At 40.8% G+C, this 576,716-nt stretch overlaps 1 protein-coding gene across 1 annotated transcript; it reads left to right on the top strand.

Moving 5' to 3' along the window:
• Positions 1-99,449: 99,449 nt before the first annotated feature.
• Positions 99,450-380,920, top strand: LOC136863603 (uncharacterized). The gene is made up of 4 exons (XM_068226009.1): positions 99,450-99,579; positions 104,738-105,348; positions 150,981-152,229; positions 379,895-380,920. Exons 1-4 carry the CDS (start codon positions 99,450-99,452, stop codon positions 380,581-380,583), a joined length of 2,679 nt encoding a protein of 892 aa, XP_068082110.1. The 3' UTR covers positions 380,584-380,920.
• The last annotated feature ends 195,796 nt before the right edge of the window (positions 380,921-576,716 follow it).

Raw genomic sequence — 576,716 nt, forward strand, 5'->3', positions numbered from 1 at the left:
TCCGCTGTTAGAGCTAGCGGACACTGCAATGTTTGGTCCTGGCGGCGATGGTTTAGCCTGAATCCACACTCATGGCTCACTCTTAACAAGGTGGCCCCAGTGCCTGCACGACTTTGGAAATAGAATGGGACATACATCTGGCATCGACAACCTGGCCATGATCAAATTTGCCGAAATCCCATGTCCTAACCATCTTGTGTTTGACTGTTACCCCCACGGCCAGTACGAGGTCTGATAACATTGCAATCACGCGCCATGCTGTACTGTTAAATTCGCTGGTCTGGCCGCATCGTCATTTCACCACAACAGCACTTGTCACTAATTCAGTTGCTCATCAGTGTACAAAAATAATCCAGCGGACATCGCCAAAGTGTGGAGAGAATACTGCATCAAGCTGTTCACGGGTGACCCACAACCAATGCCAGGTTACCAGATCCCAACGGACATTGAACCAACGGTCCTTAGAGAAGGAGTGGAACGTGCAATAAAAATGCCCTGGAACTGGCAAGCACCAGATCAAGATGGAGTCACTGCTGAAATCCTAAAGAACATGGGTGACCTAGGTGTCGACATCTTCCACAAGTTATGTCAGAAGATATGGGCATCTGGAAATTGGCCGGACCATTGGTGCAACTCCATCTTCGTACCACTGTTCAAGAAAAGTTCTCCACTTGACTGTGCAAACTATCGAACGATAGCCCTCATCTCCCATGCCATTGAAATCATGCTCAAGGTGCTGAACGAGATGTTGAAGATCTTTTTTACTCCCACAAATATCAGAGGAACAAACCGCGTTTGTTCCAGGCAAAGGAACTCGTAAGCAGATCCTAAACATCCGGCAGCTCATAGGTAAGACAAGGGAGTACAATATCAAGATGTTCCTACGTTTCGTGGACTACAAGAAAGCCTTCGACAAGGTGAAATGGCCAAGGCTCTAGCCTCTACTCACAGAGATGGGGACGCCGAGATTTTTAGTGTACCTGATTCAATAATTGTACTCTTCGAACATTGCGACAGTGAGAGTTAATAATAACTTCCCAGACATCTTTTCTACTACTGATGAAGGTTGCATTCTCTCCCCCTCCTGTTCAGTGTATACAGTGAGTGCATTATATGGGAGATTCTCGAGGATTGGAGTGACGGCATCACAGTTGGTGGCAGGAAAATTAACAATCTCAGGTATGCGGACACTGTGATAATTGCAACAGATAATCAAGAACTGGAAACCATCATGCGGAGGTTAGACGAGCGAAGCAGAAAATATGCTCTTGAAATCAACACTGAAAATACCAACGTGATGATTGTAGATCGTTTTAATAACAGACATTCCATAACAAGAATTGCTGATTATGGGGTTGTCAGTCGCTTCGAGTATCTGGGATCTATTGTCACAAATACCGAAGACTGTGAACCTGAGATCCGTAAGCGCATTACGATTGCGAGAAATTCAACAACAAAACTTACTTGCATCTGGAAGGGCACCTCCATCACTTCCAAGACAAAGCTCACCCTCATTCGGAACTCTGATCTTCCCTATCGCGACCTATGATGCAGAAACTTGGACGATGAAGATGGCGTATCGCCGCAGGATTGATGCTCTAGAAATGTGGTGCTATAGGAGATTACTGCGAATACCATGGACAGCACACCGTACTAATGAATCGATCCTGCAACAGGTCGGCATCAGAACAAGGCTGTCGATCATTGTCAACCAAAAACAACTCAGATATTTTGGTCATATTGCCAGAAGACAGGAGGCCATGGAAATACTTATCATAGAGGGAAAAGTCGACGGCCGAAGACCTAGAGGACGTGCATCGTTACGGTGGATGGACCAGATCAAGAACTTGACCAGGATGAGCTTACAGTAAGCAAGTTACCATGTCCAAAACAGAGACTCCTGGAGGCAGATCACCAAAAGGCTTGCCACGTGATGCCACTACACCCATGCGAAGGGGCTGGACTCAAAGGGAGAGTACAAACAACCAGCCATCAACACAATAAAGCACTCGCCAGGAGGCCGACAACGCTTTCCTGTCGCTTTCACTATGCCCTTCACTGCCAAACATCTCCTTCAATTCCCCCCACATCTCCATATACCAGCCCGCATCTCATGGCCAGAGAGAGGGCGAAACCCTGTTAGGGTAACATATGAAAACTTTAGATGATGATTTAATGTAAGGAGAATAGTGTATGTTGTAGGAGAGCAAATGTAAGCATGTAACTGGGGAGAATGGTGCAGTAGTCCTGCCATTCGGCTCCCAACCCTAGTGTTAAGGATTCGAGTCCCGTAGTCTTCCTGTAGGATTATCATTAGGACTAGGAAGAGTACCCGGCCTTAAAACACCAGAAAACACCTGAAATCATCCTGGATATTCTACCTTCCTTACGTAAATGTGGGAATATGGGAGAGAGAGACGCAGCAAATTAGCTTAATTACAGCGCGTACTACGAACCAGAACTATGAACTACACGTTATATTTTATATACCTTCCTTCCTTCCTTCCTTCCTTCCTTCCTTCCTTCCTTCCTTCCTTCCTTCCTTCCTCAAGGGCCTATTTTACATTCAGCCACTCGGAAGCGAACCGACGCACGAAGACTTCAGTGTCTTCGGAATGTCTTTCGAGTCACTTCCAATGTTAAAGAATGCATAGGGTTAAATGACGCGTGTCCTACCAGTCTCTAGCGTCGTACCAGCAACGTCCCTAAGCACTCAAGTCTCATGTCTTTCGTAAAAGCAATGCGCTTAATGAATACTGCTTTAGTATTTTATTTGTGGGGGGAGTGGAGAAACACCAACAGCTCTATATTTTCAGTTTGCCGGAACGTACGAGAAAGGGTGGAATGAAGTCAGGTAGAAGATGAAGATGACGTAGTAGTGGTGGTGGTGGTGGTAGTAGTAGTAGTAGTAGTAGTAGTAGTAGTAGTAGTAGTAGTAGTAAATACACCATCACTTGACGAATCTTACTTGACACCATAACTCGTACAACACTCCCTCCTTCCCTCCCTCCCTCCCACCCTCCACCCTTCCTTCCTTTCCTCTAGAATTTGTTTTACGTCGCACCGACACAGATAGGTGTTATGGCGACGATAGGATAGGAAAGGGCTAGGAGTGGGAAGGAAGCGGCCGTGGCCTTAATTAAGGTACAGTCCCAGCATTTGCCTGGTGTGAAAATGGGAAACCACCGAAAACCATCTTCAGGCCTGCCGAATGTGGGGCTCAAAACCACTATCTCCCGGATGCAAGCTCAGAGTAGCGCGCCCCTAACCGCACGACTAACTCGCCCGGTCCTTCCTTCCTTCCTTCCTTCCTTCCTTCAGAACAAGATACAGACTGAAAACGAAAAAGATTGATATCGCATAGTAGTTGCCGAGTGTAAAATTAGGAGTATCTTAAAAGTATCCTACCCGCAAACTTCTTAAATTGGTGATACTGAAGTCTCTTTCACGCCGGTTCACAGTGGCTAAATGTGATACAGGCCTTATACACGTTTCGTCGCACGTCCTTTTAGAGTTTGTATAACTCATCTCTCTGTTAATGTCTTTGAATGTCACTTCATGTACTGATATGATAATTCGTGTGACCATACTTCTGTGTACAACAATGCAGAGACCTAACTTCATGGTTAGATGAATTCAGAGACGTTCCATGATAGAAATCGGAAGCTATTATAGAGATAGAAAGTTCTAATCCTGACGCTAAAATAGGCTATCTTGAGTGTGAATTTCCCGTTTTCTAACTCTTATTCCCGAGAGAGCATCAGAATAGTGAATTATTTCAAGTTGTTGGGGACCTAGGGCCAAATAATCATAATTACCGACACTGTCGCACACATCACAATAACACAGGTTATTGGATAGTTTCTGGAAACGTAAGTATGTTAAACGGAGGTAAATACAGTATATGCATCGCATACTCAATGCGAATCAACTACAAGAGCTTACCTGAACCATACTCGCTTTCAGTGCATTGGTACTTTTGTGATAGAGGAAGTTTAGACTACAGGAGACTAGGCTATCAGAATCTGGGCGAGAAATGACACCCACCACCCATCTATATAAGGATATGAGGATTTTTTAGAAAGATTAGTTAGGGAAGTATTAAGAAATGTAGAAGATTAATGAAAATGTTCGTTATCAACATTTTAACGGAATATTCAAACCAAGAGAGGAGAGCAGTGAACGAAGGTGACTAACAGTATTGTGTTTTGTGTTCATTTATATATATAAAATCCGATATAATAATAATAATAATAATAATAATAATAATAATAATAATAATAATTGTACCGGAGGACCATCTTCCCCATGCATTTGAACTGAGCTCCTTTTAGAAGGCCACCTGTGATGTAAACCCGTAAATGTGTATTGGAAGAATTTTGAACTTTAATCTTCAGATGTCTCTACTGTCGACTTATGTGCCCCCTCTGGCGGGAGAGCGGACAGTTAATTTTCAACGGAATTCAATATTTTAAGTTGGTTAAACTGAAATGTTTGTAGATTTTTTTTGGTGTGCTAAGGTTCCTAGAACTTCTATCTTTTCCTTCCTTCTTAAATTATTAACCAATCAGAAATGTTGGTACATAATTTTGTAACCAATCAAAATTGAGGGTGTGTACAGGCCATCAGCCTACAGAGTTCTGGAACTTTCCCCTCTGCTATAAAAGCTGGAAGCTTTTGGGTTTTCTTCATCGCTCCAGTCTAGAGTGCATACGTTTCTAGAGGCAGGGGAAAGCCTTGCCCGCCGTCGGAAGGCCTAGCAGCTCAAGGTGATGGCAGACATCTTTTAAATATCTGATAGTTTCAGAAAGCTGACTTGAGAGGTAGGTTTCAAAATTCATTTTTAATGTAAAGATTAATATTATCTTTTAAATGTAACTTTACAAGTAAATCTAAGGACTTTATTCAAATCCCTGCTGGGAAACATGTAACTTAGGGAATAAAGAGTGTTCACCCTCTATTAATTCCCATTCAACTTGGAATGGGGGTGGCTATGATTTTCTAAAACTTTAAATCTTCTCCTTATTTTGGGACTTAATATTTTCTCTGTAGTACAGGCTTAGCCTCTGTAACTTCGGGCCATGTTCCCAGATAGAATCTTAAGTATTTCAAAGTGTATTTCAAAAGGAGTGAAAGTGTTTCGCATCCTAGCATTCTGTTTATGGCTGAGTTCTTAAGCCTTTTCTTTTAACCACTAAGGCCATTTTGAACGGGGATATATTCCCCCTGTTAATTTCTAATTACTCATAGTCTGTTGTGGATCTGACTGTCGAGCTGAGATGACAGTGAACATTGTTGTCAAAGGAATCAAATGCAAAATTAGGATTATAAACTTGTGTTCTGGGGAGGCTGGAACGTTGTAAACTTCGGAGCTCAGTCTCCTAAAGTGTAATTGTGGGGAGAAAAGTGCTCTTTGAAATAGTATAACCTTTGAGCTACAAAACTCATCTCTTCGAAATCTTTATGTCAACAGTTTTCTCAATAGTATATGATTGTTTTAGAATTTCAAATCATTATTGTTATAAGAGCTTACGAGCTCACTATTCTATTCAACTGTTACTTGTTTATTAAGTTTAAAGTCAGAAAAAGGAAAGAAATAAAATATCAAATTTTAGTGTTTTAAATTATGCTCTAATCTTTTCTCTGTCCATCCATTCAAGTCCGCACCTCCTTACACCTCTGCGTTCCACAGAAAAACCGTAACAAATGGTAGCAGAGCGTGGTTGAAAGGGTCTGGGCAAAGCCCCTTTTGGCGATATTTTTATAGTATTTGGATTCGAACTCTAAAAATATATCATTCGAGAAAACCAAGTATATGAAGAATTTTCAGTACAAGTTCAAGATAAATTGAAACGGCATATGGGACATTTTCACAGGTACCTTTTTAAAATACGTTGGATTAATAATTCTTCCTTCGGAATGCGACAGTTTGGCAAATACAGAAAAGGACGAACAACTTCAGAGAGTATTCAGACTAACATGGAATCACTACAATAAGAGAGTAATGTCACGTAATGCTAAATTGAAACATTACAAAACAACTATTCTGCTGGAAGTCCTATATGCATCAAAAACCTTAACTTTAGAAAGTAATTTATACTTGCAACAGTAAGCTGCTGAAATTCCCTTCCAGCTGTAATTAGAGGCATACCTAGTAGATATGTATTTGGAAAGACATGGTATAAATGGCACTTAGAATTAAGAAATTAGTGCATAATTTAAGTTCTGGTAGAACTGAAAAATTAGTACAGAATTTAACTTGTTGTATTGTTACAGTAACTATGAAGAATGCGTCTTTCTCATAGAATTATCTTTTTAACTACAGTTTAAGGCAGTTTAATTTATCTAATTACATATCGAATTATGAATTAAGTATAGTTGTATTATGCAGCGTGTACAATATGGTTTGGCATAATAGCAGGCTACTTTAAATAAGGCCGCAGCCGCTACCTTCCCACTCCTAGCCCTCTCCCATCCTTCCGTCGCTGAAAATCTCTGGTATGTTGGAACGACGTTAAACCACCAGTAAATAATAATAATAATAATAATAATAATAATAATAATAATAATAATAATAATAATAAAAAGGGAATCGATCTGACGGGTAAACTATTGTCTAATATTCCTTTTGTGATACAAAAATGGAATACCGATCGATTTCTTTCTGACATTGCTGCAGAAATATTCAGATAAGTTGGAAAACGGTAACGATATTGTTAATATTTTTTACAAGTTGCTTTACGTCACACTGACGCAGATAGGTTTATGGTGACGATGGGATAGGAAAGGGTTAAGAATGGGAAGGAAGCGGCCATGGCCTTGATTAAGGTACAGCCCCAGTATTTGCCTAGTACGAAAATGGGAGACCACGGGAAACCACCTTCAGAGCTGCCGACAGTGGGGCTCTAACCCACTATCTCCGGAATGCAAGCTCTGAGATGTGCACCCCTATCTTCACGGCCAACTCGCTCATTCATTGCTAAATTAGCATCATTGTTTGTTTAGGTTGATGTTCTCGCTGCCCAAATCAATATTTTTTTTTGTATTTTTGCCGTGTGTAGGAAACTTTGTGAAACGTTAAGATTCCCTGCAGTTTGCCTCTTTCGCACTGGAAAAACTCTGATTTCCTTCTTCTTCGCCTTCTTCGCCTTCTTCGCCTTCTTCCTCCTCTTCCTTTTCTTCTTTAAGGTGATTCGAACGTATTAGATCATCTGTCCATGATGATCCTTTATGTATAAATGTAACATGGGTACGGTTTTATAAACTAAATTGCTCCTTTTGCCTATTTTCTCAAGTGACTGAAGAATCAACGAAGGTTAATTGAAATGTCTCGAACTAGGTTCGTGAATGTTGAGTCATAACATCTCCTAATATGACATAAATGCATGTAAGTTATGTATTTACTTCTAATTATTGTTATACAAATATTTGCCTGTGCCTTTTTTTTTTGCTTCAGTACGCCTATCCTCGTGTCATCATAACATCTCTGAACATTCCAGTAGTCCTTTATTTTACGGATTAAAGGGATTTATAAGTTTCATTTAAAATTAATGGCATGTTTTCAACTTATTGTTGATAACTTCGTGGAATATGACCACATCAGTCCACAAGATGGTAAAAATAATGCTTGTGTTTTTTCCAAGTCATCTGTACACAGGAAAGTAGCTATTGTAGAAAAGAAGAGTCTCAGAAAGTGCCGATTTCTTATGGAATGGACTTGAAATATAATAGTACGAATTAAACAAGCCCTTTTCTGCTTGCGAAAGTTCCTCCTCCCTTACTTTAGGGAAATGCAGAGAAAATAACTTGTCCCAAGTCGTGGGGCAGCTACCCGTTTACACCTCAAACACGTACGAAATGTTACCAGGCAGTTTCTGTGTGGACTGATGACCACAGATGCTTGATCTACATATTATGTATCATGAGCGAAAACAGCAACCACCTTGCAGACTTGCTGGCCAGGAATTAATGAAGAGTACCAGCCATAGTTTGATTCTCGTGTGTGCACTTGGAGAGTGCTCACCGTTGTAAGCCAGCAAGCCATTACTTATTGGCGAGAAGACTCATAAATAAAGGAGCCTTGTAAGTTACGAGGCGCGATGAAGCGTTGCTTGTACACATGGCGCTGTGACGACGTGCGCTTGGGAGATTGCGATCTATATGGCCTGATGGAGCTTTGGAAAGAACTTGGTAACACATTTCAATAGTCTTTCGCTACGTGTGGGAGTAAAATATATTGCGAGACTGAGCAGTTTCACACGGAGTAAGTAATAGTCTGGCAGCACCAGTGCTAGACAAGTACCTGAGGAGCACTGACGTTCTAGAGCCTACGACTCAGTATTAGTTTTGTCCAAGCATTGGGTTCGTGGGCACTGGACGCTGCTAGCTAATTCTTGTCTGGAAAGTATGAGGAAGAAAGTGATCTACTTCGATAACTAAATCATTGATAGTAACCAATAATTGACATAATTATGCCAGATTACAACTTCTGTTATGTTACATAGAAACACGTTTATCTCGAAGGACGTTTCTTTACGTTTCATTCATTGTTAGACCATGCGAAATATAACGTGCCAGGCTGAGCAGCTACGACGGCAGAAACGCTGGCCTTCTGAGCGCATGTTGGCGGGTTCGATCCCTGCTCAGTTCGGTTATATCTAAAGATGCTTAAACACACCTGTTCCGTGTCAGTAGATTTACTGGTTCCTAAAAGAACTCCAGTGAGAAAGAATTCTGGCACACCCATGTCTCTGAAAACCATAAAGTTAGTGGGACATAAATGCAATAACTTTATTATTATTACTATTAATTATTATTATTTCTATACTTCATCTCAGGGTAAGTGAGAGAGAGAGGAAGCCCTGATAACCATGTAGATGCTTGTTGGTCGGGCTGGAACATTCATCATACTTGATCAAATCTTCATAAATTCAACACAGACAAGGTGAATCAACAAATGAATGAAGCATTTATTTGTGTCTTCTCAAAATTTGCGCTATTTCTACTACCTGCTCTAGCGGTTTAATGCAAGGTACATTGAAGAAACTGTGGTCAGTCTTTGCGATCTTTTCACCGTCCTTCAATGTCTCCGGGCTCAATTTCATTCAGATGGGCTTTTGTCGTATAAGCCGCATCTACGTCCCCTAGTAAACATAACAGTATGTTGTTTCCTATATTACACTTTCTGCAGCGAAGGCAACTCCTTATGATCGTAACAACAAAGCTTGAAGCCACAGTTCGTAATAACTTCGTCCACCAACTTAACAATAAGTTAACGCGCTACTGCTCGAAACTGAACTATTCTCCCGCTGTGTAGCGCTACTTGCCATGACAGCAGGCAAGGTGTACATATACAGGCCACAACGGGAATGTTACTTATGGAGCCTCCGTCGTGAGACTCGATGTGGGCTTCCCCTAGAGCATTTCCATGTTGTATGTAGGCGATTTTCGGATTTTAAAATGGATCTAAGTACACAAAAGCTGCTAAATTTTGTTTTAATTGCCTCGGATGATATGATTTTCATCTCATACTCCCAGATGATTGGTTTAGTGTAACCTGCGAATTGTCAAATAATGGTAGGAGATATATTTTATCATCAATAAGAATTCAGGTTTCACATAATGTGAACAGCTGCTATGGAATTACAAATAGAACATAGGTCTCATTTACGGTACGTAATAATAAACAAAGTAATCTTCAAAGAAGCTTAGACATATAGGTTAAGGCCAACACAACAGTACTGACAATAAATATAAAAATATAAAGGATGTAGGGATGGTATTTCACTTTAGCATCTTTCTTCCTATTGTTCTCTTTAGTTCGAATTGAGATTCCTCGAAATGAAGATGTAAGAAAAGATTATAATCAACACATGGTCAGTAAAGGAATTTGATAGACATGTTTTTACAGAAGCAAATATAGTACACTTAATTGATGATGATATTATTATTATTATTATTATTATTATTATTAATAATAATAATAATAATAATAATAATAATAATAATAATGGCGTGTGGCCTCCGAATAGGCCTGATGCAGGTCTTTCGAGTTGATGCCGTATATCAAATTCTAATGATGAGAACGGCACACTCACCCAGCCTCCGAACCATCGGAATTAACCTATGAAGATTAAAATCCCCGACCCGGCCCGAAATCCAACCTGGGACCTCGTAGACCATAGGTCAGCACGCTAATCATTTAGCCGGACAAAAGCTCGTGTCCACGTTCCGAGGTGGTGCAACTCTTTTTCGGCTCACACCCCCAATGAAGGTGACCTGCATGAACTACTTTTTATCTTATCCCAGCCTTCCTGCCAACCTCAAATCTCTGACAATACCGGGAATCGAGCGGAGGTGGACACTTCGGTAATTATTACCTCATTTTTATTAAGCAAACTTGCACAGCTGTGAATATTCTGTTGGCTTCCACCTATCACATCGGTAATTCTTGCAAGCATTTTGCCCTCCTATTGTTATCTCTCGGAAATCTAAGTAATCTAGTCCGTGTAGATGAGTGACTTTTACAACTTAGAGTGACACAATAATCAGTTATAACTTCAATCTCATTGCTTTGGATAACACGCAGACGACAGAAAGTAGAGCTTTATAGTTTCAGAATGGTCGCTGCCGCAAAGAATTCTGGGAGTGTGACCAGACCTGTGCATACAGACGTTGATATCAGATCCCACTGATATTGATATGCCGACTCCCAGACGCTACCTAGTGGAAAAGCTTGGAAGTACTTGAAGGAAATAATAATATTATGACGGGTCATTCGCCGAAATATGTTCAAACGTTTTCTCACAATGTCAATTCCTGAAAACGGTTTATCATTTTAAAATATACCTTCTATATAAGAATGACGTTTCAAAACCAAGGGCTCATTCAAATATTCAAATATTTGTGCTAATATTTGCGATATTCGCTTAAGTGCGGTCAGTATCCAGTATCCGGGATATAGTGGGTTCGAATCCAACTGTTGGCAGCCCTGAAGATGGTTTTCCGTTGATTCCCATTTTCACACCATGCAAACGCTGGGGCTGTGCCTTAATTAAGGCCACAGCCGCTTCCTTCCCACTCCTAGCCCTTTCCTATCCCATCGTCGCCGTAAGACTTATCTATCTCGGTGCGACGTAAAGCAAATAGTAGGAATTTTACGTTCATTCTTAATTTACATGCAGAGTGCGAAGTGGCGTCTTCTTTTTTTTGCCACACGCCATGTATCTGAGAATATTATCTGTTTGTTTCGAAGTATCACGTTCACTAAAAGTTGAGAATGCACATTTCTTTAAGCATGTTGTTAAGAAACATTCTGAGAGACAAAATATTCGTGAACCTTCAAGTTGAAGAAATTCATATGAAGGGAATAGGAGGGTATAAATAATGACGATTGTTCTGGGTTGCCGCGAATAAAACAGATGATCTTGTATCATTTTTAGTTTCTTTTTTCCTTTTGTCATTGCAAAGAGTTAGTAGGACTTATTCCGGCTAAACAGCATACAGGGTCCGATTTAACAACAGTGTGTTAAAAGTATAAGGAGAAATACATTAATGTGGAATGAAAACTTTGTATGTCATATCTGACAATAACAGAGTGAATCGTGTTATGTTTCTTGAGCTTACTGAAGATTCAGGAAATAATACTGTGTTGGCCTATTATAAAAGTAGAATTTAATTACATTTTATATGTTTGTTGTATTGATTTGAGTTCTTAAATATTAAGTTTAAGCTTACGGTTCAATGTTTATTGTGATGCAGGTCGACAGTCATTCATCACTGTTTTTAAATATAACTAGCTGGGTCTTGAAGTTATCATGATGATAATAACCCCCAGCTGTGCCTGTGTACGACGGCAACCAACTCCCTGTGCGACGTTGCTGCATAGTGTGGGCCAGGCCATGACTAGAGACAGCTCTGCATAAACGCACTGTGGAAAATATAATCTGTTACTATTATTATTTTTATTATTATTATTATTATTATTATTATTATACTGCTACTACTACTACTAACCAGTTGTACTAACATTTAGCCCGGCTGAGTGGCTCCGACGGTTGAGGCGCTGGCCTTCTGACACCAACTTGGCAGTTTTGATCCTGTCTCCGTCCAGTGGTATTTGAAGGTGCTCAGATACGTCAGCCTCGTGTCGGTAGATTTACTGGCATGTAAAATAACTCCTGAAGGACAAAATTTCAGCACCTCGGCGTCCCCGAAAACCCTCAAAAAGTAGTTAGTGGGATGTAAAAAATGTTTACTTTTGTGTTTCAACTTCATGTATAACAGTGACTGTAATTTACGTTTGTTATGAATATTAATATTATGTTGATGATATGTAGTAATTGAATAATTTAGTGTGCTTATTTCTACCCGTATGCACCCATGATAAGGCAGACCCTCCAACGGGGTGGATAGCATGTGCTGTGTATAGGAAACTGTATTATTGTTGCATAGGATAGTATTTGTATGTGTTATGTGTGAGTTGCAGGAATGTAAGGGTTAGGAAAAAGACCCAGTTTCCGAGCCTAGGGAATTAACCATTTAAGGTTAAAATTTTCAACCCGGCTGGGTATTGAACCCGGTACCCTCTTAAGGGAAGAGCACTACGCTGACCATTCAGCAAAATGGCCGGAAGTAGATGATGATGATGATGATGATGATGATGATGATTGTCGTCCTTTAAATACAGCATACACTTAAGTATATCTGGTATTAGCGTTTTTCTCGTTATCTTATGATTGCTTAGGAGCATAATGGACTCGGCCATGGAGGGTAAGAAAAGTGAAGGAAGAGCAAGGTGACTATGGATAGAGAGTCACTTTTTAATTATTTAATGATAAGAGGTAAAGTGCTAAACGTGGCCACAGAGCTAGTTGCAAATTGAGGATTGTGAAAGCACTTAGTTAATTCATCGACGCTTGCAGACTGAACGCTGAAAGTCATAAGAATTATGTATATATGTATGTATGCATGTATATATTGAACCCTGCCCGTACTGACCCCAGGACTAATATTACGAAGCATATTGTGCTCGCATTTCATTCCCCAGGCCGCAAACCGGTAGCCCACAGTGGGGAGAATCTTAGTTTTCAAAGCGAGCGGAGCTAGAGCTACACCTCAATACGAGACAGGGAGATGCGGTCCGATAAGAGGACAGAAAGCTTTTGATATTTTCAAACCCACGAACGTTTTATCAGAAGTCCTGGCAGCTGTAAACCATATCGTCGTTGCCGGGACAAAACCTCCCATGTGAAAATATTTTTGGAGGTATACTGACCCGCAGCACATACATTATGAAGAGCGAGAATGCCTTGACCATATGCACACAATATCACACCTTAGCTGACAGAACCTTACCGGCCAAAGTTGTAAGCTAAAATATTTCACATAGGAGGTTTTGTCCCGGTAGCAACGATATACTACATGCTATGAAACTGTGCTCAAATACGTGATATCTGGCGTATTAGTGAGAAATAGACACGGCAAGTGGACACGTAATTAATGAAGTGATGGTAGTTATGTATTTTATCTTTATCATATACAAGAGAGCCGTTATGAACAGTTGGACTGAACTAGGCCTGCCAGGACGAAGCAACTACAACGTTTGGTTCTGATTCCTCGGGGGTCTCTTTACAGGATTCTGCCCATAAAAACTGGTCCGCCCAAGCCAAAAAGTCTAGTCTTGTTCCAGAGTGCCTAGAGCGCGTATCGCTTACGGAAATTCGAAGTCGTTGTTCCAAACATTAAGTGAAAACTTTATCACGAGAAGTTTCAGCATAAACTAAAGTCAGTTTTAATCAAATACGGGAAAATTAAAAACCACGGAACTGTTGGATCACTCAGACGGTTTTAATTGACAGTTGCAGACGGCACTTCGGACACTACGATGAACTGCTATATAGCAGTCAGTGCGAGGTAATATTTGCCGCAATTGTGAGCACTTCATTCCAGAGAGGCTCGTAAGCACGTAAAAATCAGTTTACTCGTGTATATCATATTAGGAACCCGGAGGTTCCATGTTCGAGTCTAGTACCAATCCAGTACTGTCACCAGTAATATATTGCGCGGTAATATCGGAGTTATTGTCGTCAAGGTGACAATCACTGACGAATCTTTCGTTCTTCATATAGCAGAGACATCGTCCCGGCGCTGACAGAAGATGGAATACCTCATTAGCATGTCTTTGAACCTGTATGGAAATTGTGGTTTCAACAGTGACCTACAGCTCCAACATGCATTGCTAAGTTCAGTTGAGACCCGGAGAGGTCGGGTTACAACAGACATGGAGGTCAGATAAGTCTAGTCACATTATGGTCTAGAGGGATTAGTGTCTACACCAAGCCTGTACATATTTTTAAAAAAATGTTAATTGTAAGTGCTGTTCTTGCAGCCATTGCTTAATTTATTTGGGGTGAGACCACTGGTTAATTTGTATGTTTAATTTTGTTTCTTTGGAGCGCCTTAAGGGTTATTATCTATTGAAAGTGCGTGTAAATATTAGCTTTCACGCCAGTTTAGTTGTCTTTTCCCTTGAATATTTAGTGATGACGTTAGTTTATGTAGTCATCTCTACCAGTGGGACTTCAAATACGCCTACACTAGAATCAAACTTGGAATCCTGGGAGGTAGCACACATCCAGTTAATAAATACCATAGAGTGTGCATACTTGCATCGTTTACAGGCATTCGTGTGTGAAGAAGGCACCATCGACTGTACATCGAATTCATGACTTCTTACGTGATTTGTGCAGAGATTTAGCCCGTTGTGTTTTTCATACCAATTTTCGTGCGGCTATAGTTCATTTATAGAGGGCATGGGCCTGTGTTCGTTTGGTGACACATTCCATGATTTAGTGGGGGAGACATGGAGACCTTGAGGTTCATAACCCGTGGAATTAATTACACAGTTCAAAAAAATTAGGGGAACATGATTTGTAACGTCTGGTATGTCAACGTTAATTTTGTAGATGGGGTTCCGATGGTCGCACAGCATACGTTCAGACATTAGCTATTCAAGGTATGTCAAATCGAAGTTATACTCCATCTCTAGGCGTAAAAATGCATTAAACTGTCAGGTGACCTCTCAAAACAAAGTGAGTAGCGGTGCGTCCGTGTGTCGTGAGGTACACAGACCACTGCGGTCATTTGAGCACGTTGTACGTAAACCAGCACATCCCATGAGACATCTTAACGAGGATAAAGTCGCAAGGGCCGTCACTTTGATCCAGGAAGGATGGACATTTCGTCATGTTGCTGTGGATCTCAATGTCTCTCCATCAGTTATTCACCGCTTGTAGAATCCTACAGTGAGACAGGCCAGTTCACAAGGAGGGTTGGACAAGGTCGTGAACGCATGACAACCCCACAGGGTGACCGATATCTCACCACCTGTGCTTTGCGGCGTCGTTCAGCAACTGCCAGAGAACTGCAACAAAACCTCAGGAGGGTCACTGGAGTCACGGTGTCTGACCAGACAGTAAGGAACAGGTTAAGAGAAGTGTCTTTACGACTCAGACATCCTGTTCGAGTGCCCCGTTTAACGTAGCAACATCTCGCAGCTCGCCTTCTGTTTGCCCGTACCCACCTCAAGTGGCAAGTTTGACAATGGAGACCTGTGTTGTTCACAGACGAGTCCAGATTTTCCCTGACACAGCGTGATGGACGTCAACATGCATGGAGACGCCGTAGTGAGCAGTACATGCCAAAAGTTGTCCAGGAAGGCGACCGATTCGGAGAAGGTTCTGTGATGGGGTGGGGTGGCATCAGTATTGATGGCCGTACGGATCATGTCGTCGTCCGTGGTAAACTTACCGCTGCGGGGTACATCGAGCAGATACTGTTACAGCATGTGTTGATTGCTGCATACGGTGTTGGCCCTGAATTCTTACTCATACACGACAATGCCAGGGCTCATGCAGCGTGCATCACCAGAGCTGTCTAGCGAGAACTGGACATTTAAGAGATTGAATGGCCAGCTGTGTGTCCCGATCTTAATCCCATCGAGCATGTGTGGGATAGGCTTGACAGAAGTGTTCGTGGGCGTCCTGTTCCACCACAGACTCTCCAAGACATCGAATAGGCTTTCATTGAAGAATGGGATCTGGTACCACAACGTGACCTCAGTCGACTTATACGGAGCATGCCACGTAGGTGCCAAGCTGTGATAAATGCTCGTGGAGGACATACAACACCATTCCGTAGCTCTCAAACTGTGATAAAAATCACTTTGTTTTCGCCCGTATTTGGACATTTCTGTTTTTGTTCTGAAAATGAACGCGAATCCATCGATGTTCTTTTGTATACTTCAACGGTAAAATAGAGGTTTAGTTGTTAATATACCTGGGTGTGAGGTATTGTTTTGTGGAGCATGGCATACGTTCAAAATCACGTTCCCCTAATTTTTTCGAACTGTGTATGTGATGAGATATTTAAATAAGAGGGAATACCGGCCTGTAAAGAAATTTAATGAGAGAGATAATGGAGCAAGAGGATGATATAAATATTAGTAGCCGCGTGGAAATTGAACTTGAAGGGAAAATGTCCGAGTAATTTGTCTACTGCTGAGCTTAGAATCACTGTCTGAGTTATAAGGAGATAAAGAATGAAAGGAGTGCTGCCGTCGAAATGCCAGATAGTGAGGGAAGTAGTTCCTCCCTATCACAGATGATTTAAAAGTCCGGACCACCGGGCGAGTTGGCCGTGCGCGTAGAGGCGCGTGGCTGTGAGCTCGCATCCGGAGATAGGGGGTTCGAATCCCACTGTCGGCAGCCCTGAAGATGTTTTTCCGTGGTTTCCCATTTTCACACCAGGCAAATGCTGGGGCTGTACCTTAATTAAGGCCACGGCCGCTTCCTTCCAACTCCTAGGCCTTTCCTATCCCATCGTCGCCATAAGACCTATCTGTGTCAGTGCGACGTAAAGCCCCTAGCAAAAAAAAAGTCCGGACGGACCGAAGCCGGCCATTGTTCCCAGATAAGTATTTGAGTGGTACGGTGTATTAGTGTGTCACGGTCATGTGTAAGCAGTTACCCATTGTCATACGACTGCAGAAGGATATAATTAGGCCATCTGAATGTATAGCGACAGCTTAAATTATTAGCGTTTACAGGTTGAAATCATGAGAAATAATCTCCCAGGGCGTGAGTTCGAGTCCCGTCCGCTTCTTTGGAGGAGGCACTATTTTATCTTGTTTTACCATTTACTTTGAATTCCTACGTGATGTTATTTGTGTTGATCTTTTGTTACTCCATTTTATGTTATTATTGCGTTTGTGTTATTTGTGTTGGTGCATGAGCTCAGTCTCACATGTACAGTCGCTGATTCATTCCTGTCTTTCTTTGCCACGCCCGCGCTCGTGGCTTACAGTCAGTTCATTTGGGGGGATTTAGTGTTATTTCAGGGTCTCACTTCAGTTCTACATGTGTATTACGTGTGTTAGTTGTACCGCTTATGTTTAGGAGATAGCAGTAAATCTGTGCAGTGCTTTACCTTTCTCTACATAATTATTACACAGGAGAAGTTCGGTAGACCAATCCGAGCTGAGAGGGTTCATCTGATACCCCACTCAAAATAACGCACCCAATTATCCAGTGAACAATATCTCATTATTCTTGAGGAGCATGTGACACAGGTATCTTATTCATTATTTCATTGTTTCTTCGCTAGTTGCTTTACTTCGCACCGACACAGATAGGTCTTACGGCGACGATGGGAGAGGAAAGGCCTAGGAATTGGAAAGAAGCGATCGTGGCCTTAATTAAGATACAGCCCCGGCATTTGCCTGGTGTTAAAATGGGAAACCACGGAAAACCATTTTCAGGGCTGCCGACAGTGGGGCTCAAACCCACTATCTCCCGATTACTGGAGACTGGCCGCACTTAAGCAACTGCAGCTGCAGTTATTTCTCGTGCATTTTTATCTTTCCCTTAGACAATACGTTATGCTTTTACCCTTAAGATTATTCACATACATATATACATACATACATACATACATACATACATACAAAAACATCATTATACACCATTATGTCTTTCAGCGTCCAGTCTGCAAGCCTCTGTGCATTTACTAGAAATCACCACACTTAGAAACTGAGTCTAACCATCGTCGTCTTGATCTCCTTATACTTCTCTTACCCTCCATAAAATAGTCCATTATTCTATCTATCTATCTATCTATCTATCTATCTATCTATCTATCTATCTATCTATCTATCCTACATTCGCCTCATATGATCCCACCGCCGAATCCGGTTTCTGCGTACAGCATCATCCATCGTGTTCATTCCTAACTTAGCCTTTATCTCCTCATTCTGTGTAACCTCCTGCCATTGCTCCCACGTGTTTGTACCAGCAATCATTCTCCCTAATTTCATGTCTGTTACTTCCAACATAACCGGGCGAGTTGGCCGTGCTGTTAGGAGCGCGCAGCTGCGAGCTTGCATTCGGGAGATAGTGGGTTCGAACCCCACTGTCGGCAGCCCTGAAGATGGTTTTCCGTGGTTACCCGTTTTCACACCAGGCAAATGCTGGGGCTGTACCTTAAGGCCATGGCCGCTTCCTTCCCACTCCTAGCCTTTTCCTATACCATCGTCGCCATAAATCCTGTATGTGTTGGTGCGATGTAAAGCAACTAGCAAAAAAAAAAAAAACTTCTAACATATGAATATCCTGAGTCCACTCAGCTTTCGCTCCCGTAAAGCAAAGTTGGTCTGAAAACAGACCGATGTAAAGATAGTTTCGCCGGCAGCTGACTTCCTTCTTTCAGAATACTGTTGATCGCTACTGCGAGCTCACTGCATTAGCTTTACTGCACCTCCATTCAATCTCATTTACAAAATTACCATCCTGGGAGAACACACATCCTAAATACTTGGAATTATCGACCTGTTCCGGTTTTATATCACCAAACTGCCATTCAGTTCTGCTGAATGCCTTACCTACTGATATCAATTTAGTCTTCGAAATGCTAATTTTCATACCATACTCATTGCACCTATTTTCAAGTTCCAAGATATTAGACTGCAGGCTTTCGGCACAATCTTCCATTAAGACCAAGTCGTAAGCATAGGCCAGACTGGTTACTACAGTACATTTCCATCTAACTGGATGGTTCCCTGCCACTTGATACCTTTCAGCACACGACCCATACAAAGTACGAACAACAAAGGTGAATGATTTCAGCCTTGCCTAACCCCTGTAAGTACCCGGAAGCAAGAACTCATTCTACCATCAATTCTCAATGGAGCCCAATTGTCAACGTAAATGCCTTTGATTGATTTTAATAATCTACCCTTAATCGCATAGTCCCCCAGTATGGTGAACATCATTTCCCTCGGTACCCTGTCATTAGCTTTCTCTAATTCTACGAAACATAAACACAGTTGTCTATTCCTCTCGAAGCAGTTTTCAATTGCCGGGCGTATACTGAAAATCAGACCATGACAGCCCGCCTGTGGTCTGAAAACACACTGGTTTTCATCCAACTTCCTCTCAATCACTGATCGCACCCTCCCTTCCAAGATGCCAGTGAGTACTTCGCCCGGTGTACTAATTAATGAGATACCTCGATAGTTGTTGCAATCCTTCCTGTTCCCTTGCTTATAGATAGGTGCAATTACTGCTTTTGTCCAATCTGAAGGTACCTTACCAACACTCCATGCTAATCTTACTACTCCATTAAGCCATTTCATCCCTGCCTTCCCACTATACTTCATATTTCAGGTCTAATTTCATCTATTCCTGCTGCTTTACGACAGTAGAGTTTATTTACCACCCTTTCCACTTCCTCAAGCGTAATTTCACCAACATAACTTTCCTCCTCCCCATGAGCTCGGTTGTTCGCGAGATCACCATGATTTCCTTTTATGTTGAGAAGATTTTCAAAATATTCCATCCCCTGTCCAGTGATTCCCTGGGGTCTTTTATGAGTTCACCTGAATTACCCAAAACGCTGTTCATTTCCATTTTCCCTCCCTTCCTAAGATTCTTTATTACAGTCCAGAAAGGTTTCCCTGATGTTTGACTGAGCCTTTCCAGGTTATTACCAAAATCTTCCCAAGACGTCTTTTTAGATTCAGCAACTATTTGTTTCGCTCTGTTTCTTTAATCTACGTCCAATTCCCTGTCTGCATCAGCCCTTGCTTGGAGCCATTTCTGATAACCTTTCTTTTACGTTTATAAACTGCTCTCTCTTCAACGTTCCACCAAGATGTTCGCTTTTTCCCATCTTTACATACAGTTGTTCTTAGGCATTCCCTTGCTGTTTCCTCTACAACATCCCTGTATGCCATCCATTCTCTTTCCATATCCTGAAACTGCTTACTGTCCACTCTTCGTAAATTCTCACTAATCATACCCATGTACTACTGTCTAATTTCCTCGTCCTGGAGATTTTCTACCCTTATTCGTTTGCAGACAGATTTCACTTTCTTTATCTTAGGCCTACAGATACATAGTTCCCTGCACATCAGATAGTGGTCTGTATCACCGAAAAATCACCGATAAACCCGTACATCCCTAATAGATTTCCTGAATTCGAACTCGGTTAAGATATAGTCTATTATGGATCTGCTACGTCTACCCTCTCCTGTGTAGCGGTAAATAGCCTTATGCTTCAAGGATGTCTTTGTAACTGCTAAACCCATACTAGCACAGAAGTCCAGCAAACGCTTCCCATTCCCATTAGCTTCCATATCTTCCCCACATTTACTCTTTCGTATCCTTCAGTTCTATTCCCAACTCTAGCATTGAAATCGCCCATTTACACTATCCTATTCTTGCTCTTCACGGCGACTACGATGTCAGTCAATGCTTCATAAAGCCTGTCAACTTCATTTTCATTTGAACCCTCACATGGCGAATACACTGAGACAATTCTCGTCCTAATTCCTCCAAATGCCAAATCTACCCACATCATTCGTTCATTTACGTGCCTAACAGAAACTATGATGCGTGCAATAGTATTCCTGGTGAACAATCCTACCCCATACTCTGTCCTTCCTTTTTTAACACCCCTCAAGTACACTTTGTAGTGTCCTATCCCTTCCTCGTGATCTCCCCTTACCCGAATATCACTTATTCGTAGCACATCCATATGCATCCTCTTTGCTGACTCAGCCAGTTTTACTTTGTTTCTCCCATAAGCTCCATTAATATTGATAGCTCCCCATCGAATTCCATTTCGTTCGCCGAGTTGTTTCCAACGAGTCCCTCGCCTGTAAAATGGGGGTGGGACTCCGTTACTCCCATAGGTCTGAGGTTTGCTTAAAATGTTCTGAGCTCGGTAAATTCGTGAAGAAGGATGCTACCCTATTTACACATAGTCTAGGTGAGGATCTCTCCTCTAATGGGTTAGGGACCATCGGTGGATTGTATAGTCTTAGCCGCCTGAGCGCAAGGAGGGCCATGACACATAATATGTCAGAGATGCCCACTCCCATTCCGTAGCAACTGGTATCCCGTATCTCAGGACCACTTACTAGGCCACTCAGCCGTTTACCTTGGCTCACGAACTAGGACGTGACTACAGTAACCACACCATGATGTATGTATGTATTATGTGTGTATGTATGTATGTATGTATGTATGTATGTATGTATGTATGTATGTATGTATGTATGTATGTATGTATGTATGTATGTAGGGATTGAAATAACTTACCAAGGGAGATGTTCAATAAATTTCCAATTTCTTTGAAATCATTTAAGAAAAGGCTAGGAAAACAAGGTTTCACAGGAAATTTGGCAATGGAAAAATTTATTATGAATATTATTTACAATTTTTCTGTTGTATATCATTTTCAGATTTAGTGAAGAGAAAGGGAAATAACAGTGGCGGTCGTGTGAAAATTTAAATCAGGAGCCGATAACTAGCTGTCTGGAGATCATCCCGGCAATGTTTTAAAGGCTTTGTATATCCGTCTGTGTCTTTTCAATAACAACCTGATGCTTTGTTTTTAATATTGTAATGAGAATGAGGGCAGTGATGAAGGTCCGAAGTAAAGAGTACCAAATGCGATACTGAAAATGAAACCCTACAACCTGTTTTCCAGCCAATGACAGGGTCAGGGATGAGATGAATGAAGCCCCCAAGTTGCGGCGAGGATAGGAATCGTGCCGGCTGCCGAGGCCTGTCGCACTTCTGTGGGACAATGATTAATGCCTGACAGATGACATGAAATGATAGTGGAGAGCGTTGCTGGAATGAAAGATGACAGGGAAAACCGGAGCACCCAGAGGAAAACCTGTTCCGCCTCCGCTGTGTCCAGCACAAATCTCACGTGGAGTGACCGGGATTTGAACCACGGTGTCCAGCGGTGAGGGACCGGCGTGCTGCCGCCTGAGCCACGGAGGATCCCCAAATTTGACACTACCCCGTTATAATATCACTACAGTATATTTGGTGCTTAATCTCCTAAATCTCCGAAAATTGGACAAATACACATTTCTGAAGAACGTTTCTTACAGAGGATTTATTGTCGAGAAGTGTCATGTGGTTTGTTGTAAACTGATTTATTTGCGTTCTTTGTATTTAGAATGTTTAATGAATGATTTACAAAAATATAATCATGCACATGTTAAGTGTTTGCGCCGCCCACGACGTATACAACAGGTACTGTATGAATAAAAATATTTGGAAGCGAGTTAAGATTTACATTCAGACATAGTCACGTGGTCACCAATATAAACCGTGTCTGCTATGATTTTTCTGTACTCCCTGAACATGCTGTTATTGCACCATCGGCCCTGAACTTTTCACGCTTCTGCTGTATGCATTCAAGTGGCATTTGAGCTTGTCATAAATCTACGGTACTTTATACGTAGTGGGAAGAAGTGACCAGCGTAATATATTCGCATTGTTTTTTAATATTTTCTGCGTGTTATCAGGACTATAGGATGGGTCAGGTAACAGTTTGAATTCACATTTTCTTCTATTCTTGATTTTTGAATCTCCTCTTCTGATTATTAGTTTTTGACTTGCTCCTGTACATGGTTTCGAGGCGTACTCCACAGATTGTATACGGTGTTCAAATTTAGCCATGAGAATTCTCAGATATTTCTTAATAATACTGCAGTTCGTCAGTTTGGTTTTGGTACTTCTTGTGAGATTGGCCCCACATTAATTTAAAGCAATTGTTTACTTTTTCTTGCAATTTTACTTCTCCCCTTTTAGAACCAACCTACAGGGCGAGTTGGCCGTGCGGTTAGGGGTGCGCAGCTGTGAGCTTGCATGCGGGAGATAGTGGCTTCGAACCCCATTTTCGGCAGCTCGGAAAATTGTTTTCCGTGGTTTTCTGTTTTCACACCAGGCAAAATTCTGGGACTGTACCTTAATTAAGGCTACGGTCGCTTTCCTTTCCACTCCTAGGCCTCCCCATCGTCGCTATAAGACCTTTCTGTGTTGGTGTGACATAAAGCAAATAGTAAAAAAAAAAAAAAAAAAAAAAAGAAAAAAAGAAAAGAACCATCCTTTAACTTTTGCTTAGTGAGTGTCGCATTCTTTGTTTCGTACACATTCTGTCGTTTATATACATGAGAGGACTCGCATGAGGTATGCCGATGATGGAAGGCTGAATATGATTTGAGTGCTAATAGTACTACCAGTTATGTATTTCAAGTTTTAATTCATTGTATGCATTTCCTGTTTGCTGACGTGGACCTGCTTGATTACGCTATCCCATGCTCATAGATGGAGAATTTAACATTATCTCTAAACTATTCTTAGCCCACACCTTACTGCAAAAGTGTCTGTCGGAACATCAAACGGTCTTAGTTTACCAAAGTGTATTTAGTATCAAATCTGCTCTAGATGAAAATTGCATATCGAGCGAGTCGACCGTGCGGTTAGCGTCACATAGCTGTGAGGTTGCTGGGAGATGGTGGGTTCGAATGCCACTGTTAGTGACCCTGAAGATGGTTTACCGTGGTACATCCCCATAAAAACACACTTACTATCCCAGTTTCAAATTCACAGAACATCCCGAAAAATCCCATCAACAGACATTTCGTAGGAATGCTTCACTCAAGCATCAAACCACATCAACCGACTCTGTTCAGTCGAAATGCCAGTTTTGCGGCCATTTTTTCCGTGGTGAGAGGGGGTTTACCATCTACATTAGTCGCTCTCATCCAGAAAAAATCATCGCGAGAGACTAATACAGACTCACATAGCAAATGTCACTGAAACAAATATGAGTACTTTCGGTATGGTTGATAGTGATGAACCTGCTGCTAGCGAATGCATAATCAGAATATAAAGAAGAAGTGCGTCGTTGGAAACTCAAGTTCGAGCAAATCGATGACAACGTAGACTATAATAGGCTGGTCGAAGACTTTGCGAAATTCTTGTCTACATCTATTAACCTTCTACCGGGCCCTAAACATCCAGGTACAAAATATTATAAAGCTAGGAAAAACATCGTTTAGTACCTAAGGCAAACACCATTGCCGCACGTCAAATCCATAACGAGCCGACAAAAGGGTCCGTGAGGATAGGAAAAGTAAGTACAACTATAAACTAACACAGTATCAGTTTTATAATCAAAGACATAAGACCGTAAGACGTGTACTGGAAACCAAATCCGAGACGTGTAGAATCGATTTCGCTAATATACGTAGCTTCATTTCAAATAAAATTTCAGTTGATAATGAACATGAAAGTGAATTTTATCCACCAAAATCACTGATAGTGATCGTGTACAAATCGACGATATTTTCGTCGCCACAGTATCAAAAGATGAAATATCCATAGCCGCCAAACATGTCGCAGCAGATACCGCACCGGGCCAAGATCGTGTCCTGACGAGAACTGAGGTACATGCAATCATCTCGACAATCGCCACTAGGATGCTAAAAATCGGTGATTGTCCGAAGTGCCTTCAGAACGCTTGAACGACCCTGCTTTACAAGAACGGTGACCCCAACCTCATATCGAATTGACAACGAATAACCATTTGCTCAATCATAAGAAGAATTATCGTGAAAGTGTTCGACAGCCGCCTTCGCTATTGCACAAATTTCAATGAACACCAACAGGGCTTCTGTTCAACACCAGGGACCATCATAAATACTTCAATTCTTGGCAGATTATTACGATCGTAAAACAGAAGAAAGAAGATCCCACAGTAATATTATTGGACATACGTAAAGCTTTTGATAATATTAGTCATAGTCATCTTTTTAAAACCCTTCAATCTGAAGGAAAACCTAAAAAAATGGCAAACATAATTTTCAATCTGCATAGAGGAAACAGTATTCAAAAAGAAACACAGAATGGGAAATAAAACTCATATCCATAAAAATAGGTGTGATGCAAGGCTCTCCTTTATCACCAGCACTCTCTAATTTAGCAGTCGACAATGTCTTTGACGAATTAAATTAAGACAGTCTCTCACGTCAATATGGAAAACCTCTAACTCCAGAGCTGCCGCAATTAACCGCCATGGGATTTACAGATGACACTGTCATCATCGGGCGTAACAGTGAAGCAGCAATCGAACTCTCGAGACTAACCTGTAGGAGGTTTAGAGAGATCGGTCTACCGGATGAGTTGGCCGTGCGGTTAGGAGCGCGCAGCTGTGAGCTCGCATCCGGGAGATTGTGGGTTCGAACCCCACTATCGGCAATCCGGTAGATCGTTTCCCGTAGTTTCCTACTTTCACACCAGGTAATTTAAAGCATGGTCGTTTCTTTCCCACTCCTAGCCCTCTACTATCCCATCGTCGCCATACAACCTATCTGTATCGGTGCAACGTAAAGAAAATTTAAAAAAAATACTGCTGTTATGTATTTAATGACCGTTCTAATTGTCGAATATAGTTTACACCGAGATACCACTTTACGGAACAATTGCATCCGCCCTCACACTGACTGTTGGATAGGATTTAAGGTATTTAAGACCTTACGCTAATGAATCATCGAGAACACTAACTTCTCACTTATTTCTTTACGCCTTCTCTACGCCTCATACGACTTCAGAGGGTTAGTAATGTAAATAATTTCCTCATTTAGACAGAAGACAGCGCATATCTTCTTCGTCGTTGATCAAATGTATTCCTTATCTTCTCATCGCAAAGTATGGCACGAAGTATTTCCCTTTCTTGTCCTCAACAGGTTTCTGAACATATCAGTTTCAGGTCCCTGGTCAGAAACTGCACATAACTCGCCATTACAATGTAAAATAATACGAACAGAATTTCCTCTGTACGACGAAAGTCGTTAAGTTCCAACATTTGTCAAGGCTAACCGTAAGACAAGCAAGTATTTCAAGCTGCCATGCAGACGTGTTTCCAATGCACGAGCTCGTTTTACGACAACCTGGCCGAATGAGTAAACGGTATAATTTAGACTTATGAACCCCTTGTCGTGTATTCCTTAAAGCATTCGTTCCGTGTCCTTAATGGGTACATCGGGCCACTTGGAGGGCAACGTCCTCTCTCATGCCAAGGAGATTTGTATCGGTGAGAAGGCCGTGCCGTGGCCCAGTATAGGACCTATACCGGCATTCGCCTTAGTACAAGAGAATAGGAAACCACAGTAAATCATTCCCAGGACAGCCGACGGTGAGGAACAGACCCTCCGCCGCCCGAATCTGAATGGAAATCCATCGTATATAACACCTGTTCCATTCAATACGGTACTTTCAATACCATGTCTGACCACAATGTATTGTGTCTGGTTCTAATGTTAATGGTTGTCACAAGATGGAGACATGAGTTCTTTGTATACTTTATTTATTTCCATTATTGATGTTATCTTAACAAAGTTGTCACTTAATAACTTTCTAAAACATAGTAATCAATTAAATGTTCGACATTATGTTAGTTTAGGCACTTTAAAGAAAAAGAGATTTCGTTTTGTAAGATACTTTATGCAATACATTTATACTTATTAACAATATATTTACACGCTATAACAAAAAGAAAATGACGCACCGGGAAGGCGTTGTCCGATTGTAAGGAAATTACATATGCAAAGACTTTCGGACTGAACATTCAAATGATTACAGTTTCGTGTTCAATGAATGAATAGCGGGAGCTCCCACGCATCCGAACTGCGCATTCATCAGGTGTATATAAGGCGCGATTCTGAAGCGTATGCTCAGTGTAGCTGTAGCATTCAACTGCGATATCTTAACGTCGGCTGCAAGAATGCCACGTTGAAGGATTCGTGCTCATTGCGAGCAGATGTCAGAGTTTGAAGGAGGTCGTACGATCGGATTGAAAGAAGCTGGTTGGTCGAATCGAGCTGTCGCTGGTCATTTGGGTCGAAGTGATGCGACGATCATACGATGCTGGCAAGCATGGGTCAACACCGGCAGGCATCAGCGTCAGGACGGCAGTGGTCGACCGAGGGCCACAACAGCACGGGCAGACAGAGCGATTGTCAGAACAGCTGTCACATCACCGGAGTCGTCGTTGTCAACGATCCAGCGTGTAACCCGCACGCATGTGTCCATCATGACCATCAACAGACGCCTGAGCGAGAGGAATTTGCGCTCGCGCCACCCGTTACGCCGCTTACCACTCAGGCCTGTTCACCGTCAAGCCAGATTAGTGGTGCCGCGCTCGAGCAACGTGGAGCTGCGCTGACTGGGGACGTATAGTCTTTAATGACGAGTCCCGTTTCCAATAGTGCCCTGAAGACAACCGCAAACGTGTTTGGAGAAGTCCAGGCCAGCGTGGGGATCCGGCCTTGAATATCGCACGCCATACAGCCCCACAACAGGGGGTGATGGTCTGGGGTGCCATCTCCTTTGATAGCCTGACCCCTCTGGTAGTCATTCCTGGCACGCTGACAGCACAGCGGTTTGTTGATGACACTCTACGGCCGGTTGTGTTGCCGTTCCCTCAGCGACACCTAGACCTTACTTTTCAACAGGATAATGCCCGGCCGCACACGGCACGTGTTGCTATGATCTGTCTTCAAGCTTGCCCTATCCTTCCTTGGCTAGCTCGGTCGCCTGGTCTCTCTCCTATATTGCACGTCATGGGAAGGCGATTACGAACATCCCGGAATGTCGCCGATTTAGCCCAACAGTTGGAGACCATTTGGCACGAAATTCCGCAGGAAACCATCCGGGAACTTTATCAGTGTCCTCACTTTGTAACGCTCTTACTCTGCATTAAATCTTCCGATTGTTCCACACATTTGATTGTTTGTGTTTCTATGTCTGTTCCTAACATTCAACGATTTTTATCGCCATCGGACAATTCCTTCCTGGTGCGTCGTTTTTTTCTTTTTTGTTATACAATGTATTTATGTCTATTTGATATGTCTAATATCAAGCACACAATTGTAAGTACAATATTTGTTATATTATAAACAAGTTATCTATATATATAAAGTAGCAAGATACCCGTGCTTCGCTACGGTATTATACTGAAATTTATAATTGAATGCTAATTGTTTTAGATATATAATCCGCCGAAATTCGCGATCTGACTCGTTTTCTGCGAGAATCCGCCAAAATTCGCGATCTGACTCGTTTTCTAATAGATTACGGTATGTTTCCTCACATTTTTCAATCTTTCTTTCCAGCAATCGATTTCGTACTTCCCGGGCTAGGTCCAGATATTCCACCCCGTCAGTTGGGTCCCTAAATCTTTGCCATCTTTTCCTATAAGCGTTTTTAATATGGATCAAATCCTTCAGGAGATCCGGCGTGGTGTCGTCTTAGGTGCCTTGGCGGTACTGAACCAGCGGCCGGACTGCATTCTTAGTCATTACCCGTCCAGGACCATTTTCCAGGGGGGTCCGCACATTTGACAACGGTCCAGAACATTATTATTATTATTATTATTATTATTATTATTATTATTATTATTATTATTATTATTATTAAAAGATGTTCTGAACCCCACAGCAAGCTGCAAGATCGCTACTTGGCGGTAAATTACATCTGCTGCCAGTGTCATTGTTACAATGTGACCAGCACCATCGTCGCGCGTAGGCAAGTGTGCGGGATTTCTGGCGATACCAATGACATACTTCCGTGCATTGTTGACCTTATTATAGAGGTGAACAATTTGACGGTCCATCTCATTTCTATCGTTTATTTCAAATGTGTTTAAATTTTTATTTACATGCCAGGAGGATCTACTGTAATCTAAGAACGTTCTCCGAAGGAAAAGATGGCTGTTGAAAACCAGCCCAGGAAAGATTAAAAATGATCGGTTTATGATCAGAATAAGTACATCGAAACTATATAGCCTGTTTCCAGTCATTCGACAGGGTCAGGAATGGAATGAATAAATCTCCATCTAGCAGCGACAATAGGAATTGTGCCGGCTGCCGAAGCACACCTCTGGGGCAATGATCGTTGAATGACAAATGAAATGAAATATTGGACAGTGTTGCTGGAATGAATGATGAGAGAGAAAATCGAAGTATCCGGAGAAAAACCTGTCCCGCCTCCGTTTTGTCCAGCACGAATATCACATGGAGTGACCGGGATTTGAACCACGGAACCCAGCTGCGAGAGGCCAGCGCTGCCGCCTGAGCAACGGAGGCTCCTTAAGTACATTATGAACAGTAAAATCAATTGATCTCACCTCCTTTCACACCCCACCGCCGTTAAGTTTATTTACACCCCCCCCCAAAAAAAATAGAAGACGTGTTTCTTTATGTTTAAAAGATATTCCAAACACCAATGTTCACATCTGTTACATTCAGTTTTGAGATATAAGTATCCCCATAAAAATAATTCACTTTATTTTCACTTCCTTTCACACTCCCCTCCCCCCCACCCCGTAAGTGAATTTTCCGGCAAAATATACTTGTTTCCTTAATAGTAAAGGATCTTCTAAATAGTAACTATCACGACTCTAACTTCTTCAGTTTTTGATTTATGTGTCTTCATGAAAGGAATTCAACTCCTTTTCACTCCCGCCCCCCAAACGCGTTTTTCTTTGTTTAAGGAGATTCAAATACCAATTTTCACGTCCGTAACAAATTTAGTTTCTATTAGATGTATGTATTCTCATACAATGAATTCAATTAATTTTTCAATTCTTTCACCCCCCCCCCCCTTCATTGGATCTTCCGAGAATACGTGTTTCTTTACTTTTAAAGCAGATTCCAAAGCAGATTTCACGTCTGTAATATCTTCATTTTTGAGATATCAGTAGCCTAATTAAAAGAATTCAACACCATTTTCAGTCACTTTTACCCCCCCCCTTCCACCCAAGTGGTATTTCCGAAAGCTGAAAATACACGTTTCTTTATTTTTAATAGAGATAAAAATACCATTTTTCACTTCTGTAACATGTTAAGTTTTTGAGATATACTGTAGATTTTCGCTTTTTAAAATTTCACCCCTTTTTATTTCCCCTTACGTGGAGTTTCCGAAAACAAATCACCTATCTTTCTTTACATTTACAGGAGATTCCAAATACCCACTTTTTACGTCTATAACATTTTACGTTTCTCAGATATTCTGTAGATATAGTCTTTCAAAAAATTCACCCCAGTTTGTCACTCCTGTTTAACCCCCATTAATTGGATTTTCCAAAAACAAAAAAATACGTGTTTCCTTATTTTAAAAGGAGCTCCCATATACAAATTTTCAGTTCCGTAATATTTTCAGTTTCTGAGATATATGTATCCTCATTAAAGGCATTCATCCCATTATTCACCCATTTACACCCCTCCTATTGGGATTTAAAGAAAGCAAAAAATACGTGTTCTTGTATTTTTAAAGAAGATTCTAAATACCATTTTTTTACATCTGTAAACTTTTAAAGTTTTAAGATGTAGACACACTCATTTTAAAAATTAACCCCCCTTTTCACCCTCCATTATTTGGATTTTCCAAAATCAAAAAAATACCTGTTTCTTTATTTTTAAAGTAAATCCCAAATACCAATTTTCAGGTCTGTAATATCTTCAGGTTCTGAAATATAAGTAGCCTCATTAAAGGCATTCAACCGCTTTTTCACCCTTTTCCACCCTTCCAATTGGGATTTTCCGAAAACAAAAAAATACGTGTTTCTTTATTTTTAAAGGAGATTCTAAATGCCAATTTTTACATCTTTAAACTTTAAAAGTTTTGAGATATAGATAGACTCATTTAAAAAATTCACCCCCTTTTCACACCCCCCATTAATTGGATTTTCCAAAAACAAAAAATTTGTATTTCTTTATTTTTAAAGGAGATCCTAAACACCAATTTTCAGGTCTGTAATATCTTCAGTTTCTGAGATATAAGTATCCTCATGAAAGTCATTCAACCACGTTTTCACCCCTTTTCACCCCTCCTATTGGGATTTTCCGAAAACAAAAAAATACGTGTTTCTTTGTTTTTAATGAAGATTCTAAGTACCAATTTTTACATCTGTAAACTTTAAGAGTTTTGAGATATAGATGCACCCATTTTAAAAATTCACCCCCTTTTCACCCTCCCATTAATTGGATTTCCCCCAAACAAAAAAATACGTGTTTCTTTATTTTTAAAAGAGATCAAAAGTACCAATTTTCATGTCTGTAATATCTTCAGTTTCTGAGATATAAGTACCGGTATCCCGATTAAAGGCACTCAACCCCTTTTTCACCCTTTTGTGCCCCTCCTATTGGGATTGTCTCAAAACAAAAAAATACGTGTTTCCTTATTTTTAAAGAAGATTATAAATACCAATTTTCACATCTGTAAACTTTTAAAGTTTTCAGATATAGACACACTCATTTTAAAATTTCACCCCACTTTTCACCCCCTTAGCGACGGAATATCCAAAAATCCTCTCTTAGCGAGCACCTACATCTTAATATGAATATATCTCCAAAATTTCATTTCTTTATGTCCAGTAGTTTTGTCTCGGCGATGATGAATCAGTCAGTCAGTCAGTCAGTCAGTCAGGACAAGCTACTTTATATATATAGATTGATATTACATTATGCAAATTGTGAAAATAACCAATAACAGAAAGTACCGAACATTGTACCACTGATAATAATTGGTAATCTTCTTTATTAATGCATACTCTAGCTTAGAAGGTCAGTATCAGGTTTAAATTTACCGCTATAAATTTGTACACGGTACTGTACTTGGTTTAACCGAGTAATGATGTCATAATACTTGTTCCGAACTGAACCGCTCCGTCCCCACCGCTACTGCGCGAGAATCGGCCGCGCATGTGGCGAGGGGCAATCCGCGGGAGCTGCCTAGTTTCCCACTCCTCGCGCTGCCCTGTCTTTGTCGACACAACGTGCTAAGCTGACGGTGATGGTAGTGTGTGTTGCGGTGGAAGATTGACAGGCTACTTGCTGTCTCCTAGGTCAAGTTCTTAATTCCTCACACTGTTTCAATAGGTGTTTTTAGTTCTATTGTTTGGTTTGGTAATGAAATGTCGTATGGCTTTTGTTGTATGTCCGGCGCTCCCTTCTCGCTCCCCCAGCCAGCTGCACGCGCGCCTGTGTATCATTCTGCTAGCTTCGACGCGCAGCCCTCAGTGCGCGTGCCTGACCATCGAGTGTACTATAAATAGGAGCTCCCTGCCTACTCACTTGCCCACTCGCCCCGGTGTCCAGCTCCAGAATACACCCTACGTCGAGCACGGAGGCTACTCCTCTTGAAAATGTGCTTCGACCAGGTGGACTGAATTTCTGGCAGTACGAGGTTTCACCTCTGGTCACCGCTCCCTTACCTGTTTCCGCTGCCTATGTTCCGTAATTCTTTTACAAGCCATTTTCATTCCCTAATTTATGCAAGCTCCCTTAGTTTCGCTAGGTGGAATTTCTTCAATCAATTGAACTTGCTTTTTAGGAATTCAGGCACTTCAACAAACAAGGACTCTCATGAACATTTATGTTAGTGTGACAGATAGTTCTCGACTATCAACGTGTCAATTCACAAAGACTATCTTTTCAAGATAGAAGTGTATATAAAGACTGCAAACCTGTACATATTGTATAAAGACAGACTTTTCTCAAGATTCAATATTCCTTTTTGCTTCAAAATAAATTTCAGTTATTTGTGTAAATATCATAAAGTGAAGCAATAAAAGTTGTGTTTTGTAAACTTCAACCTTGGTTACAACAGCTTTTAGTGCCGGGATATCCCAGGAAGTGTTCGGCTCGCCAGTTGCAGGTCTTTCTATTTGACTCCCGTAGGCGGCCTGCGCATCGTGATGAGGATGAAATGATGATGAAGACAACACATACACCCAGCCCCCGTGCCATTGGAATTAACCAATTAAGGTTAAAATCTCCGACCCGGCCGGGAATCGAACCCGGGACCCTCTGAACCGAAGGCCAGTACGCTGACCGTTCAGCCAACGAGTCGGGCTGGTTTGGTAATGATGTAAGCTTATATATTGTGTTGTGAAATAAACTCATATACTCTAAATTGTACATTGTTCAGCTTTAGACTTGTTAGTTGTTTGACTATATTCTGAAATGTAGTGGACATGACTTAAAAGACCTCTTAAAAACCTGGGAGGCCTCTGGGAGTGCCGGACATTATTGTTGTATACTGTATATACGTAGTATACAATAATTTCCTTGTATACCGTTAAAACGTATTGTCCGATTGTTTTGGTTTCCAGTAGAAGTTAGTTTTAGTTAGTTATACGAGAGCTTATACGGTGCCTTTCATAATCGGAAAATCACACACATTTGTGGAAAGCATATGTGCGTTATCCGCTTCCTTCCCAATCCTCTACTCGATTACAACCGCACACATTATTGCGGTCACCACAGTTACAATGAGACAAATGTTCACACTTACTGAGTATAGGGGTTGTTGACCTTGATGTCCCAATCCCTTGTCATGAAACGACGACAACCTATCCTGTGTGCATGTGTCTTTGCTTGTTTCTTCATCATACACTTTTTTGAAAACAGGGAAGGTGACACCTTGTTCCGAGCATACCAGTACGCGGTATCTTTTTACCTATGGCAAAATGAATTGTGAATAATTCCTAGCCTAGTCTAACAGGTATTCTGTGTTCTACCTTCGCTACTATCCCAGTGGACTGATGATGATGATGTTGATGATGATGATGATGATGATGATGATGATGATGATGATGATGATGTTTATAGGGGCCTAACATTTAGGCCATCGGCCCCACCCTATAGATTCTTCCAAGTATTCTTGATGGCTTCATATTTTCCTTACGTCTGTGTTATTCGAGCTGTTGACGTGTTTGTATGTTGATTTCGGGCTCGGGTAATTTCTATCCAGTGCGCGTGCTAACGGAAGTTTATAGCGAAGTACAATTTTCCCATTTACTATTCGCAAAGTGAGAATTACTTGGTGATGAAAAATATAATGAAATTATTAGTGGATGTGACGAGTAATACAGACGTCGTTTATGAAAGTGACTATAGAAACGATAGCGAGAAGGACAGTTGTGCGTCATACAAAAAGGTTCTTCTTTAAATGAATATCATCATGTTGATGAGGACTAAACCGCGTTAGCTATGAGACTTCATAGTAATAAACGTGCTAACTTCTCACTGTGAGGTGTAGATTTGATCATTCTATTTTTATGTTATATCGGTGTAATCTCATTCTAAGTAGTTGTTCACTTTTATGATTGTCATCAGTAGTAACTTGATTAGACCTATACCAAGTAGTGTAAGTAGTGTAGTCGTATAACAGAATATTTTGTTTAATAACATAAATTATTAATTATAAAGTTGTTTCGTTCCCACATGGTTGAAAAGCAGTAGGTCTTGGCACTAAGATTTATGTTTCGCATTAACGTTTAATATAACTTTCCGCCAACGATTAGATTCTGTAAGGTAAATACATATGACACTTTTCGTACCCCACTTAAACCGATAAACTGGTTGAGTAAAATTTGTCTACCCAGTGAGTTGGCCGTGTGGTTAGAGTCGCACAGCTGGGAGCGTGTATCGGGAGAAAATTCGTTCGAACCCCACTATCGGCAACCCTGAAGATGGTTTTCCGTGGTTTGCTATGTTCACACCAGGCCAATGTTGGGGCTGTAAATTAACTAAGGTCACGATAGCTTCCTTCCCACTCCTAGAGCTTTCCTGTCCCATCGTCGCCATAAGACATATCTGTGTCGGTGCGATATAAAGCAATTTATAAAGGTAATTGTAAAATAAAATTTCCCCAGTGCGCATTCATACGTCACAAAACCGAGTGCGCATTCCTTGTTTTGAACCTTAAGATAGTTATAATGTGTAACAGGATCGTAGTCAACGTCAACCAAATCCTTACTTACGAGATGTGTAGCAATGGCTGAACACAACGTGTTAACAAGCGAGATGAAAAGACAACAATTGGCTTTACGTCGCACCGACACAGATGGGTCTTATGGCGACGATGGGATAGGAAAGGTCTAGGAGTGGGAAGGAAGCGGCCGTGGCCTTATTTAAGGCGCAGTCCCAGCATTTTCCTGGTGTGAAAATGGGAAACCACGGAAAACCATCTTCAGGAGATAAAAAGATAACGAGCCAGGAACAGAGAAAGCGCGCTAAGAAGACCTCCTACCCTACCTACAAGACCACGCCCTACCGGTCTCTCAGAAGGACGTTTACTAAGTATTTGGACTATTAGTACTATCACAACGATAACAAATTATGATAAGATTTTTTCAGTGAAAGCAGCGGAGGAAACTGTAGAAATTTCAATTTTTTCTAGCACAAGTGCTTTTCAGTTTCTGACATGAGTAAATGTACGCATATCGTAAGCTTATTACTAAATTAAATTAATCTAAAACTCGTGCCCTATACAGCCCATTAAGGAGCTCAGGTCTGCCAAGTCGACTGCTGCGTAACCAGATTGCTCCCAGATATTGATATGCTAGTTGCTTTACGTCGCACCGACACAGATAGGTCTTATGGCGACGATGGGAGAGGAAAGGGCTAGGAGTGGGTAGGAAGCGGCCGTGGCCTTAATTAAAGTATAGCCCCAGCATTCGCCTGGTGTGAAAATGGGAAACCACGGAATACAATCTTCAGGTCTGCCGACAGTGGGGTTCGAACCTACTATCTCCCGAATACTGGATACTGGCCGCACTTAAGCGACTGCAGCTATCGAGCTCGGTGGTATTGATATGCAGCGAGGTCAGTTTAGCGACTTACTCAGACGTGTTATTCAAATTACTTAGCGGAATTTGCTGCCTCCCACAATATAAATTTCCTCTGTTGACCTTGCGATGCTGAAAGAACATTATATAAACCCTCAGATCAGTATTAGGGGCTGTCTGGCCGAGGCGGTAAAGACGTGCTCGGTTCGCCCGGAAGGACGTGGGTTCGAATTCCCGTCAGGAAGTCGTAAAATTTAAGAAACGAGATTTCCACTTCCGGAGGTGCATATGGCCCTGAGGTTCACTCAACCTACACCAAAAATGAGTACCAGGTTAATTCCTGGAGGCAAAGGCGGCCGGGCGTAGAGCTAACCACTCTACCCCCATCAAGTGCCGTGGTTAACAATGGTGGAAGCCTTTACCTTGCACTCCTCCAAGGGCCTTCATGGCCTGTACGGAGGTGTCTTTGTCAGATCAGTATTAAAATCCTTGGATGATCTGGGAATCGAACTCTGAGCCTTGGGCAGGAGACTGAGAAAATACCCCTAACCCATGTGGCTGGCTCTAAATTATACCGTTTACTTATTCGGCCAGGTTGTCGTAAAACGAGCTCGTGCATTGGAAACACGTCTGCATGGCAGCTTGAAATACTTGCTTGTCTTACGGTTAGCCTTGACAAATGTTGGAACTTAACGACTTTCGTCGTACAGAGGAAATTCTGTTCGTATTATTTTACATTGTAATGGCGAGTTATGTGCAGTTTCTGACCAGGGACCTGAAACTGATATGTTCAGAAACCTGTTGAGGACAAGAAAGGGAAATACTTCGTGCCATACTTTGCGATGAGAAGATAAGGAATACATTTGATCAACGACGAAGAAGATATGCGCTGTCTTCTGTCTAAATGAGGAAATTATTTACATTACTAACCCTCTGAAGTCGTATGAGGCGTAGAGAAGGCGTAAGGAAATAAGTGAGAAGTTCTCGATGATTCATTAGCGTAAGGTCTTAAATACCTTAAATCCTATCCAATAGTCAGTGTGAGGGCGGATGCAATTGTTCCGTAAAGTGGTGTCTCGGTGTAAACTATATTCGACAATTAGAACGGTCATTAAATACATAACAGCAGTAGTTTTTTTTTAAATTTTCTTTACGTTTGCACCGATACAGATAGGTTGTATGGCGACGATGGGATAGTAGAGGGCTAGGAGTGGGAAAGAAACGACCATGCTTTAAATTACCTGGTGTGAAAGTAGGAAACTTCGGGAAACCATCTACCAGATTGCCGACAGTGGGGTTCTAACCCACTATATCCCGAATGCAAGCTGATAGCTACGTGACCAAACCGCGCAGCCACTTTCTCGGTGGTGGGGGGTGGTGATGGTGGTAGTAGTAGTAGTAGTAGTAGTAATAGTAGTAGTAGTAGTAAATACGCCCATCTAGAACTATGTAAAGTACTTACGTGCGTTTGTTTGCCTTCTTCGTCTTCTTCATCAACATATTATTATTAATGTTATTATTATTTTTCCGGAGCTATCAGTGGAGCAGAGAAGGAAAGAATCGTAAAGGATAAGTATTTTGAAAAAGCAGGATCCAAAAATTAAATTTTGAAAAATGTATTGTTGGAAATCTTTTCAATTCTTTTCTTTGGTCCAATGGAAACTTTTTCAGCAAATAACACGAACAACAAAAATTGAACTACTTTAGGAACAACGAAGACAGCCTGTGGAGTTTAAGTTTTTCACCTGGGGAGAGAAACTTCCATTTACATTATATGACTTCAAGTCTTGATATGACCAACAGGTCAAACTGCACTTAAGTTTGGGAAAGAAATAGAATCTTGAAAGAGACTTGATCCATGGACCATATTACCAGGAAACTAGAGCTTTACAAATTAATTAAAGAAGGGGAGCATCAAACTCTCAATTTGATAACTTTTAAACTTGAAGAGGGAGTACAAACCCTCAGTTCTAAGTTCATACACTTCGGGTGGTTATCAAACCCTGGACTACAATTTCACACTTCAGGTACCTTATTTACATTTAAGAGTTCCTTAGGAACACCGACACCTGAACGCTCATCAAGCTTTTACACTCGCTACTCTTATTCAAATAGGAAAGCTACACTAAATAACAGATGGAAAGATCTAGAACACTACAGGAATCGAAGCTCATAATACACAACCAAGAAAAGGAAACAAAAGAACCGGTTAATGGAAAGGCCGAGAACAAAATTGAAGGGGGCCTGAACCGACTCAAGCACTCTCAGCACATAACTTGTCAATAAAACCTAATAGGGCAGAAGGCCCGAGACACAGAAGATTAAATTTTAAAAACTTAGTCACCAGAAAACAAAGTGATAGGGAAACGAATGTACACACTCGTACGTCCTTATATTTTGCCTATTCCCCGTGAGTTCTTTTACGTAAGTCCGCAGACTGCCAAGAAAACCTACGTTCTAAGTCCTAAGAGAAAGGAGAAATTCTCTACACTAAAATTTGTGGAAACCCAGATGAACCTAACGGCTACGTACTAAGGGGAACGCTAGAACCTTCCTTTAACCACACGTAGATGAAGTTTACATAGTTGGGTGATAGTTCTGCTTTACCTTTTGCTGCCATCTCGACTCCGTAAACAGCCCCAGCCGTTGCATCAGGCCCCTGAGGGAGATCTCAATTTACGAAGCACTTTCAAAGTTCCGAAGCGAATAATGACACTTAAGGTTCAAACTCAAAGCTATATACAGTATATATATAGGCGGCTGGGTGACTGTTCTAGAAAATGACGTAATTAGACAGTCTCATTGGTGGAACATGAGATCATAAGGTAGCGATCTGATTGGTTGATTATTGCAGGTTATGAAACCCAGAAAGACGAGCATATCCCGACCAAGTTAATTGCAGTACAAACCACTAGGTGGCAGTCGGAAACAACAGTGGTGACATCTTGTGAAGATACATAAAACTTCGTTGACGTGGTAGAGTTCAAGCTGTCTTCGTCAGATTACACTGCAGTTAGTTGATAAAGCGGGAGTTCAGAGTCAGGGAGAGGCCGTACTATTGTCACAGTTATTATTTCAAATTATTTTTAACACATCCTATGTACCGTGATTTTTAAACTTTCGGCACTGAAAGAATTAAACATAAATATACATACCTTCATACCACCGAGTGTTACTATTGTAGTATCGTTACTGATAAGAATCCGGCGAACAACCCATACGATTTTTATCTTCTTTACAATTTTGCATTACGTCGCACCGCCACGGAGACGTCTTACGGCGACGACGGAATAGGGAAGGCCTTGATTAAGGTACAGCCCCATCAGCATTTGCCTGGTGATAAAATAGGGAACCACGGCAAACCATCTTTAGGGCTTCCGACAGTGGGGTGCGAATCCACTATTTCCCGGATGCAAACTCACAGCTGCGCGCCCCTTACCGCACGGCCAACTCGCCCGGTTACGAATTACACTCATGCTCATAAAAACCAGAACACCTTGAAAGACTAGGAATAGAAATTTCATGTTCACAGGACATGTGCATTAGTATGTTTCAAAGAAATAATGAGCATTTGAATCATGTCGACCTTCAGCTTCAAGGTCCACATCGATATGTCGGCGCACTACCACCGACTGGTAAAATGTGCCTGTGGCTCTCGTTGTCGCTATACACAGAAGATAATGGATCAGTGTGACTTGAGCAAATGTGCGGGATGCCTCGCAGACGTACTGTATGCGAGAACCGTACCGTCAAATGAGAGTGTTTGAAAGAGGGTGCATTATTGGCATGAGAGAACGTGATGCATCCATCCGGGAAATTGCTGCTCGTGTGGGACGAAGTGTGTCGGTAGTGCAATGGGTCTGTACAGAATGGTTCACAGAAGGACGTAGAACACGACGAGATGGGTCTGGTCGCACCACTCATACCACCCCTCGAGAAGATCGACACCTCATCCGAATGACATTGGAGGACAGATCTGCATCCACCCCGGCTCTGGCGCAAAAGTAGGGCAGTGTAACACATCGTACCCTATCAGGAGTGAGAGTCCGTCGCCGTTTACTACGGTCTGGGTTAGCGGCACGTCGTCCAATTCTCCGCCTACCTTTGACTAATGTGCATAAACATGCTAGACTGCATTGGTGTATAGAACGACATCACTGGGGACAGGAATGGCAGCAGATAGTGTTTTCGGACGAATCCAGGTTTTATTTGTTTGAAAATATTTGCCGCATTTTGGTTCGCCGCAGGCAGATAGATAGGCATTACATTGACTGCATTCGCACAAGACATACAGCGCCAACTCAAGGCCTTATGGTAGGGGTGCTATTGGGTACAACCACAAATCACATTTGGTGCGTTTGACCTACGTGAATGACATCCTGCGACCCGTGGCCATACCCTTTCTGCACGACACCCCAGCCGCCATTTCAGCAGGAAAATGCACGACCACATGTTGCTACACGAACACACGCCTTCTTGTTGTCACAGGATGTCAGATTAGTGCCCTGGCCCGCCCGATCACCGAACTTGTCACCAACCGAAAATTTGTGGAATATACGAAACGACAGGTGCGGCACTGTTACCCAATACCAACCACCAAGGATGAACTGTGGGTCCAGGTGAATGCAACATGGATGACTATACCGCAGGACGCCATTCGCGCCTTGCACGCGTCGATGCCGTCATGCATGGAACAAGTTATCAGTGCCCATGGAGGACCCAGTGCCTACTAGGCAACAGGACACATGCTGAACCTAGGTGACTAAAATGCTAATCGTTTCTACAGAAAATACTAATGAATATGAACTTCCAATCTCTAGTCTTTCAAGGTGTTCTCTTTTTTTTATGAACGTGAGTGTATTATCTATATATATAAAATAGCTTGTCCTGACTGACTGACTGACTGACTGACTGACTGATTCATCATCGCCGAGCCAAAACTACTAGACATAATGAAATGAAATTTTGGGGATACATTCATATTAAGATGTAGGTGCTCGCTAAGAGAGGATTTTTGGATATTCCGTCGCTAAGGGGGTGAAAAGGGGGCTGAAATTTTAAAATGAGTGAATCTATATCTCAAAACTTTAAAAGTTTACAAATGTAAAAATTGGTATTTAGAATCTTCATTAAAAATAAGGAAATACGTATTTTTTTGTTTTCAGAAAATCCCAATAGGAGGGGTGAAAAAGGGCGAAAAAGGGGTTGAATGCCTTTAATCAGGATACCGGTACTTATATCTCAGAAACTGAAGGTATTACAGACCTGAAAATTGGTACTTTTGATCTCTTTTAAAAATAAAGAAACACGTATGTTTTGTTTTTGGAAAATCCAATTAATGGGAGTGTGAAAAGGGGGGTGATTTTTTAAAATCAGTGTATCTATATCTCAAAACTTTGAAAGTTTACAGATGTAAAAATTGGTATTTAAAATCTTCATTAAAATAAAGAAACATGTATTTTTTTGTTTTCGGAAAATCCCAATAGGAAAGGTGGAAAGGGGCGAAAAATGAGTTGAATGCATTTAATGAGGATACTTATATCTCAGAAACTGAATATATTACAGACCTGAAAATTGGTGTTTTGTATCTCATTTAATAATAAAGAACCACGTATTTTTTTGTTTTTGGATTATCCAATTAATGGGGGGTGAGAAGGGGGTGAATTTCTAAAATTAGTGTATCTATATATATCACAAAACTTTTAAAGTTTATAGATGTAAAAATTAGTATTTAGAATCTCCTTGAAAAATAAAGAAACACGTATATTTTTGTTTTCGGAAAATCCCAATAGGAAGGGTGGAAAAGGGTGAAAATATGTTAAATACCTTTAATGAGGTTAATTATATTTCAGAACCTGAAGATATTACAGACCTGAAAATTGGGATCTACTTAAAAATAATAAAGAAACAGGTATTTTTTGTTTTTGGAAAATCCAAGTAATGGGGGGGGGGGTGAAAAGGGGTGTGAATTTTTAAAATGAGTGTATCTACATAGGAAAATTTTAAAAGTTTACAGATGTGAAAATTGGTATTTAGAATCTCCTTTAAAAATAAAGAAACACGTACTTTTTTGTTTTCTGAAAATCACAATAGGAAGGCTGTAAAAGGGTGAATAATGGGTTGAATGCCTTTAATGAGGCTACTTATATTTCAGAACCTGAAGATACTACAGACCTGACAATTGGTATTTGGGATCTACTTTAAAAGTAAAGCAACACAAATTTTTTCGTTTTTGGGAAATCCAAGTATTGGGGGGTGAAAAGGGGGTGATTTTTTAAAATGAGTGTGTCTACATTTAAAACTTTAAAATTTACAGATGTAACAATTGGTAGTTAGAATCTCCTCTAAAAATAAAGAAACGCGTATTTTTTATTTCCTGTAAATCCCAATAGGAGGGGTGTAAAAGGGTGAAAAATGGGTTGAATGCCTTTAATGAGGATGCATATATCTCAGAAACGGAAGATATTACAGAACTGAAAATTTGTATAAGGGATCTCCTTTAAAAACAAAGAAACACGTATTTTTTTAGTTTTTGGAAAATCCAATTAATGGTGGTTAAATAGGAGTGACAAATTGGGGTGAATTTTTTTAAAGACTATATCTACAGAATATCTTGGAAACGTAAAATGTTACAGACGTAAAGAGTGGGTGTTTGGAATCTCCTGTGAATGTAAAGAAACATAGGTGATTTGTTTTTGGAAACTCCAGTTAAGGGGAACTCAAAAGGGGTGAAATTTTTAAATGAGAACTTTTACGGTAAATCTAAAAAAACTTAACATGATGCAGAAGTGAAAAATGGTATTTTTTATCTCTATTAAACATAATGAAACGTGTATTTTTAGTTTTCGGAAATACCACTTGGGTGGAGGGGGGGGGTAAAAGTGACTGAAAATGGTGTTGAATCCTTTTAATTAGGCTACTGATATCTCAAAAGTGAAGATGTTATAGACGTGAAATTTGATATTTGCAATCTGCTTTAAAAGTAAAGAAACACGTGTTCTCGGAAAATCCAATGAAGTGGGGGGGGGGGGGGTGTGTGAAAGAATTGAAAAATTAATTGACTTAATTGTATGAGAATACATACATCTAATAAAAACTAAAGTTGTTACAGACGTGAAAATTCGTATTTGGATCTCCTTTAAAAACAAAGAAAAACGCGTTTTGGGGGGAAACCATTTTTGGGGGCGGGAGTGTAAAGGAGTTGAATTCCTTTCATGTGGACACATAAATCAAAAACTGAAGAAGTTAGAGTCGCGATAATTGGTATTTAGAAGATCCTTTACTATTAAACAAACAAGTATTTTTTGCGGGAAAATTCACTTAGGGGGAGGGGGGAGCAGTGTGAAATGAAGTGAAAAAATGAATTATTTTTATGGGGATACATATATCTCAAAACTGGAGGTAATAGACGTGAACATTGGTGTTTGGAATCTCCTTTAAACTTAAAGAAACACGCCTTCTTTTTTTTTTGGTGGGGGGAATGGCTGTAAATAAACTTAACGGCGGTGGGGTGTAAAAGGAGGTGAGACCAATTGATTTTACTGTCCTTAATGTACTTATAAGGATCCTCCGATGCTCAGGCGGCAGCGCGCCGGCCTCTCACAGCTGGGTTCCGTGGTTCAAATCCCGGTCACTCCATGTGGCATTCGTGCTGGACAAAACGGATGCGGGACAGGATTTTCTCCGGATACTCCCGTTTTCCCTGTCATCATTCATTCCAGCAACACATAATAATAATAATAAGAAGAAGAAGAAGAAGAAGAAGGAAAATAGGAAGAAGAATAAGAATAAGAATAATGTTCCGAACCGTCGTCAAATGTGCGGACCGCGCTAGAAACGGGTCCTGGATGAGTAATGACTAAGAATGCAGTCTAGCCGCGGGTTCAGCGCCGCCAAGGCACCCAATATGACACCACGCCGTATCTTCTGAAGGATTTTATCCATATTAAAAATGATTATAGGAAGAGATGGCAAAGATTTACGGACCCAACTGACCGGGAGGAATACCTGAGCCTAGCCCGGGAAGTACGAAATCGATTGCTGGAAAGGAAGATTGAAAAATGGGAGGAAACGTGCCGTAATCTAATAGAAAACGAGTCAGATCGGGAATTTTGGTGGATTCTCGCAAAAAACGAGTCAGATCGCGAATTTCGGCAGATTATATATCTAGAACAATAAGCATTCAATTATAAATTTCAGTAAAATACCGTAGCGAAGCACGGGTTTCTTGCTAGTACGGAATATATAATGTTACGTTTTATACGTATTCCTCAATAATAATAATAATAATAATAATAATAATAATAATAATAATAATAATAATAATAATAATAATAATAATAATAAAAGCGACCTTATTCTGGTGAAGTTAGGGCTCCTGGCCCTTCCTTACACTTGAGAACTTCATGTAGCGGTATATAAATGAGTACTGATTTACGATATAATTTTTACAAATTTACAATTTAAGAATTTCAACAATTTACATTTTAATATATACTAACAGTATAAAAACTGAAATGACCTCATTTAAACATATGAAATCCTTATAACCTAAAGTATAAACTAACTGAAGTATCACTAACTAAACTAACTAAAGTATAACTAACCGCTACACGTTACAGTTAACAACCGTATTCACTCTAATTCATGCATCCCATTCACACTCAAGAAATACTGGAAGTGCTTATAAGATGACGCTGGCAGAGGATTTTATACTTTGTCTTACATTTAACTTCCCTAATGTCATTGGGGAGTTAATAATAATAATAATAATAATAATAATAATAATAATAATAATAATAATAATAATAATAACGAATTACACGAAATTATATCGACCACTACTGCTTTTTAATGGTAAATGAATGACCTCGTTAGAGCACGTTTACTCGTTTGGGAGTGGCTGTCCTCAGCAACTGGATACTACAACAGTAACACTCGGTGGTATGTATGTATGTATATAATATATTTTCTGTTTGTCCGGCTCCATGGCTAAATGGTTAGCGTGCTGGCCTTTGGTTGCAGAGGTCCCGGGTTCGATTCCTTGCAGGGTGGGGAATTTTAACCATAATTAGTTAATTTCGCTGGCACGACGGCTGGGTGTATGTGTAGTCTTCATCATCATGACGCGCAGGTCGCCTATGGGTGTCAATTCAAACAGACCTGCACCTGGCAAGCCAAACTTGTCCTCGGACACTCCCGGCACAAAATTCCATATGCCATTTCATTAGTGCTTTTAATTGTATTCCCCCTTTTTTCTTACTCCTTGCCGGGCTGAGTGGCTCAGACGATTGAGGCGCTGGCCTTCTGACCTCAACCGGACAGGTTCGATCCTGGCGCAGTCCGGGGACTCAAATACGTCAGTCTCTTGTCGGTAGATTTACTGGCACGTAAAGGAACTCTTGCGGGACTAAATTCCGGCACCTCAGTGTCTGCGGAAACCGTAAAAGTAGGTTTTTCTTACTAGTTGCTTTACGTCGCACCGACACAGATAGGTCTTATGGCGACAATGGGAGAGGGAAGGGCTAGGAGTGGGAAGGAAGTGGCCGTGGCCTTAATTAAGGTACAACCCCAGCATTTGCCTGGTGTGAAAATGGGAAACCACGGAAAACCATTTTCAGGGCTGCCGACAGTGGGGTTCGAACCTACTATCTCCCGAATACTGGATACTGGCCGCACTTAAGCGACTGCAGCTATCAAGATCGGTGTAAAGGTAGTTAGTGGGACACAAAGCAAATGCCATTATTATGATTACTTCTTATTCTTAAAATAGCATAAACCGTGCTGGTCAGGTGATAAAGGCATCGGGGACCGCATTCGGACCGGAGTTGGCCACTTGGTGTCCTTCCGCTCAGAGCGTGTTCGATGCCCGACCAGGTCGGGGATTTTTATCGCATGTGGTTTTCTTCATCTGGATCAGGGACTAGGTGTCTGTATTTGGCCCGCTTCTCTCCTCATAAACGCACAACACACAAGACTTCCAACCACCACAGAAACACGCAATAGTGAAAACATCACATAGAGTTGAGGTCAGGAAGGGCACCCGGCCATATAACAGTGCCAAGTCAACTTTTGTGTCACATTTCTCAGCCCGCGACCCTACAAGTGTGTAAGAAAACCAGTGTAAAAGATAGATTGGCTGTAGAAAGAGAGATAAATTGTATTATTTACATTTAGCGCATCTGAGCAAGGTCTATAATTGCGAGGTGAAGAAACCAAATACAAATAGAGTAAGGTTGAAGTTCTAAGAGATGCCTGCAGATTAAAGTGGTCCAGTGCTAAGAGTGTGTTATCGTCACGATTTGAAATTCCACTCGTAAACCTTATCGAGTCTACAACTGTACGTTACTTGCCTCTCTTAGTTCAAGGGACAGATTGCTTCGAAAACCACATTGTAAGCACGCGTGCACGAATTCAGAATCAGAGTTTGAAGTTGGCGACTTAGCGTGAAGATAACATTCGGGGTGCACATGTCGACCAGGGAACCACGGTACCGCATTTAATATGTTATGAAACCTCTGGCAGGCTTGAGGGGAGAGAAATGGGCAAAGTGGCTAAACGAAGGAACAATGTGCTGCGACATCTGCGAGCCAGCATGTGGTGGGTTGGCAGCCGCCTGAATTCACTCCTAGCTCAACCCGCCTCCCCCTCCATTTCCGGGCTCAGTACAAGTTCACGAGTAGTAGTCAGTCAAGTCTTGGGCGCCTAACTTGGGGAAAGCAACAGACAGCCAGATTTATATCTAAATTCGTAGTGCATACGAGAAATACCAGCTGAGCTCGTCTGCATCCGTCCTCCGAGCCCGCAGAAACGCCCTAGTCCATGTCCTATCAGCTTTGAAGTTCCCCAAAATTTACAAAACAAAATACAGGTAAACATACATCTTAATTTTTAAGACCCCGAATATAGGGACTCCGACGATATAAATAACTGAATTATACAAACAAATGAGTTAGAAGTTACAAATGACAAAGCCCTTCTTCCGCTTGTCGAAAAAATGTTGATCTATTATAGACACAATCATATTTACACACACGTTCCGAGACCTGCATACAACTTTGGGAGTCGGCTTTCTTAATGGAGGGAGAACATCATCTGATAATACTAACGTTCCTGTTTTCATTTTCATAACTATCTAGCTTTGAAGTATTCACTACCATTACGGAGAAACATATTCATGATTACTTGTAGACTGTTCTTTCAGTTACTGATGTAATTAATGTTACGGCTTGTCTCATCTTGCCAGCAGTATAATGAAGAGTGAATGACTCCCTATTAAAACCTTTGTCCATAGCAGGTGAGTTTAAACCCTTGAAATAATGTTCAGTGCGCCTCTGTGGTGCAGTGGTTAGTGTGATTAGCTGCCACCCCCGGAGGCCCGGGTTCGATTTCCGGCTCTGCCACGAAAATTTGAAAAGTGGTACGAGGACTGGAACGGGTTACACTCAGCCTCGGGAAGTCATCTGAGTAGAGGTGGGTCGATTCCCACCTCAGCCATACTCGAAGTGGTTTTCCGTATTTTCCCACTTCTCCTCCAGGCAAATGACGTAATGGTACCTAACTTAGACCACGGCCGCTTCCTTCCCTCTTCCTTGTCTATCATTTCCAATCTTCCCATCGCCCCACAAGGCCCCTGTACAGCATAGCAGGTGAGGCCGCCTGGGCGAGGTACTGGTCATTTTCCCCAGTTGTACCCCCGACTCAGAGACTGAAGCTCCAGGACACTGCCCTTGAGGCGGTAGAGGTGGGATCCCTTGCTGAGTACGAGGGGAAAAACCGACCCTGAAGGGTAAACAGAAGAAGAAGAAGAAGAAGAAGAAGAAGAAGAAGAAATAATTCTCAGCCACAGTAGCAAGTTGCCAACACGGAGCAGTGACATTTCACATCCAGCAATGCAAGTTCGTCCCAAAGAGGACGATAGTGCAAGAGAAGAGAAGGCGTGATTTACAGCTGCGCCTGGGGAGGAAGTGCCAACGATTCCAATAATTGGGACGTCTCAGTGGCACATTTCCTCCAGTACACGCGAATAGGCCAGCCGATCTTTAAGGCGTTCAGATCATACAGAACCATATGGGCGGCTCTTAGTCACCAATCGGAGAAAGCTGTAGTGAATGAAATGGCGTATGGTTTTTAGTGCCGGGAGTGTCCGAGGACAATTTCGGCTCGCCAGGTTCAGGTCCTTTGTTTTGACTCCCGTAGGCGACCTGCGCGTCGTAATGAGGATGAAATGATGATGAACACGACACATACACCCAGCCCCCGTGCCAGCGAAATTAACCAATGATGGTTAAAATTCCCGACCCTGCCTGGAATCGAGCCCAGGACCCCTAGGACCAAACGCCAGGACGCTAACCATTTAGCCATGGAGCCGGACAAAGCTGTAGTTAAGTGTGCTCTCATGCATTCAACCTACTGTGCTGTCTTTCACAGACCCAAGCAAGTTTGCCAGATCATCAATAATTACTGAATGGGTATCGATCTTTGACTCGATAACAACACACACTATGAAGGATGGGATCTCTAGTCGCTGTATATATCTTTCATTCTGGTGGTTCTGCAGCTCTGCAGATTGTATCATGAAACCGCGTCTGCTCAAACTACTTCAGAAACTTTCAATTCAGACAACATGTTTATTTCAGATGACGATCTCCCTTATTCTGATATACATGTAAAAAATATGGGAATACCTGCGACAAAAAACCAACCTCGAGTTGATTGAAAAAGTGTAATCCAAGTATCTAAAGAAGACACTTTGTCTATCAAAGACCACAGCCTCAAGACTACTTTTGTACCACAGACACCTTGACTACAAAGGAATGGAAGACCCCCAAGATACGAACTAAGGCATACCATGACCCGGCTTGCAGTGCACGGCTTTAAGCATAAACTTTGCGCAAGAAAGGTTTCCACGAACTAGATACAAGCTGCTTATGCGAACAATGTTGGGAAAAATCGTGACAGATACCAAGCCACAGTGTGCAAAACTAGACTATGTGCATAAACTTATTATAAACTATCTGTTAAAATTTGAAAACTAACCTTCATTGCCACTGGCTGCAATAAATACAATATTTTTCTGTCTCTGTCTATTGTAAAAGCCAAAGATGAGACTTTGACTGACTGATGAAAGTAACAAATTTGGTTTACCTCATACCAGAAGACGTAGTACACTGTAAACACAATTTTCCTCCAGGGGTGTATATGGCTGCGTTCCTTGTTCTGCTTTCTCTTCCACTCTATTGCTAGTCGTGAATCGTTCTTGCGAATGATTTTGTCTGTCTCTTTGAAGATCAGTTACAACAATAAGACTGAATTGAGAAACTGAATTCATTGTTTGGTTTCTGTAAAATATTTCTGGTAGCATTTTAAAATGAAATAATTCACAATTATTGCCTGGTTTGATCTGATATTTTTCCTGATTGCTGTTCTCCTAAGAATAAATGTCCAAATACAAAATGAACTCTTAAAATAATTAATTCTTAAAGTATATCATTAAATTGTTGGAAAACTGTTGATTGATGCGTACATTATTTATCTGTACAAGATGTTCCTAACTGGGCGAGTTGGCCGTGCAGTTAGGGGCGCGCAGCTATGAACTTTCATCCGGGAGATAGTGTGTTCGAGCCCCACTGTCGGCAGCCCTTAAGGCGGTTTTCAGTGTTTTCCCATTTTTACACCAGGCAAATACTGGGGCTGTACCTTAATTAAGGCCACGACCGATTCCTTCCCACTCCTATGCCTTTCATATCCCATCGTCGCCATAAGACCCAGTGGCATCTGGTGGTATTTGAAGCTGGGTGTTGCACCAACATTTTCAGTGTCACATTGTTATAGCTTACAAAAATAACAAGTAATTCTATTATCGTAAAGTAATGAACTAAATTCCTACTAAAACTGAAATATATCTGGCAATTTCAACCCAGGAAATAAGAGGCTAATTATACACTGCGTCGGTGCAACGTAAATGAAATTTGTAAATTTACCTTTGCGAGAGGAAAGAAAGTAGGAATGAAGTAAACTCCGCAGAGTGGCGCAATCTAACGGGGACGTTTGGAACTGTTTCTCGGTATGGGACTTGCTATTAAAAAAAAAAAGTCTCGTGCAACTCCCTGGCGAGCATGCTACCTGATGCTATGCATGCTTAGGCTCGTCCCTGCTGTGGTACATTGCGCCGCGCTGTCCGCTAGGGAGTTGGTGTAGGAAAGCAAGCCCCCTGAGTTTGATTCGAAGCCAGCGTTGTTTGTTGGTCCGTTACGAACCATTAGTACAGCGAACGACCGAAGATGGTTAATTTTAACATGTTTTCAAATACATGTTAGGTTTATTAAACTAAAACATTAGAAGAAAAAACTACAAATGAAGTGCAAATTTATTGGGAGTTGTGCAACACTGCAACAATACCACACACCGCCCCTGATAAGACCTATCTGTGTCGGCGCGTTGTAGAGCAAGTTGTAAAAAAAAGATGTTTCGAAATTAGACCGACAAATTTTGGAATCGGACAGATAACCTTTCAGAAACTGGGCTGTGACAACGACTCTGTATAAGGCCTGTGTGCCTTGGTTTAAGGTATAATTTCTGTTTCACTGTAAGACGGGTTTATGTCAATAATGCTATCACCTAGTTTGTCACCCTTGAGCGCAGTATTATTCTTCGACCAAGTTCTGCTTACGATCTGAGCTTGCTATTATGCATTCACGCCATTTAATTACTTCCCTATCTAAGGCCACTATCATCTATCAGCAAGTTTGTTTACTTACATCCAGTCTATTGTCCGCTTCCGTAGCGTAACGGTTAGCATAATTAGCTGCCGTCCTCGGAGGCCCGGGTTCGATTCCCGGTACTGCTAGGAATTTACGAATGGCAGGAGGGCTGGTATGGGGTTGAAATGGTACATGCAGCTCACCTCCATCGGGGGTGTCCCTGAAAAGAGCTCCACCACCTCGGGATGAGGACATTAGTTTAATTTAAATCCAGTCTATTATTTTCTTGTGCTCAGTATCATTCTTCCACCCATTCTGTATGTTTGGGCCAATAAATACCTATAACATTAGTGATTTGTTTATCCAGTTCTAACATATCTAATTACTTAATTAAGATTGATCCATGTAGTGACGTAAGTCCTTTTTGCACCGAAACGAAGCGTCGCAACCCATGGGTTCCTTAACAAAATGTGTTTGTGATGTGATCCCGAAGTTTATCGGTATACGTTAGACACATCCTGTATAAGGTCTGTATGCCTTGGTTTAAGAAATAATTTCCATTGCAGATCAGGAAATATGGGATGTTGAGCACTGTTTCCGGGCCATTTGACAAATTCAGATTTTGAAAACCTTGATGTCAGCATATAAGCATGTGTGTGCAACATATCGGTAGTTCGTTGGTTTTTCTGCTGTTGTACTTTATGAACCACGGGCGGCGCTGATTTGACTGTAAAGTGGCACTGTCAGTCAAGCTATTGAATAAAGAAGTGGGTGAGCGTTTCGTCATAGGTCTGTTGCCGTTCATAACCTCCACCGAACCCTGGTGACTAGGAATACCCAGTCCGTCGGTGGTTCGTAAACCGTCGTGGTTTGATGGAACGTCATAATTATAAAAGGTGCACATATAAAGAAATAAAGCTAGATGAGATTGAATGTATTATGAATTAGTTTTGCTCGGGTAACGGGAAGAAATGAAAGAAGTTGAGGGAACTTGTTTTTACATAGTATTATGTCCAAAGAGGTAGGGTTGAGTGAAGATTTGGACTGTGTGTTAGGAAAACCGTGACACGGAACATAGTTTCTGTGACAATGAATGAACAAAGGGTACGGGTAGATATGGTGATTGTGAGACGTAGGGCTCAGATTGCCTCGGTGTTTGTGAAGGAACATAGTATTACGTGCCAGCCCTGTCGTAGTCTCTTTCAGTATTTCCTGGTAGGGGCTAGTGTGTCAGACGACTGCGTATCTCGCAGCCGGCCTGTTTTTCGGAGTCTCCGATACCTCCAAGCATGTCGGTGCCGACTCCCCAGTATCCAAAGGCCCGCTTACGTCACTCAAGGCGACGGTGGATTGGTCACCACTTGGGGTAGTAGCTTTTGCAGAATATTCCTTCATGCCTCAAGCTTCGATTTTCCCGCCGGTATTCGGGTGGCTGCTTGCAATAATTTACCACTGGGCGATGAGTGCACTACGTCCCTACGCTATATTATTATTATTATTATTATTATTATTATTATTATTATTATTATTATTATTATTATTATTATTATTATTATTATTATTATTATTATTATGTGCTTTATATCTCACGAGCTCCTTGTACATTTATCGGAGTCTTCAGGTGCCGGAATTTTATCCAGCAGGTGTACTTTTAAGTACCGGTAAACTTACTCGTCAACTTCGGCTCAAAATCCACCGCTCGATCATCTGAGCCATTCAGCCCGGCTCAGTGAGAAAGCAAACCCTTCTGCCGATTACTCAGATCTCAGACTTCAGGAAATGGAGATGGAAGAAGGAATCAGTTGACGAAGTACAGAGAATAATAATAATAGTGGATGAAATAAGGCCAGAAGTGCTGTTTACTGGGAAGGCAGCTGTAAATGGCTTCATAGAGTAACAGGATTACTTCGGGATTTTGGTAAAGTACCTACTTATTGGAATGGATGTATTAACTACACCAATCTGCTATCAAGGGAAGGAGCCACAGCTCTCGTGGTATTTTCCATCAGTATTCTGTGGTAAGTGTAGGATAGACAGTTGTGCTTAAATTTAGTAGATTTTCAGAAAGCGTATGCTCGACTAGCATGAGTATTTCCATATCAAACATATATTATTACTGGAAATAAAAAAATGTGTTATAATTGTACCTAGTGATAACTGACAGTAGAATAAGTTCTTTGTTAAAATCCTTTCCAGCTGTAAAGAAGACTGTGAACTAACACAGTCACTCATGTGTATCATGGAAGTAATAACTGATTTAAATATTTCATAAAAATCACAGTTCACACGACTGACGAGGTATCGTCAAGGAAGAGAACTAAGATGATTGAATGTTACGAAGAAAATATGGAACTGGATCAGATGGAGCTTTAGCTTTTCATGTATTAAGCATGCATTTTGTTCCGGAATGAGAGTATAATGAGAGAAATCGAACCATGGTGTGACAAAACAAACTCAGCGAGATCACAGCAACGACTGACGGTTGTTGTTAGAAGGAAGCGAGTTCACTGACCAACTTAGCTTTACATCAGTGTACGGAAGTGAAAGCTGAATAAACTCCAACCCCCATGGCACTACAGTCATGAAGAACCTTGGCCTACCAGTCAGAAGGCCTCTCGGCCGTTATTTTCGGCTTTCTAGTCCTCGGCTATAGCCTTCAGACATGTCCTCAATTGTTCTCACGTAGGTTGAGTGGACGTCGAACAGCCCTCAGTTCGGGTAAAGATCGCTGACCTGGAGCTGGCTGTGTAAACTCTGGACGTCTTATTCGTAAGGAAAAGAGGGACGTTGATATAGCAAGAGTGATTGCTGGTATACACTTATCGGTAGAGAAAAGTTTTTTGCTATTTGTTTTACGTCGCACCGACAGAGATAAGTCTTATGGCGACGATGGGATAGGAAAGGCCTAGGAGTGGGAAGGAAGCGGCCGTGCCCTTGAATAAGGTACAGCCCCAGCATTTACCTGGTGTGAAAATGGGAAACCACGGAAAACCGTCTTCAGGGTTGCCGACAGTGGGGTTCGAACCCACTATCTCCCGGATGCAAACTCACAGGGTATTCAGAATGCAGAGATACTGGTAAAATTTAAGACGAACATGAATCTGACTATTTGTACGTGTGTGCTGACATGTGAGGGGAATGGAGGGGGACAGGCTACTCAGAGAGCAGATAGCAATCGGCTTTGAAAAGAAAGGGAAGGAGACGAAGTCCAAGTAGCTGATGGTTATGGTTAGATTATACAGTATATAAAATCAGATGTGGCTACAGAAATGGCTGAGTATGAGGGCTTACTGAGGCGCTTAGTTCATTCACGGAAACGTCCAGACTGACTAGTTCATTAAAATGTTTATTTTCTTGCTTGCGGTGTAACACACGACTAACTCAGACACGTTTTCAGGACGATGGGATAGGAAAGAGTTAGGACTGGGAAAGAAACGGCCATGGCCTCAAGCATATGCCTGGAGTGAAGAGGGGAAACGGCTGAAAACCATCTTCAGAGCTTCCGATGGTAGGGTTCAAACCCACCATCTCGTGAATGTCACTTGCAGCTACATGGCCCGTACCACTCAGCTAGCTTACTCGGGTTTTGAGTAAAATGTGGATACACTATGTAAGAAATATGCTACTTGTAGAACTAAGAGGAACGTTTCACTATATGTCAATGGCAGTAAGTACGATGAACTGACGAATCAACACGAATTTGCGTTTGTAGACTATATTAAAACTAACCTTTAATTTATACATGTTAGTATGACTTAAGATAGCCGTCCGACTCGTTGGCTGAATGGTTTACGTACTGGCCTTCGGTTCAGAGAGTCCCGGGTTCGATTCCCGGCCAGGTCGGGGATTTTAATCGCTTCTGATTCTTCTCGCTCGGGGAATGGGTGTTTGTGTCCGTCCCAACACACTCTCTTCATATTCAGACAACATACCAGACTGCCAACCACCACAGAAACACTCAATAGGGATTACATCCCTCCATATAGGGTTGGCGTCAGGAAGGGCATCCGGCCGTGAAACAGGGCCAAATCCACATGTGCGACGTACTTCGCACCCGCGACCCCAAGGTGTGGGAAAAAGCGGTAGGAGGAGAAGGAGAAGAAGAAGTGGTATGCATTAAGATAGCCAATAAGGAAAACAAATGGGATACAAGGAAAAACTGAATTGAATCATATTCTGAATAATACTGTCAATCAGCGTTATAAAGTTTATGCCATAATATTTATCACAATGTGCAAAAGATAAAATCAGATGCTACGAATGAGCCTTGCACCTCACGACTTCAGCTTTCAGCGGTAGTTGCCTGGCCCCGTGGAAGCAAGGCAGCGCACAGAACAGAACGGTAATGCGGGTAGTATGTACACTGACACACGTATACATAATGTGGAAGAACTTAGTTCCGTAAATTGGAGTGTTACTGGGTACTGCGCAGTTGGTGCGGACGACCTTTTAACGGTTCGTTCGTTCGTTCGTTACATCACCCGCTAGATGGCCTACGAATTTACCACTACGTTTCAGAGATTTTTTTTGCTTCCTTTACTATTTCTTAACCATTTCCTCAATACTGAGGATTGTGATCTCCATAGAAATTGTAGTGCATACTTTTCCATCCTTTCCGGTTCTGAGAAAGACGCAAAGCATCGCGGGAAATGACAAAGCTGTTTTATTTATTTATTTATTTATTTATTTATTTATTTATTTATTTATTTATTTATTTATTTATTTATTTATTTAGTTATTTGACATTAGCAGTGGCGAAGTTAGGACCCGTGGTCCTCTTTTACTGTGCAATTCAACACGTAAATTACAAGATAAAAAGAAATGTACTATTACAGTATATTAAAAAATCAAACCTAAGCTAAATAAAATATTTGGAGAGCACACAATGAAGAAAGAAAGCAAAGCTCAAGAAATAAAATAGAAAGAAATTGGGAGCATAAAAGTAAAAAAGGAAAAAATCATAATGAAAAAGTAACATACGAACTGAAAAATATAAGCAATACCAAAACAGAACACAGTTCACAATGGGGTTTGCCAGCCCGTAGATGCGCGTCGACGCTCTCTATTGCCAGGAATATTTCCTATGTTGAAGGCCCTCTTCTCCTCGTTGTACTATACCTTCAAAGATTTGGAGAATAAACACATTATCGACAGCATAATTTTGATATTAATATCCCCTAAAATATAATTGTTCGTGTGGAATAGTGTTCAAGGTATATAGAGAATTCTTCTCAATCAATCAATCAATCAATCAATCAATCAATCAATCAATCAATCAATCAATCAATCAATCAATCAATCAATCAATCAATCAATCAATCAATCAATCAATCAATCAATCAATCAATCAATCCTGATCTGCATTTAGGGCAGTCGCCCAGGTGGCAGATTAGCTATCTGTTGTTTTTCTAGCCTTTTCCTAAATGATTTCAAAGAAATTGGAAATTTATTGAACATCTCCCTTGGTAAATTAACTCCCCTTCCTATAAATGAATATTTGCCCCAGTTTGTCCTCTTGAATTCCAACTTTATCTTCATATTGTGATTTTTCCTACTTTTATAAACGCCACTCAAACTTATTCGTCTACTAATGTCATTCCACGCCATCTCTCCGCTGACAGCTCGGAACATACCACTTAGTCGAGCAGCTCTTCTTCTTTCTCTCAGTTCTTCCCAGCCCAAACTTTGCAACAATTTTTTAACACTACTCTTTTGTCGGAAATCACATTTCTGGACCTGGATCACACTACCATGGTGACAACATTGAATCTTCTTCTTCTACCGCTTTTCCTACAGCTGTGGGGTCTCGGGTGCGAACTCTATAACACATGTAAATTTGGCCCTGTTTTACAGCCGGATGCCCTTCCTGACGACAACCGTGTATGGAGGGATGCAATCGCTATTGCGTGTTTCTTTTATGATTGGTAGTGTGGTTTGTCGTCTGAATATGAAGAGGAGAGTGTTGGCACAAACACACACACCCAGTCCCAGAGCCAGAAGAATCGAACCCGTGACCCTCTGAATCGAAGTCCTCAACGCAGACCATTCAGCCAAGGAGGAAATGAAATTATTTCCTTAACGCTGCGGGGTGTGATTCTGAAGACGTTAAAGATAGCATGCCTGAAAGGAAACGGAATTTTATCGATATTTCCTAAATATTTTTAAAGCGTTAGTTACTTTCGAAATTACGGAGGTAAACAGATAAATCTGAAGTCTGTTATGTGCACTTACCGATGGCTAAATCATATATCAGATATTTGTACGTGGGAAAAACAGGTACAGAAAGAAGGGACAAAACGTGACAGTATTTAGCCTGTCCTCGGTGAGACGTTGCGAAAGTTCAAGAATTCAATGACTGCAGGCAAAATCGTCCTTGATCGTGATTTAAGAGGACTGGCACACCAAGCAGCTCAACGGGTATATTTTCCTTCTTTCAGGACTTCCGATTCATGGTTGATAGTCCAGACTTTAAACGGTCTTTTAATATTTTGTCAAAAAATTTACGAAATTCGTCACGAAACGATACACAAATGATTTCAACAGTACTGTTGCAGTTTTGAACACTGTTTTGAGTGATGCAAAAATGGTTTTTCTAGTATTTTCAACACGGAACAATCAGGGTTCAATTTTGAATTCCACGATTGTAGGATTTTACACGAACGTGGGGACAAGACTGTATTAGCCGAGGTGCAGTCACTCAACGCATTAACGTACACATATTAACGCAGTTACACTTTGCAACCTATTATATCAGCAGATGGACGTCTCTTACCAGCGGTTCTTACAGTTTGTCAAGTGTAGCTAAACAGTGTATATTTCCCCAATGTAGCCGACACCAGTGCTTATCCTTGACTCATGGACGGGCCAAACAGAGAACAACATTATAATGGTACGAGTTGGAGGAAAATAAGAATGTATAAAGTTGATCTGGGACTCATCCAGCCTATTGATGATTGCGGATACCGTATATGAAAACAATTCATCATAATCTTCTACGATTTTGTTTTGTTCCACATTCTGAACCTCAGTATCCATGAGAGTTCTCATCCGAGCCGTTATACTCAAAAAATGTGGAAATATGCGTGGTACAAGGCAGGGTAAGTTTATGACAAGTCAGACCACTTTGAAAATCCAAATTAATTTTGCTTTCATTTCATGGACTTCGACATTTCATGTGCTTCTTGTAGCGAACTATCTCTAATGAAATGCTCGTGGTGCAAGGCTTGCTTATGCCTTAACCACTTTTTGTACTGTGTTCATTTGTGTGATATATACACTGAATAGAAAGTGTTGTACACAAGCAATAGAACATTTATTGCAAGTTAAATAGTTTTCTGCAGCATTAACTGTTGCTTTCCTTACAAGATAGTGTGTCGGTGTTTACATACTACCGTATACAGCATGTACCTATTCTATTCGTACGGGCTGTTTGTCGTAGTACCTCACTGCACTGCCAGAAAATAATAAACTGAAAAGGATTTTATGCACCTAACATATATTCAACAAAGCCTTCAGAAAACATATATCTACTATATCTGCTTACAATTATGTGTACAAAACATACAGATTCTAATAAAGGAAAGCGCGCCCGTAATCTTGAATCTTTCCTATTCGTACAAGCAAATTGAACACTCGAAATAAACAAAAATTCAAGGGTTCCTGGAACATGTTAGTATCCAGTGCAATGTCCTCTAGCCTTTATAACTGCCGGACTTCGTCACCGCATAGAATACACTAATTTCTTGCACGTGTCCGGGCTGATTTTCTGCCATTCCTGAAAAATCACACTTTTAAGTTCATCTTTCGTACGTACACGTTGCCTACGGATATTCCTCTTCAACGTAGCCCAATGATGTTCAATGGGATTTAAAACCGGAGACTGGGGAGATGTTCTAAGCTGATTAGGAATGTTCCAGATCGTCCATGCTTTATTAATGTCAACAGTGTGCTTTGGGTCATTATCGTGTTGGAACGTATAAACAGGTGGCATACCCATTTTTTCGGAACTCTGCTTCACGTTTGCCCTCAGGACTACATTATAGCCTTACTTGTTCATTATTCCGTCAATGAAATGTATGTTACGCACACCTCTGGCTAACATACAGCCCCAAAGCATTACAGTTCCACCACCGTATTTTACGGCTGGGAGTGTATATGCCACATCATTGTCCGTACCAATTGTTCTCCATATTCTGTGGATACCAACTGACCCGAAAAAGTTTATTTTTGTCTCATTAGACCAGGCAACATCATTCTCGAATTCGTTCTCCTTATTTATACGCTCCTTAGCGGATGCCAGTCTAAGCCGTCTGTTTTTTCTACTTACTGATGACCTTTTAGGAGCTGCCTGGCCGAGGCGGTAAAGGCGTGCTCGGTTCGCCCGGAAGAACGTGGTTCGAATCCCCGTCAGGAAGTCGTAAAATTTAAGAAACAAGATTTCTACTTCCGGAGGTGCATATGGCTCTGAGGTTCACTCAGCCTACACCAAAAATGAGTACCAGGTTAATTCCTGGGGGCAAAGCGTCCGGGCGTAGAGCTAACCACTCAACCCCATCAAGTGCCGAGGTTAACAACGGTGGAAGCCTTTAGCTTCCACTCCTCCAAGGGCCTTCATGGCCTCTACGGAGGTGACTTTGCTATGCTTTTACGTATGACCTTTTCCGAGGAATTCTTCCATAATACCCATGCCGATACAGAATCCGACGGATGATGGAGTTGCTGATCTTCTTTCCAGTTCATTCCTCCGTGAGATGCCTCAATACTGGTGCACTTAATTTGGAATCTGATTATCAGCCGAACAACACACCGTTATTCCCTTTCAGTTAAACACTTTTTCCTGGGTTTCACTTGGCGTGTTCTTAATAGTGCGTTTGTATTTAAATTTATCAACCACATATTGCACCGTAGAATGTGTTCTAATGACCAGCTGCTCAGTCCTTCGTAATAAAAATCCTTTAAGTGTCTGTTTAAATATAGTGCTCTTATGCTCCGTGCATAACTCTGCATTCCTACCCATGTCCACCACAGGTACATTAGGAAGGAGACTAATGCACTAGTGATGGGACATTCGATTCATTTTACTGAATCGATTCATTTGATTCCGTTCACGTTACTGAATCGATACAATGATCCGATTCACGGCACATTAGAGTCACCGCTCCTACTGCATCTGTGTAGTATGTAATGGTAAGACAGCAGCAACAGCATTCATTGTTCACTGCTGCAATCTGGTCTTCATATTATGAACTCCTTTCTTAGAAAAAAATGCTAGTCACTCTAATACATCGAAGGTTTCCGGCGACGCAGGATGGGAAAGGTCCTGGATTAGGAAGGGAGCAGCAATGGCCTTAATTATGGTACAGTCCCAGGATTTCCTGGTGTAAAAGTGGGAAAACTACGGAAAACCATCTTAACGGCTGCTGACGGTGGGATTCGAACCCACCATCCTCCAAACGTAAGCGCATAGCTACGCGATACTAAACGTACGTCCAACTCGCTGAGTCGTTTTTGAAAGTATGTACTGTATTTTTTCTATCAGCAGAGGATTTTTTAAATCGTCATATTTTGTATAGGCTACCCGAGATGTACAGCAGCCCACTGGTTTTCTGCTTCAACATACTGTTGGTTAAGTTATTGCATCAGTCGGCTCACTTACTGTCCACATATTATTGAAGTCTTGTGCAACGATGTGACATACGAACTGAGACAATACTGAGCCGTTCTTCCCAATATAAAACAGGTACTTTTGAGTCATCATGAGCATGACTCATAGTCATAGGGCAGGCTAGAATCGAGTTTAATTAATTGTCAAATGTCAACTAAGTTATAATACTAAGGTTCATTAAACTAATAAATAGTATAACCTAATAGCCTACCTACTTACTAGCTACTTTAGAATTATGTTTTGACTACCTTTTTAACTCTGAAAATAAATCCATCTATTATTTAAACCTCACTGTAAGAAGAGACAGTGAATGCAAGTGGGTATTATTTTCAAATGAGCTGAGCTCGGGAGTCCATTTAGCGTACAATTATTTCAGTGTACCATGGCCCTGTATATATTGCTTCAGAAGAACCCCGGCTCTCCGCCAGTGTCCACTGTCCAATGTGCCGATAAGGAGCCGTGTGTATCTTGTGTCTCACTGAGCCGTGCTCGTTCACGATTCTTTCGGTGTGCCATGGCTCACTGTATGTCTCGCTGCAGCGGAAGCTCGGCTCTCCGCCACCCGCCAGTCTCCAGTGAGCCGAAGGAGCCGTGTGTATCTTTTGTCTCACTGAGCCGCGCTCGTTCACGATTCTTTCGATGTGCCATGATTCACTGTCTCGCTGCAGCGGAAGCTCGGCTCCCCGTCAACGTCCAGTGAGTGCGCCACTCAGCACTGTCCGCTGGGAGTAAGCTGAATCGTGTGCCGTGAGTTCGCCGTTCCTGTGAATCGATTCACTCGGACACTTGAAAATCGATACACTGTTACGAATCATGCATTCAGTAGCCCACCCTATAATGCACTTGACCAGTCGTATGCCGTCACTGAGACTTTTCCGTGCATCACAAACAAACGGTGCTCATCATCTTGTCCATGTGTACGAATACAACTGGTACACCCGTTTGTCGATGCCGGCACATTCATATCAAATCTTCCTGCCTGTATGTAAATAAGTATGATTTTGACTAACGAATTATCATTGAAAAATCATGTTTATACCCGTAATGTACGTTTTATTTCAGTTTTTCTATCGTTAATGTGAATATACGAGACTTGATAAGAAACTGAAGCCTGTACGAATAACAGAGCCACATACTGTATGTGTAAGCAGGACCGCGCGGTCCCATTCACGGTATGGAGAGGCAGCGATTGCCGAGGCTGGAGAAGTAATGTGTGTGCGAGCCGGAAAGAGAGGGAATGTGGCAGAAGAACTGGCCGCTGCTTCCCGCCGCTCACTTCTGTCTATGCGGTGCTCAAATGAGCAAACTTCGACGCCCCAAAACAAGTGCTAAATATACGACTGGGAATCTAATGTTGATATGGCTTAATAGAACATTCCTACGGAAGTCGTACCAAATCTCGATCTGATCAGAGACTTACAGATGAAAGGGTTTCAATGTAAGAGTCTCCTTTTCAAATCCTTCTCGCCATCTATGCTCCAGCTTCTCGTCGCCGTGCTAAGGCAGGATAAATGATTGAGGTAATACAACACTAACTCCTCCTTCAAGCTGAAACGCCTTTCTTGAAAGAATAAACTTACATTTTTACTTCTGTGTGATGCCTTCCACGATTCTAAATTTAAGAATGCAGGCTGGACTTGGACTTGTTTAAAATTCCATAATGATTTTTTTTTTGCTTTTTGTTTTTACTGCCTGCTTGTTTCCTACTTTCCCTTACCAGATAGTTTGCTATGGGAACAGATAGGGGCTACTGTGTATATGAGACATAATTTCGTTGTTATCTAAGTCATCTAAATTTTATTGATCCATATCCTTCTAATTCTTAGTCAGTTACACTGGTCAACAAAATTTAAGGTTTTGAATATTAAAAGAAATACAATGGGTGATTTTTGTGCTGATTTCAAACCTTTTAACAGAACTTTTCCATCACTCATAGTTTCTGAGTAATTGCATGAATAATATTTCTGCTAATTATACATTTTATTTTTTGTGTAACGCCTTAGCTAGAATACCTTTTATGTACCTAAAATGAATGTGAAGTAGATTTTCGACTGTACTTTGCCTGACACTCTTGAGAGCCCAACACTAGTCTGCCACCATATTTGGAGTCCATTTTCCCTGGTAGCGTCTTTCCATTTCAGCGATGTCGTGATGGAAACGCTCGCCATGTTCGGCGCTGACGTGGCACGGTGGTCCTCTTAGCCTACCTGACCGCGCAAAATACATTTTCATATAGAAATGATCCATAAACCTTAAAATAACTGTTCAAAAGTATGTTTAAAGATTTTCCATATTGTTATTTAAAACAATTGAGGTTAAACTTGTCTTAATAATAACAATAATATTAATAATGACAATAATGATCAACTGGATTTGAGCTTTCCTTAATGAACGTAGGTTGTTTTGTGACTACAGGTTTTTGAAAAATACTCCAGATTAAAAGAAATCAGCAACAATTTGTATTCTGTGTTGGACTCCTAGCTTTATACAGTCCATAAATATTTCAATTGAGCTATTGCAGAATTCTGTTATAATGCTCATTTTCATTTGAGGATGCACTACATTACATAGTAGTATTTGAAGTGTAGGTACAGTAATAACAATTGAAATCTTTAAGTAAACGTGATAAAATACTGTGCATGAATACACAAAATATATTTAATCTCCCTTGTCCTCACAATCCCTATATCTCTGGTCAAAACAGTAATACATTAATTTGTCATTGAAATACGATTTCATGAGTCAGGCGAAACATATGCCTTTCCTTCCATCTGCTTCTTATCACAGCTTAACAAACAGTGAAGAAATATTTTTTTTTTGTTAGTTGCTTTACGTCGCACCAACACAGACAGGTCTTATGGCGACGATGGGACAGGGAAGGTCTAGAGTGGGAAGGAAGCGGCCGTGGCCTTAATTAAGGTACAGCCCCAGCATTTGCCTGGTGTGAAAATGGGAAACCATGGAAAACCATCTTCAGGGCTGCCGACAGTGGGGTTCGAACCTACTATCTCCCGAATACTGGATACTGACCGCACTTAAGCGACTGCAGCTATCGAGCTCGGTGTGAAGAAATACAGTACATGTGGTTGAACGTAGCACTTAAGAGGGGAGGGTATTAATTAACATATTTATGATCTTTCAAGGGTGTACAAAATTAGACTGAAGAATAATAATTTCGTGTGGCTATTTCTAGCCGAGTGCAGCCCTTGTAAGGCAGACCCTCCGATGAGGGTGGGCGGCATCTGCCATGTGTAGGTAACTGCGTGTTATTGTGGTGGAGGATAATGTTATGTGTGGTGTGTGAGTTGCAGGGATGATGGGGACAGCACAAACACCCAGCCCCGAGCCATTGGAATTAACCAATGAAGGTTAAAATCCCCGACCCGGCCGGGAATCGAACCCGGGACCCTCTGAAACGAAGGACAGTACGCTGACCATTCAGCCAACGAGTCGGACAGACTGAAGAAAAATAAGAATGATAACAAAGTAATGATGTATACAAATAATGCAGTACATAATAAATATTTATAGAGTATTTCACTTTTACATTATTCTTCAAACCATATTAGTCCATTTCTCGATACTGCTTCTGATGCCGGTTCTTGTAGTAAGCTTAGAACCTCAGAAGGAATTTGGTCATTCTTCTTTTGCAGCTTTCTTCTCAGGCTACTTATTGGGGATCAGATGACACCCGTTGTTTGCTTCCTTGAACATTTTCGAGTATTCCACAGACGGAATAATTTGCTCAATTTATTAAGGACCTTTTGGGCCTCTTCTGAAAGTTGACCTATGACTAGGGATGATTTTATTATACGAGCGCCATGAAGTAAAACCTTATGAACACTCTGGGGCATGTAGTACCAACTGCATTCTTTTACAAATAACTTCACTGTATCCAAATTGTAGCTTTCGAAGATGTCACAATTTACTCCATATTCTGAAGAAAGTGTTCTCAAGGTTACTCCAAATCGCTTAATTAACTCTTCATTTACTACAGTAATATTGGAAACTAAAGTTGTATTACCGAAAAATCTCCTAGCAGAATTCCCATCGTTAGTAGTGGCGAATCCTGGTTTGGGAATATCTGGTAGGAGGACCATTTATTTGCGGAACTTTTTTTGAATATTCTTTTTCCGAGCTTCTACTGTTTCTTTATGAGGCTTCTTTACCTGCCGTACTTTTACCTCTAGTCTATAGGACAGTACAGAATCCAAATCGTTCATCTGTTTTGGTGAAGCACCAAATATGTAGCAATTTTGCTGTGATGAATTATTTCGATAGCTGCATAAATTTCCATCAACCATAGTCAAATGACCGGGCAAGTTAGCCGTGCGGTTAGGGGCGCGTGGCTGTGACCTTGTATCCGGGAGATAGTGGGTTCGAATCCCTCTATCGGCAGCCCTGAAGATGGTTTTCCGTGGTTTCCCACTCCTAGACCTTTCCTATCCCATCGTAGCCATAAGACCTATCTGTGTCGGTGCGATCTAAAGCCACTAGCATAGTCAAATGGAGCTCCGGTACAAATTTTACGTTCTCCGATTCTATTTCAACACTAGTCTGTGCCAGCTCTCTAATTTCCCGTTCAATTTTCTCCACTTCTTCACGAACAAATTCACAGGTTTATTTTCTAAACGTGATTTTTATGGGACGACACAACTACACCGAAGAAGAGGTGCGATTTTTCCATAATATTAATTCCCTTTCCGTCCCGTCATCTTCAGCACCTATACATTTCATTTCCAAAGGCACTAAATACATACTGTAGTAAATAAAAAAGAGTCATACCTTTCATTATTTTCCATAAATATCTGTTCATAAAGGCCCTGTCCTGATGCACCACCACACTCCCACTTAAACAGAACCGTAATATCTGAAGTTAACCGAACTTGTTGTAGCACTTTATGTTGTACTAAAGCAAGTCTTTTAATAGTACGGTCAATCAAATCTTGCATCGGAATTTCTACACTGTCTTCAGAGAGTGTTATATTTTGTGGATAACATTCCTTCTTCGCATCGAGAAGTCTGTTATAAGTCGGGTATATATCGGCATTATAAGCTTTACTGATGTTGTGGATGGAGATGTAGTGCTGTTTTGTCAACCTATTGTCCAAATAAAGAGCCAACGCTTCGTTTACGTTTATTTTTATAGGTACATTTGCTGATGGTGAAGAGATAAATGACTTCACATTTTTTGTTTTCCTCTGAGAAAATTCTGCAATTTTGCCAATAATTTCAGCAGTGTCTCTTCTACCTTCTGAGCGTAGACTCATTTGACTGTCTAACGCAAGTTCCTCCCTGCTGAGTTTTTTTTTTACTACAGGTTGCAGTTTCCTTCTTTTCGAAAATTCACTATAATCTACGAAGGATTTAGAAGGACGATCCACATTACTTGTGGAAGCTTCATCCTGTCCGCCCTCTCCATACAGTGCAATGTTCCATTCCAGCCAGTTTTTATTTTGCGACTGAAACTTGCTTAACATCCTGTGATTTGCAACCCACTTTTTTCTTTAATTTCGCGGAAAAATTAATAAGTTTTTCTAACAGTATATTTAACGGACTGTCTAAGGGTTTTGCGGGTTAGTGTTTTCTATCGAATAGTTTAGTAAGACATCACTTTCTTTCGCTTTCCCTCTTGCATGGCGCCAAACATCGAAAAGATCTTTCTGCGAAATTCCTTCAGACAGTTCTAAAATGAGAAAAAAAGCCAAAGTTGCAAAACGTTGCAAGCTGTTTTTACACAGACAACATAATAGGGTATGGTTATAGTCTAATGAAAACAGTTTCAACAATGGTTGATAATTGCGAATTTCCGGGTCTAAAAACCCATAGAAGAAGGATAACGTATATTTTAAAAATCACTATTTTCAAATGTTTATCACATGAACACAGCAATTTGTATACGATTTTTCAAAATAAATAAAGAGCATACCTCGGTCTGTCATATCCAGTAGCAAACGATGAAGATAGCTAAACAAACACGTCTTTAAAATCCCACGATTCAAACACAAATAATCAGCTACCCTTCTAGCTGAGGATGCAATAACAGACACCCTATTTCAGCGGTCTTTCACTCCCCAGGGGGCGAACAAATAAGATATATGGGCACAGTTCTGAGGTCATCGGACATTACTGTTACTAAAAAGTCATAAATCATGAAAATACATAACATTTATTTTTCACATTTTGAGCGCCCATATCGTGCAAAAGGACCACTGTGCGTCGCCGAGGTCCTCAGGGAAGGTGTCAATATGGGAGTCCAACATGTGTATTTTCAAAGACATATTACATCTCATGACCTTGTAGTTCTCAATCAGCTCAATGACGAGTTCTCTGTAATGTTCAGACCTGTAGTTTCCTAGAAAGATTATGACAATGTTTTTGAAAGAGAACCGTCAGCTCATTCTTGCATATTTAACAGGTTTTCAAACTGTAAATCGTTCATAAGTTCTCTAATTTGAGAGCCATCAATTATTCCCTCTTTTATTTTAGCTTCACTGATCTTTGGAAACTTAGTTTCCAGGAACAGAAATAGACTTCCGTCACGATCCATTGCTTCCACTAAGTACTTAATCGAACTTAGTTTGAGGTGTAATGGAGGCAATAAGATTTTCTCAGCACTTACAAGTGGTTGATGAACAACATTTGCCCCTCCTGGATTGAATGACTTTCTTTGGCCAGGTTTTTAAAACATAATCATTGCTTTTATCTCTACTATCCGGCATGCACAAGAAGCAGGATAATTTTTTATAGCCACGTTAAATCCAAGTAAGGTAGTTATCATATTAAGATCTGCACATGTCTGTCATGAATATTCATCATAGCAAGAAATGCATGTTCACGTAACTTTCCTTCATACCAACTGCGTGAGCTATAGGAATGGATGGAAACTTGTTTCCATTATGTAGCAAGACTCCTTTCAAGCTTATTTTCGAGGGACTAATGAACAAGCGCCAATTTTCAGGTTTATGTTCAACACCCAGGGACTCCATCAAGGAATCAACATTATTACAGAAAACTAGGTCTTCCTGTTTAGAAAATAAATGTTCAAATTCATTTTGGCATTGATGGAAAGAACTTGGTTTGGTGCCATCCTGCAGGAGGTACCATCCATTCAATCTTGAAGCAAATAACTCTGGTTTACTTTTAAATAACCTAAGATCACGAACCAAATCATTTTGATCCTCCTGTGTTAGAAGGTGCGGTTCGTTTATGGTAACTTCTTCCACAAAATCTGGGTCATTCTGTTCTTGTAATTCATCATTGTCATCAGCCCTTCCAAAATCTTCAGTCACATTTCTCTCGTCTGGTGGACTTTGTATGGGAAGGCCTGGCCTATGAGGCACTGGTCGAATTGATGATTCTAAACATGGATATATAACGGTATGTTTGGACTTTGAACTTATTCCAGATATATTCGTCAGGCAGAAGTAGCAGTCTGTTATATGATCCTTATGTTGCCGCTATATCACAGGAACTGCAAAAGGCATATGACGGGACCCGTTTGACTAGCCGCTAATAGTGCTACACATTTAGCACAACGGACTTCCGGAGCTCAACACTTATTTTCGTCCATGTTATTGTCAAAATAACACTAATAATTAATTTCGTGTGGCTATTTCTAGCCGAGTGCAGCCCTTGTAAGGCAGACCCTCCGATGAGGGTGCGCGGCATCTGCCATGTGTAGGTAACTGCGTGTTATTATGGTGGAGGATAGTGTTATGAGTGGTGTGTGAGTTGGAGGGATGTTGGGGATAGCACAAACACCCAGCCCCCGGGCCATTGGAATTAACCAATGAAGGTTAAAATCCCCGACACGGTCGCGAATCGAACCCGGGACCTTCTGAACCGAGGCCAGTACGCTGACCATTCAGCCAACGAGTTGGACAAAATAATACTCATAAGCCCTTTTAATTCGAGGAGTGAAATTTCGCCTCTGCGCTTATACAGTAAATTCTCTACAAAAGCAAAGTCATGTCCGTACAGGCCATGAAGCGGAGCGGTGGAAGGTAAAGGCTTCCACTATCCGTAACCTGGGCATTTGATGGGGTAGAGTGGTTGGCTCTATGCCCGGCCGCCTTTGCCCCCAGGAATTAACCTGGTACTCATTTTTGGTGCAGGCTGAGTGAACCTCAGGGCCATGTGCACCTTCGGAATTGGAAATCTCATTTCTTAAATTTTACGACTTCCTGACGGGGATTCGAACCCACGTCCTTCCGGGCGAACCGACCAAGCGTTTACCGCCTCGGCCAGGCAGCGCCTTAAATTCACTACAAATGTAACAAGAATTTGTTTTTATCGTTTAAACATTTGCGAGACATTATCCTCCTTATAATACACAACACTTGGTAATTCACAACTGAGAACACACAGGATAAGCTTCTTTCGTTAAACAAAACTTCTACTCCTCTGGCCACTACGCAGGACAGCAATCGCTTAAAACAAATGCCATTTGTTGACTTAATAAAATATATTTTCTTTTTATCAGGACATTTACCGCCCAATGCTAATAAACATGGAAAGAGTTTTTTAATATTACAAAAAATAGTGGGTGATGGAACTTTTCGGGCTTAATTTTTGGATTTGGCACATGCAAATACACGAAAATCAACAGAAATTATTTAACATCTTAATTGTTGAACAGTGTTATCTTTCAATATCACCAAGGTAATTTCTCTATTATTGGACGTTTAGTATTTCCTTTTTGGTACAATTCGTTGTACCTTGTATTTAGTGAGAGGTTTGTAATTAATTGGATTAATTGCCGTATTTGCAATTACATAGGCTATGAATTTGTATATTCTGTAGTCTGTCGCATTATCTCTTGGGATTATTAATCTTGTAGTCCTTGGAAGCACATTTTCCTTCCTTTTTTGATAGTGTTCTTGCCTGGGCTTGAACCCCTTCCATCTTTTTGAAGGGGGTTCAGGGCTTTATCCCTTTCTTTGGTTTCCTCTCTGGTAAGTATTTGTATATGGATTTCCTATTCTTCTCAATTGGTTTATAGGAGCCAATTGATCTTGGTGATGTTTTGCTGCCGGCCCCGCGGCGTGGGGGTAGCGTGCCTGCCTCTTACCCGGAGGCCCCGGGTACGATTCCCGGCCAGGTAAGGGATTTTACTTGGATATAAACGGCTGGTTCGAGGTCCATTCAGCCTACGTGATTACAATTGAGGACCTATCTGACGGTGAGATGGCGGCCCCGGTCTAGAGAGCCAAGAATAACGGCCGAGAGGATTCGTCGTGCTGACCACACATCTCATAACCTGCAGGTCTTCGGGCTGCGCAGCGGTCGCGTGGTAGACCATGGCCCTCCGGGGCTGTTGCGCCATGGGGTTTGGTTCTGGTCTTCCCTAAAGCTTTGTTCTATTGCTTACTGTTAATGTAAATGGATCGAATAATCATTGTATTGAATGCTAACCCTGCGGGATTTTAAACCTTTTCAAAAAGTGAGTATTCCATGTACTATAAAAAGTAAGGAAACGGAAAACAGGAAAAAGCAAAATTTTACTCTTTATTCATGGTATGGTACCATAAAATATTGAAAGTTTTTATAAACATTTTTTTATGTTTTCCGTACTTATTTAGTTTATTTAATTTAGTAAAGTTATATGGAAGTTATACGGGTGTTAGAATATGAACCACAATGAGGTCAATTACATAGAACCAGTGGCGTGGTGTTAGAGAGCATGGTACAGACCAGTAGGGTTGTTCTGATGTAAGATAATGCTGACGTATTCCTTGACCTCTGAACCACTAACTGCTGGCCGAATAGTCCCGGGTTTGATTACTAGACTTTCTTTAGATTTCTCCTTGGCATAGGTGTATGAAACGGGGCTCACTCGGTTAGGTGAAGACAGATGACCTCGGCCTTGGAAACCGATAATCACCACGTAGGGATCCATCCCTGTTTGAAGGTTGAAAGCATAGTAGGTTGGTCGCTCATCATGAATCCAAGAGGACTGTGATATCAAAGGGTTTAGTTTCTGTTTTGTATCCCTTAGTAATATTGCGACATCAGCCCAGTACGAAAGCTCCTATAGTTAACACTGGCTGACTTAGGAGCTGGATCGTTCCTCGCCCCCACGTCCTAATCTCAGCGATGACGGTAGCATTCCTGCATGTAGTTTCTCCTGATACTAACTCCGGGCAAAATGCTGCTAAAGTACCTCCTTGCTATGTCCTAAGCACCTTTTTCCATTGCAGTCACAGCATATCAGTAATAGACAGCACAATTGCAAGTACTCTACGACAATATTTGCATATCAGGTGTATGTTGTTTCGCCTCCCAAAATAAATACCAATACCAAGATCAACAATAAATTAGATACTAAGCTGGAATCATCAAACGTTAAGTTCCTCCGCCAGGCTGAGTGGCTCAGAGAGATGGCCTTCTGAGTCCTAGTTGGCCCAGTCTGCAGGTGTTTGAAAGTGCTCAAATTTGCCACCCTCGTGGCAGCTGATTTACCAGCACGTAAAATATACCTGTGAGACGAAATTCCAGCACCTCGGCGTCTCCAAAAACCATAAAACTTGTTAGTGGGACGTAATACCAGTAACATTAAGCAGTGTTACTGCCAAAGAATATCTTCAATATGATCTCCAAATTACAGTGTCATTTATGTTAAAGAGCCAGGTTGGTAAATGCCCGGTAAAGAAAGGCAAGTAATACGGTAATACTGACTATGGACATTTCGCAATTCCGCACAGGAACGGTCTACACAGACCCAGTGTCATTAATGATTTGTATGGGACCGAGCTCGATAGCTGCAGTCGCTTAAGTGTGGCCAGTATCCAGTATTCGGGAGATAGTGGGTTCGAACCCCACTGTCGGCAGCCCTGAAGGTGGTTTTCCGTGGTTTCCCATTTTCACATCAGGCAAATGCTGGGGCTGTACCTTCATTAAGGCCACGGCCGCTTCCCTCCCACTCCTAACCCCTCCCTGTCCCATCGTCGCCATATGACCTACCTGTGTCGGTGCGACGTAAAGCAACTAGCTAGCTAGCAGCGATGTGTATGGGACACGAATTTAGTCTATTCTGTCGAACCAAAGTAAGGTAAAATAACTACAATGAAGCTGGTGCTCATCTCATGGGTACAAAACGAACCAAAAACTTCCGCAAACACATCAAACCGGGTATGCATATGCACCATGTTCTTTCCGATTACTCGAAAATAACAGACATTAACTCATTTTTCATGGTAGATTTAGTACTTGTAATTGCGATGTTTTAATCTGTTCTTATGATAGGCTACTCTTTAGTTAACTTCAGCCTGGAGTCACAGACCTCAGCCGGTAGAACTTCCCTCTGTTGCCACTTCTAACCATCAGTGTTTTTATGCTAGAATTGTTTGCGTGTCCTTCCTGGCGCAGGTAAAATTAACTTATTTTTCACTCCGTTCCCGCAAGGGTTTTTCGCCAGTACTACGCCAATTAAGTATAATTTCTTCACACAAAAAAACACACACACTCACACATCGTCAGTGAACACGAAACACGCGCCCTGGGCCCACAGTACTTCTAGCTACTTCCTTTTGTCTTCAATTAGTGCATGAAAAACACACCTTCATTAAATGACACTGGACAAGCAAGTTCTCACTTTTATAGCTCCAATTCCACGAATAAATGTAGAAATATTTTTCAACTGTGATAATCAAGATCTTAAGTCTTTCTTCCCCAGGCTATCGCTCTTCCTGGATAACACAGGTTTGATCGTCGACCGAGCTATTTAAATACTATTATGTGTACAGGAATAGGGCTCACTCAGCGTAATGAGGACAACAAACATTCTAGAAATCCTGTCCCACTTCATCTTCAAAGAGAGGTCAAGATGTACACTCTGTATGCCTCGTCCCATGCCACAATATTTCGTAATGACGTATTACTTGTCTTTCTTTGTACAATTCATTCGTCCAGTATGTGGCGTTTGGTTGCTTCTCCTCTATACATTCATAGATTTCCGCAGAGTTAAGGATTTAGTATTGCAAGGCCCAACGGCGGTGACATCATCAAATAGGCATCACATAATATTAATGATATCTGGTTGGAAGCGCAGTGGGAATAATAGCAATCAAGTGCTTGAGCCACGTAGAGAGTAGTGGATGGTACGCACGACAAGAAAAACGGGGGGAGAATTTTGGAAAGAGAAGGTTTCAATCCGCCTCCCTCCAAATGAAAGGAAAATACAATACTCAGCCACTATACATATATATATATACATATAAATATGAGGTATATTGTATATTACGTTCTGTCGCATTCACCCCTGGGAAATGTAAGGTCCCTAAACGGTGTTCAGAACGTTTCGCTGACTATTTTTGTCATATCCATGAACTCGCCAGACAGGTGGATACAAACACGTCCATCGTCCGTCCTTCAATTGGTATTCCGTCATTTCTTATTGCAGCGTTGTAAACATTGTAGGACGGTTCTTCAGTTGTTAACTTCAGCCTGGATGATGATAATGCTGTAGTAAAGTAGAAGTCAATAAATAAATAAATAAATAAATAAATAAATAAATAAATAAATAAATAAATAAATAAATAAATAAATAAATAAAGTATTTAGTTAATTAATTAATGACGCATGTATAAATGGCAGAGTAATGAAATTGAGTCTAGATTACTTCTATGAACCAGTCAATAAAATTCAGTGTACTTGTATTAAAATATACCCATACATTTTCGATTAATTTTGGAGGAGGGTTACAAAAGTTAATGTCTTTGCATGCAGATATTGTTAATCCAATAACTAAACTATATCCAACTAAAAAACTCAGCTTTTACAGATTAGAAAGGACCTCGGGCCTGCCAAGATAACTGTTGCCCAGCCAGATACCCCATATATACTGGACAGTCGCACTGTCTACTTATAATTTGACTTTATTCGCCAGATTTCCTGATTCTCACATGAGGCAGCTCCTTTGTGACAACTCTCAGACCAGGATTAAAAACTTTCGACGAGGCAGGAACCCGGCGCCTCCAGGTTAAGAGCTCGAGACGCTAACCCTTGCACTACACAGCTACTTTGTAAGTAAAATGTGTTACGGGACATAATCATAAGAAGAAGAAGAATGTTACGTGCCAGCCCTGCCGTAGACCCTTTCGGTGTTTCCTGGAAGCCAGGCCGGATACCTCCCAGCCGCCCCGGACATACCGCGGCTTCACCCTCTGTTGTTCTCTTCGTCTGGTTTCCCCGTGTGCCTTCTAGAACATGAAGTGAGAATGTTCCATTTCTAGCGGAGCCCCGAAGATTCTAGTATTCCATCATCAGGATATAAAAGGGAGGCTAGCTGCGAACAGTCCGTCAGTAATTGGAGTCGAACGGCAGTAGTGCTGGACTGGCTCTCGTCAGTGTTCCACCGCAGTCAGAGTATCGCCGTGTACTGAGTGCAATACTGTGTGTGTACTACTGTGTACTGTAGACCGACTTGGAATCTGTGTGTGGAACAGTTGGTATGAATTAGAGTTGGAACGGAGTTAATTGTCGTTGTTGTCAGGAATATTGTAGTGCTGGTTAACACTGTTAGGTTGTTGTTGTTGTTATGTGACCGCTGTTTTTAGGTGTCAGTGATGAGTAGTTCACTGTGGAGCGGCCACGTGAATTAACTGTGTAAGTGGCGGACTTTCTCTGGAGTCGAGCCAAGGAACAATCGTCGTGTGCTATGGTGGTCAGTTGCCCTGTGTTCAACCCTGTCTGCGTGCGACTGTTGAGCGAAACGGCTGAGCGTGTGAGGTGAAGTGAAAGTAAGGACAGCTGTCAATCAAGATTTACGGTACGTCGCCCATCCAGGTAAATACTTCCCAGCTGGAGTCTTGCAGAGAGAGACTTGTAAATAGAAAACAATTAGTGCAGTGTGGTCATTTATAGCTGAACTGGATTTTGTGTGTGTGTGTCTATACGAATTGGGTCATCAGAGAATAAAATGAGATCCATGAAACTAACAGTGTTTTATTTGTAACAGGCTGTAGTACCCGACGGCCGGCCCCGTGGTGTAGGGGTAGCTTGCCTGCCTCTCGCCCGGAGGCCCAGGGTTCGATTCCCAGTCAGGTCAGGGATATTTCTCTGGACCTGAGGGCTGGTTCGAGGTCCACTCAGCCTACGTGATCAGAATTGAGGAGCTATCTGACACAGTGAGATGGCGGCCCCGGTCTCGAAAGCCAAGAATAACGGCTGAGAGGATGCGTCGTGCTGACCACACGACCCCTCGTAATCTGCAGGCCTTCGGGCTTAGCAGCGGTCGCTTGTTATGCGAAGGCCCTTTCAAGGGCGTTAAGTGCCGTGGGTTTTGGGGGGTAGTACCCGTCGTTGACGGGACAATCATACAGCATGTGCAAAGTTACCTAACTCCCCAGCTACTTTCCGCCAATATTCAGGCAGGCTGTTTTACTCGGGACGCAGCAGTAATCCCATCTGTCGGAGATGAGGGGCAGCAGAAGAGACAAATCACATCACAACAATGGTCAATGCAATGTTACTGTTTGATCATTTTTATGATTTTTCGATATTGTATGCCTTCACATTTAGTTTCCTTCCGACTCTGTGATATTAGGGCATCTAATGTAAGGGGAGTCCTTCCTTCTTCATGACTCCCTCTTGTCCTATTCTTCAAGCGATCGTTCCTTTACGATTTCTTCTCATTTTTTACAACCATCTTCACAATTTTCCTTGTCCATATGGACCCGAAGACCACGCGCGTTTACACCTTAAGACAGTCATGACAAAAACCTTCGCCAGTTAACACTATTGAACAATATTTCCAAGTTACCAGTGCTCGGCGTTGATATGAACTAAGCTGATTATGATGATGATGATGGTGCTTGTTGTTTAGAGGGGCCTAACATCTAAAGTCATCGGCCCCAGATCGACTAAGCAACAGAAGTCTAAATTAATGAACTCTATTATCATAGTCGGTACGGTAAAATTTTATATGACATAAATGATCGGAACTTGTACTCTGTATAGCCTAACTTTTGTTATGTAATACATTTCGACAGGACAAGTAATATAGGTATTTCAAAATTAAATTTTAGGCACCTTCTAAACTACCATTTTATCCAGCGTGAATAACATTATTTATAGCCCAGACTGTAGTATCATATTCCCAGAATGTACATACCGATTTTTATTAGATTATGTTCACCCATTTCTCGTGGATCGGCGTTGATATGGACTTAGCAACAAAAATCGAATTTCATGAAATTCTGTTATCATAGCAGCTGGTACGGTAAAAATGGAGAAGACATAAATGGTCGGAAATTTAATTCTATATAACTTCAGTTAGGTAGTATTTCTCGATAAGTCCACTCGTAACACAAACATTTGAGAATTAAATTATAGGCCTTCCCCTAAAGTACCATTTCACTCAGCGTGAATAAGATTGTTTATTGCGTAAATTGTACTGCCACATTCCCCGACTTTACATATAGATTTTTATTCAGTTATCTTCAGCCATTTTCTCTTGATGCGCGTACGGGCAGACAGACAGACAGACAGACAGACAGACAGACAGACAGACATGACGAAAAATTAAGAAGTGCATTTTCTTGTTACAGTGGACACGACAGACACAGATATACCATTCCTTTTAAATTCTGAGCCATGCATAGACGAAACTCTTATTATATATAACTTATAGATGATGATGATAATAGTCATCATCATTCGTGCTTCACTGAGTGAGTTGGCCATGTTGTTAGGGGCGCGCAGCTGTGAGCTCGCATCCGGGAGATGTGTGTTGGAGTCATCAGTCCATAGACTGGTTTGATGCAGCTCTCCATGCCACCCTATCCTGTGCTAACCTTTTCATTTCTACGTAACTATTGCATCCTACATCTGCTCTAATCTGCTTGTCATATTCATATCTTGGTCTACCCCTACCGTTCTTACCCCCTACACTTCCTTCAAAAACCAACTGAACAAGTCCTGGGTGTCTTAAGATGTGTCCTATCATTCTATCTCTTCTTCTCGTCAAATTTAGCCAAATCGATCTCCTCTCACCAATTCGATTCAGTATCTCTTCATTCGTGATTCGATCTATCCATCTCACCTTCAGCATTCTTCTGTAACACCACATTTCAAAAACTTCTATTCTCTTTCTTTCGGAGCCAGTTATCGTCCATGTTTCACTTCCATACAATGCCACGCTCCACACGAAAGTCTTCAAAAACATCTTTCTAATTCCGATATCAATGTTTGAAGTGAGCAAATTTCTTTTCTTAAGAAAGCTCTTCCTTGCTTGTGCTAGTCTGCATTTTATGTCCTCCTTACTTCTGCCATCGTTAGTTATTTTACTACCCAAGTAACAATATTCATCTACTTCCTTTAAGACTTCATTTCCTAATCTAATATATCCTGCATCACCTGCCTTCGTTCGACTGCACTCCATTACTTTTGTTTTGGACTTATTTATTTTCATCTTGTACTCCTTACCCAAGACTTCATCCATACCATTCAGCAACTTCTCGAGATCTTCTGCAGTCTCAGATAAAATAACAATATCATCGGCAAATCTCAAGGTTTTGATTTCCTCTCCTTGGACTGTGATTCCCTTTCCAAATTTCTCTTTGATTTCCTTTACTGCCTGTTCTATGTAAATATTGAAAAGGAGAGGGGACAAACTGCAGCCTTGCCTCACTCCTTTCTGGATTGCTGCTTCTTTTTCAAAGCCCTCGATTCTTATCACTGCAGACTGATTTTCATACAGATTGTAGATAATTCTTCGTTCTCGGTATCTGATCCCAATCACCTTTAGAATCTTAAATAGCTTGGTCCAATCAACATTATCGAATGCCTTTTCTAGATCTACAAATGCCATGTACGTGGGCTTGTCCTTCTTGATTCGATCCTCTAAGATCAGACGTAAAGTCAGGATAGCTTCACGTGTTCCTACATTTCTTTTGAAGCCAAATTGATCTTCTCCCAACTCAGCTTCAACTTGTTTTTCCATTCTTCTGTAAATAATACGTGTTAAAATTTTGCAGGCATGAGATACTAAACTAATGGTGCGGTAGTTTTCACACCTGTCAGCACCGGCTTTCTTGGGAATAGGTATAACAACATTCTGCTGAAAATCGGATGGGACTTCTCCTGTCTCATACATCTTGCAGACTAAATGAAATAACCTTGCCATGCTGGTTTCTCCTAAGGCAGTCAGTAATTCAGAGGGAATGTCATCAATTCCAGGTGCCTTGTTCCTATTGAGGTCACTCACAGCTCTGTCAAACTCTGACCTCAAAATTTGGGTCTCCCTTTTCATCAGCATCAACAGCCTCTTCATGTTCCAGAACCAAATTATCTACATCTTTACCTTGATACAACTGTTGGATATGCTCCTGCCATCTTTCTGCTTTGTCTTCTTTCCCTAGGAGTGGTTTTCCATCTGAGCTCTTAATATTCATACACCTAGATTTCCTTTCTCCAAAGGTTTCCTTGATTTTCCTGTATGCAGCATCTACCTTTCCCAGGACCATACAGCCTTCGACATCCTTGCATTTCTCCTTCAGCCATTCTTCCTTAGCTGCCTTGCACTTTCTATCCACTTCATTCTTTAATCGCCTGTATTCTTTTCTGCCCTCTTCATTTCTAGCATTCTTGTATTTTCGTCGTTCATCAATCAGGTCTAGTATCTCCTGAGTTATCCACTGATTCTTAGTTGATCTTTTCTTCCTTCCTAACATTTCCTCAGCAGCCCTACTGACTTCATTTTTCATGACTCTCCACTCTTCCTCTATAGTGTTTCCTTCAGCCTTTTCATTTAGTCCTTGTGCAACATGTTCCTTGAAACAATCCCTCACATTCTTTTCTTTCAACTTGTCTAGATCCCATCTTTTTGCATTCTTTCCTTTCTTCAATTTCTTCAACTTCAGATGGCATTTCATGACCAACAAGTTGTGGTCAGAGTCCACGTCTGCTCCTGGGAAAGTTTTGCAATCCAACACCTGGTTTCTGAATCTCTGCCTAATCATAATGAAGTCTATTTGATACCTTCCAGTGTCTCCAGGTCTCGTCCACGTATACAGCCGCCGTTTGTGGTGTTTGAACCAAGTATTGGCAAGGACTAAATTATGATCAGTGCAGAATTCAACCAGACGACTTCCTCTTTCGTTCCTTCGTCCCAATCCAAATTCTCCTACTGTACTACCTTCTCTCCCTTGGCCTACCACTGCATTCCAGTCTCCCATCACAATTAGATTCTCGTCACCTTTTACATATTGTATTAAATCTTCTATCTCCTCATATATTCTTTCGATTTCTTCATCATCCGCTGAACTAGTAGGCATATAGACCTGCACTATTGTGGTGGGCATTGGTTTGGTGTCTATCTTGACGACAATAATTCTTTCACTATGCTGGTCGAAGTAGCTTACCCGCTGCCCTATTTTCTTATTCATTATTAAACCAACTCCTGCATTTCCTCTGTTTGATTTTGTGTTGATAATTCGGTAGTCGCCTGACCAAAAATCTTGTTCTTCCTGCCAACGTACTTCACTTATGCCAACTACATCTAACTTTAGCCTATCCATCTCCCTTTTCAGATTCTCTAACCTACCACAACGATTCAAACTTCTAACATTCCACGCTCCGACTCGCAGAATGTCAGTATCCATCTTCCTGATGATTGCCTCCTCTCGTGTAGTCCCCACCCGGAGATCCGAATGGGGGACTAGTTTACCTCCGGAATATTTTACCCAGGAGGAAGCCATCATCAGTACATCATTCATACAGAGAGAGCTGCATGTCCTCGGGAGTTAGTTACGGCTGTAGTTTCCCGTTGCTTTCAGCCGTGTAGCAGTATCAACACAGCTAAGCCATGTTGAGTATTATTAAAAGGCCGTATCAGTCAATCATCCAGACTGCCGCCCTTGCAACTACCGAAAGGCTGCTACCGCCCTTTCGATGAACCATTCGTTAGTCTGGTCTCTCAACAGATACCCATCCGATATGGTTGCACCTGCGGCTCGGCTATCTGCATCATTGGGACATGCAAGCCTCCCCACCGCGGCAAGGTCACATGGTTCGCAGAGGAGGAGATAGTTCGCGGGAGATAGTGTGTTCGAATCCCACTGTCGGCAGCCCTGAAGAGGGCTTTCCGTGGTTTCATATTTTCACACCAGGCAAATGCCGGGTCTGTACCTTAATTAAGGCCACGGGCGCTTCCTTCCCATTCCTAGACCTTTCCTGTCCCATCGACCCCATAAGACCTATCTGTGTCGGTGCGACGTAAAGCAAATAGCAAAAAAAGCCCTTTGTTGGTGAGACGTAAAAAAAATATTCTACAACATGTAGGCCATCTGGGATCTACTCGTCTGGGCAAGCACAATGCACTTAAAGGGCTATTTGGGCCACAACGTTTTGATGCATAGGATAGGCGATTAAGGAAATTAACACACGATTTGGGAAAGTAGCCATAGTTAAACCAAGAGCCTAGCCATGTTTAATACGAAGTGTGTGCTGTATTTGGGTTGATGAGTGCTTGTTGGGACTGTGGAACAGCGCAAAGTAAGTTGATACCCTACCGCAACTAGGTAAGCTACCGTAACTACCTACCTATCCCTCTGATTTGAAAATAATTCACTTAAATGCTCAGTCATTAGTTGATAAGGTACATGTCGATGAGTTTTATGACTGCTTTGTTGATTCAAATATTAACGTTATTGCTGTAAGTGAGACATTTTTCAAGGGGTCCATTCCGGACTCAGAGATTAACATTCCTGGCTTTAATCTATATAGAAACGATAGATTGGGCGAGAGAGGAGGAGGGGTGGCTGTGTACGTGAGGAGCAATATAAAATGTAAAATAGTTCACACCTCCCCTGCAGAATATTGTCGTAAGCCAGAGTATATTTTCCTAGAACTTGAATTACCTATAGGTAAAGTATTATTTTCATGCATCTACCGTCCTCCCAAAATTGGTTTCATGGATTCGTTTGTAGAGGCGATGTATAATTACGTTTTTTATTATAAATATGTTATACTTGCAGGTGATATGAATGGGCATTTTGGATCAGGGTCCTCGGAAACTGTAGTAATCGATGATGCACTTGACTCATGCAATTTAACTAGAATACCATTTGATGACACATACCATACTGCATATTGTCATTCTAATCTCGATACCATAGCTTCAAATTGTAATGATACCCTTCTTAAATTTGGGCAGACCCCAGCGAGTGGATTTTCTGGACATGATATGCTATATGCTGTCTTCTCTATATCGACACCCAAATATGAAAAAAATGGATCATATTTAGGGATCTCCGCAGTTTTAATCCTGAAGATTTTCGAAAAGACGTAATTTCCGCTCCCTGGTATGAAGTATTTTCTCAGCGTAATATCGATGATAAAGTCATCAAATTTAATAGTTTAATTTCCGCGTTGTACGATAAGCATGCCCCATTAAAACTAATTCGAGCCAAACACCCACCTAACCCGTGGATAACGTCTACAATAAAGAAATTAATCTCTGCGCGGGACAAGGCAAAAAGAAAGCACATCAAAACTAGGAAACCTGAAGACTTTGAAACCTTTCGCATCTTGCGTAATAAAACCAAACTCGCGATCCGTGATGCTAAAGTCAAACACATGCATTCTTTGTTCAGTAAGAGATCAACTCCGTCTGCTCTGTGGGGAACTATAAAATCACTAGGTATTGCTAAGAAAAATTCGCAACATACTTCCTCATTCATATCTGCAGAATTGCAAAATGATTATTTCTTAAAGATCTCACCAGTGAACAATTCTCACAGAATATCCGAAATTATTCATAGTTACATGAACACAAATGAACCTCAACATGATCTCTTTCACTTTTCGTACATTTACCCAGAGGATGTAGTCAAGGTATTTAAGAGCATGAATACCAAGGCTGTTGGACCAGATGGTATCTCACATCCCCTCCTAATGAACTGTTTGGATATAATCACTCCGGTTATAGCTCACCTGTATAATTTCTGTTTACAATCAGGAGTATTTCCAGCTGTATGGAAAATGGCCAATATAAGACCTGTTCCTAAAGTTCCTTCTCCTCAAAAATTTGATGACTTCAGTCCATTCAGTATTTTGTCAATATTAGGTAAAGGATTAGAAAGGATTGTTTACCAACAACTCACTTCGTATTTAAATACTCATTCTATTCTTAACACATTTCAGTCTGGTTTTCGAACAGGCCATAGCACTACGACGGCACTTCTCAAAGTCACCGATGATATCAAGTTTGCAATGGACAGAAAGGAACTAACGCTTCTGGTATTATTCGATTTAAGCAAGGCATTTGATAGAGTTCATCATGACCTCCTTCTGACTAAATTACGTACAATGGGCATATCTCTATCAGCTCTCTCTTGGTTTGAATCGTTCTTGAAAGGGAGATCTCAGCGTGTAGTATTTGACAAACAAAATTTTTCTAAGTGGTCTAGTGTGCATTCCGGCGTCCCTCAGGGTTCCGTGTTGGATCCCGTTTTGTTTTCGCTGTATATAAACGATCTGCCTGGAGTTTTACACCACACGAGACATCATATGTATGCCGATGATTTACAGATCTATTACCATTTTCCTGTGAATCGTGTTGTCGAAAGTATTAGTAAAATAAATCTAGATATAGAAAGACTACATCAATATACACTAAGTCATAATTTACTAAAAATAAAACAAAACTTCAGCTATTTTTCTAGGATATCGAAGAAACTTATCAAATCTTTTCAACAGGGACATTCCTCCAGTAATTGTAAACGGTTCTGTAGTCAAGTATCAGGAATGTGTTAAGAATTTAGGTATTCTAATGGATAACACTCTGTCCTGGACCTTTCATGCCAAGCACTTGGTCAAGAAAGTGTCTGGCATATTGCATCAGTTTCGACGAAACTTGCCGTATCTTCCTTTCTCGGTGAGAAAGATGTTGGTCCAAAATATGGTATTTCCTATTTTAGATTACGGCGCTGTAATTTACAGCGATATCTCTGAGAAATATAATAGCAAACTCCAACGTATTCAGAATGCCTGTGTTCGATTCGTCTTCAATATTCGTAAAGACTGTCAAGTAACATCTTACTACAAAGCCGCAGAGTGGTTGAAACTCAGGGATAGACGATCATACTCAGCTGCTTGTTTACTTCTGAGAATTTTAAAATCTAACGCTCCCTCATATTTGACCAAGTCCTTTGTTCAGATGAGTCAAGTGCACGACCGGGACAATAGGTTTACAGCTAACACCCTTCAGGTTCCACAGCATCGTACGGTAAAGTGCAGTAAGTCGTTCATTGTCACTGCCTCTCAATTATACAACGATCTTAAACTATATGAAATTCAGCAAAGTAGTGTTGGAACTCAGAAAAAATCTCTTAAATACCGCTACCTTTCCACTTAAGCCATGTAAATGAATTTCTACCTAATTAATTAAATAGTACGAAATATCATAATCCCCTAGATACACTTTAGATGCTCAGTTTTACTCTTAATTCATCCTCGGCTTTAAAATTCTTAGGTTTCTCTTTCGTCTTCTGTTCCTTGTTAGTATAGTGTATGTTTATGAAATGTTAAAAGTATTATTGTAACCTCCTAGATGTTTAGTTTTTAATCTTATTCTTATATCCTCAGTAGGAAAATGTATCTTACGCTTTTTATGTATTCTTTTATTAGATTTTGTATGTTAGATGATACATTTAAGTTAAAGTGGCAGTTAGTTACAGCCAAAGGGACCTCTGGTCCTACTGTACTTGTAATTAACTTTAAATAAATATATTTCTATTTCTATTTCTATAAATGACCAGCAACAACATTCCTTCGCTTGTCGCAAGCTAATCAGCAACGCAACGCAACGCCAGAACTGAATAATACTCTGAGTCTGAAGAAAGTTAAGCCTTAGTTCGTAGAGTGAAACCAATAAACTTAAATTTTATGTTGATGCTGATCCTAACCTGTCGAGATTGAAAGGAAGCAAGTTTGTTGTTTTAATTGCGATCTTACCCACGAGACCTGCAATTGTACATGGAATGCGAACCACAACGTCGAGACCTTTCATTTCAGTAATTCCGCAGTATTACCCTGAATTTGAACCACGGCCGCCTTGGTGAGAAGCGAATTATAGTGCCACTCGACTATCACGCACCCCTCCCGTTTGCTTCTTCGGAAAAACGCAGCACAGGTTTTCACGAGTCACTTAATACCATTTAAGAATATGGAAATAGAATAGCGATATTTTCAACGGATTAGACATTACTTCTGACCGAGGCACAGAAAACCATTGTCAGGACAGCTGACGATTGGGTTAGACTATCGCCTTCCATGTTGGAACCCACTCATCTCCTGAATTCAGAGCTTGGTTCCATAACAGTAGCACGTTAACATACGCGGTCACTCCGCTCAGCATTTCTGTTTTATTATGTGCTCGAAATATCGACCATCAACGGCAATACACATTTGGAATGTTTCCTCGAAGGATATTACCATAGACTGAGGAATTGTCCTAGATATTGCAACAAATACTGCCCTGATAAGGCGTTTGATGCCCTCGAATGTTGTCCATACGTTCGTAGGACGTGCGTCCTTCAGCGCGACTTGCAAATGCATGAAGACCTCCGCATTTTCAATAGACCCTACTCTACTTTGATACCAGTCCAGTATATTAATATTTCATATTCGTGGCATTTCTTAACACAATTTAAAGAAGCTTTGGTTAAATTTTATTGTTTCTTCTTTTCTCACTTCACACGTACTGTATTCTCAGAACTTAGATAATAAAACTTTAGTTACGTTCTTTTGCAACCAACATTATTATTTTATTTCTTTTAGAAACGTAAACCTCCCTTCCCCGACTAAAGTTCTTTTGTCATGAAAACGTTGCTTAAACAAGGAATGCGTCACATTGTATTTACAAGGCATTCGTACACGCATTCACAGAAAAGGTCTCCCGACATAGACAATCAACACTGCCCCACTCCGGTGCTGAAAAGGAGGGGAGTGACGGGGTAGTATTGAAGGCCACTGCAGTACCAAAAAGTAGGGGAAGGGAGTGAACGGGTAGTGCTGAAGGCACAGTATATGTGTTGATATACATCCACCAGCGTGCCCATTTCAATCACAGCAGTCTTGTAGTGGCTCCTTAGCAATCTATATATATGCAGGTATATAAAATAACATGTCCTGACTGACTGACTGACTGATTCATCATCGCCGAGCCAAAACTATTGGACATGTAGGTGATCACTAAGGGAGAATTTTTGGACAATCCTTCGCTAAAGGGTACAAAAAGGGGGGCGAATTTTTAAAACGAGTGTATCTACATCTCAAAACTTAAAAGTTTACAGACGTAAAAATTGGTATTTGGAATCTCCTTTAAAAATAAAGAAACACGTATTTTTTGTTTTCAGTAAAAACCCTTAACCGGGGGGGGGGGGGGAATTGAAATATTAGCTGAATTTTTTGTATGAGAATACATACATATATATACCAAAATATTCTAAAGATATTAAAAACATGAAAACTGTTATTTGGAATCTCCTTCAAAAATAAACACGCATTTGGAGGGGGAAATCAACTTGGTAAGGGGGGGGGGGTGAAAACGGAGATGAATTCCTTTTACGAGGATACATATATCTCAAAAACTGAAGATGTCAGAGTCGTGATAACTCATATTTGGAAGCTCTTTTAAAGAAACGAGTACTGTTTGTATTTTTATTATTCACTTAAGTAGGGAGTGTGAAAGGAAGTGAAAAAAATTGAATTCCTTTTCTGGAGAAACTTATAGCTCAAAACTGAAGGTTACAGACGTGGAAATTGGTATTTGGAATCTCCTTTAAAAATAAAGAAACACGCATTTTTTGGGTGGGGGAAACCAACTTAACGGGCGGGGGTGGAGTGAAAAAGAAGTAGAATTCCTTTCGTGAGGATACTTATATCTCAAAAACTTAAGATGTTACAGACAACAAAATTTGTATTTGGAAAATTGTTTCAAAGTAAATAAACACGTAATTTTTGTCTTTGGAAAGTCCACTTAAGGGGGTTAATTAATTGAAAAATTAGTTGAATTCTTTGTACGAGGATACTTATATCTCAAAAACTAAAGATGTTACAGACGTGAAATTGCAGTCTCCTTTAAAAATAAAGAAACACTCATTTTTGGGGGAAATCAACTTGGGGGCGGGGGCGGTGAGAATGGAGTTTAATTCCTTTTTATTAGAATACATATATCTCAAAACTAATGGTGTTACAGTCGCGATAATTGGCCTTTGGAATCTACTTTATAAATAAAGAAACAAGTATTTTTGTTTTTCGGAAAATTCACTTAAGGGGGAGGTTGAAACGAAGTGAAAAATTTTTATGGAGAAACTTATATCTCAAAAACTTAATATTACACACGTGATAATTTGTATTGGGAATCTCCTTTAAAAATAAAGAAACACGCTTTTTTTGGAAGGGGGAATCAACTTAACGGGCTGGGGTGAAAAAGGAGCTATATTCTTTTTATGAGGATACTTATATCTCAAGAACTGAAGATGTTAGAGACATGAACATTTGTGTTTGGAATCTTCTTTCAAAGTAAAGAAACACGTCTCCTTTACTCTTCGGAGAGTCCAATTACGGGGGTGAATGAATTAAAAATTAGTTGAATTCTTTGTATGAGGATACTTATATCTTAAAAACTAAAGATGTTACAGACGTGAAAAATTAGTATTTGAAATCTCCTTTAAAAATGAAGGAACACGCATTTGTTTTTCGTTTTTTCGGAAAATCGACGTAAGGGGTGTGGGGTTGAAAATAAGTAAATAAGGAGTTGAAATATGTTTAAGAGGATACTTTATCTTAAAAACTGAAGCTGTTACAGACGTGAAAGTTGGTATTTTGAATTTCCTTTCAAAATAAAGAAACGCGTATTTTAAGTTTTCGAAAAGTCCACTTAAGGCGGTAGAGGGGTGGAAAGAAGTGAAGAAGAAGTTGAATTATTCTTATGAGAACACATTTGTCTAAGAAACTGAACTTGTTACAGACGTACAGGCATGAAGACTGGTATTTGGAATCTACTTTAAAAATAATGAAACACGTATCTTTTTGTTTTCGGAAAATCCAGTTAAGGGGCTGAATAGAATTGGAAAAGCGCGTGAATTTTTAAAATGATTACCGGTATATCTACATTATATGTCAAAAACTTAACATGTTAGAGACAAGAAACTTGGTAATTGGAAAGTCCTTTAAAAATACAGGAACCTGTACCTGTTTGTTTTCGGAGAAGGCACTTAACAGGGGGTGAAAACAAGTGAAAAATATTTGAATTATTTTTATGAGGACACATATCTTAAAAACTGATGATGTTACAGACATGAAAATTGGTATTTGGAATCTCCTTCAAAAATAAAGAAACATGTATTTTTGTTTTCGGAAAATACACTTAGAGGGGGTGAGGTTGGGGGAAGGACTGATCAAGGGGTTGAATTCTTTTTATGGAGATACTTATGTATATCTCAAAAACTGAAGATATTACAGATGTGGGAATAGGTATTTGGAATCTGCTTTAAAAATAAAGAAACATGTATTTATTTTTTCGACTTGAGAGAAGACTGTTTCTCACATGTACAGTTCTATGTCGCATGGTCGTCTTGGCACCAAAAGGTAATACCAAAGCATGGTTTACAAAGAATTTCTGGGGTAAGTGAAACTCAATTTTTGGGTGAGTCTTTATACTTTAGGAATTTTTATATAATGTCTTAGTACAATGCCGAGGAACAATTACTTTGATGAAATTACGAAATCCACGCGAGTGAAGCTGTGGGTAATTGCTAGTCTCTAATAAGATAGAGGCGATCTAAGAAAATAAGGAACGAAGTAGTATTCAGTTGCTTCCCTTACTGAGCCGGAATGTGTTGTTTTATATCAGTCTCAACCGCATTTTGTTTAAGTGTGGCCTTTATGAAGCTTTTCGAAGCCGCTTTTTATCTGAACTATCTGATCTCCAAGTGGCGTTCCCGACCAGCGCTGCATTGGTGTTGCATAGTGAAAACATTTCAGTTCTCAATGCTGTGATGGACTTTTTGAAAACAGCGGAAATAAGAATTTGACTTTATGCTCTTCGCATTGTTGCTAGTGTTTTGTGTTGTGTTTTGTTCGTTCTTCCCCTCTTCTTCCGGAAGAGAGACTCAGTGTAGTGTTGTCTACTTGAAGACTGTGGCAATTTGATTTTTATTCTTATATGTCCTTTGCACTGACATTTTTTTTGGATGTTTGCTGTGAGTGTTCCTTGTCATGGAGAATGACCAAATGTTGTACCGACAATGGTCAATTAAATAAATTTATATATATATATATATATATATATATATATATATATCAGTCTGTCTAGCCAACTAGAATGTATAAACCAACTGACCTTGCAAATCATTTTCACAGCATGCATCACAGGGGCTAGCTGCGTGAGGAATGGTGTTACTAACATCTCTCACACGTCAATCATTCATAGTGTCAACGCCAAAATCAAACTGAGAAACGTTGATACAAGGAACAAACTTGTTTTAGCTCATACTACAAGACAGAACGCACTGTATACACCTGAAACGGGTGAGGACGGATTATTATTATTATTGTTATTATTATTCTTTCTTTCTTTCTTTCTTTCTTTCTTTCTTTCTTTCTTAATCTGTTTACCCTCCAGGATTGGTTCTTCCCTAGTACTCAGCGAGGGATTCCACTTCTACCGCCTCAAAGGCAATGTCCTGGAGTGGGAGACATTAGGTCGGGGGATACAACCGGGAAGGAGGACCAGTACGCCGCCCAAATGGCCTCACCTGCGATGCTCAACAGTGGCCTTATGGTGGGATAGGAAGATTGGAAGGGATAGACACGGAAGAGGGAAGGAAGCGGCCGTAGCCTTAAGTTAGGTACCATCCCGGCATTTGTCTGGAGGAGAAGTGGGAAACCACGGAAATCCACTTCCAGGATGGCTGAGGAGGGAATCGAAGTCCCCTCTACTCAGTTGACCTCCCGAGGCTGAGAGGACTCCGTTCCAGCCCTCGTACCACTTTTCAAATTTCGTGGCAGAGCCGGGAATCGAACTCGGGCCTCCGGGGGTGGCAGCTAATCACACTAACCACTACACGACAGAGGTGGACCACATAATCGTCAAACACACAAATTTACACCGTTTCTGTTCGTACACTTGCGAGTTAGTCCCACCTCTCAGCACAAAGTAGTCTTGTTATACCTCAGCCCTACCTGTAGATTACTATCCGCTAAACTTATAGTGACACATCGTTATACGGGGGTGAGGAGTATGGAGGGAGCTGAAAATGAAATCTGAATTGAATCGATAGTATGATCGATCGATATGAATTTTCTAAACCGTCTTTTCCGTGTAGGAGTTCTAGGTTGTTCCTGTGATGTACTTTGATGTTCCTCACTCGTGTTCAAGCTTAACCTATATTTTGACTTTGCTGTGTAAATAAGAATGGTATTTAAAGTGTAGCAATTTTTTACCGCCAGATGTCTCACGGCGATGAATAATCTATTCACATTTTTTATGTCAGATGTTGCCAATACGAATCTCGAAGATAACCGAGGTCTACCCATTCAACACTAGGGAGCCGATATATCACTAAAAGTTTCGCGGATAGTACTTGTTCACACTCCATTGAGGCATTGCGAGATGGTGAAGAGGCGACCTATCTAGCTTGCTCTTAAAGGGAAATAAGTGCCATTGCTGGTGAAACGCATTCAACAATCCAATATATCGTTAGTAAATTCAAATATGATGGTACGTGAAAGAATTTGAGACGAAAACCAAGAGAGATAAAATTAACTGAAAGGGATGAAAGGTACTTTTTGCATCAAATTACACGTGATCCGAAGTTAAGTGCACCAAAACAGCGCACTCTTGTACAACACAATATGGGAAAGGTAATTTCTAACCGCACTATACGTCGTGTTTAGTAGAGAAATGGTTACCGCGGCGGAGTTGAACGCACGAAGCCTTCCGTTAGTGCAAAAACATATTGAAGAGTTTCACGTTCGCAAAGGAGTAAGGGATGGAGTCGGTCATTTGGTTAGATGAGAAAAATAATTCTGGTTCGAATGGAAGCTGCAGAGTTTCGAGAGAGCATAATACAGCCTACCGTAAAGATATTACTATCCTATCAGTGAAACATGGAGGTGGTTCTATTATATTATGGGCTTGTATGTACTCTCAAGGAGTGGGAAATCTGCACTTCATTGAGGGTGGAATGGACAAAACTGTGTATAAGGACATAATGGCGAAAAATTTGAAAGATAGTGCCGAAATTTTCTTTTGCTAGGGGCTTTACGTCGCACCGACACAGATAGGTCTTATGGCGACGATGGGATATGAAAGGCTTGGGAGTTCGAAGGAAGCGGCCGTGGCCTTAATTAAGGTACAGCCCCAGAATTTCCCTGGTGTGAAAATGGGAAACCACGGAAAACCATTTTCAGGGCTGTCAATAGTGGGATTCGAACCTACTATCTCCCGGATGCAAGCTCACAGCCGCGCGCCTCTACGCGGATAGTGCCGAAAAAATGGCCTTTCACGGTAATTACATGTTTCAACATGATAATGACCCTAAACATACTTCGGAACTTGCAAACACCTGGCTGATTTTGAACGTTCCACATCAACTCAAAACTCTTCCTCAGTCAGCGGATTTCAGTCCAATTGTACATTAATGGCCGGTTTTGAAAAAGAGGGTCGGAAACTGCAACATCCATACCCGGGCTCCAAAGAGTGATTACAGAATAATGGAAGAACATCAGTCAACAGCAGTCCGACTCGTTAGCTGATTGGTCAGCGTACTGGTTTTCGGTTCAGAGGGTCCCGGGTTTATTCCCGGCCGGGTCGGGGATTTTAACCTTCATTGGTTAAGTCCAATGGCTCGGGGACTGGGGGCTTGTGCTGTGCCCAACATCCCTGCAACTCACACGCCACACGTAACACTATCCTCCACCACAGTAACACGCAGTTACCTACACATGGCTGATGTCGCCCACCCTCATCGGAGGGTCTGCCTTACAAGGGATGCACCCGGCTAGAAATAGCCACACACAATTAAATATTAGTCAACGGCAATGCAAGAAAATAGTCTCTTCTATGCGAAGACGATACGTGGAAGATATTTAGGTGCCGAGCTCGATAGCTGCAGTCGCTTAAGTGCGGTCAATATCCATTCGGGAGATAGTAGGTTCGAACCCCACTGGCGGCAGCCTTGAAGATGGTTTTCCGTGGTTTCCCATTTTCACACCAGGCAAATGCTGGGGCTGTACCTTAATTAAGGCCACGGTCGCTTCCTTCCCAGTCCTAGCCTTTCCTGTCCCATCATCGCCATAAGACATATCTGTGTCGGTGCGACGTAAAGCCAATAGCAAAAAAGAAAAAGAAAAAAGATATTTTGGCAAAAGGATATGCCACAGGATACTAATTTTGTGGAAGTTTTGAATTTTTGTGTTCGGAATAATTCCTAGAATGGAGAGAATGAATAGAAAAATTGTAAAGAAAGCTCAGCGTTTGCGCTTTCCTGAGATTGTTAATGTATTGTTTGAATGTGATATGTAATATTTGAGTTCATATATTAAAATAGACGGCATACTTTATCATGTTCCTACCAAGGAAGTGCAAAGAAATATATATTTGTTTCACAAAAGTGACAACTTTTATTCACATTCCACCTGTACGAACAAAACAGTTGACTGTATTTCAAGGAAAATAAATCTGCGAGATAACAAAAATAACAAAATAATAAAATAAAATAAGTGGATTGTTGAGTACTTAAGATATTTTTGTGGTGGGAGAAACACTCTTACTGAAGACAGATACAGGTTGAAAATTTCAGATGGTAACACTTGAGTAGCCCCAAGTTATATCTAAATTTCTTACGAGAAATTTAAGGTTCTGTATTTCCATATTATGCTCCTATAATAACTGTATATCATTTCTAGAATATCAGAGCATCTCCCCCCTCGCCTTATTTATACACATACCGTTAGCGCGCCAGGCATTGACATTTACTTCCATTACATGTTGTAGTGGAGGCGTGACTAAATCGTAGCTCCTGCCTACTTACTTACCCACAGCCACTCCGTTATGTTTAATACAGAACACGTCAGAGATAATTAGCACTGGCGTCGAGGAGCATTCGATAAATCAAAGACCTCAGCGAGGTGTACTCGTCCACTACAAGCATTAGCTCTCCAAATGTTTACTAGGGACAGGCTGCTGGGGATGTTGAAACAGTCGCGTGTAGGAGTTCACGTTACATGGTTGTCATTTCAGTTTAATTTTCTGGGGCTTCGTCAGCTTCTTAATAGGTATCAGATAAATAACCTGAAGCAGGATGCATCAAATCTCTACACATTTCGTAGCCCACATAATGTACAAAATATACTTACAATAATGTGTTAAAATTTTTTGATAACTTGAATATAAACATAAATAAACATAAAATTTAGAGTGTGTCACTAGTCGTTATGAATAAAAGAATGCTCTTTCTTTCTTATATGACCCAGGTTCAAAGTTTGGAGTTACTGTACCTGTTTGAACGATTATCACGCGGTGCATGCAGTTTCACGTGACGTTTACCGAGCGCGATAGCTGCGGTCGCTTAAGTGCGGCCAGTATCCAGTAATCGGGGGAAAGTGGGTTCGAGCCCCACTATCGGCAGCCCTGAAGATGGTTTTCCGTTATTTCCCATTTTCACACCAGGCAAATGCTAGAGCTGTACCTTAATTAAGACCACGGCCACTTCCTTACCACTCCTAGCCCTTTCGGATCCCATCGTCGCCATAAGACCTGTCTGTGTCGGTACGACGTAGAGTAACTTGTTAAAAAAATATTCAGGTGACGTTTGATAGCGTAAATTGATTATGATCTCACTCCAGGTCACCCCAGACGTGAATTTCTTTTGTTTCATATATAATAATAATGTTATCGGATTTACGTCCCACTAACTACTTTTACGATTTTCAGAGACGCCGAGGCGCCGGAATTTAGTCCCACAGGTACTCATTCACGTGCCAGTAAATCTACTGACGGGAGGCTGACGTATTTGAACACCTTCTTCTGAGCGCAGTTTAAAATTATTGTAGTAGTATAGTCATTTTTTGCAGTTTAGCGTGCTTATTTTATTACTGCGAAATATTTGTGTAGTGGGGGAAATATATCTGGAAATTTTGCTCTTACTAGAATTCTAATGTTGTAATTAGGATAGACTTGACTACAGTTGTACCTTAATTATTTTATTAGACAGTATCTTGCTTGCCTTTTCTGTTTTCAGATAATAATAATAATAATAATAATAATAATAATAATAATAATAATAATAATAATACTTTGTCTATTATTATACTATTTATTGTTGTTGTATTCTATTATTAGACTCTTATTCCTAGTATTTTATGAGCAGGATACGTTTAACCAATGTAATTGTAGCGTAGTTATTCTATCAGTTTGTTTCCTGATTGCATTATCGTCGTGAAATATTTGTGTAGTATACAATATTACCTTCGTCTGACATGTAGGCTATATCTACTTCTATTTATAGAATGCGCATTTTATTCTTTTGATATTTCCATATTATTTCACATTCCTTTGAAGTGATAAAAGAATGGCCGAGGGAGGCAGATGTTAGGACAGTTGGTGTGAGTGGGAACTAAAGGATGAGGGAAGAGAGAGCGAGTTTGAGGAAGATAATTAGTCTTGTAACGGAGGACAGGAGTGAAGATAGATCTCTCAATCAATGTACAGGATGCGGTAGGTAGGCAAGAGGGGAGAAGGAGAGATGATGTGGAAGACGGGTGGGCTAATGTCTTGAGGTCAAGGTAAGCCAGAACTAAGGGAGTAGGTCCAGGATAGGTATCAGTGAGGAATCGATATGAGTCACTGCAGGTAGATCAGCAGAGGGAAGATGGAGATCAAGGAAGTGTTACAGAGGAGGGCGGGGCAAGAGGAAAGGGACAGGTAGGAAAGGGAAACGTAGAGTAGCGGTTAGGAAGGGGGGGGAACAAGGTAGTGGGAGGGAGAAAAGGGAGGAGGAAGTGAGTTCTGTAGAGGTCAGGGAAGTTAAGGCAAACCAGGAGTGGAGGAGTTTAGGGTTAAGGCTCTGGTCATGGGTGACTCAATTATCAGGCATGTGGGGAAACTATGTCGATGAAAGGGAACCAGGGATTAGGTTAAGGCAGATGTTCTGGAAAATAGAAGGGAGGGACGAGGGGAAGGAGAATGTGGTAATTTTCTACGTTGGTACCAATGACGTAAGGCAAGCAGGAATAGGTACTAACATAGTAGGGGATATTTGGGATCTGGTTACGACAACACGGAATAATTTTAACGAGGCAGAGATTGTTACCGGTGGGATACTGTGTAGGAGGGATTCTGAATGGAGTGTGAGTGGGAATTTAAGTAATAATATAATAATTTCGTGTGGCTATTTCCAGCCGAGTGCAGCCCTTGTAAGGCAGACCCTCCGATGAGGGTGGGCGGCATCTGCGTGTTATTGTGGTGGAGGATAGTGTTATGTGTGGTGCGTGAGTTGCAGGGGTGTTGGGGACAGCACAAACACCCAGCCCCCGAGCCATTGGAATTAACCAATGAATTTTAAAATCCCCGACCCGGCCGGGAATCGAACCCGGGACCCTCTGAACCGAAGGCCGGTACGCTGACCATTCAGCCAACGAGTCGGACAGGATTTAAGTGAGACTGTGAAATGGGTATGTGGGAAATGGGTGGGTAGGAGATAAGGATCTCCGCTCAGACGGCCTTTACGTGAACCGCAATGGCACATATAAGTTAAGGGGTTTGTTTAGAAGAGTTAAATGGAGGTATTTTCAGAAAAACGGGGTGATCCAGGGAGCGACGATGACAGTATTGGAAGGTTGAAGTTAAGTAAGGACGACATAAAATTGTTAGTGTTAAACTGTAGAAGTATTGTACAGGAAGGAATAGAATTAAGTAATTTGATATATATATTTACCAGACACTGTAACAGGAATTGAATCATGGCTAAGAAGTGATATTAATGAATGCGGAAATTTTCTCTCCGAGCTGAAGTGCTTAGCGTAGAGACAGGAGGAGGAGTATTTATACTGGTGAAAGAAGACTTTGTAAGCTACGGAAGAGTTAAGGATGACGAACATGAAATTCTAGGTGTAAGACTCATGTCCAAAGACAATAGACAATTTTATGTTTTTGGTGTGTACAGATATGGCAAGGCTGGCGCTGACGCTGATGCAGAATTACTTGATAAGATAATCAGCAATGTGGGGAACGACACAGAAAGGTACCTTATAGTATCGAGTGATCTGAACTTGCCATGTTAACTGGGAAGAGAATGCGAACGACAGAAAGCAAGTCCAACAAGTGATGAATTATTATGGGAAGGACAGCTGTATCAGAAAGTGATGGGACCAACTAGAGGGAACATTTTTATAGACATGGCGCTGATAAAACTACAGAGAAACTGAAGTGATAGATGTTATAAGTGACCATGAAGCTGTCTTCGTCGTAGTTAGAAAAAAAGTGCTAGAAAGGAATGTCGCAAAAATAGGACTATCAGGCAATACCATTTGGCTGGTAAGATGGGAAGGGGGAAAATTTTTAAAAATCAATTATGATCAACGGAAAATGGTAAATAAAAATATAAATGCCTCTGGGATGGATTTTAAAGCAACTGTTGAGGGGTATGATATTTATGTACCTTCAAACGCGGTAAGGAATAGTAAGGACCCATTGTATTATAGCAGGGAAATAAAGAGATTTTTTTTTGCTAGGGGCTTTACGTCGCACCGACACAGATAGGTCTTATGGCGACGATGGGATAGGAAAGGCCTAGGAGTTGGAAGGAAGCGGCCGTGGCCTTAATTAAGGTACAGCCCCAGCATTTGCCTGGTGTGAAAATGGGAAACCACGGAAAACCATCTTCAGGGCTGCCGATAGTGGGATTCGAACCTACTATCTCCCGGATGCAAGCTCACAGATTAAGGAGGAAGTGCAGGTTAGAAAGAGAGTTTGGAATGGTTGTGGGAGTAAGGAGAAATTGAAGGAGCTCACTAAGAAATTGAATTCAGTGAAAAATCAGCTAAGGATAACATGATGGCAAACATAACTGGCAGCCATATGTATTTTAGGAAACAGTGAAAGGGTATTTACAGATAGAGGAGGCGCTTAATACTGGTGAAATACTGAAATTCAGTTTGCTCGCAGGCAGCGTGGAGTGATGTAGGTACAGCTGTGGAGCTCTATAAGTGACCAGGCCCATTTGTTCGTGCGCGAGGACATTGAATTTTGTTTTAGTTCTCTGATTAACATTCAATAAGTATTGTGCTTTAGATTCCGACTCGTTGGCTGCATGGTCAGCGTACTGGCTGACCCGGGTTCGATTCTCGGCCGGGTCGGGGATTTTAATCGGTTTTGATTAATTCTTCTTGCACGGGGATTGGGTGTATGTGTCCGTCTCAACACTCTTCTCATCATATTCAGACAATATACCAGACTACCAACCACCACAGACACACACAATAGCGATTACATCCATCCATCTAGGGTTGGCGTCAGGAAGGGCATCCGGCCGTAAAACAGGGCCGAATCTACATGTGCGATGAAGTTCGCACCCGCGACCCCACAGGTGTGGGAAAAGCGGTATGAGAAGAAGAAGCAGAAGAATAAGAAGAAGAATTGTGCTTTAGAATAAATCTATTGCTTTAATATAGCTGACCCACCGGACACGGGCCAAGCCATCAGTGCAGCGTTACAAACATGTTATTCAGTGACATACCAACAAGATAGCGCTTTGTCAACAGGCAATATATCTAACCATCAACCACAGCATCATCTTCAACACCAAAAAAATTCAACAACAGCAACAACAGCAGCTAATCACTCTGTCTAATCCAGCAGTTCAAGGACATGGTTACAACTCGGGACTTCTGGACTCTGAAATTATTCCAAGTAACAATCTAAGCCTACAACATATAACGAATCCAGTTGTTTACGGTAATTCTTGCCTCTCTAATGAATGCCGTCACAACCCAAACGGCTAAGAACTAGTGGCAGTGATCGTCCTACAGTAGAAGAGGACCATATGATTATAGATTTTACAAGGAGTTCGGGTTCCTTAGACACTACATTTAGTGCCAACACAATCAATAATGAACCATCTCGGCCAATAGAAATGACAACTAATTCTCGACCAGATAATATCTTGAATAGCAGTAACAACAATAGGTACAGTCGAAATGACAATGGACCATTTTACGTAATAATCGAAGGGAAAACTAGATCTGTAGGAAACCTTCATCAGATGACAATTGGGAAAATGTTATTTCAAGAACAGGTTGTTAGTAAACACAATATCACAAACATAAGCTCAATAGGTCAAAATCGCTTACGGATTGAAACTACTTCTGGTGCTGTAGCTAACCAGTTGGTTGACTCAAAGTTCTTCCGTAATCACCAGCTAGATATTTACATTCCCGACAGGATTAACCACCGTAAAGGGATAATTAACAGGTAGGCACTTCACTCAGTGAACAGGAACTTCTCCAGGAAATTATTTCTGACCTTCCGGTAGTCAACATACAGCGATTCAAGAAGTAAATTGCTTCTCAACACAACGGAGAGGCAAGACCTATTCCAGTCTGTGAATTGACCTTTCGACCTCAGTATCTACTAGAGTACGTTCACATGCTCGGAACAAGGTGCCCCGTACAGTCGTATGTTCTAACTGTCATAAAGTACCGCCGATGCCGTAGATATAACCATTCTATAGTTCAATGCAGATGCGCACAGCGCTGCAGTCCCTGCGCGGGACCTCATGACATAACGCAGTGTTCAGAATCCATCGTTCCGTGCTGTATTCATTGTAGGCTACGGACTCGCATTTTTCCACGGATAGATCTTGCCCTGAATACAAAAGGTGGGCCTATATACGACAAGTTATGGAACATAACAATATTTCTCAGGATGCTACTCTTTAACTTTACGAAAAGCGAGAGTAATCGAACGCTGTTTCTTACTCAACTTTCCACTGGCGAAGTCACGAGGAATTTTCTCCTCTGCTTAGTGCAAGTTCATCGCCATTTCCGAAAAGCGTAAATTCTCTCACTGATCAAGTGAGACCATCTGTTTCTTCACCTCACGATGCCAGTACAAACAATATTCCAAGAAGTGCTCCAACCAACAACATTCTCATTTCACCTGAACCATCTTTTCATTCTTCCCCAATCGTTCCACGTGCCAATTCTACTCCAGCGGACCTATTCCACCACACTCCTAAACCAGCAAGTACACCCACTCCACAGTCACCGTACCGTTCCATTTCACAGCGTACTTATATCCCACAACATCTTCCAGTCGCACCTGTCGCACATAACCCATATCCCCTTCAACGCCATCGCATACCAACACCCCTGGTTCGTAATAACCAACAGCTGATAGAACAAATTTTCAACCTCGTCATGGTAATAGTTAATGAGACCAAAGCCCCATCAACAAGAAATACATATCCAGAAGCAATAAGAGAAATGATAACCAGTGTATTTACTTGCAGTACTGATGAGTGATGATTAAAATTTTACAGTGGAACGCTCGATTAGTGAATGCCAATAGGGAAACTTTTGAGCGGGAATTAATCACCCAGATTATCTCTATTGCAGCAATATCAGAGGTATGGCTACGAGATAACTCAAATATATACCACAAAGATTTTCATGTCTTACGTGAGGATAGAGACGTCGATGCAGGAGACGGCGTCGCTTTACTTATCAGTTCGGACTTAGCTTTCACAGAGATCATTGACCACTCCGACATATAAGTTTTCAGGCAATTGCAGCTAGAATTCGTATTACAGTTCACGAAATCACTATTGTCTCGATATACTGTCCACCCAGGACTATTATTTCACTCAGGGAATGGTACTCACTCACCAACCAACTGCAGAGTCAGATCATCTGCAATCGCGTACTATAAAATTATCTGCGTCTTGGAGTAACGCGTATCCGCATTCCAGATAAATTTCTCTCTCAGTTAATTATCTCAGAACGTAGTCGACTGCTAAATAGGACAACAACAACAACAACAACGATGATGATAATAATAATAATAATAATAATAATAATAATAATAATAATAATAATAATAATAATAATAATAATAATCGTTGGGATGCTGTTCTGTCACGTTACGTAGATCCTTCTGAATATCATTATTTCTTTGCTTACCAGCTGTGTGAGTCCTACAGAACTGCATACTGTATGTGCCAGGAACTATCGAATAAATAGAAAGATAGTAAACAAATGCAGATATACGTGTGCAACAAACAGAGGTTGCAGAGTTTATTGTTAATGCTTTCTACACTATTTCTAATATTCTGTAAATTAATGGGGTTCATTGAATTATTGTATGGCTTTTAAAGCAAACCAAACATTGATGATCAGCTCTGGAGAAATATTATTTCATGTCAAGGAATTATTTAATAAATTATTTTGGACAGTATGTTGGACACTTTTGAAGCTGGTAAGTCTGCATCTACAGGGTTAGTCATTTTGTTGTTGCAGAACGTGCCTTAGAACGAATGTAAGAAATATACTCCCTGCCAATTTCAAACTGGAGCAGACGACTGCACTCCAAGGGGAGTGAATCAAAATGAAACCCGAGCAGGAAAGTGACAAAAGAAGAGCATTGTGCCCTTAAGCGGCAGTCGACGTTCTTTCAAGCCATGCATTGGAGAGATCACAATTAAAACATATATCTGCCTCTAGGTTTTATTTCAAAATATTCATGAAACGTAACAAAAGAGAAGGAAAAATATCTATATTATGGAAAGTAACTCACTGATATTATGGCGAGTAGGAAAATGAATTACTCCCTTCTATAGATAGGTTATTGTTATTGCCAAATGTATGGGGCATGGCTCATTGTGTGCATTCAAGTGTTGCGTATCGAACGAGTTAGCACTGCGGTTAGGGGCGCGTAGCTGTAAGTTTGTATCCGGGTTCGAACCCCACCATGTTAGGTTTCGTCCCGGCATTCGCCTCTAGTTACTGTAAGGTGGAAAGCAAAGGAAAGCCAAAACCAGAACTTTAGACAAATTATCTTCTCACTTTTGTTCGTAATGGATCAGAACAGAGCAAGGAATCACACCCAAGCCAAAGCCAGCTCTAAGCACGAGACTCGACGGGCAGCGTGTGGCTCACTGGAAGTCAAGTTGGACTGCACGCCTTGGTTACTGATTGTGGTTTATAGTAAGACAATGGCGTATTTTAGAGTAGTATCCTAAGAAGGGGTTGCCTAGCCGAAATAATAAAGGCGTGATCGGTTCACTCGAAAGGACGTGGGTTCGATCCCCCCCCCCCCCCCCGTCAGGAAGTCGAAAAGATTTAGAAACGAGATTTCCACTCCTGGAAGTGCACATGACCCGAGATTCACTCAGCCTAAACCAAATTAAGCAAAAGGGGCCAAGGCGGCTGGGCATGGGGTTACCCACTCTCACTTAGTGGGCGAATTTCTGAATGGTGGAGGTCTTTGTCTTCCACTGCTTCAACAGCCTGCATTCCTTGTAAGGAGATAGTTTTGCTTTTTTAAAAATACTGTAGTATTCTAAGATCATATTCGATTTTGAAGTCTTATCATAAGATGACATGTCGATCATATTTGCTCACCCAGACCCATTGTCGATGGGGGCAGAGAATATATCCATGGAATCCCCTGCCTGTCGTAGAAGGTGACTAGAAAATGACCGCAGAGGAGGCGATTGGTGACCACAGAGCCAGTAGCAGAGTTTGGCATTATTTCCAGTTGTGTGTGCCAGTCTCCACACTATCATCTTCCCGAACCATTGGTCAGATCATCTCTTCTGACACCTACAGTATTAGGTTTGCGACGTCTATGGAATCTTCTATTTTCTTACTCCCAATGGCCCTTCACACTTCGGAAAGTCAGAATTTTCCATTTTTCCCTCTGGTTAGTGTCAAGAGGAGATGTTGCCTAGTTGTTCTTCCCCTTAAAATCATAATTACCATGACCACTATTAGTCTACATTTATATAATCCATTGCGTCTGCCTTTTATCTTCAATCGTTTGTGAGCAGTAAGGGAAAGGTGGGCTGAGTACTAAACTGATGACATTTGATGCCCACAACGCAGTGCAATAGAACGCAGCTACCTCGTTGAACACAATTTTGTTCCCGTTTACACCGATAGCTGCAGTCGCATAAGTGCGGCCAGTATCCAGTATTCGGGAGATAGTAGGTTCGAACCCCACTGTCGGCAGCCCTGACTATATATTTCCGTGGTTTCCCACTTTAACACCAGACCATGGCCGCTTCCTTTCCAGTCCTAACACTTCCCTACCCCATCCTCGCTTATAAGACCTATCTGTGTCGGTGGGACGCAAAGCAACTAGCAATAAAGTAATAAAAATATTCCCATCCATAGCATATACAGTGTGTCCTACTCCCAGCGAGGCCGGGAGGCAACATGCATGTTCCGAATGGTATATTCATAACCTCCCGCGCATTCTGTTACCAATATTATTACATTTATTGATTTTTCATGCAACTAGTAGCCTTTATCATGAATACTACTAACCTTTTTTACGGGTGGTGTTGAAAGTGGTGTCCTTCAGCATTCAAACATTCCTGGCACCTTCTAATGAAATTTCTATTCACACGCATAAGTTCCTGTCGCATAATTGTCCTAATTACTGTTGTTATATTGGATTATTTCTGTAAAACTTATTTTTTCGTTCCCGACAAATAAGTCGCACACAGTAAGATCGGTGGAAGTGGTGGAGCGGGGGGCGGGGGTGCCATAACTCTTTCGATATTATCTATAATCAAAAACCGCCTCTATGTCTTGCAAAGAATCATGTATAGTATGAGCTGTAGCAGAATCCTGTTGGGGATAGCAATATCTTACCTCATTACTGTCAATAGTTGAAAAATATGGCGCGAGAATATTTGTGCGGTATTTCTCGGAATTTATGGTATCGTTGAAAAATATGGGGCCTATTACAAAAGGCTTGCATTTGCGAGAGAGAAACGAAAACGAACAAGTCTAAACATGCATAACCATGTCCACGTGTTCTCTGCATGTGAAAGCAGCGTGAACTTGGTGTGACCTGGCCGGGAACTCTGATAGTCATACTAATAAACCCATTGAGCCAGAACCCTCATTATCCTTCTACGAGGGTAAGAAAGTGCTGATTCGGCGTGGAAAATGCTGATTCAGCGCCCAATGTTTCAGAACATACTTTACTCATACTACTTTAGTAATGTTTAGATAGGCATTTTTGTTGATTAGGACTTTGGAAGGTTTTACGGGACTTGAATAATGAGAGCATCGTTACATTTTTGGGGGTAATATTAATAAAATTAATAATAATGGTGTGTGCCCTCCACAAAGACCTGGTGCAGGTCTTTCAAGTTGATGCCTTGTAGGCGGTCTGCGCGTCTATGACGATGGAGCCCCACCTATGAATAATTCTGATGAGACTGCACACACACACACACACACACACACACACACACACACACACACACACACATCCAGCCCCCGAGCTAGATCGGAGTTAATTACCGAAGGTTAATCACATTATGAAGTAAACGTACACACACCAATACAACCACCAAATAACACAGCCTATTCGAATTGACTCATAAGATAGATTAATAATGTAGGATTGATAACAACTGAGTAGGCTGAGTAGAAGCCCGTTCATCAGGCCCAAGCGGGACTGGGTCCGATCAGAATATCCAAAATCTGGATGATCCAAAAAATTCGTAACATGATAAATAATAGTTAACATACATTTTACTTCCTATTGTATATAGTAATACAACTCTATTAACTATACATATCAAAAACCGAATCCAAATTTAACATCTACGCTTACAGAAAATCGTGTGACTGTTGCTAGCCTGGCGGGAGCCCTTGTAACGAATGGTGGCATCTGCCTTTTATGGGAAACTGCGTATTTGTGTGGTGGAGGATAGTATTCTGTATGAAACGTCCACACAGACAAAAAACTATTGAATCAAAAGGACTCTCCCCAAAAGGAAACATTATTTTGTTTCAAAGTAAATTCGGGTTGACTCATCTACAGCAATTTTTCGTACAGAACCATAACAAGGTTACATTCTTTAAACGATCAAGAGGATGTCATCGGCAAAACTATTTTTTTAACATAGTTCTAAAATGGTTCGTTTGTATAATTAAGAATCATTTCAGAATATTTCTGAGTATTTCAGAACAACCGTCTTAAAATTAATTCTGCCTGGCTGAGTGGCTCAGACGGTTGAGGCGCTGGCCTCCTGTCCCTAACGTGGCAGGTTCGATCCTGGCTCAGTCCGGTGGTATTTGAAGTTGCTCAAATACGTCAGCCTCGTGTCAGTAGATTTACTGGCACGTACGATAACTCCTGCGGGACTAAATTCCGGCACCTCAGCGTCTCCGAAAATCGTAAAAAAGTAGTTAGTGGGACATAAAGCAAATAACATTATCATTATTATTAAAATTAACTCTTTTGACAATGAAAATTTCCTAAATTTAAAATATCATTAATCTTGAATTTCAATGTTTTTTTTTATGTAGAAATAGTATGTACATTATTATTCCAGATAAACCGGATATCCGGTTTAACAGTATCCTGATAAACAAAGCGGCAGTCTCAGTTAAAGTATTGTTCCATATTTTCTGCGTTTCATAACGTGCTAGATTACTACCTTCAAAATTCGAAAACTCTTTGTAGTATTCAAGAGTCAGGCTCCTTTGCTGAATGATCAGCAAAAATTCCTTCGATTCAGAGGGTCCGGGTCGGAATTTAAGTCGCGTTTTGTTAAATTCCTCACATTCGGTAACTCGGTTAATCAAACCAGTTTACCGTTCTTAGGCTAGCCGATGCACGAACTACACTGAGTGGCCAAAAGTCATCGGAAGACACTGAATGTGATGTTAATAACGAGTTTCTCCTCCGCGAGCCCTCAAAACGGCAGCAATACGGCGAGGCATCGACTGTACAAAGTGTTGGAATCGTTCTGGAGGGATCTGGAGCCACAATTGATCTTGTGTAGTTGGTGCGGAGTTCGTGGAGTGTACACCAGTATCGACAGCACCCCATAAATGCTCGATTGAATTAAGATCGGCGGATCTGGAGGGCCAATCCATGGCAGTAACTTCACTGGAGTGTTCCCCCAACCACCTGCGTGCCACCACAGAGCGGTGATATGGCGCATTGTCCTGTTGAAACATGACATCTCCATCAGGGTACACCAGGGCCAGAAAGGGATGCAGATGGTCTGAAAGAATGTCCACAAAACGTGCACCTACCAGCGCTCTCTGCAGCCGGAAAATGGGGCCTAATTGCGATCATGGGAACGCCGCCCAGACCAGAACTGAGCCACCTCCTGCCTGGACAAAACCTTGTTGACACGCACGATCCATAACTTTATGGGGCATACGCCAAACTCTCACGTGCCCATCAGCTCGATACAACTGGAACCGGGCTTCATCGGACAATACTACACGCCGCCACTGTTCCATGGTCCATTGCCGATGTTCGCTGGCCAGTGCACGTCGTTGAGCTCTGTGGCGAGCTGTCAGCAAAAGGACAGGAGGTGGTCGTCGGCTAGTGAAGCCTATGCAGTGCAGTTGCCTCCTTACAGTCCTGGTAGAAATGGGTTCCTCACTACCAACATTCAACTGGGCGGTGATCTGACTCACAGTAGCCCGTCGAGTGCCCAGTATGGTTCTGCGGAGGCGATGTGATGTCCGTTTGTTAATCACCTGTGGTCTTCCCGTGCGGCGGTTTTCGCGAGTGGTAACATTCTCTCTCCGATGTTGAAGATCCACCCTCGACACTGTTGACCTCAGAAACCCGAATTCACGTGTAATCTCCGCAATGCTATGACCCATGCGCTGTGCGCCCATGATCAACCCTCGTTCAAAGTCGGTTAACTCGTCAGTTCGTGCGTAACCTCGGCCAAGGTAACACGGCAAGCGGCGTGTCGGTACTGTGTGGTTATCGCGTAGTACAGGTGTGTGTTACTAATACATATTTTGTGTAGTCCTTGGAGAATTGTACATACAATCATGGCAAATATCAGGAAGAACACTATAAAATGTGTTTTCGAAGACAGGATTAATAGGCCTTCACCTTTAGAAATCCATCGTTGGATTAGTCATGAACTAAAACTTAACAGAGACCAAGTGATTGCCATACAGTTAAATAACGGGGAAAATGCTGTGTACATAAAACTAGTATCGGTGACTCTTTATGAAAACCTTTTAGCACGTCACGAAGGAGTGAAAACTTCTATTAGCTAATGGCGGTACCACTAGAGTAACGATTTCGGCAGCGGACACTTTATAACTAAACGCGTACGTGTGTTCAACCTCCCTCCAGAAATAAGCAACGATCGCCTTGCACGAGTTCTCTCTACATATGGAGTAGTCAAAGACATCCAGGAAGAACGGTGGAATGAAGCCTACGAATTTGCTGATGTAAGTAATGGCATACGAATTGTAAAAATAGAACTTAAGTACCCTATCCCGTCTCAGCTTATGCTGAATGATTGTAGAATTCTACTATCGTACGAAGGACAATCAAAATCATGTTTCTATTGTAAAGAAACGACACACCTCCAAATAGATTGTCCCAATAGGAAAGCCCGTCCCGCGCTGAGCAGAAAACAGACGTACAGCTCCGCATTGGCCGACTCTGATGGGAGCAGTACACTAAGCAACACAACAGATGCAGAAGTCAGCGTTCTCTCGCCAGAATACCCAACCGTATTAGAGAGTATTACTCACACTCCGCATAAACAACAACACGACTTTCAAAACACCTCCCTTCTAGCTGACAGCATAGCAGACACATCTTTACCTTGTAGTACGGAAGAAGCAATCGGGACACTTTGTAGTGACAACCTTGAGAAGGGGGAACATGTTCAGACACTACAGGAGACTGTAGATCAGGCGGCAGCTGACGAGAGCCCAGTTGGAATGAAACAAATAGTAAATACCCCACTAGAAAGACAACTGTGGGCTGAGGATATGGAACTGCAGGAAGACACCCATACACAAACAGGAGACACTCAGTTAACAAAAAAAGAATACGCATCCAGATTTTACAAACCATCCAATTACCGACAAAAAACAAACAAAGTCTGCTTCCTTCCTTGCTGACCCTGTAATTGATCCTAACACATCAATAGGACCGAGTGTTGATGAAAGTGCAGTGACCTTGCTAGCAGGTGACAAGACTACCCCGAATACGACAGGCAGTACCAAGGATTGTTACAACTTACAGATGAAAGTTGTCAACAAATACGTTGCACGTGACGAATCCAAACCGTACAACACCCAAAGGCGTAGTACCTCACGCAGTCGGCTTAAATAATAGAAAGTATAAACCAGTGTACGTGTGACAGTGTATTGACCACAGCAGCTTAATCACATCCTTCTACCGGAATGAATTCTACTACAATTACATTGACTCTTCCCTTGTTTCTGCAGATGACTCTCCTACGTTGTGTCACCACCTTGAATGTAGACGGCGTCAAAAGTCTAACCACGCAAACTCTCCTTCAGGATTTTCTCAGGGTTCATGACATAGATATCCTATTTCTTCAAGAAGTTAATGATCCAAACTTAGACTGGCTGTCGGGGTACGAATATAAAGTAAACGTTGGTCCATCACTTCGAGGTACGGCTATAATATATAGAGCAGGACTGACTGTTTCTGAAGCGGAGTTTCATCCCAATGGTAGAATTGTAGCTGTGCAATGTGAGGACACCCTTTTTATTAATGTTTATGCTCCGTCCGGTTCTCAAGGGCGTCTAGATAGTGAACGCTTATTTGAAGATGACATCAGATATTTTGTGCAGGGCCCTATTAACAACATAATTTTGGCCGGTGATTTTAACTGTGTATTAAATCCGCGTGATCAAACTGGACATTTCAATAACTGTCGCAGCCTACAAAATCTTGTTGAGGGATTACACTTACATGACGTTTGGGAACTGAAACATGGAACTGACGTCCAATTTACATTCTACAGGGCCGGATCAGCTTCTAGAATAGATAGGGCATATACACGAGATATGATAACTAGGCTACACAGTTCTGAGGTTATACCGGTGTCATTCAGTGACCATCATGCTCTCCTCTTTCGTTACTCAATAGCAGTACGACCACCTCTACATGGGCATGGATACTGGAAACTTAATGCGACCCTCTTGTACGCCCAAGATGTCCAAAATGATTTTCGAACACTATGGATGCAATTGCGTAGTAAACGATCTAAATACCATTACCATGTGACCTGGTGGACGGATACTGTTAAACCAGAAATTAAACGTTTTTTTTCAAAAGATTTCCAAGCAAAGAGCAAAGGAAAAGAGAAATACGTTGAATTTATATTGTGAAGTTTTATACCAGCTTCAACGAAAGCAAGCCAGTGGAGAGAATGTCCTTAATGAAATGAAAGAACTCAAACACACTATCATTAATATTCAAGAGAATCATCTGAAAGGGGCGTTCATCCGTGCAAACGTACCCTCAGTAGTTGAAGAAGAGCGTGCTTCACTATTTCACATTTTGACTGAAAGACGTAAAGGGAAGAGGAAGGCAATTACTAAACTCCGGGATGAGCATGGACTGTATAGAACAGCTACCTCACGAATCATTATAAATGGACATCTAACTGTGAAAATACCTATACGGAAATCAGTTCGTCAAGGATGTCCCCTCTCTATGCTTCTGTTCATTGTAGCGCTAGAACACCTTAATGCAGCAGCATACCAGGCCTCTGAATTTCATCCAAAAAGTATAGCATATTAATGTGTTTGCTTTATCTAAAATCTGGTACTTCGCGCAAGTTCTACCTGCAACAAAACAAATAACACAGCGTATAGAACTTTGTCTAGGCCACTATCTTTGGAGAGGTTCCCTGTTTCGGGTGAGACGTGATCAGCTGTACTTGCCGATTACACATGGAGGACTCAACCTAATCTGTGTAGACCTGAAATGTAAGGCTCTTCTGGGAAGAACAATACTCAAATCACTATCAGGGTTGCACACTCGAATAGAACTGACATTTCTTCAACCTCCGGAGGCTGATGTCAGAGGTGGTCGACATAGGCATATACATCCTGCTTTCCGAACCATCGTTGGAATCCTTGACAGTCTCCCGCAAGATCGGAAAGAAAGAAACGAATTTCACTCGACAAAGAATTTCTACACTTACCTGTTGAAAGGTTTACAGCGACCAGTACCGATTGAACAAAAATTCCCTCAAAGAAAATGGAAAATGGTGTGGTCAAATGCTAACAATCAACAAGTACCCACTCAGTGGAGGTCATCAGTCTACTCGGTAATTAATGACATCGTTCCAACGGCAACAAAACGCTTTCGTCACAACTTGTCTGAAGATAATAAGTGTGGACATTGCGGCGAGCTCGATACGACAGTGCACCGAGTTACATCCTGTCGAGAAGCGCGACCTGTCTGGACATGGACTGTCAATACAGTGCGAAAATACACGGAGGTTTGTCTTCATTATCGACTGAGCAGTTAATGATTGGCGAATTTCAACTGCAGGAAAAATCAGAAGCGAATGCTGTAACTTGGTTGCTAGCGGCGGCAGTGCATTGGAATTTGACATCATACGATAAGAGTGGATGGACGTTGGTGGACTTTATCAGATCAATCAAGACTGTTTGTTGGGAAATGGTAAAAAACCGCAATATAGAGAAATTTGCGAAACATCTATTTCATTTTTAAATGTTATTTATTGTATGTTACACGGTGATGTACTGAGAACTGACAACAGTGAGATTACTTTGTTTTTTTGTTTTTCTTTTGTTTTTTTCTTCAAAAGACTGTTATTCTAATTTTGAATTCTTTCTTTAAATTATAACGTGCAGTTTAGTGTTTTTATTAGTCTCAACACTCGTATACAATTCTACAGGTGTGCGTTTGGCTTTCAACTCACTACCTTTCTTTAAACTGTCATGTTGTTTTCCTTTTTCTTTATTTCTTTTTGATTGATTAATTTGCAATGTAATTTGTACTTTGTAATTTGAAAAGGTGAATAGAAAATTATCTTTAAAAAACTCGTTACGTGTTGTCATCTTCACGACACTGGTGTCTGTGACATACAGCTCAGCTACACCGCAGCTATCCGCAACGCCCAGGGTTCATACACGGCACATTTTCTATTAGGACACCCCTTCCCGTGACTTTTGGTCACTATATGTTTAACGTTCTTCTAACTATTTACAGTATATTAAGAGACGCTAGAACGAAGAAAAGAGCTTTTTTAGCGTAACAATAAATCGTCCGACAAGAGTCTCTCTCATTTAAGCACTCTTAAATAGCAAACGAGGCATACAGCAGGGTTTAAAATAATAATAATAATAATAATAATAATAATAATAATAATAATAATAATAATAATAATAATAATGATAATAATTTTACGTTTCATTAGCTACTTGTACTGTTTTTGGAGACGCAAAGACGCCGGAGTTTTGTCCCGCAGGAGTTCTTGAACGTTCTGGTAAATCTATCGACACGAGGCTGACATATTCGAGCACCTTCAGATACCACCGGACTGAGCGGAGCTCGAACGCGCCAAGTTGAGCCTGAGCTACTCAGCCCGCTACAGAATTTACATTCGTAATGTATGTGTGTGTGTGTGTGTGTGTGTGTGTGTGTGTGTGTGTGTGTGTGTGTGTGTGTTATGAAATGTAGGAAGTATAACCTACAATATCAATTAACTTATTTATGGAATCTAAGAGAGTAAGTTTCATGGTACATGTCGCGTGGCTGTAAGAGACTATGGGTTCGAAACCCACCGTCTGTAGCCTTCATGGTTCTCGGAGGTTTCCTATTCTCACACTGGACAAATGCCGAGGGTGAACATTAACTGATGTTAAAGCCACCACGTTCTCAGTCCTAGGCCTTTCCTATCCCACCGTCGCCAATAAACATTTAAGTGCTAGCGCGACGTTAAACTGCTAAAATAAAATAAAAGTAATTTAGGGAGAGATAAACGTCGAGTTTTATTGCGGTTCGTGACCTGGGCTCTTGCATTCTATTGTGTGTTAGTTCTTGAAAATAGGCACATAGTTTGGATAATAATGAAGCCCTGCTGGGTGGTCAAAGCGCGCAGGCCGAGTTACAGGATGTTGCGTGCGTGATCGTTAAAGCTTGTCCCTAGTTCAAATGCGGCAAGTTTATAACTAAGTAGTACTACCATCACATAACTCGTACGATCTGAACCGCAACATTGTTGCAGTTATATAGCCCTTGTTATACAGACGCATTGCTGAGCTAAAAAAAAGCTCCCTTCGTCTATATGTTTCTTTTCCTATATTGCATGCACTTCGCTTTATCCGCTACGCTCATAAAGACGAAGAGCACTATTCAGGACCCAAGAAATATAATATTTTGTAGTAATACATCTCTATGTTTTATTTTCTTGCAGTTTGAATATAAACCCATTGAAAATCCTCAGCACAAAGCTGAACTACTCCAGTTAGATAATTTATTCCTGTGTTAATTATTACAAAACCTTCCATGGGAAAAAGGCCCATATTTACGTCCGGGCTACATGGGCTACATGGTCCTAACCGGCTTGCCGGCGGACTTGAACGAAGTAAAATACCTCTCGCGGACCAAACACAAATCTCCCTGTGGGTGGGAGACGCAGACGAAGATTACACCCTTGGTATCCCCTGCCTGTCGTAAGAGGCGACTAACAGGGGCGACCAAGGGATGCTCGAATTAGAACCATGAGACTACTTGTAATTAGTACTACCACGCGGGGAACACAATGGGTCGCCTTTACTTGCGCGTAGTACCACTGTGTTAGGTACACAATAGTTTTGTGTTTAATAGCGACAGTGTGTGAATCAGGGTGGGTTTTACAGAAGCTGTGTTTAGTACCACTAAATAAGCGACACCATTGGTCTGCCTTGTCTATGATTAGTACCCACTATGTGAGGAACACCACGGGATAGTACGAGTCCCTGTGCTTAGTGCACCTACTTGAGGAACACCCTAGGTTTGCGTTGCCTTTAAATGGCGCCGCAATGTGAGAAACACCACATGTTACATGTGCGCATTATATTACGTGCGCGTAGTACCATAATGTGTGGAATACCGCGAGTCTACGCTACTTTTGATTAGTACCGCAACATGACAAATACTGTCGTTCTACTTTCCTAGCGGTAAGTACCATTCTGAGGGGCCGATGATCTGAATTTTGGACCCCTTTAGACTACAAGCATCATCGATTCAGTATTCTGCTTTAGAAGCAGTCCCTTGGTCAGTAATACTATTGTTTAACGGTAGTTTCTGAGAATGTGGGGCATTGCGGATCGGATCCACTGATTGTTTTAAGTTCATATCCATCCATTCATTCTTTGTCATCACGTTTTGAATTCTGGTCAGTGGATGATTTTGGACTTTTAAATTGTCATTACATTTCGTCTCATTTCGTGCCATTAGGGGCCTATGACCTATATGTTAGGCCCCTTTAAACAACAAGCACCATCATCATAATTTCATCAGCTTTATTTAATATTCATATACATTCATTTTTGTAAACTAAGATCAAGATGATGATAATAATAATAATGTCGTATGGCCTCTGGAGAGGCTGGAGGAGTTCTTTCAAGTTGACGCCCATGCGCGTCTGAGTGGTTGGGGCCCTACCTAGGATAATGCCTAATGTTGAAAGTGGCGCGTTACGAAAGAGGGTTAAAATCCCCGACCTGGCTGGGAATTGAACCCGCGACCCCTTGGACCAAAGGCCAGCATGTTAACCAGTTAGCCACGGAGCACGACATAGATAAACCAAGGTAGTGTGCAGTGAATATCAACATGGACGCTAGAAAACGTGTTACAGGTTATAGGAAATTAAGTGAACAGAAGAGAAGGAATAGAAAGGATGTGTTGCGCAAAAATCAAAACCTCGCAATTGATTTGAAGTATTAACGATTCCGTAGCTCTTACAGTATTTTTTTTCGCAGAATTTAGTAGTTTTAAATATTTCTGTCGTTTATTTTGTTTCCCAAAAGCCTTCCAATGATTGTTGTGAATTAGTTTTTATTTTGTTTTCACTGAATGCATATCTGAAGGCATGTATAAATAATTGAGACACAGAATTTTTTGGAGCGCTGAGGTGCAAAATACCCATATACGGGGCTGATGGGCGAAGAATCGATTTGTTAATCGATATGGGGAGTGTGATCTTATAACGAACTCCAGCCTCCAGTAGGCCGACGTGAATGAGTGAAACGTTCGCCATAACTATGCCAGCACATAACTGATTCCTCTGAAATTTAGGGCAAGACTTGCTTTGCCAAAGAAAAAAGCAGAAAGGCAACTGTAGTGCGGCCGGTCGTGAGAGTCCTCAAACCTGGAATGACCACGCAGAGGTGTAGCGTGTTTTACTGTCGACTAATTAAGTTGCTATATACGGTTATACAGATGTAACAATAAGGTGCGACCAAATTTTGGCACACATTTCTCACACGTAGAAGAAGAAAATATTTTATATAGACATGGGTCCGGAAACACTGTTTAATTTCTATGTTAGAACTCATTTTCTACAACTCTACATAGTACATTTATCATGGGAAACGCACAGAAGCAGAACGTACTAACATTCCACTTGAAACTATCTCTTGCATGAAATGTTCAAAATGTCCTCCCTTAACATTGCTGCATTCATCACCCCGCCATCAGCGCATCCGGGATTCAACGTACTCCCGATTCCCGAATGAATCGGTAGTTATTGACTCCCTGGAATATATCGTGACTTACTAGCGCTCCCCAGCTTCATTGTTGTATAGGCCAGTAGAAAATTATCGATAAAGGATCTTGTAATTTCCACTTCCAGATCATTCGACCCGCCTCTCCATTGTTAGTCTGCTTCCAATAGTCAGCTTCCTTATCGCGTGCCTCATCAGTTGTTTTGCTCGCTGCTGGTCTCAACAACATTGTCGTATATCATTACCTTCCTTCATGCATTCTGAGGCAGTTACACCTGACCGGGTGCGCTTCTTGTGCCTAAGGATGTAAGATCAAATCCCGGTACGGTCGATTGACATGTGAGGCTGTTATAATGCGGTTACCTTCACGTTCAAGAACGCCTTCTCAAAACAAAATTTCGACAGTAGATGATGGGACGTTAAGCGTATAGTGAGTAAGATTAAATCCTTTAATGATGATCCAGAATGAAATGGCAATGCATAGGATATGCAGAGAGAAGTGCTTGGAGAACTTTGAAATGCAAGGGGAAGAGAACAGGGGATAGAACCAATGTTGAAATACAACAGACTCAATCTCTTGTTATAAAGCGCATGATACGCATTGAAGACTTCGAAAAGTGCGTAGACTGAACTATTTCCATAATGACTTTTAATGCTCTCTCAGCACTTGTCTTTGAGAAACTTTCATTCCTACGTTTGTGGCTGAATGGAAGATGGTTACAGTAATGCAGATGTATGATGACTGTGAAAGCGTTATATTTGTAATATCCTGTTCTGATCTTGCTGTCAGTTATAACTAATACTCTCTGGAGATTGAACATGCGTTCTATAGTGATCACGAGTGAAGTGGTCATTCGCACGGCTGGGTTCATATCTCGCTCGGGCGCCACATTGGCGATGAAGTAGGCTCATTTGTATCCTCTACCACACAGCATAGGTTCTATCCCCCTTGTTCTGTCTGTGTCAGGGCAAAACTTTGAGCAGAATAATTGTGCTGTTGGCTGCATCTCTTTGCTTTCGTGGATACTGTTGACGAGGGTATACAAAGTTTCATTTATGCGCACATTATGACGCAGTAAAATGTGTTCGTAGATCACTATTACAGATAGAAAGCTGGAGGTATCCATGCCTTTGCCGAAGTAAAGGAATATAAATTTATATCTTGAATAAGTTTATACATCACCAGTGAAGTAAATTCGACTTGAAAAATTAGGCCTACACTTTTTTTCTTAGGTAGTCTAAACATGGGCATCTTCCCTAAATTGTAATATTTAGAAAGTAAAATGTTTCAAAATTATCAATAAATTTAACGCCTCATTAATCTAAAATCTCGCGTTCACCAAGTAGTATTGCTGAGGACGTGGCATTCCGATGTCCTCAGGCTCCCTGCTTGGGCTTATGTGCCTACGGACTTTTTCCTTTTGGTCTAAAATATACGGATAAATATAATTCTGTTCTTATAAACGGCAGCTGAGTGAGTGAGTTGGCCGTGCGGTTAGGGGCGCGCAGCTATGAGCTTGTATTCGAGAGACAGTGGGTTCGAACCCCACTGTCGGCAGACCTATAAATGGTGTTTCCTGTTTTCTTATTTTCACACCAAGCAAATGCTGGGTCTGTACTTAATTAAGGTCACGGCCGCTTCCTTCCCACTCCTACCCCTTTCCTGTCCCGTCGTCGCCGCCCTGAAGATGGTTTTCCGTTTTTCCCATTTTCAAACCAAGCAAATGCTAGGGCTGTTCCTTAATTAAGACCACGACCGCTTCCATCCAATTCCTAGCCTTTTCCTAACCCATCGTCGCCATAAGACCTGTCTGTGTCGGTGCGACGTAAAGCCAATTGTAGAAACGAAATGTAGAACTGGCTGAGAGAGCAAAGAGTATGCGTCTGGATGTGGTAGGAGTTAATGGTATTCGGGTAAGGGGAGAAATCTTGGAAGATATAGGAGATTGTAATTTTTTAACAGCTGTTAAACATGGAAGGGCAGAGTGTGGGGTAGGACCGTTCATTAGGGATACTATTGCACGCAACATAGTTCCTGTAAGGCACGTAAGTGAGCGACTGATATTAGTTGATTTAGCTGTTGGAGGAATAAGGATGAGAATTATTCCGGTGTATTCACCATGTGAGGGTGAAGATGAGGATGAGGTTGAAGTTGATAAGTTTTATGCACTGAGTGACATCGTAGTCAGGGTCAACAGCAAGGATAGGATAGTGCTAATGGGCGATTTCAATGTGACAGTTGTAAATAGAACTCAAGGATACGAGAAGGTGATGGGTAAATTTTTTCCGGGCTGAGTGGCTCAGACGTTTGTGACGCTGGACTTCTGAGTCGAACTTGGCAGGTTCGATTCTGGGTCAGTCCACTGCTCAAATAATACGTAAAAGAACTCCTGCGCACTAAATTCTGGCACCTCGGCGTTTCTTCAAACCGTAAAAGTAGTTAGAGGGAAGTAAAGCAAATAAGAGTACCAGTGTAAATTTTGGGAAGATGTGAAATCTAACAGGAATGGGATATGTTTACTGGACCTCTCTAATAGTATAGGATTAGCAGTTACGAATAAGTTCTTCAAGCACAAGGCAACAAGGCTATTCACCGTTACACATGGGAAGGTAGAGTCACCTGATCCACAATAGGCTATTCATAACCGACTTTGAATTTAGGAAATCTGTTAGGCATGTGCGGGTATTCCGGGTATTTTTTGGTGATATAGACAACTATCTGATCTTTAGTGAACTAAGTATCTCCAGGCCTAGGATAGAGGAAGCGAAATCTGTCTGCAGACGAATAAATAGGCCTAAGTGTAGAAAATCTCCAGGACGAAAAAATTACGCAGAGATGCATGGATATGCCTAGTGAAAGGTAAACAAACAGTAGGTAGTAAGCAGGTTCAGGATATATAGAGAGAATGCGTGGCATACAGGGGTACTGTAGAAGCGATGACGGAATCCAGAACATAATTGTTTCGGCCCACGCATTTGTAATAGTTTTTTTCACAAAATGCCAGTCGTACTAGGGGACTGTGGGATTAAGTGTAGCCTATTAAGAGCAAGCAAATGCATTTATGCTGACAATTGAGCAGCAGTGCTAAATATGGTGGAATGAGTTCTTAGTTCAAGGTACTTACAGGTGTAAGACATTGCTGCAAACTTTCCCCTTTGTTATTCATAACTACATGGATCATCTACTGAATGGTGTAACGTGGCAGGGAAGTAATCAAAAGCAAAGCAAAGCAAAGCAAAGCAAAGCAAAGTAATCTCCGTGCAGGCCATGAAGGCCCTAGTTATATGACTTCTTGACGGGGATTCGAAACCACGTCCTTCCGGGCGAACAGAGCACGCCTTTACCGCCTCGGGGAGGCAGCCCCCTAGGGAAGTATTCAGTCAGGTGAAAATATAGTAAGAAGTTTGCCTTTTGCCGACGAATTGGTCTTAATAATAGCAGATTGTACTGAAAGCCTTCAGTCCAGTATCTCGGAACTTGAAAACAGTGCAATTGTGTGGTATGTAAATTCGCCTTTCCAAGACTCAAATGATGTCAGTAGGTAAGAATCATAAGAGAACTGAATATCAGGTTTGAAGTACATAGCTGGAAATAGTAGATCATTTCTATATTTAGAATAAGGATTCACACACTATGATAGTATAGTGTGATTGAATCAAGGTGCAGTAAAGCTAATGCAATGATATCGCAACTCCGATCAACAGTATTCTGTAGGAAGGAAGTCACCTCCCGGACGAAACTGTCTTTATTGTGGTTTGTTTTCAGTCCAGCTTGACTTTACCTGAGTGAAAGTTTGGTGGACTCCAGGAGTCTTATTCTTTAGAAGTAACAGACAAGAAAGGAGCGAGAAAAATTGCTGGTGCAAACAGGTTGAACAATGGCAGATGGGTACTCGGAATGAGGAGATTAGGGCTAGGTTAGGAACGAACTCGATGAATGAAGCTGTACTCATTAACCGGCTGCGGTGGTGGGGTTAAATGTGACGAATGGAGGAGGATAGATTACCTAGGAGAGTAATGGATTCCGCCATGGAGGTTAAGAGAATTAGAGGAGACCAAGACGACGAAGGTTGGACTCAGTTGTAATGATTTAAATATAAGGGGAATGCCCTGAACAAATCCACGGAGCTAGTTACAAATAGAAGATCGTGGCGGCCTTCAGTAAATTCACAGAGGCTTGCAGACTGAACATTACCGCTGAGAGACTGTAGTTTATTTATTATAATAAGCGGCTAGCTTACCTTAAGATGACAGAGCGAGTTTTATGATGTCGAACAGATGAGTTTGCGAGACAGACTACTACGCGGTCAATATTCGTTCTCACATTTTGCAACACATGCATCGAATAGTTGTAAACACGTTTTCTTTCCCAACCAATATTTCATGTTATCGCTCACAGAAATCGGGGAGTCCTGGTCTCTAGACCTAAAAAGGTGGACCCATTAGTGTGGGTAGTCCTCGTCTGTCGAACTACAGGTGGACAACAATGTGGACTAGAGCACTGCAATGGATGTTTTTCACTCGCTCGTATAAGTTCGAAGGTCCTGGACTCGAGCGTGTTTCCCCCGAGCGGAGAGGGCTTGGAACTGTGCTGACGAGCGAGCAGGAAACAACAATCAGTTGAATTTGTATTAGCGTTCGTTCGTAATCTGTTTACCCTCCAGGGTAGGTTTTTCCCTCGGACTCAGCGAGGGATCTCACCTCTACCGCCTCAAGGACAATGTCCCGGAACTTCAGACTCTGGGTCGGGGGATACAACTGGGGAGGATGACCAGTACCTCGCCCAGGCGGCCTCACCTGCTATGCTGAACAGGGGCCTTGTGGGGGGGATGGGAAGTTTGGAAGGGATATACAAGGAAGAGGGAAGGAAGCGGCCGTGGCTTTAAGTTAGGTACCATCCCGGCATTTGCCTGGAGAAGTGGGAAACCACAGAAAACCACTTCCAGGATGGCCGAGGAGGGAATCGAACCTCCCTCTACTCAGTTGACCTCCCGAGGCTGAGTGGACCCCGTTCCAGCCCTCGTACCACTTTTCAAATTTTGTGTCAGAGCCGGAAATCGAACCCGGGCCTCTGGGGGTGGCAGCTAATCACACTAACCACTACACCACAGAGGCGGACATTTGTATTAGCAAGGGATAAAACAATGCCATAACATTTACGTTTGTTCTGAGTTGTCTTTTTATTACTTACACCTTTCACTCGGTGCCATCTTCGTATTACAAACACGGAATCAGTGAAAAGTAAACAGGTAATTTTTATCTTGTAAACAACATTAAATATAAATATGATTTTAAACAATACATTCTGATAAAATATAAATGCTATATAAATTAGAACTCCGAACAACAAAATAAAATAGTAAATTGTGTTCCTTCTGTTTATTTAATTCAATTTCTTATATTTTGTTTGTCGTTGCAATTGTTTAAATATATATAATATGTACCTTTATTATTTTACACTAGAGCAAACGTAAATTAAATTACATCTTGGGGTAAAAAACAACTGATATAGAATAAATGCATTTTTAAAATAATGTCAAGAAGTGGGAAGGAAGCGACCATGGCCTTACTTAAAGTACAGCCCCCAGCATTTGCCTGGTGTGAAAATGGAAAATTACGGAAAACCAACTTCAGGAATGCTGACATTGATGTTCGAAACCACATCTCCCGAATGCAAGCTCTCAGCTACGTGACCCAAACCGCTCTGCCACTCGTTCGGTAAATGCAAAATTAAACTGCCTTTGGTTCGAAAAGAAAAGTAATGTAAGAATAACAAATGAGGGCAAGGAAATAAAATAAGGATTTATATTCGTTGGTGTTATAGATTCTATTACTATATTTAGTGCTTTAGATTCATCTACATTTCAATTGTTGAACATAGTCATTTCTAAAATTCTAAAATTCTAAAATTCTAAAAGGAACACAAGATTAAACTAAAATAAGATTATTTACTCATTAGGAACAGTAATATAAACATTGGTCTGTTGATCTGTTGATGCTGACAGAATCGTGCGTTCCCGCTAAATATTGTTCCCATTTTCCAGCTAATTGCATTGTAGCTGTATGGCGGCATTGCTCTTAACATAAATGGCATTATTCTATGTTCTTTATAACTCAGTAATTAGATGAATGTCTGCGGGTATTCAGTATTGTGTTGTGTTACTGTACTGCAAACTGGTAATGGATATCACCCCGCGGAAACGTTAAAAAAATTATGACATTAGCTGAGTGTATCTTTACGACACAAAGACAAACAAATTGCCAAATTGCCATCCGACCATTTCTTCTGGGTGCTTCAATCTTTTTGTCAGGTAGTGTATTTGGTATGAGATGGTGATTTAACGTTTGGCAGGATTTCTTCAGCACCGTTACATCAATCTCATCTTTAAGACAGGGGGGTAAGCCGAATCTCTTCCTAAAATCTTCAAAAAGCCTTGGTATGGCACTTCGAGTTTCCAGTAAAAGGCTGTAAACCGCGAATGACTCCAAGTGACATGTATCTATGTATCTTTAAAGAAGTTTAGTCTAGGTTCATTAATACTTTTCTTTTCTTTGTGTACTTCTACAACTTTTTCATTTCCCAACTCAAATCTTATTGAGGGATCCATATTACACCTCGCTTTGTATTAGTAGAGTTCACCATCATTTCAGTCCTCCGAGTTGATACATTCACAGCAAAACAGAGAACTTAATCTACTGTCCAGCCCTTTTTTCCTCAAGGCTTCAGGTATCTCCGACCTTGCAGTATGGTGACGCGAGTTCCGATTGAGCATTCCACGGCCACACTCTCCCAAGACGTGAGCCAGGGTTTCAGTGTCGGGGTAGCCATGTCTGCGCCGGGTACTGTCTGACGACCGACCGGGAATGGCTCGAACTGCAGCAAGATTCGCGTTCATCTTTAAACACGCTACCCACTTCGAAGTAGATAAACCTTCCTTGTTAGCATCGCGTGTACACTGCTACCACCTTACCTCTTCCAGACATAAACGCCCAAGTTTCAAACTCGCGATTAGGCAGTCATTCCCGGAACGTGATCACAGATGGCTTTGTCATTTCTGGTTGTGAAGGAAAGTTTAGGCAATCACATGAAATTTTTAACTCACCTTCCAACATCCTAACTTAATTTCTGTGTGCATTATCAGCTTTCATTAACGCTATACAGACGTTACACTGTTGGAGGATGGCTCCCATGCAGCTCGAATTAAATTGAACCCTCTAATTTTTCTCCCTGAGCACAACATAACAATACAAGGTGAGTCCTGCACGGGTTGCCGTCCTTCGCGAATGCTGCGTGTCGGTAAACGAGAGTGTAGTCACTGTCACACTATTCCGGTTCGGCCGTAAAGAACCCATCAACATGGATGGACGGACGGAAAAGCAATAAAACTTACCGCACTACAGTAAATGATGATAATGCACTCCCTCGGCCTGTAGCGTGTGTGATGTATTCCGGTTCACTCTCTGCAATTCAGCTTCATGAATCTTAAAAATTTCGTTGCGAATTGGATTTAAAAATCCACAACACAGGAAAATACGCTGTTGAACACTTAATTCACAAGCCATTAATTACACTTAATCGATCGTTACTGCTGTATAAGAAGCAAGCATGCTGCACGCTAGCGTATCACAGACTAGCTGAGACCGTGACATCACTGGGCAAGCTATATGGGACAAGCGGCTATTGCATCTTCCACTCGCCGAGACACGGCTCAGGGAACAACCGTCAACACGGCTGAGGCTCATTTTATAATAATAATAATAATAATAATAATAATAATAATAATAATAATAATAATAATAATAATAATAATAATAATAATAATAATAATGTTTGATTCCACTAATTACTTTCACAGTTTTCGGAGACGTCGAGGAGCGATAATTTTCTCCCAGAGAAGTTTTTTTACGTACCGATGTGTAGCTGATGTATTTGAGCCCTTTCATATACGGTACCACCAGACTGATCCGGGACTGAACCCGCCAACTTGGGCTCAGAAGGCCAGCGCTCTACCGTCTGAGCTGTAAATGTAGTTAGTGAAGTAAAGTTTGCTGCAAGGAGCTGGAGAATTTGAAAAAATCGTGCTCTGCGCAGTGACGTTCCTCGCTCATCTGTGCAGGAAGTGCAAAGTATATTTCTAACAATAATTTAAAAATTTAATTGAATCTTGTACTATGATCATAGCAAATATAACATTAAGGACAAGAAGGAGAGCAGCGTGAGGGAAAACAGTGACAATTTGAGAAAAGTTCGCTGATGTCGTTCGCTTCCAGGATTGATATTCAAGCCCGGGATCTTCAAACAGTGCTGTTCATTGTTGCCAACTCGTACGTGAACACGTCGTATGAAAATGCATTTTAGTACTTCACCTACTGAGAAGCTTAAGGCTGCTCATTCTGACGACAGTTATTTTCTCTGTGTTTATGGCTATCTTGACTAAGTAACAGAGTAGCGTCGCGATACTTATCGCAGCCCCTACGACATTAACAAATTACTCGTGTGCAAGTCACAGGGTAATTTGAATATAGAATCTTCTACCTGCTCACGCTCCTGATTGATGTTTGTATGTTCCTGGGGAGATTTTAGTTCCTACTCGCCCAGTGAGGGAGCAGTGAGGAAGACATAAAGTGTTGACGGCAGGAGATTTACGATCGCATGTACCTTGTAGCTGACCCTCACATAAATAACCTTTTGCAGAACGTAAATAAGCCCTACTCTCCTTCTCATCCTCGATTTTACATATGCTATAATCCTAGTACAAGATTTGATTCTCTCTTTAAATTACTGTTGTAAAGAGTCCGGCTCCATGGCTAAATGGTTAGCGTGCTGGCCTTTGGTCACATGTGTCCCGGGTTCGATTCCCGGCAGGGTCGGGAATTTTAACCATCATTGGTTAATTTCGCTGGCACGGGGACTGGTTGTATGTGTTGTCTTCATAATCATTTCATCCTCATCACGACGCGCAGGTCGCCTACGGGAGTCAAATCAGAAGACCTGCACCTGGCGAGCCGAACATGTCCTCGGACACTCCCGGCACTAAAAGCCATACGCCATTTCATTTACTGTTGTAAACAAACCGTGCCATGCACTTAGTGCAAATGGGAGAGATTAACTCAGTTTTGCAGAACAGATTGTTTAATTCAGCTTTCTTGTAGCAAACTTTAAACCTTTTAGCACCTAAAACTATTACACGGAATAAGTGAAATACAAGTAATTCGTACTTGTTTCACACATTCTCGCTAGCCTCGTGGTGTAGGAGGAGTATGTTTGCCTCTTACGCGGAGGCCCCCGGTTTCCATTCTCGGTCGTTCCCTAAGTTCTAGAGAGGACTGGAATGGGGTTTACTCCAACTGAGGAGCTGTTTGCTATGAGAGGCAGTGGACCTGGCCACGAAAGGTAATAATGTTATTAGCTTTACGTCCCACTATCTACTTGTATGGTTTTCGGAGACCCCGAGGTGCAGGAATTTAGTCCCGCAGGAGTTTTCTTACGTGCCATTAAATCTACAGACACGAGGCTGACGTATTTGAGCACCTTCAAATACCACCGGACTGAGCCAGGATCGAACCTGCCAGTTGAACTCAGAAGGTCGGCGCCTTAACTGACTATATGACACTCCAGTGTCTCCAGACCATTAGTCTCGTGTAGTACGTGGCACATGTTTGTTCTTACGGTCTGTAAATATAAACTGCTTCCTCCTTAATACGAAATTATGACACCTAGAGTCAGTGGCTGTAAATTTCACTTTTCTCTATAGACCTTGCAAGTACCTCATAACGTTCTGCTTTTCCGGCCGGAATAATATACATGAAAATAAAGCCAAGTTTTTCTGTAGTTTGTCGCGTTTCATGCAGCATCAACACGAATTCCATGCTGTGAGGGGTGGAGGTTGATAGCCGAGTCTCATCGCCAATGGGTACATAGAAAGGTACCAGTAGTTCGAATCATGGCCAAGGCATGTGGATTTTTGGGAACGATGAATTATGACCCGCGCTCTTGGGGTAGCACGCTTGCCTCGCACCCGGATGCCACGGGTTCGATTCCAGTCCAGGTCAGGAATTTTGACCTAGCTGGTTCGAGGTCCACTCAGCCTACCTTATTGCAACTGAGAGCTATCTGACGGCGAGGAAGCGGGCCCAGTCTAGAAAGCCAAGTATAACGACCGAGAGGATTTATCGCGCTAACCACGCGTCACCCCGTTATATACTGGCGTTCGGAGTGAGCAGCGGCCGCTTGGTAGGCCAAGGACCTTCAAGGCTGTATTGCCATCGCGTTTGGTTTATGATTCGTATTCCACGTAAACCTGGAGTTTATATGGCTATGTACACGGTATCAACATTCGCGTAAAACTAAATGTCTGTTACTGTAATCATTGCTTTTTTAACACGTGAGGGGCCCGCCTGAGTGACCCAGATGGTACAGCGTTGGCTTTCTGAGCCCATGATTTCGGGTTCATTTCAGTGATATTTGAAGATGATCGAATATGCTAGCTATGCGTCGGAAGATTTCCTGGCACTTAAGAAGAACTCTTGCAATACTAAATTTCTGGAACCTCAGTGTCTTCGAATATCTTAAAAGAAGTTGGTGAGACGTAAAACCAATATAAGGAAAACAACAATATTATGATCATTATTAATGTGTGAGGTTTTTTTTGTTATATCTTTGGTTTCTACTTTTGTCTGGGTACGTAGTGATATAATTTCCATTCATCACATTTTTTTTCCTGATGAGTATGCTCAAAATATCCGGCTCCATGGCTAAGTTAGTGTGCTGGCCTTTGGTCACAGGGGACCCGGGTTCGATTCTCGACAGGGTCGGGAATTTTAACCATCATTGATTAATTTCTCTGGCACGGGGACTGGGTGTATGCGTCGTCTTCATCATCATTTCATCTTCATCATGACGAGCAGGTCGCCTACGGGAGTCAAATCGAAAGACCTGCACCTGGCGAGCCGAACAAGTCCTCGGACACTCCCGGCACTAAAAGCCATACGCCATTTCAGTTCATTCTCAAAATGCCACTATCTCCTGCCTGAAGATCTTCAGTCAGGAAACCGATGACATTGTTCAGTAACAGAACATGAACCACAGACGCACTTCATATCAACGTACTCTACTTACGTTATTTCCAGGCAAGTGCTAGATCAGGTGATAAAGCCTCAGTTAGCCCTAAGTAGAGGAACGTCCTAGCTGTCGAAGCGATGGTAAATGAACGTCTTGGACATGGTACTGGAATGAAATTGATGGCGGAAATCCGGAGATCCTGGAGAAGTGATGTTCAACCTCTGCTTTACACAGCACAAAATTCACATGGAGTCACAGAGATCTAAGCTGGTATACAGCAATAAAATGCTGAAGTTACCATCAAACCAGTTTCGGAGGGGCCTTATGATGTGTAGACTTATCTTTTAAAAATCCGTACTGTATCCACATATGGATCTGTGTGGTCATCCAAAAAGTTTCACTAATGCCTCGATTATCTAAAAATGTCCGACTCGTTGGCTGAATGGTCAGCGTACTGGCCTTCGGTTCAGAGGGTCCCGGGTTCAATTCCCGGCCGGGTCGGGGATTTTAACCTTCATTGGTTAATTCCAATGGCTCGGAGGCTGGGTGTTTGTGCTGTCCTCAACATCCCTGCAACTCACACACCACACATAACACTATCCTACACCAAAATAACACGCAGTTACTTACACGTGGCAGATGCCGCCCACCCTCACCGGAAGGTCTGCCTTAAAAGGGCTGCACTCGGCTAGAAATAGCCACACGAAATTAATCTAAAAATGACCTTTACTAGGGTATTACTTTAGAGTTGTGACTCATGGTTGAAGGGTTCATCATAAATAAGGTAGAATCGAGGAGAAAGATGTTTTTTTCCGCATCGTATAAATGTAACTCTAGTGGACATAACCTGCACCGACGCGAGTAGTATAATGGGAGAGTTCGGGCGCCTCCTCCTCCTCCCGCCGCCTCCTCCGCCGCCTCCTCCTCCGCCGCCGCCTCCTCCGCCGCCGCCGCCCGCGGGTAATTTGAATTTTGGCGGGAAATTTGAATTTTGGCGCGAGATTTGAATTTGTAAAGAAAGCCACGTGCTTTTTGACAGCTGTCATCGACAACAACGCAACGCTAACCTCACTGCTGCCATCTTGACGGGCCTAAACCTCACTAGTGCCAACTTAACCTAACTAGCGTGAGGTAAACAAAGCCACGTGTTTTTTGACAGCCACGTGCTTTTTGACAGACAATAACGCATCGCTAATCTCAGTACTGCCATCTTGACGGGCCTAAACCTTAATAGTACCAACTTAACCTAACTAGCATGAGGTAAACAAAGCCACGTACTTTTTGACAGCCACATGCTTTTCAACAGATTTGTAAACAAAGCCACGTGCTTTTTGACAGACAACAACGCATCGCTAACCTCAGTACTGCCATCTTGACGGGCCTAAACCTTAGTGGTACCAACTTAACCTAACTAGCGCGAGGTAAACAAAGCCACGTGCTTTTTGACAGCCACGTGTTTTTTGACAGCCACGTGCTTTTTTGACAGCTGTCATCCGCCATCTTTGAGCACGGTGCTGCCCTCTTTCGTCACCTATCATCGGCAGTGCTGCCATCTTGACGGGTCTAAACCTTAGTGCTACCAACTTAACCTCACTAGCGTGAGATAAACAAAGCCACGTGCAGCTGTCATCCGCCATCTTTGAGCATCGTGCTGCCCTCTTTAGCTACTTACCTTTGAAATGTGGTACGTTATCCGCCATCTTGCATCCGAAACCTCAGTGCTGCGCTCTATGTAGTGGCGGCAAATTCCATGTGCTCTTGTTTGGAAACAAAGCCACGTGCAGCTGTCATCCACCATCTTTAATCACCGTGCTGCCCTCTTTAGCTACTTACCTTTGACAGTTGTCATCCGCCATCTTGCATCGCCAACCTCAGTGCCGCACTCTATGTAGTGGCGGCAAATTCCACGTGCTCTTGTTTGGAAACAAATTCACGTGCTATTTTTCTGACAGCTGTCATCCGCCATCTTTGAGCACCGTGCTGCCCTCTTTAGCTACTTACCTTTGAAATGTGGTACGTCACAGCTGTCATCCGCCATCTTTAATCCAGAGAGAACAGTGCTGCAATCTGTGTGGTGGCGGCAAATTCCACGTGCTTTACAAATCAACATGCTTTTTTGACAGCTGTCAACCGCCATCTTTAATCACCGTGCTGCCATCTATGTGGTGGCGGTAAATTCCACATGCTTTACAAACCTATATGCTTTTCTGACAGCTGTCATCCGCCATCTTTAATCCAGAGAGAACAGTGCTGCCCTCTATGTGGAGGCGGCAAATTCCACGTGCTCTTGTTTGGAAACAAAGCCATGTGCAGCTGTCATCCGCCATCTTTGAGCACCGTGCTGCGAGCAATTTCGTCAGTTGTCATCCGCCATCTTTAATCTACAGAACACCGTGCTGCCCTCTTTATGGCTACTACCTTAAGCACGTAGTAGCGGGCAATTTGAAAAGTTCTGTTAGCTATCATCCGCCATCTTTAATCACCGTGCTGCCATCTTTAGCTAGATACCTTTGAAATGTGGCGGCGGATAATTTGAAAAATGCTTTTTGACAGCAGCTATCTTTGAGCACCGTGCTACCCTCTATGTGGTGGCGGCAAATTCTACATGCTTTACAAACCCACGCGCTTTTTTTTTGACAGCCATCTTTAAGCAACAGAGTACAGTGCTGCCCTCTTTGTTGTGGCGGCAAATTCCACGTGCTCTTGTTTGGAAACAAAGCCACATGCTCTTTTGACAGCTGTCACCCGCCATCTTTAACCAACAGAGCACTATGCTGCGGGCAATTTCGTTAGCTGTCATCCGACATCTTTAATCAACAGAGCACCGTGCTGCCCTCATGCGGGGTAATTTCGTTAGCTGCCATCCGCCATCTTTAAACACCGTGCTGCCCTCTTTATGACTACTACCTTAAGCACGTAGTAGCGGGCAATTTCGTTAGCTGTCATCCGCTATCTTTGAGCACCGTGCTGCTCTCTGTAGTAGCGGGTAATTTGAAAAGTTCTGTTAGCTGTCATCCGCCATCTTTGAGCACCGTGCTGCCATCTATGTGGTGGCGGCAAATTCCACATGCTTTACAAACTCACGCGCAGCTGTCATCCACCATCTTACATCGCAAACCTCAGTGCTACACTCTATGTGGTAGCGGATAATTTTAAAAAGAAAAATTCTACAGCAGCCATCTCTCGACGCTAATTGCACAAGATGGTAGCTATACATGACTCCTTAAAGGTGCTCATGCAAGATGATCGCTATACATAGACGCCCTTGGGATGCTTGCGCAAGATGGCGGTTATACAAGGCTCCTTATGAGGGATGCTTGCGCGAGATGGTGGTTGCTCTTATGAGGCGGCTCAAGGATCCATGGCTACAGACGCCCTAAGGATGCTTGCGCAAGATGGCGGATTCAAGATGGCGGCTATACATAGCTCCTTATGAGACAGCCAGTACAACATGTGATCAGAACATTGATTAATGTGTTCAGAACACTGTACTCGATACAACATGTGATTAAAACATTGTGTGGTGTGTTCAGAACACTAATCGAACGCTGTATTAGGGGATACCTTTGTTTAGATTGAAACATAACAAGACTAGAATTGAACACTGCACATTGATTGATGTGTTCAGAACACAAAATAAGTAGAATCGAACACTGTACTCGATGTCGTTAACTTCAACATGTGATTAAAACATTGGCTGGTGTGTTCAGAACACTACATAAGTAGAATCGAACGCTGTATTAGGGGATACCTTTGTTTAGATTGAAACATAACAAGACTAGAATTGAACACTGCACTCGATGTCGGAAGATCAGATTGAAACATAACAAGACTAGAATTGAACACTGTACATTGATTGATGTGTTCAGAACACAAAATAAGTAGAATCGAACACTGTACTCGATGTCGTTAACTTCAACATGTGATTAAAACATTGTCTGGTGTGTTCAGAACACTACATAAGTAGAATCGAACGCTGTATTAGGGGATACCTTTGTTCTAAGAAGATCAGATTGAAACATAACAAGACTAGAATTGAACACTGCACTCGATGTCGTTACATGTGATCAGAACAATGATTGATGTGTTCAGATCACTAAACAAGTAGAACCGAACACTGTACAACATGTTAGGGGGATACCTTTGTTTAGATTGAAACATAACAAGACTAGAATTGAACACTGCACTCGATGTCGTTACATGTGATCAGAACAATGATTGATGTGTTCAGATCACGAAACAAGTAGAACCGAACACTGTACAACATGTTAGGGGATACCTTTGTTTAGATTGAAACTAACAAGACTAGAATCGAACACTGCACTCGATGTCGTTACATGTGACCCGATACAACATGTTAGGGGATACCTTTATCCTAAGAACCGAACACTGTACAACATGTTAGGGGATACCTTTGTTTAGATTGAAACTAACAAGACTAGAATCGAACACTGCACTCGATGTCGTTACATGTGATCCGATACAACATGTTAGGGGATACCTTTGTTTAGATTGAAACATAGCAAGCCTAGAATCGAACATTGTTTGATGTGTTCAGTACAACTTCAATGATTAACATACACACTGTGCACATATCGCATAGCTAAAAACACACTGTGCACATATCGCATACCTAACACTTCAAATGATTTGCTTAGTACGAAAATAAAAATAAAAAATCTATACCGCGTAGCTAACTCGTTCATCACACTGCTAAGACGCTTAGTAATTGTGAATACACTCATACGAAAATCAAGAAAGCACACTGCGTAGCCAACTCGCTCGGCACGAAAAAAATCTATACCGCGTAGCTAACTCGTTCATCACACTGCTAAGACGCTTAGTAATTGTGAATACACTCATACGAAAATCAAGAAAGCACACTGCGTAGCCAACTCGCTCGGCTCACTCGCTTAGTATTTGCAACACACACGGATAAGAATGTTCCGAGATACTTACATGTTTTTTTAAGGGAGGGTGAAAGATCATAAATTATATGTACACACATGTTGTCTCCTCCAAGTTGTAAGATGAAATAGACGCAGTACTGCGAGTTTCCGCTCTAGCTGGCGAACGGAAGTAGCATGATATCTCAGCAAAAAATAAAAATACGCGTGAGCTTGCAAGTCAGACACAATGATGGATACCGCGATTCAAATCCTGGTAACTTATGCCGTCGGGAAGGGTATCCGGTGAGCATCTAGCTGTAAATCCCCGATTCTCGACAGATTCTTAATCCCAGTTCTTTGACGTCAGGAAGGGCAACTAGTTGAAAACAATTATCGAACACGCATCGCGAAGGCAAGAGTGTGCAGCGATATGCTTGTTTAGACTTGCAGATTACGAAAAGAAACATAACAAGACTTGAGTCTTAAAACAAATTCTTGCGATTTAAAATCTTAGTCAGGAAGGGCATCCAGCAGTAAAACAATAGTTCGTGATACTACGATTTAAAATCTAGCAGTAAAACCCCCGATTCTCGACAGATTCTTAATCCGAGTTCTTTGACGTCATGAAGGGCAACTAGTTGAAAACAATTATCGAACACGCATCGCGAAGGCAAGAGTGTGCAGCGATATGCTTGTTTAGACTTGCAGATTACGAAAAGAAACATAACAAGACTTGAGTCTTAAAACAAATTCTTGCGATTTAAAATCTTAGTCAGGAAGGGCATCCAGCAGTAAAACAATAGTTCGTGATTTAAAATCTAGCAGTAAAACCCCCGATTCTCGACAGATTCTTAATCCGAGTTCTTTGACGTCAGGAAGGGCATCTAGTTGAAAACAATTATCGAACACGCATCGCGAAGGCAAGAGTGTGCAGCGATATGCTTGTTTAGACTTGCAGATTACGAAAAGAAACATAACAAGACTTGAGTCTTAAAACAAATTCTTGCGATTTAAAATCTTAGTCAGGAAGGGCATCCAGCAGTAAAACAGTAGTTCGTGATTTAAAATCTAGCAGTAAAACCCCCGATTCTCGACAGATTCTTAATCCGAGTTCTTTGACGTCAGGAAGGGCAACCGGTTGAAAACAATTATCGAACACGCATCGCGAAGGCAAGAGTGTGCAGCGATATGCTTGTTTAGACTTGCAGATTACGAAAAGAAACATAACAAGACTTGAGTCTTAAAACAAATTCTTGCGATTTAAAATCTTAGTCAGGAAGGGCATCCAGCAGTAAAACAATAGTTCGTGATTTAAAATCTAGCTGTATATCCCCCGATTCTCGACAGATTCTTAATCCGAGTTCTTTGACGTCAGGAAGGGCAACTAGTTGAAAACAATTATCGAACACGCATCGCGAAGGCAAGAGTGTGCAGCGATATGCTTGTTTAGACTTGCAGATTACGAAAAGAAACATAACAAGACTTGAGTCTTAAAACAAATTCTTGCGATTTAAAATCTTAGTCAGGAAGGGCATCCAGCAGTAAAACAATAGTTCGTGATTTAAAATCTAGCAGTAAAACCCCCGATTCTCGACAGATTCTTAATCCGAGTTCTTTGACGTCAGGAAGGGCAACCGGTTGAAAACAATTATCGAACACGCATCGCGAAGGCAAGAGTGTGCAGCGATATGCTTGTTTAGACTTGCAGATTACGAAAAGAAACATAACAAGACTTGAGTCTTGAAACAAATTCTTGCGATTTAAAATCTTAGTCAGGAAGGGCATCCAGCAATAAAACAATAGTTCGTGATTTAAAATCTAGCTGTATATCCCCCGATTCTCGACAGATTCTTAATCCGAGTTCTTTGACGTCAGGAAGGGCAACTAGTTGAAAACAATTATCGAACACGCATCGCGAAGGCAAGAGTGTGCAGCGATATGCTTGTTTAGACTTGCAGATTACGAAAAGAAACATAACAAGACTTGAGTCTTAAAACAAATTCTTGCGATTTAAAATCTTAGTCAGGAAGGGCATCCAGCAGTAAAACAATAGTTCGTGATTTAAAATCTAAGAAGTGCATCTAGCTGTATATCCCCCGATTCTCGACAGATTCTTAATCCGAGTTCTTTGACGTCAGGAAGGGCATCTAGTTGAAAACAATTATCGAACACGCATCGCGAAGGCAAGAGTGTGCAAAGGACAACTCAACAAATTCTTGCGATTTAAACACATTTTTATTCCCAAGAGAATCGAACCCGAGACTACCGGGTGAGAGGCATGCATACTGTAGGCTATAGGTTTGTTCTACTGTCCATGAAGTCGTATCAGCGCAGAGCGAGCAGCGGAATGCGTGTGTTAGCTGAAATTGTACACGTATCTTCCGGCTCGGCCTTGAACGAGGACACTGATAAGCGGCTTGTAACTCGCGAACGTCTTCTTAGCTGAGTACCATTCAAGCTCTTAAAACACAGTACTAATTAAGGTTGTAAAATATTCTGAAATAGTCCTCCTCTGTAGTGTAGTAGTTAGCTGCTACCCTCGGAGGTCCGAGTTCGATTCCCGGCTCTGCTACGGAATGTGTAGCATTTAGCCTATGTAAGTTCCTAACGTAAACTATCATGATTGTACGGAGAGGTTAAAACACACACAGTGCCTACTCCTATCGAAAGAACCTGCACGGTACCGGCATGTAGGCTTCTCCTGGTGAAGGAGCTTGCACATAGTTTAACGCCTCCTATCAACAGCCCTTACTTAATGCTGGCTTTTTTGCACACCCCGCCTCACACCATAGTTTTATACGACCGGCTGCCCTTCCTGACTAGGATTTTAAATCGCAAGAATTTGTTGAGTTGCCCTTCCTGACGCAAAACTGGCAGTATCTAACCTCTTACACGGAATGTGTAGCATTTAGCCTATGTAAGTTCCTAACGTAAACTATCATGATTGTACGGAGAGGTTAAAACACACACAGTGCCTACTCCTATCGAAGGAACCTGCACGGTACCGGCATGTAGGCTTCTCCTGGTGAAGGGGCTTGCACATGGTTTAACGCCTCCTATCAACAGCCCTTACTTAATGATGGCTTTTTTGCACACCCCGCCTCACACCATAGTTTTATACGACCGGCTGCCCTTCCTGACTAGGATTTTAAATCGCAGTATACGCGATAAATTTGTTGTAGCGGGTTTTATAACTAGATATCCCGGTACCGATACATAGCCTACTCCACTGAAGAAGCCTGCACAAGGCTTATTGCCTCCACCCGACAAATGAATCAGCATCAACACACTTGTACTCAAAAAATAATTTTCGAAGGAGTCTGCACAAGGTTTAACGTCCCCATCAACAGCCCTTACTTATTGCTAGCTTTTTTGCACACCCCGCCTCACACCATAGTTTTACGACCGGCTGCCCTTCCTGACTAGGATTTTAAATCGATATCCCGACATAGTCTACTCCTACCGAAGAAGGCAGCTTAACGCCTCCATCCAACAAATGAATCACACTAAAACACTCTTCAATCATTCTCGCTACTTCGGATGATAGCGGGTTCGAACTGGAAGCTGTAAATGCTAGGCGTGGGACCTGTGCGATCATCATTACATGATCTAGCCGGATGCCCTTCCCGACGGCATAAGTTACCAGGATTTGAATCGCGGTATCCATCATTGTGTCTGACTTGCAAGCTCACGCGTATTTTTATTTTTTGCTGAGATATCATGCTACTTCCGTTCGCCAGCTAGAGCGGAAACTCGCAGTACTGCGTCTATTTCATCTTACAACTTGGAGGAGACAACATGTGTGTACATATAATTTATGATCTTTCACCCTCCCTTAAAAAAACATGTAAGTATCTCGGAACATTCTTATCCGTGTGTGTTGCAAATACTAAGCGAGTGAGCCGAGCGAGTTGGCTACGCAGTGTGCTTTCTTGATTTTCGTATGAGTGTATTCACAATTACTAAGCGTCTTAGCAGTGTGATGAACGAGTTAGCTACGCGGTATAGATTTTTTTCGTGCCGAGCGAGTTGGCTACGCAGTGTGCTTTCTTGATTTTCGTATGAGTGTATTCACAATTACTAAGCGTCTTAGCAGTGTGATGAACGAGTTAGCTACGCGGTATAGATTTTTTATTTTTATTTTCGTACTAAGCAAATCATTTGAAGTGTTAGGTATGCGATATGTGCACAGTGTGTTTTTAGCTATGCGATATGTGCACAGTGTGTATGTTAATCATTGAAGTTGTACTGAACACATCAAACAATGTTCGATTCTAGGCTTGCTATGTTTCAATCTAAACAAAGGTATCCCCTAACATGTTGTATCGGATCACATGTAACGACATCGAGTGCAGTGTTCGATTCTAGTCTTGTTAGTTTCAATCTAAACAAAGGTATCCCCTAACATGTTGTACAGTGTTCGGTTCTTAGGATAAAGGTATCCCCTAACATGTTGTATCGGGTCACATGTAACGACATCGAGTGCAGTGTTCGATTCTAGTCTTGTTAGTTTCAATCTAAACAAAGGTATCCCCTAACATGTTGTACAGTGTTCGGTTCTACTTGTTTCGTGATCTGAACACATCAATCATTGTTCTGATCACATGTAACGACATCGAGTGCAGTGTTCAATTCTAGTCTTGTTATGTTTCAATCTAAACAAAGGTATCCCCCTAACATGTTGTACAGTGTTCGGTTCTACTTGTTTAGTGATCTGAACACATCAATCATTGTTCTGATCACATGTAACGACATCGAGTGCATTGTTCAATTCTAGTCTTGTTATGTTTCAATCTGATCTTCTTAGAACAAAGGTATCCCCTAATACAGCGTTCGATTCTACTTATGTAGTGTTCTGAACACACCAGACAATGTTTTAGTCACATGTTGAAGTTAACGACATCGAGTACAGTGTTCGATTCTACTTATTTTGTGTTCTGAACACATCAATCAATGTACAGTGTTCAATTCTAGTCTTGTTATGTTTCAATCTGATCTTCCGACATCGAGTGCAGTGTTCAATTCTAGTCTTGTTATGTTTCAATCTAAACAAAGGTATCCCCTAATACAGCGTTCGATTCTACTTATGTAGTGTTCTGAACACACCAGCCAATGTTTTAATCACATGTTGAAGTTAACGACATCGAGTACAGTGTTCGATTCTACTTATTTTGTGTTCTGAACACATCAATCAATGTGCAGTGTTCAATTCTAGTCTTGTTATGTTTCAATCTAAACAAAGGTATCCCCTAATACAGCGTTCGATTAGTGTTCTGAACACACCACACAATGTTTTAATCACATGTTGTATCGAGTACAGTGTTCTGAACACATCAATCAATGTTCTGATCACATGTTGTACTGGCTGTCTCATAAGGAGCTATGTATAGCCGCCATCTTGCATCCGCCATCTTGCGCAAGCATCCTTAGGGCGTCTCTAGCCATGGATCCTTGAGCCGCCTCATAAGAGCAACCACCATCTCGCGCAAGCATCCCTCATAAGGAGCCTTGTATAACCGCCATCTTGCGCAAGCATCCCAAGGGCGTCTATGTATAGTGATCATCTTGCATGAGCACCTTTAAGGAGTCATGTATAGCTACCATCTTGTGCAATTAGCGTCGAGAGATGGCTGCTGTAGAATTTTTCTTTTTAAAATTATCCGCTACCACATAGAGTGTAGCACTGAGGTTTGCGATGTAAGATGGTGGATGACAGCTGCGCGTGAGTTTGTAAAGCATGTGGAATTTGCCGCCACCACATAGATGGCAGCACGGTGCTCAAAGATGGCGGATGACAGCTAACAGAACTTTTCAAATTACCCGCTACTACAGAGAGCAGCACGGTGCTCAAAGATAGCGGATGACAGCTAACGAAATTGCCCGCTACTACGTGCTTAAGGTAGTAGTCATAAAGAGGGCAGCACGGTGTTTAAAGATGGCGGATGGCAGCTAACGAAATTACCCCGCATGAGGGCAGCACGGTGCTCTGTTGATTAAAGATGTCGGATGACAGCTAACGAAATTGCCCGCAGCATAGTGCTCTGTTGGTTAAAGATGGCGGGTGACAGCTGTCAAAAGAGCATGTGGCTTTGTTTCCAAACAAGAGCACGTGGAATTTGCCGCCACAACAAAGAGAGCAGCACTGTACTCTGTTGCTTAAAGATAGCTGTCAAAAAAAAAAGCGCGTGGGTTTGTAAAGCATGTAGAATTTGCCGCCACCACATAGAGGGTAGCACGGTGCTCAAAGATAGCTGCTGTCAAAAAGCATTTTTCAAATTATCCGCCGCCACATTTCAAAGGTATCTAGCTAAAGATGGCAGCACGGTGATTAAAGATGGCGGATGATAGCTAACAGAACTTTTCAAATTGCCCGCTACTACGTGCTTAAGGTAGTAGCCATAAAGAGGGCAGCACGGTGTTCTGTAGATTAAAGATGGCGGATGACAACTGACGAAATTGCTCGCAGCACGGTGCTCAAAGATGGCGGATGACAGCTGCACATGGCTTTGTTTCCAAACAAGAACACGTGGAATTTGCCGCCACCACATAGAGGGCAGCACTGTTCTCTCTGGATTAAAGATGGCGGATGACAGCTGTCAGAAAAGCATATAGGTTTGTAAAGCATGTGGAATTTACCGCCACCACATAGATGGCAGCACGGTGATTAAAGATGGCGGTTGACAGCTGTCAAAAAAGCATGTTGATTTGTAAAGCACGTGGAATTTGCCGCCACCACACAGATTGCAGCACTGTTCTCTCTGGATTAAAGATGGCGGATGACAGCTGTGACGTACCACATTTCAAAGGTAAGTAGCTAAAGAGGGCAGCACGGTGCTCAAAGATGGCGGATGACAGCTGTCAGAAAAATAGCACGTGAATTTGTTTCCAAACAAGAGCACGTGGAATTTGCCGCCACTACATAGAGTGCGGCACTGAGGTTGGCGATGCAAGATGGCGGATGACAACTGTCAAAGGTAAGTAGCTAAAGAGGGCAGCACGGTGATTAAAGATGGTGGATGACAGCTGCACGTGGCTTTGTTTCCAAACAAGAGCACATGGAATTTGCCGCCACTACATAGAGCGCAGCACTGAGGTTTCGGATGCAAGATGGCGGATAACGTACCACATTTCAAAGGTAAGTAGCTAAAGAGGGCAGCACGATGCTCAAAGATGGCGGATGACAGCTGCACGTGGCTTTGTTTATCTCACGCTAGTGAGGTTAAGTTGGTAGCACTAAGGTTTAGACCCGTCAAGATGGCAGCACTGCCGATGATAGGTGACGAAAGAGGGCAGCACCGTGCTCAAAGATGGCGGATGACAGCTGTCAAAAAAGCACGTGGCTGTCAAAAAACACGTGGCTGTCAAAAAGCACGTGGCTTTGTTTACCTCGCGCTAGTTAGGTTAAGTTGGTACCACTAAGGTTTAGGTCCGTCAAGATGGCAGTACTGAGGTTAGCGATGCGTTGTTGTCTGTCAAAAAGCACGTGGCTTTGTTTACAAATCTGTTGAAAAGCATGTGGCTGTCAAAAAGCACGTGGCTTTGTTTACCTCATGCTAGTTAGGTTAAGGCCCGTCAAGATGGCAGTACTGAGGTTAGCGATGCGTTATTGTCTGTCAAAAAGCACGTGGCTGTCAAAAAACACGTGGCTTTGTTTACCTCACGCTAGTTAGGTTAAGTTGGCACTAGTGAGGTTTAGGCCCGTCAAGATGGCAGCAGTGAGGTTAGCGTTGCGTTGTTGTCGATGACAGCTGTCAAAAAGCACGTGGCTTTGTTTACAAATTCAAATCTCGCGCCAAAATTCAAATTTCCCGCCAAAATTCAAATTTCCCGCGGGCGGCGGCGGAGGAGGCGGCGGCGGAGGAGGTGGCGGCGGAGGAGGCGGCGGGAGGAGGAGGAGGCGCCCGAACTCTCCCATTATACTACTGACGCGATCTTCTTGTGAAAGTTACCAAGTTACACATAAAAGTAGAAAGGGCGCAATGGGATGATGAAGCTCAACACACGATAATAACAACTGTCGAAAGGAAGTTTTCGTTCATATGGGCTTCTGTTCTAAAAAATAGAAAACAAATAAAATCGGCTGTTTTTAATTACCAAATGACAATGCTCATTGCCAAAATACTTTCATATACAGTATATCGCTCTTTTCTAACTTCATTTTTTAGACTCTTCTTGTTAGTGCCAGTAATTTGGTTCATTTAGTTAATATTTTTATGCACATCATTCTCAAAATTATTGGATATTTCGCAGTCAAGAACGTTTTAAAATGTCATTTTTAGACAAAATAGTAGAGGAAAGGCCTCACTCCAAGCTAATGATGCGCGTTGCTCGCCCCGAATGAGTACGTATGTCCAGTCGGGGCGGCTGAGGGATATGTTTTTTTTTTGCTGTACATCAGCTGGTAGCCAATAAGCTAATTCATTACGGAGCCTTTACAGTTTATAAGAAACTAGCTGATGTACCCGTACTTCGCTACGGGATTCTCAGAAAGACTGACTTTGTGGTTTTCCTAACTGAATTTAACATAGGTCATTACAAAAACGTCAGTAGGAATGTAGCGATTGAAAGCAATGTTATCATATAAAATACTCGATCAAATGAAAAACCGCACACTTTCTCACTTTCAACGAACAGTACTACGGTGCCGATCTAAGAGTCCAAAGTTCCAGAGCTGGAATAACCAGGTCGCAGACTGCCGTGAACACTCCTCTGTCATTATTCCGTTAAATATGCACACTACTCATTCCAATCAGTGCCTCAGAGTAGAGACTGAATAGCTCGAATGCTATGATGAACCAGTGTGTTACGTACCAGATATATCAGAAAATGTATGAACCAGAGGAATGGCATGCTAAAGAAGAAAGTTATCTTACTCCCCAGCTACTTCCCGCCATTATACAGGCAGGCTGTTACAGTCGGTACGTCCAGGCGAGTTGCCGTGTGGTTAGGGGCGCGCAGCTGTGAGCTTGCATCCGGGAGATAGTGGATTCGAACCCCACTGCCGGCAACCCTGAAGATGGTATTCCGTGGTTTCCCATTTTCACACCAGTCACACCAGGCTGTACCTTAAAGCCAAGGCCGCTTCCTTCACACCACTATTCATTTCCTATCCCATCGTCGCCATAAGACCTACCTGTGTCGGTGCGACGTCAAGCAAATAAAAAAAACCTTGGTACGCTGCAGTAATCCTATCTATCGGGGATGAGAGGAAACAGAAGACAAAAAGCACATCACAACAAACAATGGTCAATGTAATGTTATTGTTGATACCGTTTATGAGCTTTCTATATTGAAGGCCTTCACATTAGTTTTCTTTCGACTCTGTGATATTAGGGTCCATATGCATAAATATCTCTGATTATATGAGGTACGCTAACAATGTATAAGACATAAGTGATCGGAAATTTAATAACTTCTTACATAATTACTACTAACTTACGACATAACTAAAGTTATGTTAGTTATGTAGTATTTATCGATACGACCACTAATAACATAGGTAGGTAAGGGTTATTCTGCCCGAAGGCAGGCCCGAACCTCCGCAGAGGTGTTCCTGAGCCGGAGTTTACGTTTGGTAGGGTGGCCAGTTCTTTTCCGCTCCTCCATTCCCCTACCCCTCACCAACAGCGCGTGGCAACCCATCCAACTCCTGACCACGCCCAATGCTGCTTAAATTCGGAGATCTCACGGGATCCGGTTTTTCAACACGGCTACGGCCGTTGGCACTAATATCATAAATAACTTATTTATTGAGAATTACATTTCAGGCCTTCCCCTAAACTACCATTTCACTCAACGTGAATAAAATAATTTGTAGCCTAGATTGCAGTGGTTCATCACCCGACATTACATACCGATTTTCATTAAATTCTCTTCAGCCCTTTTCTATTGATGCGTGTACAGACAGACAGACAGACAGACAGACAGACAGAAATTACGGAAAAGTAAAAATTGCATTTGCTTGTTACTGTGGACATGACAGATACAGAAATATCATTCATTTCAAGTTCTGAGCAATGCACAGGCAAGACACTTATTTTATACTAGCGAATGTACCCGTGCTTCGCTACGGTATTCTACATTGTATTCGAATATCGAAGTAAATAGTGTACATGCAGTAAATAAGATTGTTTTAAAATTGCATGTCTTTTAGCGTTATCCGAGAAAGAGCATGGGGACGTCCCCGTACGTTGTTTCCAATGTAAAGTGTTTGTTACGGATTTGTGATATAACGGCAGGCTCACTTGCCTACTGCCATTCACAATCGAGTTGGGAAGTTTACATTATAATTGCAGGCCCCATTGTCTACTATGCGGACAGAATCGATTTGGGGAGTTTTCGTTAAAATGGCAGCCCCCCTTTCCTACTTCCAGACAGATTACAGTTTTTATTATAATGGCAGGCAATTATCCTACTATCACTCGAAATTGAGTTGTGCAGTTATCATTATAATGCCAGGCCCATTTTCCTACTTCCAGCCAGCTTACTGCCAGTCACACCAAGTTGATGAGTTTCCATCAAAATAGCAGGCCACTATGCCTAATGCCAGTCACATTTTAGATGAGGACATTTCTTTATAATGGCGGGCACCCTTGCCTACTGCCAAACACAATCGGGTAGAGGAGTTTTAAACAAAGCTGCATGCTCACTTGCCTTCTGCAAGTCAAATCGAGAAGTGAACTATTCATTACAATTGTAGACCTTCCTTACTAATGACAGTTACACAGGAGTTGGAGCAGGAACCCTTTCATACTGCCAGTCAAAGTCGGTGTGGGGAGTACTGATTACAATAGCAGACCCACCCTTTCTCGATCGCTAAAAATCGACATCAGTGAATATATATATATAGATCGACATACGAAAGTATATGCGTGTTTACAATATTGAAGACCATCATTTACAGATTAACTGCTACTAAACGTACGTCATATCGACAAAGGATTATACCATAAGACACGCCGGATTTAGTGACCTAAATGGCTGGTCCTATGATATGTAATCTATTCTTGGGTCAGATTGAGTTAGAAACGTGGAACAGGGTACGTTCTTGTAAGATTATCTCACATTACCTTAATTTTCGGATAATTATGTGACAGCTACATACATAGCATTTGGCTGATATATGGCTACTGGGTGGGCCAATTTTCGTGAAGAGTTTGATGATTCTGTATTTCATATAAGTAATCGAAGGTATGAATTATGCATGTGAAAATTCCAAATTGACTTAACATCCATTAATAGAGAAAAATCAAACGTAAAAGGGATACAGATACGGCAAAAAGTCATAAGACCAAGGTTGTAGATCATTCCAAATTGAACGGAGATTGTGCAATCTGTTATGTGATAGGAATTTCCGAAGGTCTGCACCATCATTAAAATTGCCTGCATATTTCGATATTCTTCGGGGATACAAAGTGAAAAATTTAATGATCTTGGATGTTTTCCGTTCGTTACAGGCTAAAACGTATAATTTTGTCAAAAATCAATTATCTTCTTTTTCTTCTGGAAGATTATGCCGCAATCTGGATTTTGGGCGAGGCGGGTAAAAATTAGGACTTTCAGGAAACTAAACCAAAAATTATGCAGATGGTCATTATTACCCCTTAAACGGAAAGCTGTACGAAAATTTCGCCAAAATAGTCAGTGTAGAGGCACACAGTCGTTACGATTTGATTTATGTAGATAAGGAATCTGCTCCATGTAAAACATCTTTTTGGCTATGTCCGCTGGACTTAACCTGCAAAACTGACCATTCATGATATCTCCCTTATTAATCCTCCTGACGAAAAAATGCACATGAAAAAAAGGTTTAGAGGGGGAATTCCATCACGTTTGGTCGATTTCCAGTCAGGTTGGTCTTGTTCTGTATATATTGTGGAAGAGTAAAATCACCATTTCGGTTCCCTATAAACCGCCAGTCCATTCCGGAACATGAAATGTTATTTACGTTTAAAACCTACCTTTGGACAGGTGGATGCTAAATATGAATTTTGGTTCGAATGTCTTCAGTAGTTTTCAAGTTGTAAGGAATACGCTTTACACGCACCCGCTCGTGAGTTAAGTCCGATGGGACTTGTACAGATAAACGGTCCGTTAATGATATCTCCCTTATTAATCCTCGTATCGAAATGATGCACATGAGAAAAAGGTTTAGAAATTAATTTCTACCAAGTTAGGTAGACTTCCATAAAGTTTGGTTGTGTATATTTTGTGGAAGTGCAAAATCACTGTTTCGGTTTCATATAAACCCCCAGTCAGTTCAGGGATTTAGAAACAATATTTGCCCTAAAACCTATCAAGGACAGGTGTATTCTAAATATGAGTATTGGTGGAAATACATCCAGTAGTTTGTAGCACTCGCGTACATACGGCGTAATTAAGGAAGAAAATAATACAGTTAAGAAAGTTGAAAGTAATAGAAAATGGATTATAATTGAGGACAGCCGGATAACGACAAATATGTAAATGCCAAGTTAATGTATTGGAAAATCAAATGCCCCTCAATAAATTATGCTAGTGTGAGTTATGGATATAATAAAGCGGTAACAGAGGAGAAATTTAGGTCCATTGATTCCTAGGTAAACAAATAATAAGAAGATGACTAATGGTGTTATTACTTAATCTATTCGAAGGCGGTTATAACATCCAACGATATTCCGCCAATATCCCGCAGATAGGCCAATTGACGCCTCTCTTGCCTTCTACCTAAGGAACAACCACGAATTTAAAAGCATGATGTGGAAAATGGCAATACGTTACTTCCCTGCTCACATGCAGTCAGAGACGTTGCCATGGTAACCTGTAGGTTCGTTGTCGGTCTGTCGGTCACTCAATGCAGAGCATGGTACAAGCAGAAAATTGTAAATTTCTCCGTCATGTAAAGAGTAAGGTAAATTATGAACATAACGAAAGTTGTTTATAATGAAGAGACGTTTCACGTACGGTAAACGAAGTTTACAGAAAATCAATAGTATAAGAGAAAATGGAGGAAAACCATTCTGGTTTTCCTCCTATAAACCCCCGTCTATTCAAAGATTTTAAAATGATATGCATATTGAAACCTTCCCCGGGATGAGTATACTCTAAATATGAAGTTTAGTTGAGATCTATCGAGACGTTTCGACGTGATGGTGGAAAAACAATCCTGGTTTTCCTATAAACCCCCGTCTATTCAAAGATTTTAAAATGATATGCATATCGAAACCTTCCCCGGGATGAGTATACTCTAAATATGAAATTTGGTTGAGATCTATCCAGCCGTTTCGACGTGATGGTGGAAAAACCATTCTGGTTTTCCTATAAACCCCCCGTGTATTCAAAGTTTCTAAAATGATATGCATATCGAAGCCTTCCCCGGGAGGAGTATACTCTAAATATGACGTTTGGTTGAGATCTATCCAGCCGTTTCGACGTGATGGTGGAAAAAACATTCTAGTTTTCCTATAAACCCCCGTCTGTTCAAAGATTTTAAAACGATATGCATATCGAAACCTTCCCCTGGATGAGTATATTCTAAATATGAAATTTGGTTGAGATCTATCCAGCCGTTTCGACGTGATGGTGGAAAAACCATTCTGGTTTTCCTATAAACCCCCCGTGTATTCAAAGATTTTAAAATGATGTGCATATCGAAACCTTCCCCGGGATGAGTATACTCTAAATATGAAGTTTGGTTGAGATCTATCCAGCCGTTTCGACGTGATGGTGGAACAGACAAACAGACAGACAAACAGACACGAACAATTTTATTTATATAGATATAGATTACATTTCAGGCCTTCCCATAAACTACCATTTCACTCAGTGCGAATAACATTATTGATATCCTAGATTATAGCGACCTATTCCCCGACTTTGCATACCAATTTTTGTGAAGATAGACCAATAATAAAATAAATATTTGACAATTAAATTTTAGGCCTTCCGCTAAACTACCATTTTTCTCAGCGTGTATAGCCTATATTGTAGCGACTTATTTCTCATCTTTGTCTAGCGATTTTCATTAAGACACGACCACTAATAACATAAATATTTGAGAATTAAATTTCAGGCCTTCCCCTAAACTACCATTTCACTCAGCATGATTAAAATAATTTATAGCCTAGATTGTAGCGGTTCATCACCCGACTTTACATTCCGATTTTCATTAAATTCTCTTGAGCCGTTTTCTCGTGATGCGTGTACATACATACATACATACATACATACATACATACATACATACATACATACATACAGACAGACAGACAGACAGACAGACAGACAGACAGACAGACAGAGACAGACAGAAATTACGGAAAAGTAAAAAATGCATTTTCTTGTTACTGTGGACATGACCGGTACAAAAATACCATTCTTTTCAAATTCTGAGCAATGTACTGACAAAACTCTTATTTTATATATATAGATGAAAATCTTTGAGACTCTTTAATCTTAAAATGCTCATGCGGCAGCGATTCACACAAATGAAACAACCGTTTCAGTACCACTGCATGACCTTGATTTCATGTTTTATAGCTAACACACTCTTAAGGGATGGGATAGAAATGTGGTCCGTGACAGGTGGTGCCACGACAGGTATGTCATTCGACGGCTAGCAAATGCACGCAAGTGTCTGATTGTCAGTTAGCGTTTGCGAAGTGACAGTCCTCCACACAAGCTGGGCCGTCCATAGTAACAAGGCTTGAATTAACAGGGCTTGAATGGTGCCTGAGAGAGGGTGTCCGAATGTTGGGATATTCTATTTCCGAAGTTGTGCAGACGTTCAGTATTCCAGGATCCACGATGTCACGTGTGAACTGATAATACAGCAAGGAAGGTAGTATTGTCCTTTGCGGACAGCGCACAGTCGATCACGGATGAATGGGAAATCGGTGGGACTGTATTAATTTAATAGTGAACAGCGGCAGCTTGCAAGAATAGTCCGTGACAATCTATAATCGACAATCGGTCAGCCACACTGACACAAGTGACATTATACTTCAATGCCAGAGTTACCAGACACACATGCAGCAGACAATGAGGCGTTCGTTAACTTCCATGGCATGTAGGAGCAGAAGAACCGGCAAAATGCTTCGGTTACTTCACCGTCACTGAATACAGTACCTCCTGATGTATCCACGTGAACAATAGAGGACTGGAAGCATGGCACTGTCAGATGAATTCGGTTTCAGTTGTTTCGAGTTGTTGGTAAACGTCCAGCATTGCACAGAACAGGTAGAACCATGGATTCCAGTCGTCAGCAAGGCACCGTGCAAGCTGATGGTGGATCCGTAAATGTTTAGGGTGTGTTCTCGTAGAATGAATTGATTCCACCAATCTGCCTAGAACGGTCAGTGAAAGTTCAGCTTCTTGGTGACTTTTTGGATCCCTTCATAACATTCACGTACCCCCACAATGATGAGCTATTGAATGCGTATAGAGCAGCTATTGCCCAGTAATGGTTTACTGAGCATTCTAGAGAGTTCCTAATACTTGTGAGGCCCGTATTGTCGCCCGGTATGAAATCGATCAATCATTTGTGGGACTTACGGGACTGGTCTCTTCGTACCAACGATTTTCCACCTAAAAATACCAAGGGGCCATGGGTAGCTCTTGAAGCGGCATGTATTTATATTTTAATAGAGGTCTTCCACGTACTTGTTGAACCGCTGACTCATTGAGAACCCCATTGAGTTATTGCACTTCAGCGAATCAGAGGGGTTTCATCTTGATATTAGGTGCCTATCTCATGACGTCTGAGTGTGCATCAGTGGATGACTCGGATAATCCTTTACTTCTTTCTTTACTCTATCATTGGTGGAAAATAGATATCGGGGATGCATTAACTGCTACCATTTGTGAGAGGATCAGAGTGGATGAGATTCGATAAACAAAAATCCTATGGACCATGTTGAAGCACCTGTTTTGTATGAATTGAAATTAATGTGGGAGAAAGAATCCTTGTCCCGACAGGAACAGATGATGTTATATTTACAAACATTTGTTTTAATCTGCTTGTTTCGTAGCGCAGAACCTCTACGTTTTTGCACTAGGCTTCTAATCTAAGCTTGAGGACTGTCACTTCGCAAACACTAACCGACAATCAGACACTTGCGTGCATTTGCTAGCCGTCGAATGACATACCTGTCGTGGCACCACCTGTCACGGACCACATTTCTATCCCATCCCTTAAGAGTGTGTTAGCTATAAAACATGAAATCAAGGTCATGCAGTGGTATTGAAACGGTTGTTTCATTTGTGTGAATCGCTGTCGCATGAGCATTTTAAGATTAGAGTCTCAATGATTTTCATTTCTTATAAACTGTAAAGGCTGAATTAGCTTATTGGCTATTTAAATACTCTGCATTGGAATGAAGAAAATCACCTTCGAGTTAACTGTGAGAGTAATAGGGACGTTAAACTACAAGACTAATTTCAATATTGCTATTACCAGTTCAAATCTAGAAATATATCTAAACAATCTAAAATACCGAGCTCGATAGCTGCAGTCGCTGTGTTCATGAGTGTACGATTATTGTACCGCGTTGGCCGTAAGATATAGTGATTTACATTAATAGCTCTTGAGTCATATTTTCTATATGAAAATACTTAAGAATTAGTAAACATTTCATATCAAAATTTGAGATTTTACTTCAATGTAAAATGGGATCCGTAGACATTACATTAATTTCGAAGTACTTTGGCAATACATTAGCTCGCTTGGTTCTTTGGTGGTAGGTAATCAAAGAAGGCTGGACTGAAATTATAGGTTTCGACTACATTTCTTTAAAACTGAAGCAAGATCGACGGTTTCGTTGGAAATAATGTCAAATTGAAATGAATAATGAAATCCATATTATGTATGGTTTTTAAACCTTTCTTCCTGCTGATTTTTCCTTCATTTTCAGTGTTTCAGATCCTTTTAATTTCATTTATGACTCGGTTTACGCGATGTTCTCTTCTCTGTGGCGGTACAGTAATGCCCGAAGAAGTCGATCGGTGCTTAAAACACTCCATAACTTACTTTCTTTTTAAAGATATAACAATATACTTCCCGAAAAGTTCTTAATTAATGCCTGCGATCTTTCCATAGGTATTTGTTTTTAAGCATGCATACGTTATCAATATGAAGTCGAAGTATCATCTAACGGGATGTAGTGACGTTCTCTACAGTTCGGAAACATAATTAGCTGAGCAAACAGAATGATCTTAGCTCGCCCAGAGGAATATTGTTTCAATTCCCCATAGGCCTATGCTAGACAAGAAAATTAGAAAACAATTTGCAGCTTCCGAAAAGGCATTATTGTTCAGAGATTCAATCAGCCTGCAACAGGAATAATTACCAGGAAATTCAATTCCGGTAGGCAAACGTGACCAGGTCACCCTATACAACCTCCCACCAAGTTCAGTAGACACCCTTACATTCCAGTACTCCATGGGCCTTCATGGTCTCTACGAAGATGGTTTTGCTTTACTTGGTTTTTTTTCTTCGGTTCGGTCAGCATTTGGGAAGCTTGGCCCAGCGACTAAAAATTGCCTGAAAACGCATTAATATTAATTTCCGTATTACTATTACTACTATTACCCTGTAACATCCAGACGGTACCTAGTCGATTCAGTAAGTACCGACGGAATTTTCTTTTTCGTGGGGTTTTCTTTGGGGTTAGAGTCTAGTTGAGACCTGCCATATATCCTATGACGGAGGGTACGGAATTGAGAAACCTTTCCGTTTCTCGGTTACAGGGAATCAATTCTTTGAATTATTTCGCCTTGACAGTCATAATGGCTCAGATAGATGCCACATTTCCCTAACTACCTTCAGGGTTCAAATTGCAGGGACTGCCTACATGTACCAAGTATGCTTTCTCTGACTTTCCGTAATAACCCATATATTCATCTATTTGGCATCTTCTGGGATGTATGTGGTAAACCAGTTATCACTCACCCAGCACTTGATTGGAATCATGTTGAGTAAACTAATTTTAGTTTATCTGTAAATCATATCTGCCAACGAAGCAGTGAATATAGTATTTCTGGTTTAGGTTTACGTTGTATGCCTCGAGTGAATATTCGTGATTGAACGATAATCTTAATGCATTATACATACTTTTAAATTCCACCTGTAGTATTGAAATGTGAATTATGTGATATTACGTTATAGAAGCACAGTGTTTTATCTTTTCGTGTCGTATTTATGAACTCCCGAAGGTCGTAGACTCCACGACTCGAGCCATCACGATGATTCTGGCCGCTTACCTTCTCATGAGGTTTCTACTAACAGCTTGCTTCAGGTTGCTTAATCTTCTACGTCCTACTCTGTAATGAACTCTTCGTGGAATTGTTCACTGAAAATGCCTACCACAGTTTCAGAAACCGGTGACATATCTGGCAAATATTAACATGCGTACCATTGTTTCCATAAGTGTTGGTTGAACATTCTAATAGTTCGATTTCTGTCGCGAGGAATCTGTTTAACGCTTCCCTGCAAGTGGCCATGGAGATATTTAATCTCTGAAATTTGTGGCACACGTTGTCTTGTGGCAGCACGCTTGTTGCAAAACACCATCTACGGAAGGCAAAGTTGCGTAAAGCAAGGAAGTTATGATAATGTAAACAGCAGCCAACTAATTTGGGAGAAACTGTGTATTTCAACCAGGGGCGTTGCCAAAGGGGGGGGGTCACAGGGGGGTTATACTCCCCACTCCCCACGATGAAAATTTTACAAAAATAAATTAAAGGGAAACTGACAGTAAACAATAAACTAAATACACATTCATAGAGATAATTGTAGAACCAACAGATCTGTTGAATCTATTTTCTAAGAAGACTCGAAAGTTGGATTTTAGATCCTAAACTGAACATGTTCGCTGTAAACTTGTTGACTTGATCGTATTTCTCTTGTTCTGCATTTTAATGTAAATTTTTGTACTTTACTGCAATCTGAATATGAACATAATTCGCTTGTATCAGTGTCCTTATAATGACATGCACGCACAAGCACCTTCATTGTGTCCTATCATTATTTTGTAACGCTACAATCCCCCTCCCATCGGCCGAGGTGTTTCACGAGGTGTTTGTTGTACTGTACAAGAACAGAGAGGGAGGAATAGCAGGTTGGAGCTCAGGAGACTCTAGGAGTACCATACAAAAACAGCTAGGAGATAATATGATGTTGGAGGTTTCCGTCAATCTACTTACAGTTTAGCGTTCAAATAGCCTCATTAGCAACCAGACTGAAGTTAACTGAACTCGCCCAATGAAAACTCTCTTCGCCGCTATAACCTACAACTTGCTTTAATTGTGTGCTAAGTTGTTCTTCACCTCTCACTGGTGAGGACCTCTTAACCTCCAACTTATTTCTCTCTCGTTGTTCGTGTGTGGTACTCTTGGAGTCTCCTGACCGCCATCATATTATCTCCTTGCGGTTTGTGTACGATACTCCTGGAGTCTCCTGACCACCATCATATTATCTCCTTGCGGTTTGTGTACGATACTACTGGAGTCTCCTGACCTCCAACCTGCTGTTTCTTCCTCGCTGTTCTTGGACAGTACAACAGAGGCCTCCTGACATCGAACCTGTCATTTTCACATCAACATTCATGTTCTGTACAACTGCAACCTCTAGACCACCAAATCACTCCCTTCCCCTCGCTGATTGTATGGTGTACAAGTTATTCTCCAGACCTCCAAACTGTTCATTTACGCTTGCTGTTCGTGTGGTGTACTACTGGAACCTACTGACCTCCAACCTGTTATTTTCACACCACCATTCACATGCTGTGGAACTACAGTCTCATGACCTCCAAACCATTCCTTTCCCGTCGCTATTTGTGTACCCACTGGGCATGTTGGCCGTGCGGTTAGGGGCGCGCAGGTATGAGCTTGCATCCGGGAGATAGTGGGTTCGAACCCCACTGTTGGCAGCCCTGAAAATGGTTTTCCGTGGTTTCCCATTTTCACACCAGACAAATGCTGGGGCTGTACCTTAATTAAGGCCACGGGCGCTTCTTTTCCAGTCCTAGACCTTTCCAATCCCATCGTCGTCATAAGACCTATCCGTGTCGGCGCGACGTAAAGCAAGTAGCAAACAAAAAATGTGTACCTTCATTTTGCAAACGGCTCATCTTCCAATCTGCCAAATGTCTTCGACTCACTGATTATTCTAATCTCCGTGCTTCGTAGTTCTTGGATTCGCTGCATGCTTCATTGTCCATATTTCAGTTTTGTTCAATATGATGATCTGCTTTTTCGAAAGTCGGCACAGAGGCCCTTGGTGGCTGACGGAACAGTTAATGCTTGTCTGCGTCTTTCAGCTCATTGCAGTGATTAGTCAACCATTTAGTGAACACCTTTGCATGTTCCCTACAGTGCTTAAGAACTTAAACCCCCGACTTTAATGGAGCAATCCATTTGTCGTTGGTCCTCCATTTTTAAGATATTGGGTTCGATTCTGGCTGAGGTCGGTGACATTTGAGGGTATTAATTGTGACAACTTCGTGTCGTTGGCTTGCAGCACCATAAACATCTCCTGTGGGGAGAAAATCCTGTAGCTCATTATCTGTTAAAACCGTTAGCAATACAGCCAATATCATCATTTTAAATTATACCAATCAGGGTGAAGATGTGAGAGGACTGTCTTACCCAGTGGCGTATCCTGGAATCTCCACTGAGGCATGCAACTAGTAACCATGCAGTTAACACAATGTATTAAGTAAATTTCAAATCTACTCACCCTAATTACATGTAGGTGAACTCGAGCCAAACAGTTTTACTGTAAGTTTCTGGATTGAACGTGCGTACACAATTCTTGTTTTCTGTTTTTAAATTTACGAGGGTCCGCCTCTGTGGTGTAGTGGTTAGTGTGATTAGCTGCCACCCACGGAGGCCCGGGTTCGATTCCCGGCTCTGCCACGAAATTTGAAAAGTGGTACGAGGGCTGGAACGGGGTCCACTCAGCCTCGGGACGTCAACTGAGTAGAGGTGGGTTCGATTCCCACCTCAGCCATCCTGGAAGTTGTTTTCCGTGGTTTCCCACTTCTCCTCCAGGCAAATGCCGGGATGGTACCTAACTTCAGGCCACGGCCGCTTCCTTCCCTCTTCCTTGTCTATCCCTTCCTATCTTCCCATCCCCCGCAAGGCCCCTTTTCAGCATAACACGTGAGGCGAGGTACTGGTCGTCCTCCCCAGTTGTATCCCCCGACCCAGAGTCTGAAGCTCCAGTACACTGCCCTTGAGGAGGTAGAGGAGGGATCCCTCGCTGAGTCCGAGGGAAAAGCCAACCCTGGAGGGTAAGCAGATTAAGAAGAAGAAGAGGAAGAAGAAGAAGAAGAAATTTACGAGGGAAGGTAGAGGTCTCCCGGCTTTAACTATTTGAATCTTTTCATCAAACGAACGGCCAGTAAATGGCTTTTCAAACTGATTTACAATTATATCCGTTTTAGACCCATCCATCGTTAATACCACATGTGCGCAAAATATAATAAAACACCGAAAACACAATGAATTAACTCACTAGTTAGCCACAACTCAAGCACTGGAGGTAAGTCACCCCAGTGGCATTGATCAGTTTCGTCACGTTGGGTTCTCGCTTGGGTGGGGGGGGGGGGTAATCTGTGGGTCCCGTTCGCTGTAAAGATGCCGACTTTCTCCAAGTTGCTAACAGATGGTAGAGGGTAGCACGGGTATGGGGTGTCAAATTCTGACCAAGTTTCAATTGCAGCGACATCGTTCGGAGGGTTCCAGAACTACGTCTGCCACCGAATGCAATTTTAAGATTAAATGCCTTACATCCTTAACTCCTCCATCCGCTGTCTCTTTCTTCCTAGAGTGGTGTAGACGGCGAGACTACACCAGCACCACACGTAGTCAAGCAACGGAACCAGTACAGTTGCGCGGACCTTTTGAACTTCTGAGAGATGAAATCGTTAATATTCGACTTGAAACAACATAAAATCCTTCATCAGACAGTTCTTTGTGTTATCATAACGCATGCAATGAATGCCTTGCATTCAAGGAGAATACGCCCCTGGTCTTACCTTTAAGTACATTTCTATTACTGATTAACAGAGGTAGATGAGCAACTCTGAATATAGTGGTCTTCCTCATTAACCCGTCCTTTGTGAACGGGAATAACTCATACTGTCTGCTAAAGATATGCTGGATATTTCTATTTATAAATCGCATACCGTACTATGTTGGACGAACACAATAGTACTTGTTATATTACTATACTTTTGTATAGTAGCTAGGGGCCTTGTGGTCATTATCATAACTTCTCTTTCGATTCTGGCTGACAACAAGTAGCCGTCTCATCCCCTAGCTCTGTGTTCTGGCCCCGGATTTCGAGCGCATACAGTACAGGATACCAGCCCCTGATCGGGCGTAGCTCAGGTCCTAGTCATCTGCCGTATGAGATCTGTCCGATCATAGTAGAATCTGTATTAGCGTGTTATGCGGTTACTGTAAGTATGGGAGATTCAATACATCCTTTCAGAAAGTTTCTTTGGGTAAAAATCTCGGTAAAGTTAAACATTTTATCGTTAACCACGATGTCCCAAGCCCCTAAATTAAGTAACTAACATTAACGTTGATGACGATCCCAAAGATGAAAACTATAACGTCGGCCAAGATGTAGTTAGTGCTCCCTTCTGGAACAGATTCATTCCTCACATTGAGCCATACTACACCTCATATATTTGCAGAATAGTGTAACAGTGTATTGAACTGTACCATACACGTACGGTGTGGATGTGAGTCCATAGTTACTGTATCCTAAGGAGTACTTAATTGAGATAACCGCGTCAAAAATACTGGGCATTTCTTCACGCTGTAATATAGATAAGAATTTGAAGGTATTAGTAGATGGTAGATTTTGTTTTTAGGGTATATCTTTCCTTTATGTAGTGCAATTATTTTGTTTTCTTCCACAGGCGGAGCTGTCCGTGCAAGGTGACGACTTCACTCGCCAGATATGGCACATGTACGCCACTTTTGAGGAGTTTCTGGATACCCACACAAGCTTTGGGAAGGCCGGCAAGGCAGGTGGTGGTGAGGACGGGAGGAGTGGCAGTGGCGACGGAGGCCCTGCTCAGCGGAATGAGGTGGGAGGAGGCGGAGGGCCTCGCACTGGTGGCACCAGGCGTCGCAGGAGCAGACCCACAGCAGCGCGGCGAGTGATCGGTGGCAGCGCCCTCGAACTGACGGTGTTGCCCCGCGACATGGCCGCCTCAACGCCCACGGCGGGCGCGGCCGTTGAGTTCGACTTTGATACGGGCACAAAGATGGGCAATTCCAAAGACGACATGAGCCTAGTCTACCGAAGACCGCAGCACCATCGATGTCGCTATAGAAGGAGTAGACGGAGACTGGATATTGCAAATCCCCTCCTAGAGACGATCAGTGCCATTCAAGATGCGTGTGAGTCTGATGACCATGATTATGGTGACGCAGGATCTCAGTATTACGGAGTGAGGGAGCATCGATTACCCGGCTCAAGGTTTTGTTCAGATGCTGACAAAGATTCGATCGGTTACGCAGGCTCGAATTCGATCGATTCTGGTTACAAAAGCTCGTGCCCTACTCCTGAACCCTCGGACGGGATGTTGTACGGCAACGAAGCTAGCAGCAAGAGAGGTTCCATCGCTAGTCAAGGGAGCCAGCAGAGTCAGAAACCCCGCATCCCTATGGGGACCAAGGTAATGAATAGGCATTCGCACCCTCAGTATGCCGGACGTGACCTAGACCACCTTATGTACTTGCGCCAGTCCATCCTGAGCGCCATGCAGCGATACGAACAACAAGCAGCCGCCTCATCTCCTAGCCCCGTGTTCCGGCCCCGGAGTTCGAGCGCATCCAGTCCAGGTTACCGGTCTGCGAGCCCTGGGTCAGGCCCTGGCTCAGGTTCTAGCCCTCTGCCCCAGCGTCGGCCACATATGGCCAGCTGCCCTAGTTCCCGCACGCACAGCCCTTGCTACAGCAGTGCTAGTAATGGTAGTGGCAAGAGTTCCCCTGGTCATAATCGCTCTGGCTCGTGTACGTCGCGCATGGGACTTGCTACGGCCGAGGAGGACATAGACTCTCTTCTGTACGGCCGTGCCGATGAGATGCCCTGCAGTTATGTCACCATGATCGAGGACAAGTACCGCAGGAGCAGCGTGGCTCGAGTCAAGAAACTCAGAGGTAAGTGCTTACGTACTACTCTATATTTGTTGAGTGCTGCTTTAGCCATTGTTAGCGATATATGTAAAATAATTTCACAAATACTAACGCGAACACTCAAAAAGACATACATTAACATATTTTAGCTTTTGGGTTATTCACATTCACAATATTCAACTGTTATTTTATTTCATTTTTGTACAATACGTGTGAATATCATATTTACGTATTACCTAAAACAAATGAAATGAACCTTTTAAGATTACCAGCATTAGTGAAGTCAAAACATGTCTGTTACGCTATAATAATATGACATTGTTTTAGAAGAGAAAATAACATATTTCGAATAATTTCTCATTTCTGAATTTGACATGCCGGTTTGTCGATCTTTGGAAATAGTGCCTGGGACCTAGGCGACAAACCTGAACAAATGAAATGTTGTGGGACTATACCCAAAGACCCATAGATTTCTGTCATTATTTCGCGTGGATAAGCTTTGAAAGACATAAAGTACAAATAATGTATTTTGTTGAATAGTATACAATATTCTTGAATTGTTATTATACTGTATCATGGCGAGACCGCCAGTTCCCTTTCTTTAGTTTGGAAGGAACAGGTGGCATCAAGACAACGTGCACTGCAGTGTTGTTCATAGAATTGTGAAACGAACAAGTGATCCTTTCTGATTTGTCAAATGGCACAAAACTCTTGATAATTACAGTACATGAGTCCATGAGAAAAACTAGTTACTAATGTTTGCTTTTCGCCCATCAACCTGAATCCCTTGGTTTATAAATCGCTTCGTGACGGTGAAGATCACGGTGACTGATATTTAGGACAAAGAATAGTGAATAATATTATTACTTTAATTAGTATAGATCTAATATTTGAACTAGGATGAATTTTTGTTTCTTGTTTATATCATAAAATGTATTTATTTCATCATTGACATAAATAGTTGTATAGAGGATCAAACTTCGAGATATACGTTGATTGCTAGCCAGTGAGGGTTCTCTGTTTGCCTCAGCAAGATGTGCATAATAAAGAACCTACCACAGAACATGCAGTAAGGATAGGTAATTGGTACTTTCAGATACTTTGTGTGATCGATATTTTGTTCTGTTTTTGATAACTGGAAAGTAGGACGCTCAACCGTGCTGAAGAGTCTTATCACTGTTGTTAACCACACCTTGCAACAGGCGGTCCCCATGTTGATAAGAAATGTGTCTTGTTCCTTAATCTCTCCATCTCTACAACATGGAAGTTAAGACGACCTTTATACATTTCTGCCCAGTTAGTCCATGGCCCTAATCTCTTTCTCTGGAAGAAGAACCCAAAACTTTGTCCGTTATTCTCAAGATTAAAGCAGGTCGATCAACGTTTACTTCTAGTTTCAGTCGAAGGAATTAGATATTAAGTTTTTGAGTGATAATATTACTTTCTGGAATTATAACATACCGCAATTCACTTAGGACGAACGGAAGATTAATAATCTGGAGCGATTTACTGTAACTATTTCTCCACAATAACGACCTAGCACAACGATAATGGAGGACGGATATGTTCAAATTATGATTTTTCTCGGAGGATACGCACAGTTAAATCTGCCAGTTAAGTTTCATTGTGTGGTTCACTTAGTGTAACCACTTCTACATATTTTTCTTTCAGTAAATGCTTTCGTTAAGCCCATCGTCACTGAGTATTTTGAGTAGCGACATCTTTGTTAATGAGTTTCCTACTCCTCAAACCGACTTATTTACTTACGTGCGTCATGATTTCAATGGGTTAACAGCTACCACTTATTACAGTATTCGAAATGGTCTCAAATGATGTAGACTTCAAGTAGGTGTTAAATATAGCGAAAGAAGAATGGAAAGCATAATGAAAGCTTGGTTAATATCGTGGCGGCTCGCCATTTCGTATGACTAGGCCTTTACGAGGAGCGATACAATCTTGCTTCCTGTCGAGAGTAACGTCATTTGTTAGGGCCCGCTCCGCACGCTTCATCTACAACCAATCAGAGACGAGTGAAGCGCTCATTGGTCAGCCCTTTGTCCCCCTACTGACGTTACCTACGTGATCCCAGCGCAGGCCTTCCTGATGGTGCAAGAGGAACCCAGACCTTTCGATCTCGAGAAATTGTCAGTGGTTCGCCTCGTCCGAAGAATGTGGAAGGGCTATCTTCCCTATAAAACGCATGCCGTACTAACTCCACAGATTCAGTGTGAGCTCACTCAGTCAGCGCTTAAGAACGAGCAGTGCAGTGATCGTGACGGTTCAGTTCTATGAGGACATCGCCGAGGAGTGAGTGCTTCAAAGCACTGCAGTGCTGCGTGTGAACTGGCGGAACAGTGCAGCTGACCAACGTGAGGCCGTGGACAAAGGACTGTCGTGTGTGAGTGCGAATTCTTTACCACGAACAGAGTTGTGAGACTTGCTTTATGCGCGTGCAAAAGTGTGCAGCCGCTAAAGTTGTTCAGTGAATTTATTCGTGTGAACTACCCTAGGGTACAAGTGATATTGTACAGTACGTGTATATATGAACTATGGAGTGTAACTGTTTTAGCCCGTAAGTGTTAGACTGATATACTGGAGTGATAGAACAGGGAGAACACACACACACAGAGAGAGAGAGAGAGAGAGAGAGAGAGAGAGAGAGAGAGAGAGAGCGAGCTAATTAGTGTAATTGTGTGCTTGTGTGTAAATTGTTATTAGAGTTAGATAATAAACTTTAGAGTAATGCTACCAGTCGTGTATTTATTTATCCACCACCCAGCTATTACGTTAAAATATGTTATTCATTTGATGAAAGAGCTCAAACTTTTCCCTGTCATTTTTGATACCATAAGCAGGCAACCAACAAATACTCATGGTAATTGTTTGAAATTAAACACATCGCCACGTAAGATCTACTGCTACTCTTCTTACAGCTGTCGCTTCATAATTGAGACTTGATGCATCTATGGGCACCAGCCGTTTCATAAAGTTGCTAATGCAGGACCCTAATGATCTTCCGTATGGCTGATGCTGTAGTACAAATAAGTTACTCTACAGTAGTTTTCAAGTGAGGAAGTGTTGCCCTCACAGCCAACAACATGTGAACATCAGTGCAAGGTTGCTGGCTCACTTCACTCCCTCTTTTCGTGATAACCGAACTCTCAAATTCACTATAGCAATGAAATATCTCTTAATATTAGCACTGTAAAAATAGGTTCACTAGAAAGCTATCATTGTTAGTGCGACGTTCAGAAAAAAAAACAATAGTTGAAGACAAATTCCGAATTACACCAATGGAATTACCAGGGGCATTCGTCGGTTTCAGTTTTCACTGTCGCCATAGCCTTCAACACTCTGGAATTCTTCTTTGTGCTGTTCCTTAGAGCACTTCAGGTTTGTAATAAGAATGTGCAAGTTTTTGCTGCGGCCACTCTATTTCATGAAGTTCTCCTCTTGTTGCTTTCCATAGTGTTGTACATAGGTTTCCCCAGAGTTTCGGTGTCACATTGTTAATTACTTCGTTAATGAGATTTCTACGACGTGGAAAGTGAGCGTCCCGTGGAGGTATGGTTGCCTGCAACACGTATAAGGGAGAGAATAAGACATTCAATGTGTCCTTTCTGAGGTTTTTCTATTTCGTTGTCCTTAATGGCTACATGACGGCTTGTTACCTCTCTCGGCCTGGGATATAACACACCAGTTCAATGACCATATGAGTCGTAATGTATGCACTGTATTTTATCCGACTGTCCTGTGCACATTTGTGCCTCCAGACGTACAGGTTCTGTCACTCAAGGTGGTAGCGGTGCGTACAAAATCGTCAGTTCTGACGCTCGCATCTGGTGTTAACAGTTCGTGTCGCGGTAGGTAAAATATTCTTATGTTTACTTTTTATTCCTACACTGACATATGGCGAATTATCCCTTCCTTTGTTTTATAATGCCATTGTTGACAGCGATTGGTCTATCCGCGGCTGTGAAAAGCACACAGCCGTTGTACACGAACTAGTTTAGGCGCATGGGCATGAAATCGATTAGGGCAGAAGCATACGCATGGTTGTCACTTACTACCTCGTCCCAATCCGCACTGACACCATCCCAGAGAGCATCGTTCGAATTTGGCGCGGGATCAGGTCAGGTTTTCACCGTTACTCTCTTCGCCTCGGCCCACGCGTTCTCAATGGGATCATGTCTGCCCAACAAGGAGGCCATTCCATAAGCTGAAACTGACCTTGCTTTGCGAACCATTTCTGAACTATTCGGTGAGGGTGATTCCAGGGTGATATTCTGAGGTTTGTGGGCTTTACAACGGACGTTTCCATTCCCCAACACGAATCCTCACAGCAATGTTGCCAATGTTATTAACCAATTAAAAATTTCACCAGTCTCTTTTTTCAGCTCAGACAATTCACACGTGTTTTGTTTGCTATTTTGAAAGTCTTGTAATACTTACAGTACGTTTGTAATTAATATATGTGAAGTTTATTTCCTTTTTCAGTTAGCTTCATGAAATTATGTGCAGCTTCCGGAAGCAAACCTGGAAATTAACGCACCAGAAAATCCTGAAATAATCTACCAGCGTAATCAAATGATCCTCAGCCGAAAACTAGCAGCACTGATAGTCGACCAACTAGCAGTGGTTCCGTGCCCGCGAGTGATACTCAACCGAGTGGTAGTTGTTCAGCTAATAATAGAAACTTTAAATAAGCAAAGTCAACGGCTCGTACCTAACGCATACGATTACGTTACGAAGAACAACTTAGGCAAGCGTCATATATTGAAGGCAGCTAAAATTTTGAAACTTGACAGGAAAATTATTAGAAAAGTCGTGCAAAGATGTCCTACAACCCCGAAAAAGTGTGGTAATAATAGGGTTATTTTAAAAAAATTGATGATCCTGCCGTGACTTGGTGGGATGCGAGGTGTATAATTCTTTACTAAAGGTTAGTCACCAACATTTTGAAAGTGTGTGTGTGGCTTTCATTATTAAAAGCTACTCTACGCAGCTGTCAAAAAACTTTGGTATTGTTTATGCATTCTGAGGAAAACAGGCGGTGATGGAATCTACTAAGATAGTAGCTAGGGCGATATAAATTCATAGACAGTCCCCATAAATTACGTTCCGGGGTGTTCAGAGTTACCTATCTAGATGAAACTCGGTACGACACTTACAACATTGTGAAGAAAGAGTGGGATGATGGAACTTATTGCATATTGAACGCACCAACATCGCAAAGCAAGCGTATTATGATGTTATGGTGTTGGGTGCTGTGAGAGCTGGATGGAAAATTGTCTTTATTTGTCGGCTAAAACTTTGGACACTGGAAAGCTGATAGCCATAACGAAGTTATTGAAGTTTTCGAAAAGTGGTCACGCTAACATGGTGGCGCATCAGCCACCGACCAGTGCGTCCAACTTTCTGGTCATTGTTCAATAACCAACCTTGGTTGTCGGTTTTAATTGAAATTCTTTGTTCGATATAATTGGAAAAGTATTCCAGAGTGAGAATAATCGCTACAGCTTCTCGCTCATGTGGAGTACCGTTGCTCAGTGGGAGGCAAGAGGTGGGTAAAATTTCTCCTTAAACAACTTGGTGAAGACCCCTTCCAGTAGCATTATTGGAGGCTTTGGTATGTATTTCAAAAGGGAGAGAAACATTCGGTATTTTAATACTAAAGATTTTAATTGAGTGCAAGCATTGTGTTAAGGCTCGAACCAGTGAAATTTCACCGCCTATGGTTTCAAATGATGAAGGTGTTTGGAAATGTGGGAATGGAGAGGCAGGCATTTACTGTAAAACCCTGTGAGTTAGAATTCTAGGGAGATGTAATTTGGTTTCTAGCCGAAGTTCGTTCGAGATTAACGGAAATACCGTCAGAGGGAAAAATGTGGACTAAAAGTTTGACAGAGGTCCGAGCTAAAAAATTTTGCCGGACTGACAGTAAGATTAGCGTTACGTAATCTAGAAACGCTACTGAAGGATCACTATTAATTAATGCAGCGCCCGATCTAGCGTTTATGTCGCCCAGGCCCAAAAAGACAAATTGCCGCCCCTTAAGTTTGTATATATATTAAATAGAGGTGCATATTTTTTATCTTCAATAAAAATCAAATCGTTTTATTTACATTTTAATTATAGCATATATTTAGAAAGAAACATGTAACATAATATCGACAATCCAAAAGTAAAAACACGGTAGCCAAACATTGTTAGCAAAAATTGTTTACCTTTTTAAAGGCTATTAAAATGTGCTTTATAGCACAATCAATGCAATTATTTTGAAAATGAAACAAGGTGACAAAGTGCGCTAAAATCACAAACAAACATTTTTTCTCACTTTCAGTTCTGCAAACCGTTTTATTATATATTTTAAATTTATTTGATCGGCAATTTCATGTTGCTTGTCAAAATGGCCAAATCATTAAGACGACTTTGTGTATTAGTCGAACGTAAACATTTGTTAATTAATTTTAAATTATAGAAACTCCTTTCGCCACTTGCTACAGTTATTGGTATCGTTAGCAATATCCTTAAAGCAATAGTAGGGTTTGGGGCAAAATTTAACTTTGTAACTAAGCTCAGTACATTGCTTAGCTTTTCCATTTGAGAGATGTATAAAAGCGCAGGTGCTGCTGAAATTTCCTCCGGTCATCTAGTGCATTTAGTGCTGGATCGTTTGTAAAATAAATAAATCTTTTTTATATTTTTCTTTTGGACCTTTGATCGGTTCATCTCGTTCTTCGTGTGAGAAGTACATTCTTCTTACGTGATGTCGTGTTATTGTTGATTAAAAATTAGCCTCCGCGTTAGTTTCGGTAGCAAGTTCTTTTGCATCAATAATAGTTTCATCGAAGGACGAATCCGATTGAAGATTCTTCAAAAATAGTTTGCAGTTTTGTAAAAGATCAAATGTAGAGACGAGATCAAACTTTTTTGTTTGCATCAACTTGCTTATTGGATTAATGCAATTAAGTATTTTATGCCAAATAACTAATGAACGCAAAAAACTCAAATTGTGTAATAAAATTTAATGAACCCAAGACCTCGTCACTTATTAAATTATCAATTTCTTGGTTTTCGTAAAAACTTAGTAAAATGTCATATACATCTCCCAAATGGAATCTCAGAGCCTTTAAGGCCTCTATGCTCCTCTCCCACATACTGTTACTCAATGGTTTCAAAGTGAAACCTTGAACATGTTTTAAAATTATTGCCAGTCGAAAAGTAGATGCCGAAAATATGCATTTGTTTTGGACAATGTTGAAGAAATTAGTGGCTTTCAAGGATGATTTCACCATATCATTAACAACAAGATCGCGATAGTTGCTACTACACAGAATGCTCGCCAATTATATTGCTTAATTCTAGATTGCACTCCTTCTTTATCCTCCCCTCATATTGGACCCGTTAACGTACCCCTGTCTTCTGATATACTCTAGATTTAAACCCAAGTCATTAAGTCCCCCCCAATTAAATGAAATGGCGTATGGCTTTTAGTGCCGGGAGTGTCCGAGGACAAGTTCGGCTCGCCAGATGCATGTCTTTCGATTTGACTCCCGTAGGCGACCTGCGCGTCGTGATGAGGATGAAATGATGATGAAGACGACACAAACACCGAGCCCCCGTACCAGCGAAATTAACCAATTATGGTTAAAATTCCTAATCCTGCCGGGAATCAAACCGGGGACCCCTGTGACCAAAGACCATCACGTTAACCATTTAGACATGGAGCCGGACTGTTCTTAAGTTGTAATATCAGCCATTTGTTTTCCTGTTAATGGGTTTATCAGTTGTTTAAATGATGGGGAAGGAAAATAAGTATGTGCAATGGAAATTATTTCAGCCGGACAAGAGTAGCTATGACATCAGTAACAGTTATAATCGTGTCCAAGTAGTCATAAGTTGATTCACGTGGTAGCTGATGATGACAGATTAGTTCATTGCGGAGATTATTACGAATCTCATAGGCTAAGAAATGATGATGCAGGGTGTTTCGAAAATGTTCCCATTATTGAAAACTGTTAATTTTCTCCAACGAGAATTGACTCATGTGTGTAGAAATATTTGGTATAGTAAATTAATTGTGTAAATGGAACAAGTTGAGTTAGTAGAAATTTTCTGACAGAATAGACATACAGTTAGACTCTTGGGATCAGTGGCCGTTAATTGAGGTAGTTGAAGGAGTGCCTGTATGATAAAGTGAAAATTAGGATGTATTAGCATGAATTGTAGACGGACCATTATGATATTGAGTAAATGTACGAAATTGAGAGATTTGTAGGTAAATATAAGGATCTGGCCGCATTTTATGACCTGTAACATTAGGTTCAGGTTGAGAGTGGGAATTATTATTTAAAATAGGGCAAGAAAGTAAATGTTTATAAATGGGAGGCTATCGGTACATTGTACGTGCAAGTTAATAGAATTTTGACCCAGTAGATAAGTTAAAGATTGAGTTTAAGTTTGTGGTTGTATAGGATTAGTATCAGGAATGAGAAGGTATAAGAAATCGTCAGAGATATGTTCCAAAGTTGGTGTATAATGTACAAATATAATATTCAAAATTTAATTTCGTGTGGCTATTTCTAGCCGAGTGCAGCCCTTGTAAGGCAGACCCTCCAATAAGGGTAGGCGGCATCTGCCGTGTGTAGGTAACTGCGTGTTATTGTGGTGGAGGATAGTGTTATGAATATAATATTAATACTGAAGTAGAAATATCAGAATATATATGTCATGTACCTAGTGCAAACATATTGTGTCATAGAAGCTAGAAGTATTGTCTTCTACCAGTTTTAACCGTATTTTGAATTTGAGAAGCAGATACTACGCAATTCGGGACGAACACGTTCAGCAAAGGGTGATAATTACTAATGAACTAAAAAGGGGGTTAAATCTTAAAATGAGCAGTTCTACAGTATATCTCAAAACTTAACATGTTACAGAAGTGAAAAATGGTATTTTTATCTCTATTATAAATAAACATGTATTTTTTGTTTTCGGTCAAAGCACTTGGCTGGGGGCGGGATAAAAGTGACTGGAAATGGGGTTGAATTCTTTTAATTAGGATACTGATATATCAAAACTGAAGATGTTACAGACGTGAAATTTGGTATTTGAAATATCCTTTAAAAGTAAAGAAATACGTTTTTTTTTTGGTTTCGGACATTCACTTAAAGGGGGGGGGGGGGGAGTAATTGAAAAATTAGTTGAATTATTTGTATGAAGATACTATTATCTCAAATACGAAAGATTTTGCAGACGTGAAAATTGGTATTTGGAATCTGGTTTAAAAGTAAAGAAACAGGCATTCTCGGAAAATCCAGTGAAGGCCGGGGGGGGGGGGGTAGTGTAAAAGAATTTAAAGATGAGGATACTTACATCTAATAAAACTACAGTTATTACAGACGTGAAAATTGGTATTTGGATGTCCTTTAAAAATAAAGAAAAACGCGTTTTTGAGGGGAAATCATCTTGAGGGGCGGGGGTGAAAAGGAGTTGAATTCTTTTGATGAGGCCACATATCTCAAAAACTGAAGATGTTAGGGTCTTGATGATTGGTATTTAGAAGATCAAGGAAGTGATCAACGTGAATTCCTTTAATGGGGACACTTATATGTCAAAACTGAAGGCAACAGACGTGAACATTGGTATTTGGAATCTTCTTTAAACATAAAGAAACACGCCTTCTTTTTTTGGGGGGGGGGGCGTAAATCAATTTAGCGGCGGTGGAGTGAAATAGGAGTTGAGACCAACAATTTTCTGTTCATAATGTAATTCTTTTGATCATAAACCGATCATTTTTAATCTTTCCTGGGTTCGTTTTCAAGAGCCAACTTTTCCTTTGGAGGACTTAAAGTTAGATTACGGTAGATTCTCCTGGCATATAAATAAAAATTTAAACACATTTATAACAAACGATGGGAATGGTATTGCCGTGCAATTGTTCACCTCTATAATTAGGTCAATAATGCATGGAAGTATATCATTCATATCGCCAGAAGTCCTACGCGCCTACGCGCGACAATGGTGCTGGTCACTTTGTCAGCAATGACAATGGTAGCAGATGTAATTTACCGCCAAGTAGTGGTCTTGCATCTTGCTGTGGGGTCCAGAACATCAAAAATAATAATAATAATAATAATAATAATAATAATAATAATAATAATAATAATAATAATAATAATAATAATAATAATAATGTTCTGGACCGCCGACAAAATGTGCGGACAGCACTGAAAACGGATCCTGGACGGGTAATGACTACGAATGCAGTCCGGCCGCGGGTTCAGTACCGCCAAGGCACCCAACAAAACACCACTCCGGATCTCCTCAAGGATTTGATCCATATTAAAAATGCTTATAGGAAAAGATGGCAAAGATTCAGGGACCAACTGACCGGGTGGAATACCTGGACCTAGCGCCTGAAGCACGAAATCGATTGCTGGAAACAAAGATTGAAAAATGGGATGAATATTGCCGTAATCTCTCTGAAAACGAGTCAGATTACGAATATTGGCGGATTCTCTAAGAAAACGAGTCAGATTGCGAATTTCGGCGGATTATCTATAAAACGTTAAACATTCAGTTATAATTTTCAGTATAATACCGTAGCGAAGCACGGGTATCTTGCTAGTTAATCTTATACGAAAAGGGAAAAACATCGTGGGCTCCCTCGACCTTACTTGAACAGTAACTTTCAGGAGCGGAGAAGGAAGTAATATATAAGAAGGGGAGGTAATATTATAAAGGATTAACCCAGAACTTAGTGAGTAACAGAAAAGCAGTAACAGAATAATTACATTTGTGAATGAAATTTATCGCTTGCTTCGAAACATGCCACTAGGTTGAATACGCAACTTACTTGTCTATCGCCATAATGTTCTAGGTGTAATGATTCGCACGAGCCACAAAGATGGAAGTTCCAAAACAAAGTTCAATGTGGACTGTCACCGTAACACATAGGCTAGTCACTCGAATACATACCCGACTCTATAATAAAATGAGAATGTTAAGAAACCTGGTGGCCGGTAAGGGCAACGGTAAGATAAATTCAGGAAGACAAAGTGACAAAATGAATTTAAACGTCTCTCTCAACCTCTCGCCTCATCGAAGAAGAAAACAGACGTGCCGAAGGAAAGAAACGAGCTCTTTTAAAGTATAGGATGCAGTCGAGTACCCATCAGAATTCGAACTGACTGAATTATTCTAGTACTACTGAAATGTTTTCATTCCTCCCCTGAAGAGGGAGGCGGTCCTTCTGGACGGTGGCGCTGCGTCTAAGGCCAGAAGATTTATATTGAAGAAAGAGATTTGTGGTGAAGAGGAGAGTGTTGGTGGCCGTGGCCTATACGAGGAACTGTCCCAGCATTCGCCTCTGTGCAAGAGAATGGAAAACCACGGAAAATCATTCTCAGGACAGCCGACGGTTGGAATCAACCCCTCTCAGTCCCACAAATGCAGAGGCATAGAGCTACGGTATAGCTTCACATAGAATATGTTAACAACAAATACTGATATTTAGAAGTTACATATTGATGTTATAACTCATAATAGTGGAAATTAAAACTGAATGAATAAGAAAATATTTTACGCTCCTCTGCTCGGTTGGTCGGAATGCAGAGCTGTCGGATCACGGACCAGCCGTGGTCACTTTTAGACCAAAGCCTACTCTACAACTACGGACCGACTGAATTCGGTAGAAGCTCCCGTTTATATTGAAACGGAAAAACGTGCGTGAATGTTCGAGATGGGAGAACAGTTGTTGCCATCCGCACGTCATTCTGTGACGTACATAGGCTATAATGGAGACCATTCTAGGAAATCCAAGATGCATGGGCGGTGACCAACGAGTTAAGAAGTTAAACGTTCCAACAGGCGTAATATAGGCTACCATTTATTGAAGTCCTAACTTGTTAGCTGGCCCGTTTGAGGTATGGACGCAATTCCGTACTCTACGATGCCATTGGCAGTGCTCTTTCTCTTACCCATCAGACACTTCTGTCGGGAGTATTCAGTTGTCACTGTAGGGTTTTTCTCCACAAAAACTACTACTTCCATTCATCCATTTAATTATTCATAACTAACTCTTACCTAAGGATGAAGACATTAGTCCGACTTTTGCTTCGGAAACAATAATATTAACACAATTGCAAATAATATTTTCTAGGAAATAGTTCTAAGTGACAAATAGAACTATCTTATAATGTGTTAAATTAATTTCATGCATTATACAGGGTGGTCAGAAACAGCGTGAGCAGGGTATGTAAGCATTAGACGATTGTTCATACTGATACATCATTTGAAAGGAATAATTGGAATCTCGCGCTGTTGTCATTTTATCAGCTGCTGAAATAAACCAATCAGATCGCTCCGTGGCCGTATTCAAATGGGCTTTGCGAGGCGATGTTGCTAATACTGTACGTGGCGTAAAACGCGCTTGAGAGCATCAGTCGAGGAAATAAGCCGCACCAGGGCAAGGATTTGAATACGCACTTCGCTGCTGACAAAATCGCCCCATAACAAGTACGCTACGGCAACATCGGCTGTTTGTGTTGTTTGATGCTGATTTCCCGGCATGGATCTTTTTTTTTTTTTGCTAGTTTTTTACGTCGCACCGACACAGATAGGTCTTACGGCGACGATGGGACAGGAAAGTGCTAGGAGTGGGAAGGAAGCGGCCGTGGCCTTAATTAAGGTACAGCCCCAGCATTTGCCTGGTGTGAAAATGGGAAACCGCGGAAAACCATTTTCAGGGCTACCGACAGTTGAGTTCGAACCTACTATCTCTCGAATACTGGATACTGGCCGCACTTAAGCGACTGCAGCTATCGAGCTCGGTGGCATGGATCTTAAGCCGGTATTAAGCCTAGTCCAGTTCTAGCAACACTGACTCGTGAAACCTATTTACATTCGCCCGTAAAGCGATTTGATTAGCTAACTTCGGCGGCGGATAAAATCATAATGGCATGATACATTGAATTATTGTTTTGAAATTAGGTATCAGTATTACAAACCCTCTAGGGCTTCTATACCCTGTTCACGTTTTTTCCGACCATCCTGTATACATTTCCTGAGGATATTTCCTAAAATTGTGTTTACTTTTTCAATATCATATTCAAATTGCATTTTAATTTGCTTTCGAAGTAAATGTCTTTCGCCAAGATGAATATTACATTGAGTAGAAATTGAATATTGTATTTTGTACACTAAATTATCTTAGACTGTTACAGTTCAATCGAATACAAATTTCAGCAAAAACTTAAATGTATGCCAAAGCACTAAAAGAGGGTTTAAGAAAGGGAAGAATGAGTGAAGAAGTCGTGGAACAATACTAAACACAGTACAACTAGGAACATGGGGGAGGGGGTGAAATGAAACAGAGCGAGCGCAACATACCGTACTCCCTCTACGAATGCACTGAGAATAATAATAATTTTATAATAGAAGTATATTTTGTGCCGTATCCATGAGATGGTATTAATAAAAATACATGGAAAGCGCTAACAGTTGAATAAAAGAAAACTGCAGTTAATCATCAAAGTAAAACCATGTAAATAATTAAATATCTACAATAAATAACCTGCAGAAAAGAAAACTGTTATATTATGTAGTCTGTTACTTATTTTTATTTGAAAAATTAGTGGCTTTATTTTACGACAGAACAGTTTAATTGTTGCAGTTGCCTATTGTAGATCCGTTGCCTTACGCGTCCTACGTTTGCTATTTTTCCCTTTTCCCATCTAAGTAACTGTGCAAAAAGAATATACCGTCGAAGTTTTCCGGATAAATATCTGAACGTCTTGCTGAAATGACACATCCCACTGTGCTAAATACTCTCTCACCTGAAGCACCTGTTGCTGTTTCTTCTACTCTTAGTTTAATTTTACGATTTAATAATACGTATTTTCAGACAGGACACAACGTTTGATGCCCCTATCATTCTCACAGTTCGACTTGCTTCATTTTTTATGTGTAGAAACTACGACCCTCACTCTCCGGTCCTTTAGTCGCTCGCTATTTATTTAACAGCACACTAACACATCGAAGGTTTTCGGCGAGGGAAGGGTGGGATATTGGGAAGGTAGCGGCCGTGACCTTCATTAAGGTACACCAGCAATTGCCTGGTGTGAAAATGGGAAACTACGGAAAACCATCTTCAGGGCTGCCGACAGTGGGGTTCGAACCCACTATCTCCCGATTGCAAGCTAACAGCTGCGCGACTCTAACCGCACGGCCACTTGCTCGGTCAGTCCTTTAGTACAGCACTTCATTTTACACTGCCCGTATCGGTATTACGCTATGTAATTACTGCATTCCCCTGGCCCTCTCGCTTTACAGTTGCCATTCTCAGGTCATCTGTTGTGGTGATTTCTCATTCGACAGTTTTCCACTTCCACATTTAAAACCGATATACTAAATTGTTCCACTTCTTTTTTCCTGTAGCTACTATTTTCCTCATCCCTACTCTAGTAGTTAGTTCATTTCCTTTCGAATAGTCATTGAAATATTCTTTCCATTCTCTCGTTACTTTTCTCCACCACACGTCTTCTGATATAACCTGTACTTCGGTTAACATTTTTCTAGGCTTTGTTGTCAACTGCTTCGTAAAGCATTCATTTCCTTTATTGATTATGTTTAGTTTCTCTGAAAATTACTTCCAAGTTTATTACCGATATATATAAAATTGGATGTTGGTATATTTGAAATTAATAGACTCAAAAACTACTGGACCTATTTCACTGAAATTTTCACAGTTTGTTCTTATTACATCTGAGAGGGATTATGAAGTGGTTTGAACGAAATCTAATTGGTAGTTCGGCACTAAGGGATGAAAAATAATATAGGGAAAGATAGGCAAACCGCAAAACAAGTCCTATCAGCAGGTTGCCTACCCAACAGTATGTGAAGATCATGATCTGTTTATTAAAACTTATTTCTGCTTTTATCTTCTATATAATTATATAAAAATGAAAAGTCCAAGTTCTGTCCCTATGGCACAGGGGGTGATAGGGTTATAAAATGTCGCAAATTACAGAGATTACGGGTGAATGTGTGTATGTTCCAGCGTAGCTCTCAACCAAATTTGATACTGGTACTCATATAACTTACTATCTGGAAAAATTACTGTAGGGGCAAGAAAACCCTAGCACCTTTAAAGGAAGGGGCTGAAACTTAAAAATCGGAAAATGACGATATTAGTGACGAATTCATAGTCTTTGGGGTGGCTGAGATGAACTGTGATACTCTGAATGCCGTTTAAGTCAAAGTTCGTTCCCAATCGGTATGGTAAACATATTATGACTTACTGTTTGGGAAAGAAAACTGTACGGTAAGACACACATACGGGCGGGATCGTACAGTATATAAAATGAACGTCATGACTGATTGACTGACTGACCGATTTATCATCGCCGAGCCAAAACTACTGGACATAAAGAAATTAAATTTTGGACTGTTTTCGGAAATTCCTTTTAAAGGGTGGTGCGTGAAAAGAGGTTAAAAAGAGGTTGAATACCTTTTACGAGGATACTTATATCTTAAATCTGAAGATGTTACAGACATTTACATTGGTATTTGGAATCTTCTTTAGAAATAAACACATTTTTTTTATATTTGGAAAATCCCGTTTATTAGGGGTGAACGGCATTGACAAAGGGGGTGAGTTTTTGAAAAGGCAATATATATCTACAGTATTTCTCAGAAAGGTAACATTTTACTTACGTGAAAATTGCTATTTAGAATGTCCTGTGAGAGTAAAGAAACACAAGTAATTTGTTTTCGGAAAATCCGCTTAAGGGAAACTCAAAAAGGGGATGAATTTTTAAAATGAGCGTATGGATAGCACATCTCAACACTTAACATGGTACAGACGTGAAAATTGGTATTTTTAATCTCTTTTCAAAATACTTCTTCTTGCTATTTGCTTTACGTCGCACCGACACAGATAGGTCTTATGGCAACGATGGGATAGGAAAGGCCTAAGAGTTGGAAGGAAGCGGCCGTGGCCTTAATTAAGGTACAGCCCCAGCATTTGCCTGGTGTGAAAATGGGAAACCACGGAAAACCATTCTTTTAAAAAACAGATTTTTTTCGAAAAAACACCTAATGGAGGGGGTCAAAAGGACTGAAAAGGGAGTGGAATTCTCTCAAAAATTGAAGATGTTACAGACGTGAAAATTGGTATATGGAGTCTCCTTTAAAACTAAAGAAATACGTATGTTCTTGTAACTTATAAATACTCATATCGAATGTTATACAAATGAGTTTTCAAATTACAAACAAAATATTATAAACTATTTTTCTTTTTCTAGTATACCGATTGCAGACACGAATCCACGAATGAACAAAACGACTATAAATAATAATAATAATAGTGATCATCATCATCATCAAAGGAATGATGGACCACCACGTTGGCGAACAAAATTCATATCCTTCATGGGAAGTAAATCTCACAACCTTCCTGGCTTCAAGAAGTGCACCAGGACTTGAGAAGGCCGAACATGTCACTGGAAGATATCTGGGACAGAGTGAGTTTCCGGACAAACGTTGCAGGGGTAAAGGTTCCTCCCTCAGGAAAAGTCAAACATTCCTGCGGAAGTGAGGCTTAGGAGTTAAGCTAAAGGATCTCTGGCAAGAAAGGAAAAGGCAAGGAAATCATATCTTGAAGAAGGAATGAACGTCTGTTTTTGTAACCCATTCATTGCTCGATCGAATAATAATAATATTAATAACAATAATAATAATAATAATAATAATAATAATAATAATAATAATAATAATAATAATAATAATAATAATTGTTCCGGGGTATCTGTGGTACGCAGAGGTGATAGAAGAAGGTGCGGGCTTGAATGGGTCTAACTACAATATGAAAATTAATTTAAAACTTAAACTGAAGGTTATATTTTCAGAATTTCAAACTTAACCATTTTTCATAATAATGAAGCATCAGGTACAATGTCAATCATAAAACAAGTCAAGGAAAAATACAAGATTAGTGAACGTGACAGATTTTGGGCTTCAAGCCCCTCGTTTTACAATTCTTGAGCTCCCAGCTCAAATTTACAATTAAAAAAGAACAACCTTAGTAAAGGGCAGAAATTCCCTAATTCATGGAGCACTTGCTCCCAAAATACAATTTCTAGCCTTCTAGAGGCACTCTTTACAATTACAAAACTTTTAAAAAGAGCTAACAGACTCTCAGTTTTCCAAGCCTATTCGAGGCAACATTACAGCAATCTCGGGTCTCTCACACCGCCATTTACAAATGGAACTTATTTCTACAGGGGTATTAAATACCCAACCTACTGGGCCTTCGTGGAATAAGAATCACAGGTTAAATTAATGGCCTGACCACAAAATGAATGGAGGCGTATACTTACACTCCTAGATAAGAACACTAAAACAACCTAAGGGGCTCTAGGCCGATGAAACAGGGGCTATTCCCAAACTACTGAGGTGACTCGTATAGAAATTACTTTAACACATTACAGTAGGAAAAACAGTTAGAGAACAACGTAGTCACCCCAAACCAAGATGAAGAGGAGCTCGAGAGGGTAATTCACTCTCTATCCCCGATTTAAAGTCAAAGCTTTATGACATTTTTACATTAGCCGAAGAAGATTTACATATTAGAAAAGTGTGTTACATAACAAAAGAGTCGGACCTTTCCCTCGTGTTAAACTACGGAGGTAGCAAGAAAGAAATAAGTTATGTGGCCATTACCTTGTAGATGTTCTGTTGACCGATGAAAAGGCCGCCCGCCTCCTGCTTTGACACACATACTCAGTAATATGACGATCAACTGGCCAAAAAACGTGAAAAGCCTCAGTTTATAAACCCTCAGGGAAGGTTAGAGATCATTCAAGACTAAACTAGCCACACCCTCTCAATTTTATTGGTAGATTTCAAAGTCATACTCAGAATCGAAAAAGAAGCCTGTGATAGGTTGAAAATTAACTACAGAAATTATTGATTGGCTAGATTCAAAACTGGCGGAAAGAAAAAGGAAATATTGCCAACCCAAAAATAAATGAACAATCGAAAGGAAATGTTGCCAACCCAAAAATAAATGAACATCAATCAGTTACAAAAACCTAGAAATACAAAACTTCTTTAAATTATAACTTTTTACACTTTGCACCAGGCTGCGTGGTCATAGTTTTTTTTGTTGTGTCATCCGTGGAAAAATGTCCAAACTTCTTGATATATAGCAAACAAAACTAGGAGAAATTCAGTCAGTTTAGGAAACTTTACAATAACAAAATTACATCATATTTCTGTGGTTTGGAATTTTAGATAATTCATCATCCAAGAGTGTCCAGAATTCCTCTACTTTATTTGGGTTATTTTTGTTGTCTTCATTTATTGGTGCATGACAGTTAATAAAAGTATATTTTTATTTTTGCAGCTTATTGTTAAGAGATATCCGTTCTGAACGGGATTTGAATTCAATTATATTGTCTAATAATATTTTATGGACATACAAGGCTGTTCCCAAGAGTGGCATTCCTTTCATAATTTTAATCGCAGGTTTACCTTTAAATATTCGATAATCTTTTGTTTCTGTCACATTCTCACCCAAAAATCTCGTCTCTTGTACTACTAAGATTTGAATTTCGTTTCTATCTAGAAGTAGTTCTAATTCCTTCTGTTTACCAACCTTCAACAAGGAATTTACATTCAAAGTGCCTGCAAAAATCTTGTGTTTAAACTTAAGTCTGGACGGATTCCAAGGATGCTCCGACTCATCCTTATTGCAGAGGTTGAGACTCCCCAGAACCTCAGGTCCCGTTGCATTGCATAACGCAATGGTGGATTTCTCTTCCGAGCTGCCACCTGGAGTAGTGCTTTCTTTCAGCGGCTTTTGCATTCTGCAATTGAAGACATGCTCGCAAAAACGGTCTAACCCTCACTTTGCTTGAAAGGAGAAAATTTAAGTTTTGCAAACGGAACAAATAAAAATATACTGCATTAATTTTAGCTGGTGTATTGCACATCAAATCAAAGTATACATTCAAGAAAATCCTTTCATAGCAATTTTAAGTTGTTTTATTGCAGACTAGCGATGCAGTAGCTAAATGAACTTAAGGGAAGTTGTATACTCAATGTACATGTGTTAGTTTTGTAACATACCTACCTGACTTTGTGATAAATGGAAGGGAAATACAAATAATTCTGGCAATAAATTATATAATATAGATAAGGAAAGTGTTGTTACAAACAAATAATACATAATATATCAACAAATGCAATAATTAGGTTGGCCTACAGGTACTTAATCCTGTACCTTAACCTAATCATAATCAGGAATATCAAAAAGTGGATCGTCTTCTTCTTCCTGAACGGGACTACATGCATTGGAAGCAAGATTTCTGTAGTATGCATGATACGGAGGGGGTATGTAATCCAACAAGTCTAAAATATCCTTGATTTTGGCTGGAAGTACAGGCCTAGGTCTGTCGTACTTGCATGGTAAGTGTTCAATACCGAATGATGGTCTACCAGGTACTTTTTTTTCTGAGATCTAGCCAGGGTCACCAACATTGATACAATGATCATTCTGGAGTAGGTACATATTCATATATAATCAGGGACATTGTATTCTCAGTAATGATTTTTTTTAATGATAAGTTACATTAAAATTCTTATGAAATGTTCATAATGTTAGCCGCTCTCGGCAAATTCGTTGTTTCAATCATTGGTTCACCACCACACTACACCACAATGTTAGTGCTAAGCCTGCAATGCTGCGTATACTTATTTAATTTCTGCTCTATAGGGGTTAGCCCATTTTTGCATTCTGACAAAGGCCCTCAGGTTAACCACTCAAATTTTTACCTACTGTATTCCTTTAAATGATCCCTCCTGATATTAGCGTATGTAGGAATAGTTACTATTCATGTTGCTCAATAGATAGCAGGACCTAACTCACTTTTTTAAATTTTGAGGGTTAGACCGTTTTTGCGAGCATGTCTTCAATTGAAATTGTATGTTTCAAGGGTGGGAATAACATTCCAAAGTAAGATCAGATTGTTAGTAAATGAGATTCTTCTTCCGCCGTTGAGACCGTTGACCGTTTTTCTCTTGATCTCAGTTGATCCGCGGGTGCTTATTTGGCATTGCCTTATTCACACCTGTCCATATCTACAGGAATTTCCGCTATCAGCCATTGGGACGCGCCGTGTCGGGTTTGAGGGCCCCCACCCCAGTATTATTATTATTATTATTATTATTATTATTATTATTGCTTGAGCTAGGAGACTTTCCGTACCCCATCAGGGTACGAAATGAAAGCTTAAATAAATAAATAAATAAATAAATAAATAAATAAATAAATAAATAAATGGAACCCATAATGCGCCACCAAGCATTTCGCTGTGTAGGCCATCGACACGTCCGTCCTGAATAATAGTTCTTGACAGACACCCGGTTGCCTGAATTTTGTCCTGCAAGAATTCTTTAACGTAAAACAAATAACATTATTATTATATTCAATCTTATTGTTGTTTGAGCTCTCCCGAGATAACAACCTATGTACAATTCTACACTGAAAGAATTCATTACAGTTGTTGTGACATGGGGGTGGGGAATATATTGGATTGAGCAGGGATCGAACTGGCCAACTAGGGCTCAGAATCCTAACGTTCTACCGTCTCAACCACTCGGCTTCTGTTATTATTATTATTATTATTATTATTATTATTATTATTATTATTATTATTATTATTTATTCACATTTCACTCGCCGTGGCGGTTCACCGATCAGGAGATAGAGATTTACTGCTGTGATAGGAAGGTTCTTTTCATGCGGCAGGTGTTCAGAGTGGCAGCCTTCTGCATATGTGGAAGTGTATAGGCGATGTCCAGATCCTGGAGGTGTTTGTTGAAGCTTATTATGTGCAAGTCGTGGGGTGGAAATGACTGAAGACCTCACTGTTGTTAGGTCCATTTTCCACAGTTTTCGTACCTCTGCTGCGACGTCAGTGTACTTTTCAATCTTCTGGACATTGGCCTGGTGGACATTGTGATATAAAGGGACCGACACATCCAGAAGATCAGTCTCCCTGAGCTGTTTGTCAATAAGGAAAGTATTCGGCCTGTTTGATCTTATGATCCTCTCCCTCTGCAGATTGATTTCAGTACAGCTTGAACCTATCATTTTCGAGCACGTTAGATGATCCCTAATCATAAAATGGGATTTTATGATCTGTAAGTCCCGACTTGATTCCCAGCTCTTCGTGCACAATTTTCGCTACTTCGTCATGCCGATGAGTATACATTTTACCTGCCATGAGGTTACATGCTGCGCTCATATTATGCTCCACCGTCTCAACTGTTTCTCCGCATCTCCTGCATGTCATTCGCTTCTTCCTTCAAGATATATTTTCGGTAGTTACGGGCGTTTGACTCTACCCTGGATTGCTATCAAGAACCCTTCCGTTTCTCCGTGGAGGTAGCCCTGTTGTGGATTTTAGTTTGCCAACAGATGGTTGACTTAGATGGTGATGATATGATCCATGAGATGGTATTTTTCGTTTCCATGATTACTATAGTTGTTCTGTGTAGGCAAATTTTGGAGGAGTCGACATGCTTTTAAAATTGAGTAGAGTAAACTTATCATCGGCGCAACAGACAGATGTGAATATATTTTCATCTCGCTTTGAATGGAAGTATCTTAGTAAGTTTTCTGTGTGCCTGTGACATATCTTCCCGAGGTTGAGTACTCCCCTCTCCCCATTTAGTCGTGGCAAGTTAATTCGCTCAACTGTAAAATTAGGATGAGACATTCCATTTGTTGTCAGATATCTCCTCAGTTGCCCTTCAAAGTCCACTAAATTTGTTTCAGACCATTGAATGACACCAAATGAATAGATGAGAACGGGGATTACTAAAGAGGTAATTACCTTACTTTGTTCCCTGCATTTAGGAAAGATTTTGAAACAGCTATGGAACTTTCAATGAAAACAGTCTTTAATCTTTCTTTGACGATTGAGTGACTGACTCCGTTACGTTGACAGCGAACCAAGCACTTCTAAAATTCCGCTGGTTCGAGATCTTTCGTTACTTCCTTTTCAGAGATCTGTAATCCGTCAGTAGTCTCAAGTTTTCATTATTTCAGACTGACTGCTTTACATTTCATCCGTTCCAAACTACATGTGTATATCATCAGATAATCCCTTCGTTAAGGCCAGAAGCTGCGTCAGTTGTTCATTGCTAGTGGCATATAGCTTAAGGTCTTCCATGTAGAAAATATGACTTAATTTTTGGCTTGTTTCAGATGTCTTTATGTTGTTGCCATAGTCTGTGCTGTTGAGTGCTGGGCTCAGTGGGTTAAAAGCTAGGCAAAACTACAAGGGACCGAGGGAATCTCCGTGGAATATTCTCCTCCTGATTTCTTCCGTATGGAAGTGCTGTCCTAATCAGAATCGTGTTGCCTACTTCGGCATTGCTGACTGCATGTAGTTAACTCCTGGATGTACTTTGTACATTCTGAGGACTTCCACGACGTAATCATGTGGCATTGAGTCGAAGGCCTTCTTATAGTCAATATAGACCATGTGGAGATTTTTATTCAAAGCGTGTCTCGGGCAAATAACAAACTGTAAATTATAATTTGGTATTTGCACACTTTAGAGTTCTTGTAGCAGCATTTTTGTTTTCTGCCACGATTCCATCATTTAGGCAGTGATTGTAGATATTGGTGGCCAGTATAGATGTAAATATATTGAACAGTGATGGCAAACAGGTGGTTGGTCTGTACTTGGAGGGATTATTTGTATCTTCGTCCTTAGGCAAAAAGAAGGCGATACCTTTCGTTGCGAAGTATGATGCACTGGGTTCTCAAGGATATTTTCTAGATGACTGTATCGCACATTAACTATGCACTCCATCTGGAACTGGTGATTTCCAGTTCGCTAGTTTTTGGAGGCACTCTTTCAAGTGCTCGGATGTTATTCTCACCCTTGGCATGTCATTAATGGTCTGAGAACTCAGTGTCTCATTATCCAACCTAGAAGCATCCCTTTGATTGCTTTCAGGATTTTCTCATGTGTCTGACAAGAATGTTTAAACTTTGTGTTGACTTGGAACTTGAACTTCTATTCCTTTACTTTTTGTCACTAGATACCTACAGAGTGCTTTCTGATTGGTCTGGGAGACCCTGTTTTCCTTCCGCCTCCTTATAATTTCTCTATATCTTCGCAGTCTACTAGAAAGCACTTTACCGAGCTCGATAGCTGCAATCGCTTAAGTCCGGCCAGTATCCAGTATTCGGGAGATAGTGGGTCCGAAACCCACTGTCGGCAGCACTTCAGAAGGCGTATTAAGATCCACTTGACGTTTTTCACAGTCGTTTTACTTACTTTAAAATAGTCAAAAACTCGATCCACCACTTTTCTAACAGGGAAAAGTGGTCAACTGTTATCACGTTCTTTCTCAAAATATTTGCGTAGATTGTATATAAATTCACGGCTTTGCCTCTTACAAAAAAATCTGATCCTTTCTTAATCGTTTCCGATGATCCACTGGCCAATGTTACAATAACAAACAAAAATAAAAATTCTTACACTCTTCGTGAACAAGTGAACTTTATGCAGGCTAGAGAGCAAATGAGGCCACGTGTTTCTCTTGAAACAAGTGGCATCACCGCACCAGCAGTAGACGGGACCTGTGGTGACATGAACCATGATTCGTGCTTGCTGTTAAAACTTAAATCTCGCGCACCAGAGACGCCAGGCATTGCAAACGGTGACAATTACTCTGCCACTAGTAGAACTCTTAGTATTTTTTGCAGTGAAATAACTGAATTAAAACAATAATATGAAATCGACGAAGGGTGTTGATTTCAGTGATTTAGTATTAAAATCATGTGGCATAATGTAATTCATAATAGCGTTCGTTGTCAAGGTTATATCTACAGTTTCAAATCGCCGCAGATTGGTAGTATTGTTCTCTTCTCTTTCTCTCTCTCTCTCTCTCTCTCTCTTTCTTCCCTTTACATCCCAATTTGTCAGGGCCGAACAGCGGGCGGCTCGACTATAGCTGTAAACCATGAGAGTCAGTAGAAGGGTTTTCCCAATTCAGTGGTGTGTGTGAAAATATCTGAGGATTACTGCAAGCTGTGAAAATTGTGAAAACATTTGACTCATTTCTCGTTCATTTGGTTAAGTGGACGGTATACTGAAACAATAGTTAATCGTGAACCTCTTAAATTAACCTCAATGGTACATGTTTCCAATCTAGGCCCTGTAATGTTGAGTTACTAGATCATAATTGATATTCCCCTTGAGGAGAATTCCGACCCCATCATATCCATCATCATGGTCGCTTCTTATAAAATTGTAGCCTGGAAGCTGAAACGGGGTGATAATTTTCAGCCAGGTTTCACTAACTACTAAATATGAAAATAATTTAATGAGGTTTAAACTTTGCCGTGGAAGATATTTGAAACTGTTGCCGTCTGCAGTCATACAATAATAACATCTACTGATGGAGCTGAGGATGTATCTTAATTAAGGTCATGGCCCCTTCCTTCCCAATCCTAGCCCTTTCCTATCCCATTGTCGCCATTAAGACATATCTGTGTCGGTGCGAAGTAAAACATATTGTAAAAAAATAAAATCTAGCGATCGAATGTATCTAGGCCGATATACTCGCAACTGTTCTGTTACCATTATTCTGCTAACTCCGGTATTAATGCATCCCTTAAATTCCCCTATAGGGCACAGGTTCCTTCCCATGCCTTTTCCTTGGGAGGGTGCGGGTAAGGACGCCGTTCAGACGGTTATAGCCACGCAGTCCAAGATCTGGAAACACCCCACTACAAGGTCTGTTATTCAAATTCTTCTCTCATTAGCTCCCAAGGCTATGTGAAGTGCTTTATTATGCATTGAAAAGATGCATGTTATATTTCAATGTTCGACAACTGTTCAAAAATATTTAGAACATATTATGACCCAATGTCTTCAGCTCCGAGCGAGCTGGTTGCATGGTACCGGCCGCATAGCTGTTAGCTTGAATTGGGAATGTGGTGAGTTTGAACCCCACCATCGGCAGCCCTGAAGATGCTTCTCCGTGATTTTCCATTTTCACACCAGACAAATGCTGGAGTTGTACCTTAATAAGGCCACGTCCGCTTACTTCCCAGCCATTTCTTATACTATCGTCGCCGAAAACTAACCTACTCGTTACTATAGCTAGAATTTAATGTACAAAATTTAAGAAAGAACGTAAAATACTGAAATATATAAAAAATTGACGAAGCAATTTGAGGCATTTACTCGTCATTCGATTCAGTGGGCTAAAATATTGAAGAAATGGTTACGTTTTATTTTTCAAACGAACCCGGTTATTTTAAAATGCTTCTGTATCGCAACACGTCGTCGCTTCTTCCCACAGATTCTGTCCTTGGCCCTGGGGATGGTGTAAACGAACTTTCTGTGAGGGTTTAGTGATAGGTGGTAACGAAATAAGTCTACAAGGAGGATATTTCCTACATCGCAAGCTTGGGCGTTTGCTTATAATAGGAACTTGGGAGATAAAGTAGCAAACCTCGAGAGCCAGAACTTGGCGACGTACATTCTCTTCAAACATTTTTCAACCATAATACGGTAATTCTTGTCTGTAAACCATTATTTATGCTACTATATACCGAGAAATTTTCTACACATGTGTACAATTTTTCACTGTGTCCACAAAAACCTGCAATATGTCGGAATAAGTAAAGTTAACTCACTATTGTCGTAATCAGTGGTGTATAGAACGCAAAAAATATAGTTTTTGCCTGCTTTATGATGAGGGGATAAAATATGCGAAAATATATAAATAAAGGGGAATGATAATCATTGCCGTAGGCGAGTCGTGCGGAAATAATTGTACTTTTCCTCACTTGGTCCTTGCGTTTCCATGTAGCGGATCTTATTTCTTAGATATGTATAAGATATACAATCACACGTACCCTCATTAACTCATGCCAGGGATTGGCTTTTCACCGCCAAAATCATTGTTCAAATCTTGTCCAGTTCATGAAGACCAGGTGAAAGGACAGAGCTCACATCATGTGACCTGAACGAGAGATGATGCTGAACCAGCGGGTGTAGCCTCCACGCCCCAGACCAAACACGCGAGCACGGATTAGGCTCTGCATTCAATTACTCAAGAGTAGTACGAAACTAATCCATTAAATTCTTGTCCAAATTAGGCAGACAAGCCGAGGCTGATTGGGGTGTGACTTGGAATGGTGCCGACATAGCATAGGTCAGTTTCACGGCCGCTCAACTCGCCGTGACGTCGGGACCAGTCGTAGGTGAACTCTCGCCGTGAGGGTCAACCATTATGAACTGAAAGGCTCGTTCTTATTCAACACATTGTACGGTCCTGCCCTATTCTTGAAATAGCAGACTACTGTAATGTCATACCTTAGACAACACATGCATCAGTACTACAGTCATATTGGCTATGATCCTACATTGTCTTCTACCTGGCGAGTTGGCCGTGCGGTTAGGGACGCGCAGCTGTGAGCTTGCGTCCGGGACATAGTGGGTTCGAACCCCACTGTCGGGAGCCCTGAAGATGATTTTCCGTGGTTTCCCATTTTCACACCAGGCAAATGCCGGGGCTGTACCTTAGTGAAGGCCACAGCCGCTTCCTTCTCATTCCTAGGCCTTTCCTATCCCATCGTCGCCACAAGACGGTGCCGGTGCGACGTAAAGCGAAATAACATTGTCTCCTTCCCTCTGGCCTTGTCCCAGTCTACTGGAGTAGGCAGTCGATGTGGATTTGGCCTATTTTTATGGCTGGATGCCCTTCCTGATGCTAACCTTATGTGGAAGGATCTATTCACTATTGCGTGTTTCTGTGGTGGGTGGCAGTGTCTTGTGTTGATGAGAAGAACTGAATTAAGACAACACAAGCTCACAATCCCCGAGTCACAGGAATTAACCGTACACAGTTAAACTCGAAAAGGAGTCCTATGAACCGACTGCCAGAAATCTGACCGTACAGCTAAGGAGCATTAAAATTTATTGTACTTCTGTTTGTTCATCTCGACTTAAGGCATATCCAGAATTTCGAATCTCTTTCGTGTGCTTCCACTCAGCAATTTAATGCACAGTGATGTAAAATAAAATATTCTTCTCGGTGAGAAGGATATATGACTTATCCACTCTGTTCTCTGCACTGTGCTATGCCCTTGAATAATAGGGAACATGCATGATCCGGGGTTTTAATTAAAAATATGCTAATCTGATTCAAAATTTCATGCAGAATTCAAAAATGTGATCAGAATGTACAAATAATAACTCCAAACATGATAAAAATCTACGAAAATGTCACGTCACGCAAGTACGCGATCTCATTGGTCTGACGTCATCGTACAGGTTGACTGAATTAGCAGACGAAATAACACATAGTGTGCTGTGAGAAGCATGATACACTTCGCGTATTTCTACTTTACGTTAGTGTCTAGTATGGTTAAATTCGAGGTCTATACATCGGATAATAATCTGAGTGGTATATTTTAGACTTAAAATGAATCCTGCGCAGACAGTGAGGCAGAAAACTTATAAATGGTGTAGAGTTCCGATGTGCAACAGCACATCGCATACCATACCAAACAAATTGTTCTTACATGTTCCAAAGACGCTAAAACTAGGGAGAAATGGATTTTGGCGAGCCGGAGAAATGCTGGTGATATATCGGAAAAGTCTACAGTTTACTTTTTTGAAGCTTTTAACGTAAGATGAATTTGTTTGAATTTTCAAATCACTTTTCCATGTCAGCTGTTCTAGTGGTAAAACTTTAAATTTTAATGTATGATGCTTTATTTAAATGCTTCAATTACATCTTGGAATATGAAAGTAATAAACAGTGCATTAAATAATGCTGATTATTAAAGTATTCTCCAAACCTAACCTATGTTTTGGGTGATCCATGTCAAGATAATAAATCAAAGGGGTTATGAACCATTTTGACAGCTCTAATTCTACCAATATATCTTGGCATGAGACAGTTATGTATGTCTTTATTGAAGAGCTTAATTGGTCAAGAAATTAGGCTATATCTAAATACTCTATAATGTAACAAAGAATAGGCGTGTACATCATGAAAGGAAACAACGTGAATTTAACAAATGTATAACTCTACACAAAACCAATGCTTGTCTGTTGGGGTCTTATAAGTTAACAATGCTCAATGATAATAATAGGGAACATGCATGATCTGGGGTTTTAATTAAAAACATGCTAATCTGATTCAAAATTGCATGCAGAATTCAAAAATGTGATCAGAATGTAGAAATAATAACTCCAAACATGATAAAAATCTACGAAAATGTCACGTCACGCAAGTACGCGATCTCATTGGCCTGACGTCATCGTCCAGGTTGACTGAATTAGCAGACGAAATAACACATAGTGTGCAGTGAGAAGCAGGATACACTACGCGTATTTCTACTGTACGTTAGTGTCTAGTATGGTTAAATTCGAGGTCTATACATTGGATAATAATCTGAGTGGTATATTTTAGACTTAAAATGAATCCTGCGCAGACAGTGAGGCAGAAAACTTATAAATGGTGTAGAGTTCCGATGTGCAATAGCACATCGCATGCCATAAACAAATTGTTTATAAACGTTCCAAAGACGCTAAAACTAGGGAGAAATGGATTTTGGCTAGCTGGAGAAATGCTGGTGATATATCGGAAAAGTCTACAGTTTATTTTTTTGAAGATTTTAACGTAAGATGAATTTGTTTGAATTTTCAAATCACTTTTCCATGTCAGCTGTTCTAGTGGTAAAACTTTAAATTTTAATGTATGATGCTTTATTTAAATGCTTCAATTACATCTTGGAATATGAAAGTAACAAACAGTGCATTAATTAATGCTGATTATTAAAGTATTCTCCAAACCTAACCTATGTTTTGGGTGATCCATATCAAGATAATAAATCAAAGGGGTTATGAACCACTTGACAGCTCTAATTCTACCAATATATCTTGGCATGGGACAGTTGTGTATGTCTTTATTGAAGAGCTTAATTGGTAAAGAAATTTAGGCTATATCTACTGTAAATACTCTATAATGTAACAAAGAATAGGCGTGTACCATCATGAAAGGAAACAACGTGAATTTAACAAATGTATAACTCTACACAAAACCAATGCTTGTCTGTTGGGGTCTTATAAGTTAACAATGCTCAATTATAATAATTATCATAATATTAATGAAATAAATAACATAATTGCACACAGGTGAAAATAGTGATGTAGGTGTTTAAAATATTATCCAACTTAGCCTAAGTTTTAGGTTATACAAGCCAAGTCAATAAACCGAAGGGTAAAAATACCGCGCGAGTTGGCCGTGCGGTTAGGAGCGCGCAGCTGTGAGCTCGCACCCGGGAGATAGTGGGTTTTGAACCCCACTGCCGGCAGCCCTGAAGATTCTTTTCCGTGGTTTCCCATTTTCACACCAGGCAAATGCTGAGGCTGTACCTAAGGCCACGGCCGCTTTGTTCCCATTCCTAGGCCTTTCCTGTCCCATCGTCGCCATAAGACCTATATGTGACGGTGTGACGTAAAGCAAAAAAAAAAGTAAAAGTCACAGCACCCAAATACATTCCTGTATTGAGCGACTAAAATGTCACCAAGACACTTTTCTTTCCTGATATGCTCAGCTTGTTAAAAGCCAAATGTAATTAATGTTATTGGCTTCACGCCCCGCTAACTACTTCTACGATTTTCGGAGACGCCGATGTGCAGGAATTTAGTCCTGCAGGAGTTATTTTACGTGCCAGTAAATCTACCGAGACGAGGCTGACGTATTTGAGTACCTTCAACTACCACCGGACTGAACCAGGATCGAACCTGCCAAGTTGGGGTCAGAAGGCCAGCACCTCAACAGTCTGAACCACTCAGCCCGATTTGTGAAAACTAGATGAAGTCATATTTATCTTTATCATGTTTAACTTTTTCCCTCCACAAAGATATTTAATTCTATTTCATGGGTCCTGGAAGAGGGTAGGCCAGTTGTCCCAACCATAAATATATATTTTTTGGGAATGATTGATTATAGCCCTATAGTACTATGATCTTTCTTTCTTTCTTAATCAGTTTATCCTTCAGGGTTGGTTTTCTCTCGGACTCAGCGAGGGATTTCACCTCTACCACTTCAAGGGCAGTGTCCTGGAACGTGAGACTTTGAGTATGGTGATGAAACTGGTGAGGAGGGCCATTACCTCGCCCAGGCGGCCTCACCTGTTATGCTCAACAGGGACCTTGTTCGAGGATGGGAGGATCGGAAGGGATTAGACAAGGAAGAGGGAAGGAAACGGCCGTGGCCTTAGGTGCCTGGAGGAGAAGTAGGAAAATACGAAAAACCACTTCGAGGATGGTTGAGGAGGGATTCGAAACCCTTCTACTCAGTTGATCTCCCGAGGCTGAGTAGACCCAGTTCCAGCCCTCGTACTATTTGTTTTCAACCTTCATGGCAGAGCCGGTTATCGAAACCGGGCCTCCGGGAGTGGCACACATTAACCACTACACCACAGAAGCGGACTAGTACTATAATGCAACCTATATGTTTATGTTAGTGCTGAAATTCGATTTCTTACTTTACTAATGCTGAAAGCCCGAAAATGTAATGTTATTCTTTAATAGGAGAATCAGTCTAGAAGGAAATGTTGAAAGTGATGTGATATCTATCCAGGTTCGTTGTTATCCTAATACTATGGGTTACAGTACATTGCACGTATATAAAAGACGCCACTTACAAACTTGCTTTTTATCCGCGAATTTCTGCAGCCACAAAAGTCACTATTTTTCAAGAATGACGATATTTACACATGATAGATTGTCTGATTGTGCTGTTTTGAACCTTTCTTCTGTCATTTTGAAGTTATTCGCGATCATGAATAATAAACAATCGGCTTTTAGCAACGGCTGATGCACAACGGCTGGTAGAGCTCCATGCGGTACTGGATCGTGACGTCACAGCGCGCCGCTTACGTCAGAGGCCGTTTCACTCGCCTTGCGGAAAGGCACTATTAAATATTTTTTTAATGGTAGAAAACAAGGCAACATACCACAATGTAATACGTTTACGTACTATTTCATTGGTGTACTTTTCAAAAAAAATATTTTTGAAGATGATGCATGTTCCCAATTGAATGAAGGTAGTAGCTTTCCTGAAGGATATTTACTACGTAAACTTGTTCTGAGTTTAACTTTGGAACGAATCAGTCTTAAGTGTTTTCACCAGGCCGACACTGGAATGTATGGCTTTCTTTTTAACAGACCAGGTAATGTTTTATTGTTCCTCTATTGTTATTATCGAGAAGTATTTGCTTATGAGCCCCGTGTGTAGACACTGTTTGATTAGGGCCTGCGGTGGTATATACCGTGAGTGTAATCGTCTGGAACTTGGTGCCCCTCTACTAGGCTATGGTGGTATTATCAGTTCCTCCCCACCTCCCCGAAAATAGGCACTATCTCTTCATACGCCAGGAGTGAAATCGTGAACATTTCATCCAACTGGCTGTATTAAACCACAACGCCACTGCCATTCTAGTTTCAGTCTCTGTTCTTTGTATATTTCCATATTTAAATGGATTTGGAAGTTAGCGTTGGAGGTTGTGCAGCATCTGCAGAAATGTGTAATCCTCAATCACTCAGGACAGGATCCGGCGAAACTAATTGGGAATTCAATGTTTTACTTCTCCTGTTGCCTATACCTTAGAAACAAATATTTTCAAGTCTGGGTCCAAAACTGTGATTTTCCTAGAATAACTTTCTGAATTTGAGACGTCTGCTTTAACTTCACATGAATTGATATACTGAAAGGGATTCACATATAACAAATAATAAATGACTGCATGTAGAAGGGCAATGAACCAGTTCAGAGTTTCCTCCTTGAAGGAGCACATCAGGGAGTAATCTGCGATCGGGAATGACCTGTCATAAACTTCTGACAACAGTATAACGGAGCGGGTCACGTGATACGTTCAGCACCACATCCTCGTTATACGCCCCAACTGTTCAAGAAGGTCACTCAACTACGCCCTTTGCTATTGATACGGTATTTTAGATTACCACATTTTATGCACACAATATGCTTCTCTTTCGATCTAACAATACTTAGAGGTTGGACATGTTTTTAGTTTGGTATGATGTTTATATTTATAAACTAAAACTAGTCACTGAAGGTTTAAACATGTATGGATAATCTGAAGCAAGAGAGGTAAGAATATATATACAAGTGATATGATCTTTCAATCGTTGCATCAGTACTACAGTCATATTGGCTATGATCCTACATTGTCTTCTACCTGGCGAGTTGGCCGTGCGGTTCCAGTGGTATTTGAAGGTGCTCAAACACGTCAGCCTCGTGTCGGTAGATTTACTGGCACGTAAAAGAACTTCTGTAGGACAAAATTCTGGCACCTTGGCGTCTCCGAAAATAGAAAAAGTAGTTAGTTGGACGTAAACAGTGGGTATAATGTTGGATACAATAATGTCATAGATTCGAGTTCTTTGATAATGTGGTGTAAGAACATTCTTATCCCTTGCAATTTGTTTCACGTTCGTACATATGAAATGAATAGAGGATGATTGCCTAGTTGTATTTCCTCGTAAAACAATTATCAGCACCTCCCCCACCACATACGAAATAAGGTTAAATTGGTGAAGGTAATTAGACGCTTAAAAGTACAGATAGTCCTACTGGACCTTTTTTATCTATCGATATTTCGCCACTTAAACCTGAAGAAATGAATAAGTACAGTATTGAAAAAGTCCGATTCCCTAGCTGAATCATCAGCGTAGTGGCCTTCGGTTCAGACGGCTCCACTTTCAACTCCCGGCCAGGTCGGTGATTTTAAACTTAGTTATTTCCTCTAGCTCGAGGTCTAGGTGTTTGTGGTCTCTTAATACATATCTTACAGGGCGAGTTGGCCGTGCGGATAGGGCGCCCATCTGTGAGCTAGCATCCGTGAGATAGTGGGTTCGAATTCCACTGTCGGTAGCCCTGAAGATGGTTTTCCGTGGTTTCCCATTTTCACACCAGCCAAGTGCTGGGTCTGTACCTTAATTAAGGGCACGGCTGCTTCCTTCCCACTCCTAGTCCTTTCCTATCCCATCGTCGCTACAAGACCTCTGTGCCAGTGCGACGTAAAGCAAAATTCTAAAAATAAAATTAAATACACATATCTTCATTTACGTAGAACACCACACTACAAACCACCACAACACAGCAGATGCCGGGGTGAGCGGCTCATACGGTTGAGGCGCCGGCTTTCTGACCCCAACTTGGCAGGATTCATCCTGGCTCAGTCCAGTGGTATTTGAAGGTGCTCAAACACGTCAGCCTCGTGTCGGTAGATTTATTGGCACGTAAAAGAACTCCTGTAGGACAAAATTCCGGCACCTTGGCGTCTCCGAAAATAGAAAAAGTAGTTAGTTGGACGTAAAGCCAATAAGATTATTATTATTATTATTATTATTATTATTATTATTATTATTATTATTATTATTATTATTATTATTATTATTATTACATACATTATCATTATAGACTGTTATGCCTTTCAGCGTTCAGTCTGCAAGCCTCTGTGAATTTACTGAACGTCGCCACAATTCTCGATTTGCAACTAGTGTTGTGGCCTCATTTAGTTCTATACCTCTTATCTTTAAATCGTTAGAAACTGAGTCTAACCATCATCGTCTTGGTCTACTTCTACTTCTCTTACCCTACGTAACAGAGTCCATTATTCTCCTAGGTAACCAATCCTTCTCCATTCGCCTTACATGATCCCCCCACCGAACCCGGTTTATACGTAGAGCTTCATCCATGGAGTTCATTCCTAAATTAGCCTTTATCTCCTCATTCCGAGTACCCTCCTGCCATTGTTCCCACCTGTTTGTACCAGCAATCATTCTTGCTACTTTCATGTCTGTTACTTCTAATTTATGAATAAGATATCTTGAGTCCACCCAGCTTTCGCTCCCGTAAAGCAAAGTTGGTCTGAAAAAGACCTATGTAACGATAGTTTCGTCTGGGAGCTCACTTCCTTCTTAGAGAATACTGCTGATCGCAACTGCGAGCTCACTGCATTAGCTTTAAGACACCTTGATTCAATCCCACTTACTATATTACCATCTTGGGAGAACACACAACCTAAATACTTGGGTAAAAATATAGAAAGGGGAACTCCAATTTTACCTTATAATGATCGAGGAAGAAGGATGTGTTCAATACGCTTGCCAGGGACCAGCCCGCCCGCCCCTAGAAGTACATTTACTTTTATAATAATAGAAATTCTGTTTTAGACGCCATATTCCATTGTTTATAACGGTGATTGGTTCGCTTAAGTAAGAGGATGACGTCACTGACACCTAGGATGAGGCCGAGAATTTGTTACCAATCATTGCAGAAAAAGTAAATTATGAAGCGGCCCGGGAAGTTTGAAATGGCCTCTGCGCGAGAAATAAAGATAATTTATTAGCTTTAAGGTTTTTTTGCACCTCGATGCCAATCTCTGTCATGAGAACAGTGGCCACACTCCCTTCGAGAGGCTCTTATCTATCGCCGCGGCGCATACTGTCCGCACGGCAAGAAAAAATGTATAGCCGTATCAAACCAACAGTTGGCAACATTGTCGTTCCTCTCGGCGCTCCCTCTCCGCGCTACTTGTGCGACAGTGTACTGGCGTGCGCCACCTAGCGGTCGCTCGTGTTACTAGACCGTGAGTGCTCTTTACTGTAGCTTCGCCAATACTTGAAATTCTCGACCTGTTCTAGCTTTGTATCACGAATCTGACATTCAATTCTGTTGAATTTCTTACCTACTGACATCAATTTATTCTTCGATTGGCTAATTTTCATACCATACTCATTGCACCTATTTTCAAGTTCCAAGATATTAGACTGCAGGCTTTCGGCACAATCTGCCATTAAGACCAAGTCGTCAGCATAGGCCAGACTGCTTACTACATTTCCACCTACTGTAACTGAATCCCTCCCTGCCATTTTATACCTTTCAGCAGATGATCCATGTAAACTACAAACAGCAAAGCTGAAAGATTACAGCCTTGTCTAACCCCTGTAAGTGCCCTGAACCAAGAACTCATTCTACCATCAATTCTCACTGAAGCCCATTTGTCAACATAAATGCCTTTGATTGATTTTAATAATCTACCTTTATTCCATAGTCCCCCAGTATAGCGAACATCTTTTCCCTCGGTACCCTGTCACATGCTTCCTCTAGATATACGAAACATAAACACAACTGTCTATTCCTCTCGTAGCATTTTTCAATTACCTGGCGCATACTGAAAATCTGATCCTGACAGCCTCTCTGTGGTCTGAAACCACACTGGTTTTCATCCAACTTCCTCTCAACGACTGATCGCACTCTCCCTTCCAAGATGCCAGTGGATACTTTGCCTGGTATAATATTCAATGAGATACCTCGATAGTTGTTGCAATCCTTCCTGTTCCCTTGCTTATAGATAGGTGCTATTACTGCTTTTGACCAATCTGAAGGTACCTTACCAACACTCCATGCTAATCGTACTACTCTATGAAGCCATTTCATCCCTGCATTCCCACTCTACTTCATCATTTCAGGTCTAATTTCATCTATTCCTACTGCTTTATGACAGTGGAGTTTATTTACCATCCTTTCCACTTCCTCAAGTGTAATTTCACCAACATCATGTTCCTCCTCCCCATGAGCTTGGCTGTTCGCAACACCACCAGGATGATTTCCTTTTACATTGAGAAGATGTTCAAAATATTCCCTCCACCTCTCCAGTGATTCCCTGGGATCTATTATGAGTTCACCTGAATTACTCAAAACACTGTTCATTTCCTTTTTCCCTCCCTTCCTAAGATTCTTTATTACTGTCCAGAAAGGTTTCCCCGCTGATTGACTAGCTTTTCCAGGTTATTGCCGAAATCTTGCCACGACTTCCTTTTGGATTCCACAACTATTTGTTTCGCTCTGTTTCTTTCATCTACGTACAAATCCCTGTCTGCCTCGGCCCTTGTTTGGAGCTATTTCTGATAAGCCTTCTTTTTACGTTTACAAGCTGCTCTCACTTCATCATTCCACCAAGATGTTCGCCTTTTACCATTTTTACACACAGTTGTTCCTAGGCATTCCCTTGCTGTTTCTACTACAGCATCCCTGTATGCCACCCATTCACTTTCTATATCCTGAACCTGCTTACTGTCTACTGTTCGAAACTTCTCACTAATTATATCCATGTACTTCTGTCTAATTTCCACGTCCTGGAGATTTTCTACCCTTATTCGTTTGCAGACAGATTTCACTTTCTCTACCCTAGGCCTAGAGATACTTAGTTCACTACAGATCAGATAGTGGTCTGTGTCATTGAAAAATCCCCGGAAAACTCGTACACGCCTAACAGATTTCCGGAATTCAAAGTCGGTTAAGATATAGTCTATTATGGATCTGGTACCCCTAGCCTCCCATGTGTAGCGGTGAATAGCCTAATGCTTGAAGAATGTATTCGTAACTGCTAAACCCATACTAGCACAGAAGTCCAGCAAACGCTTCCCATTCCCATTAGCTTCCATATCTTCCCCACATTTACCAATCACCCTTTCGTGTCCTTCAGTTCTATTCCCAACTCTCGCATTGAAATCGCCCGTTAGCACTATACTATCCTTGCTGTTGACCCTGACCACAATGTCACTCAATGCTTCATAAAACTTGTCAAATTCATCCTCATCTGCACCCTCACATGTTGAATACACGGAGACAATTCTAGTCCTAATTCCTCCAACTGACATATCTACCCACATCATTCGCTCATTTACGTGCCTAACAGAAACTATGTTGCGTGCAATGGTATTCCTGATAAAGAGGCCTACCCCAGACTCTGCTCTTCCCTTTCTAACACCCGTCAAGTACACTTTATAATCTCCTATCTCTTCCTCGTTATCTCCCCTTACCCGAATATTACTTACTCCTAGCACATCCAGATGCATCCTCTTTGCTGACTCAGCCAGTTCTACTTTCTTTCTTCCATAAGGCCCATTAATATTGATAGCTCCCTATCGAATTCCATTTCGTTCGACAAGTTGTTTCCAAGGAGTCCCTCCCCTCCAAATGGGAGTGGGACTCCGTTACTCCCATAGGTCCGAGGCTTGCTTAAAATGTTCTGAGCTCGGTAATTTCATGAAACAGGATGCTACACTACTTGCACATAGTCCAAATGAGGATCTCTCCTCTAACGGGTTATGGACCACCGGTGAATTGTATAGTCTTAGCCGCCTGAGCACAAGGACGGCCATGACTCAAAATATGTCCGAGATGCCCACTCCCATTCCATAGCAACTGGTATCCCGACTCTCAGGACCACTTACTAGGCCACTAAGCCGTTGCCCATGGTTCATGAACTAGGACGTGACTACAGTAACCCACACCATTATTATTATTATTATTATTATTATTATTATTATTATTATTATTATTATTGTTTAAAAACACGAAATGGTGAATAGATCTCTCTATGTAGGGTTGACGTCAGGAAAGGCATCCTGTCGCAGATATGGGCTAAATCCATATAAAGCGACGCCCCGAGGTAATTGGGAAAGGCCAGGAAGAAGAAGTAGTACTGACATAAAATTAAATGGTCATGAAAATGGCTGCCTGACTCCTTGGCTAAACAGTCAACGTGCAGACCTTCCTCCAGAGGGCTCTGGGTTTGAATCCCCGTCGGGCTGGAGAATTTAGCCAGAAATGGTTATTCCCTATTATCGGAGAGCAGGTATATATTTGTGTTTGTCTTCACACGCACTCGCACATCAAGAAACGTTTTACATCATCCGTCTGTCCCTTTACTGTGTTGCTATCTTGGCCTGCCCTATGCGGAGTGGAAAGACGACCCTTAAGATATTTGTAAACATACACTGCATGTACCCAAACCCACAGGCAGAACGCCACTCTCAAATGGGAGACAGTACAGTATTTCCGTTGAAGTTATAGCGCTAGTAAGGAAGCATTGGAGGTGTGTTCCAAGAAGAGTAGTGAACGTCTAGGATCATACGACGTGTAAACATGTACGCAATCACATTATATCAAGAAAAGCGGCCAGTTGCTCGGCGTATGAGCCGTAATCAAAGTGAAGAAGTTCGAACATGGAAGCGGCAAAGGAACACAGCAGCTGCTGATAATTTGCCGTGCACAGGTCGTTCAAGGGCACTGCAATCGATGACCGTTACCTTCGATTTCCAGGTAGGAGGAATCTTGAACGCAATGTCTCCATGCTGAATAATAATCTTCGGGCAGCCACTGGCCCCGCGTTTCAACTCAAACTGTGAGAAACAAGTTGCACGAGGCACAACTACACTCTCATCAACCATGGCGAGGCCCAGCTCTCAAAGCGGTACGGATGGGCACAACATTATGTTGAATGGTCTTTTCAGAATTGATATAAAGTCTTTTCCACCGGTAAGTGTCGCATAAGCCGTGTTTCTGAGGATCGTCGCCAAAGTGACTGGTCAGGTTTCACTTCTCAGGCACACAGTCCGGTACGTGCAGCAAAATGGTGGTTCCCTGCTGTTTTGTGATGACATTATGTGGGGCCAACGTACGCCCCTCCTGCTCATGCAGGGCAATATTTTGGCTGTACGGTGACATACAGGGACGACATCCTTCGACCCACAGTGACACCGTATCGTGAGCCTTCTGGAGGAGAATTTGTCTTAATGGAAAATCATGCGCGCATCCATCGTGCAGTTCTCGTTGATGAGTTCTATCCTTGTCAAGATATCACTCGAATAGTGTGGCCACATTATGCGCCGGGTATAGCCCACCTAACATGTCCGGGGTACATTAAAGAAAGCTTTGTATGGACGTCACAACTCATCAAAAACTCTGCGATATCTACGCCGCATCGCCATATTGAGGATTGGGACGATTTATACTAACATTACCTTGATGAACTAGTGGACAATATGCCAAGATTATATCAGACATGCGTCAATGCAAGGGGACGTGTTACCTGGTATTAAATGTACTGGGTTTGCGGGATTCAGTAACTCAGATTGAGAAAGCAAAGCTGACTCTAATTTGTTATTTTGTAGGGCAATAAATAATGCTGATATGCTACCTCTTTTTTTGCTAGGGGCTTTACGTCGCGCCGACACAGTTAGGTCTTATGGCGACGATGGGATAGGAAAGGCCTAGGAGTTGGAAGGAAGCGGCCGTGGCCTTAATTAAGGTACAGCCCCAGCATTTGCCTGGTGTGAAAATGGGAAACCACGGAAAACCATTTTCAGGGCTGCCGATAGTGGGATTCGAACCTACTATCTCCCGGATGCAAGCTCACAGCCGCGCGTCTCTACGCGCACGGCCAACTCGCCCGGTATGCTACCTCTGTATCTGTCTCTCTTCTCTCTCTTTCTGCTTTAATAGTCAGGAAGTCGTTGGTCCGAGGTGATGCAAAACCTATATTTAATGGGTATTCATGCAGCATATCACGCTGGCTAGATGACGTTTCTTCCGGTTCATCTGTAGGTCAAACTGTTAAGGGCCCCTCAACAACATCTATGCAACATTCTTTGCTTACAAAGTTCAAGAAGGCATCTTCATTATCAGGAAAGATGCATTCGTCTTCTCATCATAAGGCCCATGAGGACATCCAGTGGTACACGTGAGTAGGCCATGGATCAGAAGAAGATATGAGTATTGTCGTTCTGATAGGGTAAGATCGATGCTAGGTGAAGGTCTTAGATTCGCAGTCCAATGTCAGGAAGAAATGCATATAACTCAAAGTAATCAGATTGTTCACTTTTGTGGAGAAGTGACGAAAGAATAGGTGGTAATTGATATTCCAATTCCAATAATTTTTGTAGTAGGTAAGTAGTGCGAACAAAGTGGTGTGGACATCCAAAGAATATATGATTAAGATCCTCACCTGTATCAGCTGAACATGAACAGAAGAGAGATCGTAGTACTTGGATTTTGTTTGTTTTGTTGAGGGAAACAACCCTGATGAAACTTCATTCTTGCGATTGCTCTGATGAATTGATGCGAATAGGGACGCTTATGGTGCCAAAGAACGTTCGGAATATCTGGATGGATATTGGCATAGTGTTTTACACGTTATTGGAAGGTATCATGCCACGCGTTGTTCCACGCCGTCAATTGCCGTCGACGAAACAAGGAGGTGTAATCCGATGCTGGAACTGTAAAGTATGTCTGTTGGACTTCAGTGGCAGCATATCGTGCAGCTTTGTCTGCTAGCTCATTGCCTGGGATTCCTACATGGGTGTTTTACCCACACAAATGAAACTTTATTTTCCTGTGTCTCAAGTCGATGTATGTATGTATGTACAGTCCGTCAGCGATGTCGCTGGGGGGATCCTCAACAGCTCTGCCATCAGCTGTCATAGATGGCCTAGGCATCACTGAAGAGGCGTACTAGGGAAATGAGGAGTGAGGTAGTTTCCCGTTGCTTTCCTCACCGAGCGAGAGTTGCTATTACATATCAGTCTGCCAAGCCCACTGAAGTGCATACACCAACCGACCCTATGAGCAACATTTTCACACCATTCATAGCAGGGACTGGCTGCACAAGGATTGGCATTACTAGCATCGCTCATACCTCAGTCACTTTCATATTGTCAAAGCCAAGGATAAGACAGAGACAGATCTATGAAAGTAAGAAAATTGCTCTAGCCTGTACCAGAAGACATAGTCCACTGTAAACACTAGGTCCTGCCAGCAAAGGCATCAAGTCGATGTACCACTGCAATAATCTCGTGTATGAGAATCAAAGATGTTGTCCGTGAGTTAATGGTTTGTAGACTCTGCAGTGCTGATCTGGAATCAGACAACACCACAAGCAACCGCTCAGGAAGATTTGCAGCGTATTTGAGGGCCCCGAAAATGGCTGTAAACTCAGCCGTAAATAGGCTATAGATGCTGTCGGAGGTAGCTTGAATTTGCCACAGCTGCCTTATTGAACGTCGATATAGGCACTACCCGCAGTATTACAGTCCTTTGATCCATCTGTGTAGATATATCGGGCGTGTGGCCATTCTGCTGGATAACGTTTCAAGCTGACCTCGTTACAGTTCACAGCGATCTCAAATGATGTTTCTAGTCGTATATCCAGGTTCTTAATCGTGGTTTCAAAACAACAGTTATAAGTGGGATGGGTATGTGTAGTGCTTATAATACATCTGCAACCACTGAGATTGGTAAATTCATCCACTAGGATTGGTTGACGTTTCTTTCTCCAGTAGCGTGAATTCAGCATGGATATCTTGTGAAGTATTAGAGACTTCCTGCATCGAAAACGCTTGAAAATACACTGACTGACAGAGCAAATGCAACACCAAGAAGGAGTGGTCAGAACTTTATGCCAATTGCAGGGTAGACTGACGTCACTGAGGTATGCTCATGATGTGATATGCGCCGCTGTGCTGCGCACGTAGCGAACGATAAATGGGACACGGCGTTGGCGAATGGCCCACTTCGTACCGTGATTTCTCAGCCGACAGTCATTGTAGAACGTGTTGTCGTGTGCCACAGGACACGTGTAGAGCTAAGAATGCCAGGCCGCCGTCAACGGAGGCATTTCCAGCAGGCAGACGACTTTACGAGGGGTATGGTGATCGGGCTGAGAAGGGCAGGTTTGTCGCTTCGTCAAATCGCAGCCGATACCCATAGGGATGTGTCCACGGTGCAGCGCCTGTGGCGAAGATGGTTGGCGCAGAAACATGTGGCACGTGCGAGGGGTCCAGGCGCAGCCCGAGTGACGTCAGCACGCGAGGATCGGCGCATCCGCCGCCAAGCGGTGGCAGCCCCGCACGCCACGTCAACCGCCATTCTTCAGCATGTGCAAGACAATATCGACCAGAACAATTTCCCGTCGATTGGTTGAAGGAGGCCTGCACTCCCGGCGTCCGCTCAGAAGACTACCATTGACTCCACAGCATAGACGTGCACGCCTGGCATGGTGCCGGGCTAGAGCGACTTGGATGAGGGAATGGCAGAACGTCGTGTTCTCCGATGAGTCACGCTTCTGTTCTGTCAGTGATATTCACCGCAGACGAGTGTGGCGTCGGCGTGGAGAAAGGTCAAATCCGGCAGTAACTGTGGAGCGCCCTACCGCTAGACAACGCGGCATCATGGTTTGGGGCGCTATTGCGTATGATTCCACGTCACCTCTAGTGCGTATTCAAGGCACGTTAAATGCCCACCGCTACGTGCAGCATGTGCTGCGGCCGGTGGCACTCCCGTACCTTCAGGGGCTGCCCAATGCTCTGTTTCAGCAGGATAATGCCCGCCCACACACTGCTCGCATCTCCCAACAGGCTCTACGAGGTGTACAGATGCTTCCGTGGCCAGCGTACTCTCCGGATCTCTCACCAATCGAACACGTGTGGGATCTCATTGGAAGCCGTTTGCAAACTCTGCCCCAGCCTCGTACGGACGACCAACTGTGGCAAATGGTTGACAGAGAATGGAGAACCATCCCTCAGGACACCATCCGCACTCTTATTGACTCTGTACCTCGACGTGTTTCTGCGTGCATCGCCGCTCGCGGTGGTCCTACATCCTACTGAGTCGATGCCGTGCGCATTGTGTAACCTGCATATCGGTTTGAAATAAACATCAATTATTCGTCCGTGCCGTCTCTGTTTTTTCCCCAACTTTCATCCCTTTCGAACCACTCCTTCTTGGTGTTGCATTTGCTCTGTCAGTCAGTGTATATTTCCCCGCTAGATACCGCCTTCGTGGATGGAGAGGAAGTTCAAGTGTTTCAACTAGCAGAGCATTTGTAGTTGTAGACTGCATTGCTCCTATGCAGAGTCTAAGGGCCTTATACTGACATTTGTCTAGTTTAGTTAACAATATTTTGGAGGCCGTAGCAAAACATCCACTTCCATAATCCAGGAGAGGTGGAATCAAGGATCTGTACAGTTGCAGTGCAATTTTCGGGTCACAGCCCCACCAAGAGCCGCTAATGGCTCGTATGATATTGAATGAAATATCACATTTACGGAGCACGTGATGAATATGTGGAGACCTTGTCAATTTATGATCGATGAGAATTCCTAGATAAGGCACCACCACCTTGTAGGGAAATAAGTAGGTACCCAGATGAAGTGTGTCCAGTGGGGTCTCGAATGTCAAGTGTAGGTAGAGACTGCTGATTTCCCTACAGATATCGTTAAACCATGGTTATGAAGCTAAGGAGTGAATGTCCTCACGGCAGCCGTCATCTGTTCTTGACACTTTTCCAAGGATTCAGCTTCTGTATAAATACAAATATCATCAGCATACTGAAGAACTTGTATCTCAGGAGAAAAAGACAGATGTGAGGTCTGCTGTGTAAACGTTAAAAAGCAACGGAGCCGAGGTAGATCCTTCTCGAATACCTTGGGATGTCATTCGAGGACCTATTGTCATGCCATTCTGAAATATGATGAGATGTCTATCTTGTAGAAGGCAACTGAAGTTCCCAATAAATTCCTCGGGGAGATGTAGGAAGCGTAATTTGTCTCCTAAGACTGGAATAAGCACGCTATCATACGCAGAAGACAGATCAGTGTACAATGCTACAACGTAATTGTTATTGCTCAGACCAAGTTGGATGTCTCTAATTAGATGTACTAGTGTATCTATAGGTGTCAACTGTTGGCGGAGATGCAGAGGATCAAACCAGCCTTCGGGCTGAATACCCAACATATACATACAGTGTATCTATTGTACCTTTCCCACGTCGAAAACCCATTTGTTGAGGTGGTAGAAGCTGGTGACGTTCTACCCAACATTCTAATTGATGCTTAATTATCCGTTCCATAGTTTTGTACAAGCAGGATATCAAGGACAGTGAGCGATATGATGAAGATAGCCGTGGATTTTTCCCATTATTTAAGAATGGTACCAGACGAATAAGTTTAAATGACGGAGGGTGCACTCTTTGAAACCACATCATGTTCATCAGCTTAAGTAGTTTATTATGTCCAGCACTGGACATGTTTAATAACATTGGGTAATGGATGTTATCTGGGCCTGGGTAAGTATTAATGCTCGTCTTTAAGGCTTGAATATGTTCTTGAAGTTCAAATGGACGAAGTAGTGGATGTAAGTTCTGTTCATGGCTATTGCGTGGTAAATAACCTATATGAGCTAAATGAGGTGCAGTTTGTCTCAGGATATCCTCTTTTATTGGTATAGTACATATATATGTAAACTGAGGGCAGTTCTGTGAGTTTCGGAAACGACGAATATTCCGCCACATCGTAGCAGAAAGATAGATGAGTTGAGAGAAGTACAATATTGGAAAGTGGTCAGATCCTAGAGTGTCCTGTAGAACCTGCCAGGAGATGTCGAGTGCTATTGAAGGAGATGAAAAGGTAACATCTACTGCCGAAAGAGCTTGATTAGGTCGGGAAATTCGTGTAAGGGACCCATCATTCAGTAGCACTAAGTTTTCTTCTTCAGCTACACCCATGAGTTGTATTCCATGTGAGTCAGCAGAAGAACTTCCGTAATTCAAGTGGTGTGAGTTGAAGTCTCCGAAGATAAGTACAGGCTGTGAAAGTTGGGAAAAAAGTCGACGCAGTTCGTGTACAGTTACCATTTGGTTAGGTGATCGGTATACGGAAACAATAGTTAACGGTGAAACTCTGTAATTAACCTTAATGGCACATGTTTCCAATCTAGACCCTCGAAGATTAAGAGTTACTTGATCATAAATGATGTTCTTCTGGAGGTTCCAACCCCTCCATAACCGTCACCACGATCACTTCTTATAAAATTGTAGCCTGGAAGCTGAAAGGGGGTAATATCCTTCAGCCAGGTCTCACTAATTACACACATTGAAACGGAGTAATGTTGCAGTAGAGTATGTAGGCTAAGTTTATGCGCTCGTATTGAGTGGCAGTTCCACTGTATTATTTTATTCAGTTGAGATGCGGTATCCATGGTTATTCTGATTCAAAAGTTATGAAATAACGTCACGTATATGACAGGGATCAATTTCCGAGGAGGCCGTGCTTTTAAGCGTCAAGATAAACTGGAAAATGTTTTCAAGCAGTGAAGTTGTAGGCAAAGCCTTTGTTGTTGTTTGAGGCTGTTGTCTTGGTTGAAATTGTTGTGAAGGGTAAATAGGTCCAGTGGAGTTGGCAGGAGAACGCTGTCCGTTGTTGCATGTTTTCCACTGGTTGTGAACTGGAACTCTAGACTTTGGGGTGGAAGGACGTTCAGATGTAAAACGAGAGGACACCTTAGAGGTACTAGGGAAGGAAGAGTTGGAAAGGTTATTGGTGGAAAGTGGCGCAAGTGCAGGAAATGGAAGGGGTGGAAATTCCTTGTGGTAAGATGTACGTGCTGGAAGAGTGTCATTTTGCTTCACAGTTTTAGCATATGTGCTTGTAGATTCCATTTAGAGTGCTTGCTCAATGGTGATATTTAAGTGGGCCATATTATATTTAATCCTACGCTGTCGTTCGTATTCTGGACATACGGCTCTACACCACACCGAGTGTTAAATATATACACATAAGGAGGTAAAAACAACACGCAACAGTTGCCGAGGCACTCATACAGTTTGTCCATCTCGCACTAGTTTACGGTGAAAGCGATGTACTTCTAATATTTTATTATCTGACTGAATTTCTGAAAGTAATTCTTCCTACGAGAAGGATAGGATGTATCTACTGCACGAATTAGACCTCTCTTCACAGTTAGGTGCCTTGGTATTTAAAGACTGAGTTTGGGGGATTGTAACTGAGCAAGCCTGTTTACATACAGTGGCTCAACAAATTATTGGTCTGTCCATAGCCGTGGTATGAACGGAACTGTATGGTACAAATAATGGTGCATATAATGGAATTATACACATGCAGATATGTAAGACAGTCAAATACATCAGTAGGTTGAATATAGGGCCAAGGAGATTCACGCTGGTTGCAAAAGGACCAGTAATACAACGGCGTGCGTCATTACACGCTAAACAAGTATTCGTCTCGTACACAATATCATCGTGACATCGTGCTGTCTGCTGCATCTGACTCATTGTGTCTGTGCTGACACGACAGAAGGTAATATTCAGCACTGTTTCCGTCTTCAGCTAGCAATGGGAAGGAAAATGAAAGAAACAACCGTGGAAGAAAGGAGGATTGTAGTGCGACTATTTCAGGAAGGTAAATCTATCAAGGCCATAAGTGAAATTATTGGAAGAGCTGTTACAACTGTTAAAAATATTGTGTACAGGTACAAACGAACAAAGACAATAGAAAATAGGCAAAGAAGCGGCCGTCCCTCGAAGGTAACAGTACAAGACAAACGGCACATTGTGCGTAAAGTGGCCCAAAATCCTCAGGAAAGTGCGCCGAAGATTGCAGCTGCGTTACAACAAGATGTAGGAGTGCAAGTGTCATCTGAAACCATCCGAAATGTGCTACGCGAAAGAGGATATGCGGGCAGAAGAGCCCTTAGAAAGCCGTACATCAGTAAGGCTAACAGAAAGAAGAGACCCTCTTCAGGTCAGCAGACGAGTGACTGTGTGGAGGAAGACGAATTCTGAACTTGAAGAGAAGAACGTGACAGCTACTGTGAAACATGGAGGTGGTTCCCTGATGGTGTGGGGTTGCATGAGTGCGAATGGTGTAGGTGAATTAGCCTTTATTGAAGGGACTATGGATCACAAAGCATACCTTAACATCCTCAAGACACATCTTCCATCAAGTGTACAAAAAATCGGACCCTCAGAAAAGTATACGTTTACGCAAGATAACGACCCCAAACGCACAGCCGTGAATACGAAGCTATGGCTGTTATATAATACACCGCGTTGGATGGAAACTTCACCACAATCTCCCGTTATCAACCCCATAGAGAATTTGTGGCACTATTTTGATAAAAACGTGAGAAAGCATGCAATATCAAACAAAGCTGACCTGAAAGAAGCCTTACTCACCGAATGGAATAACATACCACAGAAAACTACGGAATCCTTGGTACGTTCGATGCCAAATAGGTTAGCTGAGATTATAAAGAGGAAAGGAGGACCTGCCAAGTACTGACACGTTCAAGAAGGAACAAGAAATTACGTTATGTTAATTCAGACCAATACTTTTTTGGTGGCAAGTAAAAATGATCGTTTTAAGTTATGGCTTTTTAGTTATATGGACAGGGAAGAATTATGTTTTTCTTACAATGTACATGTTACACAAGATGATAAATAATCAGGGATTCTAGTATATGTCAATTTTTATCATCATTCCCTTAGATCCCTCGTCCTCATATGTAGCATATCTCGACAGACCAATACTTTTTTGAGCCACTGTAGATAGCGGAAGAAAGTTCTATTTGATCCCTATTACTTCCCCTTGTAGTAATGTTCATTATAGAAGTACGCATGTCTGGTATTAAAGCCCTAATACACTTTCCCACGGACATTGGATGTATCCGGCCGATATGTTTGTCACACCTGCCTCGTCGGGTTTACAGTATATTCTGCGTACACTATGAACGGACCTTCACCAACTAACTTGTAGAAGTATGACAGGCTGAGGGCTGCTTCGTACCTCTTGATTTGGAGCGAGCTGGCTAGCTGTATGCTGGGACGTATTCAACTGCGCAGGCTGCACAGATTGGGCTGGCAGAATTGGGCAGCTAGCTCGATGTTCATGAGAATTTTCTCTGGCACTTACTGACACTGATAGCTTTTTCACACTTAGGCTCTTTTCATTCCAGTAATCAGGACACTCGTCCGGGAGACCACGTTTACGTAGTGTAGACATATGAGAAGGTATTTGTTCTACATCACTTATCGGTCCGTCTGAATAGCACAAATTTAATGCGGTTCCTACAGCTGAGCTAACTAAATTATGTTTTATTATTATTATTATCATCAATCATATACAGTCGTATCAGCACACTCTTTTTTAAAACATAACCGGTTTTCGGACACTAAGGTCCATCATCAGTGTTAGAATGAAGAGGGTCTAAGTGTGAAAAAGCTATCAACGTCAGCAAGTGCCAGTGAAAATTCTCATGAAAATCGAACTAGCTGCCCAATTCTGCCAGCCCCATCTGTGCAGCCTGTGGAATTAAATTTAAATTCTAACACTGATGATGGACCTTAGTGTCCGAAAGCCGGTTATGTTTAAAAAAGGAGTGTGCTGATACGACTGTATACGATTAATAATAATAATATAATAACTACATCAGCACTGTTAATAAGAAATGGCTTTGATATTTTATAATGATTATAACTAAATTATGGTTAGATAGAGTACCTAGGCCACCGTCTGATGATTCCTCCATCCTCACCAAGTCCCGGGGACCCTCGTTCCCACTCACAAGTAACACTAATCCCTTATGTGAACTGGTCTATATAATACCTTTATTCAGTACAGTCACACTGAAAGAACAGTTCTGTAAGCACAGTTCTACGGGCACGAGGTGATAGCGAGCTCTAGAAAGCGTAGCCACACACCGAGCACAGCGAACACAGCACAACCATCTCCGACCGAAGCTCGGGCGGAACTGCTAGAGGATGTTGATTAGCCATCCATAATATTCACTGATGCCTTTGCTGGCGGGATAAAGTGTTTACAGTGCACTATGTCTCCTGGTATGGGCTAGAATAAATTTGTTACTTTCACTGACCTGTCTCAGTCTCATTCATGGCTTTGACAATATGAGAGTGACCGAGGTATGAGCGATGCCAGTAATGCCATTCCTTATGCAGCCAGTCCCTGCCACGAATGGTGTGAAAACGTTGCTCATAGGGTCGGTTGGTGCATGCATTTCAGTGGGCTTGGCAGACTGATAAGCAATAGCAACTTCTGGCTCCGTGAGGAAAGCAACGGGAAACTACCTCACTCCTCGCTTCCCTAGTATGCCTCTTCAGTGACACCTAGGCTATCTATGACAGCTGTTGGTGGAGCTGTTGAGGATCAAACCAGCCTTCGGGCTGAATACCCAACATACAATATTCACTGCACTCAAATGGGACTCCCTTATTAAATATGTGAACGGAGGTATTTCAATATTCTGGGTTGCACTAAATGAAACATACTGGAGCGAGTTCATTACTTGAAGGCACTGCATTCGAAGCAAACTTTCTTCTTATCCAAGTTGCCTGGTGTTTCCTCAAATGGAGGCTTATTAACCACATGAGTTCGCACATTTTGCATTGTTGATGTTTAGCCGACAGCCATACTCATGTAAGTTCTACATGAAGAACAATCGCAATAGAAAAAGACAAGTCCGTTGGTGGAGATTCATTAGAGCGAGTAATGGGGAAGGTGCGGTCATACAAATCCGCTTCCATTCACACAAACTATATCTGCTTACAGGGGAGATCGAAAATAATTCAATGCATATTTGTCATATCACTTTAAACTATTCGACTTGTAGCGTAGAACGAACGTATCAGTCACAACGTAAGACAGCTGTCAGCCGGGGAGCTGAGTCACAATCAATGAGACTGCACACGTCCGAGCTCCACGAAGCTTGAGACGTAACTGAAAAACAAAACACAAAAAACCCAGTATTTTCAGTGTTGCCGATGTTGAGTAAGCACAGTGCGAGGGTCAGTTACAGCTCGCTCCTGACCTTGCCAAGGTCTGGCATATGACGTCAAACGCAAGGTCTTTGTCACTCAACTGAGGAAATGAGGCACATTGTGTACCCTACTGCGAGGACTATCCTAAGACGTTATAATGCTCTCTGAGAAGACAACTGAGCAACTGTAATGGGAACGTATTTAAATGCTTTAGGGTGGCCAACCATCTTAAATTCTAGACAGAACTAAGCATCGAACCAGAAGTCCTCGGGCTGTAGTCTACAATACTGTAAGTAGGCTACTAGTCCAGAAACATAGTCACTTTAAAACAAATGCTATCGTCGCCATAAGATCTATCTTTGTCGGTGCGACGTAAAGCAAATTGTAAAATAAATAAATAAATAAATAAATAAAAAAATATTATAGACGAAGCCATCGCACTTCCGCGCAGGCCATGAAAGCCCTTGGAGGAGTGCAAGGTAACCTCAACACAAACAAGGGAACACTTTGAGTTGGACCAGGCCGATTGCAAATGAAATTTGGTAAGAAGATTATATTTTTTAAGATATCAGAACTTCGCTGCATGAACCCTGCCATGTTATATAGGCTGTCTACAGCATGATAATATGAGTGATTCTGAACAGGAATTTGACATGACTCGTATCGGTTCTAGTCCTCTTCGGCTTCTCCCAACTGGTGGGGTCGCGGGTGCGAACTGTGTCACACTTGTAGATCTAGACCGGGCTTTACAGTCGAATGTCCTTCCTGACGCCATCATTATGTGGAGGGGTAGGCTGTATTCATTATTGCGTGTTTCTGTGGTGTTGGTAGTGGATGTGTTCTGTGAATAAACACCAACATCCAGTCCCCGCGCCGTAGAAATTAATCACATACCGTAGAGTTAGTCTCTGACCCGGCCCGGAATCGAACCTGGGGCCTTCTGAACCGAAGGATAGTACGCTGACCATTCAGCCAAGGAGCCGAACGCGTTTTTTATTATAAACGATTATATTAATACCATGCACGTTTGTATTAAATGATCAGGATTTGTACTCATAATATTTTAGCTTCCGTTATAAATGAGCAGAAGTATTACATCCATAATATTTTGATATAATCATATACTGTACGCGAGTCTGAAATTCTTTTCGTGTTGTCAAAATCTCATTTTCGGTATAGAGTGCTTTATGTAAATTTAAAATAGAACTATCGATTTATTTTAGTGTACATTCTGATGAAACGTCATCGTCATCAGCTAAATGCTTTAAGCCCTCCAGCTATTTTTCAGCTATGATTTATAAGATGGAAAAATGGTTATTACCGTCAAATTTAGGAAATGACTAGCTGATGTACCCGTGCTTCGCTACGGGATTCTCAGAAATACTGACTTGGTGGTTTTCCTAACTGAATTCAACATAGGTCATTACAAAAACGTCAGTAGGAATGTAGCGATTGAAAGCAATGTTATCATATAAAATATTCGATCAAATGAAAAACCGCACACTTTCTCACTTTCAACGAACAGTACTACGGTGCCGATCTAAGAGTCCAAAGTTCCAGAGCTGGAATAACCAGGTCGCAGACTGCCGTGAACACTCCTCTGTTATTATTCCGTTAAATATGCACACAACTCATTCCAGTCAGTGGCTCAGAGTAGGGACTGAATAGCTCGAATACTATGATGAACCAGTGTGTTACGTTCCATATATATAATAAAATGTATGAACCAGAGGAATGGCATGCTAGAGAAGAAAGTTATCTTACTCCCCAGCTACTTCCCGCCAATATACAGGCAGGCTGTTACAGTCGGTACGACCAGGCGAGTTGCCTGTGTGGTTAGGGGCGCGCAGCTGTGAGCTTGCATCCGGGAGATAGTGGATTCGAACCCCACTGCCGGCAACACTGAAGATGTTATTCCGTGGTTTCCCATTTTCACACCAGTCACACCAGGCTGTACCTTAAAGCCAAAGCCGCTTCTTCACACCACTATTCATTTCCTATCCCATCGTCGCCATAAGACCTACCTGTGTCGGTGCAGCATCAAGCAAATTTAAAAAACCTCGGTACGCTGCAGTAATCCTATCTATCGGGGATGAGCGGAAACAGAAGACAAAAAGCACATCACAACAAACAATGGTCAATGTAATGTTATTATTGATAAAGTTTATGTGCTTTCTATATTGCAGGCCTTCACATTAGTTTTCTTTCGACTCTGTGATATTAGGGTGTCTTACAAAATTATTTATATCGTTGACTGTAGGTCCTTATTCTCAGAATTTACATACCGATTTTCAATAAATTCTGTTTACCCATTTTCTCGTGACTCGGAGCTGATATGGATTTAGTAACAAAAATCCAAATTCATGAATATCTCTGATTATATGCGGTACGGTAACAATGTATAAGACATAAGTGGTCGGAAATTTAATGACTTCTTACATAACTACTAGTCTACTAACTTACGACATAACTAAAGTTATGTTAGTTATCTAGTATTTATCGATACGACCACTAATAACATAAATAACTTATTTGAGAATTACATTTCAGGCCTTCCCCTGAACTACCATTTCACTCAACGCGCATAAAATAATTTGTAGCCTAGATTGCAGTGGTTCATCACCCGACATTACATACCGATTTTCATTAAATTCTCTTCAGCCGTTTTCTATCGATGCGTGTACATACATACATACAGACAGACAGACAGACAGACAGACAGACATTACGGAAACTAAGAATGCATTTTCTTGTTACTGTGGACATGACCGATACAGAAATACCATTCTTTTCAAATTTTGAGCAATGTGCAGACAAAACTCTTATTTTATATACAGTATATATAGATTACAGTTCAGTCCTTCCACTGAACTACCATTTCACTCAGTGTAATAACACTATTGATAGCCTAGATTAAAGGGACCTATTCCCCGACTTTGCATACCAATTTTCGTGAAGATACGACCACTAATAAAATAAATATTTGACAATTAAATTTTAGGCCTTCCCCTAAACTATCATTTTTCTCAGCGTGTGTAGCCTATATTGTAGCGAATTATTTGCCATCTTTGTCTAGTGATTTTCATTAATACACGACCACTAATAACATAAAAATTTGAGAATAAAATTTCAGGCCTTCCCCTAAACTACCATTTCACTCAGCGTGATTAACATAATTTATAGCCTAGATTGTAACGGTTCATCACCCGAATTTACATTCCGATTTTCATAAAATTCTCTTCAGCCGTTTTCTCGTGATGCGTGTACATACAGACAGACAGACAGACAGACAGACAGACAGACAGACAGACAGACAGACAGACAGACAGACAGACAGACAGACAGACAGACAGAAATTACGGAAAAGTAAAAAATGCATTTTCTTGTTACTGTGGACATGACCGATACAGAAATACCATTCTTTTCAAATTTTGAGCAATGTACAGACAAAACTCTTATTTTATATATATAGATAATAATTGACCATTCACCCAAGTTCCATGGAAATCTATCTGGCCCAGCCGAAAAGTTCCCTTGTAAGTGGGATAAAGTTAAATCTACCCCCCCCCCAGGACCCTACATGCCTCTCATTTCTCGTATAGGCTGAGTTAACCTAGGACAATGTGCGTCCCTAAAAGTCTAGAAGACCGGGCGAGTTGGCCGTGGCGGTTAGAAGCGCGCGGCTGTGAGCTTGCATCCGGGAGATAGTGGGTTCGAATACCACTGTCGGCAGCCCTGAAGATGGTTTTCCGTGATTTCCTCTTTTCACACCAGGCAAATGCTGGAGCTGTACCTTAATTAAGGCCACGGCCGCTTCCCTCCAACTCCTAGGCCTTTCCTATCCCATCGTTGCCATAAGACCTATCTGTGTCGGTGCGACGTAAAGCCACTAGCAAAAAAGAAAAGTCTAGAAGTTTCGATTCTAAATCTCTCTACTTCTTGTGGAGAATCGAGCTGCATCCTTGCGCGTGAACAGAGCACAGGCACAAAACCGCCATAAAGATCAAGGAAACTGTATCGTTTATATTACTTTATGGCAGTTAAAACAGCCATGTGGGCATATTATGCCCTGTAATTATGCTGGGTCAAAATACCTTACATTTCAACTGACTTGTTCTCATATGACACTACGCCTGTCTCGTTTAGACATACACACCAAGGCACGTCTCTCAGAAGACTTGGAAGTCCGCAACTCGATTCCAGATCAAGATAATACGCAATAGCCGAATTAGTGTGTTTATTCCATATTATTCTTCACGCACACCTGGCAAGGAGTCTCTTGTGTCACATTCTGATGAAATATTCTCATATTTAGTCTCTTGTCGTTGCAAACTCTATAGTAACAAATAATATCAAATAGTGTCCACTAGTCTGGCTGTTTGGCTGAATGATTAGCTTAGTGGCTTTCCGTCCAGAGGGCTGCGTGCTCGATTCCTGGCTGGGCTGGAGAATTTAGCCATGTCTGGTTAATCCCTCTAGCTCGGAGGTGGATGTTTGCGTTGGTATTTAATACAAATATTCATTAACATCCAGCACGTCATACTACAATCACCATGGAAACATACATTAGTGAATACATCCCACCATATTTGGCCTCAGGAAAGTCACCCGGCCGTAAAAGGAAGCCAAGTCTATGTGGAGTGCTGACCCCAGGAAACTGAAAATAATAAACATGAAGAAGAGGAAGAAAAAGAAGTCGACGGATAAGAGAGAGAAAATCAACTGATGTTCACAAAGACGTTATACGAGGTATGTTCAAAAAAAATTAAAACTTTAAAAATAATTCCCTAGGGGCTTATCTCCTTCCTAGTTAACATTTTACCCTTCGAAGTACTCCCGTTCTCTATTAATACAGTGCTCCCAACGCCGTTTCCACTAAAGGAAGCAGTCCTGGTATGCAATTAGGGGGATCGCACGTACTTTCACACGCGATTTCAGTTTTGATCTCTTCAATTAACTGAAATCGTGTCCGCCTCCATGGCTAAATGGTTAGCGTGCTGGCCTTTGGTCACAGGGGTGCCGGGTTCGATTCCCGGCAGGGTCGGGAATTTTAACCATCATTGGTTAATTTCCATGTCAGGGGGGGCTGGGTGTATGTGTTGTCTTCATCGTCATTTCATCCTCATGACGACGCGCAGGTCGCCTATGGGAGTCGAATCAAAAGACCTGCACCTGGCGAGCCGAACCCGTCCTAGGATCTCCCGGCACTAAAAGCCGTACGCCATTTCATTTCAACTGAAATCGTCGTCCTTTCAGCTTGAATTTCAGTTTGTAAAATAGAGTAAAGACTGTCAGGCCTAGGTCAGGTGAGTACAGTTAATGGGAAGCAGGGATTTCGAATCAGCAGCAATGCTTGAGCTGGCACATTGTCTTGGTGGAGGCTTCAGAAGTGTTTTCTCCAAATTCAGGTTCTTTTCTCTCAAACGTCGTAAGACTTCAAATTAATTACAGCTGTTCATGTTTAACCCTCAGGTAGGAATTCATGGTGCACAATACCACTGATGTCAAAAATTTTCACGTTCAATCTTATCTGTCGCACTTTCTTCAGTCTGTGCGATTTTTCTCCACAACTTGTAATGGATTTTGGACTCGATGTCGTATCCATAAACCCATGTCCTATCACCGGTTATAATTATATTTATGAAGTTATCAACTTCTTTTGCGCGATCCGAAAGGTCCTGACAGACAGACACACACTCGAAGGTCTACCTCTACTCCTCAGTCAGGAGTCTTGGAACGAGCTTTACAGCTCTCGGACACATTTCTCATTTTTCTGTGAGAATTTCATGGCATGATTCTATTGAGATGTTTCATTATTTCGAAACTTCCCGAACTGTCAAACGACGATTAGAACGCATGATGTAAAGAACTTGTGCAATGTAAATGTCACACGTCTTTGAGGGCCATCCTGAACGTGGGTCATCGGGTGTCAATTGTCGGCCGACTTTGTACGCTGGAACTATTTCTGATACTTGGTACGTTCCACGCACTGATCGCCATAAACGGTCTTCATCATTTGCTGCTTTCCTGTAAATATTTCCCCAGTTTGAAGCAGAAACGAATGTTAGTAAACTGCTCCTAATATTCATACATCTCGACAATCGCAATACAGTTCATACACAACGCACTCGAAAACTGAACGATTACTGCTTAAGAAATTCATGGCAAATTGCTAGTTACCTAGGAAGGATGACATTATCCAGCGCCACTTACAGGAGACCGCTAATATTTCTCCTTAAGGCGAAATTCGAAGCTCTTTCTTTTGAGAGACTTCGTAACCTGGTATAGGCCCTCATAGGCGTGATTGCAGAATTCTGCCTTAGCCCTGAACGAAGCAGCAACAACAGTGATTGTCATTTTATCATTTTGTATTTCAGTATTTCGTTAATTGGTTCATTTGAGGAGAAGGCAGCGAACCCTTCTCGAGAAGGGCTCTTATCGGTCTTCTTTTTAACACCACCCTAACATTTGGATTGTGAGTGGAGAGGGCCCGAACTGGAAAGGTGATGGCCGTGATTTTAAATAAGGTACAGCACACACATTTGCCGTACGTAAACATGGAAAACCACTGAAAACCAGGGCTGCTGACGATTGGGCTCGATGCAAGATTACAGCTACATGACCCGTATTGTGTTCCCAACTCGCTCCGTATTGTTTACTTTTGATAAATATGTGAAGTATTATAAGTAGAAATCAAACAATGAGATGTTATTTATTTGACAGTTTTGTATTTTTCAGCAATACCGTGCCTGGTTTGTTTAGGCCTATTGGTAATTTCAAGAGAAATCGCCATTAGTCAAGACATTTAAAGCTAATTTATTTTAATTTCTTTTGAAATAATTGTGATTCCTGGGCGTCATAATAAAAAAATTAACCTTACATTATTCATTTTTCAAACGTGCGGGAACGTTGTTTCTTTATGTAAATGCACGTGCCCCGTAACATCTCATGAATCCAAGAATTTTCCAACTCATACTCTTGTATTCTATTTGCAACCTTTATGGTAGACACGTTAGCCTAAAGTTAAAGAAAATCCTGTGACACGTACAGATTAGTCTGTCAAGAAGACTGCTACCCAGCCAGATAGTCCAACACTTACTGGGAGTATCACGTAGTGGACAGGACGAGATCCACAGCCCTAAGCCTTGGCTTTCTTAACCAGTTTGTGACATCTGACATCTCTTTTCAGTTAATTTTTAACGTAATTAAAATATAATTCTATTCTATTCTTTTTCAGGTATAATTCTGTTGCCACATATTTTAAGATAGTTTACAAATGTATTCATTTAAAATTAGTTTCGACAGACTTGAAGAACTAAGAGTAAAAAAATTCGTGACCAAGTCCAGTGCCTCTCATGTGAAATAGATCCTTATTTGATCTCTAGAAATCTAGTGAAATCTGTTGCAGTCCTCACTCCAGGATTAAAAACCTTGAATTAGTCGGGAATCGAAGCCGAAGCCACTGGATAAGACAGTAGGGTGATGGCTATATCTTTACGTTGGGATAGCTGTAAAATTATTCCCTAATTTCGAAAATCCTATGCAAGTGGACGCCTTTCACAACGGACAGTTTTGCGCGGAGCCCGTGACGTCCCTTGCAAGTCCTCTGAGACTATACATATTGTGAAGGAAACGGTCGTGGACTGCGTGTCAGGTATCATCCAGTCATTTACCAAAGTAAACACTAATAAAAGATGGTCGAGAGAGGGCCATGTTCTCTTCGTGGTTGTGTTTCCGAGATCGATTGCTCATTTCCTTCAACCAGTCGTAAAATTGCGGCAGTTCTGGTCATTGAACCAGGAAAAATGCAGAAGAGAAGCTACCACATTTACCCCTCCTATTGTTAGAACGAATAGATGGGAGGCGAAAATGAGATGCATGCATGTCCGACGAAGCTGTTTTTATTTACCAGTTCAGAGTATCGTGACCATGTCATGAGAATAGAGAGTGCTATTGGGTTAACGTCGAACTAACATACTGTATCGAAAATTTTCGGTGACGGAAGGATGGGAAAAGGTTTGGAGTGGGAATGTAGTGTCCTTGGCTGTAATTGAAGTCCAGCCCCAGCATTTGCCTGGTGTAAAACTGGGTTAAAACAGTCTTCTGGGCTGACCGACGGTGGGATTCGAACCACCCTCTTCCGAATGGAAGCTCACAGCTGGGTGACCCTAACAGCACGGCCAACTCGCTCGATAATAGTGGAATTTGATGTAGGTGCAGCGGTACTCTCTCCATTGTCTTCCTCGTCAATAGTCGAGATTTTCTTCTGAAGACGCAGAGCAAAGTTCTCTGTGAAACATAAAGAATTTCACCTAGTTTTCTTGACACGGCAAAAACCTTAAAGCTTATTTATCATGTAGCGAATATCAACATTCTGCGGATATTTAATCAAATAGTAGTTAAGCGGTAATGATAAACAAGAATTGTTCATGATCTTGGTCTTTAACTACATCTATTAAAAATGAAGGAGTTATTTGTCTTTAAAATAATTTTTTTTTACACATATGAGATGTCTTTTCGGTAGTGACGACATGTTGGTGAAAGGTTTTGTCCGTATTTCAGGCTCTGATCCACCGTACGTTTAAGTAATTGGGCATACGTTTGAGACTGTTTAGATTTTTGGACAACTTTTAATCATACCGTCGAGGCGCCCGGCTGTGAGCTTGCATCCGGGAGATAGTAGGTTCGAATCCCACTATCGGCAGCCCTGAAGATGGTTTTCCGTGGTTTCCCATTTTCACACCAGGCAAATGCTGGGGCTGTACCAAAATTAAGGCCACGGCCGCTTCCTTCCAACTCCTAGGCCTTTCCTATCCCATCGTCGCCATAAGACCTATCTCTGTCGGTGCGACGTAAAGCCCCTAGAAAAAAAAAATCATACCGTCAACGAATATAGTATCCAACCTACACGAGCATCCCAAATTAAAACCCCGTTATCATTTACAAAACATAAAATGTTCGCCGTTGTTCGTAATAATTTCAAGGGAATCTATGTTGTTATGTTTTTTATCAGAGTGAGGTCGTGTGATGTCAGCGTTGGTACGTCTACTTTAATCAACTCTCTGTGTAAACCCTTTATAGCCCACTAACGTGGATTATCGATGGCTATTCCCTTCGCGGAGTTACCTTCTGTCTGCTCAATACAATTTCACACGTTTTGTCCTGCTTATGTTGTGTAAAACCATTTATAACTTCGTTTTTGTGTTTTTCAATTACCTTTACAAAATACTTTCAGTTACACTCGTTAGTCATTTTTGAAATCTGATTTGTAACCTGATATCAGTAATAAAGATTTTCCATGTTGACTACGCATAACACGGTCTATCTATATAGGGTTCATCTTCCCTTGTACTGTACCACAGACTCATTCGAATAACTGCTCTCGCGTGGCTCAATAAGATATACGACCTTCGCGTAGTGGGAGAGGCGAGCTCATACACAGTGTAACACGCCTCAGGCAGGTAAACAACTTCCGCGCGGGGAGGACTTTTTTTTGCTAGTTGCTTTACGTCGCACCGACACAGATAGGTCTTATGGCGACGATGGGACAGGAAAGGGCTAGGAGTGGGAAGGAAGCGGCCGTGGCCTTAATTAAGGTACAGCCCAAGCATTTGCCTGGTGTGAAAATGGGAAACCACGGAAAATCATTTTCAGGGCTGCCGACAGTAGGGTTCGAACCTACTATCTCCCGAATACTGGATACTACGGGGAAGAGTTAATGTACCTTTCCTTCATTACAACCCTAATCGGGACCGAGTTCGTTAGAAGCCCTATGGGGGGGGGGGGGTAGAGGGGGGCGGATTCTGGCTGAAATCCTTAATAGTGAACATAGAAACCAAAACGCAAAGCAACGACAAATCATTCCGGGCTTCGGGCTGCCAATATTTTCGAGTTCAGCCTGTTCAGCGTCACGACATCCTCTGCTGTATTGCTTGGCTTTAGAGACCGGGAACATAGAAACCAGTGATGCTAAATTAAACATAACAAATCGTGCTAAAGTCGAAAATAATGTAACTCTCAAGCCGATCAGTTATGGGTAGGCATCAGGGAAAAGTACCCTTTCGCCTAAGGGATGTCTGGCTCCATGGCTAAATGGTTAGCGTGCTGGCCTCTGGTTCAAGGGGACCCGGGTTCGATTTACGGTCGGGTCGGCGATTTTAACTTTCATTAGTTAATTCCTATGGCTCGGGGCTGGGTGTTTATGACGCTTTCAGCATTACATTTTATCTTAGGTTGGGCCCCATCTTACAGATTCGCAGGTCGCCTATACGGCGTCAAATACACTCATGTTCATAAAACAGATATTCAGAGGACATGCTCATTAGTATGTTCTGCAGAAACGATTAGCATTTCAGTCACCTAGGTTCAGCATGCATCCTGTTGCCTAGTAGGAACTGGGTCCTGCATTGGGACTGATAACTTGTTCCATGCGTGATGGCATGGACGCGTATCAGGCCCGAATGGCGTCCTGGGGTATAGCCATCCGTGTTGCATTCACCTGGTTTCACAGTTCATCTTTGGTGGTTGGCATTCTGTAACAACGCCGCACCATATCCCACACATTTTCGATTGGCGACAAGTCCGGTGATCGGGCGGCCAGGGCAGCAGTCTGACACCCTGTGACAACAAGAAGGCACGTGTTCGTGCAGCAACATGTGGTCGCGCATTGTCCTGCTGAAATATGGCATGTTGGGTGTCGTGCAGAAAGGGTATGGCTACGGGTCTCAGGATGTCATTCACGTAGGTCAAACTGGACACAGTGTCTGGACACGCACCAACTGTGATTTGTGGTTGTACCCAATAGCACCTCACACCATAATGCCTTGAGTTGGCGCTGTATCTCTTGTGCGAATGCAGTCAGTGTGATGCCTCTCCCCCTGTCTGCGGCAAACGAAAATGCGGCCATCATTTTCAAACAAACAGAACCTGGATTTGTCCGAAAACCTTATCTGCTGCCATTCCTGACCCCAGTGACGTCGTTTCAAAGGTAGGCGGAGAAGTGGACGACGCGCCGCTAACCCAGACCGTAATAAACGGCGACGAACTGTCACTCCTGATAGTGTACGATGTGTTACACTGTTCCACTGTTGCGCCAGAGCCGAGGAGGACGCAGATCTGTCCTGCAATGTCATTCGGATGAGATGTCGATCTTCTGGGGGGGGGGGGGTCTGGGTGGCGTGACCAGACCCATCTCGTCGTGTTTTACATCTTCTGTGAACCATTCTGTACACACACGTTTCACTGCTGACACACTTCGTCCCACACGAGCAACAATTTCCTGGATTGATGCTTCACGTTCTCTCGTGCCAATAATGCGCCCTCTTTCAAACTCACTTATTTGACGGTATGTTTCTCGCATACGTCTGCGAGGCATGCTGAACGTATGCTCAAGTCACACTGATCCATTACCTTCGGTTTATAGCGACAGTGAGAGCCGCAGGCACATTTTACCAGTCGGTGGTGGTACGCCGAGGTACCGATGTGGACCTGGAACCTGAAGGCCGACATGGTTAAAATGCTAATCATTTCTTCAGAACATACTAATCACATGTCCTGTGAATATGAACTTCCCATCTCTTGTCATTCAAGGTATTCTAGTTTTTATGAACATAAGTGTACATACCGAGTCTGACCATCAATTTCTAGGCAACTTATCGTGCTCCATTCGCACTACATGATACCTCTGCCATACCCGGCTCGTACACACAGCTTCATCCACCGAGTTTGTCTTTAACGTATTATTTATCTCTTCGCCGAAAATGCCCTCCTACCATTTGTTTCGCCTGCTTAAGCCCATTACCTCCAGCTATTGAATGAAACATCCCTAGCCCTTCCAACTTTTATTCCCGTAATTTGTGTAATATTAGGGCATGCAATTGGTTACCGCGTTTTACTGTTCGTAATATTACTCCTGTTATGCGGTTTTCGTTTTCTTTTAGTATGTTATGTACAAGCTTCTTTTTTATCCTGTCCTGGCCCTTCACAATTTAGCTTGGTAATGTATAGCTCTCGATGAATATTTGCCTCGTTTCGTTATAATTTAGGAGTTAAATGTGTGGAAAGATTAGCTCCATGCTCTTGTACCAATGTTAGCTGTGAAAGGCTGAGTTGTAAATAACTGAATTCATTGTGTACTGGTTTGGGAGTGGAGATTCAAGTACAAGGTTTCCTCAGTGCAAGCAGAGCCGAGATATAGAACTCCTGAAGGTGCAGCAATTTCAAATTGCAGTTAAGTTGATTATCGTTGTTGCGTAAGATGATTGAAAAATGTTATGTCTAAGGTAAGAATACATCCAGTGATGGTAATGGAGAAATTAATTTCTTCTAACGTGCAACAACCTAAATTATATTCCTTAAAAACTTGACAGTTAGGGGAAGGTAAAGAATAGTGATTCGTTAACTCTGCCCAGCTATATTACATCAGGGTAGGATGTAATATGACGGAAATCTTTGAAGACTGTAAATAAATATGTTTATCTTATTTACGCATAGAGTAAGATAAAGATGGACCGGTTATTACGTAACCCAGTTACCTTTAAAGTTTTCATATCAGGATTCTAGTAAAATGATCGATATATTTTATTTTGGATACTCAATCTCCATTTCTGTGAGCACTAACTTAGATTGATCAAGGTTGTTCACAGTGAGACGACTCAGAAGATAGTTTCGTGTTAAGAGCACAGTCTACAGCCTAATATCGACGTGACTTTTTTCCCGTTTTCTCCACTCCCACCGCATGCAAATGTTGAATCTGGGTTTTATTAAGAGTTCCGAGGCCTTTCTAACTGTACAGTCTCTTTTCGCTAGTTGTTTTACGTCGCACCGACACAGATAGGTCCTACGGCGACGATGGGACAGGAAAGGGCTGGGAGTGGGAAGGAAGTGGCCGTGGCCTTAATTAAGGTACAACCCCAGCATTTGCCTGGTGTGAAAATGGGAAACCACGGAAAACCATTTTCAGGGCTGCCGACAGTGGGGTTCGAACCTACTATCTCCCGAATACTGGATACTGGCCGCACTTAAGCGATGTACAGTCTCTTAATAGAAACCATCACACACATTACTATAACAACGGTTATCAAACTGGATTAACATAACATTTATTTTGCATGTGTTTTCTTCATACTATACATGAAGGAACATCAACAAGCTTAATTACGCAAATTGTTGACAAAATATTCGCGATGATTCCACTCATATGAATGAAAAGACGAACGAGTTGCAAATAACGATGTCGTCTGTTCTTAGCACCACGGTCATTGACTTCCCAAGGTTTGACAAAAAGTTGTTTGTCAGTCAACGCCCAAACCAATGACGTGAAACCCGATGGCAGCATGAATAGTTCCAAGGAGTTGCCACAAATATTGTAGAGGGGAAGGAGGAGTGTTGCCGGTCTCATTACACATATGTCGCGCAGGTCCGACCCGCAAGTATCGTGTTCTCTACAACAATTTCAGTACTGACTAAACCTTCTCTATGAGAAGTTAATATCCTTTTACCTGACACACTTCCTTAAAGAGCAATACTTCCTTTAAATATTTTCGATTAATACATTACCCTTGCGTAATATTCTTCCTTTATCTGGACAATTGAACTCGTCCTGTAAAAGCCTATGTAAATCCCAAACAAAGCACGCATCTCACGGCGTATGTCACAAAATTAGTCCATATAGAACGCTTTCTTGACAGTGTCTGTACTTTCGAGAATCAGCTGAATTCAAAACCTATAAAGTCGTGTCGTGAAGTCCTAGAATCTCTTCAGTCTAATCTGCAGCTGGTTCGTGTGGTGGAAGTTGAAAATTCCGTATTCCATTGTCAAGAGTAAAAATAGAGAGAAGGAAACACTAGATAGGCTATTTATTTTGTTATGAAATAATGTGCTGTAAAACTGTGCCTAATTTTCCGTACACATTATGTGCTTTATGGGGGCTACCTCGCCAAGGTAGTAGAGCCGTGCTTAATTCACACAGAAGAACGTGATTTCGATTTCATATTTAGAAATCGAAAAGTTTAGAAACAACATTTCCACTCTGGAAAGGTTCATAGCCCTAGAGTTCACTCAGCCTATAGGCATCCTAGAAATGAGTACCGGGCCGAAGATCTTAGATGTTAGGCCCCCTTTAAACAACAAGCATCATCATCGTCAGCATCAGAAATGAGTAGCAGCTTAATTCCCGAGGCAGAAGTGGTCGGACAGAGAGGTGACCGCTCTCTCCCACTCAGTGTACGAATAGCGACGATTACCTGTACGTGGATGACTTGGCTTATTTATGCTTATTGTAATATACTGAAGTATGTAACTCAGATTCAGCCTAATATTCTAAGTTTTACAGAGCGAGTTGGGTGTGGGGTTCGGGCCGTGTAGCTGTTTGCTTGTGATCGGGAAAAGAGAGTTCGAACCCCACTATCGAGAGCACTGACGTGTATTTTCCCTGGTTTCCCATGTTCACATGAGGCAAATATTTGGGCTTACCTTGTTTACGACCACGGTAGCACTAGCACTTGCCTGTCCTATAGGCCACAAAAATTCTGACTTAGTGTGACGTTAAAACACGAGCAAAATACATTTTAAATTTAAATACAGTTCTACTAACTCTGCTAAACTCTGTACATTTTACATGCCATGCGTCCACATTATATTCTAGAGGAAATGCAACTTCAGAAGACAATTTTCTCCTAAGGAGCTCTTCCGCTTGCAACATGCCTTTTTTCTGGTCCACTAAAAAGTATTTCCTTAGCAATTATGTGACATTATTACAAGACATGACGATCAAATTTGTGGAAATGATTTTTTTGAATCTGTTGGGTGTATTCTTCTTATCATTATTATTATTCTCCTTGATCGGCTCCATGGCTAAATATTTAGCGTGCTAGCCTTTGGTCATAGGGCCTTGGGTTCGATTCCAGGCAGGGTTGGGAATGTTAACCAAAATTGGTTAATTCCACTTGCACGGGCGCTGGGTGTATGTGTCATCTTCATCATCATTTCATCCTCATTAGGACGCGCGGGTCAAATCAAAAGACCTGCATCTGGCGAGCCGAACTTGTTCTTGTTGTCGGACAATCCCGACACTAAAGCTATACGACATTTCTCCTTCTTCTTTTTCTTCTTCCTACATACTGGTTGGATTGCGGGTGTGAACCGTGTGGCACAAGTTAACTAGGTCCTGCTTTACGGCCAGATGTCCTCCATTACACCAATCCTATGTGAATGCATGTTTTTTGTGGTGGCCAGTGTGGTGTATTCTGTGTATTGAGACCAACACACACACCAAGTTCTCGAGCCAGAGAAATTAACCGGGCGCGACTAAAATTTCTGACCTGGCCTGGACTCGAACCCAGGGCCCTCCGAACCGAACGTATCGACGTCGACCATTAACACAAGGAGACAAGGACTTCCCAGACTGGCAAACACAACTTATAATATAAACACAAAGTTGAGCCATAAGGTCTGAATTGAAAACAAGATCATTTTTAGTTCATAAAATATATAACATTCGACCGAATGAACTTTGTTTTTTTTTACAATTTGCTTTACGTCGCACCAACACAGATAGGTCTTTTGTCGACGATAGGATAGGAATGGTCTAGGAGTGGGAAGGAAGCGGCTGTGGCCTTAATTAAGGTACAGCTCCAACATTTGCCTTTTTTTGAAAATGGGAAACCACGGAAAACTAACTTCAGAGCTGCCGAGAGTGGGGTTCGAACCCACTGTCTCCCGAATGCTACGAACATTGTCACTGCTATCGAGTCAATACTGAAGGGTTCTAACTTATCGGATATACGTATATTACAGTTATGTGTTGGCAGATTCCGCCCGCCCTCATCGGAGGGTCTGCCTTATAAGAGCTGCACTCGGCTAGAAACAGCCACACGAAATTATTATTATTATTATTGTTATACAGTTATGTGTGGAAGTGTGTGACCCTTTCCAAACAACCTCATAAATTCTGTTAGACTAAACTAACTAACTCCATGCCTCTACAGCCCTGAAGGGCCTTGGACTACCAAGCGACTGCTGTTCAGCCCGAAGGCCCGCAGATTACGAGGTGTCGTGTGATCAGCACGACAAATCATCTCGGCCGTTATTTTTGGCTTTCTAGACCGGAGCCGCTATTTCACCGTCAGATAGCTCATCGATTCTAATCATGTAGGCTGATTGGACCTCGAACCAGCCCTAAGACCCTGATAAAAATCCCTGACCTGCCAGAATCGAACCCGGGCCCTCCGGGTAAGAGGCAGGCACGCTACCCCTACACCACGGGGCCGCACATTCTGTCTGAAATGATGTAATAAATATGCACGAAAATACTACGGTGTGGACCCGAACCCAGAGAATAAAAGATCATATAAATATAGATCTGGAAATTCGTAATGTCTGATATATTACACTCTCAGGTATGATTAATTTTAGGCTAATATTATTTGCCACGGACCTACTATGCTGGCGTAGCAGGGGGAGAGGTGATACTCCCATGTGGCGCGTCACAGGTGGCGGCTAGGGGGTCCTAACAGGCTTGCCGGCGGACTTGAGGGAAATAAAATACCTCTTGCGGACCAAACACACCCCCTTTGGGTGGGGGACGCAGATGAAGAATACGCCCACGGTATCTCCTGTCTGTCGTAAGAGGCGACTAATAGGGACGACCAAGGGATGATCAAATTAGAACCATGATAATACTAGTAATTAGTACCACCACGCAGGGAACACCGTGGGTCGCTTTTACTTGCGCGTAGTACCACTATGTTAGGTACACAATAGGTTTGCGATTAGTAGCGACAGTGTGCGCTCAGGATCCATTTTACAGTACCTGTGATTCTTTCCACTATATGAGAGACACCATGGGTGAACGACGACACCATAGTTCTGCCTTGCCTATGATTAGTACTCACTATGTGAGGAACACCACGGGATAGTGCGAGTCCCTGTGGTTAGTCCACCATAGCTTTGCGTTGCCTGTGTAGGTTTGCGTTTTCTGTAAATAGCGACACAATGTGCGAAACACCATAGGTCTCTGTTACATGTGCGCATTACATTACTGTGAGTATTACCATAATGTGTGGAATACCGCGAGTCTACGCTACTTTTGATTAGTACCGCAACATGACAAATACCGTGGTTCTACTTTCCTAGCGATAAGTACCATTATGAGGGGCCGATGATCAGAATTTTAGACCCGTTTAGTCTACAAGCATCATCTATTCAGTATTGTGCCTTGGTAGCAGTCCCTTGGTCAGTAATACTATTGTTTAACGCTAGTTTCTGGGAATGTGGGGCATTGAGTGTCGGATCCACTGATTGTTTTATCTTCATATCCATCCATTCATTCTTCGTCCTCACGTTTTGAATTCTGGTTAGTGGAAGATCATTGGTTTTTAATTGTCATTACATTGCGTCTCATTTCGTGCCATTAGGGGCCGATAACCTAGATATGTTAGGCCCCTTTAAACGACAATCATCATCGTCATCATCATCATCATCATCATCATATTATTATTATTATTATTATTATTATTATTATTATTATTATTATTATTATTATTATTATTATTATTTGCCAATTTTAGACATGCTATTTTGCTGCAGTGTAAAGTCGCGATGTTTGTATACACAGCACGTGAATAAACTGAGAAATGTTGAACGTGTTCTGTTAATACCCGCAAACTTTTTTAACAAGGTGCTTTCCGTCGCATCGACGCAGTTAGGTCTTACGGCGAGGATGGGACATGAAAGGGTCAGGAGTGTGAAGGAAGCGGCCGCGGCCTTAATTAAGGTACAACCGAGTGAGTTGGCCGTGCGGTTAGGGGCGCGCGGCTGTGAGCTTGCATCCGGGAGATAGTGAGTTCGAATTCCACTGTCGGCAGCCCTGAAAATGGTTTTCCGTGGTTTCCCATTTTCACACCAGGCAAATACTTGGGCTGTACCTCACTTAAGGCCACGGCCGCTTCCTTCCAACTCCTAGGCCTTTCCTATCTCATCGTCGTCGTAAGACCTATCTGTGTCAGTGTGACGTAAAGGCACTAGCAAAAAAAGAATTATGGAACAGCCCCAGCACGGGCCTGGTGCGAAAATGGGGAACCACGGAAAACCTTTTTCAGGTCTGCCGACAGTGGTAATCGAACCCACTGTACCCATCCCGGGCATATCAGGGCAAAAATTACATAATTCGGTTTCACAAACAAATATATAAATGGAATTCCTGGATGAGATTCTTCGGAAATCACTTCCCGGGTCTCGAAGTTCCAGCCTCCCTACTTTCATTGTGTCAACGGCTAAAGCTCAGAGGCATACGGGTAATGGAATGTTCGTAAAAGAAAAATGGGCACTACATTAAATATAACGAAAGTAGGGTTCTCTATAATGTAAGAAGAATACTTTAGTATTATTAAATGAGAAGAGTTTTGTTCCCAATATTTACTAAACATTGTATTCAACTGGTAGAACCACACGATAAATACATGAGATAATGCCATATTATTACACATTTAAAAAAATAGTAAAGCAATCATTTGTATACAGTATGCCTCAACGTCTTTGTTAGTTCGTAGACTGTTGTGGTTATCGCTTGGCATACTTTAAATCACCTTACTAGCGCGCACTAATACTACATACATTTTTCACAAACGCAAGTTTATTTATCTCTGAGCAACGGTACTCGACGGTATGTATTATTTGAATGGATTAATCACAAGGTCAGGATGGCACTCTCTCATTAAATCATATTATTAGTTAGCTGTCATGGTTGTGGAATTTATGCAGATAAAATTAATATTTTTTTACGTACGAGATTACATCGTCGTATATCGAACACATGGTCTATTTGACCACATCAATTACGTATTACACTGAACACATACACATATTCTGGGTTTACCTCACCCTGTTATATTCGAAGTGGATCAACACAACGTTGGTATCCTACCCATCACCATAAACACTTAAGAATAACCGAAATACATAAATACATTACATAGAGAAATATTAAACATGTAGCAAACAATACATCTTGAAGATATGGCCTAGTCAAGCCATATGGTATCATGTTAAATCCATAGTTCTGACGCGGGTCGAACCCACGTTCTCCAGCTCCCAAGGTGCAAAAATCTGAAACTCCAATCACGAGCTAATTTAATAAATAAAATGAGGAGGAATACGTCCATCGCAGAATCATAAAATTATCAACGCTACTCATAATATAATATCATTAGCATGGGATTGATATTGCAGTGGTGAATGAAGAGATTTACAAGGGCAAATAATGTTCTGAGAATTCTTGGAGACAACTCGGTCCGCACGGACCGGACAAATCCCTTACATCATAAATGTCTCCCTCTGGTAGTGGTCAGTGTCCTATCTTGCGGCCACAAAAACACTCTCTATTTCTTTCTTTCTTTCTTTCTTTCTTTCTTTCTTTCTTCTCATTTTGGCTCGTTTCCAAGTACACATTTATTTAAACGGCCGCCAATTGTTATTTTTTATTATTCCGGCCATATACAACCTAATTCAATACGTCGCGACAGCCATCATTATTCTAATTCTTTGTCATTCCGTCATCTCAAACATTTCACAAGTCTCATCTTCCTCATTGTCACGCTACAGCATCTCAAATCCATTTTATTCATTTATATAGAAGACTCTATTCCCATAGGTCATTTAACTAATTCCATCTCACTCACGTGTCTATATAATTCACAAATTGCACCTCGGCTTGAACATCTTTAATAATCATGTTTTTATTTTTATGGGATTCATAAAATGCATGCATTACCCTGTGAAGCGAACACATAATCTGTATTCAAATTATTATGAATATCCTTACCAGTTAGTAACATTAGGAAGAAATTATAAATTTAGCTGAAGTGCCATTCTCCCTTAAAATATATGCCTCACACGCACTAAAAATTTATGGGATCTTATGTACTAATTCATGCAAATAAGCCCGCTGAAATATTAGTGATTATCCTTAAATCAAGAAGAAATCCTAATTAAATTAATAAAATAATCTTTCCCAGTCACACGCGTATAGTGTTCCCTATATTTAATATATTAAACGTATAAAATAAACAAGACTTTTATTTACAAATAAAAGTCGATCTCGACGTGCAAATCTCATGGTTTAGTATAATAAAAATTTACTTGTCGAAACTGCGTGTGGTTTGCTGCCATCTCGAGGGTACATCTGGGATTTTTAGACCTTCATGACAACAGCTTTACTCTTAAATAGGCCTTGGTTCCTCTCCCTTGTAGTACCGTCCATGTCTTGAATTGTGATCTTCTACTGTTGGAATCTCTAGACGTTCCCTGAAGAGTTGAATGCTGGCACTAGGTGCGACTCTCGTTGATTCCAATCCTTGGGTTCGACGATCATTCACGAACGTACAGGCAAAAATGGGAAATTAGTTAATGAACACTGTTTAAGTGTTTTCAAAGAACCTACTGGTGATTAGATCCACTTATAAATTCAAATGGACTAACCCGAATAGCGGTAAGTTTGTATAAATCACTATACATTTCCCCTTTAATCACACAGTCTGACTAATTGTTACCACGAGTATCCATGGAGTATGCAAACGTTTTTCCTATCACGAACACCGTTCTTTTAATTTACTGAGCGTCACTCACTGTTTAAATGCTTTTAAATCGGCCACTATTAATTAACTTACTGAATGTAATCGGCTGTCTCACTACTTCTAAACAACCTGAGGCGTTTGCCCGTCATTGATGTCACCAATATTTGAAGGATTAAATGTTGATATAACACCTCTGTTAATCACTACTGTACTTTATCTCGTACCACACGGCTTATTTCGCGATATTTACACCGCGCTGATATGTTTTTCTTCGATACAGCACTTCACACACTGATATCCATAGTTCATTGCTGACACGTAAGTACTGCGGCTGCACAAATTACAATGGTATCCTGCATCTAGGTCCGGGTTTTATTTATAGTATCTGGGTTGAGTGGTCGGAGAGGTGGTAAACCACGCCCCTAATCGAGATTCGGCTCCGCTAAACGTAATCTTTCAGCGACGTGAAAGTAATCAAATTATATTTCGTGACCCCTGTTTTATACTGATCCAGTTTTAAGTCTATCCGATCAGCGGGTCGTTCACAATCTCAAATGCGTCCTTTTATAAATTCACGCGTTATGTTTCATCTCGTAAGTACTCCCAATTTTTTCCTCACGTTGCCAAATCTTAGCACTCGGCTTCAGTCTGCGCACCACAACATGACATGCGTCATTACCGATCCACTATTAAAGTATTGCGTTTATATGCATCAACAATTTGCATGTCCGCCTCCGTAGGGTAACGGTTAGTGTTTTTAGCTGCCGTCTTCGGGGGCCCGGGTTCGATTCCCGGTACTGCCAGAAATTTAAGAATGGCAGGATGGCTGGTATGTGGTTGAAAGGGTACATGCAGCTCACCTCCAATGGGGGTGTGCCTGAAAAGAGCTGCAACCCCTCTGGATGAGGACACGAGTTTACGTTTCTTTAACAATTTGCATAAAATATGCCGGTTCGAATGAGTCCTGAATTATAAATTTCAATAGGTTATATCAAAAAAGTATTCTTATTATTATTATTAGTTAAATATGGTGGATTGGCACCAATGAAGGGGGTGTTGAACCAGTAAGGATTTTTATTTTTTGGGGTTAACACACCTTAATTCACCCCACTCTCTGACAAAATACATTTTCACACGTAGCGTCATCTCTCCTCCTGTCTCGCACCGAGTGAGAGCGCAATTTAAAAGTTCCGCACCGGGCGAGTTGGCCGTGCGCGTAGAGGCGTGCGTCTGTGAGCTTGCATCCGGGAGATAGTAGGTTCGAATCCCACTGTCGGCAGCCCTGAAGATGGTTTTCCGTGGTTTCCCATTTTCACACCAAGCAAATGCTGGAACTGTACCTTAATTAAGGCCACGGCCGCTTCCTTCCAACTCCTAGGCCTATCCTATCCCATCGTCGCCAAAAGACCTATCTGTGTCGGTGCGACGTAAAGCCCCTAGCAAAAAAAATAGTTCCGCCGTAATACGCTATCCTTCTCTCGATACAGCACAGAGACCTGCTCCCTTCGGACTTACGTATCGCAACTCGTTTCCCGGTTCGGAATGTAAACTGCTAATTACGACATTATATGTCGCAGAATGTTGCGGAAAACAGCACATATGATTGACGAAACCTCCTGACATGCCTATGGCATGGTGATGAACCGTTACACCCACTATCTCCCAAATACTGGATACTGGCCGCAATTAAGCGTCTTTAGTTATGGAACTCGGTAGTACCCGCAAACTGACTGCGTGAAGGAACTGTGGAAGCCTGTCACTCAATGCATACAACGTCAGATACCTTTGTGCTTGTTCTTAACGCGATGAGACGAAGTCTGCTGTATGGCCGGAGATGGGCATTTTGATCACTTTATGTTAGGTAATCAACAGAGTACATCATTTCAGGAAATTCAAAAATAGTATGAGATTTCAGAAATTAAGAATTTTCGGATTCACGCATATACAACCTTCCTTTATTTTCTACACGTGAGGAGTCAAACGCTGAAATATTGCCGTGTTGTTTTATTACACGCTCTGTAAGTGTACGTATTTCTTAGAAGTCAGTTGGAGTTAGGAATGAGATGAGTGCAGCCGCGACTGTGAGAATAAACGGTATCTATGCCTTTACTTCGAATTAAGGCGTAAAGTAATATTTCAAGGATGGACGACGATGGAGTCGACTCCAATTATCTCCCGAGTACGCGAGGCCTTAAGTAGAAATGTTCTGCCCGTATGTTCAGATAGTTTATATGGGAAAACTTAACTTGAATTCCACCTTTGAAATATGCGAGTAAACCTTCCCCTACCACCACATCTTACATACACTGTCTGACAAAAGTATTGTAGCGCCTAGAAGTGGGGAGGAAACGAAATGAAACCCCACGTGTTGAGAGGGTATGTAATGTTATTTAAATAATTACAAAATCGAGTCAAGTTTACAAAGAAATTGGCTGTTCGAGCCCAATTATCAGGTATCACTAATAAGCTGTTGAGGGTACTCTTACATTATCATAGTGATAAAGTAGTTAAAACCTATTGAAATTGTTTAATTGTGTGTGTGTGTGTGTGTGTGTGTGTGCGCGCGCGTGTGTGTGTGTGATCCATTTAGTGGTATTAATATATTGGTGTTTAGTGCTTGTTGGTAGAAATTGGGAGTAGTGATATTAATTTGAATTTTATAATAAGTAGTTCAGTTGGTGTTCAGTAGATTACGTTTCGAATTTAGGTTTAGGAAATATATTAGGTAATAATATTATCCTTTTCAAGAATGATTTTTAAATATCTGTAGGTTCGTTGGTATAATACTTACAAAGGCGGATTATCATAAGGAGTTGTAACTTCTGCAGCTTTTCCGGTATTTCATATAGATAGCCTATACGTTCAAACTATCACGAAGGTAGTAATTTATTCAATTAAGTAACACGATACGCCTGTAAACTTCGATTTAAAAAGAAGTAAAAGAGAATACACAGTATTTCACTGGATAATTACTCAACCGTCTTTGGATTGTTGATAGTTGCTGCATTCCGACGAGATCAAAGAGTACTTGCACATGGTAGTTGTCTAAACAAATACGAAAACAAAGACATTAATTTTGAGAAAATAACCTTGTTTGCTGTATAATATGTTTTGTAAATTTCAATCATCGTAATACTGAAAAGAAGATCGCCCACTATTTTCTCCTGAGGAATTAAGAAATAAATTACCGTTTGTAGTTATGGATTGTTCTTATCATGAATAGTCTATAAAAAAAATTCCTGTCGATATTCGCCTAGAACATCTGAAAATATTCCTGTTTACATAACAGCCTATTGCCTCTTTATCCCCATGTGTGATGTAACTTTCCTAAAAATGTGCCAAAATATTTATTATTTATTTTGGTATTACTTACAGAAAGAAACTGTCCGGCACCGTGGCTAAATGTTTAGCATGCTGGCCTTTGCTCACAGGGGTCCCGGGTTCGATTCCCGGCAAGGTGGGAAATTTTAACGATCATTGGTTAATTTCGCTGGCAGGGGGCTGGGTGAATGTGTCGTCTTCATCATCATTTCATCCTCATCACGACGCACAGGTCGCCTACGGACATCAAATCAAACGACCTGCACCGGGCGAGTTGGCCATGCGGTTAGGGGCGCACAGCTGTGAGCTTGCATCCGGGAGGTAGTGGATTTGAACGCCACTATCGGCAGCCCTGAAGATGGTTTTTCCTTGCTTTCCCATGTTCACACCAGGCAAATTCTGGGGCTCTACCTTAGTTGAGGCAACGGCCACTTCATTCCCATTCCCATTCCTAGGCCTTTCCTCTCCCATCGTCGCTATAATACTTATCTGTGTCGGTGCGACGTAGAGCAAATAGCAAAAAAAAAAAAAGACCTGCACCTGGCGAGCCGAACATGTCCTCGGACGCTCCCGGCACTAAAATCCATACGCTATTTCATTTCATTACAGAAAAAACCCTTCTTAATACTCTTTATTGATGTGCAGAAGCTTTCTTGTAAATGGTGCCAAAGTCCTCCTCTGTTACGTTTAGGTGCTTCCTCTTTCTTATGGTTCTATTTATCGTCTCTTCCATCTTTGTTGAGAATTAAACATTTTCTTTGAAGAACTTGATGGAGCTGCAATACTTGCGGCAAGTTCAAATTCAACATGCGGTGAGCACAAGGCGGTGTTTTCTGCAACGTTCACCTCTACTACATTTGAATCAGTCGCATTTTCTCCCAAATTAACATCATTTTCCAGAAAAATTTCCATGTATAACATTTCCCTTATACGTTCTCTTACCAGAAGCTTTCGATCGAGCCGTTGTTTGCTAGGAGAGACATTACAACACCATGACATATAACAAGATTTTCTAAATACAAATGAACGATATCAGAAGTTCTCACATTTGCCTATGGACGTATTGCGCTTTACTAAAGTAGAACGAAAGTCAGTTCAGAAATCTCTCTCGAACAGTTTAGAAGTTATAGGTTCGAATGTAAAACTCTCTAAAAGTGGGCGAGTCCTTCGAAAGTGCACCTTAGTATTTAAAGTCTCCTCAAATACTCATTTTATGTAATAAATTCATTTTTTCCACGTGGTTATCTTGTATACATTGTATCCAACTAAAACCGTCAAAAATCTCAAGTTTGATTTTCAACCGTAGCTAAGACTTTCTTACCTTAACGGTCTGCCTATTATACCGGTAATTTTCCGTTATGTCATTCCCCGCTTACGCCAACTCTTTTGAAACTGTACTTGCAGTTATTATTATTATTATTATTATTATTATTGTAAATTTTGACCGGCTTCATGGCCTTTGGCCTACGGGTTCGATTCCTGGCATGGTCGGGAATATTAAACTTCATTGGTTAATTCGAGCGGCTAGGGACTTGGGTGTGTGTGCCGTCTTCATCATAAGAATTGTTGATGATGCTTGTTGTTTAAAGGGGCCTAACATCGAAGGTCATCGGCCCCATCATTAGAATTCATCATAGGTAGAGCCCCATTCTCACTAACACGCAGGTCACCTAGACGGCTTCAGCTCGAATGACCTGCACCAGGCGTCTTCGGAGGCCACAAGCCATTATTATTATTATTATTATTATTATTATTATTATTATTATTATTATTATTATTATAAATCGATATCTTCATAATACGACGGGTCGAGTGGCTCAGACGGCTGAAGCACTGGCATTCTGACTCCAACATGGCAGGTTAGATTCTGGCTCAGTCCGGTAGTATATGAAGGCGCCCAAATACGTAAGCCCCATGTCGGTAGATTTACTGGCAAGTAAAATAACTTCTACCGAGCTCGATAGCTGCAGTCGCTTAAATGCCGCCAGTATCCAGTAATCGGGAGATAGTGGGTTCGAGCCCCACTGTCGGCAGCCCTGAAGATGGTTTTCCGTGGTTTCCCATTTTCATACCAGGCAAATGCCGGGGCTGTACCTCAATTAAGGTCACGGCCCCTTCCTTCCAATTCCTAGGCCTTTCCTATCCCATCGTCGCCGTAAGACATATCTGTGTCGGTGCGACGTAAAGCAAATAGAAAAAAAAGAACTCCTGCGGGACTAAATCCTGTTATTTAGGCGTCAAGAAAGTCCTGCGGTACTAAATTCTGTTATTTATGTCTCGTGGTTAATGTTTCAGGTACAATTCTGTTACCATATGTTTTATTTTCAGGTAGTTTATAAATTGATTCACTCAGAATAACATTCGGCAGACCGAAGAATCTAAAATAACTGAGTCGAAACTGAAAAGGGATGGCTTCAGATATCACACAAAGTAAGTGAATTTAGTGATGTAACTTACATCAAAGTTATGCTACAGAAGAGAAAATTGTATCTATGTTATGTACAGAAATTGTGTTAGTAGATATATTAGCAGAACCTACATTGTTTTATTTCTTTATTACAATAAGCCTACCCCTTTTCATATTTTTTACCGCTACTCATAATAGCCCAATCAGCTCTACTGTACTTTCATCAACGATAATAAGCAAAGCTATCATTATAACCGAAGCATTTTTTGCTTCCTACGACAGGAAAACTATTATTTCATGCATATGTCTTGAAGATCATGTTCTAGCTGCATGTCCAGAGAATGGCTTAAGTATATCAGGTATGTATAAAAAGACTGATCTTAAGCTCTTTCAGAAGACAAGACAGCCCTCGTCTGTAGATCTATGGATGGGATTGTAAATTAATCCTTTAGATTCAAACCCCTCTAAAGACCACTGTGCATATTAGCAAGGATTTTACTACATTATATACTAGCTGCCCGCATGGGAGCTGTAAGAAATGTAAGGCGATATGCTACTTTTAACCTAGGATTGATAAGCTTTCCTTGCATACAACATTATTCTTTTCTCCTCCGGTAGTGAACACGAAAATATTTCGTTCAGATGTAACCCACGAAAGGGCCACGTAAAGCTGTCCACGAGCTGAACATTATCGGCTGAGTTCAATTCCAGACACGCTAAGTGTCTGACACTGTGCTTCTTTTATTGTCATGTCAAAGCACACTTACCGGAAACTGGACTCGTTGGAAACCAAAAGGCAAATATGAAGGAATCGTAGGGATTCTCGGTATTAAAACAGTTTCTCCTCTGCCACAGCCAGTTAAAATAATAGCTTTAATCAAAGAGCTTTTCAAAGGTTTCACTATCAATCGCGTCTTATTGCGTAACTTTGGCGGGTGTAGATTACGTAACAGTATAATAGATACTCCCACTTTCAAAATCAACTGTGTGGTGGCAAGCCGGAAAGATGCACAGAATTTAGAAATTCTGTAAGGTAATGAACAGCTTCTTCGCTATCTACTACTGTGTCTACTGAGCAATGTACTCGGGCCTGGGCAGTAAGTTAGGAGAATATCAAGTCATTAACTTTCCCAACTTGTTCGTTTGTCGACGATAATATTGCTCTTTCTTTAAACTATAAAAGGGACTTGTTAGGTAAGTCATGGATTTCAGGTTAAACGCTATCAATCAATTCTTGAATATTGCTTACAAATAAATCATTACTGAGGGTAATTTTCCTCAATTCTCCATTTCCGACTTTAATTAGCATGTCAGAAAGAAAACTTATCTGTCGAAGATAAGAGTACTCTCATGTTAATTTTGAGAGCCAGTTATGTTATATCGGACCAGATGTAAGTTCTTTTTAATGAAGCGTTCACTTCGTCAGCTTTCGTTCCTCTCGTAACAACTGGTATGATTTGACGGAAACCTCGGCGAATAAAACTATGCAGCCACACGTAGGTGTGTTCATATTCTTTAGATAACGCATGGTCCTGTCTAGAGATTCAACGGATGACTTGTGCGATATTGTAGCCTCATCCCATACCACTAACGAACAAGTTTGAATGAAATTGGCAGTGTTACTTTGTTTTGAAATATTACATACGCTTGCATCATCAGCAGAAACTTTCAGAGGAAGCCATAATCGATGTCAATGTTCCAGTAGACCACGTCTGACCACCAGATGGGAGGATCGTCGTATTGTGTACAAAGCACATCGTAAACCCTTCACATCTGCGCCTGCCATCCTGGAACAAGTAATGGACTCCCTACAACATTCTGTGTCATCCCGCACCATTGGTCGGAGACTAGCAGCTGCCGGTAGAGGTCTGCATTATCTCTGATTTTTACCGACGAGTACCGCTCGCCTCTCTGATTCTCGGGATTATGCGGCCGAGCGTCCTATGCAGCCGGTTGCGGGCTACCGATCATCAGCGACTGGCCGAGCGCGCCAAACGCTCGGTCGGTCGCCAGTAACCGGCGTGCACAGTGCTAGCCAGCCAGCGAGCTGCGCTTCGCCTGACTCGAGATCATAGGCCACTACTTTACATTAATCCTCACCTATTTATTTTACAAATGTCTTTCGTACTATCAGTTCTATAACCTAAATATTACAATTGTATATGTTACATTTGAAGTGTGTTAATATGTTGCAGACTATTGTATTTTCTTCTTTGAGGTGATAATGTATCTAATAATTGTAACGTTATGAACTGTAATGTCGTATAGTATTTTGTTCCGTTCGCTAGATAAACGGGGACACAGTAATAGTGGGCTATGTGTAGCCTATCTCCAGACTCGGCCACATATACACTGTACTAATATCAAATGCAGGATCAAGAAGAAATGCAGGATTGTTTTTAAACAAATACTCATCAATTTTCTTTTAACAAGCGTTAATTTATAAACAAATTATGACCTGCAAATAAAGTTATATGTGAATCATAACTATACAATTCGTTTTTCGTCATTGGTGCTGCCTGATGCACAGGATTCATTTGTGTTCCTGGAGCTACTACTACAGCTGGCGGTTTGCACTTCTTCCTGTGAAGTAAATGAAAGTAGAATCATACATTCATAGCGTTTGAAGAATGTTTCCTTTCTTGTGATTACGTGGTATGTTCAGAATACTTACGAAATTGTGATGGATCAATAAGAGATCATCCACCTTGTCTGATTCCAAGCACGATCATTGCTGGACAGCAGGTGACCGGCCTGGCTAAAATTTCTCTCGCTGGCAGCACTAGTGGCAGGAATACAGATAACTTTTCTGACTACTACCGACAGCCTTGGAAATAACTCCGCATGCGTTTTCCACCACTTAAAAATGTGGCATTCGGCACAGCTACAGTCGGATTTGGAGAGCGAAAGTTATCTGTCGAGATCATTAGTAGTATTTTTGTGTCCATCTTCGTCGTCCTCATCCGAACTCCAGTCCACCTTGGACTTTTTCATGGGAAGAACTTGGTCACTCTTTGCTTGAATGGGCTCTAAAAATGAACAAAACATCCGTAATGCATTCATGTCACCTTTAAATATGTATAAAAGTTAGGATACTGGTTACTAAAAGCTATATTTCCAGTGAATTCCTTTATATATCGCAAAAATTACATAAAAACGCATTGTGGAATATTTAGGTTGCGAAACCCTTCCCAAATATTGTACATTTTAGACGGCATAATTGCTGATCTAACGAAAGTTGGGAGATTAGACAAACAAACATTCGTTTTGTTGTCATTAATGATTTCCCGGGCCCGTGCTTAAAGACATGATACTGTACAGGCTTTTGGGCTTATGCCTTATTTTCTTGACACGGCATGAGCCCAAAAGCCTATACAGAAACATTCGTTTACTATTTCTTTTTCAGTGATTCGACCTTACCATTTACAGGCACATTTACGAGCACAATCGTCGAACTTCAGCATACGCGACGTGCTTTTCTTCTGCTGTGACTTTCTTCAAATGACGTCGTGATGGCCATAGAACCGTGGCTTTGTAACGGATAGCCTCCAATTTGCACTTCTCTCTGTTGAAATATGCTGCTCTCGTTTTTATTTTCGTCATGCACTGAAAATGATAAACAATAAGTACATAATTAAATTCCGATAATTCAGCAGGTTTATAAACGATCGTAACTTATAAAAATATTTCTTACATCGTTGTCACTCTCTTCTGGTTCACAATGATGAAACAGACGCGTGTACCAAGGCAGCACACGTTCCAGCCTTGTTACACTTTCCAAATCCGAACTCGCTTCTTTAAAGGGGGTTAGAAAAGCGATAACTTCTCGTATGCACTCTTCATGGAAAGTTTCTAAGAGTTTCGATTGCCCGCGGGATTCTAATAGATTTCGAAGATCGTCAATTAAACTTATGATGGAATTGAGCATTAACAGTATACAGTTTCACCGCGTTACAGCTTCTTGCTTCATAGAGTGTTGCAGACGCCCCGAGTGACCCGATCTCTTCAAATAGCCTATTATAGCTCTTGCTGATAGGAGACACGACAGGATTTCAGGAGCTTCGTCTTCTAAAAACGTCTCTTAACATGTGTGACGAAGCGCAGTCATCAGATAGTGATCAAAGCAAGGCAAACGGTCGTAAGATTCAAGTGTCTTCTTCATATTAGCTCCTTGGTCGCTGACAAGGTAACATTTTGTAAGATCATTCTTGTTAAAGGCATAAATAAATAAATAAATAAATAAATAAATAAATAAATAAATAAATAAATAAATAAATAAATAAATAAATAAATAAATAAATAAATAAATAAATAAATAAATAAATAAACAAATAAATAAATAAATAAATAAATAAATAAAATTGCTAACTCAAGCAACCGCTCTTCGATTTCGTGCCGAATATTCTCTCCTGTCTTAGGTATGTCCGCAAACGTAGTTGTTAGCAAAACAAGCGTTTCTAGCTGCCACTCATCGTTAACATAATGCGATGTCAGAGTCAAAAAAGTTCTCTTCTTGTAGTTATCAGACCACAGATCAGCGACTAAAGCGCACATTTTGTTCTTTGTGGCACATATTAGCTTCGGCACCATTGTCGCCCGTATTTTTTCGGCCTTTTCTTAATATGCCGTGATACAGTGGTAGGGTGCGGAAGAACATCTTCTATTATTGACTTTGCCATAAGTGGCGCCAACATTGATGAGCTCTTGCGAATAATTCTTGAAGCCAATCTTACTACAAGTATTTAACGATAGCAAATCTATTCCACTCATATCGACCAACTTATCAACACCAACTTTCTTTATGCTGCTTGGTACTGCACGTGTTCGGTGGAATTCTGATCCTCAGTTATTTTTGCAGCGCCAAATCATAGCTTACCTGTTTTGCTTGGCTGGTAAGAAAGTACAGTATCACATGTCGCACACTGCACGAACCCAGAAGAAGCCTGCGTGACAGGATCCACTACAAGTGCAAACGATTTCCAAGCTTCACTCTTCGCCTCCTCTTCCGACATATCTTTCTTCTTCAGGACTAACGAGCCGCTCCTAATTCTTTCCAGAATACTTCTCTTCGTTTCTTGAATGCAGCGTTTACGACTTATACTTGGTTGATCCATAACGCTGTCTGCACTGCTCAAAGCCCAGTCACCAACTGGTTTTACACACGATGTCTAATGCATTCCGCACTGTAGAGCGCGCGGCGGTTTTACTGTCACCGACCGGGATTATGATTACGCTCGAGCGTCCGGCAGTGCTCGACCGTTCCACTGATCACCGAGAGGTGAAGGACGACCGGCCACATGGTGTAGTAGACGGCCACAGCCTTATCGCAGCGTGGGCTTTTCCCAGCCGTCGAGCAGCGGCACGAAGTGGGCAATGCTCGAGCGGTTGTTTTCTTCCAAATGCAGAGCTCTAGCTGCCGGACTAGGGAATTTTCGTGCCATGCCTAGGGTGCCGTTAACACCACACCACAAACGGCTGCGTTTGGAGTGGTCACATGACCGGGAAGCATAGACTGCTGAGGAAGGGTGTTGCATTGTGTTTAGAGATGAATCGCGTTTCTGCACTAACTCGGATGACCATCGTCTGCGAGTATGGCGGCGATCTGGGGAGAGGTTCCATACTTCCAGTGATACGGAGCAGCACTGCGGTGTTACCCCTGGCGTCATGGTATGGGGAGCCATCAGCTATAACTTCAGGTCATGTCCGGTAATGAGTGAGCGAACCCTAAGGGCACAACGGCACGTCACGGACATCCTGCGACCTCATGTGTTACCTATCATGCGACAATCTTCGTCCACACACGGCACGTGCCTCTATGAACGGTCTGCGTGATGCTATTTTGTAGATTTAAATTTGATCAGGTTGCCATATTCGAATAAAAGGATGAACGCCCATGGTCAGCAAGATCCTCAGCTCCGTCCCCGATAGAACATGTGTGGGACCAGCTCGGACATCAACTTCGTCCCGGTGCCAGTATCCAGGATATCAAGGACCATTTACAATAGGTGTGCGCAGAGATCTGTACCCTTTATTTACAATCCCATTTATGTGATTTCCCCAATGAAGATCTTGCCTTATATTAACATCCAGATACTTACAATCATCCCCTAAAGGACGTTGACGTGTAGTCCAACGCTTCTATACTTCCAATGATCAAACTAAGAGCTGTCTTCCTCATGGTTGAATTTACGACTCGCTTGAAGTCCAGAAGTAATGTACAGAGGTTTTTCAGTGAAACGTGATGTTTTACAGGCTATCTAACATTGTTTGTAGGCGCTGACACAGGATACTCATTCAGCTCCCAACATTTAAAACGCATAGGTAGTGGTGTATCATTTGCTACAATTTTGAGTTGTCCAGGGCTTTTCTCGATCAGATAATGTTACATGTGGAATCCTCCAAAAGTTCCGTTGTAGAGGAATTTTTGAGTTTACAGGTGATGCTGTTGCTTAAAAAGCATTGTAATTACTTCGATCACGGATCAGAATTACTGTACCTCTTGTTTTGCGTTAATTATAATACGTCTGTAGTTTTCAGCGAAGCCGAGAATATTATTTTATGATAACATTCGTATAAAGGTACCGTCCTCATTAATCATCCACTTACCGAGCTCTATAGCTGCAGTCGCTTAAGTGCGGTCAGTATCCAGTATTCGGGAGATAGTAGGTTCGAACCCCACTGTCGGCAGCCCTGAAGATGGTTTTCCGTGGTTTCCCATTTTCACACCAGGCAAATGCTGGGGCTGTACCTTAATTAACGCCACGGCCGCTTCCTTCTCACTCCTAGCCCCTTCCTATCCCATCGTTGCCATAAGACCTATCTGTGTCGGTGCGACGTAAAGCAACTTGCAAAAAAAATCATCCACTTATTAGTACCTTTTGGACACCATCCTGCCACCCGTAAACGATTTCTTTCTTCGGCACTAAAAGAAGCGTAGTTTTCATTGCATTTGTAATACCAAAAGTTTTTGTTCTGTCTACGTCTACACTACACTACGAAGGTCATTTCAAAGTTTATGCATAGTGTAAAATTAAGGATCTTTTTTTAATTTCACAAAATGACTGTACAGGCCCTCAATGTAATCTCCATTCTTCTCAATAACAGTGGCCTAGCATTTCGCTAAGTCGTGTATTCCCGTGAGGATGCCATATCTGTTGATCTGTCTGATTATTCAGGCCACTACTTCAGAAGCCTCTTCAGTGGCTTGAAAACGTTTCCCTCGGAGTGGTTTCTTAAGCTTTGGGAACAAATCAAAGTCTGGTGGACTCATGTAGACCACACCATCTACATGATGACAGCTGTTGAGAAACACGTGCACCTAAAAGTCTCAATCTGTAAAAAAAAAAAAATGAACCAAAAAAAACAACATGCAGTTCAATTTGTAGTACGTGTTTAATCTGTCAAATTTAGAAACTCGCGCATCTCACATCAGAACATAAGGCTTAGACTCGAACTGCTCAATCTCTCGCGCATGGTTTCGACGGCTATCAACGTTCAAAACACTTGCGCTCCTGCTCAGAACATAAGTCCATAACACCATCTTTGACAAAAAGTACGCGCTATCATCTAACTAAAGAACCCTCTCAGCTGTCTACATTCAGATTACGCGCGGTTCCCTCAAAACATATCATCTTTGACATGATGTGCGCTCTATAAAAACTCTCTCCGCTGTCAACATTCAAAACGCGCGCTTTCTCTGACAGCTGTCATAAATCAAAATATACCGCCATCTTCGATGTTACTGTCCCCTGTATTCTCTTGCATACTGTCACTTGCCCTCTGACAATAGAGTAATGAACTCGTATCGCATATGCTGCGCTCTCTAGAAACAAACTAATGAATTCTGTGCGCCATTTTTCAACAAAAATTAAATCTCTCCAGCATTCCACAGCCCTCGGGCATCAAGCCTGAAGAGAATGGCAATGTGGGCCAAGCAACAGTCCAGCGAGGAGCCCCTGTCCCCCGTAAACTGGTCACTACCCTAACCGATGTGTTACTCCATGGAGCCTGGGAGGTTAGACTAGGATATGATGCCATTACCTTGCTGGCGTCATGATGACGTCAGAGGTCATTGAACTTGCTGACGCTGGGCCAATCAAAAATGCTTACTCAGCAAAATTCAGATTGCCCGTCGTAGCTCAGAATCGGCTTTGCCCTACTACTATCTCTCTGTGACGATTATGATGCTGTAGTGGTCAGTTATTAAGAAGTGGGAGTTGGCTATTCGCTGGAATTTTAGTGACATTTCATTATGGGTCTTCGTCGGCCTCCAGGTGGCCACGGCTGATCCTTCTTCCACCTTGAATATTTGAACAACACTTTGAGGGATGTGTTCACTATCCCGCGTTTGTTTCATGGTTGGTAGTGTTGTACCGAGCTCGATAGCTGCAGTCGCTTAAGTGGGGCCAATATCCAGTATTCGGGAGATAGTGGGTTCGAACCCCACTATCGGCAGCCCTGAAGATGGTTTTCCGTGGTTTCCCATTTTCACACCAGTCAAATGCTAGAGCTGTACCTTAATTAAGGCCACGGCCACTTCCTTCCCACTCCTAGCCCTTTCCTGTCCCATCGTCGCAATAAGACCTATCTGTGTCTGTGCGACGTAAAGCAAACAGCAGGTAGTGTTGTATGTACATAAAAATATGTCATTAGGACAAACACAAACACCTTGTGTCCAAGCGAAAGGAATTAACTAAATGCGCTAAAATCCCTAACACAGCAGAGAATCACATCCGAGACCCGCTGAATCAAAGCAGCGGTGCTGGCTATTCATCCAAGGAGGCATACTATTTCATTATGAGTTCTAGTGGAAAATAAATACAGTAGTAGTCGTTCCTAATAGGCGCCTGAGTGCTGAAATTTCGAACTCTCTTAAACTGCCATTAAATCTACTGACGCGAGTCTCTCACACTTAAGCTTTCTTAAATAGCAACGGACTGCGTCGGAATTTGACCCCCCTACTATAAATCCACGAAGCGAGCCCCTAAACAAGTACGCTGCATGGTCGGTTCCTTCGAAATGAAACTTTTACGATTCGCTTCTCTTTTTATAGGTACAGTAAACTGTTTTCATGTGGTGTCTTATATATCTTTGATCACTTATTTAATGAGCACAACATCAACATGGGTGCAGAAATGACTAATAATGAACATCATTGTGCTTTGCGTGGATACAGACGGACTGTGTTATGTTTTTGTGTATTTATGTTTAAATTCTTTATAATTTAGCCGTTTTTAAATGCTCGTTCGTTTGAAAATCAGTTGTTCTAACAGTAGATATATAAATATTTGGTAATTTAATTTCTCCTGACTCTGCGGATATTTCTTCCAAATTCTTCAGTTGCAAGTCGACTAAGTGTGTTTCAACACAAGATCGTTTAAACAAGCTTGTCGACAGGTTCTTCCGTCGTATGGGGCTAATAGCTAGTTTCCCATTAAGAGCCTCTACGGGGTCTTGCCATTTTATCGTCATTTTATTGCTGTTCGGCAGTAAAGAACTGCATTTCCTTCCCCTATGGAGAGATATCGTGTGTTGCTGAAAAGCAACAGGTCCCTCTATGAAAACTGGAACTTCAGCAAGTTCGTCGGTACGACAAAGAGACACTACAAAAGCAGTTTTTCTAAACGTATGGGAAATTAGTAGCATCAACAGACATCTGACATCCGGGAACTTGCATGTCTTCATTGTGAACACGAACTTGGAAATATAAAAATCTATACAATTGAAGTTAATTGTTTATTTATGTAGGGATTCTTCCTTCTTACGTGTGTATTTTTTCCTTCCTATCCTCCACTACATGTGGAACTAAGCCCACATTAACGACCGGATGCCCTCCCTGACACTATCTCTGATGCTATCTCTATGCAGAGATAAATATTCACTATTGTGTAATGGTTGGTAGTGTTGGGTATGTAAATGAAGGTTAACCATTCGCGCCATCCGTAACCGTCGTTTTACATGGTGGGATTACACGTTGCACTATTCCAATTTTATGAGAACTCCTGCTGAAGGCTTATTTGAAGTGAAACATCTACGAGGAAGACTTAGAAAGGCCTTTCTTAAACGATTTCTAATTGACACAGAATTGTGTTTCAATGAAGGAAGCGGCAATTGACAGTATAATCTGGAAATGCTTTATGGCTAGTGATCAGTCTTAGGTCTGTAAACCAATGATGATGAGGATGATGATTTGATACAAGAATTATATACAGGTATATCAACTAAAATGTGAAAACATCGTTGCCAAAATACCCAAAACCTCAGTATACTGTCTGATAACCCCGCAAATTATGTTAAAATATTGTGTTGTCTTTGCCACGACCTTGCATGAACAATACGGTATTTAACTTCAGTTCTGCACCTTCCATCTTCTGTAATCTTTGGCCTAGGTAAGTAAAAGATCTAACTTGTCATAAATCTGAATTATCAATCTTTAATCGAAGAGGTTTTGAGAATTTTGCGAATAGTCATTCATTTTGTCATTGAGGCGTGTATTTTCATACCGTATTTCTGCACCGTTGATGTAACTCTAAACATCATTGCCAGCTAGGATGGCCTGGTCATCTCCAAATTTAATTACTTGTTTGGGTATTCCATTGCTATTTACTCCTAAACGTGTGCCTTCCAGAGCTTCAGCCATCATCAACTCTCCAAAAGCATTAAACAGAATTGGGGAGGGAGGACATCCTCACCTTACTCCTTTTCTGAAAGGGACTGGATTTTAAGACCTTATCTCAAACGTACAACTGCATTTTGACCATTGTAGAGTTCCCGTATGAGTGAGATCAGTTGTTCTTCCACTCCTATATTCCTTAATAAATAATTTATGCCAGGAAACTCTATCATGCGAAGCATACGGGCAGATTTCGACTCCTGCTCATCATACGTACTCAAAGAATTCTTAGAGTGTCAATGGCATCTCGGATACCAACTCCTTGACTGAAACCAAACTGTGTTTGTTGGATGTAGCCGTAGACTGCTCCTTCTAGTCTTTCCTTTATAATTTTGAGCATGATTGTGAGTAGTATAATTGGATGGTTCGGCGGCCACCGCCACCTCCGGCTCCCAGTGGCCACCTCCACCTCAGCCAGTGGCCTCTTCCAGTACTGCCAACTTCACCTAACTAGCGCGACAGTACTGCCAACTTAACCTAAGTAGCGCGAAATTTGAATTTGTAAACAAAGCCACGTGCTTTTTGACAGCTGTCATCGACAACAACGCATCGCTAACCTCAGTACTGCCATCTTGACGGGCCTAAACCTTAGTGGTACCAACTTAACCTAACTAGCGCGAGGTAAACAAAGCCACGTGCTTTTTGACAGCCACGTGCTTTTTGACAGATTTGTAAACAAAGCCACGTGCTTTTTGACAGACAACAACGCATCGCTAACCTCAGTACTGCCATCTTGACGGGCCTAAACCTTAGTGGTACCAACTTAACCTAACTAGCGCGAGGTAAACAAAGCCACGTGCTTTTTGACAGCCACGTGCTTTTTTGACAGCTGTCATCCGCCATCTTTAAACCACAAAGCACTGTGCTGCCCTCTATATCGCAGTAGCTGCAAAATTCGTCACCTGTCATCGGCAGTGCTGCCATCTTGACGGGTCTAAACCTTAGTGCTACCAACTTAACCTCACTAGCGTGAGATAAACAAAGCCACGTGCAGCTGTCATCCACCATCTTTGAGCATCGTGCTGCCCTCTTTAGCTACTTACCTTTGAAATGTGGTACGTTATCCGCCATCTTGCATCCGAAACCTCAGTGCTGTGCTCTATGTAGTGGCAGCAAATTCCATGTGCTCTTGTTTGGAAACAAAGCCACGTGCAGCTGTCATCCACCATCTTTGAGCATCGTGCTGCCCTCTTTAGCTACTTACCTTTGAAATGTGGTACGTTATCCGCCATCTTGCATCCGAAACCTCAGTGCTGCGCTCTATGTAGTGGCGGCAAATTCCATGTGCTCTTGTTTGGAAACAAGCCACGTGCAGCTGTCATCCACCATCTTTGAGCATCGTGCTGCCCTCTTTAGCTACTTACCTTTGAAATGTGGTACGTTATCCGCCATCTTGCATCCGAAACCTCAGTGCTGCGCTCTATGTAGTGGCGGCAAATTCCATGTGCTCTTGTTTGGAAACAAAGCCACGTGCAGCTGTCATCCACCATCTTTAATCACCGTGCTGCCCTCTTTAGCTACTTACCTTTGACAGTTGTCATCCGCCATCTTGCATCGTCAACCTCAGTGCCGCACTCTATGTAGTGGCGGCAAATTCCACGTGCTCTTGTTTGGAAACAAATTCACGTGCTTTTTTGACAGCTGTCATCCGCCATCTTTGAGCACCGTGCTGCTATCATGCGGGCAATTTCGTTAGCTGTCATCCGCCATCTTTAATCCAGAGAGAACAGTGCTGCCCTCTATGTGGTGGCGGCAAATTCCACGTAGAAACAAAGCCATGTGCAGCTGTCATCCGCCATCTTTGAGCACCGTGCTGCGAGCAATTTCGTCAGTTGTCATCCGCCATCTTTAATCTACAGAACACCGTGCTGCCCTCTTTATGGCTACTACCCTAAGCACGTAGTAGCGGGCAATTTGAAAAGTTCTGTTAGCTATCACCCGCCATCTTTAATCACCGTGCTGCCATCTTTAGCTAGATACCTTTGAAATGTGGCGGCGGATAATTTGAAAAAATGCTTTTTGACAGCAGCTATCTTTGAGCACCGTGCTACCCTCTATGTGGTGGCGGCAAATTCTACATGCTTTACAAACCCACGCGCTTTTTTTTTTGACAGCCATCTTTAAGCAACAGAGTACAGTGCTGCCCTCTTTGTTGTGGCGGCAAATTCCACGTGCTCTACAAAGCCACATGCTCTTTTTGACGGCTGTCACCCGCCATCTTTAACCAACAGAGCACTATGCTGCGGGCAATTTCGTTAGCTGTCATCCGACATCTTTAATCAACAGAGCACCGTGCTGCCCTCATGCGGGGTAATTTCGTTAGCTGCCATCCGCCATCTTTAAACACCGTGCTGCCCTCTTTATGACTACTACCTTAAGCACGTAGTAGCGGGCAATTTCGTTAGCTGTCATCCGCTATCTTTGAGCACCGTGCTGCTCTCTGTAGTAGCGGGTAATTTGAAAAGTTCTGTTAGCTGTCATCCGCCATCTTTGAGCACCGTGCTACCATCTATGTGGTGGCGGCAAATTCCACATGCTTTACAAACTCACGCGCAGCTGTCATCCACCATCTTACATCGCAAACCTCAGTGCTACACTCTATGTGGTAGCGGATAATTTTAAAAAGAAAAATTCTACAGCAGCCATCTCTCGACGCTAATTGCACAAGATGGTAGCTATACATGACTCCTTAAAGGTGCTCATGCAAGATGATCGCTATACATAGACGCCCTTGGGATGCTTGCGCAAGATGGCGGTTATACAAGGCTCCTTATGAGGGATGCTTGCGGGAGATGGTGGTTGCTCTTATGAGGCGGCTCAAGGATCCATGGCTAGAGACGCCCTAAGGATGCTTGCGCAAGATGGCGGATGCAAGATGGCGGCTATACATAGCTCCTTATGAGACAGCCAGTACAACATGTGATCAGAACATTGATTGATGTGTTCAGAACATAAAATAAGTAGAATCGAACACTGTACTCGATACAACATGTGATTAAAACATTGTGTGGTGTGTTCAGAACACTAATCGAACGCTGTATTAGGGGATACCTTTGTTTAGATTGAAACATAACAAGACTAGAATTGAACACTGCACATTGATTGATGTGTTCAGAACACAAAATAAGTAGAATCGAACACTGTACTCGATGTCGTTAACTTCAACATGTGATTAAAACATTGGCTGGTGTGTTCAGAACACTAATCGAACGCTGTATTAGGGGATACCTTTGTTTAGATTGAAACATAACAAGACTAGAATTGAACACTGCACTCGATGTCGGAAGATCAGATTGAAAACATAACAAGACTAGAATTGAACACTGTACATTGATTGATGTGTTCAGAACACAAAATAAGTAGAATCGAACACTGTACTCGATGTCGTTAACTTCAACATGTGATTAAAACATTGTCTGGTGTGTTCAGAACACTACATAAGTAGAATCGAACGCTGTACTCGATGTCGTTACATGTGACCCGATACAACATGTTAGGGGATACCTTTATCCTAAGAACCGAACACTGTACAACATGTTAGGGGATACCTTTGTTTAGATTGAAACTAACAAGACTAGAATCGAACACTGCACTCGATGTCGTTACATGTGATCCGATACAACATGTTAGGGGATACCTTTGTTTAGATTGAAACATAGCAAGCCTAGAATCGAACATTGTTTGATGTGTTCAGTACAACTTCAATGATTAACATACACACTGTGCACATATCGCATAGCTAAAAAACACACTGTGCACATATCGCATACCTAACACTTCAAATGATTTGCTTAGTACGAAAATAAAAATAAAAAATCTATACCGCGTAGCTAACTCTTTCATCACACTGCTAAGACGCTTAGTAATTGTGAATACACTCATACGAAAATCAAGAAAGCACACTGCGTAGCCAACTCGCTCGGCACGAAAAAAATCTATACCGCGTAGCTAACTCGTTCATCACACTGCTAAGACGCTTAGTAATTGTGAATACACTCATACGAAAATCAAGAAAGCACACTGCGTAGCCAACTCGCTCGGCTCACTCGCTTAGTAATTGCAACACACACGGATAAGAATGTTCCGAGATACTTACATGTTTTTTAAGGGGGGGTGAAAGATCATAAATTATATGTACACACATGTTGTCTCCTCCAAGTTGTAAGATGAAATAGACGCAGTACTGCGAGTTTCCACTCTAGCTGGCGAACGGAAGTAGCATGATATCTCAGCAAAAAATAAAAATACGCGTGAGCTTGCAAGTCAGACACAATGATGGATACCGCGATTCAAATCCTAGTAACTTATGCCGTCGGGAAGGGCATCCGGTGAGCATCTAGCTGTAAATCCCCGATTCTCGACAGATTCTTAATCCGAGTTCTTTGACGTCAGGAAGGGCAGCCGGTTAACAACAATTATCAAACACGCATCGCGAAGGTAGGAGTGTGCAGCGATATGCATGTTTAGACTTGCAGATTATGAAAGAAACATAACAAGACTTGAGTCTTAAAACAAAATTCTTGCGATTTAAAATCTTAGTCGGGAAGGGCATCCGGCAGTAAAACAATAGTTCGTGATTTAAAATCTAAGAAGAGCATCTAGCTGAAAAACCCCCCGATTCTCGACAGATTCTTAATCCGAGTTCTTTGACGTCAGGAAGGGCAGCCGGTTAACAACAATTATCAAACACGCATCGCGAAGGCAGGAGTGTGCAGCGATATGCATGTTTAGACTTGCAGATTATGAAAGAAACATAACAAGACTTGAGTCTTAAAACAAAATTCTTGCGATTTAAAATCTTAGTCGGGAAGGGCATCCGGCAGTAAAACAATAGTTCGTGATTTAAAATCTAAGAAGAGCATCTAGCTGAAAAACCCCCCGATTCTCGACAGATTCTTAATCCGAGTTCTTTGACGTCAGGAAGGGCAGCCGGTTAACAACAATTATCAAACACGCATCGCGAAGGCAGGAGTGTGCAGCGATATGCATGTTTAGACTTGCAGATTATGAAAGAAACATAACAAGACTTGAGTCTTAAAACAAAATTCTTGCGATTTAAAATCTTAGTCGGGAAGGGCATCCGGCAGTAAAACAATAGTTCGTGATTTAAAATCTAAGAAGAGCATCTAGCTGAAAAAAACCCCCGATTCTCGACAGATTCTTAATCCGAGTTCTTTGACGTCAGGAAGGGCAGCCGGTTAACAACAATTATCAAACACGCATCGCGAAGGCAGGAGTGTGCAGCGATATGCATGTTTAGACTTGCAGATTATGAAAGAAACATAACAAGACTTGAGTCTTAAAACAAAATTCTTGCGATTTAAAATCTTAGTCGGGAAGGGCATCCGGCAGTAAAACAATAGTTCGTGATTTAAAATCTAAGAAGAGCATCTAGCTGAAAAACCCCCCGATTCTCGACAGATTCTTAATCCGAGTTCTTTGACGTCAGGAAGGGCAGCCGGTTAACAACAATTATCAAACACGCATCGCGAAGGCAGGAGTGTGCAGCGATATGCATGTTTAGACTTGCAGATTATGAAAGAAACATAACAAGACTTGAGTCTTAAAACAAAATTCTTGCGATTTAAAATCTTAGTCGGGAAGGGCATCCGGCAGTAAAACAATAGTTCGTGATTTAAAATCTAAGAAGAGCATCTAGCTGAAAAACCCCCCGATTCTCGACAGATTCTTAATCCGAGTTCTTTGACGTCAGGAAGGGCAGCCGGTTAACAACAATTATCAAACACGCATCGCGAAGGCAGGAGTGTGCAGCGATATGCATGTTTAGACTTGCAGATTATGAAAGAAACATAACAAGACTTGAGTCTTAAAACAAAATTCTTGCGATTTAAAATCTTAGTCGGGAAGGGCATCCGGCAGTAAAACAATAGTTCGTGATTTAAAATCTAAGAAGAGCATCTAGCTGAAAAACCCCCCGATTCTCGACAGATTCTTAATCCGAGTTCTTTGACGTCAGGAAGGGCAGCCGGTTAACAACAATAGCGTATGATGTAAGAGCTTAGATACTACCAGTTTTGCGTCAGGAAGGACAACTAGTCTTAAAACAAAACAGATTCTTAATCCGAGTTTTCAGGAAGGGCAACCGGTCGTAAAACTATGGTGTATGAGGTTAGATACTGCTAGTTTTGCATCAGGAAGGACAACTCAACACATTCATGTGATTTAAACACATTTTTATTCCCAAGAGAATCGAACCCGAGACTACCGGGTGAGAGGCATGCATACTGTAGGCTATAGATTTGTTCTACAGTCCTCGAAGTATCGGCACAGTCATTCTGAGCGAGTTGGGTGGAATGCATGTGTTAGCTGAAATTGTACACGTATCTTCCGGCTCAACCTTGAGCGAGGACACTGATAAGCGACTTGTAACTCGCGAACGTCTTCTTAGCTGAGTGTAAGCTCTTAAAACACAGTACCAATTAAGGTTGTAAAATATTCTGAAAATGTCCTCCTCTGTGCTGTGATTAGCTGCTACCCCCGGAGGTCCGAGTTCGATTCCCGGCTCTGCCACGGAATGTGTAGCATTTAGCCTATGTAAGTTCCTAACGTAAAATATCATGATTGTACGGAGAGGTTAAAACACACACAGTGCCTACTCCTATCGAAAGAACCTGCACGGTACCGGCATGTAGGCTTCTCCTGGTGAAGGAGCCTGCACATAGTTTAACGCCTCCTATCAACAGCCCTTACTTAATGCTGGCTTTTTTGCACACCCCGCCTCACACCATAGTTTTATTCGACCGGCTGCCCTTCCTGACTAGGATTTTAAATCGCAGTGTACGTGATAAATTTGTTGTAGCGGGTTTTATAACTAGATATCCCGGTACCGATACATAGCCTACTCCACTGAAGAAGCCTGCACAAGGCTTATTGCCTCCATCCGACAAATGAATCAGCATCAACACTCTTGTACTCAAAAAAATCATTTTCGAAGGAGTCTGCACAAGGTTTAACGTCCCCATCAACAGCCCTTACTTATTGCTAGCTTTTTTGCACACCCCGCCTCACACCATAGTTTTATACGACCGGCTGCCCTTCCTGACTAGGATTTTAAATCGCAGTATACGTGATAAATTTGTTGTAGCGGGTTTTATAACTAGATATCCCGGTACCGATACATAGCCTACTCGACTGAAGAAGCCTGCACAAGGCTTATTGCCTCCATCCGACAAATGAATCAGCATCAACACTCTTGTACTCAAAAAATCATTTTCGAAGGAGTCTGCACAAGGTTTAACGTCCCCATCAACAGCCCTTACTTATTGCTAGCTTTTTTGCACACCCCGCCTCACACCATAGTTTTATACGACCGGCTGCCCTTCCTGACTAGGATTTTAAATCGCAGTATACGTGATAAATTTGTTGTAGCGGGTTTTATAACTAGATATCCCGGTACCGATACATAGCCTACTCGACTGAAGAAGCCTGCACAAGGCTTATTGCCTCCATCCGACAAATAAATCAGCATCAACACACTTGTACTCAAAAAATAATTTTCGAAGGAGTCTGCACAAGGTTTAACGTCCCCATCAACAGCCCTTACTTATTGCTAGCTTTTTTTGCACACCCCGCCTCACACCATAGTTTTATACGACCGGCTGCCCTTCCTGACTAGGATTTTAAATCGATATCCCGACATAGCCTACTCCTACCGAAGAAGGCAGCTTAACGCCTCCATCCAACAAATGAATCACACTAAAACACTCTTCAATCATTCTCGCTACTTCGGATGATAGCGGGTTCGAACTGGAAGCTGTAAATGCTAGGGGTGGGACCTGTGCGATCATCATTACATGATCTAGCCGGATGCCCTTCCCGACGGCATAAGTTACTAGGATTTGAATCGCGGTATCCATCATTGTGTCTGACTTGCAAGCTCACGCGTATTTTTATTTTTTGCTGAGATATCATGCTACTTCCGTTCGCCAGCTAGAGTGGAAACTCGCAGTACTGCGTCTATTTCATCTTACAACTTGGAGGAGACAACATGTGTGTACATATAATTTATGATCTTTCACCCCCCCCCCCTTAAAAAACATGTAAGTATCTCGGAACATTCTTATCCGTGTGTGTTGCAATTACTAAGCGAGTGAGCCGAGCGAGTTGGCTACGCAGTGTGCTTTCTTGATTTTCGTATGAGTGTATTCACAATTACTAAGCGTCTTAGCAGTGTGATGAACGAGTTAGCTACGCGGTATAGATTTTTTTCGTGCCGAGCGAGTTGGCTACGCAGTGTGCTTTCTTGATTTTCGTATGAGTGTATTCACAATTACTAAGCGTCTTAGCAGTGTGATGAACGAGTTAGCTACGCGGTATAGATTTTTTATTTTTATTTTCGTACTAAGCAAATCATTTGAAGTGTTAGGTATGCGATATGTGCACAGTGTGTTTTTAGCTATGCGATATGTGCACAGTGTGTATGTTAATCATTGAAGTTGTACTGAACACATCAAACAATGTTCGATTCTAGGCTTGCTATGTTTCAATCTAAACAAAGGTATCCCCTAACATGTTGTATCGGATCACATGTAACGACATCGAGTGCAGTGTTCGATTCTAGTCTTGTTAGTTTCAATCTAAACAAAGGTATCCCCTAACATGTTGTACAGTGTTCGGTTCTTAGGATAAAGGTATCCCCTAACATGTTGTATCGGGTCACATGTAACGACATCGAGTACAGCGTTCGATTCTACTTATGTAGTGTTCTGAACACACCAGACAATGTTTTAATCACATGTTGAAGTTAACGACATCGAGTACAGTGTTCGATTCTACTTATTTTGTGTTCTGAACACATCAATCAATGTACAGTGTTCAATTCTAGTCTTGTTATGTTTTCAATCTGATCTTCCGACATCGAGTGCAGTGTTCAATTCTAGTCTTGTTATGTTTCAATCTAAACAAAGGTATCCCCTAATACAGCGTTCGATTAGTGTTCTGAACACACCAGCCAATGTTTTAATCACATGTTGAAGTTAACGACATCGAGTACAGTGTTCGATTCTACTTATTTTGTGTTCTGAACACATCAATCAATGTGCAGTGTTCAATTCTAGTCTTGTTATGTTTCAATCTAAACAAAGGTATCCCCTAATACAGCGTTCGATTAGTGTTCTGAACACACCACACAATGTTTTAATCACATGTTGTATCGAGTACAGTGTTCGATTCTACTTATTTTATGTTCTGAACACATCAATCAATGTTCTGTTCACATGTTGTACTGGCTGTCTCATAAGGAGCTATGTATAGCCGCCATCTTGCATCCGCCATCTTGCGCAAGCATCCTTAGGGCGTCTCTAGCCATGGATCCTTGAGCCGCCTCATAAGAGCAACCACCATCTCCCGCAAGCATCCCTCATAAGGAGCCTTGTATAACCGCCATCTTGCGCAAGCATCCCAAGGGCGTCTATGTATAGCGATCATCTTGCATGAGCACCTTTAAGGAGTCATGTATAGCTACCATCTTGTGCAATTAGCGTCGAGAGATGGCTGCTGTAGAATTTTTCTTTTTAAAATTATCCGCTACCACATAGAGTGTAGCACTGAGGTTTGCGATGTAAGATGGTGGATGACAGCTGCGCGTGAGTTTGTAAAGCATGTGGAATTTGCCGCCACCACATAGATGGTAGCACGGTGCTCAAAGATGGCGGATGACAGCTAACAGAACTTTTCAAATTACCCGCTACTACAGAGAGCAGCACGGTGCTCAAAGATAGCGGATGACAGCTAACGAAATTGCCCGCTACTACGTGCTTAAGGTAGTAGTCATAAAGAGGGCAGCACGGTGTTTAAAGATGGCGGATGGCAGCTAACGAAATTACCCCGCATGAGGGCAGCACGGTGCTCTGTTGATTAAAGATGTCGGATGACAGCTAACGAAATTGCCCGCAGCATAGTGCTCTGTTGGTTAAAGATGGCGGGTGACAGCCGTCAAAAAGAGCATGTGGCTTTGTAGAGCACGTGGAATTTGCCGCCACAACAAAGAGGGCAGCACTGTACTCTGTTGCTTAAAGATGGCTGTCAAAAAAAAAAGCGCGTGGGTTTGTAAAGCATGTAGAATTTGCCGCCACCACATAGAGGGTAGCACGGTGCTCAAAGATAGCTGCTGTCAAAAAGCATTTTTTCAAATTATCCGCCGCCACATTTCAAAGGTATCTAGCTAAAGATGGCAGCACGGTGATTAAAGATGGCGGGTGATAGCTAACAGAACTTTTCAAATTGCCCGCTACTACGTGCTTAGGGTAGTAGCCATAAAGAGGGCAGCACGGTGTTCTGTAGATTAAAGATGGCGGATGACAACTGACGAAATTGCTCGCAGCACGGTGCTCAAAGATGGCGGATGACAGCTGCACATGGCTTTGTTTCTACGTGGAATTTGCCGCCACCACATAGAGGGCAGCACTGTTCTCTCTGGATTAAAGATGGCGGATGACAGCTAACGAAATTGCCCGCATGATAGCAGCACGGTGCTCAAAGATGGCGGATGACAGCTGTCAAAAAAGCACGTGAATTTGTTTCCAAACAAGAGCACGTGGAATTTGCCGCCACTACATAGAGTGCGGCACTGAGGTTGACGATGCAAGATGGCGGATGACAACTGTCAAAGGTAAGTAGCTAAAGAGGACAGCACGGTGATTAAAGATGGTGGATGACAGCTGCACGTGGCTTTGTTTCCAAACAAGAGCACATGGAATTTGCCGCCACTACATAGAGCGCAACACTGAGGTTTCGGATGCAAGATGGCGGATAACGTACCACATTTCAAAGGTAAGTAGCTAAAGAGGGCAGCACGATGCTCAAAGATGGTGGATGACAGCTGCACGTGTCTTTGTTTCCAAACAAGAGCACATGGAATTTGCCGCCACTACATAGAGCGCAGCACTGAGGTTTCGGATGCAAGATGGCGGATAACGTACCACATTTCAAAGGTAAGTAGCTAAAGAGGGCAGCACGATGCTCAAAGATGGTGGATGACAGCTGCACGTGGCTTTGTTTCCAAACAAGAGCACATGGAATTTGCTGCCACTACATAGAGCACAGCACTGAGGTTTCGGATGCAAGATGGCGGATGACGTACCACATTTCAAAGGTAAGTAGCTAAAGAGGGCAGCACGATGCTCAAAGATGGTGGATGACAGCTGCACGTGGCTTTGTTTATCTCACGCTAGTGAGGTTAAGTTGGTAGCACTAAGGTTTAGACCCGTCAAGATGGCAGCACTGCCGATGACAGGTGACGAATTTTGCAGCTACTGCGATATAGAGGGCAGCACAGTGCTTTGTGGTTTAAAGATGGCGGATGACAGCTGTCAAAAAAGCACGTGGCTGTCAAAAAGCACGTGGCTTTGTTTACCTCGCGCTAGTTAGGTTAAGTTGGTACCACTAAGGTTTAGGCCCGTCAAGATGGCAGTACTGAGGTTAGCGATGCGTTGTTGTCTGTCAAAAAGCACGTGGCTTTGTTTACAAATCTGTCAAAAAGCACGTGGCTGTCAAAAAGCACGTGGCTTTGTTTACCTCGCGCTAGTTAGGTTAAGTTGGTACCACTAAGGTTTAGGCCCGTCAAGATGGCAGTACTGAGGTTAGCGATGCGTTGTTGTCGATGACAGCTGTCAAAAAGCACGTGGCTTTGTTTACAAATTCAAATTTCGCGCTAGTTAGGTTAAGTTGGCAGTACTGTCGCGCTAGTTAGGTTAAGTTGGCAGTACTGGAAGAGGCCACTGGCTGAGGTGGAGGTGGCCACTGGGAGCCGGAGGTGGCGGTGGCCGCCGAACCATCCAATTATACTACTATTGTGGATGCACGAGGAACCAATGTAATTGTTCTGAACGTACTACAGATGGTCGCATTTGTTTTCTTTAGTAAAGGGACAATGATGGGGTTCCGAAATTCGAATGGCAAAATACCCTTTTCATTGATTATGTGACCAGCTGACTCGGATAGTTCAATAGGGAGGTTATCGATGCCTGAAGATTTCTCATTATGTTGCGTCAAATAAATGAATAGAAAGTGATGGACGTGGCCACTGGGGGGGGGGGGTAAGATCAGCGGAGGGAGACTAAAGCGAAGACGATCACACACTGGTTTTAATATCCCGCTCCATTACTAAATGGTTAGCGTGCTGGCCTTTGGTCACCGGGGTCCCGGATTCGATTCCCGGCAGGGTCGGGAATTTTGGTTAATTTCGCTGGCACGGGGGTGGGTGTACGTGTCGCCTTCATCATCATTTCATCCTCATCACGACGCGCAGGTCGCCTACGGAAGTCACATCAAAATACCTGCATCTGGCGAGCCGAACTTGTCCTCGGACACTACTGGCACTAAAAGCCATACGCCATTTCATTTTTTACTGCTTTTAATGATCAGAGATAGATGAAAATGAAAATCCATAGCCACTTTCCAGTCATTCGATCGGGTCAGGAATGAGGGAAGCCCCATCTAGCGGCGAGGATAGGAAATGTGCCGGCTGTCGAAGTCTGTCGCAATGATAAATGACCGACAGATGAAATGAGATGTTAATGAAGAGTGTTGCTGGAATGACAGATGACAGGGAAAATCGCAGTACCCGGAGAAAAACCTGTCCTGCCTCCGCTTTGTCCAGCACAAATCTCACATCGAGTGATCGGGATTTGAACCACGGTATCCAGCGGTGAGAGCCCGGCGCGCAGCGCCTGAGCCACGGAGGCTTCTCAAAGATAGATATGGGGCTAAATATGGCCAAAGAGCTAGTTGCAGGCTCTTAGTTAACTTACAGAAGCTTGCTGACCGAACACTAAAGGCCATTGCAGTCTGTGATGAAGATGTATCCGAGCTCAAACTATTGGTGCATTGCATGTTTTACAGATCTCATGGTTTTGAAGCAAGTGCAGATCCAGTGCCTCATGTCAACAGAAAGCGCGTTCTGAACTATTGCTGAGGGACAATATTTCTCATTCATTAGGTTTAAGGTGAAAATGTGCAATTTCGTGTAGAAACCACATACTTGATGGTTGCAGAAATTAGGACCAGGATTTTCTGAGTGAAGAGCCTCCGTGGCTCAGGCGGTAGCGCGCCGGCCTCTCACCGCTTGATTCCGTGGTTCAAATCCCGGTCACACCATGTGAGATTTGTGCTGGACAAAGTGGAGGCGGGACAGGTTTTTCTCCGCGTACTCCGGTTTTCCCTGTCGTAATTCATTCCAGCAACATTCTCCAATATCATTTAATCCCACCTGTCATTCATTAATCATTACCGAGCTCGATAGCTGCAGTCGCTTAAGTGCGGCCAGTATCCAGTATTCGGGAGATAGTAGGTTCGAACCCCACTGTCGGCAGCCCTGAAAATGGCTTTCCGTGGTTTCTCATTTTCACACCAGGCAAATGCAGGGGCTGTACCTTAATTAAGGCCACGGCCGCTTCCTTCCTACTCCCTGCCCTTCCCTGTCCCATCGTCGCCATAAGACCTATCTGAGTCGGCGCGACGACGTAAAACAACTAGCAAGCATTAATCATTGCCCCAGAGGAATGCGACAGGCTTCGGCAGCCGGCACAATTCCTATCCTCGCCGCTAGATGGGGCTTCATTAATTCCATTCCTGACCCGGTCAAATGACTGGAAACAGGCTGTGGATTTTCATTTTCACTGTCTGAGTGAAGGAGTAAAGGATGAGGTGGAGAAAATATGTGGCACTTGGTTTTATAGTAGTCAGTAAAGAGCAAAGATAATGTTAAAATTAGTGATATCGATGCAGAAATCGAATTTGAATTGAGGGGCATGAGAAAGTAATGAGAACATTTTGTGAAATATTTAGAATATTTCCTTTTGTGATATCTGAAGCCATCTCGTTTCAGTTTCGACTCGATTAATTTATTAGGTTCTTTGAATAAATGCATTTATAAACTATCTAAGAAAGAAAATGTATGGTAACAGAATTATACACTACCTGATCAAAAGTACCCGGACTCCCCTATGTAATGCAGAATTTAATCCTAGATGTCACAAGAGGCGGACCCGCCAGAGGAGGCGGGGAATATTATGTTGTCAGTAGAGAAGTAGTAACAGCAGAATGGGTCCGTCAGGAGAGCTTAATGACTTCGAACGTGGACTAGTCATTGGATGTCATCTGAGTAACAAATACATCAGGGATATTTCCACCCTTCTAAAACTGCCCAAGTCGACTGTTGCTGATGTGATTGTAAAGTGGAAACGCGACGAAAGAACTGCAGGTAACCAAGACCACGCATACCTCATTTAATGATGGACAGGTACCGTCGAGCATTGCAGAGGTTGGTTGTAAAAATCGCAAGATAGTGGATGGAATCACTCGTGAGTTCCAAATATCTACCAGCAGTTCAGCCAGCGCAATGTCTGTGTGTTGGTACTTAGAAAGAGTTGGATGCAATGGTGAGCTGCTGTTCATAAGTCCAAAATGTCTGTAGTCAACGCTACGTGACGCTTAAGGAGGTGTAAAGAGTGACGCCAGTGGACAGAAGATGACTGGAAACGAGTGATTGGACTGATTTGGAGTGATGCATCACGCTGTACTCTGTGGCAATCCTATGGGAAACGTTACCTGCTCTCCCATGTGCAGTTGACGCCGAGGTGCCGGAATTTAGTTCCACAGGAGTTCTTGTACGTGCCAGTAAATCTACCGACACGAGGCTGACGTATTTGAGCACCTTCAAATACCTCCGGACTGAGCCAGGATTGAACCTGCCAAGTTGGGGTCAGAAGGCCAGCGCCTTAACCGTCTGAGCCACTTAGCCCGGCGCATAACAGTTGACGGAAAGGGAAAGGAACAAACAATTCACGACGCTTTCCCCCGAATATGTACGCCTCTATCCTTGCATTTGGCTTTTAAACTCCTCTTATGACCATATCACCAACAATAGTGTGTCCTCAGGGTCCAGTAACATTTTAATTCAGAGAGAAACATGCACACGTACAATTATAATGTTTTACCAAAAGACGTGATTTTTAATCGGTTGAATAAAGCCACAGCAAGGGCATTTCCTTACAGTACATAAAGACCAATGGGAGGGAGGAATGGGAGGAAATTTCCCCCACTATAGTTGACCTCTGTAATAAGTCGGATAGTGCGGTTAGTTCTATGTAATCACTCATACTCCTGGCTGACTTGTTTATATATTTTTGCTTTATGATGAGTTCTTGTTTCGTTCCTGAACAGTTATATCGCAGTGAAAACGCTAAGCTTACACATTGCCTAATCGCTTTAGGAAAATTCCCACACTAACTATACACAAGAACCTAAGTGAGATGGCGAGTACAAATGTGCACAACTCCCGCTGGATTAAACAAACAAGAATGAATGAAACGTGGATTGAAACCACATAGAACAAAATCATATCTCAGCAAATGTCACATAAACAAAACATGGAACACTCACATGTTATATTTTTCCATGTCAATAAACATGCAACATTCATACCGATGAAATCTAAATTTTCCGTAGAAGGAAACAGAATAAAATGCCATCTCCATAATAAATACATGTTACTCAAGAAAATATCAGACATCTGAATTAAAATCAACCCCTATTTCAACGTGGATTCTCAGAAATAAACAAAGAAACGAACATAATTCACACTCTGTACCTTAAATCAACCATTAATTCAACGTTGTTTTCCTGAAAATTACATGACAAAATATATCACACATAGTCCGGCTACATGGCTAAATGGTTAGTGTTCTGGCCTTTGGTCATAGGGGTCCCGGGTTCCATTCCCTGCAGGGTCGGGAATTTTAATCATCATTGGTTAATTTCGCTGGCATTGGGCTGGGTGTATGTGTCGTCTTGATCATCATTTCATCCTCATCACGACGCGCAGGTCGCCTACGGGTATCAAATCAAAAGACCTGCACCTGGCGAGCCGAACATGTCCTCGGAAACTCCCGGCACTAAAAGCTGTACGCCATTTCATTTAATATCACACATACAGTAAATTCACATTGAATTCGGTTGACTAAAGTAGTGAATCTCGTTCTTATGAAATATCACAATAACAAAACCTAAGAACGGAGATAAAGTACACGATCGGCCGCTTCAAACATAAACTCTCCTTTGTAGACACAAAGACATCGACGGAATAACAACTTGAAGATTCACGCTCTTAACGCAGCTAAATAATCTGGGTTCCCAATACTAAAATGAATACATGACACACTGGCCTCAATGGCTCCTGACCCATAAAAATACGCTGCAAATCCAGATTCTACCCAAGGCAAGTAAAACACGAATAAATTCCACTATTCTGGTCTTAACTGAAGAACAGTCTTCCCCTTCATCGCAGGGTAAAATAGTTCCACGTCCTAATGTTTTAAATTGATATTCAATAGATGACGCCTAACGTCGTCCCCGACTCATTAAATATCGTTGAAACATCTCAAAGGATCATACTCACGTTTGTTCGATATCATGCAATAACATCAATTCATCCACATTATTTTAATTAAACTTCAATTACAAAGTTATCCACAATATTTTTACTCCGAATGACATGTAAACCGTGAACATTACTGAACTATCATATTAAACACATCCAACTGACAATAATAATAATAATAATAATAATAATAATAATAATAATAATAATAATAATAATAATAATAAATTTGTATGTGATGTTGTTGGATTTAAAATGTTAAACTACTGTAGTAGTATTTATTGTAATATTTTCTTTCCATGGAATTGCTAGTTGTACTCTTGTTGTTGTTGTTGGGTAATTATCTTTTAACCTCATTATCACACTACTGTAAGTGACCATTGCCTCCGCGATATTGCTCAATTGCGATTTATTTGTTAATAAAAATAATAAAAATAATAATAAATAAAAGTATCCCGTAAACGTCTGTACCTCAAATAATCTGTGGTTAATCCTCTACCGTGGTATTTCTATCCTACTGATCTTCAAACTGTTCATTCTTTCTGAATACTGACAACATGATCACGATGATAATACAAATACATCATATTTAAACATGGGAATTTGGTCGATGACTAACAGTTTGTGAATCAACAACTCCACGAAATAAGCATGCACTCACACACATACTCATACACATGCATGGGAAAATTCGACTGCATATTTGCCCTTAAAAATTCCTTTATTACTTTCACTGAGTTTGATGATTGTATCTTACTTCAATAACTTCCCATTACACTTACGCTAATCCCGAGATGTACAATGCATCCCCATATTTAGCAAACAACAAATTATAAAAACAGAAAAAGCAAGCAAAGAATGAATTAATTAAAAATTTCGCTAACCCACTTGGCATGAAATAAAAAGGAAACACTATGTCTCCATGCAATAGCCGTTATTTACTGTACACTATTTACAAGTTGCTTGAAAAAAAACTCTACCTTTTAAAGAAACAATTTAGGACATCCTCCTTTGAAATTAATAAAATTGACCTATAAGATTAAACAATCCCCTCGGCAAGTAGGTTAAATTTACACATTATAAAATCAGTGGTACACATCTTCGTTGATGTGCCGCTCCGCATCTGGCCAGGCTACCCCATCCTTTGGTGACGGCACATCACTACGGTCGGGTCAGCAAACCAGATGTTGAACTTCCTCCTGGGCTCCATTTCAGCACGTCGACAGTCGAACTGATGTCTTCTTTCTTCCGCCACCGGGCGAGTTCGCCGTGCGCTTAGGGGCGCGCAGCTGTGAAGCTTGCATCCGGGAGATAGTGGGTTCGAACCCCACTGTCGGCGGGCCTGAAGATGGTTTTCTGTGTCGGTGCGACGTAAAATAGGTTTTAAAAAACTTTCTTGCGCCACGATCACTGGTGCACATCCTGTCTCATACAGCACTGAGATCTAAATTTCAGGGTTCACAACCTGCGTAACGCAATTGCAGAAGTCCTGTTACGCTTGACCTATTGAACAAGTTCACTGCTATCTTCTCCATGCAGGCTCTCGCTTACGTAACATAAGACCGACAGCAACTGGCTATCTCCCAAGTTCAAGTCTAACTTGATTACGACTTTAAATAGCGTGTTAATGTTCCACAATATTTACACAGTTCCTCTAGTTTGAAAGTCTCAAATTCCTCTCCATATCTTCTGCTCATCAGTGGCTGAGCAATTCAAACTGTCTGTTCGTTACCGATCAATGCTTTATAGCACAGGCTTTGGTAACAGTCAATAGTTTGTCCCGTATTTAAGTTTCCTCCGCTCGAGTTGAGTGCTTTCTAATTACCTTGATATTTAAATTCCAAAAGAATTCGAGGTTCCTGGACACAAAGTCATTTTGGACACCGTAGTTACAATATTCGCGACACAATAACTCACAAAGAACTCACTCCTTCGAAAATACGAAAACAACTCACGACTGACAATTGAAAACTGATGGCTGACAAGCAACAGCTGACTACTGACGACCGACTGACGCTCTTCTCTCTCCACTCCAGTATTTATTATTTCACCTTTTCTCGTCTCTTCATGCTCGAACGCGGCATCGCGTTTCACTTGGACCAATCGCTTCAAAATGTTAAGACGACGCTATTATTCCATTGGTTTACTTTCACGCGTCTGTTTCATTTTCTTCAAATTCTCCACACCCGATGTTCACACCGGTCAGCTTGAGACACGCCTACTGTAGCCCCACACCAGGCGTCCGAAATAACCGTTGATATTTCTGTTGCTTCACTGGGTTTTTCCTTGCTTCAAAATATAACTCTAGCGAGGTCATCTAGGCTTGAAACCAACGACCACTGTACATTTCTCTTCCAAACACAAAAGGCATTGTTTTACAATCCTCCCAGAGAGCCGGCGCCATCCCTATCCGGTCATGTTTCCACATTTGTTACAGAGTAGAATAAAATTACGAGTGCTACAAATCCAATATATATATGTAATAATTCCCTTAATTTAGCATATTAATATACATAAGCAATGAATAAGGGCACAATATATTGTCAAAAGGAAGCGTTAATCATGGGCTCAACATTATCAGGTATAATAGCGAACATTTTCCTAAATGACATGAAAACAATTTTTTAACTGACCAGCACTCTGGAGAAGATAGGTAAATGACGTAATATGCATGCACAATAATGAAGTCTCAAACGCACAACAGTTATTAAACAAACTGAATCCTTTACACAAGTCAAACAAGTTCAAAACGTAACCAGAAACTGACAAGAAAATCAACATTTTAAACATCACACTCAGTGGGGATAGTCACAGCCTGTCATACAAAATATACAGGAAACCCACTTAGACATCACACATAATTAACAAAGAATCCAACCACTCATACATACACAAATTAGAAGGACTGAAAACAATGATACACAACAATTTTCATACCAATGACGACACCAAATTTCAATTAAGAAATACAAATAATAAAACAAATCGTGAAAGAAAACAACTACCCTTCTTACACAGCAGATATACTATGAAATAAACAGAGCAAAACGTCGGAAAAACCACACACGAAAAATAAAAATGCACTGCCCTCAAAAGACAAGGTCTACAAGTAGTCTTTAGAATGAACAACACACTGCAAAGACATATCAGCAAATGGAACCTAAACGAAAAAAGATAATTTCTCCAATCAGGAGTTTATGAATTCAAATGGCAAGAACCAGACGCTAACGCCACATATATAGGCCAAACTAAACGTAATTTTCACACCAGATACAAAAATGGAATTCGATATAACCGGCGTTCAGCCTTCTGATAACACATATAAGACAATTCACATCACTTTACAGACATCGGCACTTAATCTAAACATCTTACGCGTCGAAAATAGAATTAAATCATAGAACATTAAAGAGGCTGTTGAAATTTACATCGCAAAAATAGCCAATCAAACCAATCTCAATGAACATTTAAAACTTTCACTTCTTTTCGTCCTATTAAATTAATTTCTGATTACATTTTTGCTTTGGTGTTTAATGAATTCCACAGGAGGATACTCTGACTTAAATGTCTAGAATGTGGGTTAGAATATTCCTATCTGCAGTAAATTCTCTGAATTTACGCAGCGTCTTCGCCAATAGAGACGTTTTAGTAAATTATTAATCACTAAAAGTAAGGTCATAAATGTTACATCAGCACTTCCATTCCTCCTCCTGCAACGACCAAGACCGGAATTAAACAACTGGCGACAGTCCAAACACAGTTACGAAAGGTAACAGACGGCAGCAGCTAAGATAATTACTGGAAAATGTCCATAATTTACCGAAGTGATAGTGGAGGACTAATATATTAGTTACTTGTACATTTTTTTTTCATAACATCTATCCATAACCATTGACTAGTTCACGCAGCGCAAGCAATATTGTACATGCATGCTCATGGTTTAAAGTGATCATATAGAACATGAGGATGTTCTTGTACAAAGAACTCGTCATTCCTTTTTAAGAGTTTGTATATTTTACAGGTATGTTATAGTGTTATATATCATATTTTGAACTTGTGTGTTTGACAGACTAAAGAAGCCTTAAGTTACATTTACAGCACCTGCCACAAGTATTTAGGAAAATGATTAAATTGCTCTGGTCTCGTTGCTTATGAACATAATGCGTGCACTTGTACAACACAAAAAAAAAGACAATTTCTTCACCCAACCGAACCATCACATTCATACAAACGTAAATGTATAACAAAAATAATTACACTGTAGTCATATATTGCACCCATAAGCTTTCAAAGGGCACAATATGGAGACCATAAATATTTTGACACACATAACTAAGCACAAAAACCATTCCAGAAGTTCATATGTACTTCGTATCATCTAGTATTTAGTCGAGTAGCCGTTTGCTTGTACAGCTGCTGCACATCAAATTGGCATTGAGTCCACCAATTTCTTAAGGCATGAGACAGGAATTTTGGACCATTCTTCATTTAAAGCTTCAAAATATGCCTCCTTGTTTAGGTATGTTTGCGTTTATCACGCTTTTTTGAGTTCATCCTATAGATCAGGGCCTCTCAGGGTGCAGATCCTCATTCGTCGATTTGGAGCAATAGCGCTGTCTCTCTCTTTCCTCACGCCTGTCCCGCTCGCTCTCCCTGTCTCCCTCTTCCTCACTAGCTCCGTAGCGCTCCAAATCCGAGCCGAGTTGAGCCGAGCTTAGCCGAGCAGCCCAGAGACGAAGCGTTGGTCGGAGCCGAGCCGAGCGGGACCGATGCACAGTGCACGGAGCTCTTGCGCCTCGATTTGCACGCGCGAGATTTTGGGCGTTTGAGAGGCCCTGCTATAGATGTTCAATTGGGTTTAGATCAGGGCTTTGACTTGGCCGATCGGTAACTCTGTTTTCTTCCTGAGACATGTTTTGACAAACTTGGTGGTATGTTTAGGATCATTTTCTTGCTGATAAAACCACCAACGAGGCATGTTTTGTTTAGCATAGGGTATCATATATTGTTCAATGATCCTGCCATATACAAATTGATCCATGGTGCTTTCAGTTTTTACCAGTGAAACAACTTCAGTTCTAGAAAAGCATCCCCAAGCCATTGCATGACCACCATATTTTGCTGTGGATTTTCGGTACCGTACACCATTGCATGTGTTAACTGGACGTCTGGCAAAGGAATTACCATCCGAACTGATCATATTGAATTTGCTTTCACTCGCTCCGCAGTACTTACTCCACTCCTTGTTCGTCCAGGCACCATATTTCTTAGCAAAGGCTAATCGGGCCTTCCTGCTTTTTGCTAAATTCAGGGGCACCTTGTTTGGTCGTCGGCCCATTAAACCTTGGTGTTTGAGTAACCGTTTGGTAATAGTTAAGCCAAGTTTAATCTTATAATGTTCGTCTAAATTATTCCGTACAGCTACTGCCGTCGGGCGAGGATCAACAACACATTGACATAGAATGAGTCTCCCAACAGCAGAGTTAAGAATAGGGCGACCAGATCTAGGCTTATTTAAAAGTGTCCCGCGGCTGTTGTAGACTATATTTCAAACATTTACAATAATTTATTGGTCTAGAAAGGCCAAAGTATTTTGCTATTGTGCTTGGCTATTGCCTCTCTTCAAAGCCACAATCACTGCTCGGCTAATATCTAATGTAGGGGTAGCGTGCCTGCTTCTTACTCGGAGGCGCCGGGTTTGATCCCCGGCCCGGTCAGGGATCTTTACCTGGATCTGAGGGCTGGTTCGAGGTCCATTCAGCCTACGTGATTACAACTGAGGAGCTATCTGACGGTGATATAGCGTCCCCGCTCTAGAAAACCAAGAATAACGGCCAAGAGGATTAGTCGCGCTGACCACACGACACCTCATAATCTGCATGCCTTCGGGCTGAGCAGTGGTCGCTTGGAGAGCCATGGCCCTTCGGGGCTGTTGCGCCATGGGGTTTGGTTTTGATTTGGTTTTCCCTGGTGTAATATCTGTTTGGGTGAAAGATAGAATTGGAAACCAGATATAGGTAAATCATGTTTATAAGTAAAACTTCATAAATCTCAAAACACCCCACGGTGTCCACGTAAACAGACTTTACTGCTTGGTTAGAAACATAAACAACACTGAACTCTCTACACAGACACAAGCAGGTAAAGTAATGCGCTGATCTCCTGTTTGTTTTGCATCATGGCTGTCATTTACGCTATCTATGGTCGAAAATATGAATGTCAAAATATTTATGGCCGGTACTGTAACTAAGTTGACACTGGAAAGCATAGCTTCCTTCTCAACACATTTTACGTAGGTGTGAGAAGTTATTGAACACAATGTACAGTAATAAAACCTGCAATGTAAATGTCAGGGTCCGCCTCTGTGGTGTAGTGGTAAGCGTGATTAGCTGCCATCCCCGAAAGACCGGGTTCGATTCTCGGCTCTGCCACGAAGTTTGAAAAGTGGTGCGAGGGCAGGAACGGGGTCCACTCAGCTTCGGGAGGTCAACTGAGTAGAGGGGGGTTCGATTCCCACCTCAGCCATCCTCGAAGTGGTTTTCTGTGGTTTTCCACTTCTCCTCCAGGCATATGCAGGGATGGTACATAACTCAAGGCCACGGCCTCTTCCTTCCCTCTTCCTTGTCTATCTCGTCCAATCTTCTCATCCCTACTCAAGGCTTCTGTTCAACATTGCAGGAGAGGCCGCCTGGGCGAGGTACTGGTCCTCATCCCCAGTTGTATCCCCGACCCAAAGTCTTCCGATCCAGGACACTGCCCTTCAGGCGGTAGAGGTGGGATCCCTCGCTGAGTCCGAGGGGAAAAACCTACTCTGGAGCTTAAACAGATTAAGAAAGACAGAAAGAAGGAAATACATAAATAAATAAATAAATAAATAAATAAATAAATAAATAAATAAATAAATAAATAAAGAGAGTAAATGCTGGAAATAAGTAATTTTATTCATGCTAGCTGAAACGGTAGTTTAGAGAAAAGTCCAAAATTCCATTTTCATATAAGGGTTTTAGTAGCGGCTGTATCGAAAAACACTACATAAATAAAGTAGTGAAAATAACATTTTTAAGCACGTTTGTCTTTACATGCTTTTCTGTAGAAGATAATAACAGAGATAATCCTGAATTTAGACTTTTGTTGAGTTGCGAGGAAATGGTTGAACACAGTGTAATGAAATTTGCAATCTAAATGTCAGGGATAAAGTGCTATCGTGTAAGATATCAGCAACTTCATTCTAGCTTAAATGGTAGTTTACGGGAAGTCTAAAATTTTATTTTGGTATAATCACGTTAGTAGTGTAACCAAAGTTGTAGAAAATAAAATTTATCACTTTTTCCTTAACATGCTTTTAAGAATAATGTTATTAGCTTTATGTCCCACAAACTACTTTTACGGTTTTCGGAGACGCCGAGGTGCCGGCATTTAGTCCCGCAGGAGTTATTTTACGTGCCAGTAAATCTACTGACACGAGGCTGACGTATTTGAGCACTTCCAAATACCACCGGCCTGAGCCAGGATCGAACCTGCCAAGTTGGGGTCAGACGGTCAGAGCCTGAACCGTCTGAGCCACTCAGCCCGGCAACATGCTTTTCTGTGCCGACTACTATAACAGAGATAATCGTAAATTTGGACTCTTGCTGAGTTATGAGAAAATGGTTGAACAGAATGTAATAAAACTCGGAATGTGAAGGTTGGGAACAACGTGCAAACTTCTAAGCTATAAATAATTTAATTCAGGCTAAAAAGTGAAAGTGAGTAGATAATGGTTGTTGATACTTCAGCAACCGGGCGAGTTGACCGTGCGTTTAGGGGCGCGCAGCTGTGAGCTTGCATCCGGGAGATAGTGGGTTCGAACCCCACTGTCGGCAGCCCTGAAGATGGATTCCCGTGGTTTCTCATTTTCACACCAGGCAAATGCTGGGGCTGTACCTTAATTAAAGCCACTCCTAGGCCTCTCCCATCTCTTCGTCACCATAATACCTATCTGTGCCGGTGTGACGTAAAACAAACTGTAATAAAAAAACTTAAGGAAACTAACCTTACACTAATGTAAACATTTTAAGATGCCATGCGTTCATTTCAAAACGTCCCTCCTTAAATAAATGTAATTGTTCTTATTTTGGTTTTTGGTTCTTTTTGAGGAAACACACGTCAATATAGAAGTGGTGCATTAAATTAAATCAGCAGGGGAATTGAATTTCTCCCTTGAAAACAAACTTGACGCGTTTTTACTTAATAAAAACTAAATATGTCCGCCTCTGTGGTGTAGTGGTTAGTGTGATTAACTGCCACCCTCGGAGGCCCGGGTTCGATTCCCGGCTCTGCCACGAACTTTGAAACGTGGTACGAGGCCTGGAACGGGGTCCACTCAGCCTCGGGAGATCAACTGAGTAGAGGCAGGTTCGTTTCCCACCTCATCCATCTTGGAAGTGGTTTTCCGTGGTTCCCACTTCTCCTACAGGCAAATGCCGGGATGGTACCTAACTTAAGGCCACGGCCGTTTCCTTCCCTGTTCCTCGTACTATCCCTTCCAATCATCCCATCCCCCACCAAGACCCCTGTTTAGCATAGCAGGTGAGGCCACCTGAGCGAGGTACTGGTCATCCTCCCCACTTGTATCCCCGAACTAGTGTCTCACGTTCCAGTACACTGGCCATGAGGCAGTAGAGGTGGGATCCCTCGCTGTGTCCGAGGGAGAAACCAGCCCTGAAAGGGTAAGCAGATTAAGAAAGAAAGAAAAACCAAAAATCCCAAATGAGAACCATTAAATGTACTCAAGGTGGGGATGTTTTGAAATGAGCCCACAGTATATTAGAGGCATATAGAATCTATTGATTGGAAAGGAAATATTTTAATATCAACCAAATTAATTATTTTTGTAACTGCTATTTTAACAATGTTTATAAATAAATAAATAAATAAATAAATAAATAAATAAATAAATAAATAAATAAATAAATACATAAATAAAATGTTTTCAACTTCTATTCTTGCAATTATACTAGCTACCTACACCTTGTTCTTAACAGTAAGAGGAAAAGAAAACAGAATATGGTGAGGTAATATGTTTTAGAATTTCATCTCGTTCTTTCGTATTATAATGAATACACAAGCGACACCGCACAATAGTTCAAGTGATCGCTGATGCCGCACTTTAGTAAACAACTGTGTCTGGATGCCCGTTCGATCTCACCCTCTGCTCGCTTTGCTTTGAGTTGAGGCTGCATCAACTTCGTAACATCTGTCCCGCATTAGTGCACAATTCGTTACTCGGCAGACCGATCTCCACTTCGTTCTATCTAGGACATCGTTAAGATGTAGACGAGCTTTTCGTATCAGATCGAGCCGGCATTCCTTGGGACGACCGCGAGGTCCAATTCCAGACGGGGTGAGATAAAGTTGTGTGTTACCGTCACTGCTGACTAAGGAACCAGGATACTTGATTGGTTTACTTTGTTGAGATAGCTTTCTACTATCTCAATGTTTCCATTCGATTGTGGTTCGCATTCCATGTACTTTGTGTTTTTAATGCTTAACCGCAGACAATTTTCCGCTTGCTTGTCGTCTCAATTCTGAACTGCTATTGGATGTATTGATGCTTCTCAGCGGTCAGTCAGATATCATCAGCATGCAAGAGTGACCACGGATGCGGCTGTGTTCATATATAAGTGGTAACAGGGCCGATCCTTGGTGCTCACTAACTCAAATCGGGAATGAGGTTATATTGTAAATATTAACAGAAGTGCAGGCGGTGACATAAGTTGCAAACGTAACTTCGATACATGTAGAGCACAGAATATTTTCTTGAAGAGATTTTTTATTTTGGTAAAATTAGCTAGGGAAATGTTGAGAAATCGCTGAACATGCAAATTCCTCACTGAGGAGCTGTTATTAATTTAATATTAATTCTGTACGCCCACCATCATCATCACCATCATCACTTGCGCGACAGCCCTTTGTGGGCCTTGGTCTTCTGAAGAAGTTTTCCCCATTCTTTACTGTTAAATGTAAAGCTCCCCCAATTCTTGATTCCAATTATCTTTACATCCTCTCTCACCCCTTCTTCCCAACTTAACTTTGGTCTGCCAACTTTCCTGATTCCTTCGGGCACTGCATTAAATATCTTCTTTATCATTCTGTCATTAGCACGCCGCACATGTCCTGCCCACTCCAGCCTTCTGATCTTTATGGAGTTAACAATGTTTGGTTCGTTATGTAATTCATGATTATATCTTCTTCTCCAGACACCATTTTCTTCCACTGGCCCAAACATTTGCCTCAAAATCCTTCTTTCAAATATACCGAGCTGTCTTTCATCAGATTTTGAGTGTGTCCAGGTCTCAGCACCATATGTTAATACAGGTTTAACTAAAACTTTATACATCAGGACTTAAGATTTCCTGAAGAGCAGCTTAGCCTTCAAATGTTTTCTGCGGCCATGAAAGCACTTGTTAGCAGACAGTATACATTTTTGGATTTCAGAACTAACGTTGTTCTTAGAATTAACTTCTGATCCAAGGTAGGTAAAGCTACGCACAACTTCAAACTTATACGAACTAGTTTCTAAGAATGTGGACCCACTAGGGTAGTCTTTCTTGGTTACGGGCATGTACTTAGTTTTCCCTTCATTCATCTGTAAATTCCTCTTTCTTGCTGCTTTTTCGAGGCTTGTGAAAGCTTCTTTCAATGCTCTTGGTGTTCTTGCGATTAAATCAATATCATCTGCATATGCCAAAATTTGAACTGATTTATATAAGATGATTCCTCTTGTGTTGATACTAGCATCTCTAACAACTTTCTCCAAGGCTATATTGAACAAAAGGCATGAGAAAGAATCTCCTTGCCAAACTGTGTTCTTGGTCGTTACAGCATTTGATAACATACTCTGGATCTTAATTTGATTCCGAGTATTTTCCATAATAGCTTTCACAAGGGCGAACAAATTCTTCGGGATCTCAAACTCTTCCATTGCTACATAGAGATTACTTCTATCAATGCTATCATAGGCTGATCTGAAGTCAATGAAGAGATGGTGTGTATCAATTCCAAATTCTTTACATTTTTCAAGTATCGGGCGGATTGTGAAGATCTGATCAATAGTAGACCTTCCTTGGCGAAATCCGCATTGATAGTTACCAACCGCATTTTCCACGTAAGGCACCAGTTTGCTAAAGAGAATGATGGAAAATAATTTATAAGTAATGGATAATAAGCAGATACCTCTATAGTTAGAACATATCACGATATCACCTATGTTATGTATCGGAAAGATGATACCTACGTTCCATTCATCAGGGACTGTTTCAGCTACCCATATCTTGGTCACTAGTTTGTGAAAGTGTTTAACAAATTCTTTTCCAGCATTTTTCACAAGCTCTGACTGTATTAAATCCATTCCCGGGGCTTTGTTATTCTTTAACTTCTTAATGGTAAGCTCAACTTCCTCAGTTGTAAGGTATCGGTACTTCTATGTCTTTCTTTTATTTACAGGAAGTAAGGTTTCTTGGTCTTCAGCTGCACTTTCATTCAACAGTTCATCAAAATATAGGGCCCATCTTTCTAGTATTGCTTCCTTACTGACCAGTATTACGCCATCTTTATCTCTACACAAACTTGTTCTAGGCTGGAAATCCTTACGACTTTTATTTAACTTCTGATAGAAAGCTCTCACATCATTCATCCCTTTCAACCGTTTCATTTCTTCTAATTCTTTCCTCTCATACTGTCTCTTTTTCTTATTGTACAATCTCTTTTCTTCTCTTCTGGAAGTTCTATACTCTTCCACTGTTTTTCGGGTGTGGTTCCTCTGTTGCATTCTCTTGTATGCTTCATTTTTTAAGGTTGTTGCTCGTGCACACTGGTCATCAAACCAATTGTTGTTCCAGACTTTCCCGTCCCTTCCTAAAACTTCATCTTCAGTTTTTAATAGTGCGTCTTTAAGATTCTTTCAGATTTCATCAATACTCTCACTATTAGACAAATCGGTTAGAGCCTCATTAAGCAAGTTAGCATATCTGAAAGCAGTTTCGGGCTCTTTCAGCCGAGCACTGTTGAACTTTCTTGCATTGGATCCATGTACCTTTCTTGCATTAGATATTCGGCTTCTAATAGTTGCTACCACAAGGTAGTGGTCAGAGTCAATATTGGCCTCTCCCTCCCCCCCGCCATATAACTTCTAACATCCATCAAGTTAGAGAAGTGTCTTGCATCTATTTGGAGGTGGTCAATTTGGTTAAAAGTACTTCCATCTGGAGACTTCCATGCCATTTTATATGTGTCCTTGTGATTAAAAGTTGTACTTCCAACTACTATATTTCTCCAGGATGAAGAATGTATAAGCCTGATTCCATTATCATTATAAAGATCATACAAACTGTACTTTACAATACAAAGTCTGTATTCGTCTTCCTTTCCTACCTTCAAATCGTATTCAAATCCCCGAAGATTATCTTACAGTCTGCTCTTGGGCACTCCTGATAAACTTCATCCAATTCATCGTAAAAATGAATCTTTATCTATATACTTCATCCAATTCATCGTAAAAATGAATCTTTATCTTCGTAGCTCTTCTTCTCAGTTGGAGCATTTGCACAAATAAGACTGTAATTGAAGAGCTTCCCTTTCATTCTAAGTCTGCACAATCTATGCGATTTTGCCCGAAAACCCATGATAAGATGTTTTATCTGCTTACTGACAATAAAACCAGTACCAAGCATGTGATCCTTCGTGTGGCAAGTGTAGAATACCATGTGATTTTTTCTGTGTATCATTCCTTCACCGATCCATCTCACTTCTTGAATAGCAGTAATATCTAATCGATACTAATCCAGCTGATCGAGCAACTTTCTTAGTTTTCAGCTTGGTAAAGAGTTAAAACATCCCACGAACCAATTCTCAAGTCCTTTAGCCTACACGTTTGAGAGGTCGTCGTAAAAAGGTCAGGCCGGCTATTTCTTCTTCAGATTTCGTAACGAGAGTTTTTTTTGCTAGGGGCTTTACGTCGCACCGACACAGATAGGTCTTATGGCGACGATGGGATAGGAAAGGCCTAGGAGTTGGAAGGAAGCGGCCGTGGCCTTAATTAAGGTACAGCCCCAGCATTTGCCTGGTGTGAAAATGGGAAACCACGGAAAACCATCTTCAGGGCTACCGATAGTGGGATTCGAACCTACTATCTCCCGGATGCAAGCTCACAGCCGCGCGCCTCTACGCGCACGGCCAACTCGCCCGGTGAGAGTTATTTTACAGATTAGGTTGTCAGCCCAACGCCAACCACCAGCAACACTGGAGGGCCGATGTTTTCTTTCGGGATTGTCTTGCTTAGCTGGCGGGTCCCCATTTTGAGGCGTCGGGAACTCGCCTTTTTGCCCTCACATGACTTTGCCGTGTACACGCAGTGTACCCGTTGCCCAGGGGCCACTGCGTGGACGTGCATGTATCGGACTTGGTAGGAATAAATGGCATTTCCTGCACTTTATTATACACTTCCACCAGCAAGAAGTGAATCCACAGGACCACATACTTCCCCCTCGACCCCCATTCTGTACGCCCACTGACACAAAAAAATATCCACTAAAAATGCCGAGTAGAAGCACAACCAAAATTAAGGAGCACCAGATCATACAGTTAATACACGAGGTTTATGCACACTTTGTCAATGAAGCGATGCACTTGTATGATTTTACAAAGAGTTTAAATGATAACATGTTGTACGAATTCTCTCTACTGTAATACTGTAGAACTACGCACTTGAGCGGGGACATCGTATGGATATTGGACAATTGTATATCTGTAGAGTAAGACTAGAAATATTTTATTATGGCACGGCACGAGGTGTACAGAGTTTAACACGCATCTTTCTGTACAAGAGTTCGCTCAGCTTTTGTGCTAGAATGTCTGAGTTAAAATCTCAGAAATGAACTTCGTGAAGTCTCGTTACCGACGTATAAAGTGTTCAGATAATGTTTTCAAATATTCTAGTAACAATGATTTCTTAATTTCGGAACGAGGATGGGTCTTGTACATAAACACTGCATAAACACTGCATCTAATTATCAGCAGCCGTTCTAGAATTCAACATGAGTACATTGACATTCCAAGAATATGGCACACTTATTCCTAGGCTTTCGTTTGTGACACAAAATTTGTCCTTGAACAATCCTGTCAAGTGTATAAAATTGATACTCTTATAAAGCGAAAGTTATGGTACAAAGTGCAGACAGAATCAATGTATGTATGTATGTATGTATGTATGTATGTATGTATGTATGTATGTATGTATGTATGTATGTATGTATGTATGTATGTATGTATGTATGTATGTATGACAACTACCTTCCGATTTTTCTTCCTCTGTAATGCGTAAGCAGTTCTACGTATTTCAAGAGCCTTCGTCATGAAAGTTTTAGTACGAGAACTTAAGGGGGGGGGGGGACGTATGTAAAATTGTACTTCATTAAAATAATTATTGTAACTCTCAGGGTTGTAAGGATAACGTTGTAGAATTAGATATGCTTAGTTATCAATGTTCTGAGCATATGTGTGTTAATTTTTGTGGTGATCACTTAGATGGTTCCTATGCTAGGAATATCTGAACTTTCTGAAACATGTACCCTTAAAATGTACCCTGTTTAGATAACAATCAAATTCTAAGTCACCAAATTTGGCACATAATATCTAAAGAATAATTTGAAGATATATGTGGAACGAATGTTTGATACCTTATTTAATTTTATTTTTTAGAGCAATTCAAATCTGGCGGACTAAATTTGGAGAAAAGTATAGTGACTTGTTACGCCATAAAATCCGAAATATTTTCTTTAAATTCCTTTTTTCCAGGAAGTTATTTATAATAATGGTTTATAGAAGCATACCAAGTTTCATCACTGTATCTTGAAAAATGTAGCAGGAAAGGTATAACAAAAGTGTAAGTTGAATCGAAGATTTGAGATTGTTTATATTGTTTTAACATTCATCTAATGAATTAGTGCAGACCATATCCATATTCCTTAGTTTCCTCTTCCTTCACCAGATGTTTCCTCTTTAAATTTCTCCTTTGATGAGCCTTAGTTTCTAATTTCATCATTGTGGAGTCATCTGCAGCAATTCGCCTGTCGTCTATGTCCTTTAGTATTGATACTGTGAAAGCTCCTGGCTGCAATCTAGTCTCTTCAAAAATTTGATCCTCCCTGCATTCCCATTGTTAAACACTAAACAAGCATCATATGCTGCTATTTTGACCAAATTTGAAGAGAAAAATACAGTTTTGGAGCATCTCTTCCATATAAGGGAGTTGACACTTTCCTTAGGATTCTGGGTTCTGCCATGCAAACACTTCTTAACAAATCTGGATTGGCCAGAACCCTAAAGGTAGGTTTTACTACATTCATGACAGCTTCAGGCAGATTATGCTTGTGGGAATAAGTAGTCCCAGCTTGCTCATCTTGTTTGAATTTACACCATGAAATATTACATAGGTTATGAAGAGGATTTTGGTCAGTTGACAGTTTGTGAAAATAAATGGCCCAAACAGCATGTCCTTCACATTTCCAGAGTTCTCTCTTATAGCCTTCCCATAATATACCTGCGAAGTATGTATTTCTTTATCAGTAAGCCTGATAGCACGCCCAGAGGCATGCCGTCTTCAAGTTTTTGACCCCTTAGTCCCTTCTTCAATTTTAAAAGTCTTCCCCCCCATTCTCTTCTGAATATGCCCAACACATTCTAACTTTTCAATCATACAATCTGGGCCATAAGTTACACTTTCAAAGACAGTTTTGAACGAACTGGAGTCACCACCACCAAGGTATTTCACATACCTGACCCCATATTTTTCAACACTTTTTTGAAAAATAAGTTCATCCCAGCTGGCTCCATCCCACCTCTGGAACCTGAGTAATTTGCACAGCACACATTTTTATGTTCACTTTGCCATTTCCTCTCTTCTTCTACACTGACACATTTTTTCTAAGGGTACAAACACCACAGAACTTGTTCATCACTTGCAGATCTAGTATTTTGCCAGCGTCGATGCTGATGACTGATGAAACACCATAAAGTGATGTGTATCCACGCTTCATCCATGTACCATCGCAAGAAACACACAAGTCAGTAACTGGAACATCAGATTAAATTGTTTCCAGATCACTGTTTAGGTTCACACCTTCCTGCACTGATGATGTCAGATTATCCTCACAGTCTTTCTCAAGGGCACCCAAGAGTTCTCTCTATGAGTGTACATTGCAGCTGGGGGTGGCATGTTCATAATTCCCCAAAACAAGTTGGTAACTTCCCTTCCAACACATAAACACCTCATTCCATAGCACAATCTCAATTTTGCTTCATAAGTACAGTTATTCACTTCAGACGTTCTGAAAGCAATATCTGAATGACAGCTGTCACAAAACAAGTGTAATCTACAGACTACACCAATCCTCCCTTCGTCATCATATAACATCAAATCTCTCGCACCACAGTTAGCACATGCATCAGCTGAACGAATAACTTCTGGCAGATTCCTCAAATCTATGAACCTAAACCCACTTGAGGAATTATCTTCCGTCTTGTATTCATCGAACGAAATGCCTCCATCAATTTTCGTCTTAGCAGCACTGGGTTCCTTGCTCGAAGTACTACGCATACCGGTACCTTTGATACGGTGGATCATGAGAGACTACTGGCAAAAATGAGTGCAATTGGACTAGACAAAAGAGTGACTGAATAGGTTGCTATATTTCTAGAAAATAGATCTCAGAGAATTAGAGTAGGCGAAGCTTTATCTGACCGTGTAATAATTAAGAGGGGAATTCCTCAAGGCAGTATTATTGGACCTTTATGTTTTCTTATATATATAAATAATATGTGTAAAGAAGTGGAATCAGAAGTAAGGCTTTTTGCGGATTATATTGTTCTGTATAGAGTAATAAATACGTTACAAGATTGTGAACAACTGCAGCGTGAAATCGATAATATTGTGAGATGGACAGCAGGCAATGGTATGTTGATAAACGGTGTTAAAAGTTACGTTGTGAGTTTCACAAATGGGAAAAGTCCTCTCAGTTTTAACTGTTGCGTTGATGGGGTGAAAGTTCCTTTTGGGGATCATTGTAAGTATCTAGGTGTTAATAGGAAAGATCTTCATTGGGGTAGTCACATAAATGGGATTGTAAATAAAGGGTACATATCTCTGCACATGGTTATGGGGGTGTTTAGGGGTTGTAGTAAGGATGTAAAGGAGAGGGCATATAAGTCTCTGGTAAGGCCCCAACTAGAGTATGGTTCCAGTGTATGGGACCCTCACCAGGATTACCTGATTCAAGAACTGGAAAAAATCAAAAGAAAAGCAGCTCGATTTGTTCTGTGTGATTTCCGACAAAACAGTAGCGTTACAAAAATGTTGCAAAGTTTGGGCTGGGAAGAACTGGGAGAAAGGAGACGAGCTGCTCGACTGAGTGGTATGTTCCGAGCTGTCAGTGGAGAAATGGCGTCGAATGACATTAGTAGACGAATGAGATTGAGTGGCGTCTTTAAAAGTAGGAAAGATCACAATATGAAGTTGGAATTCAAGAGGACAAATTGGGGCAAATATTCATTTATAAGAAGGGGAGTTAGGGATTGGAATAACTTACCAAGGGAGATGTTCAATAAATTTCCAATTTCTTTGAAATCATTTAGGAAAAGGCTAGAAAAACAACAGATAGGGAATCTGCCACCTGGGCGAGTGCTCTAAATGCAGATCAGTATTGATTGATTGACCTTGTTCTGTACCTTCACCCAGTACATTCGATTTATTTTTCGTGAACCGAGAAGCACGGTCCTTTTTTACTTTCTTAAAAACTCTACGTTCATCTCGAGGCATAGTGTTACTTTGGATAACATAGAACTCACAAAATCAGCACTTGGCAAATCGGCTATTAAACCACAGCAACACATGTATATAAACACATTGCCAACAAAGGAATCGGAAGAATGCGGCTGCCTTACTTTTCCACAGTCTTCTTGATGGCAGGTTTCCATGGAAGAAAGACAAACACGTGGAAATTCTCCGTAAGGGTAAAGGAAACAATACTCTTTCTACAGAAGTGGGCGTGGCAATATACAAGCAGTTACAGATACTCATTTTTCTCACAGTTACAGATGGCATTGAACTGTAATATTTTGGGATTAAAATTCTGACATGTTAAGGTATATTATGAGCAAATTTAAAAAAATTCGATTTTTACCCATTTTTACGTACGCCCCCCTTTAAACGTAATGATTTATTGTTCTAATTACTTGGAATTATATCTGGACATTGTTAGTTCCCTTTGTCTGGCTCAGTGGCGCAGTCGATTAGCCATTGATCTTCTGTTCCCGATATAGCGAGTTTGATCCCAACTGAGTTCGGAAACACTTGCGACAACTCCATTTCCTTGGCCTCTGGCACGCTAACGAATTGGTGCAGGACAAAATTCCGACACCCTGGCACCTCTTAGAGCCTGCAACAATTGAAGAGATGATAACGTTATTATTTATTTTATTATTATCGGTTTTACGTCCCACTAACTACATTTTCTGGTTTTCGAAGAGACGTTGCTGCCGAAAATTTGTCCCGCAGGAGTTCTTTTACGTGTCAGTAAATCTACCGACACGAGATTGACGTATTTGAGCACTATCAAATACCACCGGAACCAGGATTGAACCTGCCAAGTTGGGCTCAGAAGGCCAGCGCTCTACCGTCAGAGCTACTCAACCCGTCTATTATTATTATTATTATTATTATTATTATTATTATTATTATTATTATTATTATTATTATTATTATTACCGTGTTTCCGTAGCTCAGACGAGGAAGGAAACGTGAGGGTTGAATAGCTGGACAAATCATACACAAAACGTTAAATTCTGAAAAGTTTATTTACTGAAAAACTTTCCTTTTCTTTTCATTGGTAGATAATCTCTTCCAACAACAACAACAGCAAGAGAGAGTTTTCAACAAGAAATACATTTTATAAAGGGATAACAATGAATAAAAGACAAGCTTAGAAGTTAGCGTAGTATACCTCAGAAACATGCAATAGTGTATAGGCCTACATCCGTTCACATAGATTTGTCATAAGGAAGGGCATCCGGCCTTGAAACAAGGCCAAGTAATGTGCAACACAGTTCACACTCGTGATCCCACCAGGGTGTGCGAAAAGCTAAAAAAAAGGAGAAAAAGTTTCTTTTCCAGTATTTTAACGTCGCACTAACACGTTGAATGTTTACGGCGCACAAGAATGGCAGAGATCTAGGATTGGGAAGATAGCGGCCGTGGTCCTAATTAAGGTAGGCTACAGCTCCAGCATTTAATTGACTTGAAAAGTAGGAAACCACAGAAGACTGTCTACAGGGCTACCAATGGCGGGGTTCGAACTCTCCATCTCCCGAATGCATTCTCCCAGCTATGCGACCCTAGTCGATCGGTTCATGAGAAAGAAGTAGATTATTATTCCTGGGATTTTTCACAATTTATTGGGATCGAGAGTTTTTCGGCTGGATGCTCTTCCTATCGCTAACCGTATGTGGAGGAATGTATTCACCACTGTATGTTTCTCTGGTGTTTGCTATTTTTTCTATTTGTTTTACGTCGCACAGAGACAGATAGGTCTTATGGCGATGAAGGGGATAGGAAAGGCCTAGGAGTGGGAAGGAAGCAGCCGTAGCCTTAATTAAGGTACAGACCCAGCATTTGCCTGGTGTGAAGATGGGAAACCACGAAAAACCATTTTCAGGACTGCCGACAGTGGGGTTCGAACCCACTATTTCCCGGATGCAAGCTCACAGCCGCGCGCCCTAACCACACGACCGACTCGCCCGGTTCAGGTGTTTGGTAGCGTGTTGAGTTGTATGAAGGTGTAGAGATGCGTACCGAAAACCAATACTTAGTCCCCGAGCCAGAGGAATTAATCATACCTAGTCAAAATTCCCGGCCCAGCCGGGAATCGAACCCATTGCCTTCTGAAGTGAAGACCAGTATTATTATTATTATTATTATTATTATTATTATTATTATTATTATTTTATTATTAATATTATTATACGCGTGCGTTTGGCACCCTAAGGAGCACGTAGAACCATTAGTTAGCATTGAAATTCTTGATATTCTTATTCTTCTTATTTTCCCAAAACTTCCTCATCCTTTCACTATGGGCCTGTCGTCTTTCTTGTGTCCGCGCGTTTTTTATTTTCAAATTTCTTGCCGTTGGTTTCTTGGGCGCAAACTTGGGGGTGTTGATCTTTTGTCTATATGAAGTCCTTGTGGTTTCCAGTGGGTCAATGTCGACTTCTGCGAGATCTGTTTGGGGGCCTACTAGCTAGCGCACTTTGGTTTGTCGTGTTCCATTGACAAAAAAAAAAAAAAAAACTTTTCTAGGTCAATCGTGAGTTATCCATTCGTGCTAAATGCCCGTAGAATTTCATACGTCTTTTGCGTGCAAGGGAAGTGAATCGCTCAGTCAATGAATAGAGTTCCTCCGAGTTTTTTCGCATCCAAATGCCATCTTCAAACTTGGGTCCGAATAGTTTCCTCAGTATCTGTCGTTCCATTTTCTCAATGTCTCTAATGTTGATGTTTAATGATGATGTTTCAATTGCGTAGGGTGCCTCTGGGAGAACAACAGTGTTGTAGTGTCGGAGTTTGGCCTTGGTGGAAAGTGATTTCTTGTTGTAAACGTTCCAGGTGGTTGTATAGGCTTTACGAAAATTTTCAGCGCGGTTTTTGTTGGCTTCTCATTCGTTGCCAGTGCTCTCGATAACTTCACCAAAGTACTTAAACTGTTTTAGTTGTGTGATGCTGCCATATTGGGTCACGAGTGGCACCAGGTTTGAGTTCTTGGAGTCCATGTACTTTTTTTTTCGTAAGAGATGTGGAGGATAGTTTTGACAGCAATCGCATGAAGCTTCCCGATGGCATGTCTGGCTTCCTCAGGAGTTCGTGTAATTATTGCTAGGTCGTCAGCGAAAGCAAGGCATTTTATGTTGATCCGTATAGTTTTGTTCCCATATGGATTCCATGAACTTCTTCCTCCCAAGTTTTATTGACCTTGCCTACTACTAATTTGAACAGGAGTGGGGTAGCGCATCACCTTGTCTAACACCTGTTCAAATTTCAAAAGGTTCAGAGATTTCACCCATGAATTTTACTTTAGAGGTTGTGTCTGTCAATTTTTGTTGAATTAACGTGGTTGTTTTGTTGTCAACGCCATATTCGCGGAGTACATTAAACAGGGTGTCACGATCAACAGAGTCGTATGCTTTTTAAAATCTACGAAAATGGTTACTGTACGGTTTGACTGGCGATGTTGGAGAATCACCTCCAGGTTCCAGATCTGTTTCATGCACGATCGATGCGGTCGGGAGCCCGCTTGGTATTCACCGACCTTGTGTTCTGTCTGGTGTTCCAATCTAGTATGGAGGGCGCGTGAAAGTACTTTGTATGCAATTGGCAGGAGTGAGATGCCTCGGTAATTATTTGGATTATTTTGCAGTGGATGGATCAAGGCAGTTTTCCAGTCTGCAGATATGACTCCGCTCTCCCATATATTTGCAATGATTGCTTGTAGTAGGTCAATCAGGAGTTCACCTGCAATATTGAGCATCTCTGCGATTACGCCTTCTTCTCCTGGTGCTTTATTGTTTTTGAGATTTAATATGATACTTCATACCTCATTATGTGTAGATGGAACTGAATCTGGGTCTGTAACAGGTATGTGGAATTGCAGTTTCTCCGTAGTGGTTCACAGTTGTGTAACTTCTCTAGGTGCTACTTCAGGATGTAACAGTTGGCCTTTGTGTTGGTCCCCAGTGTCACATCAGGGCGACGAGAACAAAGAGTGGGTGGCTTGTAGTTGCTCAGTTCTTCCCTAAAGGTTCTGTAGAAATTCCGTGTGTTGTTTCTTTTGAAGTCGTCATCAATTTCTTCTAATCTTTTGAGGTGGTATATGCGTTTAATTCGTCTGAGTATTTTGGATGTTCGCTTCTGAGTTTCTGAAAATATCTTCCAGTTCTCTGGCGTTTGGTGGCTGTGCCAATGCTTCCAGGCTCGAATACGTGATTCCAGAGCTTTGTCACAGTCAGAGGCCCTCCACCTGTGTTTCCGTTTCCGTGGGTGTTGGCCGAGTTTTCTTGACAAATCTTGGATGGTCTCAAGAAGTGTGTCCCATGTTTGTACATTTGTTTTTAATGATTGCGCAAACTCTTGTGCATGTTCTTTCAGATATTTCGGGTCAGTCCGTGGGATTATAGGTTTTGATACTTTTTTCGATTGGGTCTTAATCGAATTTTGATTTGTGAGAGATGGTGGTCGGACTCCACATAACCATTGCGTACTCTCACGTTCATAATTTTCAGGGAAAACTTTCTGGCGATCGCTACATGATCAATCTGATATTCGCCAATGTGATTGATTGGTGATTTCCATGTAATCATTTTTCGTCGTGGTTTCTTAATATGTGTGGACATCAACTGAAGATTGACCATTCCACATACGTTGATTAAGCGATGCCAATTGGCGTTAGTCTTTCTGTGTGCTGAGAAATCTCCGAACATACTCGTATGCCCATGTTCTCGCTCTCTACCAATTTGTGCATTAAAATAGCCAAGGAAAATCTTGACATGATGCTTATGGATCTCCGTAAGTGCTCTTTCCAGATGTAATTAGAATTTGTCAACTTTGTTATTATCCGATTCATTGTTGACCGGAGCTTGTGCATTCACTATTGTGTAGGCCTTGTTGGCGCACTTAACTGTGAGTACGGAGAGGCGTTCCGAGGGTGATGTGAAGTCTATCACCGAGTTCTGAATCAAGAATACGGTTCCCAACATATGTAGGTTCCTCTTTGGTGCTTTAATTGCAGGTTTTCTCTTGTATATGCGATATCCACAGGAGTCGAAAAGATCAGAATCGCGAAATCGCGTCTCTTGTACGCCGAGTATGATGATTCCGAATCTGTCACAGGTATCTGTCAGTGTCTTGAGTTTTCCTGTTTTGGTCGGTGTCTGTACTTTAAGTGTACCAATGATCTGTGTCTTCTTAGGTTTGAGGAGTTTTGGGAAGCTCCGACTCTTCCCAGCGTGAGGTCCTGGTCCCCCAGAATCCGAATGACCAGGTTTACCTTCGCTGTTATCAGCTCGGGACTGATGTAGTCGCTCTGTCGCTTTTGTTTCCATCATGCTATGTGGTTGATTTTAGCTGAAAGATTTGAGTCCGGAGCGAGTGAATCATTGATTACCGATTCACTCTCACCGTACGGGTTGTTAGTCCATACGGACAGCTGATGTTTTGCTGACGTGTTGCCTCAAGATGTTTTCTGGCTGTGCCTGTTTTTGGTCCGGGAGAGGTATTTTATTTCTCTCAGACCCTCCGGACAATTCCGGCGAGGCCCCCTATTCGCCACTTGTGACGCGCCCGATAGGGGAACAAGTAAACCTCCAGGGGTTATTATTATTACTAGTAGATTATTATTATTATTATTATTATTATTATTATTATTATTATTATTATTATTATTATTATTATTATTATTATTATTATTATTATTATTTCCTTTGGTTATGTGTGTTACTGGTGACTCACTACGGTGAATGAAGGAGACATAATTTCACCCTAAATAAGCTTACGTTTAGGAAAGGCATCGTTATTCCTGAAAAAACTGGGGTTTTTTGTGAAGAATCGGCTCCATTATGAACATTATTTTATGAGAAGGCCAATGTTTTAAGCGTTTCTCCCTGTTATTTTGATATTGTCGCTTGCTGACTAGAAACAACCACCATTTAGACAGCGGAAAGATTTGGGTTATGGGCAAGGGGGAGTTGGAATTCTTAAACTAACTTCCATTTTAGGTATACAATTAAATGATTTCAGGAACTTGTGGATTTAAGGTTTAAGGTTTAATAAACGACAAACGGAACTTCTAAATGTAAATTACTATTTTGATGTAGTACACTTGTAGACATTTAACTTCTATTTACATGAAACACGTGGTCATTAGTGAGTAGCATTAAAATTTACTTGTTCTAAAAAGTCTTCCCTCTTTCAGCTGTGAGTGAGGATTATGTTCGCCATCAATACCGAATTATTAACTATTTTTATCCAAACTACTTATACTACAATTTTGGCCCTCAAGTATAGCGTTGCTCCTTGAGGGAGAGCAATAGCTTCGATTGAAGGTTATAAGTGTTCGAACTTCGATCAGTTGCCCCTGCTGATGCGAGTGAGCAGGTAAGCTAAACGCCTTTGATAAATAGTTCTCTTGAATATCAGTAAAATCTGGGAGAGATCCGATATAACACTGGTCAACAAAGAAATCAACATTGTCCGTTTCCTTAACAAAAATAGTCAATTCCTAATAAATAGGGGTTAAGAAACATGAATATGACATCAGAACACTTTCATTAGCTCATAGTTTTAAGATATATTTTGTATATGTCTATGTGTTATACTCAACCTCATGCACTCTTATGCACTCACCTATTAAGTGGAGCGTCTCTGTGTCTGTCTTTGATTTTCGCCTGTAGTCTACTTCTGAGGCATCTCTAATCACATTCCAACGTCTGCAAGTATAGATGAGTTCAATTTCCCTGATACTTTCTTTCACTCGGTAATGAAATGAAATGGCGTATGGCTTTTAGTGCCGGGAATGTCCGAGGACAAGTTCGGCTCGCCAGGTGCAGGTCTTTTGAACTGACGCCCGTAGGGGACCTGCGCGTCATGATAAGGATGAAATGATGATGAAGACGACACATACACCCAGCCCCGTCCCCGACCTTGCCGGGAATCAAACCCGGGACCCCTGTGACCAAAGGCCAGTACGCTAACCACTTAGCCATTGAGTCGGATTTTCACTCAGTAAAATGTCTTGATTGAGACGATCTCCATCCTCGTCACTCAAAGTGCCGCAATTGCTTGAAGAAAACGTGAATATACCTAGCGATTTGGCCGTGCGGTTAGGGGTGCGCAACTGTGAGCTTGCATTCGGGAGATAGTGAGTTCGAACCCCACTGTCGGCAGCCCTGAAGATGGTTTTCCGTGGTTTTCCATTTTCACACTAGGCAAATGCTGGGGCTGTGCCTTAATTAAGACGACGGCCGCTTGCTACCCACCCTTAGATCTTTCCTATCTCATCGTCGCCATAAGACCTATCTGTTACAGTGCGACGTTAAGCAACTTGTAAAAAATAAAAATAGCAGCACAAACGACATTTATGTTACGAAAATGGTTTCTCTAGGAATAAAATATCGTTTACTCACATGTTGACAACCTATATTTGTAACAAAAGTTATTTACCGGTACCAGTATTAGACAATTTCCGTCCATCGTAAAATCAATTCCTGTTTTCCAAGAGAATGAGAGCTGACTCAGCGCACCAAAAACATATTTGCTTATTTCACATCAAAATGTTTACTAACTGACTGCTTTAAATTCGGAAACATTTGTAGTGTTGGCCAATGTAATTGTTGCTTTTACATTTGGAATCAAGAACTGCTTCGGTTTCAAGCTTCGTGAGGTTACTAAATGTTTTACTGTATGTACGAGACAACTGAATTCGAATTCATATGACAGCAGTGCTTGAAATTATTTCGCATGTTATCTCATTTCACTTCTTGGAAAACACCTCCTCCTAAATACGTAAGAGAAATACAAGTTAACTGATTAATCACCACCACACATATACACGGTAAGTATAAGAGGCTATAGGTAGACAGTGACGTCCCTAAAATGAAACACAGGGGTGTAACTTTCCATCCCAGCATCTTCGAGCGATGAGCATTAAAACTGTTGTGGTCCGTTATCCTGTCGTTCAGATTTAGTACTCGAGTCCTCCTACGATATATGGTTAATACATTATTGTGCATGACCATGGGTCCATGTAACAAATCTTCTTCCTCTACGTTTCAGGAATGTGCTCTGAAAGTTTGGCCATACTCTGTAAGTAGTATAAGTGGATGATTCGGCCGGCTCCTCCTCCTCAGGCCCTCCTCAGGCCCTCCTCAGAGGCCTCCTCCTCCCGCGGGAAATTTGAATTTTGGCGTGAGATTTGAATCTTTGAAGATTTGATTTTGTAAACAAAGCCACGTGCTTTTTTGACAGCTGTCATCCGCCATCTTGCATCGCTAACCTCAGTGCCGCTATCTTGACGGGGCTAAACCTTACTGTTGCCACCTTATGCATGTGGTAGCGGGCAGTTTCAAAAATTCCACGTGCTCTTGTTTGTAAACAAAGCCACGTGCTTTTTTGACAGCTACGTGCTTTTTTGACAGGTGGCATCCATCATCTTGCATCGCTAATCTCAGTGCCGCGATCATGACGGGGCTAAACCTTACATTTACCGACTTAAGCACATTGTGGCGGGTAATTTGAAAAATTCTACATGCTTTACAAAGCCACTTGCTTTTTTGACAGCTGTCATCCGCCATCTTGCATCGCTTACCTCAGTGCTGCCCTCTTTACGGTACTACCTTTGAAATGTGGTGGCGGTAATTTGCACGTGCTTTTTGACAGCTGACAGCGGCCATCTTTAAACAACAAAGCATCGTGCTGCCATCTTTAGCTACTACCTTTGACATGTTGTAGCGGGCAATTTGAAAAATTCTACATGCTTTTTTTACAGCTGTCATCCTATGTCATTAATCAACAGAGCATCGTGCTGCTATCTTAGGGCACTAAACCTCATTCTTTGACATGTGGTGGCGGGCAATTTGAAAAATTCCATGTGCTTTTTGACAGCTGCAATCTTCCATCTTTAATCAACAGAGCACCATGCTGCTATCTTTACGGCACTGCGGGCAATTTGAAAAATTCCGTCAGCTGTCATCCGCCACCTTTAATTAACAGAGCATCGTGTTGCTATCTTTATCGTAGTAGCGGGTAATTTAAAACAATTCCACGTGCAGTTGCGACCATCTTTAATCAACAAAGCATCGTGCTGCTTTCTTTAACTACGTACCATTGACGTCTGTGGCGGGTAATTTGAAAAATTCCGTTAGCTATCATCATTAAACAGTAAAAGTTTAGTGTGTACGCGAACCTAACCTCTCATCTACCATCTTGAAGGAGACTATCCTTAGTTTACGACAAGATGCCCTTCCCGACGCTAATTAGCGCTTAGAGGCTACTACACTAGATGGCTGCGGCTGTTATTGCCTCCTCCTCCTCCACCTCCTCCGCTTCCTCTACCTCCTCCTCCAACTCTGTCAAGGCATAGCTTTATCGGGCATGCATCACCAAGGCACGAGTGTGCAGCGATAACATCATTGTGCATGTTTAGACTTGCGGATTACAAAAGAAGTAATTGAAACATAACAAGACTAGAATCGAACAGTGTATTCGATGTTGTCAACTTCAACATGTGATTAGAACATTGATTGTTGTGTTCATAACACTAAATAAGTGATCAAGACTAGAATCGAACACTGTACGCGATACGACATGTGCTTAGAACATGTCAAGGAATACCTTTGTTCTAAGAAGATTAGATAACAAAAGAAGTGACTGAAACATAACAAGATTAGAATCGAACACTGTACTCGTTGTTGTTAACTTCAACATGTTAACAGAACATTGATTGGTGTGTTGAGATCACTAAATAAGTGATCAAGACTAGAATCGAACACTATACTCGATACAACATGTGTTTAGAACATGTCGGGGGGTACATTTGTTCTAAGAAGATTAGATTACAAACGAAGTGATTAAACATAACAAGACTAGAATCGAACACTGTACTCGTCGTTAACTTCAACATGTGATTAGAACATTGATTGGTGTGTTCAGATTAGTAAATAAGTGATCAAGACTAGAATTGAATACTGTACTCGATACAACATGTGTTTAGAACATGTTAGGGAATACCTTTGTCCTAAGAACATCAGATTACAAAAGAAATGATTGAAACATAACAAGACTAGAATTGAACACTGTACTCGATGTCGTTAACTTCAACATGTGATCAGAACATTGATTAACGTGTTCGGAACACTAAATAAGTGATTAAAACATAACAAGACTAGAATCGAACACGATACAACATGTGTTTAGAACATGTTAGGGGATACCTTTGTTCTAAGAAGATCAGATTACTAAATAAGTGATTAAAACGTAACAAAACTAGAATCGAACACTGTGCTCGATGTCGTTAACTTCAACATGTGATCAGAACATTGATTGATGTGTTCAAAACACGATATACGATACAACATGTCTGGGGATACCTTTGTTTTAAGAGAAAAATATAATAAGACTAGAATTCTGAACAGCTTGCGCAAGATAGCGACTGTTATAACCTTTTCCTCTTCCTGCTATGTTAAGGCATAGCTTTATCGAACATACAACGCGATCTTATGCATAAGGCAGTGCACATATCGCGTAGCCAACTCGCTCAGTAAACGATAATATGTATACTGCAAAAGCACAACTTCAATGATTTGCCTAGTATGAAAATAAAAAACTATAGAAACACACTGTGCACATATCGCGTAGCTATCTCGCTCAGTAAACGCATCGCGAAGGCTAGAGTGAGCACGTATTGCAGCGATAACGGTATTGTGCATGTTTAGACTTGAACACATACTGCTGCTCAAAACACATTCTAACTAGAATTACAACAAGTGTTGAGAGCACAAAATCGCATACTATAGTTCGATGTTCAGATTACTGCATTGCAAGACTAGAGTCGAACACTGTTTAGAAAAAAATAATTTATCTTCTCAACATGCTTACTGAGCTGCTCTTCTAAGACGATGACATACTTGCGAATCTGCTGAACACCTTCTTTTATAACAAACTTACTCTCCTTCCTCGAGTGATGTAGTATTGAACAAAACTTTATCTTGCAAAGAAGGAGCGGGAGGAAGAGAAGGTAATACTCAATCTAAAATAAAAGAATATGCCAATTCTACATTATTTATTTACTTCTTGTATGTACAAGTTTTATCTTGAATCATTTTACCCTAGTAATGTTTGTGACCGAGCTCGATAGCTGCAGTCGCTTAAGTGCGGTCAGTATCCAGTATTCGGGAGATAGTAGGTTCGAACCCCACTGTCGGCAGCCCTGAAAATGGTTTTCCGTGGTTTCCCATTTTCATACCAGGCAAATGCTGGGGCTGTACCTTAATTAAGGCCACGGCCGCTTCCTTCCCACTCCTAGCACTTCCCTGTCCCATCGTCGCCATATCACCTATCTGTGTCGGTGCGACGTAAAGCAACTATCAAAAAAAAAGTAATGTTTGTGTACTTCTCCCTTCTCGATGCAATTCGTGTATGTACATGTTTTATCTTACAATTAATAATGCAATTCTTGTATGTACGAGTTTTAGTTGATGCTGTGTCCTATGGAACACTAGTAAGGGAATCGCTATCCTATACACGTTTGAAGAAGCAATAAACATTTATTTTGTTCGATCGTATACACATAATGTTTACGTACAGCATTTCTAGAGGTAAGTACATCGCGAGATGTAAACGGCTAACGTACACCTTTTGCTTTTTTGAGTGTTATAGACATGCATTAGTCAAGAAACCGACTAAGCAGAACGTGCTAATATCAAACGTAAGAAGAGCAACAAAACGCATGCTTTCTAAGAAAAGCGTCCAAGCTGCAGAAAGTTTGATAGTGAATATTAAAAAAAACAACACTTGCAGGACAAAATTCCGGCAGTACAATACATGCTGCAGCGAACAATGCTATATCAAAAACCGACCGATACTAAACATAGAATGTTTGATAGTAAATATAAAAAACAACACTTGCAGGACAAAATCCCGGCACTACTATACATGCTGCAGCGAACAATACCATATCGAAAACCAACCGATACAAAACTTAGAGTGTTTGATAGTATATATTGAAAAAACAACACTTGCTAATAACTAGATCTGTCGGATGGGGACCGTCAACAAGGGCATCCGGTTGTTTTGAGATGACTAATAAGAAAAACTGAATTTCGTATAACACACTGGATAGAAATACTTCGAAGTCCTGACAGACGCACAAAATTATTTCATCAATTTTTTTGTTTCCTTGCAGTTAACAAAGCCATATCGAAGAAACCAATCGATAAGAAACTTACCTTGAAGCTGCACACAAAAACCGACTAATTTGTTAGTTAGGTTTAGATTAAGCGCTATATGCATAAACAGCATTTTTTTTTTACAAAAACATAAGAGCAAAGAATTTCGATCTGACACAATAAAACATGTATGTATAGTTTCCTAATTTATTAAGCATCAACAAAACTAATAACACAAGATTTGTTCTCTATTCCGCGATATACAGTATAATGCAAATAGAACGTTTATTTAGTTCTTCTATTTCTAAATTAGTTAGCACACTAAATCTATTGGGTAGAAAAACTTGAAAGTCCTTACAGACGCATAAAATTTTTCCCCACATTTTGTTTTTAATCTTCGTAACGAAATCACTTTAAATTGCTGATTTAGCGGTAGACTTGTCAGCGAGTAGCTGGTTGGAGTTGTAATATGACCTATCTCTTTAATCTTCTCCATGGTCTTTCTACAAAAAAGCGGAATACTATTTTTTAGATTTTTTAAAAACAATGTAAACATGAGATCGATAAAAAAAATATCGAAACATACCTTCAAATATACACGTTGCAGACTGCAAACTGTTACTCGGATGAATAACGATAATTCTTAAAATGTGCACGTTCAGCCCTTTCAAACTGTGACTCGAATAAATGTCGACGATAATTCTTGATGTACCTAGAAAAAACAAACAACAAAAATATATGAATGTACGGGTATCTCTGTAGCTTTAGCACTTGCATCGCATATAGTGATGATAGGATATGAAAGGGCAAGTGGGATCGTCAACAGCTAGCCTGTTATGAATAGGGAGCGGATTTTTATGTGCTAAAAATGTGAAATATATTTATTTTTTATGTGCTGAAAAACTTTAAAATATGTGATAAAAAATTGAAATTATTTTCCTTTAAATATCACATAACTAGTCGCGCTCAAGAAGTAAATAAGTATAATGTTTTGTATTAGAATATGGTGCTACCAAACGTGCTCCTTAAGGCAAAATGATGTCTGTATATGGAAACGTGCTGTATGGTATATTAATTTTTGATATGCCAGAGTAGATATTATGAATGGCTTTTTTAAAGGTAATATTTTATTTAAATATGACAAAAGCAACCTATCATCTTTGAAAAAATAGTACCAGTTCGTACTCACCCATCACACGCCAGAATATTAGTTGCTAGAAGTAATCTCAGATTTGCAGTGAACTACAAAGGTCATCTCCAAATTGTCCATCACAAATGCATGCCGATTATCTCTAAAGAACGCCTTATACTGCGAAAACGATCGCTCCACATCACAGGAAGGCAGGCGCGCATAGTTAAAGAGAGGAATGTCACCAACAATAACGCCATCAATTTCGCCAACATGAGCACCCTCTAATACATTAGAAATTTGGCACATTGTTTGAAATCCTCTGTTTTTCCTGAACAAATTTTGATATTTGACCTTTAACAGTCCCTGTACCTGCGAAGCCGGGAGTGAATCTAATTTATTTTCAACAGCGCGCACTTCCTTCACTGTTTCGGACAACAGGTTAGTGGATTTTTCAAGTATGTCTATAGTTTTACAAAAGAAGCTTAGATTCCTAGATATAAACGCCAAATCATTTTTCAAAGAGCTGTCTTTTAGTATCTCTTGAAGAATCTCAATTGACGATGCGTCGTTTTTATCTAGCACGTTCACAACGGATGCAAAACTTTCGAAATTGTCTGCGTAGTATACCACAGCACTAAGCCAGGTACCCCACCGCGTAACAATAGGCGGAGGAGGAAGCGCAAGATCCGGGTTTTTCTCTTTAAAGAGATCGATTCTTGAGGGTGCTTTTACGAAGACTTTTTTGCCATTAGACACTAATTTATCCACTTGGGGATACTGAGCCCGCACAGTTTCACAGAACCTGTGTAGAGCATGAACAACGCAAGTTACGTGTATCATTTTTGGAAAGCTCACAGAAAGGCCTTCGGCTGCCTTTTTCATGTAAGCTGCACTGTCAGTAAGGAAAAGCAATACATGGTCGTATTTTATACCTTTTGGCCAAAGTAAGTGCATGGCTTCATTGAATAACCTAACTACAGTGACATGGTTTGCAGCAAGCATTTCTTTACACGCTAGCAAATAAGAATGTTCGCAAGCAGTTTTGTCATTCTTCAACACACCAACTACAACATTTCCTACGTTTCTGCCACTTGAATCAGTGGTTTCGTCAATGCTCACCCACAGTTTTTCGCTATCACATACTGCCCGAATTCTCTGTAAAGTTTCTTCGTAACATTTTGGGAGATAGTTTTTCCTTAATGTGGATTCATCTGGAGGCTCAAAATTAATGTACTTTGTTAGGAAATGTCTCAGTCCCGGATTATTTATTTCACGAAGAGGTATGTCGGCGCAAACAAATGCTCTGCACACATCTAAATAATACTGGGAATATTTAGATGGGCCTGCATTTGAAGTAGCTGGTTCAGCTATTAGTAATTGTCGCGAACGAACACGCGAAGCAGCCGCAGTATGCTCATTTCCAGACAAATGCTGGATTACTTGAGAACGTTGATCTTCACGTACTGTTTTACCACACGGTTGGCAAAATAAATACTTTTCCATCGGTAGTGAAAATGCTTTTAAATTCCACTACATATTGTTGAAGATGCGACCTTGTACTCGACTTCTCTTTTGGCATTATTTTGCAGGTTACGACACACGCATTTACGGTGAATCACTGTTTCAATAAAAAGAATAGCAGCGGACACTGAAGGAAATATTTCTTATAAATCCATACAAAATCACAGGACCACGGGAATGATATATGGACCCGAACAGCTAACCTTACTCTTAGGAGTGATGAAATTCCACTACCTAATGGTGGGGCAATATTCTTCCTAGTCTCCCATGTCGTAACGGAATTACGTCACCTTATCTCTCCGTGATTGCCTTTCGCTGATATTCTATAAACAAAACCCGAGAGGGCTGACTCATAAAGAGTTGGAATGACATAATGCAAAGAAACATCTTGTGCAGCAAATCAAATCGCTGTCTAAATGTAACGACGTAGCCAGTGACCAGCAAGTTTTAGAACTTATGGAGGGAAGTCCATAAATAGCCGACACATTCAGATACATTATGTTGTTTTTTTTGCTACGGGCTTTACGTCGCACCGACACAGATAGGTCTTATGGCGACGAATATACATTATGTTAAACACACTGTTAAAAACAATACCGTAATCGTAAAATGAAAATATGAGCATTGTTTTATAACACAGAAGCATTTTAAATTTTATTGATCAGCAAATATTGCCGATTTATGTGCTTATAGATTTTCTTAAAATATGTATTTACATTTAAAAATGTGAAAATATGTGTTTTTATGTGAAATAAGATTCAGTTTTTACACTTGGGGATGCACAATAGGAATAATGAACTTCGTAACTTGCGTTAAAACGTACGCAAAAAAAATATGTAATTACATAAAAATCCGCTCCCTAGTTATGAATATCGTCTAACTGCCTGAAAGTAGCGTTAGCACATACTTATGTTTACACACAGCACTTACGTCGCACATAGTGATGATAGGATAGGAAAGGGCTACAAAAGTTACTTGGTTTGTTAACAGCTAACATGTTATTAATATCGTCTAACTGTCTGAAAGTAGCGTCAGCACATTCTATTACATACACAGCACTTGCATCGCACATGGTGATGATAGGACATGAAAGGGTAAGTCGGTTCGTTAACAGCTAGCCTAGATATCTTTACTGAGTTAAAAACATGCAACTCGAAGATCTTCATTACCTAGCGTAGAAGCACTTGCACCGCACATAGTAATGATAGGATATGAAAGGGTAAGTCGGTTCGTTAACAGCTAGCCTAGCTATTAGTGAGTGAAAAACATGCAACTCAAAGATCTTTTACCTTGAGTAGAAGGACTTGTGTCGCACATTGTGTTGATAGGATAGGAAAGGGCTACAAAAGTTACTTGGTTTGTTAAGAGCTAACCTGTTATGAATATCGTCTAACTGTCTGAAGGTAGCGTTAGAACATTGTTATGTTTACACACAGAGCACTTGCATCGCACATAGTGATGATAGGATAGGAATGGGTTACTAAAGTTAGATCGTCAACAGCTAGCCTAGCTATCTTTTCTGAGTTAAAAAAATGCAACTCGAAGATCTTCAATACCTAGCGTAGAAGCACTTGCATCGCACATAGTGATGATAGGATATGAAAGGGTAAGTCGGTTCGTCAACAGCTACCCTAGCTATCTTTACTGAGTTAAAAAACATGCAACTCGAAGATCTTTATTACCTAGCGTAGAAGCACTTGCATCGCACATCGTGATGGTAGCATATGAAAGGGTAAGTTGGTTCGTCAACAGCTAGCCTTGCCTTCTTTACTAAGTTAAAATACATGCAAATCGAAGATCTTTATTACCTAGCGTAGAAGCACTGGTGTCGCACATTGTGATGATAGGACAGGAAAGGGCTACAAAAGTTACTTTGTTTGTTAACAGCTAACCTGTTATGAATATCGTCTAACTGTCTGAAGGTAGCGTTAGCACATTGTTATGTTTACACACAGAGAACTTTCATCGCACATAGTGATGATAGGATAGGAAAGGGTTACGAAAGTTAGATCGTCAACAGCTAGCCTAGCTATCTTTATTGAGCTAAAATACATGCAGCTCGCAGATCTTTATTGGCTAGCGTAGAAGTTGCTTTCGAAAAAATGCAAACACTAACCAGCAGTTTAGGCTTACTTTAAGTTAAAAGCTGCAAACTGAAGAATGGTTACTGGAAAAATTTTAACAGTAGACGGTGATTTTCTACAAACAAAGAAAAAAGAAATCGTAATAATAATAATAATAATAATAATAATAATAATAATAATAATAATAATAATAATAATAATAATAATAATAATATTCAAAGAATTAATCTTACCTTTTGTTTTGCTACTAGACGGTAGACGATAATGAGCTTGAATCAAAGTACGGGAATTGTATATGCACACACTTTACACACACACACACACGAAGAACTGCAAACTGGCGTGCGTTTCACACAGACTACATCCGGTGGACTCCGACTTGTTACCAGGCGGCTATGCAATCAGTATACGTCTGCAATACAGTTGTAACAAAAGTTTATGCACTGACCTTCTAAGCGGTCGGGAGAAAACACACAGGCCTTTAAAGTAAGCAGTAGACTAAAGCCCTTCTTCCTTCCCGTGTTAGTATCCCAGAAAATAGTTGTTAGCAAGAAGCGACTCTAAGTAAACAACAACGCGCCATAAAGAAAGGGGGTATCGTCTACGGTATCCCCTACCGGATCGAACCTGCTAGAGACGCTGAGGGGCCGAAATTTAGTCCATCAAGAGTTCTACCGAGCACCTTCAGACTGAATTACAGGATCGAACCTAGAGATACCAAGGTGCCGGAATATAGTCCCTTAAGAGTTCTTTGTAAATTTACCAAGCACCTTTAGACTGAGCTACAGGATCGAAACTAGGGACACCAAAGTGCCGGAATTTAGTCCCTGAAATGTTCTACTAAGCACCTTCAGACTGAGCCACAGGATCGAACCTAAAACGCCGAGGTGCCTGAATTTTGTTCCTCAAGAGTTTTGCCTTGCACGACTAGACTGAGCTAGGATCGAACTCAAAAACGGGACGGTGCTAGAATTTAGTTCCTTAGAAGTTCTTCCGAGCACTACTGAAATGAGCTAGGATCGAACCTGGAGACGCCGAGGTGCTAGAATTTTGTCCCTCAGGAGTTCTACTGAGCACCTTCTAACTAATCCAGGATCGAACCTGGAGACGCTGATGTACCGGAATTTTGTCCCTCAGAAGTTCTTTCGTGCACCTTGAAACTAAGCCAGGATCGAACCTGAAAACGCCGAGGTGCAAGAATTTTACCCCCTAGGAGTCCTACCTAGCACTACCAGACTAAGCCGGGATCGAGCCTATTATGTTAACAACACAAGACGCTGAGGTGCCGGAATTTAGTCCCTCAGAAGTTCTGCTGTGGATTACCAGACTGAGCTAGGATTAAACCTGGAGACGCTGAGGTGCTAGAATTTAGCCCCTCAGAAGTTCTTCCGAGCACTTTGAGACTAAGCTAGGATCGAACCTGCTATGTTAAAAAGCCAGCTCCTCTGAGCTACTCAGCCTGACCCGGCGAGAGAGAGCAAGTCTAAAGTCTGCTGCTGATACTTATGGTGTAGGCTGTAAGCGGCTGATGGACCTTGCACCATGCGAAACTCGCTGATGCACTACATTCCAGCAAGTGTCCGGGCGCTAGCCGACTTGAAGTAACTTGTGTGTTTGCTTCAAGCTCACTCTAATACAACGTTTTAGTAAAACACATCCGCGATATTTTTCTTGCTCGGAAGGGACTTACGCATCTCTAACCCGATGCCGGAACTCTAGGATCTGCACAAGTCCTCTTTCGAAACTCGGTGCTGGTACATACCCTACTCCCAAAGCTTAACGCTCGAACTACACTGTAAATGCTGTCAGGCAGCTAACCGTTTCCTGCTCCTTGCCCTAAGAATCTGTTTTAGTGTACTGCGCCTTTCCTAACGCAAGGACTAGGATTTTAAGTGGCAAAAATCTGTTTTACGCTCGAATGCCCTTCCTGACGCAAAAGCGTGATTTTAAATCGCAAGAATCTGTTTTACAGTCGGATGTCCTTCTTGACGGGAGGACTAATATTTTAATTCGCAAGAATCCGTTTTACAGTCGGATGCCCTTCTTAACGCAAAACCGGGATTATAAATCGCAGTATTCAGTGTCATACTTTACGAACAAGTGTTTTACGGCCGGTTGCCCTTTCTGACATAACAAAACCGGGATTTATTTTTGCTAAGTCACTTCCGTGCTGCTTGCTTTAACTCTGAGTTGTTGCACAAGAGCATGTCAGATGCAAGTCATGCTGAGCAGCATTCGCCTAAGGCTGTCGTTGCTTCTGCATGCTTTAACTCTAATCCTATACAGATCCGTTGGATAGGGACCGTCAACAAAGAAGATAGCGCCTAACAACTTGCCTGCATAAAGTTGCAGGCATGTGGATTTAGCAGCTTAATAGAATTTCAAATTGCCACCACCACATGTCAATGGTATGTGGATTTGTACTTTAAAAATAGCAAAAAGCACATAGAATTTCAAATTGCCGCCACCACATGTCAAAGGTATGTAGCTAAAGATAGCAGCGCCATGCTTTGTTGATTAAAGATGATCGCAGCTGCACGTAGAATTTTTTTTAATTACCCGCTACTACGATAAAGATAGCACGGTGCTCTGTTGATTAATGATAGCGGATGACAGATGACGGAATTTTACAAATTGCCCGCAGTGCCGTAAAGACAGCAGCTCGGTGCTCTGTTGATAAAAGGTGGAGGATGACAGCTGTCAAAAAGCACGTGGAATTTTTTCAAATTGCCGGCCACCACATATCAAAGAATGAGGTTTAGTGCCATAAAGATAGCAGCACGATGCTCTGTTGATTAAAGATGGAGGATGACAGCTGTCAGAAAAGCATGTAGAATTTTTCAAATTGCCCGCTACCACATGCCAAAGGTAGTAGCTAAAGATGGCAGCACGATGCTTTGTTGTTTAAAGATGGCCGCTGTCAGCTGTCAAAAAGCACGTGGAAATTACCGCCACCATATTTCAAAGGAAGTACCGTAAAGAGGGCAGCACTGAGGTAAGCGATGCAAGATGGCGGATGACAGCTTCAAAAAAGCATGTGGCTTTGTACGGCATGTAGAATTTTTCAAATTACCCGCCACCACGTGCCTAAGTTGGTAACTATAAGGTTTAGCCCCGTCAAGATCGCGGCACTGAGGTTAGCGATGCAAGATGGCGGATGACAGCTGTCAAAAAAGGACGTGGCTGTCAAAAAAGCACGTGGCTTTGTTTACAAACAAGAGCACGTGGAATTTTTTTCATTGCCCGCTATCACATGCATAAGGTGGCAAAAGTGAGGTTTATCCCCGTCAAGATAGTGGCACTGAGGTTAGCGATGCAAGATGGCGGATGACAGCTGTCAAAAAGCACGTGGCTTTGTTTACAAATTCAAATCTCTCGCCAAAATTCAAATCTCCCGCCAAAATTCAAATTTCCTGCGGGAGGAGGAGGGCCTGAGGAGGAGGAGGCGGCCGAACCATCCACTTATACTGCTTCTGTATTTTCCACTTGTATAGCAAAACCACATTTAACACTGAGTGATGTAAGGAAACTTTGGTCAGCAGACTGAGTTCTTTTTCACGAAATACCGTATATTGTTGCTTCAATCTCGCTACATTTGCTTTGCTACGCCTTGATATGATTTCGGCTGACTGTCATATTTTCTGCCGCGGTTTGATGATGATGATGATGATGATGATGCTTGTTGTTTAAAGGGTCCTAACATCTAGGACATCGGCCTCTTATGGTACGAAATTAGACGAAATGTAAGGACAATAAAAAATCCATAATCCTCTAGCGACCAGAATTCAAAACGTGAGGACGAAGAATCAATTGATAATAATAATAATTTCGTGTGGCTATTTTTAGCCGAGTGCAGCCCTTGTAAGGCAGACCCTCCGATGAGGGTGAGCGGCATCTGCCATGTGTAGGTAACTGCGTGTTATTGTGGTGGAAGAAAGTGTTATGTGTGGTGTGTGAGTTGCAGGGATGTTGGGGACAGCACAAACACCCAGCCCCCGGGCCATTGGAATTAACCAATTAAGGTTAAAATCCTCGACCCGGCCGGGAATCGAACCCGGGACCCTCTGAACCGATGGCCAGTACGCTGACCATTCAGCCAACGAGTCGGACAATCAATTGATGAATATGAAGTTAAAACAATCAGTGGATCCGACACGCAATGCCCCTGATTCCCAGAAACTACTGTTATACAATAGTAATACTGACCAAGGGACTGCTTCTAAAGCACAGTACTGAATCGATTATGCGTGTACTCTAATGGGGTCCAAAATCCAGGTCATCGGCCCCTCAGAATGGTACCTATCGCTCGGAAAGTAGAACCGTGGTATTTGTCTTGTTGCGGTACTAACCAAAAGTAGCGGAGACTCGCAGTATTCCACACATTATGGTACTACTCACAGGTAATGTAATGCGCACATGTAACACAGACCTATGGTGTTTTGCACATTGTGTCGCTATTTACAGGCAACGCAAACCTATGGTGTTCCTCACATAAGTGGACCAACCACAGGGACTCGCACTATCCCGTGGTGTTCCTAATATAGTGGGTACTAATCATAGGCAAGGCAGAACCATGGCGTCGCTTACCCATAGTGTCGCTCATATAGTGGAAGGAATCACAGGTACTGTAAAATGCATCCTGAGCACACACTGTCGCTACTAATCACAAACCTATTTTGTACCCAATATAGTGGTACTACGCGCAAGTAAAAGCGACCCATAGCGTTCCCTGCGTGATGGTACTAATTACAAGTAGTATCATGGTTCTAATTTGATCATCCCTTGGTCGCCCCTTTTAGTCGCCTCTTACGACAGGCAGGGGATACCGTGGGTGTATTCTTCGTCTGCGTGCCCCGCCCACAGGGGTCTGCCGCGGTTTCAACCCCAGCCGATGCATATGCTATTTTTGAAAAGAGAACTCATCTCCATGTGGTTTGAATTCCACGTAGAACTCGAAGTCTTGAGATTATGATCGCGAAACCAACAGTCCCGTATAACTACAGACTTCCATACTTGATTTCTACCTCTCTACTGTCATCTACATAAAGTTAATCCATGTCCTTTCAGAGATAGCAATTGCACATAAATTGGAATAAATGTGATTTATGAAACCTGAAAAAATACCTTCTTGATACTTAATTTTTATACTTATCGTTCTTTCTATAGATCTCTTAATAAGTAACAAAAACATTAGTCTTCCGCGAAGTAAAATTCCGGCTCGTTATATAGAGTACATACGTTGATTTGATTTTCCAATCAGCAGCGCCAGTTATATCGCGTTTTACACGTTTTATATACTCTATCAGAAACGTCGTCTCTGTTTAATTATAGAATTCAGTTCTAAATACAACTAAGTACTTCGGTACTTGGGGTTGATTATTGTGTTGTCTTTTGCCCCAGGAAAGAAGCGGGCATAACAAAGCTTACTCTTAATGTACCGGTAGTGACGAACTGCCACCCGAATGTTATGATTTCCGTATCACTGTTGAAGCAAATACCTAGGGTCCCGCGTATTATTATTATTATTATTATTATTATTATTATTATTATTATTATTATTATTATTATTATGTGTATATAATGTTAGCTTCCCGACCTCTTTAACTTGTAGCCCTGTAGACATTCTGATGAGAGCTCCCTAATAACATATTCTGTGCATGTCTGCTCCCTGGAAAGCTGGCTTCACCTTTATAGCACACATTACTCTAATAAACTGGAACACTAAGTGGTCATTCCGTTCTGGTGTCTGCTCCCGAAATACGCTAACTACGTTCAACTCAAGCTCCTTGGAGTATGGAAGAGTGATTAATAGACGACTCCTCTCGCTTGGAAATTATTACTGGATTAAATTTGAGCACGAAATATTCTACTTCCACTGTTGCCATTTTCACTTTTTCCGAACTTGTATGTGGCCTTTATAATTCTGAGTAGTTCTTAATACATTCTCCTTTCTGTGTATCGGAAAACAAAATCACATGTGAAGTCCATAGACGCAATATTTGTACTCCTTTGCCTTCTTCAAACTTGAATACAAATGCCAGAAAATAATAATAATTAGTATTATATTATTATATAATTATTATATACAGGATTATTTAGCTAATATGTCCGCCTCAAATAACTCATGAACCGTCAAAGATATTGACATTCTGTTTTCACTTGCAGTAATGGTACTAAGGAACACATCATCCGACTTGGTGTTAGTATCTTCTGAGATAATGGTATTAACTTTGTTTTTTTGACGGAACTACACTGTTTTCTACCATGGACTTAACCTTTGAAAATCACTCATGTACTTCTCGAGAAAATGTAATTTATTCAAACGTGCTTCATTTGCTAGCGAGAGGGTTCCCTGTTCGATTCACGCTACATATGAAACGAGCTAGCTGCTGCCACACTGAATTTCTTCATCTTCTGATAGCTAGGTATTCTCTCTACTGTACTCATAAATACACCGCTAAATTGTATGATTTAACTCCTTTCATATTGTCGTACGTTAACAGGTAAAGTAAAAATAAATATTGAACGAATTTTAAGGGACAACATTATTATCCTGGCCTAATATTAAACCACACAGGACCGAACGAGCTAGCTGCGCGGTATGAGCCGCGTAGCTGTTATCTTGCGTTCAGGAAATGGTAAGTTGGAACCCCGCCATCGGCATTCCTGAAGATGGTTTTCCGTGGTTTACTATTTTCACACCGGGCAAACGGTGGGGTCATACTTCAATTGCGGCCACGGCCGCTGCCCTCCCAGTCCTAGCGTTTTCCTATTCCATCGTCACCGAACACCCACCTGAGTTATTGCGCGAACCCTAGGAAAAAGGAAAACCATACAGTAAAACTAGTCCTAATCCACATGTGTGACAATGATCATAACTGCATTTCAGAATCCTGTTGTTTGAAACAAGATGAACATATTATGTAGGTGGTAGAAGTCCAAGTATTACTTCGGTCACCGGCTATCAACAGTTTACGAATATCCTCCCATTTCGGGGATGTATACAATAATTTTTTGTGCGGTTGAGTGTACATAAACCACACCAGTTCCCTAACAGACACTAGGAACTTGATCAAAAGTGGATTGGAAGTGTAACCTTATTTATTTATTTATTTATTTATTTATTTATTTATTTATTTATTTATTTATTTATTTATTTATTGTGAAAGGTGTGCAGAAATTATGTTTAGCATTTCTGTTTCTCAGCCATGTACGTTTTCAATCAATGACCGCCAAACTAGTAAGCAAGGAATCTCATTATCCAAACTTGTTATTTATGAACATACGTAAGATTCTGCCTAGACAAATCTTCTCTATAACCGCATAAACTTTGGTGGTTCTTTTTGGGGATCTGACCAGCCTCCAGACCGAAGACTTGACAAACAAAGAAACAAACGAACAAACAAACAAACAAACAAACAAACAAACAAACAAACAAACAGAGAGGTAAACCAATTTTCATGTTCTTACCTTCTCGTTTTCAACACAATGCCTCCTAAAATGACATCATCTCGCCTGCAACGCGATTTAGGAGACTCTGGAATCTCGGAATTTTGCTCCAGAGAAGGTGTACTTTAACATGCCAGTAAATATGTTGACATATTTTTCTAGTGTTTAAGCACTCTTTCGTGGCAATCGACTGAGCAGGATTAGAGTCTGCCACCTTGACGATGAAGAATTATATTACGCAGCCGGTCAAACGCAGTGTCATTCGTTATTCAGCTCGCATATACTAACCCTGCTAATTTTGACCTAATGTAAGCGAAATGTAAATATTAGTTTATATTGGCGGGTTAAATAGCTAGAATTGTGTATATAATTTTCACATATTAACCGTTTGAGTGCCAAACGATTTTGTAGAATTCTCTACATAAATTACCAACATACTTTACACGAACAATGCAGACCCTTGAATCAGTTTAACTTGAGAAATATTTGGTGTACCTTCCCATCCTTTATTTTATATGATTCTGAAAGTTTATTTTACAAATAAATAACACTTCTGCTGCCTGCTGTCATTTCTTGATGGATACAGTACTTTTGCATCCATCTCTTGGCACAGGCCGGAGTAAAGTGTAGCTTCCACCGAAGTCCCAGTCAACATCCATGGCTGTGACAATATGGAAGTTGCTGGGGTATGGGTAGTGCTGAGTTATGACATTCAGAGCATGACTAGTGCATCTGAGTGTTATGAAAGGTGCTGATGATGATGCTTGTTGTTTAAAGGGGCCTAACATCGAAGGTCATCGGCCCATGAAAGGTGCTGCGCATAAGGTCAGTCGTGCTGCAATAGTATTTTCTGACCCAGTGAGGAAAGCAATGGCAAACTACCTCACTCCTCATCTTGCCTAGTACGCCTCATTTTGGTGCTGCCATTGGTTTTTTGGGTTTCCTTATAACCGCATAGCCTTTGGTGGTGCTATTTGGGGATCCAACCAGCCTCTGGGCTGATGACGTAACAGACAGACAGAACACTTCTGAAGACTTCTAAAGTAGCAAACCCTTAAAAATAGTTTTTAATTTAAGAACTCCTTTGATCTACTTTCAGCACAATAACAACGGTATGCATTAAGCATCAACTGGTCATATCCCCAGAAAGAACCACCAAACTTTATGCGGTTATAGAAAAAATTTGTTTAGTCGACTCTTGAGTACATAACTAAAACTTTTTGATATTGAGATTCGTTGCGTACTGGTTTGGCGGCTATTGGTTTGAAACGTACATGCCTGAGAAACAGAAATGCCAAACATGATTTATTTACCACTTTCACGATAAATAAATAAATAAATAAATAAATAAATAAATAAATAAATAAATAAATAAATAAATAAATAAATAAATAAATAAATAAATAAATAAATAAATAAGAAAGTTTCAATCTCCAATCTGTTTTCGATCTAGTTCCTAGTGTCCCTTAGGGAACTTGTGCGTTATGTACACTCTACCACACAAAAATTGACCGGCAAAAAATTAATGTTATACATCCTCGAAACGCGATGATATTCGTAAACTGTGCATAGCCGGTGGCCAAAGTAATATTCGGAATCCTACCACCTACATAATATGTTCATCCTATTCCAAACAAGACGATTTTGAAAGAAAGCCATCTTCTGTGAAGGCCATTTTCTGTGCGGTTGAGTGTACGGATTCAGAAGGAGGAACGGTTGGGCAGTTCGAAGTTCGAACCAAGCACGTTACTCGTCTTTTATAATGGTTCTATCCTGTAATGTTTAACTAGAAACTTTCCTTTAGCAATATAAGCCAGAATTTAAATAGACACATATAAACCAATAAACGGCACATTTAGACATCTGAATGTAAAGTCTGGTTCGAATTAAACTCCAACCAGAAAGGAAGGTGTCTCCGAACTCGGTGTCACTGAGAACTGACGGCAAATGGAATTCCTTCAGGCGTAGTGAACTTCTAGTCCGACTCATTGGCTGAGTGGTCAGCGTACTGGCCTTCGGTTCAGAGGGTCCCGGGTTCGATTCCCGGGCGGGTCGGGGATTTTAACCTTCATTGGTTAATTCCAGTGGCTCGGGGGCTGGGTGTTTGTGCTGTCCCCAACATTCCTGCAACTCACACACCACACATAACACTATCCTCTACCACAATAACACGCAGTAACCTACAAGTGGCAGATGCTGCCCACCCTCATCGGAGGGTCTACCTTACAAGGGCTGCACTCGGCTAGAAATAGCTACACGAAATTGTTAATAATAAACATCTAGAATACTGCAATTGTTGATCTGTAGAATCTTTATCTGATGTGGCCTGCGAACAGAAATGGTTCCGCCGGGCTGAGTGGCTCAGACGGTTGAGGTGCTGGCCTGCTGACCCCAACGTGGCAGGTTCGATCCTGGCTCAGTCCGGTGGTATTCGAAGGTGCTCAAATACGTCAGCCTCGTGTCGGTAGATTTACTGGCACGTAAGAGAACTCCTGCGGGACTAAATTCCGGCAACTCAGCGTCTCCGAAAACCGTAAAAAGTAGTTAGTGGGACGTAAAGCAAATAACATTATTATTATTATTATTATTATTATTATTATTATTAAGAAATGGTTCCTTATAGATCAGGTAAAATGTTAATGCTTTATTTAGGAACTAAAAATGTGGCTATTAACGTAGACTACTTACCACGTGTCGAATTATGTCTGAGAACGTGAATTCTACCGTGCTTGAAATGAATATTTATCTCGCTAAAACCTGGTACCCAAGTACCGTTGGACTTTAAATAAGACGCTCTTCCAAGGAGTGGCTATGAGAATAGGAATGGAACTAGGCGTCCTCACTCTTAGGATAGGAAATTTTCTGAATGATCAACGAATCACCAGCCCTGATACTTTTGACTGAATTTGATACGTGAGGTCAGAGATTCTCTTCTGGGTATGGATGAAACCCTGCACGAACTATGACAGAATCAGGGCAAGCTGTAAAATTAAAGATACGTTACAGATTTGGAATATACTTTGACCTCACCGGAGGATTGAATGTGGCATCAGATCAGAAACTAAGATATTGTCCGGCTCCTTGGTTCAGATGGTCCCGGATTCAATTCCCTGTCGGGCTGGGGGTTTTGGCCACGTCTGGTTAATTCTTCTAGCTCGGGGACTGGGTGTTTGTGTTCGACACACACACATATACATACATACATACATACATACATACATACATACATACATACATACATACATACTATCAACCACCAACCCCCAACAGATACACGAAATAGGAAATACCTCCCTTCACGTCGGGTTGGTGTTCAGAAGGGCATCTGACAGTAAAACTAGGCCAGATGCTCATCTAGGGCTGACACCAAATAATTTGGATAAGGCTAGGAAGAAGAAGTCAATGTATTAAATGCGACCAGTCCAATAAGAAAACTGCACTGGTATCTGTGAATGTTGTACAGTTTGTTTGAAAACTATATTTATGATCGGGACCGTGACAACCGATTGGCATTGTCGCTGGCTTCTTACTTAATTGGCCGCGATTCGAAGCCCGGCCAATGCATATGATATTTCCTTAAACGTCACTCCTCTCTGGTTCGGATTTCTCGTAAAACTGCAGTTATGTAAAACTACGACTTACATTGCTTTTAAGCTTGAGGCCATGTGACCAAGTTTTCTGACAAAGCAACAAGAGTAGCTGTCGTGAACTGTAAGGTCATGAATGACGATAAAGTTCCCTTTTAGTTTTTGGTAATCACGGGATTTACATAGTCTGCAGTTAAATGGATCTCATTAACATCTGTGTAGGCGGTGGTATCACAGACGGAGTTCGAAATTTTCGAGAATCATCTAATACTCACCAAACATCAAACAAATATACGAAGGCTTTATAGCATTCATCGGGCGTGATTTATTGAAACACCTTAGCTTTCAGACGTAAAGTCCGGCTCCATGGCTAAATGGTTAGCGTGCTGGCCTTTGGCCACAGGAGTCCCGGGTTCGATTCCCGGCAGGGTCGGGAATTTTAACCATAATTGGTTAATTCCGAGGGCACTGGGTCTGGGTGTATGTGTCGTCTTCATCACCATTTCATCCTCATCACGACGCGCGGGCGTCAAATCAAAAGACCTACATCTGGCGAGCCGAACTTGTCCTTGGGCACTCCCGGCACTAAAAGCCATACGCCATTTCATATCACAGACGTAAACAGTATCTTATTAACGAAATATTTCAAATAATATAAACACTGAATATGTATCACTTTACAACTCCAACGAGTGCTCATGGGAGATTGATTTGAACAATTGAGTTTTACTGCTGTGTTGTGAGCGTTCACCCTGTCACTGCGTGCTAAGCATGCGGGGCACGCCACACTTGCTGTGCAAAAAGGCGATTTTAAGACGGTCCCCGTTAGCTCCGTGCGGGTATTTACAAACTTGTCTGTCAGCCTGCTACAAAGTTGGAGCAACTTTTTTTCAAAGATGATCTAAATCGAACAAGGTCAAGCCTGCTACTCTGGCCTCAACATTTTAATTAGCTGGCCGTAGAGGGACAGTCTGTCTGGGTACTGATTGAAACAATGCAAGGGTAATTCCAAGCGCATGTTTTCCTTGTTTTTAAGAATACGGGGACACATAGGCTTGATTAGTGTAAGCTGATGTGTTTGGACACAATTACTTTAATTTTCCGGAGAATCGTCAAGTGTGTTGAGAGATTTATCTTGAGATAAAATTACATTTTTCGTCCAATAATACTTTCTACTATGAAGTCCAGAACATTACTGTCTGTCCGTACGGTACGGGCAATTTTTCTTTGTGCTGCGTTAATTCTGCGTCAGAACTGAAGAAAATCAGCGTACCTTAATCTGTCTTAGATATCAACTTCGCTGGCCTGAGGTGCTGGCTTACTGGCCCCAACTTGGCAGGTTCGATCCTGGCTCAGTCCGGTGGTATCTGAAGATGCTCATGTTCGTCAGCCTCGTGTCGGTAGATTTACTGGAAAGTACAAGAACTCCTGCGAGACTAAATTCCGGCAGCTCGGCGTCTCAGAAAACTGTAAAAGTACCGTAGTGAATGGGATGTATAACCAATAACATCATTATTAGATATCAATTTCTTATTATTCGTCTTCTTCGAAATGTGTGAGGGTCGGCATTTTGTATGGATTTGGACCAGTTTTGCATTCGTATGCCCTTCATGACGCCGGCCATATGTTCAGGGATTTGTTCACTAGTGCGTGTTCCTATGGTAGTAGTGTGGTATCATTTTATACGTACATTTAAATGCTTTGCGTGTATGAAATAATGCGTATTAAGACGAACACTTCCCCGAGCTAGAGAAATTAACCGCAAGCATTTAAAATCCCTGGACCGGCCAGAAATCGAACCTAGGACCCTCAGATCCCAAGGCCTCTTCGCTAACCATTGAGTTTAGGAGTTAGATCTATCTTAGATATTACCATTCCTTTAAAAATAGCGGATTTCTGCGGAAATCCACGCGCTAGATCAAAAATTGACAGTTTTTATATTGGGCCCAATTTTGAAATACACATAAAAATGAATTATCGTAATTCATCTATGCTTATTTAACACGTTGATTTTGACATCCTTAACGTTACATGGAAATTGTTACCGATTTATTGAAAAATAACTTGCGGAAGGTTCTGTTTACATCGAGGCAAAATTACACGTGCATACCTTGAAAGTCTTTGAAAATGTATGACACCTGGCGATTTCCTCATGTAGTTCTAACTGCTATCCTTCTTCAGTAATTACTGTAATCTACCTTCATTGCTGGAATCCACTGACCTTGATAACGTTTTCCCATTGTGACAATGTCCTGGTGAGAACCAAACCAAACTCCATGGTGCAACATCCACGAAGGCCATAGCCTACCAGCCATCCGCTACTCAATCCGAAGGCCTGCAGATTACGAGGTGTCGTGTAGTCGGCACGACGAATCCTCTGAGCCGTTATTCTTGGGTTTCTAGACCGGGGCCGCTATCTCACCATTAGGTAGTTCCTCAGTTGTGATCACGTAGGCTGAGTGAACCTCGAACCATCCCTCAGATCCAGGTAAAAATCCCTGTCCTGTCCTGGCCGAGAATCGAACCCAGGACTCTGGCTCGCTGTCCCTACATCGCGGAGCCGGCATCCTGCTCACCATCCACTGTGCCCTAATTTTCAGGGAAGACTCCAAGAGGGATTAGAGAAAATGGGCATTCGGTAATATCATGTGGCTCTTGCTAGCCTTGTAAAGCAGGCAACGTAAGTGGGCGGCATCTGTCATGTGTAGGAAACCAGGTGGTGTTGTGTGTGGTAGAGGATAGTGTTGTATGTGCTGTGTGAGTTGCAGAGATGTTGGAGACAGCGTGATCACCCAGTCGCCAGGCCAAAGGAATTGACCATTTAAGATTACAATCTCCGACTCGGCCGGGAATGTAACCCTAGGCCTTCCGAACCGAAGGCCATGAAACTGATCATTCAGCCAAGGAGCCGGTAAACTCGTGTCCTCATGCCTCGGCTGCAGCCCTCGTCCCGGAGGATAGAAAAAGGATGACGGTGGCCACTTTCAGGCTGCATATATCATTTTAATCATATAGGCGACCAGCCCTTAAATCTCTGATAGTACCGGGGATCGAACCCGGGTCTCCGAGGAAGGCATCTAATAGTGGTAACCGCTACGGAGGCTGACCATGAAGTAAAGTGCCAACAAGGTAATCGTAATGTTCTTATTTTCCCTTACCTACTGTAGAAAGCCAAATACAACCGTCCACAAATAGCCACCAACTCCAAACTTGTCACCTTACTTACGAGGGAACACATACATGTGTTACACTCGGATTCGGTTGAAATTTGGTGGGAATATTCGTGGGAGGTAGTAGAATGCTAAGGTGAAAACTGCATGTGCCCAGCGCAAGTTTAAACGCCAAAATTGAACAAATAAATAGTCGTAAAATTAGAAGTGCCGCGGGAGTATCGGGGTGTGGTGGAGAGGTAGGGAGGAGCAAAGCAGCGGACGTGAACCAACCGGGCTGCGTCGAGCTGCGCCAGCAGCCAGGAAGCGTATATTTAGCGCGTTCCCCTTAACTTCCCGATCAGATGTGTAAAACGTAAATATGAAAACAGCACATGAAACAAGTATACAAAGGACGATGTTTGAACAACGATGCCAGTAAAGTTTGAAAAATTACAACGAGTAACAAGAACTCGGGCGTGAAAGCTTCTTGCCCATAGAGATTCCGAAGTTGGACATCAACTGTTTCTCTGTCTAGGGAAGTATCCATCCTTGACATAAGATAACCGCTCCACCGAGCGAGTTGGCCGTAAAGTTAGGGTCGCGTAGCCGTGAGCTTGAATTTGGGAGATGATGGGTTCGAATCCCACCGTCGGCAAGTCTGACGATTGTTTTCCGTGGTTTCCCATGTTCACATTTTGTAAATACTGGGACTATACCTTAATTAAGGCCGCGGCCACTACCTCCCCTTCCCTTCCCTTCCGTCACCGTAAACCTCTGATGTGTTAGCGCGGCGTTGAACCACTAGCTAACACCGGCCTGCGAAGATTTGCCGGCAAAAGTAATTGCTTCGTTGTTGTAAATTAAGTTTGGATTGGTTGTATGAAATGCAGGTATAGACATGTCTGAGAGAAAATGTTGTATGTGCTCTGCTTTGGAGGGGAGTAGGTAATCATACAGGAACACCTGAAGAACAATTAGAACACTTGCAGTTCGCGCATGCGCAATGTCAGACAAGGTCAAAACGCCAAGATCGCGTTTCTCCGTAGTCTGAGAGGAAAATGTGTGAACGTGTGTCACGCCTTTTTCTACAAGTTACAGCGCGCACTGGAAGTCGATTGAGTGAATAAGTGAGTTAGTTTGTGTTAAAATGGCAAGTGGCAGTGATGTTCGGAGGCAAAAATGTGTGAAGAATCCCAACTCTTTCTGTTATATATGTTGCCAGTATACAATTAAAGGTCAAAGCGAAATATTACGCCATTTATAAAAAGCCTGTACTTGGCATATTTTAACGTGAAGTGAGGCGATCAGGACAAGAATTCCGCACCTCATATTGTGTGTAAATCGTGTGTAGAAAACCTGCGGCAATGGTACAATGGGTTGATGCCGTCAATGCCATTCGGAATCCCAATGGCTTGGCGGGAACAAAGAAATCATTTTGACGAATGTTATTTTTGTGTATGTAAAGTGTCAGGTTCAATACGAAAAACGAAAAGCACATTGTGTATCCCTGCCTTCCATCTGCCATAACCCCCGTACCACATGGACCCGATATTCCTGTCCCAAAACCATCAATACAGTTACCAGAGAGTGTGTCTTCGTCATCTTCAAGTGCGGATGATGATGATGATGATACGTTTGTACCGGATGTTGAGGATTAAACTCCACGTCTTTATAATCAGTGTCTTAAATGATTTGGTGGGTGACCTAAACCTCGCTAAAGAAAAGAGTGAACTTTTAGGATCAAGATTAAAAGAGAGATTTTTTTACTCCCTGGGACAAATTCATATTGTTACAGAAATCGGGAGGAAGAATTCCGGCTAGTTTCTGTTCACGAAGACGAACTTGTGTTTTGCTGTGATATCCCTGGCTTAATTCGTCGTCTTGGAACTATTTACCAAGCAAAGGACGCGTCTATTTATTGATACAAGTAAAAGAAGTCTCAAAGGTCTGCACAATGGAAATGAACTTGTTTCAGGGCCAGTCGCCCAGTCAACATCTCTTCGCGAAAACTATCACAATTTATCTATGGTGTTGCAGAAACTGAACTACAATGAACACAGATGGTTACTGTGCTGTGATATAAAAGTGTGCGGTATCATATTAGGGCAGGAAGGAGGATATACAAAGTTCCCGCGTTTTCTGCTTGAGCGTGACTCTCGGGACAGGGATCGTCACTGGTTAGTGTCTGAGCGGCCCAAGAGGAAACAGTTCGTGTCTGGAGAAAAAGCATTGTAAATCGTCCATTAATTGATCCTCAAAGTGTGTTATTGCCCCCTTTACATATTAAATTGGGAATTATGAAGCAGTACTTGAAGAGTTTGGATAGAGGCAGTCCCTGCTTTCGGTACTTCTGTCAGAAATTTCCAGGAATGTCAGATGCCAAAATTAAGGAAGGTGTTTTTGACGGCCCCCAAGTTCGGAAGCTTATGAAGGATCCGACATTCTCTACGACGATAAACACAGTTTCAGGCATGGGAATCATTCAAGAATGTTTGTAGCAAATTCCTGGGTAATGTTAAAGATGTCAACTACCAACAGATTGTGAAAACCATGCTGTACAACTTCCAGAAATTATATTGCCGCATGAGCTTAAAATTACATTTCCTGCACAGTCATGTCGATTGTTTTCCTGCAATTTTATGAGTATTGAGCGAGGAACATGGTGAGCGGTTCCATCAGGATCTAAAAGAAATGGGACAAAGGTATCAGGGGCGATGAGACGTCTCCATGATGTCAGATTACTGTTGGCACTGAGGAACACAAACGCAAATTAACACGGCGTTGATTTACGTCAAAGTGCAGCAAACAATAGTGTTCTTGTAGTGAGATTCATACATTCTAGCAATGAACATGTTACTTTTTTGTATATTCATTGCAATTTGATCCTGTCCCATTAAAATTACATAAATTCCCTATTATGGTGTTTTCTATCGAAATTACAACAGTATATCAAATTTGGATTTCAAATAGCAAAGAAACTCTATGCGTTGGGCAAAAACGGTTTACATATTTGAAATCAGCACACCTAAATTAGGGAAATCACCTCTTCAATCTTTCGCCGGAGAGATTTTTTTTTCGCAGGCCGGTGTAATCGCTCATGTTTTTTATTCTCTGGTCATCCCTGTTCAGTTCTCCCCCCCCCCTCGCCCCACCCACACACTCCCTTTTTACCTCACAGCAGAATCTACTTTTCAACAATAGTCACTACCATTCTTATTCTGTCCCCTACAGGCGAAGGCTGCAGTTGAACGTTTTGGACTTACGTGTTTAATTTATGACTGTACTTTGTCCATACACGCTTACACGGTTTGTGCTGCTCTCCATATGTTTTCTGTATACTATATAGTACTTTTAAATAATTCATCGTCAAGGCGTTTTCTAATCATTTTTCCTACTATACGACTCATTATGTGATAAACACTAAAACAGATCTTAAATAGAAAAAATCATCTCCATCTTTGTTTTATACTTTCACAAAGCTCTTCATTAACCCCCACTTTATGTACACGCGGGCACGTTAATGGTGCCCCGAGATAAACAATCAACACTGCCCCACTTCAGTACTGAAAAGGACGGGAGAGAGTGAAGGGGTAGTGTTGAAGGAGTCTCCAGTGGCGAAAGAAGGGAAGGGAGTGAAGTGGTAGTGCTGGAGACACAGTGTGTGTATTCCGTGGCGGCCTACATTTCGTTATACTGTAAAACTGTAATGAACCCTTGAACTTACCATTCCATCGTTGGTCGACCACAGCTGCTGCTGCAGTAGAGCCATATTGAACTCTTAAATCTTGGAGTCGTAGCGGGAATATTTTGGTCACGATCTTAACTAAACGATGGGGTTCAGAAGAGAGCCTAACTACTTGAAATGAGGAGCAAATATGTGCTTACTAACTCTTATTGAATTAATTAAATGCAAAAAATTATTTTTATAAAATCATTCAGCAAATAAATTAATTATTTAATGTTTCACACGCAGTCACATTGCATTGCGTGAATTTTGTTGGTTACATTCATCGAAGAACTTTCTTCGGAGAAAAGTGAAAATATCACCGATTAGTGGACAGCGAAAACTATAAAAACGAAAAGAAAACTGAAAATCGGGCACCTGTTGATCCAAACGATAACTGAGAATTAATCCACACAATCCGTGGAAAATCTTACCTTCAACAAGTAGAGTTCCAGATTTACATTTAATTAAGGTTATCCACCAGTCAAATACCCTGTCGGATATGGGAACACCCACCGAATGGACCCTTAATCGAACCAAATTGACTGTCACTTGCTTTGGATAGGTTGCGAAATACTACAGGAAAGCATGGTGTTCACTACAAGTTAACAGCAGTCATAATTAAAAATAAAATTCCACCATGTACTGTCATCTCGTGACACCCTTAAGTTATAGAATAACCCAGATGCTGAAACGTGCATCGTCCAAATAGCTGTTCAGAAGGAACCAACAACAATTCGATCCGGGAGGATCTTACGCTACGTCGTTCTGAAGGAACAAAACTGCGAAATGCAGGAAACACTTATTCATCATGCATTTAGAAGAAATGCCAAACACTGAAGTTAAGGAAAAAGTGGTAAATCACTTGAAAAATATTCTTATAAAACCAACTTTCAGGTTATAAACGGTTACGTTAAGTTTAATAAAATTACAAGTCCACATGGTAAAATAAAATAAAAAATACGAAACAATCTAGGGAATTCTTTCCTTTACAACTGCGACTACCATTACAAATCCATCTACTTTTTGTTTGTCCCAACAAACTAACAACAAGTTATTGATCGACCACAGTCAACTATTATAAAAATGAAAGAACGAAAAATTGAAAATTAAATATATTCCCAGCTGACGAATCGAACCCGCATTCGTAACTCAAGTCTCACATAAATAAGCTAAGTGTCAACACGCACACTAACAAAGCAATCGGACGTCTGAAAGACTAAACAATTAAGTCCGTAAATAAATTAAAATACCACAATTCAATGAACTCATACGCGCGTGGCAAACAGCAGTAATATTCAATCACCTTTAGCTAGGTATCCAGTGTTGGACAACCCTCAACGTTCAGGCCACTAGTGGTTCCATAATCTCATATAAACACCTTCCAGCTGGTAAGGGTTGTGCCGGAACATTGCCTCGATATTACTTTGCTAACTCTCTTCGCATTGCATACACTACTCCAGACACCACCAGCGTTCAAGTACCTTCGCAAAAACACCTAACCTAAGACTTGAATATATACAAACGACACCCTAAACCTATCGTCGGGCCTACCTAGTGTCTACACACCCTAACACTAACATCTATGTACACACACACCTTCCCAAACCTATCGTTGAGCGTAAATGGGGAGGTCTACTCTACCATATACTCCTGTGATACGCGTAACGTCCTAAATCTATCGTCGAGCGGAAACTGGGATGTCTACGCGTCCTCTAGAATGTCAGGCAAAATCGTTACTTCAAACACACTCTTTGATATTTAGCTGGAAACCTTGTTGAAGCTATAACACACAATGAAACGAATCTTTCCACAGAATGAACGCAAGTTTGAAAATGCAACTAAGTCCCTATCTTGTCAATGAAACGTGAAATTGAAAATAAATAACGCGTGGCAAGCAATCCACAACTCAAGCACGGTCTCGACATACGCAATAAAGTTTGGAAAAATAATAATGAATTTCAGCACATGTCTAACATTCCGTGAATATCGCCAAAACAGTAATCATCACCACCGCATAAATCCACACTGTAATTCTAGAGTGAGGCCCAAAATCGCCTACCATCTCACTATTCCAAACATTCATATCCATAAACTATCCAGTGAAGCGAAATTCTTTGAATCTACACAGGCAAACTATCGCTTTAATAACGTCCAATATCTCGTCCCACAACGTTTACGAATTAATGCTAATTTATCGTCTCGTAATATATGAAATTTACTGAATGGAAATTTGTTATAACAATCAAATAACACCAACTGTGTATTCAGAATGCTCTTCTATCCTTGAGATCACATATTATAATATGCATTATGCTGACTTTACATAAATCGTCACTTGGACTTAACTGCCAAGAGCTACAAACTTCTACAGAAATTGTTTTCCACTGGGAGATCTTAACTTGAAATCATAATGTGCGTCACAAAGCACTCACTTCGAACAAACCTTCACCCGGTCAGCTGTTCCGGATTGCTAATGGAATCTCAATACAGCCTGCCTCAGAAATATCACATTTAATATACAGCCTGTTTCAAAAATTCTTTGCCATCGACAAATATAGCCTGTCTCCAAAATTCATCTACATCGCCTATCATCGGCGGCATTACTCATGAAATACAGGCTTCCTATGCCTTCAACATATACACAACTATTATCTCAACATATCATTCCGGCACAATCCATTTCTTCCTGTTTCAAAACTTTCAAACCTCAATACTCCCGTAACGAACAATTTTATAAGGATCCCTTTCGTTCAATTATTACAACTTTCGGATTTCAAGAACACAATAACACACGGTGATTTCCTATATCACCGACATACACGATGTCACATTTTTTTTTTTTTTTTTGCTAGGGGCTTTACGTCGCACCGACACAGATAGGTCTTACGGCGACGATGGGATGGGAAAGGCCTAGGAGTTGGAAGGAAGCGGCCGTGGCCTTGGTTAAGGTACAGCCCCAGCATTTGCCTGGTGTGATCACAAAAATTACCTTCCCACGAATAAATATAATTTTATCAGACTCCACTGGATTTAACACAGAAAATTTTATTCTGTCGTTATTATAATAATAACAATAATAATAATAATTATAATAATTATTATTATTATTATTATTATCTCGACAAAAAATCTGAAAATTTTTATTGGGACAAACAAATTCTATTCTACAACATTAATACAAAATATAGACACAGACCTGTAACAGTAGTCATCCTGGAGATTCCGGCCACATTTATCCAGCTGTCCTCGTGTTTAACCGTTATTGGTACAATAGACATCATCTTAGTATATATATATATATATATATATATATATATATATATATATATATATATAACTTAAAATACACAGATTTTACACTCGTTATCGATTAACACCGCAAATGACGCACTTTCTCCCCTTTTTAACATGCGACGAGCATCCTTCTCTACTGGCGACTGCCACTGTTTTTCCAGGACTCTGCTTTCGTCCAGCCTTATACTGGCCAGGTGTTTCAGTAGATAACAAAAATCAGACGTCACTGGCTAGCCTCCAAACTTCCCTTTGACAATATCAAACACGCACACTGTAATACAAAGAGAAACTCAGCTATGTATTTTAAACAGATATCTATGACTTCACAGTTTTCGTCGGCGGAAGCTCAGGAAAATTTCTATCACCTTCCATTTAATACTCTACTTGAACCATTGACACGAATATATATCAAGTTATTTTGAGAACTAAACCCCGCACTTTCTTGCGGACGAGCGACGTGGGTTTCACCATCCAGACCTTCAGATAGAATGAATAACAGTAGGTGAAGGGGATTTCTTTTATACCCTCTGAAAGGACGCCACCCTCACCATGAAGCTTGGTGGTGCAATCTGCTAATTCCACATCCACTGGACCAATTTTCTTGAAATTTATTCCACAAATTCAGAGAAGCTTATAATTCATTATGGTATTAATTTTATATTTTCCCATACTTGCAACGGGCGTAATGAATTTATTTCTGACATGTAATTTCGCGGTCTTTCTTCAGAAATGACCTCGGCACGTGTCGCAAATCCGCGAGTATGACGCCAACTTTCCTCCAGGCTTAATTGCATTTAAATTCACCCTGGGGATTCTACCTTCATGTAATGTTTATTAACAATTTAGATACTTTATTCCTGAATTAACCATGTCGCCAAAATCTCTCGTTATGAAGGATTTTCCGAAATTGATAAATTAGTCAGTACTCGATGTCAACCGAAGTATCCCGGCATTTCACGAGATGGAGGCTCGCTTGGCACGGTAAGTTCTGTTCCTTACGGGAGAGCGAGTCTCTTGAAATAAAATATGGCTACTCTCAAAAAAGTTATTTGTAGCTGAAATAAATATCTGGAATTATTTTTCATCGTAGAATTATGGGTTCAGTAAGATGGCTCCTATCTCATCACAAGTGGATCGAGGCCGTATTATTGGCATGTGGGATGCTCATATGGCCCCCAAGCAATAGCTCACGCAATACCATGCAGTCTTAAGACAATTAGGAAATGGGTATAAATATGGCAAGAACGAGGTGAAGAAGGATTGGTAGATCATAGTACACATAACAAGGCTCCTAGAATGTCTCCACCGGAACAGGATGCCGGAATCTTTCAAACTATGGACAATTTTCCGTTTTCAACTATCGGTAATGCGATTGCTGCAATGGAATTGCCAGTAAGCCGGGTTGCCATGAGTCGCCGACTCTACGCGGCAGGTATTCACAATCGCCGAGCTGCGAGAAAGGGGCGACTTCTTCCTATCCACAGAGAACTTCGCGTAGGCTTTGCACTAAAAGAGGGTGTTAATCCACGACAGGAATGGGAAATTACAATTTGGTGGGATGAAAATGTATTTTGCTCCGATCCAGGTAAACAGCTGAAGTTTCCAGTTGGAAAGAGTTCTTGAATGAATGACCTCACTTTTGGTTTGCTATAATAATAATAATAATAATAATAATAATAATAATAATAATAATAATAATAATAATAATAATAATAATATTTGGTACGAGGATTTATCGTGGAACGCAGAGGTAAGGAAGCGCGTGGGGTGAATGGATGGACAGGGGGCCACTTTGAGTAAAAAGTTACTTTAACAAAAATTAGAAATTCTATTTCTTTCCTCTCTTAAAACCCAAATAGAGTATTTTAAAGATTTAAACAAGAACCAGTTGAAAAATTACTTGAGAATATACACATTTAACAAAGGGCTCATGAGCTCCAAGCATACAATTGGACTTCGAAGTTCTCAATCAGATACAAATTTGATTGGGGGAAACTCCCAGTCATTAACCTACATATGAAATAGCATAACAGCTCCTAACATGTACACCATTATAAAATAGCATAATTCCTCTTAATAGGTACAACATTATGAAAGAGCATCGTTGCTCCTAACAGGTACAGACAAATAGAGTCTGATAGAGTCCAAATACATAGAAGCTATCCTCAATAAAGAGAAGCGTCACTTGTTACATTCTCAGTTACACCATTAACCAGTTGGATGACCCCACTTCATAGTGTTCATACACAGGTTGCCCCATGGTGGGCTTATCAATTACAAAATTACAAAATTTAACAACCAGGTGAAAAACTGTTCCCCAGGGGAACCTAAACACCACGGCTAACCGAAAACCATAAAGAATATACAGGGGCATAATTACCCATTCTACTAGGCCTTAAGAAGGAAAAGGAAAAAGTTACAACAAAGCAGGCCATTAACAAAATACAGGGAGGCGAAACACCAGCACTTCTGAGGAGAATGTTCTGGAAAGACGAGAACCTAAGTGGGCTTAAGGCAAAATGACACAGAGGCTAATCCCATGCTCAAAAGGGTGACTAAAGGCACCGAGACAAATTTCCAAAATTTTAGAGGTTGTTAAATTTTAGTCACCCAGCTCAAAAGTATAAGGGGAGAGTTTCGGGGGGTCACAACTCGTGCTACCTTACATTAAATATTTTCCCAGTAGGGGATATAAATTGATTACGAAGACTACGCAGGAGGTCCTGCATTTCAGCAAAAAATAAAAGGATTACATATTAGATTTTAAGGAGAACTGCTGAAATCTTCCCCTCAAAGCACATGCCGGCACAATCACATATTTAGGTAAATTCTGCTATTACCTGTCAGCGCTGGATCTTCTTCAAGCCGGCCACCCTTTGCCTCCTCACCCTCTAACTTCCATCAAATCACGTACGGTACTCAATCACCGGAGCAAATCAGACCAGACTGCCCTAAAGCGCTTCCCTTAAATAGGTTCGCAAGGGAAAGTTTTAGACTATATTCGAATTCAGAGATAAGATTAACAACCTACCTAGATTAGGTAAATCAGTTTACTTATTCCCTGTGAGTACCCAAGAGTTAGAATCAGCCATTGACAGCTCAAGAAATTCTCCTTCTGCTGGGTGGGATGGAGTCTCTTCGAAATTATTGCAACAGTGCAAGAATGAGCTTATTATCCCAGTACCTTGTAAACCAAGCGATTTTGAATGGAATTTTCCAGAATGTCTCAGGAGAAGTTTGTCAACTGCCACTGCTCCAGCAGCTTGTACTCATAACGTTTTAAATAATCTCGACCACAATAATTTTATTAGTTAAGTATTTATAGACATCTAAAGCCATTGATAGTGTAGTCCACGACCTACTGCTAAAGAAACTAGGTCACTATTGTATCTGTGGTGTCGCTTTATATCTGCTAACTTCTTACTTACAACAAGATTAGCAGTGCGTTAAAGTAAATTATGAAATAGATTACAAGGTAAAAGGGTTACATCTTCCTTTAAAATTACACACAATGGTATTCCACAAAGTACGCTTTGGGGAACTTTTTTACAACTTACTTTACGTCGCACTGACACAGATAGGTCTTAAGTCGACGACGGGATAGGAAAGGGCTAGGAGTAGGAAGGAAGCGGCCGTGACCCTAATTAAGGCACAGTCCCAGGATTTGAATAGTGTTTGCCTGGGGAACTTTTCTTTATCTCCTGTATGTTCATGAAATGCCGGATCTCATATACTCTACCATTGTTCCTATGCAGGTGACGCATCTCTTATTATCCTGGAAAGAGATAGGGAATCAATGTTACAAAATCTTAATGCATCCTTAAAACATATCAACAGACTTTTCAGTTCCAACTTCCTTTTGGGGTATCGTCACAAAACGAATGTGGCGAACATCAATTTTAAAAGCAATTGCAATGAGGTTATTAAGTATTCGACTAAATGGCACATACCTTCAAATAACAGATTGTTCTAGATAGACATATGTCTTGCAGGAATCACGTTAATTATGTTTGAAAAAAGTTAAGGTATGAAATGTAGGTACAAATGCATTATTAAAAGTGTACTGTGGAGTAATATACCCTCATTTGAGCTATTGGTTAGTTGTTTGGCAAATTGATATTTTGAACGACTTTTTATTCTTCAAAATAAAGCTCTAAGGATCATCTTTCGCATTCCGAATCGAAATATTCATATATCATAATATTATGCCACTTTCTTCCGTACATATCTGCAAATCTATTCTGTTTATTAAACACAATAAAACGTTTACTGTCAGTAACGGTGAGATACACAATAATAAGACAAGAAAAAGAAACGATTAACACATGAGTTCCCATCACACTAAAAAGACGGACCATAGTCCATATGTGAAGGGAATGTTACTCTACAGCAAACTACCCAAAGATATCAGAAATCTGAATGGTAAAACCTTCAAAAGTCATTAAAATATTACTTAATTAGCAGGTGCCTGTATGGCGTAAATGAACTGTAAATCAGAATGTGAGGTTTTTATTTGTATATAAATTAGAACATAAGTTTTTATTGTATATAAGCCATAGCTTGTCGTTGTCTGACAACTACAGGCAACACATGAAAACTGAATTGGATTGATCCATTCTAGTATTGTCTCCGTATGCTACCAAATCTTGTGTTGCACCGGCCAACTCGCGATCCTAGGTGTGTTCGGTCCACGCTCTCCCTAGAGAATGCAAACTATCAAGCCCACGTGGTTTCGGGGAACATACACTTCAACAGACAAGCAATGATATCGGGAGAAGCTATCTACTAAATAACGGGCAACAGTTGGTTAAATTTAATTACTAGTTTATTAAAAGGATAAAACAAACAAGACCAAAATGAAATTAAATCACTGATATTAAATAGCACAACGAAATAAACAGCATTTTCTGACGATAACTTGTTTCTGACTGATTGTACTTACATTTCACTGTTCTTGTATTTTATTCCTTTATGAAGAAAGAGCAGCTAATATAATTTCCTTGCCGACGTGTGCGTAAACATTTAGGGGAAAATTACGGTCTGTCTAAGCTTAAATCAACCCTGAGTGAATCACGAAATGACTAAAATTAACACACGAACAAATAAGAATTCAATTATCACTTAAATCCCTCATGTGGATTTCAATTACCACGTCAAACAAATATTTACGTACAACAAATCAAAGAATCCATATAACACACAGTGCATACGCAACCTGAAAACATAATGTCAGATCTCACAAAGGAGCATGGAATACAATAATTCTGTCATTCACGGTTCATCACTTTCACTCATGCTGACAACAACTTGGCTGGCTTCAAACCTGTATGTAATCCTATTCCAATTTCAAACACTAATTTATCAGGCTAACTTCGCAAACTCTACCTTTATTCACTCATGATTGTATTAACTCCTTAATCATATGCAGAGGGTAAAGCAAATGCTTCCTTTCAGATGACAAACGATAGGTGCGGATACTAAACACAACATAGGCCAACACTCATTGGGGATTCATATTACCCCGTCGGACAATACACTAATCTCGACGGAATCACAACGTAGATCACATGCTCCTTTTAATTCACATACACATTTCGAAGATCCATCTAATACGTAATATCCCTGACTCTGGCAGCACAGACCAACTCTATAAATCGAAGAATTCATCAATACTCATTGTCAATAAATCAGTCATTCACTACACTAACGGCCTTTACACAAATATTCCTATGTGTTCAATATTCTATCACTCCACACACCTACTCTGACAGCAAACACAGTAACATTCAACGAAGTCTCAAATTAATCACCTTTAATATTATATCTGTTTGCTTTGATTCAGTTCGACGATTCACTTACTAGACCCTCAACTCTATTTTATGATCCATCTCTGCATTCAACGTAATTTCACATAACACAATAATCAATTGTCTGACTTCTTCTGATGACACACCGTAACCTCTAAATCAGAATGCATAAAAATGAAGACAATGGACTCTCTGACTCTTAAATTATACAATGATGCGATTTCCTAATTTCATCTGGCATGTCCATAAAATTCGAGTACCATGACTGACAAACCTCGACATGACATCCTCATGTCCGCAATGATTCATACTGACGTGTCTACGCAGAATTAATCACCCTTTCAGCATTGATTCACATCTCAAGACATGCAATTTACTCAGGTTCTCTTGACCTGACATCATCTTTGAGGCTGGTCCGCACATTTGAATATTAAACATTCCTCTAAATGAATAATTATCCGAAACTATTCTCTCCCTTATTTATTTATTTATTTATTTATTTATTTATTTAATAGGTACAGCCGATGGAGGGCCATTTGACACTAATAATATAACGAATTTAAGTATAATGTCCGCCTCTGTGGTGTAGTGGTTAGTGTAATTAGCTGCCACCCCCGGAGGCCCGGGTTCGATTCCCGGCTCTGCCACGAAATCTGAAAAGTGGTACGAGGGCTGGAACGGGGTCCACTCAGCCTCGGGAGGTCAACTGAGTAGAGGTGGGTTGTATTCCCACCTCAGCGATCCTGGAAGTGGTTTTCCGTGGTTTCCCACTTCTCCTCCAGGCAAATGGTACCTCATTTAAGGCCACGGCCGCTTCCTTCCTTCTCTATCCCTTCCAATCTTCCCATCCCTCCGCAAGGCCCCTGTTCAGCATAGCAGGTGAGGCCGCCTGGGCGAGGTACTGGTCATTCTCCCCAGTTGTATCCTCCGACCGAGAGTCTGAAGCTCCAGGACACTGTCCTTGAGGCGGTAGAGGTGGGATCCCTCGCTGAGTCCGAGGGAAAAACCAACCCTGGAGAGCAAACAGATTAAGCAAGCATTTAAGTATAATAAGATAACAGTTGGTATAAATAATAATATAAAGTACCAACAGTAAGTTAACAATAACAATATAACAAGAATGGCAACGATAGCTGGCAAGGGTCTGTTACAGAGTTAGCAAGAGGAAAGTTCATGGGCTGGAAGGGCGGAAGAAAATGGAAACCTGGAGGGGACTTCAAAGGAATCTTTTAATTTTGTGTTTAAAGGATGCAAAGAGTGTGAACATGTCGTCGATATTGGATAGTGAGTTACCAAGAGTAGGGAGACGTTATTGCAAGGTTAGGCACAGACGGGACACATGAGTATGCCGGTTGCGTGTAGGGCGGGGGAGAACGTGCATAGGGAAGTACGTTGGAAGAGTATTACGTTATTTTGGTATAGCCATTGATTATTTTATGTAGGTAACACAGATACAGAGGACTGTAAACGTGTTCTGAGGTCAAGTATTCCCAGGTAGTTCAAGATATTATATTCAGTTGTGTTCTTAAAAGCAGGATTGTGAGTCTTGACAATGAAAGTGAAAAAGCTAAAAAATACTATTTAGTTGAGATATGTTTGTGACAGAGAATATTTAATGCAAGTGATTTCATGTCTTTGACATGATTTATCCCACAAACCGAAACATGAAATTTTGACTATATCTACTATTTAAAATTCCCAATAAGTATTTACGCAAACTACTACATTTTATAAGTTGATAAGGCTACTTGTCCTTCTGACAACATATCACTTCCGGCCGGAATGGTCCCAACTCGTTTACTCAACAGCCTTCATCTCCGTTGTGTTTCCGGTAACGACGATTCCATCCATCTTCATGGATCTGCGGCTGCGCTCCATCGTCGAACTCGTTCCCCTGGACTAGACGATGCTGCGTCTCTGGAACTGTTGGTTATACTCTTCACCGCCTTAGTCTGGTAACAATTGTGCGATGTTATCCATTTAGGGCCGGTTCGACAACCTACGGGTAGAGTAGCGCGTAACTTGCCCTCCGCGTACAAGGATATTTCTGTTCGACCATTCACGCGTAGTGTTATCGGCAGCATAACTCGTAGTCACCCCGGGCGTAATTTATCGGCCACTTCGAGGGTCCGGTAAGACTTTACCTGCCGATTAAGTTTTGAGAGCTGAACTTCATTAATTGTATTTTTGGTGCCATACAGCTTAAATTAATTATTGATAAAAGCATGATACCATAACAGTGATCGGTATTGTATTGCAGGATTTTGAACATCATTGCTTCCCTTGAGTTGCAACGGTCACACCAGTCTATAGCATAGATAGCGTCGGGGATACTTACAACTGTGTATGACAAGCTTTCGCGAGGAAACTTAACAAAAGGATACAAAATCAAAACCTATTTGGAAATCACCTCAAATTGGCCTTAAAATTTCAATTTTAATATTTCAGTTTTCAGACACTAGGTATAAGTCAGCCTATGTATGTCAACCAACGCAAACGTTCTGATAGCGTCATGGCTAACGCGCTCGCTGCTTGTTGCGAGGTACGTATGTTCGAGGTCTCTTTATGCGGACTATTTTTATTTTCATACTTAGCTGCTGTATTCATCTGCATGCCTTTTTTCAAACGTTCTTTTGTTAATAATATATTTCAATTAAAAGTTTAATCACGATATTATGTCTTCTAGGAAAATGTTTTATGTGTGTGCTGCTTATAGAAAGTGTTTACCCTTTTCGTAAATTATGTCAAAGAAATTGGAAACTATTTCCATTCCCAAATTCCTCTTCCTATGAATGGATATTTACCCCAATTTGTTCTTTTCCTTTATCTTCCAACTTTATCTTCATAAAGTTACACTCAGCGGGGGATCCCACCTCTACCGCCGCAAGGGCAGTGTCCTGGAGCTTCATACTCTGGGTCGGGATACAACTGGGGAGGATGACCAGTACCTCGCCCAGGCAGCTTCACTTGCTATGCTGAACAGGGGCCTTGTGGGGGAATGGGAAGTTTGTAAGGTATAGACAAGGCAGAGGGAAGGAAGCGGCCGTGGCCTTAAGTTAGGTACCATCCCAGCATTTGCCTGGAGGAGAAGTGGGGAAACCACAGAAAACCACTTCGAGGATGGCTGTGGTGGGAATCGAACCCCGCTCTACTCAGTTGACCTCCCGAGGCTGAGTGGACCCCGTTCCAGTCCTCATACCACTTTTCAAATTTCGTGTCAGAGCCAGGAATCGAACCCGGGCCTTCGGGGGTGTCAGCCAATCACACTAACCACTACACCACAGAGGCGGACATGAAATTTATCAATACAGTAAATAGAAGCACGAGGAACTAAACGAGCTCACAGACCTAGATACAAATAGAGGATCGTGGAGATACTTAATGAATTCACAGAAGCCTGCAGATAGAATGCTCAAAGGCAATAATTGCATAAGGGAGATGTGTGTATATACGTATATGGAAGCATGTAAAAGAGAATTATGAACAACGGCAGTGAATGAAAATAAATTTGAATTTAATTAAAAGGACAGAGAGAACCTGTGTACCTTCTATTTCGGAGCGAGCGCCTGACCAATCTACTACGAGAATACTTCACAAAACACTGCCTTACATGGCAGGTTATAACTGGTGTAAGAAAATATAAACATTAAAATCTAGAGATTTTAATCCCAATTAGGCACTGATTTTGAACCTCATATATTAACCTCACGAAAGTTTGACATAAATCGTTGTCCATAAATCTAAGACTCCTTTTATTAGACTTGTTGGTGATAAACAACAGAAGCAAGCACAGGAAAATAAGACCATCGATATGAGCTTCATATAACGATAGATAGCACCTCAGTTGAAAGCGAGAAGTCGCTGAAAATCAGTCTAGCCAACCCCATATATCGGTGTCTAGATTCCGGTAGCTACCTAGCGCTTGCACGGAGGTGGTAGCACACAAGCCAAAGTACCAGCTGATTTACACCCCCTGGTAGTTTACCTCCCGCGTGGCTGCCATCCACTTTACCAGTAGATGGTCGAACCAGCCCATAGTCGTAAAATAGTTGTAGATTCTGATTTTCCAGACATGCTCTCCTAAATACATAGCCAACCGCCATTAATTATTTCTAGGGGAATATCCGCTGATGCTGAACACATTAAAATCTTTATTTTATTTCTTCGCAGTATCAAGGCTACGGTCTTGAATTTTTCTCCATAAACACTGATTAAAATGGTGGTTACAACCAAAATCCTCAGCTTCAGGAAACAGCGTTTTAGCTGATTGGACGATGGCGATTTCGAAGTCTATATAAATGTCACAGAGTTCCATCCTGGCACGTTGTTTTTTAACAGCTTAGAAAAATCTTTCACATGTTTTCCGTTTCTTGTTCAGTAACAGTTCGTAGACAGCTGGAATCGTGGTGATTTCTTCTCATGAACTTCTAAGAACAGTGTCGATGATGAATAACGGCCTAACCCGCCTGTTTGAACGTTTGAAGGTCCGTTGAGGAACAATGAAGGACAAATTGATAAAACAGATTTTCCTTTATCGCTGCCAAACGCTAATATTCGGTCTTTAGTCTCCCTGTTGCCGTCTTCAAGTAGGAATTTTCATCGCCGTTCATGGCTATGTGGTTTTCCTGTAATATTACTCCTATAGAATCGATCGGGTATTTTGTAGGTCCCAATCTTATCCGTCGGATGCGATGTAATAATTATTACATTTATATTATTACAAGTATGCAGTTACTAGCAAGATACCCGTGCTTAGCTACGGCATTATACTGAAATTGATAATTGAATGCTTAACATTTTATATATAATCCGCCAAAATTTGCGATCTGACGGCAAAGTTTCTCCCATTTTCCAATCTTTATTTCCAGCAATCGATTTAATACTTCCTGGGATAGCTCCAGGTATTCCGCCCAGTCAGTTGGGTCCGTAAATCTTTGCAATCTTCTCCTATAAGCACTTTTAATATGGATCAAATCCTTGAAGTGATCCGGCGTGTTGTCGTCTTGGGTGCCTTGGTGGTACTGAACCCGCGGCGGGACTGCATTCGTAGTCATTACCCGGCCAGGACCAGTTTCCAGCACGGTCCGCATATTTTGACGACGGTCCAGAACATTATTATTATTATTTGGGTGGGTGATATTAGTTGAATTTAGATTATTATTATTATTATTATTATTATTATTATTATTATTATTATTATTATTATTATTATTATTATTATTATTATTATTATTCTGGACCCCACAGCAAGGTGCAAGACCGCTACTTGGCGGTAAATTACATCTGCTGCCATTGCCATTGCTGAAAATGTGACCAGCACTATTGTCGCGCTTTGGCAAGTGCGCGGGATTTTTGGCGATACGAATGATATGCTTCCATGCATTACTGATCTTATTATAGAGATGAAGAATTGCACGGTGAATAACATTCCTATCGTTTATTTCAAATGGTTTAAATTTTTATTCATATACCAGGAGAATATACTGTAATCTAACTTTAAGTTCTCCAAAGGAAAAGTTGGCTCTTGCTACTTGCTATTACGTCGCAACGACACGGATAGGTCATATGGTGACGATGGGACAGGAAAGACCTAGGAATGGGAAGGAAGTGGTTATGGCCTTAATTAAGGTTAAAGGCCTTAATTAAGGTTAAAGGTGTTTAACGGAGATTCCAAATACCAATGTTCATGTCTGTTACCTTCAGTTCTGAGATATAAGTATCCCCATATAAAGAATTCACTTTTTTTACTTCCTTTTAACCCCCCCCCCCCCACCGCGTAAGTGAATTTTCCGGCAAAATATACTTGTTTGTTTAATAGTAAAGGATCTTCGAAATGGCAATTATCACGACTCTAACATCTTCAGTTCTTGAGATATGTGTCCTTATGAAAGGAATTCAACTCCTTTTCAACCACGCCCTCCAAGGTATTGCCTGGTGTGAAAATGGGAAACCACAGAAAACCACCTTCAGGGCTGCCGACAGTGGGGTTCGAACCCACTATATCCCGGATGCGAGCTCACACCTGGGCGCTTCTAACCGCACGGCCAACTCGCCCGGTAAGATGGGTCTTGAAAACGAACCCAGGAAAGATACAAAATGATCGGTTTATGTTTAGAATAAGTACATTATGAACAGTAAAATCAATTGGTCTCAACTCTTTTTGCACCCCACCGCCAATAAGTTGATTTAGCCCCTCTCCAAAAAGAAGGCCTGTTTCGTTATGTTTAACGGAGATTCCAAATACCAATATTCATGTCTGTTACCTTCAGTTCTGAGATATAAGTATCCCCATATAAAGAATTCACATTTTTTACTTCCTTTTAACCCCCCCCCCCCCACCGCGTAAGTGAATTTTCCGGCAAAAAATACTTGTTTGTTTAATAGTAAAGGATCTTCGAAATGGCAATTATCACGATTCTAACATCTTCAATTCTTGAGATATATGTCCTTATGAAAGGAATTCAACTCCTTTTCAACCACGCCCTCCAAGGTATTTACCCCCCCCCCCCCCAAAAAAAAAAGCGTCGTTTTTGTTTTTAAAGGAGATCCAAATACCAATTTTCACGTCTGTAACAACTTTAGTTTTTATTAGATGGAAGTATCCTCATACAATTAATTCAATTAATTTCTCAATTCTTTCACCTCCCCCCCCGCCCCTTCATTGGATTTTCCGAGAATACGTGTTTCTTTACTTTTAAAGCAGATTCCAAATACCAATTTTCACGCCTGAAAAATCTTTCATTCTTGAGATAATAGTATCTTCATACAAATAATTCAACTAATTTTTCTATTCCCCTCCCCACTTTAAGTGGATTTCCGAAAACAAAATTACGCATTTCTTTATTTTTAAAGGAGATTCCAAATACCTAATTTCAAGTCTGTAACATCTTCAGTTTTTGAGATATCAGTATCCCAATTTAAAGAATTCAACCCCATTTCCGAAAACGAAAAAATACATGTTTCTGTATTTGTAATAGAGATAAAAATACCATTTTTCACTTCTGTAACATGTTAAGTTTTTGAGATATACTGCAGAAATGCTCATTTTAAAATGTCACCCCTTTTTAGTTCCCCATAAGTGGAGTTTCCAAAAACAAATCACCTATGTTTCTTTACCTTTACAGGAGAGTCCAAATACCAATTTTTACGTGTGTAATATTTTACGTTTCTGTGATATACCTTACTGTAGATATAGTCTTTCTAAAAATTCACCCAAATTTTTCACACCTTTTTAACTTTCATTAATTGGATTTTCCAAAAGCAAAAAAATACCCGTTTTCTTATTTTTTAAAGGAGATCCAAAATACCAATTTTCAGGACTGTAATATCTTCAGTTTCTGAGATATAAGTATCCTCATTAAAGGCATTCAACACTGTTTCACCCTTTTCACCATTATTATTGGGATTTTCCGAAAATAAAAAATACGTGTTTCTTTATTTTTAAGGGAGATTATAAATACCAATTTTTACATGTGTAAACTTTTAAAGATTTAAGATATAGATAAACTCATTTTAAAAATTCACCCCCATTTCACCCCCCCCCCCCATTATTTGGATTTTCCAAAAACTAAAAATACATATTTCTCTACTTTTAAACGAGATCCCAAATACCAATTTTCAGGTCTGTAATATCTTCAGTTTCTGAGATATAAGCATCCTCTTTAAAGGCATTCAACTCCTTTTTCACCCTTTCTCATCCCTCCTATTGGGATTTTCCGAAAACAAAAAAATACTTGTTTCTTTACTTTTAAAGGTGATTCTAAATACCAATTTTTATATCTGTACACTTTCAAAGTTTTGAGATATAGATACACTCGTTTTAAAAATTCACCCCCCTTTTCACCCCCTTAGCGACGGGATATCCAAAAATCCTCCCTTAGCGAGCATCTACATTGTAATATAAATGTATCCTCAAAATTTCATTTCTTTATGTCCAGTAGTTTGGGCTCGGCAATGATGAGTCAGTCAGTCAGTCAGTCAGTCAGTCAGTCAGTCAGTCAGTCAGTCAGTCAGGACATATTATTATATATATATATATATTTCTACTAGAGTGTGATGCTGTAGTTATAGTTCTGTATTGTACGGCACGTTCACTGAATAGTGAGCTTACTGACCTACGGTTCAGAGAGCCCCGGGTTTGATTTTTAACTGTGTATGCTTTGGGCTCTGTGACTAGTTGTCCTGTCCCCAACTCCCTGTAAATCATATATCACACACACACACACACACACACACACACACACACACACACACACACACACACACACACACACACAGGGAGGGAGAGAGAGAGAGAGAGAGACACGTAGCCCAACCTCGTCCGAGGGTCTGCCTTACAATGGCTGATCGTTGAACCAGGGTAATAATAGCCGCATTAAATTATTATTATTATTATTATTATTATTATTATTATTATTATTATTATTATTATTATTATTATTATTATTATTATTATTATTATTATTATATCTGTATTTCAAACATACAGTTTTATATCCCAGAGTCTTAAAAAATAGTTTCGACATGCCCGTCATCCATCCCCTCCAGAACGCTGGCCAGTTGTGGTTTATTCTTTCTGAGAAAAGCTACTTCCTGATTACTCTGTAGCCAAGTTCTCAGAAACAGCACTCCGTTCGCAGTCAGTCCTCATTACGACCAGTCCCAAGTATTAGGTCGATTTAAATTATAAGAGAAGACAACAGTAAACTTTTACGAACCAAAAAATGCAAAAAATTGGCTGTGTCTAGACCCTCTACAACGGAGCATAAACTCGCCGCAATACAGGCTATTTCAACACCATAGGGTTTTCCATACGATCTCGCTCAGTTGCCGTGTTGTTCTATCAGAGGGTAATGACTCTCGATTTTTTAATGGTTGTTATCCTACAAATTAGTTAAGAAAGCCATTAAACCTGATCATGATTCAGCAGTGAATTTACCCCAGAAAACTATTGTTATGGCTATACACGCCACATACAAAAGAATAACAATTTCGTACTTCCTTACTGAGACATATATACAAAGTTACGAATAAAACACTGCTTGTTTTATTGGACAAATGTAATCAAGGATGATCCAGTCAGTGAGCATGCACGCACGCCCCCCCCCCCGCCCCTCATCATACTCCACACTCAATTAAAACACTTCCCTAATTATTGGCTATTTATATAAATCTCTTGTCCTCATAGCGGGTCTCCGGTTGGCTGGTATTAAGTGGAACGGGTGATCCTTCGGTAATATTTCAAGTTGTTTTAATAATAATGTTATTTGTTTAACGTCCCACTAAGTACTCTTTTACGGTTTTCGGAGACGCCGAGGTGCCGCAATTTAGTCCCGCAGGAGTTCTTTTACGTGCCAGTAAATCTACCGACACGAGGCTGACGTATTTGAGCACCTTCAAATACCACCGGACTGAGCCAGGATCGAACCTGCCAAGTTGGGGTCAGAAGGCCAGCGCCTTAACCGTCTGAGCCACCCAGCCCGGCATAAGTTGTTTTACGTCGCACCGACACAGATAGGTCTTATCGCGACGATTGGACAGGAAAGGGCTAGGAGTGGGAAGGAAGCGGTCGTGGCCTTAATTAAGGTACAGCCCCAGCATTTGCCTGGTTTGAAAATGGGAAACCATTGAAAACCACCTTCAGGGCTGCCGACAGTGGGGTTCGAACACCCAGTCTCCCCCCACTGTCGGCAGCCCTGAAGATGGTTTTCCGTGGTTTCCCATTTTCACAGAAGAACCGTCTTCAGAGCTGCCGACAGTGGGATTCGAACCCACTATCTCCCGGACGCAAGCCTACAGCTGCACACCTCTAACCGCACGGCCAACTCTCCCGGTACTCCACTAGCAGACGGGCCATTGCACAGGAGACGAACATCAGTCGGGCGTCTGTAATGCGGATGTTGCATACAAAGTGGTTTCACCCGTACGATCTGCACTTACACCAGGAGCTCCGTGATCATGATTTCGAGGCACGGGTGGCGTTCTGTCAATGAACCCTACAGCCTTTGGACACTAATCTTGCTATTTTAGCGACAATATTATTTACGGACGAAGCGCGATTTCACAACAGCGGAACCGTTAGTCGACATAATATACTGTACATTACTGGAGTGTGGATAATCCCCATTGAGTTCGACAGGCAGCCTTTCAGGTACAGTGGGGCGCGAACGTATGGTGTAGCATCGTGGGTCTCCATTTCTTTGAGGGGCCTCTGACGGGAGAACGCTATCTCTAATTCCTCCAAGATAACATGCCACCGTTCTTGGATTATGTGCCACTTCTTGACCGCTGCAGGATGTGGTTTGAACATCACTGAGCTCCACCGCACGCGGCGGTCCTCGTCCGGAACCATCTCAATGCGACGTATTCTGATAAATGGATAGGAAGTGGAGGACCGGTCCCCTGACCCGTCAGATCGCCCGATCTTACGCCTCTGGATTTTTGTCTGTGGGACCGTGTAAAACCACTGATATATGCACAGGAGTCGAGCATTCCTGGTCACCTTAGACAGCTCACCACCGAGGCATGCCGATCCGTTACGCCGGAGATGTTGCAACGTACCAAACGGTCCTTACAACATCTTGCGCAGCTCTGTAACCACGGAGGTCGTCAGTTCGAGCAGGTGCTGCGTTAAAAGACACAGGTAACCGAAATCCTGTCACATGTTTCCTAGCCTCTTGCAACCCAGCTCCATACCATATGCCTCCATATCAATTGCCCTTTTCAGGGCCAAATAAGCAAATCAGTCTGTGGAAACTATTAAGTATGCAACCTTGCAGCATCCCAATTAACTGGCTGTACAAAAAAGAAAACTTGGCGTGGCATTCACACCTTCAAACACCGTCTACTCTGAACTCCCACCGCGCCCCTGCCAAGTGACGTATTGTGAGGCTTGTCAAGTAGCGTGCAGTTTCCAGCCTATACAATACCTGTTCCAGGTCTGTGTTTGTGCATCTCCTGTTGTAAGGTACATATTCTTTGTATCTGTGCTCGTTGTACAGGTTCATTTGGGGTACAATGAATTTGCAGTGGAGCTCACGATTCCTGCAGGTTCTTGGTCCGTAAAACACATCTCATTATATTACTACGGATTAGGGAGAGGGACCGATGTATTTCAGAATTGCAGTAAACGCGGCGGGATGTATAAAACTAAATAACAAGGGAATGTTGAACCACCCGGTTTAAACCGAAAATAAACTGAAATAATATGACAGAAATGTATAGAGGGAGAATTTTAAATAAGTCGAGCCTTTCTTTTCAGTCATCTTCCCGTGGCTGAATGTACCGCGTCCCACGCTTTCGAACTAGTATTGAATTAGTGGCAGGACTAGGAATCCAAACTGGAGTAAATGAATGGGAAACTACTGCTCTAACCTGCAAGGCACGATGGGGGCATGCATAATAATTTTTGCTGAAAAACTAGTCCGTGTTGTTTGACCATTTCTAAAGACGATGGAGGAACAAAAGCAAGCAAGCTTGTGGTCTTACTCGACTGTTGATACCGTGATCATAGCCATGGGACCTCTAGTGTTACGTGAAATCTGAGCCACAAAATTCCTACATGCATTGGTCGGGATTCGAACCGCGGACACTTTTGTGAGATGCCAGTGACTATGACACTCGTTTATTACCCTTCCCCCCCCCCTTCGTACTGTGCCAGTAAATAGTACTTGGAATCAAGTTAATAGGTAACACTTGCCCGAGCTCGTGCGGAGAAACATAAGTTATTTAATTTGGTTCTCAGTTCTTGTGCATGGAACCGAATTAAGTGTTATCAATTGAAATATCTTGAAGTATTTAGGTATTGGTATTAACAAGGTTAATCAATTTCAAGGAATCATATTTCTCGCATTTATTCCATTTTAGGCCACATCCGAATATCTGCGATTATTAGTTATTATCGCTACGCGAATAATTTACTTTTACTCGAATAAATATTACATATCCATCACTTGCAAACAAAAAGTGGCATATCAATTATAAATTCCCTAAATTTCCTCACAAAATCTTTTCTGTTATCATCTTCTTCATGATTGAATATAATTTTTATAATTATCATGTAACTTGGAAAAGACTCGTCCATAAAAAATTAATTGAAACCTCGTTAGGTTCCCAATTATTCTGAATAAATTAAGAAAAACAAAAGTCTTAAATAATTGCATTGTCATGCGACGTTAACACACTTTAAATGAGAAGTAATTCTCCAGTTAGTAGATAAAGGAAGTGAAATGAACCTTAGAAATTACACTGACTGACAGAGCAAATGCAACACCAAGAAGGAGTGGTGCGAAAGGGATGAACGTTGGGGAAAAAACAGAGACGGCACGGACGAATAATTGATGTTTATTTCAAACCGATATGCAGTTTACACAATGCGCACGGCATCGACTCAGTAGGATGTAGGACCACCGCGAGCGGCGATGCACGCAGAAACACGTCGAGGTACAGAGTCAATAAGAGTGCGGATGGTGTCCTGAGGGATGGTTCTCCATTCTCTGTCAACCATTTGCCACAGTTGGTCGTCCGTACGAGGCTGGGGCAGAGTTTGCAAACGGCGTGCAATGAGATCCCACACGTGTTCGATTGGTGAGAGATCCGGAGAGTAAGCTGGCCACGGAAGCATCTGTACACCTCGTAGAGCCTGTTGGGAGATGCGAGCAGTGTGTGGGCGGGCATTATCCTGCTGAAACAGAGCATTGGGCAGCCCCTGAAGGTACGGGAGTGCCACCGGCCGCAGCACATGCTGCACGTAGCGGTGGGCATTTAACGTGCCTTGAATACGCACTAGAGGTGACGTGGAATCATACGCAATAGCGCCCCAAATCATGATGCCGCGTTGTCTAGCGGTAGGGCGCTCCACAGTTACTGCCGGATTTGACCTTTCTCCACGCCGACGCCACACTCGTCTGCGGTGACTATCACTGACAGAACAGAACCGTGACTCATCGGAGAACACGCCGTTCCTCCATTCCCTCATCCAAGTCGCTCTAGCCCAGCACCATGCCAGGCGTGCACGTCTATGCTGTGGAGTCAATGGTAGTCTTCTGAGCGGACGCCGGGAGTGCAGGCCTCCTTCAACCAATCGACGGGAAATTGTTCTGATCGATATTGGAACAGCCAGGGTGTCTTGCACATGCTGAAGAATGGCGGTTGACGTGGCGTGCGGGGCTGCCACCGCTTGGCGGCGGATGCGCCGATCCTCGCGTGCTGACGTCACTCGGGCTGCGCCTGGACCCCTCGCACGTGCCACATGTCCCTGCGCCAACCATCTTCGCCACAGGCGCTGCACCGTGGACACATCCCTATGGGTATCGGCTGCGATTTGACGAAGCGACCAACCTGCCCTTCTCAGCCCGATCACCATACCCCTCGTCAAGTCGTCTGTCTGCTGGAAATGCCTCCGTTGACGGCGGCCTGGCATTCTTAGCTATACACGTGTCCTGTGGCACACGACAACACGTTCTACAATGACTGTCGGCTGAGAAATCACGGTACGAAGTGGGCCATTCGCCAACGCCGTGTCCCATTTATCGTTCGCTACGTGCGCAGCACAGCGGCGCATTTCACATCATGAGCATACCTCGGTGACGTCAGTCTACCCTGCAATTGGCATAAAGTTCTGACCACTCCTTCTCGGTGTTGCATTTGCTCTGTCAGTCAGTGTATTTACAGTGTTTTGATTAGTTTTATGCACTCTACAAAAGTTCGTAAACTAATTCGACTCACTGACTTAAACGTTCAATAAAATAACTGCAATTAATTGATCAAAAAATAATTTATGCGCTTCACCATTTAGCAACAAACTCGGACAAGACAACGTTGACACCATACAAAATAGAGCGCTGAATCACGCACAGTCAACACAAAAATCACATAAGTCAAATGCTGAAATATAATAATAATGATAATAATAATAATAATAATAATAATAATAATAATAATAATAATAATAATAATAGAATATATTTATTTATCACCTACACCTATTACAGATTATGTAATAGAAAAGTTAAATAGAAAAATTAAATAAAAGATAAATTAAATAATATACATACAAATATACACATATATACAAGCAGATATAAATCTTCACATGTTTTACACAGATTATTTACATAATTTACAAAATTATCGCGTTCCTTCCTTGAGAAGAACTTTACGAATTGCAGTGGAAGGGTGGTGAAAAATGTCGAGTGACCCTTCCAGCTGATCTATTGTCCTAAGAATTTTCATGCGCATAATAATAATAATAATAATAATAATAATAATAATAATAATAATAATAATAATAATAATTTATTGTGGCTATTTCTATCCGGGTGCAGCTTTCTGAAAGGCAGACCCTCCGACGAGTGTGGGCGACATCCGCCATGTGTAGGTAACTGCGTGTTATTGTGGTGGAGGATAGTGTTCTGCGTGGTGTGTGAGTTGCAGGGTTGTTGGGGACAGCACAAAGACACAGTCCCCGAGCCAAGGGAATTAACCATTTAAGGTTAAAATCTCCGACCCTGCCGGGAATCGAACCCGGGATCCTCTGAACCAAAGGCCTTCACGGTAACCATTTAGCCAGGGAGCCGGTCAAAACTCGTGTCCTCATCCCCCGGTGGTGCAGCTCTTTTCAGGTACACCCCCAATGGAGGTGAGCTGCATGTAACATTTCAACGACATACCAGCCCTGCCGTCATTCTTAAATTTCTGGCAGTACCGGGAGTCGAATCCGGGCCTCCGAGGACGGCAGCTAATAGTGCTAACCGCTACGCTACGGAGTCGAACATAGAATAACAATCGGATAAATAACCTGAACTAACTACAACCGCACCAAGTAACTATAACTACAAATCCAAGATAATACCTGTAAATTAATTTTTTAGTCCAAATTGTGAGCCTCATTCTCTTCTTCTTATTATTCTCATTATTATTGTTACAATTGTTATTATCGTCTTCTGAAAAATTTTGAACAACATCATTGTGTTATATTTACATAAAAGATCCATCCTCCTCCTTCTTCTTTATCTATTTACCCTCCAGGGTCGGTTTTTCCCTCGGAATCAGCGAGGGATCCCACCTCTACCGCCTCAAGGGCAGTGTCCTGTAGCTTCGGACACTGGGTCGGGGATACAACTGGGGAGGGTGACCAGCACCTCGCCCAGGCTGCCTCACCTGCTATGCTGAACAGGGGCCTTGGTGAGGGATGGGAAGATTGGAAAGATAGACAGGGAAGAAGGAAGGAAGCGGCCGTGGCCTTAAGTTAGGTACCATCCCGGCATTTACCTGGAGGAGAAGTGGGAAACCACGGAAAACCACTTCCAGGATGGTTGAGGTGGGAACCGAACGCACCTCTACTCAGTTGACATCTGGAGGCTGAGTGGACCCCGTTCCAGCCCTCGTACCACTTTTCAAGTTTTGTGGCAGAGCCGGGAATCGAACCCGGGCCTCCGGGGGTGGCAGCTAATCACATTAACCACTACACCCCAGTGGCGGACTAAAAGATCCATCCACACTGGTTTATTTTGATAATCAAATATTAATGAGTTTTGACCGACAGATCTGAGGGTCATTCTATAAGAAATATCATCCGAGTGTGACTTCATTTAAAGTCATAGCCATGAATGACTGATACCGCAAAAAATAAATTAATCACACGCATCATATTTATCCACTAATATTTTATACGGTTTTGACGGATTATGTTTAAATTAATTTTTATTGCGATTATCACTCTCCTCTTAAAAGAAGAGATTACACGGAGACTAAATATCGGAGTGGAAGAGGCATGCGTTAGTAGGGCTCTTCCGGCGAGTCTAGTGTGTGTTGATTTCGTGGGTGAATCGGCAAACCAACTGTCATTTCATGAATCTGAAATTGAATCTTCGCTTTCAATTTTATTCTTCGGACATTTTTTGCAATAGGTATCCACATCGATGTTGTACTTATGTAACACAATATAATAATAATAATAATAATAATAATAATAATAATAATAATAATAATAATAATAATAATAATAGTAATAGTAATCGTATGGTATAAGCTACCGTGTGCAGGCATAAAGTTAAGTACTGTATGTGTGTATGTATGCTGCCTGAACTCCGTACTTATGAACAAAAGTCATAATACAGAACTTGTGTAATGAAGCGAACGTAATTGCTTTTACTAATCTAGACTCGCTATGTATTCCATTGACGACTACATTGGTATGTTGCTCATGTATAGAGAAACAAGAGAGGGCTCGTTATGCTTGGAACGCCTGTATCACGGCCGCTTTCTTGAGGAGACAACCGACTGTCAGTATGTTCCGGAACCTTGAATGATGTTTGTGTGCAATTGAGGGGATATAAGAGAATGTACCTGTTTGTGATTCGAACCTGTTCTGCTTTACCAGGTTTTGTAATACAAGTCGTGCCTGCTTTCACCTTCTACCTACGTCTAGGCGAGTCATTCGGACGGAAGGTCACTGTCTACACATTATTGTTCATAATCTTAATATGCACTAGCTCCCCTGGGGGTCAAGGTCGTTTATTAGTCTAATAACTTACCGTGGTTGGCCGGTTTGAGTTCCGTTGGTCGAAGAAATTTTCACCATCAGAACGTTGGCCGGCAGGGTGGGAGATGTGGTTGTAAACAATTTCTAATCATTAGGTTGCTTGCCAAAGGCTTGCATTCAACTTCAAACCTCCCGACAGTGTTCATATTGAGTGAGGGCATATGGCACTGTTGACGGTGATTCGTTCGTCGGATGGAGACGTTAGACCTTGCGCAAACCCCTTGGTGTTATTCGAAAGGAGTAGGCTATGTACCGATAACGGCTGCCATCCTCTTCCTATCTCATTATTGCCGTCATCGCCATCCGACCACACAAAGACGCGCAGGTCGCCCATGGGACTTAAAAGAAATACTTGCACCAGGTGAGCCGAACGTCCTCGGACACTCCCACCACTAAGAACAAGTGGGTAGAGGAAGTCAAGAAGGATGCGGAAGAAGTTGGAATTAAATTGCAGATGATCCACAATAGAAAAGAGTTTGGAAGAAGAGTCGACACTCTAAAGTCATTTGAAGAGAAACCACTAGAACGGAAGCCCGAACGGATCATTTCCGAAACGAAAGAGGAGAAGCAAATGAATGAAGAGGTTTTGGGAAGAGAAGAGAATCCAAGGAGCTGTAAGTCCTTTGCGGTCAATAAATAAATAAATAAATAAATAAATGCAGCCTACACCTCCTGTATTAGCGAAGGTGTTATCAGTGGCGAAGCATGAACTAAGTAAGGGGGTAGAGAGAGATTTCTTTTATTTAAACTGTTTTAATCATATTATTATATGGAATTTTGTTTTCGACGCATACATCTGTATTCAGTATTATATTAATGACTCTGAAAATAAGACTAACCCTATAACAACCTATAACCGTATGTGCACTTGCTTTATATATATATACTAGCAAGATACCCGTGCTTCGCTACGGTATTATACTGAAATTTATAATTGAATGCTTATTGTTTTAGATATATAATCCGCCGAAATTCGCGATCTGACTCGTTTTCTGCGAGAATCCACCAAAATTCCCGGTCTGACTCGTTTTCTATTAGATTCTGGCACGTTTCCTCCCATTTTTCAATCTTCCTTTCCAGCAATCGATTTCGTACTTCCCGGGCTAGGCTCAGGTATTCCTCCCGGTCAGTTGGGTCCGTAAATCTTTGCCATCTTTTCCTATAATCATTTTAATATGTATAAAATCCTTCAGGAGATCCGGCGTGGTGTCATATTGGGTGCTTTGGCGGCACTGAACCCGCGGCCGGACTGCATTCTTAGTCATTACCCGTCCAGGAGCCGTTTCCAGCGCGGTCCGCACATTTGACGACGGTCCGGAACATTATTATTATTATTATTATTACTATTATGTGTTGCTGGAATGGCTGATGACAGGGAAAACCGGAGTATCCGGAGAAAAACCTGTCCCGCCTCCGTTTTTTCCAGCACGAATGTCACATGGAGTGACCGGGATTTGAACCACGGAACCCAGCTGTGAGAGGCCGGCGCGCTGCCGCCTGAGCAACGGAGGATACTTATAAGTACATTAAGAACAGTAAAATCAATTGGTCTCACCTCCTTCTACACCCCACCGCCGTTAAGTTTATTTACCGCCACCCCCGCCCCCCCCCAAAAAAATTAAAAGAAGGCTTGTTTCTTTATGTTTAAAGGAGATTCCAAACACCAATGTTCACGTCTATTGCCTTCAGTTTTGAGATATAAGTATCCCCATAAAAATAATCTACTTTTTTTACTTCATTTCACACTACTCTTCCCCCCCGCCTCCTAAGTGAATTTTCCCGCAAAAAATAGTTGTTTCTTTAATAGTAAAAGATCTTCTAAATACCAATTATCACGACTCTAACTTCTTCAGTTTCTGATTTATGTGTCCCCATGAAAGGAATTCAACTCCTTTACACTCCCACCCTCCAAGATGGTTTCCCCACCAAAACGCGTTTTTCTTTGTTTTTAAAGGGATCTAAATACGAATTTTCAAGTCTGTAACAACTTTAGTTTTTATTAGATGTATGCATTCTCATACAATTAAGTCAATTAAATTTTTAATTCTTTCAACCCCCCCCCCCCCCTTTTCATTGGATTTTCCGAGAATACGTCTTTCTTTACTTTTAAAGCAGATTGCAAATATCAAATTTCACGTCTGTAACATCTTCATTTTTGAGATATCAGTAACCTAATTAAAAGAATTCAACATTTTCAGTCACTTTTACCCACCCCCCACCACCCAAGTGGTATTTCCGAAAACTAAAAATACACGATTCGTTATGTTTAATACAGATAAAAAATACCATTTTTCACTTCTGTAACATGTTAAGTTTTTTTAGATATACTGTAAAAATTCTCATTTTAAAATTTCACCCCTTTTGAGTTCCCCTTAAGTGGAGTTTCAAAAAACAAATCACCTATGTTTCTTTACATTTACAGGATATTCCAAACACCCACTTTTTACGTCTGTAACATTTTACGTTTCCAAGATATTCTGTAGATATAGCCTTTCAAAAAATTCACCCCAATTTATCACTCCTGTTTAAACGCCATTAATTGGATTTTCCAAAAACTAAAAAATACGTGTTTCTTTATTTTTAAAGGAGGTCCCATATACAAATTTTCAGTTCTGTAATATCTTCAGGTTCTGAAATATAAGTATCCACATTAAAGGCATTCAACCCATTTTTCACCCTTTTACACCCCTCGTATTGGGATTTACAGGAAACAAAAAATACGTGTTCCTTTATTTTTAGAGGAGATTCTAACTACCAATTTTACATCTGTAAATTTTAAAGTTTTAAGATGTAGACACACTCATTTTAAAAAATTCACACACCCCTTTTCACCCCCCAATATTTGAATTTTCCAAAAACGAAAAAATACATGTGTTTCTTTACTTTTAAAGTAGATCGCAAATACCAATTTTCAGGTCTGTAATATCTTCAGGTTCTGAAATATAAGTAGCCTCATTAAAGGCATTCAACCCATTATTCACCCTTTTACACCCTTCCTATTGGGATTTTCCGAAAACAAAAGAATACGTGTTTCTTTATTTTAAAGGAGATTCTAAATACCAATTTTTATTTCCATACACTTTAAACGTTTTGAGATATAGATACACTCATTTTAAAAAATCACCCCCTTTTCACCCCCCCATTAATTGGATTTTCCAAAAACAAAAAAATACGTGTTTCTTTATTTTTAAAAGAGGTCCCAAACACCAATTTTCAGGTCTGTAATATCTTCAGGTTCTGAGATATAAGTAGCCTCATTAAAGGCATTCAACCCCTTTTTCACCCCTTTTCACGATTCCTATTGCGATTTTCCGAAAACAAAAAAATGCGTGTTTCTTTATTTTTAATGAAGATTCTAAATACCAATTTTTACATCTGCAAACTTTAAAAGTTTGGAGATATAGATTCACTCATTTTTAAAATTCACCCCCTTTTCACCCTCCCATTAATTGGATTTTCCAAAAACAAAAAATACGTGTTTCTTTATTTTTAAAAGAGATCAAAAGTACCAATTTTCAGGTCTGTAATATCTTCAGTTTCTGAGATATAAGCACCGGTATCCTGATTAGGCATTCAACCCCTTTTTCACCCTTTTTCACCCCTCCTATTGGGATTGTCTGAAAACAAAAAAATACGTGTTTCCTTATTTTTAAAGAAGATTCTACATACCAATTCTCACATCTCTAAACTTTTAAAGTTTTGAGATATAAACACACTCATTTTAAAATTTCACCCCCCTTTTCACCCCCTTAGCGACGGAATATCCAAAAATCCTCTCTTAGCGAGCACCTACATCTTAATATGAACATATCCCCAAAATTTCATTTCTTTATGTCCAGTAGTTTTGGCTCGGCGATGATGAATCAGTCAGTCAGTCAGTCAGTCAGTCAGTCAGTCAGGACAAGCTACTTTATATATATAGATATAGTGGCGGTCACAATAATAGAGCCACCTCTATTGACGGGATTAAGAACTAGGATATCTATTAGTTCTCAGAATCCCCGCGAGTGCCGTGTTGTCAGTCCATTTTAGACAACATCAGGGAAGACGTCACTGCTATCTGTAGTCGTGCGAAAGGAAGCGTTTGAGCTAGGCGTGCGAAAACAAGCCTAAAGGTAAGAATCTTATGGGTCAAAATAATAGAGCCGTTTTACAGAAGTCCCGTTCAAATTGATGTTTTGCAGTTGTTTTGGGGGCTAGCGATATTATTTGTTAACACACCTCCACTCAATATTATTTTGTATGTAAACTGACGTTTGGTTTTGTTTACATTCTTCTAGATGGGCAGAGCAAAGCATACAAGTGATAATGAACGTATAGTAATGATCCGAATATTCAAAAGTGGGATGTCCATGAGTCAAATAGCCAAAGATTTACACGTTTCGCGAAAACGAGTCCAGAATACAATTAGACTGGCAAAACAAACAAAGCCGCAGAGGGCGACCTCGTGTAACTGCTCCTCGCGTAGACAAACTCATCACTAGGGAAGTAAAGAAAGATCCATTTTTGTCAAAACCACGACCGAAAGCCATTTTGTTTAGCGACAAAAATGATATTCAACCATCAACCTCAACGATTCAAAGACGACTGAGATCCGCAAAATTGAATGGGCGCATTGCGAGACAGAAGCCACATGTTTCAAAAGCTAATGTTTGGAAAAGGTTGGCCTTCGCCCGGAGAAATGAACAAAAACCTAATATTTGGTGGAGGGACATCCTTTGGTCCGATGAATCCAAGTATAATAGGTTTGCCTCAGATGGAAAAGTCTATGTGCGCCGCCCACCAAACCAGGAATTTAATCCCAAATACACTTTAAAAACTGTGAAATACGGGGGCGGAAGTCTTAAGGTATGGGGACGTGTTTCATAGTACGGCATTGGTCCAATACACCGTATCAACGTCATAATGAACGCAGAAATGTACAAAGACATCTTGGCAAATGTGATGCTGCCTTATGCTGAAGAAGAAATGCCGCTGAAATGGAAATTTCGGCACGATAACGATCCAAACATAATGCAAGGATCATAAGGCAGTTTTTTCAAGATCACCATATCGAAGTATTAGAGTGGACACCTCAATCCCCCGACGCATCACCCATTGAGAACTTATGGGAGATCGTAGACAAGAGAATTGACCGCTCAAAGGCTACATCTTTAGATAAACTTTGGGAAGAAATCCAGAGAGCCGGGTATGCGATCAGCAGCAACGAATGCAGGCGTTTAGTCGACTCTATGGGTAAGAGGTACAGGGCAATCCTCAGAAATAAGGGTTACCCCACGAAGTACTAATATAATCCTATGCAAAAACGACAGTTCCTGTAAATTTCATAAGACTGAGATCAAGTAAAAAATATTTGTGTCAATTGGCTCTATTTTTTTGACCCTGTGGTCTGGTATTCTTTTGAATATTATTGATTAGTTTGAGTTGTTTTATCTATATAACTGACTGTTGTACAATGTGGCCCTGTTGTAATAGTTCCTGTACAACGTAAAATTTTGTTTCCATCATAGTACAATCGTGTCTAGTAATAAATTTGCACTTTATTCCAAACCTTTGCCAGGTGGCTCTATTATTTTGACCACCACTGTATATATAGACGAAATAGGCCGCGGGAGTTGTCAAATAACAACATACTTTTAGAATAAAAATAGCAATATATTTCATTATAATGTAGATTTAATAAGAGAAGTAAGAAATACATAGTTGTTCGTACAAGTCACCTTAAACAATATTCTTGTAAATGAGTTTAATCCGCCTGTCCTTCATTTCGGCAAATATATCTATTACTCTCGTCTTGAAGTCAGGCGTCTTGCTAAGATTCCACAGAAATTTCTTCCCTATAGCTAGAGTTCCCAAGTTAGACAGTCTCTGGTTGGTAATCCAATTCCTTAAATACCTTTTAATTCATTTGAATGCACTCATAGCGCGTTCACTAGAAACTGACTTTAACGGAATATACAGCATCAAGTTAAGCAATTTTTTCCGTTGCGTACTCTGGAGTACCTTCTTAAGACTGGAAGCCAATAGTTATTGGGTTTATAATACCGCAACTAATATTGGCGGGCAAGAAAATACACGTACTTGAAGGGTTTTGATGCTGTCATTCATTTATTAGGTGTAAGTTTACTATACTTCGTATTTAAATATTAATAATTTATTTTTAGACGTGTCTTATAATAACGTAAATTCAAATTAATAACATTTTTTTTTTTGTGTTGAGAGCGAGTACATGGGAGTCCCGAGGCACACTTCGGCCTCTCTACTCATCTGTTTCCGAGACGTAGCCGATGAGTCGGAAAATCACCATCTCATAATGCACTGGCGGTCTAAGATGGTAGCCAATAAGAGCACTTTTGTAAGAGAGATCCAAATACTAGCCAATGAGAGCAAGAAGAGACGCTGGTAAGTCTGTCTACTGGGCGGAGACATCTCGCTATAGGATAGTCATAGTTCCACAGTCAGTGCCTACAGATAGCGTTAGTGTTGCTCTATCGGAAAGCTTTGAAAAACAAAGGGAAAATACACAGAATGGACAGCGTCTACTTTCGCCTACGTGCTTCATGTAACTAACGCGAGCCTTAGCATTGCCGAAATGAGACGAAAATAAGTAAAGCGGGGAATAAAATAATGTCACGAATCTGGAAATATTTAATGTTCTAAAAAGTAATTGAATAAACTAGACAATATTTCTTTCACAAAATGTTAAGGGTACACGCTGTCTACCCTGTCTCCCCTGACGCTTCGCCCCTGGGTGTTATTCACGGCTGTCATCTTTTTTGTTGTTGCATTCGGTAGAGTATCTGTAATTGAATTTCAATATTGGCGCTAATGATTCCGTCTGTATTTTTGAGCTTAAACATAATCATGTTTAGGAAGACGGGCCGATATCTGTAGGTTATCTATGAACTGTGGGTTGCAAAACATGAAGTTATAAGCTGCTGACGGACTACTCTGCATACTGGCTCGATAATCAGCGTTGCGGCCTTCCGTTCAGAGGTTCTGAGGGGAGATTCCCGGTCGGGCCGGGGACTTTAGCCAAGGCTGGTGAATTCCTCTGGCACGGAGTCTTAAGAACAGCAGGAGTGCTGTAAGGGGGCTTCTTCAACCTCGCGAGGAAGTTTGAGAAGCTGTTGGATATGAGAAACGTCGTTCTGACCTAGTAACCAAGAGAGAATGTCATTGCAGCCATCACTTGCTGTGCGCAATCCGTAGACTATGAGCTATAAGCAGCAGTTGCTGCAAGTAACGTGAAACTGCGCTTCATTTTATGTTTGTAGCCGGTGCTAAATCAGTTAAGGTTGACATAAGGAAACAGTGCAACCCATCACTCTCAATAACAGGAGTGTGCTGGTATACTCACTGAACTCAAAACTGCAGTTTTATCTTGAGTGAATTATTGTTCCTAGACATGATATGCAATTTCCATTAAAGAAACGAATCCTGTCTTGAAGTCAGAAATAGGACGTGCCTGGACAGACTTGGCTATTGGAATGCTCATTTATACTCGTCGCTGTATTAAATGTTCCCTCTTGTGGGTGAGTGAGGTAAAGTAACACACGCGGTATCTCCTGCCTGTCGCAATAGGCGACTAAAAGGGGCCCCAGGTGTTCTTAACTTGGAAGTGAGGATTGGCGACCACGAGGTGATTAGCTGAGCCCTGGCACTGCTTCCACTTACTTGTGTGAAGCTTCTCACTTTCATTTATCCTATCCGAACTCTCTTGGTCAAGTCTTATTCTACAGGACGAGTTGGCCAAGCGGTTAGGGCCGCGCAGCTCTGAGCTTGCGTCCGAGAGATTGTGGGTTCGAACCCCACTGTCGGCAGTACTGAAGATGGTTTTTCGTGTTTTCCCATTTTCACACCAGTTAAATGCTGGGCCTGTACCTTAATTAAGGCTACGGCCGGTTCCTTCCCACTCCTAGCCCTCTTCTATCCCATCGTCGCCATAAGACCTATCTGGCGGTGCGACGTAAAGCCAATTGTAAACAAAAAAAGAAAATGTGTGAGGATCCTCTGCTGCATTGCAGAACTGTTAACACGCAGTGTCTTATTTAATAAGGAATCTCTACGTTTATTGTGTTATATGTTGATGTTTTTAAAGTAAGCTTCGTTTAATTGATTCTCACGTTAGGACAACAGACTGTCAAACCTCCCTTTTAGTAGCTATATATTATTGTTCATTACAAGGCACTAGGACATTCAACGGTAATATTCTCATTTTTAGTATTTGCTTGGCATAAAATCGGATGATATTTGAAGTTACAGTAGTTGGCTACATTTCCTACGTATTTTTATTTGCGTTAGGAATATGGCGATGACTGAAGGTACTAATATTGATTCTAGAATTGTGAAATTTGTCCCGTACCGTCACACAAGATACATTTCCGAGCACAAAAATTACCGCCACAGATTTATTTATTTATTTATTTATTTATTTATTTATTTATTTATTTATTTATTTATTTATTTATTTATTTATTTATTTATTTATTTATTTATTTATTTATTTATTTATTTATTTATTTATTGCACACAACAGGTTTTCCTTGACGCACTTACAGTGTGTCGTTCTTGTTTCATCTTTATAATATCTTTATAAAATCCTGTATTAGAGTAATACACTAAATTGATAATAATAATATAATATGCAGTGGCGATGAATGTTTACAGTTAAACGCATATAATGTGTATTTTACTTAACCTGAAAAAATTGATTAACTAATAGGGCAACGTAAAAGTTAATATTACATTCCTACATAATTTATACGTTATTAGATACAATGTACAATTTTTTTAGAGTTTTGTAGTTCAGAAATAGATTAAATGCTATAGAGCGTCCTATAGAAGGTTGTCATACATTAACTTCATTGCTACAACACACTAATACGGCTAACTCGGCTACTTTCGCAGTAAGTTTAATTTCGCTGCATTTCATACACGAATTTCCTGCGAAATAAAGCGAGTTCATGTCAACTTCATAAACGTCGCCGTTAATAACAGCACCTCTTGGAATATGTTTCACCTCTCGGAATATAATAATAATAATAATAATAATAATAATAATAATAATAATAATTTCGTGTGGCTATTTCTAGCCGAGTGCAGCACTTGTAAGGCAGACCCTCCGATGAAGGTGAACGGCATCTACCATGTGTAGGCAACTGCGTGTTATTGTGGTGGAGGATAATGTTATGTGTGGTGTGTGAGTTGCAGGGATATTGGGGACAGCACAAACACTCAGCCCCCGGGCCATTGGAATTAACCAATGAAGGTTAAAATCCCCGACCCGGCCGGGAATCGAACCCGTGACCCTCTCAGCCGAAGGCCAATACGCTAACCATTTTACCAATGAGTCGGACTCTCGGAATATGATCCGACGCAACGCATTCTAGTGGAATTTACAGAACTTATCTTCATCTGTTGATGTTAGATTTTATGCAGTAGATCTATCTGAGAGGCAGTGTTCTGTTTGTGGATTGATCATCGGTGTATGTAGAACCAAATCCAACCCCATGGCGCAACAGCCCCGAAGGGCCTTGGCTACCAAACGACCGCTGCTCTGCCCGAAGGCCTGCAGATTACGAGGTGTCGTGTGGTCAGCACATGAATCATCACGGCCGTTATTCTTGGCTCTCTAGACCAGGACCATCATCTCACTGTCAGATAGCTCCTCAGCTGTAATCACGTAGGCTGAGTGGACCACGAACCAGCCCTCAGATCCAGGAAACAATTCCTGACCTGGCCGGGAATCAAACCCGGGTCCTCCGAGTAAGATACTAACAATAATGTTACTGGCTTTACTTCCCACTAACTACTTTAACGGTTTTCGGAGGCGTCGAAGTGCCGGAATTTAGTCCCGCAGGAGTTCTTTTAGGTACCAGTAAATCTACCGAGACGAGGCTGGCGTATTTGAGCACCTTCAAATACCACCGGACTCAGCCCAGCTCTCCTCCGGGTAAGAGGCAGGCACGCTACCTTTACACTTGGGTCGGCTGTATGTAGGACTGTGAATACAAAAGTGCGATTCATATATTCTTCATATTATTTTCTTTGGTTGTTATTCTATCTTATGTAATTTCTTCGTAACACCCTTTTGCCGATCTTAAATTTCTTAGCAATAGTTTCCGTTGGCTGTCGCCAGAGCAATTCAGTGTGGGTTAAAAGTTATTTAACAGCGTTTCAGTTTAAAATAGTAGTTAAAATGGTAGAAACCGTAAGGGTAAGTTTATTGGGTTGACATAATTTGTTACAGATGTCCGAACCAAGAGGCAAATGTGGAGAGAGTTACGGTGATGAGGATTTACAAGACGCTGTGAGCAGAGTTTTAAGGGATGGATACAGGAGTTAGGGTTTGAGTTGCCAGCGAGTGATGTTCGCCGTTATGCCTATGAGTTAGCGTCCAACAGAACTAATGGTAGCTCATTTGGGGACGAAACAGACAAAGCAGGCTGGAGATGGCGATGCTTGTTCAAGAATATGGGTTAAGACTGCGCTTGCCACAAAATCTCTCATACTCAACAGGGCAGCAGCCACAACTCGCTCTGACCTGAATGATCTACAAACTAATCTCATTTGGAATTGCGAAACGACAGGCTTCTCAGTGGTAACAAAACCAGCAAATTCGTGTCAGTAAGAGAAGTGAGGCATGTCCGCCTCCAGACGTCTGCAGGAAAAGGGAAAACTACAATGGTCTTGCTGGCTGCCTGTGCATAAAGACAACAGAAAAGACAACAGTTGTTCATAATTAAGGACGTATGTGTCACTGAGAACTTGAAAGAAAATGCACCTGCCTTAAGACGTAAAGTTGCCCTTTTAATAATGACTGGGTAAATTCAGAGATATTTCAATTTTTGAAACATTTTGTTGACCACATTCCCCCAGCTCGACCTGTCTTGTTGGTCATGGACTCGCATTCCAGCCATATTTCCCCCGAAGCTTTGCAGTTTAGACGTGAGAATCACATTAATTTTGTGTCATTTCCTTTCCAAAGTAGCCATGTTTTTCAGCGTTTGGATGTGTCTGAGCTTGGACCCTTGAAGGCGAACTGGAAGATGTATGAGAGGTCCTCAAAACTTGTGTTTAGTAGCCAACAAGGAAATACTTCTTACCACCTTTTCAAGAAATCCATGTATTAATCCATAATTCTTGGGGACATTGTCAGTTGTTTCACAAAAACTAGGATTTACCCTTTGAATAGGGATGCCATTTCAGAAGACATCTTGATGGTATCAAAAATTCAAGATGCTTCGACACATGGGTTGCCATCTGAGAGGGAATGTGTTACATCTGCACTAGAGCATGACTTTACTCTTGCAGAAAACCATACTATAATGGGGGAAGAGGGAACATCCAGCAACTTCTCCACGACGTTTTTGGATATAGACACAGAACTAGACATAAGGCTTAGCCCTTCTGATGAAAGGAGCATAAGTTCTCAAGTACTAACTGAAGACAATTCTTTTTCTGCCTCTCAACGATATTTGGCTTTACTCAAACGGTGGGTAAGAAGTGTGTAAAAAATATTATGATATGTGTTATATTGCGGTGGAAAATACGAGGACGACACTGAAGGAGAAATTTCAATTCAGTGCCTGAAGTGTGCTGGTTTCACGAGGCATGTCAAGGATTGAGTTTATTTGTCGCTTATACTCAAAGGCCGATTCAGATTAACTAATTAACGTAAGATATCAGTCAGTTAATCACTTAATGAATTCATCCTTATATTTTGTCGAATTTCACGGGACGAAGGTCTATGTTTCATATAGCTCAGTACTGCTTTGCATTTAATTCTTTGCATAAATTTAATTAATGCCCCATTCAGTAAATTCCTTAATAATAAATAATTAATAATCATTAAAATATTTCTCTGGCGTATGTTGTTACTTGTATATATTACATTAAACTAGATCACAAAATAACAAATGAGTACCTGAAAACTTTCTGAGTAGTACTGCGAAATTACCAGAATGCCGTCCGGCTCCATGGCTAAATGGTTAGCGTGCCGGCCTTTGGTCAAAGGGGCCCCGGGTTCGATTCCCGGCAGGGTCGGGAATTTTAACCACCATTGGTTAATTTCGCTGGAACGGGGGCTGGGTGTATGTGTCGTCTTCATCATCATTTCATCCTCATCACCACGCGCAGGCCGCCTACGGGAGTCAAATCAATAGACCTGCACCTGGTGAGCCGAACATGTCCTCGGACACTCCCGGCACTAAAAGTCATACGCCATTTCACCAGAGTGCCTTGAACACTGTAGATTATCTCCAAATTTGTAAGGCACTATTTTACCTTGGTAAAATGATTTTACACATGACAGTGAGATATTTGTACTGACCGGTTAATATACAGCAGGAACGTTCTTAAAACATTTTTTGTTGAAATTGTACAAAAAAGAGATTTAATACTGCGAAATTAGCCGAACTTGCCTTATATCTACTTCTTCAAACATGAAATTCTAGGTGTAAGGCTCATCTCTGAAGATTATAGCCAACTTGATTATTTAGGCGTGTATAGACCTCGGAGGGTGACACAGACGCTGATTCAGAATTATTTGATAAGATAATCAGGTATGCGGGAAACGATACGGAAAGGAAGGCGATTGTAGCAGGTGATCTCAATTTACAAAATGTCAATTGGGAAGGTAATGCGAACGACTGGAAGCATGGTAAATAGTTGCCATTGATGCTTTCACGGCCCGTACTTATAGATATGATACTGTACAGGCTTTGGGGCTTACGCCGTGTCAAGAAAATAAGGTGAAATTCTTTACGTTTCGCAGAGAACTGTGCTCTGCGTCCTCAGAGGACACAACACGTCACATACTAAAGGAAATTGGAAGGCACCAGTATCACATCAGGCAAAATCCAGTGATCGTAAATACTTGCATTAACTGAATCTTACCAATTCCAGCCGCTTTTCTAGTTTTCAACTTTGGTATCTTACTGAGGAGCGGCGTGTCTTCCCTGTCCTCAGAGGACCCAGAGCACAGTCATCTGCGAAACGTAAAGAATTTCACCTCATTTTCTTGACACGGCATAATCCCAAAAGCCTATACAGTATCATGTCTAAATGGTAAATCGGTTAGTTTAGGAAGGGCAGCTGAATCAACTAGTGATGGAACCAACTAGAGGGAAGAATATTCTGGACGTGGTTCTGTTAAAACCAGATGAGCTCCATGGAGAAACTGAAGTAATGGATTGTATTAGCGATCACGAGGGAGTTTTTGTCGTAGTTAAAAATAAATGTTATAGAAAGGAAGATCGTAAGGTAAGACTATTGACCAGTACCATGTGGCTGATAAGACAAGCATGAGGAAGTTTTTAAAAAGTAATTATGATCACTGGGAAACGGTAAATAAAAATGTAAACAGATTGCGGGATGGGTTTAATGCAATTGTAGAGGAATGTGAAAACAGGTATGTAACTTTGAACGTGGTACGGAATGGTAAAGACCCGCTAAATTACAACAGAAAAGTAAATAGACTAAGAAGGAAGTGCAGATTGGAAAGAAATAGAGTTAGAAATGGTTCTCGAAGTAAAGAGAAATTTTAAGAACTTACTAGGAAATTGAATCTAGCGAAGAAGTCAGCTAAGAATTACATGATAGCAAGCATAATTGAAAATGGAAGGGTATGTTTAGGTACGGTACTTTAAGACAGAAGCAGGTTCCAAGAAGGAGATTCCAGGAATCATTAATGGACAAGGGGAGTGTGTATGCGAGGATCTAAAGAAGGCAGAAGTATTCAGCCAGCGTTATGTAAAGATTGTTGGTTACAAGGAAAATGTCCAGATAGAAGAGGAGAATAAAACTAGCGAAGTATCAAAATTTACCTACGATAACAAAGACATTTACAGTAAGATACAAAAGTAGAAAACTAGAAAAGCGCCTGGAATTGATAAGATTTCAGTTAATGTAGGTACTTACGATCACTGGATTTTGTCTGCAGTGATACTGGTGCCTTCCATTTTCCTTTAGTATGTGACGTGTGGTTTGCATTGAAGAGTGGCGTGTCTTCCCTGATTAAATTTTGAATTTCATAACGCCGTGTGTAACTTTAAAGAATGCAAAGAAAGTATTAGACTGTGTTGATAATCTGAACACCTGAACAGGAACGATTTAAGAAATGCCCAATGTTTCTCCCGCCCCTTATGAACAATATGGGCAGCTTCCCAATTTCGGCCAGTGAATGTGAGAGGCTTCTCACAAATGAACATGATCGTGACTCCAACAAGAGCATCATTGCATCTGAATACAGTAGCAAATCTTATGTTCACCAAGTTGGTTGACCCTCCACGAAGAATTTTCAAACTTGCGGATTATGGGGATTCATGGCACCTGAAAGGAAAGACATCTGGCGACCGACACGAAAAGTAAGGAGAGGAAGCGTGAAGATGGCAGTGATCAGCCTCTTTTACCAGTGTGGAATTTACTGTAAGCAGGTCGGAAAAATGAGACACTACCACAGTCCTTATATTGATGTGTTCACTTAATTTTAAAATATAAAATGATTAGAAATACTGAGTGCATTTACCACCTTGACATGTTGAGCACAAATAAAATAGCGTAATCAATTTTTCTATAAACAATGTCAGCCCGAAAAGTGATGACCGGAATGTCCATAATTGCTTAAAATTGTAAGATCGTGATGTTTTGTCGACTACAACTGAGAATACCTCTTAAGCATTTTTTAGAAAAAAAACCTGATTATTATTATTATTATTATTATTATTATTATTATTATTATTCGTTATATTACTTATATAAATACTAAAATGGGTGAGGTCATTATTCAAAGGGCCGGGCTGAGTGGCTCAGATGGTTGAGGCGCTGGCCTTCTGACCCCAATTTGAGGTGCCGGTATTTAGTCCCGCAGGTGTTCCTTTACGTGCCAGTAAATCTACCGACACGAGGCTGACGTACTTGAGCATCTTCAAACATCACCAGACTGAACCAGGATCAAACCTGCCAAGTTGGGCTCAGAAGGTCAGGGCCTTAATACTCTGAGCCATTCAACCCGGCCTGTACATTAAAAAAACGTTGTTTTTTACAATTTGCTTTACATCGCACCGAGACAGATGGGTCTTATGGGGATAATGGTATAAGAAATGCCTAGGAGTGGGAAGGAATTGGCCGTGACCTTCATTAATTTACAGCCCCAGCATATTCCTGGTGGGAAAATGGGAAACCACTGAAATCCATCTTCTGGGCTTCCGAAAATGAGATTCGAACCCACTATCTCCCGAATGCAAGCTCACAGCTGCGCGCTCGCTAACCGCACGACCATCTCGCGCGGTAAAAATTAAAGGCTTTAGGATAATAATAATAATAATAATAATAATAATAATAATAATAATAATAATAATAATAATAAAGCCCATAGATAATTCACTAGCACTACGTACGAACTTCAAAAATGAATTTACAGATCCACTATTATATATAAATAGTCACAGTACTGCATACCCAATTTGTATTCATGGTGACAATTCTAACCGTCATTGCAGAAAAACAGGTTAAATTCAGTAGTCCAGTTTCAAGATAGTGTTGGGGATACTAGCATGCTGAGACAATGATACTTGGAATTTGGGTACTTCTTTAGGTTAAAAAGATTCTGGATAAAGGTAAGAGTTATGGATGAAGGGTATAATGAATAAGTTAAATCCTTCGTCTCACGAATTCCAGAGGATATATTTTGAACAGGAAATTTAGAATGCACCAAGGTCTACCGTCTTCAGTCTGTAAGTCAAATGTCATATAAAAGATTTTAATCAGGGAGTAAATAAAGAAGCAAACCACAGCATTACGCTTGACGATGTATCCTCTGTTAATGAAGAGTAGAAGTTTTTGAACTGAGTGTACTCCCTGCGAATACTCAAAGCCATCACATAAACCGTAAACTGGGACAGGTTTCCAAAAACGGTGCTTCAGTCATTTAGGTCATTTACAAGTATATGTGATGAATAGTCATTAAGAAGGGCTTTGGATATCATTTGTAACCAAATAGTGAGGTAAATTTTGTTTACAAGAGCAAAAAGGCTGTCCTTTACCTTCGTCAAAACTCCTATAGGCTTCCGTGCTTGGAATATCATAGCCAGCTGCCAGACGTCCTTCGTTAACGAGCATGTTCTCCACGTCAGCGTTGTTCGTCGTTGTTGTATAAGGCACTTTTAACAGTAAATAATACTATTCTTGTACATCTTCAGTGACATTATGCATTTTAACAATTGAAGGTACGCAATGTTTTGCGTATGATTTTATATTCTATTATTCCGATAAACGTGTTAGGATATGTATTTTGAAGTCAAGATTGAGAGATTTGATTCCAAGCCATTCCAGGAATATCCTTGAAATGTGTCTTAAGTCAAGTCACAGGTTATACCGGGTGAAACAGCTGCACTTATCTTTTTCAAGAACATATGCAACATGCTAGGATTTAAGTGTCACTTTGTCTGTCTCATGCAGCATCTTGCAGCAGTTTTATGTGCACACAGCCTGATGTAGGCTTTGCCCGTACAACGCAAAAATCGTGTGGGAGGCGGTAAGGAAGGTCCATTCAAACACTTTACCCTTTCATGTAGTGCGTAGTCCACTTCTCTAATCACTTCTTATGAAATATTACTGCATTGTACAAACCTGAAAAATCGCGTGTCTGCTTAGTTCAGGAGGCCTTTTTCTTTTGAGACAAAAGGAGTGGTGTTGTATCATAGAAGATGTGACAGGTTAGGATCGACTATTGGCACGTCAGCTACCACAACTTTTTAAAGTCTCGTCACATCAGAATTTATAACAAATGTTTTTTTCTTCTAATTATGGTGGTTTGTTTTGTGGATTGCTGTAGCCACGTCCTAGTTTATGAACCATGGGCAATGGCTGAGTGGTCTGATAAGTGGCCCTGAGAGTCGGGATATGAATTGCAGTGGAATAGGAGTTGGCGTCTCGGACATATCCAGTCGTGGCCCTCCTTGTGCTCAGGTGGCTAGGAATATACAAGCCACTGCTGGTCCCTAAACCGTTAGAGGAGAGATTCTCATTGGGACTGCAGTATGTGTAAGTAGAGTAGCATCCTGATTCACAGATTTTTTCATCGAGGACGCTTAGAACGTTTTAAGCAAACTTCGGACCTACTGGGGTAATAGAGTCCCACTTCCATTTGGCAAGCGAGGGACGCCTAGGAAACAACTTTGTGGACGAAATAGAATTCGATGGGGGATCTATCAATATTAATGGGACTTATGAAAGAAAGAAAGAAAGAAAGAAAGAAAGTAGAACTGGCTGCGTCCGCAAAGAGGATGCGTCTGGATGTGTCATGAGTTAACGATTTTCGGGGTAAGGGGAGATGACGAGCAAGAGATAGGACATTATAAAGTGTTCTTTACACGCGTTAAAAAGGAAAGAGCAGAGTGTGGGGTAGGACTGTTCACCAGGATTACTATTGCACGAAACGTATCATTCTTTGTTTAATAGTGTATATTTTTACAGGTACGTTAAAGTGTTATATGTGTTATGATTAGAGTTTCCGACAGACTAAATAGCTTTTAAATTACATTAACTAACTCGACACTGGAAAATATGCCTTCCTTCTTATCAAAGTTTGGGATTAGCAGTTACGAATGCATTCTTCATGCATATGGAAGGGTAGAGGAACAAGATCCACAATACGCTATATCGTAACTAACTTCGAATTCAGAACATCTGTTAGGAATGCGCGAATATTCCGGGGATTTTTTGATGACACAGACCACTGCCTGATTTGTAGTGATTAAGTATATCTAGGCCTAGTATAGAGAAAGTGAAATCTGTCGCACCGTAGAAAATCTTCAGGACGAGAAAATTAGGCAGAAGTACCTGGATATGATTAGTGAAAAGTTCCAAACTATAGACAGTAAGCAGGTTCAGGACATAGAAAGGGAATGAGTGGTATACACGGATGCTGTAGTAGATTTCTGTTTTCTTCGCAATTTGCTTTACGTCGCACTGACACTCACAGGTTTTATGGCGACAGTGAGATAGGAAAGAGCTAGAAGGAGGAATGAAGCGGCCTTGTCGGTAATTAAGGTACATTTGCCTGGTGTGAAAATGGAAACCACGCATAACCATGGAAAACCATCATCAGAGCTGCCGTCAGTAGGGTTCGAACCCACTATCTCGCGAATACAAGCTGATAGCTACGAGACCCAAACCATGCGGCGACTTGCTCGGTGCTGTTGTAGAAACAGCAAGGGAATGCCTAGGAACAATCGTGTGTGATGATGGGGAAAAGGCGAATATCTTGATGGAGTGAAGTGAGGGCAGCTTGTAAACGTGAAATGAAATGGGTATCACTAATGGCTCTAAACAAGGATTGACAGGGAATTGTATGTAGGTGAAGGAAACGTAGTGAATAAAATAAATGTTAAATCCAAGAATAAGTCGTGTGAAGATTTTGGTGGTTACCTGGAAAGGCTAGGTAAAGCGACAGGGTAAACTTTCTGGACAGTTATGAAGAATCTCAGAAAGGGAGGGACAAAGGAAATGAATCGTGTCTTAGGTAAATCAGATGAACTCACAGTAAATTCTAGGGAATCACTGGGCGAGTTGAAGTAATATTATGAAAATCTTATCGGGAAATCTTTCTTTTGGCTTCGCGGGCAACTGGGCTCATGGGGAGGATGACCATGACGTTAGTGAAATTGAGCGTGAGGGAGTGGAACGAATGGTTAATAAACTCCATTATCATAAAGCATCGGGAATAAATTAAATTAGACATGAAATGGTAATATATTGTGGGAAGGCAGGGATAAAATTGCTTTATAGAGTAATGAGAGTAGCATGGAATATTGATAAAATACCATCTGATTTGAGGAAAACGGTAATTGAACGTATCTTTTTTTTACTATTTGCTTTACGTCGCACCGACACAGATAGGTCTTATTGCGACGATGGGATAGGAAAGGCCTAGGAATGTGAAGGAAGCGGCCGTGGCCTTAATTAAGGTACATTCCCAGCATTTGCCTGGTATGAAAATGGGGAAACCACGGAAAACCATCTTCAGGGCTGCCGACAGTGGGGTTCGAACCCACTATCTCCCGATTACTGGATACTGGCCGCAATTAAGCGACTGCAGCTATCGAGCTCGGTTTGAACGTATCTGTAAGCAAGCGAACGGGAAGGATTGCAACAGATATGGAGGTATTTCATTGATCAGTATACCAGGCATGGAACTCACTGGCATTTTGGAAGAGAAGGTGTGATCAGCGATTGAGAGTAAGGTGGATGAAAACTATTGTGGTTTCAGGATTGAATTTTCAGTATGCACAAGGTAATTAAACATGCTACGAGAGGAATAGACAGTTATGTTTATGTTTTGTAGATCTAGAGAAGGCCTTTGACAGAGTACCCGGGGAAAATACGTTAACCGTTCTGGGGGATAATGGGATTAAGGGTAGATTATTGAAATCAATCGAAGACTTATAAGTTGCCAATTGGGCTGCAGTGAGAATTGATGATAGAATGAGTTTTTGGCGCAAAGTCCTTACAGGGGTTAGGCAACGATACAGGGGTTAGGCAACGATGTATTCTTTCACCTTTGTGGCTCGTAAGTTACAAGGATTATCTACTGAAAGGTATAAAATAGCAGGGAGGGGTTCAGTTAGGCGGAAATGTAGTAACCAGTTTGGCTTATGCCGTCGACTTTAATGGCAGACTGTGCTGAAAGCCTGCATTGTAATATCGTGGAACTTTATGTCAGTAGGGAAGAAAACTGAGGTTTTCAGTTTGGGAATAAAGAACTGGATGAGGTAGGCCATTTAGAGTATTTTTAAGATGTGTATTCTCCCAGGATGGTAGTATAGTAAGCGAGATTAAATCAAGGAGCAGCAAAGCTAATAGAGTGAGCTCTCAGTTGCTATCGACAGTGTTCTGTAAGAAATACGTCAGCGCCCGGACAAAACTATCTCTAATCCTGTCTGTTTTCTGACCAATTTTGCTTTATGGGATGAAAGCTGGGTGGAATCAGGATATATTATTAATAAGTTAAAAGAAGCGGACTTGAAAGTAAAGAGAATGGTCACTGGTACAAACATGTGGGAACAATGGCAGGAGTGTACTCGGAATCAGCATATAAAGGATAAGGAATGAACTCGATTGTTGAAGCTGTACGCATAAACCGGCTTCGGTGGTGGGATCATGTCAGGCCAATGTAGGATGATAGGTTACCTAGGATAATAATGAGTAAGGGTAGTAGAGGGAAACCAAGATGACGATGGTTAAACTCAGTTTTTAATTATGTAAGATAAGATCTATGGAACTCAACGAGATGCAGAATGTTGTGGAGGTGTTTAATATATTCACAGAGGCTTGGAGACTGAACGCTGAAAGGCATAACAGTCGATGATGATGATGATAATGATGATGATGATGATGATAATTGTTGTTGTTGTTGTTGTTTAAATGGGCCTAACATGTAGGTCAACAGTCCCTTAATGAAGATGTATGTAATGTAGTATTATGCCCTATAAGGGCGTAAGTGATTGGATAAGTCGAGTAAATATAGGGGTTCGATAACTTACCTGTAATTCCTGTCCAGAATACTCCGCCTAGCAGCCGTAGAACGTGGGTAAGGGTCCGGTGGCATCCAATTAATAATTAAAAGGATCTTATAGATCTAAATGGACAGGAGTTCTGCGTTCTATTTGCGTAAATGAGGAACAACTTAAAATCAATCAATTTAATGAACGAAAGCACAATAAAAGGAATATTACAATCTCATGATAACATAACCTAATGCACTAAAAATTAGTGCGATAAATGCCATGAAGTGGGAATGATATAAACAAAACATTGAATCTTCGTGATAATTACAAAACATTAATTCCTTGTGATTAAACAAACGTTGAGTCTTTGTTTATAATGCACCCGTAACTAGGTCTGCCTGTGAACAAGAGACACCCCAGGGTTGCTCAGTTCGACAGGATTACTGACTGAATAAATACAAGTAGCAGGATTTAACATGAGGTTCGGAAAGTAAGAATATTTGATATTCAGAGAATCATATGACATATTTTATTCAAATAAAATAAAACTTTTGCCATCCTGATATCTATGATTATAGGAATGATCGCTACGTTAAGTTAATTTCCTGCTGAATCTCGATGTGACATAAAAATAATTGTAACAAATGGAGTGGTACACGTGACTCTTTTGCCCTACAATTCTAACAGAAGTGTTTTCAGTTCTTTTTACATATTTCGTTAGTTAATATTAATTTAATAATTTGAAATTTATTTAATCTTGAAAATGAGGGTGGTGTATCAAATTCCTCGAACAATCTTGAAAACACATTAAATTTTAACGAAGTGTATAAGATAAAATATTCAAAATTACAAAGTTTATTCTCTCATATCAAAATATTAGTGAAATTACGTTCATCAAAATTTTATTAACATTTAACTGTATCTTGAATCTGTTTTATTTTGGATAAAAATTAATTCGAGACGTCGAGTATATCTGTTCAAAGTCTTTCCCACTTATCTCCTCTGAGAACTAACATCTAACGTTACTGTTGCGTGGTCATCATTAGAAACTGAAATTATCATTATTACTCCTCAAAAAATCATTAAATCTAAAATAATTCATCAACGTGGGAATCCTGTCCAAAATTATAAATTAAATGCCACTAAAGTGTCACAGATTATCCCCTCTGTCAACACATCACATCTGAAATGCACAATAAATATCTTACCACTAGGGAAATCTTACTAATTCTACAACTAACTACTGGAAAATTCCTAAAGAAGAATATTTACAGTATCTAAATGTCGCGTCCATGTACAAATCAACATCACAACTCTCCATTAGGTCCATTTAGAAATGTCATTGAAAATGTGAAGTCTCCACGTGAGTACGAATTGTAGCGATAAAAAGTGAGCTCGCCTGGTATCGAACTATAATCTTATCAGGATATTTATTTGAGAATCTATTTTCCAAATTAAAGGTTCTCCAGGAAGATGTACGCATACATTAGAAACTTTGAATTACTGACTTCCATGAGTTATATCAGGATAAGCTTATTCCAGAATATTAAGGCTGAATTATGGAGTACATCGATCGACATAGACTTATTATTATCATCATCGGAAGACTTTACTACAGTGACTACACCTCGTATAATCTCGAAGAATCCTCATCTGTTTCCTACCATGATCAACATCATGTATAAAAAATATCGTCGCACTAACACGTGAAAATTCAATATCAAAAGACTCGTATCACATGTACTAATTCCACATAAATTCCACGCACAATAACAACATTATAATGACTAATATTCATCACAACCACATATCACACTATGTGTAGTCAGAAAATTATGTAAGAACCTGTTATCGTCCAGAAACAAGTCTTATTCCCATTAAATTCGTCTCGATGACTAAATAAACCATTAATAATTATATATCACTGCGCATGTACTCCTAATAAATCCATAATCTCGATCCGGAATTAATATCCTGATGACATGCTACCATTACCACGAGGCAAGAATATAAGTCCGAATATCATGAAAATATTAAAAATATTGGGAAAATATTACCTCAATAGATTCTTCTGACACAGATTAACTCACTAATATAATGAAATTCGTAAAATAAGAAAGGATGATTCCGATAACACATGGATAACCTCAATTGATCTATCATTTCAGAACTCAATAACACGTGGTCAAGAATCTGAACAAGTACACGAATTAAGTTCCAAGTCCTGTCTCACATATTAGGAAATAATCAATGAAATATCGTGAAAAAGAAATCAACTACAGACTATAAGACCACTCCAAAAAAGAAAGAAAGAAAGAAGAGTAGAAATAAAGTGCTACAAAGAACAGATACAAAGAAGACGTACTCGACTTATACTGTAGTCTTCATGTTGAACTCTTGGGGTCCTCAATCGAACATTCTAGGGCTGAAATCCTTGCATTTCTCCGTTATTGGCGCCGGTCTATCGACTTAGAAATTCATGATGGAATGTGTGTAGTCTCTGGCACGAACTTCCATCTTCTCCTAGATGAATAATGTAGAGGTCCTCTTCCACGTTACACTCCCTGATGATTTTGCTGAAACTTGTACAGAATAAATTAGGAAAAATCCTGAGCACAATCCTGCAAGTTGTTATAGAAGGACACGTACTTTTATTAGTTATCTGATCTTTTCGACGTCTGTTGGTTGAACACTAATTATAGTCGTTGGCTGGCACGATTTTAAGTAAGAGCTGAACGCTGGAAATGCGTTCACTATCCCTGTCGATGGGGCGACGAAATAAGCTGAAGTGAGCAGCAGTTAGACGTGAAGCGAAGTGAGCGAAGTGATAAGTGAGGACTTGCATGCGTATGACTCGCTTTAAGTACCGTAGTACTCCACTCGTCGTAGGAAGTACGAGTCAGTACAAGTACTGAATTCTTATCAGTTTCATTAATTAAATTCAGATTATTTTCTGCCAGTTTACCATTCAAATTAAATATAAATTCAGTTACTAATTATTATAATTCACACGTGATACCATTAACACTGTCCAGTCAAGTTTTACTATCATACACCTTCATAATTACACATATCACGCCGTCGAAGATATTAAAAATATTTCCTTTGCTTTTAATCCAGTGCGATTGCACGCGAATATATTCTAGCTATTTTCATCTCTCTTCCACTTTCATTTTTATTTTTATTTTCCGATCCAGCTAGAACTCCCCCTTTAGGTTAGAAACAGCTCGCCGACTTGCTCAAGGACAAGCGTGCCATGCCGACAAAGAGTAGAATCGTGACACACTGGCCCACATTCAACCACCTGAGACCAGCATACGGTCACAGTACAAACGTTGAGACTTTGAATTTTACAAAACGTTGAGTCTTTGAATTATACTACATCATTCGAATCTTAAGCTGGTTGTGGACAAACCCTTGGTGTACAACATCATGGCATAGAAAAAGAAATTGTAGTATTAGGACTAGTAACGCTTCGCAGATAAATAATTAACCCTAGAAAATTCTCTTACATACGGGAATTATATACAACTGTACAAAAACACAGGATTAACTTACATCTACCAAAAACACAGACTGTAATGTGGACATGGTTCCACCAACATATAAGAGTAACGAACACTTGACCCTTGGTAACTTACGCGTTACATCACTTATTACACGACAATCATAAGACAGTCTGACGCACATGAACAACACAAATAAACGTACACACGGATGCCAGCAATATCCATCAAATTAATCACCTGGAATAAACACAACAGGAACAGAACGAACATAGCAATTCACATGCAGACATCCAAGACGAAAGTTCCATTTGCTGGGTGTGGGTTGTGTCGTTCACCTCAGGGTGGTGTGAGTAGCTCTCCCTTACTAGCAGGAAAAATGTAAATATACACGGTTCCTCGACCTAGTTCCTCTCAGCTGATGCAAACTTGACGGGACAAGGACTGTTAGTCTTCCGCTCTTCAAAGCGGGCATATGGGCTCTCTCTCGGCCATTCCCTGACAAATACAAGAGATCATTTACTATCACAAACACAAAAGGCTCAATCGCCTGACCGCATCTGGGGTCTACCTCATTAAATCCGAGTACTCTCACGTGCTAATTCATCACAAACGCTAGGGCGCATCTTTCATACGGCGCAACATCTCATCCTGGGGTCCCAGGTTGAAGTCAAGTGCATAGTGAAAGAAACTCTGTCGGAAATTTAGATAGTCTCACTGTTAGGACGTTGTTACAGCTTATATACAGCCTCACCCAAATCACTGAAATTCATGCAGATCCCGACAAAATTTGACTAACATTTTGCTATCTTCCCAGATACCGTCTTAGATTATCAGAACTTTTCATCGAAGACATTTACGTTGTAACAGATTATGTTAATATGCATAAAGAATAACTGGAATATATCACTAACAACAGCCTTATGTTACACCTAGCTCCCACATTTCCCATAAACTATAACTAACTATACAAATACACCATGCAATTGTCCTGTGTAAATTACATGCTTGCCATAAGGGCTTGCTCAAACTCATGATTATAGCATCAGGTTACCTGATGGGCTTACGTAACATAGTAGCTATATTACACAGCTGCCTGAAGGGATTAACTATCATCTTAACTATATTATACTCTTGCCAAAAGGGCTTAACTGAATCTTATCTACACAATTAAACAAATATCTATCTACGAAAACCTTACTATCCCTAACACATGCCAAAATACTTGTCCACTTAGCTCATTACTGGTGACCTCCTTGCTTCCGCCTTCGGGCCATGGCTACTCCTGCCTGGTCCATCATCGTGAAGCTGTTGTCCTGGATTGATCCTCTGGGTCCAGTCTCCATGGATGGCTCGTTCATGAGGCAATCTTCTCTATGTATCGCTCGTTCATGGGACCGTCTTCTTGAAGTTATGGTCGGAAGGTCTCGTGCCCCTGGGCTCTTGAAACACGGTACAGGTCGTCACTGGAATGAAATGCCTAATTATATAACAGCACGGCACTACCGTCATTTATATTTACATTCCCAGGCATAAATAAGTTACTGGCGATCTGCGACGTTAAAAATCATTGTTCCCCTTTTTGCTGCTTAAATGCGGACGAATGTGTAGGCTAATATATCTGCAATTTGAAATTTGCAGCCTAATCTGTCAAACAAATTGTCATTATATCATATTCAACTGATTCGGGCACATAAGTCTACCGGAAATAACCCAAATGGTTTAGTTTATACTTGCACTTCTTCCGCACTTAGTTATCTATTTGCTCGATTACCCGTGCTGCTTCGAGATGAAATCTATATACGGCATTGTGTACGGTCGGATAATTAGACACTCGCGACCGCACTATAAAGAGTCTAAATACAGTCATACGATGGAACAGTTGCTGCAAAGTTTATGGATCACCGATCCGCTGAATAATTATTAGCACAACCGCACTAAAGTATTCACAGTCTTTGTCCTAAGCAAAGTTTATGGCGCAATTAGAAACTGACGGACGTACTCATGACACGCAGAGGAGGAAATCTTGCTGCAGAATGGGGTACCTCTCTCCAAATAAGCCAGTACTTATAGGGAGCTTCTAGCCAAGTCACGCTAGGGGACTACTCCAAATACACTCTTCGTATTGGAATGTAGATACTTGACATCTTCCCACGGTGATGCGCGTTAATACAGAATTATCGAATTCGTTGCAAATTAGAGCGTGAGACACATCATAATGTTCATAAAATTCTGAGGATCATTTTCAGCTATTTATTTCCTCTAAAAGTCTTCAGGGAGAGTACATATCACTCGATTCCTGCGAAGTGACAAGCCTGATTCTTGCCGCTTTAAGTTTTGTTAATGTGGCAGAGGGCTTCCCCAAACAAGCTCCACATATCTCTATCTTACTCTGACACATCTTCTGTTTCACACACACACTGCCACACCCGTAGTAGAGGATAGCGTCCAAGCTCCTGCTTCCAGCCTGGCTTCGCGCCAATTGTTATAGCGACCTATTGCGCAACATTATAATTTCGTTAAATATCCGAATTCCACATGAACAGTACGGTTCATTGTGTACTGTATGGTTATAATACACGTATACGTATACGTACACATATACGTAAATAATACACACCAGATGATATGATAGTTTACGCTTGTAATAACTGCTATTATACCATGCAATAAAGGCATAAACTCGGACGATAACGCTTTAACAAACAAGCAGATTTTCGAAGTGGGGACTTCGTTCTCCTAGTGAATACAGAGTTATAATGCGCCAAGCTACACGCTTCAAGTAGCTGCGTGGAAGTATAAATGGTAAATAGCTGATTTTTCAGAGCAGGAAGGTTCATTGGTTGATGTTTTATGAAGATTTGATATCCTTATCATCATCATCACAAATCGATTTACTCATTTCTGAGTGTCGTGATTCCACTATCTTTGCTCTTTACATCTCTGCTGCAGCTTCGCGATCTTCGGTTTTCCTCAGGGCACATTGGAAAGGTAAATCGGTGATAGTCTTCACTTGTTCTATCCATCTGGTTGCAGTCCTTCCCCGGGGTCTACTGCCCTCAACCTCAACCTTCTGTTCCATTATTAATTTCTCTAGATTTTCTCCAGGTCGTCTCGCAATGTGTCGAAAGAACTGCAGTATTTTCATTGGTACAAGAAGAAAGGCGTGATATGATATTCAGCTCCTGAAGAATGAACGCATTGGTTCTTTTTGAGGTCCAAGACACAGGTAGCATTTTAGCCAACGCCATATTTCAAGGGCATTGATGCGTTTTCAGTCCAAAGACTTTACGGTCCAGGTCTCATAGCCGTATGAGAAAACAGAGAATGCAAGGGTTTCAACGAGACGGATTTTGTATTATTAATAATTCTCCTGTTCTTCCAGATGTTAATTAATATCATCATAGCTACTCTTCATCGCAAAATCCTTCTCCTTATCACTTTCTCGGAACTTCCCCTATCACTGATAGTTGACCCAAGGTATACGAAGTTGTGCACTACATCATTACATCCATATCTTTCAAACGACCTCGGACCTGGACCGGTGCTGCTCTACCAATCACCATGAGTTCGAACTTACTAAGGTTGAGATCCAGTCCATAATCAAGACTCACTTTCTTCACTGTTGACCGGACAAGTGGCCGTGTGGTTTGGGTCACGCAGTTTTCAGCTTGAGTTCGTATCCCACTGTCGGCAGCCCTGCAGATGGTTTTCTATGGTTTCCCATTTTAACACCAAACAAATGCTGGGGCTGTACCTTAATTAGGCCACGTCTCTTCCTTCCCACTCCTATCCCAACGTCGCCGTACGACCTATCTATGTTGGAGCGGCGTAAAGCAAAATGTAAAAAAATTCAAAATATTTGTTTCCCTCTTCCTCGCTGCCGGTAATGTAATCAGCAAACTGCAAGTTGTTACTTTTTCTCCCACCAACTGGGATGCCTCCTACCCAATCATCAAGTGTCTTTCTTATGATATACTCGCCGTAGACGTTGTAAATTGAAGGGGACAAGATGCAGCCTTGTCTGGCGCCACGGGACACGCTGAAGTAATCTCCTAGGAGGCGCTGATCTGAAATCTTACCAACCACCTTTATAGCTGCAGTGTTGCAGTCATACAGATTTTTCATCAATGATAAAGATGAGGCGGAACACTAAATTGAGCTAGCACTTTTTCAGCAATAACGGAATGATGGAGATGACGGAGAGAGAAATCTTCGACATATTTTTTTGCTATTTGGTTTACGTTGCACCGACACAGACAGGTCTTATGGCGACGATGGGATAGGAAAGGCCTAGGAATGGGAAGGAAGCGGTCGTGGCCTTAATTAAGGAACAGCACCATCATTTGCCTGGTGTGAAAATGGGAAACCACGGAAAACCATCTTCACGGCTGCCGACAGTGGGGTTCGAACCCACTATATCCCGGATGCAAGCTCACAGCTGCGCGCCCCTAACCGCACGGCCAACTCGCCCGGTCTTCAACTTTAGTGACCTATTTGTACATACTGTTATTCTAACCAGTAATATAAATCTGTAGGTGCCGTCTGTTCAGGCAGTTCGAAATATACAGTTAGTAAATGCGAGAAAAGCTGTGTGATCTGTACCCGTAATGAGACGTTCTATTTTCTCGAACAGAATCACAAACGTTGGAATCGCATTTAATGGAGAACGTGGCAAAATAATTTGAAACGTGAGAATAATGCAATCGTCTGCTATAGCCTTTTAAATGTTTCGTCAAGAAATGCTCCATGACTTGTTTGACGCGTTCCGTGTATGTGTTTCTATCTTTCTGGTCACTATGGTGTATGCACTATTAATACGGTACTAAGAAAAATAATATAAACTCTGACAATAATAAATAATTACCTTTTTGTCACATTGATTACTTTTACGACTTTCGGAGATGCCGAGGTGAGGAAATTTTGTCCTGCAGGAGTTCCTTTACGTACTAGTAAATCTACCGACACGAGGCTGGAGTATGTGAGTGCCTTCAAATATCACCGGCCTGAGCCGGTATCGAACCCATGTCATCTTCAATTCAAAATACCAGCGCATTGTCCTCTGAACTGATCAGCCCGTCTCTAACATCTGAATTGCACACTGCTTCATATGGCTCATAAACCAAAGACAAATTCAGTACTGCTAAGAAAGAGGTTTTGTGCAGTCTTTCTTCCATTCCAAGATAAGCATCCAATCTTGATTTCACAAAGAAGAAAAATTAAAAAAAGAAACGCTTACCTTATGTAGTAATTAGGATAATGGCGTACTGAAGAGAAAGCATTACCTCGTTTCACATAATTGTTGGAAAGGAGAAGGGCAAACATAGAGAAGAAATGCAACGAAACCTTTTTGCACGTCCATCGAGATGCCATGAAAGTTATCGTGACGAATTTGTTTCCTCGTCAAATGAAAAATGTAGATGTTGGTTAAAAAAATCAAATGTTATTTCATTCGTGAACTGGATCCTGTGTCTGGCGGTGGTTGATGAGTATGAATATGTGTATTTCTGTAGTCAAGTTTTCCTGTGATGTATCTTTACAGTGCATAGAACGTGTCTTCCGAAATTGGTGATAGGTAAGGACTAGTCTACCAAGTGAATTGGCCGGTCGGTTTGGGTTCCGTAGCTGTGAGATTGCATTCGGGAGATGGTGGGTTCGAATCCCCCCCCCATCGGTGGCCCTGAAAATGGTCTTCCATGGTTTCCTGTTTTCACAACAGGCAAATGCCAGGGCTGCATCTTTATTAAGGCTACAAATACTACCATCCGAATCTTATCACTTCCTCATCCTTGCAACGTTAAACCAATATCAAATCAATATCAATATAAAACTCTTGTATTTACACTGCTGGAAAAAATCATGCAACATCCTAAATGTTTGTGTTCAGTTGCACCAGGGTATAATGTGTGCATAATGAAGGGTTAGTGATTCATTTGTCACGGACATCGGCGATTAGATGGTGATAAGGAGGCCTGTCCGTGTGCTTTGCAGGCAGTAACTGTGCTGAGGTTAGATGTGAACAGTGTTTGCAACCATGCCCGCCGACGAGTACGTGCTCCTGTTGAACAACTGCGGGGTCACATTGTGAGCCTGCGGGAAGCTGGACGGATTGCTGCATATGTTGGGCACAATGTATCGGTGGTGTGTCTCTCCTTTCAGCAGTGGTCTGTGAGGCCAGGCTGCGGACCTCCACGTTTTACAGACGCACGTCAAGATCGACGCATTATGCGAGCAGCGGTGCCCGACCTAACAGCATCCAAGAACGAAATCCGGTCACATGTTGCATCTGCTGTGTCACCAAGGACCATTGGGAACCGTCTGCTTGTAGCAGGATTGCGATCACGTGTACCTCTGGCCAGGCCATCACTGACACCACGACACCACCAAGCACGACAAGCACATGGAAGAGTCGACTGGAGAGGGGAATGGCGCTCTGTTGTCTTCAGTGACGAGAGTAGGTTCTGTCTGTATGTAAGTGATGGACGTACAAGTGTACGGCGTAGACTTTGAGAGCGTCCTATTCCAGAGTGCATTCGCCCACAGAACCCAAGTTCCATCCCAGGCTTCATGCTGTGGAGGGCCATCAGTTACAACTCGCGGTCACAGTCGGTGTTTCTACAGCGTAACGCAATCAGTGCCCGCTACATTGCACTGGTTGTTGCCCCATGTTATTGCCACTTCTTCGACAAGAAGGTGACGTGCTTTTCCAACAGGATAGTACACGTCCACATACAGCTGCTGCGACGCAACTTGCTCTACATGGATTACAGCAACTGCCCTGGCCAGCAAGATGACCGTATCTCTCGCCAATTGAACACGTGTGGGACATGATAAAGCGGGAACGTCCGCGGTCTCCAGAGCCTGCAAGAACCTATGCCGAATTCCATCAAAAGATGCAAGATGCGTGGCACAGTCTATCGCAGGATGCCATTCGGCACCTTTAAGATTTTATGCGCGAATACACGCCCACATTACCCCCAGAGGGGTTGCGCTGTGTATTGATGCGACTGTTTGGTCACCCTCTACTATCTATGACATGTGCGTTTCATTTAGCCTGAATTTATAATCACATTCTCCTTCAGTACTCCTATTCAGTACAAAATACCATCTAATAGGATGGAGTTTTTCACCCAAATCTCTATTGTTCAGTGTACTGAACCTGTCCCCCAAGGCTTAATACTTCCTCACACAGTTGACTTTCAGAATCCTCACTTGAGTTTCTCTGTAGTCAATACCAATTTTTAAGAATTTCATGTTCATCCCTACTACGAGGTTCCCTCTCCATATTCAGTAGATAGGCTTTACTGTTTATCTTCCCCATGCATCCTCTGCGTGTTCTTTGGCAGTGGTTCTCAAAGAGAGGGGAGGGGGCACAGAGCGTATTAAAGTGGAGCGGTGTGCCGGCAGTTATTGAAATGTTTACTGTATATTTCTTATTTTGCAACAAACATCGTGAACAAATTGCTATCCTCAGATTCTCATATACATGCACCTAGGCAGGAAGCTTTCCCATCGCCATTCCAAGTCGTGTTTTTGCTGTCTTATTTCTCAACAACTGACCAGTAAATCCTGGCTGCAAAACTTCTGGGAAAAGGTGGGAGTATTAATTTCCACACAGCACCCTTTCACCCAGCACCTTACCAAACATTTAACAGCCACAAATGTCAGTAAACAGGGCGAGTTGGTCGTGCGCGTAGAGGCGCGCGGCTGTGAGCTTGCATCCGGGAGATAGTAGGTTCGAATCCCACTATCGGCAGCCCTGAAGATGGTTTTCCGTGGTTTTCCATTTTCACAGCAGGAAAATGCTGGGGCTGTACCTTAATTAAGGCCACGGCCGCTTCCTTCCAACTCCTAGGCCTTTCCTATCCCATCGTCGCCATAAGACCTATCTGTGTCGGTGCGACGTAAAGCCCCTAGCAAAAAAATGTCAGTAAGCCGCTTGGCAGTGTGACCCCTACTTCCTTGCAGTGGCGGCTGGTGCAGAAAATCAGTTGTGTGCTGTAACCCATCCCCACTCCAAAAAATAAAAATATTTAGAAACATACCGGTATGTGGTTTTCAAGAGGCTTTCCACTGAGTTTTCCACACTGAACAAACACGCAAATAACCCCAACACATATACACATTCCTCATAAAGAAAACTATAAAACTATATAATTAAACACACAATAACACATGCAATGGCAAAATATTCACGATCTCAAACACTTGGTGTGAGCGCGCAAAAACAGAACTTCCCAATGTCACCAACATCATTGAAATAAAACCAGCAACGTCGTAATGCAAAATCACATGTTATGTTTTTATAGTGACATTTATAAACTAGACATTTTTAATTAAAGAAAATCACAATATCATGTCCTTATTTTGACAACATAAAAAGTACAATTTTTATAGTTCATCGATTTATAAATGTGGCTATGGAATAGGCAAGTTGGTAGTATTCTATCCTCTTTGGTATTAAAAGACCTGGCGGGAACAGCTCTACAGTAATTTGTTTTCACGTCTGCTTTGAGCTATCCCCTCTTAAATACTACCGCTGAGTCAAGAGGGTGCTAGCTGCCACGTTCTCATATCGGTCGTAATGCAAGTGTGACTAGTGCTAGTGTTGCCTCTCTGTGGTCGAACGAAGAATCGCTGTGAAGTGATGTCTTGGCTGTTATTTCTACAGCCTATCGGAACACATTCTCTTTGTATCGGAAAAGTTGGGCACGCATGCGCAAAAGGCAGAGTTCCTGGTTTCTGGCTAAAAGCTTAGAAAGCCTCGCTGAGCTGTGATCGCACAGCACCCGGCATGGAGCGCACCAACAGTTACCTGGTTATGGGGGGAGTTAAATAATTTCCTATTCTTTTTCTGACGTCTTTTTCAATGCACTGTATTTGAGTGTAGTTTATATTTTTAAACTAATTTATTTTTCCAATAGGCAATGTGCTGTAGCACTTCAGCACATAAGGTACGGCCGCCCCTGCTTCCTTATATCACTACTATAGATTCTGCTATTTCCGCCATTGTCGAGTCGATTTCAGCCAAGCCTTTGCAATCATTTCAATGACAGTGAGCGAGCAGGTGAATTCTAGTGCATGTTCACTGGAAGTAGTTAGCCCGATTGATACAGATATCACCATTCCCCTGAATAAGTGGTAAAAAGAGATCTCACGGAATTGATTTATTTAGTGCTTGTCCTCATTCGAAACTATTCATTCCTAATGAGAAACAAGGTTCTGATTGAATGAAAGTACATTCTTTTTCCGCGTCTACTTCTTCTCCCAACGGCAACATTAATTCTACACATAAAACCAAAGTGCGTAAATATCACGACGATTGTCGGACATTAGACTTTACCAGCATTCTTTTGAATAATCAGGAACGACCTCAATGTGTTCTTTCTTTGGAGATTTTTAACCAATGACAGCTTGAAGCTTGTTAAAATATTGCTTTACGTCGACCGACTCAGTTAGGTCTTAGGGGTGACGATGGGACAGGAAAGGGCTAGGAGTGGAAAGGAAGCGCCCGTGGCCTTAATTAAGCTATAGTCCCAGCATTTCCCTGGTGTGAAAATGGGAAACTATGGAAAATCATCTTCAGGGCTGCCGACAGTGGGGTTTGAACACACTATCTCCCGAATGCAAGCTCCCAGATGCCCGCCCTTAAACGCATTGCCAACTCACTCGTTAGTCCGAAGTTCGCCCTGCAACTTGATGACAGTTCTTATATTGTAAATAGTGCCCAGCTTCATGATTTTGTACGCTACTGTGATGAAGATGAAATGCACGAGGTCTTTCTATTTTGTAAAGTTCTAGAAGGAAAATATGTTCTTTCTCTCTTGTGAATTCCTTTTTTTTCCTGACAATAATCTGTCTTGTAAAAATTGTATTACCGGGCGAGTTGGCCGTGCGCGTAGAGGCACGCGGCTGTGAGCTTGCATCCGGGAGATAGTAGGTTCGAATCCCACTATCGGCAGCCCTGAAAATGGTTTTCCGTGGTTTCCCATTTTCACACCAGGCAAATGCTGGGGCTGTACCTTAATTAAGGCCACGGCCGCTTCCTTCCCATTCCTAGGCCTTTCCTGTCCCATCGTCGCCATAAGACCTATCTGTTTCGGCGCGACGTAAAGCCCCTAGCAAAAAAAAATGCATTGGTATATGTACTTATGGAGCGCGGCATTTACTGGAACTATAAACGGGTTCAGAGCAACAGTGAGTGACGTTACTTCTTCTGTAAAATGCACACATTGTATGATGCACAGGAAGTCATTGGCTTCAAAATTATTGCAACCGGAAGTCAATAAAGTGCTGAAGGATGCAGTCGGAGTTGTAAAACTTGTGAAAGCAAGAGGTTTAAACATTAGGCTATTTTTTCATTCTTTGCGAGGAGATGGGAACTACTGTACACATATTTTTTTAATGTTAGTATTTAATCGTTCAGCATAAGTACATGCTGTATCAGATTTCTGATGACAAGATGACAACAAACAAACAAATGACAGACACAAATCTTTTTATATAATAATACAAGGCAAAGATAATCACTTGCTAATGACGTGGTTTGAAGTCGACCTCCTATAGGCATTTCTGTAAGTATACAAGTGAGCACAGTCTTGTAAAAAAAAAGAGCTGAAAAAGATACACACACGCATGTAAAAGAAACAATTGCTCACAGACACAGAGTGATTTAAGCTTTCAGTTTCTGGTTAACTTTTTTTGTTTTAGAATTGGCTTTGCGTCGCACCACAGATAGGTCTTATGTCGACGATGAGATAGGAAAGGCCTAGGAATGGGAAGGAAGTGGCCGTGGCCTTAACTAAAGTACCACCCCAGAATTTTCCTGTTGTGAAAATGGGAAACTACGGAAAACTATCTTGATGGCTGCCGACAGTGGATCTCGAACCCACTATCTCGCGGATGCAAGCTCACAGTTGCGCGCCCCTGACCGCACGGCCAACTCACCTGGTAGTTATTTTTTTCTGTAATACTTGTTATACTGAATACTCAATTGAGAATTAAATTGGCAGTTGATTAAGGAAAGCACTGAGCAGCAGCACACGAGTGGAAATTTGTAACTTATTCTTTTCTACACGAACACTCACTGATCACCTTCAGGTTCTTCTCTTGCCGAAAGTAAAATATATTGAGGAAAGTCTACTTTTCATCTGGCGTGGAAGTGTTGACCGTTTTCCAAGGGCGAAGAACAGTGCACCAGGCACTTGTAGTTTCTTGAAGAACGTCTTCGCTTGCGTTGTAATCACGTGTATATATAATGAGGGATTCCGATTGTTTGCAACTTGTATAATAAGCCTCTGTGCCAAACCTTATCAAATGCCTTTGTAAAATCTAAGAATGCTGCAATAGTATGATATTTGTGCTCGAAACATTGTGCAATATGTTCTGTAATACGTAGTATCTGATGAGTAGTCGAATGCCTGTGGCGGAAGCCAAACTGATGATGTGGAAGGAGAGATGTTTCCCCTAAGAAATTATTTCGACGTTTGTGGATGATTTTCTCAAATAATTTGGATAACGTTGGTAATAAACTTATTGGTCGTAAACTCGTTGGTAGTGTCGAAGATTTTCCAGGTTTGTGAATTGCAATTATTACTGCGTGTTGCCATGTGTCGGGAAAGTACCCAAGACGAAGAAGTGCATTGAATATAGATGCAAGGAATGATAGTGCTTTTCGAGTGCTGTGCTTCAAGGCTATGTTAGGGATGAGATCAAGTCCATCAGCTTTCATGACGGACAGGTTCTTGATCAGATTTCGGATTTCTCCCGGTGAGGTAAATTTGATTATTTCCGGAACAGTAGGGTACAGTGTTGGAATTTCTTCTATTTCACTGTTATACTCGTGGTTGATTGGTGGGTTTGGAGTGAAGGAAGCATCAGAAACATGTGCAAGTATATCACATTTTTCAGAATCACTCAAATAATGGGTATCAGCTGCTTTCAGAAGTGGAATAATGCTCGGTCCATGCAGTATTCGTTTGGTTTTCTTCCAGAGTGTGCAATCGTCGGGCGACAGACCGGTGAGTTGATTCTGGTACGATGCATAACGGTGATTGTCTGAAGTTGTGCGTAGCAATCTGATGAGTTGGTTTAATCTATCTTTATCTGTTAACCCTCCAGGGTCGGTTTTTCCCTCGGACTCAGAGAGGGATCCCACCTCTACCGCCTCAAGGGCAGTGTCCTGGAGCTTCAGACTCTGGGTCGGGGTATACAACTGGAGAGGATGACCAGTACCTCGCCCAGGCGGCCTCACCTGCTATGCTGAACAGGGGCCTTGCGGGTGGATGGAAAGTTTGGAAGGGATAGTGTAGGAAGAGGGAAGGAAGTGGCCGTGGCCTTAAGTTAGGTACCATCCCGGCATTTGCCTGGAAGAGAAGTGGGAAACCACGGAAAACCACTTCCAGGATGGCTGAGGTGGGAATCGAACCCACGCTACTCAGTTGACCGCCTGAGGTTGAGTGGACCGCGTTCTAGCCTCGTACCACTTTTCAAATTTATTGGCAGAGCCGGGAATCGAACCCGAGCGTCGGGAGGTGCCAGCTAATCACACTAACCACTACACCACAGTGGCGGACGATATTCATATTCCCACCGTTTGAATAATAACTTCTGACATCGAAATATTCTGTGTTTGTTTGTACGTTCCTGGTTCGATCCCCAGCTCGTCCAATGATTTTAATCTTAGACTGAGACCATGTTTATTTTGTAACTCAATTTCGTTTTCGCTCTTCAGTTGATACTTAATTCATGTAAGGATTCAGCGTTCGTGAGGTTATGCGAGGTGAATGAAGAAGGGTTGGTTGCCTACGAGGCTTCAGGACTTCGCCTTGGAAAACCAGTAAAGGAAGATCTAGAACGATTTGTTAATTCCGTATTATGAAAATCTCTATGTAGTAAGCATACGGTACAAACGGATGTGGCTGAAGTACTACCTTAGAACAGAGGCACTTTCAGGCTAACCGTTGACATGTATAACAGTCCATAGTGTAAATTAATGTATCATATTAACAGCTTATCAGTCAGTCCCGTGTTCTTACGTGCTTTAAAATACTGACTAACAACGTTTGTTGTGGTAGTGTTTAAAACTGTACTAGCTAAGATATGGAACTGGTACAGATGCCTCTCAATTGGAAATAGTATGATATTCCAATGTGTAAGACCTCTTTCACATAGCTGTCTAGTATTTTCCAGAAGAATCTAATACATATAAACATTAATTAACAAACCAAAGTCATCGTGGTAGAGGGCACGAAGGCCCTTGAAGGAGCTGAGGTAAAAGCTGCCATTATTCATAACCTCGGGACGAAGTGGGGGGGAGTGTTTAGCCCTATATTCGGCCACCTTTGTCCTCTAGGAATTAACTTACAATTAGCATTAATTTTGGTGTCGGATGAGTGAACATCATGATCATGTGACTCTCCTGAAGCGGATATATGTTAAGTCTAGAATTCCTGAGGAGAAATCTAGCCCCCCCTTTACAGCCTCGGCTACAATACTTAACGAACTCGCAAAACAAGACAAATGCAGTTCACTGAGTTAATAGTTTGTGCTTTAACGTAACTGTTTATGTAATGATCATAGCCACACGATTTCCAGTTTTGCATGGAATTCGAATCACAGAGACGTGACTGTTAATTTCATAAATCCCAAACGTATTGGTGGGGAATCGAACGGCGAACGGCTTGGTGAGAAACCACTGACAATGCCACTCGGCTCTCACTCCTCCTGAGTTAATGTGAAGTACTGTCACCTTACTCTCATCATCTTGAGCCTAGTCTGCGAACCATGTGAACTAGCCGCGGTGTGGAGGCTGTGAAGCAGATAGTCGAGCCGTAATTGCTACTACATCGGATGGGTATCTGTCAAGAGACCACACTAAAAATATTCTGCAAGTAAACTAGTCCTTCATTCGGATCTCCGGATGGTGATTACCCGAGAGGGGACAACCAACAGGAAGATAGATTCTGACACACTCCAGCGTGGAATGTTAGAAGTTTGAATCGTTGTGGCATTTTAGAGAATCTAAAAAGGGAAATGGATAGAATAAAGTTAGATGAAGTTGGTATAAGTCAAGTACGTTGGCAGGAATAGCAGGGTTTTTGGTGAGGTGTCTACAGAATTATCAACACAAAACCAAACAGCAGAGGAAATGCAGGAGTTGGTTTAAACTGAATAAAAAAATAGGGCAGAGGGTAAGCTCTTCCGACCAACATAGTAAAAAGGATTATGGTTGTCAAGATAGACACCAAGCCAATGCCCACTATAATAGTGCAAGTATATGTGCCTACTAACTCCGCGGATGATCATGAAATCGAAAGAATATACGAAGAGATAGAAGATTTAATACAATATATAAAAAAGTGACGAGAATGCGGTGGTAGAGTAAGGAAGGGAAGGTAATACAGTATGAGCGGATTGGGACCAGGGAATGAAAGAGGAATTCCGCTGGTTGAATTCCGCACCAATCATAACTTAGTCCTTGCTAATATTCGGTTCACCGAGCTCGATAGCTGCAGTCGCTTAAGTGCGGCCAGTATCCTGTATTCGGGAGATAGTGGGTTCGAACCACATTGTCATCAGCCCTGAAGATGGTTTTCCGTGGTTTCCCATTTTCACACCAGACAAATGCTGGGGCTGTACCTTAATTAAGGCCACGGCCGCTCCCTTCCCACTCCTAGCCCTTCCCTGTCCCATCGTCATCATAAGACCTATCTGTGTCGGTGCGACGTAAAGCAACTAGCAATATATATATATATATATATATATATATATATATATTTGGTTCAAACACCACAAACGACGGCTGTATACGTGGACGAGACCTGGAGAAACAAGGTGGTATCAAATATACTTCATTCGAATTTGGCAGAGAATCAGAAACGAGGTGTTGGATTCAAATACTTTCCAAGGAGCAAACGTGGACTCTGAACACAACTTGCCATCTGAAATTGAAGAAAGAAAGGAACGCAAGGAGATGGGATCTAGATAACCTGAAAGAAAAGATTATGAGGGTTATTCAAGGAACATGTTGCACAACGACCAAATGAAAAGGCTGAAGGAAACCCCACAACAAATGAAGAGTGGACAATCGTGAAAAATGAGGTCAGCAAGGCTGCTGAAGAAAGGTTAATAAGAAAGGAAAGTTCAACTAATAATCAATGAATAATTCGGGAGACATTAGCTCTGACTAACGAACGCCAAAAGTATAAGAATGCAAAAAATGAGGAAAGCAGAAAGGAATACTGGCGATTGAATAATAATAATAATAATAATAATAATAATAATAATAATAATAATAATAATAATAATAATAATAATACGGAGCTCGATAACTGCAGTCTCTTCAGTGCGGCCAGTATCCAGTAATCGGGAGATAGTGGGTTCGAGCCCCACTGTCGGCAGCCCTGAAGATGGTTTTCCGTGGTTTCCCATTTTCACACCAGGCTAATGCTGGGGATGTACCTTAATTAAGGCCACGGACGCTTCCTTCCCATTCCTAGCCCTTTCCTGTCCCATCGTCGCCGTAAAAGTTATATGTGTCGGTGCGACGTAAAGCAAATAGCAAAAAAACACGATCTTTACCTGAGTGGGAACATTTTTTTATTTACGTAAGGTAGACTATTTACTTTCGTATACCTTATTCCACTTCTCTTGGTCAGCTCTTCTCCGTTCCCTACACCGGCGGTATTAGGTGTCGAGTCGTTCAGATTCTGCTACACTAACCCTATGTAGAGGGACTGTTGCTTGTCTTATTTACTGTTTAGGTAAGCGGGTCAGTAGGAAGTTCGTCGTATATACGATGTCTGTTCTGAAGCTTAATGTTTACGCTTCCTGTTCTAACGAACGTCTTATTCGCATCTGTAAAAGTTTCATGTATTCATTACAATTTCTCTCATTGAACTATCACTGGCGCTAACGATTCCATCTGCACCCTCTTCAGGCGTATTCTCTTTCTTAACACAGAATGGTCTAAATATTCCAAATTTAGCTTTAGTAAGGGTATTAATTACACAAGATAATTACGACAGCTGTTGCACATATATTTACATTGAATTACAATATTTTGAGATCTCTTCTATAAATGACTTGGTAAAGATTGTAGCTATCAAGCAGAAAGATTTGGGGAACAATATTTGAAGTTCTCAACAATGGAAGGCACATTAAAATGTAAACGTGCTTAAAGGCATGTTGTGTGTGTTCACCGTCTTCATATTACTGAACATTTCCCTCCAGCATTGTCTTATTCTGATGTAAGCTACCGCTGGTGTAGGTTTCATGAATTCAGGGGTTCGTGCATGTGTTCCTGTATAGGAACAGGGACCGATATTTTTAGGTTGACTATAAATTACGGATTGCAGAATTATACTGGTAGTATAATAATATTCTTGGTTTTACTTCCCACTAACTACTTTCACGGTCCTCGGAAACGCCGAGGTGCCGAATTTTGTACCGTAGAAGTTTTTGTACGTGCCAGTAAATCTATCGAAGGAGGCTGTCGTTTTTGAGCCGGGTTACATAGAACTTAATTATGAGGGGCTAGTGGATCACTGTGTATGTGTGTGTGTGTGTGTGTGTGTGTGTGTGTGTGTATGAGAGAATTTGAATTTTGAATTTGAATTTATTGATCATGATTTACATGCCACTGAGACTGAAAAGCCCCTTTATGCAGCGTCTTCTTATAATACAATGCAGATTTATGAAAACAGTAACTACATTTTTATAATATTAAAGTATTAAACTAAACAAGAAACTTAAAAAAAATGAAAATACAGATACCAAATCCAGTAAGGTTAGAGAGAGAGAGAGATAGAGAGAGATAGAGAGAGATTGAAACTGTGAGATTAAAATATCATCTTACAGAGATGTTAGGAACTGTGCCCGATATTTCCACACCGTTTTCAAATACCACCCTAGACAACTAAAGATGTAGATGAGCGGCGACACATTCAATGAAATGAAATGAAATGGCGTATGGCTTTTAGTGCCGGGAGTGTCCGAGGACATGTTTGGCTCGCCAGGTGCAGGTCTTTCGATTTGACACCCGTAGGTGACCTGCGCGTCGTGATGAGGATGAAATGATGATGAAGACGACACATACACCCAGCCCCAGTGCCAGTGAAATTAACCAATGATGGTTAAAATTCCCGACCCTGCCGGGAATCGAACCCGGGACCTCTGTGACCAAAGGCCAGCACGCTAACCATTTGGCCATGGAGCCGGACGACACATTCAATGGCTTGTCAGTACGTTTATTCTGTATTGCTATTCAGGTCCATGTGTTCGTACTTCGAAATAGGCTCCAAGGCCTCGCATTAAAGGTATTTTAATTAAGCATTCAGCACCTTCAGAAATTAGCGTACATCGTCATTCTTCCGAATTTCCTTTACCTATCTCCTAGGTCTATAGCAAGGTTAGAAATTCGCAAGGCGAAGAGAGTTGGCTGCGCAGTTTGGGCCGTGTTGCTGTTAAGTTTGAGCCTCGCTATCGGCAGCCCTGAAGATGGATTTCCGTGGTTTCCCATTTGCATACTAGGCTAACGTTGGGACAGTAATTCCTTCCCAGTCCTTGTCTTTTCTATCCTGTCGTCACACAAACCTGGGTCTGCGCGACGTAAAAACGCTAGATTCCTAGTTACGAGGTCGAGTCCCACTGTATTCGATTGGTATTTAAATGCTGTGTACTTATACCTAAGAAACCCGTAGATGTATTAACACGCTACAGACCCCTCTTTCAGGACTAAATTCCAGTCCTCAGTGTTTCTTAACACTCATAGTAGCCTAAGGGACATTAAATATAATAATAATAATAATAATAATAATAATAATAATAATAATAATAATAATAATAATAATAATAATAATAATAATAATAATAATAATAATAATAATGCCCCCTATGTTACAGGAGTTAAATAACATGAATATTATTTTTTTCATTTTTCTGTCAGTTTGGTTGGAACCTCGAAATACTGTTTTCTACTTGTACATGCCTTTGTACATTGGCAACGTAATTTGTTCATAAGTTATACCTAAACCCTTCAGCTAGACAACTCTGTGGGTGGGGGACCCAGGCGAAGAATATAACTACGGTATCCCCTGCATGTCCTAGGAGGAGAATAAAAGGGTTGACCTAGGCGCGGAAATGGATTGCGGCTTTAGTACAATGAATTGTACCCCCTGTGGATGGGAGGGTCTTAATACATCCATAGGTAATCTCTGCCCGTCGTAGAAGGCGGCTAAAAGACTCATGTGGCTATTGGTCCCCTCATCATTTTTTCTTGAGGGTTGGTTTTAGACTGAATCAAAATTTGATGTGCGTGCTGCTTGGAGATGGGCCTCTTACGTGTGCGATTACGCTTGAAAGCCCAGACTGTATCCCCAGCCCGTCGGTTGGGAGCTCCATGTACTCAGCAGTAGTATGCGCTTGACAACGCAAGTCCCCGCACAACCGAGTGCCAGAAAAACATATGATCGTGTTTTTATGTTTTAAACTATACTAATTAATCTGTACACGCTATGGGGTACATTCTATTATGGCTGATATGAGGTTATGGATGATATGAGAAACAGAGCCCTCGTGCTCATTGCTTCGGTCAAGATGGCCAAAGTTCACATCATTAGCTGTCCTTAACGACGCGAACAGCCGGAGCATAGACGATGATATAACTTTTATCGTACAAGTTATTGTTGCTGCTGCTGAGGAGTCCATTCAGTCTTTTTCTGGAACTCCCCGCGTAAACTCGTTCCTCGGTGGAACGAAGACTTTGCAACGGCTATAAAAATAAGTCGTCATGCTCATAAACGCTATCGTATGCAGCCTACTATGACCAACTTGGTAACATTTAAATAGACTCCGCGCTAAGGTACGAATTCTTATTCGACAGGGGAAGAAAGTTTCATAGATAAGATGTGTGTCGTCCATGACGTCCATTACACCGTCATCTGAAGTGTGGACTAAACTTGGACGCATTACGAGTGTACAAGGACAGTCCAGTGTACAGGAAATTTCCATTGCAGGCAGTATCGTCCCTAATCATCTAGCAAGTCATTTCGCAGATGTGTCTGGTTCCGGGAGTTACCATCCTGATTTCCTTGCTCTGAAGCGGGAGGCAGAACATCATCATCAATGTTCTGTCACTCGCACTTCAGGCGATTATTACGTACCCTTTACGGAGGGGGAACTCCTCAGCGCCTTGGCGGTTTGCAAGGGCACAGCTCCCGGACCAGGTCACATATCCATAACCAGTTGCTGGAACACCCCAGCGAGGATAGCCTCTTATATCTTCTTGGGGGGTTCAACCGAATCTGGATAGAGGGTGAGTTTCCAGAGGGAATAGTAGTAGTAGTTGGTGAGTAATTATTTATTAACTTTACTTTATCATCGCATTACTGCAAGTGATAATTGCCACCGGAATATTTTCCAATTGCGATGTATTTGCTAATAATAATAATAATAATAATAATAATAATAATAATAATAATCCCTTTGCTCAAGCCTGACAAAGATCCTAAGTATGCAGGAAGTTACAGATCTATTTGTCTTACTAACAGTCTTTGTAAACCATTTGAGAGGCTGGTTAATCGACGACTTGTGTGGAGTTTGGAGAAAAAAAGGACGTTTGTCCGAGTACCAGTATGGTTTTTGAGCTGCCCACTCCACCACCGACTACTTGGTACGCCTGGAGATTTCTATCAAGGACGCGTTTCTCCAAAAACAGCATATGACGGTTGTTTTCTTTGATTTCGAAAAGGCCTATGACACCATATGGCGATGTGGCATCGTTTCAGTTCTGAATCAGTGAAACTTCTGACGTAATTTTCAGGTTTTTATTACGAATTTTTTGTCCCTTCGTCTATTCCGTGTCCACGTAGGCAGGGCATATTCGCAATACAACGTTTATAAAATGGAGTCCCACAGGGATCGGTTCTCAGGGTCACTCTGCTCACGATTGTCATTAACGCTATTGCCACTGCTTCTGGTTCAGCAGTCGTACCGTCGCTATATGGGGACGATTTTGCTCTGCATTATCGCTCACAAAATAAGGCAGTCGCAGAGTGACAATTACAGCAAACTATTAGTAGAGTGAACCAGTGGACCTTACAATACGGTTTTCAACTGCAAAGAACTCTGTTGTTCACTTCTGCCGGAAGTGCACTCATCATCCCCATCCTGAGCTTTATTTGGGAGAGTCACTCTTCCAATAGTTGCCACATCCGTACCGATTTCTTGGGCTGCTTTTCGATAATAAATTTTCGTGCGAGACGCACTTGCGTCAGTTAAAGGTCAAATGCGCCAAGAAAACTGAATATTTTGAAGAATATTTTGAAATTTCTTAGCGGCACTACGTGGGCGAGGGCACTATACGGTGCTCCTAAGCTTTTGTATGGTACATATTTTATCCAGGTTAGACTACGACAGTGCAGCATGTGAATCAGCAAGGCAAAGCGTCCTTGTGAAACTGAATAGCATCCAGGTTGACAACGGGAGCATTCTCTACAAGCCGAATTGCTAGCCTGCTCGCTGAATCCGGTGTGCCTCCTCCACATCTGAGGCGCCAACAAAAGCTATTGTCCTATGCTGCGAATTTGCTACAGATGCCACTTCACCCCAGCTGTCCCTGCGTATTTCACAATGCAAACCGTCAGTTGTATGCTGCTTATCCACGAGCAACGCAGCTGGTTGATATACGCTTGGATAGCATTTACAGACTGTTTGACGTACCTTCAGTTCCTTGTCTTTTTAGACGACTAAGTAAGGTACCTCCTTGGTCAATACGACGACCGAAAATCATCCTGGATCTGTACACCGGCCCAAAAGTGAACACGGACCCCTTCGTATATCGGAGGCTCTTCCGGTCCTGTATCCAGTTTCAGTAGTTGTTTACAGGGATGGTTCGAGGGCAGAAGGGAAAGTAGGCAGTGCTTTCGTTGCTGATAATAAGAGTTTCTTTATTTCCTGCATCGGAAACTTGTAGTTCGTACAGTATACAGCAGAGCTCTATGCTATCTTTGAAGCTCTGCGGTACGCGCTGCCCAATGAACGTCGGGACTTTCTGCTGTGTACTGACTCCTCGAGCACACTACAAACTATCGACGCACGTTTCTTGCGGCACCCTCGGTGCAGCGGATGCAGGACCTGCTGGCCAGGTGTTGGGAGTACTAACACTAGAATCACGTTTTTGTGGCTCTCACGCCACATGAGTATAGAGAAAACGATTTAGTTGTTATGGCGGCCAAGGAGGCCATCACATTGTACCTGTTACCCTACAAAGTTGTCCCAGCCAGTGATATTAGTTCTCAGCTGAGATATTGGGAACTGGAATGACAGGCCACCCCTCTTCCAAATAAGCTGAGAACTATTAAAGGGACTACTACGATAACGAAGACTTCCCTTCGGGTTTCTCGGAGAGAAGCAGTAGTATTATGTCCTCTTCGGATCGGCCATGGTATAGTGACGCACTCCTACTCACTGAAGAGAGAAGCCGCCCCCCCCCTCCTCCAATGTTTACTTGCGGCGGTCATCTGACCGTGGTACACATCCTTACGGAGTGCGTGGACCTGGTCGAACTTTGCCGGAGTCTAAAATTTCCGAGTAGCATCTCCCTTATTCTACGAGATGACGAGCACTCAGCAGACCTCTACAGTAGGAACAGTGGCCTGTTTAATCCTGTATAAACGTCACATTTCTTTTTGATTTGAATTTTGTTAACCATGCTTTTATATGTTAACTCCTTTTTATTTGTCTTTGTGTATCTTAATATGATCTTTAAACTTTTAAGTTGAATGAAATATAATATTTCACTTTAAAGGCAATGCTTTATTTAATTTTATTACATTTTAATCCAGTTGTAAGTTATTTTATGAGAGATTAGATACACTGATTTTTTTGAACTCATGATCGTTCTTCATCATCATACTTTAAATTCTAGTCAGTGGGTGATTTGAAATTTTAAATTATGTCATGTCGTCGTCTCAAGGGTGGAACCTGGCCCACCACCGCTCCCAGCGCGGCCCGAAGCAATCTCCTGAAGCAGCTCAGCGACCAAGAAAGCTTCTGCCTTTCCAGGAGCACCGCCTCAACCTTATCGTCTCACCTCGTACCATTAGGGGCTGATGACCTATATGTTAGGCCCCTTTAAATATCAAGCATCATCATTTTGTTCATAATCATCCTTTAAATTCTAGCCAGTGGGGAAATTTTAATTGTTCTTACGTTTCATTTCATCTCGTACCATCAGGGTCCGATGACCTAGATGTTAGGCCCATTTAAACAATAAGCATCATCATCTCATCTTAGATACATACAGAACGTCAGTTTAGTGATCCACCCTCGTACTAACAATTCATGTAACCTGTTTACACTTTTCAGTAGCAAAGATGATGGTGCATACTTCCTGAGTGTAATAGTGTTCGTTTGTTGCTTCCAGATAAGAGTCGAGGTGGATTGGTGGCCACAGAGTCGTCGTCCAGCAGTGACAGCAGCTGTCCGAGCCCGACGCAGTCTCCGCAGTCGGGTCGCTTTTCAGAAGTGGCCAAATGCATGCTGGAAATTATAGAAGACCTTCAGAACCAGACCCAGTTACCAGTGGCGAGTACGGGTACTCCCGTGTCACCCCCAGCACCAGCTCCTAATCCGCCGCTGGCAGATGGCAGCAGGGGTTCTGGTGACGGGGGCTTGGCGTCTGGTTCAGATTACCACGTGTACGAGGAGATAATGTATGAGCTGACCACACGACCAAGGGTGGAACCTGGTCCACCACCGCTCCCTGCGCGCCCCGAAGCAATCTTCCGGAGCAGCTCAACGACCAAGAAACCTACTGCCTTTCCAGGAGCACCGCCTCAACCTCATCGACCAAAACAACGTAGCAATCTATATTCCCTCTTCCGCGAACCCAGCGCTCGGCGCGATATCTCACAGTCTCTGGAGCAAGAGTTCCGAGGGACAGGACCTGGCGCAAGCTCGAGCACGGCAAGAGAGCTACCCCGGCTGAGGCGCCCCACGGGACTTCGAGCCCCATCTCACCCTCATACCCAAGCTTTCCCCCATAACCTTCCCCGACCTGATAACGACAAGCACCATCCTGAGGAGGAATATGGCTTCAGAGTACCGAATTAATAGAAATAAGCAACGAAATTAGTTTGTCAAAATATTTGACATATCTCAGTATAGAATTGAAGTTTGTATATAACACTTCACTGTGTTCAGTAGTATGTTTCTTGAGCTGGTTGTAGGGACAAGAAGACTGGACTGGCTGTATGGCCGTTGCTGACAATATCTCCCTGTAATTGGTCAAGAGTCATGCTGATCGCTAGTTTTCACAGCCAACAAAGCTGGCTGTTTGTCAGTAAATGAATGTGATGACTGTTAGTTTAGAATGACTTTGAGCGTCTAGCTGAACATTTTGCACTTTTCGTCTTGTTCAGTTTTAGTGCTACTTCCCTAATTTGTTGTTGTTCCCTGACTGTACAGTATATTGTGAATTATGTTGCCCACATATCTTCAGAATTGGTCCAATTGTATATTAGATTACATCATTGACGTTGTTGTAGTTAACTTACTGCGAATTGTGTCTTCTCTACCTCGTGTCCCTACGCCAGATACACTGTGCGTGTAACTGGCCTATAATTCATCATGTGACATATGTGAAAATGTAATAATTTTTTAGCTTATGGAGAGCCCTAACGGAACTGGACGCTGTATGTCAGAAGACTTCTTCACTCCCGTATTTTGTACAGTAACATTTATATCATGGTCAGCGTTCAGTTTTCGATTGTGATTCCTGCATTGCATTCTGTCACCACTTCGAACTCTTATTGTTGGAGATGTGCGCAGTGTCGGACTGACAAACACCCTTCCACCCTCCGAGAGCGACTAAATGATGGAAGGTTGAAGTTGATAACATCTTGACGCACATTATTAAATTCACACCAGTATCTTATAAAAAGTATAGCACCATATATTTTATGTCCAAAGAGCTCCCTTCACTGCGTATTTCCATCTAAAGGGCTACATTGCAGAGCACAATCTCGAGGTCACTGTATGTTTGCAGTTTTAATGACTGTCAACCTATTAAAATCCAGTGACTATTAAGATATTCACAAACGTTGTACTTTTCTCCAATGCTATTCTTTCATACCTTCGAAATTGTATATATGTTCATTGACTTCTCTGCTTCTATTTTTGGTAACACAGTATCATACATAAGGATTTTGTTAAAGTAAAATGATAGTGAACAGCAGCTTGCAAACATGAACAAATATATACTCGATGCACTCGAATATTTTTCGATTGTGTAAGTAAACAGATACATATCTTGGATATATTTAACATGTTGTGAAACATTCATACATGAATAAATAAAATTAGATAGCGATAACTTTTACTGCATGTTGTGTGTGGATATGAACATATTATGAAAGTCAATTGAATTAAGAAAATATATTTTTAATTGGTTTGGCAAATTTAAATCCTTTTATGATATCAAATTTCGTAAAAATGTCTAGTCCTTCATACGTGCTACCGGAACACAGGGGCAAGGCTTTCTGTTTCAAAACTCCCACAGGCTTCCACCGAGATTCGAGCCGCGGCCGCCTCTCACTGAGCTATTTTGCTAACACCCTCTCACTCCTTCCATACAGTAAAATATAGTTGTAACTATTCCAATCGGTTCTGTAGCAGAAGTTACACAATAATGTAATTGTTTAATTCTGAGCAACAAGGTACCTATATTTTTGTGAGATATATGGAAACTGCTATCCCTCAATTTATTTGGAATTGTGGCTTGGTCATTTTCCCCAAAATCCAGAGCCTAAAGGTTCTTCGTAATTCGTAAAAATCACAAAAGTAATTATTTATTTCTCTAATGGAATTTACCGTCCATTCAGTCTTCGATGGACTTCATGGACATCCAGACATCTCCGAAGTATGGAACTAACATGGGTATCATGTCCTTCTTAGGATGCTCGTTCTGGTTCTTAGTGGACTAGTATCGTCACATATATTCACTGTATTGAGTCTGTCTTACTGTTACACGATCACATTCATTTCTGAACTGTTTACACGTACTTTAATTAATGCAAACTTTATTTTATAGACAGGCTTCATCTGATTTGTATTACTAGCATTTTTTAAACTTTCGCTTATCATGCCTTCCTCTCCAGGATATGAATACTGGTGAGGGAAGATCGTGATACAACAGGCCAGATCTGGCCACACTCCCTCCAGCCTATGGCTTAATATACGTTGGAATCATCAATATGTTCTCCCTTTGCATCTTATTAAACGAACATTTCTTGTCTATGTATGGACTAGTAGCATATACCTTTCTCGTAGTTGTTCCTTGTGCCCATCAAGTGTTCCAGCGTGAGTTTCAGTAAGTTACCAAAAGTCAGTCTCTCATATACCTAGCATAGCGAAGTCTTTTTTCGTTTCACTAGAGAAACATTTTCTTACTCTGGCTCTTTTCCGTTCTATCCTATGCCGTTAATCCGCCTATGGAATAGATCGACGCGTGCTGTAGGAAGCCACAGTACGACGATTTATTATACCAATCATTCATAGTTTAGAGAGTCTGAAGTCTCGGTCGAAACTTAAGAATCCTGAATGATTCACTCTTTTATTTTAATTTTGCATTACATATCGAAAGCAATACTATTTTCTTCTGACTTTTGGGCTGTCCCTTGTATACTCGGGATATTGGTCCGCTCTTCGGAACTTCCAATTAAGTAAACCACCTGTTAGATGAAAGGACCATCATTAATGTATAAATGCGTATCGTCTACTTATGAACGTTATTCGCAAGCATCGTTCATCAGGAAGTCGATGTAAGAGCGACGCATTTCCGGGACGAGACTGTGTGGATTAGATTTCGTCGCTGTTCGGGCAAAAGTTCATAGCTCCCAATGCTCTTCCTATTCATTATTTTCCTTAAGACTAGTCTTGCCTCCCGGCCACATACGGATATTTAGTCCATCAGAACAATATTCGTTGTGTTCATTTTCCTATGCTAATGTGTAAAGGAAAGTGAACTTGCCACCGGCCGCTTCCTTCTCATTCCTAGGCCTTTTCTATCCCATCGTCACCACAAGACCTATCCGTTTCGGTGCGACGTAAAGCAAATAGCAAAGAAATGTACCTTACCGTACGCACTCTAGGAATGTATGTTTGCGTGACTTATTTACGCACTCCTACAGTATAATGCACTATAGGTTCAATTTCCTTTACGCATTAGCTTGTTGCTTGTTGTTCAAATGGGCCTAACATCGGAGGTCATCGGCCCTTACACGTTAGCATACAAAAATGAACACAACGAACATTATTCTGATGGCTGCATATCCATCTGTGGCTGTGAGGTGTGACCAGTCTTGAGGAAAATAATAGATAAGGAACAGCTTTGTGTGATATGACCTTTTGCCCGAACAGCGACGATTTGTAGATGGTAAATGCAGACACATTGGCATCTGTTGTGGCTTGGTGAATGTCAACATTGTATTCGATACAGATGTTCTATTACTCATAAATATCATTCACCAAGTTGGTACAATAGAAAAAACGTGTCTTCAACATTATGTATCTGCCCGATTAGTCTTAACGTGATCATGCGCGACACTCTGAGGCTGTCATAGGTGTCTCTCCACTAAGATGGAGAAATGGAGAAACTTCCTTAAGTGTGTCACACATCAAGTATTTATCTCCAATAAGGCGAAAACGCACAGATTTATGTTATTCACATTATTTCTTGCCCGTAGTACTTGTCTTCATTTCATATTAATGATTTTTATTGACATGACCCTCTCCTTTCCTTTATTTAATAGTGTCATAACGAATATAATAATATAGTTATCTCACTCATGACCCACTAAATCCCTCGCTGCGCTCCTTATACCGGCCTTGACAATCGCGTGTGAAGCATAGCATAAAGCTGTAATTGGAAAGTTTCTGCATACTGCCGTTGGAGCGCTGCCCTCCTAGTCACTGACAGGAAGCTGTATACCGCAGATTGCCGCATTTCCAGTTTTATTTATATTGTTTTGCTGTCGTAAATATTGGCAATGTGGTCGCAATGAAGTGCTTGTTGGCTTGATATTAAGAGCTGATAGTTATGCGCTAGTGAGTTTATTTTTTTATTGTGTAGTGTGGTGATTATATTTTTTAAATTGTGTTTACAAATCTTGGAACTTGTGATATTATTGTGCGCCTTTTTGTACTTCGAGCAGAAAGTTTCTGCAAACAAGAACAAATGTAATGAGTGGTTCAAAGTGATTTCTCGCTGTAACTTCGTCCTGAACAAGAATCTTAATTTGTGCACTAATTCATATTTTTAAATGGTATAGGGATTTGCTTTTCTTTAACTGTGTTCGAAACATGTGAAACAGCCGTTTCATTCCTGTAATAATACAAATATGCTTACATTCATGCAGATCTTACCGCTCTTGATTAAATTACGAGTACATTTTACGAGTTTCTGGGCCTATATTCGATTTTTATTAAAGCAGGTCTCCCCTGCTCTAAATATACGTGCATTATTGAAATATATCACCAGTGGCGTAAACACATCTCTTAAAATCCGTAACATATAATTGCCCTACTAATGCAACTGAACAACATTCTTTACTTTATGTAGAATCTTACCTCGCTTCAGTAAGTCATCAACTGTAAATCTTCGACAGATTTCGGGTCGCTTTAGAGGATTTAGCGGCTTGCAAATCTTTTGTCAGTTCTTCGATTCTGAATAAAACGTGGCATCTGATGTAATGGAAAATAAGTTGTAAATAATGTCCAACATCACAAAATGGACAGAATATTCTTGAAGGATGTACAGGATTTTGAATACTAGCTGCAAAGTTATTTGTTTTACCACTTTTTTATTTTTTAGATTTTTATTTTTTAAACTTTTTATTAGATTGACTTCCATCACACACACATTCAACTACTTGAATCCCACGCGTCGTGATGAGGATGAAATGATGATGAACACGACACATACACCCAGCCCCCATGCCAGCGAAATTAACCAATGATGGTTAAATTTCCCGACCGTGTAAGGAGTCGAACCCGGGTCTCCTGTGACCAAAGCCCAGCACGCTAAGCATTTAGCCATGGAGCCGGACTTTATTGTAATATATATCTTCTTTGGACTCTCTATCCTTTGATTTTTTCTTCCAACATCCGTTTTCTCATTCTTTCTTCATTAATCCGTTTAATTTATTCCATTTTTCTTCTTTTCAGTACAACTTCTCCACCTTTATTTCCTTCCGTTTGATTTCATATGTCACGCTATATGCACTTATCTTCTACGTCGTATTTCTGAGGTATTCCATTTCTTTTGCTTACGCTAGATTTTAACCCTTCTTTATTGAATAGATCTTAGCTAAATATTACATATGCTATGCACATTATGTCCTCAGCCGTCCTTGGTTCCATTTTTCGTAACATTTTAAGAAGTATTTTACATAAAAATCACACGTTGAAATTAAGTCTTCTTGATCTCACAACAGACACTAGTGATGAGAACCACTGTGTGGTTTTAAACACAATGCTAGTGCTAGGCACCACTGCGATATGTGCATTTCCAGGCAACAACCTGCTGCGCCACTGCTGAGTGCAGTGCTGTGGGACTGTTCTAAATGACTGGTAAAGTGACTCAATCATCACCTTCCCTTCATGTGAGGTACCTGATTGCACTTCTACTGAGAAGAAACGGAGGAACGTCTTCTCCAAACATGCCATGAAGGTCCTTGAAGGAACCTCGGCACAAACTGGGACGGAATGGTTAGGAATTAACCTAGTATTTATTTCTGGTGTAGGCTGAGTCGTATGCACCTTCAGAGGTGGAAGTCCCGTTTTCAAACAGTTTAAATTCCTCACGAGTTCGTGTCCTTCCCTGTGAATCGAGCGGGTCTTTACAGACACTCATCGCTAGTGACAGTTGTAAGATCAAAGAGACTTAATTTCAACATGTGATTTTTATTTAAAATACTTCGTAAAATGTTATGAAAAGTGGAACCAAAGACGGGTGAGGACATAATGTGCAAAGCTAAGCATATGAACTTTTAGCAGTAATAGGGAGATAGTGGGTTCGAGCCCCACTGTCGGCAGCCCTGAAGATGGTTTTCCGTGGTTTCCCCATTTTCACACCAGGCAAATGCCGGGGCTGTACCTTAACTAAGGCCACGGCCGCTTCCTTCCACTTCCTAGGCCTTTCCTATCCCATCGTCACTATAAGACATATCTGTGTCGGTGCGACGTAAAGCAAATAGCAAAAAAAACTTTTAGCTGCTCGCATTTTTTAACAGTTTGCTTAACGTCGCACCGACAATGATAGGTCTTATGGCGGCGATGTGATAGGAAAGGCCCAGGAATGGGAAGGAAGTGGCCGTGGCCTAAATCAATGTACAGCCTCAGCATTTGCCTGGTGTGAAAATGGGAAACCACGAAAAACCATCTTCAGGACTGCCGACAGTGAGATTCGAACCCTCTATCTCCCGAATGCAAGTTCACAGCTGCACGCCCCTAACCGCACGGCCAACTCGCCTGGTAATTGCATTTTTATTGGCTTTGGATTTATATGCTAGGTATGTGAAAGCGCGCGAAGTGATAACAAAACGACTGGAAATTTCACTCTCAAGTCCAATGATGAAAGCCGGAAATTCAACCTCTCCTCGAAAAGTTCCGGCTTCGTTTCCTTCCACCGAAAGGGAACTATATCGTGCCTCTGACCGTTAAGGTATCTCAGTATTAAAATACTTGTCCTCATTTCGTATTCATATGTCTGATATAAATGACTATCTCCTTTCTTTGCGTGGGAAGTAATAATTAATCCTGTTGATTACAAACAACTTGGCACTGATATTCCTCTGGAGAAAATATGCAGCCTCGTTCTTCATATTCCCTAGCAGAGTCTAAATTATCACTAAATTACTCCTACGAGAGCATTCCCGTGCTTCCGATGGCGGTCATACAAATTTTAGTGAGTATTGGACGGGTATGTATAGGTACTTTAAGGCAGAGAAAGGTTCCAAGAAGGACATTCAAGGAATCATTAATGAACAAGTGGAGTGTGTTTATGACAATCCTCAAAAGGAAGAAGTATTTATTCAGCAGTATGTAAAGATTGTTGGCTACAAGGATAATGTCTAGATAGAGGAGTTGACTAAAACTAAGGAAGTATTAAAATTTACATATGATAACAATGATATTCACAATAAGATACAAAATTTGAAAACTAGAAAAGCGACTGGAATTGATAAGATTTTTGGGGATATACCAAAGACCGTGGGTTGGGATATAGTACCATATCTGAAGTACTTATTTGGTTATTGCTTGCATGAAGGAGCTATACCAAATGAGCGGGGAGTTGCTATAGTAGTCCCTGTGTATAAAGAAAAGGGAGCTAGACATAAAGCTGAAAATTACAGGCCAGTCAGTTTGACATGCATTGCATGTAAGATTTGGGACAGCATTCTTTCTGATTACATTAGGCATGTTCGTGAAATTAATAAGTGGTTCGATAGAAGGCAGTTCGGGTTTAGGAAAGGTTATTCCACTGAAGCTCAACTTGTATGATTCCAGCAAGATATAGCAGATATCTTGGATTGATTCAGGAGTTCAAATGGGCTGTATCACGAATGACCTGTCTAAGGCATTTGATAGGGTGGATCATGGGAGACTACTGGGGGAAAAATGAGTGCAATTGGACTAGAGAAAAGTGTGACTGAATGGGTTGCTATATCTCTAGAAAATAGATCTCAGAGAATTAGAGTAGGCGAAGCTTTATCTGACCCTGTAATAATTAAGAGGCGAATTCCTCAAGGAAGTATTATTGGACCTTTATGTTTTCATTATGTAAATTATATAAGTAAAGAAGTGGAATCAGAGATAAGGCTTTTTGAGGATGATATGATTATGTATAGAGTAGTATATAAGTTACAAGATTGTGAGCAACTGCAAAATGACCTTGGTAATGTTGTGAGATGGACAGTTGTAATGATAAACGGGGTTAAAAGTCAGGTGAGTTTCACAAACAGAAACGTCCTCTCACTTTTAATTACGCGTTGATGGGGTGAAAGTTCCTTATGAGGATCACTGTAAGTACCTAGGTGTTGATATGAGGAAAGATCTTCATTGGGGTAATCACGTAAATTGGGATTTAGATAAAAGGTACAGATCTCTGCACATGGTTATGAGGGTGTTTAGGGATTGTAGTAAGGATGTAAAGGAGAGGGCATACAAGTCTCTGGTAAGACCCCAGCTAGAGTATGGTTCCAGTATACGGGACCCTCACCAGGATTGCTTGGTTTAAGAACTGGAAAAAATCCAAAGAAAAACAGCTCGATTTGTTCTGGGTTATTTCCGACAAAAGAGTAGCGTTACAAGAATGTTGCAAAGTTTGGGCTGGGTAGACTTGGGAGAAAGGAGGCGAGCTGCTCGACTAAGTGGTATGTTCCGTGCTGTCAGTGGAGATATGGCGTGGAATGACATTAGTAGACGAATACGTTTGAGTGATGTCTTTAAAAGTAGGTTAGATCACAATATGAAGATAAAGTTGGAATTGAAAAGGACAAATTGGGGCAAATATTCGTGTATAGGAAGGGGAGTTAGGTATTGGAATAACTTACCAAGGGATATGTTCAATTAATTTCCAATTTCTTTGAAATCATTTAAGAAAAGACTATGAAAACAACAGATTGGGTATCTGCCACCTGGGCTACTACAAAAATGCAGATCAGTATTGATTGATTGATTGATTGATTGATTGATTGATTGATTGATTGATTGATTGATTGATTGATTGATTGATTGATTGATTGATTGATTGATTGATTGATTGATTGATTGATTGATTGATTGATTGATTGATTGATTGATTGATTGATTGATTGATTGATTGATTGGCCTTTTCACTTGCGCGCTCTGCATTCAAACCACAATTAATCGATGTAATATTTCATAAGTGCTATAAATGCTTTTGTCGATACTAGGGTATCCATTGATTCACCTCTTAACAGTCTGAAATTTACGTAGCACCATGTGCAGATGATTAGAAATTTCTTCAATTCCCTGCTTGTCAAGTTTGTGTAATCAGTTCAAACAATAATAACTGAAGTGTTCCTAAAAGGTAACGAGATGGCTAAAACGCTGTTCGCTTTTGTGTGACACTGTCTGGTACGGAAGAACAGAATACCCGTCTTTTCTTCTGATGGTAGTGGTTTAACGTGGTACCAACTCACATTTTCGGCGACGATGGGATAGAAAAGGTCTAGGACTTGGAAAGAAGCGGTCCTGGCCTTGATTATGGTACAGCTCCAGCATTTGCATGATGTGAACGTGGGGAAGCCACGGAGAGCCATATTCAGGGCTGCTGATAGTAGGGTTCGAACTTACTATCTCCCGAATTCAAAGTAATGCCTATACGTTTCGTACCGCGCAGCCAGCTCGCACTCTTATGACTGTATGGGCCTGAGACGTGGAAAGTAACAAACATTATCTCTTCTAAGCTGCAGAACTTCGTAGACAGCTTTTTGGAAAGGTTTGCCAGACGTAATTTCCAACCATGAATTCTGGACAAGGATGGGAGATACAGAGATATCCATTCAGGCGAAGCGACAGAAATGGTAATGGTTTGGGCATGCTCTGAGGAAGAGAAATGAATCCATCATGAGAGAGGCCTTGAACTGAAACCCGCCGCGGAAAAAGTGTGACCTAAGGCACTGTCCACACTGAGGCACTGGAAGAAGTAAAGACCTGGAATGTTGTAAAGAGATTGGTCGTCTGCAAGGCCAGATGGCGATGCCCTATGTTCGTATTGAACCCATGACCTTATAGGTATCCTTTACGGACCTTAAAGGGTTCAGTATTTAAGTCGAGTAGGTAAGTCAATCAGATGGCAGAATTCACTTCATTACGTTCTCTATGTCCAACAATGTATGAAGTTCAGACAATGTTATTTGGCCCCCATTATCGTATACCTTTTAAACGCAATATTACTTCTAATATTTTTTCATTTCTGTGCAGTAGAACAAAAGTGTATTTAGACAGAGTCCTGAAGTGACACTGTTAGTAAACAGATTCGATCAGTTTGACTCTGTGTTAGGCAAAGCTAAACCAGTATTCCAGAGATTATGAACTGCCACTAGCTTGAAAACCAAACACCATGATGCAACTGCCTCGAAGGGCCCTGGCCTAAGAAGTGACCACTGCTCAGCCCGAAGGCCTGCAGATTTTGAGGTATCGTGTGGTCGGTACGACGAATCCTCTCGGCCATTATTCTTCGCTTTCAAAGCCAGCCACGCTCTAACAGGAACGATCAAATAGAGGATAATAAGGAAATTAATGTGGTTAATAAAATGTCTCTCTCGAATCTTATCCTCTGGGTCCAGATTACAAACAGCAGAAATTCATTAAATACAACAATCAGTTCTTGGGGGAATAGAGGTACTAAATATTCTGGACTTATGGGCCTACCATATCAATCGCACCGGGAAACTTAAACGAATGTACGTTTCACATGGAAGCATCTCAGAAGAAACGGTAGTCATTCTGAATGATGTGTACGGCCATTTAAATTGTTCCAGTTCACTTGTATGCCAGTGCTACTCACTGAACCGTGAGAAGTGTAGACTTGGTAGTGTTTTTGTGCTTAACCTGAACTCTATGTTGTGCTTTTATTCCGTGATGTGAATACGAATGTGTCAAATGTAATCAGTCTAGATTCTTGTAACAAATTGAGATGCATTATTAGAGTATACGGACCAGAATTGTTATGCTACTTATATCTTTTGAGTATAACCATAATATTCCACAGTGTACGTACGTGGAGTCTTCAGGCCGAAAGCAGGTTGGATCCCCGATACATCCACCGTCAGCTATCACTTTCACGCCATTCGTCATAGGGACAGGCTTCAGATACTTCCATATTGACAAAACCAAGGAAGAGGTAAATGAACGTACCGTATCGAACATGGTACAGCCCATACCAGAGGAAACAGTGCACTCTGAAGACTAAATCAGAGCAGAGATGAATTCAGTCAACTTAAACAGTATAATATTTTAATAATTGCACTGCACATGACGCTCATAAATACCCAACCTCAGGTGTGCACGTATACGCTATGTTCAATTACTTTCTGGACTATCTACTATAGATGACAGACTACCTTATTCGAATAGCGGGCCATGCATTTCTGTTCTAGCCTCCTGTGTAATAATAGTTACATCTTCTACTTCGGACCCTAAAGTAACACTGGACTGGCAGACACTCTTCACTCATATATATGAGGTTGATGACCAAAGTTGCTGAAATGAACCATCAGCATGAAGTCTATATGAAGATAATGTCGAATTTAAAACTCGACAAGAGAACGTTCTTCTCTCTTTTGTTTCAATTTGCTTTACGTCGCTCCGACACATATAGGTCTTACGGCGATGGCGGGTTACAAAAGGGCTAGGAGTGGGAAGGAAGCGACCGTGTTCTTAAAGTACAGCCTAGTGTGAATATGAGACACAACGGAAAACCATCTTCAGCGCTGCCGAGAGTGGGGTTCAAATTTCCTGAATGCATGCTTACAGCTAAGTGACCCGAACTGCGCAACCACTCTCTCCACTTATCACCACCACAATTACCATCAAAGGTCTATGACACTTCCACCGCTGTGACTGTTGATACATTTCATTAGCTGGTTCCTTATAGCTGCCAGGGGTTGCCTAGTCGGGGCGAAAAGGGTGTGTTCAGTTCACCCGGAAGGACTTGGGTCGATTCCCCGTCAGGAAGCAGAAATATTTAAAACGAAATGTTTATTTCTAGATAAGTACATTGCCTTGAGGTTCACTCAGCCTACACCATTAATGAGTACCAGGTTAATTCCTTAGATAAAAGGAGGCCAGGCAGAGAGATAATCACTCTATCCCACTAAGTACTGAAGTTACGAATAGTGGAATCCCTTATTTTCCATTCCTCCAAGGGCCGTCATGGTCTGCACTTATACTTATCGCTATTGAATCATATTTCTCCCTGATCTCAAGTGCATGCTCCTTGTCAGTTTGAATCCAATGTAGTTTGGCTGTGTCCAAAATTCGTCGTCGAAAATTCGTATTACATCCCTAAACAAGACAGCTACCATAATTAAAATTGAATTTGAATGAGAACTAAGAAGTGCTTTGAAAGTCAATCATTGCGTTGGGTAAGCAAAAGAGAGAGATTATTACGAATACCGTGGCCATCACTAATGTCTTATTTAATCACTGTTTGGTTACTGCAGTCTCATGGTTGCAAACAGATGTGGCTAATAAGAAATGTCTTATTTTGAAGACTGGCCGTCCTGTCGCGTGGGTTATGTCAGGTGTCCTGTAGTCGCCGCTCTGATACCATCTAGCAAACAGGCCAAGCTCCACTTTGCATCTAAATGGTTGTGTTGAGAAGTGTTGGACGGCGCGGCGGGGTCCTCCCAAACTTAATGATACGCTACGGACGTGCTGGCTCTTAAGATAGATGCTTAATGATGATTACTCAGAATCACAACTAAATAATTGTGCATGAATTTATAATAACGCACAGCTTGAAAGCCTAGAAGGTGTAAGCTCCTTAAGGTCAATGACCTTGGTATGTTAAGCATAAACACTGTCCCTGTAGTGCAAAATTAGGCCTAGATTCTGAACTCGCAAAATTGTCCGAAAAAGTCTTGTCTCTTCTGGTATGGTCTCTCTTTTAGTAAGAGCTCTAGAGTGTATCGCTCTATCATTTGGCTGCGTATTAGTTTTTGTTTGTGATAATGTGTATTCAGTTCACATAGCTAAATGCGTACTGTAGAAAGGCATCCAGCTAATGATTGATTAATACATTTTTGACAGATCTTTTACATTTCGAAGAATTTCCGTAGACATCAGGTTATTCGGATTACTTTAGGTCAAGGCAAGTGTACAGTCACATTCACGAGACTGAGCGGGGTTCGAATCTGTAATCCTGTGTTGCGAAGATCAATATTTCCATTTTCGATATCCTTTAGAAACCCATGAACGCAGCCTGACTGAATATTGTACCGAAGAGATTAGGGATGTTTAATGAAATTGCGTCCCATAAATTAACCCTAATATTTCGAATAGTAATTTATTCATCTAACACTTACACTCCCGCAATAACAAACCCCTATATATTACTTTACATCTTATGTATTAAGTTAACATTTATAAGTTTGGAGAATAAGAATGTAGACTAATAATATGGTAAAAATTCAGTGACATTAATATCCAAAATATTCGTACGTGAGGATGCTTTAAGGAGAGCAAATTTAAGCTTAAGACAAGCACAGATATGAAGACCGTCCAGCGAAAGAGATTCGAAGTTTAATTCATTTCTGGTATTACTGATATTATTCTAGACATTTACGTTTCATGAATAGACCAAAATATTCGATTCTAAAAGATTTCAAGAAAATATAATTATAGCAGGTTTCCTGTGGTAGAATGTCTGTGTGGAATTCCTTTCTTAGCAGGTCTGTGACTTGTAAAATCCAGAAAATATTTTCTGTTCTCTGCGAATACTCGTCTAAATATTTTTTTTTCTCTGTGGTCTCTTACTATCATGGTTCTAATTCATACCTGTTTTTTTATAATTACTGTACGAAGGACACATATCCATTCCTTGAAAAATATCATTTTTTTCAAGTTGTTTTACGTCGCACCGACACAGATAGATTTTATAGCGACGACGGGACAGGAAAGGTCTAGGAGTGGGAAGGAAGCGGCCGTGGCCTTAATAAAGGTACAGCCCCAGCATTTGCCTGGTGTGAAAATAAGAAATCACGGAAAACCATCCTCAGGGCTGCCGACATGGGGTTCGAACCCACTATCTCCTGAATAGTGGATACTGGCTGCACTTAAGCGACTACAGCTACCGAGTTCGGTGAAACTAAACTGTATCACATGCATTAATATTTCGCGGTACGTGGCTATTGGAGGTTGTGCTCTACATTGACCCGTTACACCTTAGCTTTTCTGAATACCATCTACCCACACTGCCTTTATTATTATTATTATTATTATTATTATTATTATTATTATTATTATTATTATTATTATTATTGTGTGCTGTTGCATGGCAAATATTTATCTGGTTATCTAATAAATATTGTGAAATGTTCGGATTTGAACCCAAGAGTGGAACAAAGCAAAGGAATAAGAAATGACGACTGATCCATTTCCCTTTCTTGAAAAGTCTCAAACTGTTTCCTGTAGAGCTTGCTCCACTTGTTGGTATTCCTGTAGGTTTTCTATAATACAGCTAAGATGTGAACTGTAACCCAATCTATTCTCTAGCTGTGCTCTTTGTTCCACTCGGTAACGCTACATGTGTTAACCAACAGGTGATGTTATATCTTCTGTTGATACTGACAAAGATTTGTATAAAATAAATTGAATTTTCAGTTGAAACTCTCTTTCATTTCTGCCTTTATCCTTGCTTTAGGTAGGTATATATTTAGTTATATTATTGTTACCAGTAACTACTTTTACTGTTTTCGGAGACGCCGAGATGCCGAAACTTTTTTTCGAAGGAGCTTTTTAACGTGCCGGTAAATCTACCGACACGAGGCTGGGAAGTACAGATTTACCACGTGGATTTATCCTGTCTTCGCATCTCATTGGTTGAGGTGAATGTACATCTGTGGGGTCTCTGGAAACCGCAAAAATAGTTAGTGAGACGTAAAACCACTATTATTATTATTATTATTATTATTATTATTATTATTATTATTATTATTATTATTATTATTATTATTATTATTCATCTGTGGGTGTTTCACGTCTTGTAATAAAGATTTTTCTACCTTTCCTCGGCACCAGTAAGTCGTTATGATACTTGTAGATTATTCATTGCTACAAATACATATGGAAGGTTGGTAGAACTAAGTAGAGTTCAAGACATATTGCTTTTGCTAGTGGTAAGAATGAATGCGCCCTAGTACAAATATTGTGTTTGTATTGTGCGATGGATGCACTTTTCTCTACATACCTACCCCTTAAGTGGTATTGTGGACTTAGAATCACTCAACTGGTATCCTGGGGTGCTAGCACACCCCAAGTTAAGTGACGTATTGTACCTTTTAAGCTAGGATTATGGGCTCAATATATATATATAATTATAATATAAACAAACAAAAAATACTCAGTTTCAAAACGAGACACTGATTATAACACAATTGCCAACACCGAATTAAGAAAGTAATGGTACCAAGCTAAATTCGCTTCGTAACTGTATTACAAACTCCAGCACAATTTCCATATATGACATAATCCAGTGACATCTTCCCTTAGTTTCTGTAACAAACAAACAGAGAAACACTGCTTAATGAACATTTTAACGAGAATATTCTTGGGGAATTATATGAGGTGTTGCTGAATGTAGGGTAACGTAGGTACTTTTCAAAAGATTTTGTGGATTTTCACGCGTCCTTTTTTCAATCGTATCTAAATCCTACTGAAGCAATAGTCGAATCAGGCGTATCATACGTGAAAAGTATGAAAAGAATTGACTCAATAACGCTGCCCTGAGCCACACCAGACGTAAAGTTGATTGGAGAAGATAGCGTTTCTCCCACGCGCACCCTCTGAGTTCTTCCAATGAGGAGTTCTCGTGTCCATTTCACAACTCTGATGTCAAAGCCCGTTACGCGTTACCTTGTTAAGGAGGATGTCATGTGGCACAAGATCGAATGCCTTAGCAAAGTCAATTACTACTGCATCAATCCTTGACCCATTGTCGAGCTTATCCGATATATTTTGACATACGGAACAGAGCTGACTTTTGCAGGAGAAGCCATCACTAAAACCATGCTTCCCCTTAGATATCATTCCAGAAGAATCCCATTTTAACCTCCAATAATCGGCTATTAATTGCTCCATTTGTCTGCATACGACTGACGTAAAACTTACCGGTCTGTAGTTATTCAAGGCGCTCTTGTCACCTCCTTTGTGAATAAGGACTGCAATGGTCGATTTCCAATCCTCTGGAACCTTCGTATTGTTCAGTGATATATTAAAGATTTTTATTAAATATGGTAGGATCGCTTCACCCCCGAGTTTAAGTGACTCTCCGGAAATAGAATCTGACCCACAAGATTTATTTTTCTGAGTTTAGAAAGACCTTCACGCAATAATGAAGCTTTAATTTCGAAATCATTAAGTTATTCATTTTCGGAAAATTGTCCCGGAATAACTGTGCCGCCGGATTAAAAATATTTTCGTAGTGATTATTTAATGTTTCCGCTTTATTGACATCTGTTGTCGCCAATAAATCCCTTCCTATAGACACAAAGAGAACGAATTGACATCTTCTATCCCTTCAGTCTTCGTATATATTTAAAAAGAAAGGGTTCCAGAAATGTTCATTTACGATATTCTCAAGATATTTCTCTTCAGCCAATTTCTTTTTTGTTACAAAAAGCTTTACCAAACTTCTATACACCACTTTTCACGCATCATTATTATTTCTTCTGTTGAACGCTCTCCTAGGCGTACGTTTAGATTCCTAATAGTCGCGGTATAGTACGGCGGATCCGAATTTTCCCTAATTATCTTTTTGGGAACGAATTTATTCAGTTCAGTATTTAAAATGGTTTTGAAATTCTCCCAAATATCGTCCATCCCCTTGCCCTCCTTTAACCAATTAATATAGCACAACCTCAAATAGTTTTGAAAACCTACGGAGTCTCCTCTTGCATAGCACCAAATAGTCTTAGAAATTCCAACATGCTTCGTATTACAAGTTCTTCAAGAGATATCGAGTGCCACTGCACTGTCGTCACTAATCCCCTGAATTACGCCACATCCGGTCTGACTAGAAAAACATCTAAAAGTTCTTGTTTATATGTGTTCTTTGTAACGACTTGGGAAAAGCTGTTATTCCACACGAATAAGTTAACTGCTCCTGAGATTGCCGCCCGCCCCCCCCCCCCCTCGAAGTTGACCAGCCCAGTTTACAGACGGTAGATTTAGATGTCCTGCAGTTATAGTTCTATTCCCGTAGCTTGTATTTGCACATGTCAATTCTGAAAGACGAGTGACCGTGTTTAATACTTTTTTCGGCGGGCGATAAGCTCCAATAATGACTATATTTGGTTTATTGGGTGCATTATTGACCTCCGCCCCAATTATTTCGCAGTCATCGAGAATCCATTTTACCGTACTGCTTAGCTCTGACCTAACACAAATGAAAATTTCCCCTACTTTCGGCCGTGTATCCCGTCTAAACGTTAGAAATTTTGACCAGGATATTTTTGAATTATATATATTATCCGATAACCAACTTTCCGTTCCCACAGTTATATCAGGATCACTCGCATCAACTAAGTTGTCGACTTTGCGATTAAAAATTTTTGCCCAACAGGACTCTAACCGACCAACCACAGTGTTGGACTTTATACACTTTATGACTTAACGACCAAGGCTAGCAGACACGCTAGTTATGTCATCTCTGGCTTTCCATCATCCATCCTATTGTGATGCATCGATTTTTTGTTTTCTTTCGTTTTTGGCAATCGGGACGGAGCCCACTCAGCCAGTGAATTATGTATGGAAGGGATTTATAGGAACTTATGTATTTATTTTATTTGTTGCTCGGATATAGGAGAGTCGGAGTCATCTTCTCATCTTAAGGCCCTTTATGACTTCCAGTGATAGAAGTGAGTAGGCCATGGGACAGAAGGAGGTAGGAGTGTTGTAGTTCTGATACGGTAAGATCGATGCTAGGTGAAGGTTTTAGCTTGGCAGGCCAATGTCAGAAAGCAATGCATAAACTCAGAGTACGCAGATTGGTCACTTTTATGGAGAATTGAAGAAAGAATAGGTATCACAATGACAATAAATTTTGTAGTAGGCAAGTAGTGCGAACAAAGTGGTGTATACATCCAAAGAATATGTGATCAAGATCCGCAACCGTATCAGCTGAACATGAACAGAAGGGAGATCGTAGTACTTTGATTTTGTGCAGGTGTTGTTTAAAACAATCATGATGAAATTTAATTCTTGCCATTGCTCTTATGAATAGGCGCGAGTATGGACACTTATGGTGCGTTCGGAATATCTGGATGGATAGTGGCATAATGTATTCCACGTCGTTGGAAGGTATCATGCCACTCGTTCCACGCTGTCAATTGCCGTCGACGAAGCAAGGAGGTGTAATCCGATGCTGAAACTGTAGAGTATGTCTGTTGACCTTCAGTGGCAGCAAATCGTGCTTCTTTGTCTGCTAACTCATTGCCTGGGATTGCAACATGGGATTTTACCCAAACAGATGAAACATTCTTCTCCTTTGTCTCAATTCGATGTGCCACTGCAATAATCGCGTGTTCGAGAATCAAGGATGTTGTCCGTGAGTTAATGGTTTGTAGACTCTGCAGTGCTGATCTGGAAACGGACAACACCACAATCAACCACTCAGGAAGATTTGCAGTGGATTCGAGGGCCCCCAAAATGGCTGTAAGCTCAGCCATAAATATGGATGCTGTTTGATGTAGCATGAAATTGCCACAGCTGCCTGATTGTACATCGATATGAGCACTGCCCACTGTATTACATTCCTTTTATCCATCTGCATAGATATGTGGGGAGTGTGAACATTCTGCCTGGTAACGTTTGAAGCTGACATCACATTATTGCAGTTCACAGTGGTCTCAAATGTTGTTTCTAATAGTATATCCAGGTTCTTATTCGTGGTTTCAAAATAGCAGTTAAAACTAGGATGGGCATCTGTAGTGCTTATAATACGTCTGCAACCACTGAGATTGGTAAATTCATCCACTAGGATCGGTTGACGTTTCTTTCTCCAATAGCGTGAAGTCAGTACTAGGGTAGTCAACTTGGATATCTTGTGGAGTATTGGAGAGTTTCTGTATTGATGCAGCTTGAAATTATATTTCCCCGCTAGATACTGCCTTCGTAGAAGGAGAGGAGGTCCAAGTGTTTCAACTAGCAGAGCATTTGTAGGTGTTGTCCGTTGCAGAGTCTAAGGGCCTTATACTTACACTTGTCTAGTTTAGTTAACAATGTTTTGGAGGCTGTAGGAAAACATCTACTTCCATAATCCAGGAGAGGTCTAATCATGGATCTGTACAAAAGCAGCGCAATTTTCGGGTCACAACCTCACCAAGAGCTGCTAATAGCTCGTAAGATATTGATTGCAATATCACGTTTACGGAGGATGTATTGAATGTGTGGAGACCGTGTGAAATTTTGATCGATGAGAAGTCCTAGATAAGGCACTACCACCTTGTAGCGAAATGGAGTAGGTACCCAAATGAAGCGAGTCCAGTGGGGGTCTGAAATGTCGAGTGTAGATAGAGTCTGCTGATTTTCCTGCTGATATCGTTAAACCATGGATATTAAGCCAAGGAGTGAATGTCCGCATGGCAACCGTCATCTGTTATTGACACTTGTCCCAGGATTTTGCTTTTGTATAAATGCAAATATCGTCGGCATACTGAAGAACTTGTATCTCAGGAGAAAAGATAGATGTGAGGTCTGCTACGTAAATGTTAAAAAGCAACGGAGCCGAGATAGACCCTTGTAGAAGACCTTGGGATGTCATTCGAGGATCAATTGTCATGCCAATGTGAAACATGAGATGTCTGTCTTGCAGAAGGCAACTGAGGTTCCCAATAAAGTCTTCTGGGAGATGTAGGAAGCATAATTTGTCTTCTAAGACCGGGATAAGCATGTTATCATACGCAGAAGACAGATCAGTGTACAATGCTACAACGTAATTGTTATTCCTCAGACCAAGTTGGATGTCTTTAATTAGATGTACAAGTGTATCTATTGTGCCTTTCCCACGTCGAAAACACATTTGTTGAGGTGGTAGCAGCTTGTGATATTCTATTCACCATTCTAATCGGTGCTCATTCATACTTTCCATACACTTGTACGAGGAGGATATCGAGGACAGTGAGCGTTTGTTGTATGCATATGGTCTGAGCAATATGCATATCTGCCCAATAAGGAATTCATACACAACCTATGATTTGCCTGAACCAGAAGAACTTTTCTCGGAAGAAGTATGGACTGCCATATATAACTGCAAAGATAATAAAGCATGTGGCCCTGACGAGATTTTCAACGAGCATATAAAAGCATTAGTCCCAGCGTTAGTGGGATTATTAACAGACCTTTTATACGAATGTCTGAAAACAGGATGCATTCCGGAAAAATGGAGAAAATCTACTGTAAAAGTGCTCTATAAAATTAAAGGCGATGTTGGGGACCCCAACAATTATAGAGGAATCGTCGTAGAATGTTCACTTTTTTTTAATACTGACTGGACTTATAAGATCCTTCAATCAACTGACAGACTGAGTGGAAAGAAATAAACTCCTCCTAAACGAGGGAAAGACCGTGTCCATGTCCTTTAGAAGAGGTGGAAAGCAAGCAGTCTTCTATACAAGTCACGTCAGATATCTGCGGTGATCACGTTTAAATATCTAGGCGTAACATTCCAAGGCCAGGGCAATGTATTTACTTTACACGTGAAAGACAAGGTAAAAGCAACAATACAATCAATGAATGACGTAAAGCAGCACAGCAAATTATCCCTCGAAACAGCTATTAAGCTGTTCAATGTGAAGGTATCACCAGTCGTTACATATACTCTAGATAACATCTGGGCATATCTCACAAAGAAAAAATTATTAGATATCGAAAGTGTAAATGCAACTTTTGTCAAAAAAGGCCCTTTGCTTGTCAAAATTCACGTCATCCCGTCTTGTATACGTGCTAGCCAGGGACTTATACTACAGAGAGGAACTGCGGATTAAGCTGCTACTTCCAGCTACATTAATGCCCTACAAGATTTATCGGGAAAGAGAGCGGAAATCTTGGACGACTTCTTTACCACCGATGCGATGTTTTCGCAAGACTGGAATCGAGCAAATTACGAGCTGCGGCACACTGTGACTGGATGCTCATTGCATGGTTTCCACCGTAAGTTATACAGAAGATCAACGTTTCATCACCCTGACTATGTATGCTCTCATTACGGGGAACCATGTGGTAGATCAATACACACCATTTCAATTTGGGAAGTTATTCTACTGACTCGCATGGAATACAACTAATGGGTGTAGCTTAAGAAGAAAACTTAGTGCTACTGAATGATGGGTTTCCTATCCGAGTTTCTCGACCTAATCAAGCTTTTTCAGCAGTAGATGTTACTTTGTCATCTCCTTCAATAGCACTCGACTTCTCCTGGCAGGTTCTACAGGACCCTCTAGTACCTGACCACTTTCCAATATTATTAACGACCAATTCATGAAGGAGGCAATAGATCTCATCCTGGAATAATACCACGAAACGAATGACATTGTCAGAGACTACGAAACATTCGATGAGTCCATTAATCGAGCAGCCTGCCTTAAAATTCCACAAAACAGACCATATGAATGAAGTGTAATTGCAGTGAATGGCCATATAAATACATGTGAAGTCTCATAATCCTGTTAAACAAAATGTTTTCAGTGATTCATGTGTCTGTCTACAGGCTGTGAAAGTTGAGAAAACATGTCGACGCAGTTCGTGTACAGTTACCAGTTGGTTAGGTGGTCGGTGTACTGAAACAACAGTTAGCAGTGATCCTCTGTAATTAACCTTAATGACACATGTTTCCAATCTAATCCGTCGAAGGTTAAGAGATATTTGTTCATAAATAATGTTCTTCTTGAGGAAAATTCCGACCCCTCCATATCCATCATCACTATCACTTCTTAGAAAATTGTAGTCTGGAAGCTGAAATTATGTGGTATCCTTCAGCCAGATCTCACTAACTACACACATTGAAACGGAGTAATGTTGCAGTAGTCTGTAGGCTAAGTTTATGCGCTCGTAGTGAGTGACAGTTACACTGTATTATTTTATTCAATTGAGGAGCGGTATCCATGGTAATTCTGATTCAAACTTAATGAAATAACGTCATGTAAATGAGGGGGATCAATTTCCGGGCAGGCCGTGTTTTTAAGCATCAAGGTAAACAGTACATTTTTTTCAAGCAATGGAGTTATAGTTAGAGCCTGCGGTGTTGTTTGAGGCTGTTGTCTTGGTTGAAATTGTTGTCAAGGGTGTATAGGTCCAATGGAGTTGACAGGAGAAAGCTGTCCGTTGTAGTATGTTTTCCCCTGGTTGAGAACTGGAAACCTAGACTTTGGGGTGGAAGGACGTTTAGGTATAAAACGAAAGGACATCTTAGATGTACTAGGGAAGGTAGAGTTGGATAGGTTATTGGTGGAAATTGGTGCAAGTGCAGAGGAAGGAAGGGATGGAAATTCCTTGTTGTAAGTTGTACTAACCGGAGGAGTGTTACTTTGCTTCACAGTATTAGCATATGTGCTTGTGGATTCCATTTCAAGTGCTTGCTCAATAGTGATATTTAAGTGGGCCATATTATATTTAATCCGACGCTGTCGTTCGTATTCTGGACAGGATCGGTCATCTGTACGATGAGGGCCTGAGCAGTAAATACATCTAAGCGGATCTGGAGTAAGGCAGTCTGCAGTAACGTGACTGTCGCCGCAGCATGCACAGCCTGGTTTGCTACGACACTGTTTATTTACGTGTCCGTATTTAAGACATTGGTAGCAAAGGGTTACACTCTGGACGTACGGCTCTACACCACATCGAGTGTTAAATATATACACATAAGGAGGTAATTACGACCTTTAAATACAACACGCAACAGTTGCGGAGCACTAGTACAGTCTGTCACCTCGCACACGTTTATGGTGAAAGCGGTGTACTTCAGTAGATACTTTTGGGACGTTTGGCAGCCACCACCCTGCCCGCGGGAGAGGCCTCCACGTCACTGACTGCGCTGACTAAGACTGCATGCTTAACATCACATGACCTTACTTGGCGGGCGATTTGAATAGTAATTTTGTTTTTGCTAGGGGCTTTACGTCGCACCGACACATATAGGTCTTATGGCGACGATGATTTGAATAGTAAGGCGGTTGGCTAAGTCTTCACCCTTAACCTCACAACGTGTTCAGGCTTAACCTCACAGACCTCGGGTTCGACACTAGGCTTAAGGGCCTAATACCCAAATTCGATGCCAAGAAAGCAAGCTGGACCCAACTGCTAACGTGATTATAGTAAGAGCGTGCCCGTGACCTTATTTGACTAAGAGCGTCCTCTTAACCTTACATGATGTTACACTGGCTACGTGCAAGCTTAACCTAACAGGTCCTGGATTCGACCCTAGGCTTAAGGGCATTAGCTTTACAGACCCAAGTTTGATAACCAAGAATGCCAGCAGAACCAAACTACCAACGTAATTATAGTCAAGAGTGCTAGGTTAACCTAACAGGAGTGCATTTGACGCCAGGCTTAACCTTACAAGGGCGTTACGACACTGAAGTTTGAGATTCGATCCCAGTCTTAACCTAACTAGACAAGATGAGACATGGTCCAGGGGCTTTGATGCTGAGATTGGTGGAAGCTGAACTTGAAACAAGATGGCGCCTACACATAGGACTAGGGAGATGGTGTAAGGTGTAATGAATATGCTTTATTCATAGGAAGCGGAATATTAAGGCTCTAAAACGGAGTTCGAGTTTGGGATTGCCTTGAACTAAAATAGAACTGCGGGACTAAAGTCTGGCACTTCGGTGACTCCAAAATGTATTTAGTAGGACGTAAAGCCAATATCATTATTGATAGTTGTCCAAAAAGAGAGATCGAGTGTTGGGGCGCCCTTGAACAAAAGTAACATTAGTGTCACGTTTACGCTATGAATGTTTGCCTGTTGTTATGGCGATCTTTGAAAAAAAAAACAAATATGGCTGACGGACTGTAATGTGAAATTGTATTTTCCGTAATATAGTGTTTCTTTTTACAGCAGTTGTGAGTGTTTATTGTGTGATCAACTGGTTATACCTATACGGGGTAGGCATAGGTCCCTAACAAATTGTGGTGACCCTGCCAGGATACGTATTAATTCATACAACTTGTAGATTGTGTTGAAATGGAGAAGTTAACGGAAACTCGGAGGCCGGTAAGAGCGACTTTTACGGAAACGTACAATTTGCTCTTGCAAAATTGAAGTCAAGAAATACAAGACGGCATTCATGAAGACACGTTGCAATCCTTGATAAATAAATTGGAAAGGTTAGGAAAGGAACTGGCACCGTTGGACGAAAAAGTGCTGGATTTGTTGCTGGAAAGAGAAGGAGGCGACGAGTATGACCGTGAGTATGAATCTATACAGTTTTAGAGACAAATTAGATGATGAAAGATAAAAATATGCCCTGTGGTTACAAGCCAATGTGTTGGAAGTAGTGTCAGGTAGATCAACTCTATCAGCTGAGAATAAAAACAAAAGGCAATTTAAATTACCAAAGATAGAACTCGCGAAATTCGAATGTGATGTTAGGAATTGGTTGGCTAGAGGTTACGTCTCAAACTCACGACTACAAACTGGTATCTAAAGTAAACATTCTAATGCGTCTCAAAACTCAGGACTACAAACTGGTATCTAAAGTAAACATTCTAATGAGTCTCAAAACTCAGGACTACAAACTGGTATCTAAAGTAAACATTCTAATGAGTCTCAAAACTCATGACTACAAACTGGTATCTAAAGTAAACATTCTAATGAGTCTCAAAACTCACGACTACAAACTGGTATCTAAAGTAAACATTCTGATGAGCCTCAAAACTCACGACTACAAATTGGTATCTAAAGTAAACATTCTAATGAGCCTCAAAACTCACGACTACAAACTGGTATCTAAAGTAAACATTTTAATGAGTCTCAAAATTCACGACTTCGGACAGCAGGTGCCTGCGATGACGTCAGGAGGGATGAGGTGCGCGGTGACTCACGCTTCCCTTTTTAGTCGCCCCTTACGACAGGCAGGGGGTACTGTGGACGTTATTCTGCCACCCCAACCTACAGGGAAAAGTAATGGTTGGCGAGTGAAAGAGACTGAGGTTATTATTATTATTGTTATTATTATTATTTATATTTATTATTATTATTAAAATATGTTGCTGTTGTCTTAAAGCTAATATAATGCATTTTCCCCTTCCACATAAATTTATAATAACGACGTGTGGCCTCCGGGGAGGTCTGGTGCAGGTCTTTAGAGTTGACGCCTTACAGGCGACCGGCACGTCTGTGAGGATGAGTTCCTACCTACGATAAAGTCAAATGCTGAAGACGGCACGAACACCCAGTCCCCGAGCCATAAGAATTAAATAATGAAAGTTAAAATCTCATACCCGACCGGAAATCGAACCCGGGCCCCCCTGACCCCTTGGACCAAAGACCAGCATGCTAACCGTTTATGCATGCAGCCGGATGACATAAAATTAAAGTAGGTATATTGGTGTCCGGAAAAGTGCGAACACGGAAATTTGCGAACACATCATTAAAGCGGAAATTTGCGCACACTAGGGATTATTACTACGTGACCAAGATTTCCCAAGTCTCGGTAAATATTTCATTTCCGGAAATTTGCGAACACTATCTTCAAAAAAGGAAACAAGACATGTAATGTAAGCGATCCCTGTAAATAAAACAATCTTTACCGGGCGAGTTGGCCGTGCGGTTAGGGACGCGCAGCTGTGAGCTCGCATCCGGGAGATGGTGAGTTCGAACCTCACTGTCGGCAGCCCTGAAGATGGGTTTCCGTGGTTTCCCATTTCACACTTTCCTTTCCTTTGTCTCCACTGAAAACGAGGATTCTTTCTTCTAGTCCGTCATCTATAAGAAGAAAACTGCTACCATTGGTCATTTTCAAGATTTCTTCATTGAGAATATTGTCACCACGTTCTTTTGGCTCTTACTGATTTCCACGCTCGTTACTTCTTTGATTTCGCAAGGTCCTCTTCGACGATTCTGCGTGGTGTATTTTTGTCGCAAAGTCATAACCTGAAACGACCATATTGATTTATTATAAAATCTTAATTCTATTACTGGAGTATATATTAAAACATCTAAATATATTGTCTCATTCTTATTTTTCTTATTTCTAACCTTAAGATGCATTTTTCAAAAAAATCATAATAACCAATTTTGTAAGAACTTATTACGCTCTATAAGTTTTGTTCGATCAAAATTTGCTTTTAAGTACCATCTAAAGCTAAAAATCACAAAAAGCAACAACACACTTTTGTCAAGTGAGTAGAAGACCTCCAACAATTGTTTCCGGATGTACAGGCTATGCCAAATAATAGTACACTATATTAGTAATAAATATATGAATTTTCGTAAATATACATTACATATTGTTATTTATTGACCTATAACATGATTTGTAATACAAAATTCATTCTTGCTTTATTTTATCATATGGCACGTGTACTTTATATTAATATAACACGAAAGTTATTATTATAATATAAATAAGGACGTTTCTTTAGTAACCTTTATTATGTAGGTTTCCTATTTCATCGGTGTATATCTCATATAACTGTGTAGTTTCTTCTCGAGCCCTCTTCTTGGCATTACACACATGCTTCTTCACCTCTTGAGTGGCGTCATCAGGTGGTCCACACAAATGTTCATATACAAAAAGTAGTTGTTCATTCTTCGACCGCATCAATCCCTTACAGTGACATGACTTCTGGCGTAAACATAGCCTCGTAAGAACACCTGCTTTTGTTTCTCTATACTTACGGTACGCGTAACCATTATAATGAGCGGAGGGCCTACCCCTGATCGTGGTAACAGTTTCCATACTCAATATTGCTAACGCTGTGGAGGTTAAAAGTTAAGTGAACAAAAGTACCGGTATGCGCCCCGAACCGGCGGTGGAACCGGCCGCAGCGGAAATCCCCAATATTGTTCGCATTAGTTACAAAACTACCTGATAGATGTTTGTGATATGGTATGGGAGGTTGCAAACACAATGTTAAAATCGGAAAGCCGATCCAGGGTAGATGGGATTCTCAGGATAGTGTTCGCAGATTTCCGGCAACGAAATATCTACCAAGACCTGGGAAACCATAGTCAGGTAGTAATAATCCCTAGTGTGCGCAAATTTCCACTTTAATGATTTGTTCGCAAATTTCCGTGTTCGCACTTTTCCGGCATCCGGTATATTGCCCGCTGCTAGTTAAAAGGAACTGCCAGTTGGTAGTACTGGGGCTTAGTTCCATTATGCGGCCAGAAGGCGGCATTTACTTGAATAAGGAATTTCATTTAGACATATTAAAGATCAAGACAGTTAATTCACTCATTTAGTTTCAACACTTGGATATTCATTTGAAAAGAAGGCGTATTTCTATTTTTCTTAAGAGTTCATCTATTCGCGTATTTCAATAGATTGTCTACCCGACACACTTAGACCGAAAAACATTTTCATGGCGCATCCCATTATTCTGTGTGATATAACTGAATAATATTTGAAACTCATTCGATTATTTGAATTGATTATTCATTCGGTTATTTAAATAATCGAATGGGAGTTATTCGATTATTGAAAGTATTCCATTATCCCATCACTAATAAGGTTGACATTTATCCATTCAAAGAAGAACTAGCCCTGTCCTTGAGTTTTGAGACTGGCCCAGGTAGAGAAACCTGTTCTTACTAATCCTCTTCCTGGAATTCGTGAGTTTTGAGACGACACGGGATAGATGCCATTTGCTACTTTCCTAATAAGTGTGAATTTTAACCTATTGGCTTCCCGTCGCTACACTGGTTTTACAACGCAGAAACTTTAGCGGCGGGAAGCACCCAAAATTATACTTTCTGAACTACGTCTATAGTGGTTTAAAAATTCGCAGTCTAGCCCACGAATTACGATACACCGTCGTAGGGGATGCAGTCAGACAGTGGCTCATACATTTTTGTATAAGGGATGCAGGAAAATGCTGATCACTGGTGACAAACTGGACCAGGACTGGAACCAATACTTTGATTCCCAGTTTTCAACCAGAGTCAGCTGGAAGAATTAAGGTAATGTAGTTTTGTGACCATAATGTATCAGTTGGGATTCTCCGCGGTTGTTCAGTACGGCTTTGACTTTCGAATAATAATACGTGTTTATATAGTATATTTACAATTTATTTTACGTCGCACCGACACATACTATCTCATGGCGACGATAGAATAGGAAAGGACTAGGAATGAGAATGAAGCGACCGTGACTTTAATTAAGGCACATCCGCAGCATTTGCTTGGTGTGAAATTGGGAAACCACGCGAACCACCTTCAGGGCTGCCGACAATGGTGTTCAAACCCACTATCTCCCAAATAGAAGCTGTCAGCTACGTGACCCAACACCACAGCCATTTGCTCGCTAATAATAATAATAATAATAATAATAATAATAATAATAATAATAATAATAATAATATTGGTTTTACGCCCCACTAACTACTTTCCACGGTTTTGAGAGACGCCGATTTGCCGGAATGTTGTTCCGCAGAAATTCTTTAAGTTGTCAGTAAATCTACAGACACGAGGTTGACGTATTGGAGCATCTTCACCGGACTGAGCTGGTCAGCTCGGCCTTTACTTTTGAACGGCGGTGTAAGTGAAGAGAGTAGACTATTGTATTTAAAAAAATCGTCATCCCGTTCTTGACGGATTTTGACTTTCATAACTACGGTACTAGACACCGCAAAGAAGGGTTTCACAACTTCGTGAAGGCACCTCTCAAAGGCATGTAGGTTTTTGATCTCGCGCAAAATGACATTGAGTGTAGATGACAATTGCGACAGTATTTTTCCTACGCCCTCCTTAATGGATAAATAAACAAGATTGTAGTTTTTCATGTCAGTCACGTGAAAGCCGAAGAACAAGAACATGACTTTTCACATCAAAATCCTCACATGCAATGTTCGCGATTCGAGCTGCGATTACATTAGTGATAAGCCAGTGACGATACCACTCGGCTGTCACGCCCCCCGTATTTAAGCATCGTAATACTCTTCTGCTGTCTTCAGCACAATGATCGGGATGGGTCATATTAGCCGGCCTGCTGCTGCTGTTTTGCTGATCCCTCCTATGGATCCAAGAAATAAAATGCAATACATGTTCACCGCTGTACGATCACAGTGTGTATCCTTAGTCATCGATCAAACACTAACAATAAATAATTCGTTAATATGAGAACACAAAAATCCCAGATCGATCTCTGGTCTTCTAGTACCTAGTACGCGCTAGAGCGAGCCTGCTACTCTTGGCTTTGGCAACATGGAAGTGACTGAGGTATGAGTGATGCTAGTAACACCATTCCTTATGCAGTCAGTTCCTGTGGTATGGCTTGTAAGGTCAGATTAATGTGCACCGGGCGAGTTGGCCGTGTGGTTAGGAGCGCGCAGCTGTGAGCTCGCATCTGGGAGTTAGTGGGTTCGAACCCCTCTGTCGGCAGCCCTGAAGATGGATTTCAGTGGTTTCCCGTTTTCACACCAGGCAAATGCTGGCGCTGTACCGTGATTAAGGCCACGGCCGGATCCTTCCCATTCCTAGGCATTTCCTGTCCCATCGTCGCCATAAGACATATATGTGTCGGTGCGACGTAAAGCAACTAACAGAAATAAAAAAGATTAATGTGCTAAAGCAACTTCTGATTCAGAGAGGAAAACTTCTTCATTCCTCATTTTTTAGTATATGTGTCAGCGTTCTGAGACAGGTGCTGGTGTAATTGTGAGGGAGCCAACCACCTTTCGAGCTAAGGACTCAACATACATTGCCAAACAAGTGGCTGCGCGGTTTGGGTCATATAGCTATCAGCTTGCACTCAGGAGGTAGTGAGCTCGAACCCCACTGTCGGCAGCCCTGAAGACTGTTTTCCGTCGTTTCCGATTTTCACACCAGGCAAAAGTTGGCGCTGTACTTCAAGTAAGGCTACGGTCACTTCCTTCGCACTCCTAAGCCTTTCCTATCCCATCGTCGCCGTAAAATCTATCTGAGTCGGTGCGACGTAAAGCAAATTGTAAAAGAAAAATCACCATACATTCGAGAAATTGAAAGAGGCGATAAGTACGGAAAACAAATGCTTTAATGTCTGGTAATATTTCCTGCATGGTAGAACGTCGACATACGGATCGTAAAATAGCAGGATGAAAGGCGGCAGACGTCATCGGAGTTTTGAAACGAGAAGAAATACCCACTGGACACTCGTAAAAGATCTCTGGTGGCACTCGGTGTTTACCCGAAACAATTCATTAAAATTCTGTCACAGATCATCAAATATAGGTATGTTTCTCCGCCATATTGTAAACTAAGACGGAATGTCGAAATTGACACGGAGGCAGTTTAAATGTACATGGCAGCTGAAGTCATTCGAGTTATTATTATTATTATTATTATTATTATTATTATTATTATTATTATTATTCTTGAAAATTCTACCTGTGCTGACGCTGTCCCAAATCGTATCATATGTTAGAAGTATCTTTCAATCTTTCACTAGCGGGCGAGTTAGCCCTGCGGTTAGGGGCGCGCAGCTGTGAGCTCGCACCCGGGAGATAGTGGGTTCGAACCCCACTGTCGGCAGCACTGAAGATGATTTTCCATGGTTTTCCAATTTCGCACCAGGTGAATGCTGGGGGTGTACCTTAATTAAGGCAACGGCCGCTTCCATCCCATTCCTAGGCCTTTCCTGTCCCATCGTCGCCATAAGACCTATCTGTGTCGGTGCGACGTAAAGCAAATAGCAAAAAAAAGAAAATAGCAATCGTTCACTTTCCCTTTCCCCCTTCCTAATTGACCGACAGGCACGAGTCATCCCATCTTCTGTAGCTGACATTCGGACTGATTACCCTCACCAGCTGCTTGCTGTTAATATTGTCCGTCTGTTTCATTACCTGCTAACATAGTCATGTATATGTGTAAATAATTATTCCCTGTACACCTTCCAGAAAATTCCTAGTTCACATTCTGCAGGGTAAGGAAGAAATCCAGCTTTAGATTTGTTTTAAAAGATTTTCGTTGACCAAGGGAGAAATGATTTGTGAGCCCTGGAGTAACTATCGAGTTCCAGTGAATTCCGGTGTCTGTCAGGTGCCCGTAGGGGACGCGGGTCATCCACTGCTGTATTCATAGTGACCTACTTTCAATCCGATTGTCTTCTGCTCTGGAGACTTGGCAACTGCGAATGGTACTGTTACATCAGGTCAAAGCGACGAACAGAAAAAGGCATAATCAAATAAGAAGCGTTAAGGTTGCATTATAAGGCTGCTTGTTTATTTGGGTCTGGTTCCGTGGTGCAGCAACAAAGCTCTCCTCTTGAACACCCTTCACCCCATATCAATTTTCACAATGGACGGTAATGGTCATTAGTCATCGCGGTCATCATCCTCGTGTACTTGATGTGTGTTCGTACTGACTTGGTATTGATCGGGACTAGCGGAGCTCAGAAATCACTTTAAACCACCCTAGGATGTTCGATGTTGTCTTCAGGCTGTATGCGAACAGCACCAGATCCTAAAACAAACAAACCCCATGGCACTACAACCGTGATGGTCCTTGACCTACCAAGTGACCGCTGCGTACCCCGAATGCCTTCAGATTACAAGCTGGCGCGTGGTCAGCGTGGCGAGTCCTCTCGGCCGTTATCCATAATTTTCTACACCGAAATCGCTACCTCACTGACAGATAGTTCCTTAGTTGCTCTCACGTGGGCTTACTGGACCTCGAACCAGCCCTCAGATCAAGGTAAAAGTCCCTTACCTAGGTGGGAATAGATCATGAGACCTCCGAGTAAGAGGCAGGATAGCTACCTCTAGACCGCGGGGCGGGCACCAGCCTCATATTTGTGATAGGGCTGTAAATCGAACCTAGGTCAACCAGGCGACTAGTTATTGTGCTAAATTCTCCTTCTATTCCTTCCTCTACCACTTTTCCCATAGCTTGGTGGGTCTGGCCCTATATTACGGTCGGATACCCTTCCTGAGGCCAATCCAGTGTGGAGAGAGGTATTCACTGTTGAATGTTTCTGTAGAGGTTCATAGTGCGATGTGCTGTGTGAATATAAAGAAGAGTGTGTTGGAATAAACAAAAACACCCCGTGCCTGAGTCAGAGGTTTTAACTAGACGCGATTAAAATCCCGGACCCAGCCGGGAAAGCAACACTGGACCCTCTGAACTGAAGGCCTCAAATGGTGACCCTTCAGCCAATGAGGTAGACAAGGTACTGTGCTGAACTACGAGGGGAAAATGGAAGCTTCGTGGTCTACATATTCTTTTGGTAACTCTGCATGTGTCGGATTGAGTGACCCTCGCCTTCAGAGCTCAACTTGTAGGGTTCGATCCCGCCTGAGTCCTCAGGTATTTGAAGGTACTCAAATGTACTAGCCTCGTGTGGGTAGATTTATCAGCACGTTAAAGAACCCCATGGATAAAATTCTAGCACCTCAGCGTCCCCGAAAACCAAAAAATGTAGTTAGTAGAACCCAAAGTCAATAACACAACTATAATTGCATGTACACAACAGTCTGGTAACATGTGTTATTGTGCCGTCTACTCTAGTATATACGTTTAAACAATTTACTGAACTGCGAGGTTAAGACGCGCCTTGAAGTTGGCGGGTTCAATCCCGGCTCAGTCCGGCGGTACTTGAAGTTGCTCAGGTAAGCCAGCCCCGTGTCGATGGATTTACCGGCAAGTACAACTCCAGTGGGACAAAAATTCTGCACCTCGGCATCACCTAACACAGTAAAAGTAGTCAGTGGGACGTAAGACATTATGATTATTATTTATTTATTTATTTATTTATTTATTTATTTATTTATTTATTTTATTTGAGCGTATGGCCGGAAAGGGCTATACCAGGGCTCAGTAGAATTGTACTCTACCGTGAACCGACCAGCACATCTGTTGGCGTCAAACCATTTGACCATGATTCTACTGAATCCTGTTCATGCACTAATTTTAGTTGTATAATTAGGCTAAAATGTAAACAAGAAAGATTCCTGAACTGACATGTTCGTAATGGGCCATCAGATAGGCTACAGAATGTAGACTGCGTTTGATTATCGGCTCATTTAAGGGTTGCATCTTGGTTTCAAGATTGGGCTGACGTTCATTCGGGTTCAGAGGACAACTAAGGAAATACTGATATGGGAGACAGTTATCCCAGTCCTAGAAGTTAAGCAATACGATTGAGTTAGTCATTGTGCCGACCACGTGCCACCTCCTTACCTGGAGGTCATCTGACTAGGCAGTAATCTTTTCGATAGGCTAAGTACCCTGCAGTAAATGGGCCGCATTACTACAGCGTATATGCAACCAGTCCTATTAAATAGCAACAGTAAATGCAATTGCCAACATCTAAAGCACTATTCCGTAACCGATGTGCTGTCACAAGGTGAAAGGTGTGGCGAACTTTTTATTTTGTTTGATCGCAGAGTTGTGTTTCCTATGTTTGTATTTCATTCTCTGGCGCAGCACTGATAAGATGGTGTTTGTTTATTCTTTACTAGCAAGATACCTGTGCTTCGTTACGGCTTTAAAATAAAAGTTATTATTCAAAGTTTTACATTTTGGATACTCCACTGTCAGCTGATCCTGTAAACTACGTCCTCAGTTTGTACGTCAAACGGTTTTGGAGGAATGGATATTTATTTTATAATCTACCACGCACTTGAACCCCGTATGGAATAATTTGAATGTTTTAAACCGTATCTGATTTAACACCTAGGACATAAAAGCGACCACCCTGTGAAATTTTGATTTTGTACGTCGAGCAGTAATGGAGGAATGAATACTTTTTAAGGGGTGAATGTTTTGAAATATTCATTAACATCTAGGATATAGAAGACCACCCTTCATTAAAAAAGTTATGTTTGTGCCTGAAACGGTTTCGGGAGAATGAATATTGTGTTTTCGAGAATCAACCACCATCTAAACCACTTAGGGGGGGGGAATCTTTTGAAGTATACGGTATTTTACACCTAGGACATAAATTAAGACCCTTCTAGTAAAATTACAACTTTGTACGCCAAACGGTTCTGGAGGGATGAATAATTTAGTTTACGGAGCTAATCTCATTTGACACTTTAGCGGTGGAACGTTTAAAAATATTTCCTATTTCACACCTAGGATTTAAAATATATACCTCTATTTTGAATTATGTCTTCGTACATTAAACCGTTTCATAGGAAAGAATTAATATATTTGTTTTTGGATCTTAACCCCTATTTAACTCTATGAGGGGTTAAATTTGTTTCAAACCTTCTGTTACTTAACACCTAGGATACCATTTGACATTTTAACTTCGTAATTCAACCGGTTTCATATAAACGTATATTTTTGTCATTATTTCTCATCCTCCAGCGAAACCTCTTTAGGGGTGTATTGTTTTAAGTCTACTTCTTATTTATATCTCATTAAAATAATTCATCTCCTTTTACACCCCCCTCAAGCTGATTCCCTTCTCCCCCAGAAAAAATGCATGTTTCTTCATTTTTAAAGGAGATTACAAATACAAATTTTCATGTCTGTAACATCTTCAGTTTTTTATATATAAGTATCCTCATAAAAATGAATCAACAAATTTTTAGTCATTTTACACTCCCTTTAAGTGGATTTTACGAAAACAAAAAAATTGTGTTTATTTATTTTTAAAGGAGATTCCTAATACATATTTTCACGTCTGTATATCTTCAGATTTTGAGATACCAGCATCCTAATGAAAATAATTCAACCCCTCTTTCAGTCCATTTTACCCCCACCCCTACAACTGATTTTTCCGAAAACAAAAAAAAGGTATGTGTTACTTTATACTTAAAAGAGATTAAAAATACTAATTTTCACGTCTTTAACATGTTATTTTTTGGAGATATTCTTATTTTGAAAATTTATCCACTTTATCAGTCCTGTTCACCTCCCCTCTAAGTAGGTTTTCCAAAAAATACGTGTTTCTTTATTTCTAAAGGAGATTCCAAAACAACTTCAGTTTTTGATATACAAGTATCCCAAAAAAACGTATTCAACCGCTTTCTCACCTTTTTCACCCCCTTAAGAGGATTTTTCTGAAAACAAAATAATACGCGTTTCCTTATTTTTAAAGGAGATTCCAAATATCAATTTTCACGTCTGTAACATCTTCAGTGTTCGATGTATAAGTATCCCCATAAAAAGAATTCAACTAAGTTCACTTCCCTTAACCCACCCCACCCCCTTAAATGGATTTTCCGAAAACAAAAAATACGTGTTTATTTTTAAAAGAGATTCCAAATACCAGTTTTCATGTATGTAACATCTTCAGTTTTTGAGATATAAGTATCCACAAAAAAACAATTCAACCCCTTTTCAGTTCTTTTTACACCCGCCCCCTTCCCACTGAAGTGGTTTCTTTCCGAAAACAAATAAATAATATTTTTAAAAGAGATTAAAATACCAATTTTCACGTCTGTAACGTGTTAAGTTTTTGATATATACTGTATATATGCTCATTTTAAAAATTAACCCCCTTTAACACTTCCCCTTACGTGGATTTTCAGAAAACAAATTATGCGAGTTCCTTTTCTTTTACAGGAAATTCCAAATACCAATTTTCACGTCTGTAACATGTTACGTTTGAGATATATTGTAGATACACTCATTTTAAAAATTCACCCTCTTTGTCAATCCTGTTCACCAGCCCTTAAGTAGATATTCCAAAAACAAAAACAAAATGCATTTCTCCTTATTTTTAAAGGAGATTCCAAATACCAATGTTCAGGACTGTAACATCTTCAGTTTTTGAGATATGAGTATCCACATAAAAGGTATTCAACCCATTTTTGACCTTTTTTCACTCCCTTAACAGGACTTTCCGAAAACAAAAAGTACGTGTTTCATTTTTAAGGCAGATTTTGAATACCAGTTTTCATGTCTTTAAACTGTTCAGTTTTCGAGATATAGATGCACTCACTTTAAAAATTCACTCCCCCTTTCAGCCCCCTTAGTGACGGGATATCCGAAAATCCTCCCTTAGTGAGCACGTACATTGTAATATGAATGTATCCCCCAAAATTTGATTTCTTTATGTCCAGTAGGTTTGGCTCGGCGATGATGAATCAGTCAGTCAGTCAGTCAGTCTTCTTTTTTTTTGCTAGGGGCTTTACGTCGCACCGACACAGATAGGTCTTATGGCGACGATGGGATAGGAAAGACCCAGGAGTTGGAAGGAAGCGGCCGTGGCCTTAATTAAGGTACAGCCCCAGCATTTGCCTGGTGTGAAAATTATTATTATTATTATTATTGTTACCGAGTTTTAGCGGTAGGTAGAGGTGAAAGAAGGTGCGGGTGTGAATGGATCTCAAGCTACGAAATTATAGTGCCTGTAAGGTAAATTTAAAATTTAATACGGTTATATTTTCTTTTCAAAATAAATAAGTAACAAGCATGGCAGGTACACAATAGGAAGTCAAATAAGGTAGTTACAATATTTACAGAATTTGGGCTTCGCGCCCCGAGTTCACAATGCTTGGGCAATCAGCTCAGTTTTACCCCAAACACAAGTTTTAACAGAGGGGTAGAAAACCCCATTCATACCTAGGAGCCCTTGCTCCAAATTACACTGAAAAGCCTCCTCGAGGCATACAACATACAATTTTCCAAGAGCCACTCGCTCTCAAATTTAAGCCTCTCCCAGGCCACACCAAACTTCACCTTCAAGCTGTCCTCAACGGACATAAACAGGGGTAAAATACCCAATCTACTGAGGTCTATTAAACGAAAAGAATGTTAATTAAATGACCTCTAAAATAACAATTTGAGAGGAGGCGAACTTGCACTCCAAATACACTAGATTAAGACATACTTGGCGCTAGGCCGTTAATACAAGGGCTAATCCCATACTACCGAGGTGACTTTAGAAAAGAGCAATTTGATTTACATTATCGAAGAATAGGTTAAGAAAATAAGTTCACCTCAAGACAATGTGAGTGGGAGCTCGAGAGGGTTAGCACTCTCTATCCCAATATGCAGCTTAAAATAGAATAGAAGAAAAAGATCGTTACATTTTAGGAAAAGGTTACATGGAGGAACGCTTCGCACCCGCCCCGAGAGTTAAACTGCTGAGCTAGCAAAGAAAGAATTTATTAATCGGCCATTACCTTATTGTTGACCGCTGCCGGAGAAAGAGGCGCTTCCCGCCTCCTGCTATGTACTTAATACACTGAAAGATGGAACAGAAGTGGCCCGGAGACCCAAAAATCAGCAGTTTATATCCTCTCGCGGAAGGTTCTAGGTGTTTGGGGAAAGAAAACACCCTCCCACAAACTTTTTATTGGCTAGGGTATAGAAACATATTCAAGTTGGGGGAAGATACCTATGATTGGTCAGAAATTAATACCAGAAATTCGGGATTGGTCAAATGCAAAACAAGGGGAAAGAGAGGGGTATACAGCCAACTTAAACAATAACAGAAAGAAATTTAACAAAGAACAAACTTTTGAAATAAAATTTTCTCCAAAGAACAGTTATTTTTCTTCCCACTAGGGTGCACTATTGTAGTTTTTCAGTGGTGTCCTCTAGAAGAGAAAGTTCACACTCCTTACTTCAAGTAAAACAAAAGTACGTCGAAAATGACACAGTTCACAAACTCAAAAATTTCCCGGTGGTGACATCTTCTGAGAAACTAGAAAATTAATAGGGTAAATAAAGTTCAGACTTCCTCCAGCAGAGGAGTTTCCACAGGCGCACATTTTAAATTAGCGGAGTGGAGGTGTACCGCCCGGTACAATTATTATTATTATTATTATTATTATTATTATTATTATTATTATTATTATTATTATTATTATTATTATTATATCTTCTATCTTAATCTGTTTACCCTCCAAGGTTGGCTTTTCCCTCGGACTCAGCGAGGGATCCCACCTCTACCGCCTCAAGGGCAGTGTCCTGGAGCTTCAGACTTTGGGTCAGAGGATACAACTGGGGGGAATGACCAGTACCTCGCCCAGGCGGCCTCACCTGCTATGCTGAACAGGGGCCTTGTGGAGGGATGGGAAGATTGGAAGGGATGGACAAGGAAGAGGGAAGGAAGCGGCCGTGGCCTTAAGTGAGGTACCATCCCGGCATTTGCCTGGAGGAGAAGTGGGAAACCACGGAAAACCACTTCCAGGATGGCTGAGGTGGGAATCGAACCCACCTCTACTCAGTTGACCTCCCGAGGCTGAGTGGACCCCGTTCTAGCCCTCGTACCACTTTTCAAATTTCGTGGCAGAGCCGGGAATCAAACCCGGACCTCCGGGGGTGGCAGCTAATCACGCTAACCACTACACCACAGAGGCGGACATTATTATTATTATTATTATTATTATGTTGTAAATGTAGGATACATGTGACCTCAGAAACGGTGTCTTACTGTATTACAGTAGGTAATGTCAGATGGAAATTAGCAAATAAAAAATGCGCCTCAACCCAGGATCGAACCATCGAACTCCTGCATGCCGACCAGAATCTCTCCCCACTGCACCAACTGTACAGCACAACGAAAACGTGCTGACAGCGGTAGTTACCCTACATATGGTTACAGTGTTGCCAGATTGCTACTCTTCAACGTCCGTTTTCTACCGGATATACTCGCAAGACGAAAATTTGTAAGAGACTTTTTTTTTATTGCTGGCATGTGAGGAGTCGCGCTGCGACGCCCGAGTGCGCGAATTACGCTTCATCCTGTATATAAATAGATTACGTGTCACGAGCCTCCATGGCTCAGGCGGCAGCGCACCGGCCTCTCACCACTGGGTTCCGTGGTTCAAATCCCGGTCGATCCATGCGAGATTTGTGCTAGACAAAGCAGAGGCAGGACAGGTTTTTTCTCCGGGTACTCCGGTTTTCCCTCTCACATTTCATTCCAGTAACAATCTCCAATATCACTTAATTTCATATGTTATCATTCATTAATCATTGTGCCAGAGGAGTGCGACAGGCTTCGGTAGCCGGCACAATTCCTATCATCGCCGTTAGATGAGGGCTTCATTCATTCCATTCCTGACCCGGTGAAATGACTGGAAACAGGCTGCGGATTTTCATAGATTACGTGCCACTAATTTGTGTGTATTCGGTGAAATTAAGTGTAAATTATTTGCTCAAAGTCGTTATATCGTAGTTCTGCTTACCGGCGTATTTTTAGTTCTCGCCTCGATCTCTGCGCTACGCGACGTCTTCCTTATCCTTGCCATATGTTCTGTGTTCGTGCTTTCTCCAAAATTGCTAGGATTATCAAAACTTAACCTGACCGGTATTCATTTATTATGTTGTTTTAGTACTTGTCCGTGTTTGTTTGTGCTTCGTCAACTTTATTACTTTCTTCCTACATCGATCCACCGACACATTGTTAGACTTCCCTCTGAAGTGTATAGGTCCAGCGTCTTGCAATTATTTCAGATCTATCACAGCTGTGCGCTGGAGTAGTCCAAAAATTGTGATTACGGGCGAGCCTTATTATTATTTTTTTTTTTTTGCTAGTTGTTTTACGTCGCGCCGACACAGATAGGTCTTATGGCGACGATGGGACAGGGAAGGGCTAGGAGTGGGAAGGAAGCGGCCGTGGCCTTAATTAAGGTACAGCCCCAGCATTTTCCTGGTGTGAAAATGGGAAACCACGGAAAACCATCTTCAGGGCTGCCGACAGTGGGGTTCGAACCTACTATCTCCCGAATACTGGATACTGACCGCACTTAAGCCTTATTATTATTACTATTATTCTTATTCTTATTCTTATTCTTATTATTATTATTATTATTATTATTATTATTATTATTATTATTATTATTATTATTATTATTATTATTAGACTGTTTAATTTTTTCATGATGGACAGATTCCTTTTACAGAGTGTTCAGTTGACGAGTACAAATAGTGAAAGCATTGAGCACGGAGAAAGGAAACAAAATTTAGTGCACCGGCCTTATGGTGATATTTATTTAACCTCACGGTTCTTAGTGCAGTAATAATGCGTGCAAAATCCTCGAGTGCATCGTTTGTGGTGAGGAAATAATGCTGCTAGCGTTCCCGGTATATTGAAAAGACATTTGTCAACAAAACTTGTCTCCGACAAGCTAAGATGTCAGTTCTTTTTCGGTTATTGGAACAAAACAAAAAACGTTCATGACAGCAACAGTACGTGTTTCAGAGAAAGTAGAGGCAGTTATAGCTATAAGGTAGCCGAACTTGTCGCAAGGCAGGGGCGCAGGGTTTTTAAAATCAGTGGATGTGCTTTAACTCGGAGTCCGAAAAGGGGGGAGCACCCGGAAAATGAAGAAATGTAATCTTCATGCCGATGTTGTTTTAGGACTAGGCGAGTTGGCCGTGCGGTTAGGGGCGCGCAGCGATGTACTTGCATCCGGGAGATAGTGGGTTCGAACCCCACTGTCGGCAACCCTGAAGATGGTTTCCCGTGGTTTACCATTTTCACACCAGACAAATGCTGTGGCTGTACCTTAATTAAGGCCACGACCGATTCTTTCCCAATCCTAGGCCTTTGCTATCCCATCGTCGCCATAAGACCTATCCGTGTCGGTGCGACGTAAAGCAAATAGCTATTTTAGGCGTTTTTGAATGAGCAATACGTGATGGAAAACATACACGATTTACAGTGACTGACAGAGCAAATGCAACACCAAGAAGGAGTGGTCAGAACTTTATGTCAATTGCAGGGTAGACTGACGTCACTGAGGTAGGCTCATGATGTGAAATGCGCCGCTGTGCTGCGCACGTAGCGAACGATAAATGGGACACGGCGTTGGCGAATGGCCCACTTCGTACCGTGATTTCTCAGCCGACAGTCATTGTAGAACGTGTTGTCGTGTGCCACAGGACACGTGTATAGCTAAGAATGCCAGGCCGCCGTCAACGGAGGCATTTCCAGCAGACAGACGACTTTACGAGGGGTATGGTGATCGGGCTGAGAAGGGCAGGTTGGTCGCTTCGTCAAATCGCAGCCGATACCCATAGGGATGTGTCCACGGTGCAGCGCCTGTGGCGAAGATGGTTGGCGCAGGGACATGTGGCACGTGCGAGGGGTCCAGGCGCAGCCCGAGTGACGTCAGCACGCGAGGATCGGCGCATCCGCCGCCAAGCGGTGGCAGCCCCGCACGCCACGTCAACCGCCATTCTTCAGCATGTGCAAGACACCCTGGCTGTTCCAATATCGACCAGAACAATTTCCCGTCGATTGGTTGAAGGAGGCCTGCACTCCCGGCGTCCGCTCAGAAGACTACCATTGACTCCACAGCATAGACGTGCACGCCTGGCATGGTGCCGGGCTAGAGCGACTTGGATGAGGGAATGGCGGAACGTCCTGTTCTCCGATGAGTCACGCTTCTGTTCTGTCAGTGATAGTTACCGCAGACGAGTGTGGCGTCGGCGTGGAGAAAGGTCAAATCCGGCAGTAACTGTGGAGCGCCCTACCGCTAGACAACGCGGCATCATGGTTTGGGGCGCTATTGCGTATGATTCCACGTCACCTCTAGTGCGTATTCAAGGCACGTTAATTGCCCACCGCTACGTGCAGCATGTGCTGCGGCCGGTGGCACTCCCGTACCTTCAGGGGCTGCCCAATGCTCTGTTTCAGCAGGATAATGCCCGCCCACACACTGCTCGCATCTCCCAACAGGCTCTACGAGGTGTACAGATGCTTCCGTGGCCAGCGTACTCTCCGGATCTCTCACCAATCGAACACGTGTGGGATCTCATTGGACGCCGTTTGCAAACTCTGCCCCAGCCTCGTACGGACGACCAACTGTGGCAAATGGTTGACAGAGAATGGAGAACCATCCCTCAGGACACCATCCGCACTCTTATTGACTCTGTACCTCGACGTGTTTCTGCGTGCATCGCCGCTCGCGGTGGTCCTGCATCCTACTGAGTCGATGCCGTGCGCATTGTGTAACCTGCATATCGGTTTGAAATAAACATCAATTATTCGTCCGTGCCGTCTCTGTTTTTTCCCCAACTTTCATCCCTTTCGAACCACTCCTTCTTGGTGTTGCATTTGCTCTGTCAGTCAGTGTATTATGCTCTGCTTTTAGAATAATGAAGGAATACAAACATAAGTTAATCCACATAATATCGAACGAGTTGGTCGTAGGTTTGGGGGCGCGTAGCTGTGCGCTTGCATTCGGAAGATAGTGGATTCGAACTCCACTGACGACAGCTCTGTAGATGGTTTTCCGTGGATTCCCATTTACACACCAGGCAAATGCTGGGGCTGTACCTTAATTAAGGCCACGGCCGCTGCCTTCCCGCTCCTAGCACTTTCCTGTACCATCGTCGCTATCAGACCTATTTGTATCGGTGCGACGTAAAGCAATTTGTAAAAAATCTACCTAAAAGGTAAAGATAAGTTTTAGTCATAAAAGTTGGGATTTTACATTTTAAATACGTATGAATTGAAAGGATGGAAGCTAAAAAAAACACAAACTGTGTCTCTAAATCTTAAGGTAGAAAACGCAGTAGTCTATTTTTCTCTGAGCATAAACAATGTAAATTTCCTCAAATTTGGTTATTACGGTAGTTTGAAAATAAAAGAGAAACCGGAACTCTTGAGTATGTAGTACAACATTTAAATTATTTGTCGTATTTCTAATTCTCACTCATAAGGAAAGTGTTCCTGCGAATAGTCGATCGTTTGCTGAAAATGTTCGCCATATTTTCAAAGTTCAATTTATTTTTTATTTCTTGGTTAAAGGCAATCATGTTTGTATTGTCGTTCAATTTTCATTGCGTCATGGTGCTGCGCAGTATAGTTTTTAATCTTCTCAAAGCGGAAAATGGACGTTCTGATGTACATGTATTAACACGCATAATAAAAGTGATCTCTATCAAATTAACCAACTCCGGAATCAATTCGCCGACGTGTTTATTTGAGGAAAATACGCGCAGTAATTCTTCTATGCTTCAAATGATACATTCGTTAGATGCTCACACATCTAATATCATATTTCTGTGAAGAGCTAATCTTTCACGGTCGAAGTTCCTTATAAAATTCTGCTAAACTTCAGTAGTTAGAGAAAGAAGAAATGTTTGAATTTCTTTGCAGTGAGTCATAGCACCTGTAGAATATCAATCATACAAATAGTTTATCACAATATCTAAGACTTAGAAATATCATTTCCTGTAATAATCATGCAGGCTCGCAAAAAGAAAGAGGGTTCAGCGCCGTCATCAAATCTTCGAAAATGTTTGGAAGAATCTGCTCTTTGTCATTAATTTCCTTTTGTCAACTTCAAACATGAACACCTAACTGCATCGAAATGTTCCTCAGTTAGAGATAACATCAAAATCTTTCGGTTGCTATCACAATAGATAAATGGCGATTGTGTGAGGACGTGTGTGAATAGTGCTCCGGTGTAAATGTGTTATTTTTGCTGATTGTGCTGGTTTGTCTACCGATGTAGTAAGTTTCAACGAACAGTAATAACACTAAGATTCTCTGGTAGATAGCCGTAATACTGGTTTAATTTGTATTCTTTATAAAGGATATTGTATGTAAACATGGGGCGGTCCGTGTTGCAAACCCAACGAATTCAAAACACCGGAGTACGTTCTTCACTGTTTGTTCGAGATATCGACCTTGCCTACGCTTCACTGTTTGATCGAGATATCGACCTTGCCTACGCTTGCGATGAGCACCTGTTTGAAGTGTGGAAAATCCGTATCCAGGCAGGATACCACTGCTAAAATACAGTGTTCTAATTGCAGTAAATTGTTTCATTCTAAATGTGTGAATCTCCAAGACTTAGAATGTTATGTACTTACCTGAAAGATCGACGTCAGTTTGTATCTTTTAAAGGCGAAATCTCAGACAACTTCATTAGTTACTCCGGTGTTCCTCAAGGATCTAATTTCAGTCCCCTTCTATTTTTAATTTTGATTAACGACTTGCCGAATAATCTTCGGCATGCCAGTTGTTTGCTGTTTGCTGACGATGTAAAACTATTTAAAGTTATACATAACAAGAAGGATGAGGATGAGCTACAGTAGGACATTGATCGTGTTGTACAATGGTGCGATATGAATCATATGTCTCTTAATGTGAAGAAATGTAAATCAGTAACTTTTACCAGAAAAATGAAAGGTACGATTGCGGCGTACTATATAAAAGATACCGAACTAGAAACAGTTTCGGCAATGAGAGACTTGGGAGTAATATTTGATGAAAAATTAACTTCCAACGCCCATATTACAAAAATAACGAACGATGCCAACCGTCTGCTCGGGTTTATAATAAGGAGTTCTAAATTATTTACTCAATCATCGATTGTTATTCAGTTATTTACTAGCCTTGTTAGGAGTAAATTAGAATATGCATCTGTAATTTGGGACCCGTGTTCTAAAGAACAAATACACACCATTGAAGTTGTTCAAAACAAGTTTTTGCGGTATCTGTATTATAAAACAAATAAGACATTTTGCCCTTTTGATACATCAACACGGTATTTAAGAAGTAAGTTTCACCTCACGTCGTTGCGCAACAGAAGAATCATTATTTCTCTAAGAACGTTAAATAAAATTGTAAGAAATAAATTTAATTCCATAGAACTGCTCAATTTTATCTCTTTTCATGTTCCACGAGCTGGAGCTCGCATGAACACAGTATTTTAAGTTCCAATATCTAGAACATCTCATCACTTGAACTCGATTTATAAAAATGCTACGATTTTACAATACATTTGCTGCAGGAATAAATTTATTTTCAGAATCACACACTGTCATTAATAAACATTTAAAGGCCTGTGTTTCTAATTTCTAATTTATTAATTCAGACTCCTTTTTCTATATAATAGGTGCTCTTTAACGTATTTATTATTATAGTCACTTACTACTCTAGTTATATCCTTGTTTCATGGTGTAGAAATAAACATTGATGTACTCTGGGTTGTCATTTTCTCTGTATATGTGTTTTCCATTCATTCTTCTTCCTTGTCTTTATTATCTTCAGCATTATTATTATGTATTATCTTTACTTACATGTATGCATTATAATTACTGTTGTGTTAAGAAGGTACTGTATTGGACCTACTGCCTATGTACTTTCACAAAGATAAATAAATAAATAAATAAATAAATAAATAAATAAATAAATAAATAAATAAATAAATAAATAAATAAATAAATAAATATTTTCTATGGCATTTTGCGCCTGTATTTTGGTGCTGTGTTAGCAGCAATACCTCTGCTTTATTTGATTTCTAGAGAAAAGCAACTTAGAACATACATTACAACTTTAACAAGATTTCAGCTGTAATAGGTTCGCTTTTATAGAAACAAAAGACTACTAATTTGGAAATCCTCTCTGTTGAAAACACAAAAAAACTTAAAAGTTGCTCGTCTTGGCACGCGTCGCTAGTTTCATTCACAATTATCGAATAGTATTGGGAGTCTTTTAGAAATTTCATCAAAACCTGTAAGCTTTCGTTAGGTATATTAGGACCTGGTTCATTTGTTACGTTGTGCGAAAGCCATTTGTACCTTGTACGTTGAAACCAAGAGGACAAATCGGAGTGATCATCAGCAACTAACTCTAACAATCGATGATAATTCGATTTTTCATTTGTGTGACCACGGATTGCTAATCCTTGAACCACAAGATAACGCAGTGAATTTAACATTCTTAGCTACTCTTGCACATTTCTATGCCCTTACCTTTTGAGATCAAAGATTGCACGTTCACAGTTTTATCACTTGCACTTTTCCTAGTGCAGCAGGACGTAGGAAAAACCGATTTTTAAGAGAATGGAATCTTTGTAACCTTTTATTCCAAGAAGTAAACCTTGCCTTCACGAATGCCTTTATCACGTCTTCGTCTCGTTTATTTATTTCTTCACCGGGCGAGTAGGGCGTGAGGTTAGCTGTGAGCTTGCATCCGGGAGATGGTGGGCTCGAATCCCACTGTCGGCAGCCCTGAATATGGTTTTCCGTGGTTTCCCATTTTTACACCAGGCAAATGCTGGGGCTGTGCCTTAAGTAAGACCACGGCCGCTTCCTTCCAACTCCTAGGCCTTTCCGATCCCATCGTCGCCATAAGACCTATCTGTGTCGGTGCGACGTAAAGCATCTAGCAAGCAAGCAAAATATATTTTTTCCGTGTAATTTCCACTGGAGGCGATTACTTACATACACACAAAACAAAATACGTCATGTAAGATTCAATTATTTTTCATTTAAGTGTTTGAAAAGAACGCCTACCAGCGCCATTTTTCTTTGTTTCTGCAGATGCATCAGTTGAAACCCGAGCCATCTGAAGCACTCTCTGCTGTTGACACAAAATTTCTAGAAAATAGAACTCACAGAAATAGAGGAGGTGAAGTGTTATCTGATCCTGTAATAATTAAGAGTGTGGTCCCGCAGGGCAGTATTATTGGACCTTTCTGATTTTTTTTAATTATATCAGTGATATAAGTAAAGAACTGGAATCACAAATAAGGCTATTTGAGGATGATGTTATACTCTACAGAGTAAATGAGGTGCAGACTTGTGATCGACTGCAGAGGAACTTAAACAATGCTGTGAGATCGACAGTAGACATTGGTATGAATGTCAAGCTGTAGGTTTCACCAAGAGTCCTCTTAATTGTAATTAAAGGGTTGATGGGGTGATAGTACCTCATGGAGATTACTGAAATTACCAAGGTGTTAATGATCTTCATTAGGATAATTATTTAAACGAGGTTGTTATGAATGGTTACAGATCTCTTCACATGATTATGAGAGTATTCAGGTGGTTTAGTACGGACGTTAAGGAGAGAGTGTATACGTGTCTGGTAAGATCCCAATTAGAGTCAAGTTTCAGTGTGTGGGACCCACACGAGGATTACTTGATACGAGAACTGGAAAAGATCCAAAGGAAAGAAGCACGATTTGTTCTGGTTGATTTTCGATAAAGGAGTAGTGTTGTAACCTGACAAACCCCGGTCAGATATTATTATTATTGTCATTATTATTATTATTATTATTATTATTATTATTATTATTATTATTATTTATTCATGTGTATATTTCATTTATGTGTGTATTTAGCCGTCGCGGCTTAGTAACTCTTTTTGGAACTCTCGTTATTATGGATACTCTCTATATTTTATTTGGGACTAGTGTGTTTCGATCACTCAGTTTATCTCCCGGTTGTGTACGTGACGAGTCTCCGAGCGGGGGTTTACGTGTTGACGGAGCTGAGGTGGAAAATTCCAGGAACTGGGCTATTTTAAGATGCTGTTGTGTTGGCTTGGGCTAGTGTGGTGCAAGCACGCGTCGAGAGTTGGAAGTTGCAGCTTGCAGTGTGCAGATGTGATACTGGTGGTAATCGGAGAGGTGTTTTGTACGAGTTGTGGGAAGATGTCCCATGCCATGTTGGGAGTTCGAGATCTGCTGTTGAAGGAACCAGGGAGAAAGATGCTGGAGTGTAACAACATTCTATGGTTATGAATGTTAGCCATATATAATTCTACGGAGAGTCTACGTAAGGTAACGTGTTGGGCCTTTTCAAACTATACCAACGCCATCAGCAAAGTGGAGTCCATTCTTGAAAAATGAGTCATGACTGCGTGTGAATATTTTGCGTTGCGGAATAAACTGAGTACCAGTTATTGAGAGAGAGTTATTTCATAAATTAAGACATTTATTATTTATATCAATATTCTCTTTATTTTGTTATATATGTTCAAGGGTGTATCACGACGAGCTCTGCTCGGATTTCTAGGTAAATACAGGTTTAATTGACTAAGTATATTGTATGAGATTAATATATATTCTGTTTAATTTCTATGGGTGGGGGAAATTACCAGATGGACTCCTTTTCCAATATTAATTTTTTAGGTATCAAGTGATTCAGATCTCCTTGTCACAAGGCAACGACCCTGAAGATGAGTTTCAACAGCCGGCAAAGTTTAAGAATTATTTATTTGTATATTTATGGCTCCCAAATTCCATTAGTCATTATTATTTATATTTAATAGAGAGATTTCAGTGTTACCAAAATGTTGCAAGCTTTGTGCTGGGAAGACTTGAGAGTAACGAGACGAGATGCTCGACTATGGGCCGGTTTTACCACCTACGAGTAAAGTAGCGCGTAACTTGCCCCCCGCGTAAAAGGCTGTTTCCGTCCGACTATTCCCAGGTAGCGCTATCGGCAGCATAAATCGTAGTTACCCGGCGTGTAATTTATCGGCCACTTCGAGAGCCCGATAAGACTATACCTGTCGGGCAAGTTTTGAGAGCTGCACATTATTAGCTGTATTTCTGGTGACATACAGCTTATATTAGCTTAGTATATTGATAAAAGCACGATACCGTAACAGTGATCGATATTGTATTGCAGGATTTTGAACATTAATGCTTCCCTTGAGTTGCTTTTTTTTTTTTTGCTTTACTTTACGTCGCACCGACACAGACAGATCTTATGGCGACGATGGGGCGGGAAAGGCCTAGGAATGGGAAGGAAGTGGCCGTGGCCTTAATTAAGGTACAGCCCCAGCATTTTCCTGGTGTGAAAATGGGAAACTACGGAAAACCATATTCAGGGCTGCCGACAGTGGGACTCGAACCCACTATCTCCCGGATGCGAGCTCACAGCTGCGCGCTCCTAACCGCGCTGCCAACTCGCCCGGTCCCTTGAGTTGCAACGGTCACGCCAGCCTCTCGCATCAACAGCGTCGGGGGCACGTTTTATACGCCAAGCTTTCGCAAAGAAACTCTACAAGGATATAAAATCACCTCAAATAGGCGTTAATTTTCTAATTTTAATTTTTCAGTTTTCAGACACCGGGTATACGTCAGTGTATGTATCCCAGGTACGCTAAGAGTACTCGTGGCCTATTGACCAACAGGCTCGCTTCGTAATATGAAGTATACGGGTTCGAGTTTTCGTTATGCCGAATATTTTTTTTTTTTACAAGTTGCTTTACGTCGCACTGACACAGATAGGTGTTACGGCGACGATAGAACAGGAAAGAGCTAGGAGTGGGATGGAAGCGGCCATGGCCTTAAGTAAGGTACAGCCCCAGCATTTGCCTGGTGTGAAAATGGGAAACCACGGAAAACCATTATCATGGCTGCCGACAGTGGGATTCTAACCCGCCATCTCCCGAATACTGGATACTGGCCGCACTTAAGCGATTGCAGCTATCGAGCTCGGTCCTAATATTTTTATTTTCATTATTAGTGTTGTATTCATTCATCTGTATGTCTCTTTTCATACGTTCTTTTTGTTAATAACGTATTTCATTGAAATGTTTTATCACAATATTATGTCTACTAGAAAAATGCTTGATATGTGTCCCACTTATAGAACGTGATGTTATGATTCATTGCAATCATCATCATAGTACTAAAGCATATGGCATATAGGACTGTCGCCCAGGTAGCAGATTCCCTGTCATTTGTTTACATAGTCTTCACGTAAATTATTTCAAAGAAATTGGAAACTATTCCAATCCCGAATTCTTCTTCCTATGAATGGATATTTACCCCGATTAGTTCTTTACATTTATAGTATCTTCCAACTTTATCTTCATAAACATTAGAATGAAATGCATTATCAATAAATGGAAGCATGTGGAACTAAACGAGGTCACAGAGCTAGTTGCAAATAGAGGATCGTGGGGATACTTAACACATTCACAGAAGCCTGTCTGAAGATGGTTTTCCGTGGTTTCCCATTTTCACATCAGGCAAATGCTGGGGCTGTACCTTAATTAAGGCCACGGCCGTTTCCTTGCCATTCCGGGACCATTCCTGTCCCATCGTCGCCATAAGGCCTATCTGTGTCGGTGCGACGTAAAGCAAATAACAGAAGCCTGCAGATAGAATGATCAAAGGCAATAAGTCCGTTAGTGTGTGTGTGTGTGTACGTATATGGAAGCGCGTAAAACAGAGTTAATAACAATGGCAGGGATCGAAAATAAAATTTTAAGTGTAAATTAGAAAGACGAAGATAACCTGCGTACTTTCTATTACGGAGCGCACGACTTAACCAATCTACTGCGGGAATACTTTCCAAAATGCTTCCTTACATGACAGGTTATAACTGGCGTAAGATAATGTAATTTCGAGATTTTAATCCCAATTAGGTATTGATTTTGAAGCTCATAGATTAAAATCACGAAAGCTTGACATAAATCATTGTCCATAACTCTTAAGACTCCCATTATTAGGCTTTCTGGTTATAATCAGCAGGTGCAAGCACAGGAAAATAAGACAATCGAAATGAGCTTCATACATCAACGATAGATAGCACCTCTCTTTTCGTACAGAATGCATATTCATGGGTCCGCCTCTGCGGTGTAGTGGTTAGCGTGATTAGCTGCCACCCCCGGAGGCCCGGGTTCGATTCCCGGCTCTGCCACGAAAATTTGAAAAGTGGTATGAGGGCTGGAACGGGGTCCACCCAGCCTCGGGAGGTCAACTGAGTAGAGGTGGGTTCGATTCCCACCTCAGCCATCCTGGAAGTGGTTTTCCGTGGTTTCCCACTTCTCCTCCAGGCGAATGCCGGGATAGTACCTAACTTAAGGCCACGACCGCTTCCTTCCCTCTTCCTTGCCTATCCCTTCCCATCTTCCCATCCCTCTACAAGGCCCCTGTTCAGCATAGCAGGTGAGGCCGCCTGGGCGAGGTACTGGTCATACTCCCCTGTTGTATCCCCCGACCAAGAGTCTGAAGCTCCAGCACACTGCCCTTGAGGCGGTAGAGGTGGGATCCCTCGTTGTGTCCGAGGGAAAAAGCCGACCCTGGAGGGTAAACAGATGATGATGATGATGATGATGCATATTCATGGTCTGATAAGCATACATTTTAGTCGCCAAACCTACGAATTCAATCATGATGTTCATACTACATTCATCTTTCATAAAACCCGTTACTTTCTTATTAAGTGTTTTAATGCCAAATTCATTGTTTGGTGTGTACGAAGAGGTGTCAAAGTACTGAGAATGATTACACATTACATCGTACACGTTTGTATTCCGAATATTGTAAATAAATTACTTGTGCCCATATACAGAAGAGACATATCGTTAAACTTCTGCTTTCCAGAACTATAATGAAAATCTTGCTGTTTAGTCCTGATTAATCTGGAATGACCATGTATAAATAAATTGGTTTGGTATAAACCAGGTCTATTTTTCCATTTCAACTGTGACGAGATCATGATCGATAATTTTGCAGGTTCTAAGTAAGGTTTTCCGGTGTACTTTCAGGCACCGTATTGACTTTCCCACTGATTAATCAAATTAGTGTCGCCATGTTTGCGAATATTCTCCATACTTTTACCGTAGATGCTAGTAATCATGAGTTTGGAAAACGTAGTTTAAATGAAGCAGTGGCGCACTGCTGATACTCTCTATTTATATCCATGTACGGTTTAAGGCACACTTGTTGCATAAAAGCAAAAATACGACGAATTTACTCGAATACTAAAGCGTATTTTAGACATTGAATAAGACACTGAGTGTGAATAACATATCGCCTGTTAAGATTAAGCGTCGCTAGTAGCCTTACATGCTTAAATGCATGGTCAGATGGAATAATTTGTTCAACACAGAAAAGGTCTAAATAAGTATCGTGTAGTTTAGAGGGATAAGCCAAATCATTCTTCAAAATATAACCACGATTAGGATCTTTCGCAGCAAAGGGCGTACAACCTACCGTGGATAGATAGACATCAACAAGTTCAACGCGATGGTAGCAATCTAGCCACTAAAAGTGCTGCTCTTTGTAAACAAACTTGAATATTCTTTCTCGCACTCATCAAGTATTTACTAACGAATAGATCCAATGTTCTCTCATCGCATTTGATGATAAATATCATTGGTCGGCAGATGGTCTTACCAGTGTACCGTGAGGTAAAAGCTGTGCTGCTGTATGCTATGGTTTTACTTTGTCCTTTCTTGTCTAACCTCTGTCACCACTCTATCCCACTTAGTGCCGAGGGACGGATAGAGCCTTCAAAGTGTGCCCGAATATGGCTTTGCTTTGTTACAGGTTCCTGACATACTGTAGCTGAAAGAATACGCTGGTTCAATATCAAGTGGTTTCAAGATACTTAAAATCATGTCTCCATAAACATCAAGTGGCTCCTTTAGACTGTAGCCAGGGCCTCTCAAATGCCCAAATTCTCATGCGTGCAGATCGAGGCACAAAAGCTCCGTGCACTGTGCATCGGTGCCGCTCGGCATGATTCGGATCAACGCTTCGTCTCTGGGCTACTCGGCTAAGCTCGGCTCTACTCGGCTATACTCGACTCAACTCATCCCGGATTTGGAGCTCTACGGAGCAAGTGGGGCAGAGGGAGACAGACGGAGCGAGCGAGACAGGCGTGAGGAAAGAGAGAGACAGCGCTATTGCTCCAAATCGAGGAGTGGGGGGTCTGCACTCTGGTCAACCAAGCCAAGTCGTCTTTTGCACCGTGCACAGTGCATGCACCACGCGCATGCACCCTGAGAGGCCTTGCGTGTAGACTATCCTAGCAGAAACAGAACACCCATACGGAGAGCGGGAATTTGGGCTGAGCTCTTCGTCTGGTCGTTAATAATTTAATTCAGAGACACGGGACAGCGTCATGTAAATGTATGAGTGTTATAAAACACATTTTCTTGTGGTCTATGGTAACTGTACAGTATTTGTTCACATTGAGAAAACTGCTCTGGAACTTGGAATAGGCCACTAACTGAACTCTTATGAAATAAGAGTGAAAGTTCACCTACAGAATAGTAGCTGTCCGTGCCAGCGCTCGCACTTTAGGTATTCGAGTGATTCACTTTACCAGTCCAGTCGCTGAACGTATTAAACTGCAAGGTGAACGAAACTATAAAACAGACTTCACATGAGTTCTGAACAATTGAATGAACTGCTGTACAAAGGAAATGGGTATTTTCTAATTTTGGTTAACGTAAAGGAACACCACCTGAAAACATCTCAGACAATTTAATTTATGGGAGGGCAATATGCGAGGAAGAACAGAATGTTCAAAGGAAATAGTATTGTGAGAGAAAAATAGAAAGTTGTTGAATGTTGTGGAAGTATACAATAATAGAATTAGCTTAAAATATTTGCCACCTGTTCTGAGTGGGCTATCATTCTAGTTATTGTAACTGACAGACGGTGAAAAGAATCGAAGTTCATAGTTTCTTGTTTTTGAGGGGAGGAAGGGAGCATGATAGTGAATGCATTTGTCTCTGGCTTCTTATCAAGTCAGCGGCTGCCTGGCCGAGGCGATAAAGGCGTGCTCGGTTCGCCCGGAAGAACGTGGGTTCGAATCCCCGTCCGGAAGTCATAAAATTTAAGAAACGAGATTTCCACTTTCGGGGGTGCATATGGCCCTGAGGTTCACTCAGCCTACACCAAAAATGAGTGCCAGGTTAATTCATGGGGGCAAAGGCGGCCGGGCGTAGAGCTAACCACTCAAGCCCATCAAGTGCCGAGGTTACGGATAGTGGAAGCCTTTACCTTCCACCCCTCCATGGGCCTTCATGGCCTGTACGGAGATGACTTTGCTTTGCTTTTTCTCATCAAGGCGGTATTGGTTCAAAATCCAGACAAGATACGTGGAATTATTGAAAATGAGAATTTACGATTTTCTTGGTCGGATTCTAAGTAAAACAGACGGTCCCGTGGCTGTCATGACGCTGTCAACTTTCACTAAAACATCAAAATTGCTTGCTTATAAATAGTTTACGATATTATTAGAAGGAATGTGGAAGAACTTGGAGAGTGCATGTGGATCAGATTAGACCAGGGTTCTCAACGTACGGCCCGTGAAGGCATTCTATACGACCCCATGTCCGTACTTTTATAATATGCTTATGTTTGAGTTAATGTTCCTCGTAGATGTCAAAAAACCTATTTAATAAGAACTTCCGTGCAATTTATGGAGAAAAGAGGTAAAACCATAAGGAAAATCTCTGAATATTCGTACCCTTCTTCTTTACGTGGTGTTTCTTTCACTGCGCCGTAGGAATGTTCATATATGCAGAATTATTTCCATCATAAAGCAGGTAAGGATTAGAATTTCTCCATTCGTTTCTTAGAATAACAGCTGCAGACTTCCCTAGATAGTGAAAGATCGGCTATATTCCATAGGGGATTACATAGATACAGTCATCTTGGGATATCCACAGGAAATGGCCAGTTTACACCCGGAGAGTGTTTTGGGAGGGTTCTTTTTGATTTACTATTTTACTGTGAACGACTGTTCTTACGAATTACTGATAATTAAAGTAGTTTTAATAATTAATTCATCATCATGATCATGATCATCATCATCATCTGTTTACCCTCCAGGTTCGGTTTTTCCCTCGGACTTAGCGAGGAATCCCACCTCTACCGCCTCAAGGGCAGTGTCCTGGAGCTTCAGACTCTCGGTCGGGGGATACAACTGGGGAGTATGACCAGTATCTGGTACCTAGCCCAGGCGGCCTCACCTGCTATGCTGAACAGGGGCCTTGTGGAGGGATGGGAAGATTGGAAGGGATAGACAAGGAAGAGGGAAGGAAGCGGCCGTGGCCTTAAGTTAGGTACCATCCCGGCATTCGCCTGGAGGAGAAGTGGGAAACCACGGAAAACCACTTCCAGGATGGCTGAGGTGGGAATCGAACCCACCTCTACTCAGTTGACATCCCGAGGCTGAGTGGACCCCGTTCCAGCCCTCGTACCACTTTTCAAATTTCGTGGCAGAGCCGGGAATCGAACCCGGACCTCCGGGGGTGGCAGCTAAACACGCTAACCACTACACCACAGAGGCAGCCAATAATTAATTCGTGAACGAAAATGTTCCTTTCCACACGTAGAAAAGTGCTTTCTTTTAAGTGGACTGTTGACTGTTTTTGTACTGAGAAAAGTGGTAAAGTAATATGTCTGATACATCAGGCGGTGTTTTGATCCTAAGCACAGACCTTTATATAATAAATACGATGGTGTATTACGGAAGTAAACGATTTTAAATTTAATGAAAGTTCTCGCCGCCCAAAAACAAATGTTCACGAAACAGATCGAGGAAAATCAAGCTCCAGTCCACACTACTTATAAAGTAAAGATCAGTCGCGAAAGAGAAACCATTTTCTGATGGAGAGTTTGTGAAGAACTGCGTATTTTCTGTAACAGAATAAATGTGTCTCGAACAGAAACAACTGATAAATTAGGTCAGATTATCGCGGAGCACAATGGCGAGAAGAATAGAAGAACTCGGCGCTAATTTGTGCTCACAACTGCGCGAAAATCAAAACCATTCGAGTGATTTAGTTGGCTTTGGATGAATTAATGTCGTCCATGATAGTGCATAACTTTTAATTTTTTCGCGGTATTGACAAAACGTGTGAAATAACAGGAGCTGGCATCATTAAGGAGCATCCATGAAACTACAAAATGCGAGGATTTGTTTCTCCAACTGAGTGAAACATTGAAGGATCCTGATTTAGGATGCGATGGTCTGGCAACTTTAACTACAGATGGAACAAGGAATAGAGTGGTACAACACCTGGATTAATTGGAAGAATAAGAAACGAATTTACTCAAGAAATACTGATATGCCTCTTGAATTACACTGTGTTATTCATAAACAAGTGCTATGTAGAAAGGATTTAAATTTACAACATGTGATGAACACAGTGATATCTACAATTAATGTTATTCCGTCGCATGGACGCAATTCTCGCCAGTTCCAATCATTATTGGCTGAAATTGATTGTGATTACGGCGATGTAATTTACCAAAGCGAGGTACGCTGGCTTACTCGCGGTAATATTCTGAAACGCTTCTTTCAACTTCGAGAAGAAATAAGCATATTTGTGAACATGAAACAGAAATACGTGACAGAATTAAGGGACGAAAACTGGATGTGTGAATTAGTAATACTCACAGATTTAAATGTTCTGAATAAGGGATTACAGCCGCCTCTGTGGTGTAGTGGTTAGCGTGATTAGCTGCCACCCCCGGAGGTCCGGGTTCGATTCCCGGCTCTGCCACGAAATTTGAAAAGTGGTACGAGGGCTGGAACGGGGTCCACTCAGCCTCGGGAGGTCAACTGAGTAGAGGTGGGGTCGATTCCCACCTCAGCCATCCTGGAAGTGGTTTTCCGTGGTTTCCCACTTCTCCTCCAGGCGAATGCCGGGATGGTACCTAACTTAAGGCCACGGCCGCTTCCTTCCCTCTTCCTTGCCTATCCCATCCGATCTTCCCGTCCCTCCACAAGGCCCCTGTTGAGCATAGCAGGTGAGGCCGCCTGGGCGAGGTACTGGTCATTCTCCCCAGCTGTATCCCCCGACCAAGAGTCTGAAGCTCCAGGACACTGCCCTTGAGGCGGTAGAGGTGGGATCCCTTGCTGAGTCCGAGGGAAAAACCGAACCTGGAGGGTAAACAGATGATGATGATGATGATAAGGGATTACAAGGGAAAGGCATTCTCTTAAATAAAGTGTAAAGTTATGTGTTAGTTTTCCAAAATAAATTTAAACTATTTCGACATCAATTTGGAAAGGACATGTTCCCACACTTTACATATTGTACTGAGCTTCAAGAAGCAAACTCAACCAGTTCCTTGCCATATGATCGGTATATTAAGTTGATGATTGACTTATTGAAGAATGAGTTTGAAAACGGATTCAATGACATTTCTGTGAGTGCGTAGAATATTCATTTGTTCGAAAATCGATTTGCAGTTGACGTCGTTCATGCACCTGTCCAACTAAATGTCGACTTAATTGAACTTTATTGTTCTTCTCTATTAAGCAACAAGTTCGGGAAAGGAAATCTTATCAACTTTTAGAGGGCACTTAGCAATGACAAATTTGCGAGAAATTATTTGTGCGCGTTTGCGAGTATTTACATTTGTGAACAAACATTTTCAAAACAGAAGTTTTTAAAATCAAAATTACATTCCCGAACTAGTGATAAACGCCTTTATTTCATTCTGAGGGTGGCTGTGTCTAATTTATCTCCAGACATTTCAAAACTGTTATTTCAAGCGAAGACCCAGACCTCTTATTAATATGTAACTGTATCCAGCCAACGGCCGTAGCCGTGTTGAAACACCGGATCCCGTGAGATCCTCGAAGTTAAGCGACATTGGGCGTGGTCAGGAGTTGGATGGGTTGCCACGCGCTTTTGGTGGGGGGTAAGGGAATGGAGGAGCGGAAAGGAACTGGCCACCGTACCGCACGTAAACTCCGGCTCAGGAACACCTCTGCGGAGGTTCGAACCTGCCTTCGGGCAGAACAACCCTTACCTTAAGTGTATCCAAAGTTTCAGAGTATTGTTTGCTTTTCTCAGCTTTTTTGTATTGTATGTCAGGTTATTGTTTGTATTATCGAATAGCCGTGTGAGTTGTTGGTTAGTTAATTGGTTTTTGATTGAAGAAGGTACACCTACGTGTGTGGATGTATTTGTGTGTTAGGAAGGGCGGGGAGGGGGGTAATAATGTGCCCCGTGGTTCACTTAGGAATCTGCCATTCGGCCCGCCTGAAAATTAATTTGAGCAACCCTTGTTTAGACCAAGGGTGCTTTCAAGTTTGTCTAAAATTTATATTTCAGCGCGCGCGTGTGTGTTTTATATTCATGGAGAAATGGGTATTTTTTTGCTAGTTGCTTTACGTCGCACCGACACAGATAGGTCTTATGGCGACGATGGGACAGGAAAGACCTAGGAATGGGAAGGAAGCCGCCGTGGCCTTAATTAAGGTACAGCCCCAGCATTTGCCTGGCGTGAAAATGGGAAACCACGGAAAACCATCTTCAGGGCTGCCGACAGTGGGGTTCGAACCCACTATCTCCCGGATGCGAGCTCACAGTTAACCGCACGGTGAACTCGTCCGGTGAGAAATGGGTAAGCGGGAAATATTATGTACTCTTAAGCCTTATATAGGGTGGTCGGAAACAACGTGAACCGAGTTTATGAGTGTTAGAGGTTTTGCCGTACAGATAAATAATTTTAAAGGAATAATGGGACATCTCGTACCGTTGTCATTTTACCAACTGCTGAATTTAGCCAATCACATCACTTCGCGGGCGAATTCAAATACGTTCTGCTGAATTTGCACATGACTTAAGAACGGCTTGAAGGCCATGCCAAGAAATCAGCAAGAAACACACACCGTTGTTTTCAGCCAGTGTCACCGTAGCGCGATCCTGTCAGCTCGGCAAGCTCAAGGAGGCCTGGAACGGGATTCACTCAGCCTCGTGAGGTGAGACCAAGTGAGTAGCTGACTGATAAGAGTGGCAGTGCGCCCAGTCTGTGCATAGAACAAGGGGCTGTTGATACTGATGAAATGGGAGAGCAAATTTTGAAGTAATAATTTGACAGAGCATTAAAAGGCGTAAATAGGAACACGGCACCTGGAATTGGTGATATCTCTGAATTGCTGACTGCCTTAAGAGAAACCAGCATGGCCAGGTTATTCCATTTAGTGTGTATGATTTATGATACAGGAGAAGTGCCATCCGATTTTCAGTAGAATGTAGTGACACCTATTCCCAAGAAAGTCGGTGCTGGCAAGGGTGAAAACTATCGCACCATTAGTTTAGTATCTCACGGCAGAAAAATGGAAAGGCAAGTTGAAACTGAGCTGGGAGAAGATCAATTTGGTTTCAGACGAAATTTAGGAACACGTGAAGCAACACTGACTTTACGTCTCATGTTAGAGGACTTAATTAAGAAGAAGCCCACGTACATGGCGTCCGTAGATCTATAAAAAGCATTCGACAATATTGATTGGACCAAGCTATTTCAGATTCTGAAAGTGATCGGGAAAGAAGAATTATCTACAATCTGTATAAAAATCAGTGTGTAGTGATAAGAATCGAGGGCTTTGAAAAAGAAGCAACAATTCAGAAAGGAGTGAGGCAAGGCTGCAGTTTGTCCCCTCCACTCCCTTCCCCCATACACCTTATCACTGTTTATATAGAACATACGGTAAAGGAAATCAAAGAGGAATTTGTAAAGGGAAACACAATCCAAGGAGAGCAAATCAAAACCCTGACATTTGCCGTTGATACTGTTATTTTGTCTGAGTATGCAGAATATTTGGAGAAATTGCTGAATGGTTTGGACCGTCTTGAGGAAAGAGTACAATTTGAAGATAATTAAGTCCAAAGCAAACGTAATGGAGTGCAGTCGAACGAAGTCAGGTAATGCAGGGAATATTAGATTAGGAAGTTTTTAACTTATAATAATTAAATGAAGAAGGTGAATATTGTTGTAGTACAATAACTTACGATGGCAGAAGTAAGGAGGAATAAAATGCAGACTAGCACACTCCAGGAAGGCCTTTCTTAGGAAAGGATACTTGCTCGCTTCGAACACTGATATAGGAGTCCGGCTCCATGGCTAAATGGTTATCGTGCTGGCCTTTGGTCACAGGGTCCCGAGTTCGATTCCCGGCAGGGTTGGGAATTTTAACCATCATTGGTTAATTCCGCTGGCACGGGGCTGGGTGTAAGTGTCGTCTTCATCATCATTTCAACCTCATCACGACGCGCAGGTCGCCTACGGGAGTCAAATCAAAAGACCTGCACCTGGCGACCGAAGTCCTCGGACACATCCCGGCACTAAAAGCCATACGCCATTTCATTTCATTGACATTGGAATTAGAAGGATATTTTTAAGGACTTTCGTCTGGAACGTGGCACTGTATGGGAGTGAGACATGGACAATAACAAGAAAGAGAATGGAAGCTTTCGAAATGTGATGTTACAGAAAAATGCTGAAAGTAAGATGGGTAGATCTAATAATGAATGATGAGATAGTGAAACGAACTGGTGAGGGGAGATCGACTTAGCTAAATTTGACGAGGAGAATGGAATGATAAGACCTATCTTAACCTCCTGAGGCCTGGCGTCCTTTTAAAAGGACACCGTTCAAATATGGATAATTTATTTATATTTGTATTTAAATAATTAAATATATAAAAATTTAGCAAAAGTTTATGTTACCAATTTTCGGAAATTCATTGACCTTGGTGTGGTATGCTTCTCACTTCACTATCTCCCACCAAGGCACTGTTAGGTAAGTAAACACTTTTATGAGATTTGACCAAAAGAAAAATGGTCTGGGCCTCAGGAGGTTAAATCACCCAGGACTTGTTCACTTGGTTTTTGAGGGAAGTGTAGGCGGTACGAACGGTAGAGATAGACCATGGTATGAATATGACAAGCAGGTATGATGTAGTAGTTATGTAAAAAAAGTTTAATACAAGTTAGGGTGGCATGGAGGGCTGCATCAAACCAGTCTACGGACTTATGATACCAACAACAGCATAATGTTAATGTTATGTCCATTAACACAGAGTTTAAAATAACTTCAGTCAACATAACTGATCTGTACAGTAGAAAAATTATTGACATGAAACAATGTTGGAACAAATACGCCTACAGTATCTCAGTAACAGACCTGGTTAGACACTAGAACAGTCGGCTTAATGACTGACATAAGTGAAGGAGAATCTTAGAACATTTGTCAGACGACTTGTAAATAAAATACGGTGCAGTTATTCACCCTATGTTGATGAAAGTTGATAGGTGGTATGACCTGTGAGGGTCTGTGACTGTCTGAGTATGCAGACTGGTTTCTCTCAATGACTAGTTAACCGTTCGCGATACCCTAGGGATGTAGGTAGCTCTCCTGAGCTGAAGAGCGTTTAAAAACAGATTTACTCGTTGAGGCGACGACTAAATTATCGACTTCGTCCAGAATAGAAACCCCGTAAAAAACAGCCAGAGGCTCGAGTGTGTATTAGTCGAACTGAAATATCGCGTCGAACCAAGATCTATAAATACTACAATCTCCTTCGTTTTGTCTCATAATTATCTTATATACAGCAAGTCAAGGAAATAATAATAATAATAATAATAATAATAATAATAATAATAATAATAATAATAATAACAATAACGCTCATCTTCATTATATATACTAATATATCTTTTAGCATTCAGTCTACAAGCCTCTGTAAATTAACTAAGCACTTCCACAATGCTATGTCTCTGTGGCCTCGTTTAGTTTAATGCTTCTCTTCTTGATCATTACGAACTGAGTCCATCGTCCCCTTGGTCTCCCCTTTCTTTCTTACCCTCCATGCCCGAATCCATTATAGACTACTTCTTGGCAACCTATCCTACTCAATTCACGTCACATGATCCCACCACCGAAGCCTGTAAATACGTACAGCTTTACCCATCGAATTCAGTCCAACTTAGCCTTTATCACATTTCGAGTACTTTCCTAGCTTTGTTCCTACCTGTTCCTACGAGCAATCATTCTCGCTATTACCAACTCCCGTACAACAAAGTATATAATGAAGAGGAGATTATATTATATTATATTATATTATATTATATTATATTATATTATATTATATTATATTATATTATATTATATTATATTATATTATATTATATTATATTATTATTATTATTATTATTATTATTATTATTATTATTATTATTATTATTGTACCGGTTGAATGAACTATGGAAGAGATTGAACACCCGCTGAATCTTTGACCACAATGGAGTTTACCTATAACTAACTGAACTTTACTAGTAACGAAGTTTTAATTATCTCTGCAAGATGTCTCTACCGGTGCTTATTACGCTACCTTGTGTACAGTCCTGTTACTAACTCGAATGGGCAATTTCATAATTTAAGGTTTGGTAACCCGATCACTTTTCAAGTCTTATTTTCATATTTTGAAGTTGTTACTACTGTCTCTAACTAAGCACACATTCTTGTAACTTTTGGTTCAACCACTCAGAGACCATAATTACGTCATTGTTCTCGAACTGTCAGCTACCTCACCATAAATAGTCATGAATTTGAGCCTTAAGAGGCCAATCTTCGCCAAGATTTGAAAGAGTGCTGCTTTGAACAAGGAGGTCTCCCTCCGATGGCCAGATGGGGTTGAGGCTGGTATAAGGTAACGCGGAACTTCGTCTAGTCATGTAACACCTGATCTACGTGTGATATAGGGCAGATTCCAGCGTTCCCCTTTCTCATGTAACAGTTAGGTCGATTTTCGTCTATTTTAAGTTTAATGTAGGGTTTTATCTTTCAATTTTAACTTAATATGTACGTTTACTGGGCAGTCGACAGATTTCGCAACCCCTCATGGGGACTTCGTAACAGTATAAGGACGCACGAGTGTGTTCCATCGTTTCCACCATTCTCTTTATTTTCTGGTGGCTTAGTTAACCTCTTCCTAAATTTCTCTTTCCGTTTTTGGCTTTTAACGTATTTTCCTTAGTCACCAAGTGGTATGGTTTATCCATTGTATCATCGGGCAGTATGTCCTTTTAGGGTATTCCTTTTATTTTGAGCTTGGAGCACTTGTAAGTATTCGCCCTTCTCCTTTCATTTCGTTCTCGGCCTTGCAATGCATACCTTGTATTTTTTTCCTTTCATTTGCCGTGTAGTACGTGCTTCGGCTCCTGTAACTTCTGGATCTTTCAATCTATCTTTCTAATATATGGTTCCCCCAGGATATGAGGGTAGCGAGTATTAAAGCTATTAAAGCTATTGAAGGCAGCAGGTGTATTCTGATCTATGTAATTAGAGGTGTTAAAGTCATATATGTACATTTCTGTCCCACAACATCAGTTGTGAATCGTAACATGTAAATTGTTGTCAGGATCTGACACTTTACTGATGTGAGGTAAACTGTAGTCTGAGGGTTCCACTCCCCTCTTGGAACTTGGTTCTGGAAGCTACGACTTCTTCTTTATACTGATTAATGTTCTTATTCCCTCTTCTGCGAGACCTATATTATAAAGCTTGCCTATCACAAAACATTGTAATTAAGACCACTTGGTATAATGCCCTCTGTAAGACTTATAAGAAATGGGGTCCTTACTCCCCTATTGAAATTTACCGAGCTTCTAAACCCCCTTTGTTTTTTCTCGGTCAGATATCACTAAATCTTTGTTGTCAAATTGCTCAGGAGTAAGAAAATAAAGAAAATAAATGTTAGTTGATTTTGTTGCCAAATTTGATCTTTTTTCTCGCTTTGTCCAGCCATTAAACCCTTACGATTCTCTCCCTCTCCTAACCACGAAAATACACGGAATAATAATAATAATAATAATAATAATAATAATAATAATAATAATAATAATAATAATAATAATAATAATAATAACAATAATAATGTGTGAAAGATAATTGGAGGAAAATGTACCTTAAATAGGTCACAATTCTAAGAATGAAGAGCTATAACACTGCACGTCCTCGGGATTCGAAGCCGAATCCACTACTATCCAGATTGAAGCTTTTACCACTCCACTACGGCGACCAGCACACAAAAAAGATGCATTCATCTCTTTGTTGTTGAAATGGCTAGGTTTTGAAAGACTTGCTGGGCAAGAACTGGATTTCTCTTGTACCAATTGACGATACCTAGAGTGCTCTCAGGCGGCCAACAACAGGACCTGAATAGATGGCTTTAGAGCAGATATACCTAATCAAAGATGTGTAATGGGCCAATTTTACTAATAAATTTACCTCCAAGGGCCGCACCTGCAAAATGAGAATAAATATTACGGTTTCCTGTGGTTTTTTACTGGACGTTAATATTGGATGTGTATTATCCGGACAAAACAATCACACAATAGGGAATAAAATTCATTACAGTTATGTAATTATCATTATTGCAATTTCACTGTACACCCATAACAAACTGCACCTTTTTTATAAAGAAGAACTGGCCGTTTACTTGAGATTTGACACTTTTTTTTGGAAACATTGGTTTCATTGTCAGCCACTATATTTTGTGATCATACCACATTCAGGATAGAGGATAAATGTTTGCGCTGTCAGTTTTGATCTATGAACAGTTTTGTTTTACTTCATATGTGAAAATAATTGTTCACAAAGATGGGCAGAACCAAACATTGCTAGTATTCTCGCTGCAAACTGGCGCATTTCATTGGATTGGCTTGGCAATTAAGAATAAAAGTTAGGGATCCCAACCTCATTGAACTTGATTTTCAACACAGTGTCATATACGCTGTCAATGAGTTTAATACGGAAGTTGCTATCTTCCCTCTAAATATTAAAAGAAAATGGATCATTGAACAAAAAAAATCATTTTCAGTCAATATGAAATGTTGAAACGTAATTTGAAACTCGTTGATTAGTTCTTTTACACTGCCTGACAAAAAGTTATGCGCCCAGAAGTGGTCCAATATTATCTAATTTCGGTATACTGTACAGAGTAGATTTACAAGAATCTGTAACGTTTAGAACGCCCACTAGAGTGCATTCGTGATGGCACCGTCCTGTTGTTAAGTTGTTACCAGTCAGCTGCTGTGAGTCAGACAGTTAAGCAAGATGTGCATAGTGGATACGTACAGTACGAAGCACCCGCGATGCCCCACATACGCGTTAGACAGCCTATCCACCAAGTGACAGCATTTGACAAAGGCCGCATTGTGAGACTGCATGAATCGTGCAATTGCCAGGCATGTAGGCAATTCAGATGTCGCAGTGGCTCGATGGTGGACTCAATGGCTACATGAGGGCACCCAGTCACCTCGTGCAGGTTCGGGTCGAACAAGAAACACCACCCCGAGGGAGGACCGTAGTATGGTGCGCCAAACATCGGCCTGAGTGAAAGTTGGTTGACTAATAGTATCAGTTCCGCGCTTGTAAAAATTGATGGGTATACTTTATTCAGGAATGACCGCGCAGGTAAACGAGGCGGTGGTGTTTCAGTGTACTGTAGAGACGACATTAAGAGCAAAATAATCCGTAAATCTTCCCCCAATGACACTCCGCATGCTGAATATATGTTCCTTGAGGCGATTGTCAACAACCAGAAAGTGTTAATGGTAGTAGTATATAAGCCACCCAAGGTAAGTAATATAGACGCACTTGAAGCGGATCTGCTGAAACGTATACCAGGTTACGAACACATCATAATCCTCGGTGATTTTAACATAAATCTCCTGACCCAGACTAGTGACTCGGACCGAATTCGCAGACTGTCCATGTCAATGGACATGATCATCTTACCATTAGACGCAACTAATCACGTACACACACGTAACGGCTCAACCCACACTCTAATTGACTATTTTGTGACAAATAATCCTCATAAGGCTGTCAAGCACGGACAAATCTCTGTCCCTGGTATCTCTACAAACGATCTTATCTATCTGTGCTACTCACTGCGGGTGCCGAAGTGTAAAGCTAAGTATGTAAACTACAGAGACATGAAAAATATAGACTTAACTCTACTACAATATGACGCATATAATTTACCTTGGGACGACATACGACAATTGGACGATGTGAATTCGAAAGTACATCGATTTAACTCCTTACTGTTAGGACTCTATGACAAGCATGCTCCCGTTCTGCAGGCAAGGGTTATTCGCCCTCCTGCTCCGTGGTTAAACACTGAGATAAAAGCAGCAATGGCTCGCCGTGGTGCTTTGTTTCGCCGGTACAGAGCAACAAAAGAGCAAACGGATTTCGAACAATACTGTCGGCTACGGAACAAAACGAAGCAATTAATTAGGAACAGTAAATTTAAATATATCAGAAATCAAACCAAGAATCTCAATACAGTTAATGCGTGGAATCAGCTACGTTCAATAGGAATGGGAAAAATTAAAGAACCTCATATTCCAACAATATCGTTGGACACACTTAACTCTCATTTCACTGGTAATCAAATCAAAGAAACTCGACCCCAATCCGGAATCCCGTTACAAGAAGATGGCAATTATTTGAATACTGAACCAACATTCTCATTGCGAACTGTCAATATAAACGAAGTAAAACGAGTCTTAAATTCCATTAAATCTCAAGCGAAAGGAGCAGATCATATTCCAATAGGCTTCATAAAAAAATGTAATCGGCGCAGTATTACCGATCATTACTCATATCTTCAATTACTGTATAAATTCAGGAAATTTTCCAGACATTTGGAAGGATGCTCTAGTGATTCCAGTATTAAAGAACACCACATCAAATTATCCATCAGACTACCGCCCTATATCAATACTCCCTCCGCTTGCGAAGGCCCTTGAACGATTTATTCACGAGCAACTAACTGAATATCTCACAAATCATTCACTACTAGACCCATTGCAATCTGGCTTCAGGAAGGGCCACAGTACGACGACAGGACTCCTTCGGGTAACAGATGATATCAGGCTTGCTATGGATAAACGACAGGTGACGGTACTCACGCTCCTTGATTTTAGCAGTGCATATGATACAGTCAACACACAACTACTCCTTTCAAAATTGCGCTCCCTTGGCGTTGACCGGAATGCGCTCAATTTCTTTATATCCTACCTCACAAATCGTCGTCAGTGTGTCTTAGTAAACGATGTTACGTTCAGATGGGCTATCAGATTATCCGGCGTGCCTCAAGGATCTATGCTTGGACCTTTATTATTCAGCCTGCATATCAATGATATTTCATCCCCACTTGTCCACTGTAAATACCATCTGTATGCTGATGACCTACAGGTATATTACCATACCAGTGTAGATAGTATATGCGAAGCGATCCAACATATGAATACAGACCTAAAACGACTCACAACGTATGCCAGGAACAACGCCTTACTCGTCAACCCACGAAAGACCCAAAGCATAATAATTGGCCCCCAAAAATTACTATGTGCTCTAAATAGTAATCACAATCCTCCTCCAATTAACATTGATGATACCGAAGTGCCATACTCCAAGATTGTTACAAACCTTGGGGTCACCTTAAATGAGACTCTGACCTGGAATGAGCATATAACCAATGTGTGCAGAAAAGTACATGCATCTATTTACCCGTTGAAGCGTCATAAAAATGTTCTCCCACTGGACCTTAAATTAAAACTCATACAAACACTTCTATTTCCAATCTTTGAATACTGTGACAGTTTATTGACTGATCTAACCTGTGAACAAGCAACAAAGCTACAACGTGTACAGAACTCTTGCATTCGATATGCCTTCTAGCTCCGACATGATGCTCATATAACACCATACTACAAAACGTTGGGATAACTACGTTTAAATGACCGTAGAAAAACGCACCAAATGACCCTCGTCTATCAGTTGCTTTCTTCAAACAGCCCTACCTACCTATCGTCCAACTTTAGGCTTCTTTCTTCGTTCCACGAAATTAACACTCCTTCCGGATCACTACTTGAAATAGCACCGCATCGAACGAATACCTACAGCCATTCATTCCTGGTCTCTGCTACGAGGTTATGGAATACGATCCCGGATGATATTAAAAAGTCTTGCTCGTCTAGGACATTTAAAACAGCCTACCGTAAATTCCTCCAGAGTACATACAGTTGACTCAAATGAATGTAAGAGTGAATGAAACCAAAAATGACGTACTAGATTTAAGTTCTTAGGCTATCCCATTTACGCTCTTACTACTCTCATTTAAGGCTATAGACGTTCGTAGAAATAGACTACATAGTAACATCGATTTTAGTACACTCGGATCGTAACATACTAATATTCAGTTCATTTATTTTAGCCGTATATTTGTATAAGTTTTCCTTTAAACTAGTTGTAGATATATTCTTTAGGTTATAAGTTGATATATTTTTTGTTATTATCCACTCTCTATTTATCTAATAATTTTTCATCAGTAGTAACCTTAATCAATTGTGTTATTGCAATTCCTTATCTGACTTACATATCTCAATAACAGTAATTGATTACAATGATATTTTAGATTAATACTGTAAAAAAAAATATATGCATGTGGTTAAGCGTAAGAGAGGGCCAAGAGCCCTAACTTCGCCACTTAATAAATAAATAAATAAATAAATAAATAAATAAATAAATAAATAAATAAAATTAAATAATTAATAACTTCGGCAGCCGCCATCCACGAACATGTACTCGAGACTCTAAAACACGTGTGAGTTCCCGCACAGTGCCTCGACGACTCGCATCCACCGGACTGGGGACCTACAGCTCCATGCGTCGGTTGCCATTGACACCTGAACACCAACGCCTGCATTTGGAGTGGTGCCTTGCCCAGGAGGCAGGGGCAGAGGATGACTGGCGTCGCATCTTGTTCAGTGATAAGTCCCGCTTCCCCATAACCTCCGATGACCATGGGCAGAGGACAAATCCTTCCCATATTGTGGAAAGACACACAGGCGTAATCCCTGTCATCATGGTGTGGGGAGTCATAGGACATGAGTTCAGGTCACCTTTAATAGTACTTCGGCAGACTTTGACGGCATAGTGATACGTCACAGATATTCTGCGTCCGCACGTCCTACCCCTTATGGCACAGCACCCTGGGACAGTGTTCCAGCATGATAATGCTCGTCCACACACAGAACGTGTGTCTATGGGCTGCCTAGAGCATGTTTAAGGCTTCCCATGGCCAGCAAGGTACTCGAACCTCTCCATCGCTGAGCATATGTGGGATCACTTTGGAAGGCGACTCCGTCCCAGTACCAACCTGTGGAATCTGGAGGGACAGCTGGAACAATTGTGGACGAACTTGCCTCAGGAGAGGATACGAAGGCTCTTTTACACCATTCCGAACCGAATAAGGGTATGCATTGCGGCACACTACTGACCTGGTACCAACATTCCATCTGTAACTGCCAACGCCCTTGGCTCTTTCATCCCATATTGTAATCAGTTCAATAAAGGCACATGGACCTTCAGCATATGTAGTTTCATTCACTTTCAACCACTCCTTCTTGGTGCTTAACTTCTTGTGTCAGGCAGCGTATGTTAGAAGTGTAATTACCAAACTCAGAAGCACTAAGGGACATTTTGAAAACCTGGCAGGTAGGAGAATGAAAGAAGATGCAGTTTTTCAGTTGTCCTTCTCAAAGCTCTAGATTTAATTTAAAAGCCTTGATACGTAAATACCTTGATTTTACTACTAACTTCAAATTTAAGTAACTGAAATGTCCTATAGTGTCCACAATAAGTGCCAAATCATGAAGCCATTTATCGTCACAAAGTTGATTGGCCGACTCGCCTTTCATTCCAGAAATACTCCAATGTCCTCTTGAAGAAGTCAAAGGTGTTTCAGTACATTACGCCAAGAAAGCCTTCTGCATAGTATGGCAAGCCCTCAAATTCATTTCCTACGGCTTTAAGCAAAGCAGAAAACTGCGTTGATTCAGGTCCCGGAAGCGAATAAAATTTTCCACTTTTTTTGTTAACATATTTTAAAATGTGGTCCATTTTCACAGTTTTGAGCAAAGTACTCCCTGAAGATTAATGTAGTGAACGTGATGTAAATTCTATCAGGAGAGACTTTATTTTTGCTTGGCCAACAGTTTAGCGACGAATCCCTTGCGTTTCCCATCCCGTCGTGCAGTAGCTCCATCTATCGATACACGCACACGCACACGCACACACACACACACACACACACACACACACACACACACACACACACACACACACACACGATTAAACCCTTCTAGGACACGGCATACTTCTTCAAAGATATATTCACTGGTTGTAGTAAATTGAAGTGAAATTATGTTCAGTAACTGTTCAATAACCGTATATTTAAGTCTTGATTGCAGGTGCGGATGAATACACATACGTATGCCTCGTCACTAACATTGGCACTTTCATGAACTGCAATTGATAAGGCTATGAAACTTTTAACTTTTTCCAGAAATTAACTGTCATGAAATCACCCGGCAATTGTATTTCGTGAGAAGGAAGTTTTTCTGAAAGTTTGAACTTCATCGGGACACGTAATTTTGGTGGTTTTCCTCAATACACTCCTATACAAATTCACAGTTAGTAAGCTATTTGCAAGTTTTTGCTATCAGCTCTGCTATCACATAGCTCGCTTTAACAGTGGCTTCTCTGTCTGATTTTAAATTCTTGAACAAAAAATGTTGCTTACCATGTCCGGCCTGTAAGTCCAGTAATTTATCCTCTCCTGATTGGTGTCTTAATTTTGGTAATGGGTTTCATAGTGGCATCTTAAATTATATTCCTTTGGGGCACTTATACTTTGGCTGCAAATCAAACACGTAATTTTCATTCTGCTTTCCCAGCAGAAGTAAGCAATTTTCCATCTTTTTGGAATACGGGGTGTTTACTTCCAATTACTCGCTACTTACTATTTGAGAGCTTGAATTATATTTTCCTTAGGAAAATATTCTTGAAAAAAGAAAACCGACACGATAATTATTGTCAACTAACCGCATAAATTACATACTCACAATATCAGTATTACATACTCCAAACAGCTGTAACTGCCAACACTAACCCAACCATTAAAAATGAGCAGTGCCTCCGAAAAAGTGGAGTGGATGGCACTGCTTCTCCTTTCACAGGCCAGGTACAGTCTCTGACCTCAACACCCATAACACCCATGTATACATAGTGGCAGATTACGAATTCTTGCGTTCATGAGCAGTATTACCTAAATTTCTGGTCACATAATAGCACAAACATTTTTATAGTAAATACAGTGCTGGCAAAAAGTTTAAGGACACCCATGAGGAATAGAATGTCTTTTATTTATCTCATTAATTAATTAATAATAAATTACAAAAAAAATTGCACAACAGGTGTCAGCCCATTAGTAATCTATTGGCTCCCCTTTGGCCTTGTTGCATTGCTTGATCCTGTCTGGCATCGTGTCGATTAGCTTAGCACACTCTTCTCTGGTTATCTGCCTCCAGAGATTCATGACTTGGAACCTCAATTCTTCCTTATTTTTAGGTTTCATTTCCCCCAACTTGTAGGCCATAGAGTTCCAGAGGTTCTCTATAGGGGTTCAAGTCAGGGCTTCTTGCCGGCCATGATAATACCTCGACATTCTTTCCACGAAACCATTGACCTTGGATTTGTGGCAAGGGGCATTGTCCTGGTGAAAAATGAAGTTGTTTCCCAGTAGGCGTGTTGCTGAAGGCAGCATCACTTCTTCCATTGTCTCACAATATTCGATACTGTTCATTGACCCAGCAACAATCCAGCATTCTCCTGGTCCTTCAGAAGTGATGCAACCCCATATCATTACCGAATCACCTCCTTGCTGAACAGCTGGTGCCACACAGGACGGAAGAAACTTTTCAGTTTTGGTTCGCCGAACTCTGATCTTTCGTCTCGGAAACGACTCAAATCGGCATTCATCTGAAAAGATAACCCTTCTCCATGCTTCCCTTGGCCAATTCTTTCTTTCAAGACACCATTTCCATCTTCTTTTCTTGGCTAAGTCGTTCAATAATGGCTTGCGTATCGCGTAAAATAATTGGAGCCTTGCCTCTTGTAAGCGATTGGAAATGGTCCTTACGCTAATGTCAATGTTGTGGAATGTCTTGACAGTACTCAAAACGTCACTGCTGCTAGCGTTTCTGTTCGCCTTGCCTACAGCAACAATTGTTCTATCAAGTCTAGGCGATGTATTTCTTGGGCGACCACTGTGAACGGCATCAAGCACTGTTCCGGTGGCAATAAATCATTTTACAGTCTGTTCCACACATGATTTTGAAACACTTCAACAAGCTGCAATCTCCCTGTAAGTCTTATGCACCTTATGCATCCAATAATCTGCCATTTTGTCTCGTTTGACACACTTCTACGACCCATTATCACGATAAAACTTTTCCACAATGACTTAACCTCAAATCATCAAAAGGAATAACAACTCCTTGCAATGCCAAAGAGATCCAGTGCTGCCTAGATCTTCCTAACATCTCTCCTTGGGTCACTGCAGTGTGCTAGAAAGTCTTTGGCTACATGGCCTATGGAGGGAAATTCAAAATTATTTTTCTTCTTCCTACATGTTATCTCTTTTTTCATAAAATTCAGCAAACACTCAACCCCTAACATTTTAATACACATGTTTAAATGACTTTTAGCAATAACTGGTTGATTTCTACTTGGTACACCTACTTGTATGACAAAATTCAGAAAACTGGCTCAAACCGTTTTCAAGTTATCATGTATTTTGTTATAAATATATGGCTTTTCTTAAGCATGCCTTAACTTACAAAAACTACATTAAATTTGGAATGCGTGGAGCTAGAGACGTCTGGTTTTCACTAATGGGTGGTATTTCTACTGTACTGTCAGCTCCAATGTCAAAATGTTAATGTTAGCACAATGTTTAAGGCCTGTAGATGATTATCTGTTTTTGACAGGTGTCCTTAAATTTTTTGCCAGCACTGTGCTGTAATGGTCATAGCGTCCACCATGTCAATTGGCAGTCGGCCCGGCCCGGCACCGTATGGACCCACCCCTAAGCTTCAACTGCGCCAATCACTAGCAGCACTTACGAGGTAAGTGCTAGGCCAGCCCAACTCGCTTCCGATCGCGGTCCCGTAGCAGAGGAGTATGGAAATGACTCCACGATTAATCTGGAGTGTTCCATCTCGCGATGTTCCTGGATCCATCCAGCATCCGGACGATTCTAGAAATGCCAGCGCAGGCATATAAGAGAGGAACGACCTGCCTGGAGTTAGTGAGAGACTGAGTTAAAAGTTGGTGTGGTTCAGTCGTGAGCGACTGCCAGTGTAGTGAAGTATGTGAACTGCCGTGATTATCGGACTAGTGTGCTACAGTGCGGACTGTCGGCGAAGGAGAGAACGTGTAGCCGTGCGACGCGGGACTTGTGTGTGAGTGTAAAACTGTGTAGTGTGAGAACAAGTGAGAAACGAACGGAGAGAGAGCGCGCGAACTGTGTAAGTTTGTGTTATGAGCAAAAGCTGTGTGTAGTCTTGTGTAGTTTAGTGCCTAGCTAATAAATCTTAGTATTGAAGCTACCAGTCTGGTGTTAATTGATCATACTACCCCGCCAACTCGTAACAATACATTAGGCCATATGCTTCCAGTTAAGTGTAGGTGTATGTTATATTATACTTTGGTTTTGTGTGGTTTTCCAGTCCCAGTTCCATCAAATACTGAGACAGTTCCTAATAGCCCGCCACGGCGGATCTCTTCCCCTTCGTCCTTCGCTTCCCCGCAAATCACCACACATCTCCTGGCCAGAGAGAGGGATTATCCTCTAAATGGCCAGCCATCCCGCTTTAGGATGTGGAGTGAAAAAAGGAATTAATACAAAACCGAGCGGAGGGGAGCTCAGCATTCCGGAGACAGTGGGTTTAAAACACCTCCGTTGGCTCTCCTGAGATTGTTATTCTGTGTTTTGCCATCCTCACTTCCAGGCAAATACCGAGACAGTTCATATTTATAGACCACAGCCGATCCCTTCCCCTTCGTCTTTCAATGCACCTCAAATCACACATCTCATGGTCAGAGAGAGGGTGTCAACCCCTCTAAGTGGCCCAGCGTACGGTTTCAGGGGACAGAACGAAAGGAAAAATTAAGTATGATTTTATTTCTTTAAACATAATGTGATATTTCGAAATATAGAAATGTGCAAAAATTAAAATTAAATGAACAACTTTGGCTTGATATTATTAACTGCTTAAACACCAGTACTCGTAATGTGGAAATGAAGAAAAGTAAGTACCATTTACTTATATTATACTAATGCGTGCACCAGATCTCTGCAATATTTTCTTATTTACTAGTTTCGCTATACTCGGTGTATTGTCTGTCCGTCTGGTCATCATCCCAAAGACTGGTTGGATCCTCAAATTGTACCACTAAAGTTTATGCGGTTATACGGAAGCCCCAAAATCCGAGGGCGGTGCTAAAATGAGGCGTACTAGGCAAGGTGAGGAGAAGGGTAGTTTGCAGTCGTTTTCCTCTCTGGACCAAAAAGTGCTATTCAAGCAGGATTGGCACTATAAGTAGCACCCTTCTAACGTCATGCTCCAATTATCTTAACTCAGCACCTCCCATACATGAACAGATTCAATACTGACACAGCAGGAATGAGACTGAGACTTCGGTGGAAGCTACATTTTGCTCTGGCCTGTACCAAGCGACATACGCAAAAATACTGCATCCATCAAGGCGGTTCTATTGAAGAAGTGCATAATCTAAGGAGGAAGATTAAACGAATATCTGTCAGTTTGGAGTGACGATGCGTTTACTTCCACCACAGGACAATCACGACGCATTGTTTGCAACTTCGCCCTGTCTTACAGCATGAAAATCCTTCCTTTCACACCAGAATTTAGGGAAGGTTTAATAGACGTAACCTATTTCTGTCGTAGGAAAATTTCTCACAGCTTCTCTTAAATCAGTCGTGATTCTAAGACAAAATATATGAAATATTATGCCACTTGAGATTCGAACCGGAATACCCTGTTCTCAGGACGGGTGCGTTATGAAGGCCAACACACAAGAGAGATACACTTAGCTTTTTGAGACTGAATAAACTGTCCTCGGAAAACAGGCAATTTTCTCTCATTCGTCTTGTGTGCTTGACGTCCCTTCAACTAACAAAGGTGTTCTCAAATGTGCCAGAACATATAAAACATTCACTACAGGCAACTCAGTAGGTGATTTAAATTCCCAGATCAACCTTTTCAAAGCCCTCCCTCACTGAGTACCGTATTTTATTTGTATTTGGTGGATTCCATCCCGGCTTTGTCCGGTGGTATTTGAAGGTGCACAAATACGCCGCGTCTCGTGTCTGGAGTTTTACTGGGATATAAAAGAGTTACTGTGGGGAAAAATTCCAGAACGTCGCATCTCCGAAAATCGTAAAAGTAGGTAGAAGGATATAAAACCAATAACGTTATTATTATTATTATTATTATTATTATTATTATTATTATTATTATTATTATCATCATCATTACATGTATCGTGAAAATCGTGACGCCGCACTAATAACTGCTCTGCACACAGCTACTCACGAAAGACATTATTTCATTTTTATTTTTCACATCGACCTTCAGTCTTGCACTAGCCGTGAATAATGGTGCAGATGGACGAAAGGAATGATGCGTAATTACCACTTCAGTACGTTGTATTTAATTTTTACGGGGTGTATATCATCGCCAGATTCACTGCCAGTTTCTTCCATTTCAGGTAATCGGGCGTTTCTTGGGCAACGTCAGAAATTGACTCGAAATAACCTAACGGCTGATCCTTTCATAACAAAAACATCCACATCCGATCTCTTTTCAGGACCGCAGTTAAGAATCATCCCTACTAACACAGAAGGCATGACACCAGCCAAAGAAGAACTGCTACAGGAATCATGCAGTCAGCACCCGTGTCATATATTGTGTGTACGGGAGGCTATTTGCTTTACGTTGCACCGACAAAGATAGGTCCTATGGGGACGATGTATGCAGGAGGAAAATAGAAGTTGCGACGTGCGTAGACCAAAAATAAGCGGAATGCATCTTGCCATCGAGAGACCGCATGATAAATATGGAAGCGCTATCTTCGAAATCTGGTCCTGTTCCCATGATTTTTAGATCTGCGGCCGTGAAAGTCAGTTTTGGGATTGTATAGCCATAGCAATATTTGGGGCTATGGTAATGAAGATGAGAATGGAACAGCAGTACAAGAATGGGCGGAAATGAATCACATGAACCTAATTCATTATGCAAAGCTCCCCGCTTCATTTAACAGTGGCAGGTGGAGGCAAGGTTACTATCACGACCTCATATTTAGTAGCAGCAATATTAGCCAACAACGTGGAAACTATGTCTGTTCTCTAATACCCAGCTCACAGCACAGACCAATAATCTGCCAAATATTTGCTGCAGTGAGACATCAGAAGGTATCCTTTCGGAGGAGGTTTAATTTCAGAAAAGCAAGACAGGTCGAGATTTGCGGAATTGCTGGACGCTGAAATGCCTTCCATAGAACCAGCACCAGAATACTTGCTTGTTGTTTAAAGGGGCCTAACATCGAAGGTCATCGGCCCCAGCACCAGAATACTATGACACCTTCATCACAGGGTTAAAGAGATGTTCAAGAATGTTTATTCTTCGCGGACCCCGAACATATTATATCCTCGGGCTAACATCATATCAAACCAGCCTACTCGCAGAATACAACAATTTATTTGAAGAAAATACTTTCAGTGAAGTAACTGTCGATGCGGGAAACAAACTCATTTCTTCAATGAGAGAGAAAAAAAGGGACCGAGGGATTAACACTATAGAAAACATGGATCTTAAAAGAGATAGGCACAGAGCCTGGAGACTTCTGAGACGCCGTAAAAGTGATCCAACTAAGGCCACTGTACATCATAATATAACTGCCAATCAAATAGCACATCAGTTACTGTTGAACGGGAAGGCATTACACAAATTAAAACAGCCAACATTGCAAGGACGAGAAACAGAAGAGAGTAATGCCCTTATAACATTATTCAGTATAGAAGAACTGGAGCAGGCTATCAAATAGAACGAAAATGGAAAATCAGCTGGCCTGGATGACATAATAACCGAGAAAATTAAGCATTTTGTCTAACAACAAAGCATTGGATTCTCCAATTCTTCAAGAACAGCGTGAACAGATGTCAACTCCCAACAGTATGGCGGAAGAGTCGAGTTACTGATTTGATGAAACCTGTCAAAGAAGGAAATAATCCAGAGGATTTTTACACAAATTGCACTCCCGTGTCACGTTTATAAGTTACTGGAAATATTGATTTTAAGCCGTCTAACACCTCACCCCTTGCTTATAGCAAAGCAAGCTGGATTTAGCCGTGGTAAAAGCTGTTGCGAACAGCTGCTGAATCTTACGCAGTGTATAGAAGATAGTCTTGAGGCTCGAAAGGTGACAGGAGTGGTATTTGTCGATCTATCAGCAACATATCACACTGTCAACGACCAGCTACTTCTCGTCAAGATCTATAACCTGACCAAGAGTTTCAGTCCAACCAGACTCATCGATGGAGACTACAGAAGAACGGCCTTCCCCAGGTAAGTGTACTGGCTCCTATCCTTTGCAATATATATATGAACGACCAACACACAGCTCCTAATAGTAGGAGTTTCTTGTATGCTAATGACCTTGCTCTAGCCACCCAAAGCAAAGATTTCGAATCAGCGGAGAATACCCTTACGAATGCCCTTGAAGATCCCTCCAGATACTACCATATAAACCAGCTCAAACCAAACGCCTCAAAGACGCAAGTATGCACTTCCCATTTGAGAAACTAGGAAGCCATTCGCAAGTTGAGAATAGTGTGGTCAGGGGTCGAAGTGGAACACTGTGACACTCCAAAATATTTAGGAGTGACGCTTGACAGGTCTCGTTCTTTCAAGAATCACTGCATGAACTGCAAGTCAAAGGTGTCCACCAGGAAGAACCTCCTCAAGAAATTGCCAGATCACAGTGGGGAAGTCATCCTGGTACCATCCGAACTTCTGCAATGGCGCTATGTTATTCTGCAGCAGAGTGTGTCTGTCCTGTTTGATATTGTTTCACGTATGCCAAACAGGTAGATGTAGCTCTTAAGCTAGGCTACAACTATCGAAGACTACGAACGACCTTCCCACCGGTTGGAGAAGAATTTCGGAAATTTTACCTCTTGGCCATGACGAGGTATGGCTGACTTGGAAGTCCCTGAATAGATTGAGATCAGAAGTGGGTAGATCAAAGGTTAATTTAGCCAGATAGGGGTACTTTGGTAAGAATGATATTCAGTGCGAATGTGGAGAAATCCAGACTGTACAACATGTGCTGAAATGCCAGCTGTGTCCAGCTTCCTGTACTCAAGAAGACCTTCATTACTCTACGGTAAATGCACTGGAAGTAGCTAAGGTCTGGTCATAAATAATATAATATTTGAACTGTGCCTTATATGTATATGTTTCTACCACGAGAATAAAGAGAGAACTAGTAGGATTTATCCACAATTTCATTACTTGTTACATTTCTTTAATAAAAATATGACACTGTTTTTTTTTTGTTTTGTTATATTCAATTACACCGACATGAAAAATGCTCGTCCCTTCCACTCAAGAAACATACTGATCTTTTATTCGTGTAAGAAGTATCAACCTTACTTACAGATATTAAAAACATGGTATTTACATTCCTACTATACAAATATACAGGTCTATTATACAGTCACAATATTTAAAAAAAGCAACATGATATCTACAATCCTACTATACAAATAGACAGGTCTATTATACAGTCACAGATAAAGCAACAGTTCAAGAGCTAGATAATTCTTGCCCAGTATTGGGCGACATCAATAGCGTTGAGGGAGGCTGCAATCAAGTCTTCCATAGTGCACATTGAAGGACATGAAACACACTGACATAGATGTTGGATCGTCTGCTGCTCTCCGCAATCACAAAGTGATGAATTACTTGAGAAACCCCACTTCCGCAAATTTACTCTTGTTCTGCCGACTTCTGTGCGGAGTCTGTTAAGGGCTTTCCATACTGTCCACTTCTCCTGGTGTTCACATGGAAGACTTTCCTTCGGCTCTATCCACTTGGAAAGGTGGTTGATTCTTTCTTTCCACATTTTGACCCTAGCATTATCTGCTTTTCCCTCAAGGTTAACTGATGTGTGGAGAAAACTTTTTCTAGATTTTAGCCTCTGTGTGGCTGGTGGTATCCATAGAGAGGGTGTACCTCTGAAGAAGATGATTGGAGCCTCTCTTTGTTAGCTGCTACCTTCCTATGAATCTCACCGGGAGCAATACCAAGTAAAAGTTGGACCTTCTCAACGGGTGTAGGTTTCAAACATCCAGTAATAATCCTGCAGCTTTCGTTTAGAGCGATGTCGGCCTGCTTCGTATGGGCTGACCTGTACCAAACCGGGGAGGCATATTCTCCTGCAGAGTAGCATCTCGTAGAACTAGAGCTGATGATCTAATTGTTTGTGGTTGTGCTCCCCAACTTGTTCCTGATAATTTTCGTAGAAGGTTGTTTTTAGCAGCTATCTTTTGTTTAAAGTTTTGGAAATGTTTCTTGTATGTTAATGTGCGATCCAGCATAACTCTCAGGTACTTTGGTGTAAAGCAGTGTTCCAGTAAGTTCCCTTTCCAGAGTACTTTGAGTTTCTGAGAGGCCTGTGCATGCCGCACATGGAACGCACGGATTTGAGTTTTAGCTGGATTTGGTTTGAGTTGGTTTTTCTCAGAATAGGTACCTAGCTTTTCTAATGCAGCAGTTAAAGAGATCTCTGCTTCATCAAAGGTATCTGTTTGAGTAGTAAGTGCAAGGTCATCGGTATAGATAAAGCTTTTAGTATTTTATGGTAATGGCTGGTCATTAGTGTAGATGTTGAAAAGAATAGGAGCCAGTACACTGCATTGAAGTAGTCCATTCCTTTGATTTCTCCATCTGCTTCGGCGTCCTTGGAATTCAACAAAAAAGCGACGATTTTCCACGAGAGTAGCTATCATCTTGGTTACCTTGATGTCTGTAATCATTCTATAAAGTTTTTGTAATAGTATCCTGTGATTTACTGTATCATAGGCGGCTGAGAGGTCCACAAAAGCCACACCAGTGATCTTCCTCATTTCAAACCCGTCCTAAATGTGCTGAGTTAGATGTAAAATATGTGCTGTGCAACTCTTTCCTGGGCGGAAGCCACATTGCTGAGGGATTAGGGCTTTGTCTACTACTCCCATTAAGCGATTGAGCAGCATTGTTTCCGTTATTTTGTACAGGTGGCAGAGTACGGAGATTGGTCTGAAATTTTGGGGGTCCGAAGGTTTCTTTCCAGGTTTCAGAAATGCGATCACCTCGTATTTTCTCATATTTTTGGTATTTTTAAGGAAGTAAAGCAGTTGTTGTTGAAGTTTAAGAGCCTGTGTGGTTGAACTGAAGTGTGTTATCTGTTCTATTGTGATATCAATAATCCTACCGCTTTTCCATTTTTGCTACATTGAATTGCTTTCTGTAGTTCCGTTATTTCACATGACCGGGATAGGTTACTGGACTTCATTATCTCGTTTTTAGGATATTATGTTCCATTTTCCTGATTGGGTGATTTGTTTTCCCATTGATGACAAGTTGCTTTGCTATTTGGTTTGCCGTAACATTTGCATGGGCTGGTCCCTTGATTGTATCATTGCTAAGTCGTTTGAGAAGCTTCCAAGCCTTTCGGCTATCCGTTGACATGTCTGTTTCCTCCATAAGTTTGATCCAAGCATCTTTCTTTGCCTCTGCAATTGAGGAAAGCAGTTTCCTTCCAGCTGAGATAGTGTCTTCACTTAGTGGATCTTCCTGAAACAGTGAAATATATGTGTTCATTTGGGCGGCTGTGCCTGAAGTTAGACCTTGTATATAGTTAACTCTGCATCCTCGTGGTATGGAAACGCGGGAAGTTTCCTTCACAGCTTCAACAATCTGATCATAAAACTCTGGTGTTAGGTGGATATCTGATATTATTTTATCAAGAGTTGAGCTGAACTTCTGCCACTCTGCTTTCTTGAAATTATATCTTCTTCGAAACGGAACCTTTATTGGTTGAATTGCTGAGAAAAGTTGACACATTATGGGCCGATGCTGGGTATTTGGAATGGGGTTAAACATTGATTTCACACATTGCTGTGCCACGTGTTCACTCACAAATATCAGGTCTGGGTTGAAGCCTCGTCGCCATCTACTGCTGTTGAAGGATGGAGGTAGTTTGGGATCATGAATAAGCTGTAATTGGAAATCATCAGCCCATTCTAACACAGCTTCTCCATTATTATCATCATCTGTGTATCCCCATGCACTGTTATGGATGTTGAATTTTCCAACCACAAAGTTTGTCTTTTGCTTGTAGTAGTTATCTGGATTTTTGAAGGAGAAATCTAATTTGGTGGTTTGTAGACACCCGAAATGGTGCAGTTACTGAGTTCCACATTTATTATCTCGATTTGATTTTCAGTGGTGGCCGCAACAGACAAAATTTTAAATTTGGTTTGGCAAATACAGCGCTGCCGTACTGTCTGTGGGGAATCTCGGCCACAAGTCTCATTCCCGCTATTTTTGGTCGCCGTAGTTGCTCATCCCTGTGAGTTTCCTGAAGGCATAATATATCGCACTTGTACGTTTGACAAAGCTGATATACATTTCTTCTTTAGATGGAGATAAACCGTCATTATTTACAGATATAATGGTTAGCGTTTGTCTTGATAAAGACCGTTCTGAATATAGCGATTGGGTCATATTGACTGGTAGATACTTCTGGAATGCTGACGTTCAGTTCAGTACTGGAGTTTTAATCCAGGTACCTATGCAGGGGCACCACGGGCAGGAATCAACTTCACCCCCGACATGCTGATGAAAATTGAAGATACGGGGCGAGGTCGTAGGAGTGGGTTCGAAGCGGGGACTTGAATGTGCTGAAAGATAAATCTCTGTCGTTAATAGGCTGCTCTTTGTTGTTTGGGTCATCAGTCCATAAACTGGTTTGTTTCAGCTCTCCATCCCACCCTGCCCTGCGCTAACTTGTTCATTTTTACGTAACTACAAGGGCTACATCTACTCTAATATGTTTGTCATATTCATATCCCGGTCTATCCCTAAAGTGTTACCGCCCACTCTTCCATCAGAAACCAACTCCACAAGTCCTGTGTGTCTGAAGAAGTATCCTGTCATTCTATCTCATCTTCTCGTCAAATTTCGCCAAATCGTTCTCCTCTCACCAATTCGATATAGTACCTCCTCATTCGTAATTCGATCTATCCATCTGACCTTCAGTATTCCTCTGTAATGCCACATTTCAAAAGCCTCTATTCTCTTTCCTTTCTGGGATAGTCATCGTCCATGTTTCACTTCCATACAATGCCTTGCTCCAGAACAAAGTCTTCAAAAACATCCTTCTAACTCCTATTTCAATGTTCGGAGTGAGCAAATTCCTTTTCTGAAGAAAGGCCTTCCTTGCGTGTACTAGTCTTCATTTTATGTCCTTACTTCTGCAATCATTCCCTATTCCTTATTCTGCTACCCAAGAAAATATTCCTTTGAGACTTTTTTCCTAATCAATTATTTCGTTCATCACCTGACTTCGTTCGACTGCACTCCATTTGTTTTGTTATGGATTTGTTTATTTTCATCTTGTGCTCCAAGACTGTGTCCGTACCATTCAGAAAATTATCCAGACCTTCTGCAGACTCAGACAAAATAACATTATTATCGTAAAACCTCAGGTTTATGATTTCCTCCCCTTGGATTGTGCTTCCTTTTCCAAACTCCTCATTGACTTCCTATACCGCCCGTTCTGTATAAAATACTGAAAAGGAGTCGAGACAAACCTCTTCGAGTTCATTGACATTCATAAACACTTGCCTGGTTTCATTCTCTTTGCTGTCCAGTTCCATTTTGAAATATGTGGCTATGATGCTGGTTCCAAGTGTCTAAGACATCATTACTCAAGCGATTAGCTGGTTATCTGCATTTATTTTCACCTGTATCTCATTCCACGTTTTCCACTTGGAATTCTGGAACTCCACTCCTTTCCGTTGGATTTGAAATATTGAAATTAATTTTCAAAGCTGTTCTGCTCATGCCAGTTGTTTCACGATGAAATGAAATGAAATGGCGTATGGCTTTTAGTGCCGGAAGTGTCCGAGGACAGGTTCGGCTCGCCAGGTGCAGGTCTTTGGACCTGACGCCCGTAGGTGACCAGCGCGTTATGATGAGGACGAAATGATGTTGAAGACGACACATACACCCAGCCCCCGTGCCAGCGAAATTAAGCAATGATGGTTAAAATTTCCACCCTGCCGGGAATCGAACCCAGGACCCCTGTTACCAAAGGCCAGGACGCTAACCATTTAGCCATGGAGCCGGACTGTTTTACGATGTTTTTATATCTATATTTTCTCCTAGGTATCCTTCTCTTTGTATTCCTACTGCCTTTTCCCATGCATTTTTCTCCAAGAGTCTGTGCTATTTCTCCTATCCACCATCTCGTCACTTTTGGCAAATAGCAAATAGAATAGGTGAAATTTCCCCCAAGTATTATATGAAAGCCAAGCACCTACAACGCGTGGGACTTGGCTATGGTACTAAGTGGATTCTCCCATAGTATTTTCCAATATAAGTATGAGCTATTAATTACCTGGATTTACCTGGATACAACAGCAATAGGATGTATTCGTTCGGGATATCGAATTCAAGGGCGGTACTTCCAGCTTTTACATACATCTGGTTGGAGAAGCGTGTAATTTTAATCATCTGGTGTGAAAACCCGGCAGACTGAACCCATGTAGTGCAAATGAGTACACTGCTGAGTGCTCCGCCCTTGGGCGGTATTATGGGCCGATTAAAACAACGCTCTGCATTGAAATGTTTCCCCTTGAATCACAACTACTGCGGGAATATACCTATTGTAATAAAGAAAGCCAATATATATATTTACAAATGCTCAGTATGTTCTTTGATATTCAATGTAATGTACGTTGTCCATGAATTATAAATAAAAGAAGCTGAAGACCGAACGCTTTGGGCGGTATTGTAAACGAGATATTTTCGTTCATAACCGCACGCTTCAGCCAGAGAACTTCATAGCGCCTGTACAGCAAACTGATATTTATCATAGTCCTGAGCTTTGCCTCGAATTCGAGTTCTGATCCGTATTATTCGCAAACTAGACAACTTCGAACATTTCCTTTTGTGCCAACATGACTCATATGGTTCAGTGTAGGAACCGTGGGGTGTACAGACCTGGCAAGGCTGGCACTGACGCTGATTCAGGATCATTGGTAAGATAATCAGCTATGTGGGGAACGAAACAGAGAGAAACGTTATTGTAGCGACTGATCCGAACTTCCCAACTATTGACTGGGAAGAGAATGTGAACGATAGAAAGCATGACCAATAAATGGTGAATAAGTTATTATGGGAAAGACAGTTGAATCAGAAAGTGTTGGAACCAACCAGAGGGGAAAATATTCTAGACGTGGTGCTGATAAAACCAGGTGAACTCTGTAGGCAAACTGAAGGACTGTTAGGCAATACCATACGGCTGATAAGAGGGGAATGGAGAAATATTTAAAAAACAATTATGATTAATGGAAAATGGCAAATAAAATGTAAACAGTTCACGGAATGAGTTAAAAAGCAATTATTGAGGAGTGTAAAAACAGATATGTACCTTTAAAATGGCAAGGAATACTAAGGACCCATTATATAATAACAGGCGGATATACATATTAAGAAGGAATTACAGATTAAAAAGAAATAGAGTAAAGAATGGTTGCGACAGTGAGGAGAGATCAAAGGAGTTCACTAGGAAATTGAATTCAAGGAAAAAATCAGCTAAGGATAACACGATGGTAAATATAATTGGGAGCCAGGTGAATATTAGCGAGCAATGGAAGGACTTTAAGGCAGAAAAAGGTTCCCGGAAAGACATTCCTGGGATCATTAATGGACAAGGGGAGTGTATATGCGAGGAATTAAAGAAGGCAGAAGTATTCGGTCAGCAATATGTAAAAGTAGTTGGATATAACTAACTGATAGAGGAGGCGACTAATACAAGAAATACAGAAATTTACTTATGGCAATAAAGACATTTGTAAAAAATACCAAATTTGAAAGCTAGAAAGGCAGCTGGGGTTGATATGATTTCTGTGAATATATTAAAGGATATGTGTTGGGATATAGTGCCATATCTGAAATACTTATTTGATTACTGTTTGCATGAAGGAGCTATATCAAATGAATGGAGAGTTGCTATAGTAACCCCAGTGTACAAGGGAAAGGGTGATAAACATAAGCAGAGAATTACAGGCCAGTCAATTTGGCATGTTTTGCTCGTAAGCTTTGGGAAGGCAACCTTTCTGATTAAATTAGACACGTTTTCGAAATTACTAACTGGTTTGATAGAAGGCAGTTCGGGTTTAGGAAAGGTTATTCCAGTGAGGCTCAACTTGTAGGATTCCAGCAAGATATAGCAGATATTATAGTTTCAGGTGCTCAAATGAACTGTATCGCTATTGACTTATCCAAGGCTTTTGATTGGGTAGATCATGGGAGATTACTGATAAAAATGAGCGCAATTGGACTAGACAAAAAGTGTCTGAGTGGGTGGCGACATTCCTAGAAAATTTACATTCATTCCATTGTATGCTGTCCATCTCACAACAATGCTTAGGTCCTCCTGCAGTCGCTCACAATCCTGCAACTCATTTTCCACTCTATACAGTGTAATATCATCCGCAAATAGCGTTATCAGTGATTCAAGATATTTACTTATATCATTTATCTATATATATATTGTACCGGTTACGACCTGTATATGCATATTTTTTGAGAGTTGATCGTACTTTATCACCACGCGTATTACTCCGTGCAAGCCTGGTTTGTTTACATTCAGCAGGACGAGCAAGCAAGCTGAGAACAGCTGTATGCGTGACGTAGCCGCAGGGGCTAGTTAGATCACCCGCCTGTCATGCCACGTACAGCTAGCCTGAACTCGTATGTTCCAGATTCAAGCGTCACACCTTCCGGAACATTCGATGGAGAAAACATTTAAAACTCCCATAATAATTGGGGTAGCGACTTGATCAACATGTCATTTTAAAGGGAATTACATAAACGTCGTAATTCTTGAATTTCAAGAAAATCCGTCGAGGGATTCAGGAGATAACCAGCTTCACGGCATATGTGACGTAGATGTCCCAAACCAAATATAAGGAGGGCTCCATATTGCCTGATATCTTAGTCTATCTGTGACAGTCGAGTAGTGAACGTGGCCCTACTCGCTGCCATTATCGTCGGAAGCTATCTTCGTGTGGTTACAGTCTCACTGAGGAACTCTGAATTTTTCTAAGTCTTTATAAATGGGACTTGCAATATTTACGAGTGTTGAGGAACTCTGAAATTTTCTAAGTCTTTATAAATGGGACTTGCAATATTTACGAGTGTTGAGGACTCTAATTTTTCGCCAGTAAAACTTGTAATATTTACCAGTGTTGGACTTTAACTTTTCGCCAGTGATTATCCAAAGACTTGGCATATTTACCAGTGTTGGACTCTAACTTTTCGCCAGTGATTATTCAAAGACTTGTAATATTTACCAGTGTTGGACTTTAATTTTTCGCCAGTGATTATTTAAAGAATTGTCATATTTACCAGTGATGGACTCTAATTTTTCGCCAGTGATTATTCAAAGACTTGTCATATTTAGCGGTGATGGACTCTAACTTTTCTCCAGTGATTATTCAAAGACTTGTAATATTCACGAGTGATGAACTCAAAATTTATTCGAAGTTTCCATGAGCATAGACATGTGATCTTTGCCAGTGATTACTTAAAAACTTGTAATTTTTCATTGATGAACTATGACATTATTGAAAGTCTTCATGACCACGGACTTGTCACTTCCATGAGTGTTAAAGAGTGGATTCTTAAAAGTCTTTATGAACTTTGTCTCGTGATTTTACTAGTGGTGAGAAAACTCATTACTCAAGGTTTTCATGAACTTTGATTTATTCTGCGAGTGACGAAGAGCACATTTTCGGAGTTTACATTGATTCTACCAACCTCATTGTACTTGGGTAATGTGATAACCCTCAACATCGTCGGGAACCAGCGGAGGTCATCACGAGCATCGGGAACATGAGGCGTATTCCATGCGACCAACCTGGATGGTTCGTCCGCATATTGACGGAGTACTTGGGCATCTTCCGGAACGTGTTCCAGCCGGTGCGGCCTGGTGAGCTAGAGACCCGGGCCATTTAAAGGACAATGTGGAAGGCAACCCCTATCTACCATGAGGTGATGTGCAATTTATCATGCATTACATGAATAAACACTTATCAAATCAGATTCAATTTTTTCTTGTAGATAGGACCCTGCCTCCTGTACCAAGCCCTAGCTATTATTCATCCAGTTTAGCCCTGAGAACTATTATCTTTATTTTATCTTATATATATATATATATATATATATATATATATATATAAGATAAAATAAAGGTCCAATAATACTGCCCTGCAGGACCCCCTCTTAATCATTACAAGATCAGATAACGCTTCACCTACTCTAATTTTCTGAGATCAATTTCCTAAAAATATAGCAACCCATTCAGTCACTCTTTTGTCTAGTCCTATTGCGCTCACTTTAGCCAGTAGTCTCCCATGATCCACCCTGTCAAATGCTTTAGACAGGTCAATCGCGATACAGTCCACTTGACCTCCTGAATCCAAGATCTCTGCTATATCTTGCTGGAATCCTACAAGTTGAGCTTCAGTGGAATAACCTTCCATAAACACGAACTGAATTCTATCGAACCGGTTATTAACTTCGCAAACATGTCTAATATAATCAGAAAGAATGAGTTCCCAAAGCTTACATGCAACGCATGTCAAACTTACTGGACTGTAATTTTCAGCTTTATGTCTATCACCGTTTCCTTTATACACAGGGGCTACTATAGCAACTCTCCATCCATTTGGTATAGCTCTTTCAACCAAACAATAATCAAATAAGTACTTCAGATATGGTACTATATAACAACCCATTGCCTTTAGTGTATCTCCAGAAATCTTATCAATTCCAGCCGCTTTTCCAGTTTTCAACTTTTGTATCTTATTGTAAATGTCATTGTTATCATATGTAAATTTTAATATTTCTTTAGTATTATCCTCCTCCTCTATCTGGACATTATCCTTGTAACCAACAACCTTTACACACTGCTGACTGAATACTTCTGCCTTTTGAAGATCCTCACATACACACTCCCCTTGTTCAATAACTATTGTTCCTGGAATGTCCTTCTTGGAACCTGTTTCTTCCTTAAAATACCTATACATATCCTTCCATTTTTCACTAAAATTTGTATGACTGCGAATTATGGTTGCCATCATGTTATCCCTAGCTGCCTTCTTTGCTAGATTCAATTTCCTAGTAAGTTCCTTCAATTCCTCCTTACTTCCACAGTCATTTCTAACTCTATTTCTTTCTAATCTGCACCTCCTTCTTAATCTCTTTATTTCTTTATTACAATAAGGTACCACCTTACCACCTTTGGTACCTGTTTTCACATTCCTCAACAAGTGCTTTAAACCCATTCCAGAGTCTGTTTACATTTTTATTTGCCGTTATCCACCGGCCATAGTTACTTTATGGAAACTGTTTCATGCCTGCTTTATCAACCATATGGTACTGCCTAATAGTCCTACTTTTAAGACCTTCCTTTCTCTCACATTTATTTTTAACTACGACAAAAACAGCTTCATGATCACTAATCCAATCTATTACATCAGTTTCTTTATAGTGCTCATCTGGTTTTACCAGCACCACATCCAGGATATTTTCCCCTCTAGTTGGTTCCATAACGTTCTGAATCAGCTGTCCTTCCCATATTAACTTATTTGCCATTTGTTGGTCATGCTTCCTGTCGTTCGCATTTCCTTCCCCATCGGACACCTGGTAAATTCGGATCTCCCGCTACAATCACACTCCTTTCCATGTCGTTTCCCACATAGCTGATTATCTTATCAAATAATTCTGAATCCGTGTCAGCGCTACCCTTTCCCGGTCTGTGCACAACAAAGATATCAAGTTGCCTATTATCTTTAGAAATGAGCCTTACACCTAAAATTTCGTGTTTTTCATCTTTAAATTTTTCGTAGCTTACAAATTCTTCTTTCACCAGAATGAATACTCCCCCACCCACCATTCCTATCCTATCTTTGCGATACACACTCCAGTTCCGTGAGAAAGTTTCTGCATCCATTATATCATTTCTCAGCCATGATTCAACTCCTATTACAGTATCTGGTAAGTATATATCTGTTAAAATACTTAATTCTATTCCTCTCTTTACAATACTTCTACAATTCAACACTAACATTTTTATGTCATCCCTACTTGATTTCCAGTTTCCTGTTCCCTTATCACCGCTCCCTAGGCCATCCCGTTTCCCTGAATGTACCTCCCTCTAACCCTTCCAAACAAATGTCCTAACTTATATGTACCACTGCGGTTTAAATGAAGGCCATCTGGGCGCAGATCCCTATCTCCTGCCCACCCATTAGGATCTAGAAATTTCACTCCCAGTTTCCAACAGACCCACTCCAAAGTCTCATTTAAATCCCCAATCACCCTCCAGTCAGTATCCCTCCTACACAGTATTCCACTGATAAGAATCTCCGCTACATTAAACTTCTCCCGTGTTGCATTTACCAGATCCCACACATCTCCAACTATGTTGGTACTTATATCAGCTTGCCTTACGTTGTTGGTACCAACGTGAAACACTACCACCTTCTCCTTCCCCTCCTCCCTCTCTTCTACTTTCCTCAACATCTGTGTCAACCTAATTTCTGGATAACACTCTACCCTGGTTCCCTTTCCTCCAAACACTTTTCCTGATGCCGAACGTATGTGGAGGGATATATTCACTGCTGAGTGTTTCTGTGATGGTTGACAGTGTGATGTGCTGTGTGTAAATAAAGATGTATATTAAGACTATAACAAACACACCGTCCCCGAGTTAACATTCAGCATACGCGGCTAAATCCCCGGTAAGCTGGGAACCGATCCTGGAGTCCTATGAACCAAAAGGCAGAATGGTGATTATTGAACCAAGGAGTCGGACTTATATTAAAAATCTAATGGTGTTAAATTCAACCATGGTCTTAATTCTTTTGTCTTAAGGGGCCGGTAAACAATCGCCAAATCTGGGCAGTCGGTATGCACTCATGTACTACTTTTTCTGGCAAGTTTGTACTTTAAGGAAGTTAATTTTATAACGAAAAATATGTCATCTAGGGCTCATGACTCTGAACACATCCGCCAACGAAAATCTACCCCAAGTCCTCGGTGACGATACTGATCCTACACAGATCCACCGAATGTGTGTGAACGTTCAGTGTGTTGTATTTTTAATTACGACGTCCTTCATTGGCTTTTGTCCGATATTTTACACTAAGTGTAGGTAAGTGCTTACTCCTAGCGAATTAATCAACCATAGCCTCAATAATTACATATTAAATAAAACTGCGCTGTTTGAGTCATCAGTCCATAGACTGGTTTGATGCAGCTTCCATGCCACCCTATCCTGTGCCAACATTTTCATTTCTTCGTAACTATTGCATCCTACATCTGCTCTAATCTGCTTGTCATATTCATACCTTGCTCTACCCCTACCGTTCTTACCACCTACACTTCCTTCAAAAACCAACTGAACAAGTCCTGGGTGTCTTAAGATGTGTCCTATCATTCTATCTCTTCTTCTCGTCAAATTTAGCCAAATCGATCTCCTCTCACCAATTCGATTCAGTATCTTTTCATTCGTGATACGATCTATACATCTCACCTTCAGCATTCTTCTGTAACACCACATTTCAAAAGCTTCTATTCTCTTTCTTTCTAAGCTAGTTATCGTCCATGTTTCACTTCCATACAATGGCACGCTCCATACGAAAGTCTTCAAAAACATCTTTCTAATTCCGATATCAATGTTTGAAGTGAGCAAATTTCTTTTCTTAAGAAAGCTCTTCCTTGCTTGTGCTAGTCTGCATTTTATGTCCTTTTTACTTCTGCCATCGTTAGTTATTTTACTATCCAAGTAACAATATTCATCTACTGCCTTTAAGACTTAATTTCCTAATCTAATGTTTCCTACATCACCTGCCTTCGTTCGACTGCACTCCATTACTTTTGTTTTGGACTTATTTATTTTCACCATGTACTCCTTACCCAAGACTTCATCCATACCATTCAGCAACTTCTCGAGATCTTCTGCAGTCTCAGATAAAATAACAATATCATCGGCAAATCTCAAGGTTTTGATTTCCTCTCCTTGGACTGTGATTCCCTTTCCAAATTTCTCTTTGATTTCCTTTACTGCCTGTTCTATGTAAACATTGAAAAAGAGAGGGGACAAACTGCAGCCTTGCCTCACTCCTTTCTGGATTGCTGCTTCTTTTTCAAAGCCCTCGATTCTTATCACTGCAGACTGATTTTTTACAAATTGTAGATAATTCTTGGTTCTCGGTATCTGATCCCTGTCATCTTCAGAATCATAAATAGCTTGGTCCAATCAACATTATCGAATACCTTTTCTAGATCTACGAATGCCATGCACGTGGGCTTGTCCTTCTTGGTTCGATTATCTAAGATCAGACGTAAAGTCAGGATTCCTTCACGTGTGCCTACATTTCTTCTGAAGCCAAAATGATCTTCTCCCATCTCAGCTTCAACTTGTTTTTCCATTCTTCCGTAAATAACACGTGTTAAAATCTTGCAGGCGTGAGATACAAAACTAATGGTGCGGTAGTTTTCACACCTATCAGTACCGGATTTCTTAGGAATAGGTTTAACAACATTCTGCCGAAAATCGGATTGGACTTCTCCTGTCTCATACATCTTGCACACTAAATGAAATAACCTTGCCATGCTGGTTTCTCCTAAGGCAGTCAGTAATTCAGAGGGAATGTCATCAATTCCAGGTGCCTTGTTCTTATTTAGGTCACTCACAGCTCTGTCAAACTCTGACCTCAAAATTGGGTCTCCCATTTCATCAGCATCAACAGCCTCTTCATGTTCCAGAACCAAATTATCTACATCTTTACCTTGATACAACTGTTGGATATGCTCCTGCCATCTTTCTGCTTTGTCTTCTTTCCCTAGAAGTGGCTTTCCATCTGAGCTCTTAATATTTATACACCTAGATTTCCTTTCTCCAAAGGTTTCCTTGATTTTCCTGTATGCAGCATCTACCTTTCCCAGGACCATACAGCCTTCGACATCCTTGCACTTTTCCTTCAGCCATTCTTCCTTAGCTACCTTGCACTTTCTATCCACTTGATTCTTTAATCGCCTGTATTATTTTCTGCCCTCTTCATTTCTAACATTCTTGTATTTTCGTCGTTCATCAATCAGGTCTAGTATCTCCTAAGTTATCCACTGATCCTTAGTTGATCTTTTCTTCCTTCCTAACATTTCTTCAGCAGCCTTACTGACTTCATTTTTAATGACTCTCCACTCTTCCTCTATAGTGTTTCCTTCAGCCTTTTCATGTAGTCCTTGTGCAACATGTTCCTTGAAACAATCCCTCACACTCTTTTCTTTCAACTTGTCTAGATTCCATCTTTTTGCATTCTTTCCTTTCTTCAATTTCCTTAACTTCAGATGGCATTCCATGACCAACAAGTTGTTGTCAAAATCCACGTCCGCTCCTGGGAAAGTTTTGCAATCCAACACCTGGTTTCTGAATCTCTGCCTAATCATAATGAAGTCTATTTGATACCTTCCAGTGTCTCCAGGTCTCGTCCACGTATACAGCCGTCGTTTGTGGTGTTTGAACCAAGTATTGGCAAGGACTAAATTATGATCAGTGCAGAATTCAACCAGCCGACTTCCTCTTTCGTTCCTTTGTCCCAATCCAAATTCTCGTACTGTACTACCTTCTCTTCCTTGGCCTACTACTGCATTCCACTCTCCCATCACTATTAGATTCTCGTCACTTTTTACATATTGTATTAAATCTTCTATCTCCTCATATATTCTTTCGATTTCTTCATCATCCGCTGAACTAGTAGGCATATAGACCTGCACTATTGTGGTGGGCATTGGTTTAACTTCTTAATTATTAATAGTGATAATTTGATCATGTTCTCGCAAGTGACTTATTCTAACGTTACAGCAGACGTATAAGTTCAAACAAAATGTATTATACAACATATAAATAACAAAGAAAGACTTTTACGCTCTTTAGACTTTTTCAATAGTGAAGTTACCAGCGTTTCGCCCCAATGTAGCAGTGGGCTCATCAGTTGGATTGCTACACATTTCCAAAACGCTGGCGGCTAGTGCGCTATTGAGACACCACTGCAAGCCTCTTATGTAGGACAGTGCACTAGGGGAAGCATGTGCCTGCACTTGTATACATGTTACTAGCCGGCAGCGTCTTGGAAAGGTGTAGCAATCCATCTGATGAGCCCACTGCTACACTGGGGCGAAACGCTGGTAATCTCACGATTGAAATGAAATGGCGTATAACTTTTAGTGCCGGGATGTGTCAAAGGACTTCGGCTCGCGAGGGTGCAGGTCTTTTGATTTGACTCCCGTAGGCGACCTGCGCGTCGTGATGAGGATCAATTGATGATGAAGACGACACATACACCCAATCCACGTGCCAGGGGAATTAACCAATTATATTTCAAATTCCCGACCCTGCCGGGAATCGAATCCGGAACCATGTGACCAAAGGCCAGCACACTAACCATTTAGCCATGGAGCCAGACATTTCCCGATTGAAAAGGCCTAAAGGACTTAAATGTTTTTGACATTGACAATCGATGAAATTAAATTATGATTTCCTTCAGGGAACTTAATTTTTGATATAATAAACTTTATTGTAACATATATTTCTTTGACTTAAGTGTTACAGGTTGTTGGAGTGAAGGTATGAATAGATTTTAAAATAGTTTTATGCAGCAATGTACTTATCTACCTATACGTAATCAGATAGTTAAATTAGTTGAACTGTAATATTTATTAATTTATTTGTGTACACAATTTACGAAATATTAACCCTTGCTGCCTGTCACTATTTCTTGATGAATGCAGTATTTTTCACATCAGTCTCTTGGCGCAGTCCAGAGCAAATTGAAGTTTCCACTGATTTTCCACACTCCTTTATTGCTACGACAGTATTTACGCTGCTGAGGTAAGACTTGTATGCGTCTGAGTATTATGAAACATATTACTCATACGGTCAGTCATACTGACCCACTGAGGACAACAATGGCTAATTACCTCTCTCCTCATTTTGCCTAGTACGCCTCATGGTGATGTCATTGTTTTTGCAGTTTCCGAGTAACAGCACAACCTGTGAAGGTGCTATTTGAGATTTCAACCATCCTCTGGGCCCTTAACCTCACAGACAACACTTTCTTACCGAAGTCCTTTCTGTAGGAGTAAAAGTAAAATTCCTTTCCATTTAAAAAGTTTATATATTTATATTAAAATATCTAAGAAGTATTGACTTTAGGTAGATACTTATAACAACACTTTAAAAAATAAGCCCTAACCTACACGTTAATTCGAGACAAACAGATTTGAGTGAAGTGATAATGATAATGTGAATGAATCAAAATATGTGAAGTGGCCCCCTGTTTCACTAAAATTACCAAAATGTATGTTACATTTTGATAGTAGCCAATGGAAGAAATTTTGAATATTAGTGCCTAACTTTGTGAAATTCAATATAATGCAAAAATTATCAAGTAAATGGATTTTTATTCAGTGCTTTTAAGTTCATAACGTTATAAATTTAATTTTTAAATTAATGGCATTCAAATATAGGCCTAATAAGTAAGCAGGCACGAATTATTTAAAAAATATGGCACTCCGACGACCATTACTTAATGTAAATAATCAAATTTTAATAAACATATTGAAATATTTTCTTGTTATCGAGCCGGTAGAATATTTTTCAAAAAATGTATCAAACCTGTAAACTATACCAATGACAAAAACGTTTGTCTCGCACTGGACTTATACAGCGTGGTATTGCACCCCTTGCAACATCTGCCTCTAGCTCTTAAATATAGATTCTTCTATTCTCAGTGGTTCCGGGTTCATTCAGTCACTTGTTGACATGAATCGGCGGGTAGCATAAGGAAATTTAATTATTACTTGAAATAAAATGCAAGAAGTGGGATAAAATGGATTTTTTACAAATATAAATAATACTAAGTTAAATAGATATGAGGCATCGAAATTAAAGAAATTGGCATTAACGAACAGCTGACAGAAATTTGACCTAAATGCGGATAAAATAAAGACCTCAGGAAAATTAGTTTTATTGTTATTGAGTTCAGTTAACGTGAAATGCCATTGCCAGAATAGAATTCAATAACAAAGTAATGAAAAGAGGAAAACCTGAAAATTACCTTCGGATCGCAAGTAACGCCGTTGGTCGATTCACTTGGTCCGTGAAGATTCAGTTTCCGCAACCGGACTCAATCTTTCTTTAACTAATGTTATCCACCGTTTATAAAATACCACGTAGGATATCGTCAGCCACGGAATGAACCCTTAATCGAACCGAAACAACCTCCAGTTATGTTTGAATCGATTAGTTATACACAAACAGGAAATTATTTTACAGGTTAACGTGGCAAGGCATGGTGCTACAAAATTCAATGTTATCAATCCCTGATCTCTCTGTAAAAATACATGATAGCATCATGCTGTGTCACAACCGTACAACCAGAAATAAAGTTACTTTAATAATTAATTATTTTTAATTATATAGAATACTGCTCAAATGAACTGCAATATTTATAAAAATAAATAAAAACATGAGTTTACATTTAAGTTAACACAAACAATTTTCAAGTTGCGTTAGTTTATAATAGACTAATTAAAAATTAATAAACCAATAAGCATGGCTCTCCGAAAATGAATCTTACCGCCTCACTGAATAATAATTAAATTAATTTAATCCGACCCTTTATGAACGGTACTAACAAAGAAAAATAAATGAAAAGTGTAACGTCAATGGACGGTGTCATAATAGACATCACCACGTTATCAATAGCAAATTAAACAAATGGTCTTCATCAAAATGTGGAAAACATACTTCATTACCGTGGTAGGAAACAAGATGAAACATCTCACTCATATACAAGGAAGATTTGTTGTTCAGTTCAGTAATCACAATCATCATCATGACAATTGGAGAAATGTGCTACTCTGAATCCATGATCAGTACTCATAAAGAGAATTCAATTTAATCTTAAACATTTCACTTCAATGATCAACAACAATAAAACTCAGCTAACGCACTGTCATTGCGGATTAAACTGATCGTGCAATGGTTATCCACAAACTGTTAACTCTTACTGGAATAAACGAACAACTAGTCCTTGCAGACTGAGCTAACCATCTAACTGAACTCATGAATGTCGCTAAAATAACTAAGCACTGATCATTTAAGACTGAATTGGCTATCTGACTTGGATAATGATTAACACCAAAAATAAGCTGAACACTGATCATTGCAGACTGAACTGCATACCTTACTTGGATAATGATTAACACTGAAAATAAATTGAACACTGATCATTGCACACTGAGCTGACTACCTGACTTGGATAATGATTAACAGTGAAAATAAACTGAACACTGACCATTGTAGATTGAGCTGACTATCTGACTTTTATAATGATTAACACTTAAAATAAACTGAACACCGATCGTTTTATTTTGGTAACAACTATCATAAAAAACTAACTTGGTAAACTAGTGACCTCTCCACTGCTGATGTTAATTCATTGCTATTCGTAAAACATGGAATAATGACATGATAGATCAGAGTCCCGCAGAGAGGTCCACCCCGCAGCACTTCAAAATCACGGGCTCCGACAGCCCAGCACGTGCAGTGTCATCCCTTCTGGCGCGGCCGGTTACTGCCCCATGGCACTGGTCTCATACAGCCCACCGCAGTCCACCGCACTGGGCGGGCTCAGTAGAATAACCAGCAATACTACCCCGCAATAACGCGTGTGCCGTGTACAACGAAATGTACACTTCTATTCGGATCACTCACTATACGAATTTCCGTACGCTAATGACCTGTTCCAAAGTAGGCTAAACACATTTTGAAATAAAACGATAGAAATATCTCCTGCACTGTAACAACAACAACAACAACAATAATAATAATCCATAAACAGAAAATCTATATATATAAAATAGCTTGTCCTGACTGACTGACTGACTGATTCATCATCGCCGACCCAAAACTACTGGACATAATGAAATGAAATTTTGAGGATACATTCATATTAAGATATAGGTGCTCGCTAATAGAGGATTTTTGGATATTCCGTCGCTAAGGGGGTGAAAAGGGGGGTGAAATTTTAAAATGAGTGAATCTATATCTCAAAACTTTAAAAGTTTACAAATGTAAAAATTGGTATTTAGAATCTTCATTAAAAATAAGGAAATACGTATTTTTTGTTTTCAGAAAATCCCAATAGGAGGGGTGAAAAAGGGTGAAAAAGGGGTTGAATGCCTTTAATCAGGATACCGGTAATTATATCTCAGAAACTGAAGGTATTACAGACCTGAAAATTGGTACTTTTAATCTCTTTTAAAAATAAAGAAACACGTATTTTTTGTTTTTGGAAAATCCAATTAATGGGAGTGTGAAAAGGGGGGTGAATTTTTAAAATCAGTGTATCTATATCTCAAAACTTTGAAAGTTTACAGATGTAAAAATTGGTTATTTAAAATCTTCATTAAAAATAAAGAAACACGTGTTTTTTTGTTTTCGGAAAATCCCAATAGGAAAGGTGGAAAGGGGTGAAAAATGGGTTGAATGCATTTAATGAGGATACTTATATCTCAGAAACTGAATATATTACAGACCTGAAAATTGGTGTTTTGTATCTCCTTTAATAATAAAGAACCACGTATTTTTTTGTTTTTGGAAAATCCAATTAATGGGGGGTGAGAAGGGGGTGAATTTCTAAAATTAGTGTATCTATATATATCACAAAACTTTTAAAGTTTATAGATGTAAAAATTAGTATTTAGAATCTCCTTTAAAAATAAAGAAACACGTTTATTTTTGTTTTCGGAAAATCCCAATAGGAAGGGTGGAAAAGGGTGAAAATGTGTTAAATACCTTTAATGAGGTTAATTATATTTCAGAACCTGAAGATATTACAGACCTGAAAATTGGGATCTACTTAAAAATAATAAAGAAGCGGGTATTTTTTGTTTTTGGAAAATCCAAGTAATGGGGGGGGGGGTTGTGTGAAAAGGGGTGTGAATTTTTAAAATGAGTGTATCTACATATGAAAATTTTAAAAGTTTACAGATGTGAAAATTGGTATTTAGAATCTCCTTTAAAAATAAAGAAACACGTACTTTTTTGTTTTCGGAAAATCACAATAGGAAGGCTGTAAAAGGGTGAATAATGGGTTGAATGCCTTTAATGAGGCTACTTATATTTCAGAACCTGAAGATACTACAGACCTGAAAATTGGTATTTGGGATCTACTTTAAAAGTAAAGCAACACATATTTTGTCGTTTTTGGAAAATCCAAATATTGGGGGGTGAAAAGGGGGGTGATTTTTTAAAATGAGTGTGTCTACATTTAAAACTTTAAAATTTACAGATGTAACAATTGGTAGTTAGAATCTCCTCTAAAAATAAAGAAACGCGTATTTTTTTGTTTCCTGTAAATCCCAATAGGAGGGGTGTAAAAGGGTGAAAAATGGGTTGAATGCCTTTAATGAGGATGCATTTATCTCAGAAACGGAAGATCTTACAGAACTGAAAATTTGTATAACGGATCTCCTTTAAAAATAAAGAAACACGTATTTTTTTAGTTTTTGGAAAATCCAATTAATGGCGGTTAAATAGGAGTGACAAATTGGGGTGAATTTTTTGAAAGACAATATCTACAGAATATCTTGGAAACCTAAAATTTTACAGACATAAAAGGTGGGTGTTTGGAATCTCCTGTAAATGTAAAGAAACATAGGCGATTTGTTTTTGGAAACTCCAGTTAAGGGGAACTCAAAAGGAGTGAAATTTTTAAATGAGAACATTTCCGGTAAATCTAAAAAAACTTAACATGATACCGAAGTGAAAAATGGTATTTTTTTATCTCTATTAAACATAATGAAACGTGTATTTTTAGTTTTCGGAAATACCACTTGGGTGGAGGGGGGGGGTAAAAGTGACTGAAAATGGTGTTGAATACTTTTAATTAGGCTACTGATATCTCAAAAATGAAGATGTTATAGACGTGAAATTTGATATTTGCAATCTGCTTTAAAAGTAAAGAAACACGTGTTCTCGGAAAATCCAATGAAGTGGGGGGGGGGGTGAAAGAATTGAAAAATTAATTGACTTAATTGTATGAGAATACATACATCTAATAAAAACTAAAGTTGTTACAGACGTGAAAATTCGTATTTGGATCTCCTTTAAAAACAAAGAAAAACGCGTTTTGGGCGGAAACCATTGTTGGGGGCGGGAGTGTAAAGGAGTTGAATTCCTTTCATGTGGACACATAAATCAAAAACTGAAGAAGTTAGAGTCGCGATAATTGGTATTTAGAAGATCCTTTACTATTAAACAAACAAGTATTTTTTGCGGGAAAATTCACTTAGGGGGAGGGGGGAGCAGTGTGAAATGAAGTGAAAAAAGTGAATTACTTTTATGGGGATACATATATCTCAAAACTGGAGGTAATAGACGTGAACATTGGTGTTTGGAATCTCCTTTAAACTTAAAGAAACACGCCTTCTTTTAATTTTTTTTGGGGGGGGGGGAATTGGCTGTAAATAAACTTAACTGCGGTGGGGTGTAAAAGGAGGTGAGACCAATTGATTTTACTGTCCTTAATGTACTTATAAGGATCCTCCGTTGCTCAGGCGGCAGCGCGCCGGCCTCTCACACCTGGGTTCCGTGGTTCAAATCCCGGTCACTCCATGTGACATTCGTGCTGGACAAAACGGATGCCGGACAGGTTTTTCTCCGGATACTCCCATTTTCCCTGTCATCATCCATTCCAGCAACACATAATAATAATAAGAAGAAGAAGAGGAAGAAGAATGTTCCGAACCGTCGTCAAATGTGCGGACCGCGCTAGAAACGGGTCCTGGATGGGCAATGACTAAGAATGCAGTCCAGCCGCGGGTTCAGTGCCGCCAAGGCACCCAATATGACACCACGCCGTATCTTCTGAAGGATTTTATCCATATTAAAAATGATTATAGGAAGAGATGGCAAAGATTTACGGACCCAACTGACCGGGAGGAATACCTGAGCCTAGCCCGGGAAGTACGAAATCGATTGCTGGAAAGGAAGATTGAAAAATGGGAGGAAACGTGCCGTAATCTAATAAAAAACGAGTCAGATCGGGAATTTTGGTGGATTCTCGCGAAAAACGAGTCAGATCGCGAATTTCGGCAGATTATATATCTAAAACAACAAGCATTCAATTATAAATTTCAGTATAATACCCTAGCGAAGCACGGGTACCTTGCTAGTCTATATATATAAAATAACTTGTCCTGACTGACTGACTGACTGACTGACTGATTCATCATCGCCGAGCCAAAACTACTGGACATAAAGAAATGAAATTTTGGGGATACATTCATATTAACATGTAGGTGTTCGCTAAGAGAGGATTTTTGGATATACCGTCGCTAAGGGACTTAAAAAATTGAAGTGTAATTTTAAAATGAGTGTATCTATATCTCAAAACTTTAAAAGTTTACAGATGTAACAATTGGTATATAGAATCTCCTTTAAAAATAAGGAAACACATATTTTTTTGTTTTCGGAAAATCCCAATAGGAGGGGTGAAAAAGGTTGAAAAAGTGTTGAATGCCTTTAATGAGGATACTTATATCCCAGAAACTTAAGATATTACAGACCTGAAAATTGGTACTTTTGATCTCTTTTAAAAACAAAGAAAGACGTATTTTTTGTTTTTGGAAAATCCAATTAATGGGAGGGTGAAAAGAGGGGTGAATTTTTAAAATTAGTGTGTCTATATCTCAAAACTTTGAAAATTTACAGATGTAAAAATTGGTATTTAGGATCTTCATTTAAAATAAAGAAACACGTATTTTTTTGTTTTCGGAAATTACCAATAGGAGGGGTGGAAAGGGGTGAAAAATTGGTTGAATACCTTTAATGAGAGTACTTACATCTCAGAAACCGAAGATATTACAGACCTGAAAATTTGTGTTTGGGATATACTTTAAAAATGAAGAAACATGTAGTTTTTGTTTTTGGAAAATAAAATTAATGGGGTGTGGGTTGAAAAGGGGGTGAATTTTTAAAATGAGTGTATCTATATCTCAAAACTTTTAAAGTTTATAGATGTAAAAATTGGTATTTAGAATCTCCTTTCCTTTTCGTAAAATCCCAATAGGAAGGGTGGAAAAGGGTGAAAAATGAGGATAGTTATATCTCAGAAACTGAAGATACTACGGTACTGAAAATTGGCATTTTGGATCTCCTTTAAAAACAAAGAAACAAATATGTTATGTTTTTGGAAAATTCAATTAATGGTGGGGTTGAAAGGGGGGGTAAATTTTTAAAATGAGTGTATACATATCTCAAAACTTTTACAGTGTACAGATGTATAAATTGGTATTTAGTATCCCCTTTAAAAATAAAAAACACATATTTTGTTTTCGGAAAATCCCAATAGGAGGGGTGAAAAATGGGTTGAATGCCTTAAATGAGGATACTTATATCTCAGAAACAGAAGATATTGCAGACCTGAAAATTGGTATTTCGGATTCTCTTTGAAAGTAAAGAAACCCGTATTTTTTGTTTTTGGAAAATCTAATTAATGTGGGTTGAACAGGAGTGACAAATCGGGGTGAATTTTTAGAAAGACAATATTTACAGTATAACTCAGAAACGTAAAATGTTACAGACGTAAAAATTGGTATTTGGAATCTCCTGTAAAAGTAAAGAAACATATGTGATTTGTTTTTTGGAAACTCCACTTAAGGGGAAGTAAAAAGGGGGAGAAATTTTAAAATGAGCATTTCTACAGTATATCTCAAAAACTTAACATGTTACCGAAGTGAAAAATAGTATTTTCATCTCTACTGAAATTAAAGAAACATGTATTTTTTTCTGTAAAACCAGTAGGGTGGAGTGGTAAAAGTAACTGAAAATGGGGTTGAATTCTTTTAATTAGGATACTGATTTCTCAAGAGCTGAAGATGTTACAGACGTGAAATAGGGTACTTGGAATTTCCTTTAAAATAAAGGAATATGTATTTTTGTTTTCGGAAATCCACCTAAAGGGAGGAGGTAAATTGAAAAATTAGTTGAATTATTTGTATGAGGATACTATTATCTCAAAAACAAAAGATTTTGCAGACGTGAAAATTGGTATTTGGAATCTGATTTAAAATTAAACAAACACGTATTCTCCGAAAATCCAATGAAAAGGGGGAGGTTAAAAATTGAAAAAATAATTGAATTAATTGTATGATGATACCTATATCTAATAAAAACTAAAGTTGTTACAGACGTAAAAATTATGGATCTCCTTTAAAAACAAAGAAGAAAGCGTTTTTAATCGAAATCATTTTGGGGGGAGTGAAAAGGAGTTGAATTCCTTTTATGTGGACACTTATCTCAATACTGAAGATGTTAGAGTCGTGATAATTGGCATTTAGAAGATGATTTACTATTCAAGAGACAAGTATTTTTAACGGGAAATTCACTTAAGAGGGGGGAGTGTCAAAGGGAGTGAAAAAAGTGAATTACTTTTATGGGGATACTTATATCACAGAACTGAAAGTAACAGACGTGAACACTGATATTTGGAATCTGCTTTAAACATAACGAAAGACGCCTTTTTTGGGAGGGGGAGGTAAATCAAATTAACCAATTTGGGGTGAAAAATGAGTTGAGACCAATTGATTTTACTGTTCATAATGTAGTTATTCTGATCATAAACTGATAATTTTTTATCTTTCCTGGGTTCGTTTTCAAGAACCACCTTTTCCTTTGGAGTACATAAATTTAGATTACAGTAGATTCTCCTGGCATATAAATAAAAATTTAAAAACATTTGAAATAAACGATATGAATGTTATTGACCGTGCAATTGTTCACCTCTATAATAAGGGTAATAATTCACGGAAATACATCATTCGTGTCGCCAGAAATCTCGCGCACTTATCTACGCGCGACGATGGTGCTGGTTACATTGTCAGCAATGTCAATGGCGGAGGATGTTATTTACCGCCAAGTAGCGGTCTTGCATCCTGCTGTGGGTTCCAGGTCATTTATGATGATAATAATAATAATAATAATAATAATAATAATAATAATAATAACCTTTATTCAACTAATACCACCCACCCTAATAACAACAACAACAATAATAATAATAATAATAATAATAATAATAATAATAATAATAATAATAATAATATTCTGGAGCGTCATCAAAATGTGCTGACCGCGCTGTAAACGGGTCCTGGCCGTGTAATGACTACCATTGCAGTGCGGCCGCGGGTTCAGTACCGCCATGGCACCGAAGACGACACCACGCCGGATATCCTCAAGGATTTGATCCATATTGATATGCTTATAAGAAAAAATGGCAAAGATTTAGGGACCGAATTGGGCGGGTGGAATACCTGGACTTATCCCGGAAAGTAGGAAATTGATTGCTGGAAAGAAAGATTGAAAAATGGGAGGAAACTTGCCGTAATCTCTCAGAAAACGAGTCAGATCACGAATTTTGGCGGATTCTCTCAGAAAACGAGTTAGATCGCGAATTTCGGCGGATTATATATAAAACGTTAAGCATTCAATTATAAAAGTCATTATAATACCGTTGCGAAGCACGGGTATCTTGCTAGTCTATATATATAAAATAACTTGTCCTGACTGACTGACTGACTGACTGACTGACTGACTGACTGACTGACTGACTGACTGACTGACTGACTGACTGACTGACTGACAGATTCATCATCGCCGAGTCAAAACTACTGGACGTAAAGAAATGAATTTTTGCAGGATACATTCATATTACGATGTAGGGGCTCGCTAAGGGAGGATTTTTAGGTATTCCTTCTCTAAGGGGATGAAAAGGGGGGTGAAATTTTTAAATGAGTGTTTCTATATCTCAAAACCTTAAAAGTGTACAGAGGTAAAAAATGGTGTTCAGAATCTCCTTTAAATCAAATCAAAATCTCTTTATTTGCAAATGAGGTGTCTACCTCGGTGGCAAATGGTACACTAAAATACGTTATTGTCAAGCACTAAATATTAAATTAACAAGAGAAGAAAAATTTCCTATAATACAATATTATACAATTTACGCTAACAATGTTTTCTATTAAACACACAGCTCATCCTTAATAAATTTATATTGTTTACAAAATTCTACTTCTAATATCTCCTGTACTACTTACAAATATAGTCAACTAATATACAGTATGTGGAATTACTCCAAATGATACTATAAGACTGGTATAAGATTAATATTTACATTGCACTTATTTATTTACTTTTTTTACCCGTTCTGGATCCTAAGTAGCATAAAGACCTGCTGCGTCTTAACCAGAGCCCCTTTTGCCACCACTTTTCAGAGTTCCTGAAGGGCCTTCACAGCTACCGTAGCGGTCCCAGGGCCCTCGAAGTCCCCACTGTACTTCACCCCTACAGGCAGTCCCCTACTTTGGCTGTCCAAACTCCTTAGACTAGGGGATGGAATTAATTTATTCACACACATTTTTTTTATTTACAATAACCTGCACTGGTCGAATGCCCTCTAACACTTCATTTATTTTCTCTGTTGCTGTTTATTCTCTTCTTGCATATCTATACAGATTTTGGAAAAGGATTAAACACTACCCCTGGTAAACTGTTCCACTCCTTCACACCCTTCCCAATGAATGAAAATGTACCCCAATCGCTTCTGCTAAAATTCCTTCTAATTTTATATTTGTGGTCAGTCCTGCCGATATAATTATTTTCCAACTGAAGCCTCTCCCGGATATCTCCCCATGCTTCCTTCTCCTGTATAGGCTCTATATAATCCTATAAGTCTAGTTTTCTCCCTTCTCTTACTTAAAGTTTCCCACCCAAGTTCCTTTAACATTTCTGATACACTACTCTTTCTCCTGAAATCCCCTGTTACAAATCTTGCTGCTTCCCTCTGCACACTATCTATTTCTTTTATTAGGTATTCTTGGTGAGGATCCCAAACACTGTTTGCATATTCCAATAATGGACGAACCATACTCAAGTAACTTTTTTCTTTTAATTCTTTGTTGCATCCTTTAAGTAGCCTCATTATGACATGTAACGATCTGTATGCTTTCCCAACAATGTCATCAATATGACCCTTCCAGTGCAAATTACTTTCAAATCTCATACCTAAGTATTTGCACTTGCCATCTTTTGGGATAACTACCTCATCCAAAGTATATTCAAATTCAGTTTTAAAGCTCCTGTTTGTAAAAGTTGTAACAGTTGATTTGCCTCCATTAACCTTCATATTATTTTCTTCAACCCATTGTTGGATACTTTCAAGGTCCCTTTGTAATTCTGAACAATCCTCAATGTTGTTTATTTCCCTATAAACAATTATGTCATCTGCATACAATCTTATTTTTGATGTTATATTGTTCCCTAAATCATTTGCGTATATTAAGAAAAGTAACGGACCGATTATACTACCCTGTGCAATTCCCTTCCAAACTTTCTCTTCCTGAGATACATTATTTCCTACTTTGACTTTCTGAACCCTTGAATTTAGAAATGTTTTTATCCAACGTGTAACCCTTACGTCCAATCCTATTCCCTCCAATTCCTTTAATAATATTCCATGTTCCACTCTATCAAAGGCTTTGGAATGATCTATGGCTATGCAATCTAACTGACCTCCTGAATCCAACTGATCTGATATGTCCTGCTGAAATCCCACCAGTTGTGCCTCACAAGAAAATTTCTTTCTAAATCCATACTGGCTCCTGATGAACCAATTTTTATCATCACATATCCCTCTGATGTACTTCGATATTAAACTCTCCAGTATTTTACAAACTATACTGGTCAGGCTGATTGGTCTGTAGTTCTCTGGTTTCCTTTTAACACCCTTTCCTTTATAAATTGGTATTATTATAGATTCCTTCCATTCCTTTGGTATTACACTATTATTTATGACATAGTCAAAGAGAAATTTTAAATAAGGCACTATGTACCACCCCATTGTCTTTAATACCTCCCCAGTAATTTGATCACTTCCTGCTGCTTTTCCTTGCTGAAGCAGTTGGATTTCTCTGAAAATATCTTCGTTTGTGAATGAGAAGCTTCTTGTTTCCCTCTGTCTCTCTCCCTTTCTATCTTCTGTTTCGGTTTCCAACTCTTGACAATCATCTACTGAATCTCTAAATTCCCTACTAAATAGGTTTGCTTTCTCAGTATCTGTTAAATAGTGTTCACCCCCTTCTCCCACCATTGTAGGAATTTGGATTCCTTTTCCTTTTTGATTCCTGATATATGAATACAGCTTTTTCCATTTCCCTTTGTGGTCATTACCGTCTTGAAGTATGCCATTCATATAATTCTCTTTTGCTTCCTTTTTTCACTCTATTCAATTCCCTCATTAGCTGTTTTCTAGTTTCTCTACTCTCCCTACCCTCTTTGATTTTCCTGTTTACTATTCTACATTTTCTTTTTAATTTTCTTATTTCCCTTGTATAATAAACAGGGTCTGAGGTCATTTTACCCTTCTTAACAGGTACAAATCTCTTCTCTCCTTCCCAAATGATTCCTTGAAATTTAGCCCAAAGTGTATCCACGTTACTCCCTTCACTTATCCAACAACTGAATTGTGATTTAAGGTAAGTCCCAAATTCATCCACTTTAGTTTTTCTGTACAATTTCTTGTCTTGTGTAATCCTCTTATTAAGCCTTTTGGGTACGAGTCCTACATCCATTATTACAGCCTTATGGTCTCCTATTCCTTCAATTACCTCAGTTTTATCAACAATTTCGCATGGTTTAACCAAGAATACATCTAGTAAGTTATTGAGACGAGTCGGTTCTTGTACTACTTGTGTAAATCCTCCCTCCCAAATTAACTTATTTGCCAGTTTCTGTTCATGGGCTTCACTTGCAGCTCCATTCCATTCAACTTCAGGCAAATTTAGATCTCCCCCAATTATTACCATATCATTATTATTGTTTTTATGAGTATAATCTATTATTTTCTCAAAGATTTCCACGTCTCTTTCCTCTCTTCTAGGCCTGTATGTTCCTATAATTCCCACCTCCTTCATATTATCACAAACTAATTTTATCCCTAATATTTCATCCCTTTCATCGGTAAACCATTCATGTGAACAGTAAGTTTCCTTCACCAGAATAAACACCCCCCCCTCCCTTTTTATCTCCTCGGTCTCTACGATAGACTGTGTACCCTTCTGGAAATACTTCTCTATTATCTACCCCTTCTTTCAACCACGATTCCACTCCTATCACCACATCAGTCTCATAAGATTCCATCAATGTACCGAATTTTAATTGTTTATTTACTACACTTTCACAGTTTACCAAGAGCAATCTCAGACCCCCTTCCTCCCTAAAACTTGACTGTTCCAATTGGGTAACTTGAAATTCCTTACTATCCTGAGTTTCTTTTTCTAGTTGACTGAGCCAGCTTGAAGTACAGCTGGCTCTTTCTACTAGTTTTCCTGGTCAGTATTATAACTCAAGGGAGTTGCCTGTTTTACAGTACATATCTTAAGATTAATAAAATCTAGAACAATATTTGCTATCTTTCGTTTACCTGAATTGTTTAGATGGAGGCCATGTTTTGTATAACAGTATCTCTCAAAACTGCTGCATTCAATAACCTGAGTATTCCGAAAATGTTTACAAATTTTAACAATATCTGTATTGACCTTGTCCACTTCAATGTTCACACACGAGTCTCTACTCAAATCATGCCTGTGGGGCACGTTCACTACAAAAACGTTAGTGTGGGTCAGCTTCCCTAGTGTATGTTTAAGTTGTGATCTTACATTCTTGGCGTCGTCGTGAGCTACGTCGTTCGTCCCACCGATGATAAGCATTGCATCGCCGCTCCCGAAGTTTCCAGTTGCTGCTTCTACGTTTTCCACAATACTGCTGATAGAAGCTCCTGGATATATTTCTCCAGTTGCTGCTATATTCTCGTCGTTAATCACTCCCGCAATTCCCCTTCCTTGGCTATCACCAAACACAGCTACCTTCGCTGATTTAGGCCTAACTGGGTCTTGAATCTGAATTCTAGGCCTAAATATTAAACTCGGCACGGCAACGGATCGCGATGATTTGGTTTCACGCGCGCGATCACTTTCTTCCAGAATTAAATTATTTAGGGCAGAAAACCCATTTCTGATGTTTATTTCCGGAAATTCAGTTGTAGATTTCTTCTTAGCCGGCCATCCACGAACTACTTGACACCACGTGCTCGAGTTTGTTACTTGTACCGGTATATCACTCGAAGAATGGTCAGCCCCAAATTCTAGCGATCGCAGTCTTTCTTTTAATTCTTGATTTTCAACTTTAAGAGTCTCATTGTCCTTTTTTATAATGTTTATAATTTCTAATGCACTTTTATATTCCTCATCGACTGTTTTCGGTGCTTCGTCAACGCCGTCCCCAGCAACAACATTCCGAACACACTGCTCACAAATCCAGTCAATATTTTCATTAGTTTTTACGTCTCTAGGGCAATTTCCGCACTTATAATGCCACCATCGATCGCATGAATCACACAAGATTCCATTTTCACTAATCTTCGACATTTTCTGCACTTTTCGTCACATTTTACGGTTAATTTACTCGGAGAATAAAACACTACGTCGTCATTACCGGGCGCCATTTTGAAAAAAAATCCGTATTTCCTGTTTTAGGAAAATCCCGATAGGTGTGGTCAAGTAGGGTGAAAAAAGGGTTGAATGCCTTTAATGAGGAAACTTATATCTCAGAGACTGAAAACATTACAGACCTGAAAATTTGTATTTGGGATCTCCTTTAAAAATTAAGAAACACGTATTTCTTGTTTTTGGAAAATCCAGTTAATAGGGGGTGAAAATGGGGGTGAATTTTCAAAATGCGTGTATCTATATCTCAAAATTTTCAAAGTTTACAGACGTTAACATTGGTATTTAGAAACTCTTTTAAAAGTATAGAAACGCGCACTTGTTTTCTGCGGAAAATACCAATAAGAGGGGTGTAAAGCGTGGAAAAGGGGTTGAATTCTTTTAATGATAATACTGATATCTCAGAAACTGAATATATTACAGACCTGAAAATTGGTATTTGGGATCTCTTTTAAAAGGAAAGAAACACGTATTTTTTAGTTTTCTAAAATCCAATTAATGGGGGTTAAACAGGAGTGAAAAATTGGGGTGAATTTTTAGAAAGACTGTAAATCTACAGTATATCTCAGAAACGTAAAATGTTACAGACCTAAAAATTGGTATTTGAAATCTCCTGTAAAAGGAAAGAAACATAGGTGATTTGTTTTTGGAAACCTCACTTAAGGGGAACTAAAAAGGGGGTGAAATTTTAAAATGAGCAATTCTACAGTATATCTCAGAAACGTAACATGTTACAGAAGTGAAAAATGGTATTTTTATATCTATTAAGAATAAAGGAACATGTATTTTTTTCGGTCAAAGCACTTGAGTGGGGGCGGGGTAAAAGTGACTGAAAATGGGGTTGAATTCTTTTAATTAGGATACTGATATCTCAAAAACTGAAGATGTTACAGACGTGAAATTTGGTATTTGGAATAAACTTTAAAAATAAAGAAATTCTCTTTTTTTGTTTAGGACATCCACTTAATGGGCGGGGGGGGGGGGTGATGAGTAATTGAAAAACTACTCGAATTATTTGTATGAAGATACTATTATCTCAAATACGAAAGATTTTGCAGACGTGAAAATTGGTATTTGGAATCTGGTTTAAAAGTAAAGAAACAGGCATTCTCGGAAAATCCAGTGAAGGCTGGGGGGTGGGGAGCGGGGAAGTGTGAAAGAATTCAAAAATTAATTGAATTAATTGTATGAGGATACGTACATCTAACAAAACTGAAGTTGTTACAGACGTGAAAATTGGTATTTGGATGTCCTTTAAAAACAAAGAAAAACGAGTTCTTGAGGGGAAATCATCTTGAGGGGCGAGGGTGAAAAGGATTTGAATTCCTTTTATGAGGATACATATCTCAAAAACTGAAGATGTTAGAGTCGTATTTAGATGATCCTTTACTATTAAAGAAACAAGTATTTTTTGCGGGAATATTCACTTAAGGGGGAGGGGGGTGAAAGGAAGTGATCAACGTGAATTCCTTTAATGGGGAAACTTTATATCTCAGAACTGAAGGTAACAGGCTTGAATATTGCTACTTGGGTTCTCCTTTAAAAACAAGGAAACACGCCTTCCTCTTTGGGGGAGGGGTTGTGTGGAAATCAACTTAACGGCTGTAGAGTGGAAAAGGAGTTGACACCAATTGATTTTACTGTTCATAATGTACTTATTCTGATCATAAACTGATCATTTTTAATCTTTCGTGGGTTCGTTTTCAAAAACCATATTTTCTTTTGGAGAGCATAAAGGTAGATTACAGTAGATTCTCCTGGCATATAAATAAAAATTTAAACACATTTGAAATAAACGATGGGAATAGTATTGACCGTGCAATTGTTCACCTCTATAATAAGGCCAATAATGCACGGAAGTATATCATTGGTATCGCCAGAAGTCCCGCGCACTTGCCTACGCGGTACAATGGTGCTGGTCATACTGTCAGCAATGACAATGGCAGCAGATATAATTTACCGCCAAGTAGCGGTCTTGCATCTTGCTGTGGGTTCCAGAACATCAATAATAATAATAATAATAATAATAATAATAATAATAATAATAATAATAATAATAATAATAATAATAATAATAAGAGAAGAAGAAGGAGGAGAAGAAGAAGTAATAACTAACATCAAAGAGGCTCCACCAAAACTCCATACAAAATACGGGGACATCATCCGAGTAGACAAATTCAAATACCTGGGTGAGATCATCATGAAAAATGGACTGGACAAAGAAGCACTTCAGGAGCGAGTACGCAAACTGGAAATAGCCTACCAAACATCCCGCACAATCTACAACAAAAAATGCCTTTCCCAAAACACCAAGATACGTCACTATGAAACAGTTCTGAAGCCAGTAGTTCTATATGCAGCCGAAACCCTGTCTCTAAATGCCAACAAAGGACTCCTTGAAGAACTGGAGAAAAGAGAACGCAAAATTGTGAGAGGAATTTTGGGATCAAAGTACAGAAATGGAATCCATCAAAAGACATCCAATAAGGAAGTCTACAGCAAAATAGAGAAAATTACCGACACAATCAGAAAAAGACGGGCACGATTTCACGGTCATCTGAAAAGAATGCTTGTTGTTGTTTTAAGGGGCCTAACATCGAAGGTCATCGGCCCCTGAAAAGAATGGACGGAAGAAAGTTAACTAAAGATATCTTTCACTTTTTTTATTCAAACCCCAAAACCACAATTCCCTGGTTTAGAAATTCCAAAGAAGACCTGCAAATGCTACATATCTCAGTTGAAGACGCCCTTAACAGAGATCTCTTCCGCAAGAAAATATTGACGAACGGGCTAAACCGAGACGAGCAACCGAAGAGAAGACACGGTGCCCCTTGGACAGAGGAGCGTAAGCAGGCCCACTCACAAAGAATGAGGGAAATTTGGGCTCTAAAGAAGGCCAAGTTCAGTGTCAAATGCAACAAGACTTAACGTGGTCCTTGATGGCCCCAGCGAATTATATAATAATAATAATAACAATAATAATAATAATAATAATAATAATAATAATAATAATAATAATAATAATAATAATAATAATAATGTTATTTGCGTTACGTCCCACTAACTACGTTTACGGTTTTCGAAGACGTCAAGGTGCCGGAATTTAGTTCCGCAGGAGTTCTTTTAAATGCCAGTAAATCTACCGACACGAGGCTGACGTATTTGAGCAACTTCAAATACCACAGGACTGAGCCAGGATCGAACCTGCCAAGTTGGGGTCAGATGTCCAACGCTTCAACCGTCTGAGCCAGCAACAACAAAAACAAACCTGAACATAGTTTATAGTGTGCGTAGTTTATTGGTTATTGATGAAATGGCTTATGGCTTTCAGTGTCCGTAGTGTCCGAAGACAAGTACGGCTTGCCAGATGCAGGTCTTTTGAATTGACTCTCGAGGTGACATGCGCGTCGTGACGAGGATGAAATGATGATGGGTGTAGAAGAGACCGTCGTGCGTTGAGAATGAAGCCCGCTGAACTGAAATTTCTCTCTGAAGCTGAACTTGATGCTTGCGTACATAATACTTTCTTAGCGATCTGGTGAAGTTTTGGATAGTTTTGTCCATTTGTTCTCCAGTAGGACGCTATATCTCTTTCCATTCCACAACTTTGCTTTAAATATCTTTCCAGCTCATCTGTTGAAATAGGACCATCATCAACGTCAGTTCTCGAAGCAAACTTCATTACTTTGGCAGGTTGTGGCATAGCCGTGGAGTCTGATGACTCGGAAACATTAGAAGCTCGTCATTCACGCACACCTCGCTCATCGTAAGTATTTTTATCTAATCAGAAAATGATAAAATCAGTCCGACTCCTTTAATGTGTAGGCCCCATAAAGTTCATCGCAGATCGCACAGCACACAAAATTAACGTCTTTCCCATCACCGTCAACTACAGGCTTGAATACCAACCAAATACGACTTTTAAGTTTAGGACCCGGTTCAGAAGTCTTGTATTGTGCGGTTTCTAGTTCGTTTGTTTCTTCTTTTATTACTTCACGTTTTTTTGCCACGGTTTCTTTTAGAACTACAGTCCACATTCGTTTCCGATAACAGGATAGACAGGGAAGTCAAACTAAAAACCACAGCAAACGTGATCGTGTCCACTCGACCGTAATGCAACGCACTCCGCTAACACGCAGTACACTGTACACATTGAAGCAGTCAGCCCATACAACTACCACAGCGCTGTCCTTGGCTCACCGCGTACATAGCGCTGCCCAGACCGGCCCGTGCGATGACGTCACGGGCTTCGTATGTCCGAGCCTTCCAGAGCCCATTGCGGTCTATTGTCGAAGCAGCTCATGGGCTGGGCCGCTGTGCAGGACTCTGATACACACACCTGCTGAGGAGCGAGGACAGTCAGTGTCATGCGGTAGAATTCGCTAGGTGGACGGCGGGAGCGAAGTTAATTGTAGCGAGGCGTACTTTTTTCCAACTACCGGTTCGTAGTTGACAGGGAGGACGTGCTTAAGTGAATTTCACAAAAGTCGATTACACATTATTTTAACCGCAGTGTTACGTCCACTCCACGATTACAAAGGAAAACTATACCGTCCGAAGATTTGAGGTTTCAATCCCTGCGATTATAGTGGATGTCCGGGAACGCTTAATCTCAAGTTTCAGTGATCAATGATCAGTAATAAAATCAAATTGCTCAGTGAAGTAGGAAGAATAATGTCTGGGGTCACACTCTGAGTGATCTGAATGCAAACGGAGATCAGCTTTGATTATTTCAGCCGTGAATTCTCATTTACATGGAAATTCTCTCTCATGTTACCCATTATGACTTAAAATACATTGTTCTCCGATAGTGATTTGTAAGGTTATGTAATTATATCACACAGATAAAATTGCAGCATTTAAATGCCCTCCATAAAGACGCTGACGCGAACACCACAACCTAATCCTCCAGGGTTTCTAAGTGGTTCAGTTTACAACAGGTGGTAAGGTTGAAAATTAGAACACATTTGTCTGTCTTTTCGATACTCAATATATCAATAAATATCTTAACTAATATCGTACTCCCATGTCTCTCACGATGAGCTAGGAACTGGTCTAGATGCTGATGAGAGAGTTGGGTAATCACAGTCTTCCATGTCTTGCATACTAAATCCAGTCTCCCTCACAATCTCCAGCGAGCACTTCTGTCCAGGAACAGCGAATCCCATCTGCTGGCGAGCTGTGGCATGTCACTGTCTGTATTACATTTATATTCGGTAAACTTAATGTTGGTCCGCCCCTGTAGTGTGGTGGTTAATCTGATTAGCTGCCACTCCCCCGGAAGCCCGGTTCGATTTACGGCTCTGCCAAATATTTGAAAAGTGATACGAGGGCTGGAACGGGGTCCACTCAGCCTCGGGAGGTCAAATGAGTAGACGGGGGTTCGATTCCCACCTCAGCCATCCTCGAATTGGTTTTCCGTGGTTTCCCAATTCTCCTCCAAGTAAATGTCGGGATGGTAGCTAACTTACAGCCACGGTCGCTTCCTCCCCTCTTCCATGTCTATCCATTCCTATCTTTCCATCCCACACAAGAACCCTGTTCAGCATAGACGTACTGCTCCTTCTCCCTAGTTGTATCCCCACGACCCAAAGTCTCACGCTCCAGGACACTGCCCTTGAGGCGGTAGAAGTGGGATCCCTCTCAGAGACCGAAGGATAACCAACCTTGAAGGATAAACGGATTAAGAAAGAAAGAAAGAAAGAAAGAAAGAAAGAAAGAAGGAAGGAAGGAAGGAAGGAAGGAAGGAAGGAAGGAAGGAAGGAAAGAAACTTAATGTGGAATGTAATAAGAAGTAATCTGTTCGTTTGTTACTAATTGTCAGTGAATTAGCCATTGGCTCCATGGCTAAATGGTTAGCGTGCTGGCCTCTGGCCACAGGGGTCCCGGGTTCGTTTCCCGGAAGGGTCGGGAATTTTAACCATCATTGGTTAATCTCGCTGGCACGGGAGCTGGGTGTATGTGTCGTCTTCATCATCATTTCATCCTCATCACTACGCGCAGCTCGCCTACGGGAGTCAAAACAAAAGACCTGCACCTGGCGAGCCGAACCTGTCCTCGGACATTCCCGACATTATAAGCCATACGCCATTTCGTATCACGGTAGTAAGTTTGTTAATCATACTTTTAGTGAAAACGTGAGAATATTCATATTTTATAGACTTTTGAACAAAACAATACTTCATTGAAATTTATTAACTGACCGGAAAGTTAGTCAAATTTTTGTGCTGGTAAATGAACCCACAGAAGAGCACCATTCATATTTCACATCGACAGAAGAAAGCTTACCGGCACTTGTTCGTAAAATACTCACCTTAAACATTTCCCACTAGCTGTGGGTACCCAACTATTTAACATTACGAGATAATGAACGCAAACTGATTGGTCTATGCTGAGACCCAGTCAATATGAATGGGACTTTTATGAATTGTTCAATGTCTGACCCAACAATTATGTGGAATCCCGTTTCTGATGATGATTATGCTTGCTGTATAAAGGGTTCTTTAATCTAGGTGATCGTCCCGTGGCATCAAGGTCTACATAACAGAAACAGTGCTGCCGTTAAGGGGGCTTTCGAAACATGAACCTTAGCTCATGTTTTAAGTTGAAGCTAGTGTAGATATCACTCTCCATCTAGAGATGGTTGAATATCGAACGACTGATATTCACCGTTTAGTATTAATAAAGTATTCTTGTCACTACTGACACGAACTTGGCTGCAATATGAAAAATTAAATTAAAAATAAATTCCAGTTCTCAGCAAGTAAGTCGTAGAATTGGGGGAAAGATTACAGTTTAATTTCCTATCCATCAGCCAATTATACTCAGGGCCAGGATTTGATGTTTTTCTCTAAGTTTTTAACGAACCTTTATGACGTGTTTATTTATTGTGACATTTAGAATTATTAAATATGTCTTTTAGGTTAATCCAACCGGGCGAGTTGGCCGTGCGGTAAGGATCGTGCAGCTGTGAGCTTGCATCCGGGAGATAGTGGTTTCGAACCCCACTGTCGGCAGCCCTGAAGATGGTATTCCGTGGTTTCCCATTTTCAAACCACGCAAGCGCTGGGGCTGTACCTTAATTAAGGCCACGGCCGCTTTCTTCCCATTCCTAGGTCTTTTCTGTCCCATCGCCGCCAAAAGACCTATCTGTGTCGGTGCGACGTAAAGCAAATAGCAAAAAAAAAAAAAAAAACTTCAACTTGAGAAGATGAAATCTTCAGGGATACGTCTCAACAGCATCGAATTACGCCCTCATGATGGGGTCCTGGGTTCCTTCATCTGTGCCGATTCTGAAAGTGCCGCTTAGCGTAATTAATGACGTTTTGGCGAAAAGGTGTCAGCGAAGCCGGTATGGACCGCGTTTTTTGGCAATATATTCCCGAAACGCATCATGAGGTTGCCTTATTTTTTAAATGGTGTGGGAATGGTGACAGGCTGCTCCATTTGTTTTCACATTTTGTCTAAGACTTGATCCACTCTTGGAAGGGGCCACTTGAAAGAACGGGATGATCTGAATGATGCTAAACATTGACTCCCAGTGCTCATGTGATCATCATTAGCTGCCGAATCTCCATCATTAATCTGAAAAAAATGAATGGAAAGATGAAAGCTAAATATTAAATCAATCAATCAATCAATCAATCAATCAATCAATCAATCAATCAATCAATCAATCAATCAATCAATCAATCAATCAATCAATCAATCAATCAATCAATCAATCACGACTGATCTGCTTTAAGAGCAGTCGCCCAGGTGGCAGATTCCCTATCTGTTGTTTTCGTAGCCTTTTTTTTATGATCAAAAAGAAATTGGAAAGTTACTGAACATCTCCCTCGGTAAGTTATTCCAATCCCTAACTCCCCTTCCTATAAACGAATATTTTCCCAAATTTGTCCTCTTGAATTCCAACTTCACCTTCATATTGTGATCTTTCCTACTTTTAACGACACCACTCACACTTATTCGTCTACTGATGTCCTCCCACGCCATTTCTCCACTGACAGCTCGGAACATACCACTTAATCGAGCAGCTCGTCTCCTTTCTCCCAAGTCTTCCCAGCCCAAACTTTGCAACATTTTTGTAACGCTACTCTTTTGTCGGAAATCACCCAGAACAAATCGAGCTGCTTTTCTTTGGATTTTTTCCAGTTCTTGAATCAAGTAATCCTGGTGAGAGTCCCATACACTGGAACAATACTCTACTTGTGGTCTTACCAGAGACTTATATGCCTTCTCCTTTACATCCTTACTACAACCCCTAAATACCCTCATAACCATGTGCAGAGATCTATACCCTTTATTAACAATCATATTTATGTGATTACCCCAATGAAGGTATTTTCTTCCCCAAAAGGAACATTTACCCCATCAACACAGTAATTAAAACTGAGAGGACTTTTCCTATTTGTGAAACTCACAACCTGAATTTTCACCCCGTTTATCATCATACCATTGCCCACCGTCCATCTCACAACACTATCGAGGTCACCCTGCAGCCACTCACAATCTTGTAACTTATTTATTACTCTGTACAAAATAACATCATCTGCAAACAGCTTTATCTCAGATTCCACTTCTCTACACACATCATTGATATATATAAGAAAACATAAAGGTCAAATAATACTGCCTTGAGGAATTCCCCTCTTAATTATTACAGGGTCAGATAAAGCTTCTCCTACTCTAATTCTCTGCGTTCTACTTTCTAGAAATATAGCCACCCATTCAGTCACTCGTTTTTCTAGTCCAATAGCACTCATTTCTGCCAGTAGACTTCCATGATCTACCCTATCAAATGCCTTAGATAGGTCAATCGCAATACAGTCCATTTGGCTCCTGAATCCAGGATATCTGCTATATCTTGCTGAAATCCTACAAGCTGAGCTTCAGTGGAATAACCTTTCCTAAACCCAAACAGCCTTCTGTCAAACCAGTTATTAATTTCGCAAACATGTCTAATATAATCAGAAAGAATGCTTTCCCAATGCTTACATGCAGTGCATGTCAAACTGACTGGCCTGTAATTTTCAGCTTTATGTCTATCACCCTTTCCTTTATACACAGGGGCTACTATAGCAACTCTCCATTAATTTGGTACAGCTCCTTCAACCAAAAAATAATCTAATAAGTATTTCAGATATGGTACTATATCCCTACCCACTGCCTTTAGTATATCACCAGAAATCTTATCAATTCCAGTTGCTTTTCTAGTTTTCAACTTTTGTGTCTTATTGTAAATGTCATTGTTAACATAGGGTAAATGTTAATACTTCTTTAGTATTACTGACATCCCCTATCTGGACATTATCCTTTTAACCAACAATCTTAACATTCGGTACTGCTGACTGAATACCTGTGGCTTTTCAAGATCCTCGCATACACACTCCCCTTGTTCATTAATGATTCCTGGAATGTCCTTCTTTGAACCCGTTTCTGCCTTAAAGTACCTATACATACCCTTCCATTTTTCACTAAAATTTGTATGACCACCAATTATGCTTGCCATCATGTTATCCTTAGCTGAGTTCTTTGCTAGATTCAATTTCCTAGTAAGTTCCTTCAATTTCTCCTTACTTCCATAACCATTTCTAAATCTATTTCGTTCCAACCTGCACCTCCTTCTTAGTCTCTTTACTTCTCTGTTATAATATAGTGGATCTTTACCATTCCTTACCACCTTTAAAGGTACGAAGCTATTTTCACATCACTCAACAATTTCTTTAAACCCATCCCAGAGCCTGTTTACATTATTATTTGCCATTTTCCAGCGATCATAGTTACTTTTTTAAAAAACCCTCATGCCTGTTTTATCAGCCATATGGTACTGCATAATAATCCTAATTTTAATACCTTCCTTTCTTTCACATTTATTTTTAACTACGACAAAAACAGCTTCGTGATCACTAATATCATCTATTACTTCGGTTTCTCTATGGAGCTCATCTGGTTTTATCAGCACCACCTCCAAAATATTCTTCCCTGTAGTTTGTTCCATCACTTCCTGAATCAGGTGCCCTTCCCAAATTAACTTATTTGCCATTTGTTGTTCATGTTTCCTGTCGTTCGCATTACCCTCCCAATTGACATTCGGTAAATTGAGATCACCCGCTACAACCACGTTCCTTTATTCATCGTTTCCCACATATTTCAAATAATTCTGAATCAGCGTCAGCGCTACCCTTTCCCGGTCTGTACACTCCAAAGACATCAAGTTGCCTATTATCTTTAGAGATGAGCCTTACACCCAGAATTCCACGTTTTTCATCCTTAACATTTTCGTAGCTTATAAATTCTTCTTTCACCAGAATGAATACTCCCCCTCCTACCATTCCTATCCTATCTCTACGATACACACTCCAGTTCCGTGAGAATATTTCTGCATCCATTATATCATTTCTCAGCCATGATTCAACTCATATTACAATATCTGGTAAGTATATATCTATTAAATTACTTAATTCGATTCTTTTGTTTACAATGCTTCTACAATTGAGCACTAACATTTTTGTGTCATCCCTACTTGATTTCCAGTTCCCTGTTCGTTTAACACCGCTCCCTAGGCCACCCCGTTTCCCTGAATGTATCTGCCTATAACCCTTCTAAACAGGTTTCCTAACTTATATGTACCACTGCGGTTAAGTGAAGGCCATCTGACCGCAGATCCCTGTCTCCTACCTACCCATTAGGATCTTTTTTTTTTTGCTAATTGCTTTACGTCGCACCGACACAGATAGGTCTTACGGCGACAGTGGGACAGGAAAGGGCGGAGTGGGAAGGAAGCGTCCGTGGCCTTAATTAAGGTACAGCCCCAGCATTTGCCTGGTGTGAAAATGGGAAACCACGGAAAACCATCTTCAGGGCTGCCGACAGTGGGGTTCGAACCTATAATCTCCCGAATACTGGATACTGGCCGCAATTAAGCGACTGCAGCTATCGAGCTCGGTCATTAGGATCCCCCAGTTTCCCACATACCCACTCCATAGTCTCATTTAAATCCCTAAACACCTTCCAGTCAGTATCCCTCCTACACAGTATTCCACTGATAACATTCTCAGCTTCCTTAAACGTCATCCGTGCTACATTTACCAGATCCCACACATCCCCAACTATGTTGGTACTTATACCTGCTTGCCTTACGTTGTTAGTACCAACGTGAAACACTACCACCTTCTCCTTTCCCCCTTCCTTCTCTTCTACTTTCCTCAACATCTGCCTCAACCTGATTCCTGGATAACACTCTACCCTGGTTCCCTTTCCTCCACACACTTTCCCCACATGTCTAACGATGCAATCCCCCATGACCAGAGCCTCAACTCTACCCACCTCATTTGAACCCCTTTCCTCCTGGTCAGCCCTATCTTCTCTCACTGTTTTAGAAACTACTTCGTCCTCCCTTTTCTCTCTCCCATGACCCTGTTCCACCTTTCTTTTCCTTTGCACTACACTACATTTCCCTTTCCTACCTTTTCCCTTCCTCCTACTTCCACACATATCAGCAACAGTTCCCTGTTCCTCATTTTTCCTCGGTTGTTCTACCAGCAGGGACTCGAACCGATTTCTTAGAGACACCTGTCCTGAATTCTGATCCTGAACAGAGCCCTTAGCCTGCAATCTCCTTCCCCTTAAAACATTAGACCACCTGTCTTTTACAATTCCCCCATTTCCTTCCCATCCCTCCTTTACACCTACTGTATCCTGTACATTGTTTGAGGGAGGCCTACTTTCCTTCCTGTCTTCTGAGAGAATCCTAATTATCTCCCTCAAACTCTCCAACTCCTCCCTCATACTACTTAATGCCTGGCCACACCCTCAGTTCCTACACTTGCACTTCGTAGCCATTATTTACGGACTAATAGGAAGAAAAGGTAAAATAAAATAACTTATTCTGTGCAAAAAATGAAAGGAAAGAAATATTGCCTATAAAAATGAAAGGAAAGAAATATTGTCTAGGATAGTTCACAAAGATCAGACAACAACAAGGTAATTAATATAAGCTACTGCTACACTACAAAACTACTTAGTTGTACGAATTTCTTTTTCTACAACACCCTAACAGAATGAAAATCGCTGTTAATTACTGAAAACCGAAAGTAATACACAAGAATTATGTCTACACAATTCTAAACTGGAGTTAAGTCTACCCTAATTACTGCAACAGAATTCTAGTAAGAGAGTTAATGCAGATACAACAGATACTACACAAATATTTCACAGTAATAGAATAAACACACTAATTTATAATAAGATACCTACTATAATATTTTTTTTTGCTAGGGGCTTTACGTCGCACCGACACAGATAGGTCTTATGGCGACGATGGGATAGGAAAGGGCTAGGAGTTGGAAGGAAGCGGCCGTGGCCTTAATTAAGGAACAGCATTTGCCTGGTGTGAAAATGGGAAACCACGGAAAACCATTTTCAGGACTGCCGATAGTGGGATTCGAACCTACTATCTCCCGGATGCAAGCTCACAGCCGCGCGCCTCTACGCGCACGGCAAACTCGCCCGGTCTACAATGATTTTAAACTATGGTCAGACGTATCCTAATTATAATACAACAGGTTGTTACTAAGCACAAACTGAAATGGAAATTACAATTGAAGTTTGAAATTCGCAAGACTACTCAAACTAATTGAATAAGCACTCTAATTTCTAATAAGTCACTACAATACTCTACAACAGTTTAAAACTACGTTCAGACGTATCCTAATTACAATAGGTTATTATTAAGCACAAATAGAAATGAAAATTGCAATTAGGTCTAAAGTTTGAAATTCGCAAGAACTACCGTACTCAAGGATTACCAACAAAGTTAAACGCGTAGACAGAAGACTATTTCTTTACTATTACTTTATCCTACTATACTCTAATAGAAATGAAACCTTGCGTTTGGTTAAATGTTTAAGTATCGAAATGCCGTACACAAAGAAAAAACACGATTATAACAGGCAAGATACTATCTAATATACCTTATCTTCACTACAATTCTCAACTGAAATGTGGCTATGTGATTATTATAGCTGGTGGATTACTATTATTTTCCATACTCCACGGGACGGAGAATAAAAGTGTCCTTAATTAGGCCTACTGAAAAATACGAAGTTGTCTACAATAATTTCTCAAAAATATTTCCGTCAAAACTACTCCTACTACTCCAGGGACTTGAATTGCAATTACTAGGATATATGAACTTTATTATTACTATTATTACCTCACCGCTCATAAATACTGAAATATCGAGGGAACGAAGTATAAATTACGGATACTTTAACTACCTACTCAGAACTGCAAATGATTGGAATACAAGGTCAGCTGATTTTTATTTATATTTACTTGACTACACAATTTTATACATCCTTTGTTCACGACTTAGCCAACAATGCAATATTTTAATATGAAGAGCGACAATAATCAATAACAATACAACAACTGTTAACTATTACCGTGTAATCTCTTTAACTTCTTTTTAAATGGAAGTTTACAGGCGTATCGTGTTTTTAAATGTAGTAAATTATTACCTTCGCGATAGTTTGAACGGATATCTAATACGATATACCGGAGAAGTTTCGGCGTAAGTTACGTTACTATTCCTTATGATAATCTGCCTTTGTAAGTATTATACCAACGAACCTACAAATATTTACAAATATTTTAAAAGTTAATATTATTATCTAAAGTATTTCCTAAACCTAAATTCGAAACAAGGTACTTAACTTAGAAAACGTAATTTAATGAAGACCAACTGAATTACTTGTTATAAAATTTAAATAAGTATCACTACTCCCAATTTCTACCAAGAAGCTATTTCAATAGGTTTTAACTATAGGTTCCGACCAGAGCCATCCCGTCGGTGCGCCAAGTGAGCCAATAAAAGAAACCGAATACAAAAACAAATATATTTTTACATTAAAGTTCCATTTATACAAAAGTTGATGATATACGTTATATTTTATTCATCACATTGTAATATTTTATTGTTCATGTTTTATTTTCAGAATACTCATACTGTACAAGAATGGTGAACGATCGCCCACCCGGTTTGAGGATCGATGGCAGTTATCCCACTGTCTTCGGGCGGTCGACGGGAAGCACATTCGGATTTTCCCCTTACTGAAAGTGGTTCTTATTTTAGAAACTAAAAATATTTCCATTCCATTGTACTCACGGCATGCGCTAATGCCGATTATGGATGTATTTGGTGCGAAGTTGGCACTAACGGTCGGTTATCAGACGGTGGATCTTTGAAAAACACTGAATTTTTTGAAAAACTGAACATGGGCCAGCTCAACATCCCTCATCCAAAGCCTTGTTCTGGCACTGTGACTAGTTTACGATATGTTTTCTTTGGGGATGGGGCATTTGCTTTGAGGAGCGATTTTTGAAGCCCTCTGGTGAAAAACTTCAAGGGACCGCAGAATTTATCACTACTCATTCCACATTTATTATTCATTCAATCATTTATTTAATTCTAAATAAGGGCTCTCTCCCCAGTTACTGGTTATCCGTACTGGGAGGGATGAGTCTTCTCCCCTATCATGCATGCATGAATATTCATATACCCATTCATAAATCCATCCATACATGTTTCCTCAATGCAGTTAGGGAATCAGTAATTAATTAATTCATTCATTTATTCATACATTCATGTAGATAAAATCGTAGGCGTGGCCCTTGCATGTGGAATGGTGATCCGCCTGTGCAAGGAGACACTAATTTAGGCAGGGAATCATAGCTAATTAATTAATTCATTCATTCATTCATGAATTCATATACCTATGTAAGGATATAACCGAAGTAGGACGGGATAGGTCGGGCCTATCCCAATCGAATATGTAGAGTGACCTAAATGCAACAGAGAAAGAATAGGGAGGGGGGCACATGGGGAGCGGGATTTCCGCTTACGTGTGCCTTGCAGAAATTAGGGAATGGTGAGAAATTAGTGTTTGACAGCTATTAGATAAGGTGGGGTCTTCCGTTTGGGCCTCAAGAGAAAGGGCCGGGCGTGTTATCCCTGGGAAGGTGGCTCCTTTTCTCACCAGGGGTGGATAACACGACCGGGCAGTGGTTATGCATAATCCCATCCAAGCATTTATTCTACGAACCGAATGCTCTTTCCTCAGTTGGTGGCTATCCGTGACTGGGAGAGAAGCGTTCATTCATTTATTCATGCATGCATGACAATTTAATTCAGTCATGGAATCATTCATTAAAAAAACTCATTCAGGCATTTATATACACATATGTATAGTGTCTGTGAAAATGGAGGAGAACTCTGTACAGACTTATGACAAATAAATATATAATAACATATATATATATAAAGGTGCAGAATTTACAACTACCGTTTGTCAAGGTCTAGGAGAATCGTGGAAAACATTTTTGGTATCATGGCTAATTATTTCAGGACCTTTCAAAACAGTATAAATTTATCGTTGGATCGAATAGTTGTAGTAGTATTGACGTGTTGCGTCTTGCAAAATTTTCTTCGGAAAACCTGCACGACTTATACCGTGGAGGAAATGGAGTTTGTAGAATGGATGTCACCAGCCGAGACGCTGACGCCGCTACAAACTACCACACCGCGGAATGCACTTGCATCTGCGTAGCTCGTTCGAGACAAAGAGTACTTCTTTGGTGATGGTGAAGTACCTTGCCAAGATGAAAGAATATGAAATGCCATCTTAATCACAAAGTTACACAATATGTGGATTAACTTGGTTCCCTCTTGTTCAGAAGACCTGTTTCACACTCATGTTCATAAAGTTGAAAGTATAGAGATAAGAAGTTCATATTCACAGGACATGTTCATTAGTATGTTCTGCAGAAACGATTAGCATTTCAGTCACCTCGGTTCAGCATGTGTCCTGTTGCCTAGTAAGCACTGGGTCCTCCATGGGCACTGATAACTGTTCCTTCCGTGATGGCATCGACGCCTATAAAGCGCGAATGGCGTCGTGGGGTATAGCCATCTATGCTTCATTCACCTGGTTCCACAGTTCATCTTTGGTGGATGGCATAGGGTCACAGCTCCGCACCCGTCGTTTCACCATATCCCACACATTTTCGACTGGCAACAAGTCCGGTGATCAGGCGGACCAGGGCAACAGTCTGACATCCTGTGGCAAAGAGAAGGCACGTGTTCGTGCAGCAACATGTGGTCGCGCATTGTCCTGCTGAAATATGGCGTCTGAGGTGTCGTGCAGAAAGGGTATGGCTACGGGTCACAGGATGTCATTCACGTAGGTCAAACTGGTCACAGTGCCCTGGACACGCACCAAGTGTGATTTTTGGTTGTGCCCAATAGCACCCCATACCCTGGCCTTGAGTTGGTGCTGTACGTCTTGTGCGAATGCAATCAATGTTATGCCTCTCCCAAAATGCGGTCATCATTTGTAAACAAACAGAACCTGGATTCGTCCGAAAACACTGTCTGCTGCCATTCCTCTCTCCAGTGACGTCGTTCCATACACCATTGCAGTCTAGCATGTTTATGCACGTTAGTCGAATGTAGGCGGAGAAGTGGACGACGCGCCGCTAACCCAGACCGTAATAAACGGCGACGGACTGTCAATCCTGATAGTGTACGATGTGTTACACTGTTCCACTGTTGCGCCAGAGCCGAGGAGGACGTAGATCTGTCCTGCAATGCCATTCGGATGAGGTGTCGGTCTTCTCGGCGGATGGTCTGTGTGGCGCGACCAGACCAATCTCGTCGTGTTCTACGGCGGTCTGTGAACCATTCTGTACACCCGTTGCACTGCCGAGATACTTGTCCCACACGAGCAGCAATTTCCTGGATGGATGTATCATGTTCTCTCATGCCATTAATGCGCCCTCTTTCAAACTCACTCATTTGACGGTACGGTTATCACATACGTCTGCGAGGCAGCCTGCACGTCTGCTCATGTCACACTGATCCATTACATTCAGTTTATAGCGACAACGAGAACCACAGGCACATTTTACCAGTCGGTGGTGATGCGCCGAGATATCGATGTGAATCTTGAATCTGAGAGCCGACATGGTTCAAATACTAATCATTTCTTCAGAACATACCAATATACACGTCCTGTGAATATGAAATTGCTCTCTCTAGTCTTTGAAGGTGTTGTTTTGAACATGAGTGCAGTACTACGAACTTAATATTTAAAAATATCTGATATTGGGTGCTGTGCTTGATTATGAATGGTTTCTCATTAGAAGTTACAAATAAAATGTATTACTCACCTATAGCCACTTATCGCAAATTTACTATATCTTCCCCAAACGGCATATCATCCAACACCTAAGTTACTGAATTACTTCTTCGTGGTATGTCTTGATCTTTCAGGAAGCTCGGTTGGTCGTAGTACTGGAGTTTAGGAACGTGTACACCAGATGGTTCTGTTCTTGTTGTATGAGATGCCTTTATCTAAAAATCAAATGTAATATGTACGATTTGAAGAATTCAATACAACATTCTTTTATATTACGTAGCTGGCAGAACATGTGTTAACAATATATATATTCATTCACAGATTCTACCATGTATAAACATTTAGTATTAAAGAATATCAATAATAATAAAATAATAATAACAATACTGATAATAATAAAATAATTTCGGTACTTACCTTCCTCAGTTCTTTGTTGTACGACCCCCGCATGGAAGTAAGTTTCTTTAGCAAAGTTTCCCGGTTCGCTTCAGAATCCTTCGTTTTAAATAATTGCACGAGTTGGTCAAGAGCATTATTGCGTTTCACTTTGTCGTGATAATCTGCACGAGTCACTTGCCAAAGGCAAGGATGATAGCGATAACTCTCAATCACCTCAAGTACGACATCACGTCCGCTAGTGGAATCACCTCAAGTACGACATCACGTCCGCTAGTGGTACCAGACATTTTGTGGGAGATGTATTGACGACAAGGAGTCTCTTTCAATACTGACAGTAATTTGGATCGAGTATTCCACACAAACGGTGAGGCCAACAGGTGGCTCCAGTCCACTCGTACCCGCGATTCCCCACACACGGTAAGTCCAATTGATGGTTCGATGGCTCGGCGCGGTGGAAATCCAGCTGTGCCTGCTGAGCCGCGCCGAGCCATCTAGGATTCACCACACACAATAGGTTTCTGGATACACAACGGGCCAACTGGACTGCTGGATCGCTCGTCTGTGGCCGATATAAGAAGGAAGTCAGCTTCCGGGCGAAACGATCATTATACCGGTCTGTTTTCAGACCAACTTTCTTCTACAGGAGAGAAAGTTGGGTGGACTCAGAATATCTTAATCATAAGTTAGAGGTAACAGACACGAAAGTAGCGAAAATGATGCTTGTACAAACAGGTGAGAATACAGTAAAGGCAGGAGGGTACTCGGAGAAAAATGCTAAGATAGCATTGAACTCTATGGATTAAGATGTACGTATAATCCGTCTTCGGTGATGGGGTCATATGAGGCGAATGGAGGAGGATAGGTTACCTAGATGAATAATGTACCCGGTCATGGAGGGTAAGATAAGCAGAGGGAGAACAGGGCGATGGTGCTGAGACTCAGTTTCTAATTATTTAAATGTAAGATATATGGAACTAAATGAGGCCACAGAGCTAGTTCCAAATAGAGGATTGTGGAGGCTCTTAGTTAATTCAAAGACGCTTGCAGACAGAACACTGAAAAGCATAACAGTCTATATTGTATATGTAATTATTGCACCCTTGCTTACCGATTGTCAACATCTGCCTCTGGCTCTTGTAAAGGTAGAGTCTTCTGTTCTCGGGGGTTCCCGATTCTTCAGTCACTTGTTGGTGGGTGGCATAAGGAAATTTAATTATTACATGAAGTTATATTCAAGAAGTGGGCTAAAATGGATTTATTATAAAAATAATACAAAGTTCACTAGATATGAGGCATCAAATAAAAAATATTGACATTAATGAAACCGCTGACAGAAATGTTACATAAATATGGATAAACTTAAGACCTCAGAAAAATTAGTTTTATTGTTGCCATTGATGCTTTCACGGTCCAGACATATAGATATGATACTGTATAGGTTACACACACATGTTATGTGACCCTCTTAGACTGATTCTGATGGTTCGGTCAGCTTCCGCATCGAACGCTAGCGCTGTTCCACGTCCGGGGAGCCATCTGGTGACGAATGAACGTACCATTTGCACTTCTATTATAACGTCTACATTTCAAAATTCATTGTTTAAGAAGCCTTTCTCGTGGACAGTCGAGATTTCGTTCTGATGACGCAGAGCACAGTTCTCTGCGAAACGTAAACAATTTCACCCTGTTTTAATGACACGGCATAAGCCCAAAAGCCTATATATTATCATGTCAATTAGTTTTATTGTTATTAAGTTAACGTAAATTTCCATTGCTAGAATAGAATTGAATTATAAAAATTAAAAGAGAAAAACCTTAAAATTACTATCGGATTACATGTAACGCCGTAGGTCGATTCATTTGGTTCGTGAAAATTCAGTTTCCGCAACCGGATTCGAAATTTCCTTTAACTAAGGTTATCCACCGATTATTAAATACCACGTAGGATATCATCAGCCTCGAACCGAAAAACCTCCGGTTATATTTGAACCGATTATTTATACACAAAAAAACAAAGAAATTTACTTCATAGATTAACATGCTCATTGGCAAGGCATGGTGATCCAAAATTCAATATTATCCATCCCTGATCTCTCTGTAAAAATACATGATCGCACCATGTTGTGATACAATCAGACACCCAGAAATGAAGTTACTTTAATAATTAATTATTTTAAATTTTATAGAAAACTGTTCCACTGAACTGCAATATTTATAACATAAAAAAACCCTTGAGTTTACATTTAAGTTAACACACAAGTAACTTTCAGGCTATGTTGATTTATAATAGACTAATTCAAAATGAATAAACCAATAAGCATGGATATCTGAAAATTATACTTATCGTATCAATGAATAATAATTAAACTGATTTCATCCGACCGTTTCTGAACGGTACCAACAAAGAAAAGTAAATGAAAAGAGTAACGTCGATGGACGGTGCCACAATATATATCACCATGTTATCAATAGCATCTAATGCGAACTTATATTAAACAAATGGTCTTCATCAAAACGTGGAAAACATAGTTCATTACAATAATCATTACTACCACTGTGGTAGGAAACAAGGTGAAACATCTCACTCATATAAAAGTATGATTTGTTGTTCGGTTCGGTAATCACCACCATCATCGTGACCATTGGAGAAATGTACTACCCAAAAACTATAATCAGTACTACCATAAACAAAATTAAATTTTATCTTGAACATATTACTTCAGTGATCAACAGCAATAAAATCAGCTAACGCACTATCAAAAGTGATATGAGAGCTGGAACGGTGCCACTCAGCCTTGGGAGGTCAATTGAATAGAGGGGGGATCGACTCCCATCTCAGCTATCCTCGAAGTGGTTTTCCATAGTTCCTCACTTCTACTCCAGGCAAATCAATCAATCAATCAATCAATCAATCAATCAATCAATCAATCAATCAATCAATCAATCAATCAATCAATCAATCAATCAATCAATCAATCAATCAATCAATCAATCAATCAATCAATCAATCACTGCTGATCTGCATTTAGGGCAGTCGCCCAGATGGCAGATTCCCTATCTGTTGTTTTTCTAGCCTTTTCTTAAATGATAGCAAAGAAATTGGAAAGTTACTGAACATCTCCCTTGGTAAGTTATTCCAGTCCCTAACTCTCCTTCCTATAAACGAATATTTGCCCCAATTTGTCCTCTTGAATTCCAACTTTATCTTCATATTGTGATCTTACCTACTTTTAAAGACACCACTCAAACTTATTCGTCTACTGATGTCCTCCCACGCCATCTCAATATTATCAATCCCTGATCTCTCTGTAAAAATACATGATCGCACCATGTTGTGATACAATCAGACACCCAGAAATGAAGTTACTTTAATAATTAATTATTTTAAATTTTATAGAAAACTGTTCCACTGAACTGCAACATTTATAACATAAAAAAACCCTTGAGTTTACATTTAAGTTAACACACAAGTAACTTTCAGGCTATGTTGATTTATAATAGACTAATTCAAAATGAATAAACCAATAAGCATGGATATCTGAAAATTATACTTATCATCTCAATGAATAATAATTAAACTGATTTCATCCGACCGTTTCTGAACGGTACCAACAAAGAAAGAAACATACCACTTAGTCGAGCAACTCGTCTCCTTTCTCCCAAGTCTTCCCAGCCCAAACTTTGCTTGCAACATTTTTGTAACGCTACTCTTTTATCGGAAATCGCCCAGAACAAATCGAGCTGCTTTTCTTTGGATTTTTTTTCCAGTTCCTGAATCAAGTAATCCTGGTGAGGGTCCCATACACTGGAACCATACCCTCACAACCATGTGCAGAGATCTGTACACTTTATTTACAATCCCATTTATGTGATTACCCCAATGAAGATCTTTCCTTATATTAATACCCAGGTATTTACAATGATCCCAAAAGGGAACTTTCACCCCATCAACGCAGCATCTTTCCACGGTCTAATACAATCCTTCCATCTGTGGCCTGAAGAGAATTGATAAAATGAAAATTCCTTCCAATTTACTGGGCTTTCTACTGTGCCAATGCAAGTTCTAATTTACATCTCGATAATCATTGTATTGTCCGGCTCCATAGCTAAATGGTTAGCGTGCTGGCCTTTGGTCACAGAGGTCCCGGGTTCGATTCCTGGCAGGGTCGGGAATTTTAACCACGTTTGGTTAATTTCGCTAGCACGGGGGCTGGGTGTACGCGTCGTCTTCATCGTCATTTCATCCTCATCACGACGTGCAGGTCGCCTAGGGGAGTCAAATCGAAAGACCTGCATCTGGCGAGCCGAACTTGTCCTTCGACACTCCCGGCACTAAAAGCCATACGCCATTTCATTTTTTCATTGTGTTTTTGAAATTAGCCACGGATATACTCGAATTCATCCGAAATTCTCCCCTAGGATCTTATAAATCTGTATTAATTTTCCGCCCAAAGCTCTTGTCTCTTGGATACGAAAAGTGAAGAGGACACAGGGTGCCCCTCAAGTAATGATGCGAAAATGGATGCTCCTTTCCCGACAACGTATCTCGCGGCTATGGTCGCTAGTAAATTTAGGGGTCACTTTTGATGACTTTGAATGATAGGTTCAGTATGTATGTATGTATGTATGTATGTATTACACCCTACCGGGCTTCGAATGGATGACCCACGCATAAGAATGCCTCCACGTAACGGGGTAAACACCCACGGATGAGATTTGATTGAAGAGCGGGTCGAATTGCTTAACGAGCTTCGAACCGCTCCCCTTCCTACTTTCTGTGCCGGCCCGGCAGCCTGAGCACTTGGGGAAGTGGTACGTTCGAAAGGAAAACAAAAACAACAACTACTTAAGATGGAGCCTTATGTCTATAATATGAAAGTAGGATCTCTGGGTTCAAATGCCTATTGGATACTGCTTAACACTGCTACAAATGACAAGAATCATAAAATAGGGGTTACGAATACAAATTTATTCAAAATGACAATAAAAAAAAGTTGACACCGCTCTATACAATGACTCTCCACATATGGGAGGAAAAGAAAATAATAATCTCTTTAAAATACGAATCGCCCATGGGCGTCGTCTGCATAACGGTATGATTGAGGTTTTGCGACTTGCTATCGTTCATTTTTCCTCATTAATTCATACCGTTCATGAAATTTGTACATTATTCTGTCGATCACACCGTGAGATGACCTGATGTCCCTATTCACAAATATTACTAGCTGTTCTAAGCACGAACATAACCGGGGCCTACACTACATAATATCATATTAAAAGACACATTTGCATAATGCACAAACAAACACAAATACCATTTTTGCTAAACCCCGGACTCCTCATCTATCACCAAGACCACACAACGTGCACATAGGTTCTGTTTGAACTCAAAAATATGTGCACATAATTACGAAACATACACAGATATATGGATATATACACTTCATGCACACAGGAGAGCCATTCCTAGAAAAAAAAACAGCATGGTTATCACTGTCTCCTGCCCCAAGGCGTACGCCTGGAGCAGCTCGCTCAAGGGCGCCGTCATAATCCGGAGTCGAACTGGCAGGCTCCCGACCGAGAGGTACTGTGGGTTTCTGTAGATCCCGAGAATAGCTACAATCTCATATCGCCGGATATCGGGGGGATCCCTACTCATTTATTAAATACCTTTAAAAGAAGTTACCGTGATATTATCATTATACAAGTATTCTTAGCCAAGCCATTTAACCCAAACAAAAGAACGCGGGCAGACCAGGTTCCAAGCCCTAACACAATGGGATACGGGACCCTTTTGTCACGAGGGCGAGAGCTAGACATTCACAACAAGGAAGGCCGGCCATTCACTTCGCACGGCCATTCAGATTCTTCTCTCCCTCAAACGTTCACCCTCTCGTCTCGGGGACACATCCTTGGCCCATTTCATTTGCTTATTTATATTATCGTGGAATTCCCATAAAATACTCTTTTATTCTCTCTCATTATTATCACTGAGACTGGGGCACGATCACTTCTCAATCATCTCATCGTAAATTCCTATTCGGCCTTCTCACTACGTCTCATATCGCGTATCTTCTTCCCTTGGGCCTATGGCTCTCATGGCTCCTCGTTCATACCACATAAATACACTTATATTTAAACCTTCTGACCAAAGATTAAGGGCTCCTGCCCCTGGGTCTCGCCCCGGCTATAGATAAAAAAAAACACTCCAAACCATTATGGCCAATTAATCAAAAATCACGGGAGACTTGCACATGGTTCCTCACACTTATCTAAATCACACAATATGTACCTCTCCCGGTCGGGATCTTCTTCTTTCTTGCAGTCCATGCACTGATTATATCTGTAAGCTAGGCATGCATTGTCTGACTGACCCATGAGTTTCCCTGGCATATTTGACAACCTCGTGGGACAGTGACTACCAATATTTCGACATGTTTCCCTGCTTGCCAGCACTATTTTTCCAACCGCCCCTACGGGAAACTCAAATATTCTCCTAACCTTGTTCCCATATTTGCTAGGACATTCTACATATTACTAAAAATATAACCCTCACGATAAGCTAATCATTAAGAAAGAAATATGAGTCGTCCGGGAATTTAGCTCCCTTGAATTTTACTTCAACATTATAAAAATCAATAAAATTTCCATCTAGGACATGCATTAACTTACAACATTTTGATATTTACAAAAGAGCGCTACTCCTATCCCCGGGTTATGTCATGCTTAGAAATTAAATTTGGACATCACTCATCTGTTTGGTGGCCGTTGTTTGTCCTTCCACGGGAGACCCATGGTGAAGTTCTTAGTACTCCATGACCACTCGGTAGGTGGCGGGCGTGCAGTCCTTCATCCCTGGTCCATACAAGTCCGACATCCTGGGGAACTCGTCACAGCTGAAATCTTACAGTAATCCAAGTGGGTAACACTTTTACACTCGTCACACGTCCTCTATTTCAGAGTTTACACCCACGAATAAGACGGTCTTTCAAACCACGGCTGGCGCGTTCACAGTAAGAATCGGGTGGCTCACGAGACTCGAGCCCCTGATTCAAAGTAACACTTTGGGTGATACCTAATTATGAATTTCACTGACTCATTAAACCGGCAGTTTCTCAGCCGTATTCTGCTACTTGTTGGTAAATTATGCTCGCGGTTTTTACTAGTTTGACACGCAGCACAGAAACAATACCTAGGCTCGTTTGGCCTCCCGTTCACTACACAAAGGCTTTTGGACACAATAACACTTCTTTGTACGCGGTCAGGGGTTTCTGACTGTAACTGGAGCACCGCGGGACACGGTGTCCGTCTCACGACCCGTGAAAGAACAACTGTCTCTGCACTGGCCTGCTCGGCCTATATTATCTTGCCCGCCGGAAGCTTGGGGGCGTCAACTTCACGGTTCATTAAGAACAAGAGCTCCTTTCGTACCAAGAATTGACGATATTTAAATATTGCATCTTGTAGCCCTCTGTCTCCTCTTTCATTTGAGCTAGGCGTGCTGGACCTACGATCAGCAGTTTTTATGTAATTTGCTTCCCGCCTTTGATTAATTCATTAGCGTCCCTCGGTAGGTGGAGTCGACTTTGAGCGCGACTCTTGGCTTGGGTGACGCCGCTATATCCACATGTGTTAGCGATATATTACATCTGGACAGCTGGTGACCCCATTTCTTCCCCTGCATAAGTTATTACATACTTTTAGTCTGGGGAACGCAGAAAATTCCGCTCTATTCAATGGTGTGTCTCGCATAATTTTCCTATGTCTGGATTAAAATATCATTCCATTGTTTACGCGCCAAAATCCGACGTTGGCACTCGTGACACGTGCATAAAAAACCGGAAGTTCCTTATGTTCGTTTGGAACTCTGGGAAGCTAGACCACACCTCGGCGCGTATCTGACTACTCCAGCATCGCGTCCCCTTCTATCTCTCTCTGCAAGTTGAGAGCGTATTTCCGCGGGGGCTTGGCTTTTGCCCTGTCCTCCCTTTGTTCGCAGGCGCTCTTTTCGCGGGTTCCATTCTGGCAGGACGCCGCTCGATCCCCTTCGCCCATACTGCTACCAATGACGTGACATTTAGGAGTAATTTTAATGGAGTATAAAAGCCCATATCATTCCCATGAGCTGTACAGGACACTGTACGGTTTCATTCTCCTCCTGCTTCATCAAAGGAAAATCACGAACTCGGGATTTTTCTTTCCCCTTTAACTGTCTCGGAAACTAGTCACTGGTGATGGTCGCGTAACTTGTGGACCTTCTCGGTCAACTCTGTGTTCTCCAGTTGTATCTGGTAGCATAGATTAATTAAAGCGTTCCTAAGACCGGTCCTCTCAGAACATTCTGGACAATCTTCACAAAGTGATGCCTCGGACTCGCTCCCTTCTTCCAAAACAATGTGATTCACGGCATCATCTTCTTCATCGGCTTCCATTTCTTCCATTGGATCCGGGTTGTCCTCGTCATCCTCGGCTTCTCCTGGTTCTTCTTCCTCCGGACCTTCTTCAGGGTGTTGTCCTGGGGCGTGGTACAGTTTGAGATTTGCAGCATTGTAAGTGGCCTCTGTTCTCCCATCCATTGACTGTACTTTGTAGGCATTATTCTCTAGGTTCTGGATTATCCTATACGGCCCGATGTAAAGTTCTGCAAACTTGTGGTAGTACTTCCTCGGAGGGTCGGACATGGCTGGTCGTTTGACTAAAACTAGTTCTCCCACACGAAGTGGCCGATGAAATCTCCGGTTTCGATGACGTCTGAGCCTCTTCTCTGCTTGGGCTTTGAGATGGTCCAAAGCTATCCTCACACGAAGTTCAGCCGAAGGCCTGGGATCTTCTGGGCAGTGTAGCACGCGGTGCCACGGTCTCTCTGGTTTCTGATCAAAATGTACCGCTATCGGGATCTGCCCCGTAGATTCATGAATCGTCCCGTTGATGCACTCCATGATGATTGGAAGAACATCAACCCATCGCCAATGCTGTCTGGCGCAATAAACTCTGCAAAATTTTGCTATTTCGCGCATGATCCTTTCTGATGGATTGGACTCGGGATGCCTAATAGAACTGAAGACATGCTGGATTTGGAGTTGCTCGATCTCGCGTTTGAACATGGCGGACGTGAACTGAGACCCATGGTCACTCAATATCTTATCTGGCTTCCCCATAGATGGAATGATCTTATTTCGGATCTGTGTCAGTACCGACCTGGAGTTTGCCTTATGTACTGGGCACAGCATCACATACTTCGAGAAAACATCTACGCAGACCAAAATGAATTGTAACCCTCTAATTGCCTTGGGCAAGGGCCCATAAAAGTCTATCGCAAATAGCTCTCGTGGCTTCTCTGGCAACAGCGGTTTAGGTGGTTGTCGCAGGAGATAGGTATTTGGTTTGATTCGTTGACAAGTATCACATGTTGTCAACACGGTCCTAATCATCCGCCTCATTCTCGGCCAGACAAAGGTCTCCTGTAGCGTCGAGGTGACTTTATCGATTCCCGCATGACCGATGGAATGATGTGCGAGCCAAATCAGTTCCACTTGCAGCACGGGCGGAACAACAATACGGTACTTCGTATGATCTTCATCGATGAACTGGTGAAGGATCCCGTTGAAATAGTTATATTTTGGTGCCTGCCTCTCACTCTCCTGGTATTCAGGCGTTCCTGCTGGTATCCTCTTCCTGAAGAAATCGATCAATCGTCGGGTCGCGGGCCAATTCTCTTGCTCTTCTCCGATGCGTTGTAGCCTGTCCAACGTCTCACGGTCACCCCCGCTCAACTCTATGTGATGAATAACTTGGGCTTCCGGTTCGGGGTTTCGGTTTAATGCGTCGGCAATCACGTTGTCCCTTCCTGCACAATGTTCGATTTCTAAGTCGAATTGTTGGATGAATAACGTCCAGCGGTTTACTCTCTCGGATGCCATCGTCGACTTCAAAGCGAAGGTCAAAGCTTTATGGTCTGTCCGCAGCACGACCGGGAATCCGTATATATACTTCCTCCAGTGGCTGAGGGCTGTAACAATTGCCAACATCTCTAATTCCGTGACGGTATATTGGCATTCATGAGCCCGAAGTCTACGACTCATGAACGCGATGTAGTTTCTGCGTTTTTCCTGATCCGGCGTCTCCTGGTACAATACTGCCCCTACACCTATCATGGATGCATCGGTTTGGACTACGAATTTGCTCGAAAAGTCGGGGTACCCAAGCTTGATGCTGTTGGCAAGTAATTCCTTTGTCCTTTGGAAAGCTTCGTCACAGTTTGAATCCCATTTCCATCTATTATTCTTCTTCAGGAGGTCCTGAAGAGGAGCTACCGCCTCAGTATAACTGGGGCAATGATCGGCGAAAAACCCGCAGATTCCCAAAAACTGCCTGATGTGTTTGACTCGTGTTGGTTTGGGGAAATTTTGAATAGCTTGAATCTTAACGGGGTTCGGAGTGACACCCTCCGAATCTATGACGTGTCCCAAGAACAAAATGCTTTTCTGGCAAAAGTTTGACTTATCCAAATTGATTTTGAAGTTGTTTTTATTCAATTCTGCTAACAACAGGTTCAAGTGTTCCAAGTGCTCCTCCAGAGTCTCGCTCGCAATCAAAATGTCGTCTACATAACGCACCGTAAAGTTCTTCACCTGCTCGCTCAAATTCCTATCAAGTGCCCTTATCAAGGCCGATCCTGCGTTCTTGACGCCGAACGGCAAACGTTTGTAGACGTACGTCTGTCCGTCAAACATGAATCCCGTCAGTACCTTGGATTCCCCTGACAACTCAATGTGGTGGTAGGACGATCTCAAGTCGACCCCAGAAAAATAATTTTTGTGACTAAATTTCTTCAAAATATCCTTAATGTTTGGTGCCCTATCGTACTCTGGTACCAAGCGCTCGTTAATTGCACGTGCGTCTAGGCACACCCTCAGCGAACCGTTCGTCTTCTCCACGATGACTAAAGGGTTTAAAAATGGCGTCGGAGATTTGGAAATTAACTGGTTTTCTTCCATATCCTTGATGATAGGTCGTACCTTGGCATAATGTTTCTCGGGAATCGGGTACGGATTCCGTCGAAAAGGTTCCCAACTTGTGACGACGAAATTGTATTTGAAATTCGAAATTTTTCCCGGTTGTGACCCAAATGCATCGCGGTGGCGTTCCAAGATTTCTTTCAGTCTAGCTCTTCCCTCTTCACCTATCATTGCTTTATTTATTTTTGATAGCACTGCCTCCTCAAATGTCGGTTCTTCCTCTTCCTGTTCCAAGTTTGCAACCATTCTCTCGAGTCCGATTATTATCTCTTCTTCCTGATGTTTCCCATCCAGAATCTGATCAGGACGGACTTCCTCGTCGTAGGTCACTTGAGTAGTCCAAATCCTCTCATCGACTACGCAGTCTCCAATTTCGTTTAGTTTCACCCCTTCGGAATGCATGTTGATCTCTAGCCTGATCTCATTTCGGTGCATGTCGATAACTGCCTTATAGTCCCTCCAGAAGTCGGCACCTAATATAATGTTGTATTCCATCTTCTCGAGGATGATGAATGGGTGTGAAGTAATGGCTTCTCCGATCTGCAATTCTAAATAAACCTGAGCTTTGCACACTGTTGTGCGATCTGGGATGATTCCTCGTACCTTCATGTTAGAGACAGGTAATAATGGGATCTGCTCCTTCGATTGGATTTCCCGTATGAGCGTTCTAGATACGACGCTTACGCTGGCTCCCGTGTCTACAAGAGAGCGCACGCGCAATCCATTAGCTCTGATGTACACCACTGGTAATTCCCTGATAATCCTCTTATTCTGTCGGTGTGCGTCTTCGATCAAATCCTCGGGCTGGATCACCCACGCAGCTATGGTAACTGACGTCCTCTGCGAATCGAAAGAATGGCTGCTCCCCGAACCGCAGGCTATCTCCTCACTGGTTAGGCGAAATTTTTTTCTTGCGCTCCGGAGCTACTGGCATACTCCGGAGCATGGGGGTTCAACTCTCTTCCACGTCCTTCCTTCTTGTGGGCTTGCAGTTGCAGGCTTTCTGCCCCTTCGCACATTCCCGCGGCGGCCATACCCTGTATGGGTCTCTGCCACTTGTCAATACCGGGCGGCGTGTTTCGCAGTTGTTCCACATACTGTCGCGATTCATTCCTGCGATCTCGTATGTACTCTTCCCTTCTTCCTGGTCGTTGCCCTGTCGACCGTTGTCCGCTCGGTCCCCAATTCTGGTACGGCCTCCTCCGCTGTCCATACTGGCGATACCGAAGCCTTGGCCCCTGATTCATCCTCTCACGGGGTCCTGGTTCGCGGGTGTTCCAGCCCTCCTGGTATTCCCGTTTCGGTCCATTCCATGTCTGGGAACCCCAATCACTCCTAATTCTCGAGGGATACATCTCCCGAACTTCATTCGTACTAGTCCCCTGGTTCTTCCTTTTCGGTGGGCTTTCATCCTGAGCTAAGTCGACAACATGGACTGCCTCGCTATGGCGATGTCGCGCCTGCATTCCACTCGTTTGATCGAGCTGCCTCAATATTTGTTCAGCATCGACCGCATTTCGGACATTCGCCGCTATGAGCACCTTCTGTACTTCCGGTGGGAGCTGTTTCCCGATGGCGGAAATCAACTCTAGCTCTGTGGGAGGACTATCCAGTTCTTTAAACTTCAACAACTGGCCCACGAAGTACTCGCAGAAACGGGTCTGCCCTGCGCCAGAATACCTTCGCGAATACAATTCCAGCCTCAAATTCTGTTGCGTCTCGATCCCACAATACTTCTCGAGGAAGCGCCGCCGGAACTCCTCATACCCATCGAAACAATATTTGAACGCCCGGTACCAGACCAAAGGCTGATCCGTTAGGTACCGTTCGACTACTCTCAGTTTTCGGTCCGCTGGGACTCGATGATCAATGAAGTATTGGTCTACCTCAGCAAGAAAACCTTTTGGGGTAAGATGAGTGTTTGACCCGAATTTCTTCGGCTCGTCATTCGTCATCCGGAGGAGATTATACACCGGAATTGCCCCACTCTCTTGCGGGGTCGATTGTCCCCGAGGTGCATTATGCACTTGTGCATTTTCATTTCCCTGCGAAATGTCAACGTTGGCCTCGTGACCAATACTACTGGGCGGACTCACTCTGTCAACGCTATCCTGCTTCTTGAGGATCGATCGCATCACGATCTCACCTCTCGCCTCTTGGAACTTTAACAACTCGACCTCCTCCCGGATCTCCTTAATAAGCTCCGCGTGGACTTCTACTTGGACGGCAGCCTTGTGGGTCTTGTTGCCCCACTCTTCCACCTGTCGGTTCAGGCCTTGGATTTTCCCTCGGACTTCTTCTTGTTCCGCTTCCATCTCTTCGGTCACCTCCTTCCGAAGCTCCATCACTTCTCCATGGGCCTGAGTCTGGACTTCCTTGAGCTTAGCGGTCGCAATATCCTGCACTTGGGTCAGGCGGTCACTGACCTCCTTCGTCACCTTGTCGAGGGCCTCCGTCGTCTGCGTCCTTAGTTCTCGGACTTCCGCCTTGGCCTCCTGCATGTCTCTTGCAACATCCTCTACGCGGGTGCTCACCTTCTCCACCTCTTCCTCGCACGCGCTTACCCTGGTGTCCGTCACGTCGATCCTATTGGTCACCCTAATCTCTACTTGCTTTAATTGTTGGATGACGTCCTCCAACTTCCCCTCTAACGCCTCGGTCATCTTTGCCTCCAGCCTCGCGACGTTCTCGTCGGTACGTTCACAACCTAATCTCACATCCTCTGCTAGCTCGTCTAACGAAGCCTTATTCGTGGCCGCCTGAGCCTGGCAAAGCTCTGCCTGCCTGTCAAACTGCGCCTTAAAGTCCGCTGCCTGCTTGTCTAGCTGCGCTTTAACGTCTGTTGCCTGCTTGCCTAATTGATTTAATTGTTCCCTTAAAAGTTCCCTGTCTTCCTTGTGTTCTGCCAATAACTGGCACATCATTTCCCTCATGGCCTCCATGTCCATATTAAATTCAATTTTGGAGAAAGCGGATCTCCCGTGGGCAGAAAATGACCACCGGTGATCGACAGAAAGCGTAGATACATTCAAATGTTTTTTTTAAATATAAATTTCAGCGTGACCTAACTTTACTCGAAATTCCGACAAATCAATCCAAACTGGGCCTACAAACGGCTTATGTCACGCCCCCTACCATATTGATGTCATAATTCATTGTATAGGAAATTTCGTCATATCATTTGACAATAATAATAATAACAATAATAATGCTGATTCTACGTTAGCCCCTTTATCCTGGAATAAGTTTTCCGGTCACGCGCGCGCGGCCTACCGTGGGCTCGATTTTACGTATGCCGGAAACATGGCATACCCCAGTCACTAATGGATGTTATCACCTTGAGATTGGTAAGATGACGTTAGCAGACAATTACCCGTCTCAAACTGGCAACATCGCATCCGTCACTGCGCAAAATTTAGAGCGTGGGTTGAGGTACCCTGCTCTATCCGCGGCGTCTACAGCCCTCTCGAAAAACATACTTATATCTGCCAAATTCCGTTACCTCAGCGCACAATCTTTGGCCGATACCCGTAACTGGCGAAATTTGAAGAATTTTGCCGGCCGTTTTAACCTCACACTGAGAGAACCATAACATTGTCTCCCAACGAACTGACGACTTCATAGTCTGTCCCGGGTATCCATTTTAATTTATGAGCGACACTCATGCGGATTTCCACTTAAACTGGACACATGATTTTCCTGTTCTTGTCATTTCCCTATCCTATTTATTATTCACGTCGCTCCCTTTCATGGCTGATCTTGTGTGAGTTATCATCACGAGTTGTGACTTACGCACACCCGTACGATGACCATCACAGTCCTGCTGAGTATCACACAATCTGAACAACCCTTGCAGTATCCAATCTATAATTACGAATCTTAGCACTTCGGACATGTGCTTAACGTCTCCATCCGTTCGGTTACGTGGCGGGTACTCCATTTCAAATAATTGCCAACCCGTTCGATACCAAATGTAATCAGATTGTGGCACGAACCTGGCAATTTGACTCCATCATAGCACACTATCCTCCCTGTGGGCGGCCTATCTCTTACTCAAAATGCTCCAGTGTAAACTATAAACAATGCCCTGCCACGAAGGGCGCCAAGTATACACCCTACCGGGCTTCGAATGGATGACCCACGCATAAGAATGCCTCCACGTAACGGGGTAAACACCCACGGATGAGATTTGATTGAAGAGCGGGTCGAATTGCTTAACGAGCTTCGAACCGCTCCCCTTCCTACTTTCTGTGCCGGCCCGGCAGCCTGAGCACTTGGGGAAGTGGTACGTTCGAAAGGAAAACAAAAACAACAACTACTTAAGATGGAGCCTTATGTCTATAATATGAAAGTAGGATCTCTGGGTTCAAATGCCTATTGGATACTGCTTAACACTGCTACAAATGACAAGAATCATAAAATAGGGGTTACGAATACAAATTTATTCAAAATGACAATAAAAAAAAGTTGACACCGCTCTATACAATGACTCTCCACATATGGGAGGAAAAGAAAATAATAATCTCTTTAAAATACGAATCGCCCATGGGCGTCGTCTGCATAACGGTATGATTGAGGTTTTGCGACTTGCTATCGTTCATTTTTCCTCATTAATTCATACCGTTCATGAAATTTGTACATTATTCTGTCGATCACACCGTGAGATGACCTGATGTCCCTATTCACAAATATTACTAGCTGTTCTAAGCACGAACATAACCGGGGCCTACACTACATAATATCATATTAAAAGACACATTTGCATAATGCACAAACAAACACAAATACCATTTTTGCTAAACCCCGGACTCCTCATCTATCACCAAGACCACACAACGTGCACATAGGTTCTGTTTGAACTCAAAAATATGTGCACATAATTACGAAACATACACAGATATATGGATATATACACTTCATGCACACAGGAGAGCCATTCCTAGAAAAAAAACAGCATGGTTATCACTGTCTCCGGCCCCAAGGCGTACGCCTGGAGCAGCTCGCTCAAGGGCGCCGTCATAATCCGGAGTCGAACTGGCAGGCTCCCGACCGAGAGGTACTGTGGGTTTCTGTAGATCCCGAGAATAGCTACAATCTCATATCGCCGGATATCGGGGGGATCCCTACTCATTTATTAAATACCTTTAAAAGAAGTTACCGTGATATTATCATTATACAAGTATTCTTAGCTCAGCCATTTAACCCAAACAAAAGAACGCGGGCAGACCAGGTTCCAAGCCCTAACACAATGGGATACGGGACCCTTTTGTCACGAGGGCGAGAGCTAGACATTCACAACAAGGAAGGCCGGCCATTCACTTCGCACGGCCATTCAGATTCTTCTCTCCCTCAAACGTTCACCCTCTCGTCTCGGGGACACATCCTTGGCCCATTTCATTTGCTTATTTATATTATCGTGGAATTCCCATAAAATACTCTTTTATTCTCTCTCATTATTATCACTGAGACTGGGGCACGATCACTTCTCAATCATCTCATCGTAAATTCCTATTCGGCCTTCTCACTACGTCTCATATCGCGTATCTTCTTCCCTTGGGCCTATGGCTCTCATGGCTCCTCGTTCATACCACATAAATACACTTATATTTAAACCTTCTGACCAAAGATTAAGGGCTCCTGCCCCTGGGTCTCGCCCCGGCTATAGATAAAAAAAACACTCCAAACCATTATGGCCAATTAATCAAAAATCACGGGAGACTTGCACATGGTTCCTCACACTTATCTAAATCACACAATATGTACCTCTCCCGGTCGGGATCTTCTTCTTTCTTGCAGTCCATGCACTGATTATATCTGTAAGCTAGGCATGCATTGTCTGACTGACCCATGAGTTTCCCTGGCATATTTGACAACCTCGTGGGACAGTGACTACCAATATTTCGACATGTTTCCCTGCTTGCCAGCACTATTTTTCCAACCGCCCCTACGGGAAACTCAAATATTCTCCTAACCTTGTTCCCATATTTGCTAGGACATTCTACATATTACTAAAAATATAACCCTCACGATAAGCTAATCATTAAGAAAGAAATATGAGTCGTCCGGGAATTTAGCTCCCTTGAATTTTACTTCAACATTATAAAAATCAATAAAATTTCCATCTAGGACATGCATTAACTTACAACATTTTGATATTTACAAAAGAGCGCTACTCCTATCCCCGGGTTATGTCATGCTTAGAAATTAAATTTGGACATCACTCATCTGTTTGGTGGCCGTTGTTTGTCCTTCCACGGGAGACCCATGGTGAAGTTCTTAGTACTCCATGACCACTCGGTAGGTGGCGGGCGTGCAGTCCTTCATCCCTGGTCCATACAAGTCCGACATCCTGGGGAACTCGTCACAGCTGAAATCTTACAGTAATCCAAGTGGGTAACACTTTTACACTCGTCACACGTCCTCTATTTCAGAGTTTACACCCACGAATAAGACGGTCTTTCAAACCACGGCGGGCGCGTTCACAGTAAGAATCGGGTGGCTCACGAGACTCGAGCCCCTGATTCAAAGTAACACTTTGGGTGATACCTAATTATGAATTTCACTGACTCATTAAACCGGCAGTTTCTCAGCCGTATTCTGCTACTTGTTGGTAAATTATGCTCGCGGTTTTTACTAGTTTGACACGCAGCACAGAAACAATACCTAGGCTCGTTTGGCCTCCCGTTCACTACACAAAGGCTTTTGGACACAATAACACTTCTTTGTACGCGGTCAGGGGTTTCTGACTGTAACTGGAGCACCGCGGGACACGGTGTCCGTCTCACGACCCGTGAAAGAACAACTGTCTCTGCACTGGCCTGCTCGGCCTATATTATCTTGCCCGCCGGAAGCTTGGGGGCGTCAACTTCACGGTTCATTAAGAACAAGAGCTCCTTTCGTACCAAGAATTGACGATATTTAAATATTGCATCTTGTAGCCCTCTGTCTCCTCTTTCATTTGAGCCAGGCGTGCTGGACCTACGATCAGCAGTTTTTATGTAATTTGCTTCCCGCCTTTGATTAATTCATTAGCGTCCCTCGGTAGGTGGAGTCGACTTTGAGCGCGACTCTTGGCTTGGGTGACGCCGCTATATCCACATGTGTTAGCGATATATTACATCTGGACAGCTGGTGACCCCATTTCTTCCCCTGCATAAGTTATTACATATTTTTAGTCTGGGGAACGCAGAAAATTCCGCTCTATTCAATGGTGTGTCTCGCATAATTTTCCTATGTCTGGATTAAAATATCATTCCATTGTTTACGCGCCAAAATCCGACGTTGGCACTCGTGACACGTGCATAAAAACCGGAAGTTCCTTATGTTCGTTTGGAACTCTGGGAAGCTAGACCACACCTCGGGGCGTATCTGACTACTCCAGCATCGCGTCCCCTTCTATCTCTCTCTGCAAGTTGAGAGCGTATTTCCGCGGGGGCTTGGCTTTTGCCCTGTCCTCCCTTTGTTCGCAGGCGCTCTTTTCGCGGGTTCCATTCTGGCAGGACGCCGCTCGATCCCCTTCGCCCATACTGCTACCAATGACGCGACATTTAGGAGTAATTTTAATGGAGTATAAAAGCCCATATCATTCCCATGAGCTGTACAGGACACTGTACGGTTTCAGTATGTATGTATGTATGTATGTATGTATTTACTGAACCCTTGATGGTCCATAAAGGATACCTACGTTCCTTACCTATCAGCAATTAGCATGAGATCTGGCTCCTGGATCTTTACGAGCTCTTCGTCACTTGCTGATATAAGGTGGGTTTCATGTTATTGAATCTAGCTACTCGAATGAAAGGTCTATTCAAGAAATATTTGTTTTTATTAAAATAATTAACGAGGGAAAATGTTAAAACTCAATATAATGTTGACTCATCTTGTCCAATCGACGCCACAATAATTACAACACAGAGGAGTAGAATACTGGTTTGAGCCTTTGACTTACCTGCCTGATGGGCAACCTTTCTAGAAACCATTGTCACAAAGTATGGATGAAGAAAAGAAAGTCTGGAAATCCTCAAATTCGGCTTCTATGTGAGACTGCATATAACATCATAATGATTCGTGATGCTCCAGCCCTCTAACACGAACTCTGGACTCTGGGTATAATTAAGGCAGTCCAATCGGTGTGTGACACACAGTGGTTGTATGGCATGGACCCATAATTTAATCGATGGGACCTGCGACTATGTCATGGACTGACCTCTAAACTTCTAATTTACGTTAAAGTCATTGTGGATGATGACCGCAAGGAAAATGATGCTATAGTGTCATATGGCCTTAATCTAAGTCGCTGAGGTTGATGAACCCAGGACCATCCAAGCTTCTAAGCTAAGGCTAAACATAATTAAGTTACATCGGTTGATGACCAAAGTTTCCACTTTACTAATCCCAGCACATTTAATGTTCAATCAATCAAAGTCAAATAATACAACAACAACAACGCTCACAATACGTTGTAGCTGTAAAATCCATTACCTTCGGATATGTCCCCTTAAGCGTTACGTTATTATTTGAACTTTCCCAGAAAAATAAACTAAGATTTCCAGAATGCACCTTCAAGTTATTCACTTGGTTTTAAGTTATTTTACAAATACGGTTTCCACTGAGTTCAATAATTTAATAAATTTAATGATTTTATGAATCTTAATTAACAACAAATTCTATCTCCGCGGACTAATGGTTTCTTTAACAAGTCCCTACTCAAATTCTGACGTAATTAGTTTTAATTCATGTATCATGTTTATCGTCTTTTGTTATCGTGCAGCTGGAAGAAAATTTACATCATTTATTTCCAGTATTATATCTTGTTTCATGACATCCCACTGTAAGTTTAATCTAATACTAGCAATTATTAATACTTGGATAACCCTAATAATTAAGTACAAAACAAAACTCTGCATAAGTAACTCGTAAAATGTAAGCGAATTACTATGTTATATCCCACCATGACATTTTCATAAAGCTTTGTGCACCCCTCAAAAATAAAGCAAACACGACTACCATCGTTCTATTTTGGGCACCCTGGAATTGGCTAACATCGCTCGTTATAGTCTCACTTCGTGGTTTCAAATATACATTCAGATCTCGGTTAAACAAATTACTATTATCTAATAACCTACACGTTACTCCCGGAGGAAAATTTCAACTAGTTCTCGCACATTACGATCTCCATTCTAAAGAATACACTCTCATTTTCAACACGTAACAGGCAGCAAAAATACCGCTATCTTCGAGCGGCGAACTCAATCAGCCGGCGGTATTGGAAACAAGCGACCCTCGCTGTCAGCTATGAAAAAAACACCTGTCCGATGTTCACGTTTAACTGGTCTCACAAGAATGAAATCTTCGACTTCGAAAATAGAATAATTAATACAACATTCCTGACCCAAACAGATATGCACATAGATTTATTTTAAGATGTCATTCAATAATTATACACGTCGCAAATGAACACTTACGTGGTTTCTCTCACACTTTCCGATCCCAAACCTTATACAAATATCTTCCTCGCGCTCACGCAGAATCCCGCCATCATTACAGGTTTCCAGTCACCTGATTCACAAATCCTACCTCAACTCACACGACAAATCTAACATCTTGTCTCAAACTCGACAAATCTCACTGACAAAAGAATGGATAATAATCCCTAGAATCCACGACTCATAGTTACGCACAATACTTTAATAATGGACAACTTCTCATAACATGATCTCGTATTTAAAAAAACTGCATTTTCACAAAAATGACTGACAAACTTTACTGTTATTTATTGTCAATCATACAGAGTTTAAACGGACATAGAATAATATTACCCTTCGTGACAAATATTCACCGATCTGCATTACTCAACACGACAGCGCGCCTACACCCGATCGAAACTGGGTAACCACGGATATCTTGCGCCACTTCCATCAATTCAAACATCTTAACATGATACCACAAAATACAGGCAATAACTTCACGGAAATGACGATCTACTTTGGACGAGATATCACTTCGTAACCCTCATTATTGACTATTTCCAACACGTTACACTGCACTCCTAATAATTTATAAAATTTATCCAAGCCGAAAAAGAAAACAAATGACCTTTTGTCATATTTCTGATATTCACGAGACAAATGGGTGACCAATCTGCTTCATAATTACCCATTACAAATCTATACCTGTATAAGTTTGATATCATAAAACAAGATGTAATAGCCGGTAAGATGGCATTCCACCTACCTCAACTGCACGTCAGCTTCCATTTTTGGCTCACCAGCAACCTTCTAGCATTTATTTAGGCATTGTAATATTTCTGGTTTCATATTTGGTTTTATTCATGTTTCTTTCCTGAAAAACAAAGCACAAAAAAAGAAATACCCTTCACTCCGTGTCTTAGCAGATCGAACTCGAATGATTGGATTTGTTGCCCGCACACGAAATACTTTTCTTGACAACACAATAATTATATTTTCACCAATATTACTTCGGTATCTTGACCGTCTTTACATCAGATTAATTCTGTGATAAAAATCTACCTCCGCTTGGATTCAAGACCGCGGACACATCGGCCAAAAATATGTATTTGCTGGACTTAGTCTATTTCTCGACGATCGATTGACTCAACAGTATAACCCTCTCTCGCGAGCTTCAGTGATACAGTGTAGAGGATTTCAAGATGGCGTCCCCTTATATTTATAGATTCGGTTCCCGCTTCTCTGGCATTTTTTCTTGCCACCAAGAAAATTGTGTACTTTTTCCGACTTTGTGGAAATGTATTTATAACAGTTTTTGCTGTAACCGAGTACTTGCTAACCTGCTAGTGACATTGTTCATGACCTTTTAAAATCATCTCGTACGAAATTAACTGGTTAATTGACCTCATTTGATAGGCACTATGTTCTGGCGACTCAGCGTGTGTAAAATAGACACACGCGTCCTTCATGAAAAATCCAGGGAAATGACTTATCAATCTCAAATCTGTCTTACTAAAGACCAGTTGTCTTACAGATAATTACAGGACGCTCATTATACTACGTTCATTGAATTCCTTTATTTAAATATACTTATTTAACCAAAACTTTCTGATGTATCCATCCAACTTCGACACGTCTGGATGACGTCACATCTCATAGCGTGGGAAAGAAAGTAGCTATCTTCCTGCCTCGTGTCGCCTCTGCGATATAAATATATATTCAAGCTTCTCAGTACGATTGACATGGGGCCTCTTGTAGTAACTTTAAGACTCAAAATTCTTGGGACACAAAGGTCATGGGTTCAATATTTATGTATGTATGTATGTATGTATGTATGTATGTATGTATGTATGTATGTATGTATGTATGTATGTATGAGAGACATCACATTCTGAGTGGAGAGCTCAACTCTAATAATAATGAAATATGATTGTAATATGTGATCTCAATGTACCCAATATTATCAGGGAAGGTAATGAGAATGACAGAAAGCATGACCAACAAACGGTAAATCAGTTAATCTGGGAAAGGGAGCTAAATCAGAAAATTATGGAACCAACTAGAGGGGAGATTATCCGAGACGTGCCGCTGATAGAACCATAGAAGCTCTACAGGGAAACTGAAGTGTTAGATGGTATATGTGATCACGAGGCTGTTTTAGTCGTAGTTAAAAATACATGCGATAGAATGGAAGGTTGCAAATGTAGGACGTTTGATTGATAGGAGAGGCATGAGATCGTTTTGAAAAAGTCTGTGGGATGGGTGGTAGTGAATAGTAACGGCCCACTGTCTTGCAACAGAGAAATAAAGAGATTAGGAAGGAGGTGCAGGTTATAAATAAACTTAGTATGCTTGTAGAAGTAAGGGAAAATTGGAGGAACTTACTATGAAATTGAATTTGGCAAAGAAGTTAGCTAAGGTAGATATGATGGCAAGCGTAATTGAGTTGATATTTTTAAAGTGGTACTTGTCCATAGGAGTCTGTTTTTCATGAGAAACAAAAAAGAGTACACTTTACACAATTATTTTATATTATACTAGCTGATGTACCCGTGCTTCGCTACGGAATTCTACCTTGTATACAGAATTCTAGGTTAGGTAGTGTACACGTTGTGAGCAAGATTGTATTAAATTAGATAGCTTTTAACGTGACCCTAGAAACGTGACGGGGAATTCACCAAACGTCTTTTCTCATATGAAAACTGGATTAGGGCATTTTCATTGTAAATGTAGGTCCACTTGCCTACCATCAGTCACAATCAGGTTGGGAAGTTTTCATTATAACGTCAGACACTCACACACCACCTCCCTTTTTACATCCTCAGAAAGACTGTTTTAGTGGTTTTCCCAACTGAAATGAACATAAGTCATTACAATGATGTCAGTAGGAATGGCGCGATTAAAAGCAATGCTTTTATATGAAATAGTCGATCAAATGAAAAACCCCACATTTTCTCACTTTTAACGAACGCTGCCGATCCGACAGTCCAAAGTTCCAGAGTTGGAATGACCAAGCCGCAGACAGCCATGATCGTGAACACTCTTCGTCGTTTTTCGGCTGGGAAAGTCGAATAGTGCAGAGTACCAGGGCAAAAACTATGTCTTTTTACTAATCTGTTTCTTAGGAGTACCCGGTGAGTCAGAAAATCTCAATTCAGTACACTGGCGGCGGAAAAATCTATCTGATTTGGAGGCAAGTTTTTCCTGCAACCCAGAGCAGAAACACCCTCTTCACTGCTAATTTAGAATAAAATGAATGTAGAAATTAATAAAAGTGGAGAGGAAGAAGCTTTTCGTAAGAAACTGCTCTTTTCCGGGTTGAATTTTGAGTTATTTAATGAATTGCGGTGCTATAATTTGGAATAGGTCTAAATTGTAATTCTAGACCAGGTCATACTACTACTACTACTACTACTACTACTACTACTACTACTACTACTACTACTAAGTGAGCCTCTGCCTTAAATGGGCACACTGCTCATTCAAAACAGCGCGTCAGAGTAGGGATCGAATAGCTGGAATACTATGATGAACCAGTAGGTTACGTACCAGCAGTATCAGGAAATGTATGAACCAGAGGAATGGCATGCTAAAGAAGAACGTTTTCTAACTCCCCAGCCATTTCCCGCCAATATTCAGTCAGGCTGTTATACTTAGTTCACAGCAATAATCCCATCTATCGGAATTGAGTGGAAGTATAAGAGACAAAGAACATCAAACAATGGTCAATGTAATGTTATTGTTGATAAATTTTATGAGCTTTCGATATTGTAGGCCTTCATATTTAGTTTTCTTCCGGCTCTGAAATACCACTCCTATCATAGTCAGTACGGTAAAACAGAATAAAACACAAAAGATCGGAAATTGTATTCTCTATAACTTTTGTTATGTAGTAATTTTCGATAGGACCAATAACATACGTACCGGTATTTAAAAATTAAATTTTAGGCGCCTTCCCCTAAACTACAGTTTCATCCAGGATGAATAAAATTGTTTATAGCCTAGACTGTGGTTTCTTATTCCCCGACTCTATAGGATTATACCGATTTTCATTAAATTATGTTAACCCATTCTCTCGTGGCTCGGCGTTGATATGGACTTAGCAACAAAAATACAAATTCATGAATATCTGTGTTATCATAGCTGGTACGGTAAAAATGTATAAGACATAAATGATCGGAAATTTAATTCTATATAACTTTAGTTATGTACTGTATATCGATAGGACCAATAATAATATAAATATTTGAGAATTAAATGTTAGGCTTTCCCCTAAACTACCATTTCACTCAGAGTTAATAAAACGATTTATAGCCTAGATTGTAGTGGTTCATATCCCGACTTTACATACCAATTTTCGTTAAATTCTCTTCAGCCGTTTTCTCGTGATGCGTGTACATACATACAGACAGACAGAAATTACGGAAAGGTAAAAAGTGTATTTCCTGGTTACAGTAGACATGACTGATACACAAATACCATTCTTTTCAAATTCTGAGCAATGTACAGACAAAACTCTTATTTTATATATATAGACAAGCTGATGTACCCGTGCTTCGCTACGGAATTCTACATTGTATACAGAATTCTAGGCTAGGCAGTGTACAGTATACGTTGTGAGCAAGATTGTATTAAATTGCATAGCTCCTAACGTTACCCTAGAAACGCGACGGGGAAGTCACCAAACGTCTTTTCTCATATGAAGACTGTGTTAGGGAATTTTCATTGTAACCATAGGCCCGCTTGCCTACCATCAGTCACCACCAGGTTGGGGAGTTCTCATTATAATGGCAGACACTCACTCTCCACCAGCCATTTTACATCCTCAGAAAGACTGTCTTAGTGGTTTTCCCAACTGAAATGAACATAGGTCATTGCAAAGACGTCAATAGGAATGGCGCGATTAAAAGCAATGCTTCCATATGACATACTCCATCATATGAAAGACCACACACTTTCTCACTTTTAAGGAACAGTACTATGCTGGAATTCCAGAGCTGGAATGACCAAGCCGCAGACAGCTGTGATCCGTGAACACTCTTCGTCTTTATTTGGAGGTGCGGGTGGGTGGGGAGAGGCGAATAGTGGAGAGTCCGAGGGCAAAAACTATACCCTTTTACTAATCTGTTTCCTAGGAGCACCCGATAAGTCGGAAAATCTCAATTCACTACACTGGCAACGGAAAAATCTGACTTGGAGGCAATTTTTTCCTCTAAGCCAGAGGAGAAGCCCCCTCTTCACTGCTAATTTGGAATTAAACGAATGTAGAATTTAATAAAAGTGAAGAGGAAGAAGCTTTCCTTAAGAAACGGCTCTTTTCAGGGTTGACTTTTGAGTTATATAGTGAATTGTGGTGCTATAATTTGAAATAGGCTTAAATTGTAATTCTAGACCAGGTCATACTGCTGCTACTACTACCACTACTACTACTAAGTGAGCCTCTACCGTAAGTGTGCACACAGCTCATTCAAAAGAGTGCGTCAGAGTAGGGATCGAATAGCTGGAATACTATGATGAACCAGTGTTTTACGTACCTGCAGTATCGGAAAATGTATGAACCAGAGGAATGGCATGCTAAAGAAGAAAGTTTTCCAACTCCCCAGCTATTTCCTGCCAATGTTCAGTCGGGCTGTTATACTCGGTACGCAGAAGTAATCCCATCTATCGCAGTTGAGCGGCACCATAAGAAACGAAGAAATCACAACAAACAATGGTCAATGTAAAGTTATTGTTGATCAGTAACAAATAATGGTCAATGTAAAGTTATTGTTGATCAGTGTTATGTGCTTTCGATATTGTAGGCCTTCTGAAATACCACACTTATCATAGTCGGTACAGTAAAACTGAATGAAACATAAATGATCGGAAATAGTGTTGTCTATAACAGTTGTTATGTAGTACTTTTCGATAGCACCAATAACATAGGTACCGGTATTTAAAAATTAAATTTTAGGCGCCTTCCCCTAAACTACCATTTCATCTCGGGCGAATAAAATTATTTACAGCCTAGACTGTAGTTTCTTATTCCTTGACTCTATATAGCGGTTTTCATTAAATTCTGTTAACGCATTTTCTCGTAGCTCGGCGCTGATATGGACTTAGCAACAAAAATGCAAATTCATTAATATCTGTGTTATCAGAGCCGGTACGGTAAAAATGTATAAGACATAATTGATTGGAAATTTAATTCTATATAACTTTAGTTATACAGTATTTATCGATAGGATCGTTAATAATATAAATATTCGATAATTAAGTTTAAGGCCTTCCCCTAAACTACCATTTCACTCAGCGTGAATAAAATGATTTATAGCCTAGATTGTAGCGGCTCATCCCCCGACTTTACATACCGATTTTCATAAAATTCTCTTCAGCCGTTTTCTAGTGATGCGTGTACCGGCAGACAGACAGACAGACAGACAAACAGACAGACAGACAGACAGACAGACAGACAGACAGACAGAAATTACGGAAAAGTAAAAAGTACATTTTTTTTGTTACTATGGACATGACCGATACAGAAATACAATTTTTTTCAAATTCTGAGCAATGTACAGACAAAACTCTTATTTTATATATACACTGACTGACAGAGCAAATGCAACACCAAGAAGGAGTGGTCAGAACTTATTGCCAATTGCAGGGTAGACTGACGTCACTGAGGTATGCTCATGATGTGAAATGCGCCGCTGTGCTGCGCACGTAGCGAACGATAAATGGGACACGGCGTTGGCGAATGGCCCACTTCGTACCGTGATTTCTCAGCCGACAGTCATTGTAGAACGTGTTGTCGTGTGCCACAGGACACGTATATAGCTAAGAATGCCAGGCCGCCGTCAACGGAGGCATTTCCAGCAGACAGACGACTTTACGAGGGGTATGGTGATCGGGCTGAGAAGGGCAGGTTGGTCGCTTCGTCAAATCGCAGCCGATACCCATAGGGATGTGTCCACGGTGCAGCGCCTGTGGCGAAGATGGTTGGCGCAGGGACATGTGGCACGAGCGAGGGGTCCAGGCGCAGCCCGAGTGACGTCAGCACGCGAGGATCGGCGCATCCGCCGCCAAGCGGTGGCAGCCCCGCACGCCACGTCAACCGCCATTCTTCAGCATGTGCAAGACACCCTGGCTGTTCCAATATCGACCAGAACAATTTCCCGTCGATTGGTTGAAGGAGGCCTGCACTCCTGGCGTCCGCTCACAAGACTACCATTGACTCCACAGCATAGACGTGCACGCCTGGCATGGTGCCGGGCTAGAGCGACTTGGATGAGGGAATGGCGGAACGTCGTGTTCTCCGATGAGTCACGCTTCTGTTCTGTCAGTGATAGTCACCGCAGACGAGTGTAGCGTCGGCGTGGAGAAAGGTCAAATCCGGCAGTAACTGTGGAGCGCCCTACCGCTAGACAACGCGGCATCATGGTTTGGGGCGCTATTGCGTATGATTCCACGTCACCTCTAGTGCGTATTCAAGGCACGTTAAATGCCCACCGCTACGTGCAGCATGTGCTGCGGCCGGTGGCACTCCCGTACCTTCAGGGGCTGCCCAATGCTCTGTTTCAGCAGGATAATGCCCGCCCACACACTGTTCGCATCTCCCACCAGGCTCTACGAGGTGTACAGATGCTTCCGTGGCCAGCGTACTCTCCGGATCTCTCACCAATCGAACACGTGTGGGATCTCATTGGACGCCGTTTGCAAACTCTGCCCCAGCCTCGTACGGCCGACCAACTGTAGCAAATGGTTGCCAGAGAATGGAGAACCATCCCTCAGGACACCATCCGCACTGTTATTGACTCTGTACCTCGACGTGTTTCTGCGTGCATCGCCGCTCGCGGTGGTCCTACATCCCACTGAGTCGATGGCGTGCGCATTGTGTAACCTGCATATCGGTTTGAAATAAACATCAATAATTCGTCCGTGCCGTCTCTGTTTTTTCCCCACTTTCATCCCTTTCGAACCACACCTCCTTGGTGTTGCATTTGCTCTGTCTGTCAGTCAGTTTATATAGACTGGCAAGATACCCGTGCTTCGCTACGGTATTATACTGAAATGTATAATTGAATGCTTATTGTTTTAGATATATAATCTGCCGAAATTCGCGATCTGACTCGTTTTTTGCGAGAATCCACCAAAATTCCCGATCTGACTCGTTTTCTATTAGATTACGGCACGTTTCCTCCCATTTTTCAATCTTCCTTTCCAGCAATCGATTTCGTACTTCCCGGGCTAGGCTCAGGTATTCCTCCCGGTCAGTTGGGTCCGTATATCTTTGCCATCTCTTCCTATAATCATTTTTAATATGGATAAAATCCTTCAGAAGATACGGCGTGATGTCATATTGGGTGCCTTGGCGGCACTGAACCCGCGGCTGGACTGCATTCTTAGTCATTACCCATCCAGGACCCGTTTCTAGCGCGGTCCGCACATTTGACGACGGTTCGGAACATTATTATTATTATTATTATTATTATTATTATTATTATTATTATTATTATTATTATTATTATGTGTTGCTGGAATGAATGATGACAGGGAAAACGGGAGTATCCGGAGAAAAACCTGTCCCGCATCCGTTTTGTTCAGCACGAATGTCACATGGAGTGACCGGGATTTGAACCACGGAACCCAGCTGTGAGAGGCCGGCGCGCTGCCGCCTGAGCAACGGAGGATCGTTATAAGTACATTAAGGACAGTAAAATCAATTGGTCTCACCTCCTTTTACACCCCACCGCCGTTAAGTTTATTTACAGCCAATCCCCCCCCACAAAAAAAATTAAAAGAAGACGAATTTCTTTAACTTTAAAGGAGATTCCAAACACCAATGTTCACGTCTATAACCTCCAGTTTTGAGATATATGTATCCCCATAAAAATAATTCACTTTTTTCACTTCATTTCACACTGCTCCCCCCTCCCCCTAAGTGAATTTTCCCGCAAAAAATACTTGTTTGTTTAATAGTAAAGGATCTTCTAAATACCAATTATCGCGACTCTAACTTCTTCAGTTTTTGATTTATGTGTCCACATGAAAGGAATTCAACTCCTTTACACTCCCGCCCCCAAAAATATTTTCCCCCAAAACGCGTTTTTCTTTGTTTTTAAAGGAGATCCAAATACGAATTTTCACGTCTGTAACAACTTTAGTTTTTATTAGATGCATGTATTCTCATACAATTAAGTCAATTAATTTTTCAATTCCTTCAACCCCCCCCCCCACTTCATTGGATTTTCCGAGAACACGTGTTTCTTTACTTTTAAAGCAGATTGCAAATATCAAATTTCACGTCTATAACATCTTCATTTTTGAGATATCAGTAGCCTAATTAAAAGGATTCAACACCATTTTCAGTCATTTTACCCCCCCCCCTCCACCCAAGTGGTATTTCCGAAAACTAAAGGTACACGTTTCATTATGTTTAATAGAGATAAAAAATACCATTTTTCACTTCTGTATCATGTTAAGTTTTTTTTTTTTTTAGATTTATCGTAAAAGTTCTCATTTAAAAATTTCACCCCTTTTGAGTTCCCCTTAACTGGAGTTTCCAAAAGCAAATCACCTATGTTTCTTTACATTTACAGGAGATTCCAAACACCCACCTTTTATGTCTGTAAAATTTTAGGTTTCCATGATATTCTGTAGATATAGTCTTTCAAAAAATTCACCCCAATTTGTCACTCCTATTTAACCGCCATTAATTGGATTTTCCAAATACTAAAAAAATTCGTGTTTCTTTATTTTTAAAGGGGATCCCTTACACAAATTTTCAGTTCTGTAATATCTTCCGTTTCTGAGATATATGCATCCTCATTAAAGGCATTCAACCCATTTTTCACCCTTTTACACCCCTCCTATTGGGATTTACAGGAAACAAAAAAATACGCGTTTCTTTATTTTTAGAGGAGATTCTAACTACCAATTGTTACATCTGTAAATTTTAAAGTTTTAAATGTAGACACACTCATTTTAAAAAATCACCCCCCTTTTCACCCCCCAATATTTGGATTTTCCAAAAACGAAAAAATATGTGTTGCTTTACTTTTAAAGTAGATCCCAAATACCAATTTTCAGGTCTGTAGTATCTTCAGGTTCTGAAATATAAGTAGCCTCATTAAAGGCATTCAACCCATTATTCACCCTTTTAAAGCCTTCCTATTGTGATTTTCCGAAAACAAAAAAGTACGTATTTCTTTATTTTTAAAGGAGATTCTAAATAGCAATTTTCACATCTGTAAACTTTTAAAATTTTCATATGTAGATACACTCATTTTAAAAATTCACACCCCTTTTCACCCCCCCCCCATTACTTGGATTTTCCAAAAACAAAAAATACCTGTTTCTTTATTATTTTTAAGTAGATCCCAATTTTCAGGTCTGTAATATCTTCAGGTTCTGAAATATTATTAACCTCATTAAAGGTATTTAACATATTTTCACCCTTTTCCACCCTTCCTATTGGGATTTTCCGAAAACAAAAATATACGTGTTTCTTTATTTTTAAAGGAGATTCTAAATACTAATTTTTACATCTATAAACTTTAAAAGTTTTGTGATATATATAGATACACTAATTTTAGAAATTCACCCCCTTCTCACCCCCCATTAGTTGGATTTTCCAAAAACAAAAAAATACGTGGTTCTTTATTATTAAAGGAGATACAAAACACCAATTTTCAGGTCTGTAATATATTCAGTTTCTGAGATATAAGTATCCTCATTAAATGCATTCAACCCATTTTTCACCCCTTTTCACCTTTCCTATTGGGATTTTCCGAAAACAAAAAAATACGGGTTGATTTATTTCTAATGAAGATTTTAAATACCAATTTTTACATCTGAAAACTTTCAAAGTTTTGAGATATAGATACACTGATTTTAAAAATTCACCCCCCTTTTCACACTCCCATTAATTGGATTTTCCAAAAAAAAAAATACGTGTTTCTTCATTTTTAAAAGAGATCAAAAGTACCAATTTTCAGGTCTGTAATACCTTCAGTTTCTGAGATATAAGTACCGGTATCCTGATTAAATGCATTCAACACCTTTTCACCCTTTTTCACCCCTCCTATTGGGATTTTCTGAAAACAAAAAAATACGTATTTCCTTATTTTTAATGAAGATTCTAAATACCAATTTTTACATTTGTAAACTTTTAAAGTTTTGAGATATAGATTCACTCATTTTAAAATTTCACCCCCCTTTTCACCCCCTTAGCGACGTAATATCCAAAAATCCTCTCTTAGCGAGCACCTACATCTTAATATGAATGTATCCCCAAAATTTCATTTCATTATGTCCAGTAGTTTTGGGTCGGCGATGATGAATCAGTCAGTCAGTCAGTCAATCAGGACAAGCTATTTTATATATATAGGCTAGCAAGATACCCGTGCTTCGCTACGGTATTATACTGAAATTTATAATTGAATGCTTATTGTTTTAGATATATAATCCGCCGAAATTCGCGATCTGACTCGTTTTCTGCGAGAATCCACCAAAATTCCCGATCTGACTCGTTTTCTATTAGATTCCGGCACGTTTCCTCCCATTTTTCAATCTTCCTTTCCAGCAATTGATTTCGTACTTCCCGGGCTAGGCTCAGGTATTCCTCCCGGTCAGTTGGGTCCGTAAATCTTTGCCATCTTTTCCTATAATCATTTTAATATGTATAAAATCCTTCAGGAGATCCGGCGTGGTGTCATATTGGGTGCTTTGGCGGCACTGAACCCGCGGCCGGACTGCATTCTTAGTCATTACCCGTCCAGGAGCCGTTTCCAGCGCGGTCCGCACATTTGACGACGGTCCGGAACATTATTATTATTATTATTATTATTATTATTATTATTATTACTACTATTATGTGTTGCTGGAATGGCTGATGACAGGGAAAACCGGAGTATCCGGAGAAAAACCTGTCCCGCCTCCATTTTTTCCAGCACGAATGTCACATGGAGTGAACGGGATTTGAACCACGGAACCCAGCTGTGAGAGGCCGGCGCGCTGCCGCCTGAGCAGCGGAGGATACTTATAAGTACATTAAGAACAGTAAAATCAATTGGTCTCACCTCCTTCTACACCCCACCGCCGTTAAGTTTATTTACCGCCACCCCCGCCCCCCCCCCAAAAAAAATTAAAAGTAGGCTTGTTTCTTTATGTTTAAAGGAGATTCCGAACACCAATGTTCACGTCTATTGCCTTCAGTTTTGAGATATAAGTATCCCCATAAAAATAATTTACTTTTTTCACTTCATTTCACACTACTCTTCCCCCCCGCCCCCTAAGTGAATTTTCCAGCAAAAAGTACTTGTTTCTTTAATAGTAAAAGATCTTCTAAATACCAATTATCACGACTCTAACTTCTTCAGTTTTTGATTTATGTGTCCCCATGAAAGGAATTCAACTCCTTTACACTCCCACCCTCCAAGATGGTTTCCCCACCAAAACGCGTTTTTCTTTGTTTTTAAAGGAGATCTAAATACGAATTTTCACGTCTGTAACAACTTTAGTTTTTATTAGATGTATGCATTCTCATACAATTAAGTCAATTAAATTTTTAATTCTTTCACCCCCCCCCCTTTCATTGGATTTTTTACTTTTAAAGCAGATTGCAAATATCAAATTTCACGTCTGTAACATCTTCACTTTTGAGATATCAGTAGCCTAATGAAAAGAATTCAACACCATTTTCAGTCACTTTTATCCACCCCCCACCACCCAAGTGGTATTTCCGAAAACTAAAAATACACGATTCGTTATGTTTAATAGAGATAAAAAATGCCATTTTTCACTTCTGTAACATGTTAAGTTTTTTTAGATATACTGTAAAAATTCTCATTTTAAAATTTCACCCCTTTTGAGTTCCCCTTAAGTGGAGTTTCAAAAAACAAATCACCTATGTTTCTTTACATTTACAGGAGATTCCAAACACCCACTTTTTACGTCTGTAACATTTTACGTTTCCAAGAAATTCTGTAGATATAGCCTTTCAAAGAATTCACCCCAATTTGTCACTCCTGTTTAACCACCATTAATTGGATTTTCCAAAAACTAAAAAATGCGTGTTTCTTTAGTTTTAAAGGAGGTCCCATATACAAATTTTCAGTTCTGTAATATCTTCAGGTTCTGAAATATAAGTATCCTCATTAAAGGCATTCAACCCATTCTTCACCCTTTTACATCCCTCCTATTGGGATTTACAGGAAACAAAAAATACGCGTTTCTTTATTTTTAGAGGAGATTCTAACTACCAATTGTTACATCTGTAAATTTTAAAGTTTTAAATGTAGACACACTCATTTTAAAAAATCACCCCCCTTTTCACCCCCCAATATTTGGATTTTCCAAAAACGAAAAAATATGTATTGCTTTACTTTTAAAGTAGATCCCAAATACCAATTTTCAGGTCTGTAGTATCTTCAGGTTCTGAAATATAAGTAGCCTCATTAAAGGCATTCAACCCATTATTCACCCTTTTAAAGCCTTCCTATTGTGATTTTCCGAAAACAAAAAAGTACGTATTTCTTTATTTTTAAAGGAGATTCTAAATACCAATTTTTATATCCATACACTTTAAAAGTTTTGAGATATAGATACACTCATTTTAAAAAATCACCCCCTTTTCACCCCCCATTAATTGGATTTTCCAAAAACAAAAAATACGTGTTTCTTTATTTTTAAAAGAGATCCCAAACACCAATTTTCAGGTCTGTAATATCTTCAGGTTCTGAGATATAAGTAGCCTCATTAAAGGCATTCAACCCCTTTTTCACCCCTTTTCACGATTCCTATTGCGATTTTCCGAAAAAAAAAAATGCGTGTGTCTTTATTTTTAATGAAGATTCTAAATACCAATTTTTACATCTGCAAACTTTAAAAGTTTGGAGGTATAGATTCACTCATTTTTTAAATTCACCCCCTTTTCACCCTCCCATTAATTGGATTTTCCAAAAACAAAAAAATACGTGTTTCTTTATTTTTAAAAGAGATCAAAAGTACCAATTTTCAGGTCTGTAATATATTCAGTTTCTGAGATATAAGCACCGGTATCCTGATTAGGCATTCAACCCTTTTTTCACCCTTTTTCACCCCTCCTATTGGGATTGTCTGAAAACAAAAAAATACGTGTTTCCTTATTTTTAAAGAAGATTCTACATACCGATTCTCACATCTCTAAACTTTTAAAGTTTTGAGATATAAACACACACATTTTAAAATTTCGCCCCCCTTTTCACCCCCTTAGCGACGGAATATCCAAAAATCCTCTCTTAGCGAGCACCTACATCTTAATATGAATATATCCACAAAATTTCATTTCTTTATGTCCAGTAGTTTTGGCTCGGCGATGATGAATCACTCAGTCAGTCAGTCAGTCAGTCAGTCAGTCAGTCAGTCAGTCATTCAGTCAGTCAGTCAGGACAAGCTACTTTATATATATAGATTGTATTTTGTTCAGAAAATTATTATTACAAAATAAATATTTCTTCTTCCAAATCAGTAGTGTCAATGGCCATTCGTTCGTTTAAAACCAAAAAATGCTAAACAGGAATAATAAAAACCGAAACTTAATAGGATTTAAGTCCGTCAACTTCACAATCTGTAGCTGACCATGTCAGAATATCCCTGTAAAATAATTCGTGCTCGTGAAGAATATATTACTTCACTTTCAGGAGGTCAAATGGACCGTATAGCTATTGACCATTGACCTACCCCTGGCTTTTGAAAGGGTAGATCGTGGAAGATTATTGGCGAAAATAAGGGCTATTGGATTAGGCAAGTGTCGTTGAATGGATGGCTACCTTTCTAGAAAGTAGAACTAAGAGGATTGGAATAGGTGAAGCGTTATCTGATTGTGAACTGACTAAGACGGGATCCCGCAGGGCAGTATCATTGGACTTTTGTGTTTTCTTATATGTAAAAGATGTCATTAAAGAACTGGAATCGCAGATAATGATATCTGCAGATGATGTGATGATAAAGGAGGTGAAAATTCAAGTTGTAAATTTCACCAAGAGGGAAAGTCCTCTCAGTTTTAATTACTGTGTTGATGGGGAGATCATGGAGATCACTGTAGGCACCAAGGTGTTAATATAAGGAAAGATCTTCATTGATGTAATCACGTTAACAAGGTTGTAAAAGAAGGCTACTGATCACTTAATATGTGAGGGTATTTAGGGGTTGTTATAAGAATGTAAAGGCGAGGGCGTAAACGTCTCCGGTGAGACCCCAATTGCAGTATGGATCCAGTGCATGGGACCCACACCAGGATTAGTTATTAAGAGAACGGGAAGAAGTCTAAAGAAATGCAGCGCGATTCGTTCTTGGTGATTTCAGACAAAAGAGTAGTGTTACGAAAATGTTGCAAACAGTGGGTTGGGAAGACTTAGGAGTAAGGAGATGAGCTGCTCTAAAAAGCTGTATGTTCCGAGGTGTCGTCAGGATGAAGGCGTGAAATGCCATTAGTAGGTGAATAAGCTTGAGTGAAGTTTGTAAAAGTAGGAAAGATCAGAATATGAAGTTAAAGTTGGAATTCAGGAGGAATTTCGGGGCAAATATTCATTTCTAGGAGGAAGAAAAAGGGATTGGAATATTTTATCACGGGAAATGTTCAATAAATTTCCATGTTCTTTGAAAATACAGTATTTAAGAAAACTCTAAGTAAACAATTGTATGGAATCTGCCACTTGGGTGGCAGCCCCAATTGATTGATTGATTGATTGATTGATTGATTGATTGATTGATTGATTGATTGATTGATTGATTGATTGATTGATTGAATTCAGCATACAAGATCAGTAGTCGAATGGTTCAATTTCTTTGATTTTGGCTTGAAACTTTTGAGCACGCTTCTCATAGATATGTAATTCAGCCATTATTGGCCATCCTAGCATTTTCATTCAATGAAGTATTTTTCACTCTGACGTTTATTTCCTCACATTTGGTTCAAACATCGCTTTGCGGTCCCCCAAAGCGGTCTCCATCGTTATATTTGAAGTACTTGTAGTAGAAGGAGAAATGTACTCTTATATCAGGATATCGTGATAAAAATAATTCGTGCATTGTTTTGACATTTAGTTGAGTATCAGTGTATTTCACATGTAATCCACGATAGCGGGTTTATTTCACTGGAAACGATTCCATGTGATTTTTCACAACTTCAAAAATGTCAGCAGGAACTGCGTGACATTTGACAGTCTTCCCGTTGAGTCATTCGGAGATTTACCTTGAAGCAGGGGACCAGACAATTGACGAAGCCTCTTTGCATAAATATCACGCAGGCACATTATAGCTCGTTTACATGATTGAAATCTACACCCTTCCTTGCAGAGACAGTAAAAAAAATAGAAGACCTAGGTTTACACATTCCCTCGGTGGTTTCCGAGCGTAAACGTTTGCGCTGAACGGTGTGAGCCTCAAACAAAATTTTAACTTTTTTACGTCTCACCGACACAGATAGGTCTTATGCCGACGATGGGATAGGAAAGACCGAGGAGTGGGAAAGAAGTGGCCATGGCCTTAATTAAGGTACAGCCCCGGCATTTGCCTGGTGTGAAAATGGGAAACAACAGAAAACCATCTTCAGGCCTGCCGACAGTGGGGTTCGAACCCACTATCTCCCGAATGCGGCCCTAACCGCACGGCCAACTTGCTCGGTATCAAACTTCGTAGAAGTATATTTTGTTCCTTTTTGTCATCAGATCACAGAAATAAGAATGTACAGTATGAGCCTATTAACATTTTTCATCACCGTCGAACTGTTTTAAGCAGTATTTCTTATATATCTACAAAAGAGGAAACTGAAAGTTAATCTACGACATATCCGAGTTTCATATGAGTATGTGAAATTTCTAATTTTAGATTCTACTTACCGCGAGGCCTTCTCTGGTACCTTCCAAGCTACACTTTTTCCTCTGTAACTAACGTACTCTGCACCAGATAATCTTGCTTTCCTTACAACACTCACCTTATAGGATTATCTCTTTACCGAGCAAGTGACTGCGCAGATTGAGTCACTTAGCTATCAGCTTTCATTCGGAGGATAGTGGGTTTGAACCCCACTGCTGGCAATCTTGAAGATGGCTTTCCGTGGTTTTCCATATTCACATCACGCATATGATGGGGATGTACATTAATTAAGGCCACGTTCGCTTCCTTCCCACTCCTAGCTCTTTCCTACCCGTCTTTGCCCTAAGACATACCTGTGTCGGTGCGATGTAAAGCAAATGGTTAAAAAAATCTGTTTCTAACACCACGTTTCCTTTTATTTTCCTTAAAGAATTGACACATTTCTGCATTATGCTTCACTACTGTCCGCCATCTTGTAAACACTGCTTCTGTTGGCGAATCCAGAAACTATTTTATCATTCGTTTGTTTTTAAAACTGCATAAGCCCGTGAGAGGTGCTCTACTGTAATAAAAATAAACGTTGCTTTGCTGGCGTCCACAAACCTACACGAGATGCGGGTAAAAGTGCCCTTTCATAATAACATGTGTATATAAGCCTAAATTGAATACTGTGTAACGGTTCAAATCTCGTTACAAGATGATATCTGCATTATTATTATTATTATTTCATCTGTATTATTATTACTATTATTGTAACTATTATTATTGTTCAATTCGATTTTGCAATGATGATCGCTTGCGTGATTGTAGTTGAATGTATGTATATATACGTGTGTGTAGATTAATACTAAAAACATGTACAGTAAGAGTTGCTAATCAGATCTGGATGTAGTGTGTGCAATAACTTGTGACATTGTAACATTGCGAAATACTGCTGGAGTAACTGCCGAGTCATTGCTACGTTATTATGAGCATTTAGCGCTGAGCTCACTTTGTGGAGTTACCTAGGGTGGCGCAGCGGTTTCGCCATTGTATGTAACATTTGGAGTAGGGTGGGAGTAGATCATAGTTATTTGTGGAGATTGCGTAGGTGTGTCAACTAATGTCTATGTAAGGTGGCTGTATATTGTAGCGTCAGTCATTAGTCAAACGGAAGGTGAACAATGAAGAAGTCAAATGGATAAGTAAACAGTGAGGGAGTCGAAAGGATGGAGAGGCCACAGTTGGTTGGTCAGTGCAGCTCGAAGGAAAGGCTTGCCACGAAGTCATAGAAGGATAGGCTTGCCATGAAGTCATATAGGACAGACTTACCAAGAAGTCATCTGGATGTAGAAGAAGCAGTCAAAAGGATACTTAGTCTTCAGTGAAACAAAAAGGATACATCACCAATATAGGCTTGAGACACCTATAGCAAAACACCAATTCAAAGGAATACGTCGTAATTACACTCAAAGTGTTGAAGGTACAGTCAAGTGAACCAGTGAGGGATAAATTTCGTGTATAATTGTTAAATGTCCGGTCAAGAAGAATTCAAATTCATGCCTAGTTTCTTTCAGTTGCAATGTCATAATTTCATATTTTCATCTGTTTCATCGCGGCAGTGCTTACTATTTTTATTGACATTATTTCAAGAATATATTTTGTTCTATCAAATTAATTTATCGTTTTATTTCAATGGTATACTTAGATAACCTCAAATATAACGGAGAAACAAAACGACAATCCCCTTTTCCCAGAACCTATATGGTACGTTGTCAAAAGTAAGCTCATTACCCCACACCCTAGAGATATTCAAGATTCTCATTCTGTTATTGCTGCACTGAGTTGTAGCTGGCGCCCATCAAATAACGTATGTGTAAGTAATCAGGTAAGAACTAAGTGTGAGTATAAAGTCCGACGATTGTGTATTTTATTTAATAAATATTAATTTTCGTATTTTTCATTTAAATGCAGATTTGTATGTTTATAAAGTTAGTAAATGAGTTAGGAACATTTACAACTGATGGCAATAACTCACTTCCACGAAATTGTGGACAAGTACCCCTTTAAAAATAATCGTTTCAATTGGCAGTCATACGAGTTTTAATGAAAAATAGCAGGTAATGTATAGGTACTTTAAGGTAAAACAAGTTAAAAGAAGGCCATTCCAGGAATCACTAATGAACAAGGCAAGTGCACAAGTGAGGATTATTTAGTCAGCAGTATGTAAAAATTGCTGGACATACGGATAATGTCCTGGTAATGGAGGTGACTAATACTACCTGTTGCGTGTAAGCTCCGGGAAAGCTTTCTTTTTGTTTGTATTGGACATGTATGTGCCATTTTTGATAGAAAGTAGCTCGAGTTTAGGAAGGGCTATTCAGTGAGACTCAACTTGAAGTATTCCAGTCAGGAATAGCAGATATTTTAGATATAGGAGGTGAAATGGGATTAATCGCTATTGACCCATCTAAGGAATTTGATAGGATAGATCATGGAAGACCAATGGGAAAACGTCAGGCTATTGGACTAGTCAAGATTGTGACTGAATTGTTGGCTATAATTCTAGATAATAGAACTCAGTGATTTAGGGTAGGGGAAGCATTCTGACCCGTTAAGTATTACGAGGGGTGTTCAGCAAGGCAGTGTTATTGGACCTTTGAGTTTTCTTACATACATAAATGATACGAATAACAAAAACGGAATCAGATATAAGGCTTTTTGCGGATGATGTTACACTGTATAGAGTAATAAATAAGTTACAAGATTGCCAGCGACTGTAAAATGACCTCGACAATGTTGTGAGATAGACAGCAGTCAATGGCATGATGGTAACCGGAGTGAAAAGTCAACTTGTGAGTTTCACAAAGAGAAAAAGTCCTCTCAGTTTTAATTAGTGCGTTGAAGGTGTGAAGTTAATCGTGGGGATCACCGTAAGTGCTAGGTGTTAATATAAGGAAATAAATTCATTGGGATAATCACATAAATGGGATTGTAAATAAAGGTTACATATCTCTTCATATGCTACGAGGGTATTTAAGGATTGTAGTAAGGATGTAAAGGAGAGGGTATATCAGTCGCTGGTAAGACCCAAATTAGAGCAGTTTTTCAGTCTATGGTATCTCACCAGGATTACTTGATTCGAGAACTCGAAAAATCCAAGGAATAGCAGCTTGATTTGTACTGGGCGATTTCCGACAAAAGAGTTGCGTTACGAAAATGTTGCAAACTTGTGGGCTGGGAAGACCTGGGAGATAGGTGACGAGCTGCTCAACTAAGCAGTATGTTCCAATTTATCAGTGGAGAGATGGCGTGGAAGAACATTACTAGACAAGTCATCTTGAGCGAATTTTTCAAAAGTAGGGAAGATCACGATATGGAGAAGATAAAGTTGGAATTCAAGAAGACAAATTGGGGCAAGTATTCCTTTATAGAAAGAGGAGTTAGGGATTGGAATACTTTACGAAGGGAGATGATCGATTCATTTTTTGATCCTTCCAAATTATTTAAGGAAAAACTAGGTAAACAACTGATAGGCAATCTGCCACCTGGGCGACTGCCCTAAATGCAAATCAGTGGTGACTGATTGATGTACTGCTGCTGGTACTCTAGTGTCCGGCAACTTGGCTGAATGGTCGGCGTAGTGGCCTTTGGTTCTTCTGCTCCCGGCTGGGTCGGGAATATTAGTATTCAATGGTTAATTCTATCGTCTCGGGGACTGGGTGTTTGTGCTGTCTGCAACTCGTACACCATACATAGCGCTATCCTTCACGCCAAATGATGATGATGACGATGATGCTTGTTGTTTAAAGGGCATAACATCTAGCTCATCGGCGTTACAATAGCGCGACACAAAAATACACAGTTTCCCATACACGGCTGAGCCACCCGTCTGCATTTCAAGGGCTGCACCACGCTGGAAATAGCCATACGAAATGAATATTGCACTACTACTGCTACTAACTACTTTTGCGATTTTCGGAGACGCCACCGTACCGAAATTTTGACCTTCAGTTATTTTACGTGCTGGTAAATCTCCCTACACCAGGCTGATGTATTTTAACACCTTCATATATCATTCGACTGAGTCGGAATTGAACCCACGAACTTGGACTGAGGAGCCCAGGACTTCTACTGTCTGAGTCACTTAGCCCTGCAGGATAAAGTATCTCTGAACAACCATAGAATCTCATTGACGGTCTGTGTTACTGTGACATTACAGCTCTCCGCTGTGAACGATTTCAAGAGACATCAGTGTGTTGGAATTTGGTACAACGGAAGTTGCCTAACTTGTTGGAGGTCAACCAGATGGAGTTGTTATATTTAAACACCCTCAAGCACCACCGTCCTAATTGTGTTTTTTTCTATTGGCTTTACGTCACACCGACACAGATAGGTCTTATGGCGACGATGGGACAGGAAATGGCTAGGAATGGGAAGGAAGCGGCCGTGGCCTTAATTAAGTTACAGCCCCAGCATTTGCCTGGTGTGAAAATGGGGAAACCATGGAAAACCATCTTCAGGGCTGCCGACAGTGGGATTCGAACTCTCTGTCTCCCGAATACTGGATACTGGCCGCACTTAAGCGACTGCAGCTATCGAGCTCGGTCGTCCTAATTGTAAGCTGGAATCGAACCCGCTATCTTTAGAAAAGAAGGACAACGACTAACCGACTGCGCCATTGAGACTGGCTTGAGATGAGTCGAGAATGATTTGTGATCCAATAATCATCCTAAAGTTTACATAAGATATAACTAACGATTATATGGCAACCACCATCTGTGCATTCGCAGTTGCACAGTGCATTCGACTAGTTGCTTTTAGTGTACATCGGCCGTATATTGACATTAACGGTGGAGGGATTCGTCATACCAATCACACGACGCCCACGGAAGACAGCCATCAGGTAGTGGACCATATGGATTGGAGGACTTCAGCGCTGTATTTAGTATTTTGGGGAGTTTTATGCAACTGTTTGTTCATCGATACTCTTTCCAATGGAGCATCACGAAAAAACATGTTATTTTGTAGCCTTCTGGTGATTTATTCGAGTACTTGCAGTGTTCCCTATAACTTGACCCATGTTAATGGCATCGTCACTGGTTCCTCGCTAAGAGGGCCGGAGTTCTAACCCCTATCAATGGATTAGGAAGTTTTGAAATAACAAATAACATTCCTGTGGTTCACATTCCACGTAAACCATAACAATGATCACGGTATCAGCACACAAGCTTGCTCCCTTGCCTTCATATCTCTATGACACTTCGCTTTGTAGCATTTGAAAGCTCAAGTTAAATAGAATGCAATTTTGTGTCCTTCACTCTTGATTTATCCACATTCACTCCTGGAAGATGTTCAGCTAATATCATACAGTATTTCAAATACTGTGCAGGAGAACTGTGCTCTGCCAAACGTAAAGAATTTCACCTTATTTTCTTGATACCGCATAAGCCCAAGAGCCTATACAGTATCATGTCTATAACTATACCAATGTTTGTACCTAATAATCACAGTTCAACCCAATTCTCCAGGCACCTCAATAACAACAAATAATAATGTGCTTGTTATTCATACAGTCCATGGACCTGCCAAGAAGACTGCTGCCTAGCAATTTTTAAAATAACTTTCCTCTGGCAACTAGGCCCGGGTACCGGTCTTGTATGGCGGGCGACGTCTGCTGTGCATGGGAAACTGCGTATTAGTGTGATGGAGGATAGTGTTGTGTGTGGTGTGTGAGTTGCAGGAATGTTGAGGAGAGCACATGAATCCAGTCCCCAAGCCAAGGGAATCAATAGTTTATGATTAAATTTCCAAGACTTATCTATCCCGGGGCCCCGAAGCCCGAAGGCCAAGACACAGACCACTCAATCATAAGGTCTGACGCCTAGTCAACATATTTGAAGGTATCGGGAAATTACGAGGTCATCGGACGAATTCTCAGGCGTATTGTTCATACTTACGACCGAGTTCGCTGCCCCTATTTTTAAACAGCTCTCCCGTTGACATCCCGAGGGTGAGGTATACCCGTTCCAGCCGTTAGACCAGGGTAAAAATCCTTAGACGAACCGGAAACTGAACTCGGATCTCGGAGAAAGAAACAGAGACAGCTGACACATCATATTATCATACACATATAGACACGTGATGGACACATCTGGAACATCTGCTGGGATTTAATCTCGATATCAAGACACCATTTCACGGGCAGAGCGAATGGACTCGTCGGAGACTGTTGTAGACCCTTGTCTTCCGTACAGAGAAGCAATCCGCTAGCGAAGTCAACCGAACCCAAGCCACAGTAGATACGTAGTGCAGTAAAAGATGAGTCTTAATTTGCATACCAGTTTTCTTGTTTCTGCGTTTAGCCAGCCAGCCAAGCAGCGAACCGCTCCCAGCGAGCAACTCCTTCAACCCGCTGGCGACAACACCCAGACGACAAAGAGAAAAGTTGGCAATGTGTGGAAATAGAGGTTAGAGCATAACATGCCCATCAAAATAGCAGAGCCATCGTTTGCCGCCGAAGGATGGAAAGGGTTGCTTGAAAAGTTACGTTGCTTCAGGACGTTCGTTGGAAGAGCGATAATGTCCACCTTTGATACTTGGAATTCATATTTATTTATTGTTCAGTAGGCATTTCTCTCCACTTGCAGAACATTTCCATTTCATATCTCCAATTATATAAATAATATACAATAAAACTGAAAATATGAAAACTAATACTATAGACTACTTACGAATTAAGGAGAGTGGTAAGTGTGAGTTTAAAAGTTAATATTTTAATGTCTCCTAAAATATACATTTCAAATCAAAATTAATATAAGGACTAAAATATTCATATCAACGGTACACAAGTATGAAACTGTATTTAATTTATGTCTTCTCTCTGTGTGAGTTCCCTTCTGAACAACCTTAAGAAAACAGTCTCCTCATCAAATATGTCCACGTTTGGCATTTTATTGATTGACTGACATATGCTGTGTAAAGGTGAGATCATATGGTGATTTGTGTTTGACCTTTTAATCAAGAAAATTAAATTAGTTCTGTTTCTTCCAAACGGCGCATGCAGGTTTATTTGGTTAAGTAATTATCGGTTATCTGCTTTACCTTTGAGAAGTCTCTGTAGGTATTTTAGACTCGTTGATGTTCTCCTCTTATGCAAGTTACCTATACCAAAATTTGTCGTTAATTCATTATATGCTATGTATTTTGCACTAGTTTTAGAGATACAGAAATGCATTTTCTGTTTATTTTATATATTCATTACATGGTGGATTCAAGACTATAGATGCATATTCTATTACGATTCTAACTAGTGAATCGTATACCTCTGATATTTTTAAATTCGTTTGTGCTTCTCATTAGAAAGCCTAGGGTTTCTATAAGCCTTATTTACGGCTTATTTATGTATAAAACGAACATAAGTTTACTATTAAGTGTTACTTCTTAATCTTTCTTTCTTTCAACTCGTTCTAGACTGGCACTGTTCATTTTATAAGAATGGGTTGTGTTTTTCTAGTTAAGATAATTGATTCACATTTCTGAACATTGAATTGAAAGGAATTGTGCTTTCTCCATTTAACCAATGTTGTGAGGTCTTGCTGCAATTTTTCGTTCTGCTGTTTTAAAGAAATCTGCCTGTAAACTTTCATGTCATCACCATATAACTGAAATTTAGCATTCTTCATTCAATACAGAACCAATATCATTAACAAACAAAATGACAGCAGTAGACCTCAATTGTCTGTCTGTTAGGTCATCAGCCCAGAGGCTGGTTGGATCCTCAAATAGCACCACCAAGAGCTATGCGGTTATAAGGAAACCGCAAAAACCAATAGCAGCACCAAAATGAGGCGTACTAGGCAAGACGAGGAGTGAGGTAGTTTGCCATTGCTTTCCTCACTGGGTCAGAAAGTGCTATTGCAGCACGACTGACCCTATGAGTAACACCTTTCATAACACTCAGATGCACTAGTCGTGCTCTGAATGTCATTACTCAGCACCATCCATACCCCAGCAGCTTCCATATTGTCACAGCCATGGATGAGACTGGGAATTCAGGTGAAAGCTACACTTTACTCTGGCCTGTGCCAAGAGATGGATACAAAAGTACTGTATCCATCAAGAAATGGGAGCAGGCAACAAACTTCATTTATGACCTTGGTATTTGCCTGAAGTTACCCTTTACATGGATGAAGCTACCCATTTGAAACTAACAAACTGAAATCCATACTGAAGTGGGATTTAAAGAATTCAAGCAGTTTGGGTTAAAACAAAAACTGTCAAGCTTGTTTAGAAGTTTATGATCAATCATAACAAATACCTTTGTTATGCCCGTGTGTTCCACTTGTTCTCCTTGATCTAGAGTAGATGACATATACGTAATTTGTAAAATTTACTAAATTTGACTCACTGATCTCCCTCGCAAAAAGTCATCTTTTTACTCTATGATGACTTTCTCAACACGTCGATAGATATTAAAGTAAAGGATATCCGCAAACACTTCGTCTATTGGTCTATAATTATGTATGTTTTCAATATTACCATCTTTGCGAATTGGACACATTCTTTCTATCCTCCACAAACCAAGAAATATTATTTCCTGCATAGATTTGTTAACAATTATACAATGTGGATATGTAAGAGCATTTTCCCATCCCACGTATGGAGGGAAATTATCTGGACCAGCACTCATTTTAGACTGTAATCTTTTTATGGCACACTTAACAACATCAACGGAGAACACCTTATGATGGAGTTCCTCAAGAATAGACTACTGATTAATTTCAGTGTTATTTTTTGTGTATGTACATTTGGAGTAAGAGGCAAATCCATCGGCTGTTTATGTCTTATGTATCATTCAGTATATATATGTGACATTCTTGATTATTGATCCTCATTTGCTTTAAAAGGTGCCAACATTTTTCTGTTCCTAGCTATATCGCTTTCTGTACTGTGCTATTTATACGCTATACCTATTTTGTTTTTGAGGATTGCTTTCTTTGTTCTGAGCTCTGACATACCACATTCACTAAGATGTCTTATTTCCCTATGATACTCCTTGTTACGAATTAGTTGTAATATTTCTGCATTATACCATATTGGCTAAGTTATATTGCTATACTTGGTCAGAGGAACACAATAATCAAGAATTTCATATAATTTATTATAAAAACTATATAAAGTGCTGTTAACGTTCTCAGCGTCATTCAGTTCTGACCAATCACACGTGTTTAATAATTCTCAGAGTAACCAGAAATTGGCTCTATAATAATATCGCTACACGTGATGACGTGTCGTCTCTCTGGTGGCTATCCAGAACTTTTGATATACAGCAGGACGATTAATTGACTTAGATGTGTAGGATGTAGGAGTAAAATATTCAACAAATTCTTGCATTTGACACTTATTATTTTTCAATGTCGTATTGTTCTATACTTTTTCGACCAATACCGATATACTATTTTTACAAATATGTTCTCAACAATTTCCAACCCATTTACACAATGTCTTTCTGATACTGACCTGCAACCCCCGTCACCAGTGCGATTAAACGCTTGCCAAAGCGGCGAGAACTCACAGTCACGTAAAGCGTTGTCTGTAGCCCCACCGTCGGCCATTCTTGGAATGCTTTTACCAGTCGCTCTCCAAGTTCATTGCCAGTTTCTTCTCAGCTCTAACCTACATAGACCTCAGTGAAGACACCACAGTGGCACAGGTTATGAAACACAATTTACAATTTGTTTTACGTCGCACTGACACAGTTAGGTCTTATATCGACGATGGGATAGGAAAAGCCTAGGATTGGGAAGGAAGTGGCCGGAGCCTTAATTAAGGCACAGCCCCAGCATTTGCCTGGTGTGAAAATGGCAGACAAGGGAAACATAATTTAAATGTTCTCAAATGTCCGAGTTAAGACATGAAATTTTGTTCAAGTGTGTGAGTCATATTCCTAACCACGTGTTACAGAGTTCTGAAATGATGAATCATTGGAAGTTTATCCATGTGTTATCATAATCATCCTTTCTTATTTAATGACTTTTACTGCGCAAGTGAGTTAATCTGTGTCGTGGGAATTTATTGAGATAATATTTTCCATATATTTTTCGATATTTCGGTGATATTTGGCCTTACATTCGTACTTCGTGGTAATTGTAGTATGTCATCAGGATAATAATTGTGGAATAAGATCATGGATTAATTAGGAGTACGTGAGTAGAGAAATATAATGTCGAATGGTATATTTAATCATCGAGACAAATTTAATGAAAGTAAGACTTGTTTCTTGGACGATAGCATATATTCCTACGTGAATTTTTGACTACATGTTTTGTGATATATGAGTACCAGGTTAATTCCTGGGGCCAAAGGCGGCCGGGCGTAGAGCTAACCACTCTACCCCATAACGTGCCGAGGTTAAAAATGGTGGAAGCCTTTACCTTCCACTCCTCCAAGGGCCTTCATGGCCTGTACGGAGGTGACTTTGCTTTGCTTTTGTTTTGAGATATATAGTTGTGGAGAATGATAGTCGTCGTTGTAAGGTTGTAATTGTACTATGGATTTATGGTGAATTTGATATATGTGATAAGAGTCGTCTGATAGTGAATTACGACGTGTTTTGTGCGACGATATTTTTAATACGTGATAGTGAAGGTGGATGAAAATGGATGATAGTTCTTCGAGAATACAAAACTGTAATCGCTTTGATAAAGTCTTCTTCTGATGATGATAAGAATACTGTATGTCAGTAGGTGTACTCCAGAATTCTGACTTAATTTTATGAATAGGTTTATCCTGTTGTAAATTGTGGAAATCATTGATTTGAAGCCACGAATGTTTGTGTGAATATTTACTGGAAAATGATTGAATTTGGACGTATATTCTCAGATAAATATCCAGATCAGACTGTAGTTCGATACCAGGCGAACCCACTTTAATCGCACGGATTCTTAACCACACGGAGATTTCATACTTTCAGTAATATCTCAGAATGGAACTCATTGGAGAGTGGAAATGTTAATTCATGCGTGGACGTGATGTAAATCTCTATATATAAAATAGCTTGTCCTGACTGACTGACTGACTGACTGACTGACTGACTGACTGACTGACTGACTGACTGACTGATTCATCATCGCCGAGCCAAAACTACTGGACATAATGAAATGAAATTTTGGGGATAGATTCATATAAAGATGTAGGTGCTCGCTAAGAGAGGATATTTGGATATTCCGTTGCTAAGGGTGTGAAAATGGGGGTGAAATTTTAAAATGAGTGTATCTATATCTCAAAACTATAAAAGTTTACAAATGAAAAAATTGGTATTTAGAGTCTTCTTTGAAAATAAGGAAACACGTATTTTTTGGTTTTCAGAAAATCCCAATAGGACGGGTGAAAAAGGGTGAAAAAGTGGTTGAATGCCTTTAATCAGGATACCGGTACTTATACCTCAGAAACTGTAGATATTACAGACCTGAAAATTGGTACTTTCGATCTCTTTTAAAAATAAAGAAACACGTTTTTTTGTTTTTGGAAAATCCAATTAATGCTAGGGGGAAATGGGGGGGGGTGAATTTTTAAAATGAGTGTTTCTATATCTCAAAACTTTGAAAGAGTACAGATGTAAAAATTGGTATTTAGAATCTTCATTAAGAATAAACAAATACGTATTTTATTGTTTTCGGAAAATCCCAATAGGAGGGGTGGAAAGGGGTGAAAAAGGGGTTGAATGAATTTAATGAGGATACTTATATCTCAGAAACTGAAGATATTATAAAACTGAAAATTGGTGTTTTGGATCTCCTTTAAAAATAAAGAAACACGTATTTTTTTGTTTTTTGGAAAATCCAATTAATCGGGGGGTGAAAAGGGGGTTAATTTTTCAAATGAGTGTATCTATATCTGAAAACTTTGAACGTTTACAGATGTAAAAATTGGTATTTAGAATCATCATTAAAAATAAAGAAACACGTATTTTTTTGTTTTCAGAAAATCCCAATAGGACGGGTTAAAATGGTGAAGAAGGGGTGAATGCCTTTCATCAGGATACCGGTACTTATATCTCAGAAACTGTAGATATTACAGATCTGAAAATTGGTACTTTTGATCTCTTTTAAAAATAAAGAAACACGTATTTTTTTTGTTTTTGGAAAATCCAATTAATGGGAGGGGGAAAAGGGCGGTGAATTTTTAAAATGAGTGTATGTATATTTCAAAACTTTAAATGTTTGCACATGTAAAAATTGATATTTAGAATCTCCTTTAAAAATAAAGGAACACGTATTTTTTGTTTTCCGTAAATCGGAATAGGAGGGGTGTAAAAGGGTGAATAATGGATTGAATGCCTTTAATGAGGATACATATATCTCAGAAACTGAAGATATTACAGAACTGAAAATTTGTATATGGGATCTCCTTTGAAAATAAAGAAACGCGTTTTTTTTTTGTTTTTTTTTTTTGGAAAGTCCAATTAATGGCGGTTAAACAGGAGTGACATATTGGAGTGAATTTTTGAAAGAATATATCTACAGAATATCTGAGAAACATAGAATGATGGAGACGTAAAAAGTGGTATTCGGAATCTCCTGTAAATGTAAAGAAACATAGGTGATTTGTTTTTGGAAACTCCTCTTAAGGGGAACTAAAAGGGGGGTGAAATTTTAACATGAGAATTTATACAGTATATCGCAAAAACCCTGAACATGTTACAGAAGTGAAAAAATGGTATTAGTTATCTCTGTTAAAAATAAAGGTACGTGTATTTTTAGTTTTCAGAAATACCTCTTGGGTGGAGGGGGGGAGTAAAGCGACTGAAAAGGGTGTTGAAATCTCTTAATTAGGCTACTGTTATCTCAAAAATGAAGATGTTACAGACGTGAAATTTAATATTTGGAATCTGCTTTAAAAGTAAAGAAACAAGTATTCTCGGAAAATCCGATGAAGGAGTGGTGGGGGGAGGTGAAGGAATTGAAAAATTAATTGACTTAATTGTATGAGAATACTTACATCTATTAAAAACTAAAGTTTTTAGGGCCTACAGACGTGAAAATTCGTATTTGGATCTCCTTTAAAAACAAAGAAAAACGCGTTTTGGGGGCAAATCGTCTTGGGGGCGGGAGTGAAAAGGAGATGAATTCCTTTCATGAGGACACATAAATCAAAAACTGAAGAAGTTACAGAGTTACAATAGTGATAATTGGTATTTAGAAGATCCTTTACTATTAAAGAAACAAGTACTTTTTGCCGGAAATTTACTTAGGGGTGAGTAGTGTGAAAGTGAAAAAAAGTGCATTATTTTTAATCTCATTACTGAAGGTAATAGACGTGAACATTAGTGTTTGGAATCTCCTCTAACATAAAGAAACACGCCATCTTTTAGTTTTTTTTGGGGGGGGGTGTGGTTGGCTAAATAAACTTAACGGCGGTGGGGTGTAAAAGGAGGTGAGACCAATTGATTTTACTGTTCATAATGTATTCATAAGGAGCCTCCGTTGCTCAGGCGGCAGCGCGCCGGCCTCTCACAGCTGGGTCCCGTGGTTCAAATCCCGGTCTCTCCATGTGACATTCGTGCTGGAAAAAACAAAAGCGGGCCAGGTTTTTGTCCGGATACTCCGGTTTTCCCTGTCATAATTCACTCCAACAACACTGTCCAATATACTTTCATTTCATTTGTCATCCATTAATCATTGCCCCAGAGGAGTGCGACAAGTTTCGGCTGCCGGCACAAATTCCTATTTTCGCCGCTATATGGGGGCTTTATTCATTCCATTCCTGACCCTCACGAACGACTGGAAACAGGCTGTAGATTTTCGATGTACTTATTCTGATCATAAACCGATCATTTTTAATCTTTCCTGGGTTCGTTTTCAAGAGCCATCTTTTCCTTCGGAGAACGTTCTTAGATTACAGTAGATTTTCCTGGCATATAAATAAAAATTTAAACACTTTTGAAATAAACGATAGGAATGAGATTGACCGTCCAATTTTTCACCTCCATAATAAGGTCAATAATGCACGGAAGTATATCATTCGTATGGCCAGAAATCCAGCACACTTGCCTGCGCGCGACAATGATGTTGGTCACATTTTCAACAATGACAATGGCAGCAGACGTAATTTACCGCCAAGTAGCGGTCTTGCATCTTGGTGTGGGGTCCAGAACATCTATAATAATAATAATAATAATAATAATAATAATAATAATAATAATAATAATAATAATAATAATAATAATGATAATAATAATAATAATAATAATAATAATAATAATAATAATAATAATAATAATAATAATAATAACAATAACAATAATAATAATAATAATAATAATAATAATAATAATAATAATAATAATAATAATAATAATGTTCTGGACCGTCGTCAAATGTGCGGACCGCGCTGAAAACGGCTACTGGACGGGTAATGACTAAGAATGCAGTCCGGCCGCGGGTTCAGTATCGCCAAGGCACCCTAGACGACACCACGCTGGATCTCCTGAAGGATTTGACCCATATTAAAAATGCTGATAGGAAAAGATGGCAAAGATTATGGTGCCACTGACCGGGTGGAATACCTGGACTTAGCACGGAAAGTACGAAATCGATTGCTGGAAAGGAAGATTGAAAAATGGGAGGAAACTTGCCATAATCTATTAGAAAACGAGTCAGATCACGAATTTTGGTGGATTCTCTCAGAAAAAGAGTCATATCGCGAATTTCGGCGGATTATATATAAAACAATAAGCATTCAATTCTAAATTTCAGTATAATACCGTAGCGAAGCACGGGTATCTTCCTAGTAATGTATATAGTCTTCTATAGAATTTTTCCTGTAGATAGTTTGTAGAATTAGCCAAATTTTATAGTATTAGATATGTCTTGTAAATTTAAGATATGTGTGTTGTACTGATAGATGGAATAATCAGTGATATTTTAGTTACCTATAATTCACGTTTTTGACCGCATTTCAACGACGACAAATTTTTGATTCGATTGTTTTTTGAAGATTATTAATTTCGATTCATTATAACTGACCACTTAATGATAACGTTAAATATTAGTTCTTGTGAGAAGATAGGTGAGAATAATTTGGAGCAGATATACTCGGCGTCAATTTTTACTTCTTTTCTGAAGCACTTTCAAGTTATACAAGTAATTGTAATGAATAATTTCCGAACCTACTGTTTAATCCTGCCATTCGTGTTTATTCAGCCAGTCATGTCATGTTCGAACTGAGCACCCCTGGGGTGTCTCTTGTTCTCCGACATGTCTATACGGGCGCAATAAGAACTGTTGGAAACCGCCTTATCATGAAATGTAAATATTGACGAGAATCCTTTCGACTCTCCGTATTTCTCTGAGTGATTCAAGTTCTTTTTTCTGAGTGTACCCAGCAGCGCTATTGCTTGTTAGCTAGTAGACTTGTAGGATTCCATATTACACAGCGACCATTTCTTGAATCCTTTAGAATTAGCCGCTGTGACTGGGACAGTGCTATCAATGGTGCACCCAATTGTTGCTGTAAGCTTCAGGGAGGCTCCTTCAATGCAACCCCTGGTTGGCGTCGCACTTCCGACTGTAACGAAACATGAACGTAAAAAGTAGGCAACAGATCACGCCGCCTTATGCTCGGGCGTCAAATGCTGCAGACTACGAGACTCAGATAGATAAGCAGCTCCTATGTCAGCCCACAGGCACATATCGTCACTGCACGTGTCTCAGCCAGTGTTAAAGCTCAGAGTACACATAGGAGCTGGTTTCCAACTTCCTTACACCACCAGCTTCGAAGTGGAGTATCAAGGTTCAACTTCAACCTTGCTAAGTGGCAGTACCGTACTTTAAGGGAGCCAGCCTGTGAACGAGTGGATCCGTAAAGCGCACTGTCAAGTAAAACGAAACCTTTAAGCTCTTTAAGTGCACTAACGTAGCACCCACTAACATGCTCGTTTACGCTAAGCTACGCTAAGCTAAGCTAACCTAAAACGTACATGATTATAATACTTTTATTTCTTTGTCGTGTCTCCGTTACGCGATTTATGCCATGGCAGACTGTTAAAAAAACTGATACTTTTTCTCTTTAGCCAGTGTCTTAACGTCGCGCCAACCAGATAGGCTTCAGTGGCGTATGCTGAGATCAAGATGTGGGCTACCACCAGACTTAGGTTACCCCATTTCGATGGTTGGTTTAGTGAACTTCAAGCCTTCAGCGTTTTGATCTGCAGCCAATAGCCATCAGAGAAGCCTGCTGTGTTGTCAAGGCTGCTTCACAAGCTACTGCCCTGGCCTCTGCTACTGCCCATGGTCAACCCCTGATCACTAGAGATGGTAGCGTAAGGTTTAGCAAATAAAAGTCCGGCTTTGTGGCCAAATTGATAAAGTGCTTGCCTTTGGTCCGATAGCCCTGGCTGAATTTTCAGAATCAACCCCCTCAGACTGTTAATTCCCCTGGCTTAGGGACTGGGTATTTATGTCTTCGCCATTTATTTTATCCTCATTAGGTCACCAACAAACCTATACAAATGCCATGCTCCATTATAATTATTATTAAATAAAAACGTTGAATTTTACAGCGGTCGTACCCATCGTTCACTGATTAATTAGCTTCCTCGGGAGATCAGTGGTGGTGTCCGATCCATGATCACGGGTTCGATTCCAACCAACAAAAGAGAACACTAAACTTGATAGATTGCATTTCATTTTAGCAGATCTACCAATAAAAAGAAACCTGTATAGCTCCTATAAGAGCAGCCCTGCAGTGTCTTCCTACAAGGATGTAGAAGTAAACGGGTGTTAAATACCAGCACTCTGTTATCTATATAATTAAGCCAGAAGTATAAGATGAGGAAGTGTATACGATGAGTAGCGCATGGTTGGTAGTTAGCAGTGGCGATCTGACGGACCGAAGCCTAGCACGCCTATTTCCTCGGTCCCCGCTCCTCTACGATATACAGCAGCAAGCAAGCGGGGTGCGTCAAGGGGGAGAGGGGCGAGAGTCTAGGCTGCAATTCCTGCCTACGATGCCTTGCACTCAGAAATACGTCCGACGCTTTTCCTCAGTGCTTTCGAGGTTTGTAAGTGGAATAATGTGTCAGATGCTTACATTATAACGTGCTTTTTACTTCCATCATTCTCAATTGAGGTTCGGGCTTCACCGATAGCCTTGGTAGCCCTCAGTATACGCCACTGATAGGCTTTTGGCTCCGTTAGGAAAGGGCTAGGGTTGGGAAGGTTGAGACTGCGGCCTTTGTTAAAGTACGAACCCAGAATTCACCTGGTGTGAAAATGGGAGACAACGACTGTTGATAGTGGGTACCAAACCTATCATCTCCCGAATGCAATCTAAAGCGACACGACCTAAACCGTGCAGCCATCTCACACATGAACTGATGAACATTTTGGAATGCATCTGCCTACTAACTTCCAAAGACACATGTCTATCGACAGCACGCTTCAGGTTTTACATTTGTGGCTGAGGTGGTGTTCTTCGGATCCCATACATCAGGTAAACAATTTCTGCAGAGTGCGCTTCTTGGTTTCCTCGCTGTGATGTGGGCAAACACAAAACGATGAGTACCTCCTGGTCTACAGAGGTCTTGGAAAATCGTGTTGTCTTGACAAACTACTGAAAGTATATGGGATCGCAGTTAACGCAGTGAAATATTGGAAGACAAAAATCTAACGGTGATTTAGGACATGAAAGTAAGTGTTATTGTGTCATTTCATAACTTTTATTCATACGAAATTATTAATTATAAAAATCATAAACGGCACATTTCAAAGGATTTATTATTTACCTAAATGTGTGCAAGTATGTACACAAAATATTTAACACACCGATATCTTGGTCAAATTCCTCTAACAGTGGAATTTAGACGCCAACCCTGAAAACGAGGTTATTTTAATTATTTTAAACACTGTTAAGCCTTATAACCAATGTGCAATGCAACATCACAGTGTCTGAATAATGAAGACAAGTGATGGAGGCAAATTAACATACATGCCGCACCCGTTGATTAGGCCTCTAAGAGAAATGATGTCATCCTCACGGGAGCTGTACGTCCTCTCCAGTTTCTCATTCCAGTAGAAGTAATCGACAGGGACCTGTGATGTTTTCTGTCCTATGCTGCAAAAAAGCAGTATCTATTCGATGTTAACAAATTAAATATATGTCAGATAAATTCATAATGATAAACAACCCAAAATCTAAATTAGTTACCATGTATTTAATGATGCGCGTTTGTTAGGTGGGGATTCCCACTGATTATAGAGCCATATAATATACATATTTTAAAAGTAACGCCTGCCAGTGCCCAGTCAGCATAAGAACTGGGTGCTAGAATGCTAGAGGTAGCTAACACACACAGACATGCAACTGAGATATTTTGATTTTTACGTTTGTCTATATTGCATGAAATGGAGCACATTAACAGCCACAATTTTGGTTCATAAACAATTATTTATAGTTCAAAATATAGGAATATTAAATCGTTCCCTAATATCCATTGTTTACCTGCAAAATGTCAGCTCCAAATCATGAAATATGGAAAATGAAATTAAAAATATGGGTTACTTTTATAACAGTCGAATTTTCTACAATTACTTGTTTTAAAATGCAGTTAGGCTCCGATTTAGTTCAATATGAATTTCTTGTTACATGTAAGATTTTCTACTCGTGTTTAATCAAGTCACGCCGACTCTAAGCAGCCGCCTGTGTCGAAACCTAGACTTACTTTCAGCAAATACAGTAGAGACAATACGCGACACTCAGCGAGATATTGAGGGACAGCTATTGGAGCTCTCTCTAGCGGATTGACCTGAGAACTACTGATTCTCTCATAAGAGCACGTGTATTTGTGTGTGAAGTTCTTGGTGTTATTTATGGGTTTTCAGTGAATTGACATAATTAAATAGTAGCGTGTGTCATTCCTTGATATCTCCTCTCAACATGAGGGGAAAGGTATGCGCTGTGTTTGGCTGCAGTAACTATAAAGTAGAGAAGAATGCGCGGTCTTTCTACCGTTTTCCTCGTGACAAGAAAATGTAAGTAATATTGTGTTTGCACATATATTCTTCCACTGACAAAGAGATTTTTATAGTACTTCATAATCTTCTGACCTGCTCGACCCATATTTTAACTGGCTTAAAATATAATACGCATATTGTATTGTATAGTGCAGCTGTTAACCTTCAATACCGACGTGTTGTTGTAGCTGTGATCTGTGGGTTTGATTTAATTCAGGAAAATACATTTCAGTGGATATGAGTGTGGCTGGTTGTGTTCCAAGTTACCCCATTTGGAATTCCGTAATAGTATGTTGCCAAGCACTGAAGAAAATATGGGCGATTTAAGAAATGTACATATTATTTGAAACAATATGTTGATGCAAATTTGCTTTACCCTAATATAATGGCACTAGCAAGATACCCGTGCTTCGCTACGGTATTATAATGAAATTTATAATTTAATGCTTAACGTTTCATATATAATCCGCCGAAATTTGCGATCTAACTCGTTTTCTGAGAGAATCCGCCAAAATTCGTGATCTGACTCGTTTTCTGAGAGATTACGGCAAAGTTCCTCCCATTTTTCAATATTTCTTTCCAGCAATCGATTTCGTAGTTCCCGGGCTAGGTTCAGGTGTTCCGTAAATCTTTGCCATATTTTCCTATAAGTATTTTTAATATGGATCAAATCCTTGAGGAGATACGGCGTGGTGTCGCCTTGGGTGCCTTGGTGGTACTGAACCCGCGGCCGGACTGCAATCATAGTCATTACCCGGCCAGGACCCGTTTCCAGAGCGGTCCGCACATTTTGACGACGGTCCAGAACAGTATTATTATTATTATTATTATTATTATTATTATTATTATTATTATTATTATTATTATTATTATTATTATTATTATTATGGATGGTCTGGAACCCACAGCAAGATGCAACACCTCTACTTGGCGGTAAATTATATCTGCTGCCATTGTCATTGCTGACAATGTGACCAGCACCATCGTCACGCGTAGGCAAGTGCGCGAAATTCCTGGCGACACGAATGATATACTTGCGTGCGTTATTGACCTTATTATAGAGGTGAACAACTGCACGGACAATGTCATTCCTATCGTTTATTTCAAAAGTGTTTATTTTTTTTATTTATATGCCAGGAGAATCTACTGTAATCTAACTTTATGCTCTCCAAAGGAAAATATGGTTCTTGAAAACGAACCCAGAAAAGATTAAAAATGATCAGTATATGATCAGAATAAGTACAAGTTAACAAGTTAACAAGTTAACTTGTCCTGACTGATTTTTCATCATCGCCGAGCCAAAACTACTGGACATAAAGGAATGAAATTTTGGGGATATATTCATTTTAGGTGCTCGCTAAGAGAGGATTTTTGGATATTCCGTCGCTAAGGAGTGAAAAGTTGAAATTTTAAAATGCGTGTATCTATATCTTAAATCTTTAAAAGTTTACAGATGTAAACATTGGTATTTAGAATCTTCTTTAAAAATAAGGAAACACGTATTCTTTTGTTTTCGGAAAATCCCAATAGGAGGGGTGAAAAAAGGTACCAAAAGGGATGTATGCCTTTAATGAGGATATTTCTATCTCAGAAACTGAAGATATTACAGACCTGAAAATTGGTATTTGGGATCTCCTTTAAAAATAAACACGTATTTTTTTTGTTTTTGGAAAATCATATTCATAGGAGGGTGAAAAGGAGGGTGAATTTTTAAAATGAGTGTATCTATATCTCAAACCTTTGTAAGTTTACACATGTAAAAATTGGTATTTAAAATCTCCTTTAAAAATAAAGAAACACGTATTATCTTATGTTCGGGAAATCCCAATAGGAGGGGTGAAAAGGTGTGAAAAAGTGGTTGAATGCCTTTGATGACGATACTTACATCTCAGAAACTGAAGATATTATAGACCTGAAAATTGGTACTTGGGATCTCCTTTAAAAGTAAAGAGAGTGTATTTATTGTTTTTGGAAAATCCAGTTAATGGGGGGGGGGGTGAAAGGCGGTGAATTTTTAAAATGAGTGTATCCATATCTCAAAACAGATGTAAAAATTGGTATTTATAATCTCCTTTAAAAATAAAGAAACATGCATTTTTTTGTTTTTGGAAAATCCAATTAATGGGGTTAAACAGGAGTGACAAATTAGGGTGAATTTTAGAAAGGCTATATATACAGCATATCTCAGAAACGTAAAATGTTACAGACGTAAAAATTGTTATTTGGAATCTCCTATAAAAGTAAAGAAATATAAGTGATTTTTTTGGAAACTCCACTTAAGGGGAACTAAATAGTGGGTGAAATTTTAAAATGAGTTTGAATACAGTATATCTCAAAATGTTCACATGTTACCGAAGTGAAAATTAGTATTTTTTTTATCACTGTTAAAAAAAGAAATATGGATTTTTGTTTTCTGAAAAAAACACTTGGATGGAAGGGTAAAAGCGACTCAAAATGGGGCTGAATACTTTTAATTAGGATATTGATATCTCAAAAGCTGAAGATGTTACAGACGTGAAATTTGGTATTTTGAATCTCCTTTAAAAATAAAGGAATACGTACTTTATGTTTTCGGAAATCCACCTAAAGGGGTTAGGGAAATTCAAAAATTAGTTGAATTATTTGTATGAGGATACTATTATCTCAAAACGAAAGATTTTGCAGGCGTGAAAATTGGTATTTGGAATCTGCTTTAAAATTAAAGAAACACGTATTCTCGGAAAATACAATGAATGAGGCGAGGAGGTGAAAGAATTGAAAAAAATATTGAATAAATTGTATGAGGATACTTACATATGATAAAAAGTAAAGATGTTACAGAGTTGAAAATTGGTATTTGGAGCTCCTTTATAAACAGAAGAAAAAAGCGTTTTTAGGGAAATCATCTTGGGGGGGGGGGAGTGAAAAGGAGTTGAAATCCTTTTATGAGGACACATATCTCAAAAACTGAAGATGTTAGAGTCGTGATAATTGGTATTTAGAAGATGCTTTACTATTAAAGAAACATGTATTTTAACGGGAAATTCACTTAAGGAGGGGGATGTGTGAAAGGAAGTGAAAAAAGTGAATTCTTTTTATGGGGATAATTATATCTCAGAACTGAAGGTAAAAGGCGTGAGCATTGCTATTTGGAATCTCCTTTAAAAACAAGGAAACACGTCTTTTCGCGGGGTGGGGGGGTGGAGATCAACTTAACGGCGGTAGAGTGAAAAAGGAGTTGACACCAATTGATTTTACTGGTCATAATTTACTTATTCTGATCATATACTGATCACTTTTAATCTTTTCTGGGTTCGTTTTCAAGAACCATCCTTTCCTTTGGAGACCATAAAGTTAGATTACAGTAGATTTTCCTGGCATATAAATAAAAAAATAAACACATTTGAAATAAACGATAGGAATGACATTGACCGTGCAATTGTTCACCTCTATAATAAGGTCAATAACGCACGGAAGTATATCATTCGTGTCACCTGAAATCTCGCGCACTTGCCTACGCGCGACGACGGTGCTGGTCACATTGTCAGCAATGACAATGGCAGCAGATGTAATTTACCGCCAAGTAGAGGTGTTGCATCTTGCTATGGGTTCCAGACCATCAATAATAATAATAATAATAATAATAATAATAATAATAATAATAATAATAATAATAATAATAATAAACTAAATTCAACTAATATCGCCCACCCTAATCATAATAATAATAATAATAATAATAATAGTAATAATAATAATAATAATAATAATAATAATAATAATAATAATAATAATAATAATAATAATAATAATAATAATAATAATAATAATAATAATAATAATAATAATGTTCTGGACCGTCATCAAAATGTGCGGACCGCGCTGGAAACGGGTCCTGGCCGAGTAATGACTATGATTGCAGTCCGGCCGCGGGTTCAGTACCGCCAAGGCACCCAAGGCGACACCACGCCGTATCTCCTCAACGATTTGATCCATATCAAAAATACTTATAGGGAAAGATGGCAAAGATTTACGGAACACCTGGACCTAGCCCGGGAGCTACGAAATCGATTGCTGGAAAGAAAGATTGAAAAATGGGAGGAACTTTGCCGTATCTCTCAGAAAACGAGTCAGATCACGAATTTTGGCGGATTCTGTCAGAAAACGAGTTAGATCGCAAATTTCGGCGGATTATATATAAAATGTTAAGCATTAAATTATAAATTGCATTATAATACCGTAGTGAAGCACGGGTATCTTGCTAGTTTTATATATAAAGACTATGGCAAGTACAGTATTGCTTATAGGGAAAGTTTGAATGTTTTTGAGGCTAAATGTATAGATTTTCTTTCTGTTAGTAGGTTCAAGTTAAAAGGAAAATTGTCCAGCTCTTAAATATAAATTAACTAGCAAGATACCCGTGCTTCGCTACGGTATTATACTGAAATTTAGAATTGAATGCTTATTGTTTTATATATAATCCGCCGAAATTCGCGATATGACTCTTTTTCTGAGAGAATCCGCCAAAATTCGTGATCTGACTCGTTTTCTAATAGATTATGGCAAGTTTCCTCCCATTTTTCAATCTTCCTTTCCAGCAATCGATTTCGTACTTTCCGTGCTAAGTCCAGGTATTCCACCCGGTCAGTGGCACCATAATCTTTGCCATCTTTTCCTATCAGCATTTTTAATATGGGTCAAATCCTTCAGGAGATCCAGCGTGGTGTCGTCTAGGGTGCCTTTGCGTTAGTGAACCCGCGGCCGGACTGCATTCTTAGTCATTACCCGTCCAGGAGGCGTTTTCAGCGCGGTCCGCACATTTGACGACGGTCCAGAACATTATTATTATTATTATTATTATTATTATTATTATTATTATTATTATTATTATTATTATTATTATTATTATTATTATTATAAATGTTCTGGACCCCACAGCAAGATGCAAGACCGCTACTTGGCGGTAAATTACGTCTGCTGCCATTGTCATTGTTGAAAATGTGACCAACATCATTGTCACGCGCAGGCAAGTGTGCTGGATTTCTGGCCATACGAATGATATACTTCCGTGCATTATTGACCTTATTATGGAGGTGAAAAATTGGACGGTCAATCTCATTCCTATCGTTTATTTCAAATGTGTTTAAATTTTTATTTATATGCCAGGAAAATCTACTGTAACCTAAGAACGTTCTCCGAAGGAAAAGATGGCTCTTGGAAACGAACCCAGGAAAGATTAAAAATGATCGGTTTATGATCAGAATAAGTACATCGAAAATCTACAGCCTGTTTCCAATCGTTCGAGAGGGTCAGGAATGGAATGAATAAAGTCCTCATATAGTGGCGAAAATAGGAATTTGTGCCGGCAGCCGAAACGTGTCGCACTCCTCTGGGGCAATGATTAATGAATGACAAATGAAATGAAATTATATTGGACAGTGTTGTTGGAGTGAATTATGACAGGGAAAACCGGAGTATCCGGAGAAAAACGTGTCCCGCCTTTGTTTGTTCCAGCACGAATGTCACATGGAGAGACCGGGATTTGCACCACGGAACCCAGCTGTGAGAGGCCGGCGCGCTGCCGCCTGAGCAACGGAGGCTCCTTATGAATACATTATGAACAGTAAAATCAATTGGTCTCACCTCCTTTTACACCCCACCGCCGTTAAGTTTATTTAGCCAACCCCCCCCCCCCCTCCAAAAAAAACTAAAAGATGGCGTGTTTCTTTATGTTAGAGGAGATTCCAAACACTAATGTTCACGTCTATTACCTTCAGTGTTGAGATTAAAACAATGCACTTTTTTCACTTTCACACTACTCCCCCCTAAGTAAATTTCCGGCAAAAAGTACTTGTTTCTTTAATAGTAAAGGATCTTCTAAATACCAATTATCACGATTGTAACTCTATAACTTCTTCAGTTTTTGATTTATGTGTCCTCATGAAAGGAATTCATCTCCTTTTCACTCCCGCCCCCAAGACGATTTGCCCCCCAAAACGCGTTTTTCTTTGTTTTTAAAGGAGATCCAAATACGAATTTTCACGTCTGTAGGTCCTAAAAACTTTAGTTTTTAATAGATTTAAGTATTCTCATACAATTAAGTCAATTAATTTTTCAATTCCTTCACCTCCCCCCACCCCTCCTTCATCGGATTTTCCGAAAATACTTGTTTCTTTACTTTTAAAGCAGATTCCAAATATTAAATTTCACGTCTGTAACATCTTCATTTTTGAGATAACAGTAGCCTAATTAAGAGATTTCAACACCCTTTTCAGTCGCTTTACTCCCCCCCTCCACCCAAGAGGTATTTCTGAAAACTAAAAATACACGTTCCTTTATTTTTAACAGAGATAACAAATACCATTTTTTCACTTCTGTAACATGTTCAGGTTTTTTGCGATATACTGTATAAATTCTCATGTTAAAATTTCACCCCCTTTTTAGTTCCCCTTAAGAGGAGTTTCCAAAAACAAATCACCTATGTTTCTTTACATTTACAGGAGATTCCAAATACCACTTTTTACGTCTGCATCATTCTATGTTTCTCAGATATTCTGTAGATATATTCTTTCAAAAAATTCACTCCAATATGTCACTCCTGTTTAACCGCCATTAATTGGAATTTCCACAAAAAAAACGCGTTTCTTTATTTTCAAAGGAGATCCCATATACAAATTTTCAGTTCTGTAATATCTTCAGTTTCTGAGATATATGTATCCTCATTAAAGGCATTCAATCCATTATTCACCCTTTTACACCCCTCCTATTCCGATTACGGAAAACAAAAAATACGTGTTCCTTTATTTTTAAAGGAGATTCTAAATATCAATTTTTACATGTGCAAACATTTAAAGTTTTCAAATATACATACACTCATTTTAAAAATTCACCGCCCTTTTCCCCCTCCCATTAATTGGATTTTCCAAAAATAAAAAATACGTGTTCCTTTATTTTTAAAAGAGATCAAAAGTACCAATTTTCAGATCTGTAATATCTACAGTTTCTGAGATATAAGTACCGGTATCCTGATTAAAGGCATTCAACCCCTTCTTCACCATTTTTAACCCGTCCTATTGGGATTTTCTGAAAACAAAAAAATACGTGTTTCTTTATTTTTAATGGTGATTCTAAATACCAATTTTTACATCTGTAAACTTTCAAAGTTTTGAGATATAGATACACTCATTTGAAAAATTCACCCCCTTCTCACCCCCCGATTAATTGGATTTTCCAAAAAACAAAAAATACGTGTTTCTTTATTTTTAAAGGAGATCCAAAACACCAATTTTCAGTTTTATAATATCTTCAGTTTCTGAGATATAAGTATCCTCATTAAATGCATTCAACCCCTTTTTCACCCCTTTCCACCCCTCCTATTGGGATTTTCCGAAAACAAAAATACGTATTTGTTTATTCTTAATGAAGATTCTAAATACCAATTTTTACATCTGTGCTCTTTCAAAGTTTTGAGATATAGAAACACTCATTTTAAAAATTCACCCCCCCTTTTCCCCCTAGCATTAATTGGATTTTCCAAAAACAAAAAAACGTGTTTCTATAATTTTAAAAGAGATCAAAAGTACCTATTTTCAGATCTGTAATATCTACAGTTTCTGAGATATAAGTACCGGTATCGTGATTAAAGGCATTCAACCACTTTTTCACCCATCCTATTGGGATTTTCTGAAAACCAAAAAATACGTGTTTCCTTATTTTCAAAGAAGACTCTAAATTCCAATTTTTTCATTTGTAAACTTTTATAGGTTTGAGATATAGATACACTCATTTTAAAATTTCACCCCCTTTTCACCCCCTTAGCATCGGAATATCCAAATATCCTCTCTTAGCGAGCACCTTCATCTTAATATGAATCTATCCGCGAAATTTCATTTCATTATGTCCAGTAGTTTTGGCTCGGCGATGATGAATCAGTCAGTCAGTCAGTCAGTCAGTCAGTCAGTCAGTCAGTCAGTCAGTCAGTCAGTCAGTCAGTCAGTCAGTCAGTCAGTCAGTCAGTCAGGACAAGCTATTTTATATATATAGACTGAATCATTTGTGTAAGGAATGTGCCGATATTTTTGTTGACAAGTGTTTTAATATGATGATACAATGCTTTTAAATGAGAAAAAAGAAAAATGTAGCCATGAACGTTCAGCCAGGAATTCTAAAGCTAAAATGTAATGCAAAAATGAAAGATCAAGCCCTTTTACAGCAGTCCATTTCATATCTTGATTGTCTAATTTCAGTCTTTAAGTAATAACCTATTAAATAATTCTTCATTCATTTATCCATAATTGCTTTAGCAACTTTTTAAGTTAATATCTTAGTGCCACTTTCTTTCTAGACGTAATTTATTTATCCATTTCCGTATATACATTTCCATTGATATTTGAATTTAGCGCGAAATTTCAGGTCAAGCCACTAGGAGCGCCACTTGCGACTTGTCTCCCATTTTAACAAGGCTAAATCCGGAAGTGTCGCGTATTGTCCCTACTTTATTTGCTTTCAGCCGTCTGGATCCTCCTTGCTGTTTGCACCTTGAGTGTCTGATTGAAGAGCATGGTACATTGCCTGATAGTTTTTAGGAATTTAAGGGAGCAGCGACATCAAGTCCTTGTGTTTTGCAGCAGCAATCTTTCTGTCTTACGGGATACAAGCACTCAAGCATTTTGTGAGTGAGAATAAGCTGTAAGGGGGTTGAAATATGTTCTGTTTTTCTAAGATCGTCCAGTATATTTTTTTAAAACTTCAACTTCCTCTCAGAAAGCCAATGGAGATTAGGTTTCTTTAAACTGGATAATGCTAGGCTTCGTGGCTTCGATTTTCATGAGACAAAATTTTGCGAAATTTCATCTTCTGCCCAGATGTGCACGTTTGTTTCTTAGCAAGATTTTACATTGTTACTTGCAAATCTCGAAAATCTTCCTCGGTCACCTTCTGCACACGGAAAATGTTTCTCAGTCGGGGCTTTCCTACCAGTCTTTAACAGTCCTCTGGAATAAACGCACAGTCTGTTTTCCTAATCCCTTTCTCAATAACACCAAAGTCACTGTCTGAAGACGAAAAGGTATGTCCAGGAACCAAGTAATAATATTCTATGGAATCGAACACTCCACTCATTACAAGGACATAGTACATCAGGTACAATGTATTTTTCTTGTTCTGTTCTGAGCAGGAATCGGAAAACGAAAACAAATCTCTTGTTTTCAGTGTGTTTTCCGGGACACTTAGAAATCTAAACAAATAAGACGCGATTACTGAAGCACCCCTTGTAGTGATTTTTTCAGGCCCACATACACACAACACCACTGTAGTCTAACATACATTCGCGAAGCTCCGTAGTGATGAAATGGCATCCTGTTGACAGGCGAAACGACACCAGCGCACTCAGCGGTCAGCAAGCCACAACTGTCAGAAACAAGTTCTCTCCCTAACAGCTGATTGCACCTTCTCACGTAAATTATACATTGTAACCATCTGAAAAACTATATAAATAGTAAATTTAAATAAAACACGTTGACACACTAGATTACTTATTGCTCCAGCATGGTAATAATACAGCATGGCTGGGCGACAGTTCTAAATGCAGATTAGTATTGATTGATTGATTGATTGATTGATTGATTGATTGATTGATTGATTGATTGATTGATTGATTGATTGATTCATTGATTGATTGATTGATTGATTGATTGATTGATTGATTGATTGAACTGATCACACCACTGTAGATTGGTCTTAGCAATTTTCAAAGTCCTAGTATTGAAATGAATTGGGTATATTCACGTAAATCAGAAAAATAGTAATGGAGTACAAACAAATCACATAATATTCAATCTCTCAGCAACCTACATGATTGAAATTTTGGTACTTAGTGTTTTTTTCTATGGTGCCGAAAACTTTCATAGCAGAATTTGACAAAGTAATATAATGTTAGTTTCTCAAATAAGTTTAAAAGTAATGGCTTAGTAACTTCACAGCATTCGTGTTGAAAATTAGGTATTTCGATTAGGAAATTAACAAGCATTGTACCGCATCCAAACTTGTGAGCATTCTCCTCAAACATACGGGAAAGCCTACGTTCACACTTCCTTACAAACGAATTTAACACATCGCTACACATACTCAGGCCACCAAAAGGATTATTATGTTCATAATTTCTGAAATGGCAGTAAATCATCGCACTATGTCCGGTTCCATGGCTAAATGGTTAGCGTGCTGACCTTTGGTCACAGGGGTGCCGGGCTCGGTTCCTGGCAGGGTCGGGAATTTTAACCATCATTGCTTAATTTCTCTGGTATAGGGACTGGGTTTATGTGTTGTCTTCATCATCATTTCATCCTCATCACGACGCGCAGGTCGCGTACGGGTGTCAAATCGAAAGACCTGCACCTGGTGAGCGGAACATGTCCTCGGACACTCCCGGCACTGAAAGCCATACGCCATTCGATTCCATTCCATCACACTATCATCTAGACAATCTGTCTTATCTTCTAGAAACTGTCTGCATGTATTGAAAATGTTGTAAAAAGTAATCAAATACATAGACCTACGTATTCAACTCACCGAAATCCTTTGACAGTTCGACATTTGGTATACCAATAACTGATTGAAAGTTAACACAATTTAACAAAGGTGACATTCCCAGTTTATGGTTCCAACTGATTATTTTGCTACTTCTCTCACGTCGTACTAACACATCGAAGGTTTTCGGCGCCGGAAGAGTGGGAATGGGTTAGGACTGGGAAGGTAGCGGCCGTGGCCTTAATTAAGGTACAGCCCCATTATTTGCATATTGAGAAAATGGGAAACCACACAAAACTATCTTCAGGGCTGCTGGCGGTGAGGTTCGAACCCACTATCTCTCGAACGCAAGCTCACAGCATCGTGCCCCAAAACCAAGCGATTCCAACTGAGGTGCTCCCATGGCCCCGGCCGGCCCCGGCAGCAGCTCCGGCGCTGTGCTGTAGCCCCGGCGAGGTGGTGGGGGAAGGAGGGGAAGTGGCAGAGGCAGAACCACAGGTCGTCAAGTCAGCGCGCAGCTTACTAAAACAATATTATTTATGACAATTCTGTGAACACATAAACACACAATTTATTCCGTACATAATTTACTTTTAGCGTTTATGTCGATTGTTGATATCGTTTTGTGGCAACTAATTTACCAATAATGAGTACAATCGATTTGGCAGTAGGAATTCCAAGCACGGCCTCTAACACATCAGACGGAGAAGTCCTAGTTCTACATTTGTTTAAATTCAGAATTGAAAACATCTGTTCGCATCTGTTGTACCGAACATTGCCGTAAATTTTAAGGCAAGTGCATGAAGTCTGGGAAATTCTTGTGGATGTACACCTTTGTAAAAGAAAATTAAATCACCGCTTTAATCGTAGTACATGTCTTTTAGGATTGCGTTGCACTGTAGTTTTATCAGCTCTGTTTGGAAATATGATGGCGATTTTTCAGGACGCGCTGAAAATGGTATCATAAATATTTCAAGTTGAGGTGCCATATCATTCATTTCTTTGAAATGCAAATTTAATTCATGGTGCAAAGTCTGTAACGACGTCTGATAGTCTCTAAGGTTTTCGTAAGTAGACAACTGTAATGATTTTAATGAAGTAAAATAGTCAACATTTCCGGCTTCAAGCTGACTTTTCAATAACATACTCTGCATTTTGAAATCCTTAATTCTATCACACATGGTGCTAATCAATGTCTTTCTCCCTTGCAATGAAATATTTAAATCATTCAAATAAGACTTATGCCCGCTAAGAAAGCGAGGTCAGCTACCCATCGTTCATTCTGCAAAATTGGTTGTGGAGAACATTTTATCTCCATGAACAGAGCAATTTCTTCAATTATTGCAAAGGAGGTTGCTAGCACTTTCGCGCAACTTAACCAGCTCACAACACAATAAAAGGGAATGTCGCTACATTCTGCCTCGAGATCTTTTAAAAATTCTTTGAACTGCGTATGGTTCAAACCTTACTTTCTGCAGAAATTTACACATTTCGACACAGTATTCATAACAGATTTAAAGTTGTGAAAGTTTTTTGCACATAATTGTCCTTGATGTAAAATACGATGCACTGCGTGGAGAAGGTGAGGAAAAGGGGAACGGTGCTGCTGAGTGCAGCGCTGGTGCGCCCCAGCACTAAGTGCTCGAGTTGGAAAGGCCTGCCCTAAACGCATGGCCAACTCGCTCAGTGTTCTCAACTGGACACCTCACATTTGCTAAGCTATTTTGAAGTCTTATCAAGTAGTTGACTGAATATAGTCCTGTTGAATGCAGAAATGAACTGCTTTTGAGATGGTTTGGAGCACAACACTCCTTTCTGTCTCATCAGAGAGAAGAACAGTGCCAGGCGACCCTGACTTATTTTCCGCATTAATAGGCATGTATTATCAGCATCCAGAAAAAATGCAACTATGTTCATTCTCAACCCTTTTATACACTTTATTCTATTTGTTATATCTTCACTTTAATAATAATAATAATAATAATAATAATAATAATAATAATAATAATAATAATAATAATAATGGTGTGTGGCCTCCAGAAAGGCCTAGTGCAAGTCTTCCGAGTAGACGCCGTACAGGCGACCTGCGCGTATATGAGAATGTGGCACTACGTCAAATGAATGGTAATGCTGAAGACGTCACAAACAACCAGCCTCAGAGCCAGGGGAATTAACTAATGAAAATTATAATCTCCGAACTAGCCGGGAATTGAATCCGGAACTCGTTGAATCAAATGCCAGCATGCAAACCATTTATCTTTGGAGCCGAACTTGATTGTTATTATAAACATCCACAAATCTTCAAGATTCTACGAATTCTGTAAGACCAGAAAATACTTCCAAATATTCAAATGGCAAACAGCATTTCTTAACTTAAATTGACTTTTACGACTATAGCAATTAAAAATATAAAAAATATATCATTCAATTTCTGGCAAACGTACACCAACGTACACTTCCCTTAACACTAGTAGCTTGCTGGCCAAATGCAGCGCTGCGGTGGCATGTATAACCTCACTATTTTCAGAATCGTTCCTATGGTATGAGAATTGTCTCATTTCCACTAGTGTACTTCTAAGGAGCCTTTTTCGTCTTATAAACACTATTACTAAATCAAGCCATGTTCGCTAGGTTCCAATTACACAATGGAAATAATGCAACACAAATCTTTAACTAAACACCAAGTGACTCAATGTAAAATCCAAGGAATACAGCAATGCAGACAAAACAATAGCCTGTCAAATCAAGAATCCAACATAAAATCTTTCTTTCCTCTTTTTTTGCTATTTGCTTTACGTCGCACCGAAATAGATAGGTCTTATGGCGACGATGGGATAGAAAAGGCGGTCGTGGCCTTAATTAAGGTACAACCCTTGCCTGGTGTGAAAATGGGAACCCACGGAAAACCATCTTCAGGGCTGCCGACAGTTGGCTTAGAACCCGCTATCTCCCGGATGCAAGCTCACAGTTGCGCGCCCCTAACCGCACGACCAACTCGCCCGGTGCCAACATAAGAAGTATGCACTGCATACTTAATAAAATGTCACTGGAAAGAACGGTAAATTTGAATAACGACGTTTTCACTCAACACGTACCCATGGAGATTGTATGTGGCGACACACCCTCTACAGCACATTAAAAAAATCCTTGGAGTTGAGTTACCGGGAATATTAATGTCATTTTAAAGAAAAATTGCTGCGGTATTTTATTGCATAATGAACTTAAAATCCAATATTTCATCATTTTCAGGGTTAATTGCATTAACACCACTGATAAAAGAATGATTCCTGAAAACTAAAATTTGATTTTAAAAAAAATAGATGTTGCTCTAAAAGTTTGGTCTCTCGGAAACGATCTCATAATTTTCTTTCATGTAAGGTTGTCCATCGATTAAATAACAACTCAGGGTACCATACAAACACCCAACGGACCATAATCAAGATGAAATAACATCTACTTTAACTTCGACCTATCCTAACTACTAGCCAATATTTGATAGAGTCAAATGTGTTCATCACTGAATCAGAACGCTCCGAAATTCAGTTTAAAATAACTTCAGGAAACAAAATAATGATTTTTGCATCACTTGAGTAAAACTGGCACCATGACCATATCAAAGTAAACATTCCTAAAATAACCACAAGAAGAACTAAGCCCAAGTGAACACGTAAACGACATAGATACTATAAACTACTCTTGATTTACGTTTAAATTACTAATTAACTTTCAGGTTGATGACGCG

The sequence above is a fragment of the Anabrus simplex genome, chromosome 2, assembly GCF_040414725.1.
Source record: "Anabrus simplex isolate iqAnaSimp1 chromosome 2, ASM4041472v1, whole genome shotgun sequence".
Taxonomy (NCBI): domain Eukaryota; kingdom Metazoa; phylum Arthropoda; class Insecta; order Orthoptera; family Tettigoniidae; genus Anabrus; species Anabrus simplex.

What these genes read in the sequence shown, in the direction of transcription:
- LOC136863603 (XM_068226009.1), top strand. Translation starts at nt 99,450, where the DNA reads ATGGATCAGAACAGAGCAAGGAATCACACCCAAGCCAAAGCCAGCTCT. An exon ending in CAGTTGGAATGAAACAAATA is followed by an intron (nt 105,349 to 150,980) that starts GTAAATACCCCA and finishes TTTCTTCCACAG; the next exon opens with GCGGAGCTGTCCGTGCAAGG. An exon ending in TCGAGTCAAGAAACTCAGAG is followed by an intron (nt 152,230 to 379,894) that starts GTAAGTGCTTAC and finishes TGTTGCTTCCAG; the next exon opens with ATAAGAGTCGAGGTGGATTG.